This window comes from Pararge aegeria, chromosome 19 (genome assembly GCF_905163445.1).
Source record: "Pararge aegeria chromosome 19, ilParAegt1.1, whole genome shotgun sequence".
NCBI classification, from domain to species: Eukaryota; Metazoa; Arthropoda; class Insecta; order Lepidoptera; family Nymphalidae; genus Pararge; species Pararge aegeria.
Window position 1 is genome coordinate 13,333,222 of NC_053198.1, and position 576,716 is coordinate 13,909,937.

General features: G+C 35.8%; 5 protein-coding genes, 1 non-coding gene and 2 pseudogenes across 6 annotated transcripts; 4 read left to right on the top strand and 4 right to left on the bottom strand.

Annotated features, from left to right (window-relative positions):
* Positions 1–656: 656 nt before the first annotated feature.
* Positions 657–262,941, bottom strand: LOC120631885. The gene is made up of 8 exons (XM_039901547.1): positions 262,783–262,941; positions 261,775–261,908; positions 184,407–184,447; positions 124,904–124,937; positions 51,293–51,890; positions 35,666–35,778; positions 2,310–2,475; positions 657–1,973 (listed from the first exon to the last, which is right to left on the bottom strand). Exons 5-8 carry the CDS (start codon positions 51,866–51,868, stop codon positions 1,338–1,340), a joined length of 1,491 nt encoding a protein of 496 aa, XP_039757481.1. The 5' UTR covers positions 51,869–51,890; positions 124,904–124,937; positions 184,407–184,447; positions 261,775–261,908; positions 262,783–262,941; the 3' UTR covers positions 657–1,337.
* Positions 114,060–117,159, top strand: LOC120632184. Its single transcript, XM_039901991.1, has one exon. The coding sequence runs from the start codon at positions 114,841–114,843 to the stop codon at positions 117,157–117,159; it is 2,319 nt and encodes a 772-aa protein (XP_039757925.1). The 5' UTR covers positions 114,060–114,840.
* Positions 117,818–120,222, top strand: LOC120631884. Its single transcript, XM_039901546.1, has one exon. It carries the CDS (start codon positions 118,044–118,046, stop codon positions 120,042–120,044), a length of 2,001 nt encoding a protein of 666 aa, XP_039757480.1. The 5' UTR covers positions 117,818–118,043; the 3' UTR covers positions 120,045–120,222.
* Positions 262,942–344,515: 81,574 nt separating the features above from the next.
* LOC120632186 lies at positions 344,516–349,852 on the top strand. Its single transcript, XM_039901992.1, has 3 exons — positions 344,516–345,155; positions 345,645–346,037; positions 346,308–349,852. The coding sequence occupies exons 1-3, from the start codon at positions 344,516–344,518 to the stop codon at positions 349,850–349,852; spliced, it is 4,578 nt and encodes a 1,525-aa protein (XP_039757926.1).
* A 15,416-nt stretch (positions 349,853–365,268) lies between these two features.
* LOC120632187 lies at positions 365,269–384,597 on the bottom strand (annotated as a pseudogene).
* A 9,861-nt stretch (positions 384,598–394,458) lies between these two features.
* On the bottom strand, positions 394,459–411,320 carry LOC120632108 (zinc carboxypeptidase A 1-like). The gene is made up of 14 exons (XM_039901902.1): positions 411,123–411,320; positions 410,075–410,474; positions 408,224–408,311; positions 407,400–407,602; positions 403,826–403,910; positions 402,016–402,070; positions 401,370–401,488; positions 400,331–400,619; positions 399,458–399,670; positions 398,656–398,848; positions 397,287–397,353; positions 395,987–396,189; positions 395,153–395,237; positions 394,459–394,517 (listed from the first exon to the last, which is right to left on the bottom strand). Exons 1-14 carry the CDS (start codon positions 411,272–411,274, stop codon positions 394,459–394,461), a joined length of 2,211 nt encoding a protein of 736 aa, XP_039757836.1. The 5' UTR covers positions 411,275–411,320.
* Positions 411,321–448,801: 37,481 nt separating this feature from the next.
* On the bottom strand, positions 448,802–458,350 carry LOC120632188 (annotated as a pseudogene).
* Positions 458,351–471,993: 13,643 nt separating this feature from the next.
* Positions 471,994–472,112, top strand: LOC120632387. Its single transcript, XR_005659082.1, has one exon. It is a non-coding gene; the product is annotated as a 5S ribosomal RNA (ribosomal RNA).
* The last annotated feature ends 104,604 nt before the right edge of the window (positions 472,113–576,716 follow it).

Genomic DNA, 576,716 nt, shown 5'->3' on the forward strand with positions numbered 1-576,716 from the left:
TACAGAACTAGCACTACGATAAGATCTAAAACGTTATTGAAGCTCTATAATTACCATACAGTTCTTGCAAAGATTGTTATACTTTCTATAGCTATTAAACAGCTTCAATAAAATTCACACTCTTCGCGGTAGTAGTTGGTATAACATTAGAATTGTATGACGTGAAATACATTTATGGCGTAAATTTTCCTATTTTTGAAGTAAAGAACTCTTGACTATAAATGAAATGTCAGTACAAAACTAAGATCAAAAGGGTTGAGATTTTATTATTTATTTTTATTTTAAATTCATTGTTTCAAACAGTTAATGAGTTTCAAGAAAATCCGTTGTTATAAAATTAATTCATGCATAAGCTTTTAACGAACGTCCTACGTGTAGTTATTTTCGTAAAGTTTTTCAGGCCAATTTTTCTTTAGAAGGATAAACTTATTCCCTGAAATAGGCCTTTTTTTCTTAATGATAAAAATCTTTCAGTTTGGTATTGTATAAAATAAAATTATATAGATTAATGCAAATGGTGTTAACTTTAGGTTATATTGAAATAAATAGATATAATACGAGTATTTATTACTAAGAATGTTTTTTAAAAAATATGAAAAGTTTATTTAAAATGGAGGAACTATACTGTAGGTTGAGTTCTCGTTGAATTAGTAAAATTACATAAGGAATTTTGAATTTGTAGCACCAGTAAAATTATGAATTTTTTATCAAACAAATTAAGCATATACAAGGAAGTTTTGTCCTGATCATCATAAAATATAATGTAATGCAGATCAATTCAATGTGATATGATGATAAAATTCAAGTCACTATAACTAACTTAACTACAGTATTTTTACAATATCTACAAATTTAGTAAATTTCATGATTTACAATTTATCTTTTTACATTAAATGAAACAAATGCGTATTATAATTTGATACATAATTGCGATAATTTTAGGACTAGCTCGATATAACTTACTAGGACAAAATGACTACTTTATGGTCACATGACATTTGTACAAAATCACCTATGTTCAATTAATTATTCAAAATATTAAATCATTACCAAGGAAGCTAAATAAACATAAAACGTTTTTTCTAATCGGAAAGACTCCAGCTAATTAGAATTTCTTTTGTACAGACTCGTAGAAATATACTACTAGGTATACCTAAGCTCCATAATAATTCACAAACACTATTACCGAAAAAGGCAAAAGGCCATACTGAATATCAGCGAAAGTAGGCCGTTAAGAAGTAAACCTAGTAAATGCTTGGAATTACAATTAAAAATCACTTTATCACTCAACAAGGGCCCACAGTGGCGTGCTCACCAAGTCCAAGAAATCCTCCCGTTCATGATAAGGGTATTTCTGCTGATAAGCGATGCCGAGAGGATGCTCTTGTGCCACACGTCCCACATGTATTATTACTGTAACCTGAATCGGAACCAAACGAAGAATCTCCGCTTGGAGGCTTGGGAGACGCCCTTGGAGCTCTCCAACAGTTAATTCCTGGTAGTTCACCTCCAGGCCATGCCCCACCTGCACCTATAGGCATCGGTCCAGGAGGCCTGGCGCCAACTGTTCCAACCTGAGGATACAATCGTAATAACGCATCCAAGAGTACTCCTTCGTGGAATTCCGAAGGATCTGGAGGATGTATGTGTCGTGGCATTCTATGTTGAGCTCGTCTTCGTTCAAGAGACTTTGGTCGTCTATCAAGACGATGTTGTCTTGGCCGATGGGGCAATGATTGTGGTGCCGGAGGCCTCGAACATGTTCGACATGGCACCGCTTCGCCAACAAGACTTAGCTCGTCCTCAGCGAAGTGATCGTCGCTGTGAATTGAGTCATCGGATCTGTGTGGTAACTCTTCGTATAGAGGAGCACCGCAAGTGTCTCCTCCACATGGGTTACCTCCTCTCCAGGAGCCACTTGTGTCGCATACGAAGACCCGTCCTTGGCAGTTTGGCCGTTTCGTCTCGACCATCTGAAAAAGATAATGGAATTTAATTAATAAAATTGGTTGTATGTTTATAGTAACACTGTTTTCTGTTGGGCCCTATGGGCACCTATGGGCCTACTTGAATAAAGATATTTTTCACTTTGACTTTGACTTTGTTACTTTAGGATTTGGATTTTTGTGGATTGTTGTTTAAGTAAAGATATGAGGATAGATAGTTCGAATAGCAAAAATTCAATTTCATAGAAGATTTCGTTCTAAAACTGCAACTACTCGATTCAAATACAGAGGAAGCTTCCAATGGAAGTCGTGTTTATTTTAAAAGTGATTTCATAGAAGTTTAAATTGTATTAGAAGTCTTACCTCAAGTTGTGGTTCAATTTCAGGTCGATGAGGTAATGGTGGTCGTCGCGGCATATCCTGCAGATCTTCGTACAGTGGAGCGGGGGGTGGTGCTCGCCTCTGCGACCCTGTGCTCTGGTTCGCTGATGATTTGGATGGCAGGAGATGCGTCACTTTTCGTTTGTGCCTGGAGACAAAATAAACAATTAAAGTATTTTCCTGGAATATGGTTTAATTTTTTGATTATTATTTCTCTTTCTTATTCTTATCCTGATATTTGGGGTCAGCTTACTATCATACTTTTTTTCAATTTGAAAACAGACTTGTTGTTTTGATTATGTCAATTAATTAGGATCTTGCCTGAGGCTAACCCTTCTCTTGGTGGTAATAACCACCACCAAATGGCTATCTTCTTGCAAATGGAAAGTTATTTGTAGATTTAAGGAAAGACAAAATACTTGTAAGTAAAGTATAATAAGGGCAAATTGTTTTTTTTAATAAAACCAAACACGTTACAATATAAATAAATAAACAAAACTAGTCAATTAGGGGGTAAGATTGAATCAACTTTAAAACGTAATTTAAATCTTTGGACTAAAGTTAATCCACCAGAGCTTTGTTGCAGTTAGGACCAACTCTATCTAAAAAGTATTTTAAACAGGCTAGCTCTTTTGAACCGTTACTCAGTAAATATTATTTTCAGTTTTGTAGCGTTTTATAACTTCTCGTAGTACGAGAAGCTTTAGACGAGCAGGATCTTTTTTCTAGATAAATAATAGTAGTGCGTATATCAATTTTTGAAAAATCTCATCGTTCTATGGAAACATCGCTGATTTGGTGAACTTTTTCAGAGAAGTAAACCCAATTTTGCAGTAAGTACAAAAACCGATTCAAATTCAGTTCATCATTCACATACTCAAAAAGATAATCCCCGAGTGCAAAACTATTACAAGGAAAAAATTTAATTGGGATAGCAGAGAAAAGTAAACGGAAGCGAAAAATCTTAGGAACTATTTATTTGATTGTCTGTTATCGCACTCAAATAAAAAAAGCCATTATTTGATTTAAAGCCACTTGTTTCCGTTGCGTGAGTAAGTATCTAGATATCTCCATTAATATTTGTCCGAGTACAGTAGTGTATCTCAGATCTAACGCATTTTGCGGCACAAGTTGCCATGATGTTTAACTGTACTTAGAATTCGTTGGACGTAGTATGGACATACTAATTGGCGTAATTTGTCTCTTTATCTGATCATGGCACCTTAGAAACATGTGTGATATATGTTTTAAATAAGGGAATTTATTGTTTATTGTGTTTTAATCAGATAGCCATAACAATAAATTTAATTAATTATGATGCAAACCTCTCTGATAAGTATTAAATATACTAAATTATTTATTTGTACGTGCTGTCTATGGAGTGGGGTACACGTATTAAAAATTGCCTATAAAGAAGACATTATAATGTATTCCAAGGAATCGTTAAGTTATCATCTCTATGGGGTATTGATCAAAAATTATCTGCAGTTTATGGACCCACAATTTTAAGAACATAGTTCAGAAGTTCACATAGACAAAGAAACTAGTCTTGAATGCCTTAGTACACGAAAATAGATAGATTGAAAAATGGTGGTCGTAATATTGGTTCATGTTGTTAAATTTCTAACTTCTCTTTAAAATTGTTTGCATCCAAAGTATTACCAATGAAACACTTAATTATACAATTTTGTAAAATGTTAACAACTATTCGATACATTAAAACGTGGCGGTACTTTTGCTATGATAAATGAGTAGATCAAAATATTAACGAATGTAATTATTAATTAAATTAATTATTTAGCATCATTTAATATGAATGAAACGTTTCAGCTAAATGAAAATATTATTTAGGGTGTATTTGCAATTACAACAAATTAAAAGCTGATTTATAATTTATTTAGCAAATAAACCTTTATTACTCAGTGTAAATATTTAATGGTAAAGCCGTGGGCATAGTGGTTTAAAAAGCGTATTGTTTTAGCTTTAATTCCGGAGCATTGCGTTTAGCAAGTTAAATTTTAACGAGAAAATATTACTCATTGGTCTTTACATGTTTTTTTAAATTTATTTATTACTTTAATATTATAAGGGTGTGCAGAAATAATGAAACATTTTTTCCCTCCTGTTCAAGTAGTTTTATTTTTAAATATATTTTGTGGGTATGTATCATTTATGTCTAGTTTTATAAATAAGTAATGTGAATTATATCAGTCATAATTTTGTGGTCTATATTCTTCGTATTAGTGATGAGATATGCCCAGCTGTGGGAAGTGCAATATGCATGTAAACTATCAATTTTTTTTACTTCGTTTACGGTATTTGTTATCGTATAAATATTCAGCTTATCCTTAAAAGTCTCAACCCAAACCGCTTCAAACGCGAACCACGATTCCTTTCAATTTAAAAGCAATAACGATCGTTGGGTTATTATAAACATATTAGATACGCTTAGTGCGCAAAATTTTAGGAGGATATTACCTGATATAAAAGTGTTTCAAAGGCAAGAATATGCTTGCTTCTATATGTGGGTACTTCTTTTATTTAATTTTTTGTAGAAGATTGACTAAATTAAGCGTAAGACTACGGATCATTGGGCCTTTTGTTGTGTTTAGAATAATTTCACTTTTATTTTTCAAAATTAAAAAAAAAATCTTTGTTTAAGTAGGTCTAGTTATAAGCATTTTCAGGTCTGTCAGATGTAGTAACTCTACCACCTGATCGGAGGGCAGATTCTACTGACAAAAAGCCGGCAAGGAACTCAGCAGTTGCACTTTTCCAACATCATTTTACAATTTAACAATCACTAGTTAAACTTGTAAACAACTAGACCATCGAGGCATTTACAATGCTCAAATGCAAACTTTTTTTAATCTTTCAAACCCTATGTGAAAGTAAGACGAAGTGAAGTTTATAAAATTACTATTCCATAGGTACTTAATATCAGGTAGAAATATCGAGTACTATACCTTTTTAACGATTGTTGAAATCTTTTCGAAATCATATTGCATGTTCATGAAAAGCCAAATTAAAAGCTATTTTTCGATCTCAATCAACTGACAGCAATTTATTGGGGTAAGCGTTCCCGTTGTAATCCCTTTGAAGAGTATTTATTATATGCGTGTTGCGTAAATTGAAATGAAATACTTTATCGAGTTACAAGTAGTGCGGGGGTTAAAGTTAACACGTACTTATATAAAGTAATAAGCATAAACCATTCAAGTGCGGTGAAGAGCCTTTTGAAGCGTTGATAACCTTGTGAAGCAGTGATAGTGTAGTCGGTGATAGCCTAGTTAAGCGGCAATAGCCTAGTTCAGCGGTGATAGCCCAGTTAAGCGGTGGTAGCCTAGTTCAGTGGTGATAGCCTATTTAAGCGATGATAGCCTAGATAAGCGGTGAGTCTCGATGGCAGGGTTCCACGGTGGTATAACGCTGAGTGTGCCCAAGCCGAGGCGCATAAAGATACAGCGTTTGCAGCGTGGGCTGAAGCCCGTTCAAAAAAAGCTCCGGATATCACCGCCAAGAAGAGAGCTTTTAACTCAGCCGCCAAGTCCTACAAGAAGGTACTAAAAAGAGCTCGTTTTAGTCGCACCATACGTATCGGGGCAAAATTAGCTTCTTATCCACGTGGTAGTAAAGCTTTTTGGTCCCTTTCGAAGTCCATCGAAACGAATTTTTGCCGTCCTTCGCTGCCACCCCTTTTGAAACCTGACGGGTCTCTGGCTTTTACTGCAACAGATAAAGCTAACCTCTTAGGATCTCTGTTTGCAGCTAATTCACAGCTAGATTCAGGAAGTGCCTCACCACCAACCATACCTTTTTGTGACTCTGTCATGCCAGAGATACGCATTCGACAGTGTGAGGTTTTAAAAGTGCTCCGCAATCTGGATGTGAATAAAGCCAGTGGTCCAGACGGTATTCCAGCAGTGGTTCTTAAAACCTGTGCTCCCGAATTGTCTCCTATTCTAACACGTTTATACCGCCTCTCCCTTAAAACCACTCAGGTCCCGAAAGCTTGGAAGATTGCCAACGTGCAACCTGTTCCAAAAAAGGGTAGCCGTGCCGACCAATCTAACTACAGACCAATTGCTATCACCTCTTTATTATGTAAAAGTCTGGAGCGTGTTCTTAATAACAGACTTCTGGCATACCTAGAAAACAACGAACTCCTGTCAGATCGTCAGTACGGTTTTCGACGAAATCGGTCAACAGGGGATCTTTTAGTGTATGCCACGCACATCTGGGGTGAAGCCATGGATAAGCACGGTGAAGCGCTCGCCGTTTCACTCGATGTATCGAAAGCTTTTGACCGTGTCTGGCATGAAAGTCTTCTGCACAAGCTTCCAGCCTACGGGTTACCCATTAGTTTTTGCAACTGGATCGCTGATTTCTTGAGTGGACGATTTTTTCGGCTTGTCGTCGATGGGTCCTCGTCTGACCTAATGATGGCCATTAGGTCAGACGAGGACCCATCGCTGGTGTCCCTCAGGGATCGGTTCTTTCCGCTACGCTCTTCCTGCTGCATATAAATGATCTGTTAAAACCCGGCATCTTTGGGTATGCAGATGACAGCACTGTGACGGTTAGATACATGTCCAGTCCACGAGCTAGTGGAGAAGAAACTCTTGTGCTCAGAGAGGCCTTGGTGGAACGCGTTAATCTGGCCTTAAGCGAGGTGTCCGATTGGGGTGACACTAATCTGGTACAGTTTAATGCTTCCAAAACCCAAGCGTGTTTGTTTTCCGCCAAACGGAGTCCGTTCCCCCTAACTCCGACTTTCCGAAATGTATCTGTGCCAATCACGAATAGTATTGAGCTCCTAGGTATCAGCATTTCGTCCAATCTAAACTTTGGACAATGTATCGAGTCCAAAGCTAAAACTGCTGGCAAAAAACTTGGCATCCTCAACAAAGTTAAGCGCTACTTCACGCCTGAACAGCTTCTAACCCTGTACCAAGCTCAGGTTCGGTCGTGCATGGAGTACTGCAGCCATTTATGGGATGGCTCTGCCAAGTACCAGCTCGATGCTTTGGATTCGGTGGATCGTCGTGCTAGGAGACTCATTGGCAACGACCTTGTAGTCAGTAGACTTCAAAGCCTTGAACACCGGCGCAAGGTTGCTTGTCTGGCTGTTTTCTACAAGATACATTTCGGAGAGTGTGCTCAGGAGCTATTCGATTTGGTCAAACCATCTCCTTTCTACCATCGAACTGCGAGGCACCGAAAGAATCTGCACCGTTACGTGGTTGAAATACCATCAACACGTACGAAGCGTTTTGCTTCTTCCTTTCTGATCCGCACCGCAAAGGCCTGGAATGCCCTCCCATCTTCCGTCTTCCCTGATACCTATAATCTGGGTACCTTCAAATCAAGAGTGAATAGGCATCTTCTAGGCAAGCGCGCTTCATCTTAGGCTGCATCATCATTTACCATCAGGTGTGATTGCAGTCAAGCACTTGTCTATATACTTTAAAAAAAAAAAAAAAAAGTCTTGTTAAGCGCTGATAGTATAGAGGTAGGGGCTTGGGTTTCACTTTCGGGGCTGAGTTTGAGTCTTTCAAGTCGTTCTATTTTTTCTAAATTATGTGCATTTCATGTAATTAAAGTATCACTTTTTTCAACGGTAACGGAAAACTTCGTGAGGAAACCTGCAAGCCTGAGTTCTCCGTGAAGTTTACAAAATCGTGCGGAGTCCACGAAGTGTGCACTGGGCCAGAGTGGTGGACAATGGCCTAAACCCTTCCAAATAATAAAGGATTCCCTATATGTTATATTACTATCTTCTTGTAGTACGCTAACGTTCACATTCTATACAAAAATCTGGCCGATTCAATCTTAACTTTCATTAATTATCTTGACTTTTAAGATAATGCTGATGAATGATGAAGATACTCGAAATTAGTGACATCAATTTTAAACAGTATTAAGGAGCTTTTACATTAGTCCGTTGCGTTGACGCTTATAAAGTATTAGAAACCTTGAAAAGTAGTTCATGTTTGTGGCTCAAGGTTAATGTTGTTGATATGAAGTTTTGTGCTGGCATATCAAAATTATATAAAACATTATAAAATAATTGATATAATCATCATCATCATCATCATCACATCAACCCATTACCGGCCCACTACAAAGCACGGGCCTCCTCCCACAATGAGAAGGGGTTAAGGCCGTAGTCCACCACGCTGGCCCAGTGCGGATTGGTGTACTACACACACCTTTGAGAACATTATTTGGAATTTTTAGGCTTGCAGGTTTCCTCACGATGTTTTCCTTCACCGTTGAAGAAAGTGATATTTTAGTTACTTGAAACGCACAAAAATTAGAAAAGTTAGAGGTGCGTGCTGGCATTCGAACTCAGCTCCCCGAAAGTGAAGTCGAGCTCCTACCCAATGCGCTATCACCGCTCTCTATGGTAGATATAAAATTAATAATTTACAGGACAATTTAAAGGACATCTCAAAGGGCTCAATTTGCTTTGTAAATAGCAAGGCATAAGGATTTTTTTGAGGGTGGTGGCCTAAGAAAAACATTACTATAAGGAGTCTAGACACCAACGTGCGTCGTAAATTCTGATGTTCCACAAGAACATTCAATTTTGACGTCACAATTTATTTATTATTTATTTATTTAACTCTTTATTTGTACACCACAATGAAGTTAGGAAAATAAAAAAACAAAAGAAATACAAAAGTAGAATACAAAAGGCGGCCTTATCGCTAAATAGCGATCTCTGCCAGGCAACCTTTGATGCACAATTGAGCACAATTTGAGGCACAGTTGATGGTGAGTTACGATAAAAATGTAATTGAGAATAACATCTTAGCTACAAAACATCACACCTAGTGTACAGGCGGCCTTATATTTGAGTCTAAAATCTTAAAAACCAAATATTTGGGAAAATATATAAATTATGACTATTCACACACACAGACAGCAGACTACGTAGGCTTGATTTATCTTATTACTTTTATCGACAAGTTTTCGGAGTTGACATCAACTTAGCTAAAAGATTATACTCGCACCTTATTGTGTATAGAAAATTGAGTTCTTTGTACGAATGAATAAAGTTTGTTATCTTACCTATCTTTCAAAATAAGTTATCTTATAAATTCGAAATGCGTCGTATACGCTTATACTACATTTTATTAGGAATGGCGTTGTTATTTTAAATGTAGTAAGTAAATGTAGTGTTTTATAAGCGATTTTTTCATCATTTAATTGGTAATCTTTATTATTTTCTATAGATAAAATACTAACATTAGAAACATTAGTTATTTCTCTCAAATAAAGGTTAGTATGTACTCTCTATTTTATGGTAGATGACAATGATTTTTCCTTCAGCCTTTAGGTTTGGACGAATAGAGCAGTTTCACATTTTTAGGCGGCTTATTTGTGGGTATCTATATATGTATTTACCTAAGCCACTTAATTTTATTGAAGATATTATGACCATGCGAAGCCTGGGTGTGTAAGCTAGTATTAAAAATACTTGTACGTAAAAGTAACAATAAAGTGACTTATCAAAGTAACCATTTTATTCCATTGCATAACGTTTCAAGGAAACGTCCCTTGAGGGCTGTATCACTCAATCGCGAACGAGCTGTTAACTGCTTTTTTATTACAGTGTCCATTTCACAACGCCGTATGTATATTAAGGAAGCGTTCACACGATAACTCTCCCATAACAATTTAACAGAATTAAAAAAAGGATTCCCTATATTCGTCTTAGTTTAACGTGACTGTATGTGTGTGTGTCGGTGTGTCGAACGGATAAACTGATTTTGATTTAGTTTTTTTTTACCGAACCGTATTTTTTTTTTTTATTTGTTGTGAATTAGTCGAGAGTGTTCTTAGCTATGATCGATCTAAAAAACCCACAAATGTATATCAAATGAAAGGGTTCAACTTGTAGAATACTATAAGCTACGAAAAGGTTTGTTTATTTATTTAAGTTTACGTTATATCGTAAAAAAACCCGGAATAAGAATTTTCCTCTGCCCATCCCCAAAATGCAAGATAGTAATTCTCCTGTATACAAGATGCATTGATACAGAAGCGATGACCGACCGCCCACGGGCTAAGGCTTCTTCCATACTATTTCATCTAACAAAGTAATATACTTTAAAACAATACTTTAAATTAGCATATTTACTAAATACTTACTTAGAATCAAGAGTGAATAAAATTGATTAAACTGATGGTATTAATATCCTTATCCCTACTAATATTATAAATGTCAATGTAAGTTTGTTTATTACGCCGTCACGCAAAAACTACTGAACCGATCCTCATGAAACTTTGTACATATATTCTTGGAAGTGTTGAAAGTAATAAAGGATACTTTTTATCCCGACATTAAGCTCGGTTCCTTTGGGAGAGGGGTCAAGTGTTTGACGATTTTACACCATAACTCCGACAAATTATAAACGTTTTAAATAATTATTTTTGTACTATAGAGGTTATAATATGTGTTTAATTGTGCCCAAACTTTGTAAATGTGGTTGGAGATAGAAGACAGAACTTCTCAGCGGACAGCAGCAAACCCCTCATTTAAGGCTTAGGGTTACTGGATACTTTAATTTTTTCTAGAACTACAACTAAATTGAATGCCACATCAAAAAACAAAATTAAACGCAGACGAAATCGCGGGCAACAGCTAGTTTATATATATATTTCTTCGTAGCATCATCATTTATCATCGTTACCCGCCAACTACAGGGCAAGGGTCTAGTGCAATAAGAAGGGTTTAGGGTTGTTGGACTCCACACACCGTTGAGAACATTATGTAGAACCCTCAGGGATGCAGGTTTTCTCACGATGTTTTCCTTCACCGTTGAAGCAAGTCATATTTTAATTACTCAAAAAGCACATAACTTAGAAAAGTTAGAGGTGCTGGAATTCGAACTCGCCCTCCCGAAAGGGAAGTCGAGCTTCTGCCCACCACCAAAGACTATCACCACTTCACTGTCAATAATATTAGTATTTAGTAAGAATTATTTCCCCACGGCACGTCCAATAATGCAATGGAAACTTAAGATCCGTGGGTGGTCAGTGTAGCGGTGTCGCCTGTGTCGGTATATCGTCAAGTGTGGATGTTAGGATGTTCCGGGCTTAATGGCTTTAATGACTTGACCTAACATGTACGTGGACGGGTTTTATATTGATGTTTATTGGCTACGCTTCGGTTATCTAGTGGTTAGCATGCTACGGATTAAAAAGTTCTAAGTTCGATTTTTGAGTTAAAGTTTTTAGCGATTTAATTTAGAGATGTGAGTGCTGTGGTTTTATGTGGGCGGTCAGGGGCAGTTTGAGAATTCATAATTTCTGAATTTTCTCTGGTCTGGTTCGGTTTTAGGATTCGGCCCTGGATAGATACCATCCTAACGACTAAAACGTGCTGCTAAGCGATTTAGCTTTCCGGTACTATGTCGCGTAGAAACCGATTAGGATTATAGGTATAATATAGCTGCCATATTTCCTGATTAGACTGTATCATCACTTACTTACAGCATTATAGATGAGATTGCAGTCTAGGGCTAACTTGTAGTGGAATACAAAAAAAATCCTTATCTATGTTAGATGATATTATTAAAAGTAATAGTTCATAAACTGTCCGTATCAACTAGTGTCATTCAATTTAATGTGAACACACAAAAACGTCGTTACAACACACCAACCCGTTACAAACTCAGCCAAATGTAAATTTAATTACAATCAAACATTTAAGATGTGCCCCGCGCCAAATCGACGTCGACACCGCATTTTGTCGACAACCGCAATGGGAACCGGTGTCTGGTGTCTCGATACTCTATAACAAGTGGCGCGTCACTAATCGCTCGGACAACGTATAAGATTGATTGGCGTATAGGTACATTGTTGTAGACACCTGCAGGGCTAGCATACGCACCACGAGATAGTTATCTCTAGCCGTTACTCGTATTTTTTCTATAGAGGTTGACGAGGCAATGAGTAGACATAACTCTCTCGTGGCGCGCATCCTAGCCCTACTGGATGAGTTGTTACGTATAGCGATCCAATTAGTGCTGTTTTTGACACTTAAAGGTATCTGACATTTTTAGGAAAATGCATAGATGTATGCGAAAGTGTGTGAGTTTGTTGATTTGTTAGTAAAAATAAAAATATGGCCCGTATATGGCTTCCAAAAACTTATTTATCCGGAAAAACTTCGCGGGTAATATTCCCAGGAGATTTGAAATATTTTTTTAAGCCCACCAACCTGCATCCGAATAGCTTGGTATTTCTAAAATGCCTAAAAAGACTTCATTTTTACCTAACTTAATTTTCTCTTTTAGTCGTTGTTTTTGAATCAAGCAAACTAAGATATTTTTTTTTTATTTTATCATCCCGCTACAAGTAAACCCTTGACTGCAGGCATACCTGTTGGTAAGTGATCACAGCTGAATGAAACGTAAGTCCGGCTTAAGTTTTTAAGTTAAATCTTAAAAGATCGCACAAAGATGCAAGTTAAGTCGAATAATGCGCTACTATGCGGATAAGTGTGTTTCCTCCCTAAATCCCTCATCCGTGTGGGTATCAAAGCCACCTTTAAGCACTAAACTAGTATTCAGTAAATCTCTGTGCAAATAGTTTATGCTACACAGTGAAAGGCTCATAATAACTAGTCTCTCTACCATAGAGGTGGTCTCATTAGTACACAACCCGTAATTCTTAACAGCCGAACGATTCGCCTCGGGTGGCGCTGTGAGGTGTGGAAGTGTTTAAAATATCGCGTATTAGGTGTCGTGATGGTGATAGAAACTGTTATGATTGATGGTGCTGGAAAGCATTACGACACGCGGTTGATTGATGCTTTGTTTAAAGTTCATTTACTGTACACGGTAAAGCGTTCAGTTATTTGCCTAAGTAGTGTGGTTACTTTAATCCTAAAATGCAAACAAAAAGTTTAAATATTGAATAGAAGCAGGCATTTGCGGAAATCCATGATATATTATGAAAATTAAGCTTAATTTGCTATACTTTACAATTATTCATTGTAAAGTCAACATCTCCTGAGGATGCTCCAGTTTCGGAGCGAAACGTGCGTAGAGGGTACATTGCAGAAAATCTGTTTGGTGTGGAGTTTAAGGATTGAAGAAATTATAGATTTAGAATAAGTTTGTTTCCATTTTATGATTAAAGTATCCACACTAATATTACTAAATTTATGATAAAATGTGACCATTTGGATGACATAATATAATCATACATTTAGAGAATAGATAAGAAGATCTGAATCACATATAATCATAAATTTAGAGAATAGATGAGAAGATTATCTGTTTGTTTGTTTGTTAATTTTATATACACAAGTTCGAGTGAATTCTTGTTCAAGCTCTTTAAAATATGAACGATGCCTCATTTGATTCTGAATTCTGTCTACAAAAACGTAACAAAGTATAAAGGCTATTTTTATTAACAGATTAAGATAAGAAAAAAGTTGGTATTTCTTATTTTGTTAAAAACTTAAAAACTACCGAGAAGGATATTTCATATATACAAGTCCCGCTTTTCGGTATTCTTTTTTTTATTTACATTATTTATAATTTTTATTCAACGCCAAAATAGGTCTTCGCGTGGCCTATATGATACATGTAATTGACGCCTATGAACGTCTGAAGCATCAGAAGAGACTCATATTCGATGGCGTTTGTGTATTCCCCATTTGAGAAAACACAATTACGGTAGCTGATACAAAATATGGATGTGATCGGCAGAAATTATCTGAAGTCATATAAGAATAGTAGGAATATTGAATTGTGAGCAGTGATATAAGCTCACAGTAAATGGACTGTGGTATTTATGAAAACAACTCTTTGAAATCCCCTATAGATTATCGATAGAACACACAAAGAGAGCCGACGTCTTTTCGGTGCTCTAAAGACTCCAATTTGCAAGTCAATTTGGGACGGTTCGTAAGTCAAACTGCTCGCTTTTGTATCCAGTCAAACGGAAAGAGTTTGTATTGAGGCAGAGTGGCGAGGTTTAAGCAATGCAACATGTAATACCGCATTTGCTTTAAATGCAAAAAGAATTAAACCCGGGGCGCAAAATCACTGAATATAATGTATATTTTTATTTTTTAAATCAAGCTCATAAAATAACTATTGATATCTTATGATAAAAAGTCGTTGAAATTTTTCGTTTTTTTTTCATAGTAGTTATTAATAGCCAGAGTAGTGTAGTAGCGATCATAGCCCAGTGGCCAGTGGGTAGGATAGGAGTTCACTTTTGGGGGCCGAATTCGGGCTATTATAAGTTAAGTGCGTTTTAAGCAATTGAAATATCACTTGCTGCAACGGTGAAGGAAACCATTGTGAGAAAACCTGCATGCCTGAGAGTTCTGCATAGTGTGCTCAAAGGTGTGTCGAGTCCATCAATCCTTGGTAAACGTGGTGGACAACGACCTTAACCTAATTCTCTTTGTGGCAGGAGACCCGTGTCCTGTGGGTCGTTAAGTTAGGATGATGATGAATTGACGGACCAACCAGATGGACTAGGATTGGTTAGTGGAAAACCATGGCCTATGAAGAGAGTAACACTTCGTAGGGCAGAAATGGAACAGGTCCTTGAAAGTACTGCGCTGTGTCCATCAGCCTGTAGGGCGATTATATCCCCTGGCCAGGAATATAATTAACGTGACCAACTGGTAAAGCACGGGAACAAAGACTAGGAGAAGATTACGCCCTTTTATTACTACCCATATATTATTTGGATATTATTTCCACTTGTGCGCCAATGCTCTGAGAGTTTATAAAGCTGTGCGAGAAGATAAATGTTTAGGCCCATGCTAGCCGCGCTGAGGTGCTCTAAGTATTTAGGAAGGTAGGTTTAGGTATTTGCCTGTAAATACACCGGTAACCACGACCTTCAGACCGGAATCCAGCAATGCTGCTTGGTGGCAGAAATAGGAATGGTGCAAGTACTTCCCCGGATGAACTCCGCCACAAAGAATTCTACTACTACTATCCGACCAACTCCACTGGACAGTCATACCTTTAATTTTCTTGATGTACTAATTTATGCTATTGTGTTAACTACTAATTTAGAGTGACGTGATTTAATTTTTAATATACTTCTCAGTCTTTCATTTGATACTCATGTCATAGAGAAGAAAATTCGGGGTGCATAGACAATAAAATTCGGTCATATTAGCTTTAGGGTCATGTCACTGAGCCAACATGCATTGTCATCCAAATCAAACGTGTATGCAGTATGTCAGGTAAATAGGTTAGGTATAGCTGGTTTTATATCAAGTTGCAACAATACATATATATAACTTTAATCATCATCATCTTCATCATCATCATTGTCGTATAAAGTAATGGACGTCCACTATTATACCGAGATCTTTTGTAGGGAGTTTCAAATACTGCGGTCTAGTGCCGCTTGGGTCCAGCAGCTCCCTACGACCCATTTGATGTTATCCGTCTACCTCGTCGGGGGTCTACCAATGCTGCGTTTCGAGCACCTTGGGCCCCAACGTCCTTACTTTTTCGGATTGACACTTGCCGATCGTCACCGAGGGAGTGGGGCGAGCGCGAAAGCTAGCCATGAGAACAGCCCCAGGGCTCGATGACAACGGGGGGGAAGCTGAGAGACGTCGACCCGAGGGTGCCTCCTGCGAGGACTCGGACCTCGGCTCGGTGCGACGTTAATCGGAGTGTTGGTGGACTTTTGGACTAATCATTTTTCAGTTCGAACGCCCGTGATCGTGGTAAGAGTCCACGTCTGGATGACGTCAGAAATCGGGGCCCTCGTCGTCGCCGGCGAAGACGCTGTGTTTTCTATTTGTGTATGTGTTGTTGGGGTTGCCCTAAAGTCCATTGGTTCTCCGAGCTATGTACCCCCACCTATTGCCACTTCAGCTTCCCAACACGTAACTAACTACATAGCAAGTAAAATAAAAGAAGCGACCGCCTGTTTCAAATCTTGTGGCAATGTTTGTGATACGTGATAAAAGCCACATAAGTAGTGTTTTTGTGTTAATGCTAACGTGATGCGACGGACGGACGGGCGGGGCGCAAAGCGGATTGTATTACTTGTCAGTGTCGTCGGTACCCATTGTCTACTCGCTAAAGACTTAAGAGCAGATAAAATATTGCGTTGTATTTCATTGTTATTTCTTCTTGTTAGAATGATGATTATAATATATTGTTTACTAATAAGCTATGCCCTTTACAAATAAATAATAAATAGAAATAAAAAACCGTGTGCGTACTTATGTACACGCGTTAGAAGTTATACTTCTTTGGTGTAACAAAAATATTATCTTTCGCCTTATCCTACGTTTGTATAAAAAACTACACTGACAAAAGAAAAAAGGTATTGTTTGAATTATTGAAAGTCAACTGTCAAACCTTTTTTAGAAAAACTAAAATGTTGACTATAGCTAACTTCATGGTGTCGGTTTTTTGTGACAGTGTGCGCGCGCATCGTAAAATTTGCTCTCACCATTTTTTCCCAATGTGCCAAAAGAAGTATAATTTCCAAAATAGAGGCAGTCACAGAGTAATGACCAACATAACATTTTTATATATATAGATAGTTCCCTAAACGCAATATCAAACAATGATCTCCACAATTTAATAAGAGGCATCGTGTTTCAATTAAAATTCGTATCCGGGTTACCCGTTTTATGTAATTGCATTAAGATCAAGGCAATCCCGAATTTGATCAAAGGATTACAGCTTGATTGTACTGGCTGTTGTTTCGTTTGAGTTAGTTGTTTATTGGGATGATTGAAGAAGGAAGCCACGATGGATAGATAGGTTTCTAACTTTTCAGAGACCGAGGCGGGCGATACGGCGCGGTGGGATGTGGTTTATTGTGTGGAATAGCGGATGAAAGTTCGTATGGGATAAATCTTGTCACATGTGTTAGGCTGGTTAGTTTTTTTTAATTAATTTATTCCACTACAAGTTAGCCCTTGTCTGCAATCTCACCTGGTGGTAGAGTTGAAGATACAGCGGGCTAACCTGTTAGCGACAGTTATGTGTTAACCATACTTCTAATCGGTTTCTACGCGATATCGTACCGGAACTCGAAATCGCTTAGCTATACGTCTTTGTCGGTAGGGTGCCGAAATCTTCCACCAGCCTCATCGCTACTTATGACACTTTTATGTTGTGCTGAAAACATTGGTAAAAGCGCAGGCGGGCGATGCGTCGCGGTAGATCTGGTATATTGTGTAGAATAGCGGTTAAAGGTTTGTATGGGAAAAATGTGATTATAAGATATCGCATACGCTCGAAGTCGCGAGTAACCGCTAGTAATTCATAATAGGGCAATAGTGCTTTCATGCGGTGTCTAATGCAGATGGCTGAAAACGAGATAATGGCTTGAATCTGGGTTAGGCTAACACTAAGTGACGCGTCGGTTCGTGTCATTGCACGGCTTATGTTACATTCACCACAATTTTCTTGCACTTTGTATTGTCATTTAAACGTTTAGGTAACTTAAGTATAATCTGATAAGCTTTTTATTTATTTTATCTTATTAAATTAAAAATAACACATTCAAATAATTACAATGTTACAAATAAACTGAAGAATATGCTGAGTCATCTAAATTATCAAGATACCGAAAATATAATTCGTTCGTTAGGGTAAATTAAACTAAATATGTATCATATTTTATTGAATATTAATTTGAATATATAAAAATATGGTAGAGACACACATACACCTACACACGCACACACTCACTCACACACATGCACGCACACATACTCAAACACAAACACACGCATGATCTAACACACACATAAACACACACACTTAAACACATAATCAACAACATATCCTAGTTAGGGGGTCCAGGGTAATTTTAGAAAAAACATTGTACCTACTTTTAAGCAAACTTTTATTATTATTAATTATAATCTTTACGAAAGCTGTGATAGCGCAGTGGGTAGGAGCTCGACTTTACTTTCGGGGGGCCGAGTTGAAATCCCAGCACGCACGTAGTTATCAAATATCAAATATCACTTGATTAGACAGTGAAGGAAAACATCGTGAGGAAACCTGCATGCCTGAGAGTTCTATATAATGTTCTTAAAGGTATGTGGAGTCCATCAATCCGCACTGGGCCAGCGTTGTGGACTACGGCCTTAAACCCTTCTCATTGTGGGAAGAGACCCGTGAGTAGTGGGCCGGTAATAGGTCGATATGATGATAGCCATTACGGTACGGGATTATGGGTTTTCCTTCACCACGTTACTCCCCTTCTACTCTTACTGTCTCTAGGATACCACTCCATTATATTATGTACTAGCGGACCCGCGCGACTTCGCCCGCGAATGAGTCAACTTCAAAAAGTAGTCGTATGTTATCGCGGGCTGTTTTATATAACTTTAAAGAAACAATTCTGATATATTTATTATTATTTATAATTTCCGTCGTTTGGCGTAACGTTTACCGTTCATCGCATCGCACGCATCGGAATCTCCCAAAAAGGATATTTTTTGCAGTTTTTGCAACATTTCTCATTAATGATGGTAGCCATTGTTCGTACCGTGATGTTATACAGCCTTAATTGATACTACCAATCCAAAAAACAACCAAAAAAATTCAAAAGCTTGATAATAATTTCTACTATGCCTATCTTAAAAAACATACAGACAACCAGACAGACAAACAAAAATTCAATTAAAATCTGTTTTGGACTCAGTAACGATTATAAAGCATCCCCTGGTCAATATTTTCAAAACATATTAAATCTACAGAAGTTTCCCAGTTACAGATTTATTATAAGTATAGATGTTAAGGAAGTTGGCGGTGTGAGCCCTCATGCCTCGGAGAGCACTTAAAGCCTTCAGCCCCTTTTATTATTACCTAATTGTGGTAATAGTCGTTCAAGCCCACCAAACCCGCCTAGGAGCAGCGTGGTGGGTCTATGCTATAAAACTTTCCCATGAAAGACGAGGCCTGTGCCGAGCAGGGACGTTACTAGGCCGCGGATGATGATGTGATTTTCATTGACTATCTGTCTATTAAGTGTTACCTAAATTACCAACATTGTATCTATCGGCGCAACGACATATGAAGTCGCTAAATTGATTATCCTAAACTAAAATAAAAATTGAATTAAAAATTGGTTGCTTGTAATTAAAGATCATAAATTAATTTAAGTACAACGTATGTAAACAATAGATTGGTTATCTGAATCACCTGGGGTTTCTTTATAAATGTCGAGTGTTCAGTGCCTCTAAATTCATTCCGTCACGAGAAGCCGAACAGAGCAGAGCTCCCATTTTATTGGGATACCGTTTTAAAGTGCAATAAAATAACTATTTGCAGTAACAGGTTTTAATTACTGTCAAAATGGAGACTGATGATAATGATGAGGAAAACGACAGTTTTGCTAAAGTAATTTATTTTTAGAAGCGATAGCGTCAGAGGCGCCGACATATCCATATGCCTGGCTAAAGGGAAACGTGTAAAGTCGGAGCATATTGTGAGTATCTAAGTTGTATGACTGTGCGAACACCAGCCCGCTCCATTGCAGCAAACTTTCAGTCTGAAAAGTTTCCACATTGGCATATCGAAGTTATAGAGTTGCTAACTTCGAGTTGCTGGCAAAGTTTTATGCGGTATTTTGGTTGAGTACTTATATAAATAGTGTAAAGATACAACCCATCAGTTTTCTGCGGTATATTGGTTGAGTACTAGTTTTAAAATATAGCGGTGATAGCGTAGTGGGTAAGGCTTCGGCTTTCCTCTCTTGGGGACGGAGTTCGAGCCCAGGCAATGCACCACTGACTTTTCGGAGTTATGTGCGTTTTTAATCTAAACTTGGCCAGCGTGGTAGTCTACAGCGCTGTGGCTTAAACCCGTCTCATTCTGAAAGGAGACCCGTGCTCTGTATTGGGCCGGTAATGAGTTGATGATGATGATGACGATGATGCCTAACTTTAATAGCTTAAACAAAATAATTTATTTTTAACCAAAAAAAGGGGGTGACTTCCCCCTATTCCCCCTATTCGATTGTATTTTTTCATGTTTATAACGTTAACACTTCACGATTTATAAACTGATTTTATGATTATAATTACTGATTTTTGTGACTTTTGGAGTAGAGACTTAGGGACCGTGGGGTCAGGTGGCAAGAGCCCTTTTCAAAGAATTATCGAAAAGGGTTATCGAGTCTACCGGTGATCCTAGAGCGGGCAGTTACCTTGGCCAACGAATTAGTTTGGCCATCCAAAGGGGCAATGCTGCCAGCATCTTAGGAACTGCGTCTCGCTGCGGTGGTTTCGAGGACGTTTTAGATTTTGTTTAGTTTTAAATAGTTTATTTTAGGTTATATTTATAAAACAATTATTTTTTTTTACTCTAAAAGTAGATACATATTTTCGGATACGTTCCATGTTCTTCATTAAAATATATAATATACTTTGGCTTCTAACTCAAAAGATGTAGAAAAAATACACCATCCGAGTAAACGTATTATTAATTGGCGTTATTTTTACAGATGAATAGATTTCATTTAGTACTAAAGAAAATAAAGTTAATTTCGATATAAAACATCTTTGTTATAAATTATCTACTATTAGCATTGACAGTTTTGTCTTTAGATATATTTAGACTTCAAAAGCAAAGACAAACAAACAGTTTTCGTAATAGTCCCAAGATAACTTTCAACTAAATTTTATCAAACTACTACGATTCAGCCATTGGGTAAGGACTTGTTGGCGCACTGTTTTCAGTTTAATGCCAATTGGTCCAAAAGATTGAATTAATATTTTAATTGTTTTTTTTTACTACAAGTCAGCGCATGACTGCAATCTCACCAGTGATAATGCAGTCTTAGAGGATAGCAGGCTACCGTGTTAGAAAGTACGGCAGTTATATTTAATCCATACGCCACTTCGTACCGGAACGCTAAATCTCTTAGCGGCACGTCTTTGTTGATAACCAGCCACGGTCGAAGCCCACCAGACCAGACCCGAGAAAATTCGCAAATAATAAATTCCCCTGCCGGGAATCGAAACCAAGACCTCCAACTTAAAGCCACAGATGCACCGGGGAGGTCGTCAAAAATTCATTTAATACACAAGGGCGGAAACGTCACGTCTTATCTGGTAACAGATTAAACTCGCAGTTTAGTTGTATCATGATTACATTGTGTCCCGAACGGAGATAAATGAGTTATATCTCGTAATTTATAGAGACAGCGTCACACTTAATCATTAAGTTTGAAGGCTTTGAACCAAATGAAATTGTACACGAAATATAAGCCTTAGTAGCTGAAGATGGTTTGGCCTATCATGATTTATATGAATGGATATACATATAAATCATCCGTGCAATTAAACGTTGACCAGACTATAATTGTATAATTTTGATACATAATACTATCTTTGTTTGACGGCCGATTGACGCAGTGAGCAGCGACCATGCTTTCTGAGTCAAAGGCCGTGTGTTCGATTCCCACAACTGGAATTTTTTTGTGTGATGAACTGAAATGTTTTTCAGTGTCTGGGTGTTTATATGTATTTTATAAGTATTTATGTAAAATTCATAAAAATATATGTATCAGTCATTTTAGCACCCATAACAGAAGCTACGCTTACTTTGGGGCTATATGGCGATGTGTGGCCCAGATATAAATTAAGTGAAAAACCAAAAAATATAAAAACAAATATTGTAAATACCAAATTTGCTAGTGAACAGCATACAAAAAAATCAGCTTATATACAACGTGTAAATGCAAATTAATAACGATATTGCTATGGCAGTGGTTTATTTATTTTTCAGTAAACTGCCATAGTGAAAAAAGTCAGATACCCAGCCTCTAGCAACATGACATGCAAGATTAAAATCGAGTGACTCCTGTAACTTATTTAGTCTCTTGTAAAGGTACGCGTCGCGTAGCGTAGGTACTATGCACGTACCAGTCTTTCATCTTCAATAGGTTTGTCATAAGTAAACAATTATTTTGACTTAGTTCGTGTGAAAAAATAGATATGCTTCTTTAGATTTAATATTTGTACATTATGATATCTTATGACATATAAGATTCGCTCGCTGCACTGATGACGTGAAGGTGACCTTGTTTAAAGCATTTTGCCAATTTTTTTACACGTCTCAGCAAGGTTTACCAAGCGAAGCTATAACACGCTAAGGATACAATGTAATAACGCTTTTCGGACCCTAATGATGCTGCTTCGTTTCTGTAGTGCTAAATCAATGTTTGCTGCAGCGCGGTTTCTTTTCAACCGATTTCTTTGCCATTCTCAGAACAAGGACGGCTTCCTTCTGGGACAGGCTTAGACGCAGCACCAATACCATCCCTTGCACTATAAATGAGGACTTCAAAAATCCGTTTGTCAAGGTCTTGCGTGCACTGGTGCGACAACAAAAACTTTCAGTTTTAAGATTTTTTTTTTACATCCGCATTAGCTTTATTTATTACTAGCTTACCCGCGCAACTTCGTCTGCATCAATCGGTTGTTATCGGATTGAATATCTTTTAGCATTTCTATACCCGTCGTAACGTCTAAACGATAGGTCAAATTTGAATCATTTAAAGAGGAATTTGCAGGTGCAAAATCAATTTGAACTAAAAAACTATTTATTAGGATAAGGATCTGATAGGAACGTAACCATCTTAAGATTGTTCCCGTGTTTTGATTGACAAATTAAAACTAAAAGCGGTTATTGTGTCTTAACAGTTGGACATTTAACCTCCCGGACTTTTTTGTAGAAAATAATAATTACTTTAAACATGTCTATCCATCCATCCATACATCCATCCATCCATACATCCATACTCACAAACTTTCGCATTTATAATATAAGTAGGAAGCTTATTTTTTTTCGAGATAAAATGTAGACTATATGTTGACCCGGAATATAAGCTACCACTATACAAAATTTTATTTTAATCCGTTCAGTAGTTTTCATGTGATGCCCGGACAGACAGACAGACAGACAGACAGATAGACAAAAATTAAATAAAAATCTGTTTTGGACTTAGTATCGATTATAAAGCATCCCCCGGTCAAAATTTTCAAAATATATTAAATGTACAGAAATCTTTCAGTTACAGTTTTATTATAAGTATAGATTATTGTACTTTAAAACAAATCTATTTATTATTATTATGTTAGGTTATATACCGTATGAACCCGTCAGCAGTATTTCGCAATTAGGTTACACGTTGTATATATACACAAGAAGGTAAATAGGTATTTTAAAATATATATACAATTTTTCTTTGTTCGGTAGCGAAGCATAAACTAACAACACAGTTAAAACAAATATTTAAATAGTGGAAAATAATATCAAAAATTAAACAATCCAATTACATATTTGGGTTAATTATGCACTTGGTTTGGTCGGTAATGAAAATTTACTGCATTCAATTTGTAGCTACTACGGTTTGTGTAATGTTTTTCATTTTACTAATTTTCATAATTAATTAGCGTGACATCACCACAAATCCGGGTTTTAGCAATATTTGCATTCAGCACTAATTGATTGCGGTGAAAATTTTACCGGGGATTTTATGATTAATTTTTGAGGTTCGGATAGTACCTACGAAGTTGGCTAAGAAATTGATCGATCACTTTTTAATGGAAATATCGCTTTTGCTGACATTACAGATGTCGCATTACGCCGATGGTAAGTAGGTTGACGTTGAAATTGGTCGCTTGCATTTTTGGCGCAACAGAATAAAATTTATCAGTCGTAAGACACTGCCAACATTTCAAGATGGCTTAATCAAACACTGACTGTTTTACATAAATAAATTTTAAAGTTAAAATTTGTTTGACGACTTCGCTGGCGCAACGGTGAGCACTGTGAATTTAAGTAGGAGGTCCCGAGTTTATATCAGCGATCCTGCTTTCTGAGTCCAAGGCCGTGCGATTCCCACAATTGGAAAATTTAGTGTGATGAACATTAATGTTTTTCAGTGTCCGGGTGCTTATCTTTATTTTTTAAGTATTTGTGTATATATTTCATAAAAATATTCATCAGTCATCTTAGTACCCATAACACAAGCTACGCTTACTTGGCTTGGCTAGATGGCGATGTGCGTAATTTTATTGTCGTAGTTTATTTTTTTATTTATTTAATTTATTTATTCTCTAGTTTCTATAACACGTACTGTAGTTTTTTTTTCCTTTTATATAATCTACCCGCTTAATGCATGCCCTGTGCTTTGGGTATGAACGCTGTGATCAACACACCACAAAAATCCAGGAGTAACCAACTGTTTCGCGGTGATTAAAAATTTGGCAGAGTTTCGGAATAACAATATAAACGTAACAAAGACTTTACTTTCGATTCTCCGGGAACGTTATCCTGAGCTGTTCTGGGATAAAAAAAAATCTGCGTTCATTTGTTAGAATAAAAAGAAATGGTATGTGCCATCGCTGATCGGAGCTGAGCCTCGGTTATAAACAAATAAACAAACATATACACTTTTGTAACTTGAATTTTAGGATGGATACCAAAGGAGTAAAATTTAAGATGAAATAATAAAAATTATATACGTATAAAGATGGGATTCATTTTGAATAATTTCTCTACATTAACTCGCACTTTGGAAATTTTGAAAATTGAAAATTTCACGCTCGCAATTATTGCAGTTATTTTTAAGCGCGCAATTTGAATATATCCAATTTTAATAGAATGTACTTTAATTATTACGTGCTAAGGTTATTTCATGGGTCGGCACAAACCTGTAGCACTTCAAGATTACTTAAAACATCTTGTTTTGTTCCTTTTTTTATTTATTTATTATTCTTTCATATAATTGTACACATAATTGTATATTACACACTTGCAGAAACTAAAAAGTTATTAAACAAACTAAATTTTTATTAGCTATGAGATAACAATACAGTAACTTAGTTCCTACCATTATTCCGCTTGCACTTAAAATTTTATTAATTTAGAGTTTAAATCAAAAATAACAGATACAACAAAAACATAGAGCTTTAAATAATATACAGAGTGGAATAATTTTATCTTGAGCGTTCTGCATTTAATAATTAAATTAATAAAACAATTTCGTTCCAAAATTCAAAATATCCTTCATTAAAATAGGCATGATCTTACGAATCTTCAGCTTTAATTTTAATTTATAATTAATTCAGCTTACGAATTCTGAGATGAAATATCACATTCTTAATATTCACCCGAATAGGGTCAAGCTTTTTGTTTATTAATATAGAAAACAAAAAAGAAAATTTTAGCTATATTTATTTTAAATTTCCATCTATTTTATGTCTCTTTCTAGTTTTGGTGTATGTTGTGCTATAATGATGAATTAAAAAAAACTTCGAATGCTTATTAAACAAAGTGCCTTTGAAGAGCTTCTTCTACCATAAGTAAAGAAAATTAATAAAAGCAGAAGCATCGAAGTTGTCCGCTTAAACTTGTTTGAATTATACAAAAAGTTATATTTTGATATCTAAAATGAATTAAACCCATTCTAATTAAAATCTCGAAATAGAAGGAACGACGTCAGAAATTATAACATTTAATTAATTAACACTTTGATTGCATCCAGGTCGCCAATTTCATAATATAATTGTAATGTTTTACATTTTACTAATTTAAATAATTAATAAGCTTGGCAGCACCATAATCTCTATTTAGTAATATTTTTTATACACGTTTTGTGCAAATTAATTGTGTGATAATTTATTTGTTTAATCGTGGGATAACGGATTATTTTAAATAATGATAATATGAATTGAAAACTTATTTCCCTTGTGGCTACACGTAAAAGAAATGCATTCAAAAATTATGCTGATATTGACCTAATTGGTGTTCTAGAACCTACTGAAGAATTACGTTCAAGGAACAGTAGAGCAGTAGCTGTCCATGTATTGGCACAACGCCGTTAACCAAAAATAAAAAGTCACTACAAAGATGGATAAACAAACTCAGCTTGAAATTTATTCATCATTTCCATGATAATAATGGTGAGGGTAATAAAGATCACATTTCAGATTTTTCTTAGATCATCGTCATAACTTCTGCCTTCGGACATTCATTGCTCAACGTGTGCCTTTCAAAAAAGTGCAGTCAGACATCTCGGTTATCCTGCGGATCTCTTCGTATCTAATTTTATCCTTAAGGGAAACTCCTAAAATAGCCCTCTCTTTAGTTCTACAAGCAACTTTAAATTTGTGGATCAGTCCATTTGTGAATGTATACGTTTCAGCGCCATAAGATAGATTAGAATAAATCGGTAATTGGCATACTTCCTTACATTCATAAAACAATAGTCCCAAACATATCAATGTGTCTGTTACTCGCCAACCGTAAAATGCGCCGTGGCTATTCAAATCAGACCGAGAACGAATTGAGATATCATGCAAATATGTGATTGTATGCAGATTACCGATAATAAGCTGTTGTGCTTCGAAATCGACCAATCCTTACCGACCAACACAAATAATACAAGCGAAATACAACTTTAAAACAATAATAGTAAACACTAGGATTGCGTCAAAAAAATCGTGTTCAGTGACACGTTACAGATTACATATGGGGAAATTGTGCACGGGAGAATAGCTCGTAAAATGTTTGTGGTAAAGATGATTGTTGTGAAGGATTTGATTGTGAGGGTTGCACAATTGGTTTGCCATAATGAGGAGAAACAATGGGGCTTAATAAAGACGTTATCCAATGTGCACGTGACGCAGTTGATAGAGATCTTCAATGGGATTGAGGGAAAGTTTGATTCTATACCTACTATATTATGATGCCTATTTTCATATGATAGTCGTAAGTTTTAAGTTTTTTCCATACCATTTTTTCTAATAGTTATGCAAATACAACTGTAGATAATGTAGTATTAATTATCTTTGTATTAAGATAGAAAGATAGATGGAGAACTCAGTTTATAAATTATTTTGAAAGGGGTTTTTGCTTTAACGATTTTGGATTAAAAGATTAATAGTTTTTTTTTGCATAAAAAAATTGTCTTATATTATATGTAATATTTGGAAGTAGCCAGATTCCAAATAAAAGGAAAATAAATCACCCCTTTTTGAATCTTCTGCTATTCCGAAAATATTGAAAAGAAAATTTTCGCGCAATTGAATCGGCCCAGCGAATTTCTGGCAGTTTTAAAGACTTTAGAAAAATCAAAGCAAAATAAAAACAGAAATCGCTTTGCCGCAGTCTTTCTGCGTTCTCGGGGTTATTTAGAGTGCTCAGCCTCTCAAAGTTAAGACAAAGGGGCCCTGTAAATAGTCCATTGTTCGGCCCCCAGTGCCAAGGGGCCTCGAGTTTGCGCGGGCTTTCCGAGTGCAGTTGAGGGTTATTTAGTCGAGGGTTGGTTCTGTGATCTTTGATAGTGTAGTTGCAATGAATGTGTAGAAATTAACGTTGTAGACTTGTTGAAATTAATAATATCTAGGTACGCATGTGAAAAAGAGTTTTGAAAGAAGTAGAGATTTTGAGTAAGATTTATTAAAATTAATGTACTTATTTAAAAATTGTATTGTTTGCAGAACAATGACAGTCCCTACCCTAAATGATTTAGAAAACGAATAAATAAATGATTAATTAAAGCAAAAATATTCCATTAATAAAATAGAATGATGATGATATACCTACTCGTAGAATTCACAGTATCCTAGACATTACAGAGTCACGTATAGATTCAATTATCCCGTTAAATTAAAACAGCTACAACAACAAAAATGCTAAAGCTGTCAAAAATAATGAAAGCATCGACGAAAATAAAAAATTGAAAACAGAACGTAAATACCTATATTGAATATTCAAACATTGGGAAGTTATCATGCGCAAGAGTGGAACGCCCACCTCGCTTATTGGCCCACCATTTTAGATTGGGCCAATCAACGAACGAGCGCTCGCGTGGTATAATTTTGGCATAATTAGTCACGCATACAATTTGTAAATAAAAAAATGTATGCATATTTCGTTACGGAGTGCTAAGATGATAATTACAAGAGGAAGTGCCATGTGGTTGATGTCGTAATAATTTTTTCTTCAGTAAATCTCTGTGCACAACTAATGCCCGTTTTAAATAAATCTAATAATTTAGGCAACGTTTCTAGGAAAAATGACCAACCACTTGACCAACCCTTAGGTGATAACTATTGGTGAACGATTGACGTATGCCTAGGAATCTACTTAGATTACGGGTTAGTTATTTAGGCATCGCCTTGTTCATCGTTAGTAAAGACAGGCAAACAATTTAAACCTTGACGCATGTTTGAAAAAGAACAATTCAGTTCACAGTAGGTAAATGATATTATTTAATGCTGATCAAATACTTATAAAGGAAATTCTATTATTACGATAATTATACAGCGTGTTAGGTACACGCTGTATGATTATCGTAATAAAATGTTTTTTTTAGGTTTATGGTCGTATCATGAGTACCTACAGTTTTATAAAAAAAGTAGTTATAGGTAGTATCTAGTGAAGGGTACGGCGCTCGTAGCATCCGTCGTGTTAGCTTATGGGACGTTCCGGAACGAGAGCACGTCAACCAACATGAGAGCCATGCAGGACAACTGAGTGACCTGTTTTCCATCCACTAACAAGTCCTTCAAAGTCAATGGGAGCAGCAGAGTAAACGCCAGCCAGTCTAACTGCATCATAATTTGTATAATTATCCCTGCTGTACATAAAAAAATATATAATAATCTATACCTACACAGTATATATGTAAATAGCTTATGAGAAGCGTGCGGCTAGGACGTCGCGAGTTTCTCGCTTTCCGTTCACCCAAAAATGTACGTATATATACACAGTATACCTACATATTGCTCATGGAAATCGTTTGGTGACGATGACGCGAGTTCAACGATCTTTGTTCATCCAAAAAGTGCTCAACGCGCCTAAAAAAGTATTCACTTCAAAAATCCAGATCAACTGCTATTTCATCTTCCATTATAAATAAATTTTACAGGAAACAGCCAGTCCCGATTTATCCATGTTTACGTATTGACACGCCGATGATGATTTATGAATAATAAACGCGTGCGGCATGTTGCCATATTGTTCTGAAACAGTTTATTTTCGTAAGACTGTGTACACAAACTAAGGCTGCGTACATTGTTTGAAACGGCACCGACCAACTTTTTTGAGTAAAGCCTAAAATACATCATCATAATTGCAAATCGTCACTTCACTCCACGCGTTTTGAAATCAAATAAAAATATAAAAAAAAGGTGCGTGCACGCATTAAAAGTTATACTTCTTTGGCGTAACAAGATAAAAATCGTTTCAAACATTTTATCTTTCTACATTTAAAGAAAAAACTACATTAACAATAGAGAAAATATATTTACTACAATATGTAATACATAGTTTTATTATAATGCATTATTTAGTTTTCTCATTATCGGCCAAAAAAGTTTCATTCAACATTACAATTTGAGATTTTTGTACAATTGAATCTATTAAATCACCGGAATGAGCCCGCAGACTTTGACGATTGAATGTGTACGCTGTCAAACCTTTTTAGAAAAACTAAAATGATGACTATAGCTAACTTCAGAGTGACGGTTTATTAGTACGGTGCGCGCGCGCATCGTAAAAATTTTCTTTCATAATTTTTCCCTAACGCGCCAAAAGAAGTACAACTACAAATAAGTAGTTAGCAGTTTTATTTATTTTGAATAAATAAAACTGGAAAATCTATGGATCCCCCATGACAGTTGAAACGCGGAATTCTAAATGATGATGTCTTTTCTCTATGAACATAATTTTTTACCGCTTGAACTTCGAAAATCTATGCATACTTATAATTAGATAATAGGTTTTTTTAATTATAATTGCAATTTTTATCAAGAAAACCCATATGTTCTGCAAAAACAACATATTATTTGGATATAGTAGACACATCCACAAATCTTAGGGCAGTTTTTCAGAATTACTCATCATGCCTATTTCACCGTTTGCGGTCGACTTTAGTGACTGTTTAGATTTTAGAACGTACGTGAAGTACCAAGTCCGTTAATTCATACGTAAACATTTTATGAAAGATATTGTCAACAAAATGCTCGTTTTCTATTTTATCACCACAATTAAAATTAAAACGCTTATTCGGACGCTTTTTACGTACAGGTTACGGACACGTTTACGTTACGTACAGCGTTAGTAATGAAACGCAATACTTCATACACGTTACTAGTTATTACCGTAGTAGCTTCGAAATTGCAAGCTAGACACGCAACTGTCACTTGCATGCAAGTTTCAAGCAATTAGACTGCGTGCCAGATACAGCTACGGCACAAACTTGCAAGTTACTTGTATACATTTGGAATGAGGTTCATAGAAAGGGTATTTCTGGCTTAATAGCATAGCGGAGTAAATGAAATTTGGATATGGTCGTTGTGTTAAAAATGGGTGGCATAGCTTAGGCGGTTTTATGCAGTTCACTAGCAGAGTAATTACTGATGACAGATGTTGGCGTGACGTGAGAATTGACAGTTAAAGAAATTTATTACGACTATACACACATCGCCATCTATCCCCAAAGTAAGCGTAGCTTGTGTTATGGGTACTAAGTCAATAAGGTTTTACATGTTGGTTTAAGATACAGTGCATTGCCAGTATGGCATGCAATGTTACAAAATAGATATAACCGCCCAACTAATTGATGTCAAAAGAATAATATAATAATAACACTTAGATTAATAAATTGTCACATTAATTATTAGATTAAAATCTTATTTGAAATATAACATTTGAACTATTAGGCACATTGTATATCGGCAGGCTGATCATAAATAAAAAAAATAATAAAGTTTAGTTTACCTACATACCTACATAAATACTTTTAATATACAGATAAACACCCAGACACTGGAAAACATTCGCGTTCATCACACAAATATTTTCCACTTTTAGGAATCGAACCCACCACCTCGGACTCAGAGAGCAAGGACACTGCCTACTGCTGTGTGTCATGCGCCATCATGAGCCGTCTATTGATAGAGAGGTTAATTTTCATTGCCCAGGTATAAAAAAATAATGTAAATCCGTATACAAGTTCTCTTGTTGCTCATTCTGAGCTTCAGCGAGTACACAAAAATCTTGAATAGCTTAACTCTTTTACACCTTATAGCTGGTTTGAAAGGGATTCAGGTGAACTTGAACTCTCTCCAAATTAAGTCTTCAGACTGGGTTTATGTCGTCGTACACTACGCTGTGGATTTTGAGTGGATTTGTACAGCCATTTTTGTCTGGTGAGAGGCTTTGGTGTTGGCTAGTTACCACCCTAACGACAAATACGTGCTGCTAAGCGATTTAGTTTTCCGGTGCGATATCGCGTGGAAATCGATAAGGAGTATGACTACGATAATTCCTAACAGGTTAGCCGCCAACCATCTTAGACTGCATCATCACTTACTATAGGTGAGATGGCAGTTAAGGGCTAATTTGGAATAAAAAAAATACAGGATACTTACGATAATTAACTTCACCGTTAAAGCAAATTAAATTTAAAATCACGCATAACTTCGAAAATAACTAAGGTCCACGCGTAAGAGAATCTGAAATCTTAATAACTAGGCTAACAATGATTCAATTCTTGGTTTAGTTTAGGATAGGTATTATTATTATAATTATTCAAACTGTAAGACCGTAGTCCACTACGGTGGCCAAATAAGTATTTAAAGACTTCACAAGCCTTTGAGCACATACGGAAACATCGCGCTGGCGAAAATATAAAATCTATAAGTCACAGTTGCTCTATGAATATAATACAAAAATCCCCATTTCAATATACACGATATTTCCCAAACACATCCCAACCCGGAAATAGAATGCCTTTCCTTACGCGAAACATTTCTACGAACCTGTAAACACCAACATCTCAACCGAGACATGGGTCAATGCGAAAATATTCCAGAGTAAAAAGGTATTTTTATTGTCACACGTATCATTGGTTTCGTAGCCTAGTTTTGAGTCTGTCATTATCTAAACTCGTTACCAAATTTTGAAAATTTAAATTAAAAATAGCGTATAATGCGGTTTAAAATAAATATGTATTACACTATTAATTTTAATTGAAATCAATAATTTCAAATACTTTAGAATTCCGTGAGAATCAGTGAAATTTGTAGAGTAAATTTTTACAAATTCACTTTTAAAAGCACAGGTGCTAAGCAACTTTTTAGGTATGCGTTGTGAAGCCATCTCCAGAGGGTACACCGGTATACGAGTGAATAATGCGTAGGAAACGATTATAGATGATCTGTGTAGTGGTGTCGGATTTAAAGAAGAACATGTAGTGACACAAAACACTCTTTAGAAAAAAAATGCTGAAATATTCACGTTTTAGGTAATATGGATAGATTATAAGACTAGCTCAAACTAACTAACATTCATCGAACACCTTAGTTTAGGAAATGACGTATTATGATAACATAGTGGCAGAGTTGTTATATTACACACCAATATGGTGGTGGCTGTACTGGGCCAGTATGGTGGACTACGTACGGCCTAAACTCTTCTCCTACTGAGAAGAGACCCGTACCCTGTAATTGTGATGATGATGATGATGATGAATAAATTAAGGATTGGAACTAAGATTTTCGTGGTTAATCAACTCTTCTAAAGAATAGTCAAACGGGTACATAACACAATACCACATTTTTTGCAACGTTTAAGAAATGTCTAATATTTTTTTTAAACATCCGATTGCCTACTGGATATGAAGCATACAAAAATGACTTCACGAAAACTTACGTGAAAGTACGTCTATTTATAAAACCTACAGAGCCCAATTAGTTTGCAAGCACTGTAGATTTGGGTGAGGATGCCTCCGGAATGACAGGATAGTGTCTCTTGAACTGAATTATGTCTAACGCTATCCCACGCAATCTAATTAAGCCGAAATGTTCTACGTCTAATATTAAATCCGAGTAAGGAGCAAAACAACATTTTCACGAATTAGCGCCGTGTCCCAAGACAGGGATGGCAGTGACAGTTTAATCGTCTTTAAACCCGTCGTCACACACGTCTCGAGCAATGGCCCGAGAAAGTTGATTAGAGTGCCTGTCGCCTGTTTGAGATTTAATCCGACCTTAAACTGTTGACAGGGTGAATTTTATGACCTACTCGTTACTTATGGTATCACAAAAATAGATGTGTATTTATTTGTGATACCGCAAGTAACGAGTAAATTTATATCGATACTCGATACTAATAGCCTTTTTTAAAGATTTGCCGACTCGCAATCGAGGTGTCGTTTACGAGTATTAAATTCTGTATCGTCAAAGGAAAATTGAATTTTACTATTTTTAAAGTCGCAAATCGCAATTGCAGTTTCTTTTACAAACATTCTGTCTAAAGCCCGAGCTAAAGAATTTCAGGTAAATTTGTGCTTTAACCAATGCTAGTAAGATCCACTTTACTCCGTTATTAAAGTATTTCCTTACTCGAAAACGACTTGGTACCGCCAAATTTTGTACTAAGGTACAGTATGATGAAATGGTTTCGACTAATATCAACCTATGTAGGGCCAATAAAGGGCACGAATCTCCTCTCAGAATGAGAAGATTTTATGCCGTAAATGCATATAGTAGACTTCATACGCCTTTGAGGGCATTATAGAAAACTCACTGGCATGAGGTTTTCTCACTATAACTGATCACAGAGAGTTTCGGCCTGCTAAGTCCCACATGCTGATCAAGTGCGTGGTAGACTGCATACACCTTTGACAATATTATGGAAAACTCTCAGGCATGAAGGTTTTTCTTAAGACGTTGACCATCACAATTAAATCAAGTTAAATAAAACACATTGCTAGGGATCTAACTCTGTTTCTCCAAAATAAAATCAGAAGTCGTCGCCATTCCGCTGTCGCTTGAAAAGGAAACATAGTATATCGCCTTCAGTTAAAGTGGCAACTAGTAGATTTCATATGAAAACTTTTATAAGATCAAGCACTGCTATTATTACAACAAAAATAAATAAATAAAAGATTACATTTATTGGCGCATTCGCCACATTTTGTGACGTGTACCAAACCAATAGTGTTAATTACGTGTCACAATACGTTCGTCGTCGTTCCGGACAGTTTGACGTCGCCGGATTTACCAAACTCGTCTAAGACGTACTTGTTGGCATGATGTTATTATAATAAGCTGATAAGAAACGAAAAGAGTGTATTAATCAACTAGTTGACAATCTAATTTTATCTTAAAACTTTCCTGAATGATTGATCTATCAATGCAAATTTTTGGGCGGTTTCACTTGTTGAGACGTCTGTCTAGTAGGGAATATTTCAGTGTAAATTTTAAAAGGTGTTGGGACCTATTTAATATGTATTCATCCTTATCAATTCAACCAATAAACGTCCATCGCTGGACATAGGTCTTCTGTAGGGAGTTCCACAATGCACGGTCCTGGGCCTCTTGCCTCCAGCGGCTTCCAGCATCTCGCCTGATGTCGTCTGTCCACCTCATTGGGGGCCTTAAGACCCCAACGTCCATCCGTTCTCCGAGCTATGTGCCTTGCCCATTGACACTTCAGCTTTGCGTTTCGCTGATCTATGTCGGTAACTCTAGTTCTTCTACGAATCTTATCACTCACAGGTAGAAACAAGAAAGATGCCGTGTATTTTAGTCAACAGTGAAAATGAGAAATCGGCCTGTCTGATAGGTGTAGTCTATATTTAACGTACCACTTTTAGAATGTAACTAATAAATAATGCAAGTAGAGGATATCGTAAGAAACAGTAAAACCAAAAAAATAATAAATAATTATGTAAACTTAAAAAGATCTCCTATGTCAGTTTCCTTACGTGAAATAAAGGTAACAATGTTAAAAGCAAAACCATGTCAGAGTAGACAGGTCCCAGTAACTTAAATGTAAAATGTATAAATAAAACAAAACAATGGAAACGTCATGTGCTAGTAAAATGCGAATTTACGCGTTGGGTATGTTGGGTTTGTTTTCAGTTTAACACTCAGCCGATTTGAGTAGAGAAGTGCAAAAGTTGGCTAATCAGATTGCTCATAGGGGAGGTAATAATTATATTACGCAATATTCCAATGATCTAATTGGCCTATTTCTATTTCTGCGCGTCTTCGTTCATTTTAGTTATTAGATTCACAAAACCAACTTCTTAATTTTAATAGAGTTAAGAGTAAGAGTTTGAATAACGAAAAAAAACAATGCAATTCTATAGTAAGTTTGTCTGACAGTTATTAGATTTATTGCATGTTCATTCTGTAGAGTACCTATGTACTCGAAGGTTTTACAAGACTTAATTTCAATGATCGAGTTGGCTATTAAGTCTTATCATATAGAAAATAAAGAATATATTATTTTATAACGAATGAGTAATAAAGTTCAACTTACTTCCAAACAAGTAAAGCACCTATCAAAACGCCCACGATGAGAACGATGGAGCAGAGGGCGATCACTGCTGATGTCTGCAACGAAGGCCCACTGTGGTTATATGCGTCGATCTTCTGCAAAGGAAAAACAAAACAATCATTAATAAAATCATTACTTATTGCACGAATTCTAGTGGTCCCATTTTGGCTTTCAACATTTGACTCTGGCTCGACGAATACAGTCAGATGTCGAGCACAGGAATAATCAATAAGATATTTATTGTAAAAAAAATGCTCGATGCCAGTATACTAATTAAAGGCTAAGATCTGTAAGTAAACATAAGAGAGTGAGATTTATTACCAAAATCCACCAATCAGCATTGGTGGTTTCTATGTGAGAAAACGCTTATGGCCAGAAGTGAGATTATGTTATGCATACTGATGATATATGTTACGTACTTTTATTTATATAAATATATTTTTATACTTTTTTATGCTGTTGTTGAACTGGAAAAAGTATGTTAAAAAAAGTTTAAGTTAGCTTCCATACCATCCAATTATGACCGGAAATATTTCACAGCAATCTTGGAATGAAAGAGTCGTAAATTAAATTAAACAATGTTTAAAATTCTATCCAGCAGTAAATCGTGTATTTTGGAAATCAGCCAAGGAAGTTGTGTAAAACAGACAAAATTTAGAAGTTCCTGAGATTTTGCTGTATTTCACTTTTACAAAATTAAATGTAAAAACTCTGATGCAGTTCTATAGGTTCTTGGTAAACTTCCAAAAGAGTTAATTAATATGTAGGATAACTAAACAAATAACAAATACCAATTGAGTGACATTGTACTGATTTTAACCAAATTATAAAATAATATTAAGACCGTTTTTTAATTTTCATCTTAAAATTTCAACAATTTATATTGAAGTAAGTTAAAACTGTTGTCATCAAAGAATTAATATTCAGTAATTTAATGTTTTCTTTATTAATCTAACCATTTATTAGTTTGCAATGTGCAATTATTTCGTATTTCTTGTCATTAACGATGAAGCTCGATAAGACAAAAAATGCAATTAAATTAAGGTTCTTTTTTAAATTTCTCTACATTTGAGACAAAGTCTGTGTGTTATACTCGTATTTCATATTATCCTTCTTAATAACCACATTTGGTAAATACATAAAATCTAATTCTATTTACGTCTCCAATAATGCTAGCTACTAATTCTAATATATTATTAATTTAGGTCTTGGTTTCCCAACATATTTTGTATTTGTGTTGTTAAGTATAAAATTAATAGCCGGATTAATATTTCTAAAGTAAATATTTATAGAAAAGAAGTGAGGGAATTAATCAAAGCGAAATAGGGTATCAATGGGTAGAATAATTCAATTCGTAAATCCTTGGAAGCGTTCCAGCGAATCGACAGAACGTGATTCATACAACACAATTTTATTGTGACCAGTATTTGTCATAACTCGCACAGCAATATAGGCATTGATGCCACTGATGAAAGATGATAATAGCATGAAGCGGATATCACAAGTGCCATAATGAGTTTTGGACAGTGTACAGCTAATTTGTCTTGTAAGTAAAGAACGTTGGTGCTTGCCAAATGTGTTTGCTTTTCGCTCGACGCTTATGAATTTCGCCCGATCATAGTTTTGCCAAAATGTACGTCATACAATTTGAATTATTTACGAGTTGGCGATATTCTTGGCATTTCCTCAGTGAATTCGCTAATCATACTGTCGCTGTGAAAATGATATGTTATGTAATAACAGTGCAAAACATTAAATTTCTAAATTTATTTGTTACAAGACCTACTTTATAAACAGTTTTGACACATAAAGTCAGTTTTTTTAAGTATCTAATGGTTTGTAACCTAACTATCCCTGAAGATTCTACCAAGACCTTCACGACTAGGATTCAAAGAACTGAAAAAGCTTAAGCTTATCGGAATAGTTTTTTGAGTTTATTATTTTATGTCGTACGAAAAACGTGCATGTTTTGGGGATCAAAAGTAGTGTCAGTCTCAGCCTAAAATTATATACCTAATATCTTGAGAAGAAAACACTTCAATCCATTGCTTTGTTGCGTGAAACAAATAAAAAACAAATGAAGACACTTTTACATTTACAATATTAGTAAGGACTATAACGTGCTTCTTACGGTTCGTGCAATTATAATTACAGAACCAGTTAAACTCTTTGTTGTTATAATTACAGTTGCCGCAACTTTTCTTATCAAGGTGTAAGAATTATAGGTGTATTTTATATTAATATCTTTACGGTAGTCACGCAACTCCAGAGGGGAAAAGAGTCATTATGAGCCCCACGTATGTTTTTTATTCCTTTCTCCCCAAGGACTCTAAAACACTTCAATCCATTGCTTTGTTGCGTGAAACAAATAAAAAACAAATGAAGACACTTTTACATTTACAATATTAGTAAGGACTATAACGTGCTTCTTACGGTTCGTGCAATTATAATTACAGAACCAGTTAAACTCTTTGTTGTTATAATTACAGTTGCCGCAACTTTTCTTATCAAGGTGTAAGAATTATAGGTGTATTTTATATTAATATCTTTACGGTAGTCACGCAACTCCAGAGGGGAAAAGAGTCATTATGAGCCCCACGTATGTTTTTTATTCCTTTCTCCCCAAGGACTCTAGGAATTTTTTGTCCCACTCTTCCGTACAAAAAGGGGTCGTTTTTTGTTATAACAAAATTGTATGGTACATGTTTTAAATTGCTTTATTAGGGCCGACACAAAAGGTGGTGGTATTGACAGATTAAGGGAACTCTAGATGATTGACGAAACTAATGGTCCTGAAAATTATAGCAATATTGCAGCGATACTTTGCTGCAATTTTAAAATGTAGGACTTAGATAGAACTATATACCTAGGCTTATACTCAACAATGACAACGCTGTGAAGGGGGTTGTTGATCGCATGATAAAACTGATTGCTCTGACCATCTAGCACAGTGCCTGGAAGGAATTGATGTCCAGCAATGAAAACTATGATAATATTATGAGCTTTTATGGTGCTTCATTGTTTATTTATATAGGAATATTGCATGAGGTAAGGAATCTTCTCACCTTAAGACCTAATGCATGCATCTTTTTGAAAGGTCACCTCCCATGGAGTCCGTTAGGTTGCGCAATTAATTTGGTGGTAGCGGGTTTGATCAACACCCAGTGTCGCAAACACTTTAATTATGAATGGAGCTATTTGTCATCTTATACATTCAACCAACATTTGTGTTACTAGGGACGCTAGTGTCTGCTGTAGAGTTTCTTGTTTGTCAAGATACCACAGTTGGCAAATCGAAGATTTCACCATGGTGTTCTAGTGAGATATAAGCCTTAGAACGTATAGATTTAACTGGATATATATTACATTCAAATCAGACACTAGGTTACTCAAATACAAATAACATTTACATAATATTTTCTGAAGCGCCTTTTGCGAAAACGGTGCAATCTTTCGAGGGTCGCTGCAGTGTTATTTAACACAATGTCATTTAAAATGTGCTGTCAGTTGAAGTGTGTAAACCACAGCAAAGCTATTACGACGTTATGCCGCGTTTATTATTTAAGCCCAACATTTTTAATAATAATGAAATGTAATATCATAGTAGCTCGACAAGCGGCAAAAGAGTAGACTGGTCTAAACTCTATGGCCCTTAAAAATAGCATTGGATTAACATCCGAATAGTGATACAGTATTTTGTCACATTCTCACATGTAAATGATGCTTCCAGTTTAAGTGTGACCAAAAGTTTAGTAACGATTTTGAAGTTATACAACTTTTATTGGTACCTAATAGTTAATACATTTTTCCCATTTAAGATCCACAGACACGATAATATCCTTTACTACAATGATTTGATTCAAAAAGTAAAATAAAAGCAAACTTGTAATCGAAAGGCAGATTCAATTCACAATAAAACGACAGCTGTTAACAATGCGAAGCTATCATAATAATATCACTCATAACGCCAGCTGTAAAGCTGGGACCCTCCAACTATGATATTGCTTATTATAAACATTTATATAATTTATTGTTATAGTATATATATAATTTATATTTATATAAATAGTATGTAAGCTCATTACAGTACTAAAAGTGCAGTAATAAAAGATAAAAGGGGTCAAATCGCTTGAGAATTTGATAAATAACATTCGATGAATTATTTTTTACTAGTGGTTGTCCGCAATTTCACCCACATACAAAAATTTAAGATTTTTTACACATTTTATTGAAGGGGGACACAGAAGTACCATCCTTACTAAGTTGTGTTTTTCTGAGTTTTTGTGATATTGAGGACGCGTCAAGTTAAAATAAACACCAAAAATAATTTTGTGATAAAATAAAAATTGATCTTGAAAGCGGATATTACTTATGCATCTTGATGTTAATATAACTGACAAAAACTTGCCCGGCAATTAAATCTTTTAAAGCTTATTTACCGAGTCGTGTAACCACCATGTAGCTAATCTATGGCCAGAGTTGCACTTAGGAATTAAATATTGTAAAAAATCTAGCCGACTTTTTGATTCATTTTCTACGCAAAAAAATACGAAAGACGCTTTTAATATCTCATTAAGATTTTAAATATACAAACAACATCTGATTTCTTAGCGAAAAAAATGTTACAAAGCAAAAAGTTGATTGAATCACAGGAAATTGTCTAGACATCCTTTGTGCAAAGCGCACTTTTAGGAATTGCTTTGTTAAGAGATAATAAACCGACGTTATGTTAATGTTAAATAGCAGAATGTAAATAAAGGTGAGTTTTGGCGACTGACTAAACTGGTGAGTCAGAGATATTGGCGGTGGCAGGTCAAGAGGGAAACTGAATGAGTAATGAAAGTATTCATGGGAAAAATAGTAGGCATCTGAAATATGACTTACAAATACTTTTTAATTCCTTGTTTGTCTAGAAGGTAGGCATGTTCGACTAAACAGATAACCAAAACTTTCAAGCTAGAGCTCAGACGCAGGACTTTTATCTAAAGAAGTTTTCTGTAGTCTCTCTATTTGTACCCATAATAAGTATTATAATCATAATCATCATCATATATTGCCGGCCCACGGCTGGGCACGGGTCCCCACTCATGAGAAGGGTTTTAGGCCACGCTGGCCCAGTGCGGATTGGTCGACATCAAACGCCTTTGAGAACATCTTTGGCATGCAAGTTTCTTAACGATGTTTTCGGCACTGCTTAAGCAAGTGATATTTTAATTCGATAAAACGCACATAACTTATAAAAGTTAGTAGTGCGTGCTGGGATTCGCCCCTGAAAGTGTGGCCGAAGTCCTAACCACTAGGCCATCAGCGCTTATTTAATTAATATAATTTCGTTACCCTTCCCGTTATATATATACATAATCTAAATATTTTTATTTGTAAATTATTTCTGCATTGAAATAAAAATACACTTTTGCACCAAATAAAAATACACATTGGCAGCATTTTTCGTGCTGTCAGGTCAAATTGGAGTGCACATAACTGATTACAACGGCCCTGCAAGTGTGAAATGTGTAGGGCTTCCAAGGGTTGGCTAATGTTTTTCGGCAATAAAAACATTTGCTCTACGCAATTAGGGTGTGGGGGAAACACCATTATTACATACAGTTGTTCGATAGATTAGATTAGGGTGTACATCGGTACAGGACTACACCCCTAATATTTTGAACGTACTATACAAGGTATAACAGAATTACGAAATAGTATCAAATGATGCATAGGTAAGGATGCATTTTATAAGTAATCATTCTTTATGTGTCAAAAGAAGCATATTTATTTTTCCATACAAACGAATTTAAAACATTCCAAGTGTTTACTTATGACAGCCCAATTGAAGATAAAAGACTGACACGCGCATAGTATCTAATAAAGTGACAGTACTCACATGTTTTTTATTTTGCATGTGATGTTAGGGCTTTATCTGATTTCTTTTAGTAAAAACTATGGCAGTGGTTTACTCAATAACTATATATATGTCAATTCAGATAGAAGACGATTTTTAATAGAAACAAATGTATTTCTGGACAAAAGATATACTGTATATGAGTTTTACCAAACTAACGGACGTCGATCTAAGCTAATGTCTATATCCATCTTTAATATTATTAGCATCAGAATTATTTTTACTTAGATGAAAATGTTGCATTTACTTAAGCTAGATTAACTATAAACACATGTAAGACAATTTGGATACGATAATCAAATTTAATTTATTGGAGATCCAATGGTTGCTGAGTTTGATTTAATTAAATGATATTATCTAGACCATATTGATAACCGACCGGATAAATTCAATGTGTGGTGATACTAAATTAACCCATTACAGCATATTTATGACAAAGATAAAATACTTGTTGTTAAATTGAATGATAAAACATAGTTAAAAAATAAATCGAGGTTTTTAGATCAGTAAATCGTTATAAGTATCCAGCAAAGTACGGTTGGGTAAGTACCTAATTACATTTCAATAGTCAGAAAAACTCAAAAACCGTGTTCAAAGGTATCTTAGGACGGTGTTTTATCACTCATGAACATGCCGTAATGTTAGGTTAGGCTTAAAATTCTCTGGAGATATATGGCTCTACGATAAACTTTAACTGTATTATGGCCGTAATGTGAATAAGCATAAAGTTGAAGTTGCTGTAAAGACCATTGAGGTGGTACCTTGTACCGTCGACACTTAAGTACACTTTAAACAATGTTACAGATCAATTGCGAACATAAGTCTTTGGGTTGTAGAACGAGATCAACCTTAGGAACTTGACGTTTATTCCGTTGTTATACATAATATAGTTAGAAAGGGAAAACGTTGTGTAAGGGAAAGTCAGAAAATCATATGGTAATCTAGACCTGCTAACAAGTATTGTTTAAATGGAAATCTACCTAAGATTAAGACCAAAGAAGACAAGACCAAAAATCGAGATTTATGAAAATTCATACTTACATTATAAATACGAAAGTATGTCTTTTTTACTTATGTTCGACGTATGTTCGTTCGCTTAGCCGTTGAATTTTGATAAAATTTGGCATACATATAAATTGCATATTTGAAGGGCATGAGAGACAGGTTAGATCATAGGCTAGTTAGATTTTAAAAGAATCCCAAATAAACGTGGAAGAAGTCGGGGGCTTCTTAAATACTATTACGGCTTTCGAATTTTCTCCCAAATTTTGAGTTCAAACAAAACAAGAGTTACTTTTTTATCTTATTTGATTTATCCTCCGATCAGAATGTTTCCGGTACGAGATAAAAATATCTTCGACATATGAAATTCTCCGTAAATCTGAAATGTTCAAGGATGCATGGTCAAAAAGTCACCTCAAGTGAACCTCAAGTATCTGTCATCACAAAACCAATATTTTATACATTTTTCTTAAGACAAATCTTATCTGAGGACAAATGTGCATTCCCAAGATGGTCATTGTATCGGACTACCATAAAGCAGATAAATATCGAAACATGGGCCCAAGAGAATTAAGCTCAAAAAAAGGGACGTCGATTTGTCAAAATGTCCAACTATCTGCGCAGGAATCCGTCATCGGGGCAGAGACGATTTATCGGCGGGTATCTCACGTGGATCTTAAACAACAATATCAGGAAATCTACGGAACAACAATATTCAAAATTCTCTGGCCATACCGGTAGACTGGTAGGGTGGTCACGTTTTTTTACGTTGTGGGAAGTGATAGAAACTTGTTATTTCACGCCAAAAATAGAAAGTTTCGATAGCGTCGCGACTTAACTTTAAACATTATTTGCTGAAATAATTTTCACCTTTAATAGTTAGAGCTACAATCACCACTCAATTAAGAGGTATACTATATCAATAGTGGCTTTAATAATGCTGAAGCTATGTATTTCAATAAGACCTTAAGACCTTCTTATTTCAGTTTCTAATCAGAAGGCTTTAACTAATATATAACAGCAATAGCCAAGATCTAGCGATCCATATATCATGATGTTAGGGCATATAGGTATTTCAATCTAAAGCAGATTTGTTATCCACCAATATAAATAAACGGAACATTAAACATACCCAAGTATGTTTAATATTTTGGTATAGAAGTTTAATTTCTAACAAAAAACACGCCGCTGTGGGTTGGATACTATTTCATCAACACAATACGTCAAATATAACAGTTACAGTAACAAAATTTTATTTCTTTAGTATCAAAACGGTAAGTAATGTAAAAAGAAGCACCGCTAGGGCGTTTTTTTTATTTCGAATGAATTCCCCAATCTGAAATTCTAGTGTCAATAAAAATTAATTATCGTAACCCTGTCTCCGTCTGATTTACTTTATGGCCGTCCTATTTATCGGTTCATCGATCTTAAGACGGTAGCTATTTGTCAATGCCCCTCTTTAATTATTAAAATGTGAAAAAAGAAGAATTGAAAAGGCTTTAATTAATTTGCCCTCCGTCCGTAGAACTTTTCTTAAATTATGATTATCGTTGGCCTAAAACTTCGCGCAGAAATGGACTTTTTATCGGAATTAAAACAATCCCGTAAAGGGAATATAAAAAAGCTTTTTACGGAGCATATAAAAATAAAATACGGCTATGAAATTAAAATAGACCTATTATGTTTGCTCATAACTGAAATTGTTGACATTGAAACAGTATTGTTTTTTATGGGCGCAATCTAAGTGGAATTATTTTTTTCATTCAATTACAAATAAATTTGCTTGTTTTGCTATTTCGGTTCAGGTTTTTTCTTCATTGTATTATATTGCGAAGCGGTGATAGCATATTGAGTAGGAGTACGACTTCCCGTTTTATAAGTAATTAGAATATTACTTGCTTCAATGGTGAGAGTTCTACATAATGTTCTAAAAGGTGTGTGGGGTCCACCCCGCTACCACGCTAGCACGCTAGCGCACTGGGCTAGCGTGGTGGACTAAGGCCTTAACCCCTTCCTATTGTGGGAGGAGACCCGTGCCCTGTAGTGAGCCGGTAATGGTTGATGTGATGATGATGATTTTATTTGCGTAAGCATATGAGTATCTATATTTTTAAATGCTTTCTTTTGTACATAGATACAGTTGTTTTGTCTCCACTTTTTCTCTTTGCTTTTGTGCACTATCCCATTTCAATCAATACAGTGAATGAGAAATAATTATTATTTTAATCCAAAAATGCATACGCTATGTCGTATATCCGTTCTTAGACTCTGATCTCCAACATAATAATATACGTCACTTTTATTAGGTGAACAATACTTATGTAAACTCAAAAATTAAGAGTACAGTTTATTATGTATTCAAAATTCAGTGACATCAACTGAATAAGTAATAAGGTTTTTATAATTATATAACGTTCCCTTATAGGTACTCAAATCTTTTATATTATCATATCATTATCGATAGTCTATTAAGTCATATCTTGTTCATCACATAATATCACTTCACTGTCTCTTACAATTACATTATCTATGAATGAGTCTACTAAACTCGATAAAAAGATGAGACGACGTATTTCACAAGCATAAAAATTATGAAACTGATTAGAAAATCACAAAAGTCAATTTCCGACATCCAACAAGTTCAGTTACAAAGTTCTGACGGTAAAAGTTTAAACATGATCGATCCGGTGCAACGGACGCTCAAAATGGTGATACAATTTGCATTCTATTTTAAGGCAACTGGGCGGGGTAAAAAAATAATACAGAAATGCAAATATTAGACAAAATCCTCTTATAGAAAATATCTACTTAAAGACAATCTCTCTATTTAAAGACAATCTTTTGATCTGAAGAATTAGATAACAATTGTTGATTTCTTTTATTCCTTCTGCCCATCGTAAGTGGTTGAAATCGAGACTGATTTGTACTCATAGACAATTTTTACGCCAGCTTAAACAACTATAATAGCGAGTATAATATTATAATACTATTTATGAATTAGGTGCATGTTACTAGTTAGACATGAATATTTAAAAATAATAAAGTATAAAACATAAAATTAAATTAACAGCAGAGTCATGGCAATTCGTATGGCTTTCAAAGAAAAAAGGGTTCTTTCAATTGTACGCCTAAATATGCGCATAAATAATTCCTGCACCCTCATCTTAAACAATTAAGAGAAGTAAAATAAACAAAGTCCGACTTGTTAAGGATACATGACATTATAAACATACTAAAGTTACAAACGCCAGTGTTGGTATTTGGTTGTATGGGTGTTTCTTAAATAAACACGAAGTATCGGATTTGGATGATATATTTTTGTACACAGAAAACACACGACTTTATTATTAATAATCAAAAACCTCTATTTATCTTGAAGAATAAGTATATTAAACATGGATTCATCAGAATTTAGCATTTAATCCTGCTACGTTGATCATTCAACTAAGTCACATGGTTTTTACCAAAGGGTGACGAGTTTTGAACTTGATGTAGCCTCGTTTTCTTTTTACCAAGTATCGTTCAAATCCGTAATTTCGTGTTTATTTAAGAAACATCAATACTACCGAATATCAACACCGATACCCGCATTTGCAACGTTTTATCATTATTGATGGAATAAGACATCAAATACCCCATCTAACTTCCATACCCCTCCATAAATTTAATTTAGTAAGGCCATTTTGATGTTGATTGATAATATGACATCACAGTACAGTAGATACCTTTAACAAAGAATAACTTTAACTGCCATTTAGCTTGCAGTTACTAAAAGTCATCATAATCATCATCTCAGCCAGTTCTCTTTCAAGGGATAAGACCATAAACTTTTAGAAGTTAATCGTCATAATTATTATTTTTGTTAAAAGTTAGTGACAGGGACCAACAGATCAAATGGTTCTGAGTAATCGGGGAATGAAATATGCAATCATTAGTGTTGTTTTCAAGTATCCAGAAGCTCGTGATGCGAATAAAAACGTGCTGACCTTTATACCAACCAAGAAGGCAATCTAAGTTTATTTCATAAATGTTAAAGTGTGTTTGTTTGTTTGTTTGTCATTCCTTTACGCCCTAACAAAGCAACCAATCAACTTTATTTTTATTTATAGAGCTATTTGAAAAACGGAGAAACGGTTCTCACGGGATTTTTAAAAAACCGTACTAAATGCAGACAAAGAACGCCGGCTACAGCTCGCAGTAGTTAATATATATATAAAAATAATGCTATTTCGAAAGGTGAAACTGCAGACAGAAGCAAATCGGCATAAAAATAACAAAATACCCAACCAATTAACACATCAAAACAGAAATTTCCAAGAAACCCTCGATATTAAGTCGAGTCTAAAAAGAGAATAAAAATTTAACAAGTTAATGAAGTGCAATTTATGATCCCAAGTCACCACCAAACGTCTCAATAAACCGTGGCCGCGGAGCACTACCTACAACCTGATTGGGACCACCCGATAGTTCTTAAAAGCTATGACTCAACGGCTAGTAAATTCACACAATCCTTGTTCACTCAGATATCTTGAAGTAGATGCGTAGATGCATGCAGCGTTAATTTGTTTTTAAGGTATAAAAGTATCTTACATCACTGTCTATCCATTACTCCGTTACTGTATGAAAAAAATAATCGTAATCAATAAGACTGGTATATTTGACCACCAGGTATATTTATTTAGGACTAAAACTAACTAAACAATGGGTCAAGCAAAAATTGTTAAATTGTTAAAAAAAAAGTTTCTGTCAGCCAGCAGAGTTAGGAAATTGGCGGTAACAACCCCCATGTCTCGAAGCGCACTTTAAGCCGTCGGTCCCAATAATTATCACTAACTTAAAACCCACCAACCCGTAGTGTAGCAGCGTGGTGATTCTATAGCGAGATGAGTGAGGGCCTGTCTCCAGCTGTGGGACTTTAATAGCCCACCGAAGAAGAAGCTCATGCTCTTTTCTATGAGAGAGGATTCCAGTGGCCAGGTGATGATGATGAACGAGGCTACCTAATAGTTTGCAAATATTAAAATAAACTAACAGCAAATCTATGCAAATCAAATAGAGAATTTGAAACCACTTGAAACTTCGTACAAAAAGTTAAATAGAATAGTTTTCTGTTCAAATAAGTTAATATCTTTTTTGTGACATTCGCACCGTTGCGTTGGTAAAAAGTTCGCCATGTTTTTTGCGCTTAGTTTTTCTTCGAGCCAATCTGTATTTGCAAATTCATATCTTCACAGCTCGCTAAAAGTTATTCAAGTTACCACATTACTTACTTGGATTTTAATTTCAGAGACTTCATTATCATTCTCGGAGCTCGAACCAATAAAGTTTTTTATCTGCCACCGCAAAAAATATGAGAGGACTTTTTTTTATAATCTCCTTAATAAATTATGCGTGAAACGAATCACTAATTTCAACGCGTTTTTATCTCAGGTTTTGATCTGCGTGAAATTCTTGTGGTTCTCGTATCGCATACTTGTTTGATTAAGACGTTAGTGTGTGCTTTTTAAGAACCACTAAGAGTTTATAAGGAAAAACGCTGTAGGTGGTAAAACTCACATGATTCAAAAGTTACGTATAATATTAGTAAAGCTTTTTGTGACAGAGCTCGTCCCGAAAAGTACTACCACCATGCTTATTTATGACGGCCGAGTGGCGCAGTGGGCAGCGACCCTTTCTGAGTCCAAGGCCGTGGGTTCAATTCCCACAACTGGAAAATGTTTGTGTGATGAACATGAATGTTTTTCAGTGTCTGGGTGTTTATCTTTATATTTTAAGTATTTATGTGTATTATAGTGTATGTAGTGTAGTACATAAAAATATAGTTTGAGAAAAAAAAGGGCGTTGGTGGTAAAACTCATAAAATGATTCTAGAGTTACGTACCTACACTTTGCAGTATTTAAATGAAATTTCATCGAGATAACATAATCGATAAAATATATTGAAATCTTTGGCATATTTTCAAATATATTCGTATTGTGTAATTTTGTTACAGTTGCTAACCGGATGCAGTTTTCCACTAAAATACAAAATATGCGATGAGTGGTAGCACAATAGATCAACACAATATAACAACGTTACTCCAAAATAATATTTAAAATTTTATTCGATGCATTGTCGCTGTTTAATCCATACAACCATTATAAATGCGAAAGTTTCTTTGTTTGGCCTTACTTACTGACCAACCAATCGGCTAAATTTCTGGCATAGAGTAAAATTTTACTTTGTAATAAACTATGTTCCGAATAAGCTAGGTTTTTTTTAAAATTTTTAAACTGTTTTGAAAAACCAATTTAAATGTGATGATGAAGACAGTGGAAAAGTTAAGTCAAAAGCTTTCAATCCATCAAAACAAAAATAAAAACCATCTGCAAATTAGAGCTCAATACTCCAATTTGCAAATGGTTTTCCAAATATCCGAAAGCTAATGGTATCTAGAAAGCTAATATCATCTCAGAATAACAGAACCTAACAAACGTTTCACGCTTACATTCTTTAGCAATAATGAAGTAATGAGGGAAGCAAATAGAAAGCGCGTATCAATGTTAGCATTACACGTACTTACCAAATCCAAGTCTATATAAACCGTTATTCTCCAGTTTCATAATACAAAGTCAACAGTAAACCATAAGCTGAGTAAGCAAGACTTCTATAAAATGTTGAGGCTCGTTAAAACAAGGAGTTTTAAGGTGAATTTTATTAATGCGTCAAGAATACAACCTTATGTTTAAGGGGCGGATCTAACAGGTCGTAGGTTCAAATATATTCTATTGAACTATTGTATGCTCCTAGAACAGGTTTGCTTTGTTGGCAAGGAAATTATACATTAAAGTTTGTTTTTTTTTGAAGGACAGATGATTTACTCTGGTAGACAAGTGAAACATTACAAAACGCTTCGCGTCGAACAGGCAAATGCGATATCCAAACGTACTAACAAGTCGGACCTAGACAAACTAACTAATGCCTAGCCGTGATATCTTTAAAGGCTTATGATAATAAAATTAATGATCAAATAGGTACATTATTTTTACCTTACGATTTTAATGAAATGGACATATAGCTAAACTGCCTCTGAAAATATAACCATAGAAAGCTGTACTGTGTAATTTTTAACCTATTCTTAATTATGTTTTTATATTTTCTATGAGATCGCAAAAGATCAAACCAAGATATGTAGAAACAATACATCGAAGTTATGAATAAAGTGGTCCAAATGTGGTCTATACTTGCCTCAGACTTTACTTCTTACAGACTTCGTTCTTACTTTTACTGTGTCATCTTTTTGTTTCCTGTCTAAGTCCTTAAAACTAAAAACCATAAACACTGAGATTGTAAGATAAAACTCTTTGTCGGTACGGCTTCATTAGGACCCGCATATGTCAAATATTTACTAAAACCGATAAGGATGTAGGAGTGGCATAAAATGCTCATTACCGTTTTATGAGAAACCAGAAGATAAAGCTTTTTTTTTATTTGACACTGTAGTAAGATTTGAAAATAAACAGTCACAATTTTTTAATTTGTATATATATACTATATAAAATAAATACTACTATTATTTAATATAGTATATATAAACAACGTGGATAGTTGTTATTTCAAGATACCTTAGTATGTTGTTCTATTATAAATGATAATATTTTTTAGCAAACGAATATAATAAAAGGTAGAAAGGACGGCTGAAATTTACGAGAGTTTATGACAAGTAACTAATTTAAAAGAAGCTTTTTGCATAAGTAATTTTGAGCGCTGTTTAACAGTTTCCGAATATATTTTTTAATAATATATTTTCACGAAAGTTACTAATGTTTTATTTCGATGAAAACAATACCAGCAGAAGCTTTGTGAAATATATTATATAAAAATAAATAAAAAGGAAACGTGACTAAATTTAAATTTATGAATTCTAAAACACTTTGTGTTTCCATTTAGGTATGTAAGCTTTCCAAGTGGACTGTTGCACAAATGAAGTGGCATTCTAATTAGAGTTTGCATTTAAATATGCAGCATACTTACTTATTTAGTTATTCCTGTATTTCTATTTTAAAGCAACCCAAATTCTGTGTTTGTTTTACGAACAATCTAAATTCGTTAGGAGCAGAATAACTTCCATATGCACCGTAACTTACATGTTTTTGAGGGTTCCATACCACCAAGGAAAAAATATATAAACCTGTCTGTTTTTTTTAGCAATGTGTAAAGGTTCAGGTCAGGTCGAAATTAATATTTCATTCAGGTCTACAATTTCATGGAGCTGTAAAAAAAAACTTGCAAATAAACGCAATCAAAAGATATTTACATTCGCATATTTTAATACTCGCAAACAGTCAAAACCTTGTCAAACTTTTTACTTGCTGCCGTTGTATTAGAATCAGGAAACTTGGCAAGAAACTTGATCAAAAGGATAACTTTTAAATGAACAAGAATTAAAGGATAAGTTTTTGTTGTGGGTTTCTTCCTAGACCAGGGCGCGTTGGAACCCTCGTAGGTTTAGTTTTAAGTTTACGAATTTATCGCCAACAATTCACTTGTATGTCATATTTTATATGTAATGTACGCATAAAAGTGCCATGTATGTACATACTTGTATAAAGATATATTACACTTTGACATTGAATATATGACTTTAGACTGCATCAACACTCCACTAGATGAGATTACAGTTAAGGGATAACTTGTAGTAAAATTTAATAATGCAAAAACTTACTGGTTCCGTATCGCAAGTCTCCAAATCCGGTATTGGATCGTCACCACAATAATAATCAGCTTGCAGGAACGGCGGCCTCGGTGGTGGCGGAAGCAAGAACTCTGGAGGCGGCCCAAGACAGTCACACTCCGTAATGTCCGTGGGCTCCAACTCCCACATCGCGTACTTATCTAACTTAACACTATTCACAACCTTTTCGCTGACACTAACACTAGAATCACTAGTATCACGTTTAACGCGATTCACTTCATCTGAAGTCCTGAGCTTTATAATATTGGCTATGTATAGTTCGTCGTCGACATCGCTCCACACATTTTTCCTAATCCCCTCATCATCACGATAGTCACTAAAGCTTATGCTTTCATCTGCTATAACAAGTTTTTCATTATTGCTATTCCTTTCACTAGTAACCTCACTTTCTTTATTATTATTGCTGTCAGCATTTTCATTTACATCTGCTAATGCGACATTTATGTTAAACTTCGGCAAATATTTGCTTGCTCTATTGTACCAAGCATTTTGTAGTGTCCATAAAGCGTACGATGACGCTTCAGTTGGACGTTCTTCTTCGGCCATGCGAGGTTTTCTTCTATTTTATCTGCAACAAATAAACAATAATTTAAATATAAATATCTCATAAACATTTTTAGAAAGAACAATTTTATGAATTACTGGCAGATAATGTACGACTATAAGGACTGCTATGAAATATAATATTTAAAATAACATATTCCTTTAAATAAATAGTTTAATATGAAGATAATACTCCAAATTGTATCACTAAAGAGATTCTATATTGTTAGCATTAAAAACATGGTAGGTTATAGGTTCGAAAATATCAAGAGTGATATCTTGGCGGTTGAAGGCTACTTTCTAGCCCGATAAAATATCTTGTTTTCACGAGACAGATTCCCAACTGACATCGGCTACATAATTATATTAAACGCCTTCTACAGAAACTAATTTAGTATCTGACACCGGGCGAATCAATTCTTTACCAGTATCAAGCCACTTATTATCTAATAGAAGAGCTAACACCTCATTTGGTATAACAAAGGAGCCGCAATTTGGGACTACCACATCTGATAACACAATGGCTACGTCAGTATCGATATCATCGGTATACACTAGTTATTTTAATTTATTTTTTATCGCGTCAATTTAAACGGGCGGGTTTCTAACTATACACTCTTCCAATCGTGATGGTGTCAGTCCAACTCAAAAAGATTAAAGTTCAGCGTTTTATTTTTATTATTTTTAACGTCTGTGGTTGCACCTACCGTTCTATATAACACAAAAAGGCATAGTGCGATATAAGAGGTAGGTAGAGATGGCAATGAATTTAAGTTTTTAGTAGTTAAATGATGAATATGTTACAAGTGCTTCATTGATGCGATTATCATATGATGAGCATTTATTACCTTATTTCAATCTGATATTTAGAATTATACTGAGAAGCGGAAATAAAAACAGTGGGTAGGATTTCAAGTCTCCCTTTTGGGGGACCGAGTTCAATCCCCTGCAGTTGTACCCCTGACTTTCCGAGGCTATATGTGTTCTTAATAATTGATTATCACGGTGAAGGAAAATATTGTTCAGAAACCTGTATGCCTGAGGTGGACTAATGGTCTAAACCTTTCTCATTCTGGGAGAAGACCCGTGCCTTGTAGAAGACCCGTGGCCAGTAATTTGTTGATAATGACGACCGTATTTCATACCGCATTTTTAAAATTAAAATCACGAAAGTTTCAACGTTAACGTTATTGCAGCACGGTTATAAGAAACTCAAAAAATAAACTGCATTGACACTAAATTATTTAAAAGGATTTCAACTCAGAAAAAGTTGGCACGAAATTAAGACGTTTACTGAAATAAACTTGTTAGTTTAGTTTAAGATTTGCGCACAGTCGTGCCAGTATACTAATGGTTTTTAAAACAACAGGATAAAAATATTAAATCCAAAATGTTACCATTTCTAAAAATATGAATAGAAACTTTTTCTTTAACACGCTACTTGGATCAGGAAGCTGGTCAGAAACTGACTTCTTTAAATAAAAATAACTCAGAAGGCATCAGGATAAATATGGCTTAGCAAATAATTGTTCTATTGTATTATTATCCTATCTATCCAAACTTACTTTTCACATTTTATTTACTTTACCGATCATCATAAAATTTTGCATACACTTTATCAATGGATACAGAAAAGGTCCAGAGTTGTCACTTATTGTTATTGGCACACCCAAAATTATTGGCAACAGATAAATCGGAGCGTAACCGCGTCGAAAAATAAATAAATATAGGTACTATGACAATACACACATCGCCATCTAGTCCCAAAGTAATCGTAGCTTGTGTTATGGGTACTAAGATGACCGATGAATATTTTTATGAATTATATACCTACAAAATATTTATAATACCTATACTGATAAACACCCAGACATGAAAACTTTAATGTTCATCACACAAACATTTTCCAGTTATGGGAGTCGAACCCACTTTGGACTCAGAAAGCAGGACCGCTGCCCACTGCGCCGACCGGCCGTCAAACACATTAATGTCGTCCTGTTAAAAGAACTCAGCTTGCTCCAGCCCTAATACATGGTTTTGCTACCATACCATTGGTTTCGATTGTCATTTCTCATGTAGAAATCGCGAACAATACTGACGTTCCTAAGACGGTGTGAGATTAAGAGGTCAGAGGGTCAATAGACAGCTCGGAGTCACTCAACAAACGGAGGTTTGGCATTGAACCTCTGTGGGTTGCATATATTATTCTAATACGGTACATTATGGTTAGTATGATTGATTGCGTGGAATAAAGATGTAGGTCTTATTTTATTGCTCCATAAAACTGGCATGTTATCACATGATATATCGAGGAAGGGACAGAAATACATTTTAGAAGTGTAGCTTTTAGTATTACTTTCCCGTCATTATATACGCGAAAATTTTACGCAGATTTTGTTTGTGGAATTGTATTACTTTAGCCGGCAGGACATCCAACCGTCAGTACTAAAAATCAAACCTTGATTATATGGGATGGGACTATATATTCATGGGAGCCGCTGGAGGCACGCAGCCCAGGACCGTGGATTGTGGAACTCCCTACAAAAACCTATGTCCAGCAGAGGATGTCCATTGGTTGAGATGATGATGATATATTCTTATTTTAAAAAATAAAGTGGAGAGAGAGAACACGAAGTGAACTTGAGACGCACTAACATCGTTCAAAGCTCTTTATTTTAAAATGACAGCATTACATAAAATACCTAAATGCCTCTAAACTAACGATCTTAATTCTGAAACAGGACCGTCAACAATATTAAAATAATACTATTTCAAGCGATGGCAGTAAACAAGTAATTGTGAAGAAATAATACCTAACGGCATCAATAGCGACCTAAAGGATAATTATAGTTTATAGTGTAGGTATATACTTCAGTTTAATTAGCTCTAACACGCTGTCACTATGATTGACACGTCTAAGTTAATGAACGTATTGTTATCCTAAGCTATGTAAATTACAAGATTCTCACTGTAGACGGTCTTACATTAAAACCGACATATATATAACGAGTGACGAGTAATAAAGATACAAACATTTTTTTTCGTAAACTAACACTCAAATGTTTTTTAACCCTCGTGGTTCACCCCGAAGATCTTTGCCTAACTCTTAGACTAAGAATTCTCCTTATGAAACGAGGATAATACGACAGAATATAATTTTCTTCAGTACACAATTATTTGTATCGGGAATCCTGAAGTAAGTTTTTAAAAAACCTGTGTCTCAGATGCCCGTATACAATATATCTATCTACCTTTACAATAGAAAATACGTGAGCTCTATTTATTTTTATTTTGCTGCTATGTTTAAGAATAATCTAATAAGAATTTAGTGTACCATTCATCGAAACTGCTGAAAATAATGTGATATTAACTAAGCAAAATAACCAAAAAATCCAAAGAGTGCCGTGTGGAGACGGCAGATCAAAATACAGTTGTCACCACCCGCGGGTGTCGTACAAGACAACGATGAGAATAAAACGGAGAACGGGTAGCAGCGTCATCAGTGCTATTTGACGCGTGGTGATTATGTCATCCATGTACAAGTTGTATTCATAAACTTGCTATCTAACTGTTGTGTGACTACTGGTAGGGTTGTGATTGCAATTTAAATGATAAAAAAAAGAAAAAAAATGTTTTTAAAATGAATGTCACATAAACTCTGTGTGGTTTGAGATGAGGTGAGTGACCTAGTGGTGATAGTAGTTGTTTTACTCTTAAGTTGACCAATAAAAATAAAAATAAAGATTATGAGCAAACCTTCCCGATGGGAGAGGCCTTTGGTCCAGCAGTGGACTGTATTTACTTCTATCCAATATTTGGAAAATAGCATAGTTCTGTAATGTGACTGCGTCCACTAGTAATAGATATTTGTTAATATTATCTACTAACAAGTACTTTTTAAGTCATATAAACTAACTAATTGCACGAAAGGTTTTGAAAGGCATTGTGTTAGGGACAGGAGAACAGTAACGTGTTAAATCTTAATTATCAGCGATTGTACCGTCTTGACAAATCGGATCGATGGTCATCCATATAGGTTGTCTCATTAACATTTTGGCGAGTGCTTGAGGATCTGACATCAGCACAATACCAAGTCGAGAGGCTCTCCAGAGCTCTTAACGAAGCTATTCTGTTGGTTTTCTCACGTGAATTATTACGAGTAGGGTTGCCATAACCGACATTATGTGTAGTCTGCAACTTCGGACAGGCTCTTTAATTTTGTTGAAGGCTTTTTTTAGACCGGCGTGCATTTTGTACCCTCATAGTTTTCGTGATAAGATGAACGTTTCAATAATTTTATTTGTTAATAAGTTTACTTACAAACACTTACTAAAATAACCGTTTTATTTTTTACTTTAATTTATTCTATTTAAGTGTAATGTTTTCTTAAACACAGCATAGAATGACAATATGCGACAAAAAATTAAGAACGATTCAAAATTGGCTATGTTGTTTTAACTACATTTTTGAATTATTCAGTTTACATTTGATTTGATATGAATAAAGATAAGGGTCTGTAACGATTTTCCTTCGAAGTTAATAACTTGTAATTTAATGAATTACATTAACTATAATCAATGTACCTCATGCAAAGTGTTCAGATGGCAGATTAAATTAGTCCTAGTCTTACAAGAAAATTATGAAAAGGGTAGCAGAACTAAATCAAAGCTAGAATCGAATGATTTTGGTTTACATATATTGCTTGTGAAATATGGGTCTCTATTTGAGGCTGAAGTTTGATATAAGTTAGTTTTTTTTCTTATGAGAAAAATATTCCAAATAGAAAAGACCTTTATCACAAGTCGAACCACCTCCTAACCTTCATAGTTTTTTATTGGTTGCTTGGTAAGGACGTGAAGAAATAACAAGCAACCAACCAACACACTTTTACATTTATATTATAATAAAGACAATCATCAAAGTCCAAGCTACGTTGGAGCAACTGGATGAGCCCTAAATCCCTTATGAGAACCCAGCAGAGGAACACTAATGCCCGTTTTCAAACTTAGGAAACGCTTAAATCTTATGTTCTATGATTTAGGTGATGCATAGGGAAATAAAAACGTCTCACCAACTCTTAGAATAAAAACGTTAGGCGCAGTGTAAACCTACGACACAGATTCGGCGCTGCGTTATGTACCAATAGGGAATTCATAAACTGACTGATGAAAATAATACAAATTCTATTCTTTTTTTTAACCTTATATCCATAACTATTATACGATAATAAAAACACAAAATACAACAAATTATGGCAAGAATCATAGACAAGTTAGGTTATATTAGTTGCCTCGTAAAAATCGATTGGTGAAAGGTGAATGTATGCCTAGGAAATTTTTGATTAGGCCTAACTTTTTTAAGCATTGCCTTGTTCGTCGTTAGTGAAAACGGGTATAAAAACAGAGCGATGACCCAGACAATTCCATAGTTCTTAATAATCATCATTGGAATTACAAAACCAGTAGGCACAGCGTGACATTCTAGATGCGCATTCGCTCCTGCATAGGTGGTAAGAAGACGCCAGCATCTCTTAGGAGGCGGAAGGTCACTATCTCTTCTGTTTTTAGAAGTGAGAGTCATACAAAACATCGGACTTTCCAAAGGGTCCGATATGTATATATATATATATATATATATATGTATATGTATATATATAGAGATAAAGCTTTTCTACCATGCCAAAAAAAGGCATAGCATGAAATGCAAAAGTTTTCAACACAGAAACAGTACGAAAAAAGAAACATAAGTAAAATTAAAGCAGCCTAACTGAAAGTAATATGGACAGCGTCCAAGTGCTCGAATCCAGCATGCCAAACGACATAAACCGTTCAATACATCTCTTGTACCATGTGAACACGCCTTTATGGCCTATAAAAATCAGTTTAAGTAGCGAGGCGGGTCTATCTGAAAGGATTTTTGAATATATTTGTACAAATGGCCGCTCTTGCAACTTTAATTTTTGGCTAGGAATTTGGTTATTTAGACTTTCGTGATAGGAGCGGATTGAAATTTAGATGGATCGATTGATGTATATTTTTGTATACTTATTTAATTCATTGGTATAGGCTTAATAAAGCACTTAAGAACATCAAAGTTGTGCAAAATATTTAAAAGATACAGAATATTGGAAACTAAATAATTAATATGCAACCTTTTTATCCGTGCCTGGACTTCTATTTATCCGATTCTGAAAGTTATTTTACTTCCAAAGATACTTTAAAATGATGTCGAACATTCGTTTGTAACTAAAACACGAAAAACGTGCACCCTGACATTCTATTCCTTTTTGCAATCTTAGTTATTGTATATTTGTTAAATGTCTAAAAATGGAAGTAAGTTACCATACAAGCCTCTCTTCTGTCTAAGGGGGGGTTCAAGCGGTCCTGATCCCCTCCTCGTCAGCGCGGGAGCCCCAGTAATCGGGGTAGTTGGTAGATGTCCGGGAGGTACACATCGAGTTCCCCGGGTGTCTAACTAAGCCAACAAGAGGGCCTTGGGGGTTAATACCTGAAGTTTAATGAGTTGAAAAACATAAAACCCCCAGTCTGGTGTATTCGAATAAAAAATAAAAAGGTTTATCTAACTAATCTTATCGTGAAAGACTTAAAATATTGATATTCCATTAAAGGAAGAAAATCCTTACTAAATATTATAGATGCGAAAGTGTGTTTGTTTGCTTCTGTGTTTGTCCTCGCATTACATCCTAACTAAGCGATTAATTTCGGCATAGAGTTAGTTAAAAGGACGGAGAGTAACATAATTTATATTTGGTCCCAGAGAAACAAACGATTTCCACAAGATTTTTTTTAAAACCGTAAATAACGCGGACGGACAACTGCTAGTATACTATTATAAATCTATTTATACTTAATCGTCGCAATATTTTTTTTAATTTATCGTATAATAAAGCGAGGAATTTTAGTGACAAGAACAAAACCTTTCCAGAGCAATAACACGATCAATTTATTAAGTTAACCTCGCTGATCGCTGCCTACTAGATTCAAGCAAAGTTTATTCTATTAGAAAGAGAATCAAACGATTTCAGTGAAAGACCAATATGAGTACAGGAAAACTAAGAAATTTGATTTTAATTAAAAACAAAGTAGGTATATACGTACATCATTTAAAATGTCTTAAAAACCGATTTAAATTCCACTAAATTATAATGATAGAGAATTTGAAAAACAAAATTAAGTAATTAGTTATGACAAAATTGAAAAAAAGAAAAGTATCAAGAAACTGTGTCATAACACCTGTCATATAAACACTAAATACCTAGATAACAACCTATAATTTGCAATCAGGGAAGTTTTCGTAAATTAGGTACGTAAAGCATTAAAATGAAATGCTACTTTTGTTCTAATATTATTTTCTTAACTTCAGTGAAACTGAACGCAATTCATAATTACTTTACATCGATAAATAATTGTTAACACAACTATTAAAACATTTAAATAGGTTTTTAATTCTACATCACTAAAAACTTATAATTTACCTAACTTTGATAATCCTAACTAAAGTAAAAACTAGAAATCAATCACAAAACCAACCTGCACGAAAAACCTCAATCCAATCCCAAAAGTTCATGATGGAGCACAAGTCATTTAAAGTCCATAAAACTTCACTTTGCATCACTTTGCACCCTCACTTCACAAAACTCCCGCGTGTATTCCACAATCCGGCGAGACGTCGCACTGACGCGAGCATCCGCAGACAAATAAACTTTGGGACTACTCCCACCCCTTATTTATAACTTCAAAGCTTGATCGCAAACCTTGCCTATGATTGGCTGACACTACTCAGGTAGAGCTTTTTATGTTACCATCTACGCTTCGGTTGAATAGAAACTTCCTTACAGTTAAATTAATCGCGGATGTATATTTCTTAATAAAAATTACCACAAATTGGATTTTGTCATAATTAAACACTCTATTGCATTTTGTTCAAATTGAAACATCGATGTAGCGAAATTTTAATACGCATTTATGAACGTTATGACATTTATTCCTAAAATATTTTTGTGATTCATTTTAAATACACAATACAGATAATACTCGTACGTCGTAATCATTCTGGCAGACTGAGTTCTATGACTATTAATATTCAACCTTTTGTCTGCTTAGCGTTGATGCTTATTTTGTTTTTGACGTTCATCACCCTGATTGTCATCATCATTTAGCCTAACGATTGTCTCAGAACTAGGAACAGTACTCTTCTTTCATAGCACAGTTCACTTTGCCATCGTTAAGTTGCTTGGAGGTTGTAAGACGAAAGTTACACGGTAGTTAGACGGTAGTTATTGGTCAGTAAAACAAAGAAAGGTCTATGATTATTAAAAATTAACTTTTCGGATGATTTTTGAATAGAGGGTTGAATTGCGGTGATAACGCCAGGGTGGGAATTTTTAGTGGGAAGCTCGAATTCACTTTCGAGTTCGAATCCCAGAACGGAACTCTACCTTTTCTAAGTTATGCGTGTTTTAAATGATTAAAATAAGGTGAAGGAAAACATCGTGAAACCTGAATGAATGAGAGTTCTACATAATGTTCTCAAAGGCGTTTGGAGTACACAAATCCGCATTGGGCCAGCGTGGGGGACTACGGCCTTAACCCCTTCTCATTGTGGGAGGAGACCTGTGCTCTGTAGTAGGCTAGTAATGGGTTTATGTGATGATGATGATAGAAAGCAACTAAGGAATTTTAAACAATTTAATGTTTACTAACATTATTGGACAATTCTGTTCGACCTAAGCACACGTTCCGATGCTACTTTCTTGTCAACTATGAATTCGGACCTGTTGTATGTTTTTATTATTCTTTCGATTTGGGTTTGAGTTGTAAAAATAAACTAAGTTTTATTTATAACTACCACTTTGACTTCGTCCGCGTTACGTTTTAAGTGGTTTCGATCGTTTATACAGATGTAGTTATGGGTGGTTACGGTTAGACGTTTTTATCTAATGATTCCTGAGAATTATGTTATTATGACATTAAAAATTTATTTTCTCGGTTGTGTATTGGTTACCATGTTAAACCAAGGTCCACGAGGTTTTCAATTGGATTCCTGAGCCGAACAAATTTGAATTGGACTCTTGGAATTAAAATTATGAATATCAGAGTATCGCCTCGGAGAGAAGATTTAGCTGTTGTGTATTCATACGCATCAAATTGTTTTGGAGACCATTTTTAACAGAGCATGTTACTAGTGAAAGCAGACTTATGGCTTCGAAACGTTTGTTGCTAATGGGTCTCATAATAAGGCTAGAGCGAATGGGCGATGGAGAAATCTTTGCTCAGAATATCTCTACATGATCCAATCATGAATGAGGAGATCCGAAGAAGAAACAGAATTACCGTCATAGCTCACAGAGTCGCGAAGCTGAAGTGGCATATAGCTCGGAGAACGTTGTAATCACAAGGTGCTAGATATGCGATCTTGGTAAACGCAGCGCTTGGGGACCCCCGACGAGGTCGACAGAAGACATCAAACGAGTAGAAAGGTGCCGCTGACACATGACCTTGTTTTTTGGTATTTCATACAAATCTATGTCTAGCAGTGGACCTCAATTATGAATATTGGTTTACTGGTGCCGTATGTTGACGGCGGCTCAGAATAAAGTGGTCTCTTCCCGAGGTGAACGAGGCGAGTAACGGAGCACGGGCAGAAGTGTCGTCTTTGCTACTACAAGCACCTACTGCGATCACAAACCCGTCTGACCAGCGTGGTGATTAAGGGTGAACTCGCCTGTTGCGAGAGGCATTTAGTGCAGCAGTGGACTGTTATAGGCTCTATTGTGATGGGCTCCAATTAGGAAAGAAGAGAGACTTAAATATTGAAGATTCCCTTTACACACACAAATAATTCCGTACAATGCTTCTTTACAATTGATCTAAACGGTCTTCGTGAGATAGAAAAGCAGCTGGAGTGGAAACTTCTTACTGTAGTGTAGATACTGTTTACTAGTTTATCTTTCAACGATGAAAAGGAGGAAATTATGAATGGAAAACCCCGGTCCCCGAGTAAATAGTTTAATTAAGAAAATGTGAGATGGAAATCTTGTAGCTTTCCACAACTTTTCCTCATTACTTACGACGTATCAGAGTATCTATCTTGTTTTATGGAAAAGAGAATATTAGTACTTAATTAAGACGTTAAGGGTTTTATAGAGTCACTAAGCTGGTGACGAGATTGATTGATTCAGTTATTTTTGGGTATGCCTTCATTGTTGTTTTATTTCTTATTCTTGTTTTATTTGTTGTATCTGAATTATTTTGTCTTGCGTTTCTACTACTTAATTTGGTTAAATATAAATAATTAATATAGTCCATAGCGCACCCTTACACAAGTAATCGGCTATGACTAAGATGAGCGCCAGGAGATAATAATTATGTCTACTATTTTCTCGTCCTATTCATATGAAAAAAGATGGATTGATGTGTAGACAAAATGATCTCGTGGTATATGGAGGATATGGATCCTTACAAGAACCTAGGCTAAGCTAGGCTAAAAACAAGGGCTAACTTGTAGTGGTTATATTAATATATATGCTGAATAGTTTGTTTGTATGTTTGTTTAGTAAAAATATTTCAGTGTTGATGTCCTGTTTATCGAGGAAAGCTATAGGCTATCAAATATAATTTTTAAATATACTACGACAATACACACATTGCCATCTAGTCCCCAAAGTAAGCGTAGCTTGTGTTATGGGTACTAAGATAACTGACGAATAATTTTATGAATGATATACATAAATACTTATAATATACATATAAACACCCAGACGCTGAAAAACATTCATGTTCATCACAAGAACATTTTCCAGTTGTGAATATCGAACCCACGGCCTTGGACTCAGAAAGCAGGGTCGCCGCCCACTGCGCCAATCGGCCGTTGATAATTATAGTTATGAAATGTTGTCCGAGAACACAAAATAATAATAAACTACTTGTACTACTGGTAACTAAAATGCTCCACTAGCTTTCATACTACTCACTGCAACCGTATTAATACCTGTTCGCGATGTTTTAATTAGTTCATGTTCCGGAGATTCATTCCGCTAATACAAGTAATAATATATTGGATTTGTTTTCACGAATGGTTAGTTGTAAGCTTATTACAACTTTGATACATTATTATTACATCCGAAAGTTATAGAAAAACTACCAACCGTATTAACTATCTATCCTACTGTCCTATTAATGTTGTAAGTGCGAAAATTTTTATGGATGAAATGATAGATGGATTGGTAGATGGATGAATAGATGGATGGATGGATGGATGGATGGATGGATATTTGTTACTCTTTCACGCAATAACTACTGAAGCAATTTGACTGAAGTTTGGAATAGAGGTAGATTATACCCTGGATTAACACATATGCTGTTGTTTATCTCGGGTGCCGAGGTATATGATTGAAAGCCAAAGCCTTACTCACTAGGCTATCACCGCTTCTCATTCTGTGAGGAGACCCTGTAGTGGGCCGGTAATAGGTTTATGATGATGACTGCAATACCCTATCGGAAGGTGTAGGTAGCCCCTGTCAGAGCAAGTAAACTAGAGTAAGAAGTAGTTGAGTTTTTTATGATAGAGCTCGTCAGGGTTTCGGTCTGCCGGTATGATTACAGGCACGTGAGGTTTATTTGACGGCCGACTGGCGCAGTGGGCAGCGACCCTGCTTTCTGAGCCCTAGGCTGTGGGTTCGATTCCTACAACTGGAAAATTTTAGTGTCTGGGTGTTTATCTTTTTATATTATATTTATATTTCTTTATATTTTTTAATATTTTTTTTTTTTAAATTTTTATTTTTTATATTTTTGTGTTTATATTTTTTTATTATGAGTTTTATGTGTATTATTTTCATAAAAATATGCAACAGCTATCTTAGTGCCCATAACACAAGCTACACTTACTTTGGGGCTAGATGGCGATGTGTGTATTGTCGGAGTATATTTATTTATATTATTTTATTCATCACCTACGCCTCAGGTGGAGGCACATATGGCGGCACACGGAGTGGTTTTCCACTTATTTCAGGTAGGCTTGCTAAAATAAAGTACTCTATTTCGTCAAGTAAAAACACGACGCCATCAAGCAAGCATCATGCGTGGGATAAAGATTCAACCTCAAAACTTTCAATACCAGCCCTTTTTAAACTTACAAGATTAAACACTCTCGAAGTCAAAAATCCAGGTCAAGTTTTACACGTGTTAAGCGCTCCTGCCTTTACGTATTTCGTTTTAATTATTTACGTCCGGTCAAAGGACAGAGACAAAAGGCTTTTGTGAAAAAGTTTTACGTTCACAAATCGTTTGTAAATAAAAATCCTTACAGGGTAAAAAATAATCTAGAGCCAACGAATTCAAAACTTTTTGACTTGATTCCCTGGAACCGTACAACAAAACTCCTTCGCTCATTTAAGTCATCAACTTAAACTAGAGTAATAATCCCTATCCCTATCCCTACTAATATTATAAATGTCAATGTAAGTTTGTTTGTTACGCTTTCACGCAAAAAACTATTTAACCGATGCTCATGAAACTTTGTACACATATTTTTGGAAGTGTTAGAAGTAATATATATAGGATACTTTTTATCCCGACATTAAGCTCGGTTCCTTTGGGAGAGAGGATGAAAGTGTTTAAAGATTTTACACCATAACTCCGCCAAATTGTAACCGATTTAAATAATTATTTTTGTACTATAGAGGTTATAATATGTGTTTAATTTTCCCCAAACTTTGTGTAAATCTGAATATGGTTGGAGATAGAGGACAGAACTCCTCATTTAAGGATTAGCAATCCTGAATACCTTATTTTTTTTAGAACTACAACTAAATTGAATGCCACATTAAAAAAACAAAATCAAACGCAGACGAAGTTGAGGGCAGCAGCTAGTAAAAAAAAAGGCAGTCATAGCTCAGTACTTGGACTTCACTTTCGGGGTCCCGAGTTTGAATACAAACACGAACCTCCAACTCTTCTAAGTTATGTGCGTTTTAGTCCACCACGCCGGCCCAGTGCAGATTAGTGTACTTCACACACCTTTGAGAACATTATGCAAGACTCTCAGGTATGCAGATTTCATCGCGATGGCTTGTGTGCGTGTAACCTTTACGCACGATTGCAGTAAAACTGTTATTATTAATTATTGATGAAAGAGCAAAATGTTACTGGGACTCCGCCATTTCCTTTAATACTTATTCACTATTTAATTTTAAATTCTATTTAAAATTTATTATTATCAATTTCACATTTTATAAATATTTTCATTTGTTAATTAGAATTATTGAGAGTGCCAAATTGAAGGTTAGATCAGCACATGTCAATATGACCTTGTCGATGAATATTATAAAATGTCGCAATCGTTAGAAAATTCATTAATAATTTATTCATTACAAAATTAATAAATAAACAAGTATATTTAAAGATTTTCAAAAAACTTTGCTATTTAAAATATATTTTTTAAAACTGTTGAATTTTTATTAATTTTGCTATTCACAATTGATCCGTTTAAAAATATTGGAAATAGATAATTCTAATTGATTATGATATTTGCCATTAGCTGGCGTATAAGTCAAGAATCGTGGAGTATATGTCATATACTTACGACCAATCTAAATTATTATTTTTAAATAGCGGATACCACACAGACGTCTGACAGAAGTAACACTTACGTCGCTTAAAAAAAATCTTAGTTACTCCCTAGTCTTGCCTAAAGAAGTTTTACTTCTTTAAGTTAAACATTGGTTTAAGTATGGATTCAAACAATAGGTAAATTAAAAGTATACAGCACTAGTCTATAAATTTTTAGATAGATTCAATGCTATGTCTAAGAGGTCAACTACCTTATGGTTTGACGAAGCGCCTAAGCTAAAAAGTGACCTTTTTACTTTATTGTCTCTGCCCCCACTCTACTCTGTACGTGATCAAACGTTTTAACTCTAAGAGGGTACATGTTGTCTTGTTTGCTCTGGTGTTAGCCTCGGCCTCGCTAATGCGGCGGCGGCGTCGCTTGTTCTTACCAGTAGCTAAGAGGTTTACATGCAATGCGGATATTACTCTGCCTATATATTTTTTATTCCGCTACGAGTGGCGTATTCCTCTGTTTATAGACGATGCTGTTGCACTTAGCTAAAGTCCGTCAATTATAACTACAAATAAAAAAAACTTACGTACCTACAAAGGATTTTTTTTACCCTGGAAAATTGCAACGGTTTCCGCGAGAGTTTTAAAAATACTAAAACCATCGCGGTCGAAGCCGCGGCCTTTTCTTAATAACAACTTATAATACTTTCTGACCTAAACCGGCCTATTGGCGCAGTGGATAGCGACCCTGCTGAGTAAAAGTTTTTTTTTTTAATCTTTAATAGACTAGCGCTTGACCACAATCTCACCAGATGGAAAGTGTAGATGTGGCCTAAGATGGCACGCGCTTGCCTAGAAGATGCCTATTCACTCTAGTTTTAAAGATACCCAGGTTGTAAGAATACGGAAACAAAGAACTCGGAAGGGTGTTCCAAACCCTTCTGTACTGTGATTCTGTGTGTGTGTGCTTCTAGGTACGATTTCCACACCTGGAAAATGTTTGTGTGATGAACATGAATATGTTTCTGTGTCTGGGTGTTTATTTGTATATCATAAGTATTGTTCATGTATTTTGTTCATAAAAATATTCATCAGACATCTTAGTATCTATAACACAAGCTACGCTTACTTTAAGGCTAGATGGCGATGTGTGTACTGTCATGGCATATTTATTATTATTTCTTTCCTTACAAAAACTATTTCTTCCACTCGGGTGAATATAATGAGCAACAGTGCGTGTAAACCTCCGACTGGGCCTACTGGTTTATCGTTTGCACTAAACAGCAATAACACTCGAGCGGGTTACGCGTTGAGCTGTTTTGATTTTATTTATCGACCACCAACCAAGATTTGCTGATTCCATTATTTACTTACGGTTATTACTTATTTGCGTATGCATTAACAACGCGGATCGCATTTAAGTACTTAAGTTATTACTTAGGTAATAATGGTTTGCACTATCCGGTGTCATGTTAATGTTTATACGCTTGTTTCGTAGGGATAACCACGGGGTAGCCTTAGTAAGCCTGCTAACCAAGAAGCGGCCGTATCGCATCATGTTCAAGTTAAGTCGGCGCAGACTATTCCGGAGTCTAGGTTTGAATCGTGATGCGATACTTTTTTTACCACGCTTCCTATGGCAATTGATTGTAAGATCTAGGCTAGGGAGCTCGTGCCACAAATCGGCCGAGCATAGTTAATAAGGTTAGTTTTGATATTATAATAATTAATAATGTATAATATATGTCCCTTAGTACTAAACTCGCAATCGTGGACTCGTCTCATCTTCATCATCAACCCATTCTTTGTCCACTACAGAGCACGGGTCTCCTTTTAGAATGAGAACGATTTCGCCGTAGTCTACCATGCTGGCCAAGTGCGGCTTGGTAGACTACACGCCTTTTACAACGTATGGAGATCTCTCATGCATACATGTTGCTTTACGATGTTCACCAAGGCAAGGTGAAGGAATATATAAAAAAATAAATTTACTGCGACAATACGCACATCGCCATCTAGCCCCCATGTAAGTGTAGCTTGTTTTATGGATACTAAGATGACTGCGGAATAATTTGATGAATAATATACATAAATACTTGTAAATAACTAGATACTTATGATAAAAATCCAGACCCTGAAAACATCCATGTTCATCACGCAAATCCAGTTGTGGGAATCGAAACCACAGCCTTGAACTGAGAAGGCAGGATCGCTGCCCATTGCGTCAATCGGCCACCTACCAACTCGCATTTGACCTTGCCACACCTCTACACAAGTCGCTGTACTAAGCGTCGCTAGTCATATCGAGGTCATTGGTGACGATTACCTATAAGTTAAAAAGCTCACAACAATCAGTTTCCACTTAAAAAATATTTTAAACGCATTTCTACACGTACAAAAATCCATATTTTGCGCAATATGCAAACCTTACAATTCCAGCAAAATAAGCTAGATAAGCGGCAGCAATAAAAAGCAATAATGTCGCAAATTCTCTCAAACGACTTTCCACGGAAGATGAAAACAGTCCTATAACCTAATTTTTTACCCATTCATCCGCCAAAATGTAGGTTGGCACGCTCCAGATAGACTGATCTGTACTGCCAAGCATGCCAAGAGCCATGCCAAGACGGTATCCGTAACCGATGGCACGTTCCTAAGTTTAGGTCACACCAGTCTCTCATAGTAATGACCGCCAAGAATTTTTACACTCGTGAATTGAATGAAACTGTAGACCATGAGGTCTACCTATGTCATGGATGACAGTGTATGGAGTAATCTCCATACACTGAGGTGAACATTCACGTAGTGATTTTTATACTGGAGTGATAGGTCTACGGGGAACGATGGACGTGGGAGTCCAAAAATGCGGGAGTCTTGACCCCTGACTATTAAGGGTTGGTATACCCCCCACTTAAAAAAACGCCAAATTCCTAACTCCCTATTGGTACAGATACTGTCAGAAAACCCTCACAAAAAACTCGCGATAAATTGTCAAAATCTGTCAATATGTATTCACGGATATCACCCTTTTTATTACGACCAATCAGAACAATTATTTTTTACTAGCTGTTAACCGCGTTTATTGTTCTTCACAAATCCCGTAGGGACCGTTAGATTTATTGAGCTTAAAAGTAGCCTACTTTCCATCAATGCTAAAATCAAGTTGATTGGTTGCTTGGTTAGAGCGTAAAGGAAGGACAAACAAACAAACACTATCGCATTTATAATGTTAGCAGAGTACGACTCAAGTTTTGGGACCAAGAGCTCCTAGTGTGAGCTAACAGTAACATACCCCTTTATTTTATATGAGAGGGAGGATGGGGGAAGTCTTGGCAACCATTTCGGAAGCTCGCACATTGAGTCTAGATGTATGCGAGACTTTTGGACCAAAAAGCAACTCTGTATATCCCTTTGAGAGCAAGGCGCTAACAGCCTTCCCCTTTGCTAAAGTATAGGACCACTTGGTCAACAAATATATTACTACTAAAACATTTTAAACACACAAGCTTTTGGTTTGGTTTTTTTTTATAACGTACAAAATCTTACTTACAACGTTGTGCATTCTAAACTGTTGGTTCCTCGCGGCAACTAGTTTATCTATAGCATTAGTAGGAATGTAGCGATGGAGCATATGACGTTAGGTGTGCCATAAGCTTTATAACATGTCATATCTCACACACATAAAAATAAATAAGTATAACAATAAATACAATTTAAGAAGTTGTATAAAATCTTATGGGTGAATAAAATTATTAAGTTTAAAAGAAAAAAAAATATCAATAGTGGTTAATCAATCGGATTTTTGTTACGAACTGTACTAGAATAAGCGTTTGGAGACTCTCCAATATAATGCTTTGAATTGAATAAGAGTGCCATGTCCTCTCTTATAAGTAAACCTCGATGGGTTATACGAAATCTATAGGTCTTTCACCACTCCTTGAAGCTGAATTCCGTTTTAACTCGATAGTTCCTGACCGTTTGATTTATATTCTCCGTTTGTGTATGGACGATAATTCCACCGGATAATGAGTAAATTCGAACTCGAACATATTGAATCTTTGATAATAGTGCATTTTGACTTTATTTTAACAACTGTACTGTAAACAAGAGGGGACGATTCCGAGTGACACTGGCTGTTATAAATATGTTTTTTTTTAAATTCAAAATGGCGACTGCGTGGCGCCATTTTCAAACGTTAAAAGTATAGAGTTTAGGAGTCTTGTATTGTTTTATCTGATGACGAGTTAGGTTTGTATGCAAAACTTTTTCTGCGATGCAGTGAGCAGGTGCCAAGTTGGGACCGCGTGGAGTTTTAGTAAGCAGAAATCTGAAATTAACTCTTCAACACGTCGCAAAAGCACTGCCGCCCTAATTTATTTATATAACACGATATAACACGGTATACGAGGAGTATTTTATGCAAGCTACCTGATTGCGTAGCGTGGTGAGAGGTATCCATGAGGATTTTCGTACCAAAACAAAAGCATGACGATGATGTAGGAACATCGCGTGCCGGAAAATTAGCCGAAATGTACATAAACATATTATTCTTAATCAAGCCAACCACTAAGTCACTGTTACAACCAGTATTTCCGCGTCAGGCCAAATCAGCGGGGATTCGCAGGGTGTCTCATTAATCCATGCCGTGTAGCGTAAAGGACCAGTTTTGTTAGTCGCTAGTCACTGCACACAATTTTATGTGCATATATTCTACTGTACAAACTAAATATTTACAGCGTATACCTATCAATTCACAACCTGCAGCCCGCGTCTGCGTTTATTGCGGTTTCTGGAATTATCACGAGAATTTTTGGCTTTTCTGGGATAAAAAGCATTCTGTGTCTATCTCCAGGATGCAAAGTATCACAATGCAAGATTTCGCCACGATCGTTTTAGCTCTGATTTCATTCATAGGTAATAAAGACACCCTGGTAATATATTCGGATTAAAAGTATCCTATAAACTAATCTCATGTATTACGTAATCGTACATATATTACGACAAAACGTACATCGCCCTCTAGCCCCAAAGTAAGCGTGGCATGTGTTATGAATACTAAGATAGAATGAAAAACATTCACATCACACAAACATTTTCCATCTGTAAAAATCAAACCCACGGCCTTTGACTCAGAAAGCAAGTTCACTGCCCACTACGCCAGTCGGCCGTCAAAAGCAACATTAACGCAAATATCACAAAATACACAAAACAATACGTATTAACAAAAGGTAAAATGCAAACATATAACTTTACTATTTCGAAGTTAAAAGCCAGCATATACTAAGTAAATGTTTGGCCTCAATACAAATCGGGGATGGAATTCGTGAGAGCTTTGGCCCGGCTAATCCATACCGTTAAATAAACATTTCAAAAATTTTTTACACAACTTTATTGTTATTGCCTCTCTTTCTTATACACTCTTGGATACTAATATACTTATAAAAAAATTAAATTATATATGATAAGGTTCTTATCGTTTTATATAGAATCTTATTTATTTTACTTTATTTTTTTTAGATATATTTTTTTTTAGATGGTTTACTTTTTACAAGTAAGAAAAATCACAACGTGTGCGGAAACGAGGTTCCAGGGTACTACCCTAGTTCCGAATAAAAAGTATTTTATGTCCAGAATGCATGTTATATTTGTGCCAAACATCATAATCGATTTTTAAGTTGAGACGAGGGCGATAAACAAATTAATAGACACTTTCGCGTTTCTACTCGTAATTCGTAGGATAGTAATATAGGATAGAATATAGATATAGATGTAGAATATAGACTTTTCATCGACATCGAAAAAACGAAATATTCCTTGCCTAATATTTATTCAAGACCGTGATGCAAACAAAACTCGGGATCACGACCATCCGCGGGCCACGACGTCGCCGGTCTAAAAACTGAGAGCCTTAATTAAGATCTCTAACGACGCCAATTTACTAGGAATCTCGTAGACTTAAGACGCTATTAGAAGTGGGGATGCTAATGTGAGATTTCATGCTCGTGATAAAAAGAAAACATCTGTTAGTAATGACTTCAATGAACTCTTGTAATGTTAATTGAATTTAATTAGCTATATCAGGATACGTTATAAGAAAAAAAAATAGGTGCTGTCGAAAATTAAATAAACGTTATGCTTTCTAAGCGTTACGTGTAAAATTTAATTCAAAAATCGAATTTTAATAAAACGCGTTATTCATGGTAACGACGCTTTGCGTAAATATCATATCAAAGCAAAGACGTGATTGTGCTTGTAAATGATGCATGTAACCAAGGTAACCCATGAAGTCCTACATGCGCGGGCATATCTATGAGGTCATTTACATGGTGCATGTTAATCAGACACTTGCATGGTATTTCGTGAAAGGTGCTTGTGAAGCAAAGACAAGCAAGCACCATCTTGCCTTTGCTATGGGATTTGACCATATACATTGTGAACATGGCATTTTTTGCTTGTTTTTTTTTCTATAATTTTAGCCTTTGCTGCAATCGCACCTACTAAGACGAGATGACGCAGTCAAATATGGTAACGGGCTAACCTCCTAGGGGTATAGCAGTTATATAATACTAATCAGTTTCTACGCGGTAAATTGTTAAGCGGTACGTCATTGTCGGTAGGGTGGTAACTAGCCACAACCGAAGCCTTCCACCAAAACAAAACTCGAAGACTTGAAGCATTCCCCCGCTCGCTCGTTTTACCTCTTGGGTGTTAGGTTCCCATTCCAGGTGACACTAACATGCAATATTAGAATGAAGAATATAATTAATCGTTAAAAACTAATTTAGAGATGACACAGCAGTTATAATTGCGCGCACGTGGTTCGATTTGAATTCTGAATCTGATTTGGGTACGTGAATGCATATCATTGTAATTAAAATTGGAGCACGTCCCACCAACATGAGTTTTGGAACCGGAATTCGGGGTACCGATTTTGCATAACGAGTTTTCCGGGGGGTTAGAACTTGCCAACTTTGATGCTATTTCAATTTCTTTAACTACCCTATGCCGTTTTAATTGTGTTTCTGAGTTTCATCATTTATTTAAATATCTAATCTATCTACCTATTTAAAAAGTAAATAAAATCTAAAACGTCCTCGAAACCACCGCAGCGAGGCACAGTTCCTAAGATGCTGGCAGCATTGCCCCTTTGGATGGCCAAACTAATTCGTTGGCCAAGGTAACTACCCGCTCTAGGATCACCGGTAGACTCGATAACCCTTTTCGATAATTCTTTGAAAAGGGCTCTTGCCTCCGGACCCCACGGTCCCAAAGTCTCTACTCTAAAAGGCACAAAAATGAAGCTGCTATCCAGGTTTTCATATTTACGCCTCTTGGCCTGCTCGGCACTGGAAGCAGCCGGACCTACCATTGACGAAGTGGCCTGGATGTGTGATGCAGCTGATGTTTATGCTGCCAGCATCTTAGGAACTGTGCCGCGCTACAGTGGTTTCGAGGACGTTTTAGATTTTATTTAGTTTTTAAATAGTTTGTTTTAGGTTATATTTATATTTTATATCTACCTTTATATTATTTTATTTCATCATTTATTTAAATAACTATTATATCTACTTACGTCTTCTCTATCATAAAAATAAAAACAAATCCACCACTAATTTAATTTGTAAAGATATTTCAGGTAAATAGTATCTCTATCTCGAGCATTCCTCCTAACCTTAACCTTCCTTTAACCTGAAAAAGATAAGAGAAACTATTCGGTTGTTTTACATCTTTTGATCATAACGACGCTTGTTGATATTTAATTTGATTAACGTCTTGATGAATACTTATTAATAAATATTATAGAAATTAAATCTCCTTGAGCTATTGGAGTGATATCTCAATAAATTTATATAATCCAATTTAACAAATCTTGTTAACCTGATCAGCTATTACTAAAAGATTTTAAGACCATTAAGTGCTTACAAAAATGGGTAGAACTTGGAACTTAAAAATTGATGTGAAGTTTGCGACACCTAGAGGCCAGGTAGTGGAGTGGAGGCAGATATATTCAGGAGTTCTGAGTTAAAAGGGAGATTTTCTTGATGGACGGATAGGTTAATTTGCTTGACTAAGTTAAACTTCACTTAAGTTTTCTCGGCATATAAATATATATTGACCTGTGAACCGCTTCTAACAATCGGCTAAGTTTCATGTAAAATACCTCAATTTTGAAAAGTTGAGTAAAACTAAAAGGTTTCTTGGCAAGATTTTGCGATACATTAACTGAGCTTACTGTAAGAGATTCACCTACATTATTTTAAACCCGGTAAAAGATCCAAAACACGAAGTAGACAGAGAACACGGTGAACGAGATAAAAACAATAAAGTAAACTTTAAAAATTCGAAAGCTCTGCACGTTCGTAACCCAAACGCCGGCACTGACCGTATTTATGTTGTCAATAAAACTCAGCGCACGGGGAGTCTCTAGACGTAAACATGAATGAAAATAGTCGCCAGTTTTTACCGTCCCCATGCATTGATATGAGAAACCAAGGCTGTTACAAATGTCACTGCTGAGCGAATAAGTTTCTTGTAACTGTATAAATCAAGGCCTGCGCCACCCGTACTGAACAGTTTGTGGTAAGGTTTACTTTTTTGCTTCCTTTTCTTATATATAAAAACTTTATACAAATCACTACTGCCATTTTCGAAACATTACTTTTTTTTTCTTTCGTCTACTTGCTAATGACACTATACCGCTCTCACCTATCAAGAAAGGTTCCCTATTTTTGCAAGCAATATCTTTAAGGCAACTTAAAGACATTGCTGTACACACAAACATCAAAAAATCCATAATATAAAGAATTAACAAAAAAAGAATACAAAAGTTGAAGGCATGCAAAGGCGGCCTTATTGCTTTTAAGAGCTATCTCTAAGAAACCGATTTCATATTATATGTACAAGAACTGGTCGCTAAATGTATTAAGATTAAGATCCGCATCTTAGGTTTTCCATATCAGTGGCTAACGTGCATTGATGACTTTATCCAGTCCAACAAGTACTGTAGGTTGTTTTAAAGTGTACTAGTTTTTGCAACATTGTGTTAATTTGAACGACGGTGTAACATTTATCAATGTTTTTGCACGTTCTCTAGGTATTTTCCCATCTATTTCTTACTTAGCAATAAAAGCTGTTAGAGCTTCGTCTAGTAACTTGTCTTGCGACATTTTGTTCTATCGCATTGCATCACATTTCATCAAAACATGCCAGAAAATAGGTATATTAAGTGTTTGATTGAAACTTATTAACACAGAAATGGAATTCAATTTTATTTCTCTAATAGAAATTTTATAAATATGTTAGTAGATATCAGTACATCAATGCTAACATTGTTTCAGCCATGTTAAAAGTGTTTCTAACTATGCTCGGCACAACATCGATGTTGTGGACATTTGGCACAGAGAAGAAAAGCTAATTTAGATATACTATCTATCTATGGTCTGGAGTAGACTTAAAAATGTATTATATTTTTTAGTTAAGCAGTTTCAGTTGGTTTGTATTTAAGCCGAGGATTACATAACCGTTCATTGATTATCATGAAGTACGAGTAACGAATAATAAAAATCAGCGTAGCAGCGTCGAGGTTCTGAGCTCTCTCTTTTGTTATTTCTCTCTTCTATAAGAACAGCGACAAAACATCTCATGTAGGTATATTAGCTTGTATTCAAAGTAAATTGAAAACAAAAGAACATTATGTTAGGAACTTCTTTATTGACGGCCACTAAGATATAACACCGTATTAGTGCATCTTTTGTAAAAATAATCTGTTTGAAATAGATGCTGACAACTTTTTGTATTGCGACATGTCTTTAGTGTGATCGTAGAGTTAGATTTGTTTTGTTTGCTTAAACTAGAACATCAGTAATTTTTTTCTGATCATTTAACCTTTACAAACTGAAAATGAATACTTTTTACCGGGAATCTAGACACATATTTCGTTTTCTTTTTTCTAGCACATTCCGGATCTTGAGCCAAGGTTTGTTTACTCACGTTGATCCACCAGCAAATGAATATGTAATTTTAAGCCCCACACAAATCGCTTTCCAGTGCCTTTACTAACTGTTTGCTGAGAACACACTTGAATTCACAATTTGTGACATCAAAGATCACAGTTCTTATCATACATGAACTGTGTATCTTTTACATTACGTAAAAGGTGTAAAAATTGGGATACAAACTGTCCTGTCATGCATAATTCCAATTTCAGCAATATAACAAATCATTGTTTTAGTACACTTTAAAGGCAGTATAATGGCTACAACGCATACTAAAAGCTATACAAGGACACTATAACAGCAATACAGCTATAAGAATAAAACTGTATATTATATACGTGTAGCTTTACAGTGGTTATTATTTATATGCACTTTAAGTAATGAATATATATAAACTTGTTATATAGCTCAGAAACATGTATGGCCTTGATAAAAAAGTGGGCAATGGAGTCCGCTATACTGAATCTCTACATGATGAAATAAAAAATTAGGAGTGTCTGAGTAAATAAATATAGTCACCGATAAATCTCAGCGAGTTTCAATGCTAAAGTCACATATAGCGGAAATAAAGGGCTCAGCAAACTGAGAAACGTTGCGGCCCCAAGAACCTGAAATAGTATTTTTTTAATTCACCACAAGTCACTTGACTGTATGGTAGTAGGCAGTGGCATGCACTCCATACATACACAAAAGCACTGCCTACTCAATTTTTTTATAAAACTCTCTCATGAGGAGGATTTCTCCATTGTATGCCTCTTGATCTTGTGTCTTCTTGATTTATGCCTGCCCTTTTTGCCACTGGTATGACAGTTATATTAAATCTATATCCGTAATTGGTTTCAAGGCAATATCCTATCGGAACGTGGCGGCGTGTCTTTGTCGCTAAGGTGTTAACTAGTCACTGCCGAAGTTTACCATCAGACACTACACCAATGCACTAGAAAAATACGAAGATTATCAGTTTATACCACTACTACTGCATTTAGAAATCTTTACAAAATAAATTGTGTCTAGCAGTGGACGTTTATGGCTATCATAATAAATAAATAAATATACTATGACAATACCAACATCGCCAATTAGCCCCAAGCTAAGCGTAGCTCCTTATAATATACAGATAAACACCCAGTCACTGAAAAATATTCATGTTAATCACACAAACATTTTCCAGTGGTGGGAATTGAACACACAGCCCTGGATTTAGAATGCAGGGTCGCGCCAATAGGCTATCAAATTACAGTTAACTTTTCTTATCAGTTGTATACATAAAAGTGCATTGAAATACTTGTTGTTATATACAACTTGTTATACAACACTGTTATTATGTATTCGTTGGCCGACGCTAATAGGCCATGTTGGTAGCAATGTAGTTGACATGAGCTATGTTGAGAACACTAGTAATTTGCGAAATTATATCGCTGCCGTGCAAAAAGTTAGTATTTTTATTTTTTGCGCTGGGTTGATACCGCTTGACTTATTAACAAGTTGTTACTGCATTGGTTGAAATAAAACATTCAGTATGAATAATAAGAATGAGGTTAACGTTAAAAGTAGACTTAATATTTATGATAGAATTTGTACATTCGTCTGCTAACATGTCTACTTGTCTGCTGACTGCGTCGTTTTCTTTTTGTTAACGTAGCACATACGACTCGAGATCAAGAGGCCCTGGATTCGATACTAAGATTAAGCCAACTTATAGGTGTTTGGATTTCAGTCTAGAAGTTATCAGACGAGTTCTGGAGTTGAGAAGGAACCGTGGTCTAACCCATGCCTCCAAGAGCACGTTAAGCTGTTAGTTTCGGTTATTGATTTGGGGAAATAAAATTTTAAACCCTCTTTCTTAAAAGGCCTGTTCAAACTAATTGGATAATAATAGCTCACAGCCTAATCTTCTTAAATGCAGAAAAGTGAATTATGTAAATATGAATAATATGCAATCTGTGTATATATATTCTATTTCCTAATTATGTCGATTAAACTTAGAACGTCATCGTTCCAATTAAAAATTCTGCTGCTCATAAGCTTTGTCTCACAAGTATAAGTATAAGAGCGAGATGTAAATATTAGACCACGCTGTCCCATGGTGGGCTTGGGGAACACCCACGTATTTCAAACTTGGTAACGATTATAAAAAGGTTTTAGTTATAACATAGCAACTTCGACGTGCTTTCTGAACGAAGCTCGAATGTCAAATTAGACCACCGATCAAGGCAAACAACTCTGGTCAACATTGCTCAGCGAGCGTAATTAACTAATTTGTCCTGCCACAGTAAAGCCACACTAGTTAATAGCGTTGCAATTTCAGCCCTTCGTTAATTTCAATGGGAACAACAAATAACGATTTAGTAGGAAACTTAAAGGAGTTCTAATTAAGTTTAAAACGGAGCAAGCGAGCTCGCAAACTGCAGTCTACTTCGTAAAACAAGAACTTATCCATTATCATGTAACAGAATGCCAATACGTTAACAAGCTAACAGAAACAAAAGGTGCGCCTGTAGCGATGTGACGAGACTCGATTTTGAACTTCGAATACCAATGCATAGCCAATCAAATTTTCTCATAGAATCCCGAAGCAAAACAATGAATATATAGACGAATATCGATTGTGGATATACAGGATATGACAACACTTGTTCGATTTCAGTTTTATCATGCGAAAAACAACCAAGTTCGGCTTTAAATGTATGCTCTCACCTCTGGGTCGAAGCACCGTAATGTCAACTCCTTACATTTGATCGGAAACAAAAGCGGACAGTTCGACTTGTTGACAATCCCGAGTTGACTTGTAACTTGGAGTCCCTTAGCGTTGGACAGGCATCAGTCCCTTTGTATATTCAATTCACTATATAATAGAGTGTTCTGCAGAGTTGCTTGTATTAATACAATCTTCCGTGTTCCCTTATCGTATCTTAACATTTTCATAGCAGTTGTACCTCAAGTAATTTATACTCGCTTTTTGAATGCCCATAAGATCTTTACCTTTACCCATAAGATTATATACTTGCATTCCTAGAGTATTATTTTCAGAATAAAAAACTGTAATTCTAAAGAAATATCGAACTATCTATACTATAAAGTTAAATTCGTCTACACTTGTAGTGTTATCTGAAGATCAAAATATTTTTGATTAGACTGCTTATATTTTTTGTCTATACGCATCACATACGAATTCTGTGGTATTGACAGAAAAACAGCAGGAAACATAGAAAAAAACGCGAGTTGTTTGCTCGTTATGAAAAAAACGGTCATTCATATACAATATTGTGTAAACAGGTGTAAACGGTTATTTATGAGTTAAAATCGTAACACTAAGATACATACACATAGCATACGATTTCGGGCATACCAAATATGGTATTTATTCATAATATTGAAGATAAAATGATCTCGGAAACAAACGACTGACCAGGCAGGCAATGTCAAAACTATTTTTAGCTTCAAATATTACGTAAATAATTGTGAATTTGTTTCTACCGTTTTGGCTAACGGATTTAATTTTTAAGTCAACACTAGAAGTAGCAAAATCAGTACTGTTTTTTTTCTTTTATTTTTATGCGAAATAACAGCATATTATCAAGCATACAGTAATATCATAGCATTAGTATTTATAGAAACTGAGATGAAAATTGGTGCCCGGGACTATATTTTAGCTTCCTTTAATTTATCACTGGCTTCATACGGCGTAAGCAAATTGGCAGCATTTAATTCCCATAATTGGCATAGGACGAACGGACGTACAAATTGTATGACCGATGGTTATTTTGGATGGCTCGCGTTGACATCTGTTATTTGGGGACTAGTTAGTTTAGGTTTTCAAAGAGAATTTTCCAGTATAACGCAATTTGGGTGTATTGAGATATTTTAAATGTTTTACAGATGTACGAAATGTTTGTTTTGGTATAGTAAATATCGAGTTATTTAGCTAATTAAAAAATAAAAAGGTATATTTAATCCAAAAAGTTTTGTACCTTTTTTAAAAATCGATATTTTAATGTATATCGTCAAGTGTTCGATAAGTATCTTTTGAAGATAGAAAGTGGATTTTTTTAACTGTCAATAGCAAATTACCAATCATGGAAGATCAGAATGTTTCTTTAACAATAAAACCTTTTTAACCTTCTACATTAGTTGCTATACTAAAAGTCAGTTTTGTTTTTATTACTATTTTTTTTACCTCAAATTATATAATTTTATTAAACCATATTCTTAAACAAACTCTTAGCATACGTACTTAACGTACACTAAAAGGCGATGAAAGAGCTATACTCGCAGGACCACCTCTATTGGATGAAATGAGAAATGTAGAGATCCGTTGATCGCCTGGATTAACTGACAGACTGAAATGTTACGAACAAGTGGCAATGCACGGGGTGTAATGGACGATGGTGCGTGGAATTCTGCAAATCAAGTGTTGTACGACATTAAAATAAAAGTGAGCTTAATACAAGAAAACCAGCAAAAACCCAAATAATAAGATTCTTTATGTGTCAAACAGGTTGACGCTCCACACTCCTCCAGTCTTATCAACCGCGATCCGTGCATCTGGCATGAAATAATGACAAATATCCAATAAATTACTGTTACTTTAGTAAAAAAAACAATAGATTTCGTCGTTCAATCTCCTGCAATAACTTAATTGTCCCTATAAATACCACCACCACCCAGAACAAAACACGTCGTAACAAATCAACGCTCACGCTATTCTGTCACTGGAAACGGTAACAAAATTAAATGGACATCCTTTGATATCGAAACGAGAATAAAACCGCACGCTTTTGTAGTCCATGTCGTCTGTATGGACACGATGGACAAACAAATAGACGATATGAAGCAGTAAATCAAAGACTTCCAGCTATACTTTGTTAACATGAGCTTTGAACATTGTTTCTAAGCTACTTTGTTTGGATGTTGTTTTTTTTTATAACCTACCTAAAGAGGAGGCTATCAATTTGGAATGCATTATTGTTGTTATTCTACATATAACGAATATCTCCGTTGATACCTGCTAAATATATATACATATATATATTTATCGCTAAAAAAAATGCTTATCTATCTGTTTGTCTGTTTGTTTGTTACCTATATTTTACTCAACCGCTGCACCGATCTTAATAAAAATTGGCACAGAGACAGTTCTTATCCCAGAGGACAAAGTATGTTTTTCACCACGGGAAATTAAATAGTTACTAGGTAATTGATAATATTATGTTTTGTAGTATGTGTTACGTTAGTATTGTAAATTTATTATTTACAGGAATTCGAAAATTGGAAAATTATATTAACATCTAATTAAAATTCTATTATAATTATAATTCTAATATCTAAATATTAATAACTAATATTGATTCAATTTTGGTGAATTATAGCTGTGTACATTCGAAGTGGGTAAGATTTCAAATTAACTTTCACTTCAGTGAACGAAAAAATAACCATTTTCCCATTTCATGGTGAACGCTTAGAACATTAGAGGTAAAATAGTTCGTGTCAACGTCTAAATGGTATGATGTGACTAACCGTTTGTTCGAGAAACCATACCAAACCAAGTGGAGTGGTTTTTGATGCTTCAATATTAGTCGTGTACACGTTTTCTGCATCAAACTCTATGGATTTCAATATGCGATTTGTCGGTTTTCCGCCAAAATTAAGCTTACTGATCATTGATGGTCATACAATGATGCAAAATTATGGAATAACGCTGTTTTATTTTTCACCGCAACGGTAATACATAAGTGAAAACTTCCGGGCTTTAAATAAACGTACTTTTTAAGCTAACGCGTAACATTCGTATTCGTATTTCAGGCAGGAATTAATTAAAATACGCTATACAAATTAAACCGGCTGCTGAATATTTACAGGATTATATAAAGCACTGTGGATTATTGAATAGTGCATTTGGTAAGTTTGTTGTGGGCTCTTCTTAGACCAGGGCGCGATTGGAACCCTCCTAACTTTAGTTTTAAGTTTACGAATGCAGTTATCACCATCACTATCATTAGAGTAACATGTTAAATGTATAAACGCTTCAGAAGTGACTTTGATAAGGTCTACATGAATAAAACATTTTTCAATTTTGAATTATGTTTGACGGCCGATTGGCGCAGTGACCCTGATTTCTGAGTCCAAGACTGAGTTGATTCCCAGAAATGGAAAATGCTTGTGTGATGGACATAAATGTTTTTCGGTGTTTATCTGTATTTTTTTTTTTTTTATATATTATTACGCTATTGTATTTTGAAGTAATTTAAATCAATTAAATTAAAACGGAATTTATCAATATTTTGTTTTATTATTTTAGGTATAAGTTTATCGTGTAAAAATATTTAGGTAATTTAATTAAACTGACTTCGAAAAAATCATTAAAATAAATGCATTGTTGCAGTTTATTTCTGAAACGAGAAAATATCCAATTAATTGCCTTTTATACAAAGCATTTTGTAAACTAAAATTGGGGCAAAATATGGTTGAATAGGCTGAGAGTAACGAAGATTACACTTCTGCCCTGTCCAATATTTCGAAGGTCTCGAAGAAACTGAAATTAAAACGTTCTCGTTACACTCGCGTTTCAGTCAGGAATTAATTAAAATATGTCATACATTAAATTATTCCCAGCTCCCTTTTGATTAAATGAAGCAGATGGCTGCGAAATATTTGCAGGATTATTTTAAGCTCTACGAAGTTGTTGAAACATCCTTTACATTAATGAACATTTCACATTATTAATGTTTATGTATGAAAAAGGCTGTTTTATTAACTTGTTTTTATGAATAACTAGCGTACCCAGCCCGCTTCGCCGGGGTACATTTTGCTTTATTTTATTTAAACAATAAACTTACATCATTCAATTTTTAATAAAAGCTGTATTTGACAGTACAAAAATAGGAGTGCTCCGATCGTCACCAAACTTTACAGGATTTCTCGCCAGGTCAATCCGAAGATTCCCTGAAAGTTTCATTGAAATCGGTGCAGCCGTTTCAGAGCCTATACGGAACATACCCACACACTTTCCCTTTTATATCTCGTATATAGAATAGAAAGATTTGTGTTTAAGCTCATCTTGTTGATGTAAACTGATTGACTTGTATTAACGGTTTGCTTAGTTTGCTTAGCGACGACAATAATTGTGGCTACGAAACTTTAGGAAAGTTTTCCGTTCTTTTATAAATTTGGTAACGAATGAAATGAAAATTCAAATTCAAAAATTCTATAATTTTTAAGGCCTATCACAGGCACGTATGAAGCTTTCATATATATAATGTTTTCATATTTGTGTGGTGACAACTACTTTCGCCAACTTAACCTAAAGCTACGAGGGTTCCAAACGCGCCCTGGTCTAAGAAGAGCCCACAAAAAATTTTGCCAGTAAAAATAGTCATCATCATCATATCAACCCATTACAATGATAATGTTTCAAGCCGTAGTCTACCACGCTAGCCCAGTGCGGATTGCACTCCACGCGCCTTTGAGAACATTAACATTATGGAGAACTCTCAGGCATGCAGGTTTTCCTTCGCCGTTGAAGCAAGTTACATTTTAATTACTTAAAACCCAAATAACTTAGAGGTTCGATGTTCGAGGTGGATTTGAACTCGGCCCCCTGAGAGTGAAACCGAACCCTTACCACTAAGCTATTACCGCTTTAGTGGTCATACTAATAATAAATTAAGTTGTTAAACTGATTCACTTAAAAAGGAGAAAGTTTCGAATAAAAAATAATTGCCTCGCCAACAAATGCAGAACGTATAGTTAACAAATACAAATTAATAAATCCTATCTAGCAAATAAATTAAACAGAAATTATATCCTTTTCAATTGTTTTCAATAATAATGGCACTATACAAAAACTTAACAGAAAACAAACATTTTCTCTTTAAGTACAAAGAGGAAATGACAGACAGTAAAGTCGGTGAATTAAGATATCAAGTCAGTCGCTCGTTAAACGATCCTTAACGCACGTAGCAACGTTTAGTAGACCTCGTGAAACAAATCCGCTTACATAAAAAATGTATGACTCTATTTTTAGGGCCTCTGATTCTTTTTTTTAACCGACTTCCACTGGTTCTTTCTGAACGTTTGTTTCTACTTTTACATCTACTTTTTTTCTCATTTAGACAGTTATGTAAGTTCTGTTATTTGTAAGTATTTTGATTACGGCCCACATATTTTTACATATCCACTAAAATAGTTGATTAATGTATCTCTAAACACCTTAGCTTATGTATAATATTATTAAAATCTTTATAGGCATACCTACTCGTATTAACGTATTTATTCCCCGTACGGCTTATTCCCATGATTTACTTATGAACGTCATAACTCTAGCACCTTATAAATTAGCATCCTTTATCTCTATATTACCCAAGGCATCATATGTTTCTTCTTTTTCGTTCTCATCTGGCAATGCAACTTGGCAACAATTACTGGCATCATTTAGACGAGTTTTAGTACTGTTAACTTTAAAGAAAAATCTGATACTATCTGGTCGAATTAAGATTTTTTTTAGTTTGAGAATACTGAAACAAGTCTTAATTCGACCAGATTATAAATAATAATATTATTAACTACGTTTCGTCGAGGTTTATTCGTGAAACTATGAAGTTTAAAATGTTTTTAATTATACATGACCTTCAGCTTCAGCTTCAGCCTCAAAGTTGCATGGAGATTATCTTAGGTAAAATGCTACTGCTCAGTTGGTAACAAACCGTCCAATAGTTGGTTATGTATAGTTACTCAACCATTAATATTACGTCCAATATATGAGTGTTAAATGTACCACTGTTTATAACAGGCCCACCTAACCTACTCTCTCTTTAGATATAAGACAATGGATCAAAACAAAATATTAAAAGTCCTCGACGTCAAATTTGATAAGATGATGATTATTAATAAATTATATTTGGGGATTCCGTTAAAGTATTCTAATAATAGTATCTATGTATAACTGTACTGTTTTTAAATTTTATTCATATGTATGTATATTTTTAGAACTTTTGCGCTACGCTATAAGGATTCATATGTGAGTAAATTCCTCATAATATTTGCCTGGACGAAATCACTACAAGTGATAAGTCCGCCTTTAAATAACTTCTACCTTTGTTCTTTTTTATTTATTTCTGTTTTGTTTTTGTGTTTAATAAAATATTGTTGATTTGATTTTGATTTGATTTACATAGTGCAAACATTGCATTTCAAAACAACAGCAGTAAAACTAAACAAACAACCCAAAAAACGGCTATGAACGAAGTAAGCTTTAATATTTTCCCTATATTGTTATCCGTGCTGCAAAATTTAAATGGTTTGCGGGGTATTCTGCAAAAACGGGCAGCTCCCGAAATGGATCGTAAATTTTGAGGGGCGCTTCAGTTTTTTCGGTTAACTCAAAACCGAATTTATGGAGCGGATGAAAGTCTGAGGTTGATTTTATCTCGGGTTACTTATGGTTTATTTGGTAGGATATATTGAATGGGGTTTTGGTTACTTTTAAAGCCTTCCTGAAAGTAACCGCCTGCTACTAAAAATAATAATACATTGTTTATTTTAGTTACTTATGCAACATCATCTATTTCATTTGTTCATTGAATAAATAATTAATTTTTAACACCATCATCAACCTATTAACGGCCCACTACGGGTCACGGGTCTCCTCCCAGACTGAGAAGTGTTTAGCACGTAGTTGACTACGCTGGCTGAGTGTAATTGGTATAACTCACAGGCCCTTGAGAACGTTATGGAGAGCTCTCAGGCATGCAGGCAGGCATGCCACACGATCACCCTAGATGCAAGTGATTGAAAATGGCTAAATTCACATAACTTCAAAAAGACGAGAGGGGCGTGCCAGAGATCGAACTTGGTCCCGCCGAAAAGGAAGCTGAAGCCTTACTCACAATGCAGTAACCACTTGTAATATATAATAATTTAAAACCATAAATCCAATTTATGTTAGTCACTACGAAAGATAAAACTATGTTGCTATAATTTTGAAATATTAGAAGGTACTTACGCTTAACTTTTGATAGGAAATTAATTGTTGTACTCGTACAAACTAGTACAGTATAATTTGACTAACAAGTCAGTCTTAAATGTTCAAAACAACCCTAGATATTCGACCGTTTAATATTTTATGAAAAGTTTTTCAGTGGCGTAATAATTTTAATTTATTTTTAGTTTAAGAAATTGTTTTGCGAGTCAAGTAAATTATAACACCTACATAAAAGTTCCCCACAAATATTCAAGAATACTCACTCTACACAAAAATCTTTTCATTTAAAGGAATTTTCATGAGGTATGGGAAAAATTCGATCACCCTAATGGCCTGTCAGGTGCATCCTGCGACATTATTCAGGCACCTGTCACCAATCTCTCTTTGTTTTGTCATTAATTCACGGGTGCGATAGAAACTGTTTCGTATTAACTCTTTCGGATAATCGGAATTTTATTTCACAGATACAGATTAATGGCTGGAATGGGTTGAGTTTAATCAAGAGCACACGTACAACCGTTAATATTTCGGAACTGAACCTCTAATACCTGACGATACGATGAGAGGAAATCTGGAAATATCTAATTGAGCTAAACGAACTTAACTCGGTTAACTAAATGAACCTTTTTCACTTGGAACTTCAGTAAACCAGCTAGCTGATAGGATTGGAAGGAAGATAGATGATAAGATGAAAACCACTGAACGAGAACGGCGCAGAACTGTGTCTGGTGGCCCAAGTTCCCTCTATTCCTACGAGTATGTCCAGTGGATGTTTATTCCATCGGACATTGGTCCCTTTGGCAGAACATATGCAACGTAGGTCGAAAAAGCCGAGGAGGACTAGAGACTGGTAGAATAAATGAGTGAACCCCGAACTCCAAAATCCATTATCAGCCGAGGCTCATCAGACCTATGATTTCATATGGGTCAATAGAATATTTAATATGGGCGATAATGCAATAGGTTTTATTCATACTGCCTTATTGGTCTCCTTAAAAGTAAGTGAACGGATCACGAGATCCTAGTTTTATTTAGGGGTCAGACTATGAATTGTTTGTATTGTGGCTACCCTAACTAAAAATGGACAATACCAGCCCAGAGTGGAACACTCACAGTTTGCACCGACCCTGCTTTCTGAGCCCAAGGCCGTGGGTCCGATTCCCACAACTGGAACATGTTTGTGTGATGAGCATGAAGGTTTTTTTTAGTGTCTGGGTGTTTATATTTATATTCTAAGTATTTATGTATATAATTCATAAAAATATTCATCAGTCATCTGAGAACATATAACACAAGCTACGCTTACTTTGGTGCTAGACAGCGATGTGTGTGTTGTAGTAGTATATTTATTTTTATTTTTTTATTTACATGCCTTGCAGTACGACCCTGTTGTTATCTTGACCCTGCATAATAATTTTGTACCCACTTTTTTAGCCAAATGATAAGTCAAATCTCTTAAACCTCATAAACTCACCATCTCTCTACCTATTAGAAAGGAGTGCAATATTGATTTTCTGACGATACCGATAGTTATATTTTGCCTTATTAACAGCTATATAAATACGGTAAGCCGAACGTTCTACTTACTCTTTTTATCCTAAAAGCGCACACTTTTTTGCCGTTAGTGAAAGTTTGCCGTAGGCCGTAAGGCATAGTAGGTCGTAAATCTTTCAGTTTTTCACGATTCGAGGTCGACACAGATTGAACAAAGCTGAGAAAAGACAGTATAACCGTGTACTTTGCACAGAGTAAAGTGTTGGTAGAGTCTCTTGGCTTAAACTTAGAAAAATCATGACGTTCATAAATCGATCTGTATGAGGGTTAATGTTAAATAAGTACAAGGTTATTTCATGCATAACTTTTTTGGGGTAAATGGATGTTATAATTCTTTTCTTGTTTGATAGACTTCCTTCAAAGTAGTATATAATTTTACTCGAAGATAAACGACGAGACTTAATTTATATCCAGTCAGTGTTGCCATCTGTCAATAGCATTTTCTAATATATAAATAGCAGGCAAATTAGCAAGCTTGTCACCTGATGTTAAGTGATCACCGCCACACATGAACTTCTGTAGCTCTTCACCATCTGCAGAAGCCATCTGGTGACGAGCCAGTAATGCGTTGCCGAAGGAACCTGTTTACCTGCCCTTTCCACCCTTAGTTGTTGATTTGGAATGTATTAAATAGGCATTGATCCATAATTCGCAATTACATTTATTTATTATGTAAAGGCTTTTGAAATTTGTTGTATTCCTATTATTATAAACTACCACGTAACATTAATTTAAAACTATTTGTTGTACTTTGAAAGACGCGTGTTGTTTTGTATTTTTGAATAAATTACCTAGCCTTTTATGAGAGAGCTCATCCGGGGAAGTACCTACTACTGCCATGCTTACGGCACATTGGCGCAGAGGGCAGCGACCCTGCTTTCTGAGTCTAAAGTCGTGGGTTTGATTCCCACAACTGGAAAATGTTTGTTTGATGAACATGAATGTTTTTCAGTGGGTGTCTATCTGTATATCATAAGTATTTATGTATATATATCATCAACATATTCATCAGTCATCTTAGTACCCATAACACAAGCTACGCTTACTTTGGGGCTAGGTGGCAATGTGTGTATTGTCGTAGTATATTTAAAAACAAATAATGTTTATGCTTATTTCTGCCGCCAAGCAACGTTGCTGTATAACAGCATAGCAGTGTTCTTGTCTGAAGGGTGTGATTGCTGGTATAATTACAGGCACACGAGACTCACCACCTTAGGTTGGGTCACCCATTCCGGACCACTATAGGACACGGTCTCCTCTCAGAATGAGAAGGGTTTAGGCCGTAGTCTACCAAGCTGGCAAAGTGCTGATTGGTAAACTTCACACACCTTTGAGAGAACTCACCATTATGGAGAACTCTCAGGCATGCAAGTTTTCTCACGATGTTTTCCTTCACCGTTTGCAGCTAGTGACATTCAAATTAAAACGCACATAACTCCGAAAAGTCAGCGGCGCGTGCTGGGGCTCGAACTCGGTCTCCACGAAAAGAAAATTCAAATTCAAAACTCATTTATTTCAAGTAGGCCTAATTAATAAGCACTTTTGAAACGTCAAGTCAGTCTGTTTGTAGTGACTCTACCACCCGAAAGCCGAACCCAATTTACCCCGACCACATACTATGGCAATTCATAGTATATGGTCTTTGCATGCCCTGCGGAGTGTTATAGACGGTTGGTGGTGGTTTTCCACTTTGCATCACAGCCATCTGCAGGTTCATCGATGAAAAAATAAATGTACGATTCAAAATTACTCTGTACTAATCACGGCCCACGCCGACACTCGTTTCCCAATCCCTCAGCAGCTCATCAATCGTACAACTTGTTTGAACGAATTTTCCCCTTAAAAAAATATCTCTGTTCCTCAATCACGACAATTACCGTTTCATTTGTCACCCTTCAACAATTCTGAACGCGATTCCGTCAATGGGATTCAGCATTGATTGATTAGCTCAGCAACGTTTTTTCTACTTTACTAGCTTTTACCAGCGACGTCTGTAATTCGAAACAATCAATCCCTTAATTTTGATATGAATAAAGTATTAAATTTCAGCAAGTTTATAACGCAATAGTGTCTTTCGTCGAAGGCAAAACTTTCGGCATTTAAGTCAATCCAACTAATAATAAACATTACAATTGAATTTTGTAATTGTTATCACAAACTAAAAAAAAGTATAGCTTAAAGTCTGATCTGTGACTGTATTTTGACTATACCAGTAGAAAATTTGTACTTATTTAAAAATATAATATTGAAATCTTTTAGTGTAACCATGAATAAAGAAAAGTAAATAGTTATGTTTACAACGCCCTGTACAGGGTCTCATGTAGGTACCTACATTATTGCAAACTATGTGCAATAAACTGAATAAACTTTTTATAATAAAATGCACCGATTTTAATCAAATTAGGCAATAATTAAATATTTTCGATCCCGAGAAAATGAACGGTGTGGAATTGAAAAAAACATATTAAACGTGGATCTTATATAAAGTTGGCACGGAGGTAGTTTGCAGCTTGGAGAATGACATATTAACTACCTACTAGTTATTTTATCATTATAATACCCCGAAAACATCCCTCAAACCTTACGGTTGTCTTCCAGGATATCCTCGGGCGTAATAAAAAACTAATTTGAAACTTACCTACGTATGCCTCCATACTGCAAAATAAAAAATAATCTATACGTAAATTTATCACGTAATAAACGGGGGATAATTTTTATTACGAGAAGGTTTTAGCAGGTTAGCAGTATATAATTGCTAGGCAATACTCGCGGCAAGAATTGCAGCAATTGTATAGCTCTTTTACAACCGCTCAGATTTAAATTAACCTCCAGCGCTCCTCGAAAAGATACCTATCAGGATCGGGGCGGTGTATAGGGGCTTTGTTGTGATATCACTGCCGACTCTACCGGAATAAAAGCCTTTCACACCGAGGCAGATAACAATGTTTTAAATGCATTTCGGACGGACGTCTACAAAACATGAACGTGAATTAAAATTATTTTCATGATATAGCAACTGCTTCTTTGGCCTAGTTTCTACTGTTTAGCAAGTTCGAGATTGGAAAATTGTTATGCATTTAATTTTTAAGTCGATATTTAGGAGCTTTTTGTGACACAGCATGTTCGCGGTACTAGTCATGTTTATTTCTGCTGCTAAACAGCATTATTGCAATGCTGTTCTCTAGTCTGAAGGACGTGGTTGCCGGTGTAATTAAAGGCACGTGAGGCTTAACATTTACAAGAAAACAAGTCTTAACAAGAAAGACACTGCTATGGAGTTAGTATTATTTCACGACAATGTTGTCGCAATTATTGCACAATTATCTAACTTTAATTTTACAAGCTGATTTAGCGATCTTAACGAAATGTACCGATAAAAAAATCCGTAATTGTTCTAAAACAGTTAAGAAATTGGTCTGCAGAAAAGAGCACCGAACCAAATTATGAGGATCTTTGTTAAATATATTCTAGTATCTATAAACAATAATGCACAAGAGCAATAATACCGGTCTACATCCTATTATGAGTAACAGGAATTTTAAGGGCATGAGAAGCGTAAAACAAATTTAAAGCCTTATCCCGACCTTTTTCCAACTGTAATTGGATTTGGACGTCCAGGTTGACAGTTCATTCCCGTGTCACTTCCCCCCTGATACATATCGTTAAGATTATGAAAAGTTATTATACCCTTAGAACTCCCTCGGCCTTCTACTAATTTGAACGTCAGCCAATTACAGAAACTTCACATTTTTCTCATCTAGACAAAGTTAAATGCAACGCAATTTTACCAGTGAAATTTATTATGACGCTTCCGACGTAGCGAACCAAAATTACTTTAGTAAAATAGCTTTTGCACGCGACTAAGTAACAGTTAAGTTTTTAAGTAGTAGTAGAACTTTGTTAGAAGTTTTTTGCAGGTTTTATTCGAGTAGTAGTAGAACTTTTTGTGAGAGACTCGTTCGGGAATGTATTACTGCCATGTTTATTTCTGCAGCAAAGCAGCATTGCTCTGTTACGGTCTGAACGGCCTTGCCGGTGTAATTCTAGGCCCGCGAGGCTTAACACCTACGCTTCAGATTGATTCATTGATTTATTTATTATTTTTATTAGATATACCAACGATACTAGTATTACACAAAATTGAAGTAAGTCCGGTTAAAAATAATTGAATTAAGTTAAAAGCATAAATTGTAAGAATAAAATAATTTTTATATAAGAATATAAGAATTTATTAATATTCAACAAATGATAATAATGAACAAAAAAAAAAAAAAATCTAAAAATGGACACAGAGGGGTGCTTCGCAGGACGATACCACGCATGCATTGCGTATTTTTACTCTGTTTATAGGCGACAAATTTCCATTGACCAACAGGGCAATCTGCTTGATCCGTCCGTTGATCCTAATTCCACACTTTCACATTGTTAGTTTAGCTATGCCTATGCGGCTGTGCATAAGTAACAAAATCTTGTTTTTAAATGTCCCGGAAACTTCACCATAATACTGTCCTTAATTAAAACAGGATCTCCATCTCTATCATCATCACATCAAACCATTACCGACACGGATCTCCACCTACAATGAGAAGGCCGTAGTCCACCACGCCGGCCCAGTGCGGATTGTTGGATTCCGCACACCTTTGAAAACATCATCTAGGACTCTTAGGCATGCAGGTTTCCTCACCATATTTTCCTTCACCATTGAAGCAAGTGATATTTTAATTACTTAAAACGCACATGACTTAGAAAAGTTAGATGAAGTCGAGCTCCTACCCAATGCGCTATCATCGCTTAAATATCCATCTCTATACATGTACCAAATATCATGAAGATCGATGCAGTTGATGCGCCGTTGAGCCGAACATAGGCAACAGAGAAATAAACACAATTTCATATTTACAATATGAGTAGCTTTGAATAAAGAAATTTATAAGAATGATTTTTATGTGACACAAATGCGTTATGCTTGCCGTTGTTTAAATTCAAATTTAGAATTGAACTTTACATCCAGCGAAAGAAGTCGCTGGCAAAAGTTAGTAGAATAGAAAAAAACGTGGTTTAGATATTCAATCAAAACTCAATCCTGAATTTTGAAATAACTAAAAAATTTAAGCTTACTTATAAAAATCATAGGTTTAATAAAATACGTAGCCTATTATATTAAAAGTAGCAAAAGAAAAGCAATTTTCATCTTCGCCGTAATTATGGATTGATAAAAGCCTGTAGTTGATTTTAAAGCAAACAACGGCTCTAGTCTCGGTTATTAAAAGCTTCAACAACGAACTTCATAATTAGAACAATATTTTGCAATTCATCACAAAAGTCCGATATTAAAATTACTTTCTGAAGCGTTGATAGTAATTACTCAGCAAATAAATCTCGGGGAGTATAATGAGGTAATTATTCACGAGGACTTGAAGTAACTTGTCAGGAAGCAAAAACTGTGGACAGCCGAACAACAGTTTTTGTTACAAGAATCACTGATGGCAAAAACAGTAGCGTCGAATTGTATGACACCCTCCTTATGGTGAAGCAAAAACTTGCACGGGATTTGTCTTGTGGGCAAACAGATGGGAGGAAAGATTTACAATTAATTAATACGTAATAATTATTGTGAAAGAAATATTCTTTCATTATAGTTATGTGCATAATATTTACTAATTAAAAACAAAAATACAGAAAAAGACTATCAAACCCCAAAGTAAGCGTAGCTTCTGTTATGGTAACTAGGATGACTGATAAATATTTTTATGAATTATTTATCTATATAAATACTTACAATGTACATATTAAGAACCAGACACTGAAAAAACATTCATGTTCACCGCACAAAAATTTACCAGTTGTGGGAATCGTACCGTGCTTTCTGCTTTCTGAGGTCGTCCTCAGAAAGCAGGGTCGCTGCCGCAGGGAATTCCAAATAGAACGGTCTTGTGTCGCCTAAGTCCACCGTGCAGCAGCTTTCTGCGACTCGCTTGATATCATCCCTCCACCTCGTCGGCGGTTTACCAGCGCTGCGCTTAGTAGAAGAGTTCAGTCGGTTCTCTGAGCTATATGCCCCCCTCATAACCACTCAGCATATTGATACGCATCGATACGCAACTCGTTGAGCTATGAGCGTAACAATGATTCTTCTACGGATCTCCTCATACTTACTCATACTTACTATATTTTAGGGTATTTCGTAAAACGCATACGTATTTTATGTTTTTTATGTCTACATACTACACCTTAGTTTCAGTATTTTATACATTCTACCCACAGGAAATATAAGACCGTCTTTAGAACTATTAGGCCCTTAAGTGTGTCTTCGTATTTAGTTGAGGAGTTTAAGAACTTTCACGCTGAGGACTTAATTGTTTCGTCCCCTTTTTTGATAAAAAGTTTTCTGAGATACCACAGTTTGGTTTGTTTTTCTCTTTGTTCAAATTTATTCTCACAGTTCACTTGATTTAAGCGCTTTGTGTTGCGCGTTATCTAAATCTAGCTGAAAAACAATTTTTTCAACATTTGTTTCAATCATTTCTATTAAAGCAAATGGTTTTTGCGGCTTTTACTTTTGTGATAAAAATATTAAAGTTATTTGAACTACTAAGGTGGATTCTCAATAGTGATACATAGTATAAAGTTATCCAACTCGCTGATTTCAAAAAAAGTAGTACAAGTAGTTAAGGGAATAAAAAATAACATTGTCTGCGAAGTTAAATCAATCTGTACAAAAACTCCCAAAATGGAAGAAAAACAAAATCATTGAAGGTTGCTAAACTTTCAAATAAATAAACTATCCACTTAAATAAACACTTCCTGTTTCATAGAGTCGAATAAAAACTAAAATGCTTAAAAGGATATTAAAACTAACAAGATTTACATAAACGAAGCTTATTTTAGATTGAAGAGGAAAGTTGCCTCGGAAATAATCCAATCGAAAGCAATAAACCCGAGCAAAACGGAATTAACACGAATGCTGCCGACAAACTTGATCGTTTGTGCGTTGACAACTTGGGAGCGTCGGAAGATTTTTACTAATACGAATTTTTCGATTCGCTGTTTGAGATAGTTACTTGCTTAGTTAAGGGTTGGATGCTTTGGTGAATATATCTCTAAAATTATCTCATAATCAAGTATTTACTACTCTTTCGATGGATGTATGTTTCATTATTTTTTACATAATTAGTAATCATGATCATTGTCAACCTATAAACGGCCAACTACAGGACACGGGTCTCGATCTCAGAATCAGAAGGGTTTCGGCCGTGGTCCACCAAGCCAGGCCAAGATGTTTAAAAGAAGTAACCTTTCAATAGGATCTCGAGGTACTGCGACAGGTATGAAAATATGCGGTATAAAAATCGCATAAAAATACGGAGTTGCTTGGAGGGTCGGAGTCCCCAGAATTAAAAAACCCATCAGAGTTTGTCTATTGGCAATGGCGCAATGGTGCCAACTGTAATAATATTTGCTCGAGTAAAGCTAACTAAAATAGATGAGTCTGATGCAAAGCAGTTTCTTCGATTTTCAAGAATAAATATTGTACCACATAATGACAGAGGGATGGGCAAAAAGCATAAAAAAAGCTAGAAAAAATCTAAAAAAAAGACAGTTGGACATTTTTAAAAGATTTTATACTATTTATAGATTGCTTCCTTTTTTGCTATGGAATTAATGAGGATATTATTATGGTTAACAAAATTTAAGCTAATTATAAAAACACAATCTTTACAAGGAAACACAGCTGCGGAATTATAATAAAAATAAGATTCTTTTAACAGAACCAATCGCTACCAATAAGCGGGAGTAAGAGGGAATTAAAACGAATGTCTACAAAGCTGATCGTGTTCCAGTTGACACTTGTCAGAAAAATGAAATATCACGACCAGTATGCGACAGGCAACAAACCCGTAATAACCTGGGAGCTGGTGGCTATTTCTGTGCATATTATAAGTTTTCATTGGGAGTTTTAGACACAGTATCGATGGTTGACAACCAGATTAACAATGTGTTAAAAATAAACATAATTAGTTGAATTTCTAATTATATATTTTTACTTTAGCACCCAAAATACAAGTAAACCGTCGATACAATTTTGTATAAAAAGCGCGATTTAAAATTATATGCATTTTTTTCATTACACACATCAAAATATCGCATACGACCTCCTTACTAATATAATTTAAAATGTAAAAGTATGTTTGTTTGTTTATCCTGCCTTCAGGAACTAACTAAGCTACTAATTAACCTAATTATTGGTAAAGAGTTTGTTGAAATGACGAAGAGATAAGCCCCTTTATATCCCATGACAAAAAACGGTTTCCACGGGATTTGTAAAATAGCCGTAATAAACGCGGACGCAGCCTTAAATGCACTTCAGAAGTTAACCTAACTGGTTTATATAGTTACTAAAACTTATTTAATTGCATTTTTTTATACTTTAACCTAATAATAATGATGACTATGATATTATTGCCACTAGCTCGCTGTCTATACCAGGATTATATTAAGAGAACTTTTATAAATTATACATCAATGAAAAATGTTCAGTACATACATCCGTTATAAGTTATAAATTCCCAACAAATTGGAATCTGAGGCAGGAAAATAACGAGACAAACAACATTTTTCGAATTGCCGATGAAAATAATTGCACAATAATTGCACTGTTTGCAATGACTGTAATAAGTAAATAAGTAGCGTTTGTCTGTCAGTGTTTACATAAGTGCGTTTAAGAGATATCTTTTTGTTTATGACATATTTAGTTTTTGTCATCTGCCTCTTTGGATTTAACTACAACTATATATATTCGCCTGTCACAATTGTTTTTTGTCATATTAAAAAAAAAATCTAAAGAGTAAAATGTTATTCCTTGCAACCATTTCTTTAACTTTTGGGCAAAATGTTTTGTTAAAAGTGTTTTGAGATCGGATTAATTCTTTAGAAACATTATTAAAGGTGATGTTTAACATTCGAAAAAATACCTGTGTGTTGTGTTAATTGTGCTTGTTAAGAAAGCCGATTGCATCAAATAACTATTTCGTTAAGAAACTCATCTATTGTATAGGAACCTGGACTTAAAACGTATGAATGCATTGTTTAAAGTTGTACATTTATCGATAAAATTAACTGTTAGATTAATCCCATGGTCACATCAATTTTTATCAACAAAACAACACGAAAAAAGTGTGAAGATTAATAAACGGATATATTACCCTCTGATAGCCCTTTGTCTTTGCTTTATTGGATGTGAAGTGCAATAATTCCTAATACCAATATAAGTTTTGTTAGATTATCACGACAATAAAACTATTTGATGGTGTTTCTGAGTGGGTGTTGAATCTTTGTCTGATTCCCGTACATCTGTATGGTCTTGGCCGCGATAAAAAGCGTGATTTTATGATACGGGGTCCACTAAAACATTGTCTCAACTTGGGTGGTCATGATGGGACGGCTGGTGTCGGTTTTATAACAGTTTCTTGTGTTGATCGCACATTAGGCTGTCGTATATCTGGCCGCACCGAACGTATCGCAATTAATTTTTCATTAGTTTATATGAGTGGAATCAGACATTCAATAAATATAGCAATCGTATCTTACATTACAGTATCCTGAATATAGCTGTATTGTACTAAAATATTAAGAAGGTATTCACCAAAAATGCGTTTAAATTCTTAATTTTAATATCCACGAGTTAGACCACGCAGTTTCTTTTCCAGTAAGCGATACCGCTTGCTGGAAAAGAAGCTGTTGAAAAACTAAAGTCACCTATTCTATGCTTATTAAGTTCTCTTGAAATCGGTTCAGTTTTTATTGTGCGGATAAAAAATATTATTTTTTCTTTAAAGCTTCAATTGACAGTGGTCGCAGACCATGCAAGAAGCACGTCAACCGTCAACCTGAGGCGTAGGTGTTAAGTCTTTTGTGCCACACCGGCAATCACGCCCTTCAGATCAGAACAAAGACATGCTGCTCTACGGCAAAGATTACAAGTAAAAATATTTATACTACAAATTATCATTGTAATTTTATGGTGCGTGGATATATACTGTCACTTGTTTATGAATTTTAGGCTTTTAAATAATGAAGAGGCTATTAAAGGGGTTGTGACGTAAAGTAGTTTCTACTAAATAATGCATGACCGTTCAATCTTTGTTTTATTTTCCGGAACCGACACTCTATGTAATACAAACATTAGTTGCGTACGGCATTCACGCATTGCCTTGCGGTTGCTTAGCCAGTTGTGCGCTCAGCTTAAGCTCCCTAACGTATGCCGCTGCTATACTCTGTTTGTTTTGATATCATAACCGCGGAAAATCATTACAACGGATTTAGATTCCCGCGGTGTTATCCCTGGGCTACTGAATCAAGGTTGTAAAGAGGAGATTTTAGTGCGCTTACGCAAATAGTTTGAAGTGAAACGTGGTTTTATCGGTTCTTAAACTCCAAGTACCTAACTATACTTACTTTATTGAACTTCCATGTTTATAGGTTTAATACCCAGGTCGAACCAAAAACTTGTGTTGGATTTTTCTGAGTAGGAGTTAGTAAATTTTCGATATTATAGATATATATTTTTTTTTAATTTCGGAACATTCGTGTAGATAGTAATACTAGAACAGTTGAGCATCTTACCAAATTAGCCCATGTTTTTATTAGCAACAATAGACTTTACAACTTATTTATGCGGTTGTATATAAAAGCTATGTTTTGGAGGCGGTCAAATGATTATTTATTGAATTAGGAGAACGTTTTTTAGGCTGGATATAATTTGCAATTTAATAGTTTTTGAAAAGGAAAAATGAACCACTATATTCAAAAACATAAAATAGGTAGAAGTAACTGTACCTCTTGCTACGTCTTATATTCATAAAATATATATTATATATATCAATAATAATATAGGTATGTGTATATTATTCGGATAAATATATATATATTTTTTTACTACGACAATACACACATCGCCTTCTAGCCCCAAAGTAAGCGTTGCTTATGTTATGGGTACTAAGATGACTGATGAATAGTTTTATGAATAATATACATAAATACTTAGAATATACGTATAAACACCCAGACACTGAAAAACATTCATGCTCATCACACAAACATTTTCCAGTAGTGGAAATCGAACCCACGGCCTTGGGCTCAGAAAGCAGGGTCGCTGCAAACTGCGCTAATCGGCCGTCAACACCGCATATATGCCGTCCAAATGTTCACTTATGGGCCTGGAATCCAAAATTATTGCACATAAATTACTTTTATCCTAACTCATCGTTCATTATAATTATTCTGATTTAAAAATCATTCTTAATTTTTATATACTTACCATTATCGAGCCAGTTTCAACTTACTCTAGGGGCCTACGCAAACTGCGCGTCAGTGGGCGATTAGTCGTGACTTTAGTCAGCAGCCGAAAAACTCGTATATTTTGGTCACTTTCCCTGTATTGTAACTAGATGACGCTCTTTGGATTCCATACAAATCGTAGTTAACTTTCACGCGATCATGTTACACGCATAGGTAAAAAATCTCACATTCGGTCAGATTTGTGGTGCATTTTGAGTGCTTATCAAAAGCAGTTCTCTGCCCATGTTCTTGACGAGATCTTAATCGTGGACCCAGTACCTACGATGGATTGGTAAAACTCTACGGTCTTTGCTTTCGCATGAGAATAACTAAGTGCAAGTAGAGGCTCTATATTAACTCAAAAGATGAACAAAACAAACTCAAGACTACTCGAAGCAAGATCGCTAGACCGACGCGCGGCGTCGCGACTAGACGCAAACAGCGCAAAACGTCATAGTGCAGCTGTGACTAAACGCGCTGACAAGACGCGCAGTTTGCGGGGTCACTAATGTCAGGCATTTTGCTTACAATCTTGTCCCAAAGCCGCTTACTCCAGTAAGCTACCACACCTAATTAAAATACATCTCCGCTCTCCAAGACGACGTTTTCTATAAATAATTTTCGCGGTGACTCCGTGTTTCCTTGTAAACGTCTCGTTTGATAGGTTTATTTAATTTATACTAATAATTCTCCTTGAATTATGGGCGTGGGCAGGAAGACGGTGTTAGATTAGATATTTATTGTGAAACTTGTCGTCTATTTACAAACAATTTATCGTGAAAACAACCGTTGGGACGGATTCCAGCGTATTTGCTTTCTATTACCGACGTTTGTAGCACATAAACGACTTATGATGTGTGACAGGGCACTATCGTTATTTTTAGGGTTCTGTACCCAAAGAGTTCTACGGTAAAACGAGCATCCGAATAAGATATTTGTGCACTTCTTAGACCAGGGTACGTTTGGAAACCTCGTAGCGTAAGCTTTAAGTTACGAAATGTACCTAATTGTCACCATTATTTCACTACTATTTTAACAATTTTTTTATGAAACGTAACCGCATCAAAACGGTCATCTATGGCTTATGGTGCTATTCCAATAAAGAATATTTTGACTTGGTCTTTTGACTTTGGTACCCTATTACTAGGTCCCCGCAGTCCGTCTGTCCATCTATCCATGGGCCTGTCTGTCAGCGGGCTGAATCCAATGAAGTGTAAATAACTAGAGAGCTAAAATTTTACAAAATTTATTGCTATTTCTATTTATGCCACAACAACAAGTTCCCAGAATACAATAAAAAGTTGATAATTAAAGGCTATATATGAAACGTGTTTTTGGTGTTTCTTGATTGATTTTAATAATGTTAGTACCTACTGTATTAAATATTGCGGTATTGTACTGAACCCTTATACATAGAAGTAATCATCATATCAACCCATTACCGGCCAACTACAGGCACGGGTCTCCTACCACATTGGGAAGGGATTAAGGCCGTAGTCCACCACGCTGGCCCAGTGCGGATTGGTGGACTCCGCTGGCCCAGCTCCACACACCTTTGAGAACATTATCGAAAACTGTCAGGCATGCGGGTTTCCTCACGATGTATTATTTCACCGATGAAGCAAGTGATATTTCAATTACTTTAAACGCACATAACTTTGAAAAGTTAGAGGTGCGTAAATATCAAAGAATAGAAGATATATATTATGTGCTAAATTACATCGAGATCGAACAGCGGTTGCGATGCACATAGGTACAAGAACAAATTGGTAAATAGATAACCTTCTTTTTGTATTATATTATGAAGTGGAATAGCTCTATAGTTCGTAATGCTTAGTATGTAAGTATGAATACCCATTACGGAATCAAATGCATTACATATCAAATTTAGGATCTTTGTTTAGAAATTAAAAGCGGTGATAGCCCAGTGGGTAATGCTGCATGCACCGACTTTGATCCCCGGCACGCATTTCCAACATTTCAGATTTATGTGCCAATTAAGAAAACATTGTGAAGAAACCTTCATGCCTGAGAGTCCTCCGTAACGTTCTCAAGGGCGTGTAGGTCTACCAATACTCAGTCCGTGTGATGGTCTACGGCCTAACCCTTATCATTCAAAGAGTTGGTCCGTGCCCTATAGTGGGCTGATAATGGTTTGAAAATGATGATGATGTAGAAAATAGAGAATTTCAATGCTCGAAAATGCCGACAAGTGTGTAAATTCGAAATGTATTTTGATTTTCCAATACAAGCACACTAAACGTAATAATAGCATGTCGATCGCTTGCATTAAACAAGGAATTATGTAACAGCGATAATTAGGACGGGCTTTGGAGTGCTGATTAGAACCTGCCAATTGCACAGTCAATTCCGTAACAATTTCCAATCCATCAAATGGGAAATCATATCGTATATGTTACGCAATACGCACTATTTTAGCGAATTGCGCGCCGACAGCGTATTGTCATGTTGTTCCTTTATTAGTCGACGTATTGACAGAACTAGAACAGAACTAACTACGTCAACGGAACCGGGTCAAATATTTGGGTGCTCAATTAAAACAATTGAAATACTATGTGGTACAACACTTGGAATTTATTTAGGATGTGTTGATAAATCGCACGGCACCTGTATTGAAGGTAAATTGAATAAAGGAGCTGATTCATTTGGCAAATAACGAGAAGTATTTGTTGGAGGAATTACGTTTCTTCGAAATGTATAGAAAAAGAATATAGTTCTACAGTAGCCGAGTACTTTAAGTGAAAATTTCTTTAGTCGCGTTGGGCGTTTTTTATTTGTGTGCAAACTTATAGGTTTGCGTCACTGATGACCGTTTTGTGCCGGCTAAGTGAAGCGTAGTATCGCGGCCAGGATTACACATACACGCATATATATATTCTTTAATGTATATAAAATTTTAAATTATTATAGCCAATCACTAGTCAATTGTTTTTTTTTTCGACTGACTGGTTTGTCTAATGGTTGGCTGTTTAATCACGGATCACGAGGTCCTATGTTTGAATCCCGGGTCGGGACTAAAATTGTTATTATTATTGTGTACCTATGCCTGGGAGAGCATGTTAAGCCGTTGATCCCGGTTATTATCAAGTAGCTTGTGACGGTAGTCGTTAAAGTACACCAACCCATGGGATCAGCGTGGTGGGTATGTGCTCTAAAACCGTCTCTCCTAGGTGACTCCTCTCACCTGCGCCCATCAGTTGGACGTTAAAAGGCTGCCGATGATGATGCTGACCAAAAAGTTACCTATAAAGATGTGTAAAAAAACACCACCGTTGGAATGCTAGTGTAATATGAGCTTAATCCTCCCGGTACGTACGCATGGAAGAAAAATAAACGAGCAGTAACGAACGCCGGTGTTATGACATCTGTCCGCGCGGATACTTTGACAATAGGAAATAATATTGACAACGCCAATGTAACAGTTTGTTTTTCTACGTCAAAAGTTAAGCTGATTGCAAACAAGCGTCGGAATTTCGTTGGTGAGTGTCCATTCGTTTTTTTCCCTTTGTTAACTACTGTTAGTCTGTGTATATAGGTGCGTTGAAAGTATGGATTACATACATTAGTATTACTAAATAACTTTTTAGTATGGTGCCAAATCAGCATACAGTTGTCACCACCCACACTCTTCCCCCGGGTGTCGTACGGGATGACTAAGGAAATAATACGGAGAACGAAAGCAGTGTCCTCGGTACTACTACTACTATAAACCTGTCTGCCCACCTTCGTGATTTGTGAGTAGTTTTTAGGCCAGCAGTAGACAAAATACCTCTTCCAATGGAATTTGTAGGCTATTGATGCAAATAACTTTTGTTTTCTACTGAGACATCGGAGGTGTATTTGCGCCGGCTGGGACTTCCAACAAGACAAGCGTATTGCTAATGCACCTGTATTTCAATCATACCCAGCTACACAACGACATGAACATAATCCGCGAAGAAAATATAATTTCAAATATTTTTTCACAATACACAATCCATTCAATCAGTAAAATTTGTCTGTACCTAGTAGTTACTAATGTTGGTCAGTTTTGAAGTAAGCAAGGAGGCTACAAACAAAAGTTTGTTTGTCTATATTGAACCTAGAAAGTCACGGGATAACCTATATCGTCATGTTACATGCATGATGATGATGATTCTCAATTCAATCATTCGGAATTGAGGTATCAAAATATTCATAGTGAAATTTATATAGTCATTACCAATTTCAAAGCTCATTACCTGTTCAGAATAGATAGGGTTACCACTACATTACGCTTTAAAATCGGGACTGATTAAAACATTGACCCTATTTTTACAGTCTTTACAGAATATTAATAGGAGTAATTCACGTAGAATTTCGAAAACCAATACCACTTAATGGTTTCCTTATAAAAGAAAAAAAAAATTGATTTAGTTATGACTAATATTGCCACAAAACCTTAACTTTCATTTAAGATTATCTATTAAACTTATCTTTGTGGTGGTTTTATTGTATAAAATAGTCTTTCCCTTCTAATTTTATTATTTTGCGTGTTACAGAATCATAATTAGAGTACATAGTAATTTTCTTATATGGTGGAGATGGAGCTACATAAATTATGGATAACAATAACGCAAATGAATGAAAGATGACATTAAACATTATAAAAGACATGATTTTAATATAATGTACTTGTAACTGTGCGAATTTTGAAGTAAAGGTATTGTGGTAGGAAGTTCCCAATATCTTTCCGCGCCGGAATTGTATGAAGGCAGATAACTTACTTTTTTCTTTTGATAATTAACGGACAAAATAGATGATCCAGAAGACGGTAATTAGAATAACCATCCTATAAATAAACATTTCGCAGGGCATGAAAGGAATACGAAAGATAATATTTCGCATTGTGTCCAGCAATCTGAGGGCATCACACCTGCAACAGCTTTCAGATAGAACACATCAAAGCTGCTAGTTGACAAAAACAAGAATGGAGACGAGTTCTTCTCCGGACAAGCTCTGTCACAATAAGCCTTACTAAGCTTTACCACTACTAAAACTATCCAACTTAACCTGCAAAGTGAGGTGCTCCTACACGATAGGCCGAGCCAATCTATAACGGCCGCCCGCTGCCCACTCGACACAAAAAACAACAAAACACGACAGCTGGTGCAGAGCTAATAATAAAGTAGAATTTGGACGGACATTAACCATTATCTTAATTTTGATACGGCTTACAAAACAGCGTTAACTTCTGCGACATATGCGCTAGGGTGGAGAACGGTTGCAAGAATTTTGTTCACTTTATCTTGTTTGGAATTGGAAGTAAATAAAAAGTTTCATCAAAAAAAACTGACCAACTGACAAGCCGTAATCGACCGACTCAATCATAAAAATATTTCATCAAAAACTTGAGTCAGTTTTTTGAAAAGTCACATTTTCTCAGCAATTCTTCCACATAATATAACAGGTTTTAAGGATTTTTGTAAATTTCACTATCTTGACCATTTGCGTCAGACATAAATAAATACCCTGTGCTTCAATCCGCAGAATAGATAAATTACTTATAATATTTTTAATTGGCAAATTAATTGTTTTCTTATGGAATAGTAAGGCGCTGTCTAAGATTGAGTTTGTGTGATATATTTTATTTATCCGTAGTTTATTTAAAGAACAATTTTTGAAATGGCCTCTCAAATTCCAATTGCACAATGCCCATAATATTAGTCCATTACAAATTAACGACAGCATGACGGCGATCATGTGTCTCAACCGTTAAGATAAATCAGGCATTGTCAACTGGTACAACCACTTCGGGAGATATTGCCCCATGTTCAATCGTAAATCGAATCTTGACAGTTCAGTAATACTGAAACCTAAACTGTCAGTTGTCGGTAGCCATCTATTATCAGCTATCTCTTTCTAATCATGACGTCCGCCACTGACGTTGGGGACAGTGTGACGGCAATGGTTGGTAAGATTGAATTGGATCTATTATATGTTGTGTTCCGTGACCTATGAACACCAGAATATTATGAAGAACAAGATTTTTTAGGAATTTTCTAATTAAGGAACTGATTTATGTGAATTTCGGATATTATACTCACTCACCTAACCTTTCATGCCAAAGAAAACCACGACACATCTTTGCGTTAGTGGTCAGCCTAATATCGACAAGAAGGTATCCGTAAACTCTTGTTATTTTAATTATTATCAGGTATATTACAAGATATAATATAATCAAGTGCAAATCTGTCAATCCATAACCGAAATCAGGCTTGATAGCTTAATCGGTACTCAAACGAAAATAAAAACTGGACTATGGGACCCTTCGAGTAACCCTAAAACAGGTACAAAAATAAAACTTCGTTAGCGGCGCCCGTCACAAAGCGACGATGCGATAACCATCGGTTTCTTAGAACCCACCGTTCTTAGGGGACCTAATATTTTGTCTCCATAACTTTAATACATTAACTGTTCACACTTCATGGGTTCTCGTACGAATGAGTTGTCAAGATTACCTAGAAGGTTATTGATAGCATCGAGCGATATTTTATTCAAATTAAGGAATTTAGTTGGTCACGGACGAGTTGCTTCAAATTAGGCGTATCTAAATAAATACACACATAAACGTTCTAAATTAGTTATTTTATAAATGGATATTGCTTGACTTTAGGAGTGCGCCCAGGGAATACACCATCAAGTTTCTCATCACCATTCTACCTTAGACCCAACAGACGTGAGGGTGGTTCACCCTCATAATACTAGTCGACCCTCCTTTCAATTTCGGTTTGATTATTTAAGTAACATCAATAACTGTTACTGTGTTTAATAAAGTGAAGTTTCATATTTAGTTCGCTTCAACAAATTTACTATGGTATAAATTACTATGCATAGCATTAAAAAAACAGTAAATACTATCTTTGGTAATATTCATTTTTTTACTAAAAACGCCTGGGCAAGATCATATTTAAGATTGTACACGAAAGAATTACTACGTGTAAATTGTACTTTAAACTAGTATCATATATCAGACAATATAACTTATTTGTGTAATAACAAGTAGGTAATACCTACTGTTAAAACATTTTGAGAGACTTCTCCGTGAAGAGTTGAATACCGATTTTTGAAGATTTTCTGAGTTCCTTAAAAATTATGTAAATGTAGATCGTACATTCTTTCGATGTGGAGAATAAATCTCAAAAAAAAGAAATGACTTTCAAGAAAAGACAAATAAGTAATTTAAGCATTACAGGCTAATTTGGCGTTTAGTTTACTTAGTTAGCTAGGCGCACGAAGTAAATGGCAAAAAGTAGTCTATTACAAAATCGACATTTCTGTTCTTTTGTCAGTGTGAGTGTGAGCCAAATAAAATATTATTGATAGAAACACAAATAACAGACTTTGAGATAATAAACCAAAATATTTACCGCCACTAGCAAGACCTTCCGCGAACAAATCGTTTCCTTTAAAATACCAGAGAGCGATTCCTTTGACTCCATAAATTGAGATACATTCGTATCTGGTTAGTATACACGTAGGTAAGTTATTGTCACCTTTTTTTGTCCCCTTTTTCACACCAGGTAGAGATTTCAAGGTGTCGGCATATGGCATTATAAATTGCTTTCCTTGTAAAATGATTGATGACATATTAAATTATTGTATGATAATCGCTTCGATGAGTTTAAAAAAAATAATAACGATGATGTTGTGAAAAAGTTTTGATGTTTTAATCAATGCCAAAGTGAAGTTAGTTTATTCAGTATACATTTTTAGGTCAGGACTCTAGATAAATGGTCCGTTATTTGTAACAAACGCAGAGATGTATCGAATTCTAAATATTGAGGTAATATATATATTTTATATATATTACATATATATTTTATATATATTACATATATAATATCACAATAAGAACATAATCTATCATCATCACAATAAGAAACTAATAAACTCACGCTGCACTTTACTGGCAGAATCGTATTATTTACAATATCATCCCACAGGATATAAAATGTAGTCAGTGTTTTTTTTTGTTTTCACTTTTTTCCAATTCTAGGCGGTTATTTATTGCGGTTATATATTTTTTGTTTCTTCATGCTCCTACATGGCTCTTCTCCACGCTATGTAAGGTTTACACGGGAGGTCGCCTTCTCCCAATAACATTTATTAGTTATTTACTTACTTCTCTGAAAAACCATAAAGAACAAGCTTTTTAATTTCAAAATGCATGTAAAAATAATGGAACCGACAGTATTTGGATCGTGAAATTACCAAATCATAAAAAACAAGATTTTTTTACTTTCAATAAATTGGGCTAATACTTTAAAGTACAGTATTAAGAAATAAAAAAGTTCTAATGAATACGACGTAAAGATGAGTGGAGTATTAGATGTATCGATTATGTATGTTTATTACTCGATCGTGTTAAATAGGTTGTACATATTTAAATAAAATTTGGCAATCAGATAGACTATATCCTGAACCAACTACCACAATACTTTTTTTTTAATACCATAACAAAAAAGCACACGAAAGAAGATCCGGGTGTAAAACTATTAAATAATCTGATTGATGGATTCTAAACTGTGTGAGACAACACTATAGTGTATATCCTTAGTGATATAGGTAAACGTAGTGTTAGTGGTCTTAGCGTGAGACACATAAACTATTCAGGCACAAACAAATAGTTTAGCGCTCGGATTTCGACACTTAGGGAAGCTAACACCATCTTAACTACTGTGTTGATACCCTGTTCACATTAACTTTAGCGCCAGCTTGAATTACTTCATTTGTTCTACAGTAATTTATGCAATTCCCAAAGACTAATCTGCACCTTGTAACAGTTTATGTTACAGCGAAACAAAAGCACATATTACACAATATTATAAGACCAAAATTTCTCTCTACTAATTATGGCAAGTCACGTTCACTCAGAAAAATTGTTCCTGTGAAATCGTTGGTAGATCAAAAACTTCTACAATATTATCGAAGAAAGTCGTACCATGATCTACTTCAGTCAGAGCCATAAAGTTAGCAATATTGTTGTTCCATTAATAACAAACAAATACGCGAAACCAATTATAGTTCTACCAGAGTTCATGTTGGAGATATCTCAAGTATTTTTACTGCAACAGTTAACTTTTACGATACACTGTGACTAGACGTGCAAGCTCTTTTATTTTTAAGTGCACTTTGTTTCAAGCCTATTTCCAGCTCTCGCTACTTACTGTGATTAAACAATGGAATGCAATTTTAGTTAATGCTTCTCTTTAATGTTGCGCAAAATATTTTTGTTTTACGATTCTTGATTTCAAAATAGTAATTTTGAAAGTAATATGATATAATATTTTAACTTTACCAGAAGAAGAGGTACCTAAATCGTTTATTTAACTATTTCGTCAGTATTTTACTATTGTCCATGTCCAAACCAATCCCATACTTTAAAAGATCTGCATAAGTTTAAATAAACAAATGAATGTTATATTTGATCTTATACATAACTTTTTTAGTTTTGTAATCTTTTCCTTTTATTCTTTTAGTACCTATTGTGTAATGTTTACATATCGTTTCATTTTTTTCAACATAACTTGTAATTTTGCGAATTAGCTTTGAATCAATAAAAGTATGAGGAATAAAGCTCACCTACCCAAGACATTACATAAGAAATTGGTTTTTACATCAATGACATATTTTCTATTATTGCTGTATCAACTAAGTATACGGTCTAAAAAACTTAAGGATTTTTTTCAAAATGTTTAAAAATAACTGTGTCCACTTGAAAATAAGCACGAGCCCAGTAGCATAGAGAATTCCCAAGTCATCCAACACAAGTGGAGGTAAAGTTTTATGGTCCCAAGGGAAAAAATTAACAACTCTTTTTTTTTTTGGGTCGTAAACGCCTGTTTTGTGTAGTTTGAAGCTTTGAACGCGAGGATTTAATTTCTAACACCATATGCTTGGCGCCGGTTAAACAAACTTAGGTTAGGCGCCATGATGCCATCGCAATGTAATCGTTTAGTCACTCCATATGCGTTTTATGGACTGCACCTAACTTCTCAGTTTTCAATTTAGGTAAAAAATCTTATTTACGTCACAGATTTTCGATATTTGATATTTTTAACGGTGTATCGTCATCATCAACATGTACAGGGCACGAGTCTCCTGTCAGAACGAGAAAGGTTTAAACCCAGTCCACCACGCTGGCCTAGTACGGATTGGTATACTTTACACGCCAATGAGAACATTTTTATGTAGGTACTCTCAGTGGTTTCTTCACGATGTTTTCCGTCACCGTTAAAGCAATTGACAATTATCCGTTATTTAATTGTTTAAATTAAAAACACACAAATTACGAATGGGTGCGTGTCGGGTTTCGAAATCTGTTCCCCCGATAGGAAAGCCTAGACTATTTAAAGTGGTGCATCGGAAAAATAATATCTCCAAAAAACATTGATACAGGCTGTGTTTGGATTTGTGAAATTCTTAAAAACATAACACGTAGTGTTATATTTGTTCTTATTCCTAAAATCTTAACCCCTAGACAAAGGAGGCAGCTTTTAGGGGCATAACTATTTAATTTAGGTCAAAAACATAAGTATGACGGCTGACAAAAAATAGCTATTAATTTGCGATAGTGATAGCACTAAGAATGTTTCAGTACCTCAGTTAACTGTTAAGAGTTATAATTAGTATGGAATAAGAAAAAATAATAACGTTGTATTCAAATGTGTGTTAACTTTAAACTATGTTACAAATGAAACATTTTTTAACCGATTTCAAAAAAGAGGAGGATCTCAATTCGCAGGAGTCCTTTTTTTTGTAAATTAATTAAAAGTTCTAACCAACTTACTCAATTCGCTTGGATGTTAATATTGAATCTTAAATTATGCTAAATAAGCAGTGGTTTCTATAGCTTGAGTTATGATTTATTAATGTGTATTTTGTGCTCTAGTGTAGAGCTTTTTGTGGCAGAGCTCGGTAAAGTACTAACGCCATGCTTATTTCTGCCAAGCGTGCTTTGTTCCAGTCTGAAGGACGTGGTTGCCGGTGTTATTGCAGGCATATGAGGCTTAACACCACAGGTTGATGGACACAGAACGGCCATTTGTATGACGTGTTCCTTGAATAACCTACTTTAATACAGTCGGCACCAACCGTGCTTCCTAAGTCCAATTTTGTAGTTTCGTTTCCTATTACTGGAAAAATTTTGTGTGGTGAGCATTAATGCTCAGTGTCTTTTAAAATATATCCCTACTTGCCTATCCCTATCCCTACTTGCCTATCACTATCCCTATCCCTATCCTTACTAATATTATAAATGTAAAATGTAAGTTTGTTTGTTACGCTTTTACGCAAAAACTACTTAACCGATCCTCATGAAACTTTGTACACATATTTTTGGAAGTGTTAGAAATAATTTAGAATACTTTTTATTCCGACATTAAGCTCGGTAATATTTTTATAATTCCTTTGGGAGAGGGGATGAAAGTGTTTGACGATTTTACACCATAACAATGACAAATTATAACCGATTTAAATAATTATTTTTGGACTATAGAGGTTATAATATGTATTTAATTTTGCCCAAACTTTGTGTAGATCTGATGAATGTGGTTGAAGATAGAGGACAGAACCCCTCAGCGGACACCAGCAAACCCCTCATTTAAGGCTTAGCGATATGAATTATGAATACTTTAATTTTTTTATATCTAAAACTAAATTGAATGCCACATCAAAAAACAAAATCAAACGCAGACGAAGTCGCGGGCAACAGCTAGTATATAATAAGTATTTATATATTATAATTCATAAAAATATTCATTAGTACCCATGACACAAGCTACGCTTACTTTGGGGCTAGATGGCGATGTGTGTATTGTCGTAGTATATTTATTTATGTAGGAAATCCGCACTGGGCCAGCGTGGTGGACTACGGACTTAACCCCTTCTTTTTGTGGGAGGACACCCGTGCCTTGTATTGGGGTGATGTGATGATGATTTATTTATTTAATTGTTGTTTTTTTAATAGGCTGTGCTTGTCGACTTACTCATACCATCAGGCGGGCCATCTGCTTGGCTCTTATACTGCTTACTATAAAAAAATATCTGATATGAAATGGTAATCATTTGATTTTCAATAAGTGAAGTCTCTAACTGCACTCAGAGAAGTCGTGCAGTGTAGTAGTGCATAGTAGACTCACTATCATTCCATTTCACCACGAAGATTCAATTGTAACACATAACTCAATGTAATAATATAATTACGAAACAAACAAAGATATTGTTACGAGAATTTATTCACATGGGTCATTATGACCATACAAAATATAATAACGTTTAAATCGTTTATTGTGGCGAAATCGCCATCGGCTCTTTATCGTTCGGTATATTTGTTGATTTAATATTTTGTATGGATGGTATAGGAAAAAAAGCTTTAGAAATAATCGAAACATGAGCGGTGGGGTAGGTCCGACCATCTGTCGCCGGGGGGTTTGGTCCGAATCCATTTGTATACTGATGGCGTTTTCGTGTTATGGTTTAATAAATTTTTGGCATACGAAATTTTATTTAAGTGTAGCGGGGATCGAAATGGATTTAAAAATTAACAATTAAACTTTAATCATGGAAATAGTCCCTGAATTACCACCACCATTATTTAGTTATTACAAAATATATTTACTCTGACTCTTTGCCAAAAACTACGACTTCGTTTTTTTTTAAATCGAGCAGGAATTGTATGTTTTCGCGGAAATAAAAGTACCTTATGTCAATTTCAAGGATTCAAATTAAATCCATAAAAAGTTTCACCGATCAGATCCATTTTATAAACCTACTAAAAAAAGCGACGCATAGCTTACCCCCGGCAACCCTGACCTTTTTCGCAAATACAACTTGTATTTGCGAAAAAGTAATACCGGCCGGGTAGTGCGACCACAAACATATGTCACAAAAACTAGTGGCCCAACAAATCTGACCGAACGCGCCTGAATAAAACATCGCACCACAGCATATGGCATCCGAAACGGTAGAAAAAAAAACATCCACGGAAATTTATAACACGTCAAATCCTCGGAGAAATGGTTTCCTCTAGATAGAGACGTTATTTTTATATAAAATTAATTGTGCAGAGTCTTTCGGTGCATCTGCCGTCGCCTTTGTCCTTTTTTATCCGTCCACGACTACAAAGGTGCAGGTCGAATACCTGCGCTTCCTATAAATAACGTAAAGTGACCTTGTGTATCCGATTCGCTCATTAAAATTCATGTAACCGATACCCGTTCTGTCGATAATTATTCGAATACCTAATTCCTATACACAATGTTAAACTGAAGCCCTTCCTCGTGTTACCATTACCGATCATCGTAAACCCCCGATAATGAACGTCTCGAAAGCGAATGCTTATATTACATTTCAATTACCATATAAAATGTACCGAGCCACGATCCCAGCCAACTTCTTTCGATAATCATCTAATCAGAGATCATTCAATAACTTTTATTTCAAGCCTTCAAGAATTATCGTACATCCCATATAAAGCTCTAATGTTCCGTGAATAGGGATTAAATTGCCTCGAACTGATTTATAGGTTTCGAGCGGAACCTTTTGTTTTATCTTTAGAGGATTCTACGTCGTCTATTTCTAGCGTGTCATGTGTATAATAAAACGTATAAGGAAAAAGCGCTCAAACTGCTATAGCTTTAAAGATTGTTTTCGGATTGGGCTTTTATTATTCAATGACGTTCTTATTTCCGAGAGGCATGTTAGAAACGTCAATGAGTGTTCGTAATCGAGATACGAAACGAAACGCAAAACGATGTTGCGCGAGTTGTCGATGCCATCGCAGTTCAAAAAGTTGCCGCACGAGAAAATAAAAATGCGACTGTTACGTGCTCGGCAGTACATTATTATTTTTTTGTTTTTATTATAAAGAAATGTAACCGCGGCCCCTGCCTCATTTAACTCTATTGTTTAGAGGGAATTAAATGCGTTTTTCGTATGCACAAAGCGGTGCGCCGGGGATATTTCGATTCACTCCTTCCCCTGATAGTCGTAAACGTTTAAAAAACTTTACAACTTAATTACCAACATATGTTAAAGCGGGCTGACACGATTTACAATGGTACTTTTGTGGCGCAATAAATTGTGGTGGAGACAATAAAGTTATTCGCGGGTAGGACAAAAAACGAAGGAAGAAAACAAAGCGCATAATGAATTAAACAACATAATGAGCCTTCGATTTGGGTCCGGGAAACGTGGACACCTGCGAAGGGTCTAAAGCGTCTTCATTAAAATGGGCGAGATCACAGTGAAATCGACACACAGGTGCATTTTGATTGGAGGTTGCGAGTTAATAAACCGCTAGTTAAACGTACACTGCAATATTGGATTTAATAGGCTGCGGCGGTGTATCAAAGCTTTCCGTTTCTTCGTCAACAGTTTTGAAACGAGCTCTTCTGATTTAAAATATTACAAACGTGTGCTCTTTAACTTGAGTTTATAATGATTTATAAAGCTTCACGCGATAAAGTTCATTTGTTTCTTAGATAATAATCAACAACACGTTTATTGATCATCCATATCAGCCTGGGTAATATTCCACTTCTGAGTCTCTTATAAAAGAAAACGATGTTGGAGATCTGCCACCACGCCGCTCCAAATTTGTGGGCGCTAGATCCATTTGTCGAATAGGCAAAAAGACTTTGCGTTTTCGGTCAGAGTAGGGGTACAGAGGGGGTTCCATCTTGCCCCGAAAACTAGCTGCTGTGACAACTTTCCAAAGGCTATAGGCGGAAACAAAGAATCAAGATGTATAAACGTCAAATACAAACGTTTACGTAACATACTGTCTATCTAATGGAATGCTCTATATTTTTACTTACTCTAATTTCCCTACTTAGTATAAAGTTACTTTGACTAAAGTTTCAAAAACGATCTCCGGTTTCAGATTAACCTGGTCCATCAAGTCACGATCCTGGTAATTGTTTCGTTCGCCTGTTGACAGGCACCCCGGGACGCACCGATTGGCGGGAATCTCGCAAGATGGCGGCCGACCTCGCCTGACCCATCCGTCAAGCGAAGATGGAACATCTGTTTTAACTACAGACTAAAGAGAAATACAGACTGGAATCCTCGAACAAACTTGTTTGTGAATATGAAGCCAGAGACTAATAGAAATAGCTAGACCGTAAAGTGACTGACTTTTGTATTAACTGGTGGTTTGCTGCGAACTAAGACCTCCCGCCGTAAGAACTTTTCATTTAACGACTTACAAGTAAATTGTAAGTATTTACAAGAAAGAAAATTTTGCAAGCCGTATTAATACGAGTATGTATATACTTTTTTTGCTGAGGTGATGAACTAAGACTTTGGCTTCACTTTCGGGTTCGAATACCAGCACTCACCACTATTTTTTCTAAGTTATGGGCGTTAGAGCAATTTAAAATATCACTTGCTTCAACGGTAAAGGAAAACGGTAATGGGTTGATACTATTTTTGTTTTTAATCTGATAGCTAGGTATTTATTGATTAATAATACAACAAATATATCTTATACAACCATATAATTAAACAAAAGTTACAGGATTTAGTTAACAAAAGTAATTTTTGTGATCGACGCTTAAAATAAATTATATCTTAAATTCGCGCTCTATTTTATACTGTTGATTAATTTGCAGGTAGATATATATATCTACCAAGTAATTTATTTTTATTTATTTTAATTACAGGATCAGGTTCGGATTACATTTTCAAATCCTACTGTCGGCGCGCTTTACAACCATAGTGTAACGTCAAGTACGCATATAATTAATGTCAATGTCAGTGAACTTCGCGTCATCTGTCAATGTAACTTGTCACACAAAAATATGCAATATCATTCACTTCTTCAAATACAACCTTCGCTGAGGTCACGTTTTTTATTAACTCAAACCTGCATCAAGAACTAGGGTCTGCCTATCGGGCCCTATGGTGTGTCCAATCTAAGGATTGAACATATTTTGGCGACCGTGACAGGACTCTTCAACAGAAGAGAGAGTGCCATCAGCGAAGAAGAGACGCAGCGCTTATCGTCGCCCGGCAAGACACAACAAGATCGCGGCAGCCATCCACGTGTCGGACGATTCAAGATAAGTGCCCGTACATCACACCCATACAATCACTTTCACCTTCATCCAATCATCCATCCATTTCATTCATCCATCTATATCCATAATCATCCAAGGATCATACACTATTTTTATAGTACTCCACTACGCATGTTTCACATCACTCACAAAATTTGCATATCACTCATTACATTTATATATTAATCACACTCTTACGTTACCATAATTTTATAGCTCATACAACATAATTAGTACACGCGCGCAATTTAGGACAGTAAATTTGTGACTGGAGACCGATTCGCCGATGCAACGCGAGCGCATCGTTGACTCATTAGTTCGTTGCATTGCACGGGCGTAAGCAAAATTGTTATCGCGATTCTTTGTTTTAAAATTACTCAACCACCGTCACATTTTTAGTTTTTGGTAATTCCTGCAACTTAAGATGTCTAACCTTAAAGAATTGATTATAAAACGTAATAGCGTGAAGGGCCGCGTGACTAAGTTCAAAAACTACATCTCAAAATTCAGCAAATCATCCAGCTTAGACTCTTTACAGATAGGTGAATTAAAGATAAAAATAAACAAATTCGAATGTTTATCTAGCGAATTCAGTGAGTTGCAAGGTCAGATCGAGACGTTAAACGCTGATGAGCTAGAAGACGAACTCGATATTCGGGAAGAGCTCGAGAATGAAATAGATTCTGCCATGTCACTCGCACAAGACATACTAACTCGGTTCTCGAAAAACTTTAATTTTGAATATGCTCACAGCAGCTCCACGCATCAAGGGTGCGGCGGAAATTCTCAGGGGTTAGGTTTTAAACTCCCTTTAATCCAGGTTCCTCGTTTTGATGGTTCGGCATCCCGTTGGACGCAATTCAAAGAAATGTTTTCCTCTCTTATTAATGAAAATTCAAACATATTACCAATATACAAGTTTCATTATTTAGTTTCTTATTTAGAGGGAGATGCCGCGCGTGTCGTAAGCAACCTTGAAGTTTGCGCCTTAAATTATAACAAGGCCTGGAGTTTATTATGCGAGCGATATGACAACAAAAGGCAATTAATTAATAGTCACCTCAACGCCTTATTCAACATCGAACCACTGACTCGCGAATCAGATCAAGCATTGCGTTCTTTAATTGATGGTGTTAGCAAAAATTTACGCGCATTGTCCAGTTTAGGGCAACCCACCGATCAGTGGGACACGTTAATTATTTACATGGCTAGCTCAAAATTAGATAATCAAACCAGTATGAAATGGGAGGAGCATCGCAACACCTTAAGTGACATACCTACCTTAGAACAATTTCATAAATTTTTAAAGGATCGCGCTGATGTGTTGGAATCATTTAATCAACATAAAATTCAAAACAAGCGTATCACTTCATCTCATGGAGCATCTGGCCCCAGTAGCAATAATAATTACACTAGGAATTCTAAGCAAAACAAGGTGTTTTCCTATGTTACGCAACCGAGCTCTAGTAACAACACTAATAGGTATCGCACTCGCTGTATAGTTTGTAAGGGTAATCATTTTATTTACACTTGCCCTTCCTTTTTGCCCAAATCCCCTGAATTTAGGATAGCTGAAGCTCAAAGACTTCAACTTTGCATGAACTGTCTCCGATCAACCCATAAAACCCGGGACTGCTTAGGTGGAACCTGCAGGGAGTGCGGGAAACTCCATGCCACGATTCTTCACAGGCCTACAAATCAAGAACCTGCTACACCTGTACAGGGTTCGAGCGACACAGTCGCAGCTCAGACCGCCGTCGAGGAAATAAGCGTGAATATTTCTAGACAGCCAATTTCTCACGTTATACTATCCACAGTTAGCATACGGGTTACGAATCCTAAGAACTCAAAATCTGAGATTATCCGAACACTTCTCGACAGCGGAAGCCAGTCCAGCTTCTTGACACAACGAGTTAAGGAGAGGTTAAATTTAGAGGCGATACCTACAGATATCAATATTATAGGTATAGGTAATAACACAAATAATTACGTCACTGAAAGATGTTTTGTTCAAGTCAGTTCATTACACAGTGACTACAATACAAATTTATCGTGTTTTATTATGCCCGAGTTGACCGGCAACATACCAAAGGCTTACATAGATCGTAAACAAATAGATATACCAAATCATATCCAGCTAGCTGATCCCAATTTTTATATCTCTGGACCAGTCGATGCTATTATCGGTGCTGACCTATTTTGGGAGGTCATAGGGAACAATTTTCAATCTTTAGGCAAAAATAGCCCATTCATTTATAATTCAAAATTCGGTTGGGTTATTTCAGGTCCAATTTCATTAAATAATAAAATCAAACATACACATTGCAATTTCGTATCAAGTAATTCATTAGATGATCGTTTAGAAAAACAAATATCAAAATTTTGGGAAATAGAAGAGATGCCAAGGCGGTCTCTATTGAGTGACAGCGAGAGGGCATGTGAGCAGCATTTTCAGACTCATACCACTCGCCTCGAGTCAGGTAGATTTTGTGTCAGGCTACCTCTGAAGGATTCACCCTCAGTTTTAGGAGACTCATTCAGTCAGGCAAAGAAAAGATTCTTGAATCTTGAAAGGCGATTTCGCAAACAACCCCATTTAAAACAGGCCTACGCTGCCTTTATAAATGAATATATAGACCTAGGTCATTGCTCAGAACTTTCTAGCTTCACACCACGATCAGGCTACAGTGCCTGTGTCATCACCCTATTTTCAAAATTAGTGAATCTACCAGTTTGCGTGTAGTTTTCGATGGAACAGCGCCCTCTAGTAGCGGAATTAGCATCAATAGTTTGCAGCTTATTGGGCCGAATATTCAAGATACTCTTTTTGCAATCATATTAAGATTTCGATTTTACAAATACGTTCTTACTGGCGATATCGAAAAGATGTTTAGGCAAATCTTAATTAATGAGCACGATCGAAATCTTCAGTTAATCTTGTGGAGAGATGATGAATCCCAACCATTACGTGCACTACGACTAAATACAGTCACATATGGGTTCGCCAGTGCTAGTTTTTTAAGTACTAGATGTCTGTATCAGCTAGGTGAAGAGTGCCCGGATGAAATCATTAAAACCATTATCCAACGAGATTTCTACTACGATGATCTTTTAACTGGCGCAGATACAGAAGCGGAAATAGTTCATATTTTAGAATCGGTGCAAGTCACTCTTCAAGCGGGGTGCTTCAATTTACGCAAATTCCGATCAAACTTACCTAGCATTTTTCAAAGTACAAATTTAAACTTAGAAGACAATCTTTGTCTAAGCAATTCTACTAGCGCTTTGGGGTTAGGATGGAATCCTAAAACTGACATGTTACATTTTTCATGTCAAGTTCCATCCGATAAAACTAACATCATTACTAAGCGGCAAATCATTTCCAGTACATTCTAGGTTTTCGATCCATTAGGGTTACTTTCTCCCGCAACTATTCAGGCCAAAATATTGATACAAAAATTATGGATTCTCAAGGTAGAATGGGATCAACCCGTACCCACTGACATTCTTAAAGAGTGGAAGCGCATACAAGAAAATACAGACGTATTATATTCTATACAAATTCCGCGATATGTAATCAGCAAAGATAATGTTACAATCGAACTTCATTCGTTCAGCGACGCATCTATGTTCGGATACGGGACATGTATCTATGTAAAAACGATCGACGCGTACGGTAGGTCGAGCGTTCAATTATTGTGCGCTAAGTCGAGGGTAGCGCCTAGCGGCAAGCCGATGACGATTCCCCGCCTCGAATTATCGGCGGCGCTCCTCGCCGCTAAGCTCTGCGCGTCCTGCCTTACGTCTATACGTGCACGTATAGCCCATTGCATACACTGGTGCGATTCAAGCGTTGTACTCGGCTGGATTAAAACCAGTCCAACCAAACTAAAAATGTTTGTCGCGAACAGAGTTGCAGAAATATGTGAAAACACACAGAGTTCATCTTGGCGTTACGTACCTACAAATTTAAACCCGGCAGATCTTATATCTAGGGGCATAGACGCCAATCGTCTACGAGACTCCACGCTTTGGTGGAACGGTCCTGAGTTCCTACTCCAGGAGCAACATAATTGGCCTACTTTAAATTCGAATATAGTACAAGAGCTACCGGAATTAAAATTGCACTCAAGCATTATTGAACCGAATTTAATTATATTTGAAAATCATTCAAATTTTACAAAATTAAGTCGTTGCTTTTCGTACGTATTAAGATTCATACACAACTGCACACATCCGAATTCAAGGCGTACTGGTAATTTAACTACTATAGAATTACATGAATCATTCACAAGGCTTGTTATATTTAGTCAGCTGTGTTCCTTTCAAAGAGAATATACTTGCCTGGCAAATAAATCAACAATAAATACAAAGAGCAAGCTCTTATCACTTTCGCCATTTCTCGACGAAAATAAAGTCATGCGTGTAGGTGGACGGCTCGATTCATCTGCATACAGCTACGAAAAGAGACACCCGATTGTATTAGACGGGAAACATCATTTTACCAAATTATTATTTCGCCGCGAGCACTTGCGCCTATTGCATGCCGGACCTCAGGCATTACTTTATTCGGTCAGAGAAACAGTCTGGCCACTGGGGGGAAGATGCCTGGCAAGACGCACGGTCCGCGAATGCGTACTATGCAGGCGACATCAAGGTCGAACTTTGAACCCCATGATGGGAAATTTACCATCACAGCGGGTGATGCCTGCCTTTCCATTTCATACTGTCGGTATCGACTTCGCGGGTCCGTTTCAGATGCTGACTAGAAAGGGTCGAGGTGCAAAAACGATTAAATGCTATTTGTGTTTGTTTATTTGCTTCCGTTACAAATGCGTCCACTTAGAAGCCGTAACTGACCTTTCCAAGGATGCACTAATTTTAACCATGCGTCGCATGATATCCAGACGCGGGAAACCAGCCCAGATTTTCAGTGACAATGGTCGAAACCTGGTTGCCGCAGCTAGGGAAATTACAGAATTTTTGAAAACAAATCCCGTCATATCTGACTTCGCAGCTGACAACCAAATTAAATTTTCTTTTTTACCGGCGTACGCCCCTCACTTCGCAGGCTTATGGGAAGCAGGCATAAAATCTGCCAAGCACCATATAAAGAGATACATAGGAAATAACAAATTAACATTTGAAGAACTGAGTACACTCTTTGCGCAAGTGGAGGCTATCTTAAATAGTCGTCCCTTGTATCCCATGTCTTCCTCTCCTAACGATATGCTCCCTCTATCCCCAGGGCACTTCTTGATCGGCCGGCCGCTGACAAGTTTGCCGTCGCCGCAGATCGAAGACAGCACCAGCACCAGCAGTCTTGACCGCTACGCGAGAATCGAGAGCATAAGGCAGCAGTTTTGGCGTCGGTGGCAAAGGGAATATATTAGCGAGCTCCAGCAGCGCACCAAATGGCGCACTTATAAGGACAAACTACACGTCGGAGACCTCGTCATTCTACAAGACGACAACCTCGCTCCACTTCACTGGCGTATGGGCAGAGTGGTAGGATTATTTCCTGGCCCTGATGGCATTTCAAGAGTGGCGGAAATAAAAACCACTAGAGGAGTCGTCAGAAGAGCTTTGACTCGGATTTGCCCTCTTCTTTCGGAAACTTCATCTTAAACACCCTCGGTGTTTCAGAAGGGGGAATCATGTCGGCGCGCTTTACAACCATAGTGTAACGTCAAGTACGCATATAATTAATGTCAATGTCAGTGAACTTCGCGTCATCTGTCAATGTAACTTGTCACACAAAAATATGCAATATCATTCACTTCTTCAAATACAACCTTCGCTGAGGTCACGTTTTTTATTAACTCAAACCTGCATCAAGAACTAGGGTCTGCCTATCGGGCCCTATGGTGTGTCCAATCTAAGGATTGAACACCTACCATTCCGAAAATGGCACGTTTTAATTTTTATTTGCATAACGCAGTATGTTCTGCATATGTTCGGTAGGTACATGGTTTATTATTATTTTTCGAATAAATTTCTCTACCACACAATTTTCTTTATTCTGTCTGCGTGTAACTTAGTCTGTGATCTTAACATATCGTAGTGGCAGTTAATAAACCTTCCATATACAAAATTGAATTTAGAACAGTTTTCGGGGAAAGAGATTTCGCGTTGACAAGCTTCGGGTTGGATTTATGAGGGATTTAGGGAATTTGTGGATTCGACGCAAAAAGTTTTCACTTAATTGCCCTGATTTATGTGCGATGATTGTCTGCTGTCGTGGTTTCGGTAAACATTTATATTTATTGGGGCGCTGTTGCCAAAAAATACGGTAATAAAATAAGCTGAAGCAGTAATGCACTGGCGCCAAAATAGTAGCTTAATCCTGATAGAATTTTCTATATTAATATACTTAACACTTTTTAAATCACGGTTATAGAGCATTTATGTAAAGTTTTTGTTTGTGCACTGCTAAATGTTAAATAATATTATGTACAAAAAATACAGAAACATGTGAAAGTAGAAAAATAAAATTGAAACTAGAATTTATTACGTTAGTCATTGAATAAAGATATTTTTTTGTTTATTATTATTAGATTTACAATATTATTGTAAGTCTAATATTACTAGATACTGTTACAGTAAATTTAAAAAATGGATAAATATTTTAACTTTTGATAACTATAAATTCATATTTGCCAGATATGATATAAATAGGACCGCATTTTCGATACACTTCAGTCCTACATGGACTCGAACGATGCAAGATACCTACCAGTGTCTTAGTCGTTTATCAATAAAACTAACTTACCATCATCATCATCCTCATATTTTATTCAAACCGACAGACGTCTACCGTTATATATAGATTATTTGGAACTTCTACCTTCATGATCTGTACTCATTCTGGTAACTCTCTTTGTCTATGGATGTTCTCATCTCTGATTTTATCACGTACAGAGACTTCGAGCATTGCACTCTCCATTTATAATGGCTATAGTTAGCTGCCAGGATTCGGAGCCATAAGTCATCACTGGCAACACGCACTGTTAGAAGATATTAGTCTTCAGGTACAGTGGGATTTTGGATGAAAATAAGTCACAAAGAGCCATCCATCGCAGATGGATTCGGCTGCTTACTTTTTTCTCTAAATTGGACAAATCCAACTATATCAAGTCATAATAAACTGCTTAGTGCAGTCTCTTCAACTATCCCATCATACTCACCATACTTACAACATTAATAAAACAAACTGTTACGTGGTACCTTCGCCAACAAAAACACAATGAGTGCCAACAAAGATTGTCCGCAATAATAAATGTAAGAGATTCTGGATTATCACGAAACACCGCTAATGATTGTTGTAAACAGGGAAGACTGATGGACAGTAGAGGCAAGACACTATGAACCTTATAATTAAGGCATGAAAGACTTGCCAGGCAACGAACGAAACCGTTTGTTGTGCGCAAACAAAGTTTTTTTTTCTTCTGATGTACAATCAAAGTTGTACCGCATATTTCTTCGCGAATTTCGGGAGCGAAAAGGAAATTGCTAGCCTCAGGCTTTCATAGGGTTGTCACTTTTGGACAGATCGCACTGTCAGATACAAAACCTTAGATCACGTAGTAGTTTACTTGAATGTATTGTGGTTTGCTCCAGAAATTCTAAACTACTCCATTAGTAACTCTCAAATTAAATTAAACATGTTGAATTAACTCTAGGTCGGGCTTTGGCTGCAGCTAGTTATCAATTTGGTCGCAGTCTTCGGACAAAGACTTACTGTCGATCGATTTTGCGTACAGTGTGATGCTGCGTAATAACCTAGATTAATATTCTAGCATTAAACACCGTCGCGTTTGTCCTGGTTTGTCACTAACTTATGATAATAATAAATGAAGCCTGCAGACAATAGCGTTACAAATATATACCTCCTCTACAACACTCTTCTTTAGGAAAAATCTGTGTAAAAATTATGACTGATATAGAGATGATTATGATATTAGCATTCGATAAACAACCATACCCTTCCATGTTACCGCGATGATAGATTTGACAGCCCTATCCATTTTATCGGCCGTTATATTCTTTTATATTAACGTAATCTTGGTCGCTTAGGTTTTTTAAATCAGGCTACCCTTTATTGTACCTTCATAGTCAGCTCCACAGGATTTTTGAAGTGGCAATCCTATTACGGGCCTTGTCATCAATTCTCTTGTAATATTAAGTTTGTTTTTATTTATTTTTTTCTTTACTTTTCCATTTCAAAAGGTCAACTAAATCTGTTTTCATGCTTAATATTCAGAATCTTCCTGCCAGTAATAATCTGGTGATAATTTAAGAGACGTGAATTAAAGAGTGCCTTTTTTCTAATAAAATCAAAACTTTACATATTGTATAGCAGACGAATCAAAGTCAACATGACTTTGATTCGAAATATAGTTTTCGTCTAATATTTCCGCAAATAACTTACTGTAATAATATACTCGTATATACATGTGGAAGTTTTTGTTTCATTTTTTGATTTCTAATTCTTTTTGTTGATTTATTTTAGCTAACCAATCTGAGTTAGAGTAGTTATTAATTGATTGAAGCTATGGTTCCCTCAAGCTGGTTGGAGAAACAGGGGCCAGGAAAGATATCAAAAAATATTGTCACCAAATATTGCTTGGCAAGAATCTATGTAAGGGTATTTATAATTTACAACCATTTTATTATTATATTATATTCGCTACGTTTTATTTTGCTTATCAATGTAACATGCACTGCAATGCATCTCGAGGCAATTAATTTACTTTTGACATCTGCATAAACGGAAGACAACTGCATTAAGGAGGCATTAAGGTTTTGTTTCTCAATCAAAGATATTTCCGCTGCAATAAATTTTCGATAAAATTAAGTATTATTTAAATTGTGTGTAGGTACATTATGACCATTATTGATAGCACCAAAAGATTTTGTCTTCAATATTTGTCATTACTTTCTTTATTTTAATTTTGATTAGAATTTCTTCTATATTATCGTCATCTGAATAATTAATGTTTTAGGCACATGCTTCTTATCAAAATCATAAGAGTGATAATATAAAGCGAAAACATGTTCATTGATGAAATTCAATATCTGCATATCATATCAAGGAACTTTGTTTTAGACAATCGTCAATTTCTATAACTAATAGCGTTGCTTTTACTGCCAATAATTCTAGTTTTATATATCCACATAATGTGTCATGCAGTACATAGGCCACATAACATTTAAAATTTACTACTTCGAGTTTGAAGTGAACTGCTTTAAAATATGGTTTTACGATTTTAGCTTACTCATAAAATCGGTTTCAATATGTATTGGTGACTCAAAGATACATGCAATATTGTTAAAGTGGAAGTTTAAAATGTTGGCATCATTGCTATGTACTATCTATTTAGAAACATCAGGGTTAGTTTTTTCTAAGCTCCATACTTGTTTATCGATGAGTAACGTGCAGTCCGTTATTTTGAGGCCATACAACCTGTCACATAGAACTGAATTTTGATAAGGACAATATTATATATTGCTTTACCACTGGAGGACACCATCGTGAGGTATCCTACATGCCCGATAATTGTCCATATTTTTCACAAAGGCGTGTTAAGTCTACGAATCTGCACATGGCCGGCTTGGTGGAGTGTGACGGCCTTAAACTTTCTCATTCTGGGAGGAAACCCGTGCACTGTAATGGTTTGACAATATTATAGTAAACTCTCGGGAATACTAGTTTTCTGTTGATATTCTTCTTCACTGTTATAGCCAGTGATATTTAATTCTTATATTTAAAAATGCCCATAACTCCGAAAAGGAGAATCCAATTCTTAGATCTTAAACGTTTATAAACACCACTAAAGAGAGCTATGAGATAACAAGTAGGTATATCAAAGAGCTCATAACTTTTGCAGCAAAACCTGCCATCGCACGCAGATTACCAATGGAAGTTGACGATGTATCCTGCGTTGATGTAGTTTTTGTAGGATTGGCTAAAACATTTTCACCTCCTCAAAACCAACCCATCACCGGCCCACTATAGGGCATGGGTCTCCTGCCACAATGAGAAGGGGTTAAAACTGTAGCCCACCACGCTGGCCCAGTGCGGATTAGTAGACTCCACATACCTTTGAGAACATAATGTAGAACTCTCAGGTATGCTGGTTTTACTCACAATGTTTCCTTCACAGTCGAAGCAAGTGATATTTTTAAATACTTAAAACGCACATAACTTAGAAAAGTTAGAGGTGTGTGCTGGGATTCAAACTTGGTCCCCGAAAGTGAATTCGAACTCCTATCCAGTACTCTATAACCGCTTACCCAACCAAAACAATACAACTTTTAAAAGTTGAAGTATCTACTTACTGTATTGAAGTAATCCAGCAATTGCGTCCTTGATAGCTTTAAAGTAGCAAGGTTTACAATTTTTTTAAATCAATCTTAACACTGACATTCTTTATTTTATTTAAATCGCTTTCATATTGGAAAATAAAACCATTTATTTTACGAACCTTTTTAACGACTTCATACGGGTCACGATGACATCTGAAAACAATAAAAACATTTTTTAATATCATGTCAATACGAAAAATTTATATTGAAACATGCCTCACATGTTTTTAAATTCTCTTAACTTTAATCTCATTGCCGCAAAAAACAATAACAGCACAATAATTTTAACAAAAAAAAACTAAGATGATCAAAACCGAAAAAAAAACTGTTTTCTTATTAGCAAAAGAATGTTTAGATAATTTCATTGAATCAGACAGCCATTTTTAATATCAGGTGTTGTTCAGAAGCAAATGAAATGAAAATACTGGGTAAAGAGGCTTATTTTTTATTATTTATATGACTGATAGACAAAGCAGATAGCCATCTAATAGTAATACAAAATCATGCACGTCGAAGGGCATGCAAGGAACACGTCACGCAAACACGCCTGACGTCCCTAAGAAATGATTTTATAATACAGGTGCGAGGTTTTTTTAAGCACCGCAATGTACGATCTCTTTGACAGCTTCTTAAGCGACACTCGGTGCTCCTAACACCATGTCCCTTTACTAATTGTCCCTAAACAGTTTCTACGTGGCATCGTACTGTAACGTTAAATTGCTTGACTTTGTCAGTAAAGTGGAAAGTAGCAAAGACCGAAGCCCACCAGCCAAAACACTGCAAGTAATATTTTATTTACTATCATCTACGCAGCATCGTACCGGCTTAGTGCGATACCGATGAATTTCAGTTTATATGCAGTTATAATTTCTTAATCATAGAAAACCCATTATTTTAACATTCACACCCAAAAGCGTACAAAATTTATAAATGGTTTTGTTTTTTAAAATAACCGAGCTTTTTTCATCATGGACGTCATTACCTATCGCTCTAAAAATGCGCTCTCTAATTCCAATTTCAATCCCTTCGCACGTTATTTCTCTTACCTGGAAGACGCAAGCGCATCGTTCAATTTCTTATAGTGTAAGAGACAACAGTCAGACATTCAAGCGTTTGAAAAACTTTTCCTCTAAAAATTCATTGGGAACCCTTAGTCGGTTTAAGGTTTGCAAGATCGCAATCGTGAAGACAATAAATAAGGGTTAAATTAGGGTTTGCCTATAACCACTCTGGGCAAAAGGGTCGGTTGTCGCAGTAGATGGTAGTAGTAGCACTGAAGTTTCGCTATATTTTTTCAATCTCCTCTTACGACACTCGGCACAGGCTGAGTGATGAGAACTCTGACGTACCTTCACCTCGCGGGACGATGGCGGACTATTAATGAAACGTGACCGTGATTTTACCGTCACATCGAAATGAATTTAGTTGCACTTGCTTTAGCATCACAAATTCTGTACTAACTTGCAAAGTATTAGTTGAAAGAAATTATTGAGCTTCAACACAATCATGATAAGAGTAAATTCTGTATTGCCTTAACGATACAGCGTTAAGATGTTTGAAAACGATTCGGCAATTGCAGACATACTTATCTAGTACTAAGGGTACTTATAGATATCATGTAAAAATAATATGTCTATTATTATTTTTCTTTTTTTTTCTAATTTAACTTTAGAAACCTATTTGGGGTCAAAATTATAGTAACATTGTATGTGGAATACTGTACTGTAAAATATAACTTTGTATATTCATAAAACGAAAGATATAATTCTAATATTAAACATCATTCTTTAAAAACAATATAATTTTTCGTTACATTGGTAATGTAAATCGATTGAATTATTACGATGATAAGTTGACGAATTATTACCGTCATATTGTCCATAATGTAACGAGTTTTAGCTTATCGTCTCCTAGTCTATTGAATCATTCGTCTCTTTCATCGTTCATATTGAACATATAGCCTGCCTTTTCACTCCTAGAACCTTATGCGGCAGTTTGAGCAAACACGGGTTCTGAATTAAGCAATTATGGTTAATTTCGAATCTCCCCATGGCCAGTCGTGTCGGCGAGGGAATGTGTTATTTTGTATCGTAATTTGTGAGAAGGTATCCGCTTGAGCAGCTGTAAATTATATACTATAGGTACAGATGATTTTTTAAGTAGAATATAGAGTTTTAAGTAGTGTAGTATTTTTTACCTACAAAAGTAGGGGGTATATTTTATAATACTTAGACTGTTCACTCAGCAGCGCGAATCTAGTTTAAATCTTTTATTTATAAAATACCTAGTAGATTCAGATTCATTATTTTTGTAATGTGAAGTATCAAGTCTCTAATGCAACCATGGCTTTTGGCGCGGTAAGTACAGTGGATGTAAAATTGAGTATTGTTTTTTTTAAATATAGATGTTTTTCTTGTTTATACCTTATTTGATTGCGCTATATTTGATTCCTTTAGTGAACCATCCCTTATGCATATTTTATACACAAATAGTTTAAAATGTCCACATCTGCCAAGCGTCCCGTCAATGCACTATGTATTAGTTTTTATTTATATTGATTGTTTTTACACACAAAATCTTTATCAGAAAGATTTATGAAAACAGTCTGCTTTAATAACTAATATTGCTCAAGCGAAGTCATGTTTGACTACGACTTTTATCGAAAGCTGAAAATCACAGTTTAGATTGTAGCTATGCCGAAAGCTTATTTAATTTACCTCCTTAGTAACGTTTTTTATATAAGGTCAAAAAAGAAATGGAAAACTATGTGATGTCCAAAACTATGCATACCTAATAGAAAACCCTGCCAGGCTATCGGTAAAACTAGACTTTCTTTAAACTAGACATCATAAATAAGATTAATTGCACCAGTTAATATTTTTGAAAGCACAGGCAATACTTCGTTTATTATTTCACTAGTTAAAAGCCACTTGTTAGGTTACATAATAACATATTCGGACCACAAGTAAATACGAATTCATTATCACTTCACTTAATTTTGTTACACAGATCATTATTCTAAACACCGATCGCGGTCGATCAGATGTGATCCCATTTACCGGCAATCATTTCTTAAATACGTCACATCGAATTATATTTAAAATGTTGTCTATGCCCTTGAAAAAATAGCTTATGGCAGTTAGATTCCATATTTAAATTTATAAGAGCTAAACGACTCTATGCGATTCGGTATCGCTATCAGACGCAATATCGTTGCTTATGATTTTGAATTTGAGTAGATTGCAGATTTCTTAATAAATGCCTGTAATAGGTCTAATGTAAGTATAAACAAAATATACAGTCATAATTCCATTCCTACTTAGGGGTTGAACTAAAAATATGTATGTACTCGGTTTATAAATAAGACAATAAATATTAATAATGGCCATCTTGAAGCCACCAACGACTTACGAAAAAACTGTTTGAAGCTTCGAACAGAAGTACTACTACGGATGTAGGATCCGCTAGATCGAGGCTCGTATCGAATATTGTAAAAGCACCCTAACTACAATGTGATTAATATTCCCATTTCAGAGTGACACTCTACGTCAGCGGACGGTAATATGATTGGACGTTTTCATATAAATTACCACACCGGGCGGGGCCTATTGGTGTAATTAAAAAGCATAGATTATTATCGCCTTACCAGCCAGCCAGGTTTCCGGTGCGTAATTGTTAATAGGGCCGACTCTTGGGCTATTTTAATGAATATTGTTTTCTTTGGAAGCATTTCGTGAATAGTTAATAAGCCGATGTATTATTTTTATAATTATAAATTATATTAATGATCTTTTAATTGGACGAAAATTCTATTGCTGTAATATATTTTTGTCGCATCAGTTTTTGAAGTTTTATAATTTTAATTAAGCGTAAGGAATCAGTGGTCAAAACATTTCTTATAATTAGGATTGGGAAATTTGAATATATACTTTTATAATAATGATTAAATTATTACAAAACTTAGCATTAATTAAATGCATTTAGATTTTGAAGTGAAAGCTAAACTGGGTCCGGTTGCTTCTTTAATAGTTTTAAATGGCAATGTGAGATGGTGATAACAAAAAAAAACCGGCTAGGTTTGTTGAAGGCTTCGTCTTAGACCAGGGTGCGTTTGGAACCCTCGTAAGCTACGGGTTTTAAGTTGACGAATTTAGTTATCGCCTTCAACTTACTTCTATGTCATATTTTACATGTGATGTACATACGCATCAAAAGTGCCTTCTATGTGCCTATTTGAATAAAGAAATATTTGACTTTGACTTTGAATAGTTTGCAGTAATTAATAGAGTTAAATGATTATTTGCTTCCAAGCACAGACTACTTTAAAGCACAAATATGGTACCTACCTGTGGGTCGAGTCGCTTAAATAGCAACTTCTTTTAACCAGAAATAAAAAGGGCAGTTCAACCTGTATACAATATCAAATTAACTTATGGCTTAAAGTCCAAAGGGCGCCAAAGAAATGTAAGCTTTCATTGTCTTTTCATCGACTATGTAAAAGTTAAGTTTTAACAAACTTGTTTACATTCTATGTTATCACATTGTAATTACCTACTTAACATCCAATGTACTTGATCGCTTATTTGCCGACTATTTATATTAAATAAAAAAAATAGAAGCCGCCCCCCACCCACCCACCCCCCCCCCCCCCCGGAACAATAAAGTGAACATTCACTTAATTTCAATTAAATCCATCATAGAACTTTTGTCAATCTTCTAGATCAGTAATAATCAACCTGACCAACCCTGACATAAATATCTTTTAGAAAGAAAACTGTATCTCAATGAAATATTAATAATAATTTTAGATTATTAATAACCTATCTTTATTACAAATTTTAATTTTCATCTAATATTATTTATCGATCTGTCACAGTAGTTTAATTCGTATTTACATATCATTTTTAATAAAATAAAACCAAATTAAACTAAAAATACTATAGTTTTTTCACTGGAGATAATAGTGATAATGATACACCTATAATTGATTATTGGCATTTGTAATTCCAACAGTATTTTTTTGTACGAATGTTTTTACAATTACTTGCTTGTGTATCTTATAAATAAGTAAATACATATATAAATATCAATCATGTGTATCATTTCATATCAAAGAAATACTCTAAACTTATTCGGCAGTAACATAATACCATATTAATGAATTCACTTAGCAATTAGTGCGTAGTAAACTTAGGCACAAGTAATGTGGGTAATACAATACTCTCACGTCACAACAGTCTTATCACGTCTTGATGAATTATGTCGGTGAAGTGATATTGGGAATGTAACGTGAGTAACGCACGGTGTTAGTTTAAATAGGCGTTGTTGTGTTGAAATGAAAATTTTGAATTTAGAATGTACATAAGATAATTGAACTCACACTGGAATTCATAGTCGTGAGGAAACATTCCCCAAAATTTAACATTCAATATTAGGAGTGGAATGTGAGGACGAATATTTTTTGTCTTTCATAGATAATCGCTGAAATAACCCCTAACTGAATGGAGTTATGGACATAATGGTTTTACTTATTTGTTTGCGCCTATTGGCGCAGTGGGCAGGCCGTGGGTTCGATTCCCACAACTGGACAATGTTTGTGTGATGAACATGAATGCTTTTCAGTGTCTGGGTTTTTAACCTGTATATTATAAGTATTCCACCAATCCGCACTGGGCCAGCGTGGTGGACTATAGCCTTAACCTATTCTCATGGTAAGAGGAGACCCGACCCCGACTCGGGGCAGGTGGGATGCTGTGATTATGATGATTATAAGTATTTATGTATATTTTTCATTAAAATATTCATTCGTCACCTAAATACTATATTTACTACTATATATATTATAATAGTGTATTGTCATAGTAGGTATATTTATTTATTATTTTATGTAGAACGCACGGTATGAAATATTAATTTAATAGTTTATACCAACATGATTTAGCCCAAATATTGGATCGAAGCAGGCGTTACTTTGCGGAAATCCACGATATATTATGAAAAATAAGCTTAATTTGCTATAGTCCGCGAAAAGAAGGAGAAACTGTATGGTGTAATTTATAATTTCTTCAATCCTTATACTCCACACCAAACAGATCTTCGGCAATGTACCCTCTAGGCACGTTTCGCTCTGAAGCCGGAGCATCCTTACGAGATGCTGACTTTACAATGAATAATTGTTAAGTCACAATTATTGATTGTCACTTAACAATTTTGGTAAAACTTAAGGATTTTAGAAATTATAAATTAAACAATACAGTTTCTCCTGCTTTTCGCGGCAAATTAATCTTAATTTTCATAATAAATTGGCAGATATAGCTTTTGTCTATGATATGTATAAAGATTGAATTCGCCGCATGATAGATAGACCATAGATGATGACCCCTGCCCTATATTGACTGTGAATTCTAGTGTAATAAGCTAAATATGGTAATTTTATCTGGGAATTCTTATTATTTTTTTTGTTCCACTGCAAGTTATCCCTTGATTGCAATCTCATCTGATGGTAAATGATGCTGGAAGCGGGGCTGTGGACCTTTTTGGGGTATGGCAGTTTTAAGCAATACGCCCAAGAGGTTTCTACGTGACATCGTATTTACCAGAGCGCTAAACGGCTAGGCGACGCGTCTTTGTCGGTAGGGTGGCAACTAACCACTCTTGCTCACCAGCTGGTCTGACCAGACGAGAGGAAATTCAAAAATTCAAATCATAAATTCTTTGGGTTTCAGAACGTTCAAAACCGGAACCTCTCATTTATAGGACCACAGTGCTAAATACGCGGGAGGCCGTCTAAGACAGATAATTAATTAAAAAGTTGTGGTAAACAAACTATAAAACTTAAAATAAAGTAGTTTTAATATGTTTTTGCAAATTTATCTCATCGCTATCATTTAAAATTATAACGATTCTGTGTTTATTTATTTATTACTCGCTGTTGCCCGCGACTTCGTCTGCATGTGATTTTATATTTTGATGTGGCATTAAAATTTGTTGTAGATCTAAAAAAATTAAAGTATTCAGTATCGCTAAGCCTTAAATGAGGAGTTTACCTACTGCGGCCCGCTGAGGAGTTCTGTCCTATGTCTCCATCCGCAGTTTGGGCAAAATTAAACACATATTATACCTCTATAGTACAAAAATAATTTATTTAAATCGGTTTTAATTTGTCGGAGTTATTGTGTAAAATCGTCAAACACTCATCCCCTCTCCCAAAGGAACCGAGCTTAATGTCGGGATAAAAAGTATCCTATATTACTTCTGACACTTCCAAGAATATGTGTACAAAATTTCATGAGGATCGTTTAAGAAGTTTTTGCGTGAAAGCTTAACAAACAAACTTACATTGACATTTATAATTATGATATATTAAGTAAGTAAGTAAGTATAGGGATAGAGATTTATGTACCGTAAATTGTGATTGTGAACATATGATATATGAAGTGTACAAAGGAAAACTTATCTCTATAAGAGATCTCTTCCAGCTATCCCAGGATGTGTATTTCTACCTCTTAAAAGCGTGCATTTATTATTTATCATTAAATATTTGTTTCACCTTTAATTATCTTTTAGCTTACTGTTCTTGTTTTATTATTACTAGCTGACCCGTGTAACTTCGTCTGCACCAAATCGGTTATTACCGGAAAACATAAATTAAATGACATTTTCTAAAATGAAACATGCTAGATCGATTTTAAATTTCATGAAAATCGTTGGAGCCGATTCCGAGATTCCAATTATATACACGAATTGCTCGTTTAAAGATATAAGATTTTAAGTCAGGAGACTTTATGATTAACAATAGATTTTATAGTTTCATTATAAGTATTGTAACCTAACTTAAAGCTACAACACTACCACTTAAACTCACACCGAAAGCCAACTTTAGCCTTACGCCAAAGTTACAAACTCCTTCATAAAATTTTCATATAGTCCCACTCTGCTAACCTTAGCGTTACTGGAATATTCATCGCTTTAACTATTTAGGTACTGTACTTAGCTATACAGAGAACCAATAAAGCAACTAATACGCCTCTCAGAATTTGCATCTCAAACGATACCCCGATACCAAGGTGATGTTGGAGATAGAATATCGGGGCTTATATTAAACTGCTCGAGGTGCTAATAAAAGCAGTTCATTGAATTTACAAGCTACGCTTACTTTGGGACTAGATGGCGATGTGTGTGTTTTCGTAGTATATTTATTTATTAATTTAGTGAAACATTATCATTACAATACAGAATAATTTTGAAACCACTGCGGATTTTTTTTTGGTGGTTCGGTATCGGTAATATATATTATATAATAAAGAAATTGATTAAATTTATATTAATAATAAATTTAATTTTTCATATAATTTTTTTTACCATGTCCGAGCATAAAATAAGCAAATCATGGGTACTCGTAAAAGGTATCTACCTACATAAATAATAGCCCACTACCATCTTAGGCTGCATCATCACTTACCACCAGGTGAGATTGCAGTTATGGGCTAACTTGTAGTGGATTGAAAAAAAAATACATCGTAACGTGTGGCATGCATAGGTAAGTAATGGGTTTTTCAATTTTAGTTGTTTAAGTTATAATTATGCTTTATTTTATGGAATTACCGCTGCGACGATAGGACCTAGTGCGAGAACGTTAATCGCAAGTTAACAGCTGAGAGCTATTGAAGGGTGCCCATAATTATCTTTTCCGGGGACTAATCTTTTGTAATCTGGTAATTACTGTATCGTTAAGTAAAACATAAAAAAATATCCGCGCTGAAAGAAAAAAATATCCTGTATAGCTTTGAAAATAGCAAGCAAAGTGTAAGTCTTTGTGATGACCTTCCTGGCGCAGCGGTGAGTACTGTAAATTTAAGTAGGAGGTCCCGGTTTCGATTCCCGGCAGGGCCAATTTGGGAATTTATAATTTCTAAATTTTCTCTGGTCTAGTCGGGTGGGCTAGTTTCCACTAGTTTCCACATAGACGTGCCGCTAAGCGATTTAGTCAAGTACGATATTATTCCTGTGCGATGTCGCGTAGAAACTACCATACTCCCTTACAGGTTAGCCCGCTACCATCTTAGACTGCATCATCGCTTGTGGTGAGATTGCAGTTAAGGGCTAACTTGTAGGGAATAATAAAAAAAAATTTAAATGAAATAAAATGTTTTATAATTATTTTATTGTTTAATAGACGGCTGAACTCGTAAATTTATTTTTGTAGAGTGCCCGACTAGTTTCCGGGCTCTTAGTCATAAGTTTGTTCGGGCGAGGCGGCACAACATAAACTCATATTGTATGGAGTGGGTCCGACACTAGTCGGGACTGCTTCGACAAAATTCACGTGATCCATTAGAACTGATGATGAGTAAAGTTCACTTTACTCATCATCATCATCGTCATCATCATATAAACCTATTACCGGTTCATAACAGGGACCGGGTCTCCTCCCACAATGAGAAGGGATTAAGGCCATAGTCCACCACGCTTGCACAGTGCGGATTTGTCGTGAAATTTACTAAAGATAGTTTAAATTCTAAAATGCTTTTTTTTACCTCTGAATCAAAACAAAATGCACTTGGCTAAAAGCCATTCATATTTAATTAGCTAAAACTCATCATTCTCTCTATGAATCTAGAATAAAAATTACCAGTTGTCGTGAAATTTAAAAAAATGTCGAGATTTCAAATAAAATATAAGTATCTCTCTAACAGTAGAAGCCAGAATGACCCACATTCAAATATTTGACGTACGAATGTCTCTTTTGTCGGGACACTTTGTTATTCTTTTGAATTATAACGACTTTAAAGACGAGACCCGAGTTCTGGAGGAATTTTATAGTGGTCTTATATTCTTTGGTTTTATTTGTCGTGGCTTTGGAGGGCTTTTGTTTAAATTTAATAGTGTTGAAGACGGTTTTATTTCTTTGGATTTATTTATATAACGTTACTATCGCTCCAGTAGGAATTATTCAAAAGGCAGAGCTCAATATTGTTGAGTGTTCTACGCTCGTTGAGAACAAATCAGAATAGAGATCATAAAGCTTACTCATTATTTGTATAGAAGAGTTTCCAATCTTAGCTAGTTAAAGTAAATATGTACTTGTTAATAGGCAGATAGGCGCCAAAAGGTAATAAATCCTCATTATGAAACTAATAAATCATATAACCACATAAATAATAAATTTTAACAATCAATTAAGAAAAAAAAACTACCCCTACAATGGGATTGCTGAGCTTGGTTATCTCCACACAATTTAAATAAATAAACAACAAACACAATACACAAAACGCCATCTAGCCCCAAGGTAAGCGTAGCTTGTGTTATGTGTACTAAGACGACCGATGCATATTATTATCAATAGTATACATAAATACTTATAATATACAAATAAACACCCTACACTGAAAAACATTCATGTTCATCACACAAACATTTTCCAGTTGTGGGAATCGAGCCCACGGCCTTTGACACAATAAGCAGGGTCGCTGCCAACTCGCCAATCGGCCGTCAAATCGTATAGCTTGAATTCTGGGAAAGGGAAACCCCAAAACCCAACTATCTATTACACATATAAATTCACTATGTGCCGTGTCATTTCCTATTACAAAATTAAGGATTATATGTATGATTAAAAAGCTTGGATATGAATTCCTCTAACTTCATAGCTAAATATTAACTCGACGGTGATAACCAAAAAAACCTGCCTAAGTTTGTTGTGGGCGCTTCTTAGACCAGGGCGCGTTTAGAACCCTCCTAGCTTTAGTTTTAAGTTAATGAATGCAGTTATCACCATCACTAACATAAGTGTTAAAATGTTAAATGTATGAACGTTTTATAGGTGCCAGTGCGGATTGGTGGACTCCACACACCTTTTAGAGCATTATGGAGAACTCTCAGGCATGCAGGTCTCACGATGTTTTCCTTCACCGTTGAAGCAAGTGATATTCAATTACTTAAAACGCACATAACTTCGAAAAGTTAGAGTTACATGCTGGAACTCAAACTCGAAAAAGTTAAGTCGATCTTTCGCCTATCCTACCTTCGGCTTTCGCCGCTTCTGACACATAGGATGTAATGAGATCATTAAAAGGTATTTTATTATTTATTATTTAATCACCCGCCTGCCATAGCCAGACGGGTGATCAGTCCTCTGTAAGGACTATTCCACCGTATTTCCCAAAAGGTAACATTCAAACATTACCTATTTGTAATGTAGATTTGGCATGAAATTTTCAGCTGCCCCAAATACCGTGCTTAGAATGTAAATTGTCATAATAATAGCTTGTTGCGCGGGAAATGGATGTCATTAATGATTTACATTCAACGTTGCCAGCTAACATTAAATGTAAAACGTAAAACTTGGCATTACTAATAAACGTAGCATAACGTATGGATGGTTGCAGTATTTTCAAGCTCTGATATAATCAGAACTATTCCAACAGAATGCCATTTTAATTAGTAAGATCTGCGTTAAATAGATTTAAAATTTGATTAGGGGTGATTTTTAAATTTATATATAGGTAACTAGCTGTCCCGGTGAACTCCGTACCGCGGATCTTTTTTTTATTGATAAATGTTATATTGTAATGCAAGTTATTATCCTACTCCGGATTAACAGAAATCCAAAAAATGAAATATCATAAAAATTGGTCCAGCCGTTCCTGAGTTATTAATGGTGTAACTAACACGAGTTCCTTTTATATATATAGATTTTTTTTAATCCACTACAAGTGAGCCCTTGTCTGCAATCTTACCGGGTGTGCAGCCTAAGATGGTAGCAGGCTAACCTGTTAGGGAGTATGGTAGTCATACCCCTAATAGGTCTCTACGCTACTCCGCACCGGAACAATAAATCCGCACGTCTTTGTCGGTAGGGTGGTAACTAACCACGGCCAAAGCCTGAGACCTGAGCCAGTACGCATTAACCGCCATCGAGATCTACCCGGGCATGGAATAGTCCTCTCATTTGGGACTGAGGGATCCTTTGGGCTCGTAGTCGTGGTGAAAAATAAATAGATGTACATAGGAAATATGTATATAATCGCTTTTAAGCGATAAGGCCGCCTTTTGTATTCTACTCCAGTTTTTTGTGTTTCTCTCTATTCGTCCATTATTTTCCTAACTGTGTAGTGGTGTACAAATAAAGAGTTTAAATAAATAAAAAATAAATAAAAAGGGAATAGATTAACTTTGAACACGAAACATTTATTTATAACACTAAGACTATTTGATGATGATAATGAAATATTGACCTTAGGTAATAATATATTTAAATGTTGTAATATTATATGCGACTGTCTTATTCTAGTAGTCCAGCCCTTTCATTTGATGCCCATATTGAGGGGGTTATGAAAAATATGTATTCTACCATTGTGTTTAATTGGCCATTTTGGGGTGGCGGCCATCTTGGATTTGAAATGTATCGTTGTGTAAAGTAGTCTACTAGTAAAGCCCTTCATTTGATAGCAATATTAAAGGAGTCATCAAAAAACATGACATGGCTAAGAACACTCCCTAGTTCCCACTAATTGACCTTTCAAGAAAAAAAACCAAAATCTGAAATTTGGCTACACATACAAATTTTGCTGAAAACAATTGTAATTTCACAATGTGCTGATTTCACGAAAAGCGATCGTTAATTTCGGCACTGTAGCCCGTTGAACTATATACTAATTCATGTATGATTACAACGGATAAAGGCATAACAGATAAAGCAATTTAATATCGAATAACAAATAAAGCATTTACGATGCATATAATTTCTGAACACGCTCATGTTTATTATGCCATGCAAATTGCAGCAAGTGATTTTATAATTACTGCTACATACTTGTTTTTAGCCAAATTATATGCAAATTAATGGCGAAACGAGATAATATTTGCACACCGACATTCAAATGTAGATATTGCAGATAGAGATATTTTATGAGGTGAATGCGTAGTATTATCTGGTGATATATTTTGTGCTCACAATAGGTGTCGCAGTTTAGGAATTCAAACGCTAACAAAGTATCTTTTATATTTACGCATCTATCGTAAAAATAAATGATACTTAATGATCTAAATAAATCATTAAGTAAAAGAGAGAAAAAAATATTTTTATTTTGCTTCAAAGCGTTAGCCCTTGACTGCGATCTCACGTGGTGTTGTTAGCGGACTAACCTGTTAGAGGATTTGGTAGTCATACCCCTAATCGGTCTCTACGCATCATCGTACGGGAACAATAAATCGCTTAGCGGCACGTTTTGTCGGTAGAGTGGTAACTAGCCACGGCCAAAGCCTCACTAGACTTGTTACTCTAAGAGTTATGTGCGTTTTAAGCAATTCTTGATTTAACAGTGAAAGAAAACATCGTGAGGAAATCTGCATGCCTGAGATTTCTCTATAATGTTCTCAAATGAGTGTAAAGTCTACGAATACGCACTTTGCCATCGTGGTGGACTGCACTCTTAGCAGTTCTCATTCTGAGAGGATATCATTGGCCCTCGGTCACGGGTAATCATCTCATTTAAGACGTATTACTATCCGAAGAATCTGAAGGTTATTAGTGCCGTTATAAAGTAGATACCTTAATGCTTGGATTTCAAATATTGTAGAAAGATATAGGTTCTGTGAGAGGCAATCACCATGGCAATGTGTCATATCAATTAAACCCTGAAATATGTGTTGTATAATGTCAGGAAGACTTTAATTTCTATAATAAACTAGCTGTTGCCCGCGACTTCGTCTGCGTTTGATATTGTTTTTAAAGTATTCAGTATCGCTAAGCCTTAAATGAGTATAGTAGTATATATATAACATGTGACTGTCAATTAATTATAGAAAAATAATTTGCAATAAAATAAAATTGCGACTATAATTAAAGATCTAAGCTATATCTCTTAAGTTGGACCAGACTGCTCACGGTGTGTCAATTTAATTTAAAATCGGTTAAGTTGTTTAGGAGTCCATCGCGGACAAACATCGTGACAGGAGATTTATATATATTAAGATAGTAATGTTTGTTATGAATCTATTTTAAATGGATGAGAAATAGGTAACTGAGATAATCACAATGAAATCCGATTAAATCAATCCTTAGAGAATACGATATACCTATTCGATTCAACTAGTTTGATGTCCGAATAATCTTCATAATTTGTCATGATGACATTTTACTATGATAAAATAATATTCGAAAAATCTGGAAATTTTTGTTCAAATGGAATTACCTAATTATTCTAACTGAAGGGCAAGACCCTAAACTCACAAAATAAAACAATTACCTAACTAGACGCATAAAATCCCGAGTGCGCTTACGTATAATTTGTCACATATTTAGCCGCCTCACTTTTCAAATGATTGAATTAATTTAGTTTAATTGAAACTTGGCACCCTCGTCTGTTTACTTTATACCTGGCTAATATTATAACAGTGCATATAATAATTCTATGAGCACAATAAAATTAAATGACGGTCGATTGGCGCAGTGGGCAGCGACCCTGCTTTCTGAGTCCAAGGCCGTGGGTTCGATTCCCACAACTGGACCATATTTGTGTGATAACCATGAATGTTCTTCAGTGTCTGGGTGTTTATCTATATAATATAAGTATTTATGTATATTTTTCATAAAAATTATTCATTAGTTATTTTAGTACCCATAACACAAGCTACGCTTACTTTGGGACTAGATGGCGATGTGTGTATTGTCGTATTTTAATTTATTTCTTTATTTTATTTATAAATTACCGTTTGTTTTTGAAGTTATACTTCTTTTGGCGCGTTAGGGAAAAATAATGAGAGGATTTTTTTTACGATGCGCGCGCACACCGTCACAAAAAACCGACACCCTGAAGTTAGCCATAGTCAACATTTTAGTTTTTCTAAAAAAGATATGATAGTGTATACTGGTGATTTAATTTATTCAATTGTACAAAAATCTAAAGCTTTAATGTTGAGTGACACTTGGTTGTCCGATAATAAGATAACTAGATAGTGCGTTATAATAATCTTTCAACGTATTAAATACCTTTTTTCTAGATAAATTTTTTGAAAAGATTTTTATCTTGTTACGCCAAAGAAGAATAACTTCGAACGCGTGTAGGTACATAAGTACACACACGTTTTTTTTTAAATAATAAAAGTGGCATTAAAACATATAACTTGGAAAGCACGTTAAGCCTTCGCGTCGATCCCGGTTCTAATCACTATCATGACATAATGATATAATCATTTAAGCCCACCATCCTGCATTGGACGAGCGTGCTGGGCTGACGCTCAGTCTATAGTGGGCCGTTAACAAGTTGAGGATGATGACCAAGCCGATGGCCTACTTGATTGGTAATTTGAAAACCATCGTCTTTAAACAGAGCAACATTTCGTGGGGCATGCAAGTTACACGGCCTTCAAAGAACCGCCCTGTGGTTTAACTAGCTGAGGCATAGGTGTTAAGCCTCATGTGCCGTAATTACTTGCACCGGAAGCACCGGTATCCACGTCCTTGGCGGCAAAAATAGTGCTGGAGGTACTCGGACGAGCTCAGCCATAAAAACTGCTACTACTACAGTTGTCTAGAATAATAATCAGAATGGCAGAGTCTATAGTTATAGGTACCTAAGTAAGTAGACTTCGTATAGTATATTAATCAAGGTTCATTGTTATAGAAGCAAACTGAACTTACGGTAGGTACCGTTTTGTACTTAGGAAATAATAAGTAGGTACCGACTCTGAAAGAGTATTTGAGGCGATTTTTCTCTACAGGTAACAGTAAAACAGAAATTCCCAGCAGCGATGAAGTCGCGTAATATGAATATATTCCACTTAATGTTTAGAACACGACGATAATGCAAACCTATTCAACCGAATATGCAGATTCGGCGTCGAACATTTCGTCATACGTACGTAGGTACATTAATATTGCAATTTGCTATCAATTTCTAAATCATACCCCAATGGCCATTTCCACTATATCCATTGTCCGCACAATCAATATCTATCACAAAATTAACAATACCATGGTATGGTGAAACTGAGCAACACAATGGCCAGTAATTTATGTGCGTAAGCCCGATGTAATCTTACGGCATCCTCTGTCTCGGGACGTTCCCCACTCGGACCTATTAAATTACATTTTATCGTTCCGATGTTAATTCAGAATACATCAAAACAATAGCCTGTTTGAGAGCAATGATGAAGTCTAGATTGAGGAAAATTCTTTTAAGACTGCAGCAAACATTAAGAAGAGACGCCAAGTAGAAGGGGCAAAGGGTGATGCAGAATGGAACTGCTGAAGGTTGGACCACAGTTTAGCAGTAAAACATAAAACTAGACATATTCTCATTCTCTTCTCTCTCTCATCTTAATATTCTCGTAGCTGGATTACAAGGCTATAGAGTATTAAGAAACTGTTTCATTTTGTAGGCATAACAATTTAATAATACTTTTTTCATATATAGGAGGAGTCAGTCACTGATAGACTGCGAATGATTATTTAACATCAGACTGTTATAGATACTAATATAATAAATGTGAAAGTGTATCTTTTTGTTCGTTTGCTTGTTACTTAATAACAATATTTTAAAAACGAGCAGGGCATATACCATTGTCCCTATGGGAGTCTGTTGGTTACTTCACACGTTGTTCAGCAGAGAAACAGGAAAACATATCTTCGAGGATATGTTTTGCTGTTGCTAATAAAGTTTTGCATATTTATTGTACAAGATAACCGACCGAGTATATTGTGAGCTTCTTCTTAGACTATGGCGGTTTTAGCAGCTTCATAGTTTTACGGCCGATTGGCGCAATGACCCTGCTTTCTGAGTCCAAGGCTGTGTGTTTGATTTCAAACTTTTGAGACAAAACTTTCGCAATTTGAAAGCATATAAGTAGGTACAGTTATAGTCAGATTGTAAACTGTTCATTCCAGTTGATATAGCTTGATCTGACTTTCACGTAGGCAAAGAAAGTAATTTCAAGATCCTTTGACATCTTCCGCTCGAAGCGACGTATAAACTCATTGCGTTCCCATTTTCTGTATAGATTATAATATTTTTTGCCACACTTCTGAAGCTACGTGAACCATTTTAATCAGAAGTCGATTATGAAGTACAAAAAACTGTATTACACGACTTAACCGACTAGAATCTCGTTCCATTATGACAGCTCATATACAAAGGCATCACAGTTAAGGCTGGCCGAACATTGGGGGCAATTATTGGTTTTTAGTAGTTTTCTGCCTCTCTACTCTTGCTTCTACAAATCGAAACTAGTCAGTGTGGTAGTGGATGGTAGCATGCGGCCTAAATCCTTGTTTTTCTCGGAGTAGACCCATACAATGTAGTAGTTATAGGTTGACAATTATAATCATGACTCCATTAATTATTTTTGGCTTAAATCATACAAGAAGGTGCTTATGCAGCTTGAGCAAGTTGCTTTTGCAACGTCTAAATATTTTGTGAAACTACTAATAATCACCTAATAATAATCTGTATTATTTCAGAACTGTATTATTGTCACCATAAATCTATCGCTTGACTTAATAATTGATTTCTAAACGTTATAATTTAATACATACGGTCTATGTCCAGCGGCTACCTATGGTATTTTTCACTTAGAACGAAGTCAGTAACTTTATATATTCTACGGATATCCTCAGATTTGATCTGATTGAGAACGTTGAGATACTATGCGCAAAGCTCTTTCACTGTCTGCTGATTCGCTATTGGTTAGAATTTGTATGAAGGACTTATCGTTCAAGCTGTAGCACTTAGCTAATGTGCGGCCGAGCTAATAGATATGCAATTCTGCGCCCATAGCAAATGGCCGAAATTGAGTCATCACTACACTCTACGAGGGGTCTGCGTAGGCTTCTCGATTATACAGAGTGGTTAAGTTAATATTTATTATAGAGGGTGATTTAGTTATTATTCTCATTTCTTTACTGTGCTAACTTGTTTATTAATATATATTTATATTGATATGTGTATACATATACCATTAGCATCTCTTCTTTAGCTATGTCTTTTACCCCATCGGTTGCCTGGAAATGATTGCTGATAAGGCCGCCAAGTCGTACACGCAGTGTTGTATACGTGTATCTTTATTATGCTCATTGACTTGAATAAAATAATTGTCCATAAAAAAATGAATTACTTAAATTTGATTTTAATTTTAATTCATGAGCATTTATAAGTACCCGCCTGGTTGTACCTAATAGCTGTTAGCATGTTTGACTACGTATCCCAAGGCCACTTTTTAAGGGTCAGAAATAAATTCCCTTTTAAAAAACATTAACCAAAATGGATTATTTCTATTTTTTTATAAATAGAACTATATTGAGTTAAACACCCTGTATAGCTTGCTCGCGTAAAAAAACGATGCACTCAAAAACTTACCACATTATATCAACAGAGGGTCCACTTTTGCCTGTACGGGTGAAATCCCCTTTAAGTGACGGAGGAAAACAGCAGCGTCATCCCATCGACGGCAACGCGTGACGAATCGCAATCGAGACGTCAATTTCTTTACCTCCTCCACAAAACCAACAAGTAGTGAACGAAAAAAAACGAAACAATAGAACCAGAGTAAATAAGGCACGACAAAAGACTCTCCCGTCGTGACACCTCGTGCTACCAGAAGACAACAGTGTTCTAAACACGCCAAGTACAACACAAAATTACGAATGAAGAGTTCCGTATTTTTATTGTTAAGTGGTCACTATAAGTAAAGAACTTATGAATGTCCTAATATTGGTGCAGACCTACGCACTCCTAGAGCTGAGGGTTTTAGAGCTTCATTCCAACCTTTTTAAATGCAGGTTTTCGTCAATCATCGCACGAAAGTTCTATAAATCATTCAATACTATTTTTTATTACTTAATAAATATTATACACCCGCGGCTTCGCTCGCTTGGTAATTTGAAAAACTTTGCCAGGAGGAATAGGCCACCGATCATGAATACAGAACTGTGCACTTTTTCATGACGCTTGTGTAAACAATGTTGTAAGCGTAGTTTCTCACAGGAACTTGGCCTTTTTCCGGGATAAATAGTAGCCCATGACACTCTCTGCCCGCCCATAAACTTCCTCTATGCAATTTTTTTTTTTTAAATTTCTGCAATCTTTATACTCCACACAAAAAAGATCCCTCTACGAACCTTTCACTCCGAAACCGGAGCATCCTCAGCAGATGTTGACTTTAAAATGAATAATTGTTTTTAGTCAACTTCACCTGAGGGTTTCAGAGCGAAACCGTTGCTCCGTTGATGCGTTATTGATGGACAAACAAACACACATTCGCATTGAAAAAATTAGTATGGATCAAAAACCTGTGAAGTAGATTTTTATTAAGAAGTAGGTTATTTGTAAAATAACTGCGTTAAAAGTTGGTTTATTAAGAAAGTGTTAAAAAACCAGTTGCCATTATGTTATTATTATAATTAAGCTTGTAATAATAATGTTACACATAAGATCCATAGCGATAATTCAGACGGAACTCTAAAGAACTAAATAAAAATCGTTGATCGGCTGTTTGTCCGTTTTTACGGGTACTGTTAGCCCGTTTCGTTTTTGTGAATTTTAGATACGTAAAAAATTTTGTTGACGCGTTTTGTTTACTTTGCTTTTGGAGTTTTTTTTAGATTTTAGGCGCGCTATTTCGCGAGTCAACGCTAAAAAGATTAGCTTTGACAGCTTTTTGTAGGAAATTACTTTTATGCGTGGATACGGCAATTTTTTTGTATGTTATAAAATTGTATTGCATTTGCTCTCGCCATCGGTTTTTTTTATCACAGCCACACGGTTTTTTTTGTCTGTGTAGAATATGAATTATTCATTTGTTTTTTAAGCACTCAAAATAATAAAACGAAAGTACAAAAATGAAACATTAAAAGTATATAAATATACTAAAACAGGTATAATTTCTAATTTTAATACACGATACCAAACCTTTTAGTAACTTCTTATATTATTCAGGGAATCATGATCAATAATTAAAAAAAACTTTAATTTACTTTAACTATTACACATGAAATACAGAGAAAAATGACAGAAATAGGAACAACATATTGTGAACATCTTAAATGTTCTTATGGTTTTGATAAGAAAATAAAAGAATCTAAATTTTACTATAATAAATGAATATGAAGTTTGATTTATTTTTACTCTTACTTAAAAATTATTTGATCAAAGCACGCGTTAAGTCGCCACTAAGACAAAAAGAAACCGAGCTGTATTTGAAAGTCACAACTCAAATCCATAAGTGAGGGAGCTACAAGGAATAAAGAAGTCGTGACGTCGTTGGGGAGCGCTTCTCATGAATCGTCCAGCTAAATGCCCTTTGTATTTATCTTTTGTTGCTTAACAATTTCATTGTTTGTTCGTTACTCCGCATTTACTTCGCCCTCGAGTTGTATGGAACATAGATTGAGTCTTTAACTTTGTTCCCTTTATAATCTTGAGGGTCATTATCTGTTTTGGCTTTGCAGTCGTCGACGATCATCTGTATCCTTTTTGCTGGCCTATTTTTAGGGTACAATTCCTTATTAAAATTATGAAAAAAGAGCCCGTTTTGTGCACGACTTTGTCTTTTTAGTTTTAGTTATACATGATAGTCACAGCTCATCTGATTGTTAGAAAAAAGTTATCGCCTGTAAACAGTAAAACACAGCGCATGCAAAGCACACGTTCTACAAACCTGAGGTTTTAAGCCTCATGTGCCTTTAAATATGGAAGCGGTGATAGCCCAACGGGTAAGACTTCTATTTAACTTTCAAGGGACCTAGTTCAAATCCCAGCACTCACCTCTAACTTTTCAAAGTTATGTGCGTTTTTAGCAATTAAAATACCACATGCTTCAACAGTGAAGAAAAACATCGCTAGAAAACCTGCATGCCTGCGAGTTCTCCATAATGTTCTCAAAGGTGTGTGGAGTCCACCAATCCGCAATGGGCCAGCGCGGTGGACTACGGACTTAACCTCTTCTCATTGTGGGAGGAGACCGTGCCCTGTAGTAGGTAGGGGTTAATATGAGGATTACCAAATGGAGTCACGAATTACTATGCCAAAACAAAATTGTACCTATTTTATATAGATCTAGCCGCCTGAATCAAATAAAAAATGCAGGATGATCAAAATAATTCTATCGCTTATGAAGCCAAACACTTCATTTTACATACTACCTTAATATCAACGCAAACAGCGCTGTTACCAACAAGTGCTGCTCTAACATTAAATTATATTGTAGGTCTACCTAGTTGTAATTTAGTACGTAACACGTTGTATATGATTTTTTAAATTCTTTAACATATATGTAAACGCCAAACTATCCTTTTGGGGTTTTCAAAGTTTGACCTCCTGAGGCCCCAGTTAGACGTGTTCTTTAAAGGTACATCACATTCAGGAACATCATAATGACCTCAGTGTTTAAATAGAATAAACCTTATCAAGATTGGTAATTCATGCGTTTGGGAGAATGCCACAGACAGACACGCGTTAAATTATGAAAATTAAGCTTAATTTTCTATACTCTGCAAAAAGCAGGAGAATCTGTATGGTGTAGTTTATAATTTCTTCAATCCTTTTACTCCATACCAGACAAATTTTCGGCGATTTTTGCTCCGAAACCGGGGCATCCTGATGCTCCGAAGAATTATTATTGTTTTTAACAATTATTCATTGTAAAGTCAACATCTGTTTGGTGTAGAGTAAAACGGTTGTAGAAATTATAAATAACACGGAATCATGTAAGTCATCATTATCATTTGACGGCCGATTGGCGCAGTTTGCAGCGACCCTGTTTTCTGAGCCCAAGGCCGTGGATTCGGTTCCCACAACTGGAAAATGTTTGTGTGATGAGCATGAATGTTTATTTGTATATTATAAGTATTTATGTATATTATTCATAAAAATATTCAGCAGTCATCTCAGTACCCATAACACATGCTACGCTTACTTTGGGGCTAGATGGAGATGTGTGCGTTGTCGTAGTATATAAATATATAAATTATCATGTTTGCCGCAAAGTAACGCCTGTTTCTAACCAATACGCCTGGTTAAACCTATTACCGTTTTGCGCCGGAGTCTGAAAAAGACCCATTTTTAAGGAGGCGACGATAAATATCCTACTGGTTTTGATAACCAGTTTGAAACAAAGCTGTAACCAGCAAGTGTTGCTCTAATATATTTTGTAGGTATGTCATGTAGTTACTTCGTAGCGCATAATCGAAAAGCGATAGCGATAACGATCGTGATCGACCACTAAACATACCAAAAACAATTTCTGGCTTCGCGCCGAGCTCGCGTCTGTCCCGCTTTATGATTAAGACATCCGATAAAAAGCAGACATGTGCGAGTCGGATCCTAGCCATGAGACACCCGTATATCTTTTTTTTTACTCCACTACAAGTTGGCCCTTGACTGCAATCTCACCTGGCCGTAAGTGATGGTGCAGTCTAAGATGGTAACGGGCTAACCTGTAAGGGAGACTGGCTTTTCTCAGTTATTGCCTCAGTTTACAAATCAAGTATCATTGTTCATTTTTCAAGACTAAAAATTCAACTAGTAGAGTAACCAGGTTAATCTGGTATCAGATTTATTGGTAAAAAATAATAAGCAAAAAAGTAAAAATATTTTGAAGGGTAAACTATAGTTTGGTATATAAGATGCATCATTATATCCCAAACTTATAATAGGTATTTAATTAGATCAGTTTTAAAGTTTCTAAATGCAGAATTTATTTTTTCTACAGTAATCTAAGTACTTTTGGAAAAATTTAAAAATGTATGATTGGAATGTTTTTTTACAGTATGTCCTATATGTTTCAAGTTATAGTTTCAGAAATATTATATCCTTTACGTAACATTTAGTAAAGAAATATTTTTTGTAACTTACTCGTTTTTTAAGCCTTATTTATATATTTATTTATACTCTTTATTTGCACACAAATAAAAATACAAAAAAAGAATAAAAGAAAACACAGACAGAAGTAGTATACAAAAGGCGGCCTTATCGCTTTGTAGCGATCTCTTCCAGGCAACCTTAAGCCTTTTGTATTTCACAAGTTTAATGTCGCTGCAATGTTTTGCACCAACAGTTTGTCAATCTAGTTTTGAATATTTGTGATACGGAGCCCTAAAAAAGAAACAAACTTACGCAACAGATGGAAGGAGGCGGATACGCCGCCAGCGGGTGCAAGGTATATAGTAATTACTGTTAGACAAACGGCTCGAATCAAAAACGCCGACTCTCGCTCACCAACAAAGGGCCCGCTTAAGGCCCTTCCAGTGAAGCGAAATCTGAGAGGGATAGCTTTATTCACTTTCACATGACTCAATTAAAATTCAAATAATAAACCAAAACACATATATATAATATGGGTGGTTTGTTTTATTTTTGGTGTTGGTTTGGTTTATATTTATATATTAAGGCTTAAACGGATAAAAAATATGAAAATTCATTACAAATTTTTTTTTTAGCAAATAACTTTTAGCCTCACGTTATCCTGTAAGTATATGACATCGTGTATGCCCTGTTTTTTAGATTTTTGATAGTTACAATGCATAATAGATATAGATACTGCTGGATACTATGTTTGTATATTTGAACGATTGAGAAAACCTTTCTTAAATCAGACGATTTATTGAGAAAGATGCTACGTAGCTGTAGGCGTACGTCTCGTTATATACGCGGGTAAAACCGCAGGTCACAGCTAGTAAATATAATAATTATAATTTATATAACTATTATATTTATAATAAAAATATAGAAACTATAATATGAACAAGCAATACATTTTTCACATTCATTTAAGAAAGGTATGATACTAAAATTCTATAATAATAAAAAATAATTGTCAGTCCGCGTGCCGGATAGATATTCAAAAAAACAAATTTCTAGTTAATAGAGAATAGATAGTAAAGATGTTATATAAATAATTATTATATTTAAATAGTTGCCATCTAATGGTTTTACTAAAGTCGCATAAATATGCTAGGTGGGCCCTTAAGGCGAAGTCTCTAACTATAAACAATGATTGGGTGCCTTGTAAAAAGTATGTTGATTAAGTAATTAAAATGATTGACCTTTTAGTTGACTTGGCCATGCGATAATTTTTAAACCAGAGATGTTAGTCGACGAAAGAGAATGCGATTCATGGTTATATTTTATACAATATTTTACCTTTTTTGTAGGAAGGTTTCTAGCTAATAATCACCTGAAAAGCGTCACCGGTAGATGGGGGAGATTGCAAACGCTCACCAGGAGTTGACCCTAAAGGGGCATCGGGATATCAGCGAGGAATGGGGGACATCGAAGTAAGGGTGCCTCCTGCGAGAGCTCGGACCGCGGCTTAGGGCGACGTTTGGACTGGGTGGGGGTTCTAGCACTCACATCCAGATAACGCCAATTGTTGGGCCCTCAGTTATATAATGTAATCATCATCACCAATGCTGAGTGGATCTGGCTTGGTCAAGCGAATTTCTCCAGAAGCAGCTAGCTTCCAACCCGAACTCCCAAAACCCTCTCTCTCTATTCCATCACTTCACCGACTCCTAGGTCCCACATCGTCCACGGCTTCTACGACCCTCAAATTTGCTCTTTGGGGCTCTCGTACCGTCCATGCGGTGCACATGTTAATGGTTTTGACGAAGATTGTTATTGTAAAAGCCCGCGTTTACATTATGCACCGAATACGCACACCAAAGCGTTCTATTCGCGCGTTGTATGCCGCACACACGCTGGTCCCTAACATCATAATTACGAGGGCCACTGACGTGCGTCGAGCTGTAACGAGCTTAAACAAAATGGCCGCTAATTTTATTTACACACCGAAGTATGTAAGTTTGATCGTTTAATATAAACCCCTGGTATGACGGTGTTGTAGAAATTGTCTGAGAGGCCATGAACAATTTGTAAATGTTTTTGTACCTTTTTAAATTACGAGATACAAGGGTATGTATGGCAGTAATATTAAAACCGTGCCCCTTATCGGTTTTTTACGCGGCATCATAATGAAATTGTAAATCGTTTTGCAGACCTTGTTCATAATCTATCGGCAGGTTCCTTTAAAGCATCAATACCTCAACTAAATTTTCTTTAATTTTTTGTGCTATTTAGAAGGCTTTGTCAGGTGGACATAGTTACATAAGGACAGATGGATAGACGGTCTGATGGACGGATGCAAACAAACACAAATAGACTCGGTCAAATGTAATCACCCGCTCTCAGACTAAAACGTCTATCTCCTAACCCGCTGACGTGATCAAGGAAATGTGACTATCAGATTAAAAATAATGAAATACGGCTAATATACACAGTGCATTTTGGGTATGAGAGAAGGAAGCCAATAGAAAAGGAAGTTCATGGAAGCAAGTTAAACAACATAACAATAGATTTGTTATCAGCGATGAGTTTCTGTTTAGCGTTTATGGGAAGTTTGTATGTAAATTAATTATGTATTTTTTGGGGTTCATGATTGAAATAATAGACTATGAAGTAGTAAAACTTTTTATCACTAAACGTATGCCCTATGACTTTTTATCACCTCAGGAAACAGGTAAGTCGAATAATCAAAAATCACACTATAGTTTAATAGAGGTCAGTAAAAACCAAAATTATTACGCAATTTCAAACCTACTAATATTATAAATTCGAAACTTTTTATGGATGTTTGTTACTCAATCACGCCAGAATAGCTAAGCGTGAATCTGGATAAAATTTAGCACAGATATTAATTATCTATCCGGAAGAGCGTATATTACTTTTACTTCGTAAAGATTTAAACGGTTCCGGTATCGGTTTTGCATAGTTCAGTGGTCGGAGAATAACATAGGTATACACATAGAAATAACAAGGCGAAAGAATTCGCGGGCAACAGCTGATGGTATTTAGAATGATCAACTAACAGTCATCAAAAGAAGTCAAGCCGGGATATGCAATTGCCTCAGGCGTGGCATATCTATACGTTCTCACCAAGTAGGTATTAGCTTTACGAGTCTGCGCCCTTGTGGACACTGTTATTAAAATGGCAAACTCAGCTTATATATTAAACCCTGTATTCGTATATCAAATCGATATCTTACTCTTTACCAACCCATCAGACTCTCTATATCTAATATCTTATCCTAAATGACATTGTTGAAGTTAGTACCCTACCTAAATCCATGATACGAAACGAACAGAAATAATAAAATATTAACTTTGCACTTACATTCTTTGTTCTGTGATGTGAATATTTAATTTCAATTATTCAGTGAAGTAAGACAAAAAACTTGTGAATTAACAATCACTGAAAAGGGGAAAGTAGATTAATTTAAAGTTCAAGCATCGAAATGCTCCTTGGAGAATATTATTTCTATTGATAATAAAAAAACAGTTGAAACAGAAGGAAAAATACGAAATATGAAAACATTTTAGTTGCCGAAATTATTATTAAAACAAGCTCTAGTTTATTAAATTGGAAGTAATGAACCAGCCTATCAACCTGAATTAGGGAAGCGTGATGAGCCTAAAATTGAAGACATTAGTTAAGCTTACGATGGAAACTATTACGTGAAACTTAAAATAATTGCAAAAATAACTTTGGTAGTAGCTACTACAAAAATATACAAAAATATTCTGCCTTCAGAACCAGGGGTAGAGATACAGACAGACATACTTGACGTGCTTGAATTAGAACTACGTGAAATTAATTAATTTTGAATTGTAATTTTGGACATGACGAAAATAATATTCATTAAAAATTCATTTTAAAATCAAAATGCACTTTAATATTTGTATGCCGCTATCTAAAAATTCTAGAAAAATATTCCCAAACGATAAACTAGCAGTAATGTTCAAAACATTCAGTATAAAATATGACGCAATAAAGCATTGCACACCGTCAAAAGCTAGTTCTCGTAAAATATCAAATAATTTCGGTCACCACATATTTGACAGTAAAGAGAACGGTCGACCCACACGCCGAGCCATGCCCTGTTATATTATGATAATGAGCTTTTATGAATAAAAATCGTTCGGGCATTGGTAATTTTCTAACAGTAGCAAGTAACATTCACATGTGAGTTAGTTAGTGATTAATATTTATTATCCCAAAAACAGTAGCCCCAAAGGGAAACGATCTGGCATCAATCTAAGATGTAATATGGAAGAATTGAGATAACTACTATTGTTACATGAGCTTGAAAGTAACGAAATGTTTTGAAAATTAATTGTAAGTTTAAACAATACATAAATTTCACATCATTAAATAAATTGCGACGCTTGTTAAGAAAGTAACGTTGATTGTATAACTTTTTAATACGTAAAACATGTAGATATCTTGAAACATTTGAATAATATCAGAGATGAGATTTGGATAATATCAGAATGAGAAAGTTGTTATTTTATAAGTACTTGTAAGCTAAAGTTGTAGAGTTATTTAAACTCTGAATATTTCTCTTGTATGACATTTTTTTAGTTTTTGTTATATTAAATTAATTCGAATGAGTGCAGATACTTTAACTAAAACTACAATATTTTTTGGCTTTGACCGTGGTAGTTACCACCCTACAGACAAAGACGTGCTTGCCGCTATGCGATTTTATGCGGGTGCGATGTCGCGTAGAAACCTGTTAGAGGTATGGCTACCATAACCCTAACAGGTTAGCCCCCTACCATCTTAGACCGCTTATCACTTACCACAAGGTGAGATTGCAGTCGAGGGCTAACTTGTAGTGGAATAAAAAAAATCTAAGGAAAACTAACAGTTCCCACGGGATTTATAAAAAACCTTAGTAAACCCGGATGAAGTGCGTGGGCAACTGCTAGTCATGAAATAAATAAATGAAACACAAGAAGAGTTTGTTATAAAAGTAGTAGAAACTTTCGGAATACAGTAGGTATAAAGAAATCGAATACCATGCACATAAAATTGCCGGCTACCACTAGTTATCTAGTAAACGTTATGTTGGAACATTATTGATAGAAATCTTTGAGCCGTCCAATTAACCACTATCACGACGTAATATTATTTCTATAAAAACCAGTATCAATGATAACGGATTTTATAGAAATAAAATTCTTAGTGTCTTTTCCTAGAAACAGTCCATTCGATTGACAGGGAGATAAGACAAAAAAAAATCACACAAATTAAGCATTCCATAGGCTTGTCGAGCCACCAAATTAAGTCGTGTAGAAAGAAAAATAACATACAAATAGGGCTAATCAAGATTGTGGGAAGAGAAATGACTCGGTAATTATTAAAACAAGATTATTATCGAAAAAAGCTATAAGTCTTGTAAGTTCAAAACAAGTTCTCCATAGATTAATAATGAACGCCACTCATTAACGCTTCCAACAGTAATTGCTTGCCACTATTATGATGAATTGTTACATTTTTGTGGCTACATTTTGTAAACGCTTCGAGGGATTATCATCTCAAATTACCGGAGCCGACAACCTCTCTACCATAGTTACATCATTACGGCCGTAATAATTTCTATGCGCTCTTAAATCTCTTTTGAAAAAGATTGTCTCTTAACGAAGATGTTTCTGCTTTACTGAAAATATAATACATTCGTGCTTATACAATTTGCTTCGCATAAATGCTAATTTGCTAACCAATGTCAAAGACTCAAAAGAATTTAGTTCCATTTTATTTAAATTAGGTACTAAAATAAATACAGTTCGTCCTAATGGCGACGAGAGGGTTCAAAACATGGCCCGGTCTGAAGCTCTTAACGAAATTGTATTATTTTGCATTAATTTTTGACAAAGTCCTTTTAAGTCGCATCAAAAGGCTTCACTTAAAATATTATCGATACTATTTTATTATATTATATTTCCATAAACTGGTAATAAAGACCATTGAATTGAATTGAAAATAAAGAGAAGAGTGTTTGTTGATTCTTTACACGAATGCAAACGGCACATAATGTATTTTGGTAGAGATGACAAAAAATTTTCATAAATCATAATAATTATTGACTTGTGCAAAGCAAGGTCTTACATTTATTTGGTGATAAATTCGTATTCAAGTATCCGACTGAATTAATCCAGATTTTGAATTAAGGAGGTCACGTTTTTATGTTAACAAGTAACCGTATACCGTAATTATAGTTACGGGTGACAATTGCATTAGAAGTCATAAAAAGCATTACGTTTAGACGGAGATCATAAAAGCGATATAAAAGATAATATACCTAGGTTAAAAGTCAGTCGATAGAAAAGTATTCGCAAAAAAATAATATACTTTGTAATTAGATGATAAAGTTCATTGCTTTTTAATTATATCATTATATTCGCATCTAACTCATAAATGGTTTTATCCCAAAAACTGTTTCTTAACAAAAACGAATGCCAGTCAATTATTATGAAACAAACGTTATACGCTTTAAATATGAAATTTACTACTACGTTTATTTTGTAATAGATATTAACAACGTGGTTAGTGTTATTAAACTGTATATTAAACATACTATATTATTTTGTTAAACAAAATCCACATTAAAATTCTGAATGACAGACACGATGGATTCTATATAATTTGTGCAAATTACTTAAAAGGGAGAATTCAAAAACCCTGCTACCAACGGTATTAATAAAGGCGCAGCTAAATCCGTCAGCTGGACGTCATTTCGCTGGGATATGAGGCGTTAACGATTTAGATCTCTCAAATTATACGCCATTAATTGAGACGTCAAGTTTGCAAAGGACAGAGAGAAAAAAAGGAATAGGCCCCGTCTCCATACTAATTTAGATATCAAGCGAATGAGACCGACAAATGGTTAGCCATTCGTTCGCTTCGGGGAATTAAGGCTGGCGTTCCACAGAGCTTAACCGCGGAAGCGAGTAGCTAAAACCGCAGTGCGAGTGAGCAAATCTAAGGATAAATGGGAATAAAGAATTGAATATCTTTCGTCCGCTTAATTGACCAAAAGTTGTTTTTTATTAAGGATATACGAAGCGGCTTGCAGTGCAAGATAGACTTACAAATCTTTAATGTTATTGAAATTAAAAATAAAATTTAGCATCTGTTTCCTCTTGAGAAAAACCTGCGCTAATATAAAGTGAAGTGAAACTAAAAGTGTTTTTTAATACATACCTCATTTTGTAACGGTGTTTACAAAAACATTGGAACATCAGTAGTACAAAGGAGCGTAGGTTTAAGTAGAGATAGTAAATTATAAAAAAAACTGTGCAGATAAATCGTTTCTGTTTGGTGGGCATTAAACGCTTGTGTGGTTGCGCATTCTTGCACATTGTTGTAAGGCAGCTTAAGACATTGGCCGGGCCGCTTTGTTCAAAGCGTATTTTTAGTTTCCTTTTCAATCGGACATGGTCAGAGTTCGGACTTCGGCGGTTTTTGTTGCGGGATAGTTTCGAGTTTCAACGCTGGGGTACGGCCGGCCAACCCGTAACCTTTGAAGGGTATGTGAACTCGGAGAATTTGTTTGGGAGGGCAATTTCTGTTTCGTGTTTGTTGTGAGCTAATATGAATTCTTGTCATTGTTGTATTTACTATACACTGTTTTTATTAGCTTTGATGTATTGGTTTCCATCATCCCTATTCTTAGCTAATCCCACTGCTGGGCACGAGCCTCCTCTCTCGTTAAGCTTGAACTTCCACGATGCTCCAATGTTCTTTTTTGATTATTATTATTACTTTTTAATGGCATTCATATCTGTGATCGGATACTTACTCGGATCGGTACTCAATAGGGGTGAAACGCGAGTCTTAACATTGTGCTGGTACTGAGATAGTTCGGAATGACAAGGCTCATGAATAACATCAAGTCTCGAATCGCGTTATAAAAGAATATTAAAAGATTTAGTACAAAAATGATTAAATAAAATAATATTATGATGTTAAGTGATATCGAGTGGTGATGCAGATCAGAATAAAGACACTCTTCCCCTTCCCACGGGTGTCGTGCGAGGCGACTAACAAGCGACTAAGTCTTTGGAAGTACTACTACCATCTACGATCCTCAATCCGTCTGTCTGTCACGTGGTGATTACGGTTAAACGCTCCCGTTCGGAGAAACCTTTAGTCCAGCAGTGGACTGGTATATATTTTTGATTGTAGTAAATAGACTTGACATTATATAAGTATGTACTTTCAACTATGTTAATGCTTAGCGTCGAACTTATACCTAACGTTAACCTCTTCAAGCAGTGGCTTCATTATCAAAGTAATTTAAAGGTTATTTACTCAACCCTTGGTTTTCTTATACTACTATATATAAGAAAAAGATATTCATCCAACAAACTTAATCAACAACTAATAACTTCATAGATTTCCTTTTAAATCATAATTTCCTTTAAAATCATTATTTAATTGAACCTTTACAAGCATTTAAGACTCATCATCTTCGTTTTGACGCATCGGTCTTCCAGTTGAGAGCGTTTCATCTGAGACTGCATCATTAATTATCATCAGATAAGATTACAATCAAGCGCAAACCTGTCATCGATAACAAAATACTTACAAAATAATAAAAAATTCTAACTTAATGATCGTCCAAGCTTGTATGAGAGAACGCATCGGTTTCCACGCTTAACCGTTAGACGATTCTTCAAGCAAAAAACGAGATAGACGTACTGTCACCAGTAGTCAAGTAATTAATGAGTTAGTGTATTATTTTTTTGATTTGACATTGTATTCACACTTGTGGTGTGCGATATTCGTGGTCGTGATCAAACAAATGAATTAAGAGTCTCATAGGACGACCAAGGTTACTGTTATAGTTATAGTTATATATAGTAACTTGTTGCAAGATGCAAGCACGTAGCTTAGAAGAAGTTCCACGGTATCTAAAATGGAAATTAATTGACGACACAGCTAATGACATATAAATTAAAAAATAAATTTGTACGGACTTTCTATTTGAAGGATGACAAGGAATATCTAATAATCTGTAATTTTTATAGTAAGTTAACTCTGACCATAATTTTTCGAAAAGAGTGTGTCAAGGTTTGAATGTCATAAATTCAAGACCTTTTGTTTTGATATGGCGATGCCGTAGTAGAGTTAAAAAATGCGTACAAAGTCGTAAACGTGTAAAAGTCCGTGATGTAAATCAATATAAACTACACACAAAATGAGTTTTGATAATCGATTCCATGGAATTACGGCTCTTTCGTAATCGAAAGCTTTATTAGTAGGGCGTTTGATATTTAATGGTGATTTTATGAAAATGGGCCTAACAAATATTGCCTGTATAAGATTTATGTCTTAATAAGCGTTTCTCTCAAATGCATTTTGATTTGCTATATTACGAGACGGGTTTTACACCTTTCGATATTAATTGAGTTGAGTTGACTTAATGGAAATGCACATATATTAGTGAAATCATCATAGCGTGTGTGTGGATTTACAGAACTCTTTTGTGGGGCTAGTTATATGATTGCTAAATTAGGAGAAGTAATAGTATAGTTAAGAGTTGACTTAATGGAAATGCACATATATTAGTGAAATCATCATAGACTGTGTGGATTTACTCTCTCTCTTTTGTTGGGATAGTTATATGATTGCTAAATTAGGAGAAGTAATAGTATAGTTAAGAGTTGACTTAATGGAAACGCACATATATTAGTGAAATCATCATAGCGTGTGTGTGGATTTACAGAACTCTTTTGTGGGGCTAGTTATATGATTGCTAAATTAGGAGAATTAATAGTATAGTTTAGAGTTGACTTAATGGAAACGCACATATATTAGTGAAATCATCATAGCGTGTGTGGATTTACTCTCTCTCTTTTGTTGGGATAGTTATACGATTGCTAAATTAAGAAAAGAAATAGTAAAAGTAATAGAAGAACCTATAACATTACTTTTCAAAATAACATCATAAGTCTCATATAAATATTGATGACTGAGAAAGTGTATCTATCTTCTATATACATAAAAGAGAAAGTGTGTGGGTATGTCCCGTATAGGCTCCGAAACGGCTGAACCGATTTCAATGAAACTTTCAGGAAATCTCCAGATTCACCTGGCGAGTATTCCTGTAAAGTTTGGTGACGATCGAGCACTCCTTGTTTTTGAACAGTCAAACTGAAAATACAGCTTTTATTTACTATGATGATATTCTATTGTTGGGTGTACTTGGGTGTAGATAATGATCTTCACCCGTTCGAGAATAGAATAGAAGAGAATGAATACGGAGATAAATAAATGATTTGATATATTATGAGACTTAAATTAAAAATTTAATGATGTAAGTTTATTGTTTAAATATAATAAAGCAAAATCTAGCCCGGCGAAGCGGGCTGGGTACGCTAGTGTTCTACAAAATAATTCTAGTTTAGTTACTAACCATGGATTGTAAACTTTAGGAGGCATTCAAATAGGGACAATAGCAGGTAAACTTAATTCAGCTGCCAATGCCAGCAAGATATTCCAATTTACCGATGTTGAAACAACTATGCTGGTTTATTTTGTCTTTTTATTACTTTTATGTCTGATGGAATCTAACTTTGGAGCAAAGCACATTATTTTTTTAAAAGAGACCTATTCTTTCAGTAATAGGATAAACTAAGATCTCGTGAATCTCTTGGAGGAATATTTAAAGACATAGTCATACTAATAGTGGCTTCACAAAGCATTAATAGAGATATAGTTTGATTAGACACATTGTAAGCAAAATATAGCGTTCATAATTAATTGTATGGAAATAATAAAATTACTAGAAATACCGCAAATAAGTGGCATCATCACATATTTGGCAGAGCGCAGAAATTCTTGGTGAGGTATTCCATGCTTTTATAACACGATTCCAAATGCAGTTTTAGATCTACAAGTTACTTAAAATGGAATGGATGTTTTTCTTTATAACTGAATAACAGACAACGGCTCACTTTTCATCTGCATTTAAGATTTCATAAAACTACGGTAAAACTTTGAACCTTATTAAAAAAACAACTTTTGAGTTTCTTGCCACCTTCTTCTCAGTTGAATCAGCATTCCTCAACAGTAAGTAGAGTCTCAACAAACTGAATTCGCACGAACCAGTAAGGTAGTCCTACTGGAAAAAAAATCACTTTTATTGATAAGGCCGCCTTTGCACCCTAGCACTAAGTACTATTACTGTTTTCCTTGTATTTTTCCTATTGTGTGGTGTTGCAATAAAGTTTTTCTATTCTATTCTATCCGTATCAAAATAAAAGGAGAAGTTATAAACACCATTGTCAAACTGAAATAATATCTTGATACGAAACGATTACGAAACGCAATTTTCTACGTTAGTAATTTTCGGTAAGTCTTACGACCAATGAGAGTTGGACCGTGCCCAGCCTTATTTACATATTATCCGAGCAATAAGCCCCATTCTTATATAACATAACGCGATCGGCATATTATTATCCTATACACGAACAAAAGTTAAACTCTGACGACTTGTTTTACAAAGTTAAACACGTAAATTACTACTGTTTTATAGAATTTTATATATGATTACGACAGTCATAGTAATCGGATAGGTAATTAAAAAGATAGGTAATTAAAAAAAAAACTTGTGGTACTCATTATTTCTATCACTCAAGCCATAATTGATACAAGGAGGTTGTAGACATATTGTTTTCTTATCTGTCACGATTGCTACTTCCAAAAATTATTATTTTTAAATATGGAAGTTCGATTAACATATACGCAATGAGTAGGTATATCGAGGAAACAAACAGATTGCTTGGCTGTATTATTCTGCATTATATGATATAATGTTCCATTTCCGTTATTTTGTTCTGCGATTGTAATAATTGTATTGGATGAACGTGATTGCGCATAAATTTCTGAAATCCGTGGCATATTTTTATTCCTGCTGAGTATCTTTAATGTACCAGATTTTTTTAATACAAAAGAATCATCCAGTTTATAGGTATCATGGCTAATAGAATTAAACAAATGATTCCAATAAAATGATCATTTTGTTTTGTAAAATTAGCAGCATCTTCACAATAATTTCCTTAAATAAATATGTTTATATCATGATAAATAAAAAGCCTATGTCAGTCCACTGCTGGACTAATGGCCTCTTCCAATGATTATAATAATAATGGGAATGGTGACCGCAATAGTTAATATAGTACTGAGGCCAGGTTCACAGGGGGGTCTTAAGGTGCTGCAATGGCGACTCCGCACCCGTAAACGCGTCGGCCCCCAACGAGGTGGACAGATGACATCAGGCGAGTCGGTGGAGGCAATCGGGCCAGGACCGTGAATTTTGGAACTCCCTACAAAAGATCTATGTCCAGCAGTGGACGTCATTTGGTTGAAATGATGATGATGATGATGACAGAGGCCAGTCGGTACTGCCCTTTCTTCGTAATATTTCCTCAGATGTAACGATCGACACCTACGGGAAGAGTTGGGGTGGTGACAACTGTAGGTATTCCGTTCTGCAGTGACAATATAAAGGTTACCAAGACTTAAACTTTGTCGAGTAAATATAATACACTTAAAATAAAACGTAACTTAATTACTATATAAATCATGACTGCATGGAATGGTGCCAAGAACGCTGCGTATTTATGCTGAACAGCCTGGCTGGTCCTTTACATAAAAAATGGACCAGCCCTGTCACCAGATGAGGCATTAAAACCCGTTGAATTTCAGACTAATCAACAATTTAATAAAATTGTAGCCATAATCTAATATACAGGGCATGTAGGGCTAATTAAAAATAACTTTTATTTAATTTTTCATATGAAAAATAAATTTAAAAAAAAATGTTATCTAAGTGTAATTTTTTTAAATCTATTTATTGATCTTATAACGTAAACACGTAAATAATATGTTGCATAAGTGACACATTAACCACAGTTGGTTTTACTATGCAGTATGTTATTATGAAATTATGCCTGTGTGTGTGCGTGCAAACATGTGTGTATTTTATTGTTTTAATGTTATTGAGCAGAAGAAGTCACGGGCAATAGCCAGCCGATTATAAAGTCAATCGTTGGCATTACCTCGTGTCTATAATATAGTTAATGATTTAATCAAATGTACCAAAACGACTACATAACCGGTAATGCCATTGTAGGCTTCTCCGATATTAATGATAATGCACTAGCCTCAAGCACTACATATTAAGGAACGGCGATCAAAGCTAATACTGCTTGACACTAATGTCCAGCCAGAGTTTATGATCCGACAACATTAATAACAATTATTTATAAGGCCCCGTTAATTTAGTTACGACAGGGAGTTATACCGGAACCGTCTCATTTTCTATTTGATAAAATAATTCTGTGAGACTAGTTTCGCGGCCACAAAATCTATAGATTAAGTAATTTATATATTTGTTTTAAAAATTTGAATTGGCTTAAGCTTCTGTACCATTCTTTTATTATGATCAATACAAATAATTATGCACTGGCAATTTTTCATAACGTATTTGTATTGTTCTGATTAAAAATTATTTGATCAAGTTGTTTTGATTGTTAAATTAATGGGAACGAAGGAATAATATTAATTTTGCCTGTACGAGCGGTTAGTGTTTCTTGTATTTATTTTAGTCGTTACCATTCCCATGATATTATAAATTATCATCATGTTATCAATTAAACCAGAAAAGGAATAAGTTCCATTCATTTATACCTTAATCACAAAGTTATTGGCATGCGGTTTTGGTAGTGCTCATCAAAGGATAGGCCTTTATGACTCTTATGAAAAAGATTTCAACAAGGTCTACAGAAACTTTCCCTCGACTGTTGGATTAAGGATGGGTAAACCAAGACAGTGATAATAATCTCATCATAAAAACATTGAAAATATATACTGATATTATGCTTATACACGGTATGAATATGGTTCAAGTTTTGATATTAAGTGAACAATTTTAAAGCTGGCTTCGGATGAAAAAATACAAATAGCTTTGCGCTCACTACAGAGAAGATCCATAATCCTATAATGGCCGTAACATAAATAAAGGTATGGTTTCGTTTTACAGGCACACTTGGCGACGTGTAAAATATTGTTATCGATAATAAAAGTACAATAAGACTCCGCGACGACTTTATATACGAATCGCATCACGTCCTAAGAAATCTGAGAACACCGTGTAAAGCAATCTCAGTGGAAATAAAACAAAAAAGCTTTTCTGAATAAATTATGGCAGTGTAAAGTATGATAAATGATGTAAGGATTGTAATGGTCGATGTACAATTAACAGCACAAGTTACTTATTTAATTAAAATTCATACTTAATAGAAGGTATCAAGGTTCAAAGTTATCTAAAAATATAATGTTAAAATTAAGTGAGTGGCGGGTTGTACATCACATCGGACTCAGCGGGTGGCTCAAACAAGTAAACTAGTATCTTGCAGACTAACGTAATAATCACAGTATGCCTGGCCACGTTAACAAGATACTTAGTAAACCCCGAACTGCGGCTTAAAGGCACTGTAAGCATAACTGTATTACAACTCCGTAGAGACTTAGCGGGTCTAAGTTAATCTGGACATTAAGTATTAATACGAACGCACGATTACTCATCACCATTCGAACGATTATGATGTTACAATTATTAATTAAATGTCTGACATTTTGGAAGCGTAGGTCAAGGATCGGATCCCGTTCAATGGAATATGATTTAACTTTTATCGGATTCTTCACGGCTGTTTGAGACTTTTATGTGCTGGAATAAAAAGGTATCCAGCTTCTTTTATTATGCAGCCCATAATATTTCGCAGTTTTAAAATTCAGTTTAGAATCCGACGTCTTTATGATATAATCGTTGGTGATTTATACGTTTTTCTTCTCTGGGATGTTATCCTAAAATACCTATTCAGGTTTACATAATATCCTTAAAGTACGTAGGATATTATTAATAAACGTGTCATCATAAGAAGGGGTTTAAGCCGTAGTTCACCACGCCCCAGTGCGGATTGGTGGACTCCACACACTTTTGAGAACATTAGAGAGAACTTTCAAGCAAGCAGGATTCCTCACGATGTATCCCTTCACCGTTAAAGCCAGTGATATTTTAATTGCTTAGAACGCACATGATTTAAAAAAGTAAGAGATGCGTGCTGGGATTCGAACTCGGCCCGCCGAAAGTGTAGTCGAAGTCTTACAAGATGAACAGATAATTTATCAGTACTAAATACCATTACTTCTACCACTAAGCAGCATTGTTGCAATGCTGTATTACGGTATGAAGGGAGTGGTTACCAGTGCTATTACAGGCACATGAGGCTTAACACCTTTTTTTTTTTTACTGTAGGAGGACATCCTCATGGATGTCCATAGGTCTCTTAACATGCCCGACTTCGCTGAATGTACAACACTCGGCAACCTACAGACTAAAACCTCCTACATACCCTGAACGTCCTTCCCGGAACCGCAATACGCATGACTTCAGAAAGGGAGCTGCCTGCTCAGGCTTCGTCTGCCTTTTGCCGATCCCATTCGTTCTTTACTCGTTTTTGCATAATGTTCTGAAGCATTGTTGCACCGTGAGGCTTAACACCTACCCCTCAAATTGATGGACATTGGACAGCGTGTTCCTTGCATGCCCTTTGCAGTGTTGCTCTGTTGATATGCGATGGTTTTCTACTTACCATCATGTAATGAATCTGCTTGGTCCATCGATTATTAGTATAAAAAAATAAAAGTAAAGTTTTCAGTCTTTTTCTTCCATTACTTTTGTCTGTATTGTGTAGTCTTCACATTATAGGTACATTGAATTGTTATCTTCGTAAACATGTTCATACATAATTAATTCAAGTCAAGAAGACGGTGTTAACAGCGCATCAAACTTTCTTAATGTTTAATAATTATATTATGCAGAATCACAGCGAGATTCTGGCGTTAATGCATGCCAAAACTAGTTTCTAAATTGGCTGCATACGGAAACGAGATATGAAGATGTAAGATTAATCGAAATCGAATCTACGCTCTACGTGCAGATGAAGTTTGCACTGTTGGTGCTGGAGTTCTGGATATATTATGAAGCATTATCTTTTTGATTTAGGATTGCATTCGTTTTGGCAGGTAGGTAAGAGAATTATACTGAGGGTCTGTTAACTGTTTAATAACGGCTGACTCGTTGTTAAATTAGTTCATAATAATCATCAGTTTACCTAACGTCAAATTTCTGGAAATATACTCTCTTATCTATATGTGAGAGGGTTTTAGACAATAGTCCTTACCAAGCTCCTTAAATAATGCCGACCCCACGTATAGGAAGATAAAACCGAGACGAAAAAGAAATATTCATTAAATTAATTGGCGTGTTTTAGTTCTACAGTTAGACTACGTCTCGTTAGAAATTTGAATGAAGGTACTTCCCGAAATAATTTAATGTATTCTTAGGAATCAGTTCCGTCCTAGCAACAAAGCGGATGCATTTGGAGGAGCAACACTTTGCCTATGTATTATACTTTTAACCATGCAATAAAGTATCAAAACAAAAAAAACAAACAAACATCCCACCAACAGAATATTTACCAATGAAAACAATGCATTCATCCGGTGAACGATTAGATTACTAATCATATGTTGTTTATCGTGTGATTGCAATTCTGGCACTAAAAATTAACTATAAAAAACCCCAGCCCAAAAAAAAATAAAAGTTATAACCAACGAAATCTTGTCGTGATTTCTCACAAAAATTACAACAAAAAAAAAATGATTGAAACGCGGATATTATTACGCGGGTTATCTGTCTAATAGCACATTTTCTAATGATATGAATGAGATTCCGCTTCCCATTCAACTAAGAAAAAGTATAGGCGTCGATGGACGACCCTAGCATACTCTAAACACGTCACGCGACGATCAAATCGTATTGTGGTATTTTACTATGAAATCTTAAAGCAAACACCGAGCATTAAACAGTGTATCTTTTATTGTTAGCGTTCTATAACTGGGTGACTCATACAAACCTGGTTTAATTAATTCATTTTTTAACGTATACCAACAGTAACTAGTAGAGTGTTCTGATCGGGGTCATAAGTTTCTTATTAATTCCAATCTATAACCTATCTACTGGGAAGAATAATAGGTATAGATAAAAAAGTAGAAAAAAAAAGCACTGCTGTATTCAATGTGCTATGAAGATATGGACGAATGAAGATTTTGCAAGATTGATCATATCTTTCGGCGGTAAGAATACGCATAGCTTTAACAAAATAAGTACCTTTGACCTAACTCGGGAATTGAATCTTACACCTCGTGTTGAGTAGTCAACTTTCTACTTACCGCCAATCTGCCTCACAGTTCAACTTTACCGTTACTGTTTATATAGGTAGACACAATATAACAAGAATGTCACGACCTCACAATAGAAAATATTATGTACGGCTAGTGCGTACGGAGTTATAAGTGTGTCTCCACCCATTTTAGAACACGTCTCGGGAACCAAAGGCATGCGATGCGATATGATATAGGTAGGGTTTATGATACTGGACGGCAGGTGACAAAAAGTGTTATGAATGCCAGAGCAGTGCCTTGTTTTTGCTGCAAACCAGTTCTTAATGCAGGTTCAATACTTGAGAATGCTAACAGCGGACGCGCTGATGAGAAATCTGACGAACTGTGTCCTGTGGATATAGAAACAGCGATTATTTATAAGCTGAAGCGATTTCATTTACCCTCATTATTAGTGGAAATTCATATGAGTGTGCTACCAGCGGATGCAGGGATGAAAAACTATGAAGGTATATCTTGAGTTAATGTAAACAGCAATTTTATGAGCTTAATTAATTTCATTACCCTAATTCAAAACTGAATGCTACAATGAATGAAAATCCTTCAAGCGAAAACGCTGGTTATCTGATGAATTATCACTTTTGGATAATTAAAAATCGATAATTTATAGTATTTAGCAATTTCATTATAGCTTATTCTTTATGCAACGTTAATACTTGCGAATTCTATTATAATGATGAAACATGGAAACCAGATGAATCTTGAGACTGTGGATTGAAGAAGATCTGAAATTGATACGCTTAAGCGATGTGATTAGAATACATTTTCTTTTCTACTAATACAATCATTCTTTCTGATTCCTAAACCATATAGATCATATGTGCTACACACTTATCATGGATCATGGAGTTTTAAGTATTTATAGTTACTTAGCTTATTTAAAAAGATTCAACAGTGGTGGCATTTCAATTCTATTAACAGATACTATAACTGTTTATTGGGATAAATAAGTTCACTATAAGTCCTCTCTTTGTTTATGAAGGCAACATTGAATTGGTTTGAAGATTTCAGTACAGCAAAATCTTTTTGACCAATGTAGCTTTAATAAGCATTATCGTTTAATGGTTCGTTTGACATTTCACACACGCAACACTTGATTTGTTAATAAGGTAAATAACACAAGCTAAACGGTTGACATAGGACATAGGTTTAAATATTCAAATCAACGCTTCGACCGAATCCATTACCTATTAAATTAGTATTTGCTTTGTAAATTATTGTTTTAATAGTGGTTTAGTAAACAATATTATATCCCTAACAATAAAAATGTGCATTTCAGAAGAGTTTATTTAGTCTAACATAATATTGCAATTTAATGCTAGAGACTATTCTAGGTTTATGTTCGTATAATTTGAAAATGTTATTGCATGCGAATTAAAAAAAAAATATCGATACACTTTAAAACTACTAAATCAGAAGTTCGTGTTTTTATTAGTATAACCTATATATTTTATAACACTATTAGTTAAGGTATCAGGCTTAAATAATGGTATTTGTAAACCAACCCAGTATAAAAAGCGGAATCGAGCTGTGCAAGGACGCGGGCGGTGACTCATAAGCCTGTCTTACGTTTTGAATAATTAATACTGGTCTTTATTGGACCTTAAAAGTTCTTACTTAAAGTTCGAAAATAATAGTAACGATTCTCGAAACCTTTCAGGGAGTTAGAGAATTTGTTTACTAGTTAATATTGCGAAAATTAAGTGGAAGATTATTGCTAGTTTAAAGAACGCAATACGCTCGTCTTGCAGCCAACCTTGTTCACGCTATTAAACTAAAATATTTTAGTATCGCCTGTTATTTATGACATACCCTAACTAACGGTTAATGTTCTTGAGATCTTTCACTTAGTTAGCACCTAACAACATTGTTTCCGAGGAATTTATGTACTTTCAAGAACAACTAAAACCATCATCAATTTGAAGTAGTTTTAAGTCTGTAAAGTAAGTAAGAACAATACGATATAGTATCTTTTCTATTTCTGGTGCCCTAGTAAAAGTTTATGATTAAATGCGGAGATATACTTTTAAGTTGACCGTTATTGCTTCGGGACATATATAGATATAGACTGTATTTAAAAGCCTCTATAAGCCGAGTAAAATATATTTATTTATAAGTTATAGTTTTAGACCTATTTTAAAGTCAGGCAAGCATAAGAAATGACGTAACTGATATGTTAGCGAGATACCTTGAGATGAAGCAGTATCACGTGTCCCCCGTTGTCAAATTCTTCGTCATTAAAATGTCAGAGTTTTGAGCTAATGTGCCACGACAATTAGCCACTTGTACCATCAGGATTCTACAAATGCAATAGGTAGCCCAGGTCAGATTTGTTTTAATCAGTCCATCGATTAGACCTTCTGCGCGCTCAAAATGTCCAATAGAGTATAGTCGAGAGACGTGTGCTTAAAGTTCAGGTAGTCGACATCGAACGAAGGTCAAAAGACGTCTTGGCAAGAAATTCTGTTCTGATGGAATTCCAAGAAGTATGGAGACGTTATTGCAATATGCATTCCATGAGACTCCAAGCATTAGCCACTTCAGAACATTATATCATATATATGTCATATATGTATCAATCATTTTATTATCTAGAATCTTGTTAATATTTTGATATGTTGTATATTTTTAGAAGATGTATAATATAATCCATCAAACGGCATTAGCATGGTGGATTATTGCCTTAATCCCTTCTCATTGTCAAAACTATCACATCGTTGACCTACCGAGTGATCAATTAATACAAATATGTATGGAAATTCGTGCAATTATGTGCAAATTTGTGCTTTTGTAGTTGGTAATGACTTATTAAGAGTTATTAATATTAACTTATATCTTGTACTGTCATTTTACGACTATTTAAACTAACACTATTTGAAGTAAAAAGTAAGCTCAATGATAAATATTAAACAGACTTTGCAATCTTTCCACGATTTATCTGAGGAAAGCAAGATTTAGTATTAAAACGATCGTATCGTTGACCCACCGAGTGGTCAATTAATACAAATATGTATGCAAATTTGTGCAATTATGTGCAAATTAATGCTATTATAGTTGGTAATGAATATTTATGTAGCGTTATATATATATATTAACTTGTATCGTGTACTGTCAATTTATCAACTATACGAGATATATAGAGGTCAGCTTCAACACGAACACGTAAGATGAAGATAAAACTGCACAAGTGACACCTGGTGTATCAGATTATCATCAGCATTAAAATCCTATATTACTTAGTACTGGTCGCTCTCTTATAGGACAAAAAGGGTACTGAACTGCACTACCATGCTGCTGCGAGTCTGAGGGTATGTATTTGATAGAAGCAGGTGTAATTACTTTGCGGAATTCAACAAAATACCTACTATGAAAATGAAGCTTAATTTGCTCTATTCCACGAAACGAAGAACGCAGAATCTGTATGGTGTAGTTTATAACTTCTTCACATTGAAGGTGGTGAGGAAGCCTTCGTTTTTCCACCACTTTTAATTTAGCACCTTTATTAAGATAGCGAATAGACATTTCCTAGGCAGTAGGTACTTCACTTTAGGCACTACAATTTAGCCCTTGACTGCAATCCCACCTGGTGGTAAGTGATGATGCATATTTTTGATGTTATACTTAACCACTTTATCGATATCTACGCGACAGCATACCGGAACGTTAGATCGCTTAGCGACAAGTCTCTGTCGGTAGGGTGGTAACTAGACAAGGCCGAAGCCTGCCACCAGACAAAATAACAGATAGCAACACAGTATTAAATGAATGTTTGGCAGTTTCATCACTTACTGTCAGGTGTGAAAACAGCCAAGCTTACCTTCTAAATAGTTTTATTAACTATTGACTGGTACGTGCCTAAATAATAACTTAATGTAATTAAGCACGTACCAATCAATAAGTATTTCCACCGAAGATTATTTAAGCCTTTGCATCTACAAATACGAAAGAGCCTGTGCTAATTTATAATGCCAATATTGACTTTTGAATTGAAATCAAGAAGTGAATTGAAAGTCAATATTTGTTACTGACCCGGTAGTTTTAAATTGAACGATCGAAATATTGTCTACCTAAGGGTGTACTCAGACAAATGAGGGATTTATTCGTGGATTTAATATGAACCTGAACTTAGAAATCAGTGTTTAATGAATGGCTTTTGTCAGGTTTGTTTGAAAATTAATTAGTTAAGGGCTATGAGGTTATTTATAAAAATATTATACTGCGTTTAACATTTAATTATCTATGCGGGTGGAATGGTTGGCGGGAAAAGATCACGCCACTTATGACTTGAGGTTTTGGACCAATCAGGGAGCCGTGCGTAGGCGCAGACAGACAGAAACCTTGGGCCGGTAGGATTCAGGTTGCATTCACTCGATTGTCTATGCTTGGGATAGGTCAGTGCTCAAAAAGTGAGAAATGTAAGTCAGGTTATATTTTCAACCGAGTTGGGTCATATTTCACTGCACATTCACAAACAGTGTATTTTAGACCAAAAATTTTGTTGTGCATAATTATCTAAGCTAAACTGAATTGACAAGTTTAAAATCATCAAGGTCATCATCATATTAACCTATTGGCGTCCACCTCTGGATATAGGTCTTGAGCCACTTGATTCCATCGGCTTCTAGCGACTGTGTCATGGTATCTGTCCCGTTACTGGGGTTCGACCAATGCTGTGCTTATCAGTGCGGAATCCCCATTCCAACACCTTGAGACCCAAATGTCCATCGGTTCTCCGAGCAATGTGCCTCGACTATTGCTACTTCAGCTCCACGACTCGTTAAGCTATGTGGGTTCTGATTTGATCACGTAGTGATACTCCAAGCATAACTCTCTCCATCACCAGCTGAGTGACTATAAGCCTTTTTATGAGGCCGATAGTAGGGCGACCACCTTTCATAGCCGTAAGACATCACTGGCAACACGCACTGTACGAAGACTGTTCTTCGGACACAGTGTGCTATCCTTTCCAGCTGATACGGTGTGAAAAGGACAGAACTACTTTTAGACCTGTCTGAATCAACGCAAAAGTTAAATTAATAACTCAAATATTTAGACCGTTCTTTCAATAATATCTCTAAAACTGAAGTACCTAACATTCAAGTAGAAATTACTTGTCAAAAAGCATCATAAATCTACAAGATTTCAAAAATACAAAGGCTTTTTACCAACCTTTCTAATAATAATACAAAGTTTGAAAGAAAGAGAAGGAACATCGTCGTCACCAATAAATTTCATGTTACACTTCCATTTTGTGATAAAACATTATACCTTATTAAATAAAGTACATCGTACCATAATAATTGCATATTGTAAAGTAACTTGCGTTTTTTAATCAAAAACCCGTTAATTACTCGCTTCTTACTTCAGTAATTAAAATTAATTTGTGCGGTTAATAAACCCGTGTTGCGTTCGCAGCGAACGTGAAATAAATGACGTGTAGGTGCACCATGAACTTATAATTTTTTTTTATCAGTATTTAATTTTATTTAATTTATTCAATAACAATTCATGCTGGTTATAGCAAAGTTATCTTACTAATATAATAAACGTGAGAGAGAGAGAAATTACATAACCTATTTTGCAAACCGAAAAAAATCAAGGTTCTCGCACGATTTGTGCCAAACTGGAGTTCACATCGATGAACCCCTCACTTTTCCGAAACAACAACAACAACAAACACCTGCAAACATTATTGCAATTAAAAAAAATTAAGTGTTCTTATTAACCGCGAATCCTTCAAATCAGGAGTTAATAAGCGTTGTGTAACGCGTAGATATTTTTTTTTGTAAAAGCTTTTTGTGAAGAATGCTTACTAATATTAGCCTACTCTTATAAAAATGTAGCGATATAAAAAGTGTCGAAAAAAAGTACTTTTAGTGTCGGAAAAAAGTCTTATTACATACACTTCTTTCGATCCCATCCACCCAAAGTATTTTATACGACATATATGCGATATATGCGATATGGACCTTCATTTCAATATAAACTTCAATAGGAACTCTTAAAATACCTATCAAAATAGTCAACAAACGTTCATAATATACTTGTTAAGAACTTTGTTATTCAATATCACTGCGTAGCCCAAGACACCATTCCTAAATAGATTGTGTGGGAATACATTGTACGAAACTTTATTACATGAACTAATATTATTAGAATAATGTGATTAGGCTAATATTCCAGATTTAGGCCTCTGTATGTTTATCAAACAAAATGAGGACAAAAAATAGATAAAATAAAAACAGGGTAATAATATTATTATTGTCTGTGTGATGAGCTAATTTTTTATCCTACTGTGAAGCATTGGCCACAAATTCATTTAACCCAAAAATAGAATAAATTAGTAACGGATAAATAATGTTTCTACCCGCTAGCGGATGTTTTAAGCAGAAATATTATTTAAAATATATTTCATTTTTGAGATTCTCATACAGATAATAATTATTATTGTTTTTATACTATAAAATTTATTGTTATTATAATTTAATGCAGACAAAAAACAACCTCAATAATGGACGGTTTTCCAATATTCATTTATTTTAAATAGGCCTGAAACAAACAATTTTGAAACGAAAATTCTGCCTTCTCACGACAAGAAGAAGCTGGCAAGAGGTCCAGCAGTGGTAACAAATTTATAATCATTATTCTGTCTTGCCGAAGTTGAAAGCGGCGCGTTGTGCTACCAAGCAATCTTCATCATCATCATCATCATCATCAATATCATTATGATCTCAAACACAAGACGACATACATTACTTTCCACGAAATCTTGTCGCTATGAAATTCACCATTTGTGTCGTAGTATTTTTGCTGTGTGTGTGACGCCAGATCAGAAAACAGCTGTTGTCACCACCCCATCTTTTTCAGCGGGTGTCGTACATGGTGACTAAGGGAACATAAATGAAACGGGCAGCAGCGTTCTCAGTTGTACGACTACCATCTACCCATGCGCCCAGTGTGGTGATTATTGGCAAAACCTCCCATTGAAAGATACCTTTGGTCCAGCAGTAGATTGCTATAGGCTGATGGATGGAAAGTAGTAAGTAATAAAATTGTTTTAACACATTGTATAATATTATGGGATATTGATAATAATAAACTGATGGTCACACTACATGTCGGTCTGAGTGCAAATTACAAGAGTACCCGCTGACAAAGAGTCAATCGCCGCCGAAACCAGTGTAATTGTGTCCAGTTCTTGCCCAGTGCTCACTGGTCAAGCATTGTTTAATATGTTAATCAGTTTCGGAAATTATCACAACTTATGCCACTCTACTGGCTGCTACCCAAGTAGCGGGAACCGTTTATAGTAAGAGTTAAAATGCAATACCACTGTTTAATGGCTCAGTAGGTACTGTTCTCAATCAGTGGCGTGCAAAGCCCTTGGACCCAGGTTATACACAAGGTGTTTAGCACAAACATAAAGTAAAATTAAAATTGAGGTTTTAGGTAAGAATGTCGGTTCTTAATCAACGTGATATTTTTGATTGATTTAATACTATCGTCTATCTAATGCAAATTGAATAAAAGTACATATATATACCCTGACCTAGAAATGTGGTGGCTCACTAGATGGCGTTTTCATATTTTTTTTGTTCGTGTATTTTTACTACAAAACTTTAATGTTCCTATCTGAAGGCTCTATAAGACTCGGAGGGTAAGGGTATGCACTGATTATTTGCATATATACAATGTACGCTACTGTTCTCAAACAATCGTGTACTTATAGGTAATATGGAGTCCTATACAAAACCTAAAAGTAAAATATACGTTTATCACGTTTCACAATATTAACTTCATCCGCATAAATCCGCATAAATTCTAATAACTAAATTCCAATAGTAACTGCGTGCGGCGGTGTTACCTGTGGTAAATAAGCCGGTGGGTTGCTTTTTTAGGACGTTAAGTAAGTAAAATACGAATGTTGAAAATTTTCCATTTCTTCAATATCGACGTTACTTTCCGTGTTTTATATTTACTCTTGGCCAAAACTCAAGTTGTTTATTAACTTATTAAGGGCGTAAAGGAAGCGCAAACGAATACACACGAATACACACTTTCGCATTTATAATATGGATAAACTTGAACAACCCACCGTATCGCATCGAACGGGTTTTTAATTCCTTGTCGCCTAAGGAAAAGCCAAACTGCAGCGTCCAGTCTGAAGATATCACAGACAAAAGCACCAAACCTCCCTTTTGGGGGCTAGGAAGTCTATCAATACAAACTTGTCTAGCGCGCTGGACTATGGCCTAATCCTTTATGTCTCTGAAAGGAAACCCGTGCCCTGTAGTATGCCAACGAATATTTGGAATAGTGTTTTATATCGCCTTCGCACTGCGTCGCACGCACTTGCTATGGGATGTTTTTAATGCACCGTTTTTTTGGGAAATTATATTAACTAAGTCGATGATGTAGGAATGATAATACACCACGTTGATGTCAAATCAAATATTCTAAACCAGTAAAAGTTTTATTACTCTCATAATAACCTTCCTAATCATGAGTCGTAAATTTAGTTGCATCGTTGAATAAATCGGTTTGCCTGTCATCAGCCTTCAATCAATCGGATCTTAATCGTCAAATTAATAATTTTGGTATACATAAAAAATTCTCACACTATCCAATATTATTTTAATCTACACGCAATTCATATTCAAAACTAAAAATTCAATTTTAAATTTTAATTTAAATTGCGTGTAGAATTTGAATTTAAAATTAATAATTCTTGTATGCATAGTAATGTCTTGCACTATGATATATTATTTCGTTTATTTGTTTGTATGGTTACTATCCATCTTTATCCATAACCTTTTTTAAGCTCAACCGTAGAATCAAATCTTATCAAATCATCAATTTATAACCTTAAAAATTACCAAAAAATAAAAATTGCCAAAATTACCTTAGGAATAAAAAAGATTTCTCTACCTTTCGCAGAAGATATGCAGATGACACTAATTTATGACCACCTTATGGGATTTTATGGTTGCAACAGTTTTCTTTTACTTCATTTTTTAAAGAATTTAACAAGCCTCAATTTGGTTTTATTTTAAGGGGTTTTCGTACTAGAAGAGGACTGTATTACTAAGTCTCCAATGTTGGTCTGCCCGTCTGGTCACTCCGTTACTGTGTTACTGTATTATAGAAAGGCTAAGAAACATAGTTTCGTTTTTTATATTAGTATAAATGTAGTTGAGTATATTTGACGACCTCCCTGGTGCAGTAGGTCCCGGGTTTGATTTCTGGCAGGGGCAATTTACCAATTATTTATAAATTTACTCAAGTCAGGTCTGCTGGGAGGCTTTGGCCGTGGCTAGTTACCACCGTAACGACAAAGACGTGCAACCAAGCGATTTAGTGTTCCGGTGCGAACCGGTGTCGTGAAGAAACCGATTAGACTACCATACTTCCTATCCGGGTTCCTGTCACTTGCCACTAGGTAGGATTCCAGTCAAGGGCTAACGTGTAGAGGAATGAAGAAAATGTATGGAACAACTTCAATATTTAACTTCCCACAAATAATATTAAACCTTTTTAATAAAATTCATTATACAAACTAATTTAATTATACGGCCGCCATCAGATTGGCTTTCAATTATTTCGAAGGCAACTTCATCTCAAGCAATTTATCAAAGGATAAACTAATAATTGTATCAGCAAAAGCTGATAAGGTTACTTTGGCGTTCGTCGGTTTTTCTCCGTCATTTTAAAGAGACTTCAAACGAAGGCGTAGTTTTACTCTTTTTATCGTTCCCAAAGTCGTTTTTATCAACGGCCCTAAGTGCAGTGGTAAGTTTTTTGGTCTTATGAGTCCTGGCTTTGATCCGATCCGGCCGAGCAGTTTAGGACTCTATGATTTCTGAGTTTTCTCTTTACTGGTCTGGTTTGAGGCTTTTGCCGTGGCTAGTTACCCTACTACGAAGACGTGCTAAGCGTTAGCGTTAGCGTTCCGGTACGATGTTGCGTATTAAATCCATTACGGGTAACTTTCTGCTTGGTCATGTGGGCTTCAACTCACTGGAAACAAGACGAGCTTATGACCAGCTCGTTACTGTTTGTAAGATTCTTACTGGGAAGATAGACTGTCCAGAGCTTCATAGCAAGTTCTGCCGCTTATCTGCTCCTAGTAATTACTGTCAATTACGTCTGTGTCGCCAACGCAAATGTTTCGCCGTCCCGTCTTGCAGCACAGTGTCCCGCGTTTGATCTTCCATTCCTCGCAGTCTTTCGGCGCTAAATATACTCCTGACGGAGTCACCTCACTGTGACATATTTGCGGATCCTTGGAACACCGTTTGTAATCATTGCCATATTACATTTCTCACAGTACTGTGAGAAATGTAATATGGCAATGTAAATAGCACCATGTTTTTGGCTTAACTATTTTTTGATTTTTTGAGAAGATAGTATCATTACTATTAGGTAAAACTATTGTAAAGTTGATTGAATTGTTGTAATTATGTTTTTGTTTCTGTTTTTATTTTTGTATTTTCTTTTTTTTTTTGTTCTCGTTTTAATCTACTATGTTTTTAATTAGTGTAATTGGTGTTAACCGTACTAATTGAATTAAAAGAAAATAAATAAATGAATAAAATAAAATACATAAACTTTCGGATGAAAGTGTATCAACACATAATATACTCTTTTATAGAAATATAACGTATAATATTTAAAGTAATTGATCAACCCCTTTTTATAATTTTGTGAATGACAACATACTGAAGATGAACGCTTTAAAACATAGGTATAATAATTTATTCATATAAATTACACGCAGGCCTTATAATTTGATCTTCTTATAACGGGTCAATCTGAGTAACTACTGAAGTAAACAAAAAAATATTATAAACTACACCCTAGAGAATTATTTTAGGTTTTGGAATTACTATGTTCTTATATTCCGAAGTTCATAGGGCTTGGACAAAATTTTCACTTTACTATAACATTGCTTAATACGCTAGGTGCGTAACTTAGGAAAGTTAGAGGTGCGTGCTTGGATTCGAACTCGGCCCCCGAAAGTGATATCGACGTCCTACCCACTGAGCTATCACCGCCTCTTTCTCTTCACGTGCCTATTAATATATCTACAGATATTTGTATACACAAAGATTACGTGGTCGAAAACCCAATTAATATAATCGTGGTGGGCTAAACCAAAAACAAAGATATTCAATATCATTAATACATTCAAGAGTTAATCTTAACTTTACGCTCGGTTTACACAACCGGATTGATACAAAATTAACTGTTATTGTCGAAGTAATCGGATTTCTCATTGAAAGGTACAGTCAGCGGCATAATCTACATAAGCTACCATATAATTGCTTAGCTCATCAGAGTAGTTATAATAAAATGATAAAACTTCTATTCATTTTTAAATAAACGGAATGATGTCTTATATATGATGTATGTTCTTTTTTTTCAAAACATTTTTTTGAATAACTCCTTATATTCACGGGAAAATAGTTTGCCTAAAACTTGACTAATTGGACTTGTGCTTTGTTGTCAGCGAAATAATGTTAAACAGAATTTTCTTTTTCTTTTAAAAGCCATTGTATAGCGAAGAGAAGAGATGTTCGTGGGGTAAATAAATGTAGAAGGCTTGTTCTATTAAGTTTGAGATACGATCTTTGTGTTGTCCTAACTTTCGTAGAGCAATGAAGGCGCGGGTTGTGACGAAAAGTAGTATAGAAGATTTTCCTTACCGAAAAAATGCGCAGTTTCATATGGGATGAGCCAGTAATTTTCCGACACCTTAGGATATTCATCCTAAAACTTAAGATATTAAAGTCCCTTTTTGTCTGTTGAGACAAGCTCAGAAAGTTTCCAAATTGCCCCTGCCAGAAATCGAACCTAAAACCACATCGCTCACCTCTGCGCCAGGGACGTCGTCCGAGTTTTGCCACTCGCAAGTAATAATGTGGTGCTCGAGCCGAAGACGTGTAATTTACTATTTCGTTTGTCTACTATAAAGCATATGTAAGATGCTTAATCCCTTTGTTATGATAGCCTATTTACAAGGCTGATGAGTAATTGTGGTTTTGAGGATTTTAGTTACAATTTTATAACTAAGATATAGACTTAACACAGTCTTGAACTATGATTTCACTTCGTTCTCGTGATCTTCTTACGTAGCACTAACACTAATTACACTAGCTTCGCTAGTTATGACTAGCGTACACGATTTATTTATTATTTATCACTTATGAAACTATTTATAAAATTAATGCCCGTTTTCACTATATAAGAACAAGGCAATGCCTAAATAAGTAACGCCTAATCTAAGAAGATTCCTAGGTATACAACAATCGTTCACCAAAAGTTATGACCTAAGAGTTGGTGAATAGTTTTTTTGTAGTTATACTTCTTTTGGAGCGTCGTTATTGTTAGTGTCGTTTTTTCTTAAAACGTAGAATGAGGCGAAAAATAATTTTTTTGAAAAGATTTTTATCTTGTTACGCCAAAGAAGTAATACTAACGCGTGTACATAAGTACACACATGTTTTTTGTTTCTATATAAATTGCCTCAATCATGAGGCATTCGATATAGGCGATGCCAAGGTTTAGTGAAAACGGGCATTAATTACACTGGGCACTACAGGGCACTGGAATGGCGACTCCGTACCGGAAAACGAAGCGTGTGTCGGCCCTCAACGAGGTGGACAGACATCAAACGAGTCACTGGGAGCTGTTGGAAACTATCGGCACAGGATCGTGGATGTTTAATCTCGCTAAAAAAGACCAGCAGTGGACGTTAACAGGTTGAAGTTTTGATGGTTATGATGAAACAGAATTTTAAATTCGAAAAAAGTATCTAGTTTTTATGATACTGACTGTACAATGATTATAGATAACTATCATCTTATTGGATGTTTGCTTATAAGATTAATGTTTCGATGCCGTTTATTTATAAATTAACGTTTATTATCCGAAGTGCTTTACAAGTTATAACATGTTGCTTACTTAGTTGTCCATGGGTTCGATTCCCACGACTGAAAAATGTTTGTGTGATGAACATGAATGTTTTTCTAGAGTAGTATCTGTAGTGTATTTATATATTTAATTAATATGACAAATGATATACTAGGTGTATTGCGCACTATGAGAAGCATTTTTTTTATTTATTTATTCTGGTTTTCTTAGAAATTTCCTAATCAAATAAAATCAGGTGTGATTGCAGCCAAAAGCAAATACTATGAGATCATAATTTTCAACAAGGGCTATTCAAGTCTGGGCAAATCCCTCCTCTCCCATAGGACACAGGGAATTTACCCACGACGTTGCCCCAATGAGGGTTTTAGCGCTACCATAAGTATATCGCTTGGCTAATATTTTTGGCCTTAGAGTTGTTTCGGTTTTTTCAAACACGTGGGATCAATCCGTTTCTAAAAAGTACCTACCTACCTACCTACCTATTTCCTTGCGCTTTTTTGTGGAAATCTGTTCCTTTGCTTGGAAGTGAGAGACAAAAACTATTGGATTCGAGACTTATTATTGAAGTATTGATGACTTAGACATAAATTTCTTTGGTGTCTTAATCTCAAACTATTATTAGAAAATTATTATGCTTAGCCGGGACACAAACACATGTCTCCTCTCCTGATGGCGCAGCGAGGAGGACCATTCGTAGGTCCTCTGTCTCTAATGCAGGTGAGATATAATAATCAGATAGGATAATCGGACAGCTTCACTTTCTCTTCGAGGCAAAAGTAAGAAAACAATTTCCTAACTCTGGTGCCTTCTGGGAATTTCTAGAATAATCTCAATGCACTATAGTTGAAGGAGCCTACCACTAGATCAAAAAGGAGGTGATTTATTTACGGAGTGTCAAAACAAAAACTCAAGCGCCGCCGGTACGAAAGCACTGTGTACAAAAACAAACTGAAAAACGAATATTATCACATTTGTTACCAATTATAGCGTTGAAATACACACTGAGAATCGTTCCTCGACTCGGATGTCTGTCTGTGTTGTAATTAATAACTTCTGAACGCCCTCACTCAACACATGTACGGGTTGGCTTAAAGATTTATTGTATTCAATGGTTTTCTTAAACCTTGTTTCAGGTTAATTTTGATCCCATTTCTGATATTAAAACATGTTCTCCGTTCAAATTGCACGTCATTCATTGATTGCTAAAGTTTTGTGATCCCATAGGATAAATTGTTAGCAATTTTATTGTACACAACGATTGACACTGAACTTATTTCAAGGCTATTCCGCGGGTCTAAAATAGTGATGTCCTTAATCACATAAAATGGAGTCAAAAGCAATTCATTTAGACCTGCCAATTTCCGCGAATAACAGAGTTGTGTTCTACTGTTTCCAAAAGCTTCTTTTGATGGCTTTTCTTCTTAAAATGAAGATTTTGACATTTCCAATTCTTATCTAGGTTAAGTTGTTTTGCAGCGTTATAGTGACCTCTATCTAGTCTCTGACATGTTTGCATACTTGTGATGGCCATTTTCTTCACTGTAACATAAAAATACAACTTTCTTTTAGCTTCACCTCGTCTTTTATAACTAAACAGCGGGCGAACGAGCAAGCGGATCGACTAATATTTTATTAATACCATCCATAAACATCTGCAAGCAACGCCAGAGGAGCCACCAATGCATTGCTATATAATTGATTTGGATTTTTTTTATCAATCGCTAGAACAACTCCATCTCCATTCCTGAATCGTAATTTGAAGCACAATTGATGGAAGATTGCTCCACAATTTACAAGTCCTTGGCAGATATTGTCCGGTTAAAGTTGAATCCAGGTGAAGGTGAAATTAGAAAAGGGTTGATTGAAAAAAGGAAAGGCAAAAAAATCATCAGAACACTCCAGATCAGTCGATATAACACATGGAGGGAGTTGACGTCTCTTCGTTGCTTCAGAAACACCTTGGAGGTGTAAGTCAATTTGTGAATATCAAGAAGTCGAACTGTCCACTTTTGTGTCCGGGCAAATGGAGAATTGAGACGACGAGAAAAGAAATAAAGCCACTTAAAATATTTTTGGCCGAAAGTTTACTTGAAATTCCGAGCTGCGATAGGATAGACACGTTTCTTCACTTGGCATTCCACGTTGTTCACTGCATTTTACGCTTTAAGATGTGAAGTGTCAAGATAAATAAAATAGGAAGAGCGTGCTAAAAAAATATGGGGAATGGAAGGCCCAGGTATTCAAATATTCACTGCAATACCCACAATGTTCAGGATGGCACTTAGATCTTTCATTAATTAACAGTATTATTGAAGCTAAATACCTAGTTTCTTATCAGTAATCATTTATTCTCATAACTATTATTCTTCCTTCCTATTAAAGTATTCATTTTATAAAAGAAATCTTTAAAGCCCACCAGAGCAGTGTTGTGGGTCTGTACTCTATAAACCTGACTTCCCAAGGAGTGAAATAAAACAACTGGACTGACTCTAATACTGTATATTAAGCTTCTCTATAATTCATATTACTTGTTACCTTCAAATGACTCTACTACCAGTTCGGAATGCTGTCTTCGGCAGAGAAGACCACTGGCAAGAAACTCTACCGTTGCTCTTTTATTCAATCAATTAAAACAAGACTTATAAACACAATTACAACATTATCATATGTTATAACGCTAGGCCCTTTGATACAAGACATATAAGACAGGTCAAACATAACTACTATGATCACTTATAACATCAGGACTTTTGGAACAAATTGTTTGTATAGATCAACCTATGCTGCATAAGCTATCTGTATGAAATAATGCTAGGGCTCCATATATGATACCTGAATAACCCAAAGGATATAAGAGATATACTTATCTGATGCTACATCAGGTACAACCATAGTACTAACAACTTTTAACAACTTATCTCAACTCCATCACCAGTATATACGACTCTTGTTTTGCCACAACAATATTTCGTTAAGTATGTCGTTTCCATTATAAATCATCTGTTCCCAATTTGTAACGTTCTATCCACAATACTTTACTTAATCTTCTATTCTCAATTCATTAATTTAAATCCGTCCTCACTTTTTCTTTGCCGCCAATCTAACTTGTCAAACTCGCGTCTCCCGCCATAGATCCTATACTTTTATTTGACAGTTTACTAAAGTCCTTTATTCTATTTTCAATACATTATCAATGAGTATACAAACTATTATTTGTTGATATATTTAATATAATCATCGGGTTTATCATAGATAAAGTGCTGTAATTCCCTATTTCCTAACAAGCGCAAGAGAAAGAAGGAGATTTTCAGGTTTAGGTAACTTTGTTATAATTTTACTAGCTGAGGCCTGCGGCTTCTCTCGCGTTTGTGTAAAATTTAAAAATCTAACCAGTCAGTTACATGTTACACTCAAATGAGCAAAAGTCATGCGGCTAGTTACATGCTGGAAGCCCACTTTGAAGGCTTAAAGATATTGTTCCAACTCTAGGGATTAGAACTTTTTTTGGATATGGATATAGGATTTACTTACCTTATTTCCTTCTTTTGTACCATAGATAGTGTGTATGTAGAATGTCATGATGATCGGATGTTGATGTTGAGACGCTAACCTTGAGAGGTTAAGCAAATGTGAAGAACATACACATTTATAATATTAGTAGGCATTCGTGAACCAAGTCTAAGTAATTAGAAAGATTTATATTAAATTAATAAACATACAATACTATCGGTCTATATCAAGAAAAATAAATATTATGTCCATTTTCTATTTTTAACCTATCTGTAATCTATAGTTTATTACTTACTTGGTTACGTTGTTATTGTCAAAAATTAGCCATTAAATTTTTAACAAATAACAACTTAGCTTAGTAACTTATCAAGAGATTACAGATAGATTGACGTATGAAACAAACGATATTATTTCGTAGTGGGCTATTATATAGACTATGGCGCGTTTAATTAAAACTTACCTAACTTTAGTTTTAAGTTATCACCATAATGGGAACATATATATATTAATATTCATAGGTAGGTAGGTACACATGTGCGCCTGTGTAAGGCGCACATGTATACAGAATTTTTGTATTTTGAATTTAATCAGCTACTTATTTAAATCATCTTTAAGTTGCCTTTGAGCTTGATAAAAAAAATCATCAGTGTTGGACGACAAAAGCCATCATACGTATATACGGTTAAACATAATATAATACTCATTTATGTGAGCGACTCCTGTCTGCTGTTCAATTAACTTACCCCTTCTGGTCACTGACAAATATTGACCTTAGGTTAAAGTAAACGGCAATATTGACCACTAATGCGAAGCCGAGTCTTAATTAAAAAAGCGAGCCGCACCTTACAAACGCCCATAAAAATAATATTGTTAAAATACCAAACCTGCACTCCATTTTTTCTTGAACTTGAATGTATAAAGAATAGAATGTAAACAATCTTTAAATTAATATCTGCTTCACCTACATAATACTTTAGTATTGAAGCAGTGATTGGGTAGGAGCTCGACTTCACTTTCGGGGGGCCGAGTTCGAATCCCAGCATGCACTTCTAACTTTTCTAAAACATGTGCGTTTTAAGTTATTAAAATATCTCTTGCTTCAACGATATTGGATAACATCGTCAGGAAACCTGTATTCTTGGGAGTTCTACATAATGTTCTTAAATGTGTGTGGAGTCCACCAATCTACTCCAGCCTGAACCCCTTCTCATTGTGGGAGGAGACCCGTGCTCTATAGTGGGCCGGTTATGAGTTGGTGTGATGATGATGATGTTGGTGATAAAGTACGTAGGTATATTTTAAAAATATATCAAAGAATTATAAAATAAATACATATAATATAAATTAAATATACCACTGAATTTCAATATACTGTACATTATTCTACTATTTACCCTTAAAACATAAGAATTGTTTCATAATTTGTCCATACGTTCGACAGCCACAAACAGACACACACACACACACCCATACGTTTTCAATAGAAACAACTAATAACTATAAATCCTCAGCCCGACCCGGAAATAGAATCTAGAGCCCCGTGATCCATACCTACCTACTTTAACATTTGGACCACGTGGTCAAAGAGGCAGTTACAAGTGGTGGTTTACTCATGTTTTTTGTTGCTGTGTAGTAGAAACCTTAATGCGAACAAAAAACTAAACTCATTTGAGGGTGGCGACATACATCGGCATTATCAAAGATACCGCATATCCTCAGATAATGGCCGAAACGGTCAATATTTGGTCACCCATCAGCGACCACGTCGGAGTGGCTTCCGATCGATTTATTTGTACCTTTATAAAATGCTTTGTTTTCATTTAAAAGATGCCTCTAATAGAAAGTCTATTTTTGTTTCCTCTCTGAGTGTTTTTTTTTGAACAGCATGGTTCTTTTTATAGAAAAGTTTACGTTTAAAGGAAATGATGATAAGATAAATGGAAATAGCATTTTTCTGGAAAATCTCACAATGACATTTCAAATATCTGAATTCAGCCGTTGGGGCTAACTATAACTTAGTAAATTATAATGCAATTTTCAATACACGTTATCACAGGTACAGAAAGGATCATAAATTACCTTTCTTCGAGACAAGAGGAACTGTTCTCAAGGTATGGAAAAATATTCTCTTAGAAAAAGACAAACCGATTTTTTTTATAAAATCTACATTAACACGAGTGAAGCTGCACGAAAAAACTATTACAGGAAATCTTTACACCATACGCTCAAAAGCAGGTGCTTACAACTTTCAGGGCTAGTTAGAAAGATTTAAATCAGTAACAATCTACAAAATAGACTTCCCACAATAGGTTCACCGCCACCATTCCCATAATTAAAAATTCACAAGATGTCTCTTAAGGAAGCAGTCATAAATAATGAACCAGTTACACCAATCCCAATTTTCAAACTTCATTTTGCTCATTTAAAGTTACTCGATAAATCCTCAAACAAAATTGTACCTACAAATGTCTCAGTAAATAAAGATTAAACCATTTAATCAGACTGTCCTAGAGCTCGTTCTTGCTTTGTATAGCAAAAAGTTTTGACGTGACTTATATCTTGTGAAGTTTGTGTTAAATTAGGAGCACGGGAGTGTTTAGTAACGAGAAAGTAGGAAAACAAATTAATGTGTCTGAACTGAGATGGGTTTCAGAAAAATATTTGTCTAAACTTTGTAAATTCGCTGTTGGGAGATTTTGTGATTAAGGCGGCATTAAAAGGGACTATCTTAAGAGAGCTTTTACAATTGAATTGAAAGCGACCGCTTCGGTCAACGATATAAATAGCCAATAAAGAATGGGATGTCCAAACGTTCGACGACTTTATTTCTAAGTATTAATCATTAGGATAACTATGTTACTGAGGGCAATATCTTCAGTTATGTTTAAGACGTGCCAGGAATTGGTACGTTGGCTAAAACATAACCGAAGTTATTAATTTCAGTAAAGATTATGAATAATAATATTGATGTATGCATAATAAATACAAAAACGAACATCAAAAGGAATTCTAATATAATGTCATACATACGCGTAGTAAAGAGACAGATGAAATCCAAATCACGTACATACCTGCAACAATAACAAAAGATATCAGTTAAAATTCTGTCACACGTACTAGTCATATATTTATAGAATCACTTAATGTTAGATATTTAGTCTTTCGTGTCGCTTATCTATAAAAACATTAAAAATTGACAGTGCATTAGTATTATTGGAAGGATATTACCTTGTAAATGCGTGTAGGTGGAGATCAAAAGAAACGTTATGCGTTTCGGCTTACCATTTAAAGATAAGGGCGTGTTATGGAGACGCCTATACTCTAACGTAGAAAGATTACATTTTTATTTACTGCTCCAAAACGTTTGATAATCCATGTCTTAATTAACCAAGCGAGAGAATTCTCTTACTATGAATTCTACACTGATACTTTTAATCGAACAAACGTTTTATGCGTTTAGTCAAAATAAACTTTATCTCATGTACGAAAGGTTGAAATTCTAACCTAATAGGAATAATAGCTGCGATAGATGGAAGTAATAACGATATATCGATCGAGTTCATTGGTAGCGGATCCTTTACATGTGTTTTGTCGGTAATATCCATTAGCTTCGCGCTGATTTCAAGAGAAACATTTTTAATAATTCAAAGTGTGTTGGAAAACAAGAAAAAAATGTTATCTGGAAATCCCTCCATGATATATTTTAATGTCTCCATAAAATCCTTGGACTGAGGAATAAATTTAATAAGCCGTAGCTCCTTTATCTAAAATCGTACCATAAATCTGATCGGGATGTTTTTTAATTCAAATTTTAATACGTCGGCATAAAACAAACGGTCTGACAAACTTTTTGAATGGGATTTATTTGAAGGAAGTTGAATCAATCACGGCCAGTAATCCCGTAGGCCGTAAATAAAGTCGAACAAATGCCGATAAAGCCGACTTTTACGATCTGCCACCTCGTTTATTACGAAGTGTGTCAAGTCGAAACAAAAGTAAGGGAATTGTATTAACAAATCGAACCTCACTCAATAGTATTGTTGGTTACGTTTACGATTCCAAGCAATATACTCGTAAATGTATTGGGGCATAATGTCATTAAAATGTTCTATCGTTATCCGCTTATGGCCCGGTTTAGATTTATTTACGACGTTAACTATTTCAATCCGAACGATTGTATAGACGTAACTGGTTGTGCTTTTATAGAATTATTTATAGCGCCAACGTAAATCTTTGATTAACTTTTTTACCGATCTGGACCACTGGAAATTAATAAAGAAATATAATGCATACGCTGATTATTACAGTAAGTAAAAACTATGAATAAATAGATAATTTTATCCCACTTACTGATCCTGTGCAATTCTAACCTCATAGATAACTCTTGCAGCATCTTTTATAGGTAATACTTTGGGTTTTCTCTTTTCTTCCCACCCTGTATTGAAGCAAACAAAACAATCAAATCGATCCCGACATTTTTGGGAGAGAAACTCATCTGCTTGCTTGCTTGAAGTAATTTATTAAAACAACGAATGATTTGTCATGGTAATTTCCTCTGTCAGAAAACACAATCACAAAACAATGACTAACATGAACCACGTAACTAATTGCAAAACTAATCTATTCTATGTTAGATGAAAAAATTACAACTTCATTTCATGGTTGTTAAACATCTTTTCACTATGAATATTGAAATGTGAACATGTAATGCTAGGTCTTAATACTCGATGTTTTAAAGTTCTTTTGATCAAATTCAAATGGATGGTAAAAGGTACTCGTTGCCTTGAAGCTTGCCATTAGAAGCTTGTTCCACCGAGTTTATACTGATACATATAATACATGGTAAGCCCCACATAAATAACTGGTGATAGAATCGTATAAGTCAAAAGGAATAGTAGTTCAAGATGTTTTTGCAAATTATACTGAACTGCCATCAAAATACCAAGGTAAAATAAACAATTCTTCTCTTTCAATTTAAAATAAACTCAGTATTTAGCTGATTATTAAATACTATTTATTTGCTGTACTCGTTTTAATAAATGAATTAATTTTATATTTTCTACAATTTTAATAATATATTTAAAAATTTTTCACCATCATTATCATATCAACCCATTACCGGCCCATTACAGGGCTCGGGTCGCCTCCCACAATGAGAAGAGGTTAAGACCGTCGTCCACCACGCTGGCTCAGTCCGGATCGGTAGACTTCACAAACTTTTGAGAACATTATGGAGAACTATCAGATGTGCAGGTTTTATCACAACTTTTTCCTTCACCGTTGAAGCAAGTGATATATGAACTGCTTAAATCTCACATAACTAACAAAAGTTAGAGATGCATCCTGGGATTGGAACTCGCCCTCCCAGCAAGTGAAGTCTTCTGAAAGATATGATGGTATTTATACGCGTGATTACCACCTAGGGCTTAAACTACATGATGAAACCAACTAAAATTTGTGGTGACACAACGTTGAAAACATACTTACATCTACAACCTTGCTGGAGTAGCATGAATCTCTGTGGGGAGTCAATTATCTGTTAAAACACTTGACCTTGCGTTTTGACTTCTTATTCATTAAATAAAAGCATGTAAACGTATATTATTTAATTGTTATCTTCACAGAAAACACTGGTAAGAAATTATACAGTTGAGTTTAGATATGTTACTTTTATAATTAATTAGTATAAAGATTTCCAACATCAAGTGCCGTTATGAGAAACTTGAGTCTACGGCCTCTTCTCCGAGTTTTATGTGAGAATTTATTAATACGCTTTCGCGATTTATTTGTTCGCTATGTTGTACGATAAACTGTGGAAATAATTAACAATGACAAAACACTTGTACTTATATTCTAGCTTAGCATTAAATTGTGAATTTCTGGACGAAAATTTTTCGAAAATTGTCTACAAAGTACAAAAAAGGTTATTATTTGTTACATATAAAATAAAAGATACAATAGAGTAAACAAGGATTGGAAATGCTTGAACAGAGCCCACAAGCGTAGATAAAAACATCACATTGACATCTCGATCACGAGTAGAACACGGGTCGGAATCCGTATTGTCATGACGAAGATGTACAAGACCTGACAAGGTCATAGCTTACACAAGATTAATGTATATTGAAAGTTATTCCTTTAATTTCCAATTCTGTGGTCCTATGTTTAGCTGGTGTTCTTTTATGTATAGCAAAGACGTTCACGCCACGTCGTTTACTTGTAGAGAGTAATTCTGGTCAAAGTTGAGACATAAAAACTCGAGAACTCTTGGACAGTATATTTATAATTGTCATTATTGTGAGGTGAGATATTGATAATAATTATTATATTTCAAAACATAAAATTAAGGGTTCCGCATACAAAACCCTTATCCGAGGAATATCCTACAAGGGGCTCAGCGGAGTTCAACTTTCACGCAAGGTCTGTTAAAAAATCTATAGTTGTTAATATGTCTTTAATTAACCAAATTAAATTTACTTCTACAATGTTTTTTATAATAAAAGTAATAAAGTAAAATTCAAGGGAAAACTATAAATTTAGTAAGACAGTTTCCTGCGGTTTCATCATCATCAACATGGTTTGATGATGATTGTTTCCTCACGATGTTTTCCTTCGCCGTTTAAAGTAAGTGATATATTAATATTGGATAGAAGCAGGCGTTACTTTGCAGAAATCCATGATATATTATGAGAATTAAGCTTAATTTGCTATACTCCGCGAAAAGCAGGGGAATCTGTATGGTGTAATTTATAATATCTTCAATCCTTATACTCCACACCAAACAGATCTTCGGCAATGTACCGTCTACGCACGTTTCATAGTTTACATTAAAAACGCACTATTTTGTTTGACCTGCATCAATTACGAGTAATGCTGCATATTCTACGACTTTTTCAATAATTGCTACTACATAGCGTTAACTTTTATTTATCACTGTTTGGTAAAATTAGCTTTTCTTTGTGCTCTACAAATGTTAAACCAAGTATATTGGCCCGTTATTTAGTATTTCAATTCAGTATATTATTTTTTGTACGTCATTTCTCTTCCCCGAAATATTAAGCTCATTTCAGGACTATTTTCTGTGAGATTTGCCCAATAATATACTATTGCGTCAATTGGTGACGAAACAGCTTTGTAACTTCGTTTTCTACTCCATCATAGTTTCTGATATTGGCTTTTCGTTATGATACGTTCTTTATACAGTTTACATTGTGTATTAGAACATTTTAAGGCTTATGTAGAGCTTAATAAATAATGAAAACATCCTTATTATAGGAATAACAATTTTGGAAAACACATTTTTCATAATGCCGAAAAATTTCATCTCTGGAATTCTCTTTATAATTAGTATTTATTCAACGAAACATTTTTCGTAACGAAATGGTACTTTTTTCTCAGAAACCAAACAAACAAAATTTGGGGCATTTATTGAAAAATCTCAAAAAAAAAAAACTGGTTTTTAAAAAGGCGACCATCATTACCAAGAAAGCATTTTGATTGCGACGCGAGGTACGCTTTCGGAAAGTCCATTAGAAAAATTGCTGTTCAAGTTTTCGAGAGAATGTTAAGAGATGTTTGAGAAAAAGGAACAAGAATGCGAGGCCGAGGCGCAACAAAATGAAGAAATTAACTCGAAATCGGTGTAACAACGGGGAGATCACTTAATCGCCGCTCGTCAGGAACCGGTCTTTTTTTCGAGGTCATCGGGCGCTTTGGTACGGATACGATTGTTTTTGATGGGACTTAGCATGATTGTTTGACTTTAGACGTATTATGGGAAAGATGATTTACTCTGATAGTAATAATAGTTTAAATGAACGCATAATCACGACACAAAGATGCGTAATCATTTAGTACGACGATTAAAATGGATGAATTAGTATATTAAATGATAGTACAGATTAACGTACAAAGTTCAAAAGTATTCTTCGCGATTTTGTTATTCCTCTTATATTAGAGCGCAGTGCTCACGTCTGAGTGCTATTTTATATGGAAGCATTAGACTAGTAAAGTGTATGGATTTCGTAAAATTCACCACAGACTTAATTTTCTGTTGATTATCTCAACAGAAAATTAAGTCTATGTAACTAGACGTATGTTTCTAGTTGTGAATACGTTATTGTAATTTAAATTTAGGATTTAGCAATGAATAATAAAATATAATAATATTTTGGATAGCATTAGAACTTCATTTGTAACAAAACAGACAGAATAATTTATTATACGAAATATGAGGATTATTTCAAAACGTGTTTACTCAAAAATATCCACAGGGAAATAAGCACAGGGCTACCTCTAAATTCACACATGAAATTACAATATCAAAATTCCCAATACGAAATAATATTACGAATATAAAAGCTGCCTAGTATGTTGAGTGATGTATTTATTAGAAGGTTTCAAATTTATGTGGGAGTTATTTGTATTAGGATTGGCCTTTTAAAAAAAAATAAGACTTTGTTGGATACCTACAATCTATATAAGTGCTGATCTTTCATCAGATAGGTACATCCAAATACTAAATAATACCAGTTATCGTCTCCTTAAGTCGCATGGAATTGAAGGAATGTATGAGATTTGCTGCCAATTTCTTTGACAAAGATCTTTTAAATGAGATTTAGTTTCCCAGTAGTAACGAAGCAGATATTAATAGCTTCTAAATTGGCTCTGAGATTGGGGAATACAGAATGTAAAACATTCAACGATTGTTATAAACAGGTCGGCGGACTTTAGCGGTTTTATGTAAGATATAATAACCAGGTACTAGGCTTTAATGCAATCGCGAGTCGCACGGAGATAGAAAATGCCTATCTCTCACTCCAGACAAGTACCGCAAATCTATTACTCGAAAAAATTCATTTATCTTTCCCAGGAATTGATTTGCAATCTAAACTGAAATACGAATTACAAGGCAAACGAGATTGAGAGGATATTACTCGTGTATAATTTGATAATAAGTTGAAGAGTTTCCCAGTCCCTGATACACTTTCAAGTTTACCTATAACTACAAAGAATAAAATTGTATATTATCTCGGAAAGCAAGCGGTTACCTCGGAGGATATTAGGTCACGCCACCCGGTTGGTCCAGGGATCACGAACGCGTTTTGTTGCATGCCTTAAGTTAGAGGCTTACGCAGTTCAATTTTATTATTTTACCAAAACATATAATTTAGGACTGGGTCATTAAAACAACACTAATTCATCGGTTCGATATAAAAGCAATAGGTGACCTTGTATTGACGTATGGACAGCACAATTTAACTGAATAAGCGATTCGCAAAAACATATCTATTTATTTATATCACAAAATACCAGGTTGCGTTTGCCAAATTATAATTTAAAACAAATAATAACTAAAGGGGGGTAAGGGGAGAACGGTGACTAACATCTTGACCGGCCCAATTGTCAACCTCACCTGCACGCGTCAGTGGTACGAATGAATAGCTGATGGCGATGCGCAGCATCGTGGTGCCCCCTGCTGGATAACGGACGAGGCTCTGGCGACCGAACAACGGCGGTATAACTGTAAGCCCAGCTGGGAAACCAGATGGAAGAGGCTTCAGAGGCCTTGGGTTTCAAATACACCCTAAAAGACTGGTGCAGAAGGCAATGGGAAACCACTGCACTATTTTCCCAAGAAAATTACCAATGAATACAACAATAGCGAGTAAAGTTTTGTCATGCGATCCGGCTAACGCCCGGCGCCACTATACCGGGAATGGTGGTGTGAAATGTGCTACCGGCCTTGCCATCGCGAGGGACCAGGCGACACCGCAAGGAATCAATAATTCTGGTACGTTTGTAGCTACAGCATCTACTGCAAAACATGGGTACTCTATTGGAACGTGGAATGTCCGCGGTCTAATCCAAGATGGAAAACTCAGTGTTGTAGAAGCAGAGATGCAAAGAAAGCAAATTAACATTCTGGGTTTAAGTGAGACCCATTGGAGAGGCTCAGGGCATTTTACATCTGAATTGGGTAACACAATATATTTTTCTGGACCGCAGCATGAAAGTAACAGAGGGGTTGCATTCATTATATCAGCACAACTCAATAAATGTGTACTTGGATATAAACCTATTAGCGAAAGAATACTCACTGTAAAATTGAATGCTAGACCTTGTAAACTTAATATAATCCAAGTCTATGCCCCTACGGCCCAATGCACGGATGAAAAAATTTAAGAATTCTATGGTATTTTATCTGAGACCATTAAAGAAATACCCAAACGAGAAGTTACTATGGTTATTGGAGACCTCAATGCAAAAGTTGGCAAAACGGCTAATGATCATCATTTAAGGCGCCATGTTGGCCTATTTGGTATTGGAGAACGCAATGAACGAGGAGAAAGACTATTACAGTTTTGCGGGGAAGAAAACCTAACGCTCATGAATACCTGTTTTCAACACCACCACAGGCGTCTTTACACCTGGATATCTCCTGGCGATCGTTTTAGAAACCAGATCGATTATATTATGATCCAATCGCGTTGGAGGTCTTCTGTACTTAATGCCAAAACATATCCAGGAGCAGATTGCGGAAGCGACCACCAGCTTCTCATGTGTACTTATAAACTTAGGGTAAAGAAAATTCTAAAACAGAAGCTTAAGCAGAATTTAAAAAATGTACACATAAGAAATTTCAAAGATGGATTAGAGAAAGATCTTTCTGCAATGTCACTAATAAATACGGAAAGCTCGCAATTATGGCCGACTTTGAGAGATGTGATCATTGCGCAGGCGTCAAAAAATAGAGTCACAACTACGGCAGCAACCATGAAAAAGCACTTCTCGTTGGAAACAACTAAAATAATAATGGAACGACGCAAATTGAAAGAAAAAGGCCTGGTGACGGTACAAGACCAAGAGCGTTATTCAGATATGAGCCGGGAGGTGCAAAGACAATGCCGCAAAGACACAAATGATCATATTAACAACATCTGCTGTGATCTTGAAAGACATGCGGTGAAAAACGAGACTCGTGACCTTTTTCAAAAACTGCGTGAACTAACAAAATCTAAGATCGTAAAAACATGGGCCATAGAAGATATAGACGGACACCTACTTAGCGATATAGACACAGTATTGGGCCGTTGGAGAGAATATTGCTCCGCACTTTATAATGTACAGAGTTCTGACCTCCCCTTTAAGTGGAACTCCATTGTAGATCAAGAACCCAATATTCTTATCGCCGAAGTTGAACAGGCAATAAAGGCATTAAAAACCAACAAGTCACCTGGTGCTGACAATATTCCAGCAGAACTTTTAAAAGCTATGGGTCCTATTGGAGTCCAAACCTTAACACACATATGTGACACCATTTGGAGAACTGGGGTTTGGCCTGAAGATTGGACCGATTCTGTCTTTGTTCCATTACACAAAAAGGGATCCAAAAATAAATGCTCTAACTACAGAACAATTTCGTTGATATCTCATGCAAGCAAAATTATGTTGTACATTTTACATAATCGCCTTAAAAATTTCTTAGATAGGCAAATCCCAGAAGAACAGGCTGGGTTCGTGAAAGGCAAAGGTACAAGAGAGCAGATACTGAATATAAGACAAATCATTGAAAAGAGTCGTGAGTTTACCTGTCCTGTATTACTGTGTTTTATTGACTATACTAAAGCATTTGACTGTGTGCGATGGGAAAAGCTCTGGTCAATACTACTAGAAATGGGAGTACCTCAACACCTGGTCAGTCTAATTGCCAATCTTTATAACAATAATCATTCCTATGTGAGACTTGATGGCAGTTTATCTAAAGTGTTTAAGACCAAGAAAGGCGTGCGCCAAGGTTGCATATTATCACCCATGCTGTTCAACATTTACGGGGAGCATATTATGAGAAAATGCATGGAAGACTGGGATAAAGGGTTTCAAATTGGAGGGAAAAGAGTGGCAAACTTAAGGTATGCTGACGATACTGTACTTCTCGCAACTTCCTATGAAGATATGAGTATATTGCTCAAAAAATTGGAATCTGAAAGCGAAGATCTAGGACTTTCTATAAATCGAAGCAAAACCAAGCTCATGGTGGTAGATCGATCGAGTAAACTTTCCAATATTTGCAGCATTCAGGATATAGACACTGTAGAGACTTATACGTACCTGGGTTCCTTAATCTCTAGTGATGGCTCATGCGTTTCCGAAATAAAACGAAGAATAGCGATAGCTAAGGATGCGATGCTTAGGTTAACAAATATCTGGAAGAATCGTAGCATAACGAATAGAACCAAATTGCGACTGGTACAAGCACTAATCTTTCCTATTTTCCTATATGTCGTAGAAACTTGGACTGTTCGCGCTAGAGAAAGACAGCGAATTGATGCGTTCGAAATGTGGTGCTGGAGGCGAATGCTACGCATACCGTGGACTGCCAAGCGCACAAATGTATCAATTCTTTCACAACTCAAAATTAAAACACGTCTTTCTACCATTTGCCTTCAGCGCATCCTTAGTTATTTTGGACATATCACACGCCGCGGAAACGAGAGCATTGAAAAGTTGATAGTGGTTGGAAATGTAGAAGGCAAACGTCCCCGTGGCAGATCTCCAACCCGGTGGTCAGATCAACTGAGAGAAACTGGTGCCCGTACCTTCTATAACGCAATACAAATGGCCAAAGACAGGACCCGATGGAGAGAGATCTTATATGACAAGATTACTCGCCATACCAGTGATCACGATCCTCAGTCATGAGGGAGCGACTAAAGAGAGAGAAATAACTAAATAATAATCAGCCAAATCTTTAGCTTTTCATTTTGTTTAAAGGTTTTTATCAATAAGTACACGTAATCGTTCACTAAATCTTACCAGAAATCTTTTTGGAAGCATTTGCTATTATCGAATTGAGAAAAAATTTGGCTATATCTGAAAATTCAAAAATTTCATACCATAAAACTGCAAAGGTGGATATAACTATTGTTTACGTACAGCTATCGAGTTTGCGCTTGTTTGACACAGTGACAGGTTCAAATTCCGGTGGTTTCATAACTTTTGAAAAAGTAACAAACAAAATCCTCTTGAGATTAATTTATGAACACGTGTTCTTTAATAACCGTTATGTGTTTTTTAATAACCGCTCATAGCTTATGTAACAGGCCGGTACCTTGACTGAGACGAATTATTATTTTTATAGTACCCGGTGCTCAGATAGATTGCCCGTGATTTAAGGCTTTCAGGGCTTAAGCTTCTTGAAGAGCAGCGATCGGGCTAATACAAAGATAAGTAAGCTACCTTTACCTACGTAAGAAAAATTTGGTTGTGAAAATTTTCACAAACAACTGTGATTACACATGATGATGACTGCGTGCTACTGATGTCTACTAGCAACTATTGCCTTCATCTCATTTATCCGCTTCATCCGACAAAAATTATATCCCCCGATTAAATCTCCTGACGAGGGATATAATTAACATGTCCAGCTGGGAAAGCACGGGAACGTGGAATGGGAGAAGCTTACCCCCGTTTATTATTACACATATATTACTTGTTCGCCAATGCTTGCTTAAGAGTTGATGAAGCTGTGTGAGAAGATACATTTTTATCCTCTCCTCGGGGAGATAATTGTCTCTTGCCCATGCTAGCCGTGCTGGTGGTAAGTAATTATGAAGTCTCAGATGGTGGTTAAATCGCTTGGCAGCACGGCGATGTCATTAGGGTGGTAACTGGCCACAGCCATACCCTGCCAACAGATATGACAACCTTCCTGACGTAACGGTTAGCTATGTGGTCTTAGTAGCTGAGGTCCCAACCCACCAAGGAGGGTAAATCCGCAGCGGGGCAATTTGGAAGTTTATAATTACTGGATTTTCGTTATTCTGATCTGGTCGCAGGCTTCGGCATTGTATAGTTAGCACTCTATTGATAAGATATTTGTCTGCACATAACAGTTTCGTCCAAGTAACACTGGCTGCAAGTCATGGTCTAACTTGTAGTGGAAGTGAATATTAAAAAAACCCAAAGCGCTCACCATTGCGCAAGGGTCGTCAAACTTCACTACACAATTTTATATTTGTTCCAATATAACCTCGTAAATTTTCAGTCGTTTTCAAACGTATCCACCCCGCGGTGATCCCGTGGTTTCCCTTTCGCTATCTCTCTCGGGAGCTGGTGAGATATCGTGCAAATATATAGCTTTTGTATTACTCTTATCATATTTCCTATCTTCAAGGTATTGTAAGTTGATCCGCTTCTTTTGTTTATTCCTCAGCCGTTTTGATAAGTTATTTTATGAAGTCTTATAGTAGGTACTCTATTTGCTTGTATCGATAATATACCTTTCAATACAAAGCCAGCGATAGCTATCTAAAGTGTTATTATTATCAATGAAATTCATTATCATGAAATTCAGCTATAGCTATCCAAAGTGTTATTATTATCAATGAAACTTATATTACCTATACGAGTAGTAACACCCCGGAGTTTAGATATAAGCGGTGATTAGCTTTCGTGCCTTGGACAGCACGTTAGTAAGTCTAAAATATTTACTACCTATCGAAATTAGTAAATCAAAATTGTGTTGACTTTGAGGCAATCTAATAATGCAGTATCATCGTCGTACGTTACTCTTATCTCGGATAACTTGAATATGATTATGCTTACCTCAAGATTTACAGGACGGGTTTTATTAAGGATCACCACTATCTTGTAGGATGTTTATCTACAAGAATTTACTTCATCATTATAAAACTTTATTGTATGTGCAGAGGTTATGAAGCTTAATTGGTATTCAACGTACCTCCTGTTTGCGTCCACTTCGTATATCTTTAATTATGAAATAGGCTATCTGTTTGCCGCATTATTCGTACACGTTTATGTTTTTGAAGTGAAAACTTCTTTAGCAGCGTTGAGCACTTTTTCTGTAATGGGTATAAAATCTTAAACTCGCGTCAGGACACGTGACCTGATCGAAAAAGCGTAAGACGGATTTGTCAAAACTACTATAGATGCGGTCTTTATTAGACATTTAAATAGGTTCGAATCAAAACTGTTCGTTTCTTACTTCAGCTACCATAAACCTATCGTATCAGTTTTAGAGATTGGCGATGATAGTTCTGGTAATGATGATGGTGAAAAAGTCGTTGAAATTATGGATGAAAGTTGATTTTTCGGAGAGATAAACTTTTTAATGTAAAATAATTGTAATAGTTTTAAAGTGTTAAATTTTTAATGTAATATAAATTGTCATGTTTGTGTACGATAGCGAAATAAATGAATATTGTATTCTACCACATAAATGATAGTACTTTTATACTTATAAAGCAATTGGTGCAAAATTATTCCCTAACCATTCCAAAATATCAAACATGCTCAACGTTAATTAATAATCAAGTTTTCACTTCAGCCGGCACTCCCGGAGTGCAACCCGTCTTTTTTTTTATTTACTGGAATATTTCACTCTCCTTTCAACTAACTGCCAAAAGTCAAGACGATTGGTTGCCTAATTAGGACGTAAAGTAACGACAATCAAACAAACACACTTTTGCATTTATTACAACATACATCAACTTCCATACTAATATTAGTATGGAAGTTGATGTATGTTGTAATAAAACAGCTAATTAAGTTTTCTTTTGATGAACCGATCAACACAATAATTATCTTCCATACATGTACAAGTACAAGTATATATACAAGTACTTATCTCCAAATTTCTCGGCATCAGGCGTCAAAACAGAGCCTATATCCCCAATTCCCGACAGACCCAATATGGATAGAGCAGCCATCGATCATAGCTTATCAATACCCACGTGTCCAAGTGTATCCTAATCCATTACAACTTTCCAGTTAATAAAATTCACCCGTCGAACGTTATTTACAAATTGATAAATATATGATACCAGGTAACAGCTACCGCGGTGACATGTTCCCGATAAGCGGACATGTTACACCGTATACAGACGGGTCCAACTTTCTACTACAACTTACGTTCCAGCATAGTAACAGCTTTTGCCTTTTTTAACTTCCAAACTTTTGTAAGAGGAACTCGGCATTACTATAAAATAGCTGGGATTCACGATAACACTTAAAATTAATAAAAAAAAAGTGTGTGTTACTATGTACACGTGTTAAAAGTGATTCTTCTTTTTAACATTGAATCAATTAAATCCGCGGATGACCCAGCAGACTTTGACAATTGGAAGTGTATAGTGTCAAACCTTTTTTTTAAAGTAATTAAATGCTGACTATATAGCTGTAGTCAACATTTAAGGTATGTCGGTTGTTTGTAATGGCGGGCGTCGCGCATCGTAAAAAAGTACTCTCATCATTTTTTCATACCGCCCAAAAGAAGTATAACTAAAAAGAAAAGTAATACTAATATTATCGAACCTTCCACAGTAAACAGGCCTAAAAATAAAGACTCATATTAGACATAAGCGCATAAGTTTATATTAGGTTTATAATAAGTGGTGCCCAGTAGTTCAATCTTAAAATTAAAATGAAGTACAAAACTTTCCTCTATAAAGGAACTTTAAAACGAAATCCTGACATTATCGTGACCAAACATACAAAAGTCCACCAATCCGCACTGGGCCAGCAAGGTAGACTACGGCCTCGGGCCTACTCCCTTTCTCGTTGTTGGAGGAGACCCGTGCTATGTAGTAGACTGGTAATGAGTTGATATGATGATGATAAATAAATAATAAATAAATATACTACGACAATCCAAATTAAACGTAGCTTGTGTTATGGGTACTAAGATACTACTATTATTTATTTAAGAATTGAATACACATTAATACTTATAATATATAGATAAACACCCAGCACTGAAAAACATTCATGTTCATCATACAAAAATTGTTTTCCAGTTGTGGGAATCGAACTTACGGCCTTGGACTCAGAAAGCAGGGTCACTGCCGACTGCGCCAACCGGCTGTCATTGGCGTCGAATGATAATCAATATTGTCGCTAACTGCAAGCTAATTGAAACAACGTTGACGTAGCAGTTGTGTCCATGTGTAGAGACTTCATAAGGATACAGCCATCCCGCTTCTCAAGAAGCGGTGGAAAAGAGACAAATATATAGCTTTTATCGAATTGTCATACTCCTTGATCAGGGTGTGTTCTGTAAAATATTTGGAATTTGATATTCACAGTTGTGCCTACATGTTATTGATACAGATTACAGTATTCTTATCATAGTCCACCAACATGGTAACTGCTCCAAGAACAAAAATTGTTTTTAGTTTTTATTTTAGAACTGGTTGTTATTTTTCTGGTAAGGTAGGTATATGTAGGGAATAGGAAATAGTATAGGAGCTTTTAAAAAAGCGTAAGCCTTATTATACATTATTATTTAAATTGAAATATTATTATTACAAGTCTATTATTTCTAGCGACCTCCCTAGCGCAGTGGCGAGCGTTGAGATTTTAAACAACAACAACGGGTTAAATTGCGAGCAATTTGTGAATCTATAACTTCTTATTCCTTCCGACAAAGACGAGCCGCTAAGCGGTTTAGCGTTCCGGTACGATGTTTATTATTACAACTGTCATACTCCATAACAAGTTAACCCGCTACCATCTTAGACGGCATCATCACTTAGATTGCAGTCTAGGGATAACTCGTAATTAAATAAAAATAAAAAAAGATACACAAATTAATAAATAATAATAATTCCCCATTTTATTTGTACATTTATGGAGATATAATGAATAAATCACTAAACTCGTTCCAAGTCATTACTTGAAGTCAAGACAGTAAAGTTGTATTATGAAATAATTTATTGCCAGAGAGCTTTGCCGCATAATAAATGTTCGTAGATTGGCAATTATAACGAATAATTTCGTCGATACGGAACGATTTAGTATTAAACAACATGTTTGTAATTATAGTCAAAGAGCTAATCTGACTGCAATAATTTGAGTATTAGAAATAAGAATGAACTAGCAATGCAATACATTGCTCTGTTTATGACTAGAACATAAATTTATATATTTTTTCTGTAGTAATGCAATGTATGCAAGGAACACGTTCTGCAACGTGCCGCCCTGTGTCCATCATTAATCTGAGACGTAGGTGTTTAGCCTTATGTGACTGTAAGTTTTTTATAGTTCAGTTTTATTAACTTTACCATTATCGCCGGTGTATTATTGTCCCATTGCTGGGCTAGACATCTGTCATAACAGAGATTGATTCAGACCTTAACACAGATTGGCGAGATTTAACTATTAGTATGATGATAATATGATTGCTCAGCACCAACAAATTGACATATTTAATATAAGTTTAGCTAAGTTCCTAAATTATATTCAGAAAAATTAACTACTGTTTATAATGTAACTGACTTAGTATACGTTTTGGCTACCTGTAAGTATACTAAGGATAAATATAGTAAAAGTAGTTAATTCCGTAGCACTACTAAATCGTTCCGTGGACTACGTCCATTGCTTGCTTACCTAGGTATAATAAAAACTTTTTTTTATTTATTTATTAAAAGAACACCAACAGCTTGTACACAATACATATTAAATGAAAATTACAAATATTACTACCCTCAGGTACGTATGAGCAGTTTTAGTTTCAACTGGTGTAAAGATCAGAAAAAGTATTGAACAGCTCTTGTACTATAAAATCAAACGGCGATTGAGACTATAAACTGTGTTTTTTAAACGGTATGCATGTTAAAATGAAACGTGATAAATAAAGCTAAACAGATCAACAACCGCGATGAAGTTTACTGCTAATAAATTATACTTATTATGTTTGAATAAATGTCCGAAAAGACAGCTCGCACTTATTCTGAGAATTAAAAATTTAAGAACCAGTGATTAACAATGACGTGATTACGACGCGGTGATAGCTTAGTGATTAGGTCATGGCTTCTCTTTCGGGGGCCGAGTTCGAATGCCACCACTATTTTTTCTGAGATATGCGCGTTTTAAGCAATTAAAATATCACTTGCCTCAACGGTGAAGGAAAACATTGTGAGGAAAACTGCATGCCTGAAAGTTGTCCACGATATTCTCAAAGGCGTGTGGAGTCCACTAATCCGCACTGGATCAGGGTAGTGGCCTTAACCCTTCTGATTGTAGGACGAGACCCGACACCCGTACCCTGTAGTGGGCTAGTAATTGGTAGGCTTTAACGACTCTTATCACAAGTATATGACTATATATAATAAAGGGAAACATAATATATTTCATTAGCTTCATCGTTGTCTAGCGGTGATAGCGCATTGGGTAGGAGCTCGACTTCACTCTCGGGGGGCCGAGTTCGAATCCCAGCACGCACCTCTAACTTTTCTAAGTTATGAGCGTTTTAAGTAATCACTTACTTCAACAGTGAAGGAACGTGATTGACAGTGATTTGACGGCCGATTGGCGCAGTTTGCAGCGACCCTGCTTTCTGAGTCCAAGGCCGTGGGTTCGATTCCCACAACTGGAAAATGTTTGTGTGATGGGCATGAATGTTTTTCTTTGTCTGGGTGTTTATATGTATTTTCTAAGTATTTATGTATATTATTCATAAAAATATTCATCTGTCATCCTAGTACCCAAAACACAAGCTACACTTACTTTGGGGCTAGATGGCGATGTGTGCATTTTCGTAATGTATATATTATTTAAAAAAAAAAACACGCAAGGAAACCTGCATGCCTGAGAGTTCTACATAATGGTCGCAAAGGTGTGAGGAGTTAATTAACTAATTTCCTGTTAAAGAAACACTACTAAAGTAGAGTGGTTTTTGATACTTCAATATTAGTCGTGTACACGGTTTCTGTATATTCTTAATTCTGTGATATAAGCTTACTTAAATATAATTTAGCGTGACTACGACCACTCGTGATTAGTTAGATTGTAATTTCCCAACTCATCCGAATATAGAACTCAGGATATCCCACTCATAACATCAAGACTCAGACCGATGCGCTAGAGAGGTCGTCAAAGAGTTGCGTTCTACAGTATTTAAGTACCCAACAAATCAAGTAGAAGCATGTCCGAGCGAACAATTTAAATCTGGGCGCACGCAGTCTTAACTAGTAGCCATATAAATTCTAATGACAAGTTAATCTAATAGGTAAACCCATGAACCTGTCTTTTGCAACAATTTAAAGGTAGCACTGTGATAATTACCAGTAAATAGACAGAGCCGGCAACACAAGTCTGAATTCAAAGCTACATGACTGCTATGCAAAATTAGTTTATAATAGCAAATGTGTTAAAATACAAAACAGAATGAGATAATTTAATTGGATGCAGCAACGTTGTCCTCTGTACTAAGAAATATATTTCGTTTTAAGTAATTAAGTGGCTGGTACCTAGGTATCTTCATTGACTCGCATGAATCTAGAAATACTCGTTCAGTGCAATAATTACTTACTGCTAAAGTTATTTTAAGAGCCCTCGAGTTCGTATCGATATATAGGAATGTAGTCGGTGACATTTTTTTTACTTCTTGATTTATTATTGTGATTTCATAACAGCGCTACCTACTTTTTATTTGTCCATTCGAACGATTCATATTTATTCATGTTGTCTTTAAAAATGTTGTTTTAAAATAATCTGATTGAAATTTATGTCAATTAATAATTTGAAGTATTTGCGACCTGAATTGATATAAAATTTTATGTTTCTGTTTTACTACATAACATATTTTGTTTCTTCTTGCTTTTCTTTATTATATAGGTATACAGTGAAGCGGTGATAGCGCAGTGGGTAGGAGCTCGACTTCACTTTCGGGGGACCGAGTTCGAACCCCAGCACGCACCTCTAACTTTTCTTAGTTATGTCCGTTTTAAGTAATTAAAATATCATCCTTTCTCATTTTCGGAGGAGACCCGTGCCCTGTAGTGGGCCGGTATTAATAAGTTACCATGAGAAGTATTTCGATTTCAATATTATGGTTTTGTGGTACATTGCGTGCTGTTAAGTACACACACAATACACTGTTAGCATATAATATTTGAAGAAATTTAATAAACATTTTTGTTATAAATAAATAATCCATTTAATCTCAAGTAACATGTTAAACATCGAATTAAAAAAAAAGTTAAGAAATAAATAAAATCTAAAAAATAAACATGCATTAAAGTTAGTTGGGTACCCATCTGCGGGTAAAAGCCTCCTTCATCTTGCCCCACTCTTTTAGTGGCGAGCCTCGTCCAAGTGGACCCTGGGACAGCTTTAATGTCGTCTCTCCAACGAGCGCGCGGTCTTTCGCGCGGCCCTCTTTGATCGTGGGGCCACCAGTGCAAATCTCGCTCGCTCCACCGGTCATCTTTAGAGGGCGCCACATGACCCGCCAGCGCCATTTCAGTTTGCACGCCAGTTCCGGCGCGTCAACTAACTGTGTTTTATTTCTTATTGCTGCGTTTCTTTGGCGGTCACTTAATTTTTTAGCCAAGCATACCTCGCTCAGCTCTTTGAAAAATCTGAATTTTATTTATAACTTTTTCTGTTAAAGCCCAAGTTTGACACCCGTACAAAAGTGTTGGCAATATTGTTATATAATCTCAAAATACTTCAAGTTTAATTTCATCATCGTATATAAATTTAAGATTTATTGTTTGCATTGTAAACTGCAAATGCAAATAATAAATCTTAAAAAGCAATTAAAACAAATACCTTACTAACAAATGATGTTGTTTCACGCGTAATTTAAGACCGATCGGATTGTACCGTTAATTGCGGTCTAGATGTTTCAGTCTTCAAAATAACCAGTTAAACTTGTGGAATAGAACGAGCTCCAAATGAAGATAAATAGGAATCAAACTGTTATTTCGTGTTTCTGTTTTGATTTAAAATAATACCTATAATAATCAATCAACAAAAACTTTTAGTTTGGTAAATATACCACGACAATAGACTAGCCCCAAAGTAAGCGTTGCTTGTGTTATGGGTACTAAGATGACTAATGAATATTTTTATGAATAATATACATAAATACTTAAAATATACATGTAAACACCCAGACACTGAAAAAAATTGTTCATCACAATAACATTTTCCAGTTGTGGGAATCGAACCCACAACCTTGGAACCAGAAAGCAGGGTTGCTACCCACTGCGCCTATCGGCCGTAAATACGGTAAGTTTTGAATTGCTTTCATTAAATCTTTAAATCGAAAGAAATATCTTTGGGATATTACGAGCCAAATTAAAAAAGAGTAAGGTAGCATGATTGAGATTCTACCTATCCTCTATACTTAATTATATCAATCGGTTGGCCGTTTAGCGCAGTGGGCAGCGACCCTGATTTCTGAGTCCAAGGCCTTGGGTTTGATTCCCGTAACTGGAAAATGTTTTTAATAATAATAACATTTTTTTTTTTTATTTGGTAACTATGACCAATCTGCTCTATTACATAACAGAATAATTAAAAAGTAAACTAAATCAAAAAAAACTTACATGAAATATTAATATTCATTATACAAAAAGTTACAAATTAGAATTTCTGCGTCCAGGCAGCCCTACCTGGAGTTTAATATAACGCTTGTAAATCGGAGAGTCGTATCTATTATTTAATGCTTTCAGAATGCCGTTACTGCTTACGTTCTTTTCATCAAGGATGCTATTCGATTATGTGACGAGCATGAATATTTTTCAGTGTCTGGATGTTCATCTGTATATTATAAGTATTTATGTATATTATTCGTAAAAGTATTCATCGTCTTAGTACACAAGCTACGCTTAGCCCTTAGAGCCCCATAGGGCTCGATGTGTGCATTGTCGTAGTATATTCATGTATTTAATTATTATTACTCAAAATTGAATATTCAAAATGTTATTAAAAGTGTCTGAAAGCAATTTCAAATTATAAAAATAAGTTATCATGTTAAAATATTCAAAGAGCACCTCAGAAGAAGACAATACGTTTATCGGTAAGAAAATGTGAAAAATCAGTAAATAACGTGTTTTCCATCACAGAAAGTGAATAATGTAAGTGTATCTTTCAAAAATACTTGGCATAAACAGAAGGCAGCTTTTGTTTTTCTGCTTAGCCTAAGTATCCATAAGTCTGATGGGAATGATATACATAAAGGATCTAAGAGTGAAATAAGGCAATTGCATTTCATTGTATAATGTATTTTTTCATTGTTTATATTCCATTACGTTCGGTTTAATTTATAAAATGGCTTTCATGGTTTCCTTTTGTGACGTATGTCTACTTTTACAATCGGGTGATGTGTTTTTATCAATCCATTTGGGACTTTTCTTTATTGAAGAACTTTGTCTATAACGTTGTTTGTGTTGAAGAAAATATTTAGCGTAGGTGTAGCTGGTATCAAATTAAAATACTGGTATTTGCGAACTCTTGCATTTAGTGTTATTAGTTGTTATGAATAAACATCATCATACGATGACTCAAGACTCAAAACACATTTTAATTCATCATCATCATCATCATATCAACCTATTACTGGCCCACTACTGGGCACGGGTCCCACAATGAGAAGGAGTTAAGGCCGTAGTCCACCACGCTGGCCCAGTGCGGATTGGTGGACTCCACGCACCTTTGAGAACATTATGTAGACTCTCAGGCAAGCAGGTTTCCTCACGATATCTTCCTGTGATATTTTAATTACTTAAAATGCACATAACTTAGAAAAGTTAGAGGTGCGTGCTGGGATTCAAACTCAAAAACTGATTATACAAGTTACGCTTCATAATCATTTCCATAGTAACCGAGTGATGTCAACTGCTGAACATAGGGTTCGCGGCTCATGATGTCTCGTTTGATGTCATCTGTCCACCTCGTCGGGGGTCTAGTAACGCTGCGTATACCGATGCGAGTCGCCATTCCAGCACCTCAAGAGCCCAGGGTACATGGTCTTCCAAGCTATATGCCTCGCCTATTGCCACTAGTGTGTTACTAATTAATAATAATGAATGTGTTTTTAAATTTTATTTTAACTGAAAAACAATCTCAATTTTGTTCAAACATTAAACAAAATGGGACCTTTATTACACAAAATTGTTTACTCCAGTTTAAGTACACAACATACTGTTAAACATCTGTTTCACGATGTTTGCCACAAGCGCTCTTATTACCAGGGTAATAAAACCTGTATTGGTATAAATATTGATGTAAGGTTATGTTTGTCAGTTAACTTTGAATCAATTCAATATTTGTAATGTTGTATGTTCAAGCTGATCAAATGATACTTTTGAACGCTTTTGACCTTTACTCATATTATGTCGTATACATATTATTTTGACCAATTTCATTCGTAGAGTTCAAAGAAACTTTCCGTTTCTTTTATTTTATTCCACAACAAGTTAGCCCTTGACTGCAATCTCACCTTTTAGTAAGTGTTGATGCAGTCTAAGATGGTAACGGGCTAACCTGTCAGGGAGTATAGTAGTCATATCCAGTGGCGTGCACTGGGTTTCTTACCAGGGTATGCATACATTTTGACAATGTATAAAGGGCACGCCACTGGACATACCCCTAATCGGTTTTTACTTGACATTGCACCGGAAGACTTAACCGCTTAGCGGCACGTCTTTGTCGTTAGGGTGGTAACTAGCCATGGCCAAAGGATCCCACCAGACAAGACCAATGAAAATTCTGAAATTATAAATTTCCATAATGGCCCTACGGGGAAATGAACCAAGGGAGGTCGTCAAATTCTGCCTTTGAACTCTATGAATTAAGTTGAAATAAAGCAAGACGATAATCGAAAACCAAAATAATCAGATAAAAGTTAACACATATCTATATCTTATAAATCACATTTCAACATTAAAAAGCACTTCTGACTAGACAAATGCATTGGACCGTGACAATAAAGTTATGGAAAATAAAACGTATAATAAAAGAAAGCTAAGCGCTTTTAGTATTGAAAATTACTTGAAAATTGCTCACGTACCTCTTAAAAGCATTCCGACCCTTGTTTTATCGAGACGACATTCTGTTTCAATATCGTCGTATAACGGTGAATTTAATTTTCTTATCATACCAAGAATTGAGTTTTGTACGGCTTTTATTTTTCTTTCATATACGTTGGTACTTATGTTCTTCGTCGTTACATAATTTGTAACTGAAAGAAAATATTGAAATTTATAAAATTAGAAAGAAACGTGTAAGCGGCGAGAGATAAGAAGAGAAGAATGCAAGAACTCCACAGAATAAGGTTAGTAACATAATATGAAATAAATTAATACAACAATATGTGGTGAGAATTGAGAAATACTTAATTAGAGTTTTAATAGTTTATAAATGGAGAGAAATATTCTTTATTTCTTAAATAGGTACCTACTTTAACGCAGTTATAGTTACTGTTTTCTAACGTTATGGCTTTTTATTTATTTATTAAGAACACTTTATTAGTCCTATCTAGTGTTACATAAACGGCAAAAAGATGACGAAACTTTAAAATTATTTCTTTAGGTAGATAAGTTAAATAAATATACTACGACAATACATACATCGCCATCTAGCACCAAAGTAAGCTTAGCTTGTATTATGGGATTAAGATAACTGATGGATATTTTTATAAATAACATACATAAATACTAATAATATAGATATAAACCCGAACACAGAAAAATATTTATGTTTTTTACACAAACATTTTCCAGTTCTGGGAATCGAACCCACGGCTTTAGACCCAGAAAACAGGGTCGCTGCCCACTGCGCCAATCTGCCGTCAAGTATATCGAAACTCCGAACCCCTATGTATGTGTGTCAGGCCGGTCACTAACGAGATGGGCTGACCAGTTGAAAGAGTTGACCATTGTCATCTTGGAGATGTCTCTTAAAAAGTTCAAAGTCTGTAGTAAACGCAAGCTTATAGAAAAGTCCTATTATAGTTTAAAGGACTACGTAATCGATAAAAAAGAATGGGTATGAATTATTGCTCTAACCAGGTTGCTCTTCTTATAATTTTAAATGACAATGTGAGATGGTGATAACAAAAAAAACACCCGGCTAAGTTTGTTGTGGGCTTCTTAGACCAGGACGCGTTTGGAACCCTCATAGCTTTAGTTTTACGTTTACGAATATGGTTATCGCCATCAGCTCACTACCGTGCAATTCTCATGTAATGTACGCATCAAAAGTGCCAACTATGGGCCTACTTGGATAAAGATATTTTAGACTTTGACTTTGACTTTGAGTCCAAATCGGACCGGTTTTCTATTATCACCAAAATGGCCTCCAACAGAAGCCGATGGAGACAATTACCCGTTCGAAGCTTTGGATGACCAGGAATAAGATCTTCAATAATGAAAGAACAACCATAGAGAAAGAGTGAGATAGATAACCCTGTATTCTTACTACGGCATTCAGGCAAAAAACTACAAAATAAAGTAATAATACCTATCTGCCTAAATAATTTGTAGCTCGACTCACACATCAATAATTCCATTCAATCCCATTTAATATTTTATAAATCCTAAGGGAACTGTCACAAAAGTTCTTTCTTGCCATTAATTTCGTCCATCAACCGTAACGTAGCAAATTGTCAAGGTTGATGCTTTTTTCTTTCTTTCTTTTCAATCCCAACTCACGCTGGTGACATGTTGACACGGTCTATGCTTGGAACGTATGCACAGGTAAAAACGATCCTACTCAAGCATTCATTATATCACATGTTCATAGGGAGTATTGTCCTAAGTTGAAAATAAAAATGTCACAGGTCATTAGACTAGGTAGGTACTGATAATAGACATTTATAAATAATTAAATAAATAAATATACTACGACAATACACACATCACCATCTAGCCCCAAAGTAAGCGTAGCTTGTGTTATGGGTACTAAGATAGCTGTTGAATATTTTTATGAATATAATACATATAAATACTTATAATATACAGATAAATACCCAGACCCTGAAAAACAATCATGTTCATCTCACAAACATTTTCCAGTTGTGGGAATCTAACCCACGGCCTTGGACTCAGAAATCAGGGTCGCTGCCCACTGCGCTAGTCGGCCGTCAAATTTATAGATTTGAAGCAGTCAAATACAGAGGTAAATTTTGTCGACCTCCGTCGCTCAGTGGCGAACGCTTTGTGTCTCATAAGTGGTCCTGGGAACGATTCCAAGCAGGGGTTATCGGAACCGGTGGTAGAGTCACTACAAATAAACATACCTGACGTTTCAAAAGTGCTTATAAAGTAGGCCTACTTGAAATAAATGAATTTGAATTTGAATTTGAAATTTATTTGGGAGTTTATGATTTCTACTGTGTATCTGGACTAGTCTGGCGAGAGGCTTCGGTTATCATCATCATATCAACTCATTACCGGTCCACTACAGGGCACGGGTGTCCACCACGCTGGCCCAGTGCGAAATAGTGACTGGGTTGATGTGAATGATGATGAAATTTTTTAGCTTTCCTCTAAATATGATGATGACTACACATAAACCTTCCACTTGAATCACTCTATCTATTGATAATAAAACATTAAAATCTGTTGCGTATCTTGAAATAACTAAGCATACAAACGGCGGGAGCGACTTTGTTTCATACTATGTAAAGATTTAGGTACAAAGTCTTAAGATAAAAGCAGGTCGAATCACGAACACTAATAATACACTTTTAATAATATATGTTTCCTTTTTTTTTAAAGTATTTATTGTATGTTAAAGAACATAATATATATATTAGTTTATTTTATATTTATTAATCTTATTATGTTTGATGTATTTGTGTAAATTAGTTTATGTATTAGTAGGTATGTAGTTATTGGCATGTATTTATTTTAACACTTTTGTACCACCTGCAGTCTGTTCTCCCCCTTTTTTTCCTTATTCTTAGGCTGCCTGGCAGAGATGGCTACAAGACGATACGGCCGCCTTTTCTATTCTACTTTTTCCTTCATGTTCCTTTTTTGTATCTTGTATATATTATTCGTGTGGTGTACAAATAAAGTGTTATAATAATAATAACTAAATTCTATCTAAGACCCCCTGGTAAGACCCCTGTGAGTCCAGGGACCGCATTGCCTCACAGCACAGTTAAGTAATCTGTTATTACAAACAGAAGCGAAGATAATGTAAGTAGTTTCAAACTAATTGTGATGTTTTATGATTTAGTGGGGGGGGGACTTTTAAGAACCCATTATGGAATTGAAGCGGCACTTGAAAACAACTGAAGTTATGAAAACTATAAATCATAGTTAAAAAGATTCTCGTTATTTCAAGTGGGAGTCTTTTTTTGGATGACTGCTTGCTAGCGTACGCCCGCGAGTTAGTCCATTATAAAAATGGTTTTACTAGTAACAAGTGGCGCGTTAGTTGAGTGGTTAAGGATTAATTGTCGACAGATCAAGAGATCATGTCTTCGATTCCCGGGTCGGGTTAACGTCGCTTTTTATAACATCGTTTTTAAATTGTTATATTTAACTTCTCGTAATTCGTGTGGGTCAAATCTATTAATTCCCCTTCCTGCAAAAACACCTGAAATTTGGCAGAGAATTTTATTTCTAATGCCAATACAACTAAGTGTAGTAGTAGTGTGTGAGTTTCTTGCCGCATTAAAGTGAATCCAAGATGGCCGCCACAACAAAATGGCGGATTAGGTGCTAGTGATCGCCAAATGGTCGAAATTCGGCATTAACGACAAGGTTGCTTGGAAGCAGGCCACTCCGCTCTCATCTCTCACAAAACAGAACAATTCTAAAGATTGTTAAACTATAAAATGATGTTAGAAAAGTGCAATCTGCTAAGTTTCTTGTCGGCTCTTCTCAGTGGAATCTGCCTTCCGAACCGTTGAGTCACGAAAAACAGAATGACTTGACGTTTCAAAAGTGCTTATAAATTGGGCCTACTAGAAATAAATGAATTTTGAATTTGAATTTGAATTCGGCCATAACTAACTTAAATTGCATACCTACTATAAACCTTATTGTGCAAATAAATGTAGCAGCAGTTTCGGTTCAGTATTTCAGTTCATACGAGGCCAGTAAGCTCTTAAAAATAGATAACAAATTGTGAACCGGAAAGGCACACGAACGAAGCCAGTTAAATAAAAGCATCTCAAATCTAAAATGTATTGAATTTAATCGCTTATTTCCGATACATTTACGAGACGGTAAGGTATACTCACAAATAAAATCGATAGTGTTCTGCCCACTATTTGTTCCGCTAAACCTATCTTTGAGATACAAAAACGTAAAAGGAAGTATAGCATAAGAGAACCGTATAAAAAAACCGCTCCATTCAACCATGAATAAAAAACAGCGCTTCGACTGACGCTAATCCATCAAAAAAAGTTTGGGCGATACTTGTGTAACACATCGGCAAACAAGGGAACTAGTCTAAGAGACAGTGGATCATCATGAGCATAATAAGTCTATATTATACGCACCGGGGGGCGCATGCGTTCATTGGATTGATGAATTTAGACCTTAAACCCTTACGATTGTTATTAATTTAAACGAAATAATGTCAAAATACGGGACAGGCTTAACGTGTTATTTGAGTCACAGCGGTGAACAGTTCCAGTTTGCTCGTATTTTTTTTTATACTACGACAATACATCGCCATCTAGCCCCAAAGTAAGCGTAGGTTGTGTTATGGGTAGTAGTATAATATGACTGATGAATATTTTTATGAATAACATACATAAATACTTAGAATATACATGTAAACACCCAGACACTGAAAAAAATTCATGCTCATCACACAAACATTTACCAGTAGTGGAAATCGAAGCCACGGCCTTGGACTCAGAAAGCAGGGTCGCTGCCCACTGCGCCACTCGGCCGTATTGTTATTTTAAAGTAAAAATTGTTGGACCAAGCTGATATCCTGTAGTAAGTTAAGCCTATATGTGTTAAGTTAAAAACCGGACCCTGTCACAAGAAGCTATACTACTACTAAATTACTGGGCAGGCTCTTAAATTTTCTTGGCAGAAAAACCCAATTTTTGACCTAACTCTTTAATCAAATTCACATTTGAAATATCATCATTTGATCAATGAGACAGTTAACATTATAGGATGTGCGTTTTTCCATTTACCGGAATATATAGTATTAACATTGAGTAAATTGTTATTTGATACAAAAAAGGATAAGAGGCTTACAATAATTGATGTTTATAAAACAAATGTTATTCTTCCTTACGCTGAGGTTCTTACGTAAAAACTTGCCATTTTCTTTTTTTATTATTTGGTTTGTTAACTGAATATTATTTAGAGAATATTTGGACCCTTCTGTGCTCTTCCATGATGTTAATAGAATACCTATATAAATATGGTAGAACGAATTTTATTAATGCAATGAATAATAAATATCCTAGTAAGGACAGTTAGTAAACAATAATAGTTAGAAAGTTAGAGCTATACTATGAATACATAATATGCCTGTAACTCAAAGCCTTTGAACTCTTAGTTTTTTACATTTCGTATTAGTTTGAACATACTCATAGTTCCAAAAGCTTTTTGATTTTCATTTTGCAAGTAATTTAGTTTCAATGAATAAATTAAAATTTATTAAACAATAATTCATAAGAGTTTCTGCTCTACTCCTGGCATTACAATGACTAAAAAATTGTATGTACCTACAATGTTTATTTTGCCTATCTTTGATCTTATCTGTAGTGGCTGCCTCCTACACTATAATATAAGTTTGTAAAGACGCAAACCCGCAGCAGTGATTCGGAACTGATTCCAACTATATCTTTTCTTACAATTGTCCCTTGAATATAAAGGATACAGTATCTATTTGCTGTCGTTTGTATTTTATTGAAATTTCATAAATTCGGACTTCCGGGGCATTATAAGGGTACAATAGTTATTGGGTAGCTTGACAAATGAAAGGGATGCTACATATTTAACAAACCGCAGATGAAGGTACCTTAAAGATGTCCAGTGCAATTTATGGTATGGGCAACACTTTTTTTATTTCGACAATTCATAAATCGAATATAACTTTTATAAGGAAAATTTTCCCTATTAAATAAATATTATTATTATTACTACTACTATACACCCATCTAGCCCAAAATAAATGTACCCATAACCCATAAGATGACTGATGAATATTCTTATTAATATACATAAATACTTATCTATATATATATATAAATGTTATGTTGGTTTGTGTACGCTTCAAAAACTCAAAAAGTTATGATATATAATCCGCATCAAGCATTGTATTTATCTATTTTTTGCATCAGTCACAAATCCGCGAGTCTTTATATCTACGCAGACAGTGGAAAAACAAAAAAATATTATGTATCCACAAATATTGCAAAACTAAACTTATATGTAATATATTCTTTGTTTTGTTTCTCATTTCTCAACCATTCCATAAAAATGTGGCACAACGAAGCGTGGCAGTGTACAACTAGTATCTAATATATAAATATACACCCAGACACTGAAAAACATTCATGTTAATCACACAAACATTTTCAGCAGCATGGTCGCTGCCCACTGCGCCAATCGGACGTCAAAATTCTGTCAGCGCGAATTAAACCATGGATACAATAAATAGTGGCATAATAATGAATGAAAAAAAACTGCAGACCGTAGCACCAAGCTGTGCCTATGTGGGTTGGCGGGTTTAAACGATTATAATAACATCATCGTGATAATCACCGGGACGGACAATTTAACGTGATCTCCAAGACACGGGGCTTTAGATCATCAATTTTTCCAACACAAGGCTGGTAGGGAGATAAGTACTATGATTTTCTTAAAAAGAATAACCCAAGAAGTTTTGGCCCGATCCAGGAATAGAACCCATGACTAATGAGTAGATGAACATCCTCATCACTAGACCAACGAGGCACTTAATACCATTAAATACGGAACGTAATTCTCTCCCTTTGTTTTCCTGAAAGCGTCATTATATCAAGAGGCAGGAGCAAAAGTTTGCCAAGTCCACAAAAATATTGTGTATCATCGCAAACGAGTTTACTGAAATCAGATCTTTCTCTCAATTTTAGTCAAAACAAAATCAGAGTAGTCCTTTGTTAGCAATCCACTCCGAGCATATCGCGTTTAAGCGAGGGCCGAGGTACTGTTCGAAAAAAAATACGTCTCGAATTACCGTAAGATTATATTTGGATAATTGAGATCTAAATAGGCAAACGTTTGACGATTTAATAGGGCTTTTTGAATAAATGAAATACTTTTTTTTTAAACTTTTATTTGAAGACGGAATTTTTAAAATTGTTCAACATTTATGTTTTAGAATTATGCAAATTTTAAGTAATTTGTGTATGATAATTCAGAATAACTAATAATAATAGTTAATAAGTTAACCAATCACATTTTTATTTTATAGTCATCTTAATCTTAACTTAGCAGCCCTTTACTTACGTGACATCACATCGCAATAATTAATCGCTTGGCAGCACGACTTTCTCGGTAGGGTTGTAACTAACCACGGCCGAAGCATTGAAATAGAAATAATAAATTCAAAAATCTCCCTAGCCAGAAATCGAGTCCGGGATCTCGTCTTATAAGACCTCAGAGCTCACCACTGTACTAGGGGGGTTGTAAAACTTTACGCATTATTATTATGTTTTTGCTAACGCTACGTTCTTCGTAAAGGAGGACAAAGGATAGTGTTGCCCCATTGGTAAATAAACAGCGCGATACCATGGCATCAAGTTACATGTGTCGACTCACCCTTATTCCCCCTTAACTACAAGACCCCTTTTATAAATTCACAATGAAACCGGTATAAGACCAAAAAATATCGAGGGATATGACATAAGAATTCTTTTGAGAAATATCTTGTATGAATGGGGCTTTATTTCCAGTCGCATGATAGTTTTCTTTGAGCTATTCATACTGCGAAACGTTTTGCATTTCTCTCTTTGTGGCCCCCGTTCTGTTTTGTTAGAATGCGCCACTGCGTTATGCAAATTCGTTAAAGTAATATCAAGTAGGTATTTTATAAAACTGTCTCTTTGCTTATAAACAAAGGGTTGTCCTGTATTTGATTAATCTGGGAGTTTATTCTTATATTTTTGCTTTTTGTTTTAGAATTGAAATCTTTATTTTAAGAAAGTCAAGAAATGTAAAATGCTCCGCGCAGTTGCGCACTTTAACGATTATTATTACATATGAGTTACAGCAACATAGACCATCTTAATAGGTTATTCGAGGCAAAGGGGAAACAGTACACAATTCCCTAACTCCAGGCTGATTCCGAACATTTTAAATTCTTGGCCTTAGCCAGGATTCGAACCCAGGACCTCGGTATCTGTTTCAACCGTGCTAACCAATACAGCAACAAGGCACCCGACATATTACTTGTCATTTTATTATATGATATAGATGTCTACGCATAATTACGCTTATTCGTGCGTAATTCTAAAGCCGGATTCACATTAGACTAACGTGACGTGTCGTGAGGCGTGGGGGTTGGTATAACGACGTAGGCGGCGTCAGTACAGCAGGTCAGTCTAGTGTGTATGCCTATATTCAAAATGTATAAATCCGATAGGCTTCTGATTTACTTATCAACTCGTCAAGATTCGTCAAATACAGCGGGTTTCTCATTCAATGACGTGTCGAGTCTTTTGGTATAACAACGCAGGTTTCATTTAACCAGATGAGTTAAGTCTAGTGTGCACACTTCTATACTGAAAGTATGAATCTGGCTAGCTGTGCACAGGACTTTGACCGCGTATTTTTCTTTTTTTGTTAAATCCCACATACACTACACATTAGTTTTCCTGGGATAAGAAGTATCCTATGCCTGTCTTTAGAATGCAAGCTATCTCTTTCCAAAATGTTATCATAATCGGTGCTGGGATTTAGCCGAACGTAGTTAACAAACAAAGAAAGAGAAAAAAGTTAATCATATGAATCGGCTTCTGAAGATCTGCGCGTCACGACACCACACGTTCCGTCTAGTGTGGATCCGACTTAACATAATAATCTCGACGCAGGAGTATCTCTCGCACGATTTTAAAAATTCACAATCCAGGGAAATTGTAGCAGCTTATCCCCTTTGTGTTTCGGTAAATAAAACCCTGCGAGGTATAACGTGTGCCGGATGTATTTCAAATTATATTTTAATGAGCGTATTTTTTTTTCCATTTTAAAATGAGTTTTTTAAGGTTCTTCATTAGGATGAAAGTTTGTGTCGCGATTGTTGACGAATTCTTTCCGTTTTAGTAAAATTATTCTTCTTCTGTAATTCACACAAGATAAATTATTTAGAAAGTCGATACCTTTTACAGAACCATGATAGGTGGTCTGTAATTTTATACGCATTTCTCTAAAAGTGACCTACATGTAAAAATCAATAAAAAAACGTGTGTGCTCTTGTAAACGCGTTAGTAAATAAGTATATCTTTATACTTATTTGGCGTAACAAGGTAAGTCTTTTCAAAAAATTTATCTTTCGCCTTATGCTACGTTTGCAGTAAAAATTACACTAACAATAGAAAAAAGGTACTGTTTGAATGTTTGAAAGTCAACTGTCTAACCTTTTTTAGAAAAACTAAAATATTGACTATAGCTAACTTCATGGTGTCGGTTTTTTGTGACGGTTTGCACGCGCATTGCAAAAAATTTACTCTCACCATTTTTCCCTAACGCGCCAAAAGAAGTATAACCTCAAAAATGTAGGTAGAAAACAATTGACTTTGATGAAAACTGACAGAAACAATTGGGAAAGATAGATTGACAAAGTCTTCATTGCATACATTAAAAAAAAAACAAGAAATAACAAAACAAAAAAAAAATGCGCAAGGGCAATAAAGTCTTATCGCTTTAAGCGATCTCATCCAGACAACCCTTTATGGAAGAATGATCCTCAGAATATACTCGTAGCCCCAGAACTTAATGAATATTTGGTAATCATGAGTGATTTTCTCTTTTACCAACAATAATCTCAAAGTCAAAGTATGTAGTTAAACTGGTATACCTATACGCTTAGAAAGAGCTTAGGTATTAATAACTCACGCTGCACAGGTGATTAGTTTTAAGATTCAACAGAATAACCGGCGAAGTTTTTTGCGGCCATCTTCTCTTCTATTTTTTTTGTAATTATTGATTTACCAGGCAGATTGCCCACCTGATAAATACCGTCGCCTAAAAATAGAGCAACACTTCTCGGGACATGCAAGTTGCACGTCCTACAAGTCCCGCCCAATGTCGATCAACCTGTTTAAGTCTTAAGGCAATTATACCGGAAACCACGTGTTTCAGACCGGAACACAGCAATGCAAATATACTCCAAGCAACAAGCAACAATCACAGCAATCCTTGTCGTCAGAAATAAGAATTTGGTTGTAATTCACCGGACAAATTCTGCCCCAAAACGGTACTACTACTTTATTACCCACGCACCACTTACTTCTCTCAGTTATGTGCGTTTATTAAACATCAGTTGCTTCAACGGTGAAGGTAAACCTCGTAAAGAAACCTGCATGCCTGAGAGTTCTCCATAATATTCTCAAAGGGGTGTGAGGTCTACCAGTCCAAAATGACCCGTACCCTGTATTGGGCCGGTAATGGGTTGATATGATCGTTTCACAATACTGCATTAAATACGCACTTATATAGAAAGTTTTGATTTTTAAGTCTCAACTCACTTGTATACGCACATTTTTTAAATCATATATGTACTCACATTTCAGTGAAAGCTCGAGTAAGTAAAATCGCTTATCCGCTCTCGTGTTCCGGTAAATTCAAACGAATTTCGGTAAACAAAGCCCCACGACGTAAACCGACGCCTTCCGGAAGTATTTTACATGTAGTCTTTATATAAGGTGAAGGTATAATGCTATTTACATATTACATTGTTTTCTACGGTACTGTTGTATCTTATGATTACCTTGTCATGTCTTCTTATAGTGAATGTAATTTATATCTGTACAATTAAGCTGAAGAAATTGTTTTCTTTGTTGAGCCCACTCAGGGTCCCTCTGCGGGCGATGGAGAGATATACTATGCTTGGAGTATCTTTACGTGATTAAATGGAATAAGGTCGTCAGCAGAGGATCCAAGGTTACAGAGATAGCTCGATGAGCTGAAGCTGAAGTGGCAACGGGCGGGATACATGGCTCGGAAAACCGATGTACATTGGGGTCCCAAGGTGCTGGAATGGTGACCTTGCACGGTAGACGCAGGGTTGTTAGACCCACAATGAGGTAGACGGTTGACATCAAACGGATCGGAGGGAGCCACTGGATCCAACCGGCACAAGACTCCTCAAAAGACCCATAGTCCAGCAGTGGGCGTTGATTGGTCGACATGATGATGACAAACGCGTACTCTCTAGATAAAGATGAAGAGTTTGATTGTTTGTATACTTGATTGCAATGATGTCATGATCTCAGGAACTACTAGTCCAATTTGAAAAATTATTTTATTATAATTTTATTAATTTTATAGTGTTTTTACCTACACTTGAATCGACAGGATTTGAACCTGCGACTCTCTGGCAATCGCGGCGCTAAAGACGCTATAAGACTGTTATAAATGCATAATCCAATTTCGGCAGTGGTCAAAGCGCTCAGGCCGCGATTGCCAGAGAGTCGCAGGTTCAAATCCTATCGATTCCGAACATATTTAAATGCATTTTAATATATCGTTTAATCGCCGATAAATAATATTTATAACTTTATGTATTTGATAGCCTGATATTGGATATAATAATTACAGGCTGTTAAACATAACGCTATGACCCATAAGAGTTTTACAATTAAAAAACCGCATAAGTTTGAGTCACTCACCAAGGGCAAACACAGTTGCTTAAACACGACGATAAATGTAGACTTCATTTTACAATTACAAATGTATAGTTTCAGATTTTAGTATGTAGGTACTTGTAGTGTAAGACGATATTACTTGCCAAATTTCGTAGCTTTAGGTCAACGCAAAATAACTTATAAACTTGTATTCCCTAGAGGGTCTCGAAATATACGTCTTTCAGACTATATTATTTTAAGCTACCTTAAGAGTTTTATTTTATAAGATCTTCTTGGGATTTTACACATGAGTATATGTGGTTTTAAATCGATACATCCATGTGTACCAGAGATACAGGATGTTGACAAACAGACAGCCAGACAAGGAAGTGATCCTATACGGGTTCCGTTTTTTCCTTTTGAGGTGCGGAACCGTAAAGAGTTTCAAAAACTCGCAGCAGGCTAGCCCTGACAGGAGACAAAAATTATATACCCACCTGTTAAATCACATACGGGGAACATGGAAAAGGAGAAGTTTACCCCCGTTTTTTTATATTCTATCATTTATTGATTTTCATTTTTTTTTTCAGTTCTTAACAATGCTTTCAAAAATAAAAAAAACACTATTAAAAATACATAAGAAAAAAAAAAAAGACATCTCCGCTTGCGGGGCTTTATAATGTTGAATGCCCAAGCAAAAGGCGGTCAGGGCTCCAGAGTGAGGAACCTCTTCACAATACGCGCCGTTTCAAGGACTACTGCCTTCTGTATCCGACCCTTGGTCCAACAACCAAGCGAAAGGTTCTTAAGATGTTCAGGTGTTTCCCCAACAAAACCCCCGTTTATTATTACACATATATTATTTGGATATTATTTCCACTCGTCTGCCAATGACCTAAGAGTTGATGAAGCTGTGGGAGGTTATAAATTTTAATCCTTTCCTCCGGGAGAAAATTGTCTCCTGCCTTGCAGTAGAATCGAATAGATGGACACGCGGGCGTGGAGTAGATAATGAAAGTATTTAAGGTAAATTTATCAAAAGTTGTACCCGGACAAAGTCGGGTTGAGCCCCTAGTTAAAGAATAAAATTTCCTTACTAATTTAGTAAAATCAATAATTAATAAGATCTTTGTAATTCCAAGAGTCCTAAGGGCTTACTAAATTAATACTGAGGCGGTTTAAAATTTCTTAAATAGAATTAGGTAAGTATTCCCGCGGGATTCTTTAAAACATAAAACCAAGCCGACAAAGTGACGGGTTAAATTAGCTTGCTGGTAACTTATATGGTGTATAATAGTTATAAGCCATACCCCTCATCGGTTTCTACGCGGCATCGTACCGGAACGCTAAATCGCTTGGCAGCACTTCTTGTGCTACATCTTTCTTAATGGTAATACGATATGAAGTGGCTTGTATAGAGGGTATGCACGGGGTATTCAGATGATATAAAACGAAGACAATCTCCAGTACGAGTTACAAAAAACTTTAGAATAGGCATTGTTAGAGTTATAAAAAGCCTACCCTCAATTATTTATAACTTATACTGGAGATTTTATTTACAATATAATTTACTTTAATTCTTGTGCACTTTACATAAATTTTATTCATTATTCGTAACATTCGTACGTCTCAAAATATTTCGGTAGTGTGATTAAATTTCCCAACCCAATTACTTATGGAAACTCTAAAAAGTATTGTTAGCCAGTCGAATAATACAAATCGATGCCAATTCAGTTGTACGCCATTCTCTAAACTAAATTAATTGGCAGCCCTAAAAAACAGCTGGTGGGAGGCTTTGGTCGTGGCTAGTTACCACCCTACCGACACAGACGTGCCGCTAAGCGACCAAGTGTGCAGGTGCGATGTCTCTAAGAAACTGTTTAGGGGTATGACTACCATAACTAATAGGTTAGCTCGCTACCATCCTAGACTGCATCATCAATTACCACCAGGTGAAATTGCAGTCAAGTGCTAACTTGTAGTGGAATAAAAAAAAAGCTTTCCTTTATCCTTCTCACAGTACTCAGAATATCTAAAAGGATACGATCCTTTAGACCTATATCAATTTAGATTTCAGATGCATACCTAGTCTTAAACTCAGTTTTAGATAAGTGATAAAAAGTCGCCTTTTTCATTAATAGAATTTTTACCATCCCCTGCAATTTTATACAGTAGCCCTTAATATTACAACCAGCTGCATTCATATTAAATAATATTATATTTAATACCAGGTCTTTAATACCTTTCAATTCACTGATCTCGAAAGCGTCCGATAAAAATTTAATCCTGAATTATAAAAAAAAAAGTTGGCAATAAAAAAATAATCCTTAATCCCATACACGGCTTACGTCCGGACCATTGAGGTTGAACAAAAAAGGATCAAGTTACTAGAATAGAAACATCCAAGTTGAAAGTAGACATTTTTTGTTCAATATAAAGGGTTCCTTATGGGATAAACAAAAAAAAAACAGTGCGTTATCATTTTTTTTTACGAAAAGAAGTTTTTACGAAATATGTGTTTTTTCATTCCACTATAAGTTAGCCCTTGACCGCAATCTTGCCGGGTGGTAAGCGATGATGCGGTCTAAGATGGTCGCGGGCTTACCTAATCAGGGAGTATGTCAGTTATATTAAACCCATATCCCTAACCGATTTCTACGCGACATCGTACCGGAACGCAAAGTCGCTTAGCGGCACGTCTTTGTCGGCAGGGTGGTAACTAGCCACGGCTGAAGCCTCCCACCAGACCAGACCAGAGAAAATTCAAAAATAACAAATTCCCATACTACCCCCGAATCGAACACGGGAATTCCAAATGAAAGCCAATTACTTTCACAATTTTTCCCTAACGCGCCAAAAGAAGTATAACTTCAAAAAAAAAACATTCTAAAGTAAACAGAAACCTTGTAAAACACAAATACAATTCCCACTTGACCACTTTTTAGTAATGTTTATTACTGCAGAATAGTCGCTCATACCCCAGAGTATTTACCGGTATTTTACACTCGATGTCCTTAAGCCATTTTATGTTCTTTTACGGTAAATTGGTTATTGCTTCCGATTGGTTCAACGATTCAAGTCTTATAAAAATGTTTCATGGTCGAGAAAATTTAATGCTATTAATTTGAATGAACCTTAATATTTCCTCTGTGATAAGAAAAATAAATTAAAAAATATCTCGCAGATGGGGTGTTATTGCGTAAAGCTGTTGCAATCATAATGAAATTTAATTTTGATGATACATTCAATGAACTGTAAACACTGGCTTAAGGATCAAAAAGAGATACTGACGGCTGACTGGCGCAGTGGGCAGCGACTGTGCTTTCTAAGTCCAAGGACGTGGGTTCGAATCCCACAGCTGGAAAATATTTGTGTGATGAACGTGAATGTTTCTTAGTGTCTGGGTGTTTATCTGTGCATTTTTTTATTCCACTACAAGTTAGCCCGTGACTGCAATCTCACCTAACGGTAAGTGATAATGCAGTCTAAGATGGTAGCGGGCTAACCTCTTAGGGTGTTTGGTAGTCATACCCCTTATCGGGGTCTACGCGATATCGCACCAGATATTATAAGTATCTATGTACCTATATTATGCGTAAAAATATTCATCAGTCATCTTGGCACCCTTAACACAAACTAAGCTTTTTGGGGCTAGATGGCGATTTGTGTATTGACGTAGTATAAATATATTTATTCATTATTTATTTACTTTATCCTACTTATGCCTTATTATTACCTTAATAATGACAACCTCTAAACACCTAATGACCTTAACACGTTGCACAGCAACCAATCCAAAGCCCATCCCCCTGCTCCAATGCTTCTACGTTGGTGCAGCGTGGTGGGTTTTAACAATTATTATCACTATAAAGTAAGTGGATAAAAACTGGACAGACGGCCTAAGAAGCTCTTAAAGGGATCGGGGAGATAACGCAAATTTCCAACTAAGGTTTTTCTTTGGTGGTGGATTGTCTTAATAGTTTACTGTTTGTTTGGCACTGACAAGGAATCGATCCCAGGATCTCGTGATCAGTAGTCGAACTACGACCGAGTCATTAAATCGTAGTTCATTATATACCGGCTCACTACAGAGCACGGGTCCCTTCCAATAATGAGAAGGTTAAGTCCGCAGTCTACCGTGCTGGCCCAGTGCGGACTCCAACCACTTTTAAGAGCATTATCGAAAACTCTAAGGTATGCAGGTTTCGGCACGATGTTTGCCTTCACCGTTGAAGCAAGTTATATTTTAATAACTTAGAACGCATATAACTTAGAAAAGTGAGAGGTGCGTGCTGGGATGCGTGCAGTTACCCACTGTATCTTATTCTTTTAATAAACATTGTTATACTTCTGTATGGCTAGCATAGAAGCAAGAGTCTTAATTTTATCCCCCGGTTTTATCCACTGACAACGGATATATTTACTCAAACTTTGTTTGCGGCACGGCAACCGGGTGATACGAGTATAACTGTGATATAATTTGCAAAGCTCCTGCGCGAGAGGTTGTCAAAATTCAAATTGATTCGTGGCCGTAGCAAAACCATTAACCATTTTGGTAGCACTCCAAATGAATCAATAACATCCAGCATCCCCCTCTAAATAATAGCGATTGATAGAGAGGTACAGCTGTCATGTTACAACAGTACGTCGTGCTGAACAAAATCACGATTCCTCCCCCACTATCTCGATAAAACAGGCTAAAGAACGGTCACGATCGGTATTTATTAACTAGATCGCCATTATAAATCACTCCGAATTGTGTGTTAATATTTATTAATGGCGTAAATATGGCTCTATTTATCTCAATCAACGTTAGAGCGTACGGATGATCATTTATTATGTGTTAGCAAATTTGGAGCGCGTTAGACTGAGAGCTTAAACTCGATTAGTGTGTTTTGTTGACTCACAAAAAAAAACTTCTGCTAAAGTGAGTTGATAGAGTTTTATCGTCGTTTTATCTTTCAGTTTCCTAGATTAAGTTTACCAGCATGACTAGCATCGTCCGGGAGGCATGCAACGGGTTCCCCGGGCGTCTAACAAAGCCAACAAGAGGGACATGCCGTGGTGGTTTTTATTTTGGGTATACACCCTTTAGAGAAGAGTAGTCCAGCATACCCTCCGTCCAGCCCAAGGGTCGGAGGTAGCAATAAAGCTATTCCACCACGCCAAAAAAAAGCACAAATAGCATGAGAAAGAAAAATGTTTTCACGGGGAAAGGACAGAATGCTTATCTACTCACACAGTTTTATCCACTCTCCAACCATCGTCAATGGGTGGAAATAAAATTCAAATAATACGTTATATTTAAGATTTGCTTTAACGGTGAAGGAAACTATCGTAATGAAACCTGTTTATCTGAAAGTTCTTCATAATATTTTCAAATCTGTGTGAAGTCTACCAATATGTACTTGGCCAGCTTGGCGGACTAAGGCCTATACTCTTCTCATTTTGAAAGGAGACCTGTGACTCGTAGTGGGCCAGTAATGTGTTGATAGTGATATTATGTTATTATAAACGGGTATAAACTATATATCCGTAGTCAGTGGATAAAACCGGGGGATAAAATTAAGACTCTTGCTCCTATGCTAGCCATACAGAAGTGTAACAATGTTTATTAAAAGAATAAGATACAGTTTAGGTACAGAAATAAAAACAACAAATGCAAAAGGTGACCGATCCCTATCCCTATCCCTAACCCTATCCCTACTAATATTATAAATGTCAATGTAAGTTTGTTTGTTACGCTTTCACGCAAAAACTACTTAACCGATCCTCATGAAACTTTGTCCACATATTCTTGAAAGTGTTAGAAGTAATAGAGGATACTTTTTATCCCGAAATTAAGCTCGGTTCCTTTTGGAGATTATATTTGGTTATAATATGTGTTTAATTTTGTCCAAATATTGTGTAGATCTGAATGTGGTTGGAGATAGAGGACAGAACTCCTCGAGCGGGCAGCAGGAAATCCCTCATTTAATGCTTAGCAATACTGAATACTTACTTTAAATTGTTTTTAGAACTACAACTAAATTGAATGCCACATCAAAAAACAAAATCAAACGCAGACGAAGTCGCGGGCAACACCTAGTAAAGTAATATATCCGAGGCAATTTATAAGGGTGTTTCTTCCACATACTTTACTGCACATATATGAAAATAATACATGATTCTTAATAAACAGAAAAAACTATGCAGATGTGTCCTAAGGCGGTTTTATTACGAACGCACCCTCATATAGACGACCTTTGGTGAAGGCTGACCGGAATGCGAGATTAGGTATAATCGGGAGAAAAAGTAGGTATCAGTGGACAGTGGTGTTTTCTATTGAACCCCTCACCATGTTAGCTTCCTCATTTCTCTTCATCGTTTTTGCATTTTAAAGATACTATAGCACATAAGTGTCATAAGTCATCCTAGACATTTATGGAGCTATGTTTTGAGCAATGGAATATCACTTGCTTTAGCGTTGAATGGAAACGTCGTCTGGAAACCTACTTACCTGAGAGTTCTCTATAATAAAGCTATATGCATCTACCAATCTGCACTTGGTCAGAGTGGTGGACACGGCTAAAACCGTGCTCTTCCGATAGGATACCCGTACCTTTTAGTAGGCCGGTGATAAGTTGATAATGATGGCGATGATCAGAAAGTTATCGGTAAGCCTAAAATTACAACTGAGGCCTATTCGTTTCATGTAATGTAATAAATGAAAATAAATTTAAAAAATACCTCATAGAGAATGTTTTTTTTTTATTTTGAGCATCCCCAATAAAATCGGTTTCTATACTTTACGATGTCTTACTAATGTTTTGAAATTCATAAAAATGGCTGCGCCCAAACTTGTTGTACGTTACATTATATAATTAAATTTATTTTTTACTAGCGGACCCTCGCGACTTCGTCCGCGTATGAGTCAATCGAGAATCTAGAATAGATGTGATCATCGTGGCTAGCTGTGTACCTACTATTATTTTACGTGGTATATTGACTAAGTAAGTTGCCATTATTTTAGATGATACGTCCATACATCCACCCTCAAAAAATTTCGCATTTATAATATTAAGTATGGTACGCATGTATTCGATCGTTGTCCTATATGCCTTGCTACTTGCTGTTATTTGTGAAGAGTTATGTCCTTTATCTCCGACAATATTAATCAGATCTTCATTAAAATTAGACACTACATATTTTATGGTATAAGTACACTTTAAAATAAAAAATCAATTAATAAAATCGGTTCAAATTTAACGGAACTATGAAGTAAAATTGATAAAACTTTTCATCCCGCTTCCCGGAGGAAACTTATTGTTTATCGGGATAAAAGGTATCCTAGGTTGCCCTGGAATATCAGCTACCACTATACCAAATTTAATTTAAATCCGTTCAGTAGTTTGCCCGGACAGACCGACAGACAGACAAAAATTAAATAAAAATCTGTTTTTGACTCAGTATCGATTATAAAGCATCCCCGGGTCAAAATTTTCAAAATACATATATTAAATGAATAGAAATCTTCCAGTACAGTTATATTATAAGTATAGAAATAGTATTATAAATTTAACATTATGTATTGTCCTGAAAAAATTGAAATTGAAATTGAAACTAATAGTTTGGATAAAACGCAACAAAATATTTGCAATTAGATACACTGCGGTGTTAAAATTCAAGGTCTAGTGACGTTCGCGGAATAACAGAGTAAGCTGTACCCAAGTACCATACCGACTATATGTTGACCACTCGCTGCGACCGCTTTGTCTTCGTATTGTCTTCGAAATAGACACAAAGCCTCAATGGTCCTACAAGCATTTCACGAGGCATTTACATTCTATTGAAAAACTATTAGATAAATTGCAACCTTGTCACAAGGCAATAAGAATCACAGAACCAAAAATATACAAATATCCACCTGCAATACTATATTGTAAAATACACTTGTAACTTGTCATCGTTGTCTGTTAATTTGGTATGTAGTATGGTTGTCTATAAGAGTTATTCTCTTAGTAATCCACGTATGCTGCTTTTATCTTTATTGCTTTGTAATAAGGTCGTTTTTCACTTGAACTCTGGGCACTCGTATGTGGGGGTATAATGTCGGCACCGTATTAAATACAAGGAAAGCTTTCGAGTGCCTACATGAAAACCGTGCTGTCAGTCATCGTTGATTATTCTTTTGTCTCATATGACATAGTTTTTATCGATATTTAAAAGCTATTGCAAGCAAGTGCGTTGTCTATAGAAAATTTTACATTCATAGTGAAAGTAGAAATTAATTTTGTAACCTTACCGTTTTAATCAAGTTAAAATTGGGAATGGAAGTATTTAATGCAAGTGCCGCAAATACTAAATTAAAAAATTGTATGACATAAAAAAAGGGTAATATCCCAGATAAGCACGCTTTGGAATGAATTAAAGTATAAACAAATATAGGTAAGAATTGCAAAAGTGTGTGATTTTGAATTTAGTGAATGTTTTTGAGCTGTCCTTTTTACGTAGAAACGGATCAACGTGATTTTTTGAATTGATATGAATGAAGACAGTGGCGTGCATAGAGGGTATGCACAGGGTATGCTGATGTTATAAAATGACGAAAATCTCCAGTACGAGCTATAAATACTTAAGGGTAGGTTTTATAACTCTTACAAAGCCTATCCTTAAATTTTTATAACTCGTACTGGTGGAGATTTTCTTCATTTTATATCATCAGCATACCCTGTGCATACCCCCTGTGCACGCCACTGGATGAAGACGTCGTATTTTGTAAATGTAAAAAACGTAATTACGGGGAAAAGCTAGCAATAAAATATAACCGAACCGTGAAACATTAGATAGAGAACAATTTCGCGCAACAAACTCAGGTGGATCAGATTTTCAAAGCACGTATCAGGTATACACAGATACGAATCAAAACCAAGGTCCCATAAAGTTTGTTACGAATTCTAATAAGGTCGTAGGGTTGTAAAGGAATCCAGGCAAATAGGGGTTGCTGATCTGATAGGGTGCTTTGGTATCATGGGACTCGGGTATAGTGATTTTCTATTCTCATTCTGTTGCTCTAAGAAGTATCATAATAGTAATTGGAATTCTAATATCACATACCTTAAATATGCCAATTATATTACCAGAGTTTCCTAAAAACTATTAATTGAGTTTTTATTCTTTTCACTAACACGGTTGTTTTGCCCAAAAACAGACCATTTCTACAATCCAATTATTATAGGTAGTTACTAGTGCTGATCGTATAGCTCGATTTTATAGCACGATGAATATTATTATGTGTCTCAAAATTATAGACCCATAGACCATTCGGGAAAAGCATAATCTTACTTATAAAAAGCTTATAATAAATAATAGCCTAAATCACGACTTCAAAGGAATAATGAATACATTTTTGATATAATCAAACCGCTTAAAAACCAACAAGAATGGCGATCTTACAAAATAAAACTCAACACAAACAAATGCACCCGAAAAATAAATGAATGAAACGACAATATTTAATTGAATCAATTTAATTTGATAACATCCTGTATATGGTTCTCGTTTGCTAAAAAGAAAACATAAAACGCTAAATTAATCTGCTGACGGGCAGCGTTGCATGCGAAACTACATAATTATTAATCGTACGTTGCTATTTCTGAACTTAATGTCTTCATTACATCGGGGAACTAATTCCGATTATTGCCGCGAGAATTATATGCTTGAACAATCAACTTGATCCTCTTTTAATGCTGTCTTTCCACAGCTGTGTTAGTATTTGTAGCAAAAAAAAACCGAATGGGGTTGCTTAGTTTTCGTTGTTTATCTCATCTTACCCTTTTTTATAATAGCTAAGCTGATCTAACCTCCAGAGATGTGCTTTATTACATTCAGATTTTTTTGATGCTAAAAACATAATAAACTTAATTATTCTGCTGTACATTTTAACCCACTTCATTATTAACTCTTTGCTATTTCTCTTTCAATGTCTTCATTGCATATAGGAAATAATTTCGTTTTCGCAGCGAGACTTGAACAATTAATTTGGTCTTTTGAGTTTGTCCATCAAGAAAAGGTTTGCGATCATTTATTAAACATTTTTTATTTGAAACCCACGAATGAGATAGCTTTAGTTTCATAACTTTTCTCATGTTACCTTTTTTTAATTTTAGCTGTGCCTATCTTATTCCTTCCCAAGATCTGCTTGTGTTGCTAAAGAAACGTATAAATAAATAAATTTACTACAACAATACACTCATCGCCAAAGTATGCGTAGCTTGTGTTATGGGTTTAGTGCCCATGTCTGACTATTTTTATGAATAATGTACAGAAATACTTATAACATACACATAAACAACAGAACACTGCAAAAAAATTCAGTTCCACCATACAAACATTTTCCAGTAGTGGGAATTGAACCCACGCAGCCTTTGACTAAGAAAGCAGGGTCGCTGCTCACTGCGCCAATCGGACGTCCAAATGAAATAGCCTCGAGGACTGTTAAAAGATTGAACAATCAACTTTATTCCATTATGGCTGGTGTAACCTTGTGAAGATTGCCATCTTACTTCTAGCTGAAGACAGCTTCACTACAGTTTGGGATTTCTTACTTTGCATAGCTTAGCTCTTCTTACTTCACAAGATTTACGGTTTGTTGTTTCTTTATTATACGTAATGAATGCTACAAATAAATTGCATGCGGAAATGTAGTAAGAGATTTTGGTGTGATCCGTAAATTTTAGGACAGCTTTTTATAGCAATTCATCATAGTTCTAGTGAAAAAAGGTTTTAAAAAGTAATCCTTCCCTATGCATATTATGTATACTTGCACGTTTTTGGTATATAGGCAGCCCTAAGCTACTTATAATGATTGTTAATAAAATATAATAAAAAGTAAAATAATAATCAAATATTAACTCGAATAAACCAAAAGCATGCACGCATATAACATTTCTAACAATGCAGAAATTAGCCCTTCATAGTTCGAAATAATTCAAACTTACAAGTGAAGCTTGTTCTTGTACAAAATAGCATCATAATTTGAATGTTGGACTGACATGTTACAATTGATGTAATGATCTAATCTTGTATATTATTCAAAACAGCAGGTAGGTACATAACTTTATTTTAATATTGGCTTGGTAAAAAAATACAAGCAAATGTGCCGTACCGCACCGTACCGAGCAAAACGATTATCTTTTGAGATAGGTATCTACAAGACTTTAATGTCTTTATTACATCAACCAATTGATTGTGTGCAATAACGTTAGTGCTGTGTCCGTATTAAGCGAATAGGTTTGCGCAACAGCTTCGAGGTTTTGCTGGCGAACGATGGCTTGCGCAGAAATAACTAACCAAAAATTACCTGGCATCCTTTGATTTGCAAGGCAAGTCAAACTTAAGGAGCCTGAAAACACCGGGCAAATAACTCGATTGTTTAAATTAAGAACGTTGATCCAATTTGATTAAGCTATAAGTAACCAACTTTGGAGATCAAAATATGATTTTTATTTTCTTCCGTGAGGGAAGAATTCATTGTCGTGCCCTAAAAATCAGAGCTTGTTATTTATAAAACCTTAAGCCTCAAGAGCATAAATCTGTTTTAAAGCAGCGTAGTTTTTTACGAATGAAACGAGGTCTGTTGAGGTTGATAATAGAGAGCGGAATTTTCGGTATATGGCATTTACGAGTATATTAAAACCATATCCCTAACCGGTTTTGGTACATCTTTGTCGGTAAGATCACAACTTACGAAGCCAAAACCTCCTACTAAATTACAAACTACCTATACTTTATAGCGCCAGGCAGGTCAATAAAAAGCTGGCATAACACGATCTTGGTATGTTTAGCAAATTAAATCTAGCTCGCAAGGCTAGCCAGCGAAAGCTTGATTCGCGTGGACGTTCTCTTGGTGTGGACACCGCATTGCTTTTTATTCCAAATAAATTGCCCAATGTATTAAAAATATTAAAAACATGGCATGAGACACGCTTGACAATGAAGCCGCTTGTTTTAAGCACTTCAAAGCAAAAACGCAGAAGTAAAGCATTTTATAACGTGAAAAATAGCTTATGATGTCTTTTATTTATTTAAAGTGCCTACTAAGTATCTAAACTTACGTGATTTTATCGTCAAGGCACGTGACTAAAATTGAATTAGGACAAAAACGTGTGTAACGGTTCCGTAACAAAAACATGATATATCAACCAAACTGCTTTGAGGTTTGATTGTTAACTGTATTGTTTTAAAGAATCTTAGTGTTATCAGTTTTAGAAACACTGACTTGAGGTGACTTTGGAGTCAGGTTACGTAAGAAGATATTTTGATAATTGTCTTAGTACCGGGATCAAGCCTCTCTCGTACGAGAAAGGGTTTTCACCCGCCTACGCTGCTCAACATTTATTATTCATAAATCTTAGAAATAGTCCCTAAAAACCGAGTTTCTGAACGCCTGGTACAGAACCTAACTTTCCGAACTTATTTGCTTAAACTATGAAATGTAAGCAATTAAAATATCACTTAGTTTACAAGAGAAGAAAACTATCGTGATAAAACTTGCAAGGCTGAGATCTCTCCGCAATATTCTCAAAGACGTGTGAAGACTACCAAAACGCATTTGGCCAGCGTGATGGACTACGGTCTACAACCTTGTCGTTCTGGGAGGAGACCCGTGCTCTGTAGTGGGCTGGTAATGGGTTGATGATGGTAAAGGAAGCGTTTTGACTGATGGTGATGATTAAGATTGATTTTTTCCAACCATGTCTATTTTGGCCAGACGTACTTTCATTCACCTGGCAAGTTTCATTCGCCTTTAATCTAGTGGTAGTAGAGCTTTTGCGACCGAGCTTGTCCGGGAAAGAACTAACGGCTTATTTCTGCCGCTAAGCAGCATTGTTGCAATGCTGTGTTCCGGTCTGGAAGGCGTGGCTGCCGGCGTTATTACAAGCGCATGAGGCTACACACCTACGCCTCGAATTGATAGACACCGGGCGGCATTTTGTAGGACATGCTACTTGCATGCCATGCGAAGTGTTGCCCTGTTTATAGGCGATGGTTTCCCAATTACCATCACTCATCAGGTGGGCTATCTGCGTGGTCCGCAGCTAACAAAGAAAAATAGATAATATATGCTCAGGTGATCGAATAAAAATTATTGTACCATCAATTTAATACCAAACAACCTTGAATGGACAATTATCATAGTTTTTGAAATCAAAAATTCTTTTATATTAAAATATTCTAGCGGCAGACAAAAGGTTTTGTAGTAAATCGACAAAGTCAACAATAACGCCAAAGGTCAAAAGTGTAAAGGTGTGACGCAATGTGGATCCGCCGAAACAACGACTATTAATTCACTGTCAGAGGCCAAGTACGAGTAGGCACTAGAAAATTAGACAATTCATTAGGTGTGATTGTATGGGATGACTCATCGGTTATTTTGTTCGCTAATGACAATGATTACTTTTGTCGTAAAGTTGGTAATGTGTGCGGTAAGGCTTTAGAATTTTGACTATAAAGTGATGAAATGCGAATGGTATTTACTAATGACGTTTAGCAATTACAGCATCTAAATATTTTTTATTTTCCGCTATATTGTTCGTTCTCTAACCGTTTGGAATTTGTTTTTTGTACTATTCCCTTATTTTTTTATTTATTTGTTAATGAATAAGTTAAAGTGTCCATGTATACTAACCTAGTATCTAATTTATTCCACAACTGTCATTTAATACTTAAGAAGAATAAACCTGAGAAGTTACACTAGAAGCTCTGTACTTATAAATAAATAATAAGATCTAATAAGATAAAAGAGGTAAGTATTTTCTTATTACAGTTGAAAAACCTAATAGTAAAATAAGCTTTTTGAAATTTAAACTTCAAAAGAACTTATTAGAGATGCTGAAGAAAACACAAGCTGGAAGAACATTGCAGATCTTTCGAATATTAATTTCATCAAGACACGTCCCTCACCTAATTGCCAAGTTAATAAAACGTTTTAAATGTCAGATTAATCTACAAATCTCGTTAGTTAATCTCTAATCCTTACAAAGGGACCACGGGAACATCTAAGAAAATTATCTCGAGTGAAATGCAAATCAGGTTAACCTTTTTTTCAATTCAGTAAACGTTAACTTTCGACACGACTCAAACGAGCTCTCCTTATTGAGTTAGTATTAAGAAGATTTATTCAAAACAGTACTGTCGCTTATAGGGGAGCACGTTGTACATACAAATTAGGTGAAATATTATGGGTAGAAATTTTTTGTTTCTTTTTTTTAGCTGCGATGAGTTTTCTGGGGTTCTCATTAGAATATAAATTAGAAGATTTGTTCCAATTGCCGCTTCGACGTTATCAAGTTTTTAATGTTTCTGGAAATTGAATTCTTTACCTACTTCTGTTATTCCCCCTGACTTTAACTCGGAGGTCGCAGCTTGGGTCAATTTAAAAGTTTACAATTCCTTAATTGTATCTGTTCTAGCTTGGTACGCTTCAGTCACTTAACCTAAGCAGCAACGGCAACCGTTGCTTGAAATCACGCCGCTTCGGTCTTATCTCTCACAAGATAGTAAAGTTCTAAGGATTGTGATACTGCCAAATGAAGTTGAAAAGAGCAATCTGCTAAGTTTCTTGCCGGCTCTTCAGCAAATAAATCTATAAAGGGGTTCAACAAATATGCCGTAGTTCAGGCACATGAGGCCGGTCATGATGCCTCAGGAGATACAAAGTTGCACTTTTTAGGAAGCATTCCTAGCATTTCCTGCAAAATCTTGCTCTGTCATATTATAAGTATACTATCTAGTAGGCTTTCTGCTCGGCCTGATAATTATAAATATTTAAAAAAATAGCGCTGCTATTTTATGAGGAGCTGTTGAACGAATATAACAGGGACTACAATACATTAATTTGAAAATGCCATACGTAAATATCCAATAAAAACATACCCAGGTCATAAACAGGTCTACAAAACCCCCTTATGAAATAGGTTAGAAATTCACGAGTTTTAAACGAAATCATCTTATTTTATCATTAAACATCATCAGCATCCAGTCACGTACTCGGTAAAGACGCCATTTACACCTCGATTATCATATGAATCTCAACTAAAAAGGCACTGACTTTGAGCGGGCCGCTTCCTCTAGCTAGAGTAGAATCTGTTCCTACAGTCGACATCAGTTAACGGCCGTTTAGTATTCAAAGAACATTTGCCTTTATAATTCCACTTCTAAATACGGACACACAAGAACGTTGAGTTTAAAAAAAGTGAGCCTTATGACGTCATTACACATGGTAAGGGAAACATTTAAAATTAAATAAAAAATACGCTCATAATATCTGTTATGATTGCATTTTTTTTATTTAATTTGAACTAATTAAGATCGTATATTATCTAACAACTGAATTTTAAAACAATTATCCCCAACTGAAACTTTGCATACACTTTTGGTTTTAAAGAAATGCATGGGTTGCTCAGTGGCATCACTCGAAATACAATATGGCGGATTACCTATTCCTTCCCGGATCCTTATTTTATTATGGGTATCAAACAAAAAGGTTGGCATAGAAGCATATAAATTTCAATGAATTTTGAAATTTTTTTTTAGCTTCATGTATTCAATAAAAAAAACACATTTATCACAACCCGAATTTCGTTCAAAGCTCTAACTTGAATATAACCCTGCAGCATACACAAAAAAAGTATGCGAGTTCAGTGGTTCAAGTGAAGCTGGTCGTTTTATACCATATTTGTTTCACGAAAAACGTGATATAAAAGATTAACTTATTAGTATTCTGGAGACGACTCGACCGGCTCGACGGTCGCGTGAGAGACGCTAGAAATGAAAATGAACTTCCAAGCTTAAAAGATCAATTGGTTCCATTGTTTCATAATGTTATTGTAGCATTGCTTGTTTGACTTTTTTGGTTCCATTTTATGATTTGAGGAGCGGTGTTGTGATGGTACGACGATGGTGATGTGATCAGAATACAGTTGTCACCATAGCTCATCATTTCGCGGGTATCGTACGAGGCGACTGAGGGAATATAACGGAGCACGAGCGACGTCATAATCAGTCCATCGTGCAAACGTGTTCATTATAGCCTTTAGTTCAGCAGTGGACTGTTATAGGTATTGATGATGATGATTTGAGGTCAATCTATGAAGTAGGACCACTTCAATAATGGGTGGTATCTAAAATACATGCTGCTTCAAATGTTAGATAATATACGATCTTAAATTTTGACACTTAAAAATAACTTTGATTAAATTAAACATTTCCAATATAACCGTGGCACCTTATCTACAAACTATTGTCATGTTCCTTAGATATGTTGTCACTAATTACGTCAATATTATAAAAGAATCCTCAAAAAAGTTCAAACCTAATAACGATTTGAAAACAGGAGTACTTACACAAGTTGTTGTACAAAGCTATCTTCAGAAAGTTACTACCTTTTAACGACACGACGCAGTGCCTTGGACTTCCTAATAGGCAATCTTACTATAATAGTCCGTGCATTTAGAATTGTTAAGATTTACCATATAATACAAGTAGGTACCCGCATCTCTATGTTTACTCATTTCCAGTCTATAAAGTAGACTAGAGCACTCCCTGCAAGAAGTCCTCTCTTGTTTGTCCAATTTGACGTCATAAATATTTAATTACGACGGCATGTTTTGCAGTTGCAACGTTATTTTTGTATTTATATATTCTCCTTGTGGTTTAATACCCAATCTAGATACTTGTCGAAGAGTGCAAAAATTATAAAAGATAATATTGGCTTATTTTAAATTTTTTATTGAAGTTTATCGTTTTAAAATAAAAAAAAAGACTGTGCTAGAAAATCGCATAAACACACAAACAACCTTTTAAATCAGAAGAATAAACCATCAGCGTTCGGCGTGGGTAAAAAGTTCTTTATCGATCAAGTTATGATATTGAAATAACAACGCACGTCATCAAGTTAATGGTTCCTCTCCATATAACAGAGTCAGAGATCCGTGATTGTTTTGTCAGGTAATATAAGTTGATAAAACTTGGCCTCATTTACTTCTTTTACGCACCCAGTCTGTAACTGTAAGTTTCCTTTTGGTGCCACCTGAATCATTTATTTATTTCGGTTGATTAGCGTCTTGTTCATCGTTATCTTTTACAATATATTAAAAAAAAACTGATTTTGGTTTTTCTGATATTGTGCACAAAGAAACAATATTGCGCGTAATCTTATAGGTGTTAATCCTGACAAACTCTACTAATTCTGTGCTGGACTCTTACAAGCTAGTTGTAAGACTTGTGGAATCTATCCTCTGACCCTGATCTTAAAACACGGAAAACATTTTTATCTCGCTCTCAACATAATTCCTTACTTAGTTTATACCTTTCTTTACTTCTTTTCAAGCCTTTTGTAACACCCATTAAGTTTAATTTTCTCCAGCAGTTTGTTCGCAATTTTTTCTGCGTATACGAGTATTTCCTTATTTCAATACGAGGTGTGTACTTAGACTATAGCCCGATCTGTGTGGATAAACCTTTAATATTAAAGCCGTTCCGTATAGATCTAACTAAACTGGTTGAAATACAGATCATTATCAGTTTAATCTCCCAACATTAATTGAAACTCGATAGTCAAGAAATATAAAAATTCAACGAATTCATGTATATTTATCGTTATCAACGCTTTTTATTTATGCGTTATTTAGTTTTGTTTTGAGTTTTTATTTATAATTGCCCGACAGATGGTGAAAGTATCATATGTTCCGGGAACATTGTATGGGTTTATTAACTAACACGAAATCTTAATTTTCTTTATTATGCGTCTCGTCTTTCTCTATTTGGTGTACTACGTATTTCTGTTTCATAATACTATGATTATAAAATGTCATATCTTTTGATCAATGATTTTTATATCATTGAGGATTTTTAATAAAATAAAGGCTACTGCCGTTTTTTAGTCGTTTATAAAAGATGGACCGAGCAGATAGCCCACCTGATTGTGGAAAGCCATCGCCTATAAACAAAGCAACACTCCTTAGCACGGCTAGCATGGGCAGGAGACAATTATATCCCCGGGGAAAGGATATAAATTTATCTTTTCCCACAGCTTTATGTAGCTAGCTAGTGCTGGCTCTGCAGGGCATGCAAGGAACAAGGCCTTAGAAGTGCTGCCCTATATCCATCAGCCATTGGCTTAGGTGTTAAGCTTTATGAGCCTGAAATACTAAAGTTTCCACGTCCTTCAGACCAGAACACAGCAGTGCGGCAGAAATAAGCATCACAGTAATACTTCCCTGGAGGAGCTCTGTCACCAAACATACATGAGGGGTCCTGGATTAAAATTTCTATCGAGACCCAAATTTTGTCTCTAGTTAAAATACCATATTTACTTTATGCTGCGTCAGAAGCAATGTGAGGTGTGTGTGAGTGAGGTTTCTATGACACTCATTAAAACTGCATAACGGGGTTGTATTGAAATGTAACTCACAACATTTATCAATTTAAAAGAAAACCGAATTATATTTTTTTCGTTCCAAATTTGTGAAGGTCGCCCTTGGAAATATTTTGGAAAAGCCTTACTTTGCATTTTACTAGGAATCTGCCGTCAAATAAATGTTATAAAAACACTATTTGATAGTGAAATATGTAGAATCAGTTTTCTAGTCTGACATTGAAAAATACCTTGAACTTTTTCTGTAAGTGCCCTCACGCCACGTAGCGTAAATATGCGAAAAGAGCCTCTTTCAGACAAGACGAGACATTAAAAAAATATAAGACGTAAAACCTTAAATGGAACTTTATTTAAATGTGATGATGATTACTATAATAAATGATACCTTGTTAAGCTTAGTGGCTAGGTGCCATGTGGTGACCAGAAAAGAGTTTGCATCAACCTTTATTTTCCGAAGGATGTTGTACAAGATGACTAAGAGAATATAGCAGAGAATGGGCAGCAACGTCTTCTGTGCTACTACTACCATCTACTGCGACCAACCCGTCTGCCCAAAGTGGTTATGGGAAAATCCTGCTGTTCGGGCCTTAAGTCTCACAGTCGACTGTATTACGCTATTGAAGTATCTTTAGAGAGTGGGAGGTATCAAGTGGAAATGCGCTAAACCAAATCGGATCAGCTGTGGGATGCCACTTGCATGAGTTCACCAGCCTGCAAGGAGATATGGCAAATGCTCGTGAAGTGAGCAATACCTCTCACAAGATAAAGTCGTGTTTATCCGCTCTGAGTAAAATGCGAAATCTAAGTACTGAAGAAATCATCATTTTGTTTACAAGAAGCAAAATATGTGATAAAATTAAATTATATTTACCACCAGAAAACAGAGATAATGAAGAAAGAGTATTAGTAGAAATAGAGCTTTTTTTGACACATCTCATTTATTTATTTATGTTGTACCAAACATTTAAATTATCATGAAAAAGGACAGGACGCGCACAAGGGAAACTTATCTCTAAAGAGATTTATTAAGAGATAAGATGTCCTGCAACTTATCCCGGGAATTAATACCGCCATGCTTATTTTTGCAAGCAAGCATTTCTTTGTTCTAGAAATGCTGTGTTCCGGTCTGAATACCTAAACCTTAGGTTGACAGAGACAGGGCATCAATTTGTAGGACGTGTTTCTTGCATGCCCTGCGAAGTGTTGGTCGGTATGCTATGGTTTACCACTTACTATTAAAAGGGCCATCTGCTAGGAGCTAAACAATCATAACTCAACAATTTTCTCGCTAAGTAATACAATTTCATTACTAGGTCGGGCTTCTTATTTTTGCTAACCTCGATGACCTTGAAAAATCTCGCTCTAGACAAAAAATTACCTCTACTTTAGTTACTAGCATACTTATGGTATAGTTTGAAAATTAAGCTTAATTTGCTATACTTCACGAAAAGCAGGAGAGTCTGTATGGTGTAATTGATAATCTCTTCAATCTTTATACTTCATACCAAACAGATCTACGTCAATGCACCTGAAATCTGTTTCTTTAAACTGTTAAATATAACTTTATTCACAAATAGATTTGTATCGATAGGAACATTTTCTTATAGTCTCTTACTATATACAAACATACCTAATCAGAAGAAAAAACACTTAAAATAGATATAAGTTCATATTTATATGTTACACAGAAATTAGATTAAAAATTTAGTTTTTAAAAAAATAGGCCGAAGACATAAATTCGGGTCTATTTTTTGCAGTTAAATGAAGATAAATAGAAAGAGAATATACATCTTAATTTTGAAGCTAGCTTACTTAGAAATGTATTCGCTTAATTGAATTACAAGGATATTCAAGTTATGTAGGCACTTTAGTCCCGATAGGTAATACAAGAACGCGATAAAAACGAAAGCGTAGCCAATGTATCGATAAACCTTTGTTGGAGTCGTTGCTGTTTCCTCAGCGCTTTCTGGAATGTTCTTTAGAGTAGATATAAAGTAAATTGCACGCATCCTTATCTCTCGAATGTATACCCTCAACGATTTGTTCGCTAAGTTATGAATTTTCAGTACGACGTTTAATGGTTACGACTCGCGGGTTATGCTCGTGCTATTTTCGGTTTTTATTGATTTTGATGACCTCTGGGTCAGCTGGAGTACTAAATCTTCGGAAGCAACACTTCCTAGTATTCAATACCTTAGAATTGTTCAATACTTTAGAAGTCTGAACCAATAAATTTTATTTAATCTTTTAAATTTATGTATTATTTGTATATTCCTGGTATGTTAATATTTAATTTTTTTGTTAATTTGTTTTTTTGTTTATGTATGTCTATATTTTCGCAAATGTATATATATTTGCACTAACCCGCTCTCTTGCAGCTGTTCCTTGCTGTCAGAGGTTGCCTGTAAGACCTTGTATGCAGCAATAAGGCCGCCTTTGTATGCCTACAATTTATTTATTGTATTTACTACTTTATTGTATGCATATTTTGAATTTGTGTGCAATAACGTTTATTTATTCTTCTATATTTCTATGATACTGAAACCATTACTAGCAGTCTCGCGCGGGAAGCCGTGCGATCAATCGGAACCTAACGCCATTTTATTCATCTCGGCAGCTACGGCCGCTCTGTCAAGAGTGCACGTTTCGTTTCGTTTTAGTTAGTAAGAAACCGTTACTACCCAAAAAAAATCGTTTTGCGATGTCAATTATGGAAATGATATTGGTCCGATAGACGTCCTACAATTTAGTTTCGGGAGTCATCAGCATCATTATGCACCCCTTACAAGCCGACTACACCAGTCTCCCCTCAGAATAAGAAGGGCTTAGGTTGTAGTCAATCACGCTGGCATTAGAAAAATTGGAGAACTCTCAGGCGATTTCCTCACGCACATTCCTCAGGCAGATTTCTTATTTACTATCACAAGAAGTATAATTTAAATTAGATAAATAAATAAAAATACTACGACAATACACACACCGCCATCTAGTTCCATAGTAAGCGTAGCTATCTTTATGAATAATATACTTATAATAAACAGTTAAACACCCAGACACTCAAAAACATTCATGTTTATCACAGAAACATTTTCCAGTTGCGGGAATCGAACCCACGGCCTTGGGTTCAGCAAGCAGGGTCGCTGACCACTGCGCCAATTGGCCGTCTAATTGGATCGGATTTTTACAAAAATCATAAATGCGAAAGTTATTTGTTTTTTAGTGTGTTAGCTATAGTTAGCTTAGTCAATACACTTATCCTAACACCATTTAGCACAGATAGCTTGCCACAGATTTTTTTTTTCAACTAAAAAACCAACTTTTTTTCGGCTATGGACCATAGTGAAAAGTGTTCGTTAAATATAATATGCAGAGGTAGCCATTGGCTTAAAAAAAAACGCGGAAACTGCGAAATCAGCACCTAATAACTAAAATGCATCTTTAGTTATAGAGATATTTGTGAAGTATTGACAGATAGAATAAATATTAGCTCTAGGTAGGTATAAGGTTTTATTTTACCATATTGGTACGTCTTCTTTAGGAACAGTATCTTTAATACGTGCTTTCTATTTTATATATTCATAAGGTTTGAAAAAAAAAAATATACACTTACAAATTTTGCTACCAATAAATTTGATTCCACTTGTATACTCGATTCAATCTATTTCCATAAACTTTGACATGAAAGGAAACACACGTTCTATAAATGTATAAAATAATTTTGACTTGATTGAATTTCATTCATGTATGGTACGAGAAACATTATGTATGTAAGATCGAGCATAAAATCTTATTTCCCTCATAAGATTATTTGCCCCGAAAATTCCCCTAGAATTTATTATTGAGAAGATCGTAACAGATAACGTAATTGGGTAAGGCTCATTACCTGTAGTACGAAATTGCACATCTCGAAAACGATAAGCAATAACGAGTACTACAGTTCTTGATTTACAGTGGTACGTTCCGTTTTACTGCTTTTTGTTTCATAAAGTTTTGAAAATATGTTTAGCACTTTGCGATAGTCTATAAACAATAAACATAAGGTTGGATCTGAATTAATTCAATTCGTTCCTTTAATTTTCTCTATTTGCTAACTTTTCACTATATCACAAAGTTTCCAATAGGAATACTGGTTGGCTGGATATGTTTGGAGGAATGGAATTTTAAAACAAAGAGCATTAAATCCATTTCACTCCCGTGCTATTGCTTCGAATCTCATGAAAACAAACAACCTTGACGAGATGTGCAACTCCGTGCTAAGGATAAGATGGCGATTATTGGTGAAATTCCAAGTACATTACTGTCATTCATCCCTCTTAGAACGCAGCTGCCTCATGTAGCCAATTTCGAGAATTCGACAAATTCTTTATTGACGTACATTAAAACACTTAAGTCGACTGTTGTTATTAACCCTGTGATTATATCATTGTTTTTGATTGTGTTTTTTATATTAACAACTACTTAGCTGTTGCCCGTGACTTCGTCTGCTTTTGATTTTTTTTTTGATGTGGCATTAAATTTAGTTGTAGATCTAAAAAAAATTAAAGTATTCAGTGTCGCTAAGCCTTAAATGAGGGGTTTGCCGCTGTTCGCTGAGGAGTTCTGTTCTCTTTCTCCAACCACAGTTTGGGCAAAATTAAGCACATATTATAACCTCTATAGTACAAAAATAATTATTGAAATCGGTTATAATTCGTCGGAGTTATGGTGTAAAATCGTCAAACACTTTCATCCCCTCTCCCAAAGGAACCGAGCTTAATGTCGGGATAAAAAGTATCCTATATTACTTCTAACACTTCCAAGAATATGTGTACAAAGTTTCATGAAGATTGCTAAAGTAGTATTTACGTGAAAGCGTAACAAACTTACATTGACATTTATATTATTAGTAGGGATAGGGATAGCGATAGGGATTGACAGCTAGTAAGCGGAAAATCATCATCTATAAACAGAGCAATACTTCGAAGGGCATGCAAGCAAAAGGTCCAGCAATATGTGGCCTGGGTGTTAAGCCGACAGTAATAAACCAGCAATCACGCCCTTCAGACAGAAAGGCAGCATTGCAACACAGCTGTTCTGCGGTAAGACATTCTTCTTCTTCTTCTTTCTGGGCAGTTTCCGCACGTAAGCGCTTCGCTTGTTGTACTTGAAATTTCCCATTGTAGCTCGCTACTCCAGCCATCCAAGCTCGTGCGGTAAGAAGAATGGTTGTACTTTCCCTGACGAGCTACTACGAACTATCACAATTAGTAAAATTCAAAATTCATTTATTTCAAGTAGGCCTGCTTTATAAGCACTTTTGAAACGTCAAGTATGGCTGTTTGTTGTTACTGCACCACCGGTTAGGAAAGCAGATTCTACCGAAAAGAGCCGGCAAAACACTCAGTAGTGAAAGTATAAGCCAATCAGACAGCATTGCAATCGTAACACGGTCGCTGTCATCATAAAATAATTATCCGCAGACGTATATTAACAGTTTTGAGACATTGTGTTATGTAATTAATATAGTTTGAGATACTTTGTTATGTAATTAGTAATAGTTGGACTGCACGCGTTTGTCGCGGGGTATTCAGTCGCGGTGGTACATTCGCGTACATTCGAGTGATCAGTATTATCGCGTTTGCTGCGTCACATTGCGTCAGTCGCGCACATCTATTATATCGGCCACTTCAATATAATCCACGTTCATTGTCTGACATCGGAGACATGTTGTATAAACAACGACCCATACTTATTTATTTAGGCATAACTACAACGTATATAGTGAATTTACAGTATACCTAATACAAATCTACAACCGCTAAAGAAAAATAGTAAACGTTAATATTTAAATTAATGGCAATCCAGATGGTAATAAATTCAGATTTCATCTCAACGGATGTAGCAATCAAAGATATATTACAACCATTAGTATAGATTAGCAATCAGCTAAAATAACTAAGTTTCTGATGTCTCAATAAAATCGTGCCGATGATAATTTCACGCGAGTCATTAAATTTTTCGATGTACTTTATTAACTAGTTTTAGAGTTCCGTCCAAAGGGTGAAGCGGGACTCTTTTAATGAGACTCTTCTGTACGTCAGTCTGTCTGGCTGTATGTCCGTGTGTCACCAGGCAGCATCTCATGAATCACGGTTCATATATATCACGATAGTTGGAATTTTCACAGGTAATGTTGCCACTATAACAGCACATACTAAAAATCAGAATATAATAATTCTTTAAGGAGGCTCCGATATAACAGACATGATTTTTTTGCTTTTTTTATTGATAATGGTAAAAAACCATTCGTGCGCGAGTTCTTTAGCGATAAGACCGCCTGTGCACGGCCTAATATCTAATTTTATGTTTCGTCCGTCTTACCGTATTTGAATTTTTTGTGTGTGCAATAAACAGAGTAATACAACGCAATACGTGATCTTAGAAACAAAAAAGTTTTTGTAAGTAGTTATAGTAGGTTCACTAAATACTTAAGATCCCGGAAGACCCGGACCTGGAAGAACCTGGAAAGGGCAATATTGGATATTTATAATTTGGTGGCTACTCTGGTGGAAGGCTCTGACTGTTCTAGTTTACACCCTAGCAACCGCCTAGCAACTTAGCGTTCCGGTATGCGTATAATATAACTGCCATACCTCTAAAAGGTTTTATTTCTATTCTGTATCATGTATTATGTTCTTAAGTATTTATTGGTTGATCGAGTATATATAGTCAGGTATATAATATAAGTTTATTATTTTATATTAATTTTTTAAATGATTCTTATTTTTGCAATTTTTTTTATGTATCTGTATTTATCTGTTTCAATGTAGGTTTTTAATAAGTTTACACCACCTGATCGTCCTCTCTCATGCCGTCCTAATCCTAAGGTCGTCTGGCAGAGATGGCTACAAATAAAGAGATATATAAATACATAAATATAAATATACTACAAAAATACACACATCGCTATTAAGATGACATGTTATTTTTAGGAATAATATAAATTATACAAAAATACTTATAATATATATAAAAATACTTATAAACCCAGGCACTGAAAAGCACACATTTTCACCAAACAATCCTTTTCCAGTAGTGGGAATCGAACCCACGGCATTGGACACAGAAAGCAGGGTCGCTGCCCACTGCGCCAGTCCGCCGTCAAAAATTAAGGTTAGCCCATTATCATCTTAGGCTTAGGGTATTTCAAATCGAATTTGATGCAGGATTGATATAAACGGATCCATTAACCACCATTAGCTGATTAATGTTATTAAAGCGTAAAGCCATTTATGTATCGCAAATAGTAAAATATAACGGTTAGTTAAATATAATTGTTTATTTCTGAGTTATCATATCGTTATTTTTTACTATAAAGCGGATGATTAATTTATTTCTTGACAACTCTCAATCATAATATTCGAAAGGTATATGCAATATGCCTTCATATTTTAGTGTTACCATACCATACCCAAAGCGTAAGAGTGGGACCCTATTTCTAATCTTCGCTGTCCGTCTGGCTGTCGGTTCGTCTGTAAGCGGACTGTATCTCATGAGCCGTTATAGTTTGTGAGTAGAAATTTAACGGCTTGTGCTCACTTCCCGATAATATTTATATTTCCCGTCATCACACAGGTGGGTGATCTAAAGTATTGATTTAGTGCATTTGAGTCGGGCATCGGCTTATTAGAATACAGAATTAACTATCAGCGTGCTATTAATATTACTATTAAACTTGATTAAGTATTAAATTTTAGATTGGTTAAGTGCTTGCGTGCTAGTACTGTAGTGTTAAGTTTGATGTTGAAACTCATATTATTTTTATAAAAAACAAGCTCTTCCGGCAGTTTCACCCGTAGTTTCCTTGTAGGGAAGTAGACATATAAATCACTAGCTGTTACCCGTGGTATGTTATGGAAATTAAGCTTAATTTGTTATACTCCGCGAAAAGCAGGAGAATCTGTATGCTGTGTAACTTACAATTTCTGCAATCCTTATACTCTAAACCAAACAGATCTTCGGCAATGTGCCCTCGACGCATGTTTCGCTCCGAAACCGGAGCATCCTCAGGAGATGTTGACTTTACAATGAATAATTGTTAAGATTGGAGAAATTATAAATTACATCATACAGATTCTCCTGCTATTTGCGGAGTATAGCATCATGGAATTCCGCAAAGAATCTCCTGCTTCTATCCAATATGTTACCCGTGGATTCATCTGCGTTTTGGTTTTTCATTACCTATCCCCGCGGGAATTGAATTTTTTTCCGGGATAAAAAGTGCATTATGTGTTAAGAAGCGGTGGTAGCCCAGTGGTAAGTGGTGATAGCAGAGTGGGTAAGACTTCGACTTCACTTTCTGGGGGCGAGTTCGAATCCCAGCAGACACCTCTATATTTTCTAAGTTATGTGCGTTTTAAGCAGTTCAAATATAACTTGCTTCAACGGTGAAGGAAAATATCATGAGCAAACCTGCATGCCTGAGAGTTCTCCATAATGTTGTCAAAGATGTGTGAAGTCAACCAATCTACACTGGGCCAGCGTGGTGGACTACGGCCTTAAACCCCTTCTCATTGTGGGAAGAGACCCGTGCCCTGTAGTGGGCCGGTACTCGGTTGAAATTATGATGACGATGATGTGTTAATTCAGGGTTTAATTTATCCTCATTTCAAATTCCAGTCAATTTGGTTCTGTAGTTTTTGGATGAAAGAGTTACAAACATCCATTAATGCTCTGAACTCTCGCATTTATAATATTAGTAGGATTTGATTAAGTATATGTTTTTATTACATGATTCTAAGGTAATTTTTGGACCTACCAATACAGAAAGCAATGTGTTAAAATAAATTTATTATAGTGAGGTACAATTGATGAATATTTTGGAGGCTTCGACCGTGGTTACAAAGAAGGACTAGACGTGCCGCTAAGTGATTCAGCGTTCCAGTACGGTGTCGCGTGGAAACCGATTAGCAGTAAGGGTTTATGGGCATAAAACTGCTACCCTTACAGTTTAGCCCGGTTCTTAGATAGTCAAGGGCTAACTTGTAGGGGAATAAAAAAAAATAAGGTTCAGTAAGTTCAGCAACATTAAATTACAAATTGCCCCTGGCTGGAAATAGAACGCGGAACCTCCCATTTGAAACAAAAGCGCTCAGTCCCGCGCCAGGGAGTTCTTCAAATTTATAACACGATTCCCAAAGTTATTTTGGACCTACCGATGTGTTGTAAACAATGTGTTGTAACACATTTCCTACAGCAAGGTTACTATACAATAGATAAGTCTCTTAGTAAAGAGGTTAGTACAAAGCACACAGATAAAGACAGAATAATAATTGTAAAATGATGATATTAAAAAGGCTATAAACTATTTCAAAGCTAAACAAACTCTATACTATTCTATTAAATTCATTAATAGGATTCAATTCAGATTTCGATTAAATATCGGTTAAAAAAAAAGGTCACACGAAAGCAAAGCCGCGAGCAAATCCGATAAGCAACATAGATTAAACAAAAATAGATATAGAAGATTTATTGCAGATTAATGAATATTTAAACAAGTTAACTGAAGCTACTATCAGTTGCGTTATTGAATTAATCGACCCGGTAGCTATTACAGACAGCATCGATTTCACATCGATACCGCTTAGTACTCAATTACAAGATAAACGCAGCAGGTATTGAAATTAGGTATATAGTGATTCATATGCAATTTTCTTGGCTGTAGATCTTATGTTAATGTGAACTAGAAATAGTGATATACGATATCGGGATGCCGGTTGATAACTATAGGTTAGGAACTATTAGTTGCTTTATGACTCACTGGCTGTTGCGCGCGTCTTCGTCCGCGTTTATTTGTATTTTTAAAGCATCCCGTAGGGACACTTTATATAGGAGATATGAGGCATTCCATTAAGGTGTAATAAAATATGGGGTAGTTTTTAAAATATTACTTTTCAATTAGGTGTAAGTATCTCAATAAATAACTAAGAATAGTTTTAAGTTGATGACAGCATTTTTTACGCATCAAAAGTGCCATCGATGTGCCTATTTGAATAAAGAAATATTTGACTTTGTCTTTGACTCTTAACGGTTTTGTTTAGGTGTAAGTAGTAATGAAATGTTTAAAACTCGCGATTACTTCTAAATTAAGTGTCCAGTGGGAATTAATTAAAAAGTATATTACTGCTACATAAATTCCTTTCATTTTAATGAAAAAGCTATTTATTAAAATAAGAATAAATACCTACTGTGATACTAATTTAAGCCGACTTAATAAAACTTTAGAACCCAAAAGCTGTCATTACGACTACTATGATAGTTGGATTTAATATTACTATGAAAGATCGTCACGTGATTTTATATTTGCCACGCTTACCTTACTTACGTAATGTAAACTATGCGACTGAATATCATGCTATGAAGGTCAGGGTTTATCTACATAAGACTGTCTTGATACTGCACTCTCGATTTTGTATTGATTAATATTTTATGCGTAAAAATGGCGGCTGAAAATCAAAAATATTTTAATTTTTAATATATTTAGAAATGTGAAGCGGTGGTAGCGGATTGGGTAGAAGCTGGACTTCACTTTCGGGGGGCCTAGTTCGAATCCCAACCTCTAACTTTTCTAAGTTATGTGCGCTTTAAGTAATTAAAATATCACTTGCTTCAACGGTGAAGGAAAACATCGTGAGGAAACCTACGCATTCGTGGGAGTTCTACAATGTTCTACAAGATGTGTTGAGTCCACCAATCCGCACTGGGCCAGCGTGGAGGACTGCGGCCTTAACCCCTCCTCATTGTGGCAGGAGACCCGTTCTCTGTAAAGGTCCGGTAGAAATCAAAATATGCGTGTTTCGTCTTATTAAATAAGTTTTTATTTGAATCGTGTCCAGTAGAGCTTTTTAAATAGTTAGACTAATGATAATGTTGATGATAGCGATGATAATAACAATGAAGCTAAATGATTAAAATAAATCATTCTATAAGTTTTCTTTGTCCAATTAGTTGCAGTGTTCTAAGTGCTTCTTATATAAATACAGAAACAAAAGTGCTCAGCTAAAACTTTCCCACAAAACAAAAACCACGAGAACAATATCTTATAATCTCTATACTTTTACAGTTATTTCCCATTACTTTAAATGTAGGTGGATCATGAAGCATGCCTCTAGTTTAACAAAATAACTCTAAAATGGCTACCAACCGTTATCTCGCTGTACTGGCCCAATTTGTACTAAGTAAACACGTTTTATTGCACCACCATGTATTAGAGGTAATGGTTCCGAATACCATGCAGCTACGAGCTGGTTGCCTATTTAGCTAATTACTGTAGGTCTTGGAATAGCTTTCTCGGTTTGGTCGCTTTCGTCTTCATCGCGGTGATAGCCCAGTGGTTCACTTTCGGGGTGCCGAGTTCAAATCCCACGTACCTCTAACTTTCTATGTTATATGCGTTTTGAACACTTTTGCTGCTTACTTTTTGAACTGCTGTTTGTGTGTGGCGTGTGTGTTTCTGCCTGTAGCAATCGTTCGTTCAAACTAAACGATTTCGATGTAATATATTTTGGTTTAAAAGTGAATCAATCCGAAATGATCTTTGTTTGATAAAAATAGATTCAAAATGGCCGCCGAGACCAAATAAAAAATATACTGTTGCAACACTCATATCGCTATCAAGCCCCAAAGCGTAGCTTGGGTTATGGGTACTTAGATAACTGATGAATATTTTTATGAATAACATACATAAACACTTATAATATACAGATAAACACCCAGCCACTGAAAAGCATTAATGTTCATCACAAAAAAAAATCAAAACCATTTTCGACTTGTGGGATACGGACAGCTTTTGACGCAAAAAGCTGCCACTGCTCCAATCGGCCTTCAATTAAAATATCACTTGCTTCAAAGGTGCAGGAATACAACGTGTAAATGAAAACCAAAATATTACTTCACAGAACTTCAGAGGTACATTTTGTCCTTTCTCTGAGCTTTATCTGTGAAATTGAAACGCTCATAGTTTTGAGTAAACGATTGCCATATTTTAAAAAAGAAACCAGATATAGCCCTAACGTCGCGTGCAAAATTAAAATCGAGTAACTGTCTGTCACTTTATTAGGTAAGCTCCGCGTAAGCGTAGGTACTATGTGCGTGTCGGTATTTTATCTTCAATAGGGTTGTCATAAGTGCACACTTATAATGTTTTGAATTTGTTTGGATAAATAAATGTGCTTCTTTTGATTTCATATTTTTACAGTGTGATTCCTTGTAAAATCTACTTATGAACCCTTCAATTATACGGTATTTCGTATTTATTTATTTAAACATCTTTATTGCGTAGTAAAGGAGAAATTAAAAATATACTTAAACAAAATTAAAAGCAAAAGGCGACCTTATCACTAAAAGTGATCTCTGCCAGGTAACCTTAACGATAGTACACAATAATCCATGAGAGACGGGAAATCGCAATTACAATAAACAATACATAATTTTACGCACTAAAGTACATACTACTAATAACTAATATAATAAATTATTAAAAGAGAAAAATAAAATAATATATATATATATATATATTTAAATACAATAATAAATATTTATATATATTTACTATAGATATATAATCGTAATTCGTAATTTGGTTACACGTTGTATAGCCCAAAGTCAATACAAAAAAAAATTACGTTTACTAACTTGTTCACTGCGCGTAGCATCGGATAGCTAGTTCCAAATAAAAAAAATTAGGATCACGTTCCTAAGCAGCGCGTAAACAAATAATAAAACCGCGATGTAAATTGTAAACCTTAAATTGTAGCAAGGAAGTTCCTATTAACACCGGTTCATTAGCGAGCGTTTTCAATGGGTGGTAGTCAATAAAAACTCACATGAATGGAACAAAACAGAGGCACGCTTAACGTAATTTGTTTTTACAGCTTCAAAGAAATTTACGGTGTTAAGTGATTTTTACATTTTACCATCAAACAATATGGACGCCCCACAAAAGGGCACTTGAAGTGTCTTTCAGTATTTTGTTCGAGTGTGTCATTGTTATTTTGTGTACCGTGTTGGTGTTTGAGTTGCTTTCGATTGTTATTCTATTATGTCACCCTCATTTGGAGTGTCTTTTACAATTCTAACTCTTGTATCCGGTTGGGATGTTTAAAAAAATGTTTAAGTGTTATTGTTTGATGTACTCGTAAGTACTATTCCGTTTATCGAATTTTCTAAGGGATATTATAAATCGAGTGCATAAAAAATTAAATACTGACCACTACTGAGATACTGCAAGTGGTTACGTATTTAACACCATGTGAGAGACTATAAAATCTCGATAAATAAAGTGGTCACTTTCAAGATTTGTAGTCACTAAAATACATGCTTAGTATTTTAATAAACTATATTCAGTAGTTACGATAACTTTAATAAAGTAATAAAACACTTATTCAAAATCAAAGTCATCAAACAATTCTAAATTTATTTATTTTAAGTACTTATTCCTGACGGACTTGACAGTCTATTTGTAGTGACTCTACCACCTGTTTGGACGACTTATACCGAGAAGCCGGCAACAAACTCTTGCAGATACCTCTTTTCACCACCCCTCCTGATTCAAGCCGTTTCTGCAAGTTGACATCCAATTAAGCTAGCTACTAAATTCTTCGCACCCTTTATGTGCCTTATCGACTAATCTGGGTACTGCACATTCTTCCCATATAACAGATTACGTACTTAAAAAAATTAAAAACGTGAAATAACTGTCATTATGCTCGCAATGCGGGTATGCGAACATATGTATTGCTGGTTAGGTATTTTGCATCTTAGACCTGTTAAATCCATATTTTGCATTTTAAGTTTAACCAAAGATGGTATCGTTACCATTCATGAAACCGTTTATAGCATCATTCATGAAATAATCTCCTTTGGCAGATTTTACAATTCCGTTATGTATAATGGTTGAGGGCATTATTTGATCACCATACTATTTTTATTAGTAAAGATTTGAAATATTCTTCGCCCTCAACCTAACTTTTGCATTTTACTCTTGTATGCTTTAACTTAATAGTTTATTTTTCTTTATTCAGTGGAAGTAAGATATAATCATGTTCTAAAGCTAAAGAAAAACACGAGTACGTAGTTTCTTCAACTCTAAAGCACTCTAGTTCGTGACAAGCATTTTAAATCTTCAAGCGAATTACTTGAGACATTTGCTATATTCTTATATGATGTACTGAACCACGGTTCACGCGTGGTTACCTTCATATACTTTGTTAACTTCAACTTTGACTTTATTAAATTACGGGGACGAGAGAAATTCTCTCTGCGAAATATTAAAATATTCCTATTAAAAAGTAGCTGACTCACTTTGCTGGCCTTAATTTTTCCAAAATATACTTAGGATTACTTACATTGAATGCTGTAAGTAATTGTAATGTAAGTAATTGTAATGCTGAAGCGCCATTGCTGTCGATTAGCAGCTGTGCTGTGTTTCGGTCTGAAGGGCGTGGTTGCAGTGGCGTGCACTGGGTTTCTTACCAGGGTAGGCATACAGCTGGAAAATTGCATAAAACGGCAAAATCCTACTCTTCTAACAGTTGTATATACATTTTAGGGTATGCAGTGCTTTTGTTCATGTATGGAGTGCACGCCACCGCGTGGTTGCCGATGTATTTGCAGGCGCATGAGGCTTAACACCTACACCTCAGATTTTTGGACACAGGGCGGCAATTTCAAAAGCCAAAGGTAAAAATATCTTTATTCAAGTAGGCCCATAGGTGGCACTTTTGATGCGTACATAAGAATTACACGGTAGTGAGATGATGGCGATAACCGCATTCGTAAACTTAAAACTAAAGCTACGAGGGTTCCAAACGCGTCCTGGTCTAAGAAGAAGCTTTGAAAGTCGTGTCTCTCGGATACCCTGCGAAGAGTTCCTCTGTTTATCCGTGTATAATGTGGGTTGGTGGGCCATCTGCTTCTTCCATCAATTATTACTATTAAAAAATTACACTGTAGTTGTTAACTAAGCCCACCAACCCACATTGGAGTAGCGTGAAGTATAGCAGCTATATAATAATTCAAAGGTTTATTAAATGATAAAGATCATGACTTTCAGATGAACCTATGTAAACAAGAAAGTACAAAAGAAACTTCAAATGAGTTTAACTTCTCAAAGCATTTATCATACACGCTAAAAGAGTCACCCTCGAAAATATATTATAATACACAAAAGAGATTGACATCGGACAAACTTCGCTCACTGCGGTGACAAAATGGCGAAAAGTTTTTTAATATAATATGTACCAGATACCAGACATAAGGCGATCCTTACCATCCCGGCTATTTTATGACCCAGAGCTTTTCGATCGTATAATTTCTGATTATTACAATTCCGTAGCGGGAGTTATTAATGCATTTTTTATGTTGTAAGAATTATTATGAGTTCAGGAGACGTTAATACATATACTTATCTATTTTGAAACTTTATTTATTTCCGATTCGATATACATTAAGTAGGCACCTATTTATTTCCTATTTTTGGTGGAATTCGTTTTTGTAATTTTAGTGCTCGGTAAATTAGATTCGACTGTTGTATTTAACATTCTCAAGATCTCGGGCTCAATGTCTAACCTTCAATATATTTAATCAAAAAAATAATTCCTTCTATTTTTACCATATAAACGTTTCATAATAAAGCTAAGACTAGGAGTTTGTGTCCTTTGTATTTAAGTACAAATAACCTGATGAAGTGATCTTAAATAAAAATAATTGGGCCTCCGTAAACCATTCATCTTTCTTTCAGCCCTTTTTACTTTCGTTCGGAAAATTCTTTCTTGGGGCTGCACCCCTGCACTCATTAAAAACGAATGCCGTCTCAATATCAAGTGTATTGGTAGGTATAGCAGTTTAAGCTCTGCCTTGAATATCTAAAGAGTAACCGTAATTTTTATACTCTTCTATCTTCTACAGATACCTACAATAGATAAATACTCGTACATATACAACACATAGAAACAATACAATTATACTAGAATTTAAAAATTAACTAAGAGAACTTAGAGGAAAAGCAACTCCGAGTAATTGCAACTCCGGTGATATTATGCAAAATTCAGTCAAAAAATAATAATAATAACTATATAATGCTTATCTTCACTTGCCTGGGTATTATTTACTTATTAATCTTTTATTTTCATCTACATTAAAAAAAAATTTAATATATTAATTACTTTTTCAAAAATCTAGTAGTAGTTTCTAATAGTCAAGCCTATTCGTTTGATAGCCGCCATTTAGTGGCGGCGGCCATCTTGGAACAATTTTCATTAAATACAGCTACGAACATTCTCAACTAATTCACCTTTCAAACAAATCGGTTCATCACAGACACACACAGAGATTCGTCAAACTTATAACCCTTCATTTTTTCGTCGGGGTTTTAAAAAAACCAAAGTATAGCTTATGCCAGAACCTCGTCCACGTTTATTCGGTTATTTAAGGTACCGCAAGAATCGTTCGGTGACCAGAATGACAGCAGCTTTTAAAATTTCGTCAGAATCAAACAGACTTGCTTTCTCATTTATAAAATTATTAGTAGTGATTTGCGCAGAACCAATAAAACAGAATGACATAAGAGCATTATTATGTACACTGTTCTTGCCCAACTATCTTTAGTACTTAATAGTCTTTGAACGTTTATTTATTTTTAAACTACGAGTATTTTAATGACATAGACTTCATAGACAGAAAGAGATCAGTCATTAAAGCCGTAATTACTTATTATTAAACGGCGTTGTGTGGCGTACGTTATTCAATGTGAATAACGTGGGCTTAGATAAATGTCTAGGAGAGTTCAGATAAAAAAAAGAGTGTGTGTAAGGTTTACGAGAGCATTGCATTTCGACGATCTCCCCTGGCGCAGTCTGGCCTTATAAGTTGGAGGAGATTAAAATTTGTATTTTTTGAATTTTATCTGGTCTGGTCTGTTGAAAGCCTTTGGCCGTAGCTACGTACCACTCTACCGACAAAGACGTACCGCCGAGCGATTTAGAGATTTATATGAGTTTAATTTTATAAATTTAAAACGCAAATAAAAAATTTCGGAACCGACAGGATTTGAACCTGCGACTCTCTGGCAATCGCGGCCTGAGCGCTTTCTCCAATTAAGTTACGACTCTCCTACCGTCGATGCCGAAATTAGTATATGCCTTTCACATCAGTCTTATAGAGACTGTATATATGAGTATATGTGTGTGTGTATGATGAGAGTTTAATATTTATAACAATATATTATAGAATACCAACCTCTCATGGGTTACCCGCTATCATCTTAAAATGTATCGCCACTTTACACTAGGTGGGCCAAGGGCGAAGGTGTACGTGAAATAATCAAATTTTTTTATTTATTATTTTTCATTTATTATTTAATATAAGACCACTTTACACCATTCAGTACCTAATAAAATCCAAGCACTCGCTTTTTTCGTCTTGGAAGAGGTAGCTTAATTAGACAGAAATTTGTGCTAAAGCAAGAATGAGTCAAAAAAAGTTTTATTTTAATATTTACAAAAACCACCTTTGGTTAAGTAGGAAATACTACCGCGTTTTCCTTCACCATTGAAGCAAGTGATATTCAATTGCTTAAAACGCACATTACTTAGAAAAAATTGAGATACAGGGATTCGAACTCGACTCCCCGAAAGTGAGGTCAAAGTCCTACCCACTGGGCTATAAGCGCTTCTATATATTATGTAATGACTGCTCACACAAAATGCTTAAAAAATAAAATATTTCTACACGTCTGTGTTCGATTTTTATTGATCTTAATTGTGCTTAATTACTATGATTGCTAATATGAAAATATAAATATATTGAGAAGGAGAATATTAATGCTTTTAAAGTTTCATATGAAGGAAATTTACCAAGCAGTCATTTACTTTATATATTGTTATTATATATGATTTAATCAAGATTATCAAAGGTGTAATCTATTGCACGCCTCAGAACCGAAGGGTATTACTGTCAGTTTACGCACACCGGGTGATTCTCCAACTTAAAATGCCACTTTTTTGTTCTTTATTGCTTTTATAAGTGAATATAAATAGACAAATGTTGAGAAAAAACACAATTTTTAACACTCATGATATTTTTAAATCTCTTTTTATTATTTAAACTATTTAAAAATTAATGTCGTGTTGTGTAATCTTGTGGTCACGATAACGAGCGAAATACTTCACTTATCGAATTTGTTTTTTTTTATAGGCTTCCATATTTTGAGGAATAAAAGCCTGTTACTTTGCACGGTATAATTAGATGTAGTTTAATTGTTATTTGCAAATAATCTCAATTTGATTGTAATGAATGAGATTATGAGGCGTGATCTTTTGGATTTCCAACTATTTTTTAATATATCCACATCATAATTTCGGCTTTGATGATGATGATATATTAAAACAATAGAATACAACTATGATAAACTCACTGCTGAATATAAGCCTTTCTCAAGAAGCCATTACACCCAGTCTTCAGCCTTCCTTATCCACCCACTCCCCGCCACTCTCTTTATGTCGTAAGTCCATCGTGCTGATGGGAGTCCAACACTACGCTTGCTTGTTCGTAGTCTCCTCTCTAGAACGTTCCTAATACAACGGCCATCGCAAGTATGACAAGCATGGCCTGCCCATTTCCATCTCATCTTGCTGATAGTTTGGCCTTTGTCAATGACTTCCGACTCCCGCGGATCTCTTCGTTTCTAACTCTATTCTTCAGGGAAACTACCAACATAGCCCACTCCATAGCTCGATGAGTGATTTTTCGTTTTTAGTATAATATCGTCATGACCATCATATCAACACCACGCCCACGCCACGCCACATAAGCCACGGGTCTCTACCCACAATGAGAAGGGGTTAAGGCTGTAGTCCACCACGCTGGCCCAGTGTGGATTGGTGGACACCGCTCACCTTTGAGAACATTATGGTGAACTCTCGGGCATGCAGGTTTCCCAAAGATGTTTCCTTCACCGTTGAAGCTTGTGATATTTTATTTCGTTAAAACGTATATAACCTATAAAAGTTAGAGGTGCGTTTTCGGATTCGAACTCGGCCCCCTGAAAGTTAAGTCAGAGTCCTACCCATTGGGCTATTACCGTTTCAGTCCTACCCACGCTTTTCGAATACAAAGTATAACTTTGTAGTTACCTACGAAATAAGAATTTAAAAATACCCGACTTTCAAAAGTGTACCTACATTATTCTACTATTCAAGCCATTTCACTGGATACCCATATTTAGGGAGTTGAAATAAAAATTGGTAAATCCGTTCTGGAGCCAGGATGCCACAGACCGACAAACACGCACACTCAGACACAAACACGCAGACACGTCAAACTCATAACACCCCGTAGTTTTTGCGTCCAGAGTTAAAAATAAACAAAAGGAAAACTGTGCGCTTAGCCTCACAAAAAGTCTCATTCAATATTTGTCCAATAAATCACTCGTATGATCAATTTTCAAAACGGAAGTTTAAACTGAGCGGAGGGACAAGAACTACGTAAGAACTGCTAGTAGGTATAACATCGTTGACAACTTTCAAAGTAGTTATTATTGTAGGGGTATTTTACGTATCTTTTGAAAGTTTCAAAGCTTTAGGAACGTACCAAGTGTTCGTTTGAGTGCCGTAATCGGTACTGCTATAATACTTGATTCGAACCTTGAAAGTATTATGGAACATTAAAAAATTACTCATCGTCCCATTACCAGCCTACTACTGGCGTTGGTCTCTTCTCAGAATGAGAAGTCTACCACGCTGGCTAAGTGCGCATTGGTACACACCATTGAGAACATTATGGAGAACTCTCAGGCGTGCAGGTTTCCTCACGACGTTTTCCTTCACCGTTGAAGCAAGTGATATTCAAATGCTTTAAACGCACATAACTCCGACAAGTTAGAGGTGCGTACCGGAGATCGAACTTGACTCCATCGACTGGGAAGCCAAAGCCACTACCACCACCGCTTGAAAAATTAACTCCAAAATTTTAATTTACCTTACAATCTAAAAAACACGTTCATTTGATAGCCTTTTTTAGTTCGGTTAAGAATAGTTTTTATTTATTACAAAACACAATTTCCGATGTTCAAACCAAAGTCTTCACAATCATCTGTAGCCAACAGAATTTAATAACGCCCTATCATGCTATTCCGTAGTGGAAGATCAAAGAATTAAAAATAGACCAAGTTTACCTTAAACTTTGGATAATAATAAACGTTTTCGTAATTGAACTGGCGTATAAACAACTGCTCAGAATCTGTAATACTCTACCGAACGCAAGCAATTTTGATTCTAAGCATAATTAACTAAAGAACTATATTTGCGTGTATCTATTGCTAAATAATGCGCTTTAGTAGTTATGTTTTACTAGGAGAATACATTAAAGCCATTGTTCAGAGATGTTGGGATTCAAAACTCTACTCCTCGATCTATGAAATCAATACCATTAGTTACAAATTAAATATTTAACTTGATACAGGACATAAGCGCTGATTTTTTATTTTGAACCAGATATTGAAGACGAATATATGAAAAATATGAGCGATCAAGAGATACATTTAGAATCTACAATAACTGTATCTACAAGTACAAAGTGGTAAACAAAGTAATTAATTTATCAAACCCTTTCCCCAGACCATTAACTGCTGGATCGCCCTAATGAGGGAAATAGTCCTCGACCAGTCTCAGCATCATTATCTCCGGACAAGGCATTATCTATTCAAACAGGCGATGGCAAATGTCACCTTTATCGAGCAGCTATTCAGCCTACTGCAGACAAAAATGAATCTTAAAACAATGACCATAAAGGTAACAACGTAGTGAAGATAACGAATATACGTGTGGTCTTCTATACAGTTCGAGATGCAACACCTAGAACAGGAAATAATTTTAAGATGATACAATTAGGAACGTTTTATAACCTTAAAATTAAACGTATTTAAAGGAAAAACTACTCGCTATTAAAGCTATAATTACATCAAGGTATAATTTATTTATTTAATTATGGTAACCAAGTTATTTGATGCTTAATATATCGTAGTACACTTTTTATCGAACTCAAATTTGCATTAGTATTTTGTTACGACAGAATTACTCGTTATAATAATTTTTCCATTGGTAAAAAATATAATCCTTATACTTTTAATCTGCAATTTAGGAAAACTAAAATTATTTTCTTTTATTTTCATTACAGTAAATTTACTTTGAATCTAATTCAAAAGGAATAAAAACAGGTCAAACATAATATATAAACACTTGAATTAGGTGAGTTTTAGAAAAATAACGAAAGCAGAAATCCAGAGACCGAGATGTATAATGTACATTCCTATAAGAGTTTCCATTAAATTTAGTATTTTGTCAAAGGCAAAGAACATAAAAGTTTGTTGAGAACATTCCCATCAGTTTAGCATGGACATTTAACATCCTTACAAAGTCATTTGATAAGCTAAGATGGAATTTATGCAAAGAAATGGTAAACATTTTGCAAACTTGCATCCCGAGTGTCTTACAGCATCCAAATGAGATTCGTTTCAGCCATTACCAAGTTGAAATACTTTGAGATTTATATGGAGTTAGTTTGTGGAGTCGTGCTAGATCTTTCACTTAGGATAAATGTAGGGACACGTTGTGAATAACATTAAGGGTGTTCGCGCACTTAGTAGACGAAGACTACCGGCCGCATATTGGATGAATGCAGACGTTACAATCCGCAGAAACAGGAAAATATTCACAGTGCAATACATAATTTCTTGTTTTTCTATTTTGCTAACTTGACTTAGCAATTATTCATTGTAAAGTCAACATCTTCTGATACCCATGTGTTGGAGCGAGTCGTGCGTAGAGAGAACAGAAGATCTGCTTGGTGTGGAGTTTAAAGATTGAAGGAATAAAAAAATGGCACCGTATATATTTTCCTGGTATTCTTGCCATGTATTCTGGCTGCATATTGGTACAGGCTGCCATCAAAATAAGACTTCAAGAAAATTCAAGAACAATACAATCAGATGTGAAACCAATTAAAAGAAAAGTAAAATGGATGTTTATTGCCGTATGAAATACTATTTACTTTTTCCCCTGTCAAAAAAATACATTAACCAGGGCTTTTTTGTAATTTATTCTTATCTCAACACGTGCATTAGTTCCAAATTCAATTAGTCAAAAAATATTTAAAGCGACTCAAACTTTAAAGGCATTGACAATCCAGTGAGTTCTAAAAAAGGTTGTGCATCAATTGCTAGATAAATTTGACGAATCGCTGAGATATTAACTATTTGATATACTTTATACGATATACTTTTATTACAATTTTGACAGCTTTTAACCATTATAAGCTTTAATTTATGTCCACCATTCTGAATAAGACAATGATTACCTTTATAAAAAAACAAAAAGTAAGTTTGATAAAACAGCATCAATTAAGAATTGCCAGTTTTGTTATACAATTTGAAGGAAATATAGTCCTAAATAATGCTTATCAAATTATATCTATTTCAATCAAGGTGTATAAACATATGTTAAGACCAAACCAATTAAGTCCAGACATGTCACATCTGCTGTACCTACTATCAAATAATGTTTTATTTTATAGTAATAATTGGCCTGAACCTGATGGTAACTGAAAACGCCTATAAACAAAGCAACACTTCGCAGGGCAAGTCCTGCAAAGCGCCGCCCTGTGTACATCAATCTGAATGTCTCGTGTGCCTATGTACGACACATAGTACTCCCTAGACGAGCTCTGTCACAAAAACCTATACTACTGGTAAATATGTATAATTGTCATTACCTAATACAAAAGTAAATATGTAATTCATAAAGTGTGCAATTACGAATTTATAAGATAATGACGCTAATGTGTTGATCGCGTACCATGTATTACCTAGTATAATACCAATGTTTACAACACAATTGCAAGAAAGAAATCTAATGAAAAATTAATTTTGCCTTAACAATACGTGAAAGAATTACTATTTGTCTACTAGTGTGCGAACACCTTAATTTGTTTATAACTATTCAAACTTGCTCAGATATCTGATTACTTCACTTCGGACAGAGTTCAAATCCGATACTGAAATACGTGAATTATTATTGGCCGGAGAAGTCTATATTGGAAACAACAAACCTTGTTTGGTAATCGAATACCAGATTGTTTGTATAAGGCAACGATTCCTTTTGGAACTGTCATTTTATCTCCAGTTTCAGTACCAATTTGAATATTTTTCTCATTAGAGTGCACTATCTAATTAGAATTGTATCGATTACTTGGAAGTTCAATATTTATTAGTTTACCAACTCGATTGGATTCATTATTTTATTTTATCAAAGATTAAATAAATAAAATTATGGATATAATAGACATTGTTTATTTTAGGCTCTCGTACGAGTGAATATATTTCAAATATTATATTTTATAAAGTTATTATAAAAAGGCATTAATTTTTCATCTCGTTGGCATACTCAAAAGCATGAGATAATACAATCAAGCTAAAAACTAGTTATACAAATAGCCCCATTATAAACGTTTATGAATCGTAAACATTTCTATGCAATGAAATTGATAATTCCTAACTACACTCGTTAGGTAACTCTGAACTAGCTATGAGGGTTCCGAGCGCTCACAAATATAAAAATACTTTTGATAAATCGCGTTTTTAGGTAATACTAATGTTCGCTCTTATTGCTTGAACTAGACTATGCTATCTTCAAATTAAAAAGAAAATATGGCTACATTTTGTGTTTATAATTTTGTATCAACTAAACAGAATTCTCTCTGAACCGATAAAAATAAATCATAGTAGACAGCCCTGCCAGTGTCTTGAAAAATTGTCTACACAAAAATTCTTTAAATAAAAGCATTGCCCTCCAAGCTCCCTCAGAAGCCTACAGTGTAGGCCTCTGTTATTTATTTTTCATTTTTCATCCTCGAAACTCTAATGTTCTTTAATGAAAAGAAGCCGATACGGCCACATTTTTTTTTCCAACTTGATTCTCCTCCGCGATGTTTCATTTCAAGATGGCTGCCTCATTATCTATGGTTCAATGGTTTTAGGGAAGTGTTTATGTATTTTGAGAGATATAACCTTCAATATTTTTGATATAACCATGATGTTATATTTGTAGGTTGTATAAGATTATTTATTTCCCAGGCAATTACGCACCAAATTGAGAACTTCCTCTTTTTTAAAGTCCTTTAAAGATTACTGAATCCAATTATCAAATAATGCAGTCTGGGAATCGGACAGCTTGGTTGTTGACTCTTTGTCTGCTTCTACGTATTTAGGATTAGGATTAGAGCCAATTGAGAAATTTTTAATGTCACTACTTCAATTGATGAGGCATTACAAATTTTCATACAATAAAATGATGAGTTTGATAGAATGATCTTACTTAATTATTTCTACAAACTCTTAATTTTCCACATATACAACAACACTACAAAATGTACCTATTTCGAAAGCAATTTCTATTACAAACTTATGTTTGGACCATTTGTCAGTTACAAGAATGTTAGTCGAGCATGTATGCAGTGGCATCTGCCTACATATTTAGTGAAGAGTAAAGTTGAAAAGCAAGTGGATATTCAAAATGATTTATCTGCTTGGTATGTGGAGCTTTTTTATCATATCGGTGAAGATAAAATAATATTTGTAGATCGTTCGAATTCTGGTTGGAATTAATGAAAGACGTAAGTACTCTTAGAGATCATTTTATGGGATAACTACCAGTCTTTTGAGAATACTTCTGTTTGGGATAAACGTTTTCCTTTCAAATTATACACACGTCAGAGATAAATATTATTAAAGTTGGATGAATAAGTTATTGGATGCTTACGCAAATAAACTAGATAATAGATAGACAGCGTTTATGGCAATTATGGTACAATATTAATAAGGACTTCCCCCATTTTTAAACTAAACAAATGTTTCTGCGTATCCTTTTTTATTTTATGGTAATAATGAAATATATCACCTAAAACTGCTCTTTTCCAAGTAACTGCGCTATTAAGGTAGAACAATATCGTATCGCGTTCAAGTCCATGTTTGTAAGTATAAGTTTTTTAGTGCGCTATTGTAAAGGGGAACATATTAAATAGGATTATGTGAGTATAACATATTATTGATTATAACACGAAGGAGGAAGGTACGATCCCTCTAATAGTTTTAATTGCCATGTTATAATTGTAAACAAACAGAATAGATACAAAAGCTGTTTATAAATAATGAGAATTATAATAGCATTTGTAACAAGTCAAGCAGCAATACAAAGTGGTGTCGCGGAACGTGACTTTAGCGAAAATGGAAATGTTTCTTTTAAAAATCTCTTATGAATACGAGAGGCATTAACATAAACGGAATAAAGAAAATAGCACCGTAGCAAAAAATTTGTTTAACTTACTTCACAGCTTATTATCTCCTCAGCCGGAAATTCAGATGTTCTCAACTTTATATCACTCACTTTATCTTAAACACTCTCTGTTTTGGTTGAAGCCAAAACTCATGCTAATTCAATTATTGTCTTTTTTATTGTTGCTGTGAACAGCGAAATTTGGTATTAGAATCAAACGCCACAGGTTTGCTGGTCCCACGATGCGTGGGCCGAATGAGAACATTTGATGTACGGTGAAATTTGACTCCCCGTGGGTTAACTATGAAAGTAATGATGGTAAAACACTACACAAAACTAATGAGCTGACCGCAACGGATCATTAACCAATAACCGTTACGAAAGTTCAATTGATATTGTGTCTGCGCTCTTCCGTTAATTGATTTTTGTAAACATTGACTTTATTGTTCAATTCCCGGATATTGTTTTGGAAGCGATAAAAACTGTGTCCGAATAACAAACAATAGTCTATTGTACAGGTCCCATTAGATTAATTACTTTATCAAAAACTTTTTGTTTATTATCTATTATTTACTAAAATGTGTTGATTTTAACTATAGTTTTAAGAATATGAATGAGTTTGTAATATTAAGCTAATATACATTGTTATGATTATTCAAGATCAGCTATTAAAGTACTATTTCCTTCTTATTGGATTCTATTAACAATTTAATCAACTTCACCGTCATTCCAAAGTTCCGTAAAGCAAAAGCCATTTCCCAGCTAATATCGTATTCCACATTTACTAAATGTATCACAAAGTCATAATACTCGGTTAAAACTAAATCATTTCACGTTTCCGTTCTAAAGTTACATTTGTGAGTTCCCTCCCGATCCATTAAACGTTGTCAGACGTCAACAAAGTCGGCAACATCTTATATTACCGTTCGACTGATGTATGTTTATTTTGATTGAAACAAACAAATCTAATCAAAACCACATCCGTTTCATATGAATACTTTTTCCATACGAAGGACCATCAAACCGCAGCACTTTTACGAAATTTTACGTTTGAAATACCTCTGTCCTAAGCACTTGAGTATCTCACAGCACTGATAGCAATCCGTTGTGATATGAGTCAGGTTTTTAGGGCACACTATCTGGGAACAAACATCCCTATGCAAATAATACGACGCATCAGTTGCGATGTTTCGAGCGCGGGAGAAGCGGCCGGCAGCAACACGGTTCCTCTGACGGCCGGAAAGCGACTGACTGAAAATTATGTTTAGCAGCGGGCCACACCGGCTATTGCATCCGAGTATAAACGAAAATGGCCGAATGTAATTTTGAAGTGTGAATGAAATGGATGAAGGATGGTTCTGGGATGAGGGAGACGGTTGCGCAGGTAGGGTGGGAGACTGCATCGAGGATAGGGGTTTTGTCTGCACAGGTTAGAGAATAGAGATGAAGTGCATTTGTTTGCTAAACGTAGTAAAGGTGCCGCTTGAGGGCGTAAAAATTTTCAACAGACGTAAAAAGCAAAAGGTATCTATGCCATTTATCTTCCGGACGTTGACATAGAGAGACTTTTCTTACTTAGATGGTAAAGTAACTGAAAGCATATGAAGTACGTAAGTATCCACGTTAAATAGTTTGCTATTATCACAAACCAAAGAATAAACTTCGTTAATAAAAATAAAGACAAAATTGTGCGTCATTTGATTTTTTATTAAAAATATTATTACATTCTTTATCAGTATTTTAGCCTACATTAGGGTACTTTTGTTTTACTAGTCTTATTATAAAAGTGTTACTTTACTATTAAAACTAAATTTTTTGAATATACGTACTAGTTTTGGCATATTTCATCATCATCACCTCACTCCAATGGTAGTGGGACGTTGCTGACATTGATACAGACTACATATTATGGTCTTATAGCCTATGCTGTAGAAATCTCTCCCTCCCATGATGTTTATACGTCATCATCATCATCATAGTATCATCATAAACAAGGAATTTCATCTGGAATCACGATAGAGCTACTGCTGAATTTATTTACAGGCATATTCTTGGTTTAATCTGGTTTCCAAACCAGGAGTGTTTTTTTTATATCGACCCATTACCCATTACTTGCCCTGGTTCACGGATCTCCTCCCACAAGGAGAACGGTTCCACCACACTGACCCAGTGTCGATTGCTGGAATGCAGACGCCTTCGAAAACATAATGGAGAACTCTGATGCCGGTTTCCTTACGATGTTTTTCCTTCACCGTTAAAGGAAATAATATCTTGGCCGGCAATAAGTTTATAATGGAGATGTCGAATGCATTAAAAATCGTGAAATCCAGTATTTGAAAAGCATAGTAAGTTAAAGCCCTTAGTACTTCTATTCTATTATAGAGAAAGCCCGGGCCCAAGTGTAGGAGGCTGAAAGGCTAAAGCAGATAACGAATTTTCTCTACCTTCATATAAAGTAGCAGAACAATACATATGGAAGTAGTAATTCAATTTACTTTCAAACAGCCGTCATAGTGATTGCTTGTCATCAAATTTGTGTCAATTGTACGTCAATTGGCGATACGGAATTATCTAATTGTCTTCCATTTGTCATCGCTCTCCGATAAATTGATGGGATATTACCCGCCATTCAAATAAATTTGACACAATTCAATTATCCTCAACCCTAAATTGGTTTATGGTTGCAACACGATAGAGTCGACACACTATTTATTTATTGTCTCATCACACATAGTATATACCACTGGTCTTGATTTAAAGGTGTAAGCTTAAACTCCAAAGAAATTTCCTTACAGCCTGCCGTTGACAAAGTTTTGCTTGGTTAATCTTGTAGGTAAGGTATTTACATTCAACTTAATGCTACAAAATCAATACTTGTCACACATTAACAGTTAGAATGAGGGTAGGCCGACAAAGGTAAATGTAAGAAAAAATTTTTAATTAATTTTTTTTTTCCTTTAAATTCAATATAATTCACATTTCCTTCAGGCTATTTATATTCCACTGCTGGGCAAAATCCTCGAATCTCATAGGAGTTTTTTTGGGAGCATGGTATATACACCTTAATGCCAGCTTTAACATTTAATGTGAATATTTTTATCCAGACCGAAAATATTTATTTTTATATAAATATTTTCGGTCTGGATATATTTTAAGAGCTACTTACACCAAGACCAGCTCGATGGCTTTAGTTCATAATAAAATTTCTTGCATATGTAAAGTCCAATAAAATCTCCACATAACATATTATTACCTAAAGCACTGCACGCTATACGCCCGCTCTTGAAAAGTTTAAACTAGCTCCCACCAAAGAATATCCTTTTCATATTCCGTTTTCGTGAAATTTAAATTCCAAATCACATTACATTGTGCTATTATGTACCCTATGCAGCGTGTAATAGGGGGGAAGAAGTTTTCTTTTCATGCACAATCCCTTCTGAACTATGACTACAGGTGTTAAATAACAATATTCAGTAGTTTATTCCCGTGATTTGCGCTGACTCGAATGTATTGGCTTTTAAAGTTGGAAAAGGCTACTCTCATACTACGGAATTTAATTTAAATTTGGAAGATTTTCAAGGTTCCCTGCCCAAAGGGTAAAACTGATCTGATTGATAAGACTCCGCTATCCGTCCGTCCGAACAGTGATACTAACTATCACGGTTTATGAGATGCAACCTGGTGACAGACGGACAGACAGATAGACGGACAGACGAACGGACAGTTAAAATTTTCACAGATTGATGATGATGTATATATATTTCCGACTATTCCGGAGGGCCGACTGGCGCAGTGGGCAGCGACCCTGCTTTCTGAGTCCAAGGCCGTGGGTTCAACCCAGTCCAACTGGAAAATGTTTGTGAGATGAACATGAATATTTTTCAGTGTCTGGGTGTTTATCAGTATACTATAAGACGTATTTACGTGTATTATATTCATAAAGGTATCCATCAGCTATCTTGGTACCAATAACACAAGCTATGCTTACTTTGGGGCTAGATGGCGATGTGTGTATTGTCGTAGTATATTTATATTTCCGCTATAAAAACAAATACTTAAAAACAGAATAAAATAATTATTTAAACGGGTTTTATTATCGTTTTTGTTCGATATTGATAATGGCAACCGATGAACGCTTGAAATCTTCATGGAATATTGAGTTTTACCTCTACGCGGTGATAGCCCAGTGGTTAGGACTTCAGCTTCACTTTCGGAAGGCGGAGTTCGAATCCCAGCACGCACCTCTAACTTTTCTAAGTTATGTGCGTTTTAAGAAATAAAAATATCACTTGCTTCAACAGTATTTATTATTGGCATCGATGTGTGTAGACAACCTTATACTTGCATTATTTTTAACATGATATTATATGGTGCAGGCAATTAGTGTACACGTCTTTTAGAATATTTATCGACAATTCCACGCCATATTATGTTATGCGAATGTGGGGTGTCAAGGATTAACATAATTTATCGTAATATTATGTAAAGGTGGCTGAGTCTACGAGTATAAGGTATCAACCAGATATTAACGCTTGGTCTCCGCATGTGTACATACTCAACCAGTGACAAATAAAAAAATACTTTTTTTTGTATTTATAATAAATGACTGAATCTTGTACTACACAATTTAAATAGAACCAAATTTATTTTCAAAAGCTACCTCAAAATGGCCTCAAACAGTACCAGATGGTGACATTATCTGATCCGATCGAAGCTGAGAACTCGACAGGACTACGACAATCTTCAGTATTTATTTATAATACACACTAGCAATTCATTGTAACAACATTATTAAAAATTAAAAAGTAAAAAGTGAGTTAGAATTATAAATTTTGGCTTATGCCATAGAGAGCTGCTCTATTATTGGTGTGTAAGCAATAACATTATTACCTCCGGTCAAATGGAAACGAAAAATATCAAACTAAAAACTTATGATGAAGTATTTAGTAAACGACTATGGCAGATTGAGAAATAATCCTACTAATATTATAAATGTCAAAGTGTGGATGTTTGTAGCTGCATGCTATGGAAAAGGACATGTACTTTAAATACCGATCTCTCAAATAGTTCCTATGGTAGGAATGAAAATTGTCAACGAACGAAGCTTCAGAAATAATTCTGAGGTCCACGCAGTCGCGGGCAGAAGCTTATACTACTTATTATATAAAGAGAGATGCAGAGAGAGTGACTACAAATCTTCTCCTTTTTCTCTTCCGAGGGTAACGTTGGCCTCCAGACGTTTCCTGCCACGTATAACTTGAGTGCATTAATGTTAAGAATCAATAGGCATTTTCTAGACAAGTGTTACCTACTACATAATTTTTTTATAACATACTAGCTGTTGCCCGCGACTTCGTCTGCGTTTGATTTTGTTTTTTGATGTGGTATTCAATTTAGATGTACCTAGTTCTAAAAAAATTAAAGTATTCAGTATCGTTAAGCCTTAAATAAGGGATTTGCTGCTGTCCGCTGCGGAGTTCTGTTTTCTATCTCCAACCACATTCATCAGATCTACACAAAGTTTGGCCAAAATTAAACACATATTACAACCTCTATAGTACAAAAATAATCGGTTATAATTTCAAACACTTTCATCTTTCCCAATGGAACCGAGCTTAATGTCGGGATAAAAAGAACCCTATATTACTTCTAACACTTCCGAGAATATGTGTACAAAGTTTCATGAGTGAAAGTGTGACAAACAGACTTACATTCACATATATAATATTAGTAGGGATAGGAATTTATCACCAAGTTGTGTAAAATAATTCGATCGATATTTTGGAGTACTTTTCCATTAATTTCATACATGAAATTTGACATTCTCCCTGTTTATTTATGCTAAGAAAATAAGCAATTGCAGATTTGCAAGCATTATCACATCCCACACGTGGCTAGGTAGAATAGAGCGCGTCTGCGCCAACGGAAATTGTCTGTGGGCGGAATCCGGGATTTATTGATGTATACGAACGGATTTATAATGATTTTTCATATTTACTTTACCTACGAAATAGTTTTAGTACCACAGCAGTTTTGCCTATTTCTCAGGCACAGTGATAAGCACTGCGGTTTTATAAGTGGAACGTACCGGGTTCGATCCCCGCAGGAGCAATTTAGGAATTTAATACTTTAGAATTTTATGTAGTCTGGTCTGGTGGGAGGCCTCGGCCGTGGCTAGTTACCATCCTACCGAAGAAGACATGCCGCCAAACTATTAAAATTCAAAAAAAATTCAAAATTCAATATTCATTTATTTCAAGTAGGCCTAATACAAGCAATTTTGAAACGTCAAGTCTGTCCGTGTGTAGTGACTCTACCACCGGTTCGGAAGGCAGATTCTACCGAGAAGAAGCCGGCAAGAAACTCAGCAGTTGCTCTTTTCCAACATCAAAAATTTACATTTTATATTTTAACATTCATTTTTCTATCTTGTGAGAGATGAAAGCGGAGCCGGATGCTTCCAAGCAACCTTGTCATTAAGAAACTCATCAATTGTATAATAACCTCGCTGTAATAAATGTGTTTTAACACATTCTTTAAACTTATGCATTGGTAGGTCCAAAATTACTAAGCTTTCATGTACGATGTCGGCTAAAAACTGATACGGAGTATGGGATGAATATAACTGACATACTCCAAGCTTGTCTTGGTCTGTATCATCACTTAAAAAATAAAAAAATGAGTCCACCAATCCGCACTGAGACAGCGTAGTGAACTACAGACTTAACCCCTTCTGATTGGGGGAAGACACCCGCGTCCCGTAGTAGGCCGGTAACGGGTCGATATGAAAAGAAAAACACTACTGGTTTGTAAAACTGATTTAACCAAGAATATGATTGTAAATAAATCAGCAATAGTTCTGTTGTAGTTTCAGATAAAATCGGAGCGGTAAGCACTTTCAATCTTTTTATTATTACTGTTTCCTAGAAGAAAGCAGGTTTCAAATTACCAAAGTTTTCTTTACTGAAAAGTTTTTCTCGTTTTAAGGTATAGGTAGTTTGCAGTTTCGTCATCATTATCTATCCAACACAGGGCACGGTTGTTCCTTCAAATGCTAACGGTTTCATCATATCAACCTATTACCGGCCCACTACAGGGCACGGGTACCCAAAATGAGAAGGGGTTAGGGCTGTAGTTCACCACACTGTCTAAGTGCTGATTGGTAGACTTCACAAACTGTTGAGAACATTACGGAGAACTCTCAGGTATGCAGGTTTTCTCACGATTTCCGAAGAAATTGATATTTTAATTGCTTAAAACGAAAATAACTTTGGCACTTTATAAAAGTGGAACTTTGCAGGTTGTATTCCTTGGAAGCCCTGCAAAAAGGGTTGCTTTGTTCATAGGCGATGGTTTTCCAGTTACCATTAACAGAGCTAGCTAGGGCAGGAGACAAAAATTATATAACTAACGTGTCCACCTGCTAAAACGGGACATGGTATACGAGAAGTTTACCCCCGTTTATTATCCCTATCCCTACTAATATTATAAATGTCAATGTAAGTTTGTTTGTTGCGCTTTCACGCAAAAACTACTTAACCAATCCTCATGAATCTATCTATCTATCTTGTAATGAGGCCCGCTTCAGCGGATGCACTTCGACCCTCCAGGATCTTTTGTGCTCGCCCCGTCCTTGAATCCCCTCACCATAAATAGCTTCAAATATCCACTCTAAGAGTTTGTTTGTAGCTTTTAGGTTGGAGGCACAGTAATCCTCTGGTTGTGGATAGGTCAATCCCAAGAGGTTCAGCCGCTTTCTAGCCAAAAAATACTCATGAAACTTTTAACACATATTCTTGGAAGTGTTAGAAGTAATATAGGATACATTTTATCCCGACATTAAGCTTGGCTCATTTGAGAGAGGGGATGAAAGTGTTTGACGATTTTACACCATAACTCGGACAAATTATAACCGATTTAAATAATTATTTTTGTACTATAGAGGTCATAATATGTGTTTAATTTTGCCCAAAATTTGTGTAGATCTGATGAAAGTCGTTGGAGATAGAGGACAGAACTCCTCAGCGGACAGCAGCGAACCCCTCATTTAAGGCTTAGCGATACTGAATACGTTAAATTTGATTAGAACTGCAACTGAATTGAATGCCACATCAAAAAAACAAAATCAAACGCAGACGAAGTCACGGGCAATAGGTAGTAACACTTTTAATTTTTGGATATTATTTCCACTTGTGTACCAGTTCACTGAGAGTTGATAAACCTGTGGAAGAAGATACATTTTTATCCTTTCCTCGAGGAGATAATTGTCTCCTGCCCATGCTAGCAACTCAGCTTGCCCATCTAGTTCATTAGTTATTCGAAACGTACATAACTCCGAAAAGAGGTGCGTGCTGGGAACCGCCTGAGTATCCTCTCATCGTTTGCACTTAAGTCAATCAAAACTGAATATCATCGCCTACGTAGTTGAAGCCAAGTGATTTACACACGCATATTTTAAGTAGCGAAAACAAAAAGCACAATAATCACTTCTATACGACGCATTGTGTGCGCGTAATGGCTACCGGCCGCCGTAACTCGTAACACTGTCTCGCACAAACGAGTCCGAGACTTTGCGGATGACATTTCATTGCGGATTTGCAAAGGCGTATAATACGAATGTGTTATTAGGGTCGCTTAGCTTTTGCTTGTGTATTTTATAGGATTTCATACGTTCATGCTAGTGAATGAAGGTTAATCTACACTACATTAGTTATGGCTTACCTGATACTTTTGTAATTGGTAAAAGCGTTTACTGCAACCACACAAGTCACTGTTGTTTTATTATATATGCAATAATACGAATGTGTTATGAGGATTGCATGGTTTTAGTGACGTATTTCATCGGATATACAGTGGCGTGCATTGGGTTTCTTACCAGGGTATGCATACAGCATGAAAATGGCATAAAATGGAAAAAATCCTCCTCTTATACGGGCTATGTTTAAATTTTAGGGTATGCAGTGCTTTTGTGCGTGTATCAAGTGCACGCCACTGAGGATATAATAAGTTTATGCTAGTAAATGAACCTTAATCTACGACTCATTATTTAGGGCTTGCCTGACCCTTTTGTAATAGGTTAAAGCGTTGACTGCCAAAATATAAGAGTCTTTGCTCTTTTATATATGGAATAATACGACTGGTATATTAGGGTCGCTTGGACTTTAGTTATGTATTTCATAGGATTTCATAAGTTTATGCTGGTTAATGAACCTTAATCTACGCTTCATTAGTTATGGCTCACCTGACCCTTTTGTAATTGGTTAGAGCGTTGACTGTAAAAATATAAGTCAATGATGTTTTATATGTGTAATAATACGAATGTGTTTTAGGGTCGCATAGCCTTTAGTAATGTATTTCATAGGATTTCATAAGATCATGCTAGTGAATGAACATTAATCTAAGTTTCATTAGTTATGGCTTACCTGACCCTTTTGTAATTGTTTAAAGCGTTGACTGCAAAAATAATAAGAGTCATTGCTGTTTTATATGTGGAATACTGCGACTGTGTTATTAGTGTCGCTTAGCCTTGCCTTGTGTATTTGATAGGATTTCATAAGGGTATGGTAGTGAATGAACCTTAATCTACGCTTTATTACCTATGGCTTACCGGAGCTTTTGTAATTGGTTATAGCGTTGACTAAAAATATGTCACTGTTGTTCTGTGTTAATACAAATGTGTTATAAAAGTCGCTTAATCTTTGCTAGTGTATTTCAAAGGAATATATTTACGTTCTTGCTGGTTAATGAAACTTAATCTACACAAAATTTGTTATGGCTTACCTGATCCTTTTTTAATTGGTTAGAGCGTTGACTTGAAGAATATAAGAGTTTAAAAAAAACTATTAACAAGACACAGGAAAGAGAATCACGATTTTTCCTTTTACAAAATCATTTATAGCTTAACAATTATTTTTATATGTAAGAGATGAAAGCAAAGGTCTGAGTTACAAGCAATCATATCATTTAGGCACCCTTAGTACCACTATATTTGAGCAACATGTCATCGTTGAAACATTTTCTCGCTAACTCCTACGTCTTAAACCATTCAACTATCATTCATACACACCGCGTTGGTAGCACAATGTTTATGAGAACAATACACGCCCAGTAATTTTGCAATCATACTATACTATTGTTTACAGCATTGCCTTTTAGACGATACCTAAATGTATGGGCAAGAGGGCGGTCACCTACTCGTTGGATAGATACGGTGAAATCGTTGACCCAGACAACTGTGGTAGAATGTTTTCGACATGCTACCAACCGCCAAAAGTGGAGAAGACTCGCGCGTGAAGCCGCGCAATTCAGTGATGTCTAGCGCCATGATATTCATCTCAGCAGCCACGACCACTCTGCCAAGAGTGCACGACTAAGAAGAAGAAATGTATGGAAGGTACTTATAATTTAGGGTCTTAAAGTTAGCTCGTTTTAATAGGTGCTGCGACTGTTCTTGAGTTCTATTATATAAATATATTACCACATTACACACATCGCCTCATAGCCCCAAAGTAAGCGTAGCTTGTGTTATGGGTACTAAGATAGCTGATGAATATTTCTATGAATATAATACACATAATTACTTATAATATACAGATAAACACCCAGACACTGAAAAACATTCATGTTCATCACACAAACATTTTCCAGTTGTGGGAATCGAAACCACGACTCAGAAAGCAGGTTCGCTGCCAACTGCGCCAGTCGGCTGTCAAATATTGGATTATAATTATGGCGATGTCGAAGAGCACGTTCAGCAGGCAGACACGACACTACATAGGCACTATTTTTAGAGCCCACCTACCCTAAGCAGTAGAAGAGCTTTTTGTGACAGAGATGGTCTGGGGAAGAACCGTCATGCTTATTTCTGCCACCAAACAGCATTACAGTGTTCTGGCTGTCAGTGTAATACGATTCAGTTTAATGGTCACAGGGAGAAATTTTATTTGACGTATTCCTTGCATGACCTGCTACGTGTTGCTGTGTTTATCGACGATGGTTTTCTACTTACCATCAGTTGGCCTCTTTAGTAGGTCCATCCTGCTGTGTTACCTGCCACGTATAATTTGAGGACCTTCAAGGCTAGAGTGAATGGCTTTTTCTAGGCAAGCGTGCTTCATCCGAGACCTTATCATTGCTTTCTTACGGGCATGATTGTGGTCAAGCGCTGGCCTATCGTTATTAAAAAAATAAAAAAATCTATTATGAAACAGCGTGTAGGCTCAATACTCTGAAACCTTCCTACAATAAGAGAAGAGGTCTATGCTCAGCAAATGGTATATATATATATTTCGGAGAGTGTGCTCAAGAACTGTTCCTCCCTCACCTTTTTACCATCGAACCACGAGGCACCGTGAGGATCTGCATCCCTACGTGGTTGATATACCGCGGACGCGTACGAAGCGCTTTGCATCTACGTTTCTGATTCGCACCGCAAAGATCTGGAATGCCCTTCCAGCTTCCTTTTTTTCCAGTACCTACAATATGAGTACCTTCAAAGCAAGACATCTTCTAGGCAAGCGCACTCCACCTTAGGCTGCATCACTTACCATCAGATGTTATTATGCACTCAAGCGCTCGTCTATAAACATTTAAAAAAAATGGACATGAATAAGCTCATTAGCAGGAGCATTCTATTCTCAACAATACATACACACAAACAGACAACAGTACACTAGGATTTTCAAGAAAGAACCGTTTTTGTAAGGAATACACGTTTTTTATATTTCTACTATCCCTACTTACTCCAGGGTAATTTTTTGGATCCAGACCTGTTCTTGGGACTCAAAATGAACAACATATTATCATATTAAAAACAGAATTTATAATTGAATTTTTTTACCATTACCTTCTCAGAGTTAGGAATTTGCAAAAAAAATACGCTATATTTCTTGGTAAAGAAATACTTTAATTTTTATGGTATCAGTGACTAAGGCAATGTCTTCAAAACATAAAGATGTCCGCAAAAAATATTTACAACACACACATTACCATCGAAAATTTCATAGCTGGCATAAAAAGTAAAGTTCTCTTCCCACCGTGCATCAAATCGCGATTACACCACGTTAGCCTGTCGAGCGAGCAGTCGAGTTTGGATCTCTTCCTAGGAAATACCCTTAAGATGGATTCGAGGCGTATGCAATCCCAATCTAATAAAGGACTACGTTATCGATAATAATGCTTGGGTGTGAACTATTGCTCTAACCAGGTTGCTTTTCTCTTAATTTTAAATGACAATGTAAGATTGTGACATGACTCAGATTGTTGTGGGCTTCTTCTTAGACCAGGACGCGTTTGGAACCCTCGTAGCTTTAATATAATAATATACTACGACAATACACACATCGCCACCTAGCCCCAAAGTAAGCGTAGCTTGTGTTATGGGTACTAAGATGACTGACGAATATTTTTAAAAATTATATATAAATAAATACTTAGAAAATACATATAAACACCCAGACACTGAAAAACACTTATGCTCATCACACAAACATTTTCCAGTTGTGGGAATCGAACCCACGGCCTTGGACTCAGAAAGCAGGGTCGCTGCCCACTGCGCCAGTCGGCCGTCAGCTTTAGTTTTAAGTTTACGAATATGGTTATCGCCATCATCTCAGTACCGTGTACTTGTCATGTAATGTACGCATCAAAAGTGCCACCTATGGGCCGGGCCTACTTGAATAAAGATACTTTTGACTTTGAGTTTGATTCCCCGAGTAACACTCAGGGATTCGTAATAAAAATGTAGTGGCGCTCGCCACTACACTTATTTAACACATTAGGAATGAGACACTTGTGATCAATGATCACATCATCTGTGATGTTCAAATTTACAACGAACTTATACAAAAACAATGACCCATTATCGGTGTAATTACTCGCCATATGAAAACGAGACGTTCAAAGCAAAGCTGGGTATGAAGTGCTTAGAGATACCAATGTTCTATCACAATGATGTTGATAGTATGATACATTCAATGATATAACAGACACATGTAGCATCCATAGTAAAGTCCGCTGTAAAGGTCTACGTCCGATTTGTAAAGTACTTACGTACCATTTATTATTAACCATATTAAGTTGTTCAGACACCATTCATAAATCGTACCCACAAAAATATCCTATATATTTGTATTAGGTTTAGATAGATACCAATATTCAAGCCTAAAGACACTAGGGTCTTGTAACATCCAGGGTAAAATCCGCTGTTAAGGTCTACGACCGTTATGCCACGCGTGGTGTCATAAGACCATTCTTAAATGGTGTGTAGCCACACTAATGTCGTATTTATTTGTGGGGTTTGCGATATCACGCACCGTAGGAATCCACCCGAATTCGAACGGTATTCTGTACTGTTTATACTTTCAAATTATTTTTTATAGCGGCAACGCTTTGTTTGTTTTATGACGTCATTCCTTTTGACTTTGTCAGCGTTTACAAATTAATTATCATCATACAATTTCACTTTACATAGTAGCTACAGGAGATAAACTTTTGTCTACAGATCAACTATGCTTTTGTTTAGTTTTTAATCCAACCAACACAAATAGATAACTTAAACTTAACCTAATTACGTTAGAAGCAAAAATAAACTTGCAGTGCTCAGTACACTAGACTACAAGAAAAATCCTATTATAATATTAAGGATTACTTGAACAATAAAAAAGCTTAGGTGTGAATTGCTCTAGCTTCATAGCTTAATATAAATAAACTGTGAGATGGTGATAACAAAAAAAAAAATACCCGGCTAAGTTTGGAACCCTCGTATCTTTAGGTTTAAGTTGACGAACGAAGTTATCACCATCCCCTTTTTTTGTAACCCCAATTATGTAAACATATATGTATGAACGCTTCATAAGTGCCTGTGATAGGCCTACATGAATAAAGACATTTCGAATTTGAATTTTGAATTTTACACAAAATAAGCAATTCATTTAAAGGAAATTGTAAACAAATTGACAATAAATTACCGGTTGATAGGTATATTGGGGTTGTCTCTTAAAAAAGGTCAAAGTTTTTATTAAGCGAAATCTTATAGAAAAGTCCTATTATAGTATAAAGGAAAACGTTAAAAAAGCTTGGTTGTGAGCAATTGCTCTAACCTGTTGCTTCTTAAATATTTCAAATGACAATGTGAGATGGTGATAACAAAACGAACACGCAGATAAGTTTGTTGTGGGCTTCATCTTAGACCAGGACGCGTTTGGAACCCTCGTAGCTTTAGTTTTTAGTTTGCGAATGTGGTTATCGCCATCACTACTCACTGCTATGTACACATTTTGTATATAATCAACGCAATAAAGAAATATTTGACTTTGACTTTGATGAGCTCTTTGTGACAGAGCTCGTCCGGGGATATACACCTATTAATGCCATGCTTATTTCTGCCACGCTTATCAGCATTGTTACAATTGAATGGCCGAACGATTATTTTAGCCAAGAAAAGTGTCAGCTAATCGGCGATAGTGTGTATGCCAAGAAGCACAAAAATGAAGCCACTATCGAGGTTTTTTAGTATAGTAGTAGTAGGGCTCTTTGTGTCAGAGCTCGTTGTATTCAATTCCACTACAAGTTAGCCCTAAACTGCAATCTCACATGTTAAATTATGATTCAGTCTAAGATGGTACCGGGCTAACCTGTTAGCATACGGAGTATGGTAATCGGTTTCTACGCGACATCGCACCGGAACACTAAATCGCTTAGCGGCCATTGTCTTGGTCGGTAGGGTGGTAACCAGCCACGGCCAAAGCCTGCCACCAAACAAAAATCGTCCGGGGATGGATCCCTGGATGAGCAGTGGCATGCACTGGATTTCTTACCACGGTATGCATACCTTATACATAAATAAATTTTAGGGTATGCAGTGGTTTGTTGTGTCCATGTATTAACTGCACGCCACTGCGGACGAGCTCTGTCATTTTTATTCGCCATGCTTATTTCTGCTGCAATCCGCATTTTTGCAATACTTTTCATGTCTACATTGTGTACTGTATACTCCTTACTGTTTCTTTTCCTGTATGTTATACGGGCAATAAAGTGTTTCTTCTTCTTCTTCTACTTTGTTCCTATTTGAAGGGCGTGGTTGCAAGAGTGATAAATAAATAATAATAAATAAATATACTACGACAATACACACACCGCCATCTAGCCCCAAAGTAAGCGTAGCTTGTGTTATGGGTACTAAGACGACTGATGAATATTTTTATGAATAATATACATAAATACTTAGAATATACATATAAACACCCAGACACTGACAAACATTCATGCTCATCACACAAACATTTTCCAGCTGTGGGAATCGAACCCACGGCCCTGGGCTCAGAAAGCAGGGTTGCTGCAAACTGCACCAATCGGCCGTCATTGGCGTCATGATAACAGGCACTTGAGACTTAACATATACACCTCAGATTTATAGACACTCGGTGGCACTTTGTAGCGTATGCTCCTTGCATGCCGTGCGAAGTTTTGCTCTACCACTATAGTGGGCCATCTGCTTGGTCAGTCAATTAGAACAAAAGAAAACAATGTATAAAAATTTAGATATATATTTATATTATTAACACGATGTACCCTGCCACGCTTCGCTGTGGCACATTGTGATTGAATGGTTGAAATGAGAAACATAATAAAGAATACATTTCATATAAGTTTAATTTTGCAATAGATATTTGTGGATATACAATATTTTTTGTTTTTCCACTGTCTGCTGTGTGACTGATACAAACAATAGACAAAAACAATCTTTGATGCGTATTATATATCATGCTAAAATTTCCGCTCGATCGGTGCAGAACTTTTTGAGTTTTTGAAGCGTACACAAACCAACATAACATTTTTATATATATAGATAAGGTATTTATAATTTTTATTAGGCTTAAACAAACTTGGACTGGGATATTCAAAATTTCTTTTTTTTATTTTAATTTCAATTTTAATTTTAATTCTTTTTTATTTCCATATTAGTAAAATATAGCAAAATACATTAAGACATTTATTTTGTAATGCAGCTGTATTTAAAATTTAATTAATTTTGAAATGATTTGCTAACGTTGTGATAACCTGTAATAAGCTGAACATTCAATTAGCTTACAACGTAGAAACTTGGGCAAGAAAAATATATTAGCTGTTGGTTTTCCTAAATAAATAAATATAAATTTAAATTGTAATCTGAGTACATCTAGCTTCTGAGATATTGTTACGCTAAAAGCATAGAATGCCATCACAACATTTTTTATGTAACTTTAATCTAAACCTGTCTGGAGAGGTAGAATAATGTACCTTACGTCGGACAAACTATGGCGTAGTGGACCAGTACGCTGCATTCATATGAAAATTTCCATTAAAATTCTACTACCGTCTCGCAATATACACCGTGCAACAAACACTGAATATCCGATAATATTCGTTCGAGAAATAAACACGTCGTCGATGATTTACACGCCAATAACTCTTTGTGTTCTAATTGTGGACACTCGATTTCACACAGCCGCTGGACAATGGTAGTGGCTTTGTTTTTTTAAGTTAGCTGCAGAAAGTTCCAGTAGGTAGTTTTATCGTGTGTAGCGGTCTCCACATTACCAAACTAGATGGCGCCACAAAAATACTGCATCGCGCTAGCTAAGTGTTCACAAAAATTTACTATATATACAACTTCCAAAGATGAATATTAGGATTTCCCCCCGATGTTGTCGAGCCCTGGGGCTCTTCTCATGGCTAGCTTTCGCGCTCGCCCCACTCCCCCGGTGACGCCGTACCAACCCCTAAGGTGGTTATCGGCATGCGTCCATCCGAAAATCAAAATGAATGTTTGGACCTCGGTCCCCGAGCACGATCACCCGCTCGGATCAAGATTTTCCTATTGTTACGGTCGAGCGTATCACCATGGCTCCCTTACACGTGCCTTTATATTTCATAGTTAGCTCTCAACTGCAATATCACCTGTGGTACATGATGATGCAGTCTATAGTGGCAGCCGACTAACCTAATAGAGGTAGTTAGTTATATTAACTCTATCATCTAGTCGGTTTCTACGCTGGTAAAATCGCGCACGTTTTTTTAGGTAGAGTAAGTAGTAACTAGCACGGCCGAAGATTCCCACCAGTGAGTTGAACAAAGAAATACATAAATCTTAATATATATAAATCTCTTGTGACGATGTTTGTCCGCGATGGACTCCTAAACTACTTAACCGATTTTAAATTATATTGGCACACCGTGAGCAGTCTGTTCCAACTTAAGAGATAGGATAGTTTAGATTTTTAATTATAGTCGCAATTTTATTTTATTGCAAATTATTTATTTTTTGCAAATTAATTGACAGTCACATGTTATATATATATGATACTACTATACTAATTTAAGGCTTAGCGATACTGAATGCTTTAAAAACCAAATCAAACGCAGACGAAGTCGCGGGCAACAGCTAGTACTTATAATATAAAGATATTCAGAAACATTTTCCAGTTGTGGAAATCGAGCCTACAGCCTCGGACTCAGAAAGCAGGGTCGCTGCCTACTGCGCGAATCGGCAGTCAAGGTATAAACGAGATTGATATAATAATATTTAAATAATAATAATTTTCATGTTGAGTCGATTGTTATAGTTCCGATCGACGTTTCAGTCAATGGTCTTTTCGCGAAAAGCTTCGACCAACATCTTAAGAAGCTTTCGATTGGATCAAGGGTCGGAAACAGAAGGCAGTAGTCCTTATTGTGAGGAGGTTCCTCACTCTGGAGCCCTGACCGCCAATTGCTTCGGCATTCAAAAGCCCCGCAGGCGGAGGGTGGATGTTTTTTATTATAAATTTTTAATAATATTTTTTTTAAAGCATTGTTCAGAATTGAAAAAAAAAATGAAAATCAATAAATGATAGAAATACTGTATTTTCATAGATATTAGCACATTCGGTAAACAAAAGTTATTAAAACAACAGAGGTAGTTAAGTATTGTTGTTTTACGATGAGTTTGCTGCGGCACTGTGGCTAATGCATGAATGTTATGAGCCCGTAGTTAAACTTTCTCGGTTCCACACAAAGATAATATAAACGAGTACCATAGCTAAACCTGTCATGTGATACGGATTTGCGACTACATAAGTCTAGTTTCGCGGCGTACTCCGTCATGCGCACGTACCTGATTGCAATAAAAAAACAAACTTAAAAAAAATAACCGAATTTCTTATACAACTATAAAGTAAGAAATAATTATTTTCTACAATATTTTGAAGTCGTAGCCAAGTGAAATGTAGAAAGTTACTATCTATAGATCATATAGTTCGTATTCCTTTTTATATAGTAGCACAAAAATAATGGTAATTCGTTTAATAAATTATATGTATGCCAAAAATCAAGTATTTTTTTAATTGGGGTCTGGTGGGAAGCTTCGTCTGTGTTACCATCCTCCCAGTGTCGTGTATAATATTTCCTTTGTACAAGTGTTATGTTGTAGCTAGAACTATATCTCGAAAAACACATAACCCACTCGATCACATAGTTTAATAACAACATTAAGAATTTTCCGAAAATACTTCCTCTATTATTCAATGATAAGTTAGCTTTTGAACGCAATCTCACTTAATTATTCAGCTATCGCTAAGCCTGGGTTTGTTGCTGTCCGCTGAGGAGTTCTGTCCTCTATCTCCAACCGCATTCATCAGATGTGCACAAAGTTCGGACAAAATTGCACATATTATAACCTCTATAGGTATAATCGGTTATAATTTGTCGGAGTTATGGTGTAAAATCGTCAAACACTTTCATCCCCTCTCCCAAAGAAACCGAGCTTAATGTCAGGATAAAAAATATTCTTTATTACTTCTAACACTTACCAAGAATATGTGTACAAAGTTTCATGAGGATCGGTTAAGTAGTTTTTGCGTGAAAGCGTAACAAACAAACTTACATTGACATTCATAATATTAGTAGGGAAGGGATAGGGATAGAGATAGGGATAGTCATCTATAAATCTTAGGCACTAATAGATCTTCGGCCATTTACTCTCTAAGTACGTTCTGCTCCGACACCTGAGCATCCTCAGGAGATGTTGACTTTTTAAAGAATAATTGGTAAGTCAACTTAATTGACTTATCTTTCTTATATTCTGAAACACGGAATTGCTTCAATTCTAAACTTACATGGAAGTAGTGTAGATTATTTCTTATAAAAATGTTTAACCTAATTTGTAGTTTCAACAATGTTGCAGTTCAGTTTAAATATTAGTGTGGGCATTTTTTGTAAGCATTCCGCGAAATATATGTTTGTATCAATGAAATTACTTGTTTACGTTACCTAAGTGTTTTATGAATTCTTTGTATTATGGTGATTGTCAAATCGTTCATTACTTATCAGTTAATACAATGAGATCATCGAAATTCTAATTGCGATAATTTTGCCGTTTATATCTTTACTAGCTGTTGCCCGCGACTTCGTCCGCGTTTGATTTTGTTTTTTGATGTGGCGTTCAATTTAGTTGTAGTTCTTAAAAAAATTAAAGTTTTCAGTATCGCTAAGAGTACACTGATTTTTCAGTATTCATATACACAGAATAATATGAGGTATACAACGTGTCAATGAAGAAAATCAGATACAGCTCTACACCACGTGCAAAAGTAAAATCAAGTGACTTCTGTCACTTCATACGGTACGCTTCGCGTAGCGTAGGTACTATGCAGGTGTGGGTCTTTTATTTTCAATAGGGTTGTCATAAACACTGAGAATGTTTTAAATTACTTTGTATAGAAAAATGAATATGCTTCTTTTGATTTAATATTAAATATACTTATGCACTCTTCAACAGTATTTCGTAATTCCGCTAAACGTTGTATGAAGAATTAAATTACTTGCCTTGAATTAATAATCTCACACTTCCAAGTCTGAAGCAGTTCACACCGGATGGGTCAATCGCAAAGGGCTTGCGATCCCAGGACCAGCCGCTTAACACTCTTATTGTGGCTGCCCCACAAAGCAAGATCTTCACAAAGGGACTACCGCGCATATAGAGCCTACACTAGAATTGGCATTTTTAATTTTAAAGCCGCCTCTTGTATTCTTCTTTATGTTTTTATTTAATTTTTGTATATGTTAATGATGTGGTGTACAAATAAAGAGTTAAATAATAATATTAATAAGTACCTAATAGGTAATACCAAAACAAAAAAAATTACCCGGCTAAGTTTGTTGTGGGTTCTTCTTAGACCAGGGCGCGTTTGGAACCCTCGTAGCTTTAGGTTTAAGTTGGCGTACGAAGTTATCACCATTCCCTAACAATTATGTAAACAAATATGTATGAACGCTTCATAAGTGCCTGTGATAGGCCTACATGAATAAAGAGATTTTGAATTTTGAATTTTTAGGTTATTTAAGAGCAATGTGCATTACCCTGACAAGTACCCTTCAGGGTACGAAGAACAATCACTATGATAATATGATATAGTTTCAATAAATATAATACTTAAATTGATCTATACATTCGCTTCGCAAGGCCCTGGGTTTGATTGCCAGGTCGGATTAAACCTATTATAAGTTTTTTCTATTATCGGTCAAATCAAAATCAAATCAACTGTCAAGTAAACAGTATAACTTGACAGTTGATTAGATTTTGATTTGATTTGATTTGATTTGATTTGATTTGATTTGATTTGATTTGATTTGATTTGATTTGATTTGATTTGATTTGATTTGATTGAATTGAATTAAATTAAATTAAATTATAAATTATAATAAATTCTTTACCTACAATGCCCACAAATAATGTTTTTTTTTTGTTTGTTCTTAAATTTTATCAATGGTTTGTTCAATTCTGAACATGCCACCGTCATCGGAGCCAATATTCGAACCTAGGACCTAGTGAGAATGAAGCAAAGCTTTATGTCGTGAACAAAAAAACTTAAAACTTAACTACAAGTTCAAGCCAATTTGTGGGCTTTGAGTAAACATTCAATAAATAAGGTACCATGATATTAAAATTCTGAATCCCCAAATATTTATCGCTTCTAGTCTACCTATGTCTTAGTCACGTAGCCCTAACAAAAGGTTTCCACATTATATTGCTGAGACTTAAAAGCCTTATCCGGAAGATGCCACTTGTAAGGTAAATACTCTATTGTGTAGGTCGAGAACCAAGGTGTCGTGTGTAATCACATTATACTATTAGAAGGCATGAGTGGTTGGCTACTTTGAGAGTTAATATATATTTTTATATTTTTTTATACAATATGTAAAATGCATACAACTTTTTTTTTATTTCCTCCGAGTGTAGGTAAAAACATTAATAAAAACAAATGATAGAAATAAAAATTGTATATTTTCTCTTTATGACCTTGAAATATCGACTTAGGTAACTATCGTCCGTTTTAACTAACAACGGTCAAGGCAATGCCTACGTAAGAAGCACCTTTTCAAAGAAGATTCCTAGGCATACATTAATTACCTTTCACTAATCGATTTTCACGGACCACTCATGCTTGCAACTAGATGCGGTATTTGGTGGCAACCTAAGAATCAGACCGGGGTTTCATTTTTAGAAGCTGTGTTATAGCCTGTGTGAAGAGCTTCGGCCTGACTTTCGGGGTGGCTAAGTTCGATCCCCGCACAGCTAACTTTTCGGAGTTATGTGCGTTTTTAAATTCAAGGAATTTAAAATATCACTTGCTTTAACGGTGAAGGAAAATACCGTGAGGAAACCTACGAGTGTTCAACACAACGTTCTCAAAGGTTTGTGAAGTATACCATCCAAATTTGGCCAGCGTGGTGGATTACGACCTAAACCCTCCTTATACTGAGAGTGGTGGGCCGGTAATGGGTTAAAAATGATCTTTTTAACAAAAGAAAATGGCTTCTTAAATACATGTTAGAACAACAAAACAACAAAAAAAAAAATTTATAAAATTTTTATACCTTTTCTACTTTGTTTACTACTCGGAAAGTACAATTGCTTTGATAACACAATTGATACTTAGTATTTTTTACATTCCGAGGTAGAATGTAAGAAGTAACTTACCTCAAAATGTTGTTAGAAAATATTATTTTTTTTGTTTTTAGTTGTTCAAAGTTTGAGCACTTATTAGCTTAGGTTACTTTAGAGACTTATGTGTTTCTCTGTTTGTAATGTGCTTAAATGTGGCCCTTAAATATCACCTGATAATGATAAATCATTTCCTTAAATCTGGCAAGCAGTCACTAACTTATACTTGTAGTATTTATACTTATGTTGTTAATTTAATTTTTAGGGAAAGTGGAAACAGTCATTAATTATTTAAAAAAATCCTGTTTTAATATTGAATAAGGTCTAAGTCAAAACCGCTGTTTTGATTCTACATTACCGTTGCAGGAATATTCTCTGAACGTACAGCGTTGCTTTCAACGCTGACTCAGCGAAGAATAGCACACTACTACTTCTCTTCTTAACTATATAAATTAAAAATACCTTGGCGTTTCAATATTGTGTACGTTATTGTACAATTAATTATTTTCATTAAAATATCCGTAAAGAGGTTGTGAAAAAATAATAAAATTAGCCATTTTGAGGTGGCGTTCATGTAGGTTTAAAATGTTTCATAGTGTATTCTACTATTCAAGCCCTTTCACTTGAAACCCACACTGAGGGAGTTGTGTAAACCACCATTTGGTAGCGGCGGCCATCTAAAGCAATATAAATATCACTTGCTTTAAACGTTGAAGGAAAACATCGTGAGGAAACCTGCATTCCTAAAAGTTATCCATAATGTTCTCAACGGCATGAAGTCTGCCAATCCGCACTTGGCCAGCGTTGTAGACTAAGTCCGTCTTACTCTTGGAGGAGACCCGTGCGCTGTAGTGGGCCGGTAATATGTAAATGATGATGATGATGAATATCCCATGACTAGTCACAATCTTCCTGCCTCTTGACAGCGTGGAATCAAGAGCATGGAGTGAACTCGTCACTGCTAAATACGGGTTAGTGATCTAACCACGTATTAGCTTTGGGCCAATCGCTTCGCCTAAATTATCAAAGGCGCGACCAGCGAAGCGTCTATTGACCGAATTAAATGTACAATAAATATAGCGGCACTCATACATTTCCTAGTTAATATTCGGACGACCTGATTTGAAGGCCAGCACGAAAAGTACAATAATAGTTCAAACGTACTAAATTTAATTAATTTAATTATTGGATAGAAGCAGTCGTTACTTTGCGGAAATCCATGATATATTATGAAAATTAAGCTTAATTTGCTATACTCCGCGAAAAGCCTTCGGAAATTAATTTAATTAATTTTCGAAGGCGAACGCAACGATGTGCACAACGCTGAGAATAGTATGACAGGAAATTTTCTCGGTCATCGTTTCAGGGGTGGCACATGCCATTCAATTTTTCATTACCATTATATTATAGGGGATACATTACGCGCGTCTGATTCAGCGATTTTCCCGCCATTAAGGGCACAAAGGGGGCCTCGGTAAACACAAATAAATCCGAGAGGAAGATCAAGGATATGATGAATGATTTTAAAATGAATCTACGATGCTTTGTGTTTATACCCATCCTAGGCGTAAAATATTATGATTTGGGAGGTATAGTCCGTACCAATATTGAAAATGAAGCTCATAGTATGATTAAATCCTTAGTGAAGTGAGATGACGTTTCTAAAGTGCTTATAAAGTAGGCCTACTGAAAATAAATGAATATTGCCTTTTTTTGAATTTTCAGTGCTACGGAGTAAAGACGTTAAACCAGCCTGGCAATTTTGCGTTCCAATACGATGCCACGTAGAAAGAGTTACTTAATGATGTGAGATTATTCAAATTCAAAATTCAAGTAGGCCAAATATAAGCAATTGTGAAACTTCAAATTGGTCTGTTTGTCTGTCTTCTACCTACGGTTCGGAAAGTAAATTCTACCGAGAAGAAGCCGGCAAGAAACTCAGCAATTGCTCTTTTCCAACATCAACAATTTACATTTTAACATTAATGTTTCTATCTTGTGAGAGATGAAAGCGGAGTCGGACGCTTCCAAGCAACCTTGTCATTAAGAAATTCGTTAATTATATAGTAACCTCGCTATAATAATGTGTTTTAAGATATTCTTTACACTTATACATATTATATTATAGCCATACCTCTCATAGATCAGCCTGTTCTCTGTTGAAACGTATGTAAACCACCGAATTCAAATTGGAAACGTTCGGAAGGTATCATGGTTTTTGTCCATAACTTCTCAGTGCCTGAAAGTCTTCGTGCGTGTTGCCGATGTCTTATTGCTCCGAAACATGATCGCTAACTATATTCTTAATAAGAAGATTTAGACAGCTAGTTAGTAGAGTTCCGTGTGGTTAAGGCTGAACATAATACAGTAGACACCACCCCTCCAGTTCCACTGCTATTTTTGAAAATATTTCTTTTGGCGCGTTAAAAAATATGAGAGTAAATTTTTCCGATGCGCGCGCACACCGTCACAAAAAACCGACACCCTGAAGTTAGCTATAAGGTTTGACAGTCTACACTTTAAATTGTTAGTCTACGGGCGCATTTCAGTCATTCAATTGATTATATTGTACATAAATCTCAAAAGTCTTGTTGTCCGATGAGTCTGTTAGTATTCCATTTATTTATGTTTAATGTGTCCATTTCTATAATTATATAGAAATATTTTATTTTTGTGATATTAAAATAAACTTACTAATATTTAACTAATTAACTAACTGATATTGTGTTATAATAAAACTTTCCATGTGTTTAATACATTTTTCTACAAACGAATTTTCTACAAATTTAGAATAAGGCGAAAATTAAAAATTTTTAAAAAGCTTTTAAATTTTTATCTCGATTCGCTACAGGAGTATAACTTCTAACGCGTGTACATAAGTACACACACGATTTTTTTTATAGTAGGTAATAATTTACGGACTTAGGAGATGAACCTGATGGTACCAGGACGTGCATGCCATGCAAGGAGCACGTCCTGCAACATGCTGCCCTGTGGTCATCACTGTTAGTTTTGTACGAGGCAACTAAGGGCATATAACGGAGAGCGGGTATCAGTGTCCTCAGTGCTACTACGTACATCTAACTATACGCCAAAAAATCAACTTGATTTTTACTCAGTTAGAGCGCAAAGGAAGGACAAACAAACTTTAAGGTTTATAAATTTAGTTAGGATTGCTGATGCTCGGAGTATCTCTACGTGAAACAGCGTTTGCAATGCTAAAATAATAAATTTGGGTATCTGTGAGTATCTCCGAGAGAATTGTCCTTATCTCAGATTACGTGTACAGTGTGAAAACAAAAAAAATTACTTTACCACCTCGGGAATAATGTTATTTCGCAAAAAGGCATCGAAAACACGGTCGTAAATATGATCGAGAATTTGATATAGCAATAAAAATGTTGGCGCGAGGTTTTTAACGTATCTGTTAATGTCTTGTTACGTCGTAAAAGTTATTGTAGTGTCTTAACACCATCCATACAAACATAAACATGCGAAAGTGAGTTCGTTTGTCCATCAATAACGCAGCAACATAGCAATTGATGTCAACTTTTGCATAGAGATAGTTTTTTGGCCGGAGTGTGACTTAGGCTACTTTTATCCCGGTTTAAATGTTCATGATCGGTGTCCTGTCGCCCCTGGTAAAGTTTTTCAATTTACCACGCGAGTGAAGCCGCGGGTAAACGCTAATGTAGGTATATTTTTTAATTTATTTAGTTTATACATTATGTATGATGTATGTTGATTTACTTTCTATGTATTGGATTCCTCTGATTCGTACACCGTACCATCAATGTCGTGCCGCGCGGTCTAGCGATTTGGCGTTCCAATACGATTTCGCATATAAACCGATTAGAGTTATGACTTTAATAGAACTGCCACACCCCGAACAGGTTAGAGATTGCAGCCAAGACCTAACTTGTAGTCAAATAAATATAAATACTGAACGGGTTTTCATCCCTTTTTACGTCTTGTTTTCTAAAATATTTGGGAGAAGAAATACGCCCTGTAGGTTCAAATAAGAACGCAATTTTTTGAGTAGAAGGTAATTTTGTACGTGAACTTTTTTTTATTCCACTACAAGTTAGCCCTTGACTGCAATCTCACCTGTTGGTGAGTTTTTACGTTATTAAGTGTACGATTATTAGGTTATGTTTTAAGTAAAGGAAATTAAAACTGCTGTAAATACAATAACTAAGAACTGGGGTAATTGTAAAAAACCTGTATATTATTAAACCCGTAACCCTAACCGGTTTCTTTGCGGCATCGTAGCGGAACCTAAAGTCTTTGTCGCTTAACTAGCCACGACCGAAGCTTCCCATCAGACCAGAACCAAGAAAATTCAAAAATTATAAATTCCCAATCCTCCACTTCCGGGGAACGAACCGACATTAATAAGAACACCGCGCCCTCAAATACGGTATACATTTTGTAAGTGGTAATAGCTAGTAGATAGGATTTCAGCTTCACCTACGGGGAGCAGAGTTCGCATCCAAGCACGCCCCCTAACTTTTCTACGTTATGTGCGTTAATTAAAATATCACTTGCTTAAACGGTGAAGTGAATCTGCATGGCTGAGAGTTTTTCATTATGTTTTGAGTCCACAAATCCTGACTGTACCAGCTTGGTGGACTACTGCCTTAACCCTTCTCATCTCCTCTTCTGCCTTGTGTGAAGAGACTCGTGCCATATCGTGGACATAGTGGTCCAGTACCTAAGGGGTTAATATGATGATGTTGATGAAGATACGTATTGCAATACTGTCTATATAATATTAAGCAGAGAAATCCAATTGAAATAATTAATGGACGCGAGATTGTTGGAAATCAGCAATCAGGGCCCGCAATTCAATAAATTAAGAGCCTCGAAAATGTCTCGCTTTCCGTTAAATTCGGGGAGACATTGAGCAAGGGTTAAGTTAAAATATTAACTTGCAGGGCAAAATGAAACCGCGGAAAGGGACGAACGGGTTTTTGGGGACAAATAGTAATGAAACTTCTGGGGAACAATTTCGAGTCGTAAAATATTTGGAAATGTTTGACAATCTATACACCAAAGCAGCGGGTGTGAAATAAGCGAAAGGACCCAAATGTATATTTGGGGTAGCTTGTGAAATATTTAAGAGCTGGGAGGCAAACCCGAAAATGGAACCCAGAACCTAGCGATCCGAAGTTGACCATGAAAATTACTAGGCAAGGATTTTACGAGGCAATTGATATTATACTCATAAGCGGTGATAGCCCAGACTTCGACTTCACTTTCGGGGGGCCGAGTACGAATTCCAGCACGCACATCTAACTTTTCTAGGATATGTGCATTTTAACTAATTTAATATCACTTGCTTCAACGGTGAATTAAACTATCGTGAGGAAACCTGCATGCCCGAGAGTTCTCCATAATGTTCTCAAAGTTGTATTGTATATATGTATTATAGGTTGGCTTAACCAATCCGCACTGGGCCAGCGTGGTGGACTACGGCCTTAACCCCTTCACTTTCAGAGAGGAGACCCGTGCTCTGTAGTGGGCTGGTAATGGGTTGATTGGGTTATTGATTATAGTACTCATTAAAAGAAAACTTACTGTCACGGAGCAGAACCAATATAGCACTGGTAGCAGGCATAACCACAGGACATTGCCTGTTAAATAGACACCTAACGGTAATGAGAATTGCAGAAGATCCATCCTGCCCAAAGTGTGGCGAGATGGAAACCAGTTTTCATTTCATAGCTGAGTGTCCCATGTACGCGATGGTAAGATGGGAACTACAAGGTAAGGACAGTTTTAGTGTAGAAGACCTAGCAAACCTCTCTATAGGGGATATCCTGAGGTTCACAAAAGAGACTGGTAGGTTGCAGGGGGGGATGCTGCCGGGACACCAGTAAACCTGTGTCCCAACATGGGGAATAGGGTGGAATAGTCCTTACAGAGGACTGATCACCCGTCTGGCACTGGCAGGCGTCCCCTCTATAAATAATAATAAAAAAAAGAAAACTTAAAAAGATTTACACCAGATTTACACAAACAGTTTACACCAGTAAATTAACATCTACGCTCTACAGTATATTCTAGACTAGAAGTAAATTATTTGTCATTTATTCACCCACGTATGTGCAAAAGGTAAAAAGCATTAAATGTAAAGTAAGACGTCACCCAATAAAACGCGACGCGTGTTGAGTCAATACAAATGAATTGTAGTATTTCCTCTGCCACCTGTTAGGGTTCTATTATACGGGCGGCACATTTCTAACGGCAGAGGCAACTGTAGCCGTCGCCTGCCGTCAGCGGCAGCTATCGATGTGTCCTTGTCTGCTGTCTATGCGTCGACGGCCTGCCGTCGAGCCGCTGTCATCGCATTGGTGGCAGCCATCGAACGTTTGGGTGTGTCGCGTGCCGATTCAAACAAAAACTACAGGTAGTTGACTTTTGCTGGCGACCAGCGACGCTAAAGATGCTTCTGCGGTTGGCAGAAGCATCTTTAGCGTCGTGTCAAGTGCCGCCCGTGTAAAAGTACGTTTTTTATAAAGGGTCATCAAAAATGTTATCATTTGATTTTACTCAAAACGCGCCGCGTTTTTACTGCTCACGTGTTCAATTAAAAGTATGTTTCCATCCTTAAACGGTTCTGTATACTGCGTTAGAAATTACGCTTTTGCACTGTAGTGGACACCGACTGCTTCAGGCGAGATGGTCGTACACAGGATGTTCCGAGAATTTATTATTTTTACTGCCACCCAGGTTTTGTGGAACGGATTTATTTTCCCGGGCTCGCTACAAAATGGCCGCCTCATGAAAAGGCTTACGATGTATCATAACAGTTAGCTTTTATAAATTTTGAGATAAATTTAATGGACTGTTTAGTAGGAGATTTACTTTATGCGGATTAAGTGTAAGTGGATATTTACTATAAGTGGCTTGTATTGAATGGTTTTGTATCACTTTTATATATTGTATTTACGAATAGATCGGAGATTTAATAAAGCATACATACTTGCCCAGAGTTAAGGTTGTAGTAGTTTTACGTAATTCACTTTCTTAGAGTGTATAGAAAATAACATTTCGGTCGATATCTATTTCAAGATACTCAAAACGCAATGCTGCTATAAATAAATACTACCTTTATCTTTTAAATCGATGCTAATATTATTTCTTAGGTTTACCGTTCCGCTCAAACGACGGGAAACACAGAAAGATTTACTTTTTCCATTGTATTTTATAATTATAAATTTGGCTAACCGTGGCCGCGTTCACAGCTAATAATAATAATTATCTTAAAACCTAAAATTACTATTCTCGCATCGGTGCACGCAAGACCAATACTTGACAAACGGAACTAAACCATTCTTGTCAACATTTTGTAATCAGATATTTAGTGTTCTAAGGATAAGCAAGGAATAACTGCGACTCAGTCTTGCACTGAAGCAGTATCATCGAATTTGGGTTCCATTACCTTATATTCGCCTTAATTTGTACTATTTTTAATTTACTGTTTAACTGTTTGAAATAAACTTAATATTATTACTACTATATTTGAAATATAAAAACGTATTGTGAAGGAACACCATGTATATGGACATAATATTAAAGGAGCAAACGATCAAGCGATAAGGGGAGATATAAGCGATTTTATTCAGCTCTCAGCGGCTGATTTATATCTTTATTGTGAGGAGTCGCTTATAAGACACGGCTCGGTGAGTGAGCAGCACTAGTTAGGTGTGGTGCTCGAGCCTCAGGAATTTTAATGGTATGCCGTTAGACCTTTATAATATCTACCTATCTGTAGTATTTCTAGAGCGCTGATAGCCTAGTACTGAATGCTCCGGACCGAGTTTAATCACTAGCAACTAACTTTTCTGAGCTCCAAAGTCAAAGTCCAAGTCAAAGTAAAGTCAAAGTCCAAGTCAAAGTCAAATATTTCTTTATACAAATAGGCACATAGATGGCACTTTTGATGCGTTGATTGTATACAAAATGTGTACATAGCAATGAGTAGTTATTTCGATAACTACATTCGTAAACTTAAAACTAAAGCTACAAGGATTTCAAACGCGGCCTGGTCTAAGAAGAAGCCCACAACTAACTTAGCTGGGTGTTCTTTTTGTTATCACCATCTCACTTTGTCATTTGAAAATATTTTATAACGCGTCTTAATAATATTTTTTTTAATTCCACTACAAGTAAGCCATTGACTGCAATCTCTAATAGGAAAAAAATTATAGAGTTTAGGTGAGGTCTAAAGTCTATAATTCCTTACTTAACGCTGCTCATGTTTGACTAGTCGACAGAGCTGCTCCGGGGAAGTATTATTTATTTTATTCCACTACAAGTTACCCCTTGGCTGCAATTACACCTGGTGGTAAGTGATGATGCAGTCTAAGATGGTAGCGGGCTAACCTGTTTGGGAGTATGGTAGTCATACCCCTTAAAGGTTTCTACGCACCAGTACACTAAATCGCTTAGCTGCACGTCTTTGTCGGTAGGGTGGTAAGTAGCCACGGCCATAGCCTCCCACCAGACCAGACCAGAAATAAATTAGGAAATTATAAATTCCTAAATCGCTCCTGCCGGGATCGAACCCGGAACCTCCTACTTAACTTCACAGAGCTCACCACTGCGCCAGGGAGATCGTCAAATATTGATGGTAATAGAAAAATAAAGACTTAAATCTTACGATATCAATATTTAAAAAAAAAATTATACACCAGTATCGAATAGTGGAACACTTCGGAATTACCTGTCTACATTTTTATTTGCTTTCATTTTAAAGAAGTAATAATGAAATTTAATTTAATTTTTTTTAAGTTATTTATTATTACATATACGCGACTCGTCGTGCTATGTCTGTTATTCTACGGCTACGACTTTTATAATATACTAGCTGTCCCGGCGAACTTCGTACAACGGATCTTTTTTTTTTAATGAATTCTATATTTCAATACTTATTATCCTATTCCGGTCTAAGAGAAATCCAAAAAATCAAATATCATAAAAATTGGTCCAGCCGTTCTTGAGTTATAAATGGTGTAACTAACACAACTTTCTTTTATATATATAGATACCGATCAAAACTATTTTTTATTCGACTACGTCGTACGCGGACGTCACGTCGATGAAGGTTCCAATAGAAATTTTCTTTCGATAAACGCTACAGTGTAGTAATGTAGTTCCATCCTCTTGCTCCTGTTTATGTTAACGATAAATTCGAATTTAGAAGTCTTCCTGAGGAAGTTTGTTTTGTGAGGAGGTGTATCATCAATCGTGTTTTTTACCAAATCATTAAAAGTGCCGGGTCATACCGGTAGGTACAATACCTAAAGAAGAAGTTCTTTTAACGTTACTGTGAATTATACTTAACTTCTTTAAAACAAAAAAATAATTTGCTGCATCCCAAACCTCATTCTAAATTAGTTTCCTTCGAAACAAAAAAGTCTCATTATAGAAAACTAATTAAAGAAAAACAAATTAAATTCTTGATTTTCAATTTACACAGATTAAATGAAGTCTTACAAAGCTTCTGAACTTATTGTGTATCGCATAAACCTGCCGAGCGCAGTGGTTAGTGCTATCGTCTTATAAGCAGGAGGTCCCGGGTTTGATCCCCGACAGGGGCAATTTAGAAATTCCTATTTTCCAAATTGCCCCTGAAACTAAAAATTATTATCCGACTAACATAAAGTATGTTAGTCGGATGATAATTTTCCATTCAATCCATTATTACTAAAATAAAAATGAATTTTCATTATGATCCTTTCGATTATAAAGTTTACTTCCTTTTATAAAGTTTATACTTTTTGTTTTTATATGTGATTTCATAACTGGACTTCCCTCAACTCAATAGGTACAGACAGAATACCAGCGTTGTGGGTACATTAGTGTCCGGAACATTAAGTTGAGTCAGAACCTTTTTATTGGCACGACACAGCATAAACTTAAGCTATTAATAATTAGGTACAAAATTTTAAGTTACTCCGTATGTGAGTCTGTTTGTGTTGTTCTGGTATATAAGCAAATTATTCTAATTCTAATTTCGGATGTTTCCCTGTTTGGCTCTGGTGGGACGCTTTGGCACTTTACACTATCGACAAACACGTGGTAAGCAAAGCAATATATCTGGCGTCCAATTTTCTGAAACCGATGAGGGGGGTTTAGTATAACTGCCACACTAAAAGCTTATCCCATAGTATACAGGTTAGTAAAAAATATATGAATGTATTAAAATAAACTTTCTTCTTTGTAGTTATTGCCATAAACTTACTACCGTGTACTACGTGTACGTTTTATGTAACGTACGCATCAAAAGTGCCACCTCGCTTCTTAGCGCTGTGAATTTAAGCAGATGTCCCCGGTTCGATGGCAGGGGCAAATTGGAAATTAAAATTTCTGAATTTGCTCTGGTCTGGTCTCGTAGGAGGCTTTGGCCGTGGCTAGTTACCACCCTACCGACAAAGACGTGCCGCTAAGCGATTTAGTGTTCCAGTGCGATGTCGCGTAGAAACTGATTATGACTACCATACTCCCTAACAGGTTAGCCCGCTACCATCTTAGACTGCATCATCACATATCACCAGTCAAGGGTTAACTTTTAGTGCAATAATAAAAAAAACCTTCAATTTTTACGTCGCTTTTTGTGCGTCGAAATTTCCCACTGTTGATCGCTCAGCCATCCAAGCTCGTTCCAGAAGCCCAGCAGGCCACCCAGGTTGCTGAGGACTTCCGGGAAAGTAGCCTCGTGTTGCTCTGCTACGCGCGTGCACTCCTGCACCACGTGCGTTGGTGTTTCATCTGCCTCCATGCATGCTCTGCAAAGAGGGCTGTCGGTGAGATGTTCATTCAAGGAGCTATGCTCTGTTATTAGTCCCACACCCTCCCTGAGTTTGCTTATGTCCAAGAGGAGTAGTTTGTAGCCACATATGGGCAGTGGCGTGCATAGAGGGTATGCACAGGGTATGCAGATGATACAAAATGAAGAAAATCTCCAGTACGAGTTATAAATAATAAATATAATAAATAAATATACTACGACAATACACACATCGCCATCTAGCCCCAAAGTAAGCGTAGCTTGTGTTATGGGTACTGAGATAGCTGATGAATATTTTTTATGAATATAATACACATAAATACTTATAATATACAGATAAACACCCAGACACTGAAAAACATTCATGTTCATCACACAAACATTTTCCATTTGTGGGAATCGAACCCACGACCTTGGACTCAGAAAGCAGGGTCGCTGCCCACTGCGCCACTCGGCCGTCTATAATGCTTAAGGGTAGGCTTTTCATAACTCTTACGATGCCTATGCTTAAGTTTTTATAACACGTTCTGGATATTTTGTTCATTTTATATCATCTGCATACCCTGTGCATACCCTCTATGCACGCCAGCCACTTCCTATGGGTCTATTTGAAAAGAGAAATATTTGTCTCTGACTTTTCCGTCAGTAGCCGTTCATTCTATCAAATCAGTTAACAAATAATTTTGATGGCCTTAGATATTTTTTCGATTAAAATTCGAGAAAGGTCTGCTCGAAAGCGCACCGTTTGTAAGGAGGATTATCTTTTAAACTTTTATCACGGCTCAAAAAATCTGAATGCGAATTCGTGGCGTGCCGACTTATCTGTCTGTCTGTCTATCACAGTCAATTACACGGAAAGGTTTAAGCTCTTATGATAATAAATGATAGCGCGTACTGAATCGTTTTCAGTTCTTTTTTTTTATTTTGCATGGTCCGAAAGTGTTAATAGTCTGGGGCGATATTCGTATTCTGAGTCGTAGTGCGTAGTTTTTCTTTCAAATTCAAAATTCATTTATTTCAAGTAGGCCTTATATAAGCACTTTTGAAACGTCAAGTCTGTCTGTTTGTAGTGACTCTACCACCGGTTCGGAAGGCAGATTCTACCGAGAAGGAGCCGGCAAGAAACTCAGCAGCTGCTCTTTTCCAACATCAACAATTTTACACCTGCATGAAACTTCTCCATTAGGTTCTGAAAGGTGTGTAGTGTCCACCAATCCGCACTGGGTAAGCGTGGTGGACTATGGCCTTAACCTTCTCACTGTGAGAGGAGACCGGTGCTCTGTAGTGGGTCGGCAATGGGTTAATGTGATGATGATGATTACACAACAAATGTAAAAACTAGCGTACCTAATTTGCTGTTACATTGTACATACTAAGTAAGATAAATATTTACGTATGAATTGGTGTTGTGTACTTTTCATTCTGCAAACAAATTAATTTGTTGTTTACATTTTAATTTTGTATGCGATTATGTTAATCGTTAAACTGTTGAAGTGACAATTACTAATATGTATATTACATTATATATTATATTATATTATATAGTGTAGTATAATATTAAGGATTACTTAAACAATAAAAAAGCTTGGGTGCTTGTCACTCTAACTTCTTGATATTAATTTACTGTGAGATGGTGATAACAAAAAAAATACATGGCTAAGTTTTTTGTGGGCTCTTCTTAGACCAGGGCGCGTTTGGAAGCTTTAGGTTAATCACCATCATCATTACAATTATGTAAACAATTATGTATGAACGCTTCATAAGGGCTACATAAATGAAGAAATTGAAGTCGTATTATGTTATTATTGCTCGCTACTTATCCGTGTGTGCTTATCCATTGGATCAGTGTCGTGATAATAATGATGTCACCATCATTGTCATCCCGTTTAGAACCCTCCACGCACAGGTCGCCACTCAGGTTCAGAAGGGCCAATAGCGGAAGCGAACAAGTACTGAATGTACTTGACACAGGGATTGGTTACCAAATTCGGCATCTATGAATATTATAGAGAACATGCAGGTTTCCTCAGGATGTTTTCCCTCACCATTGAACAGGTGATATTTAATTGCTTGCACATATCTCCAAAAAGTAAGGGGTGCGCGTCCTGGGGATTGCACTCGGTTCTCGCCCTAGGGAAAGCTGAAATCTTACCCAACAGGCTATCACCGCTTATTGGTGGTGGGTTTATGCTCTAGAACTCTTTGTATGATAGAGCAGCCCTTTGCCTAGCAGTAGGGCCTTAATTGGCAGAAAGTTGTGTTAAAATGAATTCTTCATTTATAATCAATAGGTTTCATACCTATCCATATAAAGTATGTATTATACAAAACTCATCATATCGATCAGGGTATAATAGTGTAAATATTTAGCAAGACTCCACCATTCTATGTATTTCCGCAATTTAACCGACCTACTTTTTAACTAATTTATACACCTGAAGAGTTTATTATTGTGTTTATTAAATCAGATAAACCTTAAAGAAGCAATGGAAAATATTTCAGAAAAAAATATTGATACCTTGATATCTATCCATATAAAGTATTATACAAATCATCATTTCGATCTAGATATAAAACAGTAAATATTTAGTAAAACTCCACCTCGCCGGGCATTTCCGCAACTTAACCAATCTACTTTTAAACATACATTAAGAGTTTAATGTATATTCTTTAAAATAATTGTTTTATAAATATAACCTAAAATAAACTATTTAAAACTAAATAAAATCTAAAACGTCTTCGAAACCACCGCAGCGAGGCACAGTTCCTAAGATGCTGGCAGCATTGCCCCTTTGGATGGCCAAACTAATTCGTTGGCCAAGGTAACTGCCCGCTCTAGGATCACCGTTAGACTCGATAACCCTTTTCGATAATTATTTGAAAAGGGCTCTTTCCTCCGGACCCCACGGTCCCAAAGTCTCTTCTCCAAAAGGTACAAAAATGAAGCTGCTATCCAGGATTTCATATTTACGCCTCTTGGCCTGCTCAGCACTGGTAGCAGCCGCACCTACCATTGACGAGGTGGCCTGGATGTGTGATGCAGCTAGGGTATCAACACAAGTTGCATTCCACAGAAGTGACCTTCCAAGCCTCCAAGGTATGAGCGTCATACCATCAGGTCTTTTGCCATCGCTCCGCGCCAAACCAATAGGTTCTAATACAGCTGGTACGTGATCGGTAGCAAGAGATCGTCGTTGATGGTGCTATGGTGAGAGAAGCGAACAGCGCTTCTTGAACAGGAGAGTCCATGGTGACCGTAGGTGTCAAAACTAGTTTATACATATCAAGAGTTTATTATTATGTTTGTCTAATCACACAATTCAAAGGAACGATAGCAATTACTCCATAAAAAAAGGTCTGATACCTACTCATATAAGGTACCTATTTTACAAAACTCCTCCAATCGATCTGGGTATAGTAGTGTAAATATTTAGTGAAACTCCACCTCGCCGGGTATTTCCACAATTTAACCGACCTACAGCTTTAAAATGAAGATATCGCAGTGCCCGGGGGAGGCTAAACACCGTCCAATTAATTAGTGAAACGCAATCGTGATAGCCTGAGCTGCTATTAATCAGACTGTGATCGATCTGATAATAAGAACAGAGTACCGGCGTGCTCTACTTTGGTCCGTTGTAAACCCGAATTTTGTCTCATCTCTGCTATCTGTCTTTGAGTGAAGTAATTTGAACAAATATCGTTATTAATGTGTATGATTTGTATTATTCTTCTATTTGTATCTTTCATTATATCTTAATATATATAAATCTCCTGTCACGATGTTTGTCCGCGATGGACTCCTAAACTACTTAACCGATTTTAAATTAAATTGGCACACCGTGAGCAGTCTGCTCCAACTTAAGAGATAGGATAGCTTAGATATTTAATTATAGTCGCAATTTTATTTTATTGCAAATTATTTGTCTATAATTAATTGATAGTCACATGTACTCATTTAAGGCTTCGCAATACTGAATACGATAAAAACAAAATCAAACGCAGACGAAGTCGCGGGAAACAGCTAGTAATTATATATATATGTATATAATATATCTCTACTCTTAACATAACTTAATTACATTTTTTTAAAAGTTTTTATAATATATTATTTAGATGGCAAAGTATTTTGACAATAAAAAAGGCCTTGTTAGTTCTATAAGACTTACCTATTTAGTCCTACGAAACCTACTACTACATATATATATTTTATATTTATGTTTATGTGTTTCTATTATTTTTCGAAAATATGTATATATAATTGCACTATCCCGCTCTCTTGCAGCTTTTCCTTCTGCCAGAGGTTGCCTGTAAAAGATTGCTTGCAGCGATTAGGTCGCCTTTGCATTCTTACAATTCTTGTTCTTTTGTTTATTCTTTATTTTATGTATATTTTGATGTTTGTGTGCAATAAAGTATTTCTACTTCTTCTTCTTCTTTGAGCAAAGCTATATCTCAAAGTTTATTTTAATTAATTTTTACTTTGACCGTCTGTCAATCTGTTGGTGTACCCGTCAATATTTTTATATTATCTTTATTAATATATCTTTAGTAGAGCTTCTTGTGACAGAGCGTCCGGGGAAGTACTAATGGGAACTACGGGGAAAGACATTAATGTACATCACAAACATTTTCCAGTTGTGGGAATTTAACCCACGGCCGTGGACTCAGAAAGCAGGGTCGCTGCCCACTACGCCAGTTGGCCGTCAAACTAAGCTTTCTCAGTCGCTTTGCAAGGTATTTGTCTATATTTAAAAAAATACCGTCAGTGATTTTTTTTTATACCAATTAGAACGTACCGTTTCGCCGATGTCATCGGCCCAGGGCTAGATGAATATGTACCGAAGTAATAGATGGGCAGTGTAATACCGGTACAGAAGCCTGGCCATGTAATGAAGAACAAAAGCTATTAGGACCAGACGACGTATAAGATTCATTATTATAAATAAGTTTTAAGTCAAATTATCTTAAGGACTTACACTTTCTTCATAAGCGGCGTGCACTTCATACATGCACAAAAGCACTGCCTACCCGTTTTTTTTTGGTTTTTTTGGCGTGGGGAAAAAGCTTTATTGCTACCTCCGACCCTTGGGCAGGACGGAGGTTATGTGGGAGTCCCCCCTCTAAAGGGGGTATACCCAAACTAAAATTCTCGCGGCATGCCCCTCTTCTTGGCTTTGTTAGACGGCCGGGGAATAAAGCACTGGCAACCCTTTTTTTTTTTTGGCGTGTTGAAAAGGCTTTATTGCTACCCCCGACCCTTGGGCAGGACGGAGGTTAAGGGTCGAAGGATAAAGCCTTTTCACCAGGCCAAAAAAAAAAAAAAAGGGTAGCCAGTGCCTTATTCCCCGCTAAAATTTTCATATAACTGGCTACAGATGAGGATTATGAGATTTTATGCCAGTTTAATGCTTTAAGCTTACCCTGGTCAAAATTACTGTGGACACCACTGCTGTTCGTCATAAGCATATCAGTATAAGCTGGAACACTTGGTAATTTTAATCGCGTAAATATTCTAAGAGGTTTGGTATAACTAAATAGGTAAGTCTTATAAAACTGACAAGGCCTTTTTTATTGTCAAAATACTTTGCCATCTAAATAATATATTATAAGAACTTTAAAAAAAAAGTAATTAAGTTATGTTTCGAGTACAGTAAAATACGGAATCCAGTTATAAACAAATAAACGCAGGTTATCGACTTCACTCCGAATAAACGCCTCGTGAATTGCCCAAAAGAGGCTAAAAGGACCTCGTTGTGTTCAAAAACCTTCAACTTTTTATCGTAACGAATTCAAATTAAGACGTTAAGCGACCTAAGCGTCGTTAATGAGCCACCATTCGCTCTTAATTTTGCATAAGAACCGCAGGATTGCGTGGGCGGGGGAATTAAATTTCGGACCGTCGATAAAAATTTGAATGTGCGTTAATACAAGGGGACTGGGCATGTTTTTATCATAATATATTTTTTTTTTTATAATGAGGGCCACTTGTTTATTTATTTACACTTGTATTAAAATACTCTGTTATAAATAAAAAAAATTATATGACAAATAAAGATTTTTTTTTTTCGAAATTCGATTAATTCATCATAAGCATCATTAATTAATTCATCAAGTGGTAAGCATTGGGTACGAGTTCGACTTCAATTTCGGGGCCGAGTTCAAATGCCAGCACGCCCCTCTAACTTTTCAACGTTATGTGCGTTTTAGGTAATTAAAATATCACTGGGTAGCGTTCCGGTACGATGTCGCGTAGAAACCGACTAGGGCTATGGATTAACTATAACTGCCATATTCCGTGTGTTAACATGTTAGACCGTTACCATCTTAGACTGCATCACTTCTCAGCTACACATAACAGCTGAGTTCACAGTCAAGGGCTAACTTGTAGTGAAATAAAAAAAAATATCCATTACTCTATATCCATTATTGGAGCACACAATATTATCACAATGCGTGGTAGCGGGCAAGGGTCTGACGATCTAAAATTAATTAGTGATTCTAAAATTAAAATGAACGTGGCGTCTATGTGACGCTACTTTCGAAATTCGAAATTAGTTTCGTGTTGCAGTAATTATTTTTTTACTATAATATTAAGTTATTCCCGTAAAATAACGTTCAAAAAAGTTAACGTATTATGTACGGAAGTTTATTAAATGTTTGAACAACTTAAAATCGCTATAGTTTAATTTATTCGCGTGTATTCGTTTCGGAGTTTTAATTAAGCCGTCTTGTTGTCCTGATTAAGTATTTGTTTGTTTTGTCACAAAGTGGGAGTTTATCGCCAACTTTGAATTCAATCAAAAATAGCTCTTAGAAACACATAATAAAGCACAATTTATAATGTAACCATTACAGTGTAATTATCAACAAGTAAATGAAAGTGAGCAAATAAGACTTTTTTTTTTAATACAAGTTTTCGTTCGATCTAAATAATTTATGGTAGCGGGAAAATTGTACGGTGTGAATTTACCGTTTTTTAAATAAAAGCGTTTCCGACAAACGTAAGAGTCTTTACGTATTTCCTAAAACCTTTCCCAACCAAACTTGGGACTCAAACCCATGACTCCGTGATAGAACATGCTTACCGTTAGACGAATGGGGGACTATATATGTTAGCTATGTTACAAACAGAATAAACGAGATAAAATTCGGAAGTTCTTATCATTATAATAGCATTAATATAAATATATATCATATAATTATTATATCTATTCTAGTAGGTATATATACATTTATACAGGTATTTATGTAGTTAATATGTAAATATAGTATGTATGTTCATGTAAGTTTATTTTATTTTTTGTACCATGCACTATCGACTTTCCACCTTTTTATCGGCTTCGCACACTCCGGTTGCCTTTAAAAGATCGCTTTTAGTGATAAGGCCGCCTTTGCACCCTAGCACTAAGTACTATAAGTAAAAGTAGTTTCCTTGTGTTTTTCCTATTGTGTTGTGTTTAGTGTTTAAAGTTTTTCTTTTATATTATAGATTTGGATACTTACTTATATCATCCGAAAGAGTCTAGTCATTTAAAAAAAAACAAAATTCATTTATTTCAGGTAGGCCTAATATAAGCATCTTTGAAACGTTCAAGTAGTTGATTCCAGGCAAACATTATCAAATTCATCAATAGTATAGTAACATTATTAAATGTCTTTTTATACATTCTTTAAACTTATGTAATGGTAAATGTAGTATTAACTTGGGTATCATGTTGTAAAAGCTCTCAGCCCCACAAAGATTTAATTTCATCAAAATCTGATAAAACTCTTTGAAGATAACGGAGAGAACTCCTTACAAATTATTCGCAGTGCCGTATTCATATAAATAAGATTATTCTATAAATTAAGTAAATTGTTATCGAATAGAATAAAAAGATTCCGTTACACGATATAAGTTCGACTTGTAATACAAACTCCAAAATCTTAACTCAAAAATCCGTAATTGCATTTAGATCCGCCTAAAATCAAGTACTAGAACTAGGAGGGAAAGACCGTGGACTGATGTCCATGGTGGACATCTGTTCTCGATCTTCCGCAAAAAAGGAGCTTTCTTTGGCCAACCACAGAGAGACCAGTTTCCCTCTTCAAGACTTATACTAGAATGTAAAAAAAATCTCTAGGGCGCCAGAGACGTTATTCATTGGTCGATATAAAGGGGTAGACCGGAGTTACCCAGATTTAAAAAAGCGGTACTTAATAGGAAGGCTTTTCGATTGTTGACCACCAAACTTCAATTCATAGAAGATGGTACCCGATGGTTATGTAAGGACGGCTCTATACTTATTCTTTTCAAAGTTTATGCATCGAGGCTTGCCATGTTATATAATTTGCAATAACGTAACCTTGATATTTCACACTGAATTTTCGTCCAAAAAAATAAACGTAACCGCGCCGCCTAAGAAGTTTTACTAAAAAGTACACCTATATTTATTATGGATTCTGGTATTTTCATTAAACTTCTTGGTATCGATATCAAAGTTGTAAGACCACCGAGACATCATGCGGGTCTCACTTAAAACAATGGAGACATTTTGGTAGGTACCTCAAGATCATCGTCTAAAGGCGACGCAGTGCCGTTTGTTTCAAATACATAGTTTTTTTTAATAGACAGACTAATAGTTAATAAATACGTAAATTCTTGTTTATAATCAAAACCACAACACCTCTAAGTTCAAAGAATATTCAAAATTTTAAACTGGGTGCAGCCACTTGGGCTAAAGGTTGTCCATCTATAAGCCAGTACAAAGTTTTGTATAGCTATTCATAATAATAACTTTGAAATTGACTTTTGTCTAGATCAAATTTGGAACGTTTATTTTGAAATATAAATACTTTAAATTAAAATACACATTTCTTGAAATGTGTATTTTAATGAGTGTTGAGTTTTAAGGAGTGTTGAGTTAAGTAATCACAATTTTAGGCTATACTTTATACCTAGCAAACACAGGCTGATAATTCCTGGATTACGAGATTTTCGAAATATCTAAAAGGATTCTACTAAGAAATATATAATTTAAAGTCAAATTAGAACGTCAACCCTTCTTTTGTGTCTGGCTTGCTTTCTAGCTAATGTTTAGCATTAATTAATCAATAAGTAATAAAATGTTTTATTTAAAGACATTTGTGAGCAATGTTAGCCTTGTGAGCCTTGCTACTGTGTTTAAAACATTAAATGAAATTTAATTTATTGCAGCCTAATCATAATTATGAAACCTTAAATTATTTTTATATCAGGTCATTCAAAACAATGCTAGTACTGTCTCTAGATACCATTGAATGAAAACGTTAAATGAAACGTTTCATGGACTATTTTTTTTTCATGTAAATTGCTTTAAAGCAAACACAAAATATAATTTAACTGTAAATGTCGTATCAGTATGTAGAGTTTAATATGTACATTATGTAAAAATTAATATAAAATAATTATTAATTTAAAAGCTTATTAACTTCTACATAAATTTCTTTTACCAAATTCTTCACCGTCAGCTCCATAAATTGTTTACCTATATACGCAAACGCAACTTGTATAATACTATTAATTATTGTATATCTTCGGTGACCATCCTCAGTTTAACGTGATTAAATGGTACGTTTCGGAAGAAATTATCAAGTTAAATTAAAAAATATTTGAATCGCTATAGGTGTTCCTATAAGAGATCCCTCAATTTGTTTAGGATCCCTCCTACCTATCTTTACCAAATTAAAAAGAAACCGCCACTGAGGTATGACATACCAAACAAAAAGAGAATCATCAAACTCGATGTATAATTGGCGGAGTGATCGCGTAACAAATATACGAAAAAAAACATATTAAAGTCTGTTGAAAATTAATCAAAATTGCCCATCGCACTATCCAGCTTTCCATATCACGATTCTTCAACCAAAGATTGTCTAGAGGAGATCGCTTCAAGATAATTTCTGCATATATTATTTATTTGCTTTGTTTCTTTTTTATTTTACTCTACGCAATAAAGACTTTTATCTCTCTATCTATCCATCATTTTAATGTATACTTCATCTACAACACCACATTTTGCGGAACTAAGTATGGAATAATTATATTGATGTTTAGCGAATACAGAATCTGCTAATACCTTGATCGGGGTATCCGAAGTATCCAATAGGATTCTACTTAGTCTGTGCGCTCGAACGACGGTGAATCAACGCATTCCTGTTCACATTGCACTGCTCTCAAAGCTATGCACACTCTGGTCTCGTTTACTAATCATTCAGGTATTTTACTTAGTAAATGGCCGGGCGGTCTTCGGATCCATCAGTGTGATTAAACGGGGTAATGTATCAATAAAATACACGTTAAAGGTTAACGTTTTGGCGTATCTTACACAGCTATAAGAATTCCAGGAACGATTTTGGTTTGGCGTGAATTCGGGTAATGTGGTTTGGTATACTGCATTCTGTCAGAATACTTGTGTTTTAGATTGATGAAAAATATTATTTTTTATCTGTGCACGTACACACAAATAAACAATAATTTTAAGTTAGTTCTTGGTAGACCGTAACTTGATGTGTTTACTTTATATATCTACATTTTTGACGGCCGATTGGCACAGTGGTCACACTGCTTTCTGAGTCAAAATGTGTGTGTGATGAACATGAATGTTTTTCAGTATCTGGGTGCATTATTCATAAATATTCATCAGCCAGCTTAGTACCCATAGCATAAGCTACGCTCACTTTCGGGCTAGATGGCGATGTGTGTATTGACGTAGTCTATTTATTTATTCATTTTATTTATTTACTAGCTGTCCCTCGCGAACCTTAAAAGATAGACATACGTTGTCGTGAACTTTTTTTTAGAATTTCTAAAGGGGGACTACTTTGTCCTAAATGATTTTATCGAAACTTTAACCATCTACGCAGCGCACGCTGCGGAAGATCTCTAAAGGAAAATAATTCTACTGCTCTCAAAAGGAAAACTATTTGTCTTAGCGTGATAATATACAGCCTATTATAGCCTTTCTCGATAAATGGGCTAACCAACACTAAAATAATTTTTCAAATCGGAGCAGTAGAGTCGTAGGTGTTAAGCCTCATGTGCTTGAGATAACCACGCCCTTCGGTCCGGAACACAGCATTGCTGCTGAGCGGCAGAATAAAGCATGGCGATAGTACTTCTCCGGACGAGCTCTGTCACAAAAAGCTCTGCTACTACAAAATTACTCGTTGTTAGAGGAGGTTAGCCTTATCATTATAGTCAGGTGAGATTGCAGTTAACGGCTAACTTGTAATGGAGTAATAAAAAACACAAGGAAACATAAGAGAAGTTGTATGTGAAAAAGGTTGCGGGTAGACTATAATCAAACTGCATCTTGTTGTCGAATCGATTGTATTATAGTACGTCGTCTGCTCTAGATCTTACAGCGGAAGCAGGCTTTCAGCTGTGTGAGCACAAATGCATTAACCATCGGAGATCGCTGAGTACTATCCCATTAGATAGTACACAACAGACGTATACTTACAACGATCGTTGGATAAGTAATCTATAACAATCTAGACAGTGATTAGAACTATAACTTCGTAGTGATATATATTATATATTGTAATTCATATAACTATAATGCATTATGCAATGGGGAAGTTTTAACAACACTTACTTACTAACTTAATGACTGTAACAATACTAATATTAATATTAAATGTAAAAATAAACTTTTAGTGCAGTTTATATAAAATTAGTAATTCATTTGACGGTAATTGTATATCATTTTATAACAAAATACCATAGGAAATCCTTGAGACGTCTCTCAACAAGTTCAAAGTTTATATAAAACGTAAGCTTATAGAAAAATCCTATTATAATATTAAGGGTACATGTATTGTTATGAGCAATTGTCTTGCGTTGAAGCAACATCGTTAGGAATCCTGAGAGTTCTTAAGGGCATGTGAAGTCTACCAATCCACACTCGGCCAGCGTGATAGAATATAAAGGCCTAAAGGCCCTAAGCCCTTCTCAATTGGTATTGAGGCGGTAGTAGGGCGGTAATGGGTTGATGACGATGATTCTACCAAAAAAACCATAGACAACTTGGCTTTCTCCCTTAAAGGCAATGTACAATCACTATCCATGTTACCGATCCCGCTAGAACTTATTATAAACTAGCTGTCCCGGCTAACTTCGTACCACGGATCATTTTTTTTTATGGATGTTATATCTTAATGCTTATTATCCTATTCCGGTCTAAGAGAAATCCAAAAAATCTAATATCATAAAAATTGGTCCAGCCGTAATTCTTTAGTTATAAATGGTGTAACTAACACAACTTTCTTTTATATATATAGATAATCATAACAGTTTTTAATATTTTGTTGGTTGTCTCGCCAATTGAAATTATTTTGTACTAGCTGTTGCCCGCGACTTCGTCTGCATTTGATTTTGTTTTTGATGTGGCATTCAATTTATTTTGTAGTTCTAAAAAAAATTAAAGTATTCAGTATCGCTAAGCCTTAAATGAGGGGTTTGTTGTTGTCCGCTGAGGAGTTCTGTCCTCTATTTCCAACCACATTTAGATTTTTAGATCCACACAAAGTTTGGGCAAAATTAAACACATATTATAACCTGTTTAGTACAAAAATAATTATTTGAATCGGATTAACACTTTCATCCTCTCTCCCAAAGGAACCGAGCTTAATGTCGGGATAAAAATTATTCTTTATTACTTATAACACTTACCAAGACTATGATGGACATGAGGATCGGTTAAGTAGTTTTTGCGGGAAAGCGTAACAAACAAACTTACATTGACATTTATAATATTAGTAGCGTAGGGATAGGGATGTCCACCTCTATTTAAAGTTACTCGACATTGGAAATGCAGAGTATACCAATATACAGTACCAAATACTTTGAAGAGGTATTTAAAAACAATTCTGGCAAAATATAAAAAAGAAAAGACAAAACGGATTTTCATAACCCACAATTAACGCTCTTTATTTCGAAATTCAAACTAAACGATAATAATGAATTTTCATAGCAATTTTCTGACAAGTTTTTTTTTTCTTACCCTTATTTTATTTTTAATGACGGCCGACTGGCGCAGGCAGCTACCCTGCTTTTTGAGTCCATGACCCCACGGTCGGTTTGATTCTCACTACTGGAAGATGTTTGTGCGATGAACATGAATGTTTTTCAGGTTCTGGGTGTTCATCTGTATATTATAAGTATTTATGTATATTATTCACAAAAATATTCAACTGTAATCTTAGTACCCATAGCACAAGCTACGCTTACTTTGGGGCTAGATGGCGATGTGTGTATTGTCGTAGTATATTAGTATTTTAATGTAATGTTCTACGCATGCTTCCGTATCATTTGAAATAATAACCCTTTCTTCCTTCGCTCTATCTTATTTAACGTCTAGTGAAGTTGTAACTTACATACTGACATGGAACATGATAATTCTGGTTATATCTGTATCCCCACCAATAGACAGTAGAGTATTCTAATCCGGTATGCTTTTAACGGATTACAGCGGTCAGATGGCAATCTCTGTTTACTGGTGACTGGTTGATCAATATAAACTAAATGGTAGTTGTGTTGACTGGTGATATGTTTTTCTGAAGTAAAAATAAAAATGACAGTTAAATAATACACGCACGTTATTATATTATTACGTTCGTAGTGTATAAGATTGATTTAAAATTAATGAAACTCTTTAGGTTTTCTTTAACTAATATAAAATAATTGATTAGCGATTGATCCGAATTAATATCCATTATGAGATGTTATAAGAAACTTTATTAAATGTAACCATCACTAGGGCTTATGAAACCTTTATTGTCGCCATCATTTTTACATAGTTTTTACTGCATTTGAGTATGTTGTATGATTTTGTAAATAATAATGTAATGTATAAACCTACGAGTACATAGCATAAGAAAGTTACTTATGTTGTATATAAATAAATTTAATATTTACTATTGACGTATTATAATATTTTAATAAACCATGGAACAGTTCGCATGCTGAACTATTTTTTTTTTATAAATTAATGATAATACTGTACGTATATAGGTGGCATTAGGAAATCATAAAATATATATTTTTAATATTAAAAATCATTAGGTAACTTATAAATCTGCTTGTAAAAAGAAATCATATAAGGAATTACCTTTAACATTTAAAAAAAATTGCTGTTTATAAGAACTTAACTTTTATTTTCAACTGTTTTGTTTAATTTGTCTTTCCTTCTCTCATCTATGTATCTCACATTAACATAACACTATAAAAGTGTCTGTAACTTGCCGTATTGGCTTGCTAGTTCGTTTATCTACATTCTATTCGAACGAGCGATGCAGCGATAACGGTAATCGAAATCGAGCTAAATTTATACGATGTCAGCTTGCGGCTTCCGAGACCGTCGGCGATTTATTAACTTGCCGCTTGAAGGACATTACAATTTTGTACCACTACAAGTTTTAGCTTTGATAGCAAGGTGAACCGATTTTCCCTATAGGTTTTTTAAGTCGTTTAACTTTAAATTCAAAGTCAAAGTTCAATATTTATTTATTGAAATATTTAGATAACACATTTGATGCGTACATTTATACATTTGAAAATTTCAAATGGTAGTGAGATAAAGTGCAGTTTACATTTGTTAATTATTTAATATTATAATAGATTTATTAACTTCTTTCTAATCTTTAATAGTTAATAATTATTCTGATTTATGATATATATTTCTACTAACACTGATTAGAATCCTAAGAGAGAATCGTGTATTTGTAATAATTATAAGGTTCAAACTGTATATTATTGTAACTGTATACTATAACATAGTATTCAGTATGTATGTCATATGTCATGACTATGACATATGGATGCAAGTAAATAAATAAATAAATAACTTAAAACTAAAGCTATGAGGGTTTCAAAGACGCTCAGGTCTAAGAAGAAGCCTGCAACTAACTTAGCCGGGTGTTCTTTTTGTTACCTCCCATTGTGGATTAAAACGATTAAAAAAGCAAACTTAGGAAATTAAGGATTACAAGATTCTAAGTTATAAGTTTGACGTGTCGGTGTGTGTGTGTGGCGACTGTCATCTTGGACTGTTTTTTATCAAACATAGCTCAGGACACTCCCGACTAATTCTTTTTTCAAGCAAAAAAAAAAAACACATACAAAATCGGTTCATCCGTTCGGGAAATACGATTCCACACACACGGACATATCAAACTTATAACACTAAATATTTAATTAATAAAATCCACAATTGGCTAGTGGACTTTACAATTCAATTCAATTTCTAGCTTAATAAAGTATACATATTTTGAAATCCCATACAAACACTTCAATTTTATTTATTCGAATAGATATATTTTCACGATGTTCTAGATTAAAAATGTTGCTCCATTTAGCAAGTCAATGCAATGACCTAAATGTGCGAAACTGAAAGGTATATTTACATATTTTCCATCTTACGTTGTATCCATCCTTCGAGTGTATGGCTATAATACTGTACGTTCGTTAAAAATGAGAATGAATATGTTTAGGCTCACCACTATAGGTTAAAGCAGTATTAATATATATTGACTGTTTCGTAAGACGTTTCTAAAATAATATTTAATATTTGGAAACAAGACCGTCAACAATAGGAAAGACAAATTATAAATCATATTTTATTTTTACGCAAATCTCCTTTTAGCACAAAAATCTGGCTTTACATTTTGTCTATAACTTTTCTGAGGAAATCTTTATACTGATTGCCCAGAAATGTCTTTACTGTCTGTTATAATTCATCACATTGAAATTGATGTACTTTGTTTTAAGGGTTTAATAATGTAGACCTTCGGTAGACATTTGCATGGCATCTCAACGCTCTAATATAAAGTCAAGACCTAATATTTGGTAGTTGCAACGTAATGCCTTGACGTTTAAGAACTTCTACAAGACTACTTGAATAAACTATATTTTGAATTTAGAACCAAAATGAATTCCACAGTTCTCTGAAATTTACAGTAAACTAGATTTGATGTAGTGCTCCACCACAACCCTAGTAAATCTACAAATCGGTACAGCTGCGAATTGACCAAGATTCTGTTATACAGTAAACCACAAGTGCATCATCTGCGTGGTATTAACACCTTTACACATATCAAATTAGGGATCACATTTGTCTGGATGTTGATAGAACTGGATGCCACCGCAAAACTGTATTGAAGCCACATGTGTACGAAGGAATTACTCAAGTGCAGGATTCGAATTTGTGGCGTGTGTCAAATAAATCATGTTACCACTTCATGAATGAAGTTTCCAAATGGCATTTCTGTGTTAAGAGACACTATACGTATCTCTCGAATTCATTACTATCGATGGAAAATACTATCTGTCAAATCACATTATTTCAATAAAGAAAGAGTTGGAAATTGGGTGCGGACGAAATCTCCAAAATACATGTTTGTTTGTCAGTACAAAGTACTCACATTTTTCTTTTGGGATGTTTTACAATAAGAGTTTCTTACAACACGAGTTTCAGATAAATGAAACTTAACATACTCTTATTTTAAACCATTTAAAAAAACATAAAGATATTGATGATGCATGGCTTAGTTGCGACATCGCAAATCTGTCAAATGCAAAGCTTAAGCGACGTTTAACGAAGTTAGTAGCTGGATGGTCAACTGGCCTTGAAGATCCCATATTGAACTTTACCTCGAAGTGTACGCTAAATTGGTCTCAACTTTTAGTCATAAGTAACACCTGATAACAGACGTTACCTATAAGTTGGAGATCAAATTTGGTGGATGGTATAGATGCTTAAGCCAGCAGTAAATACTTACAGACTGATCATGCAATAGATCGGAATTTGGAAAAATATCTTGTTTTTTTTTCTTTGAGCCCGTTTCTATAAACTTCTTTGGTATTGAGCCGTGATCCTATGAACCAGAGAGATTCACAAATTATAATTTTAATTAATCTCTCTGGTTGATTAAGCTAATAAGGAGTTTGGGCTAAATTAAACCTACATAAGCCTACCAGAGTCAGCTATCGTCTTGGACAGCATAATCAATAAGTTACACCATACCACTGTTCTTATGATGTGAATAGAGAAGCGAGTGGAACTGGTGCCTTAACAAAGCAAATAAGGTAGAAAGTATCTAAATTTTATCATTAAGTAGTCGCCCTCGACTTCTTCCGCGTATTTATTGCTCATAGAAAAAATGTTCATAAAAAATTTAAATGTTTGAGATAAAGTGTTATGGAGCTAGAAGCCGGGATTTAATATATTTAGAAACAGCAATTTTGATAACCCCGCAAATAATCAAATATTGAAGTAGTTTCATTTCAAATGTTTCTTAACTCAGAAGCCAAGAAAAAGCGCAAATTCATAGAACTTGATTCGCAAATATATCTATATAAAAGTCGTATTAACATGAAAAGTGCATTTCAAAATAATGAGGCAAAAAAGGGTTTCAATTCACTTCAGAAAAGGCTTAAACTGTACATTGAATTTTTTGCACACACTGCCCGACTTTATAATCCCGGTGATACTTACTCAAAAGAATAAAAAAACTGCTAAGAAATCGAGCTCAACCATAAATAAGGCTTACGAGGAAAGGGTGAAACTTCAACAGTTGTGTAAAAAGTGGATTTGATACGATACCACAGAAAAGCTTTAAGTAAACTTTTTTACTTTTAAACGTTTTCCATAATGAAATATTTTATAGATTTTTTCTGAAGTCTACGGTTTAACGATTATTATTATTGCAGGGCAATACGTATTTCTTCCGAGACACCAGCAATTTTCTAACTCTTTAAACCTAACTCCGAATTTTTAGCAGACAAATCAAATACCTAGTCTTGTCCAGACCTTGATATTGAACCTAGATCCTTGGTATTCTTAGTTGAACATGCTTATCCCTGAACTATCAAATACTACATGGGACCCATGTATACATGAGAAGTAATGCACTAACGACCACGCTGGAAAAATGGGTTTGTCATAATAAAATAAATAAACAATTATACTACTAGTAGTATATCGCACTCTAGTCCCAAAGTAAGCTTAGCTTGTGTTATGGGTACTAATATGACTGTTAAATATTTTTATAAATAATATACATAAATACTTATAACATAAAGATAAATACTAAAAAACATTCATATTCATCCCAGAAACATTTTCCAGTTGTGGGAATCGAACCCATGGCCTTGTACCCAGAAAGCAGAGTCGCAATAATAGAGCTAGATTACGTGAAACGGCTACTGCCTGAGACCAGATGGTACCATTTATATCATTTCCATCAACACTATTATATCAACTGAGACTGAGTACATACACACTGCTAGACTTATTTTGGTAAGGACTAACAATCTTGAGCCACTTACTGGCAACTCTTTGTGAATCTTTTAATATCGTCTGCAGTACCATAGGATCTTAATGGCTATTTATTTTCCCAGCTTTCTCTCATCTGAAGTCTAGAGACACTACAAATGAAGTGCACAGCCTGTTCTGCGACTCTGAGTTATTATTCTCATTTCAGCATATGTAAAAAAACAAATGACAGGTCGTTAACATTTTAGATTAGGTTATTTTAGTGTTTTAGAGGTAAACGACAAATTTTCTTTTAAATTATTACACCAAGACTAAAAATTAAAATTTATTTCAATGTTTGCAGAATACTAAGATGTTTGTCACTTCAATAGGCGAACGACCTGTCAATCGTTAGTTAACATTTCGTCTAGACTTTAGATAAAAAGCATATAGGTACTAATTTCGGCATCGGTGGTGGTAGGTTAATGGGAAAGCTTTCAGGCCGCGATTGCCAGAGAGTCGCAGGTACAAAATATCCTGTCGTTTCCGAAATTTTAATAAACATATTTACATTTATAAAATGCTCATCTAAGACGATGCATTCTAAGGTATCAACTGCTCGATAATGGAACTAGAAGCCCGAGGTCGATTTTCGAGTCTAAATCTGATAGATATTGAGGTTTTTCTACTGTAGTGGGTCGGAAAAGGGTTGATGCGACGATGTTTAAATAAAATATATTCACCATCAGTGTAGATAATAAATCAATGAATTAATGAATATACTTTTATTGCACACCACAAAAAGTACATAAAAAAGAAAATTATAACCAAACAACGTTCACAATATTTAATAATATAAGCTTTATTTGTATGTGACAATCGCTAATTGGGATTTGCCATATATACCTAGTAAGTATATTTTGTATCATATTATTTTGGCTTCAATTGAATAGGTTTATAGTATACATACTCGTAAATTGTAATATTCAATCAAAATTTAATACAACATCTCTCTAATATCGAAGAACACCGAATTTTAGTAGTACTGAAATTAAAATAGCTTTGTGCATCCTCTAATATGTGACGGTGATCGTTAAAAAAAACCTGCCAATCCGCAATAGCTTTGTGGACCTCTCTAGATTCATCTATCCCTGCTAATATTATAAAAGTCAATGTAAGTTTGTTTGTTACTCTTTCACGCAAAAACTACTTAACCGATCCTAATGAAACTTTGAAGTGTTAGAAGTAATGTAGGATACTTTTTTCCCGACAATATCTCGGTTCCTTTGGGAGAAGGGATAAGTGTTTGACGATTTTACACCATGATTCCTACAAATTATAACCGATTTAAATAATTATTTTTGTACTATAGAGGTTATAATATGTGTTTATTTTGCCCAAACTGTGTAGATCTGATAAATGTGGTTGGAGATAGAGGACAGAACTTCTCAGCGGACAGCAACAACATTTAAGGCTTAGCGATACTGAATACTTTGAATTTTTTGTAGAACTACTACTAAATTGAATGCCACATCAAAAAACAAAATCAAACGCAGACGAAGTCCAGGGCAACAGCTAGTTGAATATATAATAATAAAAGTTTTATTTCTATGTTCCAGTTCCAGTAGAAATGTGACAATCGCTAATTGGGATTTGTCATATATACCTAGTAAGTATATTTTGAAAAATATTATTTTGGCTTCAATTGAATAGGTTCAAAATATAAATCCGAAATTTTAAACAATATCTCTTTAATATCGAAGAATACCGTTTTATAGTAGTACTGAAATTAAAATAGCGTTTTGCAACCTCTAATATGTGACGGTGATCGTTAAAAACTTGCCAATCCGCGATAGCTTTGTGGACCTCTCTAGATTTATCTATTCTATATAAAAAAATAATTCAAAACTCATTTATTTCAAGCAGGCCCAGTTTGCAAGCACTTTTGACCTGACACTATGAGAAAAGAAGCCTGTACGCAGACCTTACTGAGCTGATCGTGGTGATGATGATGACTCCAAGACGGAAGCATAATTACTTAAAGAGTATTCACTGCAATTACTGCCTGAAATCTTATTCACTCGGTGATATGAATGTTAAAATGCAAAATGTAAATTGTTGATGTTGGAAAAGAGCAACTGCTGAGTTTCTTGCCGGCTTCTTCTCGGTAGAATTTGCCTTCCGAACCGGTGGTAGAATCACTACAAACAGACAGACTTGACGTTTCAAAAGTGCTTATATTAGGCCTACTTGAAATAAATGAATTTTGAATTTTGAATTTTATGCTTAACATTGATTGGCAAACAACCGTAAGAAAAGCTTCGCACTGGACCTTTGTATAAGATATAATATTATGTTGGCATGATACCTCAATACAATACAAGAATGATGATTCCAAACGATTCTCATGACAAAAATACTTCAGTTATTTTACAATAATGATAGCATCAGCTTTTATTTTAATTAGTGTATTATTCGATTATTTTTAAGGGCCAAACTGCGAAACTGAATTTAATTTTATAGCTTTTATTTTAATATTTATAAAGGCGAAACTGGATCTTAACTCAAAAACTAACGATAAGCGTCCGTCTTCTGAACAGCCTTACGCACTCTTGCATAAAACCTTTCGTATTCATGAAAAGTAATTATCAACTTTAGGTGTTTACTGTATGGTTGATATTTGCTTGTGCCATTCAATTGGTCCGTATTATCGTGTGGGCGACAGTAAATTCGCCTTTTTATACGGCAAGCATATGTTATTGCCGTTCGCGGCGGCATTGAAAACGCATTGGTGGGCTTGAACCGGTTTGCATTATACCGTCCCAATGTACCCACCGCGTGCTATGTACAGACAGAGAAAAACGTATACCTAACTACATATATATATTTTATTTTGTTTAAAAAAACATATCTTCACGCAGTCATGAAAGCGACATGAAAAAAATATACAACTGGCTGGTTTTAGACGGTTATGTTAGAATACGTAGCGCACAAATAATATGCTAAAAAAAAGTAAGAATATTTTTTATTTGATGACTAGCAAGCACTTGACATATTCACCTACTTTTAAGATCCAGCTGTTACCCCTATGTTCTTAACAAACATATAATATGTTTTATTAATAATTTTGTGTATTAATATTATGTAGTATCATATTATATATTATGTGTGACTAGTACTTACTAGTAGTGTTGTCTATATGTTTTGTCTATTTGTAGTTGCTAACCGATATCTGAACTGATTTTGACGGAACCTTCACAAATATAAACTTATGTTGTAACTGACTATTTTTATAACGGATATCTCATGGGTTAATAAACATATAATATGTTTGTTATACATATAATATGTTTATTAAGATCATAGCTGTAATTTTATATTATTGAAACGCTTAACCATTGGGCAGTATATGTTTTACGATACTTTCGTAAACAGCCGCTATCGTAGCGTTTTATAACGTGTATCTAGTAAAAATAATTTACTTAAAAGTTAGCGTCCGTGTTTTATATATTTTATGTTTTTTAAGCAATTAAAATATCACTTGCTCAACGGTGAAGGAAAACATCGTGAGGAAACCTGCATACCTGCGAGTTCTCCATAATGTTCTCAAAGGTATGTGAAGTCCACCAATCAGCACTGGGCCAGCGAGGTTGACTACTGCCTTAACCCATTCTCATTGGAGGAGACCAGTGCCCTGTAGTGGGCCGGTAAAGGGTTGATGCGACGATGTTTAAATAAAATATTTTCACTATCAGAGTAGATAATAATAATAAAAAAAAAATATGTTTTCCAGTAGAAATGTGACAATTGTAAATTGAGATTTGTCATAGATACCTAATAAGTTTATTTTGTAACATATTATTTTGGCTTTAATTAAAAATGTGTTTTAGGTTAGGTTGGTTTAATATATTTAAAAATCGTAACATCCAATATCCATCCATCCATCCATCCAAAATTTAATACAATTTCTCTTTCAGTTTTTTTTTTGCTGACGGTACTAAAACTCAGATATCATAGCTGGGTATCCGTTAAAACAAAACGCGAGCTTTCAGGTCTCTGACCTTTACAAATGCTTAATCAAAACGTAATAACAATAGACTTGTATGAAAACAACATATCTATGTGTAGTATTGAATTATATTAAAGTTTTATAGACCGAAGCGTAAACTCTATTAAATCGTGAAGATAAAGAGATATCAATTTCAATGAATAAAATTTTCATTGATAGGCAGATATCTGTCTGTTCATTTATAATCAAAAACTAAAGGTTGTCCGTGACTTCACGTACAATTTCGAACAAACAAAACATCACCGTTGAAACTTACAGACCGTAAAACTATTACAATAAAGTCTGCTTTTCATAACCCTAAAATCCATAAGATGCTCTTAAAATTTTCTAACCCTTTCTTAATTCCTTAAAGGGAGTTAATTTGAGTACCCTCACTCAGCAAACCTAAAACCTTAACGGGGACTTTTGGGTTCTAAACTTAAAAGATACAGAAGTTCGAAATTTAATATCTCTAACTTTTTAAAACATTGAATTTTCTATCATATATTTTAACATCCTATGAATCCACAAGGTGAATATCTGGTATGAGAAATACTCAGGTTCCGTCAAAATCGGTTCAGCTATTGGTTAAACACTGCACACAGACAACACGACAAAAAATACGATATTCACAGTATGTGAGCCTCATGTGATGCAATTTGAACAGACATACACTTTGATTTTATTTATTTCTTATAAAAATTTACTTACGTACTTGGTTAGTAAAATTTTATATTTTTCTTTTGGATTGATAGATGTTCAGGTCCCAATATACAGTTTCACATGGTAACGAGCTAACCTGTAACGGGTTATATCAGTTGTACTAAATCCATAAATGTATGGTATGGAATATAACTCCATACCATTTAGACCATTCCAACCATTACAATGTTACCATCTTAGACTGCATCATCACTTACCAGCAGGTGAGATTGCAGTCAATGGATAGCTTCTAGTGGAAAAACGTAGTACCGGAAAAGCTAAATTGCTCGGCGTAATTTTTTCGGTAGAGTTGTAATCATGGCCAAAGCATATCCTAAGACAAAATATTATTATACACTTAATCGCATATAAAAGTTAATTCCACCAATCCACACTGAGCCAGCGTGGTGGACTACGGCCTAACCCCTTCTCATTGTGGTAATGGTTTGAAATGATGATGATGATGAACCGTTAAATATATAACGTAAAAATTTGCTATATAGGGAAATATGAAATATTGAAAAAATACAACACGTACAATTGCTTTCTTTACGCTTATACAATAATTTAATCAATAACATCACCTGTGATTTATAGCAACATGAGGTATATAATCCGAGATTTATAATAGAAAGAAAACAAAACGTATTTTACAAACAAAGCCGGTACATGCTTGTCATTTCATCGTGTAAATAAAAGTGCCTTTAGATGTAACGATATCGATACGATACGCACACGGTCTTAATCCACATCCTATATGAGGATATATAATGTTAGCAAAATATTGAATTATAATAACTTCACCTTTTTTTAGAAGTACCGATAAACAATTTCTCACGATCAAGCAAGACTTTTATTTAAATGAAAAGAAATAGCGATGGCATCGTTAAAAAAATTAATTTAAACTCAATGTAGGAAATAAAAAAGTAAGGAAACAAGGTAACTATGTCCAGGAAAGAACACGCGACTTTAAAGTTTTATTTCACAAAAGGGAAATAAAACTTTCAGAATTATCATGAAATACGAGTGTTCTAATATTTACTAAGTAAAAAAAAAAACACTTTCATCTTAGCCAAAAGGCCGAGAAGCCATAAGAGATAGTGTTCTTCATAATTTTCTCAAATATGTGTGGAGTCCACCAATCATCACTGGGCCAGCGCGGTGGACTATGACCTTAACCCCTTTTCATTGTAGGAGGAGACCCGTGCCCTGTGGGTCGGTAATGGGTTGATATGATGATGATGAAAAAGATATCTTAAGACAATACGATACTTAGTAAATAGGTGCCACTAGACACTAGAGGGAATGTAACGCAAACATATTTTTGAGCAGCTTATTAACCTGCCAAAAATACAAATATAAAAAGTCGTCAGTTTTAAAGTGGGTTTGTACAGATTAAGAATCGTATCCGTATCTGATCTTTTCATGTAAAACCAGCAAAACTCCGAAACTTGATATTTTAACGAGCGGCATCACTTTAAATTTATAATACAACCTTTTGTATTCAACACCCGGTAAACAATTTCGCGACTACTGGGCTTACGGAGCAGCTACATAAGTACAGGTATATATTTTATAAAATTTCATATAATATTACTATTCGACATTCAATGTAATGTGTAATGTAAATGTGATTGTCCCCGTTTTATAAATATGAAATTTTTGTTTGTGTGTAAAACTACTGATAACAGATTTGACATGCTCATGCTTGACTGCAATCTTGCTAGATGATAAGAGATGATACTTGCGGTGAGCCAAAGATGGAGAAGTCCAAACCTGGATGACGTTCTCAGTTATATAAATCGATGCCTCATTGCTTATTTATTAGGAAACATTGTATCAAAATCTGTAAGTTTACAAATACTATTTTTGTTTCTTTTTCCTTTTCCCGAAGGGAATAATTATTTTCAAAGAGACGAAGTTATTTGCTTCCTCCTTTCTAAAACGCACAACTAAGTTCTGGATCTGGAAAGCCCTTCTGGTTTCGGTCTCTCCTGATTCCTGAAACTTAAGTTCCTTCAAATCGTGATTGGATATTAGGCAGCTCCATTAATCTTAGACTACATCCAGTGACTTTGCCAGCGAAGACGAGGTCCCCGACTTCTAACATCCGGACGTGGGCTCACATCATGGCCTCGGAGGCGTACAGACTAATTATTGTCCGAAACCATATCATTCCAATCGTCGCCTGAGCCGAGGTTGGGCCTTACATGAGGCGCCCTTAGGCCGTCGATCCCTTCGCTTCTATGAGCCCTAGGATTCGATGTTAAAAAAAATAGGGTTAATCAGCTAAACACAATCCGTAAAAAACCGACTTCCCAGGTGTTCTTGTTTCTACTTTCATTCAAAAAAGACTGTAGACATAATACCACTGTCTAAATACGTTCTTGAGCAAAAGCTGAATAAGACTGGCCTCGAGGCCAGTCGAAGATATCGAGGTATGGTGAGTCACAAATAGAAGAAAAGCACACAAGTGCTAGACATGCAACACAACATTTGCTTAAGATGGTTTGATTCTTGGCTAATGAATGCTTAGCTAGGCAGTGAATACCTGGTTTGAATCATAAACTTTGTGCATAATTCTAAGGTTGCCTGGCAGAGATCGCTATTAAGCGATAAGGCCGCCTTTTGTATTACTACTTCTTTCGATATGTTTCTGTTTTTGTTATATTTTAAATATGTTAATGTTGTGGTATACAAATAGAGAGTTTAATAATAATATTAAAAATACGTACAGAAGCGTTTTCATTCTCATACTTACAGCTCTGAGACAGCCTGGAGTAAACGCTAATTTATTAATTAATAACACATAATTAATTAATTTAATTGCCTGGTTTTACGTCTGGACAGAAAAATATCTATTACCCCTTCGTGCACCGATACTCCTTGGCTTGCAAAGAGTAAAGTAACATTATTCAACCTAGAAACGAACCGAGGACCTCGTCTGTAGACCAAAACGATAACCACTCGACTAACAATATAGGTGAAAGATATGCCAGGTATAAATATTAACCATTTACTTCGTATGTAACCATATAAGCGGTATAAACGATATAAATAAAAGGCAATAAACATAATATCGGTTTAAACAAGGTTCCTTATATGATATCTGTCCCAACATCGCATACCTCCGATATACCAACCTCAGCAACCTACGATTATTGTTTATCCAATTTAGATCGCAAATGCAGCACATAACTCGAGATTTCTGAAAACAAAAGGACCAGGAGGCCATAAATACGATGGGGGCCGCGGAACATTTGCGCCTACAAAATGCGCATAAAGTCCCCATATCGTCATTACCGCGGTAAACAAATCACGGTATTACGACCGTTTATATTCGATCGTTGCGACTGAAATCGAAGCATAAATAAAGATGAATGAATGAATGAAATAATTAATGAAAACACTGTTCGCGTACAATAAATATAATTGTACAATATAATAGAAATACATATCAGAGTAGACTAGGTAAAAAGCTGCGACGAGTAGACTAGGTAAATACCTGATTGGTAATGGCTAAATTGCTGTTTCTATGTGACCGAGTCTGTAAAAATTCTATTTCTTCTATTTATTCTTATCGTAGTATCGTAATCACTATCCGAGACGCGAAATTTGACAGATTTCGTAAGATCTATCAACATATTTTGTGTGAAAAATTTAATTTAATTTTCGCTTTTTACATAAACAAGGTTCAGCTTGTATCGTAATTAGAATTTTTGTCTCTTTAGAATCCATATCCACAGAAATTTGCAAAATCGTACTAAGGAATCGTGATGAGAATTTCTCAATATTTTAAGACGATATTTTAATGATTAGTGGATTACGTGATGCATTTATGCAAACGTGGTCTTATTAAATACAATTTTGAACGCAGCGCGTTGCGGCGTACATGCGTTTTTATAAATCAACTTATTCGTTACGCCCAGACTTCATTGTCCTCGCTTCATACGCGGACAAATAAAAACCAGTGTCGAAATAAACTGGGTTTCATTAGGTATACATATCCAATAAAACATCCTACAGAATATCGTCATCATCATCCTCAGCCATAAAGACCAACGAGACTGTTGACTGAACTTAAGAGATATTTAAGAAGAAGAAATACGTAATAATGTAGTGTTATTTGGTATTATTAGTATGGTCGTTAAAAGAAATAATCATGTTTGCTCCAAAGAGTCTGGTGCTGATTTTTTTTAGATTGCTAAGCCAAATAAGAATTACTTGAGCAAACGAGAACTGGAAAAAAAACACTCTTTTTTAATACTCGATTGTAAAGTTGGGTAGGTATGTCTTGTAATTTAGACGACAACTTAGGCTAAAATATAATAACTTTAGCCCGCCTACGCTTAGTTGAAATAAGAGAATTTACAAATATTATAATACTTATTATAAAACAAAGAGGGTTCTTTATTCAAAACAATAACACAATATGTACCCATGTCTATGCTCTACTTATTTGTTATACTGCGCACTCTTCTCAACGGATTTTTGTGGAATTTTTCAGTTTTGTAAATGAGGGATTCTCAACTACTAAGAATATTTCATCTAATTACGTACAATATATAGTATATACAATATACAATTATGGTGAAAGGTGTGACAAAAGCTAGCACATCCATAAAATTTTACCCATTTCACATAGAAATAATAAAAATCAAACACGTCACAGTATATTCCTCGAATTGCACTCCCCATTGATGCAATTCGGATGCTCCGTTGAATGACATTCAGCCAACGTCGCTCCGAGGCAATAGTATAATAGGAGATGGTCGCAAAATATTTTGAATAATTATTTCGTATATCAGAAGTGGGAAATGGTGAACATAGCTGACTTCCATATTGTATTATGTTCCAGAACACTATGTTTGCTATATTAATAATCGTTGGACCAAGCAGATGGCTAAGCTGGTAAGCGGAAAGCCATCGGCTATAAACAAAGCAACGCTTAGCAGGGCTTGCAAAGGAACGTGTCCTACAAAAAAATGTAGTAGTAGTAGAGCTTTTTGTGTCAGCTAGTCCTGGAAACCACCACGCTTATTTCTGCACTAAGGAGCATTGTTGGAATGATGTGTTTCCTTCTTTAGGGCGTGAGTACTGGTGTAATTACAGGCGCTAGAGGCTTAACACCTATGCCTCAGGTCGATGGACACAGGGCGGCACGGTGCAGATCGTGTTCCTTGAATGCCCTACAAAGTTTTGCTCTGTTTAAAGGCGATGGTTTTTCACTAACTATCAGGTGAGCTATATGCTTGTTCGTCGATTTAACTATATAAAAATTAAATAAAAAATAAACCTGAGGTGTATGTGCCAAGCAGCAGGTTCCTTTGATTACACCGGAAACCATTCCCTTCAGATCAGAACACAGATAAGATGCTGGGAAATAAGCGTGGCGGCAGTTATCGGGTACGAGACTAAACTGCTGATATTAATATAAATTACATTGAAAAAGTAGGCAAAAGTCACACAACCTGAGATCCGCACGCGACAACTCCCAACCAATACAGCAAAACGCCACCAGCTCCCAATCTAAACTTTGCTTTATTTTTCACATCATAATATTTCTCCGCGCAAATGTCTGAATAGATGTGATATTTTTCGTCGCACGCTAAACAAGTTGAAAGATTTCGAACGTTAAAATGTTACCTTTTATTTTTGAAGTGGCAGATGCTCTCGACTTCGTTAGTATAACAGAATATTGTGGAATATTACGTAGGTACATACCCAACGTGTGCGGAAATACCTAGGAGCTTACTTCTCTTTTAGCTTTCCCATGAAGTCTGTCTATTGAAGTTCTGTATTTAGTTGGAATAACTTTACAAGAAAACAAACACAGTACATTATTAATTAATTAAAAAAACTCCCGACACTTTACCCATTATTTTACATTATTCTAGCACTTTTATTTGATAACCTTAAGGAGGGAGTTGTGGAAAAAATGAAATACGCAGTTATGTGGTGGCGGCCATCTTGGATTTGATATTTGTCATAGTGTTGTATGGAAGGCTTTACTTTGCGGAATTCCACGATATACATATTATGAAAATTAAGCTTAATTTGCAATATATGTGAGTAATTTATAATTTCTTGAATCTTTACAATCCAAACCAAACATATCTTTGGCTTTTTACCCTTCACGCAAGTTTCGTTTCGACACCGAAGCATCCCAGAGGATGCTTCGGTGTCGATTTTGACTTTACAATGAATAATTGTTAACAATGTTAGTTGAGGAGAATAAAGAATGAAGAAATTACACCAGACAGATTCTCCTGGTTTAATATAACTGCCGAACCTAACTAGTTAGCCAGCTATTGTCTTACACGTGGCGATATAAAAAACCCACCACACTGCTTCAATGCGGGCTGGTGGGCATTGAAAATTATATTCACTTACTTATAAAAACCAAGCCTGACGGTATAACATCCTCTAGAAAGCACTAGTTTCTTAGCTCCCAGCTCGGAGCTAGTGATAGTTTTTTGTCAGTAAACCTCACTATCTCTTAAATAATAATCATTTTTGGTTCGACCAGGAAATCAAATCCAGTAAATACCTCGTATAGAAGAAGAAGAAGAGACACTTTATTGCACGTATAACATACAGGAAAAGAAACAGTAAGGAGTATAAAGTACACAATGTAGACATGCAAAGGCGGCCTTATTGCTGCAAACAATCTCTTACTGGCAACCTTTATAGATAGGACTTACAGCAAGAGAACGGGATAGTGCCAAGAGCGTTGTTAGATATACATAAATATAAAATGTTATTGCTCGTATAGGTTAGATAGTAATTGTATTCATTATTGTCAAACCATTGCCGACCCACTACAGAGAACGAGATCCGTTCTCTGTAGTGGGCCGGCAATGGTTTCTCAATAAGAGAAAGGTGTTATATTGGTGGACTTCACACGCCTTTGACTACATTATGGAGAACTCTCAGGCATCCTCACGATGTTTTCCTTCACCGTTCAACTAAGTTATATTGAATTGTTTAAATCGCATATAACTCCAAAAAGTTAGGGGCCCGTACCCGGAACTCGGTCACCCCGAAAGGGAGGCCAAAAGCCTAACCTCTACGCTATCACCACTTTATAGTTGTACTCGAACGAGGTTTACTAATTCGAAAATTTTATTCCGAGCAGGTACGCCGGAATGACGTCGTGCCAAAACGTCGCTATTCCGATTTCGATCCAAAACGCTCCCACGCGAACAAAGAAAAAAAACCCTCCTCTTATCGCTCGGCGGCGCGGCGCGGCGGTCCGCGATGGGTTTTTATTTTTGACAAGTGCCATCGATACTCACCGGAGCCATTGTTCCGCGGCCGCCATCATCGCTTGTTATTTTGGATGTTCTACAGTGGTGGCGGAGTCCTCTTTTTGTTTTAAATCTTTATAAAGTTCCTGTTTTATAGCCGCAATAACTTGTATCAAAGGTATTGATTGCGGAAAGAAATTGTAAATGTTGTACTTTTATCCATTATACTAACTAATATATATATATTAGTGTACACATGTTAAGTAAATATGTATGTATGTATCATTATCATCATTACTTCAAAAGATTGCAGTCCATTGCTTGACATGGAACTCCCTACAGAAGGTAGGGAGTTCCAAAATCCACGATCCTGGGCAGCTGGTTTCCATTTACTCGTTTGATGTTGTCTGTCCACCTCGTTGGGGACCGACCAAGGCTGCGTTTACCTATGTCAAGCAATGGACTGGAACTCCCTACAGAAGGTAGGGAGTTCCAAAATCCACGATCCTGGGCAGCTGGTTTCCATCTACTCGTTTGATGTTGTCTGTCCACCTCGTTGGGGCCACGCACCGACCAAGGCTGCGTTTACCTGTGCGGATACCTGTCAAGGTGGAACTGGAATGGCGACCATTCCAGTTCCACCTTGAAATTCCAACCTCCATCGGTTATCCTAGCTATGTGCCCCGCCAATGTTTGATATGTATTAATAAATGTTTATACTACATTACTTATTATATTATGATTATAGAATATTTTGTATTTTTCCCCGGCTCTCTTTAATAACTGAATTACTTTCCCCAAGGTCTGGCAGAGATTGCTTCAGCAATAAAATTGCCTTTGCATACCAATGTTTGTGAAAATATTTGCTGTATTTGTATTGTTTTTAATGTATTTGTGTGCAATAAAGTGTATTATAACTATCTCTCTAATATTGTATCTACTGATGAAATGGTTTCTCTTATAACTTATATTATGCAAAAGGTACTTGGACTTGATGTGCGAGTTTGGAGGGAGGGGAAGGGTGAAGTTTTATTTTTGCTTTAAATCTTTAAAAAACTTTTTCAATACATTTGAATAAGCCACTGCGGGTAAAAGCTGTTAAACCTCCAATGGTTTTTTCAAATGTATTGATTGCGGACGGAAAATCCAAATTTCGTACGTTCATACTCCACCCGATCCGCCTATGCATTAAAAAAAACATCCAAAAATATAAAATCACCGGGAAATTTTCCCGTTTATATAATTAAAAACTCATTTTGAATCGCATTTCCACGGAAATAACGAATACATTTATTCCGGGAAAACAGATTACGATCGGAATTTTGACCTAAGCAAAGGCGTCGTGGTGGGCAACAGCAAATCTCATCATATCAACCAATTACCTGCCCACTACAGGGTACGGCCTAAACCCTCCCCCATAATGAGGAGGGTTTAGGCCGTAGTCCACCACGCTGATCCAGTGCGCATTATTGGACTCCACACGCATTAAGAACTCTCAGGCATGCGGGTTTCCTCACGACGTTTCCTTCACCGTCGAAGTAAGTGAATTTTTTTATTTTAAAACGCAAATAACTTACAAAAGCTGGAAGTGCGTGCTGGGATTCGAACTCGGACTCCCGTAAGTGAAGCCGAAGTCCTTAACACTAGGCTTCCACAGAAAGTATAGTATAGATTAATTTTATCAAATCAAATTCAAATACAAAATTTCTTTATTCATGTAGGCCTATCACAGGCACTTATGAAGCGTTCATACATATTTGTTTACATAATTGTAACGGGATGGTGATAACTTCGTTCGCCAACTTAAATCTAAAGCTACGAGGGTTCCAAACGCGCCCTGGTCTAAGAAGAGCCCACAACAAACTTAGCCGGGTAAATTTATTTTTTTGTTATCACCATCTTCCAGTAAAACTAAATTAAGCTATGAAGCTAGAGCAATTCACACCCAGGCTTTTTTATCGTTTAAATAATCCTTAATGTTATAATAGGATTTTTCTGTAAGCTTACGTTTTATATAAACTTTGAACTTATTGAGAGACAACTCAAAGATTTCATTTGGTAATTTGTTATACGATAATATACAATTGCCCTTGAATGAATCAATTATAATATACCGATATTATCTAATCAATTAACATACAATTTACCGGCTATTGCACTGAACATTAATATACATTTAATTGCAAAGACTAATGTATCCGATACAAAGATCTAGTTCAGCTCATTGATTCCGCTTCGCTGATTCCCCGTGATTAATGGAATATCCTTGGCTCTGGAGTAATCTATTTCAATAATTATATCGGAAGACTGATGGTTGGCACTGCTATTTATTTATTAAAAGCCGTTAGCGTCCACGCTTCGGTATAACTCAGTTTGATACTAATTCCCGTTTCTTATGAATTTAGAGATAAAAATTTTAATAAATATACTACGACAATACACACATCGCCATCTAGCCCCAAAGTAAGCGTAGCTTGTGTTATGGGTACTAAGATGACTGATGAATGTTTGTATGAGTATTTTTTATTTTTTTATTTATTTATCCATGCCTTCAGATAGTCATGAAGCCCTGTCAGGGCATAGCAATAACAAACAGTTTGACCCTTAAAACTATTACAAATACACGATACCAGGATTCTAATTAGTGTTAGTAGAAATTTATATTAGGTGTCAGAATAATGAGTTACTATTAAAGATAGTCAGGTTAATAAATCTATTTTAATATTAAATAATTGCTCAGCCAATTGTTTTGTCATATAATTATGTTAAAAATTACTGTGGTATGTCATGAAAATAAATTGAAATAAGACGATTATTTAATATCATATAACATAGTAATATACATGAATACTGATAATATATAGATAAACACCCAGACACTGAAAAACATTAATGTTCATCACACAGACATGTTTCAGCTGTGGGTATCGAACCCACGGCCATGGACTTAGAAAGCAGGATCACTGCCCACTACGCCAGTCGGCCGTCGAGATAAAAGATAGTATAATGTTCACTGAAGATAAAGATAGAGAGACCTATAATCTGGGTACCTTCAAATCAAGAGTGAATAGGCATCTTCTAGGCAAGCGCGCTTCATCTTAGGCTGCACCATCACTTACCATCAGGTGTGATTGCAGTCAAGCACTTGTCTATATATTAAAAAAAATAAAAAAAATGAAGCGTAGTCAAAAAACCGCCTTCATGGATGATCCGTCGCCAATTGCAATTAAGGTTTTTTCAATAGTGCTATAATTTCAATTTTACAAATTTTTAAATGCATATAAACATTTTGGAACCGGCAGGATTGGAACCTGCGATTCTCTGGAAATCGCGGCCGAATGTTTTTCTGTCTAAATAAGAGGAAGCAGAAACTAAATCCAGGGCACAATAGCATTCAGCGCTCATATTAAATGTATCATAATATCCAACATCGTTATTGCTATTCATACTGCCATCGTTAGCTTCAATTCAAAACGGACCATTATCTGTTTTGTCTTGTTTTAAATAATCTGTTAACTGCATCCCTTCCACATGATCGATCGACGCTGTTAAGTAGCCCTGCAAAATTTATTTCTCCATCCCCACTACATTGGATTTCAACCTTAACTTTCTAGTTCTAGAATTCAAAATTGAATGGCAATCATTCCTCACTATCGATGCACTATTCGTGATAATCTTAAATGCCTTTCTCTGCGTTTCTTTTAAAATAAAGGATATCTATTGACATGCTATTTATCAAGATTATCATCGTTTAACTAATGATTCCAAGTACAGATTTCATATTTAGTGAAACGAAAATTCTCGGAAAATTCTTTAAGTGCTATATTATATGAATAGTTTTGTCTGATTTTGCACGACTCATGATGCGAAGCATCAGAGAGTGCTTTGCGATCGAAAAATTTTTTTCGCCTCATTTCGGCGGCTATTTTTATTATTAAAGCCTTGTTAGTTCACGGAATCAAGATATTTTACATACTATTGTCGAGATAATTTAATGGAAATTAATTCCAAACTTTTAAAAAATTGATTTACTGCAATAGAATTGGAAAAAAACACCAAAATAGGTCAAAAAATTTGCCTGTCCGTCATGTGTGAAACCCGAAAACACTCTAACTTGTGAAAAAATCCATTATTTGAGTTAATTTTTTTTTTTTTAATTCTAATCGACGATTGTAGGTCACTGAATGCGAATGATTAATTAATTCAGTGTAGTTTAATTGCAATTAATAAAAAACGAAAACTGCAAGACTGTATATCTATATATATCCATGTAAAATTAACATGGATGGTGATATATCTATATCTATAGATATTTTTTTTTTCAATATTTGATAATTAAATGAGCATTATGAGTCGTGCACTTTTGGATTTTCCAAATTTACCTTATTATAATACCATAAGTTAAGTTTAACCAAAATCCTAGTCATCGCATAAACCCATTACCGGTCCACTGCAGAGCACGGGTCTCCTCCCACAATGAGAAGGGTTTAAGACCGTATTATTGGACTCCACACGCAATAAGAACTCTCAGGCATGCAGGTTTCCTCAAGACGTTTCCTTCACCGTCGAAGTAAGTGATATTTTTAATTTAAAACGCACATAACTTACAAATGTGGAAGTGCGTGCTGGGATTCGAACACGGACCCCCGAAAGTGAAGCCGAAGTCCTTAACACTAGGCTTCCCCATCAAGTATAGTATGCCACGCTGGCCCAGTGCAGATTGGTGGGCTCCACACCTTTGAGGAGATGCAGGTTTCCTTAAGATGTTTTCCTTTAACGTTGAAGCAATTGATATTTTAATTACATAAAACGCACATAACTCGAAAAATGTGCTTGCTAGTAAACTCGAGCTCCTGCAAACCAATGCTTTATCACCGCTTCCATTAGTATATTTAATATTATATAATTTTGAAAAGTTTTATAAAATTATTATAAACCTTTGTTAAATCATCAATAATCACACATTATATTGTACAAACATTCTTTAAAAAAATTGGTTGCCTGTAAAGTCGGTATACGGGCGAAAGTTTTACGTGACAACGACTTTGAGTGGTAAAATAATTTTAATGTGAATATTCATTCGTATAGTAGGAAGAAGGATGAAATAATAGTAACAATTTAAAACATTTATTTATACAAAGAATTATATTTAAAACATTAATTTATACAAAGAATCTCGCACTGAATTTCATATTAACAAAATTTATTTTTACCTTTACACATACATACGTATTTATATACAAATATACATACAATAACTTGCAATACATTTGCGTACAATGAAACAGCGTTTACTACAAAGGGACGCGTGCCTTTCACTTTTTATGTCTGTCTCTCTCGCTCTTAGGCGGGCGCGTGCCTCTCACTCGCTCTCATTGTGAGCGCATAACGTGAGCTGAGCGTAACGCAGTTTCTTGAAGTGTCACCCGGCAAACCAATTTATAAGACGTTGTCATGTCAAAAGAAAACGCAAACGAAGCCGCGGGCAACAGCTAGTTATTAATAGACCGAGGATCATAATTTTTGTAATAAATATGACGTGTCCCTAGAGATGTTTTTATTACAACAGTAGACATAGTACTTACCTAACCGCTACGTAACAAATCTCGCCTATCGGTATGTGAGGTCTTTCCGCATGCTCAGACACTCAGTAGCGAGGAATTACCTTGCAATTAGGGTGCAGTATATCTTGTTATTTGAGATGAAACGCTATATATATTTTTTTTTAAACTTCATAATTTTAAGACGACCTCCCTGGCGCAATGGTGACCGCTGTGAATTTAAGTAGAAAGTCCAGGGTTCGATTCCCAACAAGGGCAGTTTGTGATTTATTATTTCTGATTTTTCTCTGGTGGGTTTGGCCGTTGCAAGTTACCAACCTTCTTAAAAAGACGTGCCGCTAATCGATTTTGTGTTTTGTGACTACCAAACTCCCTTACAGGTTAGCCCACTTACCACCAGGTGAGATTGCAGTCAAGGATTAACCTGTAGTGAAATAAAAAAAATATTGTATTCATAAACTTTACTTGAATGATTACAGTTTGAGTAGTTGTATTAACAAGGCTCGTTGCAAAGAAGGAACTTTCCGAGCCTCATGTTATCTGACATAAAGTAAATTTTTCATACATTTTCCGCCACTAGTGAGTAACATGTGGACAACGAATGATCTACTCGTAGCATGCATCTTCATCATCATCATATCAACCCATAATCTGCCCACTTCAGGGCATGGGTCTCCTTCACAAGGGGTTAAGCCCGAAATCCACCACGCTGGCCCAGTGCGGATTGGTGGACGTCACACACCTATTAGAACCATATGGATATGTCTCACGCAGGTTTCCTCACGATGTTTTCCTTCCCGTTGAAGCAAGTGATATTTTAATTGCTTAAAACTTAGAAAAGTTAGAGTTGAGTGCTGGGATTCGCACACGGAAAGCGAAGTCGAAGTCTTTCCCAGTGGACTATATCGGGCACAATGCCCACGCATAACTATACTTTATATCACATGTCATAAAGCTCATATTCAGTTGCTTTAATTTGAGTCTAGTTGGTGTTGAGTCGACATAGTGTGCTTACACCTAACATATACTTGACTTTAGTGAAAACATTAGTTTATTCGAAAAAATTCCACATACTAACCAATAATATAAATATCCCATCTGGAGCACCTCAATGTTGACTCGAGGCTAAAATGTAGCGATCAGCCGATTGCTGTTTTAAGATCTTATGCAAATACCCGACGTCGCTTCGGAGGCGCAAGTTTGTCGCGCTCCTGTTGATCTTGGAATTTTGTTACTTGGATGTGTGATCTTTTGGATCGGATACACATGAGGTAAATGAAGAATTTTCTGACAACAAGGCTACGATTTCCACGAATGATGAATTTCTTAACGACAAGGCAGCTTGGCAGCAGGCATCGCTCTTATCTCTCACAAGATAGAAAATTCTTAAGATTATAAATTGTAAAATGATGTTGAAATAGAGCAATCTGCTGAGTTTTTTGACGGCTTAGGTAGAATCTGACTTCCAAACTGGCAGTAGAGTCACTGCAAACTGACGACTGCTTATAAACTAGGCCTAGTTGAAATACACAAATTTTGCATTTAAATATAGGCATTATTTAATGAGGCAAATTAATCGAGCAAAGAAAAAATAATGCCAATGTTAATTCGCTAATACAGGATAAACGGACAAAGCCGCATAATGCACATTACAACATGGAAACTTATAATTTCCCAATTTTCTGATGTATTGGATAGAAGCAGGCGTTACTTTGCGGAAATCCATAATATATCGGATGTTGACTTTACAATGAATAATTGACTTAACAATTATTAATTGTAAAGTCAACATCTCCTGAGGATGCTCCGGTTTCAGAGCGAAACGTGCGTAGAGGGTTCATTGCCGAGGATCTGTCTGTTGTGGAGTATATGGATTGAAAAAATTACAAATAACACCAAACGGATCCTCCTGCTGTTCGCGGAGTATAGAATATTAAGCTTAATTTTCCTAATTTTTTGTTGGTACTTTTTGATTGTGGCTAGTTTCGATAAGCATGGGTTAAACATAAAAAACTTAGACTCTGTCATCATAGGATACAAGCAGGCGTTACTTTGCGGAGTTGATATACTATGAAAATTAAGTTTAATTCGCTATACTCCGCGGAAAGTAGGAAAATCTGTATGGTCTGATTTATAATTTCTTCAATCTTTATACTGATTGTATTTCATTGTACGATAGTAACATATTAAAATTAAATCTGTTCCTGTTTCGCGCTGATGCATAAACACAGCACTCTTTTGGAGTATATAATACAACCAGAGGATGCTGAACTTCTTCCAGAAAGGAAAGTGCTCCAATTCCTGGCGGCGACCAATGCTTGCTGGGAGATCTAGACAGCGGCGTCACAATAGATCGTAGCTGGTTGACGTGAGACCAGGGTCCAGGGGAACCTGAGCCGCAAGCAGAAGAAGAAGGAGAAGAACATATTAAAGCAATGTCTGTCTTATACATACAGTAAAGACAAGAGATTTTTTTGACAGACCAATCATATGGCCCTCCTGACTGATGGTATATGGAATACCATCGCAGGGCATGCAAGGAACACGTACTGCAAAGCCTCACGTGCCTGCAATCACACTCTTCAGAACGGAACACAGCGTTGCAATGCGATGGTGATAACAAAAAAAAATACCCGGCTAATTGTTGTGGGCTCTTCTTAGACCAGGGCGCGTCTGCAACCCTCGTAGCTTTAGGTTTAACTTGGCGAACAAAGTTATCACCATACCCTTACAATTATGTAAAAAAATATGTGTATGAACCAACACAGGCCTACATGAATAAAGAAGATTTAAATTTGAATTTGAATTTTGCAAGAATGCTGCTTGGCGATAGAAATAAGCATGGTGGCAGTAGGTACTTCCCCGGCTCACCCACAAAAATCTCTACTACTACCAAAATATACATATATAGAAAAAATAGTATTTAGATTATATTTTATTCTTGGTCTTTACCATATCCATTTTTTTAATATAACTCATCCGTAAGTTTTTACTTCGCACCATAGACAGTTCACAGCGTGTACATAAGGATATTTTTGCAAATTTATACTGTGATCACAAATGTATTTACCTACTTACTTATTCTTAGATCGCTCGGTGCCTGTTGATCATTCAGACACGTGTGAAAACCTTTTGAATATATTCTACCATTTCTAACTTATCTTAGAAGACGCCCCAAATAACCAAAAAACAAACGAAAATTCGTCACAAAAAGAAGAAAGACATACTCATACAAACTCTGCGCAGCCTCTTTACCGATAAATATATAAATATACCTCTTTACCGATAAATTAATAAATAAATAAATATACTACGACAACACATCAACATATCGCCATCTAGCCCCAAAGTAAGCGTAGCTGACTGATGAATATTTTTATGAATAATATAAACAAATACTTATAATATACAGATAAACACCCAGCCACTGAAAAACATTAATGTTCATCACACAAACATTTTCCAGTTGTTGGAATCGAACCCACGGCCTTGAACTCAGAAAGCAGGGTTACTGCCCCAGTCGACCGTCATTCGTCGATGGAGACGAGATACCTTATTTCTAAACATCGGAACTCGGATGCGGTGCGGATCAGAAAGGAAGAAGCGAAACGCTTCGTACGTGTTGATGGTATTTCAACAACGTAACGGTGCAGATTCTTTCGGTAACTTGCAGTTCGATGGTAGAAAAGAGATGGTTTGACCAAATCGAATGGTTTGACCTGAGTACACTCTCCGAAATGTATCTTGTAGAAAACAGCCAGACAAGCAACCTTGCGCCGGTGTTCAAGGCTTTGAAGTCCACTGACTACAAGGTCGTTGCCAATAAGTCTCCTAGCACGACGATCCACCGAATCCAAAGGTTCGAGCTTGTACTTGGCAGAGCCATCCCATAAATGGCTGCAGTACTCCATGCACGACCGAACTTGAGCTTGGTACAGGGTTAGAAGCTGTTCCGGCGTTAAGTAGCGCTTAACTTTGTTTATTCCGGTCTGGTACGACTCAGGTAGGTCACAGAGCGGCACTTTGTAGCCCGTATTCTACTATATTATAAAATTTTAGTTTATAATATAGTAATAATAAAAAATTAGGAATCTCCTAACTAAGGTAAGTACCTTGAGTATCTTGAGCACTTGGTGTGTGAGTTTGTACCGACCCAGTGCTCCATAAAGGTATTTTCCCTAAATTGGTTAATATTTTCAAAATATTATAACTGTAAAAATGTTGGAGTTGAGCCCCAGGGGTCAATAGTTCGCGTTTTGCCCAACCACAGATTAAAAACGCTGATAAAACTGTTATGACGGTTTGCAGTCACAATCCACAACAACTAGAAATAGCTTCAGTATGGTGGAAAGAAATATTTCTTCAAAATCTGTGTAGTTCCATTTATTCATTCTTATAGCTTGGATATAGGTTTGTTCTATTTGTCTAAGTTATTTAAAAATGAAAGCCTTATTTACTCATTCATTGTTCTGCTTAGGATTGCAATTTTGTAAAAGCAAAATGTTTATGTAGATCTTTAATTTTCTCTTTACTTTCAGGTCACCTTACCTAAGAATTAATATTCAAGCGATACCCAATCGCGTGGCGTTACTTCATTTGCATTTAATTACAATCTAGTATTTGCTTTAGGTGCAAAACGTGCTAAGCGTTTATATTAAATTCAGTATTTTACATTGACACTAGATGAACTGTAACTGAACTTTTTATTACTCATGCGGGATAAGTAGTAACTTAGTACTCGCTGTTGCGGTTGAAAAAGAGCTGTTTGCCCATTTTAAAATGACGCGTGAGTTTTTTCGTAAATGAAACTGGCGCACGCAAATTATACTTAGCACACGCAAACTATCCTTTTCGCACGCTAAATGACTGTACAAACTGCCAAACGTAAAATAAATAGCAAAAAAAACACAATCTAACTGTCAATATAAAAGAAGTGAGGTTGACATTGCAAAGTTTATAGTTTTATTAATATTAATTAATTTGTATTTATTGTTTGAAGTATATTTGTTGCTTTTTTTAAACTTTTCATCCGTTTGTTGGGACTTGGGATTTTGTGCCTATATATATCTATGGCAATAAAAAATAGTATCTGCAACCCGTGCGATGTTGTCGATTGCTCATTCGAACTGATTGACTTTACAACTTCGCTCTCGTGGGCAATCGACAACTTATCGCACTTGTTGCACAATATACTATTAGCTCACAAAGCAATGTCAAAATCACAAAATCTCATCTAAACGATTCGCAAACAATTCTTAACAATTGTTTGCCGATTGGCTTCTATTGAGGTCGATGATCTTGATTATTATGCGATGATGGTAACCGATTCGTCTTGAAAGTGGTTTCTGATAGAATTAGGTCGGGTCGGACAATCGAAAAAAAATATTTATTTATTTAACTCTTTATTTGTACACCAATATGAAGCTAGGGAAATTAAATAATAATAGAAATATAAAGACAGAAGTAGAATACAAAAAGCGGCCTTATCGCCTAGTTGTGATCTCTGCCAGGCAATCTCACCCTAAAATAAATGATTTCGGAAGCTTTACTCTTTATCTGTTACTAATATTTTACAGGAACCCACATTGAATCAGCAAGTTGGTTCAACATTCAACCTTTTAGATTGTATTGGAGAGTGCGAACTAAACGCAGCGTCTTGAACGCTGTTTCGATTAGTACATTCTAAGCTTTACACAAAGTTTTCCTAGTGCAAATTATTTTAAACAAATATAAGCTTTCCTATCTGTGGAATAAGAAATATTTTAGGATTCGGTCATAAAGGCAATAGCATGGGTGTTAACGAGTGGGCTGTTATTAATGTGTGCTATTTAGACTAAATAAGATGTTAGAACTAAAGGCGTCGCACGCTATATCTGTATAAGTATTTATTAGAATTCGTGTTTAAATAGTCATAATTATTAGTGAGGCCTAGTTGTTAGAATGCGTGGGATCTATCAACAGGAGGTTCGAACGTAAATACTTACCTATATGTTGTATTCGAATGGTTATAGTAGTTAAATTAATTATATTTACGTATTAAAAGATCATCTTCATTATCCAATTTCCAAGTCTTTAGTAGGAGCCCTCAGAATAGGACCAGTTTAGGCCGCAGTCATAGTCTATCAAGTCGGCGATGTGCGGAATAGTAGACTTCACAAGAACACTTGAGAACACTATTTCTCTACACTATAACAGTGTAGGAAATAGCAAGTCATATTTTAATTGCTGTAAATAAAAAAACACATCACTCCGAAAAGTTAGAGATATGGGCTGATGTTTATGGCTTTCACAGCTTCATAATAAAAAAAAAAAGCTTTATAAAAAAAGAAAAAAAAAGAAACAGACTATGCAATACTGTGGACTACGCAATAAGGTGTTGGACTACACATTTTCAACTATAGATTAACGAAGCTGGCATAGTGGTGCCTGTGATAGGCCTATAGTTGTATAAAGATTTTTGGTATAATGTTGTACAGTACACTACAAGCGCCACCCACTGGTCTTCATGATATCATAGATACAAGATCAAAAAGCATGGAATGGGGGCAGACGTCTATAATGTTCCCGGTTAATAATGTAAGGAGTCCATTACGGTATAGCTTAGCTTCGAGTAGAGGTTAATTTAAATTAGATAAAGATAGATAGGCAGACAACTGGCACTCGAAGTTAATAATAAATCTAATCGAAAATCTTCAGATGATAGATTGAGTTTAGTGCTATGCTTATCTTCAAAGAGCAATTACTTGCATGCCAGCTTCATCTCGGTAGATTTGCATTTAGAATCTATGGTAGAGTCAGTAAAACTGATGATTCAAAAGTGCTCATTGAGAAAGTTTACTTAAAATAAATGTTTCTTTGGGGCATATTTAAAAATCGTCTCAGACTGACGTAAAATAGAATAGAATAGAATAGAAAAAATTAATTGCAATACAACACAATAGGAAAAAAACACAAGGAAACTACTTATAAGTACTAATAGTAGGTACTTAGTGCTAGCGGCGTATTGCGCAAAACTGCGTTAAAAAGGATCCAATACTTTTCAGCAAAACGATAATAATCGTATTATAAACCTGTGTTTCGTAGTCGATAAATATGGGGCATTTGAATTCTCTACACGTCAAACTACTCTGTGGGTCATACGTCACTTAAGCCGAGGTGAAACTCAAATAGAGCCGTTAATGTGTTTAGTAGTTTAGTTTAGTTTTAAAACGGTGCATTAAGTAAACAAATATTTTAGTGCATAATGGCGTGCTGTGGGGCATATCTCACGCGGCCTGGCCACTCACTGATCTGTGTTTACCAGTATAAAACTCCTCAGATATCATTACATCTTCATCATCCCTATAATTCGTTGTCTTACTAAACATGTTTAGACTTAAAATATCACAAAGCAACAAAATGCTAAAATTAAAATAATTATATAACAAATTACCGAATGAAATCTTTAAGTTGTCATTCAAAGAATTCAAAGTTTATATAAATCGAAGCTCACAGAAAAATCCTATTACAGTGTCAAGGATTACTTAAACGATGAAAAAGCTTGAGTATGAATAGCTTAACTTTATAGTTTACTAATAACTGACTGTGAGACGGTGATATCAAAAAAAAATATCCGGCTAAGCTTGTTGTCTGCTCTTCTTAGACCACGGCGCGCTTAGAGCCCTCGTAGCTTTAGGTTTTAGTTGGCGATCGGAGTTAACACCATCCCCTTACAATTATGTAAACATATATGTATGAACGCTTCATAAGTACCTGAATTTAAATTTGAGAATATTATATTTCAATTAGTTGAGATTTTCGTTTCCGCAAAGACTTTCCGTAGAACTTCCCACACTTAATATATTTATGGATCTTTCATACTATACCTTTTCTAAATATTGTCCTTCCGTCTAACTCGCTGCCACTGTCCGGGGCCATTCGGTTACATTCTTAGCTCATTTTTTGGTGCTTCATATCATAAAAGGTTTTTTTACAGGAATATGTTTGTACTTCAATTCAAGTTTGTTTTCTTAATTCCAAATTTCTAAAAATATTGTCTCTTTGTAATTTAAGTCTCCAAGATAGTAATTAACGGGTAAAACCTTCCACTAGACAAGACCAGAGACAGTTCAAAAATTACAACTTGGGTGGTAAAACACCCTGGTAGGTACAGTGGAAACAAAATTATTTCAAACATTTGTGTTTCTTTACAATTTCGGACACATGCTTAGTCGTAAGTGCAAAACATAATTTACCTCGCCATCACAGTTAGATGAACACACTTTCTATATTAAATGTTAAACCTTGCCTTAACGCATGTGTTTTATTAATAATTATGGCCGCTTTCGCAAAGCTGGAGCGTTTCAGCTAGTTAGTATGAATCTACCTACTGCTGGAAATCGGAAATCTCTCCCAAAACGTTATATGAAAAATTACATAAATGTCACGCAACACCACCATTCAGCCTTAGAAGCACTTCCGTACAGTTGGACAGGGCGTGTAACAAAATGGCCGGCATAAAAGTAGTTCTATGGCAAATATTCGAGGAGCATTAGCATATGAATGACGCGAGCTAAAAAAGCTCCCCAGGTGGCATGGCCCGGCCGGAAATAGGCTTCACGACGACCCGATGTAGAATGTAACTTACACAAACAACATAAAATCTAATAAAGTAGTTTACTAAATGATTTATCTAACAAAAAAATGGCCAAGTGCGAGTAAGATCCGTGCATTAAGTATTTAATACACTCGAACAAAATACAGTATAGTTAAAATTTATTTGATAAAAGAGAAAGACTATGAAAATATGCAGTACAAACGGTCCTATGTTTTCATTGCATTGATGTAGAATTCTTTTTTTTGTACAGGTCTAAGGGAGGGCTAGTTTGAATATATCCTAATTACTTCAACTGACTATGCGTTTACAAGCAAGAACATTGTCGTGACAGGCTACGATTATTTTCCTATAAGTTAGAAGCCCTAAAAACATAATATGGGAAGCAAAACTTGTACAATGCAGATGTGGCATAATTTAAACTAACGTGCCGTTAAGCTTCCACAAAGAGAATCAGGGACGTAACGATAATCATCAAGTAAAGATATTTCTTGCTCAGCGGTCAGGTCCACATCGCTGTAGCTGTCCTGGTCTAAACCAATCTGTCAACTTTTGAACACAGATCTCTGGTTGATTCCCACATACTACAGACCTGTGCTTTTCTTGACTCACTTGGTGTCACATATCAATCTATTGGGTGCCCTACACTAAAATCCTTGATAAATCACTTAAAATAAGTATCAGTCTTTTTAAGTCTTGCTTTTCGCGGTTTTCACACCGGCCTGATATTTCTTGCGTATGTACTGGAGGTGCAAGAGCCTCCGGTACACACGAGTACACATGATTGGACAGCCATCTGGCGTTTGCTCCTATCAAGAGATGCCCTAAGCACATGCTTTACGACCGGTTTATTACCAACCATAGCGTCTTCGCTGGCAAATACGGAGTACCCGATTTTGTCATAACAGGAGGTGCCCTTAGTATTGACGCTTCTCCTTCCCTGAACAGTTAATCTATCGTCTTAAACTATCGATAATATTAAATGCATAGGATGAAATAATAGATGGATACGTTTATATTGATAAAATCAAAAACTTTTTCATTAAAGTTGATATAGTAAAAACTTATTTCATTTCGTTTGTGAAAAGAAAAAGCAAGGATTCCTGCAAAAAGTTTTAGTTTTAATCAGATAAGCAGCGCGTCCGTTTACATTCTATGCAATCTGCATTTCATCGGTGCAAGTGATAAACTTATACCAGAGAATCGCCCAACACAACTTATTTACTAATAGTTAATGGACTGAGCAGAAAGTCCAAAAAGCCATTAAATCAAGAAGAAGAAGCAGAAAGCCGTCTAATATAAGCAAAGGAACACTTTGCAGGACATGTAAGGAACACGTTCTACAAAGCGGTGCCCTGTGTATATAAACCTGAAGTGTAGCTGTTAAACCACATAAGTAATTACACACGTAACTACGTGCTACAGAACAGAACGCGAACGAAGAGCTATTATACACCTAACAGAAATGAAATTATAAACAAAAACAAAAAGATTTTTGATCTTAAGGAATTTTCATGAGTTCGCAAGACACTTTGCTTAAATACACTTAATCGACTCACAAAAAATCTGCGCCATCTCTTAGATTACTCACGAACAATTTTTGTTATTAAGCAAATACAGCATAATCTTGTTTCCAATTTATATACGAAAATATCCATCGTCAGGTCAGGTATCCGCTGTTACATTTAGTTAAAGCGTGTTGTCAAATCGGCAACACAAAGTTATCTCGTACGCCCGCCTAAAGTTCTTTAGCACCTGTAAGTCGCTGCCATTTTAATAGCTTAATGACTGAGCTCATAGTAACATAGTAATCCTTTGCAATAGACAGTGATTTCTTGTAATTTAGACCACTCCAGCTGTACAGAAAGAACATGCGGGGCACGTATACCCCAGAACGGCGCGACTCCGGTGATTTTAGACTCTTTCTACTCTTATAATACGTGTACACTTTCCAGAAAACGCCGCTTTTTAATGAAAATTCATACTAATATTATTAACACAAAAGTATGAATACACTTTATTTTATATACACAAAAAGTAAATAAAATAGTAATACAATCAAATCTCAAAATTATGTCCGTTAGTTTATTTGTTCCTTGTATGCCAAATTCAGCTTGCGACATAGACTCTATATCGTATCTACTGCGATCACCAACCCAGGGTTGTGAAGACCAGCAGTGGATTGTTAAAGGATGTAAAAAAAAACAGCGTGTGGAAAGCTGTATGCCCGAGAGGTCTCCATAATTTTCCTGGACCCAATCCTCAGTGGGCCAGCCTGGTGGACTTCGACCTAAACTCTTCTCGGGAAAAGTCCCGTGGCCTGTAGTGGGCCGGTAATGGGTTGATATGATGTTTTATTGTACCTACAGTGTTTAAAAAAACTTATCAAAATTACCTAAAAAATTTAATAAACTTGAATGTTTTAAGTTTCAAAAACTTCATTTTTACTAGCAAAGTTCATAATTACAATTACTCTACTTCTGTCTTTCTGATCTACTCTTCTTTTATTTTCTTGAAGAGCATAAATGAATGAAAAAACAAGCACTTATTTGTCATTCAAAACGATTTAATGAAATTATAAAACCGCCGCGTTTATTCAGATTGTGCGTTTCCTACCAATGACGGATCCCCGATTCCCGTACGATTCTTTTATTAGCAGGTGGCGCCTTTAACGATTTTCTTTTGTGTCCACATAGTACTCCGCATTCTTAGCGGTTCCATAGGATTGGTCCTATTGTGGACGTTCGGAAACCGATGGACGTGTGATTTAAAAGGTTGTATTTTGAATACTTTCTCTACTGTGTTTATTGGATTCAATTGAAATGTAAATATACTCTTTTTTGTGTGTGATATGTAGGGCTATTTGAAAGGGGTGTGTATTTAAATGTCTATAGGTTGAAGAGTTTATTATGTTTTTTATGACAGTGTGTGTACGCGTGTACCTGAAAAAAAGGAGCCAAAATATATTAAAAAAAAGACAGTTTCCATGTCCATTTCGACTGATCCGTCACGACCAGAAAGAAATCAGGCGCAGCATAAAGTGCACTCCGAGGAAAGCCAATTTCGGAACCCCAGTGTCTCGAAGACCACGTTAAACCGTCCGGTTGGTTTAAGCCCACCAATCCACATTGGAGCAGCATGATGGGTCACTGCTCCAATTGCCTCTCCTGGTAGAGCCCATGCTAGTGAGACATTAATAAACCCAAAGTGATTCTGCAAGACGAATTGGTGGCATTTTATCATTAACTAGCTTTTGCCCGCAACTTAGTCCGGTTTTTTTTATTATTTTAAAGCATGTTTTTTTATATGTATGCTTGTAAATCGGGTGTAATATTTTTAAATAAATTTTTCAATTCATATTTGATTACTATACTACTAATATTAACTTCTATATTAAATTTCCGATCGGAATAACGTAAAAAGTATTTAAATGCTATAAAGGATTGGCATTGTAAGAGTTATAAAAAGCCTACCCTTAAGTATTTATAAGTCGTACTGGAGATTTTCTTCATTTTATATCATCTGCATACCCTGTGCATACTCTCTATGCACGCCACTGTCATTTATGTATCATATATATTTTATGTATTTATACTCAAAGTTTCTCCCAGCGCACGCCAAATAATTAATTTAATACGAAAAATTTGGCTACTTTAGTTTACATTTTTGCCTATATTCTTCGTCATACGTTAGCTTTTTTCTGGCGAAGGATTTGTTAACATCGGTCATATTTATATAATATAGATTTGTGAATTAATATCACTTATATATTTTAATATGTGTAAATCTTCGTCAGTGAAAGCAGCGTTAATAATATATGCTCTCAATCTCTCTCTCCCAATATTAGAGAGAAGGCCTGTTGTCAGCTGTCCAATTTTAATAGAATGGTGACGATGATGATGATGGACTGCCTCTCGGTTGGTAACTCAGCAACAAGGAAGGTGCTCATAAGTTTTAACAACACTATCTTGTGTTCGCCTAACGCTATGCATACGTATAAGACAATTACTTAGTCTAAGTAATTGGTGAGCAACATTCTATTAGGATATCCAATCAAAGGATCCTGGCTCAAAGATCACTATGCACAATCGAAATTGAACTCTCGCCGCATAACAATTGGTTTTGTAACGCCGTAGCAAGGATTACAGATACATACAGGCAATTTAGAGATGGGCACAAACGCCATGGGCGAGATATCGGTCTTGCTATGTAATTGAATATCGGGAACCTCCGATGACCCAGATATCGCAAGGTAGTTGATTTGTTGGACGTAATTAGGGTCCCGTGTGTATGGCACCTATTAATTCGCGACCCTACCAATCTTGGTGTTTGTTCTCTCTGAATATCGGTGTCAGCGTTTCTGTGAGGTAATTTCTATCTAGTTTTCTTCTTACTGTATTTTCTGTGACGTGTGCTTTTCTATTAGTGTCTGAAAAACCTATATTAACTGGTTGCGCCAAGTTATAATTAAGTCTTAAATAATAATTTATAATTTCATTGGTGTTCCTATTCTCCCATGTCCAACCTAAAACAGCACTGAACGATTCTCCGTGAAGAGACTGGCGCCCTCATACGCCTCAAAAACACTAGAACGCAGAGCTGTCACTTAAATTAACGGAAGCAAACGATTAAGACGTTTGCGGACGACTTGCTTTCCGATTGCGAAAAGTAACGGGCAATACGAGTTTACTGGCTGCCTGAAAATAAGCCATAAAATATCATAATATACCTTAAAAGTTTCAATGAGATCCTTTTAAGCATAATTCCCATATTTATGTGTGTGCCGAAATATAACATAAGTGGTGGTGTTCGAGAAGAGAGGACTTCGTGAGGAATATTTGGATCAACGGACGGCGTGCTCCTACCCATGAAAAATAAGGTCAAGTAAGTGCTGTCTTCCTTGTGCTCTGATTCCTTGTATCTTTCTTTTGTACACCAATTTACCGCAAAAAATACAGTCCACTCATTCGAAATAAAAATCTTAAATAACTTAATATAACTTGGCGCATACATATTTATTTGGTTCCGTCGAGACGGATATTTACAGCATTTCCTTCATATTAACGTATTGAAGCATTAGTTTCCTTGTTAGAATACTTCTATAGGCTCTAATAATTGAAATAATATAATTTTAAATAAAATAGGTCATTGCGTCATCTATTTTCTTTGTCGTAATACTGGCATAAGCGGCATTATAGCATTGAGCTAGCTATTTCCCCAGTTAGACATACTAATTATCTACACATATTTATGTATATTTCGATAAATATTAGTGTATTTAAATTGAATTAACAATTAAAACAAATCTTAAAACTTGCAATTATTAATTATTGTAGTACCTTCGGTTGTGAAACATTTACTCAAGAGTCGTAAGACCTAGCATATAAGGTCGAGATTTGTCTATACGAACCTCTGGTCGATCGAACATTCGATATAACCCGACCACGCGTAATATCGAACGAAGCGCGCTTGCGCATATTATCCGCACTCCGCGCGACCTACTTAATTTACCAGTATATGATTGGCTATTAACCTATCATACTCACATAAAAATATAGGTATTTCGTGATTGTTAGATAATTGTCTCACTTACACTTTAGTAAAATGCCTCCTAAAGTAGATTCTAAAACTAGCGAAAGTGATAAGGAGATTCAGGATACTAAACTGTCTATCTTAATTGCTAAACGTGAAGCTATATTCGGTATCATGCAAAATGTCTTTGACTTATCTCGTGAACCCGATGTTCATACGAACGTTGAAAAAAGAGAACATTTTCTAGACGAATCTTCACAAATTGATTCATTGCGTTTAAAGTACGAGTCTATTGTAGACGATTATAATACACGTTTATTAAACTTAAATTCAGATGCAAAACCTGATTACAAAAGTCTGTATGCTTTTGAGACTTTGTATAATAGGGTCAAACGAACTCATACAAAATGCTCAACTTTAAATACGACACCAGAAATACATAATGCGACCTCCGCGCTGCTAAAAGCCAAGCCGAAGCTAGCTCCCATATCGATATTAGAATTCGATGGTGACATTAAATCTTTTCAGATGTTTTATACGACCTTTAAGTCAGTAGTAGATAATAATCCATCACTCACAGATGCAGAAAAGCTATTTTATCTGTTACCGAAGCTGACAGGGAAGGCAAAAAGCGCAATCGCTGGAATTTCTCCGTGTGCTGAGAATTATCAGCTCATTTTACAAACACTCGTCAATAGGTTCGATGATAAACGTATGTTGACTTCCGCGTACCTACATGAATTATTTCGCTATAAGGGTTTTCAGACTCCCTCTGCGACTAACTTTGAAGATTTCATAGACCGGTTCGCTGGCGCAGTAAGCGCTTTAAAAAACCTAAAGTTAGATAACCTAGCTGATCTTATCATACTACATATAGCTACACAAAGGGTCGATACTGAGAGTGTACGCGCGTTTGAAATTAAATGCGGTAAGAATATACCTACTTTCGACGACTTTGTGGAATTTATCACAACACGCGCGAAGGTGTTTGAGCGTACGAATACGAATGTCACAAACCCTTCCAATACGCGTCATAATAAAAATATAAAACATTTGAATAACGGGACTTCTGGCAATGCGCCGAAGTATCAGGCCTATATAAGCACGGTTGATAAGCCTACGTCCAAGTGTCTATGTAGAAATATAACACATGCGCATTTATATAAATGTGTTGACTTTAATAAATTATTAACTCCTCAAGAACGTTTTAAGTGCGTCAAGGAGAAGAATGCCTGTGTGAACTGCCTGTCTATAAAACATAAAGTCGGGCAATGTGAAGTCTCCCCGCACTGTTCGTGTGGTCAGAAACATAACAAAAGGCTGCACTTTGACCAGCGCGAGGAACATTCCCGCGCGCCTCAGTTGAATACCGTCATGCCGCCACCGAACGCACCTACCGTTACCGCGTCATCGCCCGTAGCGGATGATCGCGCCGACGTAGCACTGTGCGCTACGCGCGTAAGCCCGTCTACAAGCGCTACGCAGGTGTATAATAGCAATTTGATGAATCGTGTGGAAGACAAGCGAACTACTGTCTTATTGGCTACCGCACAAGTTGCTGTTTACGACTGTAATGGTGAACGGCAAGTTATACGTATATTGTTGGATTCTGCTTCGCAGGCCGATTTCCTCTCAAAAGAATGTTGTGATCGCTTGGGTTTGCAAACTAAATTCACAGAACGTACTATCGTGAAGGGGTTCGGTGGAATTGAGAAGGTTGTACAATCCAGCTCGGTTGACTTGACGTTTTATTCGCGTTTTGATGATAACGTTAGTTTTAATATCTCGCCACTTGTTTTTGATAAAGTGACAGACAAATTACCTACGGCTGTGATAGATACGGCAGTCCTATCACACCTTAAAGGTATTCCGCTTGCCGATGCGAGTTACGGCGTACCTGATAAAATTGATGCTTTAATAGGAGCTTCCCTATTTCCACATTTGCTTCTCCCCGACGACGTCCATACGTCACGTCGCGACCCGTCGGTGCCCGTTGCATTGCGCACGGTGTTAGGTCTGGTGTTCATGGGCAATGCGCCTACGATACCTACTATAAATACTCATACGGCCTTGACATGTTGTTTCGTTCAAGAGCCTCCTGCTATTGACTCTTTAGTCAAGCGTTTCTGGGAACTTGAAGAACTTCCTTCCGCTTCCATTCAGAATCCTGATGATAATGAATGCGAAGACTTCTACACTTCGACTACTGTCCGAGATCCCGATACGGGCAGATACGTTGTCGGCCTGCCATTTAAAGAGGATCTATATTCCCTAGGGAATTCTTTGGACATAGCTAAGAAACGTTTCATCTGCCTCGAAAGAAAGCTTGAAGCTTCGAATAAATTGAGGTCGGCATATGATGACGTCATAAAAGGTTATCTCGCGAAAGATTATATTTCTCCCGCGCCTTCATATGATTCTAAAGATCCCGTTCCGATTTACGTGATGCCACACACGGGGATTTTACGTGAAGACAAACTCTCGACGAGACTGAGATTAGTCGTCGATGCTTCTTGTCGTTCTAGTTCTGGAAAGGCACTGAACCATCTGCTACATTCCGGTCAAAATTTACAGGGAGATCTTTTTAAAATAATTTTGAATTTTCGTCTGCATGCAGTGGCAATGACAGCCGACTGCCGAGAACAGTTTCTACAAATCGTTATGCGCGAAGCTGATCGTCGCTATCAATGCTTCTTATACCGCTTTAATCCACAAGACCCTCTTGTGCTATACCAGTTCAATCGAGTCTGTTTCGGTCTCACTTCCAGTCCCTTCCATGCACTGCGCACGGTAAGACAGCTGGTGAATGACGACGGCGCAAAATATCCACGAGCGAATAGCATTGTGCTACCCGCGCTTTATATGGATGACGTAGCTTTCTCGCTTCCAAGCGAACTAGAGGCAGTCACTGTGTCGCTGCAGATGATCGATCTTTTTAAGGGTGCACAGTGGGAATTAGTTAAGTGGAACAGCAATTCTCGCGAGGTCTTAGATAACCTTCCTGCGTCCCACAAACTTCCGACTGAAGTGGAGTTTGACAAAACCATGCACCATAAAATACTTGGTCTGCATTGGTATACTGGAAATGACGCTTTCTATTTTAAAATTTCTGTGCCCGACGATGTGACATGCACTAAGCGCTCCATCTTGTCGACTGTTGCCCGTCTGTGGGACATAATGGGCTTCGTTGCTCCCACAGTCGTGTATGCCAAAATATTAATTAAAATGCTTTGGCAATTAAACCTTGATTGGGACACTGTAGCTCCACCACACATCATTAAGATGTGGAGACAGTTTTGCGATGAGTTGCCAGCTTTAAATAAGCTACACATACCGCGTCATGTGGGCGTGACAACAGACTGCGAGGTCACTCTCCTGGGACTATCAGATGCTAGTCTCGCAGCCTATGGTGCTGTCGTTTATTTACACGTTAGCTCCCCTACTGGTAACACTGTGCGTCTTGCTTGTGCGAAAAGTAAAGTTTCGCCGACGAAACCTCATTCAATTGCTCGTCTCGAACTATTAGGTGGCGTCCTACTGTCGAAATTGCTTCGTACAGTACATGACACTTACTCTGAGCGTATCCCAATCAAGGCTACATATGCATTTCTCGATTCCAAAGTCGCCCTATATTGGATAAAAAGTTCACCGCATAGATGGCAGACTTTTGTCGCGAATCGCGTTGTACAGATAACTGAGAATATCTCACCAGACAACTTTTATCATTGCCCTGGCACTGAGAACTCTGCTGATATTCTATCGAGAGGTGTAACTCCTGAGAAGCTTCTCTCACACCCTCTGTGGCTGCATGGTCCACCATGGGCATCAATGCATCCGTCTCAGTGGCCACTCAAAACTCTAGAGGGAGAGTCTATTGAAGACGTACCCGAGAAGAAGGTTCTTATACACACTGTGCGTAAACCTATACTCCCGAACGACTTACACGAGCTTGCTCTCCGTTTTTCTTCGTGGAGCAAACTTCTACGTATAATTGTATACATTTGTAGATTTGCTAAATTACTGCCTCGTCGCGGCACTAGTGCAGTTACCGCTGACGACTTAAATTTCGCAGAGAATAGAATGCTTCGCGCTCTGCAAAATCAGCATTTTGCTGAAGAATATTCTCTTATTAAAAATAATAAAACATGTTCACCGGCATTTAATCGCCTAAGACCATTTATTGATGATGGACTTATCCGCGTTGGCGGTCGTCTCGCCAACTCTGGACTTAGCTTTGAAAAAATACATCCGGTTATATTGCCTCGCAATGGCCACGTGGTAAATATAATCATTGATTATTACCACATTAAACATTTACATGCTGGACCCGAACTCCTAATGGCCCTGCTTCGTCAGAGGTACTGGATTCTGTCGGCACGCCGTATTGTCAGGCAAAGAGTACATATGTGCAATACTTGCTTTAGATTTAAACCGCGTCCAACCATTCCGCTGATGGCGGATCTTCCTGATATACGTACACGTCCAGCGTTGAAAGCCTTTAGTTTCACCGGCTGCGATTATGCAGGTCCTATACCATACGTTCCTGTACGCCGCCGTGGCGTACACAGCGAGAAAGCTTATATTGTGCTGTTCACGTGTCTCACTACGAGATCTACGCACATTGAGGTTGCTACCTCACTCAGCACCCCCAGTTTCCTCGCCGGGTTTAAAAGATTCCTATCACGTCGTGGTCCTGTTCAGGTGCTGCATAGCGACAATGCTAAAAACTTCCAGGGTGCTGCTTCTTACCTTCGGGACCTCTATAAATTTCTAAGAGAAGAATATTACCCGAAGCTAGAGCAGGAATGCGCTGAAAATCGCATAACTTGGAAATTCATCTGTCCCAATTCCCCACACTTTGGAGGTTCATGGGAAAGTATGATCAAGGTGACTAAGACGATCCTGTTCAAGGTCATAGGGCAACAGCTCCTTTCTTATGAGGAACTTTGCACTGTGCTCATTCAGGTCGAATGTCTTCTCAATTCGCGTCCGCTAACAATACTAAGCTCTGACCCTGCCGAACCTTCGGCTCTTACTCCAAGTCACTTCCTACATACTGCGCCTCTATTCTCCTTGCCTGCGCCTGATGTCAATCCAGACAAAATTAACTTGGTTGACAGGTACTCGTTAATAGATAAAATGGTCCAATCGTTTTGGAATCGTTGGAGGATGGAATATTTGCACGGATTGCAAGTTCGTTTGAAATGGAATACGCCTTCCGTACCTATTACGCCGGGAACTGTCGTCGTAGTTATAAATGACAACGTACCGCCTCTGGCTTGGCCTCTAGCAGTAGTAGAGAAAGTGCATCCCTCGAAAGACGGCGTCATACGCGTAGCGACCGTTAAAATTTCCGGGAGAACTTACGTCCGTCCGGTCGTTCGCTTATGCCCTCTTCCGACGCAATAAGCGTAACAATTATAGTTTCATAATTTAGTACTAAGTAGCTCATACGTTAAGACTTTATTCTCTTTTATAATAATTCTACAAATAATTAATATTTTTTAATATACTTTCGTAAATATACACATACTTATATGAAATACGCCCATGCGCAATACGCGTTCTTAAAAGAGGCAATTCTACCTCATACCTTATGAGAGCTTTTCTTAAAGGTGACCCTTTAAGGGCGGGTGGATGGTTGCGCCAAGTTATAATTAAGTCTTAAATAATAATTTATAATTTCATTGGTGTTCCTATTCTCCCATGTCCAACCTAAAACAGCACTGAACGATTCTCCGTGAAGAGACTGGCGCCCTCATACGCCTCAAAAACACTAGAACGCAGAGCTGTCACTTAAATTAACGGAAGCAAACGATTAAGACGTTTGCGGACGACTTGCTTTCCGATTGCGAAAAGTAACGGGCAATACGAGTTTACTGGCTGCCTGAAAATAAGCCATAAAATATCATAATATACCTTAAAAGTTTCAATGAGATCCTTTTAAGCATAATTCCCATATTTATGTGTGTGCCGAAATATAACATAAGTGGTGGTGTTCGAGAAGAGAGGACTTCGTGAGGAATATTTGGATCAACGGACGGCGTGCTCCTACCCATGAAAAATAAGGTCAAGTAAGTGCTGTCTTCCTTGTGCTCTGATTCCTTGTATCTTTCTTTTGTACACCAATTTACCGCAAAAAATACAGTCCACTCATTCGAAATAAAAATCTTAAATAACTTAATATAACTTGGCGCATACATTAACATTATTGTTAGTATTAACATAGTATTTTTGTTTTTGTGGTATTGTTAGTATGTAACTTTAAAAGTGTCTCGCAGATTTAACCATTGTAGTTATCTTGTCGTATGGTACAGACTATTGTTGAAAATGCTAAAGATTGTTAAACTTTAAAATTATGTTGGAAAAGAGCAATCTGCTGAGTTTCTTGCCGGCTCTTCTCAGTGAAATCTGCCCTCCGAACCGGTGGTAGAGTCACTACAAATAGACTGACTTGACGTTTCAAAAGTGATTATTAATTAGGCCTACTTGAAATAAATAAGTTTTAAATTTTGAATTTTGTTGGTTTGCATCCTTAAGATTTTTTGAACTTCAAAAACCATTAACTCGGATTTCTGAAATAAATCTGTTTTGTCTATGTACTTCTTGACAGCACATTTTTAGTAGTTCTAGAGCTTTTTGAGACTAAGCGTGTCCTGGGAAGTACTATTAGTACTTATGTCTGCCGCAAAGCAGCATTGTTGCTATGCTGTGTTCCGGTCTGAAGGACGTGTTTGCCGGTGTACAACCCTGTGGTTCAGAGAGCACGTTAAGCTGACGGTCCTGGTTATCATCATTATCATCATCATCATCATCATATAAACCCATTACCGGTAGAAGACAGGCATGTTCTCCCACAATGAGAAGGAATCAGGCCGTAGTCCCCACCTTGGCCCAGTGCGGATTTTTGGAGTTCACACGCCTTTGAGTACATCGTGGAGTTTTCTCAGGCATGAAGGTTTTCGACCATGTTTTCTATCACCGTTGAAACAAGTGATATTTTGAATGCTACAAACGTCCTTACCACTAGGCTCTCAAGGCTTAATTTATAAATAGTGATATTTATCATAAAATCAATTACAAAATGTGTTGTCAAGAAGTACACAGACAAAACAGTTTTATTTAAAAAATCAGAGGAAGTGGTTTTTAAGTATAAAAATCTTCAGGATACCAACTAACAATAGTCTGTACCATACGACAAGATAATTGTTAAAACTGCGAGATAGTCATCATAAAACCTGCACCATCGTGGTTGTTCTGTCCACGATAACAGGAGAGACAGGAGGCCAGTACACAACAGTATTTGACGTAATAGTTAATATGCTTGATGCCATTCATAAATGCCATTGGAAACTTTTTGGCTCTAGCTCTAATTAAAAACAAGAGTGTACCTGCTAAAAAGTCAAGCTTTATTTTAGCACCCTAAATGAGACCTCAATTCTTATATATAAACTAAATTGGCATGCAGAAACTTGGCACTGGATACTTCAACGTTTGTAGATTAAAAGACCATAAAGGGTTAAAGGTTTTAACAGTCTATTTTGGTGTTTCAGATTTATAGTCTAATTATGGAATCAAATGATTAGGTTTTATCTACTGGTTTTTATTTCTTAATCTTTAATGTAGGAATACACGAAATATAAGATACGAAAATAACTCACAAAAATAAATAATAACGTGCCAAGGCAGTTTCATCGCCAAAGCACTCCCATAAGACATAATATATAAATAGTAACACATAACAAATATCAAATATAAAAATTCTTCTTTTCTTCTTCTACTGTTCGAAATACCAGATCATTTCTACCGCGCACTTGCAAATTATGGAACAATCTCCCATCTGATGTGTTTCCTCAAAAATACAATCTAGGGTTATTCAAGAGGCGGATAAACAAATTCCTTAAAAGCCGGCAACGCATCGGTCGCTCGTCTGGTGCTGCAGATGTTTATGGGCGGCGGTGATTACTTATCATCAGGTGACCCACTTGCTCGTTTGCCCGCTATTAATATGTTAAATAATAAAAAAAAAACCCGACACGATCCGTTAATATTGCAGAAACTGCATTGAAACTAGCCCTGTAGGTTCCATTTAGATCGTAATATATTAAATCAATGATTCTAATGACATCCAACAATCAACCTGATATACATACATACAACCTCTTACGCCAAACGTTTCGGGTCGATAAAACAAGCCCTGTTAACTTCAATAACCGGAACACTACTAGTATTCACTGAGCCATTTCTAGTTCCAACTATATTTAAAACTTAAAAAAAAACTACGAAAATCAACTCGCCCGAAACGACGTTTAAAAATAGAACTAAAAAGGTTCAGCAAATATTTCTCGAAGGGGAAAAAATAACGAAAATAGAAAGCAAACGGAAATAATGCTTTATATTTGCCAGCTACTTCGGTTTATTATTCGAACGCTTTGCCAATCTACCTAATTTCATGGCTGCTTAGCTATCTGCCATCTTTGCTGGAAAGGGTCACCGTTACGCAACTTTTCATTAGAGGTGTTTAGTGATAAGTTTTAGTTAAGAGATACAAAGATGCTAAGGTAAGGTGTGTAATTACATTACTGGGGCTGTTTCTGCCTAAGCTAAGCCGTGCATGATAATTGCGTAAAGGGTTTGCTAGCTTGAAAAGAATGTAAGAAGAAACTGGACATAGCATGAAAGTGGTAAAAACTTTTTGATACATATAGTTTTTACCCCTTTTACGCTACGTCCAGCTGACAATTTCGTACTCTTAGTAAGAGCTAAGAGAGTTAGCGATGCAATATTCAGTGACCCTATAATGACCCATGTGACATATGTGACCTATTCTATTTAAGCTAAGCGATGAATAAAATTTGAAATGAAGATTGCTGAGGTTCGAAACTGTTCAAGAATTATCTAGAAAGATTTTGGATATAGGCTTCCCACACATAGTCAGTAAATAATCAGTTTATCGTAAATAATATAGACGTGTGTGGAAGGTACCACAGCGTAAACATAGCGTTCCTACTGACTGGTTCCAGGACATCCCTTGCAAGGTTTCTTCGCATTGCTCTAATGGAAAGACGCTTTTAAAATGAAAAACCGGTAAAGCGGACGTCACTTATACAAATACAGAGACGAGTGGTTGCTCTCGAATAAAAATCTATTGTTCGCCGTTCACTTGCGATGACATTATGTAAGAACGAAGTGAATACGTTTGGAGAAGGTAAAATAACTGTAAAAATCTGGAGGGAAATACAGTTCAGAGTGTGTCAATGCTTCGTTACATATTATAAAACAGAGTCCCCAACCGCGTCTGTCGTCGTCTATTAGCGGATAAATTTGCAAAATTTATAGCTAGTGTCACTCAGGATAAGGTAAATAATCTAACGAAACTAGATACATGCAAGTTTCAGGCATTTAGATATCATGTTGGAATAGAGAAATTCAAATCAAATATCCGATTATTTTTATCCTGTTTACCTACTATATTAATCTAGAAAAAATAAACACTTTGAATACTGCTACAAAGCAAATAAATATAACATTAATACGACACATATTTTAAAGTATTGCGTACATAAGATGATATGTGAGGCTGGAGATGGACGATGGTTTATCTATGCTTTATTATGCCTTATTATTGAAACCAACTAAATAAATATAAAGCTTAGGTTGGCTTATTTAAAAAGCCACTTAGTCGAATCTGCCCTTACAAAAATAAACACTAGAATATGCTTCAAAGTAAAAAAGAAGTTACAAATTCCGCAATGGTCAATGTCAATGGTAATGGATTATTTTACTATATTTACCTGTAATACGCGGTATTTTACGCAAGGCAGAGATATTGCACTCGATACCACATCCACTTTAACGTTTGTATTCTAGAATCAACGGTAATTTATATCGCAGCCACAGAAGTAATGACTTCTGTTCAAATATTACGGGAATGTGAAAATAATTGGGGCGGCCATTATTATTTACTTAGTCCACCTTAACGATTGCGTCAAATTTACGAATAAGTGACATTAAATAATGGTAATATAGGTAATATGAATTGAATTGGCCGTATTGTTATAATGGGGCTTGCGGGGGCATGACTAATTAGTGTTAGGGAAAATTAGCTCTTATTTCGTAAACGAAAGGGTGCTGGCGGGTAATCTACATCTGACTGTAGATACACTATCTAAATCTGTGGACAATTTATAAATAAGACCTAAACTAATATGAATGCATAAGTGTCTCTGTTTGAGTGTTTGTTTGTTACCTATATTCGGTGCAATGATTAAATTGCCGATCATATAACTTGCAGTTTGAAGATTGACATATGCTAGTCAAGTAGCTAGGCGAGTAGCTGGGAGCCGTTGGAGGCAAGCGGCCCAGGACCGTGCATTGTGGAACTCCCTACAAAAGACCTATGTCCAGCAGTGGACGTTAATTGGTTGAGATGATGATGATGATGATGATGACTATTTTCCGGTAAAACTGATTGTTAAATCTTTCCCCGAGATTTAATAAAATAGTACCTTACTAATAGTTACTTATGCTATGCTCGTACCTATGTTTTGAAGACCTCCCTGACGCAACGGTAGGAGGTCCCGGGCTCGATTCCCGGCATAGCAAATTTAGTAATTTATAATTTTTTTAATTTTCTCTGGTCTGGTCTGGTGGGACAAGATCAACCGCAGTAAGACGAAACCTATGATTGACGGCCGCATGAACAACAACTTGCCAGAAGTTTCTAAAATAGCAAACTGTTAAGTCGTCCAATCATACGTTTATTTAGGAGCGTTGGTCTCGAACAACGGAGGTTGCATAGACGAAATTAAGCGACGCATGGCGACATCTAGGTCCGCTATGGACACATACATAACCAAACCTACGAAAATCCGGCTAGTTAGAGCGCTTGTGTTCCCCATATTCCTCTATGCTTCGGAAACGTGGACCCCGCGGGAGAGTGGGGAAAAGAAGATAGACGTTCTGGAGATGTGGTGCTGGAGAAGAATGCTAAGAATACCTTGGAATGCATTCCGGACCAATAAGTCCATTCTTGAAGAACTCGGCATCATGCAACGTCTATCCTTCATAGGTACAGGCTCGTATTCTCACGTTCTTTGGTCACGTATCCAGAAGAACAAAGACTCCATTGAACGTCTGATCGCCCATGAGATGGGCTGACCAAATAAAGGCTGCAGTGGCTGTCCCCTTACACAGTGGCGTGCATAGAGGGTATGCACAGGGTATGCAGATGATATAAAATGAAGAAAATCTTCAGTACAGGCTATAAAAAACTTAAGGATAGGCATTGTAAGAGGTATAAAAAGCCTACTCTTAAGTGTTTATAACTCGTACTGCAGATTTTCTTCATTTTATATCATCTGCATACACGCCACTGCCCTCTATGCACGCCATTGCCCTTACATGAGTGTGCTAGAAAGGCAGCTGCCAGAGAGGAGTGGCGATGAAAAGTCAAGCGTGCCCCAACTCTTAAGTGACGACCACGACCGCTCTGACAAGAGCGAACCGACTGAGAAGAAGAAGGTCTGGTGGGAGGATTTAGAGTTTCGGTGCAATGTTAGGTCGAAACCTATAAGAGGTATGTAGCCTGCTACCATCTTAGACTGCATCATCACTTACCACCAGCCGAGATTGCAGTCAAGGGCTAACCTGTAGTGGAATAAAAAATACTTATCTTAGTTTAATTTTGCATATAAATAATTTAATATCAAGACCCAAGAATGCAGGAATTTAGTCACTTCGTAAGATATACTTACTTAGTCCATTTTTTCCCACAACATCTAATTAAATACGCATTGAGTCCATGTCGATAGTTTGATAAACGCACAAGTGAATTCGTAACTGTGAGAAAATACCTTTTGTTTCACGGTTAAAGAGGTATTTCAATGAAACAATTTTATTACAATCAACGACACGCATGTAAGTGTTTTTACTGAGTGTTTAAGTCAGGTAAGTATGCAATTTTTCCTGGAGTATTTTTCTGGACGTATTTATTCTGTAGGGCGTTCAAAAGTGCACGTATTTTGTAACTCGTTTGATGTAATCAATCCATCTAGTTGGGATTCTAGCAACGCTGCCAATAGCAGGTCGTCATTCTAGTACCTTAGGACCCCAGCGTCCACTTAAGGTTCGGGACTCCCTAGCGCATTGGTGGGTGATGTGGTTTATAAGTGCGAGCGACTGGTTCGATCCCCAATGTGGGCATTAGGAAATTTATTATTCTTGAATTTCCCCTGGTCTATTCTGGTGGGAGGTTTCGGCCGTGGCTAGTCACCATCCTATTGATAAAGACGTGCTGTCAAAGCGATAAATGCCGAGTTTCTACAATCCAACGTGTTCAGGGAGACTCTAGGGTAACCCTAGAGGTTAAATGTAACTGTCATGCCTTTAACAGATTAGCCCGCTACCATCGAACACTTCACCATGACTTGACTCCAGCTAACAAGTATTTACACAGACATTACAGTCACGGGCTAACTTGTAGTGGAATAAAAAAAAATTCGGAACTTAAGTTCCTCTAAGGAGACAAACAGTAACTTAAATTCTTCTAAGGACCCCTTATTCCTTATTTTATAACGTAGAGCTACGCCGAGCATAGCTCTCTATACCACCCACTGAGTGACTCCGAGCCTTCATATAATCTCCTTCCCATAGCTCGTAGAAAAGTATAAAGGTATTTTTAGACAGGATTATAGCGAATATCAACGTTTACAAAATCGCGAGGTAATGCTTGTGGTAAAATAAATAAATTAAAATAACTTCTTGGTCCTTCTATGGATTTCCGTATTCTCTATGTTATCAAGTAGAGCTACTCGGAGCTACGTGGAGCTCTGTGAGTGAGTGACTCTGAGCCTTCATATACTCTACTGAGCTACAGTTAGTAGGGTATCAAAAAATAGGTTTTAGTGTACGTACCGTGAAGGTATCGGGGGCGTTTGTAAGAGCGATTGATTGCTCTGTGTGAACGATTATGTTTATTCGCTATTGAACTGTGTCCACTGCGACTGAGACGTGTTGATAATTTTTTAAATTTGATTATATTATAAGTTCATATTATGGTTACATTAATTTTGTGACCTGTGACTTTCATCGCTTTTGATTTCCTTGACATATTTTTAAACTAGCGACCTCCGTGACTTCATTCGCGTAAAAGTCAAACTTAAAAGATAATAATCATAATATGCTGTCCCGGACTTTTTTAGGACTTTTGCTCATTGTATTATATTTTAACTTACAATTATTAAACAACCAAGTGTTTTTTTTCATCGTTCTTTAACGAGTTCACTGATAAACATGATTATTAAGAGAGAGCAAACCATAATTGTTATGTAAATAATATATTTTTTTACATAAAGTGGTGTCAAAATTGACATCTTAATTAATTTAGATTTTTAAACAATAGCTTTACGTTTCATTACTATCGTGAGGTCAGATCTCTTGGGAGGCTAGTTTTATTTTCGGAAAAAGAAGAATTTTCACAGGATTACTAGGAAAATGCGCGTGCTCAGAATTGCGGGAAATGCTGGTGGTACGAACTAGAACTTATTTTTTCGTCACAAGCATTTTCCCGCGATTTCTTTTTTTCGTTCATCCGATCAACGATCAAGTGCTGTTGGTTGAACTACAATGATTGATCCATTATTGATAAGAAATGCTCTTATTTCGAATGTAATTGATCGATACGGAGATAGGTCCGGCACGTTAATGTTGTTTTTTGTTTACACCTTCTTTTTTGTTTTGTATAGAACGGTCGGTAGACTAACAATGCGTTATGGTTTTACTTGCTCGCTAAATACATTCAAAATACTTGTTCAATTCAATTCAATTCAGATTCTAGCTTAGTATCTATCTATCTTTTATGTTATTTTTTCGTAACGATAAATTATTCTAAGCCAATGCAAAGTCAAAGTCAAAAATATCTTTATTCAAGTAGGCCCATAGGTGGCACTTTTGATGCGTATATTACTGGAGAAGTACACGGTAGTGAGATGATGGCGATAACCATATCAGTAAACTTAACACTAAAGCTACGAGGGTACCAAACGCGTCCTGGTCTAAGAAGAAACCCACAACAAACTATGCCTTTTACAGAACTATGATAGGTTGCCTAGATATTTTTTACAGGTATTTAAACAAAAAAATACGTTAATGAGGCACGAGGTGTCGTGTCGCGAAATATGAATAGATAAAGGTTTTTCGCGACTGCTTGATAGGCTGATAACGTAAATAAGCATTATCTTGATTTAATTGAAAGTAACCAAAGTAAGAATAATTTAAATAGGACCGATTTAAAGTGTTTCGCACCGTTTGCAGCCCCTTTGGAAGTCATTAAAACATGTCGCAACATCCAGACCAAAAGTAATTACGCTGCAAATTTCAATACGCCATAGCGAAAAGCATATTTCACCACTATCACAAAAAGCAACAGTCATAATTTCGATTGTGCAGCATAAACCACCCCATTAATCCAGGGTATAAAAATAAATCAACGCACGGACGGACAGGCTTTATCTATAAATATATAGATCCATGGTAAACGGTTACCGGGGCCATTAATAACAATTATCGACCAAACATCTTTGTTTTGCGATGAGTAGACACATTTTTTTACTATAGTATATATAAGTATTAAACTTTATATTACATTTTTTACTAATACTGTGTCATAGTATATCATCATCATCGTCATTAGCTCATTAATTATATGAAATTTAATTATATAATTATATTTATATAATTATTACTGATTTCCTTTACTATATAATACGTGAGAGGGATATAGAGTCTTTCACGTTAGCTTTTTTTGAAGTTATACTTCTTTTGGCGCGTTACAGAAGAAATTAGAGTAAATTTTTACGATGCGCGCGGACATCGTTACAAAAAACCGACACACTTTTCCTGCTGGGTACTGATTTCATTAATAACAATTATCGACCAAACATCTTTGTTTTGCGATGAGTAGACACATTTTTTTACTATAGTATATATAAGTATTAAACTGTATATTAAATTTTTAACTAATACTGTGTCATAGTATATCATCATCATCGTCATTAGCTCATTAATTATATGAAATTTAATTATATAATTATATTTATATAATTATTACTGATTTCCTTTATTATATATGTGAGAGGGATATAGAGCCTTCCATGCCAGCTTTTTTTGAAGTTATACTTCTTTTGGCGCGTTACAGAAGAAATGAGAGTAAATTTTTACGCTGCGCGCGTACACCGTTATAAAAAACCGGTACGCTGAAGTTAGCTATAAGGTTTGACAGTGTACACTTTCAATTGTCAAAGTCTGCGGGCTAATTCCGGTGATTGAATTGATGCAATTGTAGAAAAATCTCAAATTTTAATGTTGAGTGACACTTGGTTGTCTGATAGTGAGTATTATTTATTTAATTATGTTTATTATGACAATTTCTTCAATAACGTAGAAATATTTTATTGATTTATTTAAACAAATTCCTTTTTGAAGTTATACTTCGTTTTGGCGCGATAGAGAAAAATGATGAGAGTGAATTTTTACGATGCGCGCGCACACCGACACCTGAATTCTACATCGTAAATTTAGTTCTAGGTGGCATGAAAATCGATAACTATTTTCAAGTTGTATATTCTAATATTTTTATATATAGAACACGTGTTTCGTAACAGTACAAACAGTGTGAATAAATAAATATTATTACGTTAATAAAATCTTTTTAATTTAAATAAAATCTTTTTGATTAATTTTAATATTTATCGTTAATCACTAGTGCATTTTAGTTATTTTTTCTTCATACGCCAAAGAAGTATAACTTCTAACGCGTGTACATGAATACTCACACTCTTTTTTTTTCCTATTGTTAGTGTCGTTTTTTCTACAAAAGTAGAATAAGGCAAAAGATAAGATTTATGAAAAGATTTTTATCTTATTACGCCAAAGATGTATAATTTCTTACGCGTGTACATAAGTGCAATAAATTTTATTTGTAGTAATTAGTTGACGGACCAAGAGTATGACCCATCTGATAGTAAGAGGAGAACCTTGTAAACAGATTAACGTTGTGCAGGGCAAGAAACTCTTCTTGCAAAGATCCTCTCTGTGTCCAACAATTTGGGGCGTAGGTGTTGAGCTAAATATGCCTATGATAACACACGCAACCGCACCCTTCAGACTGGAACAGAGCAATGATTCTTGACGGCAGAAAGAAGCATGGTGATACTACTTCTCCGTCGAGCTCTGTTACAAAAAGCTCTACTAAACCTGGTGAACCGTAACGGTTACTATATCATCAGTAAGTGGCAGGAACGTAAAATGTTAATACCGAAGCACAGGCAATACACAATTTTTTTGTAGGCAATTGAATACAGAATTTTCTAGACCCGGCCTGGTACGGAATTTTTACCATAATAATCCAATGGCCAACAATGTTTTGCCTAGCCCGGACAACTTTCCTAGCCCAGGCTGGTACTAAGGAGCTCGGAATCTGTAATTACAAGCTAAACAGACCAACATAATATGCTATTTAGACCTTAGGTACTATTGAAGCAGGTTGGCGGAGTTAAGATTACCTGCCATTGTATAATATGTAAGTTATACTCAATGCAGCTGGCTTGACGTGCTTTCTAAGGCACAGGATTTCTCAATGGCATATCTGACAAAGATTAGCCTGACCAAGGAAGCCAACTCAGAACCTCGTTAACTGTAACCGAATATGCTAACAACCTAAGAGGTAGTCAAGACCAGAAAGTCAGAGGAGAGATATAGCTACACAAAAATTTAAAGCAAAAAAAGGCAAAAAGGCTTTACTGTGTTATATTCCGTTAGCGCGGTAAAAACAAATGCTTGGAGCATTTTTTAGCAAGTTTTCTATACCAATGCGACTCAAGTGAAACCCGATTTTCAATAACTGTGTTCACTGTTCATACATTCAAAAACGCAGTAGAGTGCACCGTAAAACGAAAATTCAATAGCGATACGCGTTTCTAAAAAGTCCACAACAAAAATAAAAAAAACGTGTGCTATCGTGCGTTTAGTCCCGAACAAAGATCAAAGTAAAAAGAACGCCCTTTTCAAGGGGAGACGGAAAATAACGCCCCTTAGTGCCAATGTACTAGGCCAGCGGGTCGCAATGCTGTAAAACTTAATATAATACTTAATATACTCTCTTATTAAATTTACTGATACCTAGATTTCTAACGTGTCTTTGTTCTCAAGATATGGACTGAAGTAATACTCATATATTAAAATATGATCATCAATGTGAAATTTTTATTATATCATGGTTTTCGTTTAGGTCGTTCTCTCTTTACCGATTTGCATAAACTTAAAAAATAAAACTTGTGGACCTTGTGGCTTTTATTTTTAAATCAAGTTTTCTTTTACCCCATATTTAATAACGACAATTTAAACTTTAATTCTACGAAAATTTAATTCTATAATAGTAAAGTAGTTTTTTTTTTAAACAGTTTGATGTTTATTCAATAAGACGAGAGTAGTTACTAAGCCCACTCAAAGCTGTGTTGCTTGATGAAAGCCAAAATGCGTAGACCGTTGTTTTAGATTTTTTTGGAAACCACCTATACGCTGGGGTTTACTTGAATGATTAAACACGGGACTTTTTGAATTCAATTGATAAAATTTATATCAGACGTAGTCTAGACAGGCAGTCTGAAAAAAAAACAATAGTAGAATTTTTTTGATCTATATATATAAGTACTGTACTCTCGGTACTATTTATTATAACCAGGAAAGATTTTATTTTTGTATCTTTCAGTAGGTTCTGAAAGACCGATTTTAACCATTTCTTCGCCAAACGAAAGTTAAACTATCGAGAAGTGAAATAGGCTATAATTTAAAAAAAAAAAAAACTGGAATACCTTAAAAAATGTATTAATGTAAACCAAAGTACCAAAAATGTTTCTATAACATTCAATATTTGGCATGCGCTGAGAAAACTATTGATGATACAAAAAAATATGTATTAAATAATTAAAGTAGTGTACATAGTACTTTTATTATGTATTACATAATTTATTTATTACCTACAAAAAAGACCATTTATATCTAACGGTTATTTTTAAGTCGCAATAGCACCTAGCATATCACAATTTTTGAACTCAAAGTTCTAAAATTTTAGTATATCGCCGGTATAAATAAAAGTGACTTACGTTAGTATCGCAGTATTCATTCTTATTCAAACAAATAGCTTTATCATCAAGGGTAACAATATAGGAGTAAAATACTTTTTAATTTTAACAACCGATTATTTTGCAAAATAATAACTTAAAATATGCTTTAAAAACAAAAATAAACGCGAACAAAGTCGCGGGCAGTAGCTAGTATTGCAAAGTAAAGTAAAAAAAAAAAAAAACATTTAAAATAAATAAACAAATATACACACATCGCCCTCGAGTCCCCAAAGTAAGCGTGAGCTTGTGTTATGAGTACTAAGATAACTGATGAATAATTTTATGAATAATATACATTTAAACATTTAAAAATAATGACAGTGTATAGTCAGTACATATTTGAAAATTTAATGTACGTTCATAAAAACATTTCTAAATTTAAGGCTTAGTTGGTTGTGGGCTTCTTCTTAGACCAGGACGCGTTTGGAACCCCCGTAGCTTTAGTTTTAAGTTTACGAATGTGGTTATCGCCATCATCTCACTACCGTGTAATTCTTATGTACGCATCGAAAGTGCCACCTATGGGCAAATAATTGAAAATTTACTTGAATCAAGATATTTTTGACTTTGACTTTGAATACTTATAATAAACATATAAACACCCAGACACTGAAAAAAATTTATGTTCATCACACAAACATTTTCCAGTTGTGGGAATCGAACCCACGGCCAAGGAATCAGAAAGCAGGGTCGCTGCCCACTGTGCCAATCGGCCGTCGAAACCTGAAGGTTCCTCGTATTTTGAAAATCAGGTGTTCTTTAATTCTATCTCAGTTAAGGAGTTTTTTTTAAATTATTTTATTAGAATTCTTAAGCCCACTTATAGGCGTATTTATTGATGGAAAGCTTTAGCCAAAAAGCGTCAACCGTTGTTTTTGTTTTTTTTCGTTAGTGCTATAGTCTTATAAGTGTGAGTGGCAGTTTGGGAATTAATTATTTCTTAATTTTCTCTGGCCTTGCCTGATTGTTAAACTCAAAATAGCCCCTCTAATTAGATATGGAACATTTGGGAGAAGAGCGCTCAGTTCTCATTACATAGTCTCTATAATTCTGAGCTTAGCGGAAAGACCACAAGAGAGCTTAATTTCAAATTCTGTTTACTGAAAGAACGTTGTACTTAAATGTGACCAGGATCATATTTTAATATAGCGCACGATGGCTATTAATAAATCAGGAGAATAGAAATAAGGTCGCTTTTATTTCGATACAAACGGCTGTGACAAAGGTAAAGAGAATTTACTCTTGATTGCAAACTCACATGGACTTTACCTGTTAAGGATATGGTAGCTATACGAAACCCATACTCCTAATCGAATTCCTACGTAACTACCACCATGAGCTACTACGGATAACGCATACACTAATTATTTTTGTCATTAGTTAAAAAGAAAAAATATCTACCGTTAGGTGATGGATCGGTGATCAAGTCAGCTTCACAAGGTTATCTCGAGAACTAGATTGGTGCCCTTTTTAAGTTAAGCACCAATGAGTGTGTGCTATATGGTGGTTTAACGACTGAGCTACTACGGATAACACATAGGTACACTAATTATTTCTGTAATTAGTTAAAAAGAAAAAATACCTACCGTTAGGTGATGGATCGGTGATCAAGTCAGCTTCACAAGGTTATCTCGTGAACTAGATTGGTGCTCTTTTAAAGTTAATCACCAATGAGTGTGTGTTATATGGTGGTTTAACGTATGTTTTATATGGTGATCAAGTCAGCTTCACATGGTTGTCTCGTGAACTTGGTGCTCTTTTAAAGTTTAGCACCAATGAGTCTGTGCTGTATGGCGGTTTAATGACAGAGCTACTACGGATCACGCATAAACAATGTATTTTTGTCATTAGTTAAAAATAAAAAATACCTACCGATAGGTGATGGATCGGTGATAAAGTAAGCTTCACAAGGTTATCTTGTGAACTAGATTGGTGCTCTTTTAAAGTTTAGCACCAATGAGTCTGTGCTATATGGTGGTTTAACGACCCAGTCCATATGCATTAATACAATATGACCATGCTATAAACACGGTTAAGATCTTGAAATTGTGCTATGCAATCGCGAATTAAATCAGGCCAACTCAAGTATTTTCAGTTTTAATTAAGTCTATCGTATTCGGTTAAAGAGCCGCGGTTTTCTTGAATTCCTTCTATTATGTTCGTTATAAGGATTCCGTAATTGTACGGAGAATAAAATGCGGTCGAATGCGAATGGGAGTATGAACCGGATTACGTAATTAAAGTTCTTGGTGAACATTAGGGGTAATTAACATTTGAGCATAAAATGGGCCCGGTCGTTTTGTGACCTAGTAGAAATAAAACCATATTTACTATTAACCGAATTCAAAGTAATATTAGTAAGTTTGTACAACAAATGCATCAAATGGATTTTATGACCTAGTAGAATATGTTCTTTCATTATATTATTGTGGAGAAATCAAAAATTGATAATGCATAATGTGAAGTGACCGTCGTTCAATTTTGTAATTTCTTTTTTTTCTGGGATGCTAACTATGGTTCACGAGATCTAGGGTTCGATTCCTTATTTGGGCCAAGTAATGCTTGGTACCAGCCTAGAGTTAAGGAATTACATGGTGTGCATCTTGCGACGGAGAGCATAGAAATACGTTCTGATTATTATTACTAATATGTAGCAAAAGTAAATCCCGCCAACCCTCTTTGCTTCAGCGTGATAGACTTTGCTCCGAAAACTCTTAAATCCCATGACATGGGACGACTATGCCCAGTCAGTCTGGGATTTAAATAGGCTGATAATGTTAATCATATTGATATCGACACAGTTTTTGTAATTCTTAATATAATGTGCATATTTTATGTTTTTTCAACCACTTTTGGGAATATCATATACACTTTTGTTCTCCTCGGTTTGAAATTCTGGTTTTCCTTGAAACTCAAGAGTTTGAAAAGTTTACACAACATAAATATAAACCTTCAAAGAATGAGAAGTAAAATTTTTTAACTCGACAATGAATATACTAGCTAACGTGAAAATCTCATTCTAAAGGTAGAAATCGCACTCAAACATGTCATCATCATCAATACATTACCGGCCCACCACAGGGCATGTGTTTCTCTCACATTGAGAAGGGTCTAGGCCACAATCCACCACTCTGGCTAAGTGCGGATTGGTAAAGTTCACACGACCTTGAGAACATTTCGGAGAGTTAACTCTCAGGCATGCAGGCTTCCTCACGTTGTTTTCTTTCACCGCTTCAGGTTTAAAAAAAACATAGAGTTTATAAAGCTGTGGATTGTAACTTTGTTTTAAAGCTTTTATCGAATAATTTATCTTCTGATGTAAACAATATATCGAGCGTACGGTGCATTGGGCATCCAGCAATCTGTCTAGCCATCACTACTGTCGCTACATGGAATATTGATTACACTTCTACTAGAAAAATTGCAGCAATGCTACTACTAGATTTATTACACAGTGTCTATTCTAAAAGCTGAACTATTAAATTCATGGGTTACCCCACTGGCGGAGCGGCCGTTTTTTTATTTTTTATTTTACTACTAGTAAGTGATGATGCAGTCTAAGACGTTGTGTGCAGTAGCGTGCATAGAGGTTATGCACAGGGTATGCATAATATGATATAAAATGAAGAAAATCTCCAGTAGGTACCAGTTATAAAAACTTAAGGTTAAATCTTAAGCTTAAGTTTTTTTTAACTCGTGCTGGAGATGTTTTTCATTTTATATAATCTGCTGCATTGCATTCTTTCTTTGCACGCTACTGAATGCGTGAACTTGTTAGAGGTATGTCAATGGCATTATACCTCTACGCTTCGGCGAATTGCTTGGCGGTGCATCTTGTCGACAGAGCGGTACCTGGTATTAGAACATTATCTGTATAATCTTCTCTCGTCTGGTCTGGTGGAAGGCTTCCATCAAAGATATATTTAATGAATGACTGAATGAATATACTTTTATTGCATACCACAAAAAGTACATAAAAAAGAGAAGTATAACAAAACAACGTATACATCTAGATTATATTTATAATATGACCTAAATTGTTTAATTATTAACAATAAATTCGCACTTTTATAAGCTAACCTGTTCTTTTAGTTACCAAATAAAACACAAACCAAACGTTTATAAAAAAACCGCCAAAGCAACTAATAAAAATATCAACAAATTTCTCGTGTGTGCATTTGTAGGTTCAGCACCACCGCTCATGTACCCGAACCTTTTCGCTTGATGGACCATTTCTAGTACTGAATCCATGACCTCTTGGTTGTTCGGCAGTATCTGGTCTTCGGGCAGGAGAAATCCGTTTTCACCCTTATCACGTAGCTCGTAGCAATATACTAAAGGTACCCTCACCCGTTCCTTTACCCAGTCGATAGCGCCTCCCGTTGCCATATCTGAAATATTATTTTGATCATTTATAGATGAGATCATGTCGACCCCTTTATCGGCCCACTACAGGGCACGTCTCCTCCCACAATGAGAAGGGGTTATGGCCGTAGTCCACAACGCTGGCCCAGTTCGGAATCGCCCAGAATCGGTGGACTCCACACGCCTTTGAGAACATTTTGTAGAACTCTCAGACATGCAGGTTTCCTCAAGATGTTTTCCTTCACCGTTGAAGCAAGTGATATTATAATTGCTTAAAAAACTCACTTATCTTAGAAAAATTAGAGTGGCGAACTCGGCCCCCCGAAATTACGGCTGAAGTCCTAACCACTGTGCAATCACTGCTCTATTACCATGCCTCAAAAACTATACACCATAAATATCACAAGGCCATTGGGACCGTTGTTCTCTTAATTAAATGAAATGATGGGTGTACATGGCTGGCATATTCTCGTTAGTGACCAGTGGCTTACCGCGACTCTTTTGATGTTATCTGTCTATCGAGTTGGATTGCCCACCAAAGCTACGCTATCTGGTGTAACCACTCCAACACCGCAGGTTCGTCCTTCAATCCTCTAAGTTGTATAATGTAGACTTTTCAGGTAAAAAATATAATCTTTCCATAATATTCTGGAAGTATTGTATAGATTATTGGAATTCCATGATATACAATGAAAATTAGGCTCGATTCGCTATACTCTGAGTATAGGAGGAGAATCTGCACAATGTGATTTATAATCTTTTCATCTTAATCCTCTACACCAAACAGATGTTCGGCAATGTAATCTCTCTGACAGAGAGAGTACATTGCCGAAGATGTGTTTCTAATACATACATATAGCTTCAGCGATGTTTCCAGTAACATACTGCGTGCCATATCTCACTGATAGTGCTCCCATTGAACGTCTTCCGATGTTAATCTGCAATAAAATATAAATTTACAATTAAAAAAGACCTGAATTTCAATATAGTGTATATTATTCAACTAGTCAAGCTCTTTCATTTGATAACCATATTGAGGGCGCTGTGAAAAAAAATGGTGTTCACCATTTTCTGATAGCCGCCAATTTTTATTTGAAAATTGACAAAGTATAAGTATTTTACTAGCCAAGCCCTCATAAATATAAGCTGATGACAGCCATTTTAGAGTTCTGATTTTCATCAAAAATTGCTAAAAACTCTTGCAAATAATTCCTAAACCTTTTAAATAAAAATAAAATTTAATTTAATGATTCTGTCTTGAAAATTTAATTTAAAGACACACACATTGACACAAACAATTCGAACTTATAACATCCCGTTGTTATTGCGTTGGAGGCTACAAAAGCTTTAGTCAATATCTGCAGTCTGATCATAAAGTGCTATCAGCTTAATATTTCTGGTAGTGGTGTGTAATTTAAAAGATTAAAATCACTCGAACCACATCCAGCAAATGATTCATTCCATCAGCCTCCACAACGTCTCACATTACGTTTAACATAACACTATCAATAATGTTATTAAAAAGTAACGTTTGGGTAAGATATCATTACACATATTTTGATTGTTTTATAAAAATATGTTACTTACAGCATCATCATAATTGTAATATGGCTCTGTAGAGTTTCCGAAAGGTATCAATAGCAGCTGACCAAAGGAATGGAAAGAGAGGAACAGTTCAATTTTATCACCAATAGAACTGATATAAGATGAGAGAGATCTGGACTCTGGTTCAGAAAACGGGCCGTTACCCGCAAAGGTATCTGACGCTGGGTTGGTACTGGCTCCTGAAACTGTAATTTGAGTATAATGTATGAACAGGCCACGAGCCCGAAATAGTCTTAATAGTAGGTATATTTATTCTTCTGCTTTTTGGAATTGAGACTCTTGAGCCGTGGGGGTGTCGTGTTCGAAAGTTTATTAGAGAACAAGAAAGGCACAGACAATAGATTAGATTAACATCAATAGATTTGAATACTTGTCACCTTTATCTACAAGAAAGGATGAAATGTAAAATGTTTAATTAATTTATATCCATTTTAAAAAAGTAAACACCAAAGAAAAGACTACAGATTTGCAAATGACGTCACCAGTATGTATTTAAAATACTGTAACGAGCGTTTGAGCGTTTGTTGTGGTAAGAAGGTATATTGGAATGAGCTTATTGAGTATCTTGTCTTTCCTGTTTTTTTCCGGTGACTCAGTCACTTGTTTGATGGCATCTCACACCTCTTACGTCTCGCCAATACCTTATTTTTCAGTGTAGATAGCTTTCCAGCATATAAAAATCCCAAATTCTTACTGTCTTTCAATCTGTGTACCCCATAAAATGCTGTCACTTTAGTTTGCAACGCATTGTAGATCAATGCGTCGGCGGTACTTTGCTTACACAGTACAGAATTTGTCATTTGTGATGTAATTCGAGTGACTTAGTTCAAGAATTCTTACCTAGCCAATTGCTATTCCAGTTTCGGTTTAGGTCTACACCAATGTGGCCTCCAGTAGTAGGTCGTCTATTTTTTCTCCACATTCGAAACTGCAAAATAATTTTTATAAGTTTAAAATGCATATAATAATTTATAATTCCTCCAAGTGTAGGTAAAAACACTAATGAAAATTATAAAAATTGCAAAATAATTATTATACAAAAACATTACTATATTACCACTTATAAAAATAATTTATACTATCTATAAATAATACCTCTTCATGACTCCAAGCATATCCGTCAGGATTTGTTACGGGAAATATGTACCAATCATAGTCACGAGCAGCAGCTTTTGTATCTGTATCATTATTTGTAAGAAGCTCATTTGCTATATAACATACAGCTGTTGTAGTTATCCATTCCCTAGCATGCATAGTGGCTTCTACAAAAATTGCTCTTCGGCCTGAGCCATGGGAGATCTTTATACCTCTTATTTGCCTTCCTTCATGAGATCTACCTCCAACTATTATGCTTGCAATATCTTTATTATTGGCAACTAAATCATCTAACCATGCATTTATATCTGCGAGGGTGTAGTAGGAATCCCATTCCATGCTATTTAAATTATTGCGTGTGTACTTTCTAACAGTTTCTTTATCTAAAACTCTGTAAATGACATTAAAAGAATATATCCGGTTGGAGGTAAAGACTGTAGACTGTAGACTGGCTACAAATTGATCAATAATATATGAAAGATGTAGCAATAATATTAACATTCAACTTACTTTTGAATATTCTGCATTTTTACGCTATACTTTATTTGATTGCGATTCAGAAACTCTTCAAATTCATTTTTATGTTGAGGGCTTGACATAACGCTGACGTAGCCGGATGCGGCGGCAGGCTCATTCCAAAAATCGTATCTCAAATCATTGATCCTTTTGAGTTGCAGAATATTTATGTGTTCCCTATTTTCAGGCAAAATTTTGTACAATGTGTAATTGTCAAATCGGAATTTTTCACATGATACTAACGAAAATAGTAAAATTAAATTGAATATCAATTTTACAAACATTTTAACTTAAAACTATGCTTTAAACACTCAGCTCTATAATGGTTAGTTGTTTATCGATCGTATTGAAATGAATCTATATAAATATTTGCTATCAATTTAGGAAATCATAAATAGATTATGAAGCTTTGATAACTTTTCGTATCAGATATAGATATAAACTTATTAAGCAATTTAATCACCTTCGAATTCTGTTTGATTATTATGCGGTACCAAAGTTACCATTGCAATAATAGCATTATCAAAAATTGTATTGATTTTTATTATTAAAGATTAATTTAGCCTTTTTCTAATGCTTGTATTATTTTATAGAAAATACTTGACTTCAATAATATGTGAATAATATATTGCGTAAAACATAATAATATAATTAGATTACTTTATCATGCATTCAGGTTTTGATAATCAGTAAAAGTTGTGTAATATTATGTTTTTAATTTATGTCATTGCAACCGATATCTCTTTACGATTATTATCAAGAGTATAAAAACGTAAGCGATAGTAATGATTACTATCATTTATGTTCTTAGTTTGAGCTGTCTAATTGTCAAAATCCATGAAAATTATAAACAAGAAAATGCATATTTAATTGCATATGCAATTTGGGTTAAAATGTGTATTAAAAAAAATCTCGAAGTAAAATATTTGAATTAAAATTAATTATTGACTAACTTAGTTCGGATAGGATTTTCTCGTATATTACTTATTATATTTTTATTATATTAATTATTATATTTTATATTAAATTAGGCATAAATAGTAATAATAATATTTTCCCATTGAATAGATGTATTTTAAAGTATAATACAAACGGATTTCTAAGATTTTCATTTAAAGTGCAAAGGATGAAGCACTCCATATTAGCTATATCACAATGCGTATCGTTTACGAGTGCCTTAAGTAGAGTTTTACTCCACCATCAGAAGGACCGCGAAGGACCGTCATTATAATTGGGTATATCTATTACTATAAACTAAAAAAGCCACAAAAAAATGCCATGCCACGGTACTAGACTACTGACAAAATGGGAAGGAAATTAATAACATAAAATGAACTGACCAAGAATAACTTAACGAAAATATTTTATTGTAAAAATCTTATTATAAAACTTTTAACAATTTGGCCTCCCTGATTATAGCCATAACTGAATCGAAGGTTTCCTCGCAAGATGGCAGCACTTGATTTGCGGGTAGTGTATAACCCCAAGTGCCTTCGTCTCTTAGCTGGTAGGTGAAAACTACTGGTGGATTGAAGCGGTGCTTGATCCAATCAGCGATAGAGCCCGTAGCGCCATCTATATCAATATCATTATTTTAAACTTTTGAATAATTTTAACAATCACAAGACTATTCGCATAAGGAATCTGAATCAACAGACTAATACATTGAGATTTTTTTTTTTCTGTTTGTCGATCTAAACTACAAGAATAAAAAAAAAATTAATATCAAAATTAATTTATTTCAAATAGTCTATCACCAGTTAGCAAATCTCTCTAACGAGAAAAATCCAGCAAGCAACTCAGCAGTTACTCTGTTTTAACATAAACAATTTGTAATTTAAGATCTCAATTAACAAGATCTTATTTACATTGTCATATTACTTTTTACCATCAGGCTTAAAACAGTAATTTCAAATCATTATTTTATTCCCAATGTTGATCCTGACCTTGCCAAATTGAACACTCACAGTGTTTGTCAATTTTCAAAGCTAGGTGTATAGGTTTATATAATAGTCTACTCGAAGAACCAGTACTCTCAATGAGTATACAAAGTATTTGACTCGTATATTAAAATGAAAATGTACTCAGCTAAATACTCAAATAATATGGTAAAAATATACATAAACTTAAATTGTTTTCAAATTCCTAATATTATAATAAAGCAAAACAAGACTTTACCATGTACTGCTCGAGAAGTTCCCACATTAAAACGTGTATTATATCGGACGGATAAAGAGCCCATTGCTCGTCTTCCAATTATAATCTGAAAAATAAAGGAATTTAACATAATATTTTAAACTCCAATTGGGATATTGATTAGAAGCAGGAGCTACTTTGCGGAAACTGTAGTAGTTTACTATACTTTTGATGAATTTCTTACTGACAAGGTAGATTAAAGAGAGCAGCTTCGCTCTCATCTCCCGTAAGATAGAAAAATGATTGTAAATGTTGATGTTGGAAAAAATCAACTACTGAGTTTCTTGCCGGATCTTCTCGGTAGAATCTGCTTTCCGAACCGGTGGTGGACTCACAACAGACAGTACAAACAGACATACTTGACGTTTCAAAAGTGCTTATAAAGTAGGCCTACTTGAAATAAATGAATTTTGAATTTGAATTTGAATTTGAAATCCATAGTATATTTATTATAAAAATTAAGCTTAATTTGATATACTCCGCTAAAAGCAGGAGAATCTGTATGGTGTAATTTATAATTTCTTCAATCCATAAACTCCACACTACACAGATCTTCGGCAATGTAAAATGTATGTAATCTACGCACGTATCGCTCCGAAATCAGAGCATCCTCAGATGTTGACTTTACAATGAATACATCTAAGTTACAACTACAACATATTTAATAATTTATGGCCTACATGTTAATCGAACTCGAGACTGTGAACGTGATCTGCATCTAAACACATTAACCACTAGACTGACCAAGAAAGTGTGGATTATTAACTATTTTCAAGTAACATCGTAGCTAAGCTAGCAAGTGCAAATCTATCATAGGGAGGTATTAATAACGTACCGTATCATTGTAATTATACATCTGGTTAATGCTGTGAGCGAATGGTATCAAAAGGCGTTGGCCAAAAGCCCTGAAAGAAAGTGAACTGACTAGTCTTGAGCTAATGCTTTCGATGTAGCGAGAAACAGCACGCGTTTCTACTTCTGTGAATGGTCCTAGGCCTATGAAGTTGTTATCTTCGGGTACAAAACTGCCTCCGATAACTGAAAAAAAAGTTAATTTATGCAGTTCAAAAAATGCTGCAGTATCGTTCGCTTTCGTTTATCACTTTTCTCCTTTACTTGTATAGTCTATGTTATATCTTGCTTAATTCTCATGTAAAACTGTAATCTTGAAATTTCGTTTGTCCCCTAAGAAGTTTTGCTTTAAAAATCAAACTATATGTCATACTTGAGTAACAAGTATTCTATTTCTAGAAGGATTATTTTATTTTTATATGCATTCTTATTTCTACGGTATTTAATTAGTTGGAGAAAGTGTTAAATTTTACAATGAATTAAAAACCAAGTTACAGTGAAAACACAAGCGTGCCCCATGGGCTATGTCAACAAATGTGTAACTTGTCTATAGTATAAATATTTTCCAACCGCATTTGTTGTAATGAGATATTTAGTCTCGTCGTCCCTGAAGACCTCCTTAGTTTCTTCCTTGTCTTGTTTATATTATCTTCTCATTTTGTCTATAAATTCTTTAACTTAGATCTCAAACAGTCTACCCTCACGTCATAGTATCATTTTCTTCTATTTCTTTGACCAGTCTGGTCTTGTACCGTTTCAAAGTTACTTAACTGAAAATATTAAAAAATGCTTACTTCCCCAATGAGAATTCCAATTTCTGCTTAAGTCAACACCAATCGCTCTTCCAGTAGTTGGTCTTCTGTTTTTAAGCCAGAGTCTGTCCTGAAAAAAGTAGTGGCAGATGAAAATCATCTTTTTCCACCTTAGACTGCACCATCGCAAAATAAGATCTTGGTCCTACCAAATTCTAGTTTAAAGTTCTATAATTAAAAATATAAAATAAACTTACCGAGTTCTGCGTGAACTCGTGTCCATCAGGATTGAGTATAGGAAAGATGTGCCATTCAAAGTCCTCAGAAGCTCTTCTCGCTTCGGTGTTATCACCTAGCACCAACTGATCGACCAGGTAAGTAATGACTGTTGGAGACAACCAATCTGCACCAATTTGACCACCTTCCACGAAGATAATGGGGCGGTTTCTAGCAGTACCTCGGGATATTCTTACTCCAGTGATATTTTTACCTAAAATGTGAGCCCTGATAAATTTACCAGCTAGGTTTTTTGACTAGAATTAGCGAGAAGCAATAACGTTGCATAAGCAAATATAATTTTTCATAAAATTTCCAAGTTGTGGTTCTGCGGCATATTCCAAATTGTTCCAGAAAATTTTAAGTTTACAGGTGTAACAGTGGCATTACTGCAATTTGAGGTTGTCCATCATTCTACGGCACAACGAAAAAGTGATAGTTTGCGTACGCATCCGTTCATCCTACTCAGAAGTTCACCAAAATTATCATAGAGCCTTGACTCCCTTTTGATTGCAAAATATATATTTTGTAAGTTCTATCAATAAACATATACAATTAAAAAAATCGCAATGTCACGATCACGAGTTCGATATTCAGCCAATTGCCTGCACAAAGTCATACAAATTATATCAAGATAAATATGTAAATGTACCTTCGAATGATTGTCCCGCACGAATAATAGAAACAATATCGCCATGCGTATTGGCCAAGTGTTGAAACCATTCGTAAATGTCACTCATTGTTTGGAAGTTGGTCCAAAATAACTGCTTTCTTGTGTCACGTTTCCTTCTACTAATGATTTGATCTTCAAAGGCTCTGTAAAGTGATGATATTTAATTAAAATACTTCTTAAGTTTAATTTCGCACGTAACAATTCATTACCAGCATGTGGAACGCCTTTTTGTGTTATATAAAACATATAACTTGAGTAACTTCAATGAGCAATTAGGCAATTTCATCTTTCTATCAGGTGTTTCTCTCCAGTCGATTTCCCTTAAACTTAATTTATTGTATACAATAGAAGACGTACTTAATTTCTTCAGGTAAGATTGGGTAATGAAAACCACACATAATACTCTCAGTATTTCAAGTTTTCTTTTTCTAAAAATCCATTAGAGTTTTTTCGATTGTTAGTTGAATGCTTGGCCGAAGGTTAAATCTTCCTAAAGCATCCGAAATTTTTATAAGGGTCTTTTATTTTTGGATATGGTTTATTAATGAATTTTCAAACTGGTTTAGCAGATTTTAAATTGAAAATAAACGAGTAGCTCATAGCTTAACCACCCGTTGAAATTCATAAAATGCCATACTTTTCCATCTAGGACTTCACCATCACCATCAAGTGCTAACTTATCAATAAATAAAATGTTTGCTCTAAAAAAACTTACTGTTGAATATTGTCCACCATGACATCATAATAGATGCTTCGTTTTCGCAGGATATGTTCAAAGCTATATTTTTCCTCAGGCGATGATATAACACTGGCATAATCTCCCACTTGCGCAGGCGTTTTCCAGAAATGCACTCCATCATTCGCTTTTTGAAGTTCATTCAAAAAATTAACGTGATCTTCAGTATGTGCATAGATTTTATAAAGAGAATAATCATCATACCTAACTTTTTCAGCTAAAGTTACAACACTTAAAACAATAAAAATTAATATTTTTTGGAACATTTTTGCTCAAATGTCCTAATAATCTGATTGTACTGACTGGAATTCGTTTTCAATAAAACCTTATCAGATAATTTACTATCGATTTTTATTCTTTTCGTCAGAGCGTTTATAATTCATTGCGCTCTAAGGTTGAACTACTGATAATGAGGTATGAATTTTTAAGACACCTTGATTGCAATTATCTTATGAGATATCAAGACTTAGATCAAAATGAGTTCGAGAGAGATTATTACAAGAACACGTGCTAAATGTATGTAAGTTTGAAGTATTAAATAAATAATAATAATATCAATATCTCCAAGATTAAATACTATACTGATTTTCGTTCCATTTTGTTAGAATTGCGTTTGTTTTTAAACCAGACAAATGAATTTTAACATTGTATTTTACAATGTACGCATCTTGTTTTAAAGTATAATAATTTCGTATTAGAACCGCCTGAATGGTAATTTCAAATTACCTATTACTTAGCTATGCCCCGGATGGCTAACTCCTAATGTTACCACATATTATTAGGGTCTATTACGCCCTAAGGCCACATGGCGAGCCTACGTAATCATTATAGAGATGGTGCGTATATATCTATAACGAACTGTTCCACGCAGTTTCACCCGCGTTTATAATGGGTCTTAACGTAATGTTTTTGGCATTATAGTGGCCACTCGCCACTTGTTTGTAGACGGAAGCCGTGCATCCCCGTGCGTCATTTTTCACTATCTCCTAAACTATGCAAATAACATGAGTGAACATACATAAAATTGTATTGATAAATTAAGTGTCTTTTTTAAGATTTTTTTGAATAAATTTTTTGTAATAATGACTAGAACCACCTTTTGTTATTTATTTTCTATCATTTATGGATTTTCATTTTTTTTTTCAAATTCTTAACATTGCTTACAAAAAAAATTAAACACCATTAAAAATTTAAAAGAAAAAACATCCACCCTCCGCTTGCGGGGCTTTTGAATGCCCAAGCAACCAGCGGTCAGGGCTCCAGAGTGAGGAACCTCCTCACAATACACGCCGTTTCAAGGATTACTACCTTCTGTATCCGACCCTTGATCCAATTACCAAACGAAAGCTTCTTAAGATTGTGGTCGAAGCTTTTCGCGAGAAGAACATTGACTGAAACGACGATCGGAACTTAATAATAATACATATTCTCATGTCAATATTAAAATTAATGTAAAAAAGGCCCCAAATACTTGGTTTACTCTTTGACCAAAATTGCCATAACAATTAATAACTATTAAATCTAAAATAACTCTTAAGTCGATCTACATTTTTTAGGATCTACTTAAGAAAAACAGTAACTTCTTCTAAATCATCTTTACATCAAGCTTGCACCATGTATGTATACATCTTGCATCCTAGATAGGCATAGCGGGACAGCTCAATATATTAATTCCTAGACCCAGCTAATGCAATGACAATGCATCAATCACAAATCCCATTATACACTTGCTGTTGAAATACCGCCAGATTTTGCAATATGACAATATTACGGACTACCCGCATATAACAAGATGGATGGGCCACAGTAATTAGCAGCAGAGAACGAGCGCTCCGTCTTCAACTGTCGGTGTTTTGAAAGCACCCTGTAAATGTTTTATTTTGTAAAGAAAATTGGTAAAGTTTAGTCAGCTTCTGCTTCCTTTTGAACTGTGTATGTAATCGCATTATATACAACGGTAAACAGCTTAAAGTGTTAATGAATAATTATGTCAATGACTATGAAATTGAAACTTTACAAATAAAAGTTTATTATTGAAAAAATAATTCGTATTCGTTATGCGCTATTACCAATGTTTTTTTTTTAATAAGGAGATAAATAGCAAATAGTACTGATCCCAGGGGAAGGTTGTAGAACAAAAATTAGGTACTATCGTGAATACTGTAATACCTATAAATATAAAAATGAAGTTTAATTATTAACATGATGTTTATGTAATGTTGCTAAATCTGTTAAAAATTTCAACGATTTTAGAGCGCTCGAGATTATACTGCAAAATCTTAAGATACAGCGGAATTCTTGCCAACACCGAAGTGCCCTTACGCCCCACTGGACTAGTCTTTGTCCTCACTTCAGGCAGGCACAATGATGTTTAATTTATCGTTTGACCCAACTTCCGGGCTTATGAAATTTTAAATCTTAGCACGTACACTATGTTTCAACAGACATAAAATATCCTTACTTTAAATATAATTTAAAGTCACGTCCAGTCATGGATACTACAATACATGAAAGTAATATTTTCAAACATTAGTAACAGTTTAAACAGTACTAGAGCTTTTAGTTACAGATCTTGTCTTATCTTATTTCTTTCTCTAAGCAGCATTGTTGCAATGCTAGGGGGCGTGTACGGTATATAGGCACTTAAGGATTTTCAGCTATACCTTAAATTGATGGACAGGTTGCAGTTGAATTAGGTAGAAGGGTGTGTTCCTTACGTGCCCTGCGAATTGTTGCTCTGTATAAAGACGATGATTTTACATTGACCATCAGGTTGGCCATCTTCTTGGTCAGTCAATTATTATAAAACTCAAGTAGACACAGGGCGGCACGTTGCAGGACGTGCTCCTCATATGCTTTGCAAAGTGTTGCTCCGTATAAAGACGATGATTTTAAACTTACCATCAGGTGGGCCATCTTCTTGGTCAGTCAATTATTATAAAACTCAAGTTGGTGGACACAGGGTGACACGTTGCAGGACGTGCTCCTCACATGCTTTGCAAAGTGTTGCTCCGTATAAAGACGATGATTTTAAACTTACCATCAGGTTGGCCATCTTCTTGGTCAGTCAATTATTATAAAACTCAAGTAGACACAGGGCGGCACGTTGCAGGACGTGCTCCTTACATGCCTTGCGAAGTATTGCCCTGTTTATAGACGATGATACTACATTAACCATCAGGTGGGCAGCTTCTAAGTCAGTCAATTATTATAAGACTCAAGTTGGTGGACACAGGGCGCCACGTTGCAGGACGTGCTCCTTATATGCCTTGCGAAGTGTTGCTCCGTATAAAGACGATGATTTTAAACTTACCATCAGGTTGGCCAACTTCTTGGTCAGTCAATTATTATAAAACTCAAGTAGACACAGGGCGGCACGTTGCAGGACGTGCTCCTTACATGCCTTGCGAAGTGTTGCCCTGTTTGTAGACTATGATACTACATTAACCATCAGGTGGGCAGCTTCTAAGTCAGTCAATTATTATAAGACTCAAGTTGGTGGACACAGGGTGACACGTTGCAGGACGTGCTCCTCACATGCTTTGCAAAGTGTTGCTCCGTATAAAGACGATGATTTTAAACTTACCATCAGGTTGGCCATCTTCTTGGTCAGTCAATTATTATAAAACTCAAGTAGACACAGGGCGGCACGTTGCAGGACGTGCTCCTTACATGCCTTGCGAAGTATTGCCCTGTTTATAGACGATGATACTACATTAACCATCAGGTGGGCAGCTTCTAAGTCAGTCAATTATTATAAGACTCAAGTTGGTGGACACAGGGCGCCACGTTGCAGGACGTGCTCCTTATATGCCTTGCGAAGTGTTGCTCCGTATAAAGACGATGATTTTAAACTTACCATCAGGTTGGCCAACTTCTTGGTCAGTCAATTATTATAAAACTCAAGTAGACACAGGGCGGCACGTTGCAGGACGTGCTCCTTACATGCCTTGCGAAGTGTTGCCCTGTTTGTAGACTATGATACTACATTAACCATCAGGTGGGCAGCTTCTAAGTCAGTCAATTATTATAAGACTCAAGTTGGTGGACACAGGGCGGCACGTTGCAGGACGTGCTCCTTATATGCCTTGCGAAGTGTTGCTCCGTATAAAGACGATAATTTTACATTGGCCATCAGGTGGGCTAGCTTCTTGGTCAGTCAATTATTATAAAACTCAAGTTGATGGACAATGGGTTGCACGTTGCAGGACGTGGTCCTTACATGCCTTGCGAAGTGTTGCTCTGTTTATAATCAATGATTTTGCATTGACCATCAGGTAGGCCATCTTCTTGATCAGTCAATTATTATAAAACTCAAGTTAGTGGACACAGGGCGGCACGTTGCGGGACGTGCTCCTTATATGCTTTGCGAAGTGTTGCTCTGTTTATAGACCATGATTTTACATTGACCATCAGGTGGGCCAGCTTCTTGGTCAGTCAATTATTATAAAACTATTATATGATAGTTAATTATTAAAATAATAAAAGGGATGATGCGAGAATGATAGCGGACTAAGCTATTATGTGGGTATAGCACCTCAATCGATTTCTATGCGCCATCGTACCGGAACGCTAAAACGCTTAGCAACGCATCTTTGTCTGTGATTCAACGTTCACCACCTATAATTATGGTGATGAGATTACAAAGTTGCACTTTTGGGAAAGTAAGCAAACCTTTTAAGTTGAATCCCGAAATGAGTTAGCGTTTTAAGCCACATTCGCTTTTGCAATGGTTTTATTAGCTCAAGTCGCGGTCACACTTGGCGTCATTCCAAACTGGGATTAATTAATTGGAACGCCGGGACACTTTCCGGGTTTCTTAGTGGCCTTTAGTTTAGATTCTTTTAGTGAATTAGAAAAATCTTTTCTTAAATCTTTTCCACTTAAGATCAAATAAATTGTTCCTATCGCTGTTGTTATAATAACAACTTTTAAATTTAAAGCTAGAAGCTTTATGCGTATTATGATAATATTGATATTTGACAGCCGGTTGGCGCAGTGGGCAGCGACCGTGCTTTCTGAGTCCAAGGCCGAGGTTTCGATTACCACAACTGAAAAATATTTGTCTAATGAAAATGAATGTTTTTCAGTGTCCGGGTGTTTATCAGTATTTTATGAGTATTCATGTGTATTATACGGATACGAATACGGCAGACTAAAACACTTGAAAGTTTAACTTTTTTTTGGAACGATACATAAATCGATGCATTTTAAAATAAAAAAAATAATGCGTTTTGGAACGCATGTTCGTTATGTCATTTATGGTAGTCATGTCGAATAATAATAATTGTTAATTTCAGCCATCAAGGCATTTTTAGTTAGTCTGAAGTCAAATCACAAATGTTAGTTCGTTATTCTGCTGAGATTTTGTGTGTCAAATGCCTACAAATGTCATTCTAAACGCTTTCTGATTGTTAATGTCACTTATTAGTGACACGAATTTTATTGTTAAAAGTATCTTGTGCCGAGTTGGCACAGAGAATAGCCATAAACAAGAAATGAATTGAAGATATACGCTAGTGTATTGCCCTTTTATTTATTTTTCTACAGTGGAAACTAATTCCTTTTCATTGGAAATAGAACTATTTCATAAGAAATGAACACTATAAGCTAAATATTTAAATACCCAGAACTTTTTGAATAGGTGTACAAATACCTAGCCAAGGCTTCATATAATTTTATCGCAATCCCTTTATAGCATCCCTATCCCTATCCCTACTTCCCTATCCCTATCACTACTTCCCTATCCCTATCCCTACTTCCCTACTTATATTATAAATGTCAATATAAGTTTGTTTGTGACGCTTTCACGCAAACACTACTTAACCGAAACTTTGAACACATATTTTTTGAAGTGTAAGAAGTAATATAGGATACTTTTTATCGTGACATTAAGCTCGGTTCCTTTGAGAGAAGGGATGAAAATGTTTGACGATTTTACACCATAACACCTATAAATTATAACCGATTTAAATAATTATTTTTGTATTATAGAAATTTTAATATGTGTTTAATTTTGCCCAAACTGTGAGATAGAGGGCAGAACTCCTTAGCGGACAGAAGCAAACCCACCATTAAGGCTTACCGATACTTTTTTACTAATTTTTTTTTAGAACTACAACTTAATTTAATGCCACATCAAAAACAAAATCAAACGCAGTCGCGGGCAACAGCTAGTTTATCTATAAAGGGATATAGAAGGAATCTTTTTATCCTTTCTATCCTTGTAAAGAAGGTCTGCATATTCTGAAAAAACATCAGGATCCCGTTCACGACGGAACAAATAGCTGGAGAAAGATATTTTTTACTCCCAGAAAACGAACAAAATCCGCGGAAATATAAAAAAAATCGTAACGTAGAAGAAATCAAAGCCATCAGCTAATATTATAAACTAAACTATTAATTTTATATTAAATATTAATAAACAAGTGTTTCGCAAATCCATCTCAAACACAAAGTAAACAAATATGAATAAAAACTCGTGCCAATTAATAATTTTGCAACAAATCATAAAGACTTATTGAGTTGAAAACTTTGGGATTCCAATATTTTTTCTCATTAACAATTTTTTAAGTCTCATTTTTTGTATACCAAAAGCAAAATTCTAACTATGTTTTTAGAAAAAGTTATTTTTCGCGTTCATTAATTCATCATTCATTATATTTATTTCCCTATTTATACTCTTTATTAGGACACGACTACAAGTTAAAAAGACAAAAGAAGAATAGAAAAACAAACACAGAAACAGATTACAAAAGGCGGCCTTATCACTTAGTAGTAGTAGTAGTAGTAGTATTTACCTGGAAGAGGGAGTTTTATTACAATTCTAACAGTTAACGTTTTCGACGACTCATCATCTCACATCGACCTGCATGAAACGAAACTTTTTATGTACCTACTAGCCTTGACCCGCGACATCGTCCGTGTACAGTTTCTAATTTCCCAACGGAAGAGGTATTCCCGCGACCACCTATGCCCGTCTGCAGAAAACAAGCTACAAATGATCTTTTAAATCCAATGGGATTTTTCCGCGGTAAAATATATCTTTTGCCTGGAAGTTATATATATTATCAGAATTAAGCTTAATTTGCTATACTGTAATTTATACACCACACAGATTCTCCTGCTTTTCGCGGAGTATAGCAAATTAAGCTTAATTTTGATAATATATCATGGAGTTATATAGAATTTCGAAGAGATCAAGCTATACATAGGAAACCAAAAAACAACAAATAAAGGTACTGATATAATAGATGTGAAAGTTTGTAAGGATGGAAGGATTGTTAATCAGAAAGTACTTTATCAATTTGACTAAACTTTTAAATGGAAATAACCCTCGATGAGACTGCAAAACCATTTTGATTGACGTTTAAGTGGGTAGCTAAAATAACAAAAATTACAAACTAGGATCAATATTTACAATAAAAAATAAGCCGTCTAACTGTTCCTTTATGGGCTATTGCCACATATACTCAAGACCGATTTTGGGACACGATATTAATAAAAAATTTCGTGTCTGAAGACCATGCGCAGATGCGCATGACCAGAGTCTCAAACGCAAGCGCCGCAAAAAACGTAGTCATTACAAATAACGGAGTATTTGCGGCTCTTAAGCAATAGAGATTATTAGATTCGGCAGCTGCACTCGCTTTTTGGGACGTACTTGTTAAATGAGATACCGCCAACGTATCAACGCATCCCATACCAGCGCACGCCCCATTGACCACGGTATTATAGTCATAGGATTAACATGTAGACAGCTTTTTATTTTACGATTTATTAAAAACCAAAAAACGAGAATGAAGCCGCGAACAACGGCAGGTTATTAATCCATAACCGTCCCTCTACAAGGCACTGCTCTCGAAAAAGAAGGGGCTAAGGGCGTTGTCAACAACGCAACGGAATGCTTTACACGCATTTTAGAACTCTCAGAGGATAATCCCGGGCCGAAAATTCTTAGGTATTGTGTATTTTCTGTTAAAGAATTTTCAGAGAGCCGGTTAATGAGTCGGTGTCGGTTATTACCTTGTGACAAAAATTGTTAAAACCTACCAAATCGTATTGGGGCAGTTCAGAGGGTCTTTGCTTGAAAACCGTCTCTCCCATGAGAGAGGCCTATGCCCAGCTGTGAGACGTTAATATTATGGAGAACACCCAGGCAATCAGGTTTCTTCACAATGTTTGCCTTTACCAAACAAAGATTTAGAGGTGCATGCCAGCGATTCCATCTTGGAATTCCATCTTCCCCTGAAAGGGTTAAGAAGTCAAAAGAATTCCTTACTACTAGCTACCAATATTGGTTTTCATGAGTAACTTCTGGTATATCAATCAATTGAAACTATACAAAGTATCAGAGTTGGAAACTGCTTTGGCTCTGCGCCAGTATGCATAAAAGAACGACAATTTGAAATGCAATAGCCTTTAAAAACGCTGCAGTTTGATGTATTGATTCGCAAATGAGATGTTTTTGAATAGTCAGTCTTAGTTGTAAAGTACAAATTTAAACGTTGACTCTATGATATGAAGAAGTAGAGCATTTTGTGACTACCAGTCCACAACCAGTCGTGTCCATCCGACTGTGATGGACACAGATTTGTCGGACTACCGCGATGGTTATTCGAGTATCTTCCGCTTAGCAGTGTTGTTGCAGGCGCATGAGACTTAAACACCTACGCCTTAGGTTGATGGACACAGATCGGTTGCAGGACAGCTTCATAGCATGCCCTGCGAACAGTCAGTGTTAGTTATATAGTTACTTCTAGTTAGTTATATAGTAACACGTCCTTGCTTAAATGCTGGCTTTACTGTACCTCTATGATAATGTGAAGAAGTACTCGGAGTAGAACTGTTTGTGACATACTTTGTCCGGGCAGTACTACCGCGATGGTTATTTCTTCCGCCTGCATTGTTCCAATACTGTGGAACAATGCAGGCGGACAGGCGTACTGTGGACTGTTCCAGTCAGAAGAGCGTAGAGGCCGGTGCTATTACAGGAACAATAGGCTAAGTTTCTTCGCATGCCTTGCGACCTGGTGGTCTGTCATAGGCGATGGTTTTCTGTTCACCATGAGATGGGTCATTTGTTTTGTCCATCATTTAACTATTAGCTTGGGTATGAATTGCTAAGCTTCATGCCTTAATATTAATTCTACTGTGAGATGGGGATAACAAAAAAAAACAGATTATGTTTGTTGTTGAAATATACCCTCTACGCACGTTTATTGAATAAACAGTTATTTATTGAATGAACAATTATTCATTGTAAAGTCAACATCTCCTGAGGATGCTCCAGTTTCGGAGCGAAACGTGCGTAGAGGGTACATTGCCGAAGATCTGCTTGGAATATAAGGATTGAAGAAAATATAAATTACACCATACAGATTCTCTTGCTTTTCGCGGAGTATAGCAAATTAAGCTTAATTTTCTATATATATTCACATATGGATTTCTACAATGTAAAGCCTGCTTCTATACAATATTTGTCAATTTTTTAAATTTTAATTTTTCTAAATAAGTAAAAAATGTTGACCTTTTAATGAGTGTTGACTTAGGAGGCTAGTAGCCTTTTGTCCACATAACTTGTAGTTTAAAAGAAATGTATTATTACAACCATTTTTTGCCGCAAATCTCTCTACATGGACCAATAAATCAATTCAACCAGTATCCGAAGTATTGGACTTCCAAGCGGGGTTGGCCAGTAGCCAGTACGTGCCTAAAACAACGACAATTCGAATTGCAATTGTCTGAATTAATACAGCAGTTTGACGGATCGCTGTGCAGGCGAGACGCTAAGGCGGGGATAGACGATGTTATTACGGTAAGTGAGGCTCTTAACTTTATGATGCTTTAGTTTTATAAGGACCCTGGCAGCGGCTATTTGGGAATTTATAAGTTCTGAATTTCGTCTGGTCTGGTGAAAGGCTTTGGCCGTGGCTAATTGCCACCCTACCGAGTAAGTTTTGCCAAGCGATTTAGCGTTCCGGTACGATGTCGAAACCGATTTGGATTATGGGGTTAATTTTGAAAATTAAGCTTAATTTGCTACACTTCGCGCAAAGCAGAAGACTCTGTACGGTGTAATTTAAAATTTCATTAATCTTTACACTTCACACCAAACCGATCTTCGGTAATGAAGGGTACCTACGCACGTTTCGCTCTGAAACCGGAGCATCCTCAGGACATGTTGGCTTTACATTGAATAATTATAGTCCTTTTATACCTTTCTGACCATATTCTTCATATCAACCCAGTATCGGTCTTCTACAGGGCACAGGTCTCCTCCCATAGTTAGAATAGTTTTATGCTGTAGTCCACCACGCTAGCCCTGTGCGGATTGGTAAATTACATACTTCTTTGAGAATAATATGGAAAACTCTCAGTTTGGATTGGTTCCTCGAGTGATATTTTATTGCTCAAAACGCACATTTAATACGGGTGCTTTCTGATTCGAAGTGGGTCTCCCCCAAAAGTGAAGAAAGTCCTCACCAATAAGCTGTCACCACTTTTTTTGGAACTCCGCACGTTTCTATGGAACTCCTTAATTTCATCTATTTACATTACCCTTCAAAGGATTTTGAGCTTGCTTACGGGACTTACAGTTTGTGAGCGCAACGTCATCGCATCATCGTCATATCAACCTATTGCCGGCCCACTAGAGGGCACGGGTCTCCTCCCACAATGAGAAGGGGTTAAGGCCGTCCACCACGCTGGCCCAGTGCGGATTGGTGGACTCCACACACCTTTGAGAATATTATCCAAAAATCCTTTACCGTTGAAGCAAGTGATATTTTAATTACTTAAAAACGCACATAACTTAGAACAGCTAGAAGTGCGTGCTGGGATTCGACCTCGTCCACCCGAAACTGAAGTCCTACCGACGAGGCTATCGACGCTTCTCACATACGCCATCGTATAATTCATTTAAAATTAAATTAAAACCTTCCTGTGCATTACCTAAGACAGCAACTATTGTACATGATCTCATTCATTACAGCACACGCATTAGTGAGCGTGCGAGCGGCGTAGACGACGGGCCCTGATTTATCGGACCACCTCCTGCCCTTAACGACACACAGTGATGTACGACTCTGTGTCTGCGTCACAAGACACAGACTGTAGCGGTGAATCCTTACTTTGCACCTGAGATGTTCAAATAAGTAATACCCAAGAAAAGTAACGGACGGTTAACCGTTCCATTCAAATTCCAAATAAAGTATACGGAAGCTTTGATAGCGTTCAGGTTATAACGTCGGCGGCACTTTCGTGGGAGGGGTTTTGGCGACTTCGACACCTGATCGCACCTCTTCCTTTACTCTAAATGTGCCTTTAAGGAAGGTAAGTAAAGAAAAACATCGTGAGGAGACCTGCATGCCTGAGATTTACATTTCAAAGGATTGTTCAAATTATAATATACATAATACAAAAAAATACTAAAAGATTAAAATGCCATGCATGCAATCATTTAAATATCATGTAGAACACATAAAATCACAGTTAAAAGTGTTTTTTTATTAAAGAAACAAGTATTTTGGAATTGAGTTAAATCTATAAACCATGTTTTATATTCCGCATTTACTTTCTGTACCGTTAACATCCCTATCTTTACTAATATTATAAATGCCAGTATAAGATTGTTTGTTACGCTTTCACGCAAAAACTACTTAACCGATCCTCATGAATCTTTGTACACATATTTTTGGAAGTGTTAGAAGTTATAGGAGGTGATGAAAGTGTTTGACGATTTTACACCATAACTCCGACAAATTATAACCGATTTAAATAATTATTTTTGTACTACAGAGGTTATAATATGTGTTTAGTTTTGCCTAAACTTTGTGAAGATCTGATGGTGGTTGGAGATAGAGGACAGAACTCATCAGCGGACAGCAGCAAATCCCTCATTTAAGGCTTAGCGATACTGAATACTTTAAAAACAAAATCAAACGCAGACGAAGTCGCGGGGAACAGCTAGTTATTGTATAAAATATATAGTTTGAGTATTATTTATTTTACCGTATATTTTACTATAGGGAAATATGTATTCGTTTATTGTATATACGAGTATGTAATTATTAATGTGTATGTATATTCTTAGAGCTTTGCGCACCACTATAATGATTCATATGTGAGTCCTCATAATGGTTGCCTGGAAGAAACACATAACTAATAAGGCCGCCTTTGTTACACAATTTTAAATGATCTTTTTGTACTTTTGTTCTTTTTTATTTATTTCTTGTGTGCAATAAAGTATTTTTGATTGAATGATTAATTGATTGATGTTTTTTTTTTATATTTCCTATTTCTTATAATTCTATTCCTAAGTCTTAGATGGTGACGGGAATGTTTTAAGGGTTAAAACATTCCCGTCACCATCTAAGACTGCATCAGCACTTATTATTACTTAGATTGCAAGGGATAACTTGTAGTGGAAGGAATAAAAGTAAATCTAATTAATAACTATGTTTATGTATGTTGTATGTTGGTAGAGTCATTACAAATATACATACTTGACGTTTCAAAAGTGCTTATAAAGTAGGCCTACTTGAAATAAATGAATTTGAATTTGAATTTGTTAATAAGCATACATTAAGTTTATGCCTTGTACCCCACAAAAAAACGGCAACAGCCATCTGCAAAGAACAAAGAGAATTATTCGAAGATGAAGTCAACCGCGTTATTGTGGCACGGACGGACCCGGGTGATAAATGTTGTGCGTAATTTACACTCACGCTTTTGTTTATAGTATACAAAGCAGAGCTGGGTTTTATTGTGACTGAAATGGACTAAACGCTCTTTGGTATGGCACAGATCAAAAGGTACTAGGTGTAAAAGTAGTGCAGAGAACAGTCGGAATAGCTATTGTTTTACAATTGCTTTGTTTTATTTACTCCGTGTATACATACTCCTCGATTTTGGTTTCAGTAACAAAAGCTTTGATTTATAACTGAGGAGGGAGGTTTCTTTTTAAATTTGATCAATTCAATCTGTAAAAATAAATAAATAAATAAATATACTATATCAATACAGAAATCGCCATTTAGCCCCAGAGTAAGCGTAGCTTGTATTATATTTTTTTTATTAATAGTATATATAATATACAGATAAACAATCACACACTGAATAACATTCATGTCACACAAACATTCTCCAGTTATGGGAATCGAACTAATAGTTTTGAACTGAGAAAGCAGGGTCGCTGCCCACTGCGCCAATCGTCGTATGTAAGTTGTAAAAAAATTAAATTCGAAAAAAAATCTATATTAAAATTACAATTACAATTTTATTTTTTAACTTCCTCAATATAGGTATCAAAGGGTATTATAATTTATTGACAAGTAGAATAATATTAACTATCACAACTTATAAATCCAAGATGGCCGCCATCACGAAATGGCGAATATTTTTTTTCAGGACTTGCTCAATTTGAGTGTCAGAGTTTTATTTATTTTTTATTCATATATTATTATCATCCTACATATAAGTGGCAAACAAGTGATCTTATTTTATTTTGTATTTTATTCTTAAAAGACAAAAAAAAAAAAAACATTTTTCATCCCTGAATCTTATTCAAAAATCAATTGCTCAAACTTTACTCGTTAAAAAACCAGTTCACCGAAGCGCCTCATCATTTTGTAGAGTAATGGGCTGACGGTGCGAAATTCCTTAATAACCTTCCTATACCAAGAAATAATTCAGCGCGGGTCAACAAAGGATGGTGAGATTTCCTTTTAATTAATTCAGTGTAATATTTCTAAAGTGTTTGAATACAACCTGAATCTCATTAATGCTCAGCTATTTGAGGAAATATTTTTAAAAGATCGTGAATCACTATAGGGCACGGGTCACACAATGAGAAGGTCCTAAGGCCGTACTCCACCACGATGGACCAGTGCAGATTGGTGGACTCCACACACCTCTGAGAACTCTCAGGAATGCAGGTTTCCTCACGATGTTTTCGTTCACCATTGAAGCAAGTGCTATTTAAATTACTTAAAACGCATATAACACAGACACGTTAGTCATCGGTTTACACGCGATATCGTACGGAAACGCTAAATAGCTTAACGGCACGTCTTTGTCGGTAGCCTGGTAACTAGCCTCGACCGAAGCCTCCCAACAGTCGTGTAAAGAGTCGAAAAAGGTTTAGGCCGCAATGAGAGGCAATTGTTTCAAAATCACAGACGCACAATTAAATTTTGTTTATCTGTGTACATTAACTGAAATAACTGCCCGGCAAAAGTCGCAACTCTGTCAAACCCCTTTGGTGGGACCGCAATTTTACGACACTCACGACTAAATGTGTCCTAAATCGCTTCACTTCATTTGTTTCGTGTTCAAATCGCATTAGTTTAATTTTAGCCGTCGATTCCTGCGGTGGCAATAATTACGCGGTGGATTTAGTCCGACTGCGGTTAAGGTGTGCGCAGACTCGCGACACTATTTTTTTTATTCCACTACAAGTTTGCCATTGCAATCTCACCTGGTGATAAATGCTGATGCAGTCTAAGTTGGCACCAGGCACAGAATTAAGAACATACAGAAACCGTGTACACGACTAATATTGAGGCATTACAAAACACTCCACTTTAGAATGGTTTCTCGAAAAAATGTTTAGTCACTTCATACCATTTAACAAAAGACAGTAATTATTTCACCTCTAATGTTCTGAGCTAGCATCATTCCGCGGGTGTTCCGCTTAATATAACTGTGGTTTTATGTGTTCTACATCATATATAGATATAGATTACATATATGACATTTTAATCCAAGTACGGAGACAAGTCCAGGGAATCAAGTGGTGTTTATTTTACGCCCGGTTATGGTATGTTTTATTTCAGTTAATTCTTAAAAAAAAAATGCACTAATGTGTATCAGAAAATAATCATTTAAATGAAAATTAAACCTGTCTCCTATTTTTTTTTTTTTCATTAGAATCTAATTGCTAATTATGTGTCGCGTCTAAGAAACAATTAGAATTGGGAAAGCAGACGTCAGCCGCTAGTATAAAATCTATAAAGAGGTATTACCGATAAGTCATTTGGTAGCATGTTAATCGAAGTCGCATGTCTGTTCCGTCCAAGACTAAGAGTGAGAAGTAAACTGTCGGCACAGGAACTCAAGACAAACGATGATGCTACGACGACTGAGCTCTCATTTATCACAATTAGCGCGGTTTTCCGTGGAAAAGTCGCCCGTTTGCGCTTTTATATTAATAATTATAGACTTTTGTTTGCGATACATTACTGTGAGAGAATATATCTTTACATAGTATAAAACAAAGTCACTTCGGTTTGTAAGGTTAGATCTTTTTGACTACGCAACAGATTTTAATTAAGTTTTTAGTTTCAAGCAAGACAGAGTTATTCAAGAGGAATGTTTATAAGGAGTCTTAATCAGTGGCGTGCATAGAGGGCAATCACAAGCAGCAGGAGAACGAGATACTGCCAAGGGTGTTGATATACATAAATACCAAAATGTATTGATCCAAATACATATATAATTTAATTAAATGAACGTAATTTATAAATATAAAATATAGATAATGTATGTATATATATATACATATGCAACAACATGTTTCAGAACCTGCATGCTTAACAGTTTTCATGATGTTCTAAAAGGCGTGTGAAATCTACAATTCTGACCTTGCTCATACTCTTATATGGTTTCAGTACCGTATATACGGCACGTAGGGCGACTCTAAGTATAGATTCACTTAACCCTATAAAATGACGATTTGAAAAAAGTTAAGCTTAAACAAATTATTCAACCTTATTTAAAAACTAACCATAGATTTAACGATAAAAGTATGAAAGCAATTATCAGTTATAGAAAAATTAATGTAGTTATTTAAAAATAAAACCCACGAAGAATAATTATGACACAAAAACCAATTTAATACAGCTAGTAATTATCTACAAAACAAAAATAAAATCCCCGCCCTAAACTGCGATCAATTAGGAAACACTACAAAATAAACTTTACACATTTACACACAAGGTATAAAACCGTTCAAACATCATCTAAATTAAGGTTTTAGTAAACGCGTTTAGGTTAACACTCCGACATAAATTGATCTATCAACTACCATACATTTGCTATCCGACAGGCCATTTTTGTTAGCCCGAGACAAGCGATAGGGTTCGAAGTAGATTGGTTGGTTGCACCAAAACAAATGACTCCGGATCACGTGATCAGGCGATTTGTCGTAACGCCTAAACGATTATAGGCGTCATTAGTCATGTTACCACCTTTGATAACGTCATTACAACATCTATTGTGTAATTTATGGGTAAAGGCAATTCGTAGATTTTCATATGGAAAGTAATTTAGGTTGGTATGCACTTAAGTTAATGATTTTTTTTTCGAACATGCGATGTCAGATACATAAAAAGGAAAGCAAGTTAAAAATTATAGCCCCAAAACTCGGTGCGCCGCTGGAGGAAAGGGACATTGTGTACGCCTAGAGAGTCTACTGAAAATCAGCGTTGCAGTATTCCTGGGCCGTTACTGTCATGGTGCTGCGGCACAAAGCTGAGAAGGTGACCCGTTGACCACAACGAAGCCACATACTCCTAAATTATTGTATTTTTTTTTCTTTTTCTCTGTTCTCTTGTTGCAGTATGTTGTAATTTATTTATTGTGGTTAATAAACATTTTATTTTAAAGTGAAAACTTATTTTGGCGCCACGCGCACAGATTTTTCCGTAGGTAGTAAGTTAGGCTGAACCATCTCGCTATGAGGTGAAAGGCTCGGGTACACTCGGAGGTCTCGATTTCACCCGATCGACCGACCTATTACCATATACAACCATTACCGGCCCACTACGGGGCACGAGTCTTCTCCTAAAATGAAAAGGGTTTAAGGCCGTAGTCCACCACGCTGGCCCAGTGCGGATTGGTGGACTCCACACGCCTTTGAGAACATTATGAACTCTCAGTCATGCAGGTTCCCTCACGATGTTTTCCTTCACCATTGAAGCAAGTGATATTTTAATTACTTAAAACGCACATAACTTATAAAAGTTGGATGAGCTTGCCGGGATTCGAACTCGCGCACCGAAAGTAGGATCGAGCTCCTACCCACTGGGCTATCACCGCTTCATGTCGTAGTATATTTTATATTTATTACGTCATCATCATCATCATCATCATCATCACATCAACCCATTACCGGCCCACTACGGACCTCGGGTCTCCCCCCACAATGAGAAGGGGTTAAGGCCGTAGTCCACCACGCCGGCCCAGTGCAGATTGGTATTTGCGATTATTATTACGTACGTAATAATAATTATATTAACAATTATTTGTTTTTTACGTGAGGTTACTGTTAGTAATTAGTAGAAGTTTATCTTGCTTATATTATATATTGAAAAAAACATTATAAACATTTAAGATTATAAAAAACACAGTTATTGTTTTAAATTCTGCCTTGCTTTTTTAACCACAGAATAATTTTAAGTGCATATCAAAAAGAGCCTTAGCACTAGAGCCGCCGACAGTGGGTGTTGTGACCGCTGTTATAATTAAAACGTGCTGGGTTCGATTCACGGCGGAGCAATTAATGAATTTATAACTTTTATATTTTCTCTGGTATTGTCTGGTAGCGCAATAATGCAGTCTGAGATGGTAGAAGGCTAACCTGTTCAGTTTATGGCAGTTGTATCAAAACCGTACGCCTAAACGGTTTCTACGCGGTGTCTTATCGGATGGTAAAACGCTGGTTGGCACTTTGAGTCGGTACGGTGGTAAATTCAGTAATATTAATTCAGTAATATTAAGGCCACTGCCAGGTAACGACCCTGGGACCTCCACTCGTTAGACTACAGCGTTCCCCACTGCACCAGGGAGACCGATAAAAAATAAATAGCTAAAAAACAAAAATAATTGAAATCAATATTGAACTATAATAAACAGCAAAATATTCCAAACAATTACAATTTTATCAAGCAATTTATCCATTCTGGCCTCTGCTTTAATGTCCCTGGCAATTTTTTCGGTCGAGCTCAGGAGCGAGACGATTCCATCCATGGTCTCTTGACATGTGGGCAAGATCTCTTTAGGGGGTAACGCGAAACCATGTCTGCCAGTGTCGCGTAGTTCAAACGTCATCACGTATCTGTTAAAAAATATGACACATTCCAAATCATTGTCGGCAAGATATAGGTACAATAATAATATAGTACGCAATATAAAAGTATTTGGAAGACAACATTTTAATATTTATATATTTTTTTTTTTATTTTTTTTTTCAACATATTTAAACAAACGACGGTGATGAGGGCGAATAATGTATATATGTTCTTGATCTTGGAGCTTTAGTCGCCCACTGTTTGAAACCTTCACTTAAACATAGCCATGGCAAATGGGCTTCTCAAGGACCTACTTCCACCTAGTTTTGCCTTATTTAAAATACTTTCATTTCGTTATTTATTATTTTAATCTTTATTTTATTTATTATGAAGCGGTGATAACCTAGTGTAGGAGCTCGACTTCACTTTCGAGGGGCCGAGTTCAAGCACGCACCTCCAACTTTTCTAAGTTATGTGCTTTTAAGTAATTAAAATATCACATATTGATATGAAGGAAAACATCGTGAGGAAACCTGCATGTTCTCAAAAAGGTGTGGAGTCCACCAATCTGCACTGGGCCAGCGTGGTGGACTGCGGTCTTAACCCCTTCTCATCATGGGATGCGTTAATATGGTAATTATAACTAAGTTTCTCCACGTTAGAAAGGTTTGTACGTTATGAAATAAGAAATGATCCTTACGGAACGCTGAAAGATTTTTTGACCCAACATCCACTAACTCCGGAAACCTTGTAACCTGAAATTAAAACAATGGAAATATTCTTATCATATACCGTATGGTACCGTACGGCAGATCAGATGACAGTTATCGCCACCAGAGCATACAGGTTATTTTCATGAGCATTTGATAATATTAGCCAACCCACGTTAGTGCAGCATGGGAGATCTCCCTTCTGATTCTCTTCCTTCTTTGTGAAAAAAACGATGATGATGGGCTTGGGCACGAATCTTTGATCTCCAGCGCTCACTGGTGGGAGGTTAAAAATAGCTCCTTGAGTTGGAAAAATAGTGGCTAACATCCATGTGACAGAGAGCACGTATGGTACCGTACGGCAGATCAGATGACAGTTATCGCCACCCTTCTACCCACGCCTGTCATACGATGCGAATAAGGGAATATAACGGAGAAAAGGCAGCTGTGTATTCTGTGCTACTACTACATCCCATCTGCCCTGCGTGATGATAATGGGCAGACCCTAACTTTGGGAGAGGCCTTTAGTCCAGCATCATCATCGTCATCATAATATATTTTAAACCAGTTAATAACGAATCAATTAATTTTATAGTTTAGCAAACAGTATTTTGAACACTTTATTTTTACTTAAAATAAATAACGAATCCCTAACTTAATGCAACTTAAAGATTTCTTACCTACTGTATCGTAAGCTGTACCGACAGTATACATTGTATTATATCTCTGTTCAATCCGCTTTGCCGCCAACAGACCCATTGTATACTGCAAAAATAATATTCATTCAATAAGCAAAAGAAAAGTATGTAAGTATACGTTGATAGCCCAGTGAATATGAGGTCGACTTTACTTTCGGAGGCCGATTTCAAATCCCAGCACGTACCTCTAACTTTCCAAGTTATGTATGTTTTTAAAGTATTTAACTACTAACTACTAACTAAGTATTTTACTAACTACAAGTGATAAGAACTAAGTATTTTACTAACTACAAGTGATAAGAACTAAGTTTTTTACTAACTACAAGTGATATATACTTTAAAGTATATATCACTTGCTTCAACGGTGAAGTAAACCTGCATGCCTGAGAGTTCTACATAATGTTCTCAAAGGTATGTGGAGTCCACCAATCCGCACTGGGCCATCGTGGTGGACTACTTCCTTAACCCCTTCTCATTGTAGAAGGACACCTGTTCTCTTCAGTGGGCCGGTAATGATTTGATATGGTGATTATTTTTAACAGCGTCCTAACTATTATCCGCGAAGTTTTCATAGGGTTTAGAGTATTACTCTTAGTGCAAGAAACAAGTAGTTGCTTTATTGAAACGGATCTTATTATAAAGGCCGGTCTACACGACGGGTTGCTGTAGTGTTGTACAAAAAAAAATCATGATACGCCACGCGCTGCAGTCCACCGTTGCAGTGTAGAAAAGTCACAAGTGTCGCGCCAACCAAAAGATAATTTAAGGTAGTTATGATAGAAACACATAATAAATATACTTATAGAAATTACTAACGACTTCGTCATAATTGTCCATATGTAGCGAAGAAAATGCGTATGGTATGATTAAATACTGGCCATAGGAGTGAAAAGCTAAATAGTACTGCAATTTGTCGCTCTTAGATTCAACATATTGCCCCATCGCTGTGCTTTCTGGTTCAGAGAAGGCGTACTGGCCCGGATACGTTTCACTTTTTCTATTAGAACTTGTGCCGATACCTATAATTCATAAAATTGTTTTGGGTCATAATATTGCCTCGTTGGTCTTGTCCAGGTCCCAAGTACCGGGGCTTATTTAACAACGTATCAGTACAAATTTGCCCTTGATTACCGAAACGCTAAATCGCTAGGCAGCATGTTGCTGTTGTAGGGTGGTCGCCAGCCACGGCCGAAGCATGCCGACAGAGATGACAAGAAAACATTCAGCATTACTAATTTACAAATTGGGGCAAATGGCTGGGGCTCGAATCTTTGACCTCCAGGGCTCACTAGTTGGAGGTTAAAAATAGCTCCTTGACTTGGAAAAAAAGTAACTCGCATCTATGTGACAGAGAGCATACAGGTTATTATCATGAGCATTTGATAATAAGCGCCAACCCACATTAGTGCAGTATGAGAGATCCCACTTCCGTCCAGAAGTGGACTGTAATAGGTTATTGATGATGATAGTGATGATAGTGATTTTAGTAACTTATAATATTTATAATCTACCTAAGACAAAGTCGCATGCATAAAAACGGCGCAATTTCCATGCTCATTTCATGCAAGTGCGTTCACAGCGCTGGAGATCCAAAAGCTTATTGGGGTGTTAATATCAGTTCAACGCGTTTACATGCGATATGTACGTGAGAAGCCTCTATTACTTCCTTACAAGTGCATGTCATAATATTCATCTCTGCGTCAACGTATCTTCGCGATTATATCGATACTAGCTGCACGTCGCGGTGTTACCCGCGGTGATGAAGTCGTTTTGTAGCTTTGTTAGTACGTGAAGTAAGGACGATTTTTGGTGTAAAATATATTTTTTTCTGAAACTACCCTTTGTAGTTTGATATTTCCTTAGGAGCAAAAGTAGAATTTGTTACTCTCCATCCTTCCAACGAACTCTTTGCCAAAAATCAAGTCAATTGGTTTCTAATTTAGGGCGTTAAAAAAGTACTAACAAACAAACACACTTTGGCAATAGAAAGTTAGTATGGATGAACGCGTGGCTTAATTTTGAATGTCTTCAACTGTTTACTAGCTGCTATTAAATTTAGCGCCATGTGCATAGGCCTTAACTCTTAGATTAATAAAATGCTAAAATGAAATGGTACCTCCAAATTCTATTCCAAAATTTCTATTCAAATCCACGCCGTTCATGTTTTTTCTGTACATACGATCCTAAAAATTTATATATAAGATACTAGCTGTTGCCCGCGACTTCGTCTGCGTTTGATATTGTTTTTAAAGTATTCAGTATCGCTAAGCCTTAAATGAGTATAGTAGTATATATTTAACATGTGACTGTCAATTAATTATAGACAAATAATTTGCAATAAAATAAAATTGCGACTATAATTAAAGATCTAAGCTATCCTATCTCTTAAGTTGGACCAGACTGCTCACGGTGTGCCAATTTAATTTAAAATCGGTTAAGTAGTTTAAGAGTCCATTGAGGACAAACATCGTGGCAGGAGTTTTATATATATTAAGATTGAAGGCAAAGGAAGATAATTAAAAAAAATTTAACGATTTGTTACAAAAATAACAAGTCGTTTGTTAGAAATATAGATAAAACATTGATTTTAAAATCACAGAAATACGTGTTAAATCATTTTCAACTACTTAACGGTGCAGACTCTTTCGATGCCTCGCGGTTCGATGTTAGAAAAGTTAGGGTCGAACTAAATCGAATAGTTCCTGAGAAATGTATCTTCAAGTCCTGCAATATGCGTCTTAATGTACATTTTGTTTTAAACACTTTACTCAAAAGGATCTGAGAGTTTATTGGCCTTTCGGCTTTCATATTTACATACTGTATATATGTACTGATAAATATGTAGCTATGATACCACGGAAGTTAAGTTATTTTAACCTTCACAGTTAGTACTTAAATTCATTAAAATTAATTTTAATCAAATTTTATTATTATTATTTTTTCTACCACCTTCTATAATAAGTATACCTTTTATTATTCAAGAGGCCATAGACATCTTTTAGGCAAGCGAGCTCTATCTCAGGTATCTCAGGTTTTTGTTTAATAAATTCATTAATGATTTACGGTCCAAGCAGATGCCCCAACTGATGGTAAGCGAAAAACCATCGCCTATCAACAGAGAAACACTTCTCAGGGCATGCAAAGAACACGTTGTTCAAACTGCCGCCCTGTGTCTTTCAACCTGAGGCGTTTTATACCTCAAGTGCTTGTAATTATAACGGCAATACACAGACAAACTAGAACACATTGTCGCTTGACGGCAGAAATAGGCATAGCCAGTGACGTGCACAGGGTTTTTGACCAGGGTATGCATAAAGCCACGTACATGGCATAAAATGGAAAAATTGCCCTCTAATACGAGTTATATAAAATAATTTGGGTATGCAATGCTTTGTGCATGTATGAAGTGCTTACCCGATTTATTTCCGTCACAAAAGCTCCACAACTACAAGTCTCCATCATTCAAAACTACTTTAAAAAACTACCTTAACATGAGAATACTCATAGCCGTCTGGGTTCAGCACAGGTACAAAACTCCATTCGAATCTCTCCGCAGCAGCCTTCAGTGCTGTATCGTTGGATTCAGGAGATGTTACTATTTCGTGCAAGAAATACGTCGCAAATGCCACTGATATCCACTCTCTTGCATGAATACCGCCTTCGACGATTATTTTCGGTCTGAAAGAACAGCCATTCATCGTTATATCAACCCATAACCGGCCCACTACAGGGTACGCGTCTCCTCCCACATCTAGTTTCAATATAATATTTAAACTTAATCCGTAGGACAAAATGCATTCTGGCTCAAATTAGTAACCTGTGCTCGGTCCACAAAAAGTTATTAAAGTAATAAATGTTTATGCCCGGACAAATTTTGTTAGTTTAGGTAAACAATTTTTTTTTGCTGTCTCGATCACTAAAACTCTATAATTTTTCCTTCAAAAAAGCTTTACTTTTAAGTTAACGAAACGAAAAACTGTATTTTCTTATTCTATCGAGCACCTAAACAATTGCAAAATAAGGAAAGACACTTCTTTTGGGGGTGGTGACATGCTTACATTAGTTTTAGTAATAAACGGATTTCCATTTCCATCATATATAACTATGATACAGGATATAGATAGAACAAACTTTTTATTTTAGTATCCTGTTCTAGTACACTTGGCCGACATGAGAGGCGACGCAATTGTTTTAATTAGTGACTGAATGACAGATTAGAACTAAAATGACAGCTTATGTCATTTTATTTTACAGTTAAAGTAAGTAGGTATGTAACTTTTATTTTACCTGTTAGTTGAACTCGGTAGGCGAACTTCAACAGCTAAAATATCACGTTTTTCGAATGACTTTCCAATGTTTTTAATTTGTATCCTCTGAGGGTATAGATGGTTTAGATCCTGCAGCCAACTATAAATGTCGTCCAACCGGAAATAGCTCAACCAGTCAAAGGAAGCCATGTTACGCCTTATGTAGGTTTTGACGCTTTGCATATCAAATGCACTAGAAAAAGAAACACTTTATTGCAAGGAAAACTTAAAATAATAATAGACTATCATGCTGTAAGTATAGAAGTTTTTTAATTATAGTAAATTGGTTGGGAATTGATACTTAATCATTTTTTTTTATATTCATCCTATTTTCTATTATTAGACTCTTTATTTGTACGTCACAAAGCACAAAAAACTAGCAGATATTTAGAGGATGAAGATACAAAAAAATTATCTAATGCAGATTCAACACACAGGTCCAACAACTCCAATACTACCGGAAGATCTACAAGAATACATTATTATATTAGATAAAAAAAATCAGATCGCGCGGCGTGTTGGCACGTCGAAACAAAGCGTTTCACTACAAAGTCTCTCCCAGTAGCCTACCGGTATTTTAATGTGTTATAGTTTTTTCCATAATAACTTTCGTATGAACCGTAGATTTAGAACCCTAAATATCTCAAGTCTCGCTCTCAAAAAAGTTTCGCTTGTTTTCGACGACATACATAAATGAAGGCAGGGTTATGATCTAGATATTTTAAATAAGCAGCTTTGTTAAAATACCTAGATCCGAAAATCACTGAAAATAGAATCATCTGGTCGATGATTTTATTTTCAGAGATCTTCCTTAACTCACAAGCAACTAGTAGCTACAAGCCAGCGTAGGTACCTTTGAACATCTTCCATTATGGTTGTGTAATAGATGCCTTCCATCAAAGCATGTCGTGTAAATAACATTTTATACTCCGGCGGTATCACAAATTCTGTGGGTCTGTACACCAAACCAGGCTCCCTCCAGTAGTTTGCATCGTACAAGTTGCTTAAATTCCTAAAGAAGTTTAAATGCCCTTCGGAAATCGGGATACCTCTGTATAACGTATAATTGTGATACTTCTTTGATAAACATTTGCCCGCGGAGATAAATAAAATAATGATAAGATTAATTAGTTTCATTTTGTCATTTATTAATTTATTTCATGACATAATAAACATATTTGTTAAATAAAATACTGTTAACTCTTTGATTTCAACCACCGAGATTTACACTTATGTCAATTTCAGTATCTGTCACCACAAATTGACATTTAATATTTCGTAGCAAGGAGGTATTCTACAAAATTATGGCCTTAGCACACCGTGTCGACTCAACACACAGCGTCCCAGTAAGCTTACAAATACTATGTATGTATGACATTAAATCATTGAAGTATTCTATGATTTGTAATTATGATAAAAATAAAAACTGCCGTCGTAAGTAGGACACCCTATATAAAACTCGTATAAATTCTTATATGACTAACACATCGCCTTCAGAGCTAGTCCTCCAGAATAGTTTATGCGCGGCCACGGACAGCCTCTGGGCCTTTTGCAGCTTTGATTTTCATAAAGACCGCCATCGCCCTACATAACCAAAGCCATGCAAAGCCTACTTTGAGAGAGCCTTCCTAACCACCTTGTGGTAGAGGCCCCTCTGACACAGAAATCATAAATTACCAATTGGCCAATTGGCCCTGTCGGGAATCGAACTCGGGACCTCCTACTCAAATTCACAGCGCTCACAGGGAGGTAGTTAAAACAAGAATGATTAAACAAAAGTAAATAAGTCACATTCATTTAATTCAATACAAACAAAGTCAACAAAACCATCATACAAGTTGATCTAGTGTTCACAGTTGAGCTGAACAGCTCTCTGTCCACATGCCGATGTCGTACAGTCATGACCTCCAGCAGTCCCACTAACATTTCCTTGCAAGATGGCAAAATCATCGCCGGTGGAAGCGCGTATCCGTATGTACCATTGTCACGAAGAAGGAAGGTTAGTGCGTATCTGTAAGTTTTTTTTTTTTTTTTTTAATTCTATTGACCTTTGATTTGGGGCACATAGCTCGGAGAACCGTTGGATGTTAGGGTTCCAAGGTGTTGGAGTGGCAACCCCGCACCGGTAAGCGCAGCGTGGGTCGATCCCCGACCAGGTGGGTAGACGACATCAAACGAGTCGCGGGTAGCCGCTGGATACAATCGGCCTAGAATCGTGGAATTTGGAACGCCCTACAAAAGACCTATGTCCAGCAGTGGATGTCAATAGTTTGATTTGATGATGATGATGAAGCCTTGACTCCTATTATCACGCTGGCCAGGCTTTTTATGGAAAACTCAAACATCAAGATGTTTTCCTTCAACGTAAAAGCTAGTTAGATTATATAGTTTAAAACACAACTATGCACCTCTTATATTTCAGAGTAATTTGTGTTTTAATTTGCCGGGGATGAACTCGGTACCTTTAAAAAGAGGCTAAAGTTCTAACCAGGATCACCAATTAGTTACGCAGTAAAAAATAAAATTCAGCAAACTCACTTCACGTTATATGATTTTTTCACCCACGACACGCTATCGCCTGACGATCTATAGCCTGCAACATATTATTTATCATAAGGGCACTGTCTCACTAAGCCTACATTTGGGCCTATTTGAATAAAAGAGATCTCGTCTCATACCCTTAAAACTTATAATGATGATGAGTCAAGTACTAGAGGCAGCAGGGCTGGCACAGTGTAGTACGTGTTTCAGTCCTTTAGCTGGTGTCCACCAGCTAAAGGACTGAAACACGGAATAGGAGAAGTTTATCCCCGTCTTTATTACACATATATTATTTAGATATTATCAACATATCAGATAGGAAGGATTCCCCGGGGACATAGTTGTCTCCTGCCCATGCTCCTGCACGGCATGAGACGTTTATGATCCCCGGGAAAGGATAAAAATTTAACTTCTTCCACAACTTTATCAACTCTCAGAGCATTGGCGCACAAGTGAAAAAAAATATCGAAATAATATATGTGTGATAATAAACGGGGATATGTATCCCCTGTCAGGGGATATATATCGAGGGTGTAATTTATCTAGTCTCATACCTGTGCTAGCCCTCCTGGAGTGTCTATTATCTTTAGCGAACAAAAATAACCTTCTCCTTTTTCTTTTTTGCGTGTTTTTCTTTTCTTTTTCCTCTTTTTTTTATAATTCTTTGTATGTTTATAATTAATTATATTAAGAGGAAAGGTTTTTTCGTTGTTTGTTTGTAGTTTTGTACCCAATAAGCTTCGACAGTAGTGGAGTGATTTTAACCATGCGTTCGCCACGAAAGCTAAACTATTACGAAGTAATTTATTGTTCAACAAATTGAAGGACAATTGGATTTTTTTTTTTTTTTTTTAAATAAATAAATAAATATACTATGAAAATACACACATCGTCATCTAGCCCCAAAGTAAGCGTAGCTTGTGTTATGGGTACTTAGACGACTGATGAATATTTTTATGAATAATATACATAAATACTTAGAATATACATATAAACACCCAGACACTGAAAAATATAATCACGCTCATCACACAAACATTTTCCAGTTGTGGGAATCGAACCCACGGCCTTGGACTCAGAAAGCAGGGTCGCTGCAAACTGCACCAATCGGCCGTCAAATTGAACTTACAGTTTTATTTTTAATTCCGATACCTGACCTCTTTTCGATTATGCTATAGCTGCTGTCCTATTGGACAATAAGATCACTCTTATTGTCCAATAAAAATTGCTCCTGTGTTAGGGCACACACTTGTGAACAATTAAAGCTCCCACGTAGTTCGAAAATCTATCTGGAGATTGACCACCGCTGCCAGAAACGGTCAAGGAAACTGCATGTGTGTGTTTATTTATTTTCTGTTCTAAATACCATCTAATATAGCGTATAACACTATTTGCATTGATTATTAATTAACTATTACCTTTTTTGGTTCCCCGGGCGTCTAACAAAGCCAACGAGAGGGACATGCCGTGGTGGTTAGTTAGTTTAGTTTAGTTTTGTTAGGTTTAGTTTGGGTATACCCCCCTTAATCCCACATAAACCGCCGTGCCCAAGGGTCGGAGGTAGCAATAAAGCTTTTCCACCAAGCCAAAAAAAGACGGCTACCTTCTTTTATACTTACGCAATACTCTTACAGCCATAGTTTGTTAAACTCGTTAATCTGTTTTGCTAGTCTTCGGTAAACAAGCCCAGTGAAACTGCGCCCTGATTCCAGTTTCCATTTTCCAATTTTCATTTTCATCACATATGTTATTCAGTTCATAACCAGACTTAACGTATGTGTCGTAAACAGTACAAATCCGCACTCACCGTATATATCGTAAATGGTGCCAATGCCGTATTTGACTCTGTACAGTTTGTAAATTTGCAATATTGCTTGTTTCCCATAATTTTCCTGCAAAAAGATATTTCGAATTGTTTTTATGAAAAGTTGGATGATTTTACTTAAGAGTGGGACTAATAAAAATTATGACAATATAGAGAGTTTTAAGTATAAGTAAATGTACTGAAAGGATTGTTTGTATTAAAAATATAAACAATCCTTTCTGTACATTTAATATTTTTAAATTTCACTACTGTAGACCTGAAGCGATGATTTGAGATGTGACAGCCTAGTGGTTTAAACTGTGGCTTCACTTTCGGGGAACCACTTTTGTGCCTTTTAAGCAATTAAAATATCACCTGCTTCAACGGTGAAGGAAAACATCTTGAGGAAACCAGCATGCCTGAAATTTCTCGATAATGTTCTCAATGGCGCGTGGAGTCCACAAATCCACACTGGGCCAGCGTGGTGGACAACGGCCAATAATGGGTTGTTATGATGATGATGACTATAGACCGCCGTCGAGGTAGAAATTTGACATCTAACTAGTCGCAGGAAGCTGCTGGACCCAGACGGCACAGATCGTGGTATTTGGAACTCCCTACTAAAGACCTATGTCCAGCAGTGGACGTCCATTGGTTTACGTGATGATGATAACATTTCATTATTGGTTAGCCCTTGACTGGAATCTCACCTAGTGGTAATTTATGATGCAGTCTAAGATGGTAGTGTACTAACCTGTGAGGGGTATGGCTGATGTATTAAACCCATACTATCCCTAATATGATTCTAAGCGACATCGTACTGGAACGCATAATCATTTGGCGGCACGGCACAGCCAAATCATACTATCAGACCAGACTAGAGAAGATCAAGAAATTATATATTCCTAAATAGGAACAAAGCGCTTACCAATGTGCTACGAAAATTGTTAGGTTGTTTATAAGGTAAATTATAATTTAAAAAAAGTACCCGTCCATAATAAATAAAATAAGTGATTAAAATTTTAAAAAATCCACGCACTTGTTTTTTTTACCCTTTTTGGAAACAAAACTCTTCACTGAAAATTATTAAAAATATCGATTTCATAAATTTTTAGTGATAAGTTTATATAGATAATACTCTTAATTGAAGTTTTATAAACTTAAATCAATATATTTTTCAGCTAATTTAAAAACACAACTACATAGTTTACTTATCTGTAATACAAATATATTCGAATATTAAAAAAGGCAATGATACCACAATTTTCGAAGTGAAGCACTTCTTTGCGGCGTCAGGTCGAACTTCCTTTATAAGGCATACGTACGTGTATATAACGTGTACGAACTACCAAATATGTTTTGTTACTGTTTTAATAGCAAAATACCCTAACAACTAATATTTTTTTCACGCATACCTGCATTGCTATGTATTCATCATCACCATCAACAGCCTCTAACAGTCGAGTGCTAGACTAAAACTTACAAAAAAGTTGTCGAAGAATACAGGCAACAACTATTAAGCTTATAGAAAAGTCCTATTATAGTATAAAGGACTACGTAATCGATAAAAAAGCTTGGGTGTGAATTATTGCTCTAACCAGGTTGCTCTTCTAATAATTTAAAATGACATTGTGAGATGGTGATAACAAAAAAAAAAGAAACACCCGGCTAAGTTTGTTGTGGGCTTCTTCATAGACCAGGACCGCGTTTGGAACCCTCGTAGCTTTAGTTTTAAGTTTACGAACGTGGTAATCGCCATTCTTATGTACGCATCAAAAGTGCCACCTATGGGCCTACTTGAATAAAGATATTTTTGACTTTGACTTTGACTTTATTTAATAGATCAAAATAAATTAGTTGCACCACCAAATTCAAGCTATTTGTTTAATTACCGTAAGGCTTAGGAGCTGAATAGCAAAGATGCATTGCCGAGATATGCGAAGCTATGTCAACTATCATAAATAACATTCGTAAATTATAGCTGTAGGGACCTAACCGCAGGGTTGCTACCATGGTGTGGGCGAAAGCGGACGGGAAAGCGACAAATAACACTGGACCAGCGAACAGAAAACATAGAAACACAACTACTGCTCAACAATAGCCCTTAACAAAAAAAATAGCCTGGGTCGGAGTGGCTTATGAAGTGCATGCGTTCAGTTCGCTAATCACATTCGTGACAAATTAGCTGCGGGCCAATCACGGCTGGTCCCGTGATGCATGACATAGAGGAGAACCAATCATGTATTTTGCGATTTAATTCATGTACCCATTTCGAAGGAAAAGGTGACTTCTACGTTTTTTTTGTTCGCTGCACTGGACTAGTTTAGCAAGAAGCGAAATAAAAAAGGGCTGGGAAAGCCATATGGTTTTTCCCAGCCCTTTTTTATTACCTACTGACTTATAGACAGCTAATGGTGATCCCCGTTGGAAGGCGCACCATACGCCTTCAGCATTTGAAGGGCCATTTTAGTTGTCCGGGCGCCACTAGCTGGGTTGTTGATGTGTGCGATTGCGTTTCTGAGTCCGACTTTACCAGCATGCCCCCGATGTATGGGTTCGCTACGCAAAAAAAGCCCGCACCCCTAATTTCGCCCCTAAATTCGTTATGAATAGCTCTCAGTTACTAAGGTTTCTTCACGATGCTTTTTATTCTCGATAAAGCAAGTTATATTTAATTGCTTAAAACGCCCATCAGGGTGCTATCAACACTTTATACCAATTTCATTTATTTGTATAGATTTTGTTTCCGCTTTCACTAAGTTATAGGAATACAGGCTAAAACAAACATGGCTTGAAATAAATCTTTTGTACGAAGCAACAGCCTATTTATGTCCCGAGCCTCGTTTGTATAGTATTTACATGACATGACCTACTAAACTACATTCGGATATGAATAAGAACATTTCCCGGAGGTTCGACAAGGCTGAAGTTCTTCTTAAGTATTATTATGAATGCATAAGTTTCAACCTTCGTTTATTTGTAACTTACGTTTATTTTAACGCTGCACTGGTCTTGATGGAAGGCATAGAGAAAACTTGTATTCCAATCATAGGTATAGTATACTTATTAGATTTTAAGTACATAACAGTTGGCACGCGTAAAACGTTTAGACTTGTGGTCAGTTGCAGATTAGTAGCTCTCACGTGCCTTTGATAACCTTATGGAGAACAGTTCGGCATGGCAGTTTCGTCATGCCTTTAAGAACATTTAAGAGTACTTTTCGGCGTACGGGTTTCTTCAAGGCTTTGAACGTTATGATGGAAAATTAATCGGCACGCCGGTTTCCTCGCGATATTTTCTTTCACCGTTACACTTACATTGAATTCGGTCCTCATAAAAGGGAAACCGAAGTAAAAAAGAACTCACTAGCATAAAAAAAACCGAAAAAAACATAGATGAAGTCACGAGCATCGGCTGGTCAGTTTTTTTAATCTGCTTTTGGGCGTCAGATCAACGCTAGCGATTTTTGTCCATTCACATATGTTGCGCTACAAGGATTTCTTTATTTTTCCATCGTTTTGTTTATATATAACTTATTCGTATACCACCCCCTAAAGCTACTTCTGTATGAACTTACTATTTCACTAAAGTTTTCAAGATGCTTGACTCTGTCAGAGTATGGCACGATTATCTTCTGTCCGTAAGCATGAATAGAGAAGTAAAATTTGAGGTTATAGCTGTTCCTTCTTACATAGTTCGAGATGGCTTGCGTTTCAGGCTCAGAAAAAGGTCTTGAACCACAGTAATTGTCGTCGGTTGACTTATTGCTGCTGTCGTGACCTAGAAGAAGTTTACATCTCAGGCTATTACACTGTAATGTGATGTAACACTGCTAAACACAATTTTCCGCTCTCATGGAGAGAGACGATTTTTTTTTAAATCTCTGGGTCCAAATATTTGACCTAGAGATTTGAAGTCTGAATGGGCTAAAGTTACAGATTTACCGTTTGTGAGATCACTTTTGAGCAACAAACTATGGACAGCGTCTAACCGTGTAAGTAATTCCATTATCTTTGTAAACCTTTCAAGGTAATCCTTCGACTACTTTGAGTTATGGAATATGGAGGCTGAACTCCTTGACTGTAGTTTCGGCCGGTGGTAAGTAATATTGACGCTATTGACACTAAGTTTAAGATGGTAGCGTGCTAACCTTTTAGGAGTATGTCAGTTACTACTTAGCATCGCCTTTGCGGTACTTTTTTTATCGGTAACGAGTCACGGCCGAAGCTAGATCCAGATCAGACAAGATAAAATCAGAAATAAAAAATTGTTAATTTTCCCCCTACCGGGTAACAAATTCTTTACCTCTCAGTTATGAGTTCTCACTCCTGCTGCGCCAGAGATGTTTACTTATGACAAACAAAGTATGGTAGCAATATCTTTAAATGAAGAGTGACTTACTGCAAAAATTGTAATCGAAGTTTCTATTTAAATCAACTCCAACTAAACCATTGCCAAGTTTGTTTCTATTCTTGCGCCACATACGATCCTGGAATTTGCATTATGAATGAATGAATGAATACACTTTTATTGTACACCAAAGAAAAAAAGTAGTTACAGAGATATAAATACATATCAAGAGAGTACAATTTGGTGGCCTTATCGCTACATAGCGATTTCTTCCAGGCAACCAGTGGCGTAAAAGGAAAAAAACATAGAAAAGAGGTAGGTGGTGCAATTAATATATATTTTATTTATATATTTAAAATTATACAAATAAATAAATAAAATATATATATTATATATATATATCTATATAAATATAACTATAATATATTATTTATTGCATTATTTTAAAATAACAAAAAAAAAATGTTACTAGAAAGGAATCGACTTCGTTATGTAACTCAAAAGCATTTTCTACAACATTTTTAAGTCGGTACAAAGAAAAATGTAGAAATTTAAAATGGTAATTAATTAATATTTAAAACACAAAAAAATACAAACGAATTGAAGACCTCCCCCCATTAAGAAGAAAAAAAAGTGCCTTAAATGTGATTTCATTTCAAGTCCTTTGCTTTTTAATTTGAAGAACCCCTGTATGGCAGCGTAAATAATAAAATTGATGTCATAATATTATTAGTTAGTTATTAATCCATTGCAAAGCGTAAACCTACTTTTTAAAACGAGAGGTAAGTAAATAATATAGAGCAATGTGTTGACGCCAGACATGCAATATAATATGTATATTTATATATATTAGCTGACCCCAGCGCCATCAGTCGGGCGTTAAAAACTAAATTTCTTTGCTTTAGTATTACCAAGGCATCACAGCCACTGCAGGACTTTGTTCTAAAACTACAAACTTACCCTGTAACACGATTAATAGTGAAAGCATGGCATGTACGTGTGACACCCTAGAGAGGCCAACCCAAACAAAATACCTAGGTGTCATAATGGATGAAAACTTAAACTGGCATCCCCAGATTACAGCGGCAGCGGTTGCAAAGAGAGTGAGAAGACTAATACCTATTTTTGATTTGTGAATCTAAACCATCCAGGGTGCCACCCAAACGCATACCGAAAAATTCATTGAAATCGCTCCAGCCGTCTAGGAGGAGTTCACAGACATACACACGCACACAAGAAATATATACATAAAGATATACCAGCAGCGTCCTCTATGCTATTGCTACCATCTACTGCGAATACAAACCCATCTGCCCAGATCTTTCCTTAAGTCCAGCAGTGGCCCCCTATGCTGCTCAAATACGGATTGAATATTGGTAAAACCACGTATCTGGGCTACTACTACCAGTGACGTGCATAGAGGGTATGCACAGGGTAAGCAGATAATATAAAATGAAGAAAATCTCCAGTACATGTTTTAAAAAACTTAGGGATAGGCTTTGTAAGAGCCTACCCTTCAGTATTTATAACTCGTACTGGAGATTTTCTTCATTTTATATCATCTGCATACCCTGTGCATACCCTCTATGCACGCCACTGACTACTACCATCTATTGCGGTCAACCAACCCATTGGGAGATCTTTTAGTCCAGCGGTGGACTTATATAGATTTCACTTTTATTGTAATTACCAGCTTCCTTTGGTCTCTTGTTTTTTTTTTCTTTAATATTCTACGACAATACACACATCGCCATCTAGCCCCAAAGTAAGCGCAGCTATCTTGTAATAAGGCCCGCTTCAGCGGATGCACTTCGACCCTCCAGGAACTTTTGTGCTCGAAGCGTGGCTTGTGTTATGATAATAAGAACCTTTTCAAACTTTGACAATTAAAAGATAACTTACATTACTCATACTATAAACATATCCATCAGGATTGGCAACAGGTATTAGGATCCAACGATACTTCGTAGCGACTTGTTGCAACTTTACATTCCTCGCTTTATCAGCTTTAGCTATATGATATATCAAGTAAGTCACAAACTCAGTAGTTATCCATTCATTGCCATGCAATCCTCCTTCAATTATTACAGTTCCTTTTGCTTTCGGATTATGGAATTCGATTGCTAGAATTTCTCTACCCTCAGCGGATAAACCAATTGCTGTTAGGTTAAGTTTTTCGCTATTTTCGGCTGCGATATCTGTCATCCATTGATAGATGCCTTCAAGGTTGTGGTAGCTCGTCCATGAAAATGAATCCGCTTTCATTCGTGTGTAGCTCATCACTTTTTGCCCATCAAACAACCTACAAAAGTGTTATTGTATTGAGAGATAAGAATATTTTGAAAGTTGTGCCTATGCAATGCACGTTACATTCGCAAGTACCAACCCAAGGAATACACTACTAATAGATACATAGATACTAATTTATTTCACACGCAAAGAAATAAAGATTTTGTAGTATAGATCCCCGAAATCAAAAATCAAACTAATCCAATTTCTTCAAATCGAATATGAAATTTAGTGCTATCCTTTTTTAATCCACTCTTTCGGAAAGGATGGCTATATTGATTTTTATTTTAAAAAAAATTGAATTAAATTGATTTTGTTACCTTCGGATATTAATCAGTAGACGAGGAGACAAATTGGGTTGAAGAGTTGAATTATTCATACTGAGATTAAAAGTGCTGCTACCCACAATCTTCACACATATTAAATGCAAAAGTGTATTTCTTTTTTTTTCTTCCTTCACGATCTAACTAAGCATCCAATCGACTTGATTTTTGGCATAGAGTTAGTTAAAAGGACGGAGAGTAACATAGCCTACTCTTTATATCAGTTCCTTGTTTAAATTATGATTCCTTTAACATACGCAATTGAAAACTAACTCGATCGCTTACAGTAAAAGTATCATGTTACATCAACTACCCTATGATATTTTAAGTCAACTTACTTTTGTATGTCGTGGGATAGAACTGTGCCTTTTAAGACAAAATGCTTTAACCTCTCATTAAATAGATGAATGTCGGTCGGGCTAACTAAAACCTGAACATTATTATGCAGCCTTGAAGGTTTCGTCCAAAACATAACGTTTATGTACTTCATCTTTTCCAAATTTTGCAAAAACTCCAACTGGAATCTTTCCACTGGCAGTACGTTGTATAACACATAGTTTGTGTAATTCTTTGATTTGCAAAGTACAATAGTTAAAAACAAAATATAACTATGTATCAAAACATTTATTTTCATTGTATAAATGTATAAATATAAAATATCAATTTCCAAAAGTGCCAAATTAAGAAAGTTAAAGAATGAAGTACGTCAAAATTATTCGTCATCCTTTAAATATCCTATGATTATATAAATGTTTATTTTTAATCTTTCCGCTCAGCAAAGTGAATAAAGAGAACAAAAGAAATGAAGTGTTTGTATCCTCTTTTTCAATTGCTTATGTTTCGTCATTTAATTTTCACACTTTGTATATGAGAGATCTATATAGATCTCAGATTCACCTATGATTTGCATGCTTAAATAAACTCCAACTTTAATACGTTGGCTCAAATGAGACTACGATAGTCTCTTGTACCTATAGATTGCATTATTTAAATTATAATTTGATTTTATATTTTGATAGTATGACGTTCATTCTGTGGAGGCTGTGAAGGTCGGTTGTATTGGATGCCACGTGTGTCGATTCCCTTGCTGCATTAAAAATCTGGGCAACCTCGTCAGTGGGCATGAGCAGGCCAAGAGGCGAATATTAAAGCCTTTATAGCAGTTACATTTTTGTGCCTTTTGGAGTAGATTCTTTGATACAGGGGGCTCGAGCTCTTTTTAAAGAATTGTCAAAAAGAGTTATCGAGTCCGGTGTTTCTAGAGCTGAGAGTTTCCTCGGCCAAAGAATTAGTTTGGCCATTCACAGGGGTAATGCTTCCAGCATGTTAGGAACTGGGTCACCACTCAAACACCTTGGAACCCCCACGTCCATTGGTCATTCGGGTTACTGCCACATCAGCATCGTAACTCACTGAGTCTGTTACGTTTGCCTTAGTAAAAGATTTGCTCGCTCGTAATCGAGGAGACGCTTTCGAGTTACGAAATACTTGCACCACGGTGAAAAAAAGATCCTATTTGTCTTGTGTTAAACCTCAAATTTGCCTACAATTCAATAGCTCAGGCTTTTGACAGGACGTTTGTAAAACAAAAATGAAAAGAACAGGATTTGCGACTCTAAAACGAGTGAAATTAGGTCCCTTTTACTTTGATTGCGAGCGAGAAAATCTTGTAATTAGGCTTATATATATGCTATGTTATAGTTTTGGATTAAATGAGAAATAAATTAGCAAGAGCATTGTTCTCTCTATTCTTTAGTAACCAAAGCTAAAATCCAAAAGCAAAAGAAAAAGACGAACATTATTAATCAGATTTAATTTTAACTCAAAATTTAAGAGTGTAGGTACTCTTTAAAAGTTCCATAATTTTTAGGTAGAAATGCTTTAATTAAAATTGAAATTAGTAATGGTGCGAAATGGTAGAACAAATTCAAACCGGCGACGCGGTGCAACTTTGTGCATTATTCAGAAAACTTACTGGTTTAGACAATGGCAGTCTTTCCGTTACTTTAGTTCGTGGAACTGAACTTTTAATGAGCCAGTATTTGTAACTATTTATTTACTATGAAGTATTATATTAAGTTTTATAAATATTTACTGTGTCACTTTTAGTTCGTTTGATCGGTTTTTAGAGTTCCTTTGCTACGTTATCATAAAATTGATAAATTGTTAAAGATACAGAACCCTTAACGTCTCTTTGTTAAATAATCATCATCAAACGTATATTATGTTACTTATAAAATGACACATATAATATTAACCCATTCTCGGCTCATTACAGGGCACGGGTCTGTAAAATTTTCTGGTATCACAATGGTACCAGACAATTTTACAGACCCTGTAAGGCTTTAGGCATATTATTTTAATGAATAATAATAATAAATAAATATACTACGACAATACACACACCGCTATCTAGTACCAAATTAAGCGTAGCTTATGTTATGGGTACTCAGATAACTGATGAATATTTTTATGAATAGTATACATAAATACTTATAATATACATATAAGCACACAGACACTGAAAAACATTCATGTTCATCACACAAACATTTTCCAGTTATGGGAATCGAACCCACGGCCTGGGCACTGGACTCAGAAAGCAGGGTCGCTGCCCACTGCGCCAATCGGCCGTCGAAATCCAATGATTTGATTTTTGTATGATATTTTTAATTTAAACTCACTATCCTCAATGTTGTCTTTTCTACAGGGGCATTGTAAAATACTGATAATTTTAATTAATAAGATTTGAAGGCCGATTTGCGCAGTATGCAGCGCTTACTTTGGGGCTAAATGGCGCTGTGTGTATTGTCGTAGTATATTTATTTACTATTATTTATAGATAGTTTACTTATAAAAATAAATATATGTAATATATATTTATATATAAATATATATATATATTATTAAACCTCGACTAAAGTAATTTGGCAGTACAAGCTGTTTAGGTGTAATGCAGACTTTGTAACGCATGTTCTACACTCAGGTAAGGTACGGTATGGTATAAACTACGGTAAATCGCATCAATATTGCTTCGAAATTCCACAAGACAAGAAGTTTGCGGAAAGTACTCTAAACTTTGCTTGTAACGTTTAATATCGGATGTTCGTACTCAAACTTAAAAGATCCTACTTTATGAAACTATATCAAAAACTATTGATTGAATTTGAGCCAAGTTTGTAATTTTGTTGAGGAATACGTGTAGCTCAGAAGTTTGGATATAGGTAACTATGATTAGCAGTGACGTGCATAGTTCGATGGTTCGAAATCAAATTAGTTAAAGGCAGAATTAGTAGGAGTATGTTTGATGGCCAGATTCCACTGATCACTGACACTGATTCCTCCTTTCCTTGTATGGAAACTTTTCCCCGCGATTAGCTAGGAGTTGTAGTGTATCTTATACGAATGTCATCATCATCATATCAACCTATTACCGCCCGACTACAGGGCACGGGTCTTCTCCCACAATGAGAAGGGGTTAAGGCTGTAGTCCACCACGCGGGCCCAGTGCGGATTTGTGGCTAATAATATACTATACAGTAATTAATACATATAAAGCTGAAGAGCTGGTTTGTTTGTTTTTTGCTTTACTTGAACGCGATGTTCTCAGGAACTACTGGTCCGATTTGAAAAGCGTTTTCAGTGTTGGATAGCTCATTTATCGATGCTCGCTATAGCGTATATATATCATAACGCTACGATCAATAGGCGCATAGCAGCAATGAAGAATGTTTAATAAATTGGGGTATTTTTCCTTTTGATAGGTTCCGCTGCGTGCACTGCGTAAACGGTAAATGTTTCGATAAAATCATATATGGTCAATGTCAAAGTCAAAGTCAAAGTTAAAAATATATTTATTCAAGTACGCCCATAGGTGGCACTTTTGATGCGTACATAAGAATTACACGGTAGTGAGATGATGGCGATAACCACATTCGTAAACTTAAAACTAAAGCAACGGGGGTTCCAAACGCGTCCTGGTCTAAGAAGAAGCCCACAACAAACTTAGCCACACAATGTCATTTAAAATTATTAGAAGAGCAACCTGGTTAGAGTAATTATTTACACCCAAGCTTTTTTATCGATTACGTAGTTCTTTATACAATAATAGAAAAAGTTCTTGCCCATTAAAAGTTCTATTTTCTATAGGCGGTTAGAAGGGACACCGTGGGGTTTTCGTCAGTAAGCATCTGACATAACCGCCGTACCTTCCCGTGGCGTAAAGATATCCATGAGGATAATAAAAAGGATAGGATTGTTTTTGAGACTTTTTTCATAACCTCTGCTTAAAGTACTACTCCGTACCGAATTATATGTTTGCGCGTTATCGGATAGTGCGCTATAAAAAGTAAGTTATAGAAATAAATTTAATTTAAAAGTACACTTTGAAAGCAAGCAATTATCAATAATAAATAAATTAAAATAAGATTTTACTGATTATTATAATAATAATCAGTAAAATCTTATTTTATCTAGTATTTTTAATGATAATTACAATTTTTTTATTTATTGGCTGAAAATTATATGAATTTAATATTGTGATGTCTGTTACTGTGTCATTATGAAGCGACTTCTATCTTAAATTAGGCCTAATTTAAGAAAGAATTTGCTTCATCAGTAATACGAAAATATAATAAATTTACTGTGTTATTTATTGTTATTCCATAAAGTTTCAACTTAGTATCTCAAGAGTTATTTGAAAAAATAGGTGGTAGTACAAGTAAAAGACATACAAGGAGTGGTTTTTACCTAAAGGTTCCGTTTACTTTTGGATTTTCCTATAAACAACTATGTTAAGCTGGCAAATAAACTCTAAAACTCTAAAAACCAAGCCTGCGAACTGTTAAAAAGAAAAAGTAGCATAAAAACTAAATAAGGATTTTTTGATTGCGTGGTGTTAAAACTTTTCTTATTAATCAAAGTAAAGTTTTTATACAGCAGTGCCCATTGTTGGGAGACATCTGTTTAAATAGGATCACGAAGTTTGACTGTTTAACAGGCAGTTTAAACAAATTAAAAGTCCATCGTCTCCTCGCTAAAGATAAGAGATAATACCCGCGGGTTCGTTGACATCGGTTTGAGATTCCAGTAATTAATGTTTTTTTACGATTTACTTAGTTTTTACTCGCATTTTATGTACAGTACTGAAACCGTGGTTAATTCAATTTAAGTAAGAGTCCGGTTTTATTCATTTTAATATAAAAACGAAAAATGGAATAAGGTACCTACAATTATAAACTATAAATAATAAATAAATATTCTACGACAATACACACATAGCCATCTAGCCCCAAAGTATGTTATTGTTAAGTAGCTTGTGTTATGGGTACTAAGATGACTGATGAATATTTTTATGAATAATATACATAAATAATTATAATATACCGATAAACACTCGGACACTGAAAAACATTCATGTTCATCACACAAACATTTTCCAGTTGTGAGAATCGAACCCACGGCCTCACTCAGAAAGCAGGGTCGCTGCAGACTGCGCCAATCGGCGGTCAACTATAATATCAAGCAAAGTTTACCTACCTACCAGCATCGGGGCAGCGTGGTGGGTTTATGCTATATTACTCGTACCTTCTCTCTCATAATATAAGAGAGTTGTGCCTACCAGAGTATGGAATATGATAATGAAATAAACTTTCATTGCTATATATAAAATCATCACAATTAGCAAGAAAAATTAAATACAAAAAATCCTTTATTCATATGGATTATGGGCTTATCATAGTTTATACATTATTGGGGATTACATTATCGGATAGTTTCCATTTTTGGGGAGTCTTAAATAATCAGTCTTCAATAATAAAAAATCTTGTCGAAAAATTGCTTTTACTGTAGTAATAATTTTTTGATAAATAATATTGTATCATTTAACCTGGTAAAAATCCTCATCCATGTAATTTTTAATGGACCATTTCGAGAGCGCTTTTTATGGATAGTTCAAACGGTCACGCAAATCAGTAATTTCGACGCGTATTTTACGTTTGTAGTAAAAACGACACTAACAATGGAAAAAAGGAAAATTGAAAGTCAACTGTCAAACCTTTTTTAGTAACTAACTTCATGGTTTTGGTTTTATGTGACGGTGTGCACGCGCATCGTTAAAATTTACTGTCACCATTTTTCTCTAACGCGCCAAAAGAAGTATACCTTCAAAAATCTCGACCTTTGAAAATATTCCTGATCATCGGTTCGTGTGTAGAGTGCTTCAATCATACAATGTCATCAGTTAAGCAAAATTATATTACTCTTATGACAAGGCGAATATTGTTAACAGGTATCTCCCCATTCACCCTTATAAGTTGCACCTACACGTTTGGAATATTATTTTTTGTTGAAATACAAATAATATTTTTTACGTTTTAATTGTAAAAATTGGTACACTATATTTATTTCTTGGTTTTTAGGTGTAGCAAAGTTGCCTTTTTGTTTTATCTATTATTTTGTGACAATCAGCTGCACACGTGATTTTTTTTGTTTTTATAAATCCTTGGAGCGGTTCTTCAAAAGTCCGCTTCCAATTGAGAAAAGCTGGAAGGTTATCAGAATAACAAGAAGTTTTTTTGCTAGAAATATTCCGTCTAAAGAAGTCAAGGTAAATTTTAGTTGAGTGAGGATAACCCCACAATGCTAAATAGGCGTTATGACATAACATTACGTCAGTTGGGGGTCTTGACATGAAGCATTACAGTAATCCGTCACATCTAGGGGCAGGGACAGTGTATAGGTAGAGAGCTGGTGGCTATTTTAGTAATTGATTGGCTAAAAGCGTAAGCAGTAAAAAAAGAGAGAGAAAGTAAGCAGTAGAAGAAGAGATACTTTATAACACATAAAAAAGTAGGCAAGCAAAGCGGGCCTTATTGCTGCAAGCAATTTCTTACATAATTATAGTAGGCAGTAGCAGTAGCAGCTATTATAGTGCGGTGCTTATAATATATATAGTATCAAGTATATTATGTAATTGTAGGTATATAACTACTAATATATAATATACTTGCTATCACGTACTTGCACGTCGGTACTTCCAATGAGTGACATAGTAAGTTAACTCTCTACTCATTTATTAAATTTGCTTATTTTCTCGCTTTTAACGTAAAAAAAGTCTAATTAACCGCCAACGCAAGAACAATGGGGTATATGTTATTATTAGTTTGACGAATATGTGTGTGTGGGTGTGTGTCTGTCTTTGGCGTCGTAGCGGTCATTCTTTTTTTCTTTGTTTTTATGTTCAATGTATGTTTAATCCTTTATTAACACATGCCTACCCATCTACAAAAAAACGTAAGTTTCGCTAAGCTTCATTATGTTTGATTTGCTAATAAATTCCACCCGCCTACTCTCTAGCTATATACATAGAGAGTAGGTAAAGCGAGTTGGTAAGGAAATGTTCTGTTTTAGTTGATTACAGACACTCCCTAGGCTACATAATGAATTGGTATTAATTTTGTTTCATTGTTGAGCCGTAATAAATGGACACGACTTTTTGTGGCCGTGTGCTTTTAGATTGATATTTTGAGGCTTAAATGGGGCCCTACCTTTAACTACCATTCAATCCTTTTTAATTAGACTTTACTAGCTGTTGCCCATGTTTTTTTATTGAAGTAAAACTTCTTTAGACGCGACTAGGGAGTTACTCAGATTTTTTTAGCGTAAGTGTTACTTCCGTCAGACGTCTGTGTAGTTTCCGCTTTTTCAAAATAATAATTTGTATTGATCGGAAGTATATGTGATATACTACACGCTTCTTGACTTATACGCCAGCTAGTGGCAAATATCAATAATCCACGGTGGTAAACAGCAACGGCTAACGCCTTCCACCAGACAAGAGCAGAGAAAATTCAGAAATTATAAATTCCTAAATTGCCCCCGTCGGGAATCGAACCTGGGACCCCCTACTTGAATTCACAGCGTTCACCGTTGCACCAGGGTCGCCTTGTTTTACGTTTATTACGATTTTTACAAATCCTGTGGGTACTGTTTGCTCTCCTAGGATTTTAGAAGTATATATTACTCTCCGTCCTTTAAACTAACTCTTTGTGAAAAAAAAGTACACTGGTCAAACAGCAACAAACAATCACACTTTCACATTTCTAACAAATTCAAATTCAAATTCAAAATTTGTTTATTCATGTAGGCCTATCACAGGCACTTATGAAGCGTTCATACATAATTGTTTACATAATTGTAACGGGATGGTGATAACTTCGTTCGCCAACTTAAATCTAAAGCTACGAGGGTTCCAAACGCGCCCTGGTCTAAGAAGAGCCCACAACAAACTTAGCCGGGTAAATTTATTTTTTTGTTATCACCATCTTCCAGTAAATTTAAATTAAGCTATGAAGCTAGAGCAATTCACACCCAAGCTTTTTTATCGTTTAAATAATCCTTAATGTTATAATAGGATTTTCCTTTTTTTTTTTCTTTTTGGAAAGGATTACCACCACGATCGATGGTATTTCAACATCACGATTATCTTCATGCGTAGCAGAGAGGGTTACAGAGCGTAGACCCAACACGCTGCTCCAATACGGGTTGGCGGGCTCAAAACTTATATTCAACAATAGTCGGTACCGACGTCGAGAATCACTTAACCCTTTACCATCCGAGATGCCTCTTAGTGGCGAGTTGCTAAATAAGCCGACCAAGAAATCGAACAAACAAAGTGAAAATGAATGTTATTCAGTGTCTGGGTGTTTATCTGTATATTATAAGTATTTATGTGTATTATATTCATAAAAAAATATTCATCAGCTACCTCAGTACACATAACACAAGCTACGCTTACTTTTGGGCTAGGTGGTGATGTGTGTACTGTCGTAGTATATTTATTTATTAATTAAAAAAAAAAAAAAAGTAGCTCCTGAAGTATTCTTAAACATCGTCATTAACAACCCATTACCGGCCCACTACAGGTCTCCTCTCTGAGTGAAAAAAGTTTAGGCCGTATTCAACCACGCTGGCCAAAAGCGGATTGCTTCACATGCCGTCGAGAACATTAAGTTTTTTTCCCATACTTATTAAGCAACAATTTTATAGTGTCACAAAAAATGGGCCTTACGTCTGATAGCCCAAGAGCTGGCGCTTATTTAGCCCAACGGCTAACTCTAGCGAGCCGTGTAGCGTACGCCTCTCTGGAGGATTTGGCAGCGGTCAGGCCATTGATGATAGGACCCGCCATGCACTGGGGGGTCAAAACCTTGGCGAGAGTGCGGTGAATACGCAAGTGAGCCCCGTGCTCTCACTCATAGGTCCATCGAGGGACACACAGAGTTTTTAGTGTGTGCAAGTTCATAACAATAACATTACTTATTTTTTTTTTATTTAGTTTAGTTTTTAATTATTCTATTTATGTTATAGTGTAGTGCGTGTAGTGTAGTTATGGGTAATAGATACCAAATAAATAAATAAATAACTACTCCGTTTCCCCCAACGGAGTGCTATGCGTCAGGCATTTACTCTGTATTAAAAAAAAAAAAAAGTCTCGCTATTCAAAGGGGCAATAGCGCCAGCATTTTGGGTGAAATAAGTGAACATTTAGACGGCTTATATTTATTTTAAATATTAATTTTAGTTTGTAAATATTTTTCTTCCATACTCTTTGTGTGATTGTTTTTGATGTTATGTATATCGATCAGATTGTAAATATTAAGCATAAACTACCATTTACCCACCTGAACCTTAAATAAATTAATGCAATACAATTTACTTTTATTAGTGATCCGAAAAGAATCAGAGTTGACATTAAAGATCCACATAAAACTAGGTCACAAAAAAGTGTTGAAGTATCTGTTGACACAATCATAAAAAAAAAATCTGCTGAGAAATAAAAATTGTTATTAACAATAAAAAAATACATTTCAGCTGCCAATTAAAAAGTAAACAGAAAGCGTAATTATAAAATGCGTTTCATGGTTTCCGCAATGTTCCGTATCGTTCACATAGATTATGGGAAAGATAGACGGAATGCTTATACAGAAAATTTTACTTTCTACCATCGTCATCTGCATAAAACAACAATATTTTTAATATCTATTTATTTCTATTTTTATTGTAGTTTTTCTACCTTTTTTGCTTGTTTATATTTTTGCACTGTCCCGCTTTCATGTTTTCAATTACTTTCACCAAGGGTTGTCTGTAAGAAATTGCTTTTGCAATAAACCCTGCTTTGCATACAACTGTATTTATATCGTGTTAAAGTTTTTGCAATAAAGTTTTCTAATTAAAATAAATAAAAAATATTTTGTACGGTGTATCTTTGGTTTCACTTTCGGGGGCCGAGTTCGAATAACAAAAAAATATACTTAAAAAGAAGAATCACCACCAGGCCACCTTTTGTGGCCTTATCGCTTGAATAGCGTACACTTCCTGGCAACATTAGGGTTAGGAAAACCAAAGTTATGTGCGTTTTAAGCAAGCAAATATCATTTATTTTTACACTAAAGAAAACATCCTGTATGCCTGGGAGTTCTTCATGATGTTATCAAGGGCGTATGGAGTGCACCAAATCGGACTTGCCTATTTACGATAATTGCTATAGTGGGTTGTTTTATAAAAATGCAGAAAATTGTTATTAAAGTATTCCAAGAATGAGTAATCCAAGAGCTGGCGTTTATTTAGACAGACGGCTAAGTCTAGCAAATCAAAAGGGTAATAGCGGTAATAGCATTTTGGGTACCATGCCCATAAGTGATGCAGTTAGATGGCTTATATTGTAAATATTAATATAATAACGCTTTTCGCATCCTAATTAAGCTGTCTCGTTTCTGTAGTGCTAAATCAATGTTTTCTGCAGCGCGGGTTCCTGATTTCTTTGCCATTCTAAGAACAATGACGGCTTCCTTAAATGAGGACTTAGAAATCCGTTGTTCAAGTATTGGTCTCGCGTGCACCGGTGCGATAACAATAATTTTAGGTTTTAAGATATTTCTTTTTTTTATTATATCTGCGTTATTTATTATTATTGTACTTTAAAACAAATTATATGGGACTATTGCCTGAAAATATAGAATCATTATTATTATGTGTTTTCTAATTGGAGGAATTATCAATAATAGTATTCCGTCTATCTTTCAGTTTTGCCCATATATTGTTCATTTCAGTTATTAACCCTGGCGGTGTGTTGAGTTTACTTTTTATGAAGTCAGCAAATTGGTTTTCATGTTGAAACATATCAAGCAACACACAATGTTGAATAAATATTTTCTTCACAATTTTGCAACTTTTTCATTAACACTTTATTTGTACAACTTTATGTTAATCCTAAAGCGGTGATAGTCCAGTGGGTAGGACTTCGACCTCACTTTCTGAGGGCGGAGTTCGAATCCCAGCACGCGCCTCTAACTTATGTGCGTTTTAAGCAATTAAAATATCACTTGCTACAACGGCGAAGGAAAACATCGTGAGGAAACCTGCATACCTGAGAGATCTTCATAATGTTCTCAAAGGTGTGTGGAGTCCACAAATCTAAACGGGACCAGCGTGGTGAACTACTGCTGAACACTTTCTCATTGTGAGAGGATACCCGTGCCCAGTAGTGGGCCGGTAACGGGTTGATATGATGATGATTTTGATTTTATTAAAAGATAACATTTTTTATCATGATCAGCACCATCATATTAGCCTATCAGCGTCTCATTGCTGGGCTCAGACTCTTTCATAGGTAAAGAGTTTTGGGGCATAATCCCCCTACGCTGCTCATTGTAGATTAAGTAACCTCACGGAAATTTTTATCACAATATGTCCTAATAGTTTGGCATTTATCAATTTCGTATACATAAGTTCGTTACCATAGCCTGGCGTGAATTAATTGACGACGAATATCTATTAATTTGTCAATATATAAATTATCAGTTCGATGGAAACCATTCTTGTTTTAGGACATATCCCGCAGAATATCACGACAATAAAACGACAGAGTCGACAAACTTTGTTCGGAATGATAATATTATTAATAATCTCGAAGAAAATTAATTATGAAACAAAAAGGTACTTGAGGTTTTATCTTAGATGCCTTTGTGTGTAAATTGTTGACAGAGCCCCCAAAACTTTCTTTAAAGTGCCAATTAATTGTGTTTCGGAGACGTTACATAAATTCAAACTCCCAAAAGATGGCTGAAATGCTTAGACACTTTATCCAAGAGCAGGAATTTATGAAAATGTGGTAGGTACTCGTACTTCAAAATATTCTCGTGGGAAAAAGTTACAATGCTTACCACAAACGGTATGTATCAATGTTCTTGGATATAACGAGTAGATTTTCATTGAAAGATAGAAAGAGAATCGAAGACAAGGTGGAAAAATTAACAACAATATTTAAAGTAAATAACATTTTTTCTGTAGTTATTCAACAACTAAACATCTTTAATCATAGCACTAGTGATGTCATAAAAACTGCTAACAAAGTGGTTATAACATGGGAAGGAATAATAACAATAATAAAATCATTTATTATTGTTAATATACTTTCAAAACAATACAAAAGTATATTAAAACTAGTTAAACTAATAAAACAATTAACAAAAAACGAAGACGAAACAGTTGAATTAAAATAACATATCTTTAATTGGAATATGTAAAAGTAAATTCTGAGAATAAAAATAAATAACATGCCATATAAAAATCTCTGGGGTGTTATTAAATCCCAAGCAGAGTAACGCCTTAGTTTAATCCTGTAGTAGTGGTTCACTACTACATCGTTGATTTTCAGGCGAAATGATTACGAGTTAAATAATTAAATACTAACTACGCGTTTTTCGTCTGCGTCTATTACCGTTTTTAACCCCCGACGCCAAAACCACGAGGTGTTTTAAGTTGGGAAAGTCTGTGTGTATGTGTGTGTGTGTGGGTGTTTGCTTGTGAGAGCGTGTGCGTGTGTGCGCGTAAGCCTGTGGGCGCGTATGTGTGTGTGTGTGTGTTTGTCTTTGTCTCTGTCTGTTTGCTCTCAATATGGGTATCAAATAAAAGCGCTTAGGTAGTCAAGTATCAAAACAAAATAACACTATCACATTGATAATATTATAAGTAAGAATGAATTAACATATTTCTAATATCTTTTTTAATTATGTCATTGAATTGATCCTCATACTTATTAAGGGTTTCATAAGCGTAATACTTTAGTCTGTAAATATTATAAGGTATAAAATATTATCATATCAACGCAATATAAAGATTGTTATGTTTGATAAAATACCGTACAGTATATCAGTAGTGTTTACGTCTGTAACCTATTATAATCAAGGGCAATAATTTTAATTTATCTATTGAATTTATATTTTGATAATTATTATTATCTTCCCAGCTACTAGACATAAATTATATACACATACATATAATTAATTAATTAATTCTCCATGCACTGGAATGACTTCTGGAATTAAGATTAAGTGTCATTGAGAATCTGCTGATCCAGAATACTATATGCAAATTTTCAAGGCTAACACTATCTGTTTCGGCTAGTAGACCTTGAGCCTAAACGTTTAGATCTATAGAGTGTACATTGTGTTTTTTCATACCTATAAAATAGTGAAATAGTTAAAAACAGAGTTAAAGTTCACTTAATAGATCCTTCTTAGAGTGTTGTGTTAAGTGACCAGATCTATATCAACAAAAAAATGAACTTGTTATTAGAATTATTAATTTTGTTTTTAGGTTTCTTAATCTATACACATTCCATGGCATTGGATAGCACACAGTCCATTCTCATCACATACATCGATAAGTTGCTCTGATAATCCACGGTGGGATCCGTTCTGCAAGAAAGGGCACTAACATTTTTAATTAAACGAGTAAGAATCGGGCTATGGCATAACATGGCAATGCGTGGCTTTAAAATACGGCAAGTCACTTCTATCGTTATATTACTAGTCTTTAAATTTAGGGCCCTCTTAATAAGCTGACAATTGGGAAAGGGCCAGAGGGAAACATTAGCTGAGCAACTCAAAGGATTCACGATCACAAAACAACTTGTATCCTGGGTTACGGGTAATCGGGTTCCTGTTATTAAGACTAGGTCTAATAGCTGGATAGCTCGTGTGGCCCACAGCAGCCTGTTAGTAGTGATAAGATGGTAGTTGGCACCCTGAAGGATGCTCAGAGATCGCGTGGGGTCGTGGTGTCGCTATTCGCCAAAAGTCTGTCAAAATCTGCTTGGAGTTTACTACGGATTAGAGATATCTTTATCGCTATGACATCATAAGACATTTGGATAAATCTTTATCGCTATTACGTCATTAGTCATTTGGATAAATCTTTTACCACCCCACTCAACCTAGCTAGTTAAGGCAATGTAGAAGGGAACCAACCAGACGTATATCGGGTCATCGGGCGATAGCCATTAACAGCTTGCTAAAGCTGACTAGCGGTTATACTGAACAAATTATTATTATAGATAAATTTAATTTAATCCTATAAAATCCCGGGCTATTTTTATTTTTCTTTTACTAGTATATAACTAATGGATAGAAGCAGACGTTACTTTGCGGAAATCCATAATATATTATGAAAATTAAGCTTAATTGGCTATACTTGACTTTACAATGAATAATTGCTAAGTTATTCATTAACAATAATTATTCATTGTAAAGTCAACATCTCCTGAGGATGCTCCGGTTTCTGAGCGAAACGTGCGTAGAGGGTACATTGCCGAGGATCTGTTTGGTGTGGAGTATATGGATTGAAGTAATTATAAATTACACCATACAGATTCTCCTGCTGTTCGCGGAGTATAGCAAATTAAGCTTAATTTTCATAATAGTATATAACTGCTTTATGATTCTTATGTATGCAATTGGTGGTCAATTCTTGGCAATAATAAAGTAATTTATATTTCGGATCCTATCGAAATTTTGATTCCTATCTGTATTTAGAAGTATTTTATTTGAGTGTTGATTCTAAAAACTGTTTTATAAGTACTACAATATATTAACAGTTACTTCAATATTATATTTTCTATCCTACAGTACCAACTCATTGTTTGCTTTGTCTATGAAATATTTTGCATATTAAGTTACAGAATTCATTTTCCAAAACTTTGCACTGCTATTTCCGAAGAATGCACCACGAAGTTTCGAAATGAATCTTGTTCGAGTTATCTGATAAACAATTTCATGTTCTTTGAATGAATTTTGTTTCTTTACATATTTCTTGCCATTCTATTCAGTTATCCCGCAAGATCAGTTGTCCTCTGTGTAGATTCGAGTCTGTAAAATTTGAGTTTCGTACATAATTCTCAGTACCTAACTACGAGCCCAGAGATACTTGGAATGTAAATTTACGACCCTACGCCACGAAGAGCACGTAAAGCTATTCCTCCCCATAATTTTTACAAACATACATACATAGTGATTTTTTTATAACGTTGACAGTCCGGTCTATTCAATTTATCTGATTTACAGTAAGTATAAGCATATATAAATTAATCATTGAAGTTTACCACACTAGTGATAAAAAAAACAGTTTTATGTAGGCGATGTAACGAGCTGACATCTTTGAATTCCCTTTATTAACCCCCTTCCATTTCACCGATGGGGGGGAAAGTTTGTGGGGATAGTCAGAACTTGGTCTTTTTAGAATCTTCATTGTAACGCCGCTGTCTACATCTACCAGAAAATACCAGTTGCCGCTAGAAATAGCAGCAGTAAAAAATGTAGCAAAACTTGGCCTGGATAGAACGTTATGTCAATTCCTAAAAAGCGTAGTTTGATGCTTAGTTTGCGCTCACCCTAATAATGCGAATTCGCAACTAGAAAGTTCTCTTGTAAGAATTATCTCAAAGAGTTTCTCTGGGCGTGTATTTTACAATTTGCTACATTGCTTTATATCTTGACTTAAGATACCTATGCTTAAACATAGTTGGTATGTCAGAGTTATGTGTAGGGCAACATTATATTATATTACAACATTTATACTCTTAATTTGTAGATTTTTTATGCCATTTTTTATTTTATACACTGGAATTGCATATACATTTTTGAACCTCATACTACCTAAAGACCGTTATCAATTGAAAGTAATCCGAAGAGGAAGGAAATTTCTTACAAACGAAATTTAATAAAACATAGCCCAGATAGCTATCTTCCTTGTCTGTGAGGAATCTAAACCATCCGTCCATGATGCCACCCAAACGCGTACATAAAAATTCGTTCAAATCGGTCCAGCCGTCTAGGAGGAGTTCAGTGACATACACACGCACGCAAGAAATATATATATATATTTCTTGCTTATTTATATATATATATATATATATAATATATAATTAGTTCCAAATAAAATACAAAAAATACTTTGTATAATATAAAAAGCTTTGGCATTCAACTATGGCTTTGAAAAAAAAATCTACACACGCATATCGGTAAAAAAACGCGGGAAAATCAGAATACAAGCGCAAAAGATAGATAATAATCGGTTTAAGAAGAAAGTACTCAAATACCCATAATATTTCCCTCAATAGCTCTCTGCTTGAGCGTACTCTATTTATAGCAGTTCTTGTCTATGCTAAGAATCTTTCGCATAAGTTGTGGAACTTATTTCCCCAAAACTTCACGCTGTTATGTATGAAGAATGTTGTACCGAGTTCGGAACTAGTTCTTTTGTGGGAGTTATCTTCTTCAACAGTTTCGACTACTTTGTTCAAAGACTTGTTTGAACTACATCACTATCTGGATATAGAATTGAATTTCTCATGTTTTTGTTGCAATCAAGTCACTATTAATATTTACTTCCATACTAATATTATATAAATATAAATGCGATAGTGTATGTTTGTTTTAATATAAGTGAACTCAAGACACAGAGAATAGAGAGAAGAAAAAATAAATTATTGTACTGAATAATTCTAATAAATACTTTTTATTTTCTATTTCTATTTGTTTGTTTCTCCGTGCTCTACGCCCAAACTAAGCAACCAATTGACTTCATTTTTGGCATGGAGTTATTTGAAAGGACAGAGAGTAACTTTTCTCGGACGGCTCCTACGGGATCTGTAAAAATAAGTAATAAAAGTTCTGGTCTGGTGCGACTGGTGGTGTGGCTTCGGCCGAGGCTAGTTATCACCCTACGGACAAAGACGTGCCACTTAGCGATTTAGCGTTCCGGTATGATGTCGCGCAACAGGTTAGCCCGCTACCCTTTTAGACTGCATCATCACATACCACCAGGTGAAGTCGCAGTTAAGAGCTAACTGGTACTGTGCATTAAAAAAAAAATGCGGATGAAAAACGCGGGTAACAGTGTGTATTTTATAATTTTGAAAGGAATTTTGTTTGGTTTGTTACCTCCGACTGACGACCTTCCAGGCGCAGTGGTGAAAAACTTGGAAGTTAATAATTTCTTACTTAACTCTTGTCTGGTCTTATGGGAGGCTTCGGCCGTGGTTAGTTACCACCTAACTGAAAAAACGTGCCGCCAAGCAATTTAGCATTCGATACGATGATTTGGTTATTGGTTTAGCCCGCTATCATCTCAGGCTGCATCATTACTTACCGCTAGGTGAGACTGCAGTCAATGGTGAATATATTGCCGTCTTCACAAAAATATATCAAAATTTAAAAGAAAATGTGACTGCAATAATTTGAACGTTACAAGCAAAAATAAACTTGTAGTGCAGTACAGTAGACTACACAAAATAAGCAATTCATTTAAAGGAAATTGTATACAATTTTACAATAAATTACCGGTTGATATCTTGGGGATGTCACTAAAGAAGTTCAAAGTTTGTATTAAGCGAAAGCTTATAGAAAAGTCCTATTATAGTATAAAGGATTACGTAAACGATAAAAAAGCTTGGGTATAAACAATTGCTCTAACCAGGTTGCTTCTTAAATATTTTCTAATGACAATGTGAGATGGTGATAAAAAAAAGAACACCCGGCTAAGTTTGTTGTGGGCTTCTTCTTAGACCAGGGCGCGATTGGAACCCTCGTAGCTTTAGTTTTAAGTTTACAATTGTAGTTATCGCCATCACTACTCACTGCTATGTACACATTTTGTATCACGCATCAAAAGTGCCATCTATGTGCCTATTTGAATAAAGAAATATTTGACTTTGACTTTGACTTTTTGACTTTCTTCGTCCGCTTTTATTGCGGTTTTTTTACCGTAGGAACCGTTAGTTTTACTGGAATAAAAAATAGCCTATTTTACTCTCCGTCCTTTTAACTAACTCTATGCCAAAAATCAAGTTAATTGGTCGTTTAGTTAGGGCGTAAAGAAATTACAGACAAACCATCAAACATACGCACTTTCGCATTTATGATGTTAAAGTAAGGATAAACAAAACAAAACCCAACAATAATGTGGTTTTTAAAAGGATATCTGTGATTGTGTAACACAACAATCCTCGCGACTCCATTAGCGAGTCATGTCAAGTCAGGCCTATTGACAGATGATGCCATTTCTACCGGGAATCGAACCCAACACCGATGGGGGAGCGCGCCTAACGATCCGTATGATTTATTACTGTCATTACTATCCAATAGTTCAGTAAAGAGAAAAATGCCAATCAGGCTCTACACAAAAATAAATCTTAAGCCGACTAGGATAGAATCCAAAATGGTTTTCGATTTCTCAAAAGTAGGGGGTGTTTTACTATTGGATCAAGGAAAGAAAAGTCTTTATATGGTACCGTAATTGCGTTTTCGAAACGATTTCCTTTTGGCAATGAACTTTCGTGACCAAATTGTTTTTATTATATTAGGGTGGTCAACCATGACATTATAAACATATAATATTTAAATTTTATTCAATTTTATTTATTTTCTGATACAGGTTTCACAGAAAAAAATATACTGTACCACGCCAAATTGGCCTGCAAATTGTTTATACACAGGATAGTTTTTATATTTTAATTGATGTTACTACTAGATACAGTTAATATATTTGGTAATTACAACAATATTAATTATAATTATCAAATAACGTTTATAATAATGCAATACAATTAATAAGTAATAAATTACAATTAAGTTTATATCTTCGGGCGATTGGCGCAGTGGGCAGCGACCCTGCTTTCTGAGTCCAAGGCCGTGGGTTCGATTCCCACTCCTTGAAAATTTGTCTGTAATGAACATGAATGTTTTTCAGTGTGTGGGTGTTTATCTATATTTTATAACTACGCATGTATATTATTCATAAAATTCGGAGTCACGTGCATTTTAATTTAAAACAATAAAAAAACCTCTTGCTCAAAGCATAGTTATTAAACTTGCATGCCCGAGAGTTTTCAAAACGTTATCCAAGGCGTGTGGAGTCTACCAATCCGCGGAGACCCGTACCCTGCAGTAAGCCGGTTATGAGGTGATGGTGGTGATGGTGACATCTAAAATGCGGCCCTTAATATTTTGAAATAGGCGTGCGTGACTATCTGCATTTTGCTTTATTTTATTTAAACAATAAACTTACATCATTAAATTTTTAATTTAAGTCTCATAATATATTAAATCATTTATTTCTCTCCGTATTCATTATCTTCTATTCTCTTCTCGAGCGGGTGAAGATCATTATCTACACCCATGTACACCCAACAATAGAATATCATCATTGTAAATAAAAGCTGTATTTGACAGTTCAAAAATAGTAGTGCTCCGATCGTCACCAAACTTTACAGGATTACTCGCCAGGTCAATCCGGAGGTTCCCTAGTTTCATTGAAATCGGTCCCGCCGTTTCTTAGCCTATACGGAACATACCCATACACTTTATCTTTTGTATAAATAGATAAATAGATAGATAGTCTTCCTCGACAAAGAATTTTTCAAATCGGACCAGTATTTCCTGAGACTATTGCGTTCAAGTAAACAAACAAACAAACTCTTCAGTTTTATATATACCAGTATAAGATGATATCTTTAGCTATAAGACTGCATAAGCATTTTATCAAGAGATCAAAATAAATACATCTGTTTATAATTTAAATAACATGTGCAATGGTTATTCAGCTAAATTGGCCAACTTATTGTTATATGTTACATGATTATTATCATTTTATCAGACATGATAACGGTATCTAGGTTAGTGGTTGAGGATTAACTATAGATTATGATAAAGTAGTTGTCCTTTTTTGATGTTTTTTTTTTAATTCCACTACAGGTTAGCCCTTGAAATTAAAATTTAAATTCAAATTAAATAATGTTTTATTCGTGTAGACCTTATTACAGGCACTTATTAAGCGTTCATACTTTTAACATGTTACTATGTTAGTGATGGTGATAACTGCATTCCTTAACTTAAAAACTAAAGCTAGGAGGGTTCCGAACGCGCCCTGGCCCACAACAAACTTAAACAGGTTTTTTTTTTATCATCACCATCTCACAGTCTAGTTAATGTTGAACTATGAAGTAAGAGCACTTCATATCCAAGCTTTTTTATCATACTTGTAATCCTTAATATTATAATAGGAATTTTCTATAAGCTCACGTTTTATATAAACTTTGAGCTTATTGAGAGACATCTCACGGATTTCATCTGGTAATTTCTTATAAAAAGATTTACAACTGACTGCAATCACCTGGTGGTAAGTGATGATGCAGTCTAAGATGGCAGCGGGCTAACCTGTTATGTAGTATGGTACAAGAAAACCCCTAAAAGGTTTCTCGACATCGCACCGGAAAACTTAATCGCTTAGCAGTACGTCTTCGTCGGTAAAGTGGCGGCCAAAGCAAGACCAGACCAGAGAAATCTTTAGTAATTATAAATTCCCAAATTGCCCCTGCTGGGAATCGAACCCGAGATCTCCTAGTTAAATTCACAGCGCGCACCGCTGCGCCAGGGAGGTCGTGGAAATGGATGTGGATGTGTTGCTGTTTATACCTAACTGCCTAGTAGGAGATTTTTTAATTAACGTGTCCACCTGCTAAAGCACAGGGAATAGGAGAAATTTACCCTTGTTTATTATTACACATATATTATTTGGATATTATTTCCACCTGTGCGCCAGTGCTCTGAGAGTTGATAAAGCTGGGGGGGACAAGATACGTTTTTGGAATTTACTCTTTAAGAATCGATTTTCATATACCTATAAGGCGCCTGGTATGAGAAAAATGTGAGGAGTAAAATCTACTGATGAATGACCTCGTAACGTTTTCGCTTTGCGTCGTTGCATGCGCAAACATGCAACGTCGCTTTCGTTTAATTAACTTATTTTTCCTATTTAAGTTACCAAGGAAACCGAATATTATCTAGGTAAAGAAACAAACACATAAATATATGGGACAGAGTGAGATAGAAAACATTATACATTTTTTTTCCTATTCTTGTTACCATGGAAACTAAATAATAAACATTAAATTTATCCTAATAGTTCTGATACTCTACATCCACCTCAATCTCCCGTAGGCTACTTTTAAGAACTTACACTTCCGCCGTGTGAAAATAAATTGCTCTACTCTGTATGTTTCGACAATCGTACTTAAGGAGTAAACTCCAGTCGTGCATTTGAGCTGACACAAACTTTTATTATCTCCCGGGGATATAGGTAATTGTCTCCTGCCCACGCTAGCCGTGCAGGAGACAATTAGTCGGCTCATCAGTGAAACCCTTCCAGGGTGCCGACACAACCTCAGTTGTTACGACGTAGGTATTGCGTAAAGTGCCTCGAGTAGCCCAACATCTGCGATCGCGATGGACTTCTAGGACTTAGTTGCTTCGGTTCATCCTTGTATCATACATTTTTTTATCAAATAAAACAATTACAATTAAATGGTTAGTATAAAAGCACCGAAAAACCGCAGAGGTTTGTCCTCGGTGCCTATCTGCTACTATTACATAAGGTGTTAATTAGAAGAATAAAACCAGCTGTGGGAAAAACATACTACTACATTGTAGAATGATAAGAACTGAGTAAGCCTGTAAATTTTAATTTTTAATAGTAGTAAGTACCAAAATATATGAATATAAACTATACGAGATACAAAAGAGTCAGCCAACTAACTTCGCTAAAAAGTATTCTTTGAGTTTACGCTTAATGTTTTTGATATTTAAATTTTGGATCAACGTTAAAGGTAGTTCGTTCATTAATCGCGGAAACAAAAAGGCGGTCGTTCGCTCACCGTATGTGTGTATGTATCATTAAGTCGTAAATAAAATTTCCCCAAAAAAAAAAAAGCGTGTGCGTGTATCCTTTACGCTCGATTGAAGTAAAACTTTTATTAATATTATTGATGAAAGAGTAAAATGTTCCTGGGACTCCGCCATTTCATTAATATTCACTATTTCATTTTATATTCTACTAGCGTACCCAGCCCGCTTCGCCGTGCTAGATTTTTCTTTATTTTATTTAAACAATAAACTTACATCATTAAATTTTTAATAAAAACTGTATTTGTCAGTTTGACAGTTTAAAAATAGGAGTGCTCGGATCGTCACCAAACTTTACAGGATTACTCGCCAGGTCAATCCGGATTTCCCTGAAAGTTTCTTTGAAATCGGTCCAGCCGTTTCGGAGCCTATACGAAACATACCCACACACTTTCTCTTTTATATACCTATATAGATAGAAGATTTAAATTTAATATCACTTTCACATTTTGTAAATATTTAAATATGTTAAATAGAATAGTTTAATTCATTTTTAGTTTTTTAATAGCGGAAACTACACAGATGTCAGACATAATCAGAAAAAACCTACCTACCTAACCTACCTACGCGACGCAAACTTACACGCACAATATCACTCAATCATTGGGACAACAATTTAAGGAGAGCACTGTCGCCTGTAATACCGGTTTTTACCTAAATCAGGGACAGTAGATTTTAAATTGCACCATTACATACATATATTACATACTCACCAATATAAGATGTGAAGTAAGCATTCGGTACCTCACGTCTTATATTTTATAATTATTATAATTACTTTACTTTACTTGTACATGTACCTACTCGTACCTATGATAAATAAATAAAATAAATATTTTGCTAGTATTAAGTAGAATTAGGTGAAATGTAATTTATAAGATTGTTAATAATGGCTATTGTTATCATAATACAAGTAACTCTTAAATCCCAATATTAAGCTAAAAACCGAATATAATATGGTCCTAAAACCATTATCGACTATAAAACATTTCGTTTCCGTTTCGAATTAAAACAGCGATTAAAACGAACTACCGTTCGTAGTTTATTTATACAATATTAATATAGACTAAAAGCTTTTTAAAACACCGGTGAGCAAGATATACCAACTGTCATATTTTATCACAGACCTCTTTATACTGTGCGATATTAATTATCTTATTAACCGCGTTTTTTAAATTTTTGACACATATTTATACGTAGCCTGCAACTTCGTCTGCATTCTGCTTGGATACAGAATGCAAGCGTGCACTACGCAATACTACCGTCAAGAACGTAGGTTGTATAGGTAATATATTATATTGTGAATGAGCTGCTGGTAAAAGTTACCCGCGGGATTGAAAATTAGATATATAAGAATAGAGAATAGCATTTGTTCCATATAATAGTTTGGTGAAAGGTGGTGATAGTGGTGGCTGTAGGACTGTGACTTCACTTTCGGCGGGGCAAGTTCAAACTCCAGCACGCATCTCTAACTTTTCTAAGTTATGTGCGTTTTTAGCAATTAAAATATCACTTGCTCCAACGGTGAAGGAAAACATTGCGAGGAAACCTGCTGCATGAGATTTCTCCATAATGTTCTCAAAGGTGTGCACGTCAGCACTGGGGCAGCGCTGTGGACTATGGCCTTAACCCCTTCTTACTGTGGGAGAAGACCTGCAGTGGGCCGATATTGGATTGATATGATGATGTCATGGCTTGATTGCTTAACTTATTTTCGTGAAATTTTGCAAAATTAAAGTTTCCTTTGGACTATCAAAGAAAACATTTTTATCTGTGATAATAATGAAAATTAAAGCCGATGAAGTCACGGGCTACTAATCCATACTTATATTGTTAGTGCGAAAGTGTTTTTTTGTTCTTCTTTCAGGCATTACTAAGCAACCAATAAACTTGTTTTAGTTGAATTAGTTGAAAGATTGGAGAGCAATATAGGCCACTTTTGGTCCAGGAAAATTCCATCAAATCTAATTCGCAAGGGTTGCAACGCAACGTCTTATTCGTTTGATTTGTACTAAAAATATTTATGCCGATCACAAATAAACACATTTTCTTTCGATTTTATTCACCGCGGTGAATCACGTCATCATAACGATATCGTATCGTACACCCAAAATGTATGCATCACGTCATCTCGGATGTCATCATCGAGGGACAGCTGACGAAATGGGACGTCGCATCCCCATCAATTATCCGTGTGTTTGTTATTCTCTTTGGTGGTTAGTGTTACGTGAGGATGCTGCTCTTCCGGCTTCGGAATAGGTGAGGACTGTTTCTCTAGGTGATAATGTCCTACAGCTGTTTGCGAGTTCCGATTTTCTTTTAGACGTGTGACAACTAATATCATCCCAAAGATAACTTTTTGGTTCTTTACAATACTAAAATAAAAATATATTACGACAATACATACATCACCATCTAGCCTAAAGTAAGCACAGCTTGTATTAGATGACTGATGAAAACTTTTATGAACAATATACATAAATACTTATAAAATAAATATAAACACCTAGACACTAAAAAACATTCATGTTCGTCACAGAGACGTTTTCCAGTTATGGTCGCTGCCCACTGCGCCAATCGACCTACCAACTTTGTAGTGAAACAGTATCGTTGCGAATTGTAAACTCGGTGAAACGCAAATTATACATTACTAGCTATTGCCCGCGACTTCGTCCGCGTTTGATTTTGTTATTTGATGTGGCATTCAATTTAGTTGTAGTTCTAAAAAAAGTATTCAGTATCGCTAAGCCTTAAATGAGGGGTTTGCTGCTGTCCGCTGAGGAGTTCTGTCCTCTATCTCCAACCACATTCATCAGATCTACACAAAGTTTGGGCAAGATTAAACACATATTATTACCTCTATAGTACACAAATAATTAATTAAATCGGTTATAATTTGTCGGAGTTATAGTGTATAATCGACAAACACTTTCATCCCCTCTCCCAAAGGAACCAAGCTTAATGTCGGGATAAAATGTATCCTATATTACTTCTAATACTTCCAAGAATATGTGTACAAAGTTTCATGAGGATCGGTTAAGTAGTTTTTGCGTGAAAGCGTAACAAACAAACTTACATTGACATTTATAATATAAGTATTATAATATTAGTAGGGATAGGGAAGTAGGCATAGGGATGTATGTATTTATATTATAATTGTACATCATTATAATTCTTGATAATATTTTGAGAATTCAATCTAAGGCTAGTTTTGAAATTTCACTTGTTAAATATTTTAGTTAAAGCAGATTTGAATTTTGAATCTCAAATAATTTAATTATGCCTAAAACTAATTGGTAGATATCCGCAAAACCGACGAGGATTTTGGCTCATTCAGACGATTTGCCAACAAATAACTAATCTGGAACTATTCGGAACTTCCATTGTGGTGACAATTAGATTGGAAATTTGTAAGCCCAGAATCTTTGCTTGGCTCGCTACTAGTTGGAAAGTATTCGCACTATATATTTGAAACTATATAATAATATTGTTGTGTACCGGTAATAGCCTAGTGGTTAGGAAGTTATGTTCGTCAACCTCCCTGGCGGTGTTGGGGGTCCCGGGTTTGATTCCCGGCAGACGCAATTAGGGAATTTATAATTTTTGAATTTTCTCTGGTCGTGTATGGTGGGAGGCTTTGGCCGTGGCTAGTTACCACCCTACTGACAAAGACGAGCCGCTAAGAGATTAAGTGTTCCGGAGCGATTTCTCGTTGAAACCGATTAGGGGTATGACTACCATACTCCCTCAAAGGTAGTCCGCTACCACCAGGTGAGATTGAAGTCGAGGGCTAAATTTTAATGAAAAATGTGCGTTTTTTAAGTAATCACAATATTACTTGCTGCAACGGTGAAGGAAAACTGCATGCCTGAGAGTTCTCCATATTGTTCTCAAAGGCGTTTGAAGTCCACTAATCTGCACTGGGCCGGCTTAGTGGACTACGGCCTTAACCCCTTCTCACTGTGGGAGTAGACCCGTACTGTGTAGTGGGGCGGTAATGGGTTGGTGTGATGGTGATTACAATGAACTTTTCTTTGCCTCCAATAATAACCAAGACCTGAAGTAATGTGCTCTTTTAAGCAACGCCGATTTACTAACTCCCAGCCAGTTTTGAGAATATCAAAGCTGCTGAAATACTGACTTAGAGCTTACTGCAAAAATGATTGATGATACATAAATATAATGTACTACATGTTTAAAGAAAACGTGATTATCTACAAAAAAATCCGCGAGGCTATATGTCTAACTGTTATGTTTAAGTCACAATAACTACTTTTTTATAATGTTTCTTTCAAAACACTGGTATAATTGTAATATGTTGATATTCCTATCATGATATTAATCCTTATCCAAGTAAATAGTTTTATAACTATTAATTTTGATTATATACTTGCAAATTCCTTTTTAAATTATTCAAATTGCACCTTTCGCTTAGAAGTTGCGACGGGTATAGAAACGCAAAAAGCAAGCCAAATGCAGCGGGCCGCCCGGCTGCGAATAACATAGTTTGGAAATAAAACTGGACCTGGTAGGTTTTTTTAAGATATTAAAACCTATAATAACCGATTCGGTGCAACGAAGTTGCGCGGGTCAGCTAGTACAAACTACATTCGTAAACTTAAATTTAAAGCTACTAGGGTTCCAATCGCGCCGGGGTCTAAGAAGAAGCTTTAATTAAACAAATTTAAAACGTTACCAAAAAAGGAGTATCATTAAAAATATATTATATTACACAAAAAGAGCTCCACGTGCAAACCACAAACGTTCTCGCTAATTTAATGAGATAATTAACGTCAATGTGAGGCGAAAATGTTGTGACAAAAAATGGCTGCCGTACACGGGAAGTCACAAACTCAACAAAATCATTTAGTAGTGCGCTTAGTAGTCCCCAAACGATCGGGGAATGTCACAAAAATGTTAATCAGTACCGTTTTACGCGCAAAGTAAATATAGATATCTGGTTACAGTGACAAGGTAAGCGATGTGGCTGGCTGAAAACCAGTTCTGTGCGCTTTAGTATGCAGCTATACTGAGCTAGCTCTTTTGTCACACATTTTTTTTTAATTATTTAACAATTTATGATACAAATATAACATTTTACGCAAATGTAACAATAAAGACGATTTTTCTTTCTTTTTCTTTCTTTCTTTTCGATGTTTATATGAAATGGGGCCTTGAAACCATCGTTTGAGTATTATTTTAATACTGTTGACGTTTTATTTGGAACCGACAGTTTAAAATATTTTTTTTGGAGCATTAAATTTGTAAGCCTTGCTTTTTTAATCTTTTACTAAATAATATTTTTGTCCTTGAAATATATAGAAAGTATTAAGCATATAACTTTTGATTACATTTTATAGCGTAGTTAGTATAATATAAATATTTCTGTTAAGAAATTCGTATTGTGTGGACTAGAAATTGGTCATAATAAGAATATTACTTCCATTTTCGCAATTTTGAAGTCAAGTAGATAATTATTATCATTTTTACGGCCTTTTTCTATGAGAGACGAAATAATGGGACGACAAAATTATCTCGCGGCGCGCCTCTGGACCCGTAGGAAGACGAAGTTTAGGGCAGAAAATAGTAGATTAAATATATGTTTTGCTAATCCGTAGGACGATAGAGTTTTCATTAGGATGACAGTTAGTGTCGAGATTCGTTTTTTATACAGTTAATTGTATACTTTTGCTTCTATAAATTTCACACTTTCATAAAGATCAATTATTTAGATAGAAAATGATAAGTTTTTTACTACGCATTTCTCTTAAAAATGGCGCAAATGTAATAAATTATAAAAACTGTGTGTACTTATGTACACGCGTTAAAAGTTATACTTCTTTGGCGAAACACCATAAAAGTTTTATCTGTTGTCTTATTCTACGTTTGTAGAAAAAACTACACTAACAAAAGAAAAAGGTATTTAATACATTGAAAGTTTTATTATAACGCATTTTCTAGTTGAATAAAGTTTATTTCACATTAAATTCATATCGTTAATACAGTTCTCAGTTTGTTGGCTATAGCTAACTTCAGGGTGTAATTTTTTTGTGACGGTGTGCGCGCGCATCGTAAAAATTTTCTCTCATATTTTTTTCCTAACGCGCCTAAAGAGGTACGAGTATAACTTCAAAAATGGGGACTGTAACAGGAACTTTTTTTAAACTGCAACGTATAATTTTGCAGGTTGATAGATTAACCCGCTTCACGCCATCGCTTATCACTATGCGACCTGTCCAACGCGTTACGTTGACAGTTTGAAATGTGAATGGGCGGGAATGACGTATGGGCGCACATCAAAATAAAGGGGATCGCTCACTCACCGGGCTGTCGGTGCGTGATAAATTATGTTCGATAAACACCTTTAAGTTACGCTTAATGAGGAAACATGTTGGGTTTTTTGGGTATAAAATGTATTTAAATAAAAACTCGAAAACATCTTTTAGGATATACTCTTGAAAAGGCTTTGTTGATCTAGTGGTTAGCATCTTTGACTGCAGATCACAAGGTCTGAATTCGATCCCCGGGTCAGACCAGTGAATAGTTTTGGGTTTGTCTATCAAGAAAACTTTTAGAACCAGCCTGGACTTTGGAAATTGGTGGTGATTCAGCCCAGTGCCTTAAAGAGCAAGTTTAACTGTCAGTCCTGAACTCTTTCCGGCCGTGTCGTAGCTGGTGTCCCATCGGACTATGAGAGTTTGGGAGTAGAGAGTATTTATTTAAACTCTTTATTTGTACACAACTACACAGTTAGGAAAATAAAGCACAATAAAGCAAATAGAGAGAAACACAAAAACTGGAGTAGAATACAAAAGGCGGCCTTATCGCTTAACACTAAAGAGTACACTTGTGGACTGTAATATCTCCCGGGTAGTTAGAAAATATTTTTGGAGATCGACCACAGTGGCTGAATACGGTGAGCGAAACTGTTTTCTTTATTATACTCTGAGGTTATTTCTTGAAACTTTGATAGGAATATATGTGACAGGGATTGATATGATAGGGGTAGATATGATTGAGATAGATATTATAGGGATTGATATGATAGGGGTAGATATGATTGAGATAGATATTATAGGGATTGATATGATAGGGGTAGATATGATTGAGATAGATATTATAGGGATTGATATGATAGGGGTAGATATGATTGAGATAGATATTATAGGGATTGATATGATAGGAGTAGATATGATTGAGATAGATATTATAGGTATTGATATGATAGGGGTAGATATGATTGAGATAGATATTATAGGGATTGATATGATAGGGGTAAAAATTATAGAGATAGATATTATAGGGATTGATATGATAGGGGTAGATATGATTGAGATAGATATTATAGGGATTGATATGATAGGGGAGATATGATTGAGATAGATATTATAGGGATTGATATGATAGGGGTAAAAATGATAGAGATAGATATTATAGGGGTTGATACGATAGGGGTAGATATGTAAGGGGTAGATATATTAGAGAAAAACAACGTTCTACAAATATGACGACATAACTATTGGTGAACGGTTGATGTATAACTAGGAATCTCCTAACATTAATCGTTACTTATTTAGGCATTGCCTTGTACGTCGTTTGTAATTACGGGCATTAATCTCTTAGTTTAGTTAGTTCTCTAACGGACTGTATCACCACCTTCTCATAGGTTTAAGATAGCTTATTCACAAATATTGTCTTTATCACTTTCATACAGTAAGAATGTGGTAAAACTTAGGTTAAGGTTTTTTTTTTGAAGTTATACTTCTTTTGGCGCGTTAGGTAAAAATGATGAGAGTAAATTTTTACGATGCGCGCGCACACCGTTACAAAGAACCGACAGGATAAAGTTAGGTGCTTTTTAGTTAGAAGCTCTAGAAAACCTTTTTTTTTGACAGTAAATATACACTTTTAATTATTGTCAAAGTCTACGGGCTCATTCCGGTGATTTAATAGGTTCAATTGTACTAAAATCTCAAATTTTAATTTTGGGTGAATATTGGTTATCCGATAATGACATAACTAGATAATGCGTTATAATAAACCTTACAATGTATTAAATACCATTTCTCCATTGTTAGTGTCGCTTTTCTACAAACGTAGAATAAGGCGAAAGATACATTTTTGAAAAGAATGTTATCTTGTTACGCCAAAGAAGTATAACTTCTAACGCGTGTACATATGTACAAACACATTTTTTTTATTAACGATTAGCCAGCGCTTGACGACAATCATGCCCGTTAGAAAGCAACGATGAGGTCTATGTCGGAGCACGCTGGCCTAGAAAAAGCCTATTCACTCTTGCCTTGAAGGTACTTAAATTATACGTGGCAGGAAACACAGTTGCCGGAAGGGCGTTCCACATCCTAGCGGTACGTATCAGAAATGTAGATAAACGCTTCGAGGCTATTGTCAGAGGGTGGTGAAATCGGCCCTTAACACATAGAAGTATATCTCGAAATTGTAAATTTATATTATCGATCTTTATCAAGTTTTAGAATTTTCACGCTTCATTAAAATCTTTACATTAAACCTATCATTGCTACCATACATCATAAGAAAGTCTTTAATAATCCAAAACTAAATATTTTCAACCTCAAATCTTCCAAATAACCAATATATTTTGATCTACCACTTTAAGTATTTGTTAAGCCGTCATAGAACTTTGTTACACTGGAGGGCCAGTATACCATAACCTCTTATACCACTGCTTTATAAGGTACACAGAGCTTTAATAAACTGGTCGTGTTTAACCTATTTTTAAACTACCGTCGGTGTTACAAACTATTATAAAAGCGATAAACAAATGGCAGAGTCATTTATTGGAGCAGTAAAATTTTATGACCAAACGCTTTGAGTTATATAATTTAAAACGGATGCTTATTTTTACTAATTATTTGTCATCAAAGAGTTGACCGGAATTTATTCGGTTTTAATAAACTTTTTCCCGCGTGACCTATAGTAGAAAACTTCTATATAAATATATTACATTGCAGTCAAAAACAAACTTACTCGTATCATCATCATCCGCAGCGTATTAACGTCTGAATGCTGGGTAAAAGCTTCGTCTTTTAGAGCATAGACCCATCACGCTGCTCCATAGCGCGTTGGTGGGCTTAAACGACTATTACCACACCGAGTGATAACAGATGGTACTGACAACAGATACTGGTCCAAGTCAAGACCTTATTTATTTTTTTCCCGAGCCGGGATTCGAATCCAGGACTCGGTGATCGGTAGTGAAACTTACTTAACATTAGACCAACGAGGCAGCTAACTTATAGTGGATTAAAAAGGGATAAAGAAATCAGTTCATCAAATAATAGGGTAACTTAGGTAATAATGTCAACCCGTACCAATATTACCCTTGAACTCGTTTAATTTTACGCTAGATTACAAAAAAAAACAATAAAAGGAAGATCATTACGGAATATTATCATATAAATTGAAAACGCTACGACTATGAAAATCCGTAGAGTCGTCAGGCAATTTTCAGTTGTTACCTGTTTTGTTATCCATAGTCCAGGGGTTGCCAACCTTATTAAGCCAGGGGCGCACTTAGAAGTTAAGAAATCTGTACGCAGTGCCCTAACCTAGCTACCTAGTTAAAATAGTTAGGTAGGTACTTGTTAGGTAAACACATGGGCGCTAAAAGTAAAACATCCTCATTATGAAACTAGTAAAACCGTAATAAAAAATAAATTTTAACGAAGTATTAAGAAGAATAAAACTACCCCAACAATGGGATGGCTGAGTTTAGAGACCTTCATGCACACACAGCTGCACAAAGTCTTTCAAAAACATTTTTTTTTATTTTTTTATAGTAGCTACGCTAAGGAAAGTACTTTTTAGTTTTATTAACATTTTATTTTTCCAAATTGACGTCAATCGTAAAGTCTGGAAAGTTAAGTTATGTGTTTGTTTGTTTAATTTTACGTCCTTCACGCCCTTACTAAGCAACCAATCAATTTTATTTTTGGCATAGAGTTAGTTGAAAGGACGGAGAATAACATAAGCTACTTTTTATTCCAGGAGTCAAACAGTTCCCAAGAGATATGTAAAAAACGTGGGCGAAGAACGTGGGAAACAGTTGATCTGTAATAATATCAGAAATACTTCTAAGCAACTTTACGTAAATAGATAAAAATATAAAAAAGTCACATTAATCCCTACTAATATTATAAATGTCAATGTAAGTTTGTTTGTTACGCTTTCACGCAAAAACTACTTAACCGATCCTCATGAAACTTTTGTAAACATATTCTTGGAAGTGTTAGAAGTAATATAGGATAACCGACATTAAGCTCGGTTCTTCTGGGAGAGGGAATAAAAGTGTTTTTTTAGATTTTACACCATAACTCCGACAAATTATAACCGATTCAAATAATTATTTGTGTACTATAGAGGTTATAATATGTGTTTAATTTTGCCCAAACTTTGTGAAGATCTGATGAATGTGGTTGGAGATAGAGGACAGAACTATTCAGCGGACAGCAGCAAACCCCTCATTTAAGGCTTAGCGATACCGAATTCTTTAAATTTATTTAGAACTACAACTAAATTGAATGCCACATCAAATAACAAAATCAAACGCAGACGAAGTCGCGGGCAGTAGCTAGTTAAAAATAAATCACTTTTTTTTCCGCTGTGCTTCTACAAGCACATCACATAATACAAAGCTGACTTTCCGCAAGAATAAAAAAATATATGAGAAAGGTTACTTCATTCCTTTTGCTGTTCTATATAGGTGCTGGTTATGATTTGTGAGCGAGCCCTGACGTCTGATTTCAGTCACGCGTCACCTTGTCAGGGGCTGGTGTAATTTATTAGACACTCATATCATCCGGGGCGTTATGGGGCAGTTATTTCTGCCGCTATATTAAGCAAGTTAAGTTAAGGTAGGGTTTAGTTATGAGTAACGCAAACTAGTTTCTAAGATCTCAGTAAGAAGTAGTTATTTTGTTTGTTAGGTGAAGCAAAAGAAAATTAAGTTATAATGAGCTAAAGAGTGCAAAACGACGCCTATTTTTCGGATTTTTAAAATATTTTAGAATGCTAATTAATAAAAAAAAAATGTCCTAAAAATAGAAAATAAAAAAGTACTTTCCATAAAACAATGTATTTTCATACTACTTTACTGGATCAAAATAAGTAAAAAAATATATTTCTCCCAGTTTTCTCAGAAATACAAAACTTCAATTATTTTTGGAATACAACCGAAATGGCATTTGCAGCTTTTCAATTATCATCATCATAACAACCCATTACCGGCCCATTACAGGGCACGTGTCTCTTCCCACAATGACAAGGGTGGCCCACCACGCTGTCCCAGTGCGGGTTGACTCACGCCTTCGAGAATATCATGAAGAACCCTCAGGTATGCAGGTTTCCTCACGATATTTTCTTTTACCGTTGTAGCAAGTGATATGTATTTTAATTACATACAACGCACATAACTTAAAAAGGTTACAGCGTGCTAGGACTGAACTTGGGTAGAACTCGGCCCCCGAAAGTAAAGCCGAAGTTCTAACCACTGGGTTCTAACCACTCTAACACACCACTACCACCGCTACCATACCATTATATAGCTGAAGAGTGAACGCGCTTTTTTCTTCATTTATTGAAATTATACTTCTTTTGGCGCGTTAGGGAAAAATTATGATGGTAAATTTTTACGATGCACGCGCGCACACACCGTCGATAAAAAACCGACACACTATAGTCAACGTTTTAGTTTTCAAAAAAAGTAAATGTAAGTACATCTGTATTCATGATATTATGTATTTATTTGTGATATTTAAATAAATTTTATTTATTTAACTCTTTATTTGTATACCACAACATTAAGATAAAATAATAAAAACAGAAACTTAAAGAAAGAAGCAGAATACAAGAGGCGGCCTTATCGCTTAATAGCGATATCTGCAAGGCAACCTTTGTATTAGGAAAAAAGAAGAGGAGAATGGACTGCTGATGCTAAAATTTAAAAAAAAAACATGCATGCGAATGCAACTAAAATAGATCGCAAGTACATAGTATAATTTACAAATATAAAACTAATATATATAATAACAACACAAATATATTTAAATAATTTAACATACAATAAATATGTAAGTATATACATGCTTATTAATAGACGACGACGACGTCGTGTTTCCGAATAGAATAAAACCGAACGTTAGAACAATACGGAGATAGTGTCACTATTTTTCGTAAGTTATTCAAAACAGTAAGTCGATTGTTAAAAAGTCAATGAGTACGCTTTCAAATTATTTCACCGTACCATGCAAGTTGTTTGAAGTACGAGTATTTTCAGCTAAACTGTTAGTATTCATTAATTCTCTAACAGATTTAAAACCCCGTGGGAGTTGTTAACCATCATCTCGTACTAAATCACTTTCGTTAATTACTTGAAATATCCTCTCTTCAGGAATGCTTGCTGTCGTACCGGTTATTTATTGTACCCTGGTATACTAATGTCTTCAAAGGACTATTTATTCAGCTCGAACTTTTCTTCTAATGTGTTTAAATTGGACTTGCTTATAGCCGATAGTCCAGTGCGTAGGACTTCGACTTCAATTTCGGAGGGGCGAGTTCGAATCCCAGCACCTTTACCTTTCTAAATTGTGTGCGTTTTAAGGCAGGCGATCCCCGGCAGGAGCAAATAGCGAATTTATAATTTCTGTATTTTCTCTGTCTTTTCTCCCAAAACCATAAAAATCTTCATCATCATCACATCAACCGATAGACGTCCACTGCTGGACATAGGTCTTTTGTAGGGAGTTCCAAGTTCCACGATTCTGAGCCGCTTGGATCCAACGGCTACCTGCGACGCGCTTAATGTCGTCTGTCCACCTCGTTGGGGGTCGACCAACGCTGCGCTTACCAGTACGGGGCTGCCATTCCAGCACCTTGGGACCCCAACGTCCATCCTTTCTCCGAACTATGTGCCCGGCCCATTGCCACTTAAGCTTCGCGACTCGTTGAGCTAGTTAAAAATCTTAATGTTATCAAAATTTACATTTTTATAAGATTTGGGGCGTACTCAACCAATATAGGTATCTGCTGAAGCAACCCTATATTCGGTATTCCGTCCCTGATTTCTGTTTTAACTTCTCCGCACTACGGATACCGATCTCGTACTGTTAACAGAATAGATTTATAGGCCATTTCAAGTTAACTTACCTACAGTACGAACGCAGTTTACCGATCATACAGATCGTTAACGCCGACTTGAACCCAATGTCATAGCAGATCAATGTGATTTGTATTGTTGCGCTTTGAGTGTATTCACAAGAATCGCAATGTGTGTTATTTGTTACGGGAATGGGTAATAGCATAGGATATAGTATAAGGATATTAAGTTTTTTAGGTATAAGTACTACAATAAGTCACGATAAGTGCTACAATAAGAATATAAATAAATAAACTTACACTGCTTAAAATCTTTTTGAGCAGTGTAAGTTGGCGTTCGCTCGTCAGCGTTGGTTTTTTATGTGTTCACTTAAATGTCATAAATTCGCATTTAAGACTCGATTTATAGCCATAATACCAAAAAATATGCGGCGCCAAAAGAACCACCGTCACTACTAAGTTTACAGCCTCGGCATAGTGTTGCCTGTGTTAATATTTTGGTACAATAACTTATATATTTACGGTGGTTTTGTTTATTATATATAATAATTCGATCAGAACTAAAGATATGTTTCTCCACTCTGAAGAAAAATGTTTAGAAGAAGATGAGTTTTCTACTCCTTGCATGCAGCGGTAACACTTATTTGCCATTTCTCAAATAAACCAATATTTTAAGAACTAAAACATACTTTTGTAAAGGTTATCGTTCATAACAATTCCTACAAACTCTGTGATATGAAAGTAAAAGAAAGTACTGTATTTTATTGAAGTGCCATATCCCATAACAGGTCATTTTTGACCTGCAGCGCTGTGGATTCAAGTGGGTGTTCCCGGGTTCCCGGGAATTTATAATTTAGGTTTAGCGTTCCGGAACAATGTCTTGTAGAGTCCGATAAGGGGTATTAATTTAATATAACTGCCATATCCCAAAAAGGTTAGCCCGTTATCATCTTAGACTGCATCATCACTTACCAGCAGGCGAAATTGCAGTCAAGAGCTAACTCATAGTGAAAAAGATGTCACGGCTAAAGTTGGCGCTGTGGGCAGTGATCCTACTTTCTGAGTTCAAGGCCGTAAGTTCGATTCCCACAGCTGGAAAATGTGTCTGTGATGAACAATGAACATCAATGTTATTCAGTTTATAGGTGTTTATCTGTATTTTATAAATATTTATGTATATTATTCATCAGTCATCTTAGTACCCATAAAACAAGCTACGCTTACTTTGGGTCTAGGTTGTGATGTGTGTATTGTCGTAGTGTGTTTATTTTTTTTTTATTATTTTATTAAAAGTAAATGAAATACACAAAGTTTTAAATTTTCAAAGTAGTGACGCCGTTGGTAATCACCACGGTAACTACTGTATGATTGTTAAATGATAGTATACCCATTGTTAAACTGAGATTCAGCTTTTAAATATGTGGTAAATAAGCAAGCTGAAAAGAATGGTGATTATCTCAACGGTGTATCAGTTACGAGCTGTTGTTTATACGCGGCTGCTTTGATATCCCTTTACGAAACCAAAGCATTTCTCCTTTGCCTATGTCAATGAAAGGTTATTTTTGGTTTTATACTATACTAGCGTACCCAGCCCGCATCACCGGCCTAGACTTTGCTTTATTTTATTTAAACAATAAACTTTCATCATTAAATTTTTGTTGAGACTTAATCTCATAATATATTAAATCATTTATTTCTCTTCGTATTCATTCTCTTCTATTCTCTTCTCGAGCGGGTGAAGATCATTATCTACACCCAACCCATGTACACCCAACAATAGAAATATCATCATAGTAAATAAAAGCTGTATTTGACAGTTTGACAGTTCAAAAATAGGAGTGCTCCGATCGTCACCAAACTTTACAGGATTACTCGCCAGGTCAATCCGGAGATTCCCTGAAAGTTTTATTGAAATCGGTTCAGCCGTTTCGGAGCCTATACGGAACAAACCCACACACTTTCTCTTTTATATTTATAGATTTACAGGTTAAACAATCGCCCATAAATTTAATAATTTTAACCGAATATGAGAATATCACTGCAAAAGAACAATATGGATCATCATATCAACCCATTACCGGCCCACTATAGGGCACGGGTCTCCTACCACAATGAGAAGGGGTTAAGGCTGTAGTCCACCACGCTGACCCAGTGTGGATTTTGGGACCCTACACACCTTTGAGAGCATTCTGGAGACCTCTCAGGCGTGCAAGTTTCCTTATGATACTTTCTTTCACCGTTGCAGCAAGTTATATTTTAACTAGCTGTTGCCCGCGACTTCGTCTGCGTATGATTTTCAATTTTTTGATTTCATGCATTAAATTTAGTTGTGAGTCTAAAAAAATTTAAAGAACCTATTCAGTATCGCTAAGCCTTGAATGAGGGGCTTGCTGCTGTCCGCTGAGGAGTTCTGTCCTCTATCTGCCAACCACATTCAGATCTACACAACGTTTAGGCAAAATTAAACACATATTATAAATTATCAAAATTAAGCTTAATTTGCTATACTCCGCGAAAAGCAGGAGAATCTGTGTGGTGTAATTTATAATTTCTTCAATCCTTATACTCCACACCAAACAGATCCTCGGCAATACACCCTCTACGCACGTTGAGAAGAAGCCCACAACAAACTAAGCCGGGTGCTTAGTTTGTTGTGGGCTTCTTCTCAGACCAGGGCGCGTTTGGAACCCTCGTAGCTTTAGGTTTAAGTTGGCGAACCGAAGGTCTACATGAATAAAGAAATTTTGAATTTTAATTTGAAACAATAAAAATCAGGACCAGATTTTTAAAATTTTTAATCTTTCTTAAACAAAACCAAACATAACAGCTGCAATTAATAGTAAAGCATTGATTTTAAGAGTATATCCGCTGTCTGAGACTGGAGAGTAATAACCAATTTTCCGGGTTACTCTATCCATTTCTAGTATAGCCGCCATCACCTCCTCGTTGTTGGGAATGATCTGCTCTGGGGGTAGGAGAAAGCCGTATTGTCCAAGATCTCTCAGCTCAAATAAATGGACAATTGGCACTTTAGCCTCGCCCTTAACCCAATCGAAACCAGATCCAGAAACTTCATCTGAAAATAAATGAATAAATATAGGTACAGAGAACATTTTGACGGCCGACTGGCGCAGTGGGCAGCGACCCTGCTTTCTGAGTCCAAGGCCGTGGGTTCGATTCCCACAACTGAAAATGTTTGTGTGATGAACATAAGTGTTTTCCAGTGTCTGGGTGTTTATCTGTATATTATAAGTATTTATTCATAAAAATATTTATCAGTCATCTTAGTACCCATAACACAAGCTACGCTTACTTTGGGGCTAGATGGCGATGTGTGTATTGTCGTAGTATATTTATTTATTATTATTATTTATTATAACAGAAAAAAACGAATATCGTGTCGGTTGACTCGATGCGACGCTTGTGCGAGCTTTTCTTCCAATTCCAGCTATATTTTGTTATGTCTTGCCTTTTTTAAATTGTTCTTCTTTAAATTGTGCTTCTGACCATTCTTATTTATATTAAGCAACATTAGAGCACGAAATAAAAGAAAAATTTAACTTACATAATATGTCAGCTGAAGTTCCGACTTGATATGGTATATTATGCACTGCTGTTAACTTTTCAGCTCCTTTGATTGCAATTTCAAACTGAAATCATGAAGTATTATCATACATTATTTTGTAAATTTTTTATATATTATAATATATTTTATACATACACAAAAATAACCTAAAATAGCATATGTAAAAAAATAAAACTAAATTAAATCTAAAACGTCTTAGAAACATGAACTTAGAAACAACTAAGGGTATGCAGATGATATAAAATGAAGAAAATCTCCAGTCGGAGTTATAAAAAACTTAAGGATAGGCATTGTAAGAGTTATAAGAAGTCTACCTTTAAGCATTTATAGCATTGGAGTATAGTACTGAAGATTTTATTCATTTTATATGATCTGCATACCCTGTGCATACCCTCTATGCACGCGACTGGGGATTAATATAACTACCATACCCGCTACCATTACTTGTTGTTAAAAAAAGTTAAAGAGGTACATTTAGTTACCAGATCAGCATAATTCGGAACTTCAAGTACGTTGGCTCCGGCAGTATGACTGTACGGAACAAGAATCATTTGAGAGTAGGAATGGAAGGCCATGTAGTACAATAGCTCGCCTTGGTTTTTTAAATCCAGAACATAGTTGGCTAAAGCTCTTGATTCGGGTTCAGAGAATGCGGTCTGGCCAGCAAATGTTTGAGCGCAAGGGTTTTGAGATGCTCCTACAGCTGTAATACAAAAAAGGAAATTATGATAATGTTATACCGACTAAGATACCAGCACGGATAGCGTGGGCATTAGAATTTGTTCTCCACGGGTGAAGGATTCAATTTTATCCTCTCTTACAGCTTTATCAACTCTCCTAAACCTTTTGCCTGTTGCCGTGCTTTGGCAGGTAGGTATATTTTTTATCTCCTAGTCGTACCGGAGGTATCTTTGCATCGTTTGAGTCTCATACAAGACCGAAGTGTGTCTAAAATGCACCCTTATTTATATAAAAACACCCACCAACACAACTTCATTTATATCGGCTGTGAATCAAATATAATTTTAATTATTTCTTGAAAACTGGTTATTAATTAAATAAGAATTATTAGCGCATATGTTAAAATGTTGATCAATTTACGTAAGGTGGCGTAACTGCTTAAATTTTGTATTATTGAAATATTTTATCCCAGCAACACAATAGATTCCTGAGGGATTTTTTAAAACACAAACTAAACGCGAGCAACATCTTATATATTTTAAATTAACATATTTAACGTATAATTTACTTAATCAGGTCATAAAATCAACATGTGGATAACAAATTTGATAGCACTTTTATTTAAGACAGATAAGTGACTGTACGGCTGTAAATTGTATTTCAAATGATTCCATTAAAACCAAGGAAACATAAAAAAAATAAGTAAACGATTAAAACAGTTTAAACAAAAATTTAATTTTGGTGTTATTGTAGTTATAGAAAAGTTACTTTAATATATACTAAATAAATATACTACGACAATACACCCATCGCCATTTAGCCCCAAAGTAAGCGTAGCATGTGTTATGGGTACTGAGATAGCTGATGAATATTTTTTATGAATATAATACACATAAATACTTATAATATACAGATAAACACCCAGACTATAAAACATATTCATGTTCACCACACAAAAATTTTCCTCCTACAAACATTTTCCAGCTTTGGATATCGAACCCACAGCCTTGACTCAGAAAGCAGGGTCCCTGCTCACTGCACCTATCGGCCGCCATAGTAGTCAGTCGTAGTATTCGTCTAATAGCATGTTCAACTTCGGAACCCAGGGACACGTGTCCCTGGGTTCAAATCCCAGGGACACGTGTCCCTGGGTTCGAATCCCAGGTTGGAACAAAATTTTAATTTACTCTATTTTACCTGTTAAAGAATTTTCAGTGCAGATTAAGATATCAGTCCCGACATTATATTGTCACTTACTTGTAATTTAATTCGTCAAAGTTCATGAACCCGTATTAGAGCAGCGAGGTGGGTCTTCGCTCATAAATCTAAATCTCATAAACTTAACCTACTTAGATAATAGAAGTAGAGCTTTTTATAGTAGTACTAGCTGTTTTTGCTATATTATTCACAAAATATAAATCAGTCTTCTTAATACCCATAACACAAGCTACGCTTACTTTGGGGCAAGATGGCGATGCGTGTATTGTCGTAGTATATAACAAAAAGGAAGGCAGTTAATAATATAGTAAGGAAGCCAGTAACAATGTCAGCTGATATATAAAAAATAAAATAATATAGCTCACTCATCCATAAGAAACCGAAGTTTCTGTTGAGATCAACGCCATTGCTCAAGTCATCGCGAACGTTGGATGCGACACAAGATGTAAAATTGGAAGGATTACGGTTTTTTCTCCACATCCTGTCCTATGAACAAAACAAAACGTTATTTATGAAATTGGAACATTAGAAGCAAAAATAAACTTGCAGTGCAATTCCATTTTTAAGTTATATACTTTAATCGCTACTTTATGAATAATGTGCATGGGCAATGCTTAACATCATCATCATCATATGATCCCTTCACTGGCCTATTACAGGGCACGGGTCTCCTCCCACAATGAGAAGGGTCTAGGCCGTAGTCCACCCTTGGGTTCGAGAGCAGACAGAATAGGGGATCTGGCTGCTCAATCTTTTTTACCTCCTTCTATCCCCGGGAGTATGGCAACTTGTTGTGGCACATGTTGCCGTGCTTACCATCAAGGCACATGAGGTCGGGGGACTGTTTTTCTCGGGATGTTCCTTTTGGGCGTTGCTCAAGGGAGGCACCGGTGTGTTCCTTCCCGGGGTCTCCCAATTTGTGCCGAGGATGGCCACCGAGAGGGTTTTAGTAGGTAAGAATCCCACATAACCCAAGCTTTCCAGGAAGCAGGGTATTTAACCAAGAGATTTGCCCCCCGTATTAAATAATAAAGGCCTAAGTCTACCACGCTGGCCCTATGGGAATTCGTGGACTTCACGTGCCCTTGAGAACATTATGGAGAACTCTCAGGCATGCAGGTTTCCTTACGGTGTTTTCCTCCACAGTTTCAATGATGAGTTTGAATGATTTCAGTTTGAATGATGTTCCAAAAGTAAAATGTAGCACCAGTTCTTTTGCATGTTTTTTTTTATGACTAAGAAATACAATTGTTTGATTGATAAAAAAATTACGATTATATTATTTTATTCGTGAATATCACATGCTAGCCTATTAAATAATTTTATTTCATTTCTTATTCAATAAAACCAACAAAGTTACACTTACATCAGTAAAGGTGTAGACGAAGCCATCTGGGTTCGTTACAGGGAAAATGTGCCATACAATATTTTCTGCGAGGAACCTAACATTTTCATCTTTGCTGTTAAGAAATTCATTGGCAAGCCAAGTAAGAGTTACTGTTGTAATCCATTCCCTAGCATGTAAGGTTCCTTCAAGAACACCCATAACGGGCTTGTCTCTTTTCTTGTAATCGATTTTTATTCCTCTAATTGGTCTGCCTTCAATACTTCTTCCTATGTCAAGGAGTGTAACCACATTTGGGTGTCTTTCTGCAGTTTTATTCATCCATTCTTCAACTTCTTCCAAGTTCGGATAGTACGTCCAGTCATATTCCAATATATTTCGACCAACATTTTGTGGCCTTTTCAATTGAGCATCTATTAAACTTAAATATACAGTTTTTAATACTCCAGTAAAATAATAATAATAATATTAATAAACACTGTAATGCGAAAGTGTGTATTGTTATTGACGCCTTTTCAATTGAGCGTCTTTTAAATGCTCCAATATAATTATAATAATATTTATAAACACTTTAATATTAATACATTTAAACTTACCTTTGCACATCCTCCACAGTCTTTGTTGCATCTAAACCGACACTTTTCATATAATTTTCAAATTCCCTTTCATTTTTTGATTCTAACATAATTCTAACTTCTCTATCAACTTTAACATAATCGAACAATGTCCAAAATGAGTAACCTTTTGTATGCTGTAATTTTCTAAGTAGTTCTACTTGTTCTTCAGTTTTGGGTTGTAACTTATAAACTTTATAATTATCATAACTAACATATTCAGCACTAGTATACACTATAGCAAGAACCACTAAAATAGATATTTTATATATCATAGTGTTTGAATGTAAGGACCGTTCTAATGGAATTGAAACTACACAATTCGAAAAATATATTGATAGAAAAAATTGATCTTATCATTGATATATGTTACCGCGATTATTATAAAACCTTATCAAGACACCATCTAGATATTGGTAGTAAGATATTTATGATTATAATATAATTATTTAAGCTAAAGACGCACAAGTTATATTATGTGTAAACTAGTTACTTTAATATACAATAAGTGAAATAATATTTGAAAAAAATTAACCTATACGATAAGTAGGTGCAATAATGGTTTAGAAGTTTAGGTAGATACTGTTTTCGAAGCTTCACTGAATGCGAATGTTTTGCCGCTGTCCTTTGAATACTTCATTTCCGAAATGTTTATCAGTTCCTCACACTTTTTCTATAGACTGAATTGATACAGTAAAAAACTATACTTTGGTGTTGACGGTTTTTTTAACTATTTACAGGTATGCAAATGTTAACTTTTGTATATATAATATTTTTAATTGGTTCCATTTTTAAGAAATACAATTATTTTTCGATCAAAATATAAAGATCTATTTACAGGCATGCTAACATTAATTTTTTTATAGTTTTTTTTTCTTTAGACATACAATTTTTGGTTGATAAAAAAATTACGATTATAATATTTTATTCATGAATTATTTTGGCAGAGGTATCAAGATTATCAAGAATTATCGAAAAATGATTAACTCTTACTTAATTTGAGCCTCTCTAATATTAACAACCTGTCATGTAAAATAAAACCATGCATAAAATGATATGATTCTGCTTAATAGTAGTTCGACGTTGACTGAGTAACAGACATTTTATTATACTGATAAATATGGAATTTTGGGCGTGAGTTCGTTATTTGCGCCCTAGGTCATTCAGAAAAGATATTACATAAAATGTATTCGTACAGGGGATAAATGGGGTCGAAGGGTAACTTTTAACAGTTTAACAAGTTTATTATACATTATTTTTGACCAAATAAATTAAACATAAGAACACACAAAAAAACAACAAGAACACATACAAGAGAATTAATTTTCGTAGTATCCAAGTCGACGCGTAGTCCTATCCATCTCCAATAATGCATCCATGATTTCTAAATTGTTAGGTATTATCTCCTCCGCCGGAAGCAGGAAGCCGTACCGCCCGAGGTCTCTCAGCTCTATTAGAAGGCTAACCGGAATGTTAGTAGTGTGCTTCACCCAATCGAAGCTCGTGCCGCTCATTGGGTCTGCAAAAGATCCAATTTGTGATGCACAATACAAACATTAGCTCCAAAAAACGTGTGATGTTACTTATTAGTAATAATTATTTATAGATAAGCTTCTTTGATTAGCAGGAATTATTTATGCAATACTTTTTAAATATTTTTTTCTAACTTACATAAGAAAAATGCTTAGGCCTGAAAACGAGGCTTAATCTAACCTAACCTGTTGCTTTTTTGCCAAAATTATCTTGATATTATAGTGAAGAGACATAAAGTCTTATCGTTCTGGATTTTTCCAAACTTATAACATGAAAGCACTGGGGCTTTACTTGCTTAAGTGGGCAGACCTAAGATTGAGATAAGTAGTGGAATTATGAACGAATGAAAAATTAAGAATTTGTCGGCAGGGGGGTCAGACATAATAAATGAAAGAAGCGGATAAGTCAGTAAAATAGTCTTTGTAATTCTATGAAATGAAGTGAAGTTATAATCACTTAGTTAATAATAACTAACCACTACTTCAATCAAGATAGTAATTATGCGAGATGGTTATCAACTATAAATTGTGGCTACTAATTCTAATTTATAGTTGGGAATGATAATTAATTCGTTTTCCACAAATTAATTATCCTAAGGGTCTAGGATAAGCTACTAGCAGGGTACATCATGTGCACCGTGCTACGCCAGAGCCAAGACCGCCTCGCCACTGTAGTTTCGGTCTTTATATACGGATCATAACGACTTGTGTAGTAGGTGAGTGGGGATAATGAACAATGCGCCAGGTCGCGAGAGCGGTGCACGTGTTGTTTCTTGCCGGCGCCGTCAAATTCATAAAAATCTTATATTATGATTGTAATTCGTCAATAAATAACATTGCATCATACATAATACACAACTAAACAATAACTTACACATAATATCCGCCGAAACTCCAACTCTATATTTGGTTCCAAATCTCTGTTCAAGTTTCTCTGCCCCTCTTATTGATATTTCGAACTGCAACAAAGAAATTACTCAATTGAACTATTTTAGAGACAAACAAATGGAACTGATGAATAAGTAAAGTAGTAGTAGATTACGAACCATATCAGCATAGTTCTTTGCCAATAAAACATCTTGTCCTGTTACATGACTGAACGGGATGGCGATCAACTGCGTGTAAGAGTGGAAGCCAAAGTAATAGATCATTTTTCCTTGAACATTCAAGCTAATAACATAATTTGCTATTGCCCTAGATTCAGGTTCAGAAAATGGCACTGGACCAGCAAATGAATTGGTGCAAGGATTATTTGATGCACCAGCGGCTGTAACAGAAAGATTTACTAACAATAATTCAACGCCCTAGAGAACGATATGGATAACTCCAAGGCATGCAGGTTTCCTCACAAATCAAATCAAATCAAATCCTTTTATTTGCATAAAACATTGTAGGTATACATGTTTAGTCATAATATATGACATGCAAATCTTAATTTAAACAAATTCATTTATGTAATAATTAATAAAACATCAAAATAAATAAAATCAAAATAATCGGCTGAATATAATAAAATTTCATTAATTTTACTGTATGGAACAATAAACATGGAATGTCAAGTAAAAAATAACTAAACTAATAATTATATTTTATTATCCAAGAACTCTTTTACCGAGTAATAGCATTTATCAACCAACCAGTCACGTAATTTTGCCTTGAATTTCAAAAATGGCAAATCTTTAATAGCCATAGGCAATTTGTTGTAAATCAAAATCATATTATGATAACAACTTTTAGAACCGAGTGCTGTGTTACATCGCGGGTAGAATATTTTATTTCGGTAACGGGTATTGAAAGGTACAATATTTCCGCATATTTAAAAAAAATCACTTCTGTACCTTTTTACCAAGCATGCTGATTCTAAAATGTAGATGATATTACGATGATATTCTTCACCGTTTAAAGCAAGACAACCTTCCTGGAGCAACGGTGAGCGCTGGGAATTTAATTAGGAGGTCACGGTTTCAATTCACGGCAGGGGCAAATTAGAATAGGCATTGGCCCTGGCTAGTTACCATCCTACAGATAAAGACGTGCCGCTAAGCGATTTAGTGTTTCGGTGCGATGTCGCGTAGAAACCGATTAGGGGTATGACTACCATACTCCCTAACATATACTCGCTACCATCTTAGACTGCACCACCAGGTGAGATTGCAGTCAAGGGCTAACTTATATTTATTTTATATATAAATTGCTTAAATTTAAATAGCACACAATACCAAAAAGTAAGTGGTGCATGCTGGGGCTTAAACTCGGTTTCCACGAAAGGAAAGCCGAATCTTTAATATATAATAGAGCGCCGATATAAAAATATGGAATTATATGAAAAACTAAATACTTACACATCCAAACAAAATCAAAATTTCTATTTAGATCAACCCCGTTGCTCATGTCATCGCTAACACCTGAGGTTTCACAGGAGGTAAAATTATTAGTACTTCTATTTTTCCTCCACATTCTATTCTGAAATCCGTGAAAATGATTGTGTTAGTTGAGTGGCTTGGGTATTTAGTATATAAATGGCCTCAAGTGCAACATAATTTATTTTCTTAGTTACCGTTGTAAATGTGTAAACATATCCATCAGGATTTACCACCGGAAAGATATGCCATTCAATGTTCTCAGCCAGCGCTCTAACATCTTGGTTCCTGCTTGTTAGGAACTCTTTGATAATCCATGTAATAGTTGCTGTAGTGATCCATTCTCTAGCATGAAGCGTGCCTTCTAACATACCAATAAAAGGAGCGGTACCATTTATTCTAGGTCTGTACCTTATGATAATTCCTTTAATATCTCTATTTTCAAAGGACTTGCCCATAACAACTGAGGTAACGATTGAGGGGTACGTTTTGACAATCTCATCGAGCCATTTGTTAATTTGACCAAGATCGTGATACTGGTTCCAGTTCATACCAAGGAAAGACTCATTTGATACTACATTTCGTGTACCAGGTGTCAGATGTTCATCTATCACCCTAAAATAAAGAAATACGTTAGTAAATAGAAACGAAAACACAGCATTTTGCACGAAATACTATTTATCAAATCAAAAACTATAAACTTTTACTTAGTAAAGTCTTGCCCACTTACCCTTGTAGATCTTTTATTGCTTCTTCCGGTTCCATGCTAGATTTTTTAATAAGATCATAAAACCTTTTTCTATTGTCCTTCGGCACCATGATCCTGACTCCATAGTTGATATAAAATTGATCATCCCAAAATTCTCCTACCCCTTCTGTCCGCACATGGTTTAATATTAACACATCATCATTTGTTTTAGGCGTGAGTTTATAAACGCTAAAACCTTTATAGCTTATCTTTTCCGCAACAGCTGCAGCAGTGATAATTAAAACAGAAAATATTACACTAAAATTCATTATAAATTAAAGTATTTGTATTGAAATTCCATTAACCAAACACGCGTTTATTATTACAATAACGATGCAATCTTTTAATTTAATGAATATTGGCCAATCTAATCAAAATAATATTTCGATAACGTTATTTGAATTTTCGTTAGCCCTGATAGTAAATTGAATTATTATATAAGTACAGTGCGAATTTTCGATAAAAATAGGAACTTTAGTATGTTAGTTTCGTTAAGCGCATAACTTCATAACATTTAGTCTTGAGCTTATAAAACTGGTTAAGTATCGGTTGTTTTGTTTAAAAATGTAGACGAAACCAATCGCTATGATAGAGTATTATTCTGAACTGTTTTCTCGTTGTTTCGCGTTTTTTTTTCTGCGTAGGAGTTAACGTGAATGCGTAACTGAAATATTAGTAGTAATCCACCAATACAACTTGAAACCAAAAATAATTTCTATCATATAGAATGTTTATTCTATTATTTAAACCATCCAATTTGAGTCGACCTTTACGATGATGATAATTAATTATCATTTTGATAACAGTTGTCTACTCTAGGTTCCCTTGATATTAATTATTATCACAAGATTTCTTTTCTGTGCACGTACTGCTGTGTCGTGACGGCAGATCAGAATACAGCTGTCACCACCCCGTCCACCCAGGATTTTGTCCAGCAGTAGACTGTTTTAGGCTAATAATGAATTACGCACAGAAATAAACTTTTGTATTGTTTAAGAATACCTATTACAGGTATTCTTAAACATAACATGTAGTGCATAACATTCAAGGTCTAGTGGGAGGCCTTGTCCGTGGCTAGTTACCTACAGACAAAGACGTACCGCTAAGCGATTAGTGTTCTGGTGCGATGTCCGAAAAAACCGATTAGGGGTATGACTCCATACTCCCTAACAGGTTAGCTCGCTACCATCTTTGCAATAAAGAGCGTTATTCCTTAATGCAAAGATGCCCTTGATGCTTGCAAGTTATTACAGAGGAAAATAAAAGTACGCAGTGAACAGGGACCGATATCAAACAAAGTCAAAGTCAAAAATATGTTCATTTAAATAGTCCCCATAGATGACACTGGTGGTCTGATAGTGGTAGAAGTTTTTGAGATAGATCTTGGCCTTGACCTTTTTTCCCCCGTCACGCAGCATTGCTGCCTGAGGTGGTTGCCAGTGTAAGGTTGATGGACACAGGGCGGCATTTTGCAGGAGGTGTTCCTTCCTACGAAGTGTAGTTGTATTTAGGCGATGGGTTGCCTTGTGCGTCTATCAGGGGTTCCATCGAATATTAATACAACAAAAATTATAAGAGGTATTGAGTCTAGCATCTATCTAGCGATACCCTCAACAGGTTATGCCGCTACCATCTTTAACAGACCTCTACATGGCTATCGTTATTATACCTTAAAGGCACTGAAATCTAACAAGTATATTAAAACTAACTTTCGATCTCAAACACTCCATCCACAATTAACTTTCCCCAATGGGGCGATAAAAACTCCAAAACGTCGCATAATTGCTCCGAAATCGTCATTACTCTTTATATTCTAATTCATTCATAATTCCAACCACAATTTTATGCTGATTTTATTGCTATTCGTTCAAATTATGCGCCATTTTGTTCCGAATTTATTGCGGCTCCATAATAGACCTATCAAGAATTAATCGATTGTTCTACGAATTTATTATAAAAGCTGCATTGCCTTTAAAGCATAGATTTCTACACGTACGCATATTCTTCACGCTTGCTTACTATATCAATTCATATCTATATTTTGAGCTAATGGAATAAAAAAATATTATTTATTTCAAGAAGGCCTAGTATAAGCACTTTTAAAACGTGAAGTCTGTCTGTTTGTAGTGACTCTACCACCGGTTCAGAAGGCAGATTCTACCGAGAAGAAGCTAGCAAGAAATTCGCCAGTTGCTCTTATCCAACGTTAACTATTTACATTTTAACATTCATTTTTCTATCTAGTGAGAGATAAACGCGGAGCCGAATGCTTCCAAGCAACCTTGTCTCTAAGAAATACATCAATTGTTTAGTAACCTAAAAAGTTCATTATATTCAAATATACCTTTTTCATTATAACTAGTTGTGGGAGCGACTTGGCGAACATTTTGTAGATAAAATGGTCTTATACAAACTTCTATCCCCTATTTTACGTTTTATATTTAAGACGATACAAATTTTAATGCCGTAGTTTCATGACAGATTCCAATCCATAACATGAATAGATAATTAAAATAAACACGCACTAAGGTGATAATTGTAATGTATAAATGTCAAACAACATCAAAATCGGTCGAGCAGGAAAACTACAGTGAAATAAAAAGTCAAAGCACAATATATCCTTTTATGATCTATAGCGGTGCAGTTGTAAATTGCCTAAAAGTGTAACGTCTTAATGCTAAAAACAAATCCACTTAAATCGGCTCAGTAGTTTTTAGTGTAATAAAAAACAATGTTATTTTGACATCATTAATTAAAACGTTGTGTAAACCTGTAATAAGCTGAACATACACTTAGCTCACAATTTAGAAACTTGGAGTCTATTACTATAAGATATAAATATAATGTAGGATCTACAAAATCCGCGATTTTGAAGCGTGGTTGAGAACTCGTACATCGGAGGTTCTAGCAACACGCACCTCCTACTTTAGCTCGAAAGTCTGAAATAGGAACTCTGTTTTAATTTATTTAACTCGGGCTTGTCTCAATTTCTACATAGCCCAGGAAGTGGATTGGTTCGTGTGGTGATGTAACAAACTTACTTAAGCCATTGACATACCATCAAGCATCTAGTTTACTTAAAAAAATTCGACCACGACTGAAACATGTGATACCCCCCCGCCAATTGTTTGATTGCTAAACTGTATTTGTAATAAAACCTGAACGTGGTGAACTCTCAGCAGATATTACTTTAACGTCTTTGAACAATATATATTTTTTACTAATTTGAAACTAAATTTTAGTATATTACAATAAAATAACGGATGCATATCTTGGTATTAATTTCATTTTGTATCGATTAACCATGTCATTTCCGTACAGCGACGTAAAATAACAACGTGCGACTGCATCTATCTGCTTAATTTCTTTTACAGCATTTTATAGTAGGTACATTGCTGCTGCTGCTTTAATCTTATGGAGAAATCTTCTCTTAGAAAAGGAAAAAATAAACCTATAGTTCTTCGTCTGTCCGTATTATGATATTTTTTGTTTGAAATGTATTTGAATCAGCATGCATTTTACGTAAGTTATTCGCAAAAATATAAGCCAAAAACTGCAAGTTAAAAACTGAATAACGCAATTTTGATTGTTTGTTTATGGATCTTAAAAACCTAGATGTAAAAATTCTAATAACACTAAATAATGAAAATCCCTCTCATAAATGTTTAGTATCGCATAACGCGTTGATCTCAGAGTATTTTCAGTTGTTATCCTGAAAACAGTGAGTTTTAATGACCCTGTTTATAATTAGAAACCCGTTTTCGTCCATTTTGCTGTGTACTTTTAATAATGGAAAGATTTTTTTTTATAATGTTATTAGATTATTTTTTGTTATTCAATTTTTATAGGGGCTTTTGGTCATTTCAGGTTTTTTAATATTCTTGTAATATAGACCGGTTCAAGACGCGTATAAAGTTATGTGATCTAACCGTATGTACGATTTCTCGCAGAAACATATATTAAGAAACATTCAGAAACATACATAACTAGACGTTTAATAAAACTGCCACTGTTGCGGCGCTTCGGCGTTTTATGCCGAAGCAACGCCAAGGGGACGGGTCCCACTGGGTGACGAGGTGTGATATAAGGCAGGTATAAGAACCCTGCCTTATGTTTTGAGCCAGAGTTGGAGCTCTGTCTCGTGCGCTGGTCGGCGCCCGTCTGCTACACACTCTGGTCGTGATCTTCCACCGTATTCTTCCACCAATAAAATACTTCTGTTGTTTCTAGTTTCAATGCTCCGGGTCGACTGACTGGCGTTCATTTTAATTTTTTCATTTTTCGGATGGACACTTGCCGATAACCACCTTAGGGTTTGCTACGGCGTCACCGCGGGAGAGAAGAGCCAAGAGAGACGAAATCTGGGGGAACTGACTGGCGTTCAGCCAGAGTGGTTTATTTATATTAAATCCCCGGTCGAGAACTCTCGGTAAGCTATCGTATAACATTATGTATTTTGGATATATTTGTGTACACAAGTTTATGTATTAGTATGTAGCTTTTCGCATGTATGTATATTAAAATTGTACCTCCAGCAGTCGGTTCTCCTCTTCTTCTTTTTCCTAATTCAAAGGTTGCCTGGCGGAGATCGCTATTAAGCGATGAGGCCGCCTTTTATATTCTACTACTTTCTATATATTGCTGTTTTTATTATATTTTGTATGTGTTAAATGTTGTGGTATACAAATAAAGAGTTTAATAATAATCGTGCTCAAGGCCTAGCTTGTAGAGCAATAAGAAATGATGATAAAACAGCATGATGGGCTTTAAATCTATATACTATACTTATGAGACAACAGTTAGGCTGATGGTAATGTATAATGGAAGACGCAATATAGACGCTGCTATTGACGACCAACTACAGGGCACAGGTCTCCTCCAACAATGAGAAGAGGTTAAGGAAGTAGTCTACTGCGCTGACCCAGTGCGGATTACTTGGAAACACACTTTTGAGAAAATTATGGAGAACGTTCATGCAGCAGGTTTCTTCACGATGTTTCCCTTCACCGTTGAAGCAACTGATATTTTATTGTCTTAAACGCACATAACTTAGAAAGTTAGAGGTGCTGGGATTCAAACAGGGCCCCCTGAATGTGAAGTCGAAATACTAACCCACTGTTCTATCACCGCTTCACTATTTTAGATAAAAATGAGGTTTTTGTTTATGACAACAAAGTCAAAGTCATAGTCAAAAATATCTTTATTCAAGTAGGCCCATAGGTGGCAGTTTTGATGCGTAGGTACATAAGAATTACACGGTAGTGAGATGATGGCGATAACCACATTCGTAAACTTAAAACTAAAGCTACGAGGGTTCCAAACGCGTCCTGGCCTAAGAAGAAGCCCACAAAAAACTTAGCCGGGTGTTTTTTTTTTTGTTATCACATCTCACAATGTCATTTTAAATTATTAGAAGAGCAACCTGCTTAGAGCAATAATTTACACCAAAGCTTTTTTATCGATTACGTAGTCCTTTATACTATAATAGGACTTTTCTATAAGCTTACGCTTAAAACAAACTTTGAACTTTTTAAGAGACATCTCCAAGATGTCAATTGGTAGTTTATTGTAGAATTGTATGTAATTATTTAACCAATAATAATACAGCTTAATTGGTTAATACAATAGTTTAATTGTTACATTACTATTAATGCCTGATTAAAATATCTGATTTATATGTTACCCTAAAATCCAACAGTGGTTCACCGACAAAATTAATGATCCGGCAACCAAAATTAATTCCCCAATTTAATGCCCCCATACTTCAACAAGAAAATTAATTATTGTGATAGTGTTGAATATTATAATAATTATTACAGTTCATTATGCCACTGATTTTGCTGACAGCTTAGTTCAATTCAATTCTTGTTTATCGCTTTTGTCTTTGCCAACTGGGCACAAGGTAAATAAATATACTACGACAATACACACATCACCATCTAGCCCCAAAGTAAGCGTAGCTTGTGTTATGGGTACTAAGATTGCTGATGAATATTTTTATGTATGGTATACATAAATACTTAGAATATATAGATAAACACCCAGACACTGAAAAGCATTCATGTTCATCACACAAACATTGTCCATTTTTGTTATATTGATATATTATATAATATCTGGTTGTTTTTATAATAATAAGCAGGCATAGCATAAAGGATCTTAAGAAATAAGGGCCACATTTCATAGGGCGTTATTGTACTGAAACGTCATTACCACCTCTTAAGAATGCGGAAAATTCAAGAAGGCAAAAAAATAATAATTTGCTGAATAAGGCTCACCGCTAACCTAGCGGTAACCCGTCCGCTTGTTCACATATTCCAAACGGATTAATATTGCCTTTGGGTTTTTATACCAAACAAAATTCAAAAGAGCTATGCGCGTATTCGAAGCTGCTTCTTATGCTATTATCACAACCCAATTAAAATAAGAATTAATTTGAAAAATTTCCTCGCTGTGAAATGTGAATGTGATACTTCAATTCACTATGAATCGAATTCCAATTGGTCCAACATAATATCCTCACAATATCAACACAAACTGTAATATTTATAATATTACATATATTATAGTGTGAAGTAGAAGTAGTTTTTAGTAAAAGAGCTTTTTGTGACAGTGCTCGTCACAAAATGCTCTTTTACTAAAAAACTATTATTTCTGCCGCCAAGCAGAACTAATGCTTAGAAATCAATTATCAGGAGTTTAATTAAACTGCCACACCCTTAATAAGTAGCACATCTTAGACTGCACCATCACTTGTCGTCAGTAGTAGTGGGGTTTTTTTCAAATCTACTCCATTGGTTTATTTGCTTTGGTTTAACAATGTTGGTACATAAAATATAAGGAACAAACAAACCATCTTAGATGGCCTGCAAAAAAATATATGTTATTACACTAATTCCGACTGTCTATAATAATAACATCTTAAATCCAATCGACATTATTAAAATAAGTAACAAATTTTAAGACTGACATCAAAATTATAAAGATATAATCTATTATATCTATTATATTCATGTCAAATTTTTAGCTCAATATAAATGTCAAACTATAATAATGTGTCTGTTAAATATTCATGGTGTAACAACATTTCCCAATTTGCAATTATTTAATCTTATTTTTAAAATCTGCAAGAATTATATAATTTTTTGGGAAGTACTGTGAATCTAGTTATTGAAGTATTCCGGTCTGAAGGGCGTGATGGTCGGTGTAATTACCGGCATGAAGTTTAAAACTTACGCTTCAAGTTTATAGACACTTTTAGCATGTGTGCATCCTTGTAAAGTGTTGCTCTTCTCATATACCGTTGTCTTCCACTTACTTTTCTTCACTTGGGCCACCTTCTTGATCCTCCAATTATTTATCGCCCAAAAAAAAATGACTATCTGTAGCCAATAAGAATGAATTAATACACTTTTATCCTACACCACAGCAATGAATAATGAAATAAAATGTGCTATGGAAGTATGCAAAGTAAACAAATCTTGCTGTTACTACGTTAGTAATCTGTCTAGTTATTTTGCGGCGTAGGCAGCCGAGTTTAGTTTACCTGCTACTGTATCTATATGGGTACCCCAATAAAGCTTACAGTCTAAGGTCATGCGCAGAAAAATTGTGGAATCTTCCATTTTTAGTGATTCTCCATTTATTATTAAAATTTTATTAACTTTCTTTAAATTTGAATGAATGAATTCCAAACACTCAGTTTTTTTTGCAATTAAAAGTAAATTATTGACACTTGGGCCACCTTTTTGATCCGCCAATTATTTAAAAAATATTGTGACTATCCGTAGACAATTAGAATGAATGAATACACTTTTATTCGACACCGCAGCAATGAATAATGAAATAAAATGTGGAATATTATGTTTGAACACGTGAAAATAAGAAGCCGTTCAGTTTGCGTTGACCTTAAATAGACAGGCTTGAGAGTTAAATAAAAGAATGGAAAATTGGTATTTAGGGTAATGGTTATTGTTGGCTTTTCAGATGATGATGCTCATGTATTTATTAAGGAATCTTATAAGAGGCGTAATTTAAGGCGTAGGTTATCTATGTACCTAGATGCGAATGAATGAGTGAATGAAAATACTTTTACTGTGCATCATTATCATTACCGGCCTGCTACAAGGCACGGGTCTCCACTGAGCATGAGAAGTCAGAGAGAGAGTTAGTCAAGTGCAGATTGGTAGTCTTCACACGCATTTGAGAACTCTCAGGCATGCAAGTTTCCTAGCGATGTTTTCCTTCACCGTTTAAAGCAAATGTTATTTAAATTGCTTAAATTGAAACGCACATAACTCCGAAAAGTTAGTGGTGGCTCGAACTCGGTCTCAACGAAACGAAAGGCTAAGCCTTACCCACTACTCGCTTTTGTGCTGTACGCCAGAGAAAACATAGCAATAAGATAAAAGTACATAAATTTAAAATAAAAAAAACCCGACTTTTAATATGGTTTACATGTGCTACTAGTAAAGTCATTTTAATTTGATATCCATCTTAAGGGAGTTGTTAAAAGATGTACATTACAATTATGAGGTGGCAGCCATCTTGAACTCTCATAAAACAGGTAAAAAACTCCTGATGAATTTACCTTCCAATCAAAGAAAACAAAATTAAAATCGGTTCATTGGTTCGGCAGCTACAATGCCATAGTACTAGTGTACACGGTACGGTACACACACAAAGTACTACGGTGTAAACGTATATACGTATAAAATTTACATACTGAATTTCCTCATAATTTTTCAGTGCTTAAATTCAGACTGCAATTACAATTTAGAAGCGGTGATAGACTAGTGATTTACACTTCCGTCTCCCCCTTACGGTGGGATTAAGTTCGAACCTCTAACTTTTCGTATCGGAACGCAAAACCACTTGGCATCACGTCTTTTTCTGTAGGGTAGTTACAAATACCCGGCAGCGCATATCGAACTAGGGTTCTACTGATCAATAGACCACCCGCTTGCCACAGCGCATGGAAGGTTGAAATAACTTTTTTTTTCCACTAAAGGTTAGCCCTTAACTGCAATCTCACCTGCTGGTCAGTGATGATCCAGTCTAAGATGGCACCGGGCTAACCTGTGAGGGGTATGGCAGTTATATTAAACCAATTATACACCTAATCGGTTTCTACGCGACATCGCGACCGGAACTCTAAATCGCTAAGCGGCGCGAATAAAACTGAACTAGCCAAGCCTCTCACCAGGGAAGAAACCGCGCCAGGAGTTTAACGCTGCGTCAGGGAGTCCGATTCTAAAAAGGGCTCAAGGACTAGGTAAGTAACTATAGTTCAATCAATCAATGGTTCGTTTTTATTTTTTACTAGCTGTTGCCCGCGACTTCGTCTGCGTTTGATTTTGTTTTTTGATGTGGCATTAAATTTAGTTGTAGATCTAAAAAAAAGCCTTAAATAAGGGGTTTGCTGCTGTCCGCTGAGGAGTTCTGTCCTATATCTCCAACCACAGTTTAGGCAAAATTAAACACATTATAACCTCTATAGTACAAAAATAATTATTTAAATCGGTTATAATTTGTCGGAGTTATGGTGTAAAATCGTCAAACAGTCATCCCCTCTCCCAATTGAACCGAGCTTAATGTCGAGATAAAAAGTATCCTTTATTACTTCTAACACTTCCAAGAATATGTGTACAAACTTTCATTAGGGATCGGTTAAGTAATTTTTGCGTAAAAGCGTAACAAACAAACTTACATTGACATTTATAATATTAGTAGGGATAGATGTGCCCAGCGGGTTCGCCCGCGTAAATTACGGGAAGCATCTTATTGCTTCATAGTATGACCTTTAATCGTGCGAAGTTTCTTTTAAACCAATCAGTAGTTTCAGAGTGATGCGCGGCACAGATACAGACAGACACGAAGAAAAAAAACAGTTTTCTCCAAAAAAAATGTTTAAATATCTTCAATGTACAAAATTTGACCCGTTATGTTTTATTAAGTATAAGTAGGTATAGAATCCACTAAAAGTTAGCCCCTTGACTGCAATACGGTTTTCGCGGTGGTATTTTCCATTTATAATATTAGTATGGAAGTAAGCTTATGCATAATGTGTGTCGTGTATATGAAAGGGCAAAAGAGAAGAGGAAGGCAAAAGAAGAGATGGAGGGATTGTGTGAAAGAAGATATACTTGTAAAAGAAGTGGATAATGTGATGAAGGCAGAAAGAAGTGAATAGAAGAACACGTCATGTTGTGCCGACCCCCATAGCGTGGGATAAGGACAAGAAGAATAGTATGGAGGTATTGGCATTACGAAACTTAGTTAACTAGGGCAGAACCAGCTAAGATACAGCAGTCTAAGATGGTAAAATTCAAAAAATCTAAATTCATTTATTTCAAGTAGGCCTACTTTATAAGCACTTTTGAAACGTCAAGTATGTCTGTTTGTAGTGACTCTTCCGATAGCGGATAAACCTGTACGGGCAGTTACATTAAACCCTTACCCCTAATCGCTTACTACATGGCAATTTATCGCTTGGTGGCTCGGATTTGTCGGTACGGTGGTATCTAGCCACGGCCAAAGCATCCCAACAAACAAAGATTATAACTTCTTAGTGAAATGAGTGCTCTCGAAAGCACGAAATAATATTGTGGAAAAACTCAAATTACATCAAACATAACATAACATAGATTATAATAGGGAGATTATAAAGCTGAATCCAATAAATTTACCTTCACAATAGTGTACAATCCGTTTAATATTTTGACTTTTCGCAATACGACTTGTATAGGCATTTTGTCTTTTGTTTAGTGATGCGCTTCGATTTGTTAGTATTCATATCGACATTTCGATAAAAGAAGAGATTTTCATATTGAAACGAATGTATCATCTTCGTCATCATATCAACTTGCACTATTTACATATTATTTGTAGGAAGTTCCATAGCACGGTATTGTATATCGTTTATTTGAAATAATATTAGAATTATTTAGCTTCGAAATTATTGGTTTATTTGATAATAATTATCATAAAATTATTTGTTTTTTTATCATTTGATCAGTGGCGTGCATACAGGGTATGCACAGGGTATGCACTGAGCGGGAAGATGATATATAATGAAAAAAATCTCCACGTACGAGTTATGGAAAACTTAAGGATAGGCATAAAATAGTGATAAAAATTCTACCCTTAAGTTTTCATTGCTCTTAATAAAGATTTTCTTTATTTTATGTCATCTACATACCCTGTGCATGTACGCCACTGCATATGATATGTTTATTGTTATATTTGTGTTTGTTGAGGAGTCTCATCTATTATCTAAATATATATCTTATCTTTATTAAATCAACACCAAATTATCAGGGAAACAGAAAAACAAAATCAGCAAAAATAAAAAACAAGTTACGCAAATAGTTTTTAATACAAATTGACTTTTATAAAAACAACATATTTATTCCAAACAATACCACAGCATTTTGCCGCCATTATGGGCGCATCCCTAAAGAGCGATAAGGAGGTAGACGGTGAAACAAAAGCGCTATCGACGCGATTTTCAACAATATCCGAGCGGCGTAAATCACGCACGTCGGCCGTATTGTTTATTTCCAGCGTAGTCTGTTGTTCTTTTTTAAAAGATTTTATCGACAACCGTGATATTGTGTTGACCACACTATGGTGCACCTGTTTAAAGGGAACAAAATTTTAGAATTAATTGTGTTTATTTATTGTAGGCTAGTCTTCTCGACTTTAAACATTTTGAAGGGTAATTCGGTAAAGAGTTCAAAATCTCAGCTGCCCTCAGTGCGTTTTGTAATAAGCTAGCCTATTAATAGGGTTTCATAAAAAAAGAGATTCCTATGGATCAAATAGAAAATCATTATATTATAGGTAGACATAACATTTTTTTTAAACAAATGCGTTTGACTGCAATCTCAACAGATGGTACTCGTAAATGATGGTACCGTCCAAGATAGTAACGGACTATCCTGTTAGGAGTATGGCAGTTATGTTAAACCGGAACGGTTAATCGCTGAGAATCTTTGATGGTAGAGTGGTAACCAGCCAACACTCCTACCAGACCAGACCAGACCGGACCAGAGAGATAATTCAAAAATTTTAAATGCCCAGAATGCCCCTGCCGAAAAACGAACCCAGGGCCTCCCACTTATCCTATATCCTACAGCGCTCACCGCTGTGCCAAGGAGGATGTCAAATTTTACTACTTCAGTGTGGCATATAAATATAAATAAATATATTACGACAACGCACACATCGCATCTAGCCCCAAAGTAAGCGTAGCTTGTGTTATGGGTACTAAGATGACTGATGAATTGATGAATAATATACATAAATACTTAGAATATACATATAAACACCCAGACACTGAAAAACATTCATGCTCATCACACAAACCTTTTCCAGTAGTGGGAATCGAAACCACGGCCTTGGACTGAGAAAGCAGGGTCGCTGCAAACTGCGCCAATCGGCCGTCGAATGAGTTGATTGAGATGACTAAGCAAGTATACTGTGGCATTTATTACTTTTTTTCTCCGAGCTCTTCTCTTTTCTGAATACCTTTACACACTTCTTTACGCAATTTTTTATTAAAATTGATAGCAAATTGTTATACCTATAGCTTTTTGACAACTTAAGCAGCCGTTAATCCAATGTGATACATTTGTATAATATTATAACAATTTGAGATATATAGTTAAGCAACATTGTGCGCGGTCAGTACTTGGATGGGTGACCGCCTGCGAACACCGCGTGATGTTGGCTTTTTGTTTTTTTTCTTTATTATTAGTAATCAAAAGAGGATAAATAATTGTTTTGATTTCCATAGCATCATAGCGACACAACAACTTAAAATGGCCAAACGCTCGTAAATAACTATGGCAATTGGCGATTTGCTAACAAAATCAAAATATTCATAGCAACACAATACTTTCATAAACCAATTTTATAAATTACTAGCGGACCCGCGCGACTTCGTCCGCGATTAAGTCGACTTAAAAAAACCATATCACGTCGTCAAAAACTCCGTTGCGCGGATATTGAAAGAAAAATGGGGAAAAAATATCGAAGCCATCCTGTAAAAGCTGTTCCGGGATAAAAGGAAGCCTATGAGCTATGCCAGACTACATTGTAGGTATCTCTGCCAAATTTTAGCCAAATCGGTTTATTCGTAGTGGCGTTAAAGCGTAACAAACATCCATCCATACATACATCCATCCATCCATACATCTATTCTCACATACTTTCGCAATTATAATATTAGTAGGATGGCACGCATACATTCGATCGTTGTCCCATATGCCTTGCGACTTGCTGTTATCTGTGAAGAATTATGTCCTTGATCTCCGACAATATTCATCAGATCTTTATTAAAATTAGACATTACATGCTTGCTTGTCAAATAAAAAAAGAATGATTAAAATCGGTACAAATTTAACGGAGATATGAAGTAAAATTGATAAAAAATTTCATCCCATATCCCGGAGGAAACATATTATTAATCGGGATAAAAAGTATCCTATATCTTGACCCGGGATATCAGCTACCATTGTACCAAATTTTATTTAAGTGCAGTAGTTTTCACGTGATGCCCGGACAGACACACAGACAGACAAAAATTAAATAAAAATCTGTTTTGGACTCGGTATCGATTATAAAGCTTCCCCGGTCAAAATTTTCAAAATATATTAAATGTACAGAAATCTTCCAGTTACAGTTTTATCATAAGTATAGATATAGATTATCTATATGCCTCCTTAAATTATTTGAATTTATATTATTATTAAAATCTTTGATTGAATTTTTTGGTATACGTTTGGGTGGCACCCTGGATGGTTTAGATTCACAAATAAGCCCGACAGATGGCGCTGGGGTCCGCTAGTATTATTATAAAATTTAAACTCATATAGTTATAATGTTATACAATTTCAATTCGGTTATCGCCAACGTCCATACCATGTTGAATACACCGGTTCTCGTCCGATCACCGAAGTTAAGCAACATCGGGCGCGGTCAGTACTTGGATGGGTGACCGCCTGGGAACACCGCGTGATGTTGGCTTTTTATTTTTTTCTTTATTAGTAGCAATCAAAAGTGGATATAATATTCTAGCCAATTCTAGCTCTCTACAAACCAAAACATGGCAATGATGCTTGGCGGTAGGAACAAGCATACCATTGATAAACGTATATTTTAGACAACCTTACGTTATCATAAAAATAAATTACCTCCATGTTAAAGATTATCACATCATAAAAAACTTATTACAAAATAAAGACGCATTAATACTAACTTAGTAGTTTTAAAAGCTGTGAAATATCACTGCGATATCTTAGATTTGGAGATTGTTGCCCCGTATAACACTTCAATGTCGGTGGCCATTAAACAACTGTCAATAGCGGTTACACTGGACTTCATTGGTGTATATTGCCCAAAAAAATTGTTAGATAAAATCACCATAAGATTGTTTATGTATACACAGAATAGATTAAGATACATTGTTTGAACACAAAATCTATTACTATATACGAAAGCTATGGTGATACGCTCGACCGTAACAATAGGAAGATCTTCCTCTGAGCGAATGATCGTGCTCGAGGACCGAGGACCAAACATACATCTTTGGAAGTCGTACATATAGTTAACTTTTGTATTGTAAATTACACCGGTAACCCTCCTTCACGACCCTGACCATCAGATTTCTACTGACAATGCTCCCTATCAGAACACACAATCAACCTCTGCACAGCGTCTTCCGGCAAAGACAAAGTCCCCGACTTCTTACGTCATCCGGACTTGGGCTCACGCCACGGCCTCGAAGGCGTGCGAACTAATCACCGTCCGTAACCCTTTCACTCCAATCGTCGCCTGAGCTGAGGTTGAGGCGCCCTCAGGCCGACGATCCCTTTGCTTCTCCGAGCCCTACGGTTCAAACTCTTCCTGGCAGAGCCCCATTCCGAGGCACACCAACAAGCCTGCCTTAGGCTGTTACAATCGTTAGGGCTAATCAGCTACACACAATCCAAAAAAATAAAATAAAGCGGCAACCCCCCCTTTAGACACGATAATGCTTGATGGCATCAATATATTGCATAGCGGTAGTACTACCCCGGACGAGCTTTATCGCTAAGATCTCTTATATTCAGTCCGCTATTTTAATGGCCGTGTATGGAGCTCCAACTTGATCGATGTCTGATCTAACACGACCGCACGCACCCCGGACTAGATACCTACGGAGATACCGTCACGTCATACATTAGAAACGCAATTGTCGAGTCAAATTACAAGACTGACAGGTAGACAGTATCATTCGCTCTGGTGGCTCCGAGGGGTTTTTGTGACTGTCAAAACTTTTTTGAGCTTTTTTTGTTAACGCATTAACGTTAGAAAACCAGGACTGTGCGTGTGAAATTTTTATTGGTATGTTATTCAATAAGCAATAAAATTGAGGGATAACGTAAGAGGTACTGGAAAGACAGGACTTTGGTAGGTACCTACTAGCAGTACTATTAGTGTTAAAAGACTAAATAGATTCATTGCGCCTAAAACCCAGGTCAGAAGAAGAAGTTCAAAACTTTCTTAGTACCTCATTCTTTAAGAATAAAGAAACAGAAGTAAGCCTCGAGTTGTAATTTGTTTTAAACTATTTTTTTTTGAATTTTGTTTATGTTAAAAAATTATTAAAGAGGATTAAGATATTGTTATAGTTGTAATATATTTTTGAATTAGGTGCATATAAGATGTATATTAGATGAGCGCAAACAAGCCAGAAAAACACACTAGCCAGTTTGGCTAGAAACAAGTTTATGTAACTTTTGTGCATCGTTTTTGAAAAAAGTTATTTAAAAAAGAAAGGTTTTTTAAATCAAGTAATAGACTTCAATTCACACAGATTCGCACTTATTTCAAACAGGTCTTTTCATTCACTGAGGTAAAAAGACTTACGAAGTCAATACACGAACCGCACATAATGTGGAAACCTTGTTAGCAATAAATAGAGGGTCGTAAATAGGTTGGTAGGTATACCATTGCCTATCGATATATTTTTAACCTGTATTGTTTCCCTGTTTGGCGGGAAAAGTAGTGGCGGGCGGCAAAATCACAGGGTCTTCATAAATAAGATTTGATAGGGAACTTAAATATTGGATACGGAGGTAAGGAGAAAGCTTATTTTAAATATTTTATTGAAGCAGGCATTATATTGCGGAAATCCATGATATATTATGAAAATTAAGCTTCGCGATAAGCAGGAGAATCTGTATGGTTTAATTTATAATTTCTTCAATCCTTACACTCTACACCAAACAGATCTCATCTGTGCGGAACGAATCGGCAATGCACCTTCTACGCACGTTTCGCTCCGAAACCGAAGCATGTTTCGGAGATTTTGTCTTTACAATTAATTTAAAATTGTTAAGTGAAACGTGCTTGCCGAAGATCTGTTTGATCTGGTCTTAATTTTCATAATAAAACTTAGTTTGATTTTTTTAGTATTTTCTATTAATAAAAGACAGGCAGACTGATGGTAGGTGAAGACGCAGTCTAGCTAGTTCATGGTAGAGCGTGATTGCCTATATATGCCTATTCAGTTGCTCATCAACGATAGTCTGGAAAACGGCATTCAAGATCGTTAAATTGTAGATAATGAGTGAGGAAGTAAAGCACTTCCTCGATCTTTACGAGGCCTTACAAGTTGAGCAGTAAGAGTAATCAAGATGCTCTTCAACAAACTTTCCGAATTATATGATAATTACAAACAAATGGTTGAACTTGCCATGATACTCAAAATTAAAAATTAAAAATTATACTTAAAACTTCCGTATCAATCAGTCCAATATCTTAGTCCCCACGAGTCACCAAAGAGACTTCTAGCTCGGTGATTACACAAATAGGACTATTTTCAGTAATAGCGTTGCACCAGAGCACGAAGCTAATGACCCGTGAGGTGGGCATACCAAATGGTGAAAAAGTTAATGGACTGAGGAGTTTGAGGATTTTATGACACTCTTGCTGCAACGGAAGGTTTTAAGTTCTGCATTGATTTCGGCTCTTGAGAACGCCCGAACGCCATTTTTGTAGCAATAAATACAGTCAAATCTTGTTGAAATTACTTATAAATGTAAAACTGACCACTGTAGGTCTGGTAAAGAAGTTCAGAATTACTTATCGGACAGAGTTAGCGATGCTCAACGAAAGTCCATCAAATATTGTACTTCTCTTTAAAAATTGATTAAATACTTTTTAATGGTAATAATTGACGCAACAAGCAAATGGTCCAACGATGGTTAGTGGAAAACTATCGTCTTTAAACAGGTCAAGACTTTGCAGGGCAAGGATGTCACGCACATGTCCTGCAACGTGCCACTCTGTGTCCATCAGCAGTTAAACTAGAGGCGTAGGTTTTAAGCTTAATGTCCCTGTAGTTACACCGGCAACAATAACCTTCAGACCGGAACACAGACAACAATGCTGCTTGGCATTATAGAATCCATCTCCATATTAGCGGTGCAGGTAACGCGGAGTCGACCATCAAGTTGGCGATATGGCGCGTAAATTTAGCGCGCTCGGACCGTAAACCAAGCCGCAACCGAAAATACTGCCATGGCTAGTTTAGTACGTTTTTGTTTTATATTGTTATTATACACATATAAGTAAATCATAGCAGATCTAATTAGTCCACCAATCCGCACTAGGCCAGCGCGGTGGACTACGGCCTTAACTCTTATTGTGGGAGGAGACCCGTGCTCTGTAGTGGGCCGGTAATTGTTTAATGTGATGATGAAACCTTATTATTTTACTAGCTGTTGACCTCTACTTAGTTTTTTTTTTTTTTTTAAACTTGTTGGAATCACTTATATTCCCGGATCCCAGGAAAAAATAATCAAGGTTAATATCATGACGTTCGATACAGTGTTTGAGCCGTAGGTAGGTACATAGGAAACAAACAAACATTTTCGCATTAATAGTCATAGAACTGGTATGGATTGAAATTATAGCCATTGTTACCTATTAACAAACTTTGCATATAGACTGCTTGCACACTGAAGACATAAGAGATATAAGGTACTTTTTATGCCTGGAAAGCGAATGATGCCACGTGTGATATTCGAAACACCAAAAAAAACCTAGACAATATCGCGTGCAACAGCTAGTGGTTTATATTTAAAGAACATAATAATATCTAGGACGACAATATTTAGGAGAGTGATTCAATAACTTAAAGACACAAAATTGTAATTTTAAAAATGACATCAACTCAAAAGAGCTTTCCAACGCCACGGGTCTGAAATTGGAAGCCATAAAAGCGCGAAGCGACCGGATGTCGGACGAGGCTCCATCAGATCCGTATCACAGATGCCGCGAATTCATTTCCGCTACACTTGCATTTGAATTTAGAATCCTATTCATTCAAAATAGGTCAGATAAGATTTTAGTTGTACTAAATGATAACAATATTTTTATGATAGGAATAATTTATATTTATTCAAGTGCCTATCAGAATATATTTATTTATTTTATACCTTTAATATGACGAGCGGCTATTACTCAGTCATTGTTTTTTTTTATCGTTTCTAAATTAAGTATTTCGATCAAACAGTCTGTCTCTGAGACTTATCTGTGAAACTGAAAGATATCAGATACAACCCTAACATCACATGCAAAATAAAATCTAGTGACTTCGGTCACTTTATACTATTTATTTGTACGCGTCGCGAACCGTCGGTATGCACGTGTCGCTCTTTTATTTTCAATAGGGTTGTCACAAGTAAACACTTAGAATATTTTGAATTCGTTTGTATGGAAAAATAAATATATTTCTTTTGATTTAATATTATTATGGGGTGATAGAGACCGATGGTAGAGTCACTACAAACAGACAGATTTTACGGTTCAAAAGGGCTTATATTATGCCTACTTGAAATAAATGAGTTTTGAATTTAAATTTTGATAATCTATCAAAGTGTGGGTATGTTCCGTATAGGCTCCGATACGGCTGGACCGATTTCAATGAAACTTTCATGGAATCTCCGGATTGACCTGGCAAGTAATGCTGTAAAGTTTGGTGACGATCGGAGCACTCCTATTTTTTAACTGTCAAACTGTCAATTACAGCTTTTATTTACACCCAACAATAGAATATCATCATAATATTCTATTGTTGGGTGTACATGGGTGTAGATGTATCAATGTATGTGATGTATGTATGTTCACCCGCTCGAGAAGAGAATAGAAGAGAATGAATACGGAGAGAAATAAATGATTTAATATACTATGAGACTTAAATTTAAAATTTAATGATGTAAGTTTATTGTTTAAATAAAATAAAGCAAAATCTAGCCCGGCGAAGCGGGCTGGGTACGCTTGTCATATTATAAAAGCGTATACTCAATCCCACAAATGATTTCTGTACCTTTCGCAGATGATCTGCAGATGACATTAATTTATGACCATTTCTTGTAAGTCGATTGTTTATATCCACTTTTTGTTTATATAGACAAATTTTTTGTCTTACAAATACTATATTATTATGAATATGTTGTACAGCTACAGTAAGTATAGGTATTTCTTTAAACTTCTCACGTAGGGATTCGCGTGATTCAAGTTTATATATTGATCGTACAGCTGTAATATAAATATCCAAAAACTTATGCGATCCCCAAAATATTCTTTTATTCGTTCATAAGACCTTGGGGAAACGTGTTCACACCATCGCAGGTGTAAAACCTTGCTATATCGATATCTCTATAGTAAAACCAATGCATTGCAAAACAGAGCAAAGTGTTGGGACATAAATATCGAGGTGCAAACGTGAACGTCCTAGAACGGTTTCGTTGCGGCATATATATCAATGATACGCATCTTCCTCGGAGTCTGGAGTGGCGGTGAATTTCGTAAGCAATCGACTTCGAAATGCGAGTACGTATCTATACTTTTATATAATAATGTTAAATTGTAGTTTTAAACTTGTAGTAGGTACTCTGATAGGTACTCTTTTTTTACAACAACGTCATCATAATCATCATACAAACCCGATACTGGCCCACCACAGGGTAAGGGTCTCCGCCACCACCATGCTGGCCCATTGCGGATTGGTGGTCTCCACACGGCTTTGAGAAAACTCGCAGGTATTCAGGTTTCCTCACGATGTTTTCCTTCACCGTTGAAGCAAGTGATATTTTAATTGCTTAAAGTGCGGGTTTGGATTCGAATTCGGCTCCCCGAAAGTTAAGCCGATCTGGGGCAGTGCTGGGTCTGAAGATGTAAAAACATCTCACTGCAAACAATTTATTAGTCTACAAAAGTAGCATGTGCAAAGTCTGTCATGGCTCACAGAGGATAAAAATAATAATTGTGATGCATGAACGCACAAAATTACAGTATATTCATTAGACTGCATAAAAATCACGTCATAGTCACAGGCCTACGCCTACCTTTCATTTTTCTTTAATCCAGCTTTATTTTATTCAAAAATACAAATTACAAATTACATTGGTAATATCAAGATTTTGCATCGATATTACGAATTACATTGCAAATAAAGAGAACGCTCGATTTTACTCAAAAATAATTTCCGACCGAAATTTCGTTTACAAAGCGGAAAAGTCACAATCCTGAAGTATCAAACGAATCTTGTGTTTAAAAATACGCAGAATTACTTTCAAAAGGCTGGTATCACTGACTAAACTGGTAATACTGAGTGCCGGACCCGATATCGATATTACCAATTACATTGCAAATAAAGAGCACGCTCGATTTGACTCTAAAATGAGTTCTGAACGTACTCTCGGTAACAAAGCGGGCAATAAGTCAAAGAAGTGGAATTCAATTATTATTTCCAATATTTCGTTTTAACTGAGGCACTCGCCTCGGATGGACAGACGCTGTATTAAATTTCCCCTCCTGTCACTATGACAGTGAGCTTACAATTCAAAGAAAACGGTCTTTAATAGTATTGAAGCTCATTGCTAGCTAATGTTTTTTTCTCTCATTTAGAAATATCAATAGTAATAAGATAAAAGTTTATTCTTTTTAATATGACAAGCGGACCCTCGCGACTTCGTCCGCGTATAAGTCAATCTAGAAGCAGGAAAAGATGTGATGCTAACATCATAATCAGCCTATGTACCTACTATTATTTAACGTGGTATACTTACTGAGTTAGTAAGTTGTCATTATTTTAGATGATGCATACATACATCCATACATGCACCCTCACAAACTTTCGCATTTATAATATTAAGTATTATGGTACGCATGTATTAGATCATTGTCCCAAATGCCTTGTTACTTGCTGTTATTTGTTAAGAGTTATTTCCTTTATCTCCGACAATATTTATCAGACCTTCATTAAAACTAGACACTACGTGTTTTATAGTAAACACTTTAAAATAAAAATAAAAAAATATTAAAATCGGTTCAAATCTAACGGTGATATAAATTGATGAATTCTTTCATCCCGTTTCCCGAAAGAAACTTATTGTTTATCGGGATATAAGGTATCCTATATGTTGACCCGGAATATCAACTACCACTATACCAAATTTAATGTAAATCCGTTCAGTAGTTTTCGCGTGACGGACAGACAGACATACAGACAGACAAACAGACAGACAGATAGACAGACGGACAGACAGATAGACAGACAGACAGACGGACGGATGGACGGAAGCACGGACGGTTCTCAATCTGTAAATCTTCAAGTTACAGTTTTATTATAAGTATAGAAACGTATTTTTTTTTTATTTGGAAGAAATATCCTAGAACGTAAGTTCGTCCCACCTATTGGCCGCATTTATACACGAAAGTGGTGGAGAGTGACTATTTTTATTATAATGGTCTTTGTTCTTATGTTTATGTAATGTTATATCTGATTTCCGTGTTAAATAAATAAAAAAAGAAGTAGTAATACCAGTAATAGTTTTAAAATGTATATACTTTAAAACAAGGTAATTGTGTTGATCTGCTTATTTGGGTTATATTTATCCTTAAAAATTTCAGTCCACCCCTGAAATTTGAGGCTATGAATACATGGAATGATACCTGCTTCGTATTTATTTACTCTTCCTTTAATTTATTTTTAATTTATTGTAATGTTTTATTAGCACTGAGCTAGGTATATGATTGCTGAAAAACAGGAATTACTGCAATAAAAAGGGACATGTCTTTGTTAAAAGCCGATCACAGTACCTAATAATAATGGCGTAAAAGCGAACTTTATATTCAGAGTGTCATTTATTTTCAATTTATTATGAGCAAAACCCACCTCGTTAGCACTACACAAGTAATTTGATTACTGAAAAACACTGCGGAATAATTACTGACCGCATTCAATGCAAAGCTGAAGAATTTGTTTGTTTTTGTTTCACTGCTAGACAGCTATGAATAATCTTTTATACATTGGATAACCTAATTATTAAGCAAAACAACCTGCTATATATAATAACTCTTTGAAACCGAGCAAATTGACAAAAAAATTAGAAAGAACAGCTAGTTGCAGCGAAAAGAAAATACGAAGGAGGGCGATGCGACGCGTTGAGTTTGTGTATATTGTGAGGAATAGCGGATGGTACTTAGAAATAATGACATATTATTAGAATTTGTATACAACGGACGACGTACTATAAAAGGTAATATGATGAGATGCTTCGACCGTGGCTAGTTACCGATAAAGAGGTATCGCTAAACGATTTTGCGTTCCGTTACGATGCCGTGTATAAACCCATTTATTTGTTGGGTTTTACATAACTGCCTCACCCCTAACAGATTAGCTCGCTTCCATCTTAGATTGTATCATCGCTTCAAATCAGGTGAGATTACATTTAAGGGTCCACTTGTACCTAGTGGTAAAAAAACTAATGGAAAATGGAGACCTCTTTGGAGTGGATAAGAATTTTTAATGATAATAGTCGCGTATAAGCCAAATAGAGAAGCGGTGATAGCGCAGTGGGTAGGAGCTCGACTTCACTTTCGGGGGCCGAGTTCGAATCCCAGCCCGTACCTCTAACTTTTCTAAGTAATGTTTTAAGTAATTAAAAATATCACTTGCTTCAACGGTGAAGGAAAACATCGTGAAGAAACCTGCATAACTGAGTGTTCTACATAATGTTCTCAAAGGTATGTGGAGTACACCAATCCGCACTGGGCCAGCGTGGTGGACTAAGGCTTTAACCCCTTCTTATTGTGCGAGAAGACCCGTGCCCTGTAGTGGGCCGGCAATGAGTCGATATAAAGCCAATTTCGTATTCATAGTGTCATTTATTTTCAATTTATTACGAGCGAAACGACCTGTCTCGTTAACACTAGTGCTAGTAATTTGATTACAGGGAAACACTGTGGGAAAAATTACCGACCAGACAATCGTTGCGAATATTTTTTTTAATAAACTTGCCCGTAATATTTTGTTACAATACAAATAAACATGGCTGGTAATATAAGGAGTTGCATTTGAATATACCCTCAAATTTGCTACACGGTCTAGGGCGGCGAGTTCTGCCACTCTAGTATTAGAACTGTAGTAGGATAGCGAAAAGGCCACGAAAAGATGCAAATAAACATACTATACAAATATCACTTTATTAATTTACTTTATAAACTATGACAATATGAACTTATCGTTTTTCAACCTCGCAATTCACTTCATAACCCTCTAAAAGAACGATCCAACCCGCCAAGAAGAAAACCCAATTTCCCGCCAAAACTCATAGCGTCCAGGTAGAATCCAAGCAATTTGATTGGTTCCCGCCGTTATGCGTCTACCGGCGTTAACCAATCGGAGAATGACAACCGATCGTCTCGTTCAAAAATAAGATTATATTAAAAAAAATAACAAAGAAGTGGAAATTATAATGCTATTTAAATTTAAATCCTAACAATCGACCGTCCTGACAACGTGTGCGCCCTCGCACATGTCGCCAGGAGGCATCCTAACAATCGGAACTTGGCCAGTTGTTTCAATCTTGACATAATTTTAACAATTGAGTACCAAAATATGTTATAAACATCCATTATCATCTTACTATATATTTACATATACATTGGAGTTTAATATAACTAACAAAACAACCACAACCATCAATATTTTAGTAAATAATATAGGTAAAGATTATTTTCTAGACCTATTAATACCTATATAATTATATAAATATAATATTATTCATACTACTTCATAAACATTATATAAATTTACTTGATAAGAAAAACAACGATCGATAAATGTTTTTCATCATATATGTATTCATTATATTTGGGATCCGAACGATCAATTAATCGAATAACCCATTACGACTCATCCCCTGAACGATCGATTTATCAGGGGAAACCCTACAGACATGCCAACAAGACGATCGATTTACTTGTGGCAGTCAGTGGGCAACATACTCTCTCTCTATTTAAGTTCCAGGACACGATCCGATCGATTCTCGTGCCTGGCTCTAGTGTTTTTGCTGTATCAGGGCACGATCCGATCGATTCTCGTGCCTGATTCCAGCTACATCAAGACACGATCCGATCGATTCTCGTGTCTAATCTGCAACAATAGAAAAATGGTTGTCTGTAGTTTTATGCATCAAGCGCTTATAAAACACACAAAACAAAACTTGAACATAAAACATTGTAAACTAAAACCAAATAGAACCAACTTTTATCCAAATTTTTTTTTTTTTTTTGCTATATTTTAATCAATCCTCATTATAAGTTACTACTGGTATCCGAACCATTCACCTCAAAGGCATAAGCAATATGTATTCATAGCATCATACACGATTGAGTTATCTTAATAAGTTAACCCTTTTGCATAAAGCCGTTTGTTCTTTCATCATCATTTCATCTTTAACCCCTTGACGCAAACATTGACGACACAGTTCTCATCAGCGCCTTTGGAAACAGCATTGAGACATTACCTCTGATGGTGTCCTACCGGCCGGCGCGGGCGGTCGTTATCTGGATGGTGTTATTCAGTCCCCACTGAATATTTCCAGAATGTTAATCCTAATAATTTCCCAATTCTTTACACCATATTTCGCCGTCATTGCCTCTAAGGAGTCGAGAATGGTAAGATTGTACCCCTGTACCTACTTTGCCATTCAACCTTCCTACTGCGATAAGGGTATGCTTTGTGCCCCTATTCAAGCAAAATAGAGTTAATGTGTGAGAAGTGAAATGGTTACCTTCGTCACTCATAATACTGCCTTCTAGAGCTCTTATCCAATTTAAGAGGTTGTTATTGCTATCGGGCTTAGTAAAACAAAACTTTGTGCAACCCTCTACAAAAACGAGCATGTGCCAATTTGACTTTACGAAGGGTACATGAATGTTAAGAAATGGAATAGGGTGGGGAAGACCTTCATACCGCTTTGAACGCTTTTAACACATGCTTACCTACGGGGTTTCTTTTATCTGACTTAAGGTAACGAAACAACTTATTATCTTTTATTAATAAGTTATCTTTTAAGCCCTGTTAAGGTCCTACACAGCTCTGTAGTCTGTACCAAGCTGCAGTGTATGCAGCCAATCCTCACTATTAATTGACCTAACCGAAACAATCTGACCCTAAGATTATATTTATCATTCACTGAAAGACAGCCGGTGCTAGTCAAATGGTATCATGATTGTATTGACCATATGAAAGACAAACGAAGTTAGGTGTATACTAAGCACTGAAGTAGGGACTTGGTAGTAGACCCTGAAGTCAAATCGAGTGAAAACAAACAAGCTTAGCCTGTGAGTCGAGCTATCACATCGTCTAGGATGGGCATAGAATAGTTTAACTTCCCCTTAACTCTAATTAATTTTAGCAATATAATCATATTGGTATTCGACGCACATTCTCAATAAGCTATCCTTTTAACGTAGACTCAATCATACTAGAATACTCTACAAGCTATTCCAGCATTAAAACATTTATTTTACCTTGACACGTACTTCTTCTCTCTCACGGTGTGACAACCTATCTTATTTACATGTTCTTAAGTATTCTTAGTTAGTTAGTTAGTTATAGTTCTTAGTTATGTACGATTGAGTATATATTAGTTTAATATATATATTTTTTTTATTATATCATTCTTACTTGTGCAATTTTGTTTATGTATTTGTATTTAGCTAATTGAATGTAGGTTTATAATAATTTTACACCACCACCAGATTTTTTTTTTTCTTTATTGCTTTTATAAGTGAATATAAATAGACAAATGTTGAGAAAAAGAAAATTTTCTAAAATCGAAAAGGTGACGCAGATATATTCAGTAGATATATCGAGGTTTGCCTACATTTTCAACTATAAAGTTAGTTTTATGTTTGTTGGAAGCTTTTTGTTGCACTTAGTCAAACTCGATTTATACAAAAAATTATTTTGGTATAATATTTATTTCAAAAGTTGGTTAAAATAGCTTATATCTTGTGTAGTGTCGTTGAAGTCTCTCTTTATTAAAAAACTAAATACTATTGGCTAAGTAATCACGGAATCAAAGAAACTATTAAGTCTACGAAACTTGGAAAGGAAGCCGCATTTATTTTTCTATGCAACACAACGTAGAACCAGTGGCGGTACTACCATACAAGCCGAAACGATGATATTAATATTTTTAAATAACTCATGATATTTTAAAATCTCTTTTTGTTTTTTTTTTCTGTCTTGGACGTCCGTGTGTCTGTATGTGCGGATCCCGTATCTTGTGGTCACGATAACTAGCGAAATACTTCACTTATAGAGTTGGTTTTTTTTCATAGGCATCATAGGTATTTTGAGGAATAAAAGCCTATTACTGTTTACGGTATAATTAGATGTAGTTTAATTATTATTACAAATTAATTAAACAGCTAAAAAAATTATATAACTGGGCGTGTACTTACGCGTTGAAATGTAACGCGGTCTTGTCACTTCTGAATTATTAGAACTGTAGTAGGATAGCGAAAAGGCCACGAAAAGATGCAAATAAACATACTATACAAATATCACTTTATTAATTTACTTTATAAACTATGACAATATGAACTTATCGTTTTTCAACCTCGCAATTCACTTCATAACCCTCTAAAAGAACGATCCAACCCGCCAAGAAGAAAACCCAATTTCCCGCCAAAACTCATAGCGTCCAGGTAGAATCCAAGCAATTTGATTGGTTCCCGCCGTTATGCGTCTACCGGCGTTAACCAATCGGAGAATGACAACCGATCGTCTCGTTCAAAAATGAGATTATATTAAAAAAAATAACAAAGAAGTGGAAATTATAATGCTATTTAAATTTAAATCCTAACACTAGTAGGAACATAATCCGAGTGCGGAATATAAAGGCTATATTCATACTTCTCGCTCTACAATGCCTTCTTAACAACTGTAATATAGGAAATAAAAATATTCTATTCCATTTCTTACATAGAAAGGTCTACTTAAAGAGCTGGGTTGTAATGTTGTACTATAATTCGTAACACACTTAGGGGTATAAAGAGATTTGATTATGCGACATCGCGAATAAAATCTGTTCATATTGCTATCTCGCTTCAACGTATGATGGTGTCCCTGAAACTGAAAGGAGCCTATCTTGTCTAACTTGCTTCACGCACTGGGTTCTAGTCCTTTTAAGCTCACTGAATCCGTCAAAATTAGACAAAGCCATACACAATACTGTCGGATTATCTGACGGCCGACTGGCGCAGTGGGCAGCGACCCTGCTTTCTGAGTCCAAGGCCGTGGGTACGATTCCCACAAATGGAAAATGTTTATGTGATGAACATAAGTGTTTTCCAGTGTCTGGGTGTTTATCCGTATATTATAAGTATATATTCATAAAATATTCATCAGTCATCTTTAGTACTCATAACACAAGCTACGCTTACTTTGGGCTCGATGGCGTTGTGTGTATTGTCGTAGTATATTTATTTATATATTTATTTATTATCTGGAATCAGATTTTAATTATTTTTTTAAAACTAGGTGCAATATTAAATACTTTCAATCTTTACGGATAAAATAAAAAATTACGCAAAAAAACTCTGTTTCATACAATTTGATTTAAGAATTGTAATGACCAAAATGTAATATTATAGGTCAACTAAATATATTATCATACGGAATACAGGGGGATTAATTTATACAAGTGACTCTGAGGCTTTCTCCCAACTTTCTAATTGGTAAAGTTCTAGAATACTAGTGGTTTAGATTTCACGGCGCAAACTAAAACTAACAATTGATAAACTATTGATATAATAACGAAGTTAAGCTGATTTAAATATTAATACTATTTTCCAGCTGGATTATGATTCCATCAAAATGTGGAACAGTGGAACTTTCTCTAGACATTATCATTAAATTCAAAAGCTAAATCAGAGCAATCCTTTGAGTGCTAAAATCATTTTCAGTAAGAGTTAGAAGATATCATACAAACAACTTTAATATGTGTGTCAACCAGTCTTATATATGTTGTCACTGGTCAGCATAAGATCAAAAGGTCTTAGGAAAAAACAAACTTGAAAATATTGGATAGAAGCAGGCGTTACTTTGCGGAAATCCATGATATATTATTGGAAATTAAGCTTAATTTGCTGTACTCCGCGTAAAGCAGGATAATCTGTGTGGTGTTATTTATAATTTCTTCAATCCTTATACTCCACACCAAACAGACAATTATTCATTGTAAAGTTAACATCTTCTGAGGATGTTCCGGTTTCGGAGTGAAGCGTGCGTAGAGGGTACATTGCCGAAGATCTGTTTGGTGTAGAGTATAAGGATTTTAGAAATTATAAATTACACCACACAGATTCTCCTACTTTTCGCGGAGTATAGCAAATTAAACTTAATTTTCATAATTCGCTCATTCTTGTGTCCTGCGAGAAATGAAAGTAGAGCGGCGTGCCTAAAAGTAACCTTGTTATTAAGAAGCGATAAAAGCCCTTAGAAAAAAATTAAAGATTAAAAAAAAAAGTAGCTCATCAATTGTAAAGAGACCATTATATAAACAACGACTCAAAGTACATAAATTACATTTCATATAACCGGGCTTAACGAGTTCGGCGAAAAACACTGATTAATAATCTAAATGGTTTCATTGCTGTTTCCGCCAATATGTATTTTTGATTTACAGTTCAGTTGGAACGTTTTTTAAGCACAGTAAATATAATATGAAAGCGTTGGTTTGAAATTCATTACAAAATTTTACCCGAAAAGACACATATACGTATTATTAAGTATGTTATAGTAAGAACTATAATAATATAAACCAATTTTTTTTAAAGTATGGAAAGTTTATATCTGCAATAAAAAAATGCACATGAATTTTTTCTTTCATCCTTAAGGTTAACTTTTTTTTAAATGAGTAATCTTATTCAATAAAAGTTACTTATCCATATGGTTGAACAAAACTCCCGTATTAAGATTATTTTAATTAAAACTGAAAACTTTATTGACTTGTGTAAGATCTATAATTAAGTTTATCCACTGTAACAATTACAGGGATTTGTGAAAGCGCAGTGGGTAGAAGCTTGTCTAATCTTTCGGAGGGCCGAGTTCGAGTCCCAGTAGCACACCTCTAACTTTTCTAAGTTATGTTCGTTTTAACTAATAAAAAATATCACTTGCTTGGACGGTGAAGGAAAACATCGTATGGACACCTTCATGCCTGAGAGTTCTACATAATGTTCTTAAAAGTGTGTGAAGTCCACCAATCCGCACTGGGTCAGCGTGGTGGACTACGGCCTTAACCCCTTTTCGAGTTCCCCTGAGTCGATGATGATGATTTTAACAATTTATTTATACATAGCTGTTTGTTTTCCAAATAAAAAAATAAAATAAAAAAGAGTGTGTGTACTTATGTACACGCGTTAGAAGTTATACTTCTACGCGTATGGAAAAAAAAATAACTAAAATGCAGTAGATATTAACGATAAATATTAAAATTAATCAAAAAGATTTTATTTAAATAAAAAGGTTTTATTAACGTTATAATATTTATTTATTCACACTGTTTGTACTGTTTCGAAACACGTGTTCTAAATATAAAAATACTAGAATATACAAATTGAACATATTTATCGATTTTCATGCCACCTAGAACTAACTTTACGATGTAGAATTCAGGTGTCGCTGTGCGCGCGCATCGTAAAAATTCACTCGCATAATTTTTCTCCATCGCGCCAAAAGAAGTATAACTTCAAAAATAATGGATTGGGCAAAAGAGAAAGGGGATTATCCTAGCAACAATAAAACCATATATCACTCCACATAATCCCAAGCTTCTTTTCTCAAAATCATTCTCTTATACGACCCTTTTCAATCGCGAAGGCAATCAACGACAGACGTCGAATGTCCATTTACAAAAGCAGATTTTCCAGGGCCAAACGAAACGCCAATCCACAACCTTTTTGTTTCTAACGCGGACATTGAATTCGTTCTAGGCTGAAACCTACCCTGAATTGGATGCGAAATTTCGACGCCCACTAGCATTTATTTGGCTTTTGTACGAAATTTCTAAAATGCTTTATTTAGTTATGTTACTTACACAAGGCTTTCTTAACGACTAGGCTGCTTTGAAGCAGGCTCCGCTCTCATCTCTCAAAAGAAAGAAAATTTAAAAGATTGTAAACTGTGAAATAAATAAATAAATATACTACGACAGTGCACACATCGCCATCTCGGCCCAAAGTAAGCGTAGCTTGTGTTATAGGTACTGAGATGACTGATGAATATTTTTATGAATAAAATATATAAATACTTATAATATATACAGATAAACACCCAGACACTGAAAAACATCCATGTTCATCACACAAACAAGTTCCAGATGTGGGAATCGAACCCACGGCAATGGATTCAGAAAGCAGGGTCGCTGCCCACTGCGCCAATCGGCCGTCAATCAAATGATGTTGAAAAAGAGCAATCTGGTGAGTTTCTGGTAGGCTCTTCTCAGTGGAATCTGCCTTCCGAAACGGTGGTAGAGTAACTACAAACAGACTGACTTGACGCTCCAAAAGTGGTTATAAACTGGTTCTACTTGAAAAAAAAAAACTTGTGTGTACTTATGCACATGCGTTAGAAGTTATACTTTGGCGTAACAAAAAAAAATTCTTTTTATAATTTTACCTGTCACCTTATTCTACGTTTGTAGAAAAAACTAAACTAACAATAGATAAAAGATATTTCATACATTGAAGGTTTATTATAACGCACTATCTAGTTAAATAAAGTTTATTTAAATATTACAAATTGGTTGAACAGTTGAAATATTCCTTCCATGTAATGCTGGAGAGTGCCGTATGGTGGCGGCAGATCAGAGTAGGTACATGTTTCTAGTGCAGACATTGAATTCGTTCTAGGCTGAATGAATTCAATATCCGCATTGATTGAATGTCTAAATCTGCATATTACTAAGCCTCTGCTGTCCATTTATCCGTTCATTCGTCCGTCTTTCAACGAGCTGTATCTCATGAACCGTTTTAGATACAGAGTTGAAACTTTCCCGAAAGTATTTTTGAAAATATTTGAACGAGTATGTACTTAAATACCAGAGAAATTTTTGAGATTTGTCGGTATTTCCAAAGCGGGTGGTTAGATTCTGTCCGTGACATACAGCTCAAGGTCTCACACCTCCGCAGTCCCATCATGACCACGATCCATGTAAATTGGTCAAAAAATCCCTACCCTTTTAAATATTTTTAGCATTGTTGATTACCCACGAAATTCTTAATTTAAAACATTAAGTACCAAAATTATGTAGGTTCTGAATCCTGTGTTATATAGCTATAAAAATAAAATAATATTAGATAAGTATACTGCAGTATGATATTTCGTAAGCCATTATAAAACAAATGTAGGATTAATCTAAACACTTGTTTGTGTGAAAAGGATTAAATTAGATATTCGAACTACTGAAAACACAGATTTTGTAAATCTTCCCCACCCAGGTCATGTTCAATGGATTCATTGTAAAATTCTATGTTATTGAAGAATGTTTAAAGTTGGAGTTTGATTTTTTCCTACGGCAAATCTGCGGTATCAGCGTAAATTCAATAAACGACCGAAATAAGTGTATCCTCGTTGACTCAATATTGAATTCACAATAATTATTAATGCGTACACTGTTTGGAATATTGGTTGGTTGGCAGCATTGGTTTCAGTGCGTGATTTACATTTGGTTTCTAAACTTAAAGTAATCGAACTTTTCATAGCTTGCAATTAGTTGAGTTGCATAGTCACAAACTTATTTTTGGATAATCAAAAAACTCATCAATATAAAGACATTCCGTATCTTTCAGACTAATTTCTTGTTGTCGGGCTTACGCGTAACATCTGTTTATATGTATATATATAAATTTGTCTTTCTTTTTTTTTTTCGTCGCTTTAATTTTCAAATTACGGTGTTCATTAGTTAAAATTTTGTGTATCTTCTCATAAGGATTTCATGTTCTATGATGTTTTTAAATGATTATCCAATAAAAGACATGTAAGTCCAATTGTTGTAAAGAGTTTCTAGTAAATATTTTACGCTACTACTATTAGATATAAATTAATAAAAAATGCCGATGTAACCGCGGGATTAAGGATCATAACAAATGTAATATTGTAGCATTATAAGAACTACGAGGTTACATAACTCATAGACGTAAACTCCCCTCTACACTCCTCGGTATACCGCCTAGAAAAAATTCAATATTAAAAAAATGTTTATAGAGTAGATAAGAGTATTCAAAATAAATGTTTTTTTCTTGATGGCCTTTTGATCTGCTCTTATCGAGTTTATCCGAGTGATAGGCTAACTGGCTTGCACAAAAAGTTAAAACATGAAGTTTTGAGTACATATACCAGAAATATATCTGATCTTTTTTAACTCTTTCTGAAAATGGTTTTAGCACTCAAAGGATTGCTCTGAGCAAATACACTGCTAATGGCACGTAACATGAATAATATTGTCGACTGTCGGCTCACGTAGCATCGCAAACCACCGCCGCAGCCGCTACACGTAGAGCTGTGAACAGGTTATATCGATAAATAATTATCTAGAGGTTACTAAACTACAGTAACACCAGAAGTTATCTTTGCGCCGTTTGAGTCAATACGCGAATAAAAAATGTAGCATTCCGTATAAATAAGGGTGGTATTTAATGCATTATAAGCAGAATGCTCTAATATCTAACTAATGTTTCTATAGAATCTTGAAATTACCGACAACGCGTCAGTAAAAATTTGCGGTTACACATACATAAATTTTATTAATCCTAGTAAAATTTTTATAATATTAATTAAAATTTTTCGGTTTCAATGCTAATTAATTTAATAAAGTAGTAGTAAGTTTAATGATTTACCCTTTTTACAAAGTTACGTTAGTTTTATTTACTGCTAAACTCTGAAAAAAAATACGGTCTCATGATCTATAGCAGCTGTTTTATGTATGAACAATCTTTAAAAAAAGTTTCAAAATATTTTTAAATATGTAATTTTATGAAATGAAATAAAAGAATCATCACGTCAACAATTTAATTTTTTTTGTATAATGAATGAAATAGTATAAAATTAAACAAAAAAGCATTTACACATACCATGATGCTTTATATTCGTATGTAAAAACAAAACTGTCAGCATTATTTTAATAAAGTTATTTTTATTCTACTGCTCAATATTAAAAGTCATTTTGTCACCGTACATGTTTAAGAGCGTTTAACGATCCCTAAGTTTGAACGACGCAGTAAACTCTCATTTAATTTCCCTTGAGCTGACACCCTGTTTATGATATCATAAAATATCACACGTAATAGTTACTAACATAAAATTATTATGGAAGGTATCATAGATTACAACATAGGCACTATAAATGGTCTTAATTTAGGAACTAAGAAGGAAGGAATTACTTTATAATTTTTATTTGAAATATGCGCCAGAGAGGCGACTTCTACTACAAGTAACAACAAATAAGAATTTAAGACTAGCTATTAAATAAATGTAATAAAATAAAAATGTAATTTATTAAAATATTTACAAATTTAATTATGTTATGTAGTTTAATTATGTGACTGAATGTAATATGTATTTCTTTATTTATTGTTGGTAGAATAAATGGCTTTTTTTATTTTTTATTTTTACTAAACATTCATAATTTAGAAAGTTCGTATTATTTTTTTTTGTTTTATGTATGTTTTTAAGTAAAATTTTAGTACATAGTTTTTAAGTAAAATATATATATAGTTGTTTAATTTTTTGAGCGTTATTTATGATTTGTACGCATCGTAGCGTGATGTTACATATTATTGAGGGGTCAAGGGTTGAACAGTTAAATATAAGGAAATAATTTAAAAATAAAAGTTGTTTGGAATAATAAAATATCGATACTTTCACATCCCTAGTAATACTTACAGCGAAAGACGGCAAGCCACAGATGTTCAGAATAAATTGTCCACAAAGCATATTTAATAATAAACAAATAGTTTTTAAACGCTAGAGATACATGGCACTTTTTTGGATAGATACAACGCAGAAAATCTTACTTCGCAAAATGTTTAAGCACACCGAAATTTAACATAATAAACATCCAACTGTATTATTTTTTAACATAACATTTTTTATCTATTAAATATAGTTTAAAATCGGCCAAATGGTTCGCATGTACGATTACGAATCTCAAGGTCTTAAGTTCAATTCCCAGGTCTGGTCCCAATTCTCAAATAAATAGGTAATTTAAAAATATACCTATAAATTAACCGTAATGAGCTTTGAACCCACATCTCTCCAGCATTACTAGCACCTAGTAATTACTAACAAATCAGCTAATTTTGGGGGTCAGAGTTGCACAAGTCCATGGGTAGGTAACAACCCTCAATACCCTATTCGTCGCAAAATGATTATTCGTTGCGCATGGTTTATCTTTTGGAGTTAGCTCGACTGACTGGAGTGATCCAGCGGGGAGCCGCTAAGCGAACGTGAATGGATGGTTCCGGCCAACCAAGTGAAGAGACAGACCCAGAAACAGAAGAAGAAGAAGAAGATCACATCCCATGTTGAATCGTGCTCAGGTGCGATGCTCGCAGTAAGCCAAAGTTGGGCGGCTGAGTTTAAACAGTTGTGTTGTATTTGATGACACGTTCTGTTCCTTACAGTGGTTGCGCCGGGTGGCTCAATTTAAAGAGCAGCAGGAGCACTGCTGACCGAACGTAGGTAGTATAGGCCCAATGAGTAGGAAAGCCTTCTATGAAAGGCAACCTTGCCAATTCGCGAAATCCTGGAATGGCTTCCATCGTGAGTTCACACTGCCGAGATGAAGATGCTGAGGTGGATTAGAGGTGTGACTAGACGAAGTGCGAAAAGTGCATATCTGTGGTAGTTTCAAAGGCGCGCCTATATGAGAAAAACTAACCCGATGGTTAGTTTTTCTCATATTCATATTCATTTTTTATCATGGTTAGTTTTTCGTAGGGATTCAGATCCTTTCGGCGCCTCACGGTTCGATGATAAACCTTTGCAACTGGATATCTGATTTTAAGAGTGAACGGTCTGTCCTAGGCCAGTATCTCAGTAAAAAGATGAACAATCCTTTATTACCATACACTATTGTTAATACAAGATTATTAACTAAATGATTATCAATTAATATTAACAATATGGCAAATGGCCGCAAACTCAGCCTTATGCTGTGCATTAGCAACAATGCTCAGCGCTGATTTTCAGTCTGCACCAGTATCAGACTGAGCAAACAACCACGTCGCGCGTTGCGTTATTACTATAACTAGAGTAAATTTTAATTTAAAAAAAACGAAATAAATTGTAAAAGAGAACAAATAAAACTAAAAATAACACAAACAGCTACAACACTTACCAGTTTAAAGTAAACAAGTAAGTAAGTAAAATAAAAGTATAACCCTATCTCTGTCTAGCCTTTATTAACGTAATAATTGACGCACCAAGTAAATGACCAACCTGTTGGTAAGCGCGAAACCATCACCTTCCGACATCATTACCATAAACACAGCAACACTTCGCGTACATGATAGGAACGCGTTCTGAAATGTACCGGCCTGTTTCCATCAACCAGAAGTATAAGTTAAGCCTTATATGTCTGTAATTATACAGGCAACCATGCCCTTAAGATCGGATCACAACCTTATAACAATGCTGCTCTTGCCCTGGACGAGCTCTGTCAAAAAAAGCTCTACTTCAAGTAACTACTGCTCTGTATAACACAATTGTTTGTTTTATTCATTTACATACATTATTGTTATATGTTTTACATAAATTATATGTAACTACATAAAGAAGGAAAATACGTCTTCTGTTATATTTACGGTAGCATATTAAAGCGATGTAAGAATCGCATTGTCTGTCTTTGTGTCAATATAGGAGTCAGAAATTTTGCTCAAACAATGTCGCAGACGAGCGTTTTTCATAATATTATTATGATCATAATTTCATTTTCATTACCGGCTCACAACAGGGCACGGGTTTCCTATCAGAGCGAGAAGGGTTTAGTCAGTATAGTCAGCCACGCTGGCCAAGTGCGGATCGATGGACTTCACATATACACCGTTGCAGAAAGTGATATTTAATTCTTAAATCGCACATAACCTAGAAAAGTTCGAGGTACGTATTCGGGTTCAAACTGTAAACACTAGCAACAAAAAATGTTCAAATACATTATATACATATCCGTGCAGTGATAATTATACTACTGATAAAGTTTAAAGTAAGAAATGTGTGGTAACACAGTTGTTGTTATTAGACAAATAAAAGTACTATATCTATTGTGTAAAATATGTAAACATGGGTACTTATAGTATAATAACATACTAATATATATTTAATACATAATATATGGTTTTGATGACAGAAACTTGAGTAGTATGAAATAACTTGATAAAGAACTATTAGTACCTCAAAGCATTTCTGAAACGGATCTCTCACTCACACTGAAATAGACAAGGAAAAAAATGGTACGTTTTATACTTTACGAGTAGTGTAGAAAAATCTTAGGGTACCAAAGAACATATTTCTTGTGGATTTATTTACCACTTAGTCGGCCTGATTATTTTGTATATCCTCGCCAAATCACCGACAGACGGACAGGCGGACGAATAAGCGGACATGGCAAAACTATAGGGTTCCTAATTGACTTTGGAATACTAAAAATTACGTAAGTCCGTTGTTTTGATGTGCGTAAAAGAGAAAAAAAGCAACCAACACAAATTCGCATTCATTTTCAATGTTGCGAAAAAAAACGTAGCATAACGCTCGTCTGCTCTTACCATGCGAAGCGCCCATGTCTCAGTAAGTGTAGTATAAAAAATTCACACGGCGAAATATGGAAAAATCTTGTCTGAGGCGTTTTGAAACGAATGCAAAATTCATGGCTTTAAGTTATTTATACGCCACTGGGTTTCGGGTGAAATTAGATTTTACGAACATTTGGACCTAAAGGCTTACAAGCTAATGGATCTTATGTATGATCTAGTTTTAGCGGCTCAGGAGCTTAGTCTGCAATGTTTTACTGAGGGTAAAACTAAGCCACTTATGTTCGGAAGAGGAAAATACTTTTTACGAAAGCTTTCCGCCAGCCAAGTGTATTTCTGTGGCGTATTTATACAGGATGAGTTTTTTGGGAATAGATTCGTTTTGCAGACGCAAACTGTTTGATATTGGGAGATTTAGTCCTAGAAATTATTAATCTCTATTCAGTTTTTTCTTCCATGCGAGTGTGTATTTTTGTTATGTTTTTGGTTGTTTTAATTATTTATTGCACGTTAAAATAAAAGTAACATGTGTACAGGCGAACCTTAATGCCTGGAGTAATTTCTACCAGTTCAACCTTTGGTAAAGTGGACAGGGTTATAATTACTGTGTCGATAAAGAAGACTTATAACGTAATAATATGTATATGTATGTCTTGTTATATAAACAAGTAATTCATTACTTTTAGGGTAAATTGACTTACGGATGCGAAACGTGGTCTATTACTATGGGCCTCATAAGAAGGCTCAATGGAAAGGAAGTGGAAGAAAAGAGCAATGTGGGCAGTATCTCTACGTGATCAAATCAGAAATGAGGAGATCCGTAGAAGATCCAGAGTTACTGACATAGCTCAGCGAGTTGCAAAGCTGAAGTGGCGGGGCACATAGCTTGGAGAACCGATGGACGTTGGGGTTTCAAGATGTTGGAATGGCGACCCCGCACAGGTAAACGCAGTGTTGGTCGGCCCCCAACGAGGTGGATAGACGACGTCAAAAGAGTCACTGGGAGCCGCTGGAAACAAGCGGCCCAGGACCTTGAATTTTGGAACTCTCTACAAAAGACCTATGTCCAACTGTGGACTTCAATCGGTTGACGTGATGATGATGATGATGAGGGTAAATTAAGATTTAAAATAGAAAAAAACAAGTAGGGTTATAAAAAAATAAACAATAAAGAAGGGGTTTTCCCTTGGTGGTAAGTCATGCGTTCTCAGATGGTAGAAGGTAGGTTTGTAGCAGCTTTTTTAACGCCTGCTTGCCCTAACAGAAGCCTTCCACCAGAAAAGACGATATTCAGATATTAGAAATACAGATTAGAAAAGAATTATTCGAGAATTTGGAACAGGAAACTTCAAATTCAGCAAGGATTTGCTGCTATTTACAACATAAAATTACCGTAAACCAGACGAAAATAAATACAACAAACCAAGCAATCTGTGAACACTATTTCCTAACTGCGTTTACATTCGTAAAATCAAAATGGAGTCGTGAAGAGAAACCTATTTTGGTCATATATTGAATTTACACCGATACCGCAGTTTTGCGAGAATAAAAACACACGATTTTCTACTTTATCACAACGTGTTAATGTGGATTTTTCACCGCGTTTATTTGATAGACTTAGATGAGGAGAAATCTGTGTTTTAGTGTTTCGAATATCTAAATGAACCTCCTTCAACGTACGATAATTTAGGAAAACACGCATGGCTGGTGGTATGTAGGTAGGATAATATGGTTGCGAACGTAAAGAGCTGCTTAAATGCGCGAGTGCTACTGTGTTTTTTTTTTTTAATAAAAATCGTTTATTTCGTTTCAGACGTTGTAAATGATACATGTTGTGGAGACCTCCTAGTAAACATCAAAATACCTGAGTCAGGAGGCCTAGCTCTTTCAAAGCAAAGACAAGATAATATAGAATGATTTAAATGTTGAAATAGTGTAGATGTGTTTCTTTATAGTAATAGTTGATAGACCAAGCAGATGTATTTATTCGCTTATTAATATTGACGTGACAACGTCTTATAAATTGGTTTGCCGGGTGACACTTCAAGAAACTGCGTTACGCTCCGCTCACGTTATGCGCTCACAATGAGAGCGAGTGAGAGGCACGCGCCCGCCTAAGAGCGAGAGAGACAGACATAAAAAGTGAAAGGCACGCGTCCCTTTGTAGTAAACGCTGTTTCATTGTACGCAAATGTATTGCAAGTTATTGTATGTATATTTGTATATAAATACGTATGTATGTGTAAAGGTAAAAATAAAATTTTGTTAATATGAAATTCAGTGCGAGATTCTTTGTATAAATTAATGTTTTAAATATAATTCTTTGTATAAATAAATGTTTTAAATTGTTACTATTATTTCATCCTTCTTCCTACTATACGAATGAATATTCACATTAAAATTATTTTACCACTCAAAGTCGTTGTCACGTAAAACTTTCGCCCGTATACCGACTTTACAGGCAACCATTTTTTTTTATGAGTATAGGTGTTTGCACAACCCAATTCTTCTCTATACATGTGTTTTTCACGTCAGTCATTGGTTGCCCGGAAGAGATCGTTACGTAGCGATAAGGCCACCAAATTGTATACAGTGTGTTGTGTTTTTACACGCTTTTTTCTTATACATGTCTGTACTTTTGTTTGGTGTGCAATAAAAGTGTATTCATTAATTCATAAACAGAGCAACACTTCGCAGGGCATGCGAAAAACACGGACTAGCTTAATTTTCCGTTACGCAAACTAGTTGAGATCGGGAGATTTAGTCTTAGAAGTTGACATACTGTATTCAAATTTTTCTTCCATAATGCCTTTTTTTATATTATTTTGTTTGTGTTTTTTACCTACATTTGGAGGAATTATCAATTTTTATAAATTTAAAACACATATAAGAAATTTTTGGAACCGACAGGATTTGACCCTGCGAAATTTCTGGAAATCGCCTGAGGCAATTGATAATATGTCTTGTAATTAAACAATCAGCTCTTAAATTATACAGTCTCTAAGATGGTAGCTGGCTAAGCTGCAATGAGTTAAGTTTATATTAAACTCATATCCTTACTGGTTTCTAAATAAGGGAACGCTGAATCACTTCTCAGCACGTCTTCGTTGCTAGTAACCAGACCAGAGAAATTCAGAAATTATAAATTCCGGCACCTCCCACTAAAAACAAACACACTCAACGCTGCCCCAGGGAGGTACTACGAATATACTACGACAATACACACATCGCCCTTAGCCCCAAAGTAAGCGCAGCTTGTGTTTTGGGTACTAAGTTGACTGATGAATATTTTCATGTATAATATAAATAAATACTTATAATATACATATAAACACCCAGAAACTGAAAAACATTCATGTTCATCACACAAACATTTTCTAGTTGTAGGAATCGAACCCACGGCCTTGAACTCAGAAAGCAGGTTCGCTGCGAACTGCGCCAATCGGCCGTCAAAAAGAAAGAAGGTGTATTAAAGAAGTTAGAAATTGAACCGAGCAGATTTGCCTGTTTTTGCAGATTATGGCAAATATAGATTAATATACTAATCCACAAATAACAAATCCTGCGCGGGGGATTCTTATTGAGCATGACCTTTCTTTTTAAAGCCAAATAAACTGCATAGTACGCGGTAAAAGTACGAAGGGTACCTACTTAGAAATCCTTTCATTCGTTATTTGTTTGCCAATATTTGTATTAAATGCAATAGAAAAGGACTTTGCTACGTTTGACTTCAACTCCACGCTAAGTAAAGAATGCTTGCCGGATACAGCTTCCGCCCCAATAACGGCTTTCCCGCTCCATTCTCCTATGATTGTATCGATATTAAAATATATAAAGTTTTATACATATATTTGTATGTTACAGGTATTTATGTACATTATTTCTAAATATTCGTCAGTCATCTTACTCGTAGTACCGATAAAACAAACAACGCTTACTTTGGGGCTAGATGGCGATGTGTGTATTGTCGCGATATACCTATTTTTATTAATTTTATATTTATTTTTATTCATATCGTCTAAACCAGTGCTGGGTAAATCTCTCAGGGATCATCCATTAACCATGTGCTGTTTTTAGTAACTTTTTGTACGTTATTTTGGTGCAAAGTATTCTGAACTTTTTAGAATCAGACTGTTGCTCGCGTACTTTTTCCGAGTTTATACAAGCACTGTTTGTTTTCCTGGGATAAAAAGTACCCTATATTACTCTCCGTCCTTTTAATTAACTTTATACCAACAATCAAGTCGGTTGGATGCTAAGTTAGGGCGTAAATGAAGGACAAACGACCCCTTATAATTAGATATCCAAATACCGTGGTACTTCTTCGGTTTATGACGGACGATTGGCGCAATGGATGACCCTGCTTTCTGAGTCCAAGACTGTGGGTATCGAACCCAGTCTTGGACTCAGAAACAGCAAAGAAATTTTTTTTTGTGATGAACAAGTTTTTCGGTGGCTGGGTGTTTATCTGTTTATTATAAGTATTTAAGTAAATATATTATTAATAAAAAATATATTATTAAAAAAATTCATCAGTCATCTTAGTACCCATAACACATCGCTCACCGGTATAGATGGCGATGTGTGTATTGTCGTAGTCATCATCATAATCACATCAAACCATTAACGGGTCACTACAGAGCATGGGTCTCCTACCTCAATGAGAAGTGGTAAAGACCGTAGTCCACCGACCGTGGAGGACTCGGTGGAGGAGGAGAGACCAAGGACCGTGGCCCAGTGTGGATTGGTGGACTACACACACCTTTGAGAACTTTATGTACGACTCTCAGGCTTTCAGGTTTCCTGACGATGTTTTCCTTCACCGTTGAAGCAAGTTATATTTTAATTAAGTCGCGTTATGTTGCGTCAAGCAACTCCCTGAGAGTTAGTATCGCTTTAAACTTTAAGCTCGTCCAGGAAAGTAATACCACCGTTTTGGTTTGAACGGTGTGGCTGCCAGTGAAATGACGGGCTCATGAGGCTTAACACCGACGCCTGAGGTTGACGAAGTAGTTTAGATTTTGGTAACCGATTGTCCGGGGAAGTTTTACCGCCATGCTCATTTCTGCTGCAAAGCAGCATTGCTGTGTTCAGTTCTCAAGAGCATGGTTGCCAGGGGCTTAACACCTACGCCTCAGGTTGACACACCGGAGACACGGGTCACTTTGTTTCTTGCATACCCTGCGAGGGGTTTATAGGTGATAGTCCGTCAATTATTAGTATAAAAAACACGCGTTTGCATAGTACCTACAAAAAGCAACAAGAAATAACAAATTACAACAAACGCCATTGGTACAGATAATATCACAATTCAATAACGTAGTTTATGGGATTGAACCATTAAGGGGGCGTGGGGCCCGCGGCGCAATGCAGTTGATCAAACGGATATTTATGATTTTAATAGACTGGAGGGGCCCTGTCTTCTCGTATGTTATAGGTATATTTCGTGACATGTAAAAAGAACGCAAGGATAGTGAGTATTTATTTTATCATCATCATGTCTACAATTTCCTTCCACGGACATTTATGTATTTCGTAGGAAGCTCCAAAACTCTTTCTCTAGCTTCTATAGATTCCATGCGACTAGTTTTTATAGTATAAGTGTTTACTTTAAAAGAACTATATGAGTGTTTACTTTATTAGACCCCAGTTTACCAGTTGCGAAGTCACCAATCCTGCACCTTGGGACTTCAACAGCCATCGCTTTGCACTGTTATTTGCATGTTGCTACTTTAGTTTACTACTACTTCTTCGGCTATTCTGCTTATTCTATGAATCTAATTAAACCTGATGTAATTGTTTATAGCATTTATTACATAATCATGTCAACCACGATCGTACGCTGCTGGACATAAGACTTTTGTGCCGATCACAATGGTCCACGGTTTTTTGGCTGTGACACGTGTCTCATCTTCTCACCCAGGTTACTATTACGAGGCCGCCATTTCTGCATCTTGGGGTCCTATACCCAACTGTGCGCCATGTTCCTCTCCCGTTGCTACTTCAGTTGTGCAACTTGTGCTTTTTCAGTAATTCTGGGTCTTCCATGGATCTTCTCATCCCTACTTTAATCACGCAGAAATAGTCAAAACTCAGCTCTCACATCACGCGCAGAGTGACTCTTAGTCTTTCTGATGATGCCCAAAGTTAGCAATTACGTTTCGGAGCCATAAGTCATCACTGGTAACACGTCTAGAAGCAATATTCGAAAACTTGGGCCTACAGGTAACTAATGAGAGATTCTGGACGATATGTATATTTTTGTAACCATATCTTGTGAACGATATCCTTTATATAGTCAATAGAACACACATGTCGTCTAGGAACACAATACTGCAAGTCAGTTTGGGACCGCCGATAAGTTAAACTGTCTGCTCTCGTATTCTATCATATGGAAAGGGTTTGTACTTATATAGCGTAAAGGTACTAGCAATCCTATAAATTTTGTTTTTCCTCAGAACCCAAATAAACAGGTGTTCTAAAAATTGCAGAAAAGCAAAACCTACTTTGTAACTGCAATAACAAAATAAAATGGATTACCAACAGCTATAACCGGGGGAAGTTTGGAACACGCTAACTAAGTTTTACATTGTCATTTTTAAAAGTTACATTTTAACGCGAGCGAGTTCTACAAACTCATTAATAAGAAAGTTTGCGTCGCAAACAATTTTTAACTATTACTTTAGTTCACTTGAGTCGCGGGTTAAATGAAACTGTTAAAAGAGCTACAAAGTTTTTAACCTAGCGTAGGGTTAAACTATTATTAAGTAACTGTCTGCACACTCTAGGAAAAGAATGTCTTCACTATTCTATGGTAGTGTAATAAGTTTATAATATAAAAGTTCTTGAGACGAAACGAGTTGTCTAATTTAAATGGTTCTTTATATGGTGAAGTTTATCACAGTAATCCAGTACGTATCCCTAAATATACTTGGTGATGCAACTGCGCCCAATCTTAAAAAAGTTACTTCGCTTTAAAAAGGGTATTTGTTAACGTTGTCTTAGCTCATGCACGTCCACTTCTTTTAGATATTTCATAGGGATATCGACACTTTACGGTTTGTGCTTAAAGCTAGTTACTCTGTGAATTCGCCTAATCACTTATTTTTCCGTCCATCTAGTGAAATATAATCTCTGCAACTTTCATCTTCTTTCTAGAAAAACGAATAAATTATTAAAAACTCACTAATATTGTAAATGCGAAAGTTTGTCCTTTCTTCACGCCCTAGCTTAGAAACCAATAAACATTTTATCCCAGGAAAACAAACTGTTCGGGTTTTCACGGGAGTTGTAAGAAACTTGGACGAAGAACACAGACAACAGAATTTGTCATCAAGATTTATCACAGGCACTTATGAATCGTTTATCATATCTAAATAAATATATTACGACAATACACACATCGCCATATAGCCCCAAGGTAAGCATAGCTTATGTTATGGGTACTTACATAGCTGATGAATATTTTTTTATTATTAATATACATAAATACTTATAATGTATAGAGAAATACCCAGACACTAAAAAACATTCATGTTCATCACACAAACATTTTCCAGTTGTGGAAATCGAACCCACATCTTTGGACTCAAAGAGCAGGGTCATAGCCCACTGCGCCAATTGGTCGTCAGTATAATAATATGTTTATTTATTTATTTATTAAATTTTGCCTGTACATGGTACAAAAAAAATAGATGTTATGCGTAATTCATGATCTTCATATTCAGCCAAAATTGGCGTCCAAAAATCATTAACATTGTTTTAAAACTAATAATAATTATAACATAACGATGATAACGCAATTAATTTCAAATCAAATTTGTTTCCCAAAGTTATAACTAAAATTTATATCATAATATTAAAGCAAGTCCTCAAATGTCAGCCAATACCAAAATGTTTAGTCAAGTTGATTACTCTTCTTAATGTTATATAATTTTTAAAATTAACCTAATAAATAAATTTAATGTTACCATTATTGTTAGGTGATGGGCTTTGTTTTTTATTTTTCGTGTTGAAATCACTCCATCAGGTGCTTATGCTAATACGCTTGCTATGCTTTTAAGAAATGATTCCACCCAAAGCTGAATCTTCTATGAAATTAAGATTCACGCAGCTATGTCTGGGTGGTAAACGTCGCATTCAGGTTGTAGTGAACTTCAGTAACAGTCTCCATAAAATAAAGTTATAAAAGTGAATTTATAACCTTCCGCGGGGGCAGTCGATATTTTTAATATTGCAACACTGTTGATGAGTTTTGTTTAACGATCCATAAAATTTTAAATTTCGTCCTGGCTTTCGATTAGTTATAACATTTTTATTTGTATCCAAACAAAGGCTTACCTATTTATTGGACCTCTATAATTTATCAAACCCCGACGCAAAAGTTACGTAGTACGTCTCTGTGTACGTAAGTGTGTGACTAGTAGAATAATATACGCTATTACAATTAGACAGCTGATTGGCGTAGTGGGCAGCAACTCACTTTCTGAGTCCAAATTTGCGTGATGAACGTGAATGTATTTCAGTGTCTTGGTGTTTATCTGTAGGTACCTATATTAAAAGTATTTATGTATACTATTCATAAAAAAATGTATCACTTTTCTAAGTACTCAAGCAACACAACACAAGCTACGCTTACGTTGTGCTAGATGGCGATGTATATTGTCCTAGTATATTTTCTACTTTCTATATGTGTAATACTTGCTCTAAAGGCGAAATAAAACATAGTGAAGAAACCTGCATGCCTAAGAGTTCTGCAGAATGTTCTCAAGTTCAAAATTCAAATTTTAAATTCAAAATTCATTTATTTATTCATAAGACACGCCAGCAATTAATTGTAACTACATTCATAAAAAAAAAAATATGTTTTAGAAGAACAATAATCAATTATAGGTGTATACAGCATTATCGTTGTTATCTCCGGTAATAATTTAAAAACATAACCTATTTAACTAAAGATTATTAAAAATAATAATATAAATATGAATTAAGCTATTATAATAGATTGATTAGTAATAATGAATTAAAATTAAAATTTATAATTAAGATTATCTATATTTCATTTACATACAATTATTATTATATTATATTATATTTATTTCAAGTAGGCCTAATTTATAAGCACTTTTGAAACGTCAAGTCAGTCTGTTTGTAGTGACTCTACCAGCCGGCAAGAATCTCAGCAGATACTTGGCGTGTGAAGTCCACCAATCTGCATTGGGTCTGGTGGTCTGGTTAACACAGTTAAGCTTCATTGTGGGAGACCCCTCTGTAGTTTGGTCGGAAATGGTTTGATATGATGATAAGCAATAAGTAAAAGTATAATTTCCATTAAGTCAAGGTAGTTACACTCAACACGTACACCAACGGTAGCAAAGCGTCGCCTAAAGACGCTAACCTATAATCTGTGTCTACAAATCACTCCTACGCAGTTTATTATTAACAACTATCTTAACATCTCTATAGCTGTAATTACATGGTGTCTAGTAATAAAATTTTGACATGTTAATTCGAGCACCGTGGGCGTACACCTTTTCCATGTGACTATGACGTGATCATGATGTTGTGTTATTACAATCTGCTATATTTTATAACTTGAATGAATGAATGAATGAATATACTTTTTTTGTACATCGAAGAAAAAAATAGTTACAGAGGCATAAATGCATAAGAGAGAACAATTCTGTGGCCTTATCCCTACATAGCGATTTCTTCCAGGCAACCAATGCGTAAGAGGAAAAAAACATAGAAAAGAGGTAGGTGGTGCAATAAATAAGATTTTAAAAATTATACAAATTTATAAATAAGATATATATATATATATATAAATATACCTATAATATATATAAATATGAATTTATTACATATAAATACAAATAAGATATAAACATACATGAAATTACCCATAATTAAAGTAAACTACTAACAATCATATACAACATATATAAATACGTAAATATATAACATCCTCAATTTATATGAAATACATAAATAATTAAAATTACACACTTAAAATGATCCGCTTCAGCGATGTTCTGCTGGTAGAGACAAATAATGATCCTTCACTAGTTTCTCGCTGGCCTAGTATTGGTAGACTTCACACGCCGTTCAGAATGTTATGGAGAACTCTCGGACATGCCGGTTTCCTCCCGAGATCTTCCTACCGTTAAAGCAAGTGATATACAAATTGCTTAAATAAAAACCCACTTAACTCCGAAAGGGAGGTCCCTTCGCTAGGAAATCCAACCCCAAACCACTAGGCTACCCCCGCTTAATTATATGTGGTATATGGCAGTTATATTTAAGCTTAATGAGAAATTAAACATTACCTAATTCTCTTCCAGGAATTGAACCCGGAAACTCTCACATATAAAACCATAGCGAGACTCAACAAAACAGGGAGGCCGGTTATGTAGATTTAGTCACTAAAAGCCACGGGTCTCCTCCCACAATAGGAAGAGGTTAAGGCTGTAGTCCAACATCCTGGCACACAGCGGATTGGTGGACACACACCTTTGAAAACACTATAGAAAACGCTCTCTTTGTGAATTTAGTTTAAAGCACTTATTGTCTGAAGTGATAGTGAAGTGGGTAGGACTTCGACTTCACTTCACTTCACAAGGCCACAAAATATTTTTCATTTGGAGAATATTCGTAGGTCTTATAGTTGAGAGCTAAAGATCTTCTGACTGACTAACTATAAAATGTTTTGTCCTGACTGACTGACAACCCACAACCTAAAAAACCCATCGGAGGCAAGAAGAAATATTAAAATTTCAGAGAATATTCTGTGACAACCCTACGAGTGTATTATGAGAGTATTTTTTGTTATTTCGTTATGGGAACGGACATATACACCGCGAGAAAATTACTTAATTTCACGGGATGCCAAAAGTTCTACGCAGACGATGTTACTGGCAAAAATCAGTATTTGGTTTTAGTTTAAGGTTAAAAATTCTCAGTGCCTGGAATAAATAATTTAGCGGTATTAAGTACCGCTTAGTTATTTATGGAATCCGTACGGACCCGTGTCTGGAAATCACGCTAAGCCGAAGCGCTTTCTTATTACCGAGATGTGATAGTAACCGTTATACCCGCCTAGCCCGGTTGGAGCGGCGTGGTGGGTGATATAAAACGCAATTTCGATGATAATGATGTTAGTTCATTCTAACTTTTTTAAACCTATCTACAAATATGAATTATATAATTCGTAAATTTGCGTAATTTTAAAATATTGATTATGGTATATTGAAATAGGTATATAGTTAGTCTCTACCACTCCTTTTTCCGAGGGTGTGCTACAAGGCAGCTTAGAGAATGAATCACATCAAATACACTTTATTGTACAATTTTATAAATTTAACATGCATATAAAAATTTTCGGAACCGTCAGGATTTGAACCTGCGACTCTCTGGCAATCGCGGCCTGAGCGCTTTCTCCAATTGTACACCAAAGACGAAGCAATAAAAAAAAAAAATTCAAGAAAGTAAGAAAAGGTACAATAGTCGGCCTTATCGCTTAAAATGGATTTCTACCAGGCACCTTACCAAAGTACATGAAGTTATAAATATATTACGACAATACACACCGCCATCTAGCCCCAAAGTAAGCTATTAGCTTGTGTTATGGGAACTAAGATGACTGATGAATATTTTTATGAGTAATATATATAAATACTTAGAATATGCATATAAACACCCAGACACTGAAAAATACTCACGCTTATCACATAAACATTTTCCAGTAGAGGGAATCGAACCCACGGCCTTGGGCTTAGAAAGCAGGAACGCTGCAAACTGCGCCAATCGGCCGTCAAAAGAAGAAGCTGTACAAAAAATAATATTATTCAATAAACCTTAATTACAAAAAAGAAAAATAATAATAAATTTAATAAAACATACTTACTTCATATACGTACACACATAATATCAAATTGATGTTTTCCTCGTGTTTTCCTTATCATAAGGTTGCCTGGAAATGATCGCTACTAAGCGATAAGGCCGCCTATTGTATTCTGTTTCTGTGTCATGTTCTATTCTTCTTTTTTTTCTTTAACTTTTCATTATCATCATGTCAAAGCCGCACCGCTTAAATTTGAGTGGTGTCCAAATAAAGATTAAAAATAAATTAAATAAACCTAATTACTTACAAGCTATTTTGCTGTATTTTTAAATAAATATTTCATTTAAGAAAAAAGGAACATGCTATTGACTAACGATATTCAATCAAATGTTTAAAAGGTATTTTCTCCCACTTGGCGCCAGAAAGCACTTTGGTCGAAAGACAACTTCTGACACAATTATAGGATCGTAAAACAAGTGAAAAATATTGTATTTTTACATTAAAATCATCATTGCGGCCCTAACTAAAGTATTTTTGATTCAGTTTTGCAACAAAGCTAGTAAATCTAAATTCACGCTGACATCCCTATCCCTATCCCGACTAATATTATAAATGTCAATGTAAGTTTGTTTGTGACGCTTTTACGCAAAAACTACTAAACCCATCCTCATGAAACTTTGTACACATATTCTTGGAAGTGTTAGAATTAATAAAGGATACATTTTATCCCGACATTAAGCTCGGTTCCTTTGGGAGAGGGGATGAGTGTTTGACGATTTTACACCATAACTCTGACAAATTATAACCGATTTAAATAATTATCTTTGTACTAGAGGTTAAATATGTGTTTGATTTTCCCCAAACTGTGGTTGGAGATAGAGGACAGAACTCCTCAGCGGACAGCAGCAAACCCCTCATTTAAGGCTTAGCGATACTGAATACTTTAATTTTTTTCAGAACTGCAACTGAAATTAATGCCACATGAAAAACAAAATCAAACGCAGACGAAGTCGCGGGCAACGGCTAGTATATAATAACAATTACTATAATTATAGCATCGAATTGTGAACCTCGTCTTTACTTAAAGTCGAAAAAAAAAATCTCTTCCATTTATATCATTATATTTCGTGGATCGAGTAAAGATGGATAAATATTCACAAACGTAAAGCAATTAGCGAGTTTTGTTTTATTGTTGGAACGGGTTATGGAGCTATGATGTCATGAATTAAAAATTATTTGAATGTGTGGAATTTTTTGATAGCTGTTATATACACAAAGTTTTTGAACCATCCAACATCGAAAGCGCTAAGAATCCGATCTACATTTATCTCTAACCCATATTCAAAATAATTACATTACCCTAATAATTGTCTTTACCCCAGTAATAAAAAAACAATTAATTTATAATAGTATTTTATTATTAGTATTTTATGTGTGTAATCTTGATAAGTATTGGTGTGTAATTGTTCGTATGTATGTATATAATAATAATACACCCCACCAATCGGTTTCCCTTGATTTTCCTAATCCTAAGGTTGCCTGGAAGATATCGCTACTAAGCGATAAGGCCGCCCTTTGTATCCTACTTTATTTTGTGTTGTGTCTATTGTTTTTTTTTCCTATTTGTGGTGCACAAATAAAGTGTATAAATAAATAAATAATGTCTTAATTTAAACATATTTTGGAAGCAGCTGATCAAACCAGTGCTTATTTGAATATTTTTTCCACTTGATGAAACAATTGAAATCAATTGGCTGGGTTAAAAAGTAGCCTATGTAACTTTCTGCCCTTCTAGCTAACTCTATGCTTAAAATCAAGTTGATTTGTTTAAAGTTATAAAATGTTAATAAAATAGTAAAATCTTGTACAAAAAATGTAATATGATGGCAACTGAATGTTCATCCGTATACTGTTTCAACGACGTAATAAAAAAAATCGCACCTCCAAAGCCCCATGACGATCTTTGATTCTGTAGTTAAACTCGCCCAACTTTAAAATACAATGATGTTTGTTATTATATTGCAGTGATTTTTAAGGTTATATTTTTAAATTCGGTTAAGGACCTTAACTGACCCCATTTGCACTAGCGTGTAGTTTTATTGCACAAAATTTATTCACGTTAAACCTCCCTTAGAATGGAATTATCTTAAAATACCTCCTCTAAAGCACTGCCCAGTGAACGCCTATTCCGTGTCACATCCAATGCATTAAGCAGTAAGTTAGCAGCCACAGTATAAATCAAGTCACAGTATAAACAGCGTAATAAAATGGGAATTGGCCCCCGGTTAGGTTTCTAATGGGTCAAAGTGTTACCCGTTAGTTTTTTATTGTTTAATATATCTTTGGTGTTTGTTGTCTTGCTAACGAGAGGTCTAAGGTTCAGCTAAGAATTTAACAACCTATTGAAGTCCCACATTCAAGCAGAGGTATCTTCTCTAATAGAAAAATAAATAAATTAAAGAGTTGAATTGTAGAGTTGGGGTCTAAACTCTATAATTCCTTACTTAACGCTGCTCATGTACTAGTCAACAGAGCTGCTTCGGGAAAGTATTTTTTATTTTATTCCACTACAAGTTAGCTCTAGACTCCAATCTCACCGGTGGTGAGTGATGACGCAGTCTTAGATGGTAGCGGGCTAACCTGTTAGGGAGTATGGTAGTCTTACCCCTAATCGGTGGAACACTGAATCGCTTAGCGACACGTCTTCGTCTTGACGTCTTGTGAGTGGTAACTAGCCACGGCCAAAACCTCCCAGAGAAAATTCAAGAATTATAAATTCCCAAACTGCCATTGACGGGAATCGAACCCGGTACCTCCTACCCAAATTCACATTTTTTGTGTCACAAAGCAGCAGTTCCAGTTTGAAGGGCGCGGTGGCCATTGTTACTAGGTTACATGATGTCAAAGTCAAAGTCAAATACTGACAATACAAGATTGCACTTTTGATGCGTACATTACATGTAAAATAGTACATAGAAGTGAGTTGATGACTATAACTAAAGCTAAAAATTCCTTATTATTTTAAAGGAAATTGCATACAATTTTACAATAAACTACCCATTGACATGTTGGAGATATCTCTTAAAAAGTTCAAAGCTTGTTTTAAACGTAAGCTTATAGAAAAGTCCTATTATATTATAAAGGTCTAAGTAATCTATATAAAACCAGGTGTCTCTTTTGAAAATTTTAAATGACAATGTGAGATGGTGATAACAAAAAAAGAATACCCGGCTCCATCAATCTGTGGCGTAGGCGTTATGCCTCATGTGCCAGTAATTACAAAGTCAAAGTCATAGTCAAAATTCAAGTAGGTAGTAGGTAGGTTCACTTTTGATTCGTACCAACATAACATGAGAAATGTGTACACGGTAGTGAGATCATGGCGATAACCATATTTGTAAACATAAAACAAAAGCTACGAGGGTTCCAAACGGGTCCTGGTCTAAAAAATAGCTCACAAAAACTTAGCCGGGCGTTCTTTCATCAATTTAAAAAAGTTGTGAAAACAAATTCGCTCATGTCACTCGCTTATCAGCTGTTTTTTAATTCCAAGCAAAACACGCTCCATAGATCTCATTTTTAAAGCCACTTAACAAGTACTTTAAAAAAACTTAGCCGGGCGTTCATTCATCAATTTAAAAAAGTTGTGAAAACAAATTCGCTCATGTCACACGCTTAACAGCAGTTATTTTAAGTCTAAGCAAAACACGCTCCATAGATCTCATGCTTAAAGCCACTTAACAAGTACTTTAAAAAAACTTAGCCCGGCGGTTATTCATCAATTTAAAAAAGTTGTGAAAACAAATTCGCTCATGTCACACGCTTAACAGCTGTTATTTTAAGTCTAAGCAAACACGCTCCATATATCTCATGCTTAAAGCCACTTAACAAGTTACCACTTAACTTTAATCCACCATTATTCCAAAGTTAAAATAATCACGTTTTAATACACTAATCTTGTAAACGTCCAATAGAACAAACAGCAATATAAATCATTTTGTATTATACAGACACACAGATTACACGGACTGTATAATGGTGGCGGTATTTTATTGCCTTTGTCCCTATTCTGTGGTCAATTAAGCCGTCATTCTCATATTTTCAAATTAAGCCGGACGCCGCGCCGGTAAATCCTTGGATAATCGTATATTTTGGGGCGAATAGCTGATACAAAATTATCACGTTGCCTTTATAGACTTAGCGGTGTAAGGAGCAAGCGTGAGCGATTTCCTACGTCTACTGAACAATACATACTATCCACGATCAAGCCAATTAGATCATTATGTGAGGTCTCAGACCTCGGCTAAAGACGAGTGCTAAGAACCAAAATTTAAGCCGAGCATGTTCTAATTGGCCTAACGTTGGAACGTTTTTTGGTTCTTAGCACTCGTCTTTAGCCGAGGTCTGAGACCTCACATAATGATCTAATTGGCTTGATCGTATTTCCCCCTCAATGTCGTTGAGCCCTGAGGCTCTATTTCTGTCGAGCTTTCTCGTGCGAGTAAGCTCAGAACACGTAAATAACTGTAGGGAAAAAAATTGTATTACTTACTTTGGTAGGTTCATAATATCCATATAAAATACAGGTTCTGGTTTCACAAACTTAATTTTGACCTTTTATTTTTAAAATATTATCATGCCAAAACAAAGCCAAAACAGCTAATTTATTAAACTATAACCTGTACTCGGACAACATATACAAAAATAAAGAATTTGAATCGTTACCTTTTTGTAGTGGGCCGGAAATCAATGATGCATTCGGTACATTGTCTAGAAATAGGTCGCTATCAGTTTATAGCATGAACTAACGTAAATCACGACAGATCGACTTTGTAAATTTGCTAATGTATTTTCCGCCTAACGGTTGCTACAGAACATTTGTTTCGCATACAAGGTTTATTTTGTTTACACAAAATTAAATGTAAATGTAAATTAAAATAAAAAGTGTTAAATAGAATAATAATTGAGAGTAGAAAATGTAAGGTTAGATCAGTACATGTCAATATATTAATATAATTTATTTAGTACAAAAGTAATAAATAAACTATTTAGAGATTTTCAAAAGTCTTTGCATTTTAAAATATTTTTTAAAACTGTTTAATTTTTATTGACTTTGCTATTCATAATTGATTCGTTTGAAAATATTGGAAATAAATATCCTAATTAATTATGATGTTTGCCATAATAGCTGGCGTATAAGTCAAGAAGCGTGGAGTATATGACATATACTTACGACTAATCCAAATTATTTTTTTAAATAGCGGAAATTATACAGACGTCAACGACGACGAAAAAATCTGAGTTACTCCCTAGTCGTGCCTAAAGAAGTTTTACTTCAAAAAAGTGTTTTATTGACACCTTAATGTTTCGAAAATATATTCAGCTAATTATTTGTGTTACTTTAATAGCTAAATTTAAAAAAAAAACTTTATAACCTGTTACGCGTTATGATCATGGGAGTGAATGTTTAAAACGCTTTCTCTAACTTTTTTAACGTTATCTACAAACCCAGTTATCTTGTTTCCCCGTTTTACTGTCTTTATTAAATGCTTCAATTTGCCTCAGTGCTAAAATGAAAAAGGGAAAAACCTCGACTGAATATAAGCACGATAGTTCTGCTCGTAGGTAAATATAAAATCCAGTTTCCCGTGTCTTAATTAATGCCTTCGCATGCAACACTTTTCCGGCGGTTAATAAAGAAAAATTTCAGTATCGCAGTTAATTAAAATAGGTCTCTGAGGTTGGGCGCCTTTGATAGCGATTTTATTTTTATAAAAAATAACATTATGGCACAGAATAGCGTTGTCTTACGCAAAATTAGGAAGGTTTTAAATTACAAGTTTTTTTATTATTATTGCAACTATTGACAATTCAAGCAGATAACCCACCAGATGAAAAGTGGAAAACTATTGTCTCCAAACAGAGGTACTCTTGAACTCATCACCGAGCATTTTCGGAACACGTTATAATTTAATATGCTGCCCTGTGCCCTAATTACAGACTTTAGTAGAATAGCTATAATGTTTGTAAAAGATTTAAAACATTTTACTTTTAATTTTAGAAAAATTGCAGGCATAAAAAATTGGTTGCCTGTAAAGTTGGCTTACTGACGATAGTTGAACGTGACAACGTCGTAAGTAAATACTGATGGAATGGTTGCATTTTTCAAAAGAAAATTTTAATTTTATTTGTTTTTGATAGATATTATCGCTGCTATAAACAATTGACACCATTCACTTTTCACTGCAATTCATCTTTGCCGAAAACATGTAAATGTTTTTTCGTGCGTGCAGCCGGCTCCATGGAATTATAAGACGTTGTCACGTCAAAAAAGGAAAGTAGTTTGAAATTAGAACCAAGCCTTTTAGTTTAGATAAGCACGTTTCTATCGAAGACATCGTCATCACTTGCCGTAAGTTCGTTAAAGAAGTGGTGATAGCATAGTGACCGTGGCTTCGGCCTCACTTTTGGGGGATCGCACCTCTAACTTTTCGGAATTATGTGCGATTTAAGCCTAGTTTTAAGCAATTAAATATCACTTTCTTTAACGTCGAAGAAAAATATTTGTAGGCATAAAGGTATGACTGAGCTTTCTCTTTAAATTTTTCCTCAATTCCGTGTAAATTTCTCCAATCCATACTTGGCCAGTGTGTTTAACGACAGCCAAAAAAATAAGGGATCAGCATATCACGCTTATAATTATTATTTCGGATGTACAGATGGACATCATATCTATAGATGACCCCTTCGGCTGTTAATGAGTTAATATGCTGTACTAATGTTATTAATTTAATCCGCTGTATGTGACACGTGGGCCTAACCGCGCCAACAATGTAGAACAGGCCGCTATATGCACTTTATTGAATTTCTGGAAAATTCCTAACACATGCCACCACTGGCCCGACTTTTAATTCACTAAACGAATACATGAACAGTTTCGCTGCGAATTTTATATCAGCTGTAACTTTCCTTTGAGGTAACTTCGCTGTTTTAATACTGGCAAAGGCTAATCGTGTCGTGTGAAATATGAGTTGTTTGTAACATTTTGAAATTATTATTAAAGTGGTTTTGTTTTAAAGGGAAGCTAAAAGAAACTTAAATAATGAACATACAACAACTATATTACTTACATGTATTAGGTTGTAAGTGATGATGCAGTCTAAGATGGTAGCGGGGTAACCTGTTAGGAAGTATGGTAGTCATACCCCTAATTGGTTTCTACGCGACATCGAACCGGAACACTAAAGCGCTTAGCGGGATGTCTTTGTCAGTAGGGAGGTAACTAACCACGGCCAAGGCCTCCCACCGTACCATATTACCAGAGAAAATTCAGAAATAATAAATTCCCAAATTCCCCCTGCCGGAAATCGAAGACATCCTTCTAAATCATAGCTCTCACCGTTGCGCAACGGAGGTCGTCAAAAACATAAAAATGAGTATCTAGATAACGTAAAAGCAAAATCTATAAATAAATATTGTGGTAGAAAGAAACGGTAGAGTAACGGTCAAATATGCCGCAAGAGTTATTATTAGAAAGTTTACTATAATAATCCGAAATCCGCTTAAGCGCAACTATTTCCAAAACACAGATAAATTGCCTTTATTGAACTAAAATAAATATCTAATCCGCGCGCCAGCATTAAATTATTGTGGCCATATCGTAAAGCTACAAGGTTTGTGCGACACAATATTTATTTTTATTAAGTGTGAACGCACTGGTTTGAGGAAAACGCTGCGACTTTATACTATCTCTTCTCTTGCTCTAAGTCCATTCTACAAAGGTTGCCTAAGGCCGTCTTTGCATGTCTACTTTGTTTACTGTTTCATTAATCTTTCTTTTCCTATATGTATGTTTACGTGCAATAAAGTCTTTCTTCTTCTTCTTCTACTGTATACTTTAAGGGAGTATAAGTAATCTTTGTAAAGATGTCCATATACAGAACGATATATTACTTCCATCCGACGTTTCAGGTTGATCGAAACTAACAATAGATAGTGCTACTTTTTATTCTACTACAAGTTAGCCCTTGACTGCAAACTCAAAAAAGTTATGATGCAGTCTAAAATGGTTACGGGCCTGTTAGGGGAATAGCAGTTACGTATATTCATATTATCTTATGTATTCCATGACGGGTGGACAGCATTGTTCCGTGATTTGTTGAGATACTCTGAGAATATTGAATGCCCTTTACTTCGATATTCGCAGAGTATCACTTTAGTACACAATATTAATATCATGTCTTTATAATGTTTAATGTCATCTTTCATTCTTTTGTCTTATAGTTATCCATTAATCATGTAGTTCTATCTAGTTAGTGTAAGTGGCCCTGCCGTACTAACAAGATGTAAATATTGGATAGAAGCAGGCGTTACTTTGCGGAAATCCATGATATATTATCAAAATTAAGCTTAATTGGCTATACTTTTCGCGGAGTATAGCAAATTAAGCTTTATTTTGATAATATAAGATGTAAATAAATAAACTCAGGAGATGATGACTTAACAATTATTCATTGTAAAGTTTTCATAAATAAAACCCCTAATCAGTTTCTAAACGAAATCGTACCGTTACGCCAAATAGTTTAACGGCACGGTCTTTACCGGTAGGGTTCTTACTAGCCACGGCAGAAGCCTCCCACCAGACAAATATTAAATAGTGTATGTCAAAGATGTATTTATTCAAAGAAAGGACAAAAAACAGATTAATAACACAGTTTTTCATAGTGCTAAATGGGTTAATTGATAGTAAACTTTTGAATATTGAAATCCTTTCTGATTAGTTAATAACAAAACACCTATGTCAAAATGATATATATGGAATACGTGCGAGAATATTATCAATTCAATATGATAATATATATATATATATATATATTTATATATTTTTTTTTGTAACTTATTTGGGCATTCGGAGAAATCCTCTACTTTTTATTAATAAGTGTCTCCGCAAAATTGCAACTACCGTTAGATCAATTATTATAATCTATATATATATGAATACAACGTGTAACGGAATTACGGAACACTTTTGAAGGGTGCATAAGTATATTTCATAAGGAATCACCTTGTAAAAATATGAAATTAAAAGAAGCATATTTATTTTACCATACAAACTAATTTCAAACATTCGAAGTGCTAACTTATGACAACCCTACTGAAGGTAAAAGACCGACATGTACATAGTACCTACGCTACGCACTGTGTGCCTAATAAAGTGACAGTAGTCAGTTGATTTTACTTTTTTTAAGTTCTTTAATTGTAGACCAAATTGACCAGGGTAAAAAGTGTCTTTGTGTTTTTTTGGACCTAAAAAGGCATTTGACACTGTCTCTGTCCCCAAACTTGTAGAAAAACTGGACCTTGTAGGAATCAGAGTTACACCTTTGGAATTATTTAAGGATTGTTATTATTTATGCAACCGAAAGCAAACGGTCAAAATAGGTGAATACGTTAGTGATATGGCTGACATCACTTATGGAGTCCCACAAGGAAGTGTCCTGGAGCCAACCTTGTTATTTGTCTACATAAATGAACTGTGCGAAATCAAGCTCAAGAATGGTCAGGTTTTCTGTTACGCTGATGCCCGATGACACCGCCATAGTTTTTCTGGGCATACTTGGAAGGAAGTCCAAGAGACAACTGAAAATCGACTGACCATGATAGCTTGGCTTAGCGCGAATTTACTTACACTTAACACAAACAAAACCAATTATATATGTTTTTCAATCAAACTTAGTTCTCAACCAAAAAATGATTTCAGTATCAAAATTCACAAGTGTGGTGATCTTTCTATTCAAAATTGCTCCTGCCCTACCATTGAAAGAGTATCCTCCACGAAATACCTTGGTGTTATCCTCGATCAAAAATTATCTTGGTACCCTCAGATAGAGTTAGTAGCAAATAGAGTCAGAAAGCTAACATGGATTTTTAAAAAGTTGCGAGATATTGCTCCTCTCTCTCTCAAAAAAAATTATTTAGCTCTGGCTCAATCCATAAAAACCTACTGTTTACCTGTATGGGGAGATGCTGCCAAGACCAGATTTATTGACTTTGAAAGGGCTCAGCGATATTTGTTAAAGGTACATACATTTTAAGTGTTTTCGGTATCCCACTAACTCATTATATGCCCTAAGCAATGTCCTAATAGTCAGACAATTATATATACTCCTAGTAATCTTAAAAATTCATAAAACACTACACTTTGGTACAATAATTTTAAATAAAAGAACAAATAGTCGCATTGTCTCTACAGTTAACACAAAAACAGCCTTTGCCTCTAGGCAACTAAAGAAACAATAAGATAATAAGAGTCTGCTGTATAATAGAATAAAAGAGTTTTGAATATTTATCCACTGAAACTGCATGACTGTAAAAAAACAGTAACAAATTGGTTAAAATCACTAACGTACGATGAGACAGAATCTCTCTTCCTGATTATAAAGTAAAAGCACACACATAAACACACACACACACTCACATATTTGCATGCTTGCATGATTGATTTTTAAAAATTCTAAACAAAAAAAAGTATAAAATTATAAAATGTAATAAATTGGTTAAGTCATGTTATATGTATATGTGTAAACTTTATATCGGAAAGAGCGAGACCTCCAAATACAGGTTTTTTCCAAATTTAAATGGAGGTCTTAGCCTATTGTTTTGTAATGAAATTTAGATACAAAATAAATATTTTTTTATTTTAATTTTTTTCATTTTCACTTTTGTGATGTTAGGGCTGTATCTGATTTCTTTCAGTAAAAAAAATGCCAGTGGTTTACTCAAAAACTGTAAGCGTTTCGGTTTCATAGATAAGTCTCAGAGACAGTAAATACGGTAACTCAAAAGTCTCTAAAGTATTATTTCGGTTTTCATTTACACGTTGTATATATTTTATAGTGATAATTGCAATTCGTCGATGAGTACGGTCAATAAAACGACTTAGAAAACGTGGCAGATAAAAAACGCTACCTTTTTTTGAATTAAGTGCGCTGCATTTATTTTTTCACGTCCTTCGTCTGCGGTCGTAACACGAACTAATTGCTTTCGGAAACGCTTTATGCGATCGTATTTCACCTGAAATATGATTTATCCGAGCCAAATCCTCCATTTTTGTGCGAAATAACGATTCTAATAGCGAATAGCAATTATTGCTGCAGAATCTCCTTCCCATTTCCGTGTTTTTAATTCCTTTTACGGTTATTTAGCTAACAAGTTTTTTAAAGAGTATTTCAATGGGTTATACTTTCATAACCTTCATCAGTCATCAATAGCGTGTAAAATCCCACTGCCTGGACTAAAGGCCTCTCAAAATATGCAGAGGCATGCAGAAAGTATGCACAGGGCATGCAGATGAAATAAAATGAAGAATATCTCTAGTACCTACGAGTTATGAAAAAATTATGGATAGGCATTCTTAGAGTTATAAAGTGTCTACCCTTAAGTACAGTTAACTCGTACTGGAAATTTTCTTCATTTTGTATCATCTGCATGCCCTGTGCATGCCCTCTATGTACGCCAATGCTAATGTGAGGGTTGGCCCATAACAACCACGCTGGGCAGGGTTGGTGCAGATTCTACCGATATGCTTAATTTTCAATGCTTACACTTAAGTGTTCAACTGGACTCTATATATCAACACATATATACACACACACACACACACGCACCCACAGATATAATACAATCAATCACACGCTCACATTGTACATTTATACATTTACTAGCTGTTGCCCGCGACTTCGTGTGCGTTTGATTTTGTTTTTTGATGTGGCATTAAATTTAGTTGTAGTTCTAAAAAAAATTAAAGTATTCAGTATCGCTAAGCTTTAAATGAGGGGTTTGCTGCTGTCCGCTGAGGAGTTCTGTCCTCTATCTCCAACCACAGTTTGGGCAAAATTAAACACATATTATAACCTCTATAGTACAAAAATAATTATTTAAATCGGTTATAATTTGTCGGAGTTAAGGTGTAAAATCGTCAAACACTTTCAACCCCTCCCAAAGGAACCGAGCTTAATGTCGGGATAAAAAGTATCCTATATTACTTCTAACGCTTCCAAAAATATGTGTACAAAGTTTCATGAGGATCGGTTAAGTAGTTTTAGCGTGAAAGCGTAACAAACAAACTTACATTGACATTTATAATATTAGAAGGGATAGGGATAGGGATAGGGATTGGTACATTTATTGGTTGTATGCCCTGTCGCAGTGGTGGGTTTGCTCCCCCCCTATAGGGGCGATTTCAGAATTAATAACTTCTGAATTTTCTCTTGTCTGGTGTTAGGCTTCAGCGGTGCCTAGTTACCCTGCAAAAAAAGCACGTGCTGGCAAGCGATTTAGCGTTCCCGTACGATACCATTAGAACAGAACTCGCCACTGCACCAGCGAGCAGGGGCGTGCACTTCATACATGTATACATGTACAAAAGCACTGCATACCCAAATTGTTTTATAAAAGTTTGTTCATTTTATGCTTTGTACCTACTTTATGCATATCCTGGTCAAAACCACTGTACACGCCACTGCCAGCAAGGTCGTCAAAAAGCTTCACTAATACCAAGTGGGTAGAGAGTTTTATACATTGCATACAGCTCCGCCTCCATACCTATTTAGTGTAAATTTATAACTGGAATTCGGTTCTCTTTACCACCCCACTACATTTTAATAACACAAGAATATTTAACAAAGATTGGCGCAAAAATGAGAGAACACAATGAATATTCATATGAGAATGACAGTTTCCAAATTCAAATGGATATTCCATTTTTTTTTATTATCATAACAGTGTGGCCAGACTGTGTACGAAAACTCAGCTTCCGTGAATTTGCGTCCGCAAAATTCAAAAGCTAATTGATGGATTGACTTGATATTTTATACTCAACGTCGTATATCTGTTGTATTAAAAACTTTTATTTCAAGTTTTAAAAGATGTAAGATTTGTATTATTGAGTGTTGATAAATAACTCAGCAGTAATAAAAGTGCTGGGCCGCTTACTCTGATATGTAGGGCCCTTTACCGCGATAATACAGAGCACTAGTCTTTTCTCAGTATGAAATAGATTAAGGCCGTAGTCCACCACGCTGGCCAAGGATTGACACGGATTGATAGACTTCACGCACGTTTAAAAATATTGTGGATAACTCTTAGGCATGCAGGTTTCCTCCCGACGTTTTCCTCCACCGTAAAAGCGAGTGATATTTAAATTGTCTAAATCAAAAATGCACATAACTCCGAAAAGTTATCGAACTCGGTCCTCTCGAAGCCAATAAACAGTAATTAATACTTCAAAATAATATATTACGACTAGAAGTACGCCGCGGCTCCACCCGCGTAAGTTTCTATCCCGTGGGAATATCGGTAATTAAGTAACAGCCGTATCCAAGTTTCATCGCGATATGTTATTTAAGTACCTAAGGGTTAATAAATGATTTAATAAAATTGAACTTGAATTATTACAACCGCGATACGAATATTTCAAACTTTTGTTTCAACCGGCAATTCAATTTTAGAACACAAACGTTGGGTATTGCGTCTAATATAGCTAAATATATTTCCACGCGGATTTTTAGATAGCTAATTATTTTTCCTCGCGGATTTTTGTGCAATACATGTTTTTTATGTACCATCAATAGTTTTCTCAACGCACAATATTAGCCCGTCAAAACTGGCAAAAACTTTACACAGAATTTTATAGGCCACATTTTGCTACTTTAGGTCACAGTATTGAGATTTTCATAAGAATTTCTGATAACTTAGCTTTCTATTGGTAGAAAAAAATGGTTATAAATGGATCCAGTAGTTTCGGAGCCTATTCACTACAAACAAACAAACAAAACAATCTTTCCTCGTTATAATTTTTAAAGGTTTTTTTGTCGAGGATTTTTCGAGGTATCTCGACATTCATTCCCATTCTTACAATAGACGATCCTGTGTTATATTCTTTTTAAATCCCGTTACAAAAATTACAGAGTGCTCTATAAGTTTGACGTGTCTGTGTGTGTGTCTGTGGCATCGTATTAAACGAACGTCTGAACCGATTTTGATACTGTTTGTTTTTGTTTTAAAGGCGAATTAGTCGGGAGTGTTCTTAGCTATGTTTTACGAAAATCCAAGATGACCGCCACACATAATTGAGTCAAATGAAAGGGTTTGACTAGTAGAATAATGTACATTCTATGGAAGGTCAGGAGTTTTTTAATTTATAATTACACTTTAAATTGGTGTAATTTGTTATCAGTTCGGCTGGTCATCATTTAAGACTGCCAGTACACCGGTGCGATCTCTAGGTAATTCTAGTCTAGGTAGTTCTAGTCTAAATAAAATAAATAAATATACTACGACAATACACAAATCGCCATCTAGCCCCAAAGTAAGCGTAGCTTGTGTTATGGGTACTGAGATAGCTGATGAATATTTTGTTATGAATATAATACACATAAATACTTATAATATACAGATAAACACCCAGCCACTGAAAAACATTCATGTTCATCACACAAACATTTTCCAGTTGTGGGAATCGAACCCACGACCTTGGACCATGGACCTTGGACTCAGAAAGCAGGGTCGCTGCCCACTGTGCCACTCGGCCGTCAAAGTCAAAGTCTAGTCTAATGTCTAGTCTAGGTAATTAAGTAAAACCATGTGAAGTACCGTGAAGTTGCCCTTACGATGTCGAGGCACAGTATAACATAGTATATAAACAACATTGGTTAATCCGAGCCGTCATCAAGTGAGCGCTGTGTGAAACTATCTGGAACCCGGCCAGTTCTATTATCTTGTGCATAGCTTGTGCTCAAGCGGTATAAGCACTTGCGGTGGGAATATGCATTATAATATAAACATTATGTATTGTTACTCTTTGCTATATTTATACTTTAATCAGCTAATGTTATGAAAATTAAGCTTAATTTGCTATACTCCGCGAACAGCAGGAGAAGCTGTATGGTGTAATTTACAATTACTTCAATCCGTATACTCCACACCAAACAGATCCTCGGCAATGTACCATCTACGCACGTTTCTCTCCGAAACCGGAGCATCCTCAGGAGATGTTGACTTTACAATGAATAATTGTTAAGTCCGCAAAGTAACGCCTGCTTCTATCCAATATTCAGCTCATGTTACATTAATTTTAAGTAATTAAAATATCGCTATCTTCAACGGTGAAGGAAAACATCGTGAGGAAACCTGCATGCCTGAGGGTTCTACATAATGTTTTCAAAGGTGTGTGGAGTTCGCCAATCCGCACTGGGCCAGCGTGGTGGCCTTATAGTGGGGTTCTCATTGTGGGAGGAGACCCGTGCTCTGTAGTGGGCCGGTAATGGGTTGATGTGATGATGACGATGAAATTAATTTTATAAAGTGGGTAAATAATTAAACTATGGATGAGTATAATTTTATTTATGCCAGATATTTTATTAAATTGATTAGGTTATTTTACAAATACGCTAAGAATTATTATTTAATTAATAAATAAATAGTTTTCGAGAAACAGTTAAAATTATATTTGACTAGCTTCTGCCAGTGATTCGTCTGCTTGGACTTCAGAATTGGGTCTAAAGCTTCACTCGTTAACAATTTTTAATCTTACCATGGGAACTATTTGAGAGATCGGTATATAAATTACAATGTCCGTTTCCCTTAGGTGACATGCATACCAAATTTCGAAGCTGTCTGCCCGCGGCTCAGCTTGTATACAGTTTTTAATTTTCACTCGGGAACTGCTTAAGAAATCAGGATTAAAGGCAGCCTAGGTTCTTTTCCATGTCAAAAGCTACATGCATGTCTTATTTCATCCAAATCCGACGCTTGCCAAATCGCTAGCAAAATCACGTACCTATAGACTTATAAATAGAAGAAAACGCTAAGCGTTTTCAACTCCGCACACCCCTCTGTTGTCCGGAACCAGCAATTTCCTCCACTTCCTCGCGAGTGGCGTTCCGTGTAGTGATCTCCATCTATCTACCCTCGTTTGTAAGCGTAGACGTTTTTAATTGGCCTCGGAAATCCCCTTCCGATTGCAATTCCGTTTAAATGTTTATGTTATATTATAAGCAGCACTTAAAACTCGTGGAACTAACGTCGAAGTACGAACTGAGTAATGGAAGAGCTTTTTGTGACAGATATTAGCCAGAAGCAGGCGTTACTTTGCGGATCTCCATGATATATTATGAAAGTTAAGATTAATTTGCTATACTCCACAAAAAGCAGGAGAATCTTGAAACACGAAAAGAAGAAAACAGATCAAACAGATGTACACATTGCCGAAGATCTGTTTGGTTTGGAGCATAAGGATTGAAGAAAATATTAATTACACCATACAGATTCTCCTACTTTTCGCGGAGTATAGCAAATTGAGCTTAATTTTCATCATTTTGTGACAGAGGTTTTCCGGGGAAGTACTACCGACTTATTTATTTATGCCACCAATCAACATTGCTGTGTTTTGATCTTAAGGTTTAAAGGGGTAATTACAGGCACATTACAGACTTAACCTTATGTTTATGGACACAGGACAGAAGTTTGCGGGACGTGCTCCTTGCATGCATTGAGTTGCTATGGTTATTAACATTGAGTTGCTATGATGATTTTTCACAAACAATTAAATCAACCGTCTGCTTGGGCAGTCAATTAAAAAAAAAACTAAATATATACGTGATATCTATACAAATGCCGCTGAGACTGCATTGAGGGGTTATTCTTATTTTTTATTTTTATTTTTAGTGCTGTTATGTAATTTTTATTTTGATTTGGTTGAATTGATTTGATTTAATTTAATTTTGAAGTGGAACTCCTTTAGAATCGCTGTGATTCCAAAGTCGATGAAACGAAAAAATAAGTCCATAGTGACACAAACAGATAAATAATGTATAGGATTCAGCTGGCGAGAGAATGAGATAGAACATTACACATTTTGTTTCCTATTTAAGTTACCAAGGAAACCGTAAAATATCTAGATAAAGAAACAAACACATAGACGTATGGGACAGAGTGAGATAGAAAACATAATACATATTTTTACCTATTCTAGTTACCAGGGAAACTAAATAATAAACCTTACATTTATACTAATAGTTCTGATACTCTACATCCACCTCAATCTCTCGTAGGCTACTTTTCAGAAGTTACACTTCTGCCGTGTGTGAATAAATTGTACAGGATTTTCTTTTAATTTATTTATATTTGGCATATATGTTTATAAATTTATTTATTTATTTTAATTGTGTTTCATTTAATTTGTAAATTGTTTAATTGATATACAATGTTTAACGACGACGATGGCCGATTGGCGCATTGGACAGCGACCCTGCTTTCTGAGTCAAAGGCCGTTGGTTCGATTTCCACAACTGGAAAATATTTATGTGGTGAGCATGAATGTTTTCCAGTGTCTGGGTGTTTATATGTATTTTCTAAGTATTCATGTATATTATTCATAAAAATATTCATAAGTCATCTTAGTACCCATAACACAAGCTACGCTTACTTTGGGGCTAGACGGTTATGTGTGAATGTGTGTCATAGTATTTTTATATTTATTTATTTCTAACGTTTATGGGTAAAGCCTGAAATAAATAATATTAATTATTATTATACATACTATGAGTAAACATACATATCATGTTAAGTACTAAACTGTAGTGGCGTAGTAACAAAATTCAAATCGTAATCTAGAACCAACGAGAGAGCACTATAAACACTCATTTGAATTCTGTCTGGCAACAAATAAATTTATTTACTGTTGACTATTAAATTGAGACCGTTCAATGCAAAGCACTTGGTAAGGACATAGAGGTGTTAGAAATGTCAAGTAAAGGGCAGATGAACGGCCGAAACTCTTGTCTCAGTTTACGTTTGTTTAATTTGACAGCTTCTTTGTAAAATTCCTTTGCAATTAAATGAATTTGATAACAATTCGTTGTTAAGTTATTGAATAGTTTAAAGAAACAATATAAAATATGATAGTTGGAAAATCCAAAAGTGCACGCCTCATAATCTCATTCATTACAATATAATTAAGGTTATTTGTAAATAATAATTAAACTACATCTAATTATACCGTGAAAAGTAATAGGGTTCTATTCCTCAAAATACTGAAGCCTATAAAAAAAAAAAACTCGATAAGTAAAGTATTTCGCTCGTTATCGTGACCACAAGATACGGGATCCGCACATACAGACACACGTCGTCGTCCAAGACAGTACTTTTTAATAAAAAAAATTAATTTGTTTAAATAATAAAAAGAGATTTAAAACTTTCATGAGTGTTAAAAATTGTGTTTTTTCTCAACATTTGTCTATTTATATTCACTTATAAAGCAATAAAGAATAAAAAAAAATTGGTTGCCTGTAAAGTCGGTATACGGGCGAAAGTTTTACGTGACAACGACTTTGAGTGGTAAAATAATTTTAATGTGAATATTCATTCGTATAGTAGGAAGAAGGATGAAATAATAGTAACAATTTAAAACATTTATTTATACAAAGAATTATATTTAAAACATTAATTTATACAAAGAATCTCGCACTGAATTTCATATTAACAAAATTTTATTTTTACCTTTACACATACATACGTATTTACATACAAATATACATACAATAACTTGCAATACATTTGCGTACAATGAAACAGCGTTTACTACAAAGGGACGCGTGCCTTTCACTTTTTATGTCTGTCTCTCTCGCTCTTAGGCGGGCTAACCATGCCCGAGTGGAAGGGACGCGTGCCTCTCACTCGCTCTCATTGTGAGCGCATAACGTGAGCGGAGCGTAACGCAGTTTCTTGAAGTGTCACCCGGCAAACCAATTTATAAGACGTTGTCACGTCAAAAGTGACATTTTAATTAGAATTTTTGAATCACTCGGTGTGCGTAAACTGACAGTAATACCTAAACGCCTCTCTTATGAGGCGTGCAATAATAATTGACTTTTTGCGAGTGTTTATGTCACGTGATGTGATATTTTCGTATAAATATCGGTGCGATTTGACTATTAGGCTAGCACTTGACTTCAATCACATCTAAAATAGACATGCTGCGGCCTAGAATGGAGAGCGCTTGCCTAGGAGATTCCTATTCACTGTTGACTTGAAGGAACCCATGTTATAACTATCTGGAAAAACGGAAGGTCATTTCAGATCTTTGCGTTGCGAATTATGAACGAGGAAGCAAAACGCTTTGTACGAGTCCACGAGACATCAACTACATAACTGTGCAGAGTACGATTCCTTGCAGTTGGATGGTAGAAAGGTGAAGATAATAAAGTTCCTGAGCACATTGTTGTCCGAAATATATCTTGTTATCACACATTATACATGTTTATTTATATGCACTACCTACCTCTCTTCTTGTGCTGATTTAACGCCTTCGGTTGCCTGGAAGAGATCGTTATGGCCGCCAAATTGTATACATTTTGTTAAATTTTAATTTATATATTTTACTATATCTTTATGTAGTGTACAATAAAAGTTTGTTCGTTCATTCATTTACATTGAAAAATCCGTACCAGCAAGTGCTTTAACATTCCAGTAAGATACGCATTAGGGATATGAGCTATCGACAATCTGACTATTATCAATACAAGAACTAAAGTCTGTGATCTGTGTCACTTTATTGTCAAAAAAAATGTATGTGTTCATACATCACTATCAACGAGGAATTGCAAACTCTAACACAACTCTAATGCAATTGACCGCGCACGTCCGATAGTAAGCGAACTACGGATAGTACGGATAGTAGTGGTCGGGTAAGAAGTTATTCGGCACGGCGCTGACGGCGCTTGCCGTTGTTGCTATAGCAACGGACCAAGAACACCGCCGAACGCACGCGCAAAATAATACCTTTTTTACAAGTCTTATTAAACAAAACTAATATTCCTTGCGCTAAAAGAAAAGTAGTCCTAACATAACTTCTTCTGCAAACGACGGTGCTACAAACTCAATTTGTAAACTTATGCAAAAGTAAACTGGCTGATATCGTATAGCCTTGTAGGTATGCGTTTACAGTAGACAGGACGTTGCTCGTAGTTGAGTCTGACACCCTCCGGCTGCGAGCAAAATGTCGAATACAAAGACGCTTTTAACCACACCACTGTACATCATTCCTTGCGTTGTAAATAATCTAGATTATAGACTTAGAACGGAATAAAATTCCGACTCTGACTAGACAACCTATTCTATAGATCAATATATGTTATAAGTTGCCCACCTGCCTGTTACCTACGCTTTGCCTTACTACATGTTATGACATCACTAGAAGATTCCTTAATATATAATTGCTTTATAATAATAACTAGCTGTTGCCCGCGACTTCGCCTGCGTTTGATTTTGTTTTTTGATCTGGCATTCAATTTAGTTGTAGTTCTAAAAAAAATAAAGTATTCAGTATCGCTAAGCCTTAAATGAGGGGTTTGCTGTTGTCCGCTGAGGAGTTATATCCTCTATCTCCAACCACATTCAGATCCACACAAAGTTTTGGCAAAATTTAACACACATTATAACCTCTTTAGTACAAAAATAATTATTTAAATCGGTAATAATTTGTCGGTAATCGGTAATGTGTTGAGTTATGGTGTAAAACCGTAAAACACTTTCATCCCCTCTTCAAAAGTAACTGAGCTTAATGTCGGGATAAAAAGTATCCTTATTACTTCTAACACATCCAAGAATATGTGTACAAAGTTTCATGAGGATCGGTTTAGTAGTTTTTGCGTGAAAGCGTAACAAACCAACTTACATTGACATTTATAATATTAGTAGGGATAGGGATAATAATAATAATAATAAATTTTTGATTTTAGAAAAAGAACAACACATAGGTAACAACATATAAAGTACACGCTACTTAAACACATATCAATTAGAACATAAAGAAATGATCTTAAAATGAGGTAACTAAATAAAATAAAATAAACTAAAAACAATCAAATAATATCTATGTTGGAAGTGACATAATACTATGTAACGTTCACATATCTGTGGTGCTGTTTCTCCCAAACAGAGTATCGCCCCAGCATTATGGCATTATTTTCAGGTGACCAATTCGTAATAATTCTAATCTGAATTTATAATGTATGTAATCCAAATAGATTAATAGCTATATAGTTTGTAAAATACCTTACCGGAAACTTATATCGTAAAATATTATTATTGTTTAGTTTTTTTGTCAACATTGTAAACGGTATCTGAGATTTTTTATAGGAATAATTGACAGGCCAATCAAACGGCTCACCTGAAAATAACTGGAAAACCATCGCCTCTGAACAGAGCAACATCTCACAGGTCATGCAAAGAGCACGTCCTGCAACAGACCCCCTGTGTCCCATCAACTTGAGGCGTAGTTTTAAAGACTCATGTGCCTGTAATTACATCGGCAACCGCGCACTTCAGATCGGAACATACTTGTAGCATTGCAACAACGCTACTTGGTGGCAGAAATAAGCATGGTTATATTACTGCCCCGGACGAGCTCTGTCACAAAAAGCTACGATCATCATCATCAATCGATTACCGGCCACTACAAGGCACTGGTCTCTCCGAATTTATATGTATCCTCCGAATATATAGGTATCCTTCGAATATATAGGTATCCTCCATTATAGATTAAAGTATAGGTTAAAGGGTAGGTATAGGGAAGTAGTCTACCGCGCTGGCCAACTGCGGATTGGATGACTTCACACGCCGTTGAGAACAATATGGAGAACTGTCTAGCATGCAGCTTTCCTCACGATGTTTTCCTTCACCGATTAAAGCAAGTTAAATTTAAATGTCTTAAATTAAAAACGCACACAACTCCGAAAAGTCAGTACGTGCCGGGCCTCGAACTCGGTCTTCGCAAAAGGAAAGCCGAAGCCATAGCCACTTCCTTCGTAATGGTAACCTCCTCCTTTTGAAGGAAGTCGGTCGGTCAAATCTTATTTATCTTTTTTGTTTCTCAAAAATTCCATCCCTAATTGAAAGTCTTACCCCTGATCAACGGCTAGACAAGGGCAATTACTCAAGAATATCCTTTTAAGTCGAGATATTATTCAAATTCTTACAAATGAGGTAATTTGAGGGCAAAAACACTGCCTAACTCTGGGGCTGAATTCATTGTATAGCGTTATATTATTTCTTTTGAAAAAGATAATATATTGCCCTGTGAGGCAAGATTTTTTTATTTAGAAATCAAAGTGTAAGAAAGTCTTTGAACGTTGTTGAATGGAAAAGATGTATTTTGATAAAGTTATGTTATTATATTATTATTGGGTGGGTCAGCAGAATAGCGGAATTGGGAATAATTTTTTTAGTTTTATTTGACGTCCACTACAAAAAGTTATTGATGTATTTTTTCAAGACCTAAATACATTATTAACTTTTTAGTGTCAAAATATTCGATATATTTAAATGCTCAATAATATAAAAGTATTTTTCTAATAGATACATATCGTAAGACTGTTTAATGTGGTTTTTCACATTTTATCTTTGTTTATTCTGTATTGCTTATTCTTATTTTACAAAGAGTTAGCTATGCTAAATTCTCTTATAATTTATTTTTTAACTAAATAAAATATATCTACCGATATAGATATTAGAATCTTAAGCAAAAACATTTTACTGCCTACCGGTGCAGTAATACCAACTTTTGTCTATAATTTGACTACGTTTAACCAGCGACTTTGCTCGGTGATTTAAAAGACTTTGCTAGGGGGAAAATGACACCAAATGTGAACACAAAACAGGCCACTATTTAAGGTCGCTTGGGAAAACAATATTGTGTTTTGTATTAAACTTCTGTAGCCTATGTACTCTACGTCCTTTCATCTTACTCTACGTCATAAATTAAGTGCTTGGATCGTAAATGAAAGACAAACACACTTTCGTATTTTATATTGGTTAAGATTACCATCTCTTTTCTTCTGTATGATAAGATGAATGGTTTTCGATTTTATTTGCAAAAATTCTGTATTCAGATCGCAGCGCCGCACTTTTACTACATCTTAGGTTTATGTTGGTGTAGATTTTCTTGTGTGTTGACGCGAGCGGCGCATATTTTTCGGGTAAATAAAACAGGGGTCGAAATGCCTCTCTGGGGGTGTGAAATCGAAATGACTTCACATTTTCGCCCCCTCGCGTCGCCCTGTTTCGATTTCAAATAAAATATGTCGCTAAATAAATGCTTTCAGGTAATCGGATATTTATAGGGGCTACGTGAGAGGACTTTAAAATTAAAATTGTATCTGTAATATTTTATTCATAACTACGGGTAGTAGTGGCCCGTATCTTAACTCTTTATACAGTGAGTTAGAAACTTATTATTTTAGGAGGTAAAGAGGGGAATCCTGTACCTTGGTGCTCTAATAATCAGAAGAAGAAAATTATATTACTCAAATTATTATACCCTCTGACCAGGGATACCACTTACATGGCAAAAGCGCGGCCGATTCTTTTTCTCGGTCTGAGGGGCGTCGTTATCGGTGTCATTAGAGGCGATTGAGGCTTAACATCTACTCCTGAAATTGATGAACACAGGGTCTTTTTTTTTATTCCACTACAAGTTAATAATAGCGGGCTAACCTGTTAGGGAGTATGGTGGTCCCCTAATCGGTTTCCACGCGACATCGCACCGGAACACAAAATTGCTTGACGGCACGTCTTTGTTGGTAGAGTGGTAACTAGTCACGGCCAAAGCAACCACACGACCAGACCAGAGAAAATTCAGAAAACATAAATGCCTCTGCCGGAAATCGAACCCCGGGGCTACTTAAATTCACAGCGCTCACCGTTGCGCCAGAGAGTTCGTCAAAATGCTGCACATTGCAGGACGTTTTCTTTGCATTGGGATGCGCCAGGTAGCTATTGGGCTAGCTATCCGTCACTACACAAGCCTCTCTACGGTCTTAGGGGGAGTTCAAGCTGTCCTGATCCCCTCCTCGCTAGCGGGGGAGCCCCAGCAATCGGTCGGGGTGGTTGGCAGACGTCGGGCTTCTAACAAAGCCAACAAGAGGTCGGAGGTGGCAAAAAAGCTTTTCCGCCATGCCAAAAAAAAAAGGACGTGTTCCTTGCATGGCCTGCGAAGTGTTATTCTGTTCCAAACGTTTACCATAAAATGGCAACATTCCGCGAGTGCGAAGTGAGACGTGCGCGGAACGTTTTCACTGTTTTTGGACGTAATGCACTGCATGCAATAATGGCTGAATGATAGTTCTATGTTCTTAATTCTTTGGATTAAACGTTAACTGATAATTATACATATCGGAAATTTTGCAACTCAATTACCTGCAGCAAACATATACATAACCGGTTATTATTTCAAAGGATTAATCCACAGAATTAAGGACACACAGAAACCATGTACACGACTAATATTGAAGCATCAAAACCACTCCACTTTAGTAGTGTTTCTTGAACAGGCGGTTAGTCTCTTTATTTCATGTAACAGTTGACATTAAATTGTTTATCTCTAATGTTCTAAACGTTTACCATAAAATGGGAAAAATTTGTGAGATGGCAACATTACGCGAGTGTGAAGTTATAGGTGACCGGGACGTTTTCACTGTTTAAGGAGACAATAATCTGCATGCAAGAATGAGGGTTCTTTATTTTCTTAATTCTTTGGATTAAACCTTAACTGAAAATTATACATTTCGGAAATTTCCCAACTCAATTTCCTGCAGCAAACACTGTCCTGTCCCACCTGGAACCTAGACTTGAGAACGTGTCAAAGTGTACCTGCAAGAGATTTGTGTATTTTATGAAAATGTCCACGAATTTCTGCGGCGAAGTCTGTGCTTTGCACCAGCGACATAATTCGTCGGGATTTAAATACGGTTTAAATGTCTCAGACTAGTTAAGAGTCTCAAAAGACCCCGTTTGGGAGAACCAAGGAAATTATATTCTGTATAATTTTATCTAGATTCGTAGGTATCTTGTAATTCTCAATACGATTCTTTTTTTTTTTGACAACCTCCTTGGCACAGTGGTGAGCGCTGTGGATTTAAGTGAAAGGTACCGGCTTCGATCCCGGCGGTAGAAATTTGGAAATTTATAATTTCAGAATTTTCTCTGCTTTGGTCTGGTAAGAGGCTTCTTCCGTGCCTATTCACCACCCTACCGACAAAGACGTGCCGCTAAGCGTTCCGGTACGACATCATGTAAAAACCGATATTATTATAACTACCATACCTCTAACAGATTAGCCCGTTATCATCTTACACTGCATCATGACTTACCAGCTGGTGAGATTGTGATAACCCATTGGGTAGGAGCTCGACTTCACCCTTGGGGAGCCAAGTTCCAATTCCAGCACGCACCTCTAACTTTTCTAAGTTATGTGCTTTTTAAGTAATAAAAATATCACTTGCTTCAACGGTGAAGGAAAACATCGTGAGAAAACCTGCATGCCTGAGAGGTCCACGCTACGTTCTCAAGGGTGTGTGGAGTCCACCAATCCGAACTGGGCCAACGGGTGGACTACGGCCTTAATTAACCCTTTCTCGCTGTGGGGGCCGGTAATGGTTTGATGTGATGAAGAAAACATTAAAATTTTATAAACAAAACAGCCGCGCTTAGCAATAAAGATGTCTACGCATTCGGCACAGAATCTAACGTTCAATAAAACAGCCAAATTGCCTCCTATATTGGCAGTTGGCGATAAAAAACACGTGTTGTGGTAATTCTTGAAGCATTCCGCTGAATTCGGCGACGATTTGTATGCATAATTCAAGTTTAATGCACACATTCGTCGAATTTGTTGCGAAATATTTACAGCTAGCTTTTATCCGTCCCTTTGTGAACGTGAAAATTCTATTCTACTATTTCTACAACATTCAAAACAATCACACACCCGCAGCATCTTACTCAGGATTTATCTTAAATAAACTATGATTACAATAATTATCACAATAAACGTTAGCGTCTATGCTATCTTTTTCTTCTGGTTGTATCGTTCTTCTCTTGTACATGATACAACTAGCTTTAGGTTTGTGCCTAACACTCTTAATTATTCTCCAAAAAATATATCAATTCACCGCCTAATAGGTCTCAATTTAAAGTATCATAGAAATTGCAAGCAGTGTCCTCAAAATTTGTTTAGCTGGTGCGAAGGCTGACAAAATAATTGAATCAATCACAAAAATAAAAAAAAATATTTTTGTTTGCTTTGTCCTTAAAATAAATAACGAAATAAATAAAATAAAATAAAACAAATATGAGATTAGCAATTCAGTAGTAATAGACAGTGGCGTGCACAAGGTTTTAGACCATCATTCAAAAATTTGGCAGAAAAATAAAAAATCCTCCTACTTTATGAGTGACATAATTTTTGTGGGTAGGCAGTGCTTCATTGCATGTATGAAGTGCACATCACTGGTAGTAGAGCTTTTTGTGAACGAGCTCGTCCGGGGAAGTACCGAAATGTCGGAACTCTGTGTTTCCGTCTGATAGGCGTGGTTGCCGGTGCAATTACAGGCACTTGAGGTTTGATGGACCCAGGGCATCTCTCTCCAGGATGTGTTCCTTGCCTGGGGAGTGTTGCTCTGTTTATAGGCGAAGGTTTTCCACCTACCATCAGGTGGGCTCTCTGCTTGGTCCAGCCATTATAAATTATAAAAAAAATAGGTGTAATTTAATAAGGTAGACTTACAATGTTCCTGCTACCCAATGCAAAAAAACGGTGCTTGATAGGATATAATTTCCTTTTTCCTAAAGACTTTACTCTTCGCTAGAAAACAATACACTCAGGCAGCGAGTGAAGCATAGAGGCTTTATGGAGAATATTTTTAAAACAATCCTCCAGGAATAACAATATAATAGACTAAACCAAAATGCCGGCTCAAATCGCAGCATCCGGAAATCTTGACGAAGCCGTGCTAGTGGAATTATGCAAGAGCCACGTTTACATATCATCGATAAGGATTCACTAGCTAGAGCGAAATTTACGAAAACCACAGAAAAGCCTTTAATTGGCGTTCTCTTTAAAACTTAAATTGTTTACTTTCATCATCGTCATATCAACCTATTGCCAACGCACAACGGGACACGGGTCTCCTCCCACAATGAGAAGAGGTTACACCACTTCCGATTTATTTATCTTTCAATGAAAAAAACAATATCAAAATAGGTTCAATTGTTCAGGAAATACGATGCCACAGACAAACAGAGACGTCAAATTTATAATACGCAATAGGTTTTGCATCTGGGTTTAAAAGAACTATATTTATGAACCTCAGGTGCAGTATCTGTAGCAGCGTCTTGGTTGGCAACCGAGACAACAGAATGCGTAGTAATGGTTTGACAGTTTTTGATGGGAATTTTACGAAGTTTGTAAAGCTACAAACTACGTTAATCCTATTTTGTATCTCGGTGGGTATCAAATTGCTTAATTTGATACAAAATAAGCCTGGGTCTATTTTAAACCTTGGTAGCTTTAGTTAGTAAGTACTCGTAGTTAACGTCAACCTCTCACTACCATGTTCCAATTTTGTATGTAATGTTTGAATGAATACACTTTTATTGTACACCACATAAAAATAACAAATTAACAGTAAAAATTTAACAAAAGGTATACAATTACAAAAAAAGTAAAGGTATACAAATGTTTGTATGTGTTACGCAACAAAGGTGCCTTCAATAGGTCTATTTGAGAAAATAAATATTAACCGATTTACTAAAATTGAGGAGGTTCTCAATTCGGTTGTATTTTTTTTGCGACTGTGACTTGGAATATAAAACTTCCATGACATAAAATCATATTGATAGCTTGTAAACGTTCTCCGAACGGAAGCCTCGAAAACATTTTCCGAACATTGCTTTGAATAGCTCGGCACGGTCGGGTTGTTGGATCGGCAAATGGATGAGGACTTTGCGCTCTTTTATTACATTACGATGCACCATGTCCCAATCTAATGTGATTTTGATTGATAGGGTTTGCTGTGTACTCTAGTTTGCATCGGTTTTTTACGAGACACACTTAAGTGTGCTTGAAAACTTCTCAATCTTAGTTAGTCCCCCCATATTCCAATTTATCACAGAACAATAAGACAGTGAGAACAGTGTCTTATACAAGCAGAAGATGCTAAATTTCTTCCAGTGAGGAAAGTGCTGCTGTTCTTGGCGGCGACCAATGCTTGCTGGGAGATCTAGATAGTGGCGTCACAATAGATCTTAACCGGCGGACATGACCAGGCGAACCTAAGCAGAAGAAAAAAGAAGAAGAGAACAGCGGGACAGAGAGTTTAAATCGCTCTTGTGCGTCAATTCTGCATTGAACTGTGAGCGTTAGTGACAGCACTTGTGAGATTGTACTGTTCGCAGATGATACATCTCTCATTTTTAAGACTGATAGAAACAAAGATAATTTTGACGACGAAAACCGTGCTTTGTCACATGTGTCAGACTGGTTTACTGTTAATAACTTACTTTTAAATGCAAAAAAAACCAAGTGTTTGGAATTTGTTTTGCCTAACGTAAAAAAAATTGATAAAAACATCATAATAAATGGAGAAACACTTGAAATAGAAAACTCCACTGTTTTTCTAGGAGTGACCTTAGATTGTAAGCTACAGTGGGGTACCCATATAGAAAGCCTAGCGAGTAAACTCAGCTCAGCTGCATATGCAATCAGGAAAATTAGACAGCTTACCGATGTTGAAACAGCTAGGCTTGTTTATTTCGCATACTTTCACAGTATTATGTCCTATGGGATCTTGCTGTGGGGAAAAGCTGCAGATATTGAAAGTATATTTATACTACAGAAAAGAGCCGTACGATCAATATATAAACTTGGATCACGCGAATCGCTTCGTGAAAAATTTAAACAAATAGGTATTCTTACAGTAGCTTCGCAATACATTTATAATAATATAGTCTTTGTGAGGCAAAATATTACTCTTTATAAATCAAAAGCTGAAATTAACAATCGACTTACCAGAAACGATCATAAATTAGTGATATCTGCATATCGTCTGCGAAAGGTGCAGAACTCCTTTGTGGGGTTGAGTATACGCTTTTACAACATGATTCCTAAGGAAATTCTTGACCTACCAATGCATACATTTAAAAAATGTGTAAAAACGCATCTAGTACAGCGAGGTTACTATACATTTGATGAATTCCTCAATGACAAGATAGAATGGAAGCAGCCAGCCTCGCTCTCATCTCCCGCAAGATAGCAAAATGATTGTAAATGTTGATGTTGGAAAAGAGCAACTACTGAGTTTCTTGCCGGCTCTTCTCGGTAGAATCTGCTTTCCGAACCGGTGGTAGAGTCACACAAACATGCATACTTGACGTTTCAAAAGTGCTTATAAAGTAGGCCTACTTCAAATAAATGAATTTGAATTTTAATTTGAATTTGACAGGAGTCAATGACTGAGAAAGTAGATAATCTGTTATAACTACGTAAAAGCGTGTCTACTGAACTATTAAGTGAATACTAAAATGGCAACTTAACTGCATCCTATTGTTGCAGATTTTTTAATTTAATAATAAAAAATAATTTTAATAAAAACAAAACCAAACTTAAGATTATGTTCATAAATACACAATTTTAACAAAGCTCTTTAGCCGGTGTTGACATATTATGTTATCAGGATAAAATGTGGTTACTATATTGCCAAATAGGTACGTTCAAGTACGTTCAATTTAACGATAGTAACATATTAAATGGATGGCTATATAGGTATAGTATTTTCGAGCCGTTCCTTAATATCCCTTACTCATTGGGCATGAACTTATGGTAGACGGCGCACCACAGACTGAGATTACAGTTATTCGATGTGACGTAGTGTTTATATCCTCTTTGAATCAAATAGAGATAGAAGTTCATACTTTAACATTATTTTGTATGTTACCTATGCATGGTACGTAGTCGAAATTTAGCAAAGAAATAGTCTGTATCCTGGAGACGGCCACTTGATGTATTTTATTCCAGGGAATATAAAGTGTTTCTCCGGGTTTTTACAGGCCCAAAATATGCTTCGAAAAAAAAGCGGTCAATAGCTAGTTTAAAATAAAATCAAAACTAAATTATTGACAGTAGGTATTTGTGGGGATAACGGCATAGTACAAAAAAGTCTGCCATTCAAAAGTTTTTCCATTTTCGGCATTGGAAAACTCTACGCTGGGAGTTCTGAAATACTTCTGAAGATCCTCAAAGCAATCTGTGCGATAACGTCACTTTACAACATGAAGTTTGAATCGACTACAAAAATTGGATGAGCTCTTATTTTTACGGTTTCTCATTTTTAGGGTAGATTATAAAAAAAACTAATGCAGTTGGCACCGCAGGATATTAGTGGTATTTTATTTAAGCCATTCTGTTTGTCGGTCCTTATGTCACAGTTATTTATACAGTCTTGGGAAAACAGAAGTGTGAGAAGATCGATCACATGTTGCCTAAATTGTGAAATCTATTTCGTTGTTACAAAAGATCATATGAGCGATATAAAGGCACTTATTTGAAACTAATCACAGGTATATTGCATTACTAATCAAATAAAAAGTATTACACGATCAATAATGCACAAAGTCACTAAGCGGGCGATGGAAAGAGCTATTTTATTAAATCAGAAATGAGGAGACCCTTAGATGAACTAGAGTTACTAACATAGCGCAACGAATCGTTAAAATGAACTGGCATTCGGACATGACATAGCTTAGAAAACCGATGGGCGTTAGGGTCCTAAAGTGCTGGAATGGCGACCCCGCTCCAGTAAACACAGCGTTGGTCGACCCCCAACGAGGTGTACAGATGACATCAAAACAAAAGGCCCGGAATCTTAGATTCTAGACAGTACTTCAAAAGACCTATTCCTGCAGTGGACGTCAATCGGATGAAGTGACGATGATGACTCGTTTAAGTTGTATACGAAATAAGAACTCTGGAGGATACTTTGAAGAATCCCTTTAAAGGGACTCCCCCTTTAAAGAGATTCTTCAAAGTATCTCTTTAAAGTACAAACATGTCAAAACAATTTTAAGGTCTACATCTCTTCTCAACTACTTTGGTTGAAACTCATCAAAATCGAGTAAATTTATGATAGATTTGTGTTCGTATATTTTGAAAAGCTATAATTATTACAAATTGTGTTCATAAACTTGTGGAAACAATTCCGTAACACAACTTTTCCAATCACGTTAAAAGCAAGTTAAAAGGCTATGTGTACATTAATAACGAGTGTCAAGGATTTAGGGAAGGGGGTTTAAATTGCTATTAATTTATCATAACACCCCCTTGATATGCTAATTAAAATTATGGTCAAACGATTTTTCCTTCGAGGATAAAAAATACCGCCAAGTGTTTCCATAAGGGTATCCACGACATTTAGGCGTAAAATTACGAGTGACATTTATGGGTGCTGGATACAATGTTTTTTTGAATGACACAACTTTTGTCTTTTGTAACAGTTCAGTGTTATAAAGTAAAATTTTCTGAATGGTTTTCCAAACGATCATAATATCGCAGCTATACTTATATAAAATTCGAAGTCCTGACTGACTGATTTGCATTATCTATCGATATTTTAGCGTCCTCCGATAAAAAAGGTGCGCAACATCAAGCGCAAATCAGCATCTCGGGGAAGCGGAGCGGTGTTATTCCAAACAACCTTGTTATTATTAATTGAACTTATTAATTATCTGTCAACCAGTTATCATTAGTAAAAGCTTGTAGATAGTTGTGGGGATACCTTGAATTGCATTGAAGTAAATCACTGGTCTGATTACAATTTCAATGGCTCTTGAATATTAATATTGAAATACATTTGCATAAATTATTATTCCTTTAATGTCTTAGAAAAATTTATGAATGAATTTACGGAAGCAGAACCTACCGTCTTTTAATACTTTATCTTCGGTCTCCAAGTAATTTATCAACTAGGTCATAATTTAGCGCTCAACTTTAACTTATTTTATTGGTACGAACTCATTGGTATGCACTGAAGGGTAGGTTACGTAATCACAACATTTACGGCTTAATACCTACGACTCCGATTGATGGCGACATAGGGCGGCGCTTTGTAGGTATTGGCCCTTGAATGCCCTACGTGGTGTAGCTCTGTTTATAGGCGATACCACTAACCATCAGGTGGGCCATCTGCTTAGTTCGTAATGACATCTTATACTCCTATACTTACTTAAATAAAAAGCTAAAGAGTTTGTTTGTTTGTATTTTTTCTTGAACGCGATGATCGCAGGAACTAACTACTTTAGACAGCCGATTGGCGCAGTTTGCAGCAACCCTGCTTTCTGAGCCCAGGGCCGTGGGTTCTATTCCCACAACTGGAAAATGTTTGTGTGATGAGCATGAATGTTTGTCAGTGTCCGGGTGTTTATATGTATATTCTAAGTATTTATGTATATTATGCATAAAAATATTCATCACCATAACACAAGCTACGCTTACTTTGGCGCTAGATGGCGGTGTGTGTATTGTCGTAGTATATTTATTTATTTAATTATTAATCGTCTGATTTAATGAAGAATATTTCAAAATCAGGTTTTTTTTGTTCCTTTGGAGAGCTTTCGCTGCGTTCGCTACGTAAATCGATAGTTTCAATAAAATCATGTATGACAAAGTTGTCAGATTAAGTCAGGCAAAAATTTTTTTTACTCTAGAACTACTATACTAGTTTTTCATACTTTAGATTTTAATTACAGCTTCACTATTAATTTAAAAACTTCACTCAAACAGCAGCTGTAAATTGGGGATAAAAACAAAGTGGCAGCACCCTGTTCAAAAACACATAATTTCAGCCACTGGCAAAGTGTAAGTTAAGAGATTTCGAGGACGTAGCCCATTCGCCTGTCAATCATTAATAGCCTACTTAGTCCACTGCCGGACTAATGGCCTCCAAACGGGACGGTATGCCCATAAGCACCACGTGGGCAGACGGGCTGGTGATCATAGTAAATGGCAGTAGTAGCAGCTGTCTATTCTCCGTTATGTCCATTTGGTCACCTCGTGAAGGCTCGTCGTTAGAGATTTTTTCAAAGCCGAGTTAAATGGCGTGAGATAATCCGATCAAAAGAGAGTGAGCGAGAGAGAGATGGAGAAAGAAAGAGAGAGAAAGAGGGAGAGAAAGAGAGAGAAAGAGAGATAGAAAGAGAGAGCTCCATACAAATAGTCTTACACATGATTGTAAACTAGAAGTTGTAGTTGCACCATTATTTATGGGCACTTAGTAATAATACCAGGACTTGCTCTATTTGGCAAATTGCTACATATTTAGCCTCTTCACATTATTATTAAAAAACCTGTAGATGCTAGAAACCTAATTACCTGCAATCATCTCCCTCCAAATAACCAATTTTATAGCTTACGTCCTAGGTTTATTTTATGTGTTTGTTTTGTGAGTCGTAGTCTGATAAGGCCTTCTACGCGTGCTCATACTAATTTAAACGTCATGCTAATACAAGTTAAAAGCTAGCAGACTGAAATAGGTTTAGACTTACTTAGTAACACAAAAAAATTAAAGACAGTTCGACATCGTAAAACCAAAATTGTATGAAAAAAAGCATAAATCTTATATGGTGAAAGAACAGGGGTCACATGTGTTGTTTGTCTATACAATTGCAAACTCAATAGCAGAATTAAAGAACCCATCAACCAGAAAAGAGCTAACATCATTCAATTTCACGTACCCTACAAATTCTCGTTACCTGTATACACAAGGGATACGAACTCTGATCCCTTAGGACCCGTTGGAGGGTACTGGCGGATTTAAATCGAAATATCCATCAAGTGTTATAAGCTACTTACAAACGCGACATTGTGATAAATTGACAATAATATTATTATCTTTTACTTGAGAACACAAGAAGTGAGGGAGTTGGATATATCTATATATAAATGTTATGTTGGTTTGTGTACGCTTCAAAAACTCAAAAAGTTGTGCACCGATCGTGTTAAAATTTTAGCATGCCATTCAATCACTCATTCACAATGTGCCACAGCGAAGCGTAGCAGGGTACAGCTAGTAATAAATAAATATTTAAAAATAATAATAAATAAATATACTACGACAATACAAACATCGCCATCTAGCCCCAAAGTAAACGTAGCTTGTGTTATGGGTACTGAGATAGCTGATGAATATTTTTTTATGAATATAATAAATACTTACTTACAGATAAACACACAGACACTGAAAAACATTCATGTTCATCACACAAACATTTTTCCAGTTGTGGGAATCGCCCACGGCCTCGGACTCAGAAAGCAGGGTCGCTGCCCACTGCGCCACTCGGCCGTCAAAAATAATGGCACGAGTGTTTTTTTTAATAGTTATAATCGACGGACCTTGTATGGATTGACTTGGTGATAAGTTGAAAACCTATAACTAAAGCCTATAAAGCATATACCCTTAAACCCTATAACCTTTAGCCTATAAATGGGGCAACACTTCGCTAAGTTAGAGTGTCATGGAAGTAGGAAAGCAAATTTAGGTAGTATAAATCAAAATCCGACTATAAAAGTTGGAAAGAGGATACCATGACAAACCCTCTTCCCCTCCCCCTTTGATGCATAACTAATAATCATTTAGAGAAGTGATTCGAATAATGATCTTCATAGAAAAGTAAACTTAAAAAAAAGAAAACTCTGTATTATAATTATAATCGTTTGAAATCTCATTTATACTTATGGACGTGTGTTTGAATTATTGTTTTATAATATCAAGGACTTTAACCTTTTCTTGGTCTCCAATTTAACAGCTGATGTTATGGCTGTGACAGCGTATATTAAATGGCAACTTTGTACAGTTTTTTCTCTTTAAGTATTGATATCAGGAAAATAGATTTGGTACAAAACATTTTCATTATTAATAGGCAAAAACCCTAACAGAGCCTAGAATTAACTATAAGCGAGTAATTTCTAAAGAATGGAGTTTATTGAGCCGGTTCGGTCAGTTGACTTCGGTTTCACTTTCGGGGTGCCAAGTTCGAATCCCAGCACGCACCTCTAACTTTTCTAAGTTTAAGTTTCCCTTACTGTGGGTTTTAAGCATTTAAAATATCACTTGCTTCAACGGTGAAGGAACACATCGTGAGGAAACCTGCATGCTGCATGTTCTCCATAATAAACTCAAAGGCGTGTGGCGTGTTATTTCTCAATCACGCCAGTACATCTGCACGAATATGGATGAAAAGGGCAAATCTATCTGGCATAGTGATTTTCCAAAATTGCGGCACATGATGAAAACGGTAAGTTTAGCTACAGGTTACATAAATAACCCAAAAATGTAAAGTAACATATTACCCCAAACTATCACTAAGATATTTGGAGGTAATGTTAGCTTCTTAATGGAAAGCTTCGGAACCCTTCAGCATGGATTATAGTCTCGAATAGCACATATTAAGTCAGTTGTTATTTTAGAAAAACGTGGGAAGGATTCTGTTTGTCTTGGTTTAAATCAAGATGCTTTTTGCATGGTAGTAATTTGGGGGTCAGAGAGTAACATAGACGTACACATCGAAAACTCCACGCGAACGAAGTTGCCGGAAACAACTAGCATTGTTTTAAGAGTACAACATAATAACTGCTAATTACACTAAAATTTAAGTTTTAGTTCCGCGATACAATACACTCCATTTCCATTATTCCGCATCGCCTTCAATAGCCTCAAAGATGTTTATTCCAAACAATATTAATAGACGAGTACAAAGTTGTAAAACGGCCCTAAACTGCTAACAATATTCTCAAGTTGAAACTACCTCGGAACAAGACATCAAATGTACCGCCCACAACACCCTTAATAAGTTTAGTCATGACCTCCAGTTACACCGAAAGTGTTTTTGTTTAAAGAACTCTTGAGGTCTTTGGACAAAAAAAAAGTATTATTATTGGATTGAATGATGTTACTTATTAAGATGTTACAGTAATTTTGTAAAGTGGGTAAATAATAAAGCTTTTGATTACTATAACTTTTGAAGTGATAACTTCTTAAGGGCCATAAACAGCTTCGTTACGTAACGCGTTACAGCGCCAGTACGTCTGGCTTCCCTTTCACTCACGCATACGGCAGCGGTAGGCAGGCTCCAGCTCCGCTCTCACTCTAACCCACAGCGCTAACTGTATTTCGTACAGACGCTTCTCCCTATCTTTACTCGGTGTTTAGTGTGCGATAGACATATACTGTTAAGAGTGAGTATATAAGATAAAACTGCACCATTTTTAAAAAAAAAATATTCCGACTCGCGCATCCGTCCCGTACGGATGTCTGTCTCGCAACCGATTGCTCGAGGTGAAAGTGTCAGTGGAAATCAGTGTCCGTTTCTGCGTTGTGGTAGTGCAGTGTAGTTCTAGGGTCTAGGATTCCTGTAAGTACACGTGTTATTATTAGCGTAGTTTAACACCCTCGTCACCTAAAGGCGAGGCCCCATAGGGCCACACCCTTTTTTTAGGCACACACCTCCCTGCATGGCAGGGAGGTCAACCGCTACCCCGGGGGCCGCCATGGCCCTCGCCGACTCCGACCTTAATCTGGAGGCCCTCTTAAAGGACCTCCAGGAGAATAACGCGGGTTACCTAAACCGCTTTAGGACTGTTAGGCCTAGAGTGTTCACGGACAGCCCGCAATCCCCGGCTCCCGCAGAGCCGATTACCGACGACCCGGTCGCTATCCCTGCGATAGCGATCGAAGAATCTACCTCCCCGGCATCATCCGAGACCGACGACGGCTTCACCGTCGTCGGTGCTAAAAAGCGGAAGCTTAAGGCTTCCAAATCCAAGGCGAACCCGCCAAAGAAAGTGGTAACGGACCGCCCAACTAAGACCCAGTCCCAAGCGCCCCGCGCAGCGCCTCGCGCAGCGTCCCAGGCTTCCCCTGCGGACGAAGACGAGCCCGAAGACTCCCCTATGGAGGAGCAACCCCAACCCAGGGATAGAATCCCACCTCTCTTCATCCGCGACAAGCTCGCATGGATGAAAATCATCCCGCTTCTTGAAGCGAACGGCATCGGCTTCACCGGTGCCCGATCCACCGCTATAGGCATTAGAGTACAGTGCCTATCCTCCGACGACCACCGTCGGCTAACTTCAATGCTCAGAGAGCATAATATAGGTTTTCATACCTACGCCCTAAGAGACGAACGCATTCTCCGCGTCGTCATTAAAGGATTACCGAAGGAGATTAGCTCCGAGGTAATAAAAGCCGACCTTTTGTCGCAAAATCTACCTGTCCTGGAGGTACATAGGATGTACAATACCAGGACGAAATATGTCTACGAGATGGTTCTCGTTTTATTAGAACTTTCCCCCGAAGGTAAAGAGATTTACAATCTCGAAAAAGTGTGCCACCTTTCAGGACTCACTATCGAGAAGCCCCATAACAGAGGCAAGGTCGGCCAGTGCCACCGATGCCAACTGTACGGCCATTCCGCAAGGAATTGTTTCGCCCGCCCTAGGTGCGTCAAGTGCCTGGGCGACCACGGCACCGCCGATTGCTCCCGACGGGACCCGACCGTCGACGAACCACCGAGCTGTGTACTCTGCTACACCCAAGGGCACCCCGCGAATTATCGCGGATGCCCAAAGGCGCCGCAGTTTACACGGCGCAGGGGTCCGCCGCCGGCTCGGAGACCCGCAGCACAGCCCGCCCAACGCTTCGTCCCAGCGCCGGTACCCGCTACCAGCGCATGGGCCAAGCCCCTTAACGGAGCGCCTAGCGCCTCCGCCCCCGCCCCCGCACCGGTGCCGGTAGCCCCTCAGGCCACCGCACCGGCAGCGGCCCACCCGGCCTCAGCGCCCTCGCCCATGCACCTATCTCCGGATATGGACCCCCTGGACTTCATCCAGTACCTCGTGTCTGCGGTTGACATGAACGAGGTAAAAGTATTCTTTGCAAAGGCAAAGGTCTCCCTCAACCAGGCTATGCGTGAGCACTCTAGCCTCCTAACAACCATCGGGACTATCCAAAAAGCAATCCGTTAATGGGTAGTACATATAAAGGTAGGGTAAAACCACACTCCCTGGCAGTCAGCTTCTTTAATGCAAACGGCATTATCGATCAAATGCATCAAATCCGTGAATTTATATGTGCACAACAAATCGATATCTTCCTAGTGCAAGAGACCTTCTTAAAACCTAGTAGAAGCGATCCCAAAGTTGGAAATTATAACTTAATTAGAAATGATCGGACCACCAACCGGTTGGGTGGTACCGCGATCTATTACAGAAGGGCTCTTCACTGCACTCCTCTCGATCCTCCACAGCTTACCAACATGGAAGCCTCCGTATGTCAGGTGGGTATGACCGGCCATCCGTCGATCATACTAGCATCCGTTTATCTCTCACCGAACAAAACCTTTTTAGAGAGTGACTTACTCGCTCTCCTCTCCTTAGGTGACTCTGTCATTTTGGCTGGCGACTTCAACGCTAAGCACACCGACTGGTCCCGCTCCACTAACGCGCACGGACGACAACTTAACATACTTGTCAGACGACCCGACCTCAACTTTATCGTAGTTGCCCCAGACTCGCCGACTCGCTTCCCGATGTCGGATAGTTCGACCGACCGACCGGACATACTCGACATAGCGCTCCTCAAGAATATCACCCTTCAGGTGAACTCTGTGGAAGTGCTATCCGAGCTATATTCGGATCACAGACCTGTCAAACTACAGCTAGGCCCCGTAGGCCCCGCGATCCTCCCGACCCGTAAAGTCATCGACTTCAAGAAGCTCTCCGGGCTACTCGAAGCGAAGGACTCTGTGCACCTCTCTAAAATTCCTGACGTCGTAGAGACATTAGAGCAAGCCCAGGCAGCCTCACTGCACCTGACCAACCACGTTTGTGACGCTACGAGCGAATGCTCCCGCGAGATGCCGTGCGGATTTTACCGCATGGTACTCACGGAGGACGCGCGAGAGCTAATCACAAACAAGAATAGGGCCCATAGGGAGCATGACAAATATCCGACACGACAGAATCGGTTAGAACTCTGGAGAGCCCAGAGGAAGGTAGTGTCTATCATTACCGCACTCCGACACGGACAATGGGACAGGTTCTTGGGGGAGCTCTCGCCATCGCGTAGTGCGTTCTACAAACTGGCGAAGGCTCTCAAAATGACCCGCGCTCCCGCCCTCCCCCCGTTAGCACGGCCCGACCTTCCGCCCGCCTTTGAAGATATCGATAAGGCTGAATGCATGGCTGACTGCCTCGAATCCCAATGCTCTCCGAGCACCGTATCCATTGATAGGCCCCACGTCTTGCGAGTCGAAAGCGAACTCGCAACAATCCTCTCGACCCCTCCCGATGGTGAACCTCTCGCCCCGACGACCTGCGATGAAGTTCATACTATTATCAAGGGTTTCCACTCTAAGAAAGCCCCAGGCCCCGACGGCATTACCAATAAAACCCTAAAGTTACTCCCAGGACAAATTATCAACCTACTTGTGGTAATTTTTAATGTATTCTTGGCAAACTGCTACTTCCCCAACCAGTGGAAGGAAGCAACAGTCATAGGTATCCACAAGTCGGGCAAACCCCGCGACCTTCCCTCCAGTTATCGCCCTATAAGCCTCCTCAACACCTTAGCAAAGGTGTATGAGAGGGTAATATTACACAGACTGAAGGCAGTCGTAGAGGAGAAAAACCTCCTTAACGACGAGCAATTCGGCTTTCGAGCCAAGCACTCTTGCGTCCACCAAGCGCACCGCCTCACGGAGCACATACTGGCAGGATTCAATCGATACAGACACATGAGCCCCACTGGGGCCGTGTTCTTAGACATTGCCAAGGCCTTCGACAGGGTCTGGCACGCCGGCTTGTTGTACAAGCTGCACCATCTGGGCGTGCCAGCTAGTCTCGTTCGTTTGCTGCGAGCGTATCTCACCGATCGCACATTTCGCTATCGTCTAGACGGTACGCTCTCTTCCCCTAGACCCATACGAGCGGGAGTCCCTCAGGGCTCCGCGCTCTCCCCACTTCTATACGCGCTCTTCACGAGCGACATTCCCCGCGACCTACCGGCGACGGTCAAACTGGCCCAATTCGCCGACGATACCGCTCTCTTTGCGACCGATCCCAAAAAGAGCAACATTGCAAGTCGACTCCAAAAGGCGCTCCACCTGCTGGGCAAGTGGTTCCGCCTCTGGAGGATCGAGGTTAACCCCGAGAAGAGCGCAGCGGTGCTCTTCACGGGCAAACCGAGAGGCCGCTTCACGGTAAACCCCGCAGAGGTCACCCTCTACGGGCGTCCCATACCCTGGCAAGACAAGGCCAAATACCTGGGAGTAACGTTCGATCATAGAATGAGCTTCACCGCACACATTCGCAAGGCCCGCAACAAGGCTGCGTATGTGATGGGTCGTCTCTATCCGATGATTTGCCGCAAAAGCAAATTATCCCTCCGTCACAAGGTAACCTTGTATAAAACGTGCATACGTCCCATTATGACATACGCCAGCGTCGTATTCGCCCATCGCCCTCACAGCTCCTACAGGAGCTTTCAAGTCCTGCAGAACAAATTTATGCGTATGACCACGGACAGTCCGTGGTACATGCGCAACGTAGATCTCCACCGAGACCTCGATCTTCCCACCATAGCCCAGTACATGAAAACATTATCAAAGACCTACTTTGAAAATGCAGTCCGACACCCCAACCCCCTAGTGGTCGAGGCGTCCACTTATACCCCCGTCCCCGACGTCGAACCAAAGCGGCGACGTCCGAAGCATGTCCTTGACGACCCTGACGACAAAATAACTACCGACAACGTGTCCCAACAACACACACACACGCAACATTCACAGCGTCTTCGCCGGCGAAGACGAGGGCCCCGATTTCTGACGTCATCCGGACGTGGATCCTTACCACGGTCACGGGGGCGTTCGGACTAAACAATGATTAGTCCAAAAGTCCACCAACAGTCAGATTAACGTCGAACCGAGCCGAGGTCCGAGTCCTCGCAGGAGGCACCCTCGGGTCGACGTCTCCCATACTCCCCCCGATGTCGTCGAGCCCTGGGGCTCTTCTCATGGCGAGCTTTCGCGCTCGCCCCACTCCCCCGGTGACGCCGTAGCAACCCCTTAGGAGGTTATCGGCAAGTGTCCTTCCGAAAAAGCATTTTTAAAAATAAAAATATATGATGAAACAAGCAGAAAATGATCCTCGGAACGTAAAATCGTCGAAATTTAAGTTCAATAAGACGATTAATTTAAGTTATCCCTTCTGTCAGGCGTCAAGACACGGACACGTTTTTTTTTATTGAATCGATTAGCATTTTAACGGATCGCCATCAACTAACTTCTATGTAAAATTTTACATGTAATGTACGCATCAAAATTGCCATCTATGTGCCTATTTGAATAAAGAAATATTTGACTTTGACTTTGAATTAACTTATAGAAGATTGAATATGCCTTAATTAGTCAATTTGAGTGACAAGGAACAATTAAAAATACATTTGATTCAAGAAATGTTCATGTCATTGTGTCGGTGGGTATTTTGATATAAATGAAGGGTGCATTTTCGATACACTTCAGTTTTGGGAGACTTCGACGATGCAAAGATACCTCCAGGTGTCTTATTATTAAAGAGTTGAAAATATGAATACTACTTACTGAATACTTCATAGGAATTCCGTACGTTAAAAGGAGCAACCAGTAACCTTATAGGATCCGTTGTATATATCGGAGCCTAAGTGTCTTCCTTTCCAATTTATCTCAATGGTGTAACAGAGTCTCTGACTGACGCATCTGTCCCTTTTCATTAGGCCAGTTCGGATTACAGGAGTATGAATAAAACATAGAGGGCTTACACCAATTATTAACGAGTTGTTTACAGTGTGGGTTAATGCCCAGTCTGTTATGGTTAGCTATGGTAATTTATATCAATACTGTAGAAGCTTTAGTTTGTCTATAGTGAGGTAATACCTAGTTTATATGTTGTATTATAGAATATACTAGCTGTTGCCCGCGACTTCGTCTGCGTATGATTTTGTTTTTTCATGTGTCATTAAATTTAGCTGCAGTTGTAAAAAAATTAAAGTATTCAGTATCGCTAAGCCTTAAATGAGGGGTTTGCTGCTGTCCGCTGAGAGGTTCTGTTCTCTATCTCCAACCACAGTTTGGGATAACAAACAATTAAACACATATTATAACCTCTATAGTATAAAAATAATTATTTAAATCGGTTATAATTTGTCGGAATTATGGTGTAAAATCGTCAAGCACTTTAATCTTCTCTCCCAAAGGAACCGAACTTAATGTCGGTATAAAAAGTATCCTAAATTACTTCTAACACTTCCAAGAATATGTGTACAAAGTTTAATGAGGATCGGTTAAGTAGTTTTTGCGTGAAAGCGTAACAAACAAACTTAAATTCACATTTATAGTATTAGTAGGGATTATATCACTTGCTTTAACAGTATGAAAGAAATCGTGAGGAAACCTACATGCCAGGGATTTCTCCATAGTGTTCTCAAAGGGGTGTGAATATATCATTCTAAAGCCAGCCAGTGTACTTCACCACGCTGGCGAAGCGTGGTGAAGTACACTGGCTGGCTGGTGGAAGTTTAATATGTCATCTGTAATACCTCGGAGCCGTTATATAAAGTGTAACCGAATGACGAAATACTACTGAAGGGTGCATTGGTATATTTCACAAGGAATCACCAGTAAAAAAAAAAAAAAGACCATACTAACTAATTCAAAACATACCAAGTGTTTACTTATGACAACCCTACTGAAGATAAAACACCGACACGTGCATAGTACCTACGCTACGCGACGCGTACCTACTAAAGTGACAGGTTTCTCTTGATTTTAATTTTGCATGTGGCGTTAGGGCTGTGTCTGATTTCTTTCAATACTATGGCAGTGGTATACTCAAAAACAATAAGCGTTTCGGTGTAACAGATAACTCTTAGAGAATGTATATAATGTACCTCTAAAGCCCCTAAAGTAATATTTCGGTTTTTATTTACGCGTTGTATATATCCGACAATTTTTTTTTTTTCTCGTGGGGATGTCCTCTCGGATACCACGGGAAGAAGCGTGGTTATGTTGGACTCTTACCGACTAAAACACCACGGTGTTTCAATTCTTCGCCTGGTGAGTGGGTCACGGGAACGCTTTCGCACACAACGGGAACCCAGCCAGCGGCGCCCACCGAGGGATACCCCTGAGGCCACACCAATATCCCTTAACACCATCTAAGGCACACCTGAAACACGGGGTGTGTCTTATCTCCGAGGGGCGACAGAATCCCCATTTCCCTTATCAAGGAAGCAGACGTTAGTTTTGCGCCAGTTGTCTACACCCGACTCTGCTCTGCGGTGGAGCGGATTAGAGTCTACGTCGTCCTATTTCAACCGCTAGGCCACCACCTTTTACACAATTATAATACACCTATCATCAATGAGTTGTCATTACCAGTCTAAACGGCACGGGTCTCCACTCAGAGTGCGAAGGGCTTAGGCCGTAGTCTACCACGCTGGTTAAGTGCGGATGGGTAGACTTCACACGCCATTGAGAAAGTTTTGGAAAACTCTCAGGCATGCAGGTTTCCTCACGATGTTTTCTTTCACCGTTTATAGCTGATATTTAAATTACTTGAATTAAAATAATACAATACACCTAACCTTACCTTATAATCCCTATCCCTATCCCTATCCCTGTCCCTATATCTATCCCTATCCCTATCCCTACTTCCCTACTAATAATATAAATGTCAAAGTAAGTTTGTTTGTTACGCTTTCACGCAAAAACTCCTGAACCGATCCTCATGAAACTTTGTACACATATTCTTGGAAGTTTTAAAAAGATATAGTATACTTTTTATCCCAACATTAGGCTCGGTTCCTTTGGGAGAGGGGCTGAAAGTGTTCGACGATTTTACACCATAACTCCGACAAATTATAACCGACTTAAATTATTATTTTTGTACTATAGAGGTTATAATAATATGTTTAATTTTGTCCAAACTTTGTGTAGATCTGATGAATGTGGTTGGAGATAGAGGACAGAACTCCTCAGCGGACAGCATCAAACCCCTAATTTAAGGCTTAGCGATACTGAATACTTTAATTTTTTTTAGAACTACAACTAAATTGAATGCCACATCAAAAAACAAAATCAAACGCAGACGAAGTCGCGGGCAACAGCTAGTGTTATATATATCTTATTTATTTCTAAACTTGTCGAGAGACATTTTGGATCCTTCGAAATCATTACATTATACATATATTAAATTTACATTTGTTGTTCTAGTTTTTGTATTTTTACTTTATTCGCATATTATACTGTGTTTATTGTACCTACTTTGAGACGCCAAAGTGATGTTATGTGTTTTATTTAACTCTTTGTAAACGTGGAAAATAAATGAAAATTATAAGAAGCATTTCAAATTTATATGCCCGCGACCCCATCCGCGTGTTTCCGTTTTTCGTTTTAATATAAAAGGCTAGTACGTAATGGGCGGTGAACCGTTAACGGGATATTACGGTATTCGTAATAATGAAAAATTTTTGTTACACAACATTTTCCATACCTACTTTATAATAATATATAATATCATATCAGCTGTGTTTTCATTTAAGGTCAAGCGGTCACGGATTATTTGGTAACAGAAACCGGACCCCAGATAATATGACACTTATTTCACACACATAATATTTTTAGTGCGCCGTGCAATAGCTGTTGACATTTCCACTTGACGTTAATCTGGTTAAAGCTCAAAAGGATATTGACCCCGAGATAACCGCCATCTTGAGTGTTCAGTCGCCTGTTATTGTTCCGATAGTCGTTTCAGTCAATGGTTATGTCGTGAAAAGCTCCACCAACATCTTAAGAAGCATTCGCTTGGCTGTTGTATCGAGGGTCGGATACAGAAGGCAGTCCTTGAAACGGCGCGTATTGTGAGGAGGTGAGGTCTCGTGAGCAAGGTCCAAGGATTTAGATACTTTTTCCTTTTCAGCTTTCACCAGATTATCGTTATGATCACACAAGAATTAGTTTCGAGTGTTTGCCGCGTTGTGAGTTTCTTGCCGCCTTCTTCTCGATAAAATCTGCCTTCTGTAATGGTGGTACTCTACTCCGACTTGAAATAAGTCTACATTCTAAAGCGTACTTCTTCTCAAAAGCGCAAACGCTTCTGTAAGTACATAGAGTAGAAAATTAGTTAAAAGCACCGCACGGCGGGACTTAATAAATTATTATGTTGACCAACCAAAGTTGGTCATCTAATTTTCTCGCCATGGCAAGCAATACATGAGTAATAACTTTGCGAGGCAGAATAGCTTTGTACGAACATTTTATTGAGTTTAGTGTATATTAATGTTTATTATGACATAGTTTATGTTATCCTGGTACTTTTAAGTTTGGTTATGTTATTTGTTGGTTTTTAGAGATCCGCCTACGCTCTCTGTCTGTCTGTGCGCCCACCTGTCTGCTTAATCTTTTCTAAAGAACCTCAATTGCTGGAGTTCATATTTTCACAGATGTATTTCCATTTCCGTCTAAAGGCTCCGATATATATTGTGGTAATAACCTAGTGGTTAGAACTTCGGCCCACCGCGGAGCCGAGCTATTTCAGTAACGTTTCGGAGTTACTTACGTGCGTTTTAAGGTAATAATTATAGTCGAAGTTAAACCGTTATAGCAAGAACCAAACTTCGATAGAGCTCAACGGTTATTCCACCACGCTGGCCCAGTGCAGAGTGGATAACTCCACACACCTTTGAGAATGATGTAATGATATCTTATCAAAGTAATATTTAAAAAAGTTAATACTCCTTTAAGCCATGGTAGTAAAATATTTTGCACTAGCTAAAAATAGTTTTTTACAAATTGAACCGTGTGTTTCCTGGGATAGGAAGTAGCTTGCAAATTGTGAAACAATCTCCCATCTGATGTGTTTCCTCAAAAAACAATCTAGGGTTATTCAAGGGGCGGATAAACAAATTCCTTAAAAGTCGGCAACGCTTCGGTGGCTCCTCTGGTGATGCAGATGTTTATGTGCGGCGGTGATCACTTATCATGAGGTAACCCACTTTTGGCTCGTTTGCCCGCTATTCATGTAAAAAAAAAAAGCTTGTATCACTATCCGTCTTCTCGACTAATTCTATGCTAAAAGTCAAGGTAATTGGTTGCTTAGTTAGTGCGCAAAGAAAGGACAAACAAACACAATTTCGCATTTGTAATATTAGTTAAGAAGTTAGGATAGTCATATAATCGCTTACAAAGTTTTGAAAGAACTCGATTTTTGAATTAAATGCTTTACTCGCGCGCGTATATATCGTGTCGAAATTCCAGCATTTAGGTCATACGGTAGTTAGTACTCAGGTTTCTATGAGCAATCATTGAAAGTGACTTTTAGTTTGAAAATACGCTTTGAAAGGCCGTTTCTTTTTTGCTTTGAAATAGATAGTGGATTTTTTTACCTTTCAAATTCGATATTAATTTTAACTTTAAATCTGAGTACATAGTAATGTTATCATTATAGTCATCATTGCCGGCCTAATATGGAAGACGGATTTCCTCTCCGAATATGAAAGGTCTACTTCACCACGCTAACCAAATTTGGATTTTTGGAACATTTTGTTGTCATGCAGGTACCCCGACAAAGTTTTCCTTCACCGTTACCTACAAGTTTTACTTTAGACAGCTGCAAACATTGTTTATATTGCATCTACCTTTACCTAAGTTTAAACAATATATTAAAACACATTTAACAAATCGTGGTTACTACACGATTGATGAATTCCTTATCGACAAGGCTGCTTGGAAGCAGGCCACTCCGCTCTCATCTCTCACAAAACAGAAAAATCTAAAGATTGTTAAACTGTAAAATGATGTTGAAAAAGAGCAATCTGCTGAGTTTCTTGCCGGCTCTTCTCCGTGGAATCTGCCTTCCGAACCGGTGGTAGAGTCACTACAAAAAGACTGACTTGACGTTTCAAAATTGCTTATTAATTAGGCCTACTTGAAATAAATGAATTATAAATTTGAATTTTTTGAATTTTTATTTACAAATTCGATAAGCCCAAGCTATTTACTTTCTTTTTTTCCAATTTATAACCATGTGAAGTCAGGGTATCTAGTATGCAAATATCTTAAAGAAATTACAAATTAAAATTTTTACTTAGCACTCACCCCATAAAGTAAGTTAGACCCGATACAATCTTGCGAAATACAAAGACAGACAAAATTTCCTAGGCGAACTTAAATGGAATATCGTAAAATTATTACTTTAAGACCACCTGCCGGCACAGGATAAGCAGCGAAATATGGCGGTTCACTCCTGTGAGATTATGAGCCATAATACCAAATTATGGTGACATTTTAATGGTAAAGATAACGCGTGATAAGAAAGTGTGAGACAAAAGGCTAGTTTCGAGCGGGTATTGAGACATTTTGCTGATACAGTGGGGTGAATAACGTTTAGGATATACCTATCACTTTCGTTGATGCAAATGAAAGAGTGGGCGCTGTTTCTGCTTATAAAAACAATATTTCCAGATAAACGGCAATGGATTGAGTATTCAATTTATGTACATAATAAATTTATTTATCCAAAAGATGGAAGTTTGTGAAAATATACAGTTTGTTATGATAAAAAATTTGAAAAGGCGAGGTATTGCAGGGCGTCGGGCATGTTTGCCGATGCCGGAGTCCCCGACTTCTACGCTGTGCTTCGTAAAAGAATTGCGAGTTTCTGGGAAACCGTCGAAAATTCTAATAATAAACTCCTTAGAATCGTCGCTCAGGCATCCCCTGACAACGTATATTTTAAATATAGGCAAAAAGTGCACCAGATTCCAAACATGAAAAAATGAAAAATATTTGGATTTTAATTGTAATTTAATTTATTCTAATTTTAATTCTAGATTTTAATTAATTTAATAATAAATAACTGTTTTTTTTTTCTTTATTTATTTATTTTTAAAATCTATCCTTTTTATTTATTTTATATTAACCTCTCAATTTTGTGTATGGGTCCCCGACCTGAAATAAATGATTTTTTTTTTATTTTTTTTTATAAACTCCACGAGTCATGAAATGCTTCAAAAATTGCAAGAAAAATATTATTGAAAAGTAATGCCCGGTCATGACACGATCTTAACAATGGGGGCCTGAAAGAACTGCATTACACCGTAATCACGAATGAATGAAAACACTTTTATTTTACACCACATAAACATACAGAAAAGTTGTAAATAATAATTAAACACCAAGTATACAATTTGGCAATCATCATCATGACCATCAATAATCTATAGCAGCCTACTGCTGGACTAAAGGCATCTCCCAGCGGGAGGGTTTGCCCATAATCATCACGCTGAGTAGGCTGGTTGTTGATCGCAGTCGACGGTAGTAGTAGCACAGACGACGTTGGTGCCCAATTTCCGTTATATTCCCGTAGTCTCCTCGTACGATACCGGGAATACAGGTATTGTGACCACGGTATTCTCATCTACCGTCACCATACCAGAGAAAAATAACAAATGCTATGAAATGCTATAATGCTATGAAAGACTAAAATATAATAGAAAAACTTTTTTGCAACACAACACAATAGGAAAAAAACGAAGTTAAACTTCTTTGGACTAACAAGATAAAAATCTTTTCAAAATTTTAACTTTCGTCTTATTCTACGTTTGCAGAAAAAACAACACTAACAATAGAAATAGGTACTTAATACTCGTACATTGAAAGTTTTATATTGACGCTTTCACTCAACATTAAAATTTGAGAATTTTGTACAATTGAATTAATTTAATCGCCGGAATGAACCCACAGACTTTGACAATTGAAAGTTTACACTGTCAAAACTTTTTTGAAAAACTAAAATGTTGACTATAGCTAACTTCAGAGTGTCGTTTTTTTGTGACGGTGTGCGCGCGCATTGTAAAAATTTACTCTCATCATTTATCCCAAACGCGCCAAAAGAAGTATAACTTCAAAAACACAAGGAAGCTACTTATACTAATAGTAGTTAGTGCAAGGGTGCAAAGGCGGTCTTACAACTAAAAGTGATCTTTTAAAGGCAACCTGAGTGTGCGAAGCCGATAAAAAGGTGATATGATATGGTAGTATAATTTTGCGAAATTATACTACCATATCATATCACATTCACAAGGTGATTTTGGACCTGCCAATGCACAAGTTTAAAGAATTTGTTAAAACACATTTATTAGAGCGAGGTTACTATACAATTGATGAATTTTTTAATGACAAGGTTGCTTGGAAGCATCCGGCTCCGCTTTCAGCTCTCACAAGATAGAAAAATGAATGTTAAAATACAAAATGTAAATTGTTGATGTTGGAAAAGAGCAACTGCTGAGTTTCTTGCCGGCTTCTTCTCGGTAGAATCTGCCTTCCGAACCGGTGGTAGAATCACTACAAACAGACAGACTTGACGTTTCAAAAGTGCTTATATTAGGCCTACTTGAAATAAATGAATTTTGAATTTGAATTTTGAATTCATTACACATTATTCTAATATTATAAATGTCAATGTAAGTTTGTTTGTTACGCTTCCACGCAAAAACTACTTAACCGATCCTCATGAAACTTTATACACATATTCTTGGAAGTGTTAGAAGTAATAAAGGATGCTTTTTATCCCGACATTAGGCTCGGTTCCATTGGGAGTGGGGATGAAAGTGATTGACGATTTTACATCATAACTCCGACAAATGATAACCGATTTAAATAATTATTTTTTTACTATAGAGGTTTTAATGTGTGTTTCATTTTGCCCAAACTTTGTGTAGATTTGATGAATGTGGTTGGAGATAGAGGACAGAACTCCTCAGTGGACCGAAGCAAACCCTTCATTTAAGCGTTACTGAATACATAATTGCTGTCACATTAATGACGACTTCAGTGCTAGGACTAAATAAAAAATGTTCTTCGTTAACCTTTAGCATATGAATCAACTAACAATGCGATTTCGACTCTTCCTCTAACGATTACTATTTTTTGTAAGCGATAGGAGCTAAGACTGATCAGACAGTTCTTTTAAGATATTGGTACTTACTATGTGAATTGAAAATTACTTTTTAAAAATTACAACAGTTTCTTTTTTTTTATTAGAATACCAAACTTAAATTTTTTTTAGAACTACAACTAAATTGAATGCCACATCAAAAAACAAAATCAAACGCAGACGAAGTCGCGGGCAACAGCTAGTCTTATTATAAACCGATAGTCAAACAACCATGCAACGATCTAAGCTCTAGGCTACGAAAGAATATTGAAAGAATAAGAAAGAAATGCGACTCAATCCAATACGAATCAAAATCGATATATTTCAGACAGGTGTGCGCTTGGGACGTGAATTCTAACGTGAAGTCTTATCCAGGATTGACGAGACTTAAGTCTTTGACCAATCGCGATGTATTGCACGTCTTGATGTGTGGCTCAAGTCATAAGCAACGGAATTAATGATCATTGCGTTAGAGGGTCAATAGATAGTCCGGAATTACTTGCTATTATAATAATAATAATAATAATAGGTTTATTCCGATTAACAGTTACACAGTAAATTAAAATAGTACAAAATAAGGCAAACATAAGGTAATGTGTATCATGAAACCCAAATTCGATAATACTGATATAGTGTAAGACTGAGTCATTATCGCCCATCTCTGGAGCAAGAACCATACACTTAAACTAAATCTAGTGAGATGAATAAAATAGAAACCTAAAAACCTTTTGAATTAATTTCAATTGAAAGCATTGATAAACTCTAATTTTTTTTTGTTTTCTTTTTCTACATATACTACCAAGTTTGATTTTATTGTAACCTCACGATTAGGCATAAAAAGATTCTGCACGTACCCTTAACTAAAACTAAGAATAGATTTAATTATTTTGTACGATGACCACGAAATTGACTTATTTTTTTTTACGATGACCACGAAATTGACTTATTTTATTGACTTATATTATGAACAGTGAACGTCGCAACTTAGTAGATAAACTGTTGCATGCTAGGTAAACTTAATATTTAGTTATAGTTTACTGCATTTTTGCTGGGTTCTATCAGGTACCCTTGTTTATATAAGACAAATCTGGGGAAACCTGTTATTAGTTTTAAGTCAACCAATTTGTTAACTATTTAGTATCTACAACTGTTGGTTTTCCAATTAAAGAAAAATAAATAAATAATATCGTCTACACTGATGGTATAGCACTGATATAAGATCTTGAACCGCGTGGTGACGGCAGATGAGAATACAACTGTCACCAGTTGTAATTGTATTTATTTGAAATTAAAACTTAGATTACTGATAGTAATACAATGATTTAAAATGACACTATAAATATCAGAACATTATTAAATATAATGTATTAATGTATTATTATATACTTATTGTTTTAATATTGCAGGTTGATGTATTAGCAGAATATGTTTTAACTTTATATCCTAACACTAATCCATATTTAGCAAAATAAATATTTCGTTTCACCCCTCTTCTTCCCGCTAGTGTCGTAAGGTGCAACTAAGAGATTATAACGCAGAGTGGGCAGCAGCGTCCTCTGTCCAACAACAACCATCAAATGCTCACTAACCTGACTAGCCAGCGTGGTTATTAAGGGCAGGCCCTCTTGTTGGGAGAGGAATGGAATGGAATTTTTCTGTTTTGTGAGAGATGAGAGCCGAGTTGCCCGCTTCCAATTAGCCTTGTCGTTAAGGAATTCGTCAATCGTGTAGTAACCACGATTGGTTAATTGTTTTAATATACTTATTGTTTAAACTTAGGTAAACGTAGGTCTAATATAAACTTCGGTATCATGTTATAAAATATATTCGATATTTCGGTTCAGACGGTTTCTAGTAAGTCGATGGTTTATATCGACTTTTTGTTTCTAATTACCAATGTTTGTGTTTAACTCATTTGGCTAATTAAGTCCTTGTAGAAGTCTAGGGCAGGTTTAGTAAGTGACAAAAACGACTGAATCTATATATTATATGGAATTATTCTGTACTTGTGTTTTCATCTAAGTCCTCTTAAACAGCTGGAACATTGTGATGAAATGTTGTGTGTATATTTAAATGGGTTTTTGGTTGTGTACAGGAGCTAAGGTGATCTGTTCGACCATAACAATAGGAAGATCTTCCTCCGAATTGGTGTTCGTGCTTGGGTACCGAGGTCAATCATTCATCTTTGGAATTTATATATAATGTGGTCAATAGTTGTGAGCACTTCGTTAGCGCGATGCAGCATCCTTGTGGCGCCATCTAGTTTGGTAATGTAGAGACCGCTACTATTGTTTTGAAAACACAATTGAACCCGTTAGGTGGCGCTTATTTATCAGACAGGACTAAGTTCGCCAGTTCCACTAGTTACTTATAATAATATTATAATACTTATGTACAATGAACTATAATCTCATTTCTCGTGGAAATACATTGAAGATGTCTCAATGCACCGGCTTTACTAGACTCGCGACGGCTTAAGTTCCGTATTCCACCATTTGTTGCGTTATGTATACCTATTGCTATACCTACTTATATATTTCAGTTGGTGCAAGTTATAAGAGGTGATAGCTTAGTGTGTAAGGCTTCCGCTTTCCTTTGTGTAGACAAAGTTCGATCCCCGGCAAACAACACCGCTATTTCGGGGATATGTGCATTTTCAATTGAAGCACACAGTATACGCCAATACAAGTACCTACGCAAAGCAAACTCAATCATCGAGTCAACAATTTAAGGAGAACATTGTCGACTGTAATACCGGTTTTTACCTAAATCAGGGACAGTAAATTTCAAATTGCATCATTACATGCATTTATTACATACTCACCAATATAAGATGTGAAGTAAGCATTTGGTTATATAAAAATTACATGTGCATGTACCAACTTATGATAAATAAATAAATAAAAAAGAGCAATTTCAATATCACCCGCTTTAACTGTGATGGAAAACATCGTGAGGAAACCTGCAAGAATAATGATATCAAAGGCGCGTGAAGATAATGATGATGACGATGATGGAAAAAATTGAAATTCAAAAAGTACACAGACAAGCTAAAAAAATCTTGAGTCATCATCAACAGGCTTAAGTCACAAGAATGCGCAGTTCTGAAGACTCATAGGAGAGAAGGTTTTAGAGCTTCCACCCACCACGCTACTCGAATCAAAAAAATATACTTTATTGTAAACCATAAACAAAGCGATAAAATACACAATTGAAAGAAGTTACAATAGGGATAATGCCTTATCGCTTGAAAGCGGCGAGCTCCAATATCTCTTATTTTACAGTGTTTAATCGTACACCTCTAATTACAACAACATTATAAACACAAACATCATAAAAACTATTGAAACTTTTTATCTACTTTTATCCTTCTCTTGGTTCTTGAAGCTTCTTCTATCCATTCCCGCCATTTTATATAATTTCTATAGCCATAACTTTAAGTTTGAATTGCTGTCAATTTGAATTTCGACTCCAACTTATATCGATCACATATTATCTTTTATTTTGGCCAGTCTGAAGTAAGGTCTCCATTTTTTTTTTGCTTAACATAGGTAATAAACAAACACAAAAACTCCCGTGTTAAAATACTTACTGACTTATTTACCCAATACGGAAAAACGTAACTTATAAAAACAATTTACATCAAAGAACGTTTACACATATAGGACGCGCAATAAACGCATATAAAAAATCAACAAAGCACGCGAAGAAACGTTTTCACCATCTGCGCTATGATTTATTCTCACTGTTTCTTTGCGAAGCCTCGGACGATAAATCAGACGGAAGTTGTAAGTCGTTGCGTCGTAAATAAAGAATTTTGTCTCGGCCAGGCTGGTGTCGCATGATAGCTCCCATAATCGACAATAGGCATGATGACAAATTTTGAAAAATGCTCTATTATTTTGGGATTGATCTGCTAAATCCTAAAAATATTTTATTTTTGCAAAAGTTAAAGGTTTCGTTGATATCAATTGGAAATTATATTTAAAAAAATATTTCCCGCGTACACACTTGGCCAGTATCATGGCCGCACTCTTGACGTCATAGACAATTTAGTACGTATTACTTACTAGTGAGTCCATTTTCCATAGCTAAAGATTATTGATTTTGGAATTGATATAATAAAACACTTAGCAACGGATAGTTTGTAACACAAAATCCTTGACTTAACGCAAATAAAAAGTGCAGAGATCTCTGAAGTTCAAGCGGTAAAGACGTGACGTCATTCAGCGTTTCATGGCAAATCGCTAGATTTTTCAGTTCTATTTATAGAAAATAGATATCAATCTCTATTCAAATATAAATAAAATACGTTTTTACACATGATTCATATAACATTAGAAAAATACAATATTTTAGCGATTCTTTGTTACTGTCATCATTCTTATTTTAACTTAGAAATTACTATATGTACCTACGTAAACACATATAGGCTGGATTTTCCACAAAAATGTATTCATCTATTATAATGACTCTTGAATAATCAGTTTGTAACGTTTTTATTCACATTATTAGCGTTTATTACACACGAAGACAATCTAAAGCTATTGACCACAGATATTATAAGGCTACCTTACACTTATTGCATAATAAGACTATCTGCATACACCTTTCCTCTTTACTAATGACCCCGTAAAACAAATATAAACATTATTCCATGATTTAAAACTAAATACTAACACTACTCTAAATAATAAAAACTTAAATCTTTTAGTAACTATGCAAACCCTTATATAATATAATATCATATAATATAACTCCTCAAACCCAAAACGTTTTAATCCAACTGCGTCACACAAAGATAATCTCAAGCTATCGACTGGACACATATTATAAAACTACCTTACACTTATTGCATGATTAATCTACCTATATTACTCTTTTATTTTCGTAAAATGCGAGTCTAGTGTAGGAACGTCGGTATCATTTCTTTGTCATGAAAAGCTTATTACTTTAGAAAATCTGCACCTTATAATGACCAAAAATTTACCTTTTTCACTGCCACGTTCAGAATACTCAAAGGCAAATGAAATGAAAGGAAGTCAGCAATACCTTTCTTAAAATTTTCGTATTCATTCAATTGAATCGGTTTGTTGACTGGTAGATATACGAACCTAGAACATTATGAAGGTGTCGTCAACATGTTTTCCTTCACCGTTTAAGCAAGTGACATTTAATTGCTCAGAACTAACATGACTTCGAAAAATTAGAGGTGTGTGCTAGGAATCAAATTCGACTCCCCAAACGTGAGGCCCAAGTTTTATAAACAAGCTCATGAATAAGAAATTCGAAATGATTCGCAAAAAATGTGGCGTACTAACATTAAACTTCTCAACTTCACCCTGCAGTGTTATATATTTCGCTCTATCAATCAAATACTTAATTATCTTAATAAGAGCAAAGTAAGGGAAAAATAAAATCCCATAAAGCGAGACAATTTCGCAAATGGCGACATTTACAATCCTGTCCAAATAGATTTAATCGGCGGGACTCATTGAATCAACAAAACAAATTTAGGAGATTAAGAGAATTTAATTTTCCGCCTTTTCTGACTTATTTGACAAATTAGTGGAATCTCTAACAACCAGCTTTATAATGCCAAAGTAAATTAAAATACTGGGTATATATTATAACAGGTAAATATGGGTATTTAAATACTAATATCACAATATAAAGGACAGATAGCGATGAAAGCCTATAGCGGTAATAGCCTAGAGGTTAAGGCTTCGGTTTCCTATCGGAGGGATCTAGTTCGATTCCTGGAACGCACTGCACTTTTCGAAGTTATGTGCGTTTTTAATTTAAATATCACTTGCTTTAAAGGTGAAGGAAAAGATCATGAGGAAACTTACATACTTAATAGTTCTTTAGATCTTTAGATTAATTTATTAATTTTTTAATTTATTTATTTATTTATTTATTTATTTATTTATTTATTTATGAATTAATTAATTTGAGGAGTTATATTATATGAAATTATATTATACAAGGGTTTGCATAGTTACTAAAAGATTTAAATTTTTATTAATATTTTTTTTCTTTAGATCTCAAGGGCGTGTGTAGTTTGCCAATACGCTTTTGGCCAGCGTAGTTGATTACGGCCTACCCCCTACTCACACTGAGTGGACAACCGTGCCCTTTAATGGTATGATGATGATGATGACGCCTTTGATCTCTATTAGGTTACCTATGAGGCCCTATGTCCATATATCGCTCCGCGCTGCCGTGCTAATGGCTACACAACTGCGCTTGCAAAAGATAGCTAAACTCTTTTTATTTATTTTCTTTCATCCATTGACATAGTCATGAGGCCCTGGTCCCCACGGCGTAGCAATAAGAAAAAGTTTGAATCTTATAATTAATACAAATACACGATTTCTGTCTTAGGATTCTTATTAGTGTTAGTAGAAATATATATAATGTATGTATATCAGAATAGTTAGTCACTATTGAAGATCGTCAAGTTAATAAATCTATTATGGTATTAAATAATTGCTGAGCCAATTGTTTAGTCATTGAATTATGTTGAAATTACTATTATACGAGTATGTCATAAAAATCTATTGAAATAATGCGATTATTTAATTTAATATAACATATTATATTATTGTATATTTATTATTTATTTATGTAGAAATTATAACTCCTATTATCTACTTTTTACAATATTAGAAAAGGCATCTCGTGATTTTGAGGTCTATAAAGTTAGAGATTCTTGGATATTGTGGAAACATTTTTGTAATAACCTTTTTTTTGATTTTCTTCTATCTACGTAACTTACGACATTTACGTTCCCTTAGTTTTTTCCGTTTCCGGTTCTGAAAAAATCAGTAGGATACAAGCGAGATTCTTAAACATTTACCGCAACCCTTCAATCAAGGGTTGCGTGTTTACCGGTCAAATTTGTTAGCCAGCCTCAATCAATTATTCACATTTGGTTAGAAACTAATGTAGGCAAATCAAACAGCGGCCGGTGGCGAGCAAATCCAAAATTCATGTCTAGTACTATGAGCTCCATTGCGCGTTTCACCAATTCGAATATAACGATGTAAGTGCTCTTTCATTCTTGTTTTATGATTAGATACTGTAAGCGGTGGTAGCGCATTGGGTAGGTTCGACTGCACTTTCGGGGGGCCCAGTTCGAATCCCAGCACGCACATCTAACTTTCCGGAGTTATGTGCGTTTTCAGTAATAAAATATCACTTGCTTTAACGTTGAAGGAAAACATCGTGAGGAAACCTGTATGGCTGTAGTGGGCCGATAACGGCTGGGTGTGATGATGACTGTTTTATTTATACTGCAGTGGCCATTACTCTAGACTTACTGACAACCGGACCTTTAGGCTATCGATATTGCCAGGCCCAGAAGGTACCCGCCCAGGTCGCTAGAGGTAGAGCGGTTTTTTTATTATGTTTATAGACGAGCGCTTGACTGTAATCACACATGATGGTAAGCGATGATGCAGCCTAAGGTGGAGCGCGGTTGCCCAGAAGATGCCTATTCACTCAAAAACAGGCAGCGCTGGCTTTCTCTGGAGGCCTTGAAGGAAACCATCTTTATAAGATAACTGAGATGGGGACGAAGGGTCCTCGAGTGGAAACCGCGTGTCGGTAAAGGGCGTGTCGGGCGCCCCGCAACTACTCGTAGATGGAGCGCCGACCTCCGAAAAATGGCAGGCATCGACTGGATGAGAAAAGCCGAAAGTGGGAAAAATTGGCGCTGCTTGAGAGAGGCCTATGTTCAGCAGTGGATGCATATTGGCCAGTGGCGTGCATAGAGGGTATGCAGATGATATAAAATGACGAAAATCTCCAGTACGAGTTATATAAACTTAAGGGTACGCTTTTTATAACTGTTAAGATGCCTATTTTTAAGTTTTTTATTAACTCGTGCTGAAGTTTTTTTTTCATTTTATATAAACTGCCCGCTTAGTGCATACCCCGTATGCACGCCAATGATATTGGCTGATGATGATGATGATGATAAGATAACTTTAAGTATAAAAATTAAAGGCTTTTTTATTTTTGTCATCTTTTATTTCGCCAGCTTAGTCATTGGGATTTAATTTCAAGCTTAACGCGCTCTGTAAATCTTTTTATGATCTATACCTTCCCTTACACCTGGTATAAAGAGACTATATGATCGAGACTACATTTCCAAGCAGATATATCCAAGATAAATTGAAAGCTTTTAGTTCCGTTTCTGTCTTTGGCTGCTCTGTGTTTCCTTCTCTGTTGAAGCGAGTGATATTTTAATTACTTAAAAAGCACATAACTCCGATAAATCAGTTTTCGTGTTCGCTATCAGCAATCACAGCGTTTTCCTATTGAACCAAATTTAAAAAGTTGATTTTAAAAAGTCTAGGAAGACCTTGGCTACCTTTAGTATCAAAATCCTCTGATTCGACGAAATCAAATCTAACCCATGATATACTTATATGCATTTGTTTTGACATTGGTTTAATATGATGACAATAATGCGAATGATGCACTAACGTTTAGAGCTAGGCCAGTATTCAGATAAACAAACGCAGGTAGTCGGTAGGCGCATAGAATATTCATGGCAGGTAAACAGAGCTACGAAAGCCATACATGCGAATTAATTTAGTTAAACCATCTGCTTGGAGAAGGACTTGAGGATCAGAAATAATATTTGTTTTATTATACCGTTTTACGACTCCTTACAGGCCCAGCGAAGTATTATTCTATTTATGAAATATAAATAAATAATAAATAAATATACTACGACAATACACACATCGCCACCTAGCCCCAAAGTAAGCGTAGCTTGTGTTATGGGTACTGAGATGACTGATGAATATTTGTATGAATTATATATACATAAATACTTAGAAAATACATATAAACACCCAGACACTGAAAAAACACTTATGCTCATCACACAAACATTTTCCAGTTGTGGGAATCGAACCCACGGCCTTGGTCTCAGAAAGCAGGGTCGCTGCTCACTGCGCCAGTCGGCCGTCAATATAAAAAAATATATATATATATACAACGTGTAACTTAATTACGAATTAATGTTGAAGGGTGTATAAGTATATTTCATAAGGAATCACCCTGTAAAATAATTAATCAAAAGAAGCATATTTATATTTCCATACAAACTAATTTAAAACATTCTAATCGTTTACTTATGACAACCCTATTGAAGATAAATGATGGCAGCTGTTTACTCAAAAACGATTAAAAAAATAAAAAAATAAAAAAAAAAAAACATTTTATTTCAGGTCGGGGACCCATATACAAAATTTAACACAAAAAATAAATAAACATATAAGACAGATTTTAAAAATAAACACAAAATAAATATAAGACCGATTTTAAAAATAAATAAATAAAGAGAAAAAAAAAAAAAAATTACAAGATTAGCGTTTCGGTTTCACAGATAAGTAAATAATGTACTTGTAAAGCCTCTGAATTAGGTATTATTATGGTTTTCATTTACGCATTGTATATATTAATTACTAGCTGTCCCGGCGCACTTCGTACCGCGGATCATTTTTTTTTGTTGAATGTTATATTTTAATACTTATGATCCTATTCCGGCCTAAGAGGAATCCAAAAAATCAAATATCATAAAAATTGGTCCAGCCGTTCTTGAGTTTAAAATTGTTAAAAAAAAATTATTATATTTTTATTTTTATTTTATTTATGTTTGTTTAAATTGTTTAAAATTCAACTTTCTTTTATCTTTAAATAGATAATATAAATATGCATACATATATATATTTGAATTAAATTGGCTAGTGGAAGGCTTCTGCCGTGGCCACTTACCACCGCCGCCAGGCGATAACTTTAGTGGGCCGATTAGGGGTAAAGGTTAAATAAAACTACCATACCCCTACCATCTTAAACTATATCATCACTTACCGACAAGACAAGAGCAAATTTGTACATAGCAAATTAAAAACAATAATTCAACATTAATTATTATTTTAAGCTCACTAACTTTTGAAATGAAATGGGCCGAAGAGAGTCATTCAATGATAAATTAAAAAAAGTTAAAATAATGACGGTGCATAGTCAGTACAAATTTGAAAATTTAATTTATGTCCATAAAAATATAACAAAATTTCATAAGAAAATGGACTGCAAGAATATATAGATTGGAAGCAAAAATAAACTCGTTGTGTCTAGGCTACATAAAATTGCTAATTCATTCAAGGGCAGTTGTATGTTGTTTTATAACAAATTACCAAATGAAATCTTTGAGATGTCTCTCGATAAGTTCAGAGTTTATATAAAACGTAAGCTTACAGAAAATTCCTATTATAGTGTTAAGGATTACTTAAACGACTAAAAAGCTGGGGTGTGGATTTCTCTAACTTCATTGCTTAATATTAATTTACTGTGAAATGGTGATAACAAAAAAAATAACCGGCTAAGTTTGTTGTGGTTCTTAGACCAGGGCGCGTTTGGAACCCTCGTAGCTTAAGTTGGCGAACGAAGTAATCACCATCACCTTAAAATTATGTAAACATATAATGTATGGACCAAGAATTTTCACTGAATATTAAAATTTTAAATTTTTGTACAATTAAATCACCGGGATGGGCACAAACAACCTGTCGAACCTTTTTTTGAAAAAATACTGTCGACTACAGCTAACTTTAGTGTGTCGGTTTTTTCGCGCATTGTAAAAAGTGAGCTGGCGGACAATGTATTTCCCCCACACTCGGTTTCGCAACTACCTTCATCTGTTAAAATCGTGTAACCATCGTGTAATTTCACTCCCATGATTTTTACCTAACGCCGCTAAAGAAGCGTAACATCAAAAATAAAAAGAAAATATAGCAAATGACCGTGCACCGACTCTATTTTTATCCCGGGAAAGAAATTTAATACGCGAGAACATAAAAATTCTAGTACCTATCTTAATGAATTCTCTGAAAGGTCACCGCTGTATACACAATGAATTTGTAAATAGTACGGGGTACCATTTCAATCGACGAAGTTATCCAATTTCGCAACGAGCGTTTACCACCAATTTTCGCAAAAAACAATTCCAAGTGGGCCTCATTAAAAACTTGAAACGACACTCTACAGGTTTCAGAAGTTGAGACCATTGCGACCCTTAGTGTGTGACAGCTTACCTCGCAATTGCCGATAGTTTCTTTTCGACGTCCATGAGCGAGTAACGTTGATAGACACGCGTTGCCATCGGTTTCAATAATACATAAAAGAGACAATTTTTATTTTAATAATTAATATACTACGACAATACACACATCGCCATTTAGCCCCAAAGTAAGCGTAGCTTGTGTTATGGGTACTAAGATTGCTGATGAAATTTTTTATGAAAATGATACACATAAATGCTTATAATATAAAGATAAACACCCAAACACTGGAAAACATTCGAACCCACGGCCTTGGACGCAAAAAGCAGGTTCGCTGCCCACGGCGCCAACCGGCTCTCTCATTTCCACACGGCGCAGCGATAACTTCGTGGCGAATCCTTTGTTAGGTCCCTATAGTGTCTAAGTCTTTGTCCCGTGCTCAGTGGGTCTTGTGTAGGATAATTATGAAACAATGCACACTATTTAGATGATCGCACCACGTTACAAACACCTTATTTTTAAATCGTACATTGAATCAACGTAATTGTAATTTTTATTCCACAAACTCTCCGATGACGTACTTGACTTACAGGTGAACAAGATTTTAAAAACCAAAACGTTAGTTTTCAGTCTGACTTTATATCCACCCACAAATCGTGGAAGAGCTTTTTGTGACAGAGCTCGTCCGGGGAATCATTACTATTGCTTACTTCTACGGCCAAGAAGCATTGCTGTGTTCCAGTCTGAAGTTGAAGCTGAAGGTTTACTTGTGCTTTAGGTCGATCGACACAGGGTGGCACTTTTTAAAACGTGTTCCTTACATGCCCTACGAAAAGTTGTTCGGTTAATAGGCGTTGGTATCGCACTTAGCATCAGGTCAGCCATATGTTTGGTTAGGTTAGGTTTATTCGTATAAAAAAAAATTAAAAACATCGTTTTAAGGTAACTCGTACTAAGAACACTGATGAGAGAGTCAGGTGAGTTTGAGTTAATTGGTCAAAAGCTTTGGAGGCTTGATTGACACGACACCCCTTAATTAAATCTTTTTAGGGTTTCCTTTATTTCATCAACTTTTATTTCGTAGTTTCGCTCAATGCGAGTTTTCATCGTTATTTTGTTCACCTATCTAATTAGCTTTTCTATTTTCTTTATTTATTTGGGAGTTTTTTTTTGTAATGTTATCAGCCACATTCTTTACATTAATAACAATTATTTCTTAGTCCTTAGGCTAGCTTAAAATCAAATCGCACTCTTGTTTTCTCTGGATAAGAGGCAGCTTGGATACTTTACAAAATACCAACATTATTTTCAGTATCGTTCTTTCTACCATATCATTATTAATCCCTCTATGTTCTATTCAGAGCGCATAATCATCACATGCCCCTAAAAAATGTCGAACATCTTCGTCTATAACATAAACGAGCTGTTGCCCGCCTTCTTCGTCCGCATTTATTACGGTTTTTTCAACAGATACCGTGGGGACCGTTGGTTTTCCTGTATAAAATGTAGTGTATGTTACTCTCCGTATTATCAACTTAATTAATGCCAAAAATCAAGTTCAAGAACAAACAAACAAAAATACTTTCATATTGTAAACGGTTTACTAACGACTACCGGTAGAGCAGTTTTTGTTCCTCAGTAGCCTGTGTTACTCTCTGTCCTTTCAACTAAATCTATGCAAAAATGTAGTTTAATGGTTGCTCAGTTAGGGCGTAAAAAACAAACAAACAAAGAAATAAACAAAAAACTTTCACATTTATAATATTGGAAAGTATTTTTCACTAAGGCGAACTAACTCTTCTTTCTTATGTAGATATCATTTGTTCAAGCTTAAAGACTTCATTAAAGACTTCAAATATGTACAACGTGTAACAGAATTACGAAATAATATTGAAGGATGCACAAGTATATTTCATAAGGAATCACCCTGTAAGAATATCTAATCAAAAGAAGCATATTTACTAATGACAACCCTATTGAAGATAAAAGACCGACACGCGCATAGTACCTACGCTACGCGATGTGTACCTAATAAAGTGACGGGAGTTACACGATTTTAATTTGGCATGTGATGATATGGCTGTATCTGATTGATTTCAGTAAAAACTATGGCAGTGGTTTGCTCAAAAACTATTAGGTTTTCGGTTTACCCAGATAAGTCTCAGAGACAGTAGATAATGTACCTACCTTTAAAGCCTGGGAAGTATTATTTCGATTTTCATTTATGCTCCGTGTACATATTCGAACTTTCTCGGCTTGAAGGTTGTACGTACGCCGAGATATGACCTATTTTTAAATACCTTTTACTAAGAGAAATACCAATTAATGTACAAAAAGTTCCGCTCCTTTTGGCAAACGATAAAATACTGCCGAATAAAGAATTAGTAAAACAAACGGAAACGGGGCGTAATTAATAGGCCACGTAATTTGTGCCGTGAAATTAATTTGAGGTTGAACAGTGCTCTTACACACTAAGCCACTTATTAACCATTGAAAAAAACTGCGGTAATGGTTTGTTATTTAAAAAAAACAGAGCGCGATGTTGGAATTTGCAACATTTTTTGTACATTTTGATGATCTAGGTGAACAACATTTGTAAAGTTTTTATAAAACAATGAAATAACCAAAGAACTTGGTAATTATTATTTCTAAAACCACATAGTTTATTTTTATACTTTAAGTTCTTTAATCGGCATTTAGCAGCTTAATATTAATCTCAACCTCCTTAATTGTATATAGGCTAATGTATTATAGGTTTTCGTTAAAATGCTATAGAGATAATAACGGAATGGCGACGTAAAGACCACCTGTCTATGACCCATAAATTCACTATGGGCACTATCGCTGCGTGTAAGACAGGCGGTTAGTGCATTAATAATTATTTAAGTTCATCAACAACCTCCTACAATGAAAGTGGTTAAGGGCGTAGTCCACCACGCTGGCCCAGTACGGATTGGTGACTCCACACACCTTTGAGACCATTATGTCGAACTCTCTCTCTTCCTCCACCGTTGAAGCAAGTGATATTTTAATTACTTAAAACGCACATAACTTAGAAAAGTTAGAGATGTGTGCTGGGATACGAACTCGACCCCCGATACTGAAATCGAGCTCCTACCCAATGAGCTATCACCGCTAAATACATACACAGTTTATTAAAGTTAGTAAAACAGAAATAACCATAATTAAATCTAGTTACTAATTATAGTAGTCAGCCAATTAGTCCACTTGAAGAGCTCTTATAAAGATCTATCTGAACGATATTGAAATATTTCCAATGCATCTGTAATTAAACGTACTGTTATTTTTTATCGGAGCAATGAAATACTTAGATTTTTCACTGTGCTAACTTGGATCTTGGAAGGGTCACGTCATTATCTAACCTTTGTCTACGATATGCAAATCACCTTTATGAAAAGTCATTCAAACAACATGCAGAACTCGATCTCTTGTATGGTCTCGTGTAATTTAGACGGTCATGTGCCTTTTTGTAATTTCCTTGATATCGTCTCCATTTAGTGAAAAAGTATAACTGCTGCGTTTTCCAGAGCAGTGTCGACTTTTCAGCAAATTGAAACACCAATGTCCATAGGTTCTGCAAGCTAAGCGCCAAACCATTTCCATATCCGTTTTGCCGTTCTACAACAGAATAGCGAGACGCCGTGACCGGTGTCATCCTTATCATATTAGCCTTTACCGGCCCACTACAGGGCCTCCTCCCACAGCGAGAAGGGATTAAGGTCCACCACGCAGGCCCAGTGTTGATTGGTGGACTCCACAGACCTTTGAGAACATTACTAAGCGGGAAGATGATTTAAAAATAAAAAACCTCCACGTACGAAACGAGTTATGGAAAACTTAAGAATAGGCATTGAAAGAGTGATAAGACGTCTATCCTTAAGATTTTATAGCTGGAGCTTACTGGAGATTTTCTTCACACCCTCTATGCACGCTACTGCTCTCAGGCATGCAGGTTTCCTCATGTTTTTTTCCTTCACTTGATTAGGTGAAACGCACATAATTTAGAAAAGTTAGTTGCGTGCTGAAATTCAATCTCCAAAGTCCTACCCAGTCGGCTAGCGCCACTTCATCTATATTTATAAAAATGTTATGTTGGTTTGTGTACGCTTCAAAAACGCAAAGATCGAGCTGAAATTTTAGCATGATATATAATACGCATCAAGGATTGTTTTTATCTATTTTTTGCATCAGTCATCCGCGACCGCGAAAATACAGGTTTTTTTAACGATCAGCTGTGTACCAGTGACCGCTCCATCTGGCGAAAGCGAGAAAAACACATGTCACATGAGAAACAATATTATAAAACAACTTATGACCATAGAGAAATATAATAACTATTCCATTCATACCAACATTAAGAGTGCTTGAAGAAAAATATATATTTTAAGAAGAAGATGAAGAAAAAGTCTCTATTGCACATACAATTAAATATAAAGCCAGGTTAACAAAATAAACGATAATATACATATGCACAAAGGCGGCCTTATCGCTTGAAGAGATCTCCTCCAGACAACCTTTGGTTGAAGAAACATATTAGAGAAAACCGAAAACCGAATACAATATTTTATATTATTTTCCGTGTTTTTCTGTAAAAATTCAGTGCAACATGATTGAAATGGGCAGCAAATATTCATTTACAATAGTTAGTTATCAAAATTATAGTATAATGCTGACCATAGCACTAAGAAATTATTCAATCCACAAGTAATGCAAAATTAAACTTACATGAAATGTATTCTTTGTTTTGTTTCTCATTTCTCAACCATTCAATTACAATGTGCCACAGCGAAGCGAGGCAGGGTACAGCTAGTAAATCCCTACTAATATTATAAATGTGAATGTAAGTTTGTTGGTTACGCTTTCACACAAAAACTACTAAACCGATCATCATGAATCTTTTTACACATATTCCTGAAGGTATTAGAAGTAATATAGGTTGCTTTTTATGACGAAATTAAGCTCAGTTCTTTTGGGAGAGGGGACGACATAACGCCGTCAAATGATCAGCGATTTAAATAATTACTTACTTACTTTTTTTTTATTTAAGAAAACACAACTTAAAAATTTCTGTAGAATTAGACCTAAATTGAATGCCAAATCTCTTTCGAAAAAAAAACAAACGCAGTCACGGGCAACAGCTAGTAATAATAATAATTATTTGATCAACAGCTCATACCTGGCCAATTAGCAAATTATAAATTCCAAATCATGTGTGTACAATCACCTGCGGCTAGCGGGTTTACTTCCATACGGAACTCGACTGACATCTGTCCTGATGGTGGAAGCAAATTAATTATTTCAACGTGCACTCATACTTCACTAAATCCCGAGCTAACGTACATTTTGACACTTTATTTTGTTTTAGTTGGTCGGGATAGCGCAGTGGGGAGCGCTGTGGTCTTATGATTGGAGGTCCCAGGTGGCCATTTGCACCATTAAGAGAAAGGAAGACAATTTGAACGTAGACGTAACGTCTTTATTAATTTTCGCGCCTTCTCTTAAAGTTAACTAGCTGAACCCGCGAATTTCATGTCGCCTTAATATTTTGTACATCGCAATGCCTTTGTAAAGTACAATACGTACTGCACATTACTACGGATTAGTGTAGCTCTCTTTAGGCCACATAAACCGTTCTACGTTTATAGACAAACTGACGTGCGCTGTCAGTTGTGTTTTTGTTACTAACGACTAGATTATTCTTTTGATTTTAAAAATATTGTTTTATCGATAAATATTATTATTCTATACTTATTGTCCTATTCCGGACTAACAGAAATCAAAAATAATGAAAATCGGTCCAAGTTCTCAAGTTATAAATGGTGTAACTAACACGACTTTGTTTTATACATATAGATTTACATCTTAACCATTGTAAAATTATCTTGAACATATCAATATACTTATGTTTTGATAATCGTCGTGTTTAATTAAGTATCCAACATAATCATGCGTTTGGGAATTTAGAATTTCTTATTTACTCTGGACTGGTCTAATGGGTTTGCTTTTAGGCTGTGGCTAGTTACCACCCTACCAACAAACTATAACGGTACTATGTCGCATGAACCGATTAACAGTGGCGTGCACTTCATACATGCACAAAAGCACTGCCTACCCAAGAAAAAATTTAAAACTCGTATAGGAGGAGGATATTTGCCGTTTTATGCATTTTTCCTGCTGTATGCATACCCTGGTGTGCACGCCACTGCCGATTAAGGGCAGGTATGGCTTATAACTTCCAAACCCGTAACAATTTAGGCTATGCCCTGCCACTAAAGACTTGCCCTTGACGGCTGTGACGCCAACACTGCCGTCAAGGGAAATCTTGTAGTAGAATAGAAAATAATATACATACTATAATTGCCTCATTGATTATCAAATAATCTTAAGATGGCAGATTGAATTAAGTGAAAGTATCCTTTTATGTACTTCTAGATAAGGACAGCATTACTAAGTTCAATATACCATCTTAAGATTTTGAATTAACACGTTCACCTACGGATCACGAGGTCCTGAGTTTGATTCCCGGGTCGAGCAAAAAAGATCGATACTGGAGCCGAAACTATTTTTTTCATTTTTGTCTGTCTGCTTTTTTGCTATAATCCACGAAAAGCAGGAGAATCTGTATGGTGTAATTTTAATCTCTTCACTCCACACCAAACATATCATCGGCAATGCACGCTTCGCTCTGACACGTCCGGAGCATCCTCAGGAGATGTCGACTTAACAACGAATAATAATTAAGTCTCATTTTCAGTTAGTCTTACGGTGTGTGTACACATATTCTCCTGCTTTTCATAATATATCATGGAATCCCGCAAAGTAACGCCTGCTTCTATCGGATTAAAAATAGCACTGTTCAACGTTCGTATAATCTTATATCTAAAACAAATCGAGCTAAAGTTGCCTGGGTTTGCACATACAATCGATTTTCCAGGCCCGACTATTTATAGAATTCACCCCCTCACCACAATGGAATCAAAGGGATTGTAAAAAACGCCACAAAAGTAGAAAATTCGCAGTTTATTCACAAAGAGTTCTAACACGGGCGCGCAGATTCTTTGCTTTTAGTTAGAGAGCGGTGTTTTCCTTTGTAGTGTAACCGGGAGTGAAAAGCAACTTTCTTTACATACCCCATGATTTGCGTTAACTCTTTTTGTTTTATGCTGTCAACTTTGCCTTAACGGGACTCGAGCTTTCTTTGACGTCAGTTTGTGTACCACTTTGTTTCCTTAGTCTTATTACCCAGACTAAGAAAAGTTTGTAACCTAAGCCCGCCAACCCTCATTTAAACCGCGTGGTGTAGTAACGCTCAATATACCTATAACCAATGACAAAGGCGAATGCGCATAGCAGATATACCTACAGTATTTTGAATCAATATAATAAATACGAATCACACTGCTCACCTGGAATCAAACTATATCTAAAACAAACTAAGCTAATGTTTACACATAAAATAGATGCAACAGGTCATACTAATCATAGATTTCACCCCCTCACCACAGCGGTAGGTATTAAAGGGATTAAAAAACGTCACAGAAGTAGAAAATTCGCAGTTTATACACAAAGAGTTCTAACACGGCCGCGCAGATTCTTTGCTTTTAGTAAGGGAACGGCGTTTTCCTTTGTAAGACTTTGCTTGTACCTAGAAGTGGAAAGCAACGTTCTTTACACCCCCTGATTACCTTTTCTTGTTTTTTCTGTCAACTTTGCCTTAGCGGAGCTCGGGTTTTCTTTGACTTCAGCGGGTATCTACGTGAGCGTGCTTATTATTTAAATCGAAATTTCGAAACGGCGCTAGACTAATTATATGGCCTGATGCAGTGGTTTTTGGGAATTAATAACTTCCGAATTTTCTCTGGTCCAGTCTGTTAAAGTCAAAGTCAAAAATATCTTTATTCAAGTAGGCCAATAGGTGGCACTTTTGATGCGAACATGAGAATTACACGGTAGTGAGACGATGGCGATAACCATATTCGTAAACTTAAAACTAAAGCTGCGAGGGTTCCAATCGCGTCCTCGTCCAAGAAGAATCCCAAAACAAACTTAGCCGGTCGTTTTATTTTGTTATCACCATCTCACATTGTCATTTAAAATTATTTGAAGAGCAACCTGGTTAGAGCAATAATTCACACCGAAGCTTTTTTAACGTTTACGTAGTCCTTTATACTATAATAGGACTTTTCTATAAGCTTACGTTTAATACAAACTGAACTTATTAAGAGACATCTCCAAGATGTCAATGGGTAATTTATTGTAGAATTGTATGCAATTTCCTTCAAACGAATTATTAATTTTATTTAACCTAGTATATTGCACTGTAAGTTTATTCTTACTTCTAATGTTTAAATTATTGCAGTCACATTTTTTCTTAAATTTAGAAATTAATTTATGAACGTACTTGGAATTTTCAAATATGTCATTATTTTAAAATCTTTAAATTTATCCCTCAATGTCTCTCTCGGACCCATTTTGTAGATCGAACGAACAGCCGTTAAAAGACTGCGGCCGTGCCTATAGTGTCCACCCTGTCGACGAAGACGTGTCGCCAATCGATTGACGAATGCCTTGCTTTAAAATTAGGTGTAGAAAGGTAATGAAACGAAATACTTCAG

Excerpts from the sequence above, each read along its gene's own strand:
- LOC120631885 (XM_039901547.1), bottom strand. The coding sequence starts at position 51,868 with ATGGCCGAAGAAGAACGTCCAACTGAAGCGTCATCGTACGCTTTATGG. Across the intron at positions 35,779-51,292 it reads AGACTTGCGATACGGAACCA|AAGATCGACGCATATAACCA; the intron begins GTAAGTTTTTGC and ends TTTCCTTTGCAG. Across the intron at positions 1,974-2,309 it reads AAATTGAACCACAACTTGAG|ATGGTCGAGACGAAACGGCC; the intron begins GTAAGACTTCTA and ends TATCTTTTTCAG.
- LOC120632184 (XM_039901991.1), top strand. The coding sequence starts at position 114,841 with ATGTCTAACCTTAAAGAATTGATTATAAAACGTAATAGCGTGAAGGGC.
- LOC120631884 (XM_039901546.1), top strand. The coding sequence starts at position 118,044 with ATGTTCGGATACGGGACATGTATCTATGTAAAAACGATCGACGCGTAC.
- LOC120632186 (XM_039901992.1), top strand. The coding sequence starts at position 344,516 with ATGCCTCCTAAAGTAGATTCTAAAACTAGCGAAAGTGATAAGGAGATT. Across the intron at positions 345,156-345,644 it reads CAATAGGTTCGATGATAAAC|AACGTTTTAAGTGCGTCAAG; the intron begins GTATGTTGACTT and ends TAACTCCTCAAG. Across the intron at positions 346,038-346,307 it reads TGGTGAACGGCAAGTTATAC|GTATTCCGCTTGCCGATGCG; the intron begins GTATATTGTTGG and ends CACACCTTAAAG.
- LOC120632108 (XM_039901902.1), bottom strand. The coding sequence starts at position 411,274 with ATGAAGTACATAAACGTTATGTTTTGGACGAAACCTTCAAGGCTGCAT. Across the intron at positions 399,671-400,330 it reads ATAATGGAAGATGTTCAAAG|TGCATTTGATATGCAAAGCG; the intron begins GTACCTACGCTG and ends TTCTTTTTCTAG. Across the intron at positions 397,354-398,655 it reads ATGAGTATTCTCATGTTAAG|GATCGTATGTACAGAAAAAA; the intron begins GTAGTTTTTTAA and ends ATAAATTTTTAG.